Source organism: Carcharodon carcharias, chromosome 18 (assembly GCF_017639515.1).
Source record: "Carcharodon carcharias isolate sCarCar2 chromosome 18, sCarCar2.pri, whole genome shotgun sequence".
Lineage (NCBI taxonomy): Eukaryota > Metazoa > Chordata > Chondrichthyes > Lamniformes > Lamnidae > Carcharodon > Carcharodon carcharias.
This window is the reverse complement of record NC_054484.1, coordinates 77,605,674-78,182,389: the sequence shown is the minus strand read 5'-3', so window position 1 is coordinate 78,182,389 and position 576,716 is coordinate 77,605,674. Positions and strand designations below refer to the sequence as shown.

General features: G+C 44.4%; 1 protein-coding gene across 1 annotated transcript; it reads left to right on the top strand.

Moving 5' to 3' along the window:
• Positions 1 to 221,514: 221,514 nt before the first annotated feature.
• On the top strand, positions 221,515 to 548,958 carry spag17 (sperm associated antigen 17). Its single transcript, XM_041210903.1, has 56 exons — positions 221,515 to 221,594; positions 227,280 to 227,377; positions 242,622 to 242,764; positions 245,723 to 245,863; positions 247,190 to 247,249; positions 249,578 to 249,709; positions 250,495 to 250,672; positions 260,641 to 260,832; positions 262,936 to 263,117; positions 269,426 to 269,560; positions 280,152 to 280,224; positions 291,608 to 291,714; positions 295,455 to 295,592; positions 302,325 to 302,414; positions 303,017 to 303,112; positions 304,494 to 304,607; positions 310,087 to 310,237; positions 320,038 to 320,268; positions 343,119 to 343,195; positions 343,549 to 343,659; positions 345,559 to 345,713; positions 358,240 to 358,439; positions 377,257 to 377,345; positions 387,789 to 388,037; positions 391,364 to 391,475; positions 393,701 to 393,835; positions 396,570 to 396,683; positions 404,313 to 404,509; positions 404,826 to 404,952; positions 405,337 to 405,515; positions 409,696 to 409,858; positions 416,072 to 416,268; positions 424,362 to 424,500; positions 430,171 to 430,325; positions 432,642 to 432,830; positions 437,980 to 438,089; positions 448,205 to 448,335; positions 454,376 to 454,509; positions 455,599 to 455,802; positions 464,644 to 464,757; positions 471,852 to 471,903; positions 473,741 to 473,837; positions 475,843 to 476,046; positions 480,090 to 480,143; positions 486,153 to 486,255; positions 487,890 to 487,995; positions 490,024 to 490,149; positions 493,789 to 493,914; positions 506,124 to 506,246; positions 509,096 to 509,215; positions 525,830 to 525,996; positions 533,057 to 533,253; positions 534,398 to 534,458; positions 537,654 to 537,798; positions 544,726 to 544,863; positions 548,744 to 548,958. The coding sequence occupies exons 3-56, from the start codon at positions 242,666 to 242,668 to the stop codon at positions 548,758 to 548,760; spliced, it is 7,236 nt and encodes a 2,411-aa protein (XP_041066837.1). The 5' UTR covers positions 221,515 to 221,594; positions 227,280 to 227,377; positions 242,622 to 242,665; the 3' UTR covers positions 548,761 to 548,958.
• The last annotated feature ends 27,758 nt before the right edge of the window (positions 548,959 to 576,716 follow it).

Genomic DNA, 576,716 nt, shown 5'->3' with positions numbered 1-576,716 from the left:
CAGCACCCATTTTAAACTCTCCCTTAGAGAGGTAGCTGGACAGAAAGAAGTGAGACCCAAGAATGAGGGAAAAGGAAAAAGAGCAGCGTTTGGGATGATATACCCAGGAAAACATTTACGAAATCAAAAGAGAGGTGGGAGTAACAGAGCCAAGACTCCTTCAGCTTTTACCATCTTCTTCCTAATCTAATCATCTAGACCAAGTCCTCTCGCAGCATCTGATCAAATACAGCACTCTCAGTTTAGTATTGGAATGACACTATGTTTTGTCAACATCTTCTTTCACTAACAAAGAAGTATATGCATGCAACTGGCAAAGAAAAATGTATTAATGGAGTAAGCAACAAGTTATAATATTAAATGGCACTTGGAGAGCGGTTAATGGGTTTAACAGAGCAGCTCCTCTCTGCATTCCTGACAAGCAGCATCAGTCCCTGAAACATCTCACCCTTGCATGTCCATGATGTCAGACGGTATATCATGAGCAAATGTTGGTGATGACATGGACAATTTACAGCATGACTTCCCCCTAACTCGAGACATGGTGTTATGATTATCCACGGTCCGCCCAGGCTCAGCGTTCCTGAAGGAGAATCTTTTATGACAATTTTTATAGGGTATAGCCTCCTCCTGTAAGCCAGTAGTTAAACAGTGGAGATTTTCATAGTTGTGGACAGAACTATGAAGACAGTAGCTTTTTCAGTAATCTACACTAGCTATTAAGTCATATACATAAGCCTGAAATAAAGAGAAGGTCTGGAGTTAGAGGAGCCATCTTAATGTGAAATGTCAAGAAATCCTTGATAAGATATACCTTGTAAATTACAGATTTCCACATTAGAAGCCAATTGGTAAGAGGTTTGTGGTACACTTATTTTAGTCCAGTACCATTTAATGCCACCATTTATTTACCTCCACCCCTTTCCTCTTCCACTCCACTCACATAAACTCCAATATTGATGGTCATTGTATACAGAAATCTGTCATTTTCAAGCTCGATATTTCTGACATAAATGAATCTTAAATATACAGTTATTCATGGGCCAGCAAAACTGTAGGACAATATATGTCAGCCTAAAGTGCCCACTTTTCCTCTGTCACTAACCCTCTCATAGCTCTCTTACCATCTGCAAACACATGGTCCATTAGTGATGAATTTGGTGTGTCCACTTTAGCAGCAGGTCCAAAAAGACATGGCAGATATGGTCCAGCCAGAGGAAGAGTTTGCCTTCTGTGAAGTTCTTGAGACAGAAGCAGTTATATATTCAGTCAGAGACATTCAGAATTAGAACTGCACAAGCTATCAAGCATGGATTGTTCATTTTTTTTATTTTCCCTACTAGACTCCCTCAGTTAATACAAAAACAAAATTACCTGGAAAAACTCAGCAGGTCTGGCAGCATCAGCGGAGAAGAAAAGAGTTGATGTTTCGAGTCCTCATGACCCTTCGACAGAACTGTCAGTTCTGTCGAAGGGTCATGAAGACTCGAAACGTCAACTCTTTTCTTCTCCGCCGATGCTGCCAGACCTGCTGAGTTTTTCCAGGTAATTCTATTTTTTGTTTTGGATTTCCAGCATCCGCAGTTTTTTGTTTTTATCTCTTTTTATCTCTGTTTTTATCCCTCAGTTAATACATGTGTATATGGTAGCCATACACAAAATGCACAATACAAATTTCAATACATTCAAATTATTACATATTCTAACTTTTCTATTATTAAATAAGGCACTCAGTCATATACAATTAGATGATAGATTTATTCATCAGCTATAAATAATTCATTGCTTAGCGTAATCACTTAACTATGGTGGATGTTTTCTCACATGAGTAGGATATCATCTGACATCAGGTGTGGTTTTATTTAACTCATGTTCTTCATCTGATCTGTCAATGTACAAATCAGATTCAATGCTTATGGATGGTGTTTTCAGTGCTTTGAAGAATGACACATTTTGTTTAATGATTTGTGAACCATGCTTAGCAGTGATCATGATCCTTTTGTTTTGGTCATGATAGATGGCTGGATGTCACAGGGTGTTGTGTGCTTTCCAATATGACCGTCAAGTTTCATAAACATTTTAAATCCTGGCTTTAGTAGTGTAGCCCTGAATTTCATGTTTTGCTCTGCATTTACTCTTATTTGATCCTTCTGTTCTCGATCATGTTCGCATACATGTTGATCATTAGCTCTGTGGGGTAGCACAGGAAGACATGTGCACATAGGATGTGCAAAAATAAGTGTAGTTCAAGAAAGTTCCAACATCTTGAGAAGATCACAAAGATTTGACATTGCAATTGTTTGACATGGCAAATGCTGATTTAGTGCTCTACCATGTGGACAGTTCCTGGGAACCATACCTTTTCCCTAAACAGTTATTTGGTTTTGACAATTCCCTAGTGACCTTCATGTGCTTTATCGACAACACGTTCCCTCAATGATTGCAGAATGACAACGCTGTTGCTGCATAACACGAGATCAGATGTGGCTGTAACAGAGTTCATTTCGAACATTGTGAAGTCCTTGTAGTTTGTGAATGACTTCCTTTGTAGATACTCTCTTGATCACATCTTTTCACTTTTGAGATTCATACTTGGTTGCAAGGCCTCATCTTGCTGCTTTGATGTCAGTTAATTTTAGTGACATTGGCACCATATTTAGGTTTACATAGTTACTTTTTCTTCATAACTAATAGGATTGACTGTCAGCAACAGATGTCATGAAAGATAGTCCACAGGCTTGAGCTTGCCTGATACTCAATAAAGAGCTTGTACTCTTGTATTTTGAGTATCCAACACTCTATTCGAGTGGATAAAAGTAAAATACTGCAGATGCTGGAAATCTGAAAGAAAGACAGAAAATGCTGGAGAAACTCTGCAGGTCTGATAGAGCTCTGAAGAAGGGTCATACAGACTCGAAACGTCAACTCTGTTTTTCTCTCGCAGACGCTGTCAGATCTGCTGAGTTTTTCTAGCATTTTCTGTTTTTCTCTCACTATTTGAATGGATGGTTTGCTATGTGAAGTGTTAAACAAGATTAGTGATGGTCTGTGATCCATTATTACTTCAAAATCACTTCCATACAAGTAGAGATGAAAGTGCAAGATACCTATGTGATTGATAGCGTTTCTCTCTGTTTGTGAATAATTTTAGTCTACAGCCATGAGCAACCTGATGCCATTGCGACAATCGATGGGTTACCTGTCTTGTCTTTTTGCATGAAAACTGCATCTAAGCTAACCAGACTTGCATCCACAACGAGTTGGGTGGTTTTCTCAGGGTTAAAATAGGCATTTGTGCAACTTGCTGACAATTGTTGCTTGATCTGATTTACAGCCTGTCTGTGTGAAGTGGTCCACTCCCAGTTGGTGGTCTGTTTTGTCTAATCATATAGTGGGGGCAGATAGTGTAGTAATTTCTGGAATGAAGTGGCTACAGTGCATGGTGAGTCCTAGCCGACTCTGGGCTTCAAGCACATTTGTAGAATCTGCCACATTTGTAATGGCTTCACCTTTCTGTGGATCAGGTGATTCCCCCTGCACTGCTGAAAACATGATAGAAGAATTTGATTCTGCTTTCATTGAACCAGCACTTGTCTTTGTTCAAGATGAGGTTACATATCTAAGACATTGTAGGCACGCATGTGGGCATATCTCGAGTTCACTTTTGGTAAGACTGCAGATGAGAATATCATCACTGATGTTCAGCATGCCTTCAAGTCCTTGAAGTGCTGATTGAATCACGTGTTGAGATACCACAGTTGCTGAATTGACTCCAAAGTTGAAATTCTTGTATTTAAAAAGTCTGATGTGAGTGGAAGATACCTTGATTCTTCTACAAGCTTGATTTTATTCTGAACTGCTTTGAGGTCAAGTTTAGCTAAGTGTTTAGCACCAGGCATTTTCTCCATATCATCAACCGTCAGTATCAAATGTCATTCTTATTGTATGTGTTGGTTTGGGGACCGCATATCAATGCAGATTCTAATCTGGTTTTCGCTCTTGGGTTTCTTGATGACTTGCAGGGGTGAGACCCAGGGGGTAGGCTCATCCCCAACTTTCTCTATAATATGAAGATCAAATAGTTGCTGAAGTTCCTGTTCTGTTTGATTCCTGACATAAAATGATATTTGTCACTGGTGATGCATGACTGGGACACAATGAGGTCTACATGCAGTTTGCATGTAACACCTTTGAGTTTGTCAGTATCAGTGAATCAGTCAGCATTCAATTCAAGAATGCTGTTGCTGTGTGTAGGAATTGCATATATGACTGCCACAGTGGAAACATTCTTTGGACAAGTTGCAACTCTGTGAGACTGCTGTTGTTGCTTTGCAGGTTGTTTCCTGGCAAGTGAGCAATGAACAGTGTTCACAGGAGTTGAACAAGGAGTGTGGATAATTGCACAATGCAATTTTCAATACACTAAGCCTTTCTTCTCCAGAAACAAGTTACAGATGCCCCATAATCCCTACTGTAAGGGGTCACTTCAAAAGTTATATTGAAAAGCTTGCTGCTAGTTCTTCAAGGGTATAGTTTGGTTAAGAGGTCCAGATGGACTCCATAAAAATTGGATGTCAGGGAGCTGCACCAGTTCTAACCAGGTATGCCTCTGTCAATCATACACCAAACTGCTATAAAGACCCAGGACATGGAAATGCCCACTTAAAGACTCCCTACCCATGGCATCCGGCTTTAATGATGGCCTTAGGGAGAGTGTAGGTTTTACCCCATAGGGCCATCTGGTTCTATGGAGCAAGATCCAAATCTGGAATAGTTGGGTCTATCCTATTTTCCAGCCATTCCAGCAGAGGTCTCCATATTCATTATGGGGCAGTGTGCAGTGTGCCCCATAATTTCTGTGCAAGGCCAAAGAGCATAGAATGGTGGGAAATTTAGTTTTACAATAGTTATTGCTTTTATTTGAACTTGTTTTAGGTTTCAAAATATGTAAGCTAAATTCAAATTAAGTGTGAATAAGCTTATTTAAAGTTTATTTAAAGTAACTTTTCTTGGAGCAGCGTGACATATTGCACAGGATTGATTGCCTTATTAATCTAGAATTTGCGACTGTCAATTGAAATTTTGTTTTGGGCAGATCACTATGACAGTCTACTCCAGATAAAGTATTTTTTGTGCTAAAATTAATTGAATTATCAGATTATTTTGAATGAAGGTGATGAGGCTGCATTTATGTGCTCCTCTTGGAGAGGTTAAAGGAATGCTTCCTGATGTGCAGCCCCTTATATGCAATGCTATCTGTCTGGGGTCGTTTCCAGACCTTGATTGTTTGTTCTGACCTACATGCTCCCTTTTCAAGACCAAAGAAGCAATGACACGAATGCTTATGTCTCTTTATATACAAAGTAAATAGTGCCCAATGGGATGAAGATTGCTGCCAAGATATACACTGTAGATCACAGAGAGGCAGGAAGCAATAAGAGAGCACAGCTCAGAAATCAGAAAAGTTGTATTCCCAAATTAGTTAGCTTGGCAAGATAATCAGGTGGAAGGGTAAATCTAGTCTAATTCACAATGTAATTTTCTTTCTCTCTATGGAAAAACAATTCTTGCTGGTCTCTTGGCATCTCAAGTGCAAATGATTTTATTTATCAGAGTTCAGTCCATCTTTTATGGTGTTACCTTCTTTATGATTTAATGCATACATATTCTATTCAATGTTCCTTTCTACTGTTGTACCATTCATTATAATATATCCCTTTCCAGATGACATAATCCAAGAGTGCTCTATTATAACTTTCCAAATTAATTTGTTAATTGTCAAATAAATTAGCATAATCTAACACCATCCTTTTATCTAGGTACTGAGTTTCCCAATTATTGTGCTTAATGTACAATTTAAGGATGCACACAGGACTGAGAAATTATTAATACTATACCCTTTGATATCAATGTAATTAGTTCACATTTAGACTGCTCACAAATATTTCTCTATTGCCATTTCTCTTTGGCAGCATATGGAAGATGCAGCCCCCACCACTACCCCTCCCACATCATGTTTTGTTTCATCACTTTGGATTTCTGTCAAATTCTTCATAAAAATATTTAAAAATCCTTGTATGTTGGAATGAACTGTAAATATCATTTTAGAAACACTCTACCAGAAATCTTCATTACCAGGGACGCATCAGAGGTTTTTAACCTCTCAGCTTCAGCTTCACAGTTAGAAAACATGGTTAGGGGAACTGGTGAATACTTAGATTTCCGGAAGGCATTTGATAAAGTGCCACATCAAAGGCTATTGCAGAAAATGAAAGCTCATGGTGTAGCGGGTAATATATTGACATGGATAGAAGATTGGCTAGATAATAGGAAGCAGAGAGTTGGCATAAATGGGTCTTTTTCTGGTTGGCTGTATGCCACAGGGATCAGTACTGAGGCCTCACCTTTTTACAATTTATATAAATGACTTGGATGAAGGAACCGAAGGAGTGGTGGCTAAATTTGCTGATGACACAAAGATAGGTAGGAAAGTAACTTGCGAAGAGGATATAAGGAGGCAACAAAGTGACATATGCAGGTTAAATGAGTGGGAAAAGATCTGGCAAATGGAATATAATATGGGCAAATGTGAAATCGTTAATTTTGGCAGGAAGAATAAAAAAGAAGCTTATTATCTAAATGGTGAGAGATTGAGGAGCTCTGAAATTTAGAGGGATCTGGATATCCTAGTGCATGAATCACAAAAGATTAGTATTTGCAGGCACAGCAGGTATTTAGGGAAGTTAATAGAATGGTTTTCATTTATTGTGAGGGGAATTGAATACAAAACTTGGGAGGTTATGCTTCAGTTGTACAGGGCATTGGTGAAACCACATCTGTGTACAGTACTGGTCTCCTTTTCTAAAGAAAGGTGTAAATGTGTTAGAAGCAGTTCAGAGAAGGTTGATTAGACTAATACCAGGAATGGGCAGGTTGTCTTATGAGGAAAGGCTGGCCAGGTTAGGGTTGTATCCACTGGAATTTAGAAGAATAAGAGATGACTTAATTGAAACCTTTAACCAAGGGGTATTGACAGGATGGATGTGGAGAGGATTTTTCCTCTTGTGAGAGAATCTAGGGGTCATTGTTTAACATAAGGGGTTGCTCATTTAAGACAAAGATGAGAATTTTTTTTCTTTCAGAGGGTTGAGAGTCTTTGAAACTCTCTTCCTCAAAAGTCAGTGGGAGCAGAGCCTTTGAATATTTTTAAGACAGGGGTAGATAGATTCTTAAAAAGAGGGTGAAAGGTTTTTGGTGTAGGCAGGAATGTGGTGTTGAGGTTACAATTAGATCAGCCATGGCAGAGCAGGCTCAAGAGGCTGAGTGGCCTACTTCTGCTCTTAATTTGTATGTTTATAGAAGGCCCCTACTTACAAATGGGAACCATGGCTTTACAGGGAAGAATAGAAATTGGCAAGGTTTAACACTGCTATGCATGCATACCCCAAAACTTGCTCATGTAATTATTTTAAACAATGCTTTGGTTTGAAACAGGATGATTGCTTTATAGATTTTCAAATGGATAAAATAACAGAGTAATGGTAAACTCCCAAGCAAGGTTACTTATACCTGGATTGTTATCTGAAAAATATATATATTTTAAAAATCATAGATATTACTTCAGATCTGTATCCAATTCTACCAAAGATATGTAGGATGTAAATACAAGCTAATGTTTAGCAGCAAAAGATTGCAATACATCTGTTCCAATTTTAGAATATCCACATGGAATGCTTGCCTCTGCTTCAACCAGCTAAAGATCTTAAACAGGTTTTACATCACTCCCAGCAGCTTTCAAAAAATGGATATCAGACCACCACAGAAAGTTGGCAATATTATGAGGCTGAAGGAACTTTATTACACGTGTAATGTGGCTAGCTTGTTTGCCAAGGATTGTTGCAATGAGATATTAGTTTTGTTTCCCCTAATATATCAAAGATTTATATGTCTTTCAGCCATGCTGTGTCTGTTCTGGGGAAATCTAGCATTCTTGTGCAACCATGACCATATGAATGGTTTTGTTGGACATGCTGGTCACCCAGAAATGTACATTTTGCTTGTCAAAGAAACAAGATCATAATGCATTAGAGAGCAAGATAACTGAAATTGCAACAGATTATGAGTTGAAAAATAGAAGTTCCAAAGTTAAATGTAGGGTTACCGGATCCAATAATAGAGACACTGATTTAAGTTAAGTTGCCCTTACTGCTAAACACATTTTGCTTAAAACAAGTGTCATACTTTTGTGACCTCTACAGGGGCTGGATAGACTATTTGATTTAAATGTCGAGATCATAGAGAGGGTACAATGGAGATTGCACAGGGCTGAATACATAAAAGGGAATGCAGTTGATGTATAGATTATCGGAAGGTATTTTGATAGGTGCTCAGAGAAGAGGCTGTTGAAAAGAAATCAGGTGTATGGTATAAGACAATATATTGATTGAAAATTAGTTGGTGGACTGAAAACAAAGAGTTATGGTAAATGGGAATTGCTTCAAATGCAGAAGAGGATGAAATGGATGAAATAACCCTAGGGTCAGGACTGGAAACATTGACTTTTGATATAAATGAATGATTTGGTCTTGATGAAAGAAATCTCAATGTTTGCTGATGGCACAAAAGTAGGAGGTTTGGTAAACAGTGGTTGGACTGTAAAATACTTCAGGATGACTTAGACAGGTTTTTGGAATATGCAGACAGGTGGAAGATACAATTTAAATAATCATGGGGAAAAAGTAATAGGAGTAAATATTTAAAGGAAAAATATTGAACTGTGTGATGGAACAAAACAACTTAGAGCTTCAAATGTATAATTCCCTTAAAGTGCATGTGCAAACAGATAATACCACAAAAAGGACTGTAGCAGTTTGGGTTTTATAAATTATGATATAGAGTACAAAAGTAAAGGCATTATGATAAAAACTGGTTAGACCATGCAGAGCGAGAGTACTTTGTCCACTTTTGTGCCCTTTATAGAAACAACATTAAAGCTAGAGAGTGAATAGCATAGCATTGCCAAAATTGTGCCTGGAATGGATAATTGTATGGTTGAGGGTACTTCAGATAGTGGGACTATTTCCATTGGAATCGAGAAGATTTAAGGAAGATTTACCAGACATTTTTAAATCTATGATAAAAGCAAAACACAGAATGCTGGAAATCTGAAACAGAAATAAAAATAGCTGGAAAAACTCAGCAGGTCTGACAGCATCTGTGGAGAGGAATACAGTTAACGTTTCGAGTCTGTATGACTTTTCATCAGAACTGAGGGAATATAGAAATGAGGTGAAATATAAGTTGGTTGAGGGGGGTGGGACAGGTAGAGCTGGGTAGAGGGCAAGTGATAGGTGGAGGCAAAGGAGAGATTGCCAAAGATGTCATAGACAAAAGGACAAAGGGGTGTTAACGGTGGTGATATTAGCTAAGAAATGGTGACATGAAGGGTAGAAAGCAGGACGAGCAAGTAACAGATAGCCCTAGTGGGGGTGGGGTGGGGGAAGGAATTGAAATAGGCTAAAAGGTGGAGATGAAACAATGGATGGAAATACATTTAAAAATATTGGAAATAGGTGGGAAAAGAAAAATATATTTTAAAATTATAAATTATTGGAAAAAGGGGGATTGGAAGGGGGGGGGGGGTGGAGATGAAGGAGAGAGTTCATGATCTGAAGTTGTTGAACTCAATATTAAGTCCGGCAGGCTGTAAAATGCCTAGTCAGAAGATGAGATGCTGTTCCTCCAGTTTGCGTTGAGCTTCACTGGAACAATGAAGCTGGCCAAGGACAGACTTATGGGCATGAGAGCAGGGTGGTGTGTTGAAATGGCAAGTGACAGGAAGGTCTAGGTTATGCTTGCGGACAGACCAAAGGCATTCCGCAAAGCAGTCACCCAGTCTACGTTTGGTGTCTCCAATATAGAGGAGACCGCATTCGGAGCAGTGAATGCAGTAGACTAAATTGAGGGAAGTGCAAGTGAAATGCTGCTTCACTTGAAAGGAATGTTTGGGCACTCCCTCTCATTTGTTCTGATGATGCCACTTTCCAAATCAGTTCCTCTGACATGTTTTCCTTCTTGCTTAACCGAGGTTTACTACCCACAGTGGTTGACGGGGCCCTCAACGGTGTCCGGCCCATCTCCCGCGCATCCGTCCTCACACCTTCCTCTCCCTCCTAGAACCATGATAGTGTCCCCCTTGTCCTCACTTATCACCCCACCAGCCTCCGCGTTCAAAGGATCATCCTCCGCCATTTCCGCCAACTCCAGCATGATGCCACCACCAAACACAGCATTCTGCAGGGATCGTTCCCTCTGGGACATCCTGGTCCACTCCTCCATCATCCGCTACACCTCATCCCCCTCTCACGGCACTTTCACATGCAACTGCAGAAGGTGCAACACCTGCCCCTTTACTTCCCCCCTCCTCACTGTCCAAGGGCCCAAACACTCCTTTCAAGTGAAGCAGCACTTCACTAGCACTTCCTTCAATTTAGTCCACTGCATTCGCTGCTCCCAATGCGGTCTCTTCTACATTGGAGAGACCAAACGCAGACTGGATGGCTGCTTTGCGAAACACCTTCGGTCTGTCCGCAAGCATAACCCAAACTTCCCTGTCTCTTGCCATTTCAACACACCACCCTGCTCTCATGCCCATATGTCCATCCTTGGCCTGCTGCAATGTTCCACTGAAGCTCAACGCAAACTGGAGGAACAGTACCTCATCTTCCGACTAGGCACTTTACAGCCTGCCGGACTTAATATTGAGTTCAACAACTTCAGATCATGAACTGTCTCCTTCATTCCCACCCCCCTTCCGATCCCCCCTTTTCCAATAATTTATAATTTTTTAATATATTTTTCTTTTCCCACCTATTTCCATTATTTTTAAATGTATTTCCATCCATTGTTTCATCTCCAACTTTTAGCCTATTTTGATCCCTTCCCCCCACCCCACCCCACCCCCACTAGGGCTATCTGTTACTTGCTCATCCTGCTTTCTACCCTTCATGTCACCATTAGCACATTTCTTAGCTAATATCACCACCATTAACACCTCTTTGTCCTTTTGTCTATGACATCTTTGGCAATCTCTCCTTTGCCTCCACCTATCACTGGCCCTCTATCCAGCTCTACCTGTCCCACCCCCCTCAACCAACTTATATTTCACCTCATTTCTATATTCCTTCAGTTCTGATGAAGAGTTATACAGACTCGAAACATTAACTGTATTCCTCTCCACAGATGCTGTCAGACCTGCTGAGTTTTTCCAGCTATTTTTATTTTTGTTTAAAACTATGAACTGCTTTGATAGAGAGGATCAGAAATTATGGGCTGGGTTTTCGCAGAGTGGGACCTAATTCCAGGATTCCCAGCCCTAGTCTTGGTGCCCCTAATTTTCACCAGCACAGGAAAAAGGTGCAGGCTAGTACAGGTCACGAGCCTGCAATCTGCTATCCCGACCTTGCTAGCTCCACTATGGCGATCGGCATCTCCTAGTCCTCCACAATTTTCATGGAGTCGGTGTCAGATATTCAAGGGCTCGTGATTCATGAGGTGTTGCTGACTAAACCAGCATTTATTGCCCATCTCTAATTGCCCTTGAAAAGGTGGCGGTGAGCTGCTTTCTTGAACTGCTGCAGTCCATGTGGTATAGGAACACCCATTGTGCTGTTAGGGAGGGAGTTCCAGGATTTTGACCCAGCGCCAGAGAAGGAACAGCAATATATTTCCAAGTCAAGATGGTGAGTGGCTTGGAGGGGAACTTCCAGGTTGTGGCGTTCCCTTGCATCTGCTGCCCTTGTCCTTCTAGATGGTAGTGGTCATGGGTTTGGAAGGTGCTGCAAAAGGAGCCTTGGTGAGTTCCTGCAGTGCATCTTGTAGATGGTACACACTGCTGCCACTGTAAATCAGTGGATGGGGTGCCAATCAAGTGGGCTGCTTTGTCCTGGAAGGTGTCAAGCTTCTTGAGTGTTGTTGAAGCTGTACTCATCCAGGCGAGTGAGGAGCATTCCATCACACTTCTGACTTGTGCCTTGTAGATGGTGGACAGGCTTTGGGGAATCAGGAGGTGAGTTATTCACCACAGGATTCCTAGCCTCTTATCTGTTCTTATAGTCACAGTATTTAGATGGCTAGTTCAGTTCAGTTTCTGGTCAATGGGAACCCCCAGCATGTTGATAGTGGGAGATTCAGCGATGGTAATGCCATTGAATGTCAAGGGGTGATGGTTAAATTCTCTCTTGTTGGAGATGGTCATGGCCTGGCACTTGTGTGGTGCGAATGTTATTTGACACTTGTCAGCCCAGGCCTCGATATTGTCCAGGTCTTGCTGCATTTGGACATGGACTGCTTCAGTTATCTGAGGAGTTGCGAATGGTGCTGAACATTGTGCAATCATCAGCAAACATCCCCACTTCTGACCTTATGATGGAAGGAGGGTCATTGATGAAGCAGCTGAAGGACACTATCCTTAGGAACTTCTGCAGTGATGTCCTGGAACTGAGATGATTGACCTCCAACAACCACAACCATCCTTCTTTATGCTAGGTATGACTCCAACCAGCAGAGAGTTGTGCCCCTGATTCCCAATGACTCCAGTTTTGCTAGGGCTTCTTGATGCCACACTTGGTCAGATGTGGCCTTGAAGTCAAGGGCAGTCACTCTCACCTCACTCCTGAAGTTCAACTCTTTTGTTCATGTTTGAACCAAGGCTGTAATGAGGCCAGGAGCTGTGTGATACTGGCTGAACCCAAACTGAGCATCAGTGGGCAGGTTATTTCTAAGCAAGTGCCACTTGACAACATGTTGATGACTTCTTCCATCACTTTACTGATGATCGAGAGTAGACTGATAGGCAGTAATTGGCCAAGTTGAATTTGTCTTGCTTTTTGTGGACAGGACATACCCGGGCAATTTTCCACATTGCCGGATAGATGCCAATGTTGTAGCTGTACTGGAACAACTTGGCTAGGGGCGTGACAAGTGCTGGAGCACAAAACTTCAGTACTATTGCCAGAAAGAGTCAGGGTCCGTAGTCTTTACAGTATCTAGAGCTTTCAGCCATTTCTTGATATCACAAGGAGTGAATAAAATTAGCTGAAGACTGGCATCTGTGATGCTGGGGACCTCTGGAGGAGGCCAAGGTGGATCATCCACTCAACACTTCTGGCTGAAAATTGTTGCAAACGCTTCAGTCTTATATTTTGCACTAATGTGCTGGTCTTCCTCATCATTGAGGATGTGGATATTTGTGCAGCCTCCTCCTTCAGTGAGTTTTTAAATTGTCCACCACCATTCACGACTGGATGTGGCAGGGCTGCAGTGCTTAGATCTGATCCATTGGTTGTGGAATCATTTACCCTTATCTATAACTTGCTTTTTATACTGTTTGGCATGCAAGCTGTTCCGTGTTGTAGCTTCAACAGGTTGACACCTCATTTTTAGGTATGCCTGGTGCTGCTCCTAGCATGCCCTCCTCCACTCTTCATTGAACCAGTGTTGATCCCCTGGCTTGGTGGTAATGGTAGAGTTGGGGATATGCTGGGTCATGAGGTTACAGATTTTGGTTGAGTAAAATTCTGCTGCTGATGGCCCACAATGCCTCATGGATGCCCAGTCAGGATGTTTGAAATCTATCCCGTTTAGCACGGTGCCACACAACATGATGGAGGGTATCCTCAATGTGAAGGCGGTCTTCATCTCCACAACGATTGTGAGGTAGTCATTCCTACTGATGCTGTCATGGACAGATGCATCAGCTGCAGGCAGATTGGTGAGAATGTGGTCAAGTATGTTCTTTCATCTTGTTGGTTCTCTCACCACCTGCCGCAGACCCAGTCTAGCAGCCCTTTGGGACTCAGCCAGCAGTGGTGCTACTGAGCCACTCTTGGTGATGGACATTGAAGTCACCCACCCAGAGTACATTCTGCGCCCTTGTTACCCTCAGTGCTTCCTCCAAATGGTGGTCAACATGGAGGAGTATTGATTCATCAGCTGCAGGAGGGCAGTGTGTGGTAATCAGCAGGAGATTTCCTTGCCCATGTTTGACCTGATGCCATGAGACTTCATTGGGTCCGGAGTCAATGTTGAGGATTCCCAGGGCAACTCCCACCTGACTGTATACCATTATGCCGCCACCTCTGCTGGGTCTGTCCTGTTGGTGGGACAGTACATATCCAAGGGTGGTGTTGGTCTGGGAGGTATGATTCCATGAGTATAACTATGTCAGGCTGTTGCATGACTAGTCTGTGAGATAGCTCTCCTAATTTTGGCACTAGCCCCCAGATGTTAGGAAGGAGGACTTTGCAGGATGAAAAGGGCTAAGTTTGCCTTTGTCATTTCCAATGCTAATTTGACGCTGGGTAGTCCTTCTGGTTTAATTCCTTATAGACTTTGTAGCAATTTGATACAACTCAATGTCTTGCTAGGCCATTTCAGAGGGTATTTAAGCATCAACTTGCTGTGGGTATGGAGTCACATGTAGGCCAGACCAGGTAAGGACAGCAGATTTCCTTCTCTAAAGGGCATTAGTGAACCAGATGGATTTTTCGGACAATCAGCAATAGTTTTGTGGTCAACATTAGACTTTTAATTCCAGATTTTTATTGAATTCAAATTTGATTTGAATTCAATATCAGATTTGAACCTCAGTCTCCAGACCATTGCCCTGGGTCTCTGGATTACTGGTCCAGCGCCAATACCATTACACCACTGCCTCTCCTCATCTCTCTTCTCAGATGCTGCTTTACCAGTTGAGCATTTCCAGCATTTTCTGTTTTAATTTCAGATTTCCAGCCTCCGCAGTATTTTGCTTTTATATCAGGCTTAATTTCTTTTATGGGGCATGGAGTAGCAGGAGTATTCGTCTTTGTTCAACGAGGAAAATTTAAACCTCCCCTTCCCCGGACACCTTTCCTTCCCTGCCATTATATCCCATAGTACTCCTTCCTCCAGTATTCCAGAGGCTGTTCCTCTACTGCCAGTGGCTGAGAAAATAACTAAAACCAACTGTTTCCTACCAAATAACCAATGGCAGTTAAATCTCCACTTCCACCTCTCAGTCATAGGAAGTGCAGAAGAGGTTTACGAGAATGTTTCCAGGGATGAGATACTTCAGTTAACAGGAAAGATTGGAGGAGTTGGGACTGTTTTCCTTGGAGAGGAAAAGGCTAAGGGGAGACTTGATGGAAGTTCTCAAAATCTTGAGGGGTCTGGAGAGAGTAGATAAGGAGAAACTGTTCCTGCTTGTAAACGGGACCGAGAACCAAGAGGAACAGTTTTAAAGTGTTTTGCAAAGGAAGCAAATGTGAAGTGAGAAAAAGCTTTTTCACACAGAAAGTAGTTAGGGTTTGGAATGCACTGCCTGGCAGTGTGGTGGAGGCAGGTTCAATTGAGGCATTCAGGAGGGCACTTAATGATTATTTAAATAGAAACAAAGTGCAGTGTTACGGGGAAAAGGTAGGAGATTGACACTAAGTTGAAATGTTCAGAGAGCTGGTGCAGACACAATGGGCCAAATGGCCTCCTTCTACACTGTAACAGTTCTGTGCTTCTTTGGAATGTTGAAGTCACCAAGATGGTGGTACATTTCCAGGAGAGTCCTGGGCTTTGGCCAGCAGAATATCCAACAGTTGGAACAGGCAATCAGGAAAGGTGTTTGAGGCAAGGACATCTAAGAGACCAAGATGCTCTAATGAGGTAATGGTGGGTGTTGATATTCTAGAAAATTAAAATAATGTTACCTGAAGCACCTTCTTCATCTGGACCTATTTTATGAACTAATGAACTCTATCTCTTAAACGTTTCTTTAACTCTATCCAAAACGTTTGCTCCTGTTGTGGTTCTGCAGTTCCAGCATTTTGTGTAAGCCCATTAGTCTGCCTTTATTAATCCATTTACCAGGACATCTAATGACAGGTTAGCATAAATGTGCATGTTTTCTTCTCACTTGAATAACAATCGTCTCAACTTTCAACCCTAACAGCAGGTGTTGATTTTAAAACTTTTAATTTTACCTGTATTTTTCAAGCAACTACAACTGTTTTTAAAAGTAGACATTACCGCATAATGCAAGTACCCACCTCCCTGTACCTAAATATGTAAGCTTAGAGCAGTGAGATATCAGCTAAAAATCATTTTGATTCTGCTAACTCTGTAAACTACTGCTTTCATCAGCACAATGAGCTCTGAATCTTTTGTTGTTTGTCCAGAATTTTCTTTAAAATCTGCTCAGCTGTTGGTTTACACCCCATAGAGAGAGCTGTATTATGGAGTCATATAACGCTACTTGCTATAAGCTTAATGGAATGTGAGTAATTAGTCTTTTCATACCACAGTCCCTTGGTTAATTATCCTATACACCACCATTAATGTAAAACATAACACTACATACCTATTCTATTTGCTAGAGTGACTATAGGTTTAATTTTGAAAATTGTTCATTGACAATGCAATGTTTTGCTGTATTCTGAACTGTTAAACAGAGTTATATTGCAAGACAAGATCCCACCTCTCAACAAAAATCAAGGCAGACCTACATATCTGCCATCTTTATAGTTCTGAATGAAACGTTGTTTGCAATTGACTGCAAAAAAGAAATCCCTGGCAGTATATGGTTGCTTAAAGATTAAAAACATTGGCAGTACTGGATCTTCAGACGGTTAACTGTCCTCCTGGCAAGTGAACGCAAATATTGAACTGTTCACACCAGCATTTTAGTGGTTAATTCATAACAGTTTAATAAGAAACTCAACAATTGTACTTTCACTGTTAAATAATTTCATTTTGATAACATAACTGATGACTACATAGGGTTAACACAATGACCTAAATCCGACAGACAGAGAGCTAATCCTAGCCCGTTTGGCCTTCATTACTCTCTGCTCATGCTCAGGGGACCCACAATTAATTTACCTCTCCACAATCGCTCCCCAGCCAGATGTCGTATTTCATCACTTTGTGCTGCTCGGTGAGAAACACAAACATGTGATGGTGGACTCTGGCCCAGGACAGGAAATTAAACCACTTCTCTCCAGGGAAGAAAGAGTAGAGATAATGGAAGTTGCCTTGGACAAGTCAAGTTGTGTTATAGTCTGACATTTAACTGCTTCCCCTTTCAACTGAGACAGCAAAGTTCAGAAGCCATTTAATCTGTCCCTATTGGGATGTAAAGATATATGGAGCTGAAACTGTGCTCATTTATGATGTTTTCTTGTTCGATGCGGTGGAGTTTATAAAAGCTTGTCAGTGTCCAGTTAAAGGATTATTTGTAGCATAAATATTTGAATTGGACTTACAAATTGGGACTTGTGAAATTAGAAATGGGAAGTTAAAAAGTTAGTGAGCGGGAAGACCTATGCTTTCTTTACACTGCAAGTACTAGATCTGATACATGCTTTAGAAAAGCGTAAGGTGACTCAGTATCAGCTCGTACTTCAACAAAACAAGCTGTGTAACCATGGATAAGCATTTGCTGGCATAGGAACAGAAGCAGGCTGTTCAGCCCCTTGAGCCTGTTCCACTGACAATTAAAAAACCTGCAAAATTTATAATATTAGTAAAAAGCTAACAGTCCTGCCAGCTTTTTACTACTAAAAATGTAAAAACAGTCCAACTAGGATCTTTCCCAATTTTGGAACTAACACTTAAAAAGGTCGGTTTGCATAGGTTGCAGTTATAGATAGGTGATCTCTAATTGAATTCCAATTTTCAGGCTGCACGTAGGGTGCATTCACACTGTAAAGTTAAAATTGGTGCAAGGCAATTTCACTTTCACAATAACACTAAACTGATGTCTGACTCCAGAATGAATTGGACTGAAACCCCTAAAAGTGTGTTTCACAGACCTTCGGTTTGACACTGCATGGCGTATAAATCCAGTGCAATATGTCAATCCTAGTTTACAAAATAAATATTCAGAGAATTCAACTACCTGATCACTCTATGCATGATACATAGTAAGGAGTATCCTCTTCCCACTTTCAAATTATTTATATTTTTAATGGCTGAAAGAAGTGTCCACACTATATGCACACTGCTTGCTTTTGGGCATCTTTGTTACAGTTCCAACCAGGCAGCAGGTGGACAACAGCAATGTACAGCCTGGCTGAACCCAACTTGCAGTTAGTAGGTTCAGAGAAGCACATTGGATCAATGATGTATATAGCCCCAGGATACCTGCACTATTCTATTCCTTTCACTTATGAATAAATAGCACAAAGAGTAGTTGAGGCAAATAATATAGATTCATAAAGATTATATAGATTGTTTTACTCATTCATAGATGGGGGCCATCACCTATGATATAAAGGGTGTCACGACAACAGGAAACTGTGACTGAGTGAGACCTACCTACAACTTCAGCAGCTAACCATAGACATAATGAACTGTTTAAAAAAGACTTGTTTTTTAAAAAAATACAAGAAAAGACACTGATCAAAAAATGGCTTCCATGAGTCACCTAATGGCTGATACTGTAAAGATGACCACTTCTCTGGAAAGTCTATATGAATTGCACTGCAAATCTATTACATGGCATTTCATACTTGGGGGGCATCAAAGTCCATTTCAAACAGGAGCGCTCTTGAAAGGAAGGCATTAAAGAAAATAAGTGTTGGACTTTGATCAGGTACTCATCAGACATTCAAAACGCCTGTGGAGGATGAAATAACCCCCATCTCCTGTTGATCTATTTCTTGAAAATGTGTCTCTTGTGAAACTTGAAAAAGTTTCAGAGATGCAAAATATCAAAAAAGGGTTTACTTGGTCTACAACAATAAATGAAAGGCAGGCTAATCATCTTCCCTTCCAAGAATAAACAAGCAGGAGTTTAAAAACTAGTTCTGCCAAGCAGAATAAGGAAGAACAAGCAGGGGGAGAAACAAACATGACAGTCATCTAAAACACTGCTGGAAAAGAGCAGAAAAGATCCCTCTCTCTTTCTCTCTCTCTCTCTCTCGAAACTAAAGTGTGTCTTCAACAGAATACAGGCCTGAACAAAGTCAACCCCAGAATTCTATAGGAAACCACCTAACTTCAAATGGCCACAATGTTCAACAATATATGCCTCAAGACAAGCAAAGGACTTAATCATGTGTTCTTTTAGCTTTCTGTTGGACTCTAACTTTCCTACTTTGATACGTGCGTTTATGTGTGTTTGTATTTTGGGAAAGATTTTCCCCCCGTTGGGGGAGATGTGCAGGAGTGGGTGTGGGCGGGTGCGTCACTGATTGCCGCCCCCAATCAGGGGCACACCGCCATTTTACGTGGGCGGGATAAGTGCTGCCTCAGGGAGATCAGCTCCAATTTAAAACTTTCATTAAACATGTTTAAAAATTTTCCCTGCCATGTCCCCTCATGTGACAGTGTTACATGGGTTGGGACATGTCCATAACTTTTATAGAAATCTTTCTTAAAGATTTAAATACCCGTCCGTGGATGAGGGTTCATGCTTTTTCCAAAGCCTGCGAGGGCTCCCGGCCTGCCCGTCAATCTTAAGGTTGGATGTGCAGATCCATTAATAACCTTTATTACTTTTTTCAATGGCCTCAATAGGCCGTTGACAGGTCGGTTGGTATGCTGCTGACTCAGCTGCGCCCCCGCCGACCTCAAAATGGAAATAACACGGGGTGACGTCGGGAGTTCCACCCAACATCATCCCACGTCATTTTATGCATTGGCGAGCAGGGCCCGCCCCCTCTCGCCGACCGGAAGATCCTGCCCCATTTTTTTCTCAGGTTTAGTAGCTAACAAACTTACTCTTTTTTGATTCAAGAAAACCCAGGTTAATTGGCTCCTTTTTAACAAATAAACACATTTTGATTGGAAAAGGCATTTACAGGAAAAATAAATTTTAATTTATTTAATTAAATTTTAAAACCTTTGTTGCGACCAGCCGAGGGGGCTGAAACTCACTCCTTCTCATCCAGTCGTAACAAGAGCAGAATTAAGTCTTACGGTTCAACAAATTCATGCCAATGTTTATGCTTCATGCTAGCCTCCTCTCACCCTTCTTCATCTAACTGCAACTGCATATCCTCTTTTTTTGCCCCGTCTTGTATTGATCCAGCTTTCCATTAATTGTATGAAGACAAAAGGAATTGAAAGTAATGAAGTAGCATAGGAAGAAGCTTGTGTGGAGCAGAGATTAATTGTGCTGCAAGGCCTGTTTCTGGGTTGTAAATTCTATGTAATACCAACCATTAGGGTTCTGAGAATTCAGCAATAAAGTTTCTGACTATTAGCTGATGGTGCTTCTGATAATTATAACATTTTATCCATATTAATGTTTTGACAAAGAGTAGGTTAAAATGGGCACAATGGTAATTTTAGTCTTAGGCCTAATTATACAATCTACAAAATCATAGAAATAAAAATTAGCTTCATAATACAAATAAAGCATTGAATATGAACCAATGAAGTATGATCACTGCTAAACTTATTTTGGGTCAAAGTATACATTTTGTTATAACTAAGTCTCCAATAAAGTGTTCCATTTCCATTCCTCACCCCTGACCACATTCACTGACTGGAATTTGAAACTAGAACACAGAAAACGTTTTTATGGACTACATTTTTAAATTTATTAGTGATATTTATCACACTCAAGTGGACTCTAAAGTGTGGATTAATTTTGCACAACTCCACAGTTCCGATGACATTGTTAGCCAACCGGGACTGTGGCCTGCTACATGGAATTGAGCTTGTAAGAGCTGATTTTATTACCAGACACGGGAAAATTGTAATTTTGAACATTTATTAAAGTAGATACATTGAATCGGAGAGCTGAAAATTTTGTACAATCTTGATTCTGTTTGAGACTGAAATAGACACTAGAGTCAATTTAAATTAAATTTAGAGGTTTTCAAGATGGAGTCCAGTCATTGCTTGAGTAAGTCTTAATATGAGTTAAAGTCATAGGAAGTATTGAGAAGCCACCTGTGTTTATTATAAACTAAGGTTAATAACAATAAAGAATTAGTTCATTTGTTTGAACAATGCATTATTTGGTTTGATTTTTTTCACATATAAATTGTCCAAATCTCACTGATGACCTTGGTTCTTGATGGTTATCCAGTCTGTGCACTTGTGGAAATGAAAAGAAAATCATATAACATCGATATCTTCCATATGATATGTTTTTATTAAATTGATAGAAAACATTGCTGTATCTTATTCCTCTTTTAAAACTTAAGCTATAACTAACTGTTATTGGATGATACACATGGAAAGATGGAAATTTTTCATAACAAATATTTATTGTCACAGTAAAAGACTCAAAAGTAGGAGGAATAGCTGCCACAATAATTCTTAGGATTATAGAATGATTACAGCACAGAAGGAGGCCATTTGCCTATGACAAATGTCTGTACCGGCTCTCTGCAACAGCAACTCAGCTAATCCCACTCCAGTGCCCTTTCCCCATAGCAAATTTCATCTTCAGTATATTCCCCATTCCCTTCATTTATCATATGCAGCTGAAAGCTAAGTATTACTTTTTTTATATGCTATGGTATTATCTCCTGATGCAATGCACAAAAATTAGCTTACGTATCTCCTTTCCTTTTACTAAGGCTAAAATGTAGTGCAAAATGGCACAGGTACATTGGATTATCTGTTCTGACTGTATACACATTTCATCACCAAGCTCCAAAGTCGATTGTATATTTTAACTGTGACATAAATGGTTAGAATTCCATCGAGACCAGCTCTGTCAATCTACAACATCCATAGGGCAACATCTATTGACTGGTCATCATGAAGCCTTGGAGAGAATGTAAGGAGATATATTGGAATGGTACCAGGTGTGAGGTACTTTGGTTATGTGGGGAGATTGGAACAATCCCAGTATGTGGGATTGTTCCTTAGAGCAGCAAAGATTAAGGGGAGATTTGATAGAGTTGTTCAAAATCACAGAGTTTTGAGAGAATAAATGAGGAGAAACTGTTTCCAGTGATAGAAATGTCTGTAACCAGATCACACAGGCCTAAGATAATTAGCACAGAGCACATAAAATTATTTGAGAAAGCAAATACACAAAGAAAAAAATTGTTGACATTCATTGGATATTCCACCAGTAATGTGATAAACCACGGCAGCAGAGAACCAGAGAACTGGCTTACACATAAATTGTTATGATCTGGAACACATTGCCTAAAAGGATGCTTGAAGCAGATTCAGTAATTGGATAAATACTTACAGGGACAAAAGTTACAGGGCTATGGGGAAAGAACAGGGGGGTGAGAATAATTGAATAGTTCTTTCAAAGAGCTGACACAGGCACAATGGGCTAAATGGTCTCCGTCTGTATTGTACTCTTCTCTGATTTTAACCATTGCCAATAGTTGTGAATACGTGTAAATATGGGAATGGCCTCAGTCATAAGTAAGGACAGTAGAGATATAACGGAAAGAAAGATCACAACAGAGCTGAAACAATATAAAAAAGCACAAATAAAGTGTTGCAATTGACATCTTTGCTGAGCCTAGTGGACCATATTTGACATTTTTGTGTGGCTGAATGGGGAGACGAGATAGCTGTAAAGGTGGGAACATGTAGGGATAGTAATGGGATTGAGGGGGTGGTAGGAATGATGGTGAAATTGTTGGGAGGGGAAACTATGAGTAATGGTGTAGCTGGGTAGGGAGTTGCTAAAGGATACAGTCATATTTTCTCAAAATATTCACCAAAAAGTGCATATGCATCCCTTGGTGGCCCCTTTCCCACTACACCACATTACATTACCCATCACCCTTAATCCCCAAAAGAAAGCATAAAAGAGAAAATACAAAGAAAGAAGAAGAAAAAATTAGTGTGGGTGGTGGGGGTGGGGTGGGGGGGGGGGGGGGGGGGGGGGTGGGGGTGGGGGGGGTGGGAAGGGGGACCATCAGGTGCAGGTTGAGTGTCTTGGGTTACAGGAAGATATAGACGGGATGGTCAAATGGGCAGATAAGTGGCAGATGGAATTTAACCCTGAAAAGTGTGATGTGATACACTTTGGAAGGAGTAATTTGACAAGGAAGTATTCAATGAATGGCATGGCACTAGGAAATTCTGAGGAACAAAGGGGCCTTGGCGTGTGTGTCCATAGATCTCTGAAGGCAGAGGGGCATGTTAGTGAGGTGGTGAAAAAGGCATGTGGAACACTTGCCTTTATCAATCGAGGCATAGATTACAAAAGTAAGGAGGTAATGTGGAATTGTATAGAACCTTGGTGAGGCCACAGTTTGAGTACTGTGTGCAGTTCTGGTTGCCACATTATAGGAAGGATGTGATTGCACTGGAGGGGGTGCAGAGGAGATGCATTAGGATGTTGCTTGGGATGAAACATTTAAGTTATGAAGAGAGGTTGGATGGACTTGGGTTGTTTTTGTTGGAGCAAAGAAGACTGAGGGGCGACCTGATCGAGGTGTACAAGATTATGAGGGGCATGGACAGGGTGGATAGGGAGCAGCTGTTACCCTTTTTTGAAGGCTCAGTCACAAGAGGGCATAAGTTCAAGGTGTGGGACAGGAGGTTTAGGGGGGATGTGAGGAAAAACTTTTTTATCCAGAAGGCGGTGACGGTCTGGAATGCGCTGCCTGGGAGGGTGATGGAGGTGGGTTACCTCACATCCTTTAAAAAGTACCTGGATGAGCACTTGGCACATCATAACATTCAAGGCTATGGGCCAAGTGCTGGTAAATGGGATGTGGTAGGTAGATCAGGTGTTTCTCAAGTGTCGGTGCCGACTCAATGGGCCAAAGGGCCTCTTCTGCACTGTGATTCTGTGAAAAGTTTTGCCTATGGCCCATATTTCCTACAAGTATCACACTCATACCCTCCATGCCAACCTATGGCACTTCCATGCCCATCCACCCAGAATGCACTCTATGCAGAACTACTGAATCCTATAGTAACAATAGCATGTGAAAGAGCATTAAAAAAGTCATTCATTCATAAAAATTGATTTTTACTATAGCCATATGAAAGTGTCAGTGAAGAATCAGTAGCAGAAACTACAAGCAGTTGAAACCTCTTTATCTTATGTAAATTGATGTCTGGACTCTCAGCCAAGAATGCATAATGAGGCTTATTCTGTTGAAAAACCTGCAAACCAGGGAAAACATTGCTTGATTGACAGCTTTCTTTCTGATCAATTCTATCAATTGTACTATTACGCAAGATAAAGAGGTTTCAAGTGAATGCAGTTTCTGCTACTGTTACTTTAAAGGGTCTGGATGATTGACATTTTTATAAGAATGTAATTAAAGATTTTTTTGTGAATGAATGAATGTCTGCTTTTAAAAGCTTTTACACACATGCTATTGTCACTATAGGGTTCAATGGTTCTCTACAGAGTGTACACTGGGTAAATAGGCATGGAACTGCCATAGGTTCGCATGGAGGAGATCTAGGACCATGGGGAGTGGGTGGAAGGACATAGGTTGGCATTAAGGGTAGGAAGAGCCATGGGGGAATTAGTGGAGGAGCTTAGGTTGGCATGAAGGATATGAAATGTCATGGGGTATAGATTGGCAAGGCAGCATGGGTAAGACCTTTTGCATTAACTTTCAAAAAGCTCCCTCATCCAGACTATAGTTTATGACACCTCTGAGAGTCCGTGAGCCATGGGTCCTTGAAAAGTTGGCCCAGCTCCACAAAAATTCCAGAGAACTAGGACATGCCTATCCCTGCAGTGGAGCCCGCCAGGTTGAAAGTACAGGGTGCAGGCTAGTGACCTGAACCAGCCTGCATTCTTATTCTATGCTGGTGAAAATTGGAGGTGTCGGGAATGGGCTGGCAATCCCGGAATCGGGCCCCAGCCACCATTTTTAAAAGTACATGGAGTCTCCCCAACCTCTGACCTAGAGTGCAAACTGCAGATTCAGTAAAGATGTTTTAAAAAAAAACAATTTCACAAAAAACAGCAAATTTCTTAAACTCTAAATGGACCACAATCTTTTCTGTAATTATTATAGAGACATTTGGGCTTAGCATGGAAAAGTGAGGAGTTCAATACTTGTTTCGGGCGTAATCTAATGCCACCCCATCCAGGGGGTGAGTTGTGTGGCAGGGAAGCCATTTGATTGGGTGAGAGGGTGCAGGATGAGGTCCCTGCTGCCTCCCCACTGCCCCCCAACCACCTCTGACCCAATTAAGTCCGGTACGGGAAGGCTTGTAGGTGGCCTTCCCACCCTGTCACCTGCCAATTGAGGCTCTGAAGTGGGCAACTGATGTTCACTTAAGAACCTCATCCCACTGCCACTGGGTATTTAACCAGTGGAGAGCTGGGGGTTCAACATGCAGGGAAACCGACAAGCAAACCTGCTTAGTGGAGGTGGGGGAGTCCCTCATTCAAAGACACTCAGTGCCTGATTGAGGGACCCAGCATTGGGTAGGGATAGGCAATTGAGAGCCACCCTGCTGCCCTTTCCTTAAGCCGCCCTACCCCTCTTGCTGGCGACGCCGTCCCCGTGACCTGCATTCCACCCTAACTTACCGTTCTCCAATTATCTAACAATTATCCATGGTGAGGACCAAGTGAGTTCCGGCAGCAGCCACCACTCTCAACAGCTCTTGGGGCAAGATTTCCACCCTACTGGGAGAAGTACAGCAATGAAATATCCCCTTGATCTTGGTTGGGCAGAATTATGGAAATCATTCAACTTTACCAAAGAGAGTTATTGGCGTGCCATGTTATACACTGCTACTGCTTTTTATTTTTAGTATCACAGAATCACAGAATTTAGTGGCACAGAAGGAGGCCATTCGGTCCATCGTGTCTGCGTCAGCTCTCCAAGTGAGCATTATGACCTAGTGCCATTGCCTTGCCTTTTCCCCGTACCCTTGTGCATTGTTTCTATTCAAATAATCATCTAATGCCCTCTTGAATGCCTCGGTTGAACCTGCCTCCACCACACTTACAGGCAGTGCATTCCAGGTCCAAACCATTTGTATGAAAAAGTTTTTTTTCACGTCACATTTGCTTCTTTTGCAAATCACTTTAAAGCTGTGCCCTCTCGTTCTTGATCCTTTTACGAATGGGAACAGCTTCTCCCTATCTACCCTTTTCAGCCCCCTCATGATTTTGAACACCTCTATCAAATCTCCTCTTAACTTTCTTCTCTTCCAAGGAGAACAGTCCCAACCTCTCCTATCTATCTTCGTAACTGAAGTTTCTCATTCCTGGAACCATTCTTGTAAACCTCTTCTGCTCTCTCCAATCTGTTCACATCCTTCCTATAATGTGGTGCCCAGAATTGTACACAATACTCCATCTAAGGTCTAACGAATGTCTTGCCACCTTCAATGATCTATGCACATATACACCCAGGTCTTTCTGCTCCTGCACCCCCTTCAAAATTTCACCCCTTATTTTATATTGTCTGTCTATGTTCTTCCTACCAAAATGCATCACCTCACACTTCTCTCCATTGAACTTCATCTGCCACCTATCTGCCCACTGCACCAACTCATCTATGTCCTTATGAAGTTCTACACTGACCTCGCAATTTACAACACTCCCAAGCATCATGTCATCAGCAAACTTTGAAATTGTCCCCTGCACATCAAGATCTAGATAATACATATCAGGAAAAGCAAGGGCCCCAATACCGATCCCTGGGGAACTCCACTACAAACCTTCCTCAGCCCGAAAAACAACCATTGACCATTACTCTGTACTTTCTAAGCTTCAGCCAATTTTGTATCCAAATTTCTACTGTCCCCTATATTCCGTGAGAAGTAACTTTTCTCACAAGTCTGTTGCATGGCATTGTATCAAATGCCTTTTGAAAATCTATGTACACCACATTAACTACCTTAATCAAGCTTTTCTGTTACCTCTTCAAAAGACTCCAGCAAGTTAATTAAACATGATTTCCCTTTAGAAATCCATGCTGGCTCATCCTTATCAACCTATATTTTTCCATGTAACTACTAATTCTATCCTGAATAATTGCTTCTAGAATCCTGCCCACGACTGAAGTTAAACTGACAGATCTGTAATTGCTGGGCTTATCCCTACAACCTGTTTTGAGCAAGGACGTAATGTTTGCAATTTTCCAGCCTTCTGGCACCTCCCCTGAGTCTAGGGAAGACTGAGAAATTATGGCCAGTGCCCCTGCAATTTCTACTCTCACTTCCTTCAACACCCTTGGATGCATCTCATCCAGCCTTGTCAACTTTAAATACCGACAGTCTATTCAACACTTCCTCCTTATCAATTTTGAACCCTACGTGACAGAGTTTCCTTGTCTGTCACCATGGCCTGGGTAGCATCTAACTCCTTGGTAAAGACGGATGCAAAGTATTCATTTAATGCCTCAGCCATGGCCCCTTTGTCCATGTGAAAATTCCCTTTTAGGTCCCTAATCAGCCCTACTTCTCGGGCAGGACTTTTAGTTTGGCGGGTATGAGCGCGCATGTGCCCGACAGAGCGTGCAATGACGTCTGCCGAGCATGCGGATGTCAATGCACAGTTGCACGATAGTTCAGTCAGTGGGCTCGCACTGGAGTCAGCAGCAACCTGACCGACAATTAAAAGGCCTGTTAAAGCCATTGAGTTATCAATTGTGCTGAATTGTTCACTGCCCGTTCAAGCTCACGGTTGACGGGCAGGCGAAAAGGCCAAGTGGCCTTTACATTTTTTTGGAAACCTCATCCACAGGCAGGATGAGGTTTCCAAAATCAAATACAAATGAAATAAAAAATTTAATTTTTAATTAAAAACATGTCCCTGCTCATGTGGCAGAATGAGGGGACATGTTTCATTAATTTTTTATAATATTTTGTTCATCTCCCTGAGGCAGCTGCATGCCTCAGGGAGATTATGCAGTGCTTTTTCGCATGCATGCCTGAATTGTGTGCTAGGCCTGCTTACCCTCCTCCCACTGTCCAGATCAGCACTGCTGCCCACGGGTGGTGGTCGGCTTCCTGACCACCTCCGCCGATCCCACATGCCAAGGGCAAAACTCTGCCCCTCCTTTTACCACCCTTTTACTATTTATATGGCTATAGAAGACTTTGGGATTCCCCTTTATGTTGGCAGCCAGTCTTTTCTCATAATCCCTCTTCGCTTCTCTAATATGCTTTTTCATCTCCCCTCTGAACCTTTTGTATTCCTCTTGGTTCTCAATTGTATTTTCTACCTGACACCTGTCATAAGCACACTTTTTCTTTTTATCTTAATTTATATCTCCCTTTTCATCCAGAGAGCTCTGGATTTATTTGCTCTACCTTTCCCTGTCAATGGAATATCCCTGGACTGTGCCCGGGCCAATTCTTTTTTGAAGAGTTGTTGAACCATAGTTTCTCCCACCAATCTTTTGTTCCAGTCTATCTGGCCCAACTCTGTTCTTACCCCAATGAAGTCGGCTCTCGTCCAGTTAATTATTCTTACTCTGGATTGCCTATCGTCCTTTTCTATCATCATCCTAAAACACACAATACAATGATCACTGTCTCCGAAATGTTCCCCCACTGACACTTGATCTACTTGGCCCAACTTATTTCCAAGAACCAGGTCCAAAAGTGTGTCTTTTCTTGTTGGATTGGACACATACAGTAGAATCTTACTTATGGCAGACGGACTGGGTGTGAGCAGGTAGTGACGGGCTCGGAGCCGATTGCCGCCCGCGATCTGCTGCGCGCCGCCATTTTACATTGGCAGGCTAATTAAGGCCTGCCTAGTGTAACGTGAGGCCAGTAGTGCTCAGCTCTACCTGTGCGGGTGGGAAGAGGAGGGAAAGTCAGGGCCTGCGCTCTTTCACGCATGCATGCGAAACTACGCAGCAATTTCCCTGAGGCACGAAGCTGCCTCGGGGGATTAATTGGATAATAAAAGTTTTTTAAAAGTAAAGTAAAAAATTATTTAAACATGTTCCCACATGTGACAGTGTCACATGAGCTGGAACATGTTGGTGAAGTTGACAAAATTTATTTATTAATTTTATAAAACCTTCCCGTCCATGGATGAGGTTCCCTGGAAAACACGAAGGCCGCTTGGGCTCTTCGCCTGCCCGCCAACCTTAAGGTTGGACGGGCAACATTGTTAAAAGAGTAAATTGCTTTTTTAATAGCCTTAATAGGCTGTTGACAGTTTGGCAGGTGTGCAGCCACCTCTGGTGCGTGCCCACTGAATGCAATATTGAAATGACGCACGATCACATCGGGACGCACGCCCGACATCAACTCACATCATTTTACTCTGGCGGGTCGGGCCCGCCCCCGCACATCAACATCAATATTCTGCTGTCGAAAATTTTCCTGAAAACAATCTAGGAACTTTTGCCCCTCTCCACCCTTTACACTAATTAAAGTCACTCATTATAACTACTCTATAATGCTTGATCTCGCTATAATTTCCCTGCAGATTTGTTCTTCTACACCCTTCTCACTAGTTGGTGGTCTATAGACTACACCAAGCAATGTAATTGTACCCTTATGTTCCTTAGCCCTAGCTAAATTGATTCTGTCCTTGAACCCTCTGGAACATCCTCTTTCTCCAACATTGCAATGCTCTCCTTAACCAATACCGTGAGCTCTCCTCCTTTCCTTCCTTTCCTATCTGTTCTGAACACATTGTACCCAGGGATATTGAACACCCAGTTTTGCCCTTTCTTAAGCCAGGTCTCTGTTATCGCCACAACATCATATTTCCACGTAGCAATCTGCACCTGTAACTCCCCAATCTTATTTACTATACTCCATGCATTCACATACAAGCATAGTAACTCTGATTTACATTTTATTACTTTCCCCCTCACCCGACTTCACCTATTAGCTTATTATTCTCTACACTAGTGCTATCTGTCCCTCCTAGTATTTTGTGTACCTTGGTATTTCTCTCCAATATTTTCTCTTGGTTCCCACACCCCTGCTGAGTTAATTTAAACCCTCCCATCAGCACTCAGTCCCAGCTCTGTCCAGGTGCAACCTGTCCAGCTTGTACAGGTGCTATCTTCCCCACAGCCAGTCCCAGTGTCCCAGGAATCTAAAACCCTCCCTCCTACACCATCTTTCCAGCCACACACTCATCTGCCATATCCCCCTATTTCTGTACTCACTGGCACGTGGCACTTGGAGTAATCTGGAGATTACTACAGTTGAGGTCCTGCTTGCTAATTTTCTACCTAGCTCTCTAAATTCTGATTGGAGGACCACATCCCCCTTCCTACCTAAGTAGTTGGTACCAATGTGGACCACGACCTCTGTCTTTTCACTCTACCCCAGAAAAATGTTCTGCAGCTGCTCTGTGACATCCTTAATCCTGGCACCAGGGAGGCAACATACCATCCTTTAGCCACGTCTACAACCACAGAAATGGCTGTCTGCTCCCTTAACCAATGAATCCCCTATCACTTTTGCTCTTTCCTTCTTCTTCCTCCCTGCCTGTACAGCTGAGCCGCTCATGGTGCCACAAACTTGGCTCTGACTGCACTCCTCTGAAGAATCACAAAAAACCGATTGGTAAGTGAGACCCCATGGGACTCCTGCACTACCTGCCTACTTCTCTTGAACTGCCTGGTGGTCACCCATTCCCTCTCTATCTCCAGGCCCTTAAGCTGCGGTAAGACCAGCTCTCTGAATGTGCTACCCACGTAACTCTCAGCCTCGCGGATGCGCCACAGGGACTCCAACCGCCGCTCAAGCTCTGAAACCCGGAGCTCAAGTTTCTGCAGCTGACAGCCCTTCCTGCACATGTGGTTGTCTAGGACACCGATAGCATCCATGACTTCGCACATATTACAGTACATGCATTCCACTTGACTGAGCTGCCCTGCCATCCCTTAACTCCACTTCCCTTACATTAACTTTATCCTACTTTGGATTATTTATATCACTTTATTATATTGGGCCTAAATTTACTCCTGGCGGTTCTCAGTTAAGTGCATGTACAGCAACTTGTTTAAAAATATTACACTTTTCTAATTTACTCACCAGGTCCTACTTGCCAAGGCTGCCGCTCTTCATTAGAAAAGGAAAGGAACACCTCAACCTTCCTCATTGAACTCCCTCAGTCACCTCTACTCTCGAATTCTCACTGCTTCTCACATTATTTTTATAGCTCTCCTGGTCTCCACCAGGTGCTGCTGACTGCCTGTCCCAGGGTCCTCCTCTCACACGCTCCTCCTTGCTGTAACCTTGCTGTCTGGTGGAATTGGCATTGTCCATCGAATTTAAAAGAAGCAGAGTAGACTGGAATAGGATGTGGAGTTTGAACATGGTTCCATTTAACTTAAAAGCAATTTAACTGTAAGTGGTCCACTCACTAGGTGTGCCATACAGAGCCATGCCATTGCTAGGGAAAGTGTTCAGTACAGACTGTAAATTGTGACACAGAAACTGTGTACTGATCTGCAAAGATTTATTAGTTATAGGCCCAATTCTTATGGAGGAACAAGGAGGATGCGGTGGAGCAAGGTGCAGGGAAAACCAGGGAAGACCAAGGACACGGTGTTCCTATCAGATATAACGGCATGATCTGATCTCAATGTTATCTTTTTCTTCCGTTTCCCACCCTATAGCCAACCAAACTGACAGATTGATTGGTTGCCAGCTGCCATGTGGGAAAACCAGCAGCAGCAGGCCACAACCAGGGACTCGTTCGGGACAGTCCTTAGCTATCAAGTTCACAAGGCAGGCATGAATTAGACAGGGCGGTGGGAGGATAGTTGTGATCATGCGTTTCAAATGGGGGGGTTGGGAGGGTGGGGGAGGTCACCAATCACAGCAGGAGCTAGCAAGAGGTTGCAAACAGCAGAAAGGATGCTGGAGGCTTCCTTGAGGGGCTGTACTAGGGAGCACTCATGCTTCTCCTGGCTCTCCAGGAGGGCTATAAAAAGAATTTACCTTTGAAACCGGCAGCTGCCACCTTCCTTTCACTGCAGGGTTTCCCAAGCTCTGGGAACTTGGCCAATTGTTAAATTTAAATCAGCCTCCCAATTGCACTGTAGGAGTCTGATTTAAATACATTAATAGTGTGCCACCTCTCTAAGGCTCAAATCCTACTGCCATGAAAATCGCAAGAGGCGCATATTGGGTCGGCAATCCATTCCCGTTTTTTAGGGTTCAACCCCACACTGGGCTCTTGCCCTGTCATACTAAGCTCTCAAATTTCCTCCCTAAATGTCTCTGCCTCTCTACCTCCCTTTCCTCCTTAAAGATGCTCCATAAAACCTACATTTTTGAACAAGATTTTGGCCAAGTGATCTAATATCGTTTTATATAGTTCGGTATTAAATTTTGCTTTATAACACTCCTGGAAAGCGCACTGGAATATTTTATTTTGATAAAGGCACTATATAAATCCAAGTTGTTGTTGTGATTGTTGTTGACTCAGAGTGGGAGCTAAAATTAAGGTCATGGTTCTAAACATCTTCACAAGCAAATCCTAAATAATATCTGCCAAGAGAGAAAATATTATGAAACCCATTAAGCATTTCATAATTTATTCATAATAAACCACAAGTATAACGTGTGCGAATAATGCTCTATTAGCAATTTATTTGACCAAAGCTAATTTTCCTTTGCAGAAGTTTATAGGAACTCCTTGGTCTCTTCATCCAAATTAACTATGTAGGCCTCACTTGATAGGCTTCCTTCCCTGGCTGTTTGCCTGACAATCTCCCTTGCGTCTTATTAAAGTGTTGTTACTCTGTATTGTTCAGTGTAACTGTGTTCAATTAATTGTTTCTACTTTCTAAAATATTTATGATACACTACAAAATCATTAAAACTTTATAATTTATCAAATCATGAAGGGATTGAAATTGTTCCTTGTTGTGTCCATTTTCTGGGCCGAAAACAGGAGCAAAAATGATCAACACTGAGGCACAACCTGCTCAGCAGGGAGATCAATGCAATTGTCCTCAGTGCTCCCAATTTTTAGTCCTTAAAATTACTATTATTAATTATGAAGATGAAGCCCCATCCATGAGCCTCATCTAACAAAATTTATCTTACAGTATTTTTTAATAGTTTGTAGTTTTGTCTAGTTTTTGAGAATTCTGAATTATATGTTTCTTATTGACTTTACAGTCTTACTCATGAGGAAACTGCACATTTAATAATGAGCTATGTAGGCTCATTTGACACCACTTCCACCTCTGAGTCAGAAGGTTGCAGCTTTTAGTTTCATTCTGGAGACTTGAGCACAGAAATCTAAACGAGACTGCAGTGCAGTACCAAGTGAGTGCTGCACTGTCAGAGGTGCCAACTTTCAGCTGAGATATTAAACTGAAGCCCTGTCTAGTCTCTCAGATGGATGTAAAACATCCCATGGCCCTATTTTGAAGAGGAGCAGGGGAATTATCTAGTTCTTTCAACCAACATCCCAAAAGCAGATTATATGGCCATTAGCGCATTATTTGTGGGAATTTGCTATGCACAAATTGGTTGCCATGTTTCCTACAGCGACTACACTTCAAAAGCACTTCATTGGTTGTAAGATACTTTGGGATATCCTGAGATTGTGAAAGATACTCTATGGCATGCAAGCCTTTCTTTCTCATAATGAAGCACAAAAGTAGCCAGAGCTCTGTTGCACTTGATCAGTGCAGATGATCTGTACACATGATCAGCATTTCTTCTGAACAGGATCAGCTGTTCAGTAAGTTCCTGCTCAATGTCCCCTCAAAATCTTTTCATGGTGGTGGCCTCTTCATTTGAATGTGTGATACCTTCAAATTTGTGTGTGGCTGTGTATACACAGCATCTTAAAGGGAAAAGGTGTGAATGGAGTGAGCGTCACCTTTCGAGTTGCTGCACGGTTGTGTGCATGCATAGTTTACAGGGAATGGTGTTCCAGCATAAGGAGGTGGAAGCTTCATCACAATATGAGGATAAAGGTTAGATGATGTCTTATGGATAGCCCAGATATTAAACCAGATCTGGAATTGTACATCACAACACACCCAAGTACAACCTGCAGCCACCCAGGACCGTTACTAGGAGTTGAATATAAAAGTGGACATTTAAAGGGCCTGGAGAGATAGACTACATACCTAATACATGCTTTTTCCCACAGAATCCCCAGAATATGATACAGGAGGCATTATAACATCTCTCAAGAATTGATTATCTGCAATTTAAAGGTAGGAACTTTCTGCCATGTTAGGGATGCCCCAAGAAATACATGCCAAATGCAAAATGCCAAAGGTTTGCCATTATGTGCTTCCACTCTTATTTTTCTTCTGTCTAGAGGTGCAACAGGATGAAGAAAATCCCCAAGCTGTCCCCAAGGGGATCCCACTATTTTTATAGTTTCTGGAAGATTTTGTTGTGGGGGGGGTGGGGTGGGGCGGTAAGAGGAGGAGGAATGGAGGAATGCAAGGTGCTCATTATGCTCTTACCTACAAACACTGACAGAGATGCTCTTATCTGGGTGTGGCTTAGCAACTCTTTGTTAGTTGACTTTTATTTGGCTGCATATTCTGACATCACTGTTCTTGGCCAAAATGTAGCTGATTGGGGAATTCCCTGATCAATGATCCCTGGTGATTGCACCGCTGTCAAGAACTGGGTTTGATTTTACACATAAAGGGCAGAATTCAATGTCCTCCCCTTTAGCAAGTTTGGTGAGTGGGCAGGGGGACCATCCAATGATTGCTGCTCCTCGGAAGATCTGGGCCCCAGTGCTTAAAAATGCTTAACTGCCATAACCGCTACCTAGAATTCATTTTCATTACTGCTCGGCAATATCGTTAATCCTCCCCTTCAAATCACCTTGTTCGACCAGTCATTTTTCTTTCTCAGAACAAGATTTTAATTTGATTATATATAATTGAGCCTGAATTAAGCAGCCACTTGTGATTGTAACAGCTGAAAAGAAATGGATGGCTAATCTTGTGCGATTTTAACATCCCCAGTCAGCATCAAAACCACAAAGTTGCATCTGGAAATTTGCCTGACCTGATACTGTTTCACATTTCTACTGGGACCTTCCAACCCAGAAGGAAAAAAAACACAGTTCGGACTAGTAGTCTTATTTCCCAGTATCACTGGTGTTCCATTTTAAGGGATACAAGACCAGTTTGGACCAGTATACTTATTTCCCAGTTTTTACAGTTTTTTTTCCTTCTGGGAAACCTGGCTGTCCCAGAAATGTGGTGCACAGTGTTCCTTGGAGAACTCAATGGGTCAGTAGAACTAGGGGATGGCAGGACATACTCCCTTTTTTTACAGCACTAGCTGCCGTCTGGTAAGCTTAAATGTCCGGTGTGCGAATGTTAGTGAATAAATATTAGTGAATGGGTAAGTAGATAGATAGGTAGAGGATAGATGGTAGGTGGGTAAAGTTAATGAGATAGGTAAATGAGATAGGCTGTAGGTGGTGAGGTAGATAAGTGGGTAGGGGATAGGTGGGTCAGTGTGAGGTCAGGTCAGGTGGGTGATCAGGGCAGGTCGGGAAGGTACGTGGCTGGTCAGGAGGGTTGTTGGGTGGTCGTGGTGGGGGAATCGGTGGGGGGTGGGGTTAGGGAGGTAATCAGGTGGGGGTTTGGTTTGGTGGCCAGGAGCGTAGTTGTGTCCGGAGTGTTGTCCGGTCGTCGGGAGGGGTAGTAAAGATGGTTGGGAGGGGTGGTTGGGAAGTCAGGGGTGGTAGTTGGGAAGGGGACAGTAAGGGTGGGTGGTGGCCAATGTAATTGGGCAGTCAGTTCTGGAGTTACCCAGGAGTTAGACTAGGTTTTAATCTGTCTAACATTTCCTGGGTAACTTTTCAAGTACGTACCGTGGAACTGTCTGAAGTCTCTGACTCTAACTCAGAGCCAGAGACACTTATGGAGGAATTTAAGGAATTTCAACATTGTCACAACCAAAGCTTCCACTCACACCTCACAAAGGTCATTTGTACAGTAAGTGAAGGATGACCCAAGTGCTGTCACATTTTTAAAAACTCTATTAACAAATTAAGTCAGTTTGGGGGGCACAATTGTCATGCTTAAAAGCACAACAAGATTGGGCAAACCAGAAGTGGTGGATCTATTGGTTGGGAATTTGCAGCAAGGGGTCACCATAAATAAGACTGTTGCCCACCCCGATCTTCCAACGTCAATCCAAAACCAGAATAAAGCAATCTACAGGCAAGTGCCAGGAATTTCCTCAGGGCTTCTCCTGACTGGCCACTATATATTTGGCAGAAGATTAACGGACACCCTGGACAAGCTGTTCAATCTTCCATCGAAATTATATGACAGCTGCTTGGGAGAACCTCATGGAAATTTCTAATGGTAACGTCTTTAAAAAGCTACAGAGCCTACATTTTCACAACTGTCTAAAAAGAAAGGTTTTATTCTGAATTTTCTAAACCCAAAAGAAAGAAGTTTTAGGTTTCAATGCAGTGAAAACTGGAAAATTGAAAAGTTGTGTCTGCGAAGTGTTTTGTATCTGCCAGAAAGTGTTTACATGAACCAGAACTTACTTCCATTCTTTGAACATTCCCTTAATTATCCATGTTCTAATGAAGGTTTTTATAGCTGTATCAGGAAATCTACCCAATGGAAATAGGAAAGAAATGATTTAATACCTTGGAATTCAATATAATGGGGGAAAATAGAAAACAGTATGGTATATTTCCCTTGGGGTAATGGGAAGGCATGGAAAATAATTTGGTACATTGGAATTCTACATATTGTAGTAGACATAAATGAGAAAAGATCTCTCACGTGGGAATTATATCGTGGAAAATTGGATTACATTGGAACAACAGGATGATAGGAAAGCGACTGTAAAGGGATTTGTGGCATTAGAACTCAAATGTAATCGTACCAAATAGAAAACAATTTAGAATATTGGTATTCTTTTGAGTCCTTCAGTAATAAAAACGGATTTTCCCAATGTTTATTTCTGCATTAAAGAAAATAGAAACTGGAGCTGAAATATGGCCTGACAATAATTCTTGTGAAAAAGTTGTCATGAGCATAAAACAGGATTTCCCATTTTGCTGTTGTGCCAACTCTTCAGATGAACCTATTGATAGCAGAAATTTCATTCCCAAAGGTCTGCAAATTTCAATCATCAGTCATCAAATATCAATCTTATAGAATCAAAAAATAAGGATTTGGTCTGTCTGACTGTTCAATGGGGATTAGTACCTAATATTGCTCAATTTCTGAATTTGGATAGCAAGATTCTGTTGCTATATAAGAGCAACATTCGGAGAATATATTTGCAACTGTTTTTGAAATGTGGCATTAGTAAAATTTGGATGGCCATACTTAATGTGAATTTGTGGAGTTCTTGAATAGTTGCCTCTTTGACTTTGGTTTGGACATCATTTTTCTATGTGCTCTATTATTACTCAATCTATTATTTTCCTGTTTTGAACAATCAGTTGTTAATCACACTCAAACTATAAATAATTTACCTCATAACAAAGTTCTATCAGCAGTAAATGAACAATTGAAACGTAGACATGTGACCTAACCATAACTAGAACGACAACCTTTTGATTAGCTTTGCATCTAGATGCACTGTACTGAGTTGACGTCAGTCGGATGTCCATGGTAAACAATACTTCAAACCTCTCTGAGCCTTTACATAAGTATAAATGTCTGTATTAAATAAATAAGCTAACAAGACGATTACTTTTGCTCCTTTATCCAATAAATCCTGTTGGTATGTCACCTCTTGAAAGTGATACATGGTGATGTCAACGATGCTTTGCTAAGCTTCAACTATTCCAGATTCCCATGCCATTTTTCTTAGGCCACTTTGATGTTTGGAAACTCAAGCTTTAATGGAAGCTCAAGCAATATTAGATAAAAAATCTTTCAAGACAGTGCTCCAGTTCGTAAGCATGTGTACAATGTCATTACTACCTTGCAGTGGTGACACTACATCATTTGTAAGTGCTGCATTACATAGTAGTTTAAAGTAAATAATGTTTTACAAATATTTGACAAGTGGAAGCATTCTTCCTGCGACCACAGAGTGCTTCCTCAAGAAGTTAAAGGAGCAGATTCCCAACATATCTCTCAATCAGAGTACTGTGTTTTCAAGCATTACTTCAGGCCTTGAGGTTGACATTTCAGCACAATTCTGAGGAAGTGTTTTCAAGCATTACTTCAGGCCTTGAGGTTGATATTTCAGCACAATTCTGAGGAAGTGCTTCATTTTTGGAGATGCCAGCATTCAGATGAGATATTATACTGAGGATAGTGAAAATTCTCCCACAATCCTGGTGAGCATTCATCTCACAACCAGCAACACCAATACAGATTAACAGATCATTTATTTCATTGCTACTTTTTGGGATCATGCTATGCACAAGGTCAACACATTTAATCTATAAATCAACAGTGAAGACATATAAAGTAATACTTTGGCTTTGAAGCACTTTGGCAAATCATGACAAGCACAAAATAAATAAAAGTTTACCTTTCTTTCTTTTACACCCTTCACCTAAATGATCACAGAACATTTAAGAAAAAGATTATTTTAAACGAAAAGTGACTAGAATCAAGCAGATTTAAGTGGTTGTTAAGTTTAAAAAGGCTGCCAATCAATTAGATCCCATTAGATGTTTGTATCTGTATTCAGTGGCTTGTTTCCTTCCTCAGGCAATAGCCACGGAAAGACTAAAAAAAATCTGTAACAGTTGTGTATAGCAGTGATTTAAATAATTTCAATGAAGCTGCTTTTTAGCTCCTGACATTCTGTGCCAGAACTGCAAAGGCTAATACCAGGCTAGATCATAGAAAAAAATGCTTCATTTTTACGCAATGCCACACTTTCTGCCATTTCATTACTAGTGTCCTGGTTTTCATCTTGTGCCTCCATAATTTCATCACTATTTAATTGTTTTGAAGTATCTGCTTTTCCTGGTTGTTGGATACTGGGTGGGATTTCTGTAATTTTGCAATAATTGACACCAGGATCATAATTATGTCATAGGGCCACAATTTGCATGTATTCCAGAAGTCCCTGCCTGCCTCGGCGGAGGGTGGGGGGTGCAGAGGGAGGGGATGGGGCGGAGGGTGGAGGGTAATCAGAGGCAATTATGAAAACTGTATGGCAAATATGGCAAGAGGTAGAAGTGAATCAGGATATGTTCTCTACTGCAACTTTGAGCATCCATCCATCTTGTTCCTGATTTTGCACCGAATTAAAATCTACCCTTCAAATACACAAACACACACACACATACACACACACAAACACACACACACACACACACACACACACACATACATATCCCGCCCCAGAAGCAGTTAATGAAGAAGGAACCTCCACCAATATTTTTATTCCTTTTCCTACAGATTCTGGCAGGAATATTAGCACCCTACACCCACAATGCTTACTGAAGTTGACGATATATAAAAAAGAGATATTGAATCTGTATTCTCCCTTATCAGCATGGCCCAGTAATATGCCAGAGGCTATGGTCACGACTATGGTAAAATTGTCTTTTTAAGACAGTTCTACGCAGTGATAATGTCATCTCTTTAAGAAAGAACTACTTAGCAGAGCTGCCGTCTCATTAAGATGACAGACAGTTCTGTTCCGTCACCTGCTACAAGAGACCAAGCATCAAAACTTATAGTCTGGCCATCCTAAATACCTTCTTACACCCTCACTAATCTGAACCAGATGTGCTTACTTGCTATTTAGTGTGCTAATTGATTTAATAAAGCACAGTATGTCTATTGTTTTAGTACAAATAAACACTATGTTTGAACAGAGCTAAAGGTTATTCAATTAAACCCCTTAAGTGTGACTAATTAACCATTCACTCAGTCTTTTACAGTAAAACTACTATGTTTGGATCCAGGCTGTGCAGGGACAAGCTATAACCTTGATGGATGACTGGTGGTTTCAAGTCATTACTATTTGTCCTGCTACCATAACAATCTGACAGGCGCTTTGGGCCCATTCACCTGCTGGGCTGGATAGGAGAGAACAGCTGAATGTTGACGGTTAGCAGTGCTGCTCAGTCAGACACAGGAATGGATTGTGCAACAGAGCTGATTAAGAGGTTTTTTATCATTTAAATAGAAATATATTGTGAGTTCAATGCTGTTTTCAGCAGCACTATTGCATATGTTACAAGAGGCTTCCCAATCACTCGAAGAATCACAATATGAAAAATCAAAACATATCAGCATAACAACATTAATCTGAATTAAATCCTGATTTATATTTTTAACAGTCTGTGTGAAAAAAATCCTAAATATACTCAACATGTGAATATACCATCTAACTCAATGTCAATTATTCCAATTATGCTATAAACCCACACATTAACATGCCTGTTAGCATATTGATATTTATCCTGAAACTGAAAATCCATGACCATCCTGCATATTCCCACCATAACATTTGTCCCTCAAACAACATCACCAAAACAAAGATTATCTGGTCATTAGCACGTTGCTGTTTGTGGAACCTTGCTGTGCAAAAATGGGCTAGGGCATCACCTACATCACAGCAGTGACTACACTTCAAAAATTCTTGTAAACTGTTTTGGTTCATCCTGATGTTGTGAGAACTGCTATACAAGTGTAATTCTCTCTTTCATGACCTGAGCAGGAATCCACAAGAAATGCTGGGAAGAAAGTCGGGGCCTGGATACGCTGGGTCACAGTCTTCTACTCCAGTTTCTAGCTGACGTTCTGGCTTCAGAACTTCCACCCATTTCAAACAAGGTCTTTTTCTTAAGGGATCGGAGACTGTAATAGCCTTGGCCCTCAAAGGAACACAGCATATCCTTCCCCACAGTACATCTAGTAAAAGCAGAGATACTTGTCATCACCAGGGCAGATGTGAGGCTCAGCTGGCAGTCCAGGCCTGCTCTGTCGACTGTGCTTCTTAACTTTTGTCTTGTGCTCTTGTTGTTAAAAAGTTTAAAAGCAGCCTTTGCTGCAGAGTTATCTCCAGGGATGGGGAAAGAGCTGAAGCCCAGCAACCAAATCTCTCAGGCCTGGATACAGGTGCCTACACTGCATATCTCAGCAACTTAAGAAGCTACCCCAGATATGCCTAGAGCCCACAATGGCCATATAAATTGCAAGATCTCCCCTTGACTGCACAATCATTGATGGACTAGGTTGGAGAGGTTTGATGAAGAAACATTTGGGTCGGATGCACCAGTCCATAGATTTGCAGGACCTTACCTTTTACAATTATATTAAACAATTTGAAAATTCTAACTACATGGAGAGAAAAAAATCCTCCACCATGTTTCCTGGGAAAAAATAATGTTGGTGCTATTTACCTTGACTACATTGTGCCAATTCACAAAGCCTTCATTCTTTCACACATAATACACAACCGTTACTGGTATAAACTGAAGAATTGTGCTGTGTATTTTTTGTAAGCCTCAGTTGCAATTCCTTCCTTTTTTAAATTTATTTTCCAATTAGCACAATAACTAAAAGCAGTAAAAAGTGCACTTTCAGTACACAGTTCAGTTGATTAAAAGGCATAACTCTAATGGGATCTTAGTATCAATTGTTCAATAAACTTTATTTTTCTGAGTAATTTCATTGGAAAGAGAGTCCTGAGTGCTTGTAGCCATTTTGTTAAAATGCATTGTTCTTTACACTTGCATCATTAAAAACTAATCTACTTCCCTCAACAACCATTTTTCTAGCTAATCCTATTAGCACTAAATTATAGTTTATATATTATAGTGAATTTTGAGATTCAGGTTCTAAAAAAAATTGGATTCATAAATTAGAAGAGAATCACTAATTTCTGATAGTTTGCATTAACTTTCCCCTTCCTCTGTCTTGCCAAGAAAGTCGAAAGCACATCAATTAAATACAGATCCTAAGGAGATTTGGTTGTTCTGAAGTTTTTTTTAGTTGTTAGTTAAACCGAATCAGTGACCATTCATCATCCAAAGTCATTTAAAATCAGGAGAGACGGTGAAGTTTTATTTACAATTTATTTTCTCTACGGTGCAAAATAGATCTTCAAGTTCTGCTAATAATTTGTCTTCGTATGTTTCTGATGTTCCAGTAGCTGGATTGATTTTTTTAGCTCTACATCTAGTTTATCAGCATCTGCAATACCCATTTCACAATTCAATTCAGCAGGAGTCATTTGATTCCTAGAGGAATATGTCGACTGTATACATTATTTACAGTAGTGTTTAGCAAGGTTATCTACTAGAAGCCAAGTTTAACGTCCCTCTTGAAAGTGTCAACCAAGGAGCCATACTGATAACATGGAAAGGATTTCCACAGGCCACCTTTTCTATTTAAGAGGAATGTTGTGCTGTGAGTACATGAAGTAAATGCTGGTGAGCTTTCCAGCAGGAAAAGAGAGGGGGAAGGAGAAGAAAAATATTACAACTACAAAACTCAAGCAAAATGTTCTAAATAAATGAAGGTAGAGTGAGGCTGCTGGCACTTCAGGTATTGTTGAAAAACCATGAAAAAATGTCTAAACTGCTTTGCCAAGAAATATTCTGTTTGGATCAGGATTTCAGGAAACAACAGACACCATAAGCTAATTCATAAATCTTTAACCCATAGTTCATTTATTCATTTGTTCATTAAGCAAATCAATCTAAAGAAAAGGAGCAGAGAACACTTGACAGATACAATTTTTCAAACAAGTAACCGGGTCCTGTGATCTCTAGGCATTATTAGGCATTATTTATCAGTTAACTGACAAGGCAGAACACGGATGCTCAGGAATTTTCATTTATATGTTCTGATTGAATGAGGAATCACAAAATCAGGAGATAATGGGAATGGTGGACTAAGCTGGGGTTGGATTAGGAATGTATTTGTTTTTTAATTAGCTGCATTAGTTTGTTCATACACTTGTTTCCTGCTGTAGGCATGTTAAGTACAGTGAGATGCATTGGCATATTACACATGTGGCATTTAATTAAAATGATGAGTTGAATTAGAAATTATATTCCAGTGAAGATCACTCTTTGAGCCCAAAATGCCTGCAGACTAACGGATGCACCCACATGGTGACTTAATTTAGTGGAATTGCTGTGTAATTTAACAGCTTCTTCAGCACATGTTTCACATGTCACTATGTGCTTTAAAGAGATAGTGCCTTTAGTGCCAGGAAATCTATTTCATAATGCTCAGAATTTTTGAAAGGTCCCAATCAAAAATTAACTTATCTTTCCCCTTTCAATGTACCTGCTGTATAGTCATTATTTTTCTTTATCCCCATACATTTGGGAAAATTATATTATATACAATTCTCCTCAATAATTTACCTTTCCAGCATTTAGGTTTGGCTTATTTTCATCCTGGTGCAGGTGGCTGGAAAACTCACTAGCAGTTAAATCAAGCTAAGGTAAAATCTAGGTAAGCTAGATGACCTTCTGAGCTAAGTAAGTGCCATCCTATTTTTTGCCAGATTTTAATGATCTCTGTCTTGCATAGAGAAAAGTTCTTTCAGAGCTTCTGGTCTAAATTTCAGGCTCCTTATACATACTCCAGAGAGATTCTCACTAAGAATCCAACACTAACCTCCTTCAGCTTCTGTTCTAAAATATTTCTGTTTTATGGTGACATACCTTAGATGGGCATTGCCTACTGTAGTAATGGTGCCATTTAAAGTGAACAATGTCATCCAGTTCTAAGCATGGAAAAAACAATACCTGTTACACTCACTCACAGGCGAATGATGATTGTTCTCACTTTTCATATGCATTCCTCCACATGCATGATGCCTATCACCATTTGCAGTTGTTACTACAATTAATTAATGTTCAGGGTGAAGCCATTATGCTTGTAAATCATATTTTAGGGTAAATATTGGTCTTTGTCTTAACTGACTCAATGCTATATTAATGTCAGCTTGTAACCTTTGCTGACTTTGTGGTAGGAAGTCTTGTGGTGCAGTGGGTAGTGTCCCTGCCTCTGAGTCAGAAGCTCCACATTCAATTCCTACTCCAGGACTCGATGGCCAAGAAAGCTGCGTTCATAATGTGGCCAAACAGGTTGATTATCAACTTGTATATCCTTCCAACATATGCCAATGGCAAGCAGAAAGAGCGGGAGAGGTTTCTGGTCAGCCATATAATAGAAAAAAAATTGGAGCCTCTACCTTCACTATTCATAACTCCAGACTACAACATGAATGTAAAAATGCATATTGCCACAACAGTATGGGGGGGAAGGGGCTAGTTCACCCAGTTGAATCAGATTGGTGCCAACAGCACAGGGGTTTTGATCCATGTTGTGGTTGGGGTGGATTCAGGATCTGCCTCCTTGCCCTACCCATTGTGGAGATCGCAGTGCAATGGGTCAGACTTGCTGTTGGGAAGAGAACTGAAGAAGAAGAGGAACTTGGTTGTATCATTAGATTTCCTGTTGCATTGGCGAGGAATCCTGAGGCATTATGAAGTTGTCATTCATTATCTTTGCCTTTTCCTTCCACATGGCTCTTGCTGGTTTATTTGCTGGGAGCTTGTTATGCATACCCAGTACACTATCCCTCCGTTGCCTAATTTCAGTTAATAGATATTGAATGTCATTCAGTAAAGATAGCTGCTGTACTGTTGGCTCCTTTATTGGTCCAATTTTCTTTTCCTCCTGCCTGCAGTATGTCCATTGAGGACAGTACAAATTTGAAAGCAGAAACAGCAACCAAGTAACACACTCTTTGCACCTGTTCCACACCTGCCAACATCCTATCACCAAGTTTTGTATGACTCCTTGGCATAACTCAACAGTTTCTTGCAGGGTTTTGATCTTTATCCAATGTAGCATTTTTGAAATAAACTGACCACAGGATCTTGTTAAATCAGCATTAGGGCACTAGATACCAGAAGTGCTGCCACAACAATGCAGTGGCAGATCACAGGCTTGGAAATTTAGGGCCTAATGTCCAATGTAATCAGGTGGCAGTAAGATACAGGGTGGAATTAATGACCCTCCCACATCACTTCCTGGAGGCAGATTCGGAGACCAGAGGTACTGTTTGATTGGGCTGGAGTGTGTGGGGTGGAGACCCTGCTGCCTCCCCACCTCTCCCAATTCAAGCTTAGGAAGGGGAGGGTGAAGGGCAGCCTTCCTGCTCAGAGGTCAATTGAAGCCTTCAAGTAGCCACCTAAGGACTGCTAAATGGCCTCATCCCACCGTCATCGGTATTTAGCCAGCAGCTGGTGGGGGACACGCCATGTGTGGAGACTGCCCAGCAAATCCTAATGGATTTCCCTGCAGCCTCTGGGGTGGTGGGGGGTTTGGGAGTCCCACGTACTCATGAAATCTGTGCAAAGTCCAGGGACCTGGCATTGGGAAAGGGTGCCCGCTGAAAGTCAGCACCTGCCCTTTGTTTTGGATCCCCCACACCCCTCTCTAGCAACACCCTCCCTGCGACCCCCATCCCACCCACACTCACCTCTATCTGGAGATCCAACATCAACCCTCAAGGTATTCCCCAAGGATCATGCCTCGCTCCCAAGTCGCTCCTTTTCTCCAACAGATTGTTACCATCCTAATATATGCTCATCTCTCTCAACACTCCACAACCAAACAACAACACAGAGACTGCCCTGGTTGAAGTGACCAACAGCATCCAGCGCAACTATGATCCAGATTCCTTCCTCGACCTCTTAGCTACCTCCTGTTAACTATTCTGTTCTTCTCCATTGCAGTTCCCTTCCACAGCAGTGCGCTGTTGTTGTTCCACTCCAAATTGTCTAAGCACATTTAATGCAACTCATTCAATGGTTTCTCCTTCTACAGCAGCATGTCCAGTAGGCCCTATCACCCTATCCCTTGGCATCATCATCCAAGAGCACCGGGTCAGCTTTCACAAGTACACTGATAAAACCCAACTTTAGTTGTTTTATGAGGAAAGGTTGCACTGATTGGGCTTGTTTCCACTGGAGTTTAGAAGAGTGAGGGGTGAATTGATTGAAGTATATAAGATCCTGAATGTTCTTGACAAGGTGGATGTGGAAAGAATGTAACTTCTTGTGGTGAGTCCAGACCTAAGGGGCACCATTTTAAAATTAGGAGTCGCCCTTATAGGACAGAGGTGAGGAGAATTTTTTTCTCTCAGAGGGTTGTGAAACTTTGGAACTCTTTGCCTCAGAAGGCAGTGAAAGCGGGGTCACTGAATATTTTTAAGGCAGAGGTAGATGGGTTCTTGTTAGGCAAGGGAATCAAAGGTTATTGGAGTTAGATGGCAATGTGGAAATCAAAACACAAACAGATCAGCCATGATCTTATTGAATGGCGGCTCAGGCTCAAGGAGCCTTCTGCTCCTATTTTATATGTTCGAATGTTCACCTCTCACTATTGACTCGAATTCTATTGCTAGATCTCCACTGCCTGTCTAACATCAAATCCTGCATAAGTCAGATTTTCTTCGGAAAAAATGAGGCTATCCTTCTCTGTTCTCATTTAGCAATTATATGTCGCTGGCTCCAGCTCCATCAACTCCCTCAAGCTGAATCAGATGGTGATCTACTTAAGGATCCTGCTTAAGTCTGAGATGAACTTTTCATTGCACATCTGCTCCTTTGTCCACTTACATCATTATGACCAGCTACTGAAATCCTGAGCTGTGCCTTTATCACCTTAAGAATTGTCTTCTTAATTGACCTCTTCACCATCATTCATGCTTTCGATCTTCTTATTAGATCTGAAACAATTTGTGCAATGTTTATAGAGGGCACTTGTTGGGAACCATAGAGCAGGGTTTCCCAACTGTGGGTTGTAACCCCCAGTGGGGTCATGAGATGAGCAATTAAGGTCGCAAGCTCCAAGGCAGCAATGAAGGCTGAGGAGCGGAGACTCAGATTTGACAGGCCCGGGATCGGCTGTAAGGCCCTCTCAAATGTGCACATTTTTTTGCCTGTGGCTGAGGCCTAATCCAATGAACTCTGAGGCCCAATCGCTGACTCCAACAGAGCCCGCAAAATGGTAGGTGTCTTAGTTGTTTTTTGTGCCTATGTGTACATGCTGTTTGAACCCTCATCCGACTTAACAACTTTCCCCAACACCCCCCATCCCACCCCAATTTTTGCTCTGGGTTTGCACCAAGTGTGAAGCATTAAAATAGGGTCACAGCAGAAAAAGGTTTGGGAAACACTGTAGTTGAGCAAAGAAATTTGTTCCTTAAACACCTGTAAAGCAACTTGGTTCATTTTTCTGCATTAAAGAAATGCAAATTGCTGTTTTAGCTCATAAACAAAGAAGGCTATTCCATTGGTCCCCACTGTGTATTAGTATTTGCTCTTCTTCAATGGTACCACAGGATCTTTTACATACCACCTGAGCAAGAAGATAGGGTATCAGCCTAAAGTCCAATCCAACAAATGACACCTCCAACAGTGCAGTGTTCCCTCACTCCCTTCAGTACTGATCTGAAAATGTTAGTCTGTACCATATACTCAATTTGAATGGGTCTTGAATCAGTTATTTTTTGACTCAGGCTAACATCCATTCCATGTTGGATAATGCAACAGTGCCATATAAATAGCCAAAATTAGCATTTTTTGATTTTCATTTACTGAATTAGAATGAAACAGTGCTATGGCCTGTAATTATCTTTTCCCATGGATGGAAAATTTTGTTTTCAAAAACAAAGATGTCAAGTATAGATTGTGTCTTAAAAGCAGGCATTTCTTTTGAGCTATAAGAAATTGATAAAACAATGTCTCCCAATGATCAGTCCGCCACAAAAGCTTTTCTGAAAAAACTCAAGTTAATCTCTATTTGTTTGTATTGTTTTTCTCTTTCAGAGTCCTCTTAGAATGTAAAGATTATTTCGATCTCAGCTGGGATTTATTACAGATTCTTATAGTTCGATGTCAAGTCACTTTTTACCACACACTTTCCCTTGTGACAGCATGTGGGCTGTAAATCTGGGAACATCTGTTTTTTCTGACTTTTCATAGAAGTGGGGGCTGGAGGGGGGGCATTCCTTCGAGCTCCTGGTACTTGCATTTTCAACTAATGACTGCTGAGACCACAGTACAGGAAAATGTCCCTCAAGGTCAACTGGACATCCTGCTGGCTCTTTGTTTGGTCTTGGATGTTTTTTGCATATTTGCTTTTCAGAATGAAAAGTGCATGTTTTTGTAATATAAATATATCAGTGAGGCAACAATGCCATTGCCAGTAACAGCCTTATGAACACCTAATGAGAATAAGCACTGCTCCAGATTCCAAACACAGATTACATAATTTAAGTCAGTTTAGTAAAACAACCAAATGTGACCCACTTTGGACACTTTTTTGATGTAGCTGTCTAGTTTTTGCTAATTATGAAGAATGATGCAAAGCTAAATACAGTCCTCTGAATGTTCATGACAATGTTTTTTAGGTTACATTCCCTTGGGGAAAGGTAAACCAAAATAACCAAATTTACCAAATGACCCCCGAAGAAGAAATTACCAACAAAATTCCACATTTCGTAGCTTTGACTTTAACATGAATCAGAACCAACGCATGAATTAACGGGGAAATTATGCTTCAAATAAAAAGGTAAATTTCACTTTAAATAGCTAATATAGCAAAGAAACATCTTACACAACCAGAAGCAACCACATCACTCACCACATAAAGGTGGCACTGCGTAGCTACACAGTCTCACAATATACTGTTCTTTATTCATGCAGGTAGGTCAGGAGCCCATTCCTTTTTACAAGTTTTAAATTAAAAGTTGTGAAAAGTCGAATTTTGTTGGTAATTTCTTCTTTGGGGGTCATTTGGTAAATTTGGTTAGTTTGGTTTACAGTTCCCCAAGCCAGTCAGTCAGGAGCCCCTATCTGTCAGCAACTTTCACTTCAAGCTTCACAGGTATGATTATTATCAGCATGGCACAATTCTACAAGCCCTCTCTTCCTTGAATCATGCAGTTCTGATGGCATAGCTTTCCAGAGTTCTTTTTCAACCATCTAACCAATAAAACCCTGGTATATGCATCCATTTCTGAGAAAACGCCCGACAGCATCCCTGAGCAATTCACACAGCTTTCCAGGTTTTAGATCTTTTTAGCCAGTTCTGACATACCTCCAAGAGCCACTTTCTCCTTTTCTGCCAAATAGAAAAAATGATCTGAGAGTAATTTGTTTCTTCCCCTGACAAGTATTCTTGGCCTTCCTCTTTCTGTCTCTGCCTGCTTTCTCTTTTTGTCTGCATCTGTATACTGATGATCTTCACTCTACAGTTCCTCTGCTTGTAGCTCTCTTTTGTGTCTGCTGCTGTCCTTTGTGTCTGGCCACACAGCATATGTATCTTAACTTTCTTCCTGTTGGTACTGCTTCCAGGTCAAGGGTTTCATTTTACTAGTGTTCTAGCGAAGTATATTCACCCATGTATTTAGTGCTACGGTTGTTGGCTGTGGCTCAGTTGGTAGAAATCTTAACCCTGAGTCATGAGGTTGTGGGTTTAAGTCCGACCTGCGGCCTTGAACACATTATCTAGGCTAAAACACACACCATTGAGGGAATGCTACATTGTCAGAGGTGCTGTCCTTTTGGATGAGATGTTAAACCAAGTCCTGGCTGCACTCTCAAGTGGGTGTAAAAACTCCCATTTTGAAGAGAAACATTGGAAGTTTCCTGGGTATCCTTGTCAATATTTATCCCTTAATCAATATCAAAAAACAAGATTATCTGGTCATTATCAGATTGTTGTTTGTGGAGGCTTGCTGTGCACAAATTGGTTGCCACATTTCCCACGCCACAACAGTGATGACACTTCAAAAAGTATTTCATTGGCTGTACATTGCTATGGGATGTCCAGTGATCATGAAAGGTACTACAGAACTGCAAGTCCTTTTTTAATAGTTGTATGTCTGCATTCAATTTTCTATTCACCTAGCGTTGCATGCATGTTCAAAGTTCTGGTGGTTTAGTGGTGAATCTGTATTGGAGTTTCTAGTGGTCCATTTTTGATCTTACAATTTGGCTGCCCCCTCATGGCCTCCTTTAATTACAATGGCAGAGTGAAGAGACCTAAGCTGGATTTTTAAAAAGTGTAAATGGCATAAACTAGTTGACCTTTCATGCTACCAAATTTAAATCATATTGATCTAAGTAGCTTAAAGCTTTCACTTGACAATTATCATTGTACTTTTGCTCCCTGGTTTCACAGCACTGTGGGATTGAGATATCCTGATCAGAAATCAAATAACAGGAGGATTCTCTTTTTGTGTATAACCCTATATATCTCTGGGTAACAAAGGATGTCACTGTGACAAATATTATCCCAACTCCACGCTTGTAACATTTGATCTTAGATTATTATTATTATATGTAAGTTTATTGCTGTGCTCTCAGGGACAACATTTAGAGATTCTGTTCAAGGCACAGACTGAATTTGAATGGGAAACTGATCAAGCCAGTCAGTTCCAGTATCCAATATCCTGAGGCGAGAATTAACTCCGATTAAATTAAGAGAAAAACTGTGGTAACGTACCTAGTCTGAGCCTTAGTAAAGTATTTCCATCATACCAATGGAATTTTTTTTCTTATTTTCTGTATCAGCAATATTTATGTTTTCTCACTGTGATGACCAAGTGAATTGTGTATGTTAGGCACTCTACAAACTGGGTGGTGTCTGACCAAATGCATTTCACTTAGGATACAAACAGGAAAAGGTTATTGTCCTAGCAGGCTGCATGTTGAACTCACATTGCTCAGATGAAAGAATAACATCCTGGGAGACCGAGCAGTAGGGGGCATTCTTGCCTCCAGCAGCCTTGGTGTCCTTGATTATATTAATTCTGTGTCTGAGAATAAAGGCCAGTATGTTATTGGGATCAAAACTATAGCTTCCTGGCTGTTCCTTACCTAATCCAGGCTGATGATAGGGGTCATAGTATTGCTAGGAGTTTGTTGCTTCTTGTGGGTAACAGGTGCTCCTAGATATAACCAAGTGTCTTTCTAATGCCTATGGTCCTTTGTGGACTTTGGCTAAGTATTTATTTACTTATTGCAAATCAAATCACAAAATTCAGACCCAGTTTGAATTTTGTTTTCTGCTCAACACTCAGAAACTTTTAAATATTACTGTCAGTAATCCAACAGGACTCTGAACCTATTCCAGCTCCTAACAGGGATGCATTAGAAATCTCCATTTGTCACATTATAATTAGAAAGAGAATCTTAATAATAATGGTAGAGTTGGGTGGCAGGAGAGCTGAGAAGGGCATTAAATTTTTGAAGCGTAAATTCAACATTGAATTCTCAGCCAAGAGTACTGTTTTACTGAAGGTTATTTTTTTTTAAAAAAACTAGGAGGATAAACTATCATCCCTTTGATGATGCACGAGTTGCAACAAGGAAGATAGCTCTGCTTTGGTTTGAAGGGCATCCTGTGGAGAAGTATAGATGTATCTAGGAAGTTTGCCAACTAAGTCAATGCAGTTATACTTAGCTGAAAATAATGAAGAAAGCTCCTGGCATCATGTCTGCCATCGCATTAGTTAGTTGAGACTCCTGTACAATAGGTCCTCATTTTAAGATGCCCCAATTTAAGTGGATTCACTATAAAGTGGTGTTTGTTTTATGTCCCGTTTCCTCATTGTTAGTGCCGATCTCCACTATAATGTCTTCTCCCGTTTCGCGCGTCATCGCATCTTGTGAGCCATCGTGTTTCGCGCACTATCGGGTCCAGTCAGGTCGATTCTATTTTACTGTAATGTGGTCCTGTATTCGAGGCAAGTGATTTTTTTTTAATGAAAAACAGAGGCATCCAAAGCCAGAGTTTTGGGTGAAACATTTAAGTGACTTTTAAAATTGTTTTTCCTCAAACAAAAATTTGGAAGATTTAAATTTGATTTAAATGTTGGGGATTTGCTTGAGACTTTGGGTGAGACTTTGAAATCACTTTTAAACATGAGCAAGAAATGTCCAGTATGAAGTGGTGGTGTGCCTGCTGCTGCGAAGAAATGAAGAAAAGCCATCAGCCCAGAAGTGAAATTGGATGTTTTAAAACATCTTGAGGCTGGAGAACGACCAGTCGATATTGCTACAGCGTTTGGACTAACCACTACGGCGCAACAGCCAGGCCTTTCCACAAGCCAACATGTCCAGCATCGAGCTTTAAATCATTCAAAGCCATTCCCACTGAAAAGCTTTAGGGACGGCCTCAAATCATCCCTGAAGGGGTAAAACCCATCAAGCCAGAGTGGAAACAAGTCATCCCTGAACCCAAGGGACTGTCAAAGAGAGAGAAAGGCTGGTGAGTGTCAGCTAATTTGAATTTTTAAGCATTCCTTTTATATTTAATGATTTATTTTAGTTTGCAAGTTATTTCGGCTAGGAATGCACGGTGCTGCATACATATGGTGCGGTATTTCAACTTGTACATTTTTTTTTCCAGATGAAAAATGTCCGATGGAATCTAACTCCAGCTTGAACATTGATTCCTATGGGAAACCATGATTCACAATAGTTGATTCATTTAAGGTGCCGATTTTCAGGAACGCTACCATCACTTATAGTGAGGACTTACTGTGCACAACTGATTGTCAATTTACATATGTTCTTTCATTGTGCCTAGGCTACGTAACAGCTTTTCTTGAAGGTGATGATGGCGGTAAGTGTAAACCAGCAAAACAAACGTAGAGACACCAGGCTGAGCTGCTCCTCTGCTATTGCAGGGTTTTTCAGTGATGTTAGACCCAGATGTTTTTCTCTCAAAAGCCATTTACCCAAGCCTTCTTATTTCGAATGAAGTGAAAACCTTGGAATCCTGCACAGGAAAGACATGGACCAGATTTTCATCCTCGAGGCGGGTAGCAGGAGTTGGGAAAATTCACAGCTTGCCCGGCTGCCTCGGGAGAATGTGTCCACAATGATGGGATTTTCATTGTGGGAGGGGCAGGTGCTGGCTGCATTCAGGCCAGCTGACCTGAGAAAAAGTTCAGAGGCAGCCACAGGGGCTGCCGGATGCAGAGGCGTGCTGTTTAAAAGACGGCCTTGGTGCTGTGGGAATTTGTCCCAGTTATAATAAAAACAGAAAGGCTCTTTAGCCCTCACCTCTCACATACCCTCCACCTCAACACATCCATGCCACCTCATGCCCCCACCCATTGCCTATGTACCCTCATGCCCCCATGCCAAGTTTTGCCCCTCCAAACAACCCATATTTCCCATCATGCCCCCATGCCAAGCAATCACCCTTCCATGTCCATTCTATACTTAATTTCTGCCACGCCTCATTATGTATTCTTGGTTGAGAGCCCAGAGAACCATTAGTCTGTTAAAACACCTAAGCCCCAGGGAGACCATTGCTTGATTGACAACTCTGCCTCTCTGATCATTTTCACAATGATTATTTACACAAGATAAAGAGGTTTCACATGCTTGTAATTTCAACTTTGTTTTTATTAATTCATGGGATGTGGGCACCACTTGAGAAGGTGGTGGTGAGCTGCCTTCTTGAGCCTCTGCAGCCCATGTGGTGTAGTTTCACCCACAGTGCTGTTAGGGAGGGAGTTCCAGGATTTTGACCCAGTGACAGTGAAGGAATGGCGATATAGTTCCAAGTCAGAACAGTGAGTGGCTTGGAGGGGAACTTGCAGGTTCCCTTGTGTCTGCTGTGCATGTCCTTCTAGATGGTAGTGGCTGTGGGTTTGGAAGGTGCTGCCTAAGGAGCCTTGGTGATTTATACTTTAAAGAGGTTGGATGATTGACACTTTTATTGAGCTGAAGTAAAAAGGAGTTTTTTTTAAAGCGGAAAGTTATCGAGGAATGACTTTTTTAAGGTCTTTCTTAAAAAAAAACCTACTGGCTAGGATATTCCGGTCAGCAAGCGGGGGCAGGACCCACTCGCTAACACGTAAAATGACTCGCGGTGACATCGGGCGGGCATCCCGATGTCACTGCGCACATCATTTAGATTTTCAGTTCCGTGGCTGGCAGCCAAGTCGGCTGTGTGCCCGCCAAACTGTCAAAGCCTATTAAGGCCTGTTAGAAACTAATTAAAATAGTTAAATGAGCTGCCCGTCCGACCTCAAGGTTGGCGGGCAGGTGAAGAGCCCAGGCGGCCTTCGCATTCTTCTTGAAACCTCATCCATGGGCGGGATGAAGTTTCATGAAGTGTTTTAAAATTCAATAAAACATTCATTGATATGTTCCAGCTCATGTGACACTGTTGCATGAGGGGACATGTTTTAAAAGTTTTTAATTTCATTATTTTGATGTTTAAAACTTAAGCGCACAGGCCCCGACTCAGGGAATCTCCCCCGCCTACAGAGGGAGTGCTCAGCACTTCCGGGTGATTGGCCTGCCCACATAAAATGGTGGCCACATAAAATCAGGGGCACCGATCGGGTTCGCATCCACCCCCACACAACCCACCCGACGGGGGGAAATTTATGCCTACCGGGTTCATTGCTTCTCTACAGCATATAGTGGATGAATGGGAATGAAAGTGCCATAGCTTGGCATGAGGGTCATTGGTAGCCATGTGGGGTAGATGGGGTTGTACCTTGGCATGGGGAGGCATGAGGGGCCATAAGGGTTATTTGGGGGAACATATCTTCACATGGAGGGGGAATAATTAGGCTATAGGGGCAGGAGTGACACAACTTGACATTGTGGGGGGGAGTGGGGGGGAGTGGGGGGTTGCATGAAGAGGACTTTTTGAACTTAGCTTTCAAAAGTTCCCTCATGCAGATTATGGTTCACAATATCTCAGAGGTGGTGTCAACCACCGTTTGAAAATCTGGCCTGACTCCATTAAAATTGCAGAGGACTAGGGCATGCCTATCCCTGCAATGGAGCTGGCCAGGTCAGGAGTGCAGGGTGCGGGCTCGCAATCGGAACCAGTCCACACCCTTAAACAGCACTAATGAAAATTGGAAATCCCAGGAATGGGGTCTGGGAATGCTGAAACCGGAAACCCACCCGCCATTTTTGGGGGCCCCTGAGTTATCTCAACTTGGCAAAAATCCAGCCCTGTGCCTTTCCTGGAGTTGTAAATTGATATTTCTGCGGTAAGACACCACCTGAACAGTGAGTGCAAAATTGTTTTTCATGAGAGCCATGGGCTTGATATGATTAACAAAGAATTATATCATGGACATGTGCCACATCAGATTTCTGCTACTTGCAGACTTCTCATGTTCTTGTTATTCCATAGGCATATTTTATTGGTACTGAAGCTTTCAGGGATAGATCAGTCTATTTTCTGAAATAACTTACTTGAGGACTGTATGAATAGAGGCCAAGTAGCAAGTTGTCTCACATAAAACCCATCAAGGAATACATGCCTAGAGGTAAATCATCCAAACAAGATATATTTGCTTAATATATATTGTCCTCTTTGTTAATTTTAATGCAAGATTTGTAAACAGGCATGTTACTTACAAATATGGGGCATGGTTTAGTCTGTGCATCTGGTGAATTTTAAAAATGCATGTATGATTTCACTATTCAGTTGATGGAGAAAATCTTTCCTTTTGGTATCTGATGCATTGGTGCAGTTATCCTGGTGATGCCTTACCTGCTGATGGAGCTGTTGTTAATTAGTCAGTCACCATGAAAAAAATCACCCTGAGTAAATCCTGACTTCCAGACCCATTGCTTTAGGCAAGAGCCTTCCAACTCAGCAGTGGTTCATTAAAACTGTGTGACAAGGGCATAAAGCCACAAAGCTGGACATTTTACTGTGTGTGAAAGCCACATGAAATGAATGACAGGTGCATTGCTGTGAGTCAAGCACAGAAAGTCATACTAAATGAAGCTTTCTTTTTGTTTTACATTCTGTTCTGTATACTTAGTCTGATGAAGGTCCATTATCCTAACTAAACAGAATTGCAACAGCTAAAACAAACCTATACTAGCTCTTGCTACTGAGAGTTGAGCACATAACCTGATTAACACATTAGGGGTTGATTTCTTAGGCTCCAATTGGACTGAGTACAGAGGCAGGTGTGCGCGTAAATTTGTGCTGGCATGCCAGTTTTGCTAGCCGCATTTCACCCCAAACCATTTTCCTGAGGTCGTATGGGAGGAGGGGGGTGGAGGGTGGGGGGTGGGGGGCACTGCAGGGCTATCCACCTGCAAGTGTCGGATAGCCAATAGTTGAAGGTCTATTAAGGTCTATTGTCAGAGTCTACTGGATTTTTCCAGTTGTCCTGCAGTCCTGCTAAAGCATCGAGAAAAAGTGTAGCTGCCTGGAGGTGGCATTCCAGTGGCAGCTGGCGGTTTTCTGGTGGGGGGGAGTGGGGTGGGGGGGTTGGAGGCTCAGAGGCCCTCCCCCATTGTTTGCATGGCCTCAACTGCTACTACATGCATTCTGTGGTGGGGTTCTTCCTTCACAATGGTGGCTGGTTACTGTGGGTATCTTTTATTTTAAAGTTAAAGAAGTTGGAGAGAGGGCACCTCCATTTTGGGGCACCTTCTCACTTTCCTGAAAAGGCAGCCTGTTGCATCTTCAGTGCTGGAAGGCTTCCTCCAGCTTTGAGAGACCATGTGTCATACTGAAACCTTCTGGTCCTAAATTGGTCAAGCCCTAAATTGGTCAATTCTGGGAAAATCACAGCAGCGTGACTGTTCCTCACACACAGCAGGCTTGTGATCCACATTTGACAGCAGGGTTACGAAGCCACTGAGGAAAATCCTGCCCTCGAAGTACTGTACAATACTGAGGCAGTATGTCATGTTAGACATGCTATACTCTAGATGAGATGAATAATTGAGCCCCTGCTTACTTATTCTGGTTCTTTCACTGGACATTAAAGATACCAAAACATTATATGAAAAAGACCAGGGAAATCAGATAATGCCCTGGTCCAACATTCATGCCTGAGTCAACACTACTAAAAATCACATCATCCGAACATTCATTTTTTTGCTGTGAAACATAACTGTATACAGAACGGCTGCCACATTTACCCACAAAATAATTTGATTTTCCTCTAAATTAGACCTTTTACTGCAAGTCTCCAACCATGTGCTGACCTGGAAATTAAAGGGATTCCTAAAATGAGTGTCATTGAGCCTGCACTTTCATTGGGCACAGGCCCATCATTCAAACATAAATGATCCAATAGGTGCTTTCCTTTCTCAATTTTTCTCAGCATACCTGGGGAATGCTCAAAGGGAAGGGAAACCAAAAATGTTGTCTGTTACCTTAGCCATAAAAATAGGCCAAGCCAAGAACTCTGTCGATGTGATCCTTCAGATACCCAGCGGGGGAAGACGGAGGATAGACAGAAACATCAGCCCCAGGTAAATGCACAATATAATTCACTATGGTCCCATGAAGGTTTACCAGCTTCTCACCATGCCTCCAGCAGGACAATGGCAAAGCCTCCAGGGAAATGGCTGAAAGTAACCATGTACAACAATCCCATAGAAAACCTTCCACATAGCATAAGGCACAACAAACTGGAGCTCAATTCCTGGAACCCGCAAAAGCATTTCCTCCACTTCCCCATTTGGAGATCAGCACTGGGTATAGCTATAGGGCTCTGCACCCACAGCATTGCCAAAGCAACACATCACAGCTGAGCTCAACATTAACTCCCTGGCAATGAAGACACTTAACCATGTGATATTAAAAAAAAACTCGGCTGCTCAAGAAAGAGTAACTGCTAAATATCAGAGTAGCCAACCAGACAAACCCATAGGCCTGTGAATTTCCTGCAAAGCCAAACTAGCGAAGGATATGATCAAAACAGGAAGTTTTTAAGAACTACTTCCTGTTTTGAAAGGAAGTAGTTCTTTTGAAACAAGAACTATTTGTTTTATTTCCTAGTAGGACAAGGAAGAGCAGGATTGCTTCTCTGGGCCCCACAGGAAAGCTCAGGCCTGCCCTAGTTGCAGATTCTCATCACACCCCCTTCCCGCCTGTGAGACCTCAGCTGGATGGTCCTGGCAGCCATTCCTGCCACTTAGCTAGTCACAGTGGGTGCTTTCTATTCTGGGGATTTTCCATGGGCTCACTGGAGCAGCGGCTGGAAAGTCAATTGACACAATTTAAACAGGATCTAACAATTAAACAAGTCTCATCTGCCACAGGCAGGTGGGAAATTAACCAGCCAGAGCAATTTCCTGCCATAAACTCAGTAGTAGCTAAAATCCAGCTCTGGTAGAGAAAGGGGTTTGCCTGTTCCAGCACCAAGTAACATTATGTTTTTTAAGTTACAAGAAATGTATAAGCGTTAGATGGCACATAATCAGCTAACACTCACCTGGAACTCCCTAACAGCACTGTGTGTGTACCTACACCACATAGACTTCAGCAGTTCAAGATGGCAGCTCACCACCACTTTCTCAAGGGCAACTAGGGTTAGGAAATAAATGTTGTGGGCTTCGCCCAGCCAGCGAAGCCACATCCTGTAAATGAATAAAAAAAATCACAGAATTAATAAGTGCAGAAGGAGGCCATTCAGCCCACCCTGTATGCCCCCAGTTTCTGAATGAGCAATTCACATCATGCCATTCTCCTGCCTTCCATAACCCTGCACATTGTGCCTTTTTAGTTAACTAGCTGATCCCCTTTTGAATGCCTCGATTGAACCTGCCTCCACCACACTCTCAGGTAGTGCATTCCAGACCTTAACCACTCGCTGCATAAAAAGATTTTCCAAATGTCACTTTTGTTTCTTTTGCCAATTACTTTAAATTTGTGCCCTCTCATTCTCGATCTTTTCACAAGTAGGAACAGTTTCTCCCTGTCTGTTCCAACTCCTCATGATTTTAATACCTCTGTCAGGTCTCTTGTCAGCCTTCTCTTTGCCAAGGAAGACAGTACTAACTTCTCCAGTCTATCTTCATAATTGAAGTTCTTCATCCCTGGAACCGTTCTCATGAATCTTTTCTCCACTCTCTCCAATGCCTTCACATCCTTCCTAAAGTGTGCACCCAGAACTGGACACAACACTCCAGCTGAGGTCAAACTAGTGTCTTACATAAGTTCAACATAACCTCTTGCTCTTATAATCTATGCCCCTATTAAAAAAGCCCAGGATACTCTATGCTTTATTACTGTACGATCTCTCCACCTATATTGCCACCTTCAATGGCTTATCCACATATACACTTTCAGAATTGTACCCTTTATTTTATATTATCTCTCCATGTTCTTCTTAACAAAATGAATCACCTCACATTTCTCCACATTGAACTTTATTTGCCACCTGCCCATCCATTCCACCACCTTGTCCTTTTGGAGTTCTACACTGTACTCCTCACAGTTTGCAATGCCTCCAAGATTAGTATTATCCACAAATTTTGAAACTGTGCCCTGCACACCAAGATCCAGGTTATTAATATTTATCAAGTATAATTGTATAATTCAGCAAATCATTTTAGAATGTATCAGCCCCAATATCCCTCTCCCACATGCCTGGGAAACATACAGTTCCCAGGCGCAAGGAAAAAGATAAATGGAAACCAGTGATGCCTGGATGCCACCCATTTGTTGCCCCTGATTTTCTGGGACTTTCCCTGAGATAGATTGAAGCATATCATAAAGGTGGAAGGGGCTTACTGCCAATCACCTTATTTTCCTCTGAGGACATAAGTTGGGTATCAATATAACAATGCAACCAAACAAATTAAAGCAATTTGTTGATCCTTTCTGTCAAACTTTGGCTGATGAAATAGACCACAGGGCAATCATTACATTGGTCAAGTTGGGAGTTCTGTAATACTATTTTTGCCAGCCCTGGAGGCTATTCCTTCTTCAGCCCCACCCAAAACAGGCTCCATGATGGAAGTAGGACCCAAATTACCTAGGGACAGGGCTGCAGCCTTGGGGCGAGGATAAGCCCCAGCCATACGAGTTTACACAGGGGTTCAGCCAGGGCAAAAATCCCAGCCAAAGTAATCAGAACTAGTCAGTTCAGGTCTATTCAAAAAAATAAAGTTTGTTAATATTGATTCCACTGCGATAGTCATTTATTGAAATAAAATGGTGGTGGGACATATCGAGTGACAAAGATTTGAAATATCCCACTATTATTTTCTCATAATTATAACAGGTGCATCACCACACAAACTGTTTTTTGTTGTTGCAACTTTTTTCTCCTTTTCAACTTTCTGCTTCTGAAAAAATTCCCGACTCCACAAACTCAACTCAGAAGATAGTGCCCTTGTCTGATTTTCATTTCAGTGGTGGGGCTGGATGTTAATGGAGTCAGACCCCGCTGACTGCACAAACAATGCAGAGGCAGCCACAGGGGCTGTTGGGTGCGGAGGTGCCCTATCTGAAAGGTCAGCCTTAGTGCTCTGTTACTTTGTCCTAGCTATAAGAAAAAACAAAAGACACCCCTCTATTCCTCATTCCTCGCACCCCTTCACCTTTCACACACTCCCAGGTCACCTCATGCAACCCCGCCCTCCCCACACACCCCCATGGCCCCTCACACCCTCCATGCCAATCTATGCCCCTCCGCCCATCCCCATGGCCCTTTATAGTCCCCATACCAACTTAGTGCCAATCCATGCCCCTACCCACACCCCTTTGCCCTTACATCCTCCATGCAAACTCATCCAATATCCAACATTGCCAGACGTCAGGACCCATGACGAGATGAAATAAAACAAAGTTCTAAGTGTCTACTGATTACTTCACAATTTAAAAGAAAACACTCTCATTAATAAAATCTCAGTCACGACATGTAATTTCCTTCAACTACTTAATCTCTTAGAAAAACAAGCATTTGTGTTTATAGCCCCACATCAAAGACTTTATAAACACGTCGAGTTCTCACTCAAACTGTGAATTGACAGGGACCGCACTGTGATAATGTAGGTTGTGGAATCAGCCGTGCAGCTTGAAACCTATAATGATAATCCTCAGGTTTATTTCAACAAAGTGAAATAGCAAGCACTGATTTTTTTTAAACTAGAGACTTTTTAAAAATTGAACGACCAGGGCCTGAATTTTTCCCAGGCTGGGCGGGCTTGACAGGAGTGGGCGGGAGTAGTCGCAGAGCCAACTGTCGCCCGGGATCGGCTCCGTGTCGCCATTTTATGCGGGCAGGCCAATTAAGACCCGCCCAGCATAAGACCTGAGTGGTAGCGTTGTGTGGGCCAGTGCTCTTATGTGCACACGTGTGAAAGAATGCATCAATCTCCCTGAGGCACAGAGCTGCCTCAGGGAGATTGAAGCACTTTTGAAATAAATAAATGGAAAAAAGTGTAATTAAACATGTCGCCTCATGTAATTTTGTCACATGAGATGGGACATGTTTTTATATTTCAGAAAAAGTTTTCATGTAATTCATAAAAGCTTTAGGAGACTTCATCCCACTTATAGATGAGGTTTCCTAAAAAATGTAAAGGCCGCTCGGCCTTTTTGCCTGCCAACCAACCATAAGGTTGGACAGGCAACGTAAAGTTGACCTTTATTATATCCTTAATGGCCTTAATAGGCCTTTTAAATATCGGCGGGTGTACAGGCGACTCTGGCACACGCCCGCCAAATGAAACATCGCGAGACAGCGCAATGACATCAGGATGCACGCCCAATGTCATCGTGTGTCATTTTACACTCTGGCGTGCCCCTGCATGCCAACTGAAAAATCCTGGCCCAGGAGATTTAACTGCCTTGACAGTTTGAAAGTTCCAATGCGTTTATCCAATTTTTACGCAATTCACGTTGTTGCAACCAGTCCCCAGGTGAGGTTCCCCAAATTTGTTATGCTCCTGGGTGAGGGAGCTCCCTTTCTTGGTTGGTTACAACAATTAAAAAGGATCCCTTCCCTTGTCCAAATGTATTTATGTTTTAAAAAGACCCAATTTAACTAGAAAGTGGAGGGGGAGGGAAGGGTAAAACTCTAAGAAGTATGACTAATGAGAAACAAAACAGCAGGTTAGCGTGTGGGGGTGTGGATTCAACTTCATGGAAAATTATGAAAAAACTGAAAAGAAAGGAGAGCCCAGGAGATGCTATTAAAGTCTCCAGAACACAAAATAGGACAGAGTGTTTGGAAAGGGCTAGGAATCTAGCTTCAAGCAGATAAAGGGACGACAATGAGAAAGAGGACAGGAAATTACAGGACTGAAGGTGTTGTATCTGAATGCACGCAGTATATGGCACAGATTGAAATTGGCAGGTATGATGTGGTGGGCATCACGGAGACATGGCTGCAAGGGGATCAGGACTGGGAGCTAAATATCCAAGGATATACATCCTATCGAGGGGGTGGAGTTGCTTTGTTAGTAAGAAATTAAACTAAATCAATAGCAAGAAGCGACGTAGGGTCAGATGATGTAGAATCTGTGTGGGTAGAATTGAGGAACCGCAAAGGTAAAAAAAACATAATGCGAGTTATGTACAGGCCTCCAAACAGTAGTCAGGATGTGGGGCACAAGAAACACCAGGACTTAGAAAAGGTGTGTGAGAAAGACAAGGTTACAGTGATCATGAGGGATTTCAATATACAGGTAGACTGGGAAAATCAGGTTGGTAGTGGATCCCAAGAAAAGGAATTTGTGGAATGCCTACAATATGTTTTTTTGGAGCAGCTTGTGCTGGAGCCCACTAGGGAACAGGCAATTCTAGATTTAGTGAGGTGTAATGAGGCAGATTTGATAAGGGAGCTAAAGGTGAAGGAACCCTTAGGAGGAAGTGACCATAATATGATAGAATTTACCCTGCAATTTGAGAGGAAAAAGCTGGAATCAGGTGGAACGGTATTACAGTTGAATAAAGGCAACTACAGAGGCATGAGGGAGGAGCTGGCCAGAGTTGACTGGGAGATGAGCCTAGCAGGAAAGACAGTGGAACAGCAATGGCATGAGTTCCTGGGAGTAATTTGGAAGACACAGCAAAAATTCACCCCTAGGAAGAAGAAGCATACTAAAGGGAGGACGAGGTAACCATGGATGACAAGGGAAGTCAGGGACAGTATAAAAGCTAAAGAGAAAGCATACAATGCAGCGAAGAGCAGTGGGAAACCAGGGGATTGGGAAGCCTACAAAGACCAACAGAGGACAACTAAAAAAGAAATAAGGAGGGAGAAGATTAAATATGAGGGTAAACTAGCCAGTAATATAAAAGAAGATTGCAAGAGTTTTTTTTAGATATATAAAGGGTAAGAGAGAGGCAAAAGTGGATATTGGGCCGCTAGAAAATGACGTCGGAGAAGTAGTAGTGGGGAACAAAGAAATGGCGGAGGAACTGAATAAGTACTTTGCGTCAGTCTTCACGGTGGAAGACACGAGTAACATCCCCAAATTTCAAGACAGTCGGGGGGGCAGAGGTGAGTATGGTGGTCATTACCAAGGAGAAGGTGCTAGGAAAACTGAAAGGTCTGAAGGTGGATAAATCACCTGGACCAAATAGATTACACCCCAGAGTTCTGAAGGAGATAGCTGAAGAGATAGTGGAGGCATTAGTGGTGGTCTTTTAGGAATTACTGGAGTCAGGAGGGACCCAAAGGACTGGAAAATCGCTAATGTAACCCTCGCGTGTAAGAAGGGAGTGAGGCAAAAGACGGGAAATTACAGGCCGATTAGCCTGACCTCGGTCATTGGTAAGATTTTAGAGTCCATTATTAAGGATGAGATTTCAGAATACTTGGAGGTGCATGGTAAAATAGGGCAAAGTCAGCATGGTTTCATCAAGGGGAGGTCATGCCTGACAAATCTGTTAGAATTCTTTGAGAAGGTAACGAGTAGGTTAGACAAAGGAGAGCCAATGGATGTTATCTACTTGGACTTCCAGAAGGCCTCAGGTGGCTGCTCAGTAAGATAAGAGCCCATGGTGTTAGAGGCAAGGTACTAGCATGGATAGAAGATTGGCTGTCTGGCAGGAGGCAGAGAGTGGGGATAAGGGGGTCCTTCTCAGGATGGCAGCCGGAGACTAGTGGAGTTCCGCAGGGGTCAGTGTTGGGACCACATCCTTTCACTTTATACATTAATGATCTAGATGAAGGAACTGAGGACATCCTGGCTAAGTTTGCAGATGATACAAAGATAGGTGGAGGGACAGGTAGTATTGAGGAGGCGGGGAGGCTGCAGAAGATTTGGACAGGTTAGAAGAATGAGAAAAGGAAGTGGCAGATGGAATACAACGTGGGGAAGTGTGAGGTCATGCACTTTGTTAGGAAGAATAGAGGCATAGACTATTTTCTAAATGGGGAGAGAATTCAGAAATCTGGAGCGCAAAGGGACTTGGGAGTCCTAGTCCAGGATTCTCCTAAGGTTAATTTACAGGTTGAGTCGGTAGTTAGGAAGGCAAATGCAATGTTGGCATTTATTTCGAGAGGACTAGAATATAAAAGCAGGGATGTGCTGCTGAGGCTTTATAAGGCTCTGGTCAGACCACATTTAGAATACTGTGAGCAATTTTGGGCCCCGTATCTTAGGAAGGATGTTCTGGTCCTGGAGAGGGTCCAGAGGAGGTTCATTAGAATGATCCCAGGAATGAAAGGCTTAACATATTGAGGAACGTTTGAGGACACTGGGTCTATACTCAATGGAGTTTAGAAGGATGAGGGGGGAATCTGATTGAAACTTACAGAATACTGAAAGGCCTGGATAGAGTGGACGTGGGGAAGATGTTTCCATTAGTAGGAGAGACTAGGACCCGAAGGCACAGCCTCAGAGTAAAGGGAAGACCTTTTAGAACAGAGATGAGGAGAAACTTCTTTAGCCAGATAGTGGTGAATCTATGGAATTCATTGCCACAGATGGCTGTGGAGGCCAGGTCACTGAGTGTATTCAAGACCGAGATAGATAGGTTCTTGATTGGTAAGGGGATCAAAGGTTACAGGGAGAAGGCGAGAGAATGGGGTTGAGAAACTTATCAGCCATGATTGAATGGTGGAGCAGACTCGATGGGCCAAATGGCCTAATTTCTGCTCCTATGTCTTATGTTCTTATGAACCAGGCTGTCCTGAGTCAAAGAAAGAGTGAATTTATTAGTTACTAAACACAAGGAAAAATAATACAAACACAACACAAAAACATACAGATTAGAAATGAGAAATTGAGTCCAAAAATAAAAGTTAAAGAAAAATACAAATCAGTCCTTTGTCTTGTCCATGAGATTAGATGGCAAAACATTGTGGCCATTAAGTTGGATGATTCCAGTAGTGCTGATTTTGGCAGTTGAGCAGTTGGGTTGGAGATTTTTGGTTCTGCAGGTTAGCTGAAAGGAGTTGTCCTGTTTCCTTTTTGACTATGGCTTTTCTGACTTGTGACTTGCTTCCAGCAATCAGAGAGAAAGAGTTTTTTTTACCCGCAAGGATGCTTAGTTGATGTTCTTCAGCTCTGACCTTCACAGCACACACACAGCAGAACAGAACACCAGCCTAGTACACAGAATTAGGTTTGCAGTTGGCTTTTTTAAACCCCTTTCCTTGTGTATTCCTGGAAGGGGAAAATACAAAAATGTCTTTTGCCCAGATCTGTTTTATTTTCAACTCAGTTCATGTTCACAGACTGGGGTATAACTCAACAGGAGGTGATTTCAGCTGAGATAGTAATCATTTTCCATTATCTCCTCAACCACAGGAGATTAAACTTCAGTTCACGTTGTATCTTTTCCTTTGACGTGCCTCTGTTTGAAGCAGGCCATGTCACACCTGGTAAGTGAAATATTCCATTCTCTCGGAACTATTTGGTCAAGCAATCCACATAGGAATTTTTGAGCAAGTGGTTACCTTACAGTCTAAGCCAGATTTTGCTTGTAGTCTTACTTAAAAGTTCAAATAGTCCACAACTAATCCGGGGAATAGGACCTGTGGTACCAGAGGGCACTTGATCTCTCCCAAAGGTGTAACTGGACCTATCCAAAAGAGTACTCAACTCTCCAAAAGAAAACCCGGCTCTCCAAAGAACTCCAATAACTTTAGACCTTCTTTTGAAAAGTGTAAGGCTCACAATTCATGTTTTGGACATCCCACTAATGAAAATCGGATCTGTTTGAATGCAGCTACACTTTTACATGTGCAGCTGCTTCCGTGAACCATGGTTGTGCAAACTGCAACCTGCTCCTGTTCCCTCTCCCCCAGCAAGAATGGTGGCTAGGTTTGGGAGCGGTACTTCCAGAATTGGGGCTCCGGCACCATTTTGGCTAAGCCAGAGGCCCTCCTATTGTTGTAAAAATTCAGGCCGGTGTCTGATATTTGGATAGGCCCTGTAGTTATCAGTAGATCTCTGCTACTTTGCACAAGTGGCAATTCCTCACATGTTCCTTGGCAATGAGTGTTAACAGGCTAGTCAACTAGAATAGCTTGGTAGCTCAATTGATGTTCACAAACATGCACTTCCCAGCAAGAGTCACTTACTCAGATCTGAAGAATAGCTTGATTTTAAACAAAGCCTGACATTTTCAAAGATTACAGCAAAACCAATTTTGTATCTGATTACAAGGAATATTAGAAGTTCCAAATTGAAAGCTCTATTGTTCTGTATGGAACTGTTACATGATGTGAAGCAGGACTGGCAATAGCCTTACAATCCACCTAGAAAAGTCTCAGGGGACCTGAAAGACATATGAGAATCCATTCTTTTAAATGGACTCTAACACTAACATTCTCTTTTAAATGATGCCAAAGATTTTCCAATAATAAAGCACTTTACTACTGTTCAGTTGAATGGAGATGTTGAAAGCATTGGGGTGGGGGGGTGGGGGGGGGTGAGGGCAATATTTCCTACGTGGACACCAACTGGGCGCAATTTCGGCTTTAGCAATGGGGTAGTCAGGAGGTGCAAACCATTTTGAGCTTCTGCTCTCATTAACATATTGCTGTAAAGTTACAGACATTAAATGGGCACTTCATTGCAGCTCCCCAGTTACCTGTGGTAGACAATCATCTGTTCCTAGCATGCAGTCAGCCAACAAGTAAGGTCTGTTGACGTCGGGAAGGGATTCACTCTTTCTCCTCCTGGCTGCATGAAAATTGCTTTAAGTTTTGTCAGTTAGGCCTCTCAAGGGGCAAGTGCAATTGGCAAGTTCTGTTCCTATTTCTCCACAAAAAATGTAAGTGAATCATGCAACATATCTACGAAAACAGTCTTTTGCCTCCTTGTGTGGGAGACATTTTGGTGCACAAGGTCCCCACCAGATTTCCCCTACCAATTGTCCATTTTTCAGATGAGATCCAGGGGGCCAACAGTGGAATAAATGACCACCATCCCCTCAGCCATCCCATTCCATACCAGAGACAAATGCAGGGCAGTAATAAATTTTATCTTTGATAACTTATAATTACAATGTCAAAAAATTGGTCTGAAACAGAATTTAATGTAATTGGGTTAAATTACTAGATTATAAATTAAATTGCAGCAATTGATTCGAAGAGAATTTAATTTCATGAAAATTGTTTTTAAAGGGCTTTTGTATTACACGAGGAATGCTTAGACTCAACATCATTGAAAGTAAAAGTAATGAACAAATATCTGCCCAAGTGCCAGCCATATGTTCCTCAGACTCCAGATACGTACCTCGTCTTCCAAAGGGTCTGTTTAACATATAAAAATCCATAATTGTAGGAATGTTCCAACTCTGCAAAAACGTGGAAAGCAACAGGAAATGAAAAAGCAGTAGATATTGTGCAGACCCCTATCCCCCGGAGCTGCCGCTGCCACCAAAGAGCTGTATGCTGCTAGCTGATTTACACCCCCTCATATAGATTTTATAGCACACCCTCCATTCTCTGGAGAAAGGATTTACTTATTATAGGCTTTTCAGACCCTCTGCTCTCCCATCTGCCTGCTGTAATTTGTACTTTTTTTTGTCTTTAGTAGAATCATAAAACACTCCAGTTTATTGGAAAGATTGTTTAGTAATAAAATTCAAACTACGTTTTAATGTGAATTTCTACCCACACCTCCCCCTCCCTTTACTTCCCTGTGCATGTGCACTTAATTATCAACTAGTAATTAAATGTTAAAATTGTTTTTTGGTGCAATATGTAGTTATAAGGATATCAGTGTGCATTTTAATGAAGTTGAATCTGATAAACACTTGCAAGTCCAATTGGAAGATTGTGTGTGTGATTTTCTTTCCTCCTGGTATCTCACTACCCCAAAGGATTTTGTTCAAGACCTGTGGTGTTACATTTCCCCAGACACTCCAAAAGTCTTGCAAGAGTTACCTCATCTTCTTTTTATTAAAGTTGTTTCCCCTCCATTACGTTCCAGACTACTAATTCCTGTTAAATCACCGTTTTCCACTTATAGAGACATCCAAAAAAGTGAAGAATCTGGAGATAATTCCATGAAATAACCTTGTTCATGTGCAAGTTCTTCTGCTCTGGGTTTTAAAAATATGAAAACAGTGCTTAAAAGAGTGAAATTACAGTAAAGATACCTTGGAGAAGCTCAAATCTGAAGAAGTTCGCTTGTCACAAGCAGTTTCCATGGATATTTGTAATATCCAGAGAACAATAATTTGGCAATTTGATGCTTTAGCTGAAATATTTACAAGAGGCATGTACTCAACAATAACTTATATTTACGTAGTAATGTAGGAAAATGGCCTTAGGTGCTTCAAGGAACATAATCAGACTAAAATTGACACTAAGCCATAGGAAAAGATATCAGGACAGGTTAATTAAAGGCTTAAAAACAAAAAAACTGCGGATGCTGGAAATCCAAAACAAAAACAGAATTACCTGGAAAAACTCAGCAGGTCTGGCAGCATCGGCGGAGAAGAAAAGAGTTGACATTTCGAGTCCTCATGACCCTTCGACAGAACTTGAGTTCGAGTCCAGGAAAGAGCTGAAATATAAGCTGGTTTAAGGTGTGTGTGTGGGGGGCGGAGAGATAGAGAGACAGAGAGGTGGAGGGGGTTGGTGTGGTTGTAGGGACAAACAAGCAGTGATAGAAGCAGATCATCAAAAGATGTCAACCACAATAGTACAATAGAACACATAGGTGTTAAAGTTAAAGTTGGTGATATTATCTAAACGAATGTGCTAATTAAGAATGGATGGTAGGGCACTCAAGGTATAGCTCTAGTGGTTTTTTTTTATATTTTTTTTTTATATAATGGAAATAGGTGGGAAAAGGAAAATCTTTATAATTTATTGGGAAAAAAAAAGAGGAAGGGGGAAACAGAAAGGGGGTGGGGATGGGGGAGGGAGCTCACGACCTAAAGTTGTTGAATTCAATATTCAGTCCGGAAGGCTGTAAAGTCCCTAGTCGGAAGATGAGGTGTTGTTCCTCCAGTTTGCGTTGGGCTTCACTGGAACAATGCAGCAAGCCAAGGACAGACATGTGGGCAAGAGAGCAGGGTGGAGTGTTAAAATGGCAAGCGACAGGGAGGTTTGGGTCATTCTTGCGGACAGACCGCAGGTGTTCTGCAAAGCGGTCGCCCAGTTTACGTTTGGTCTCTCCAATGTAGAGGAGACCACATTGGGAGCAACGAATGCAGTAGACTAAGTTGGGGGAAATGCAAGTGAAATGCTGCTTCACTTGAAAGGAGTGTTTGGGTCCTTGGACGGTGAGGAGAGAGGAAGTGAAGGGGCAGGTGTTGCATCTTTTGCGTGGGCAAGGGGTTGTGCCATAGGAGGGGGTTGAGGAGTAGGGGGTGATGGAGGAGTGGACCAGGGTGTCCCGGAGGGAGCGATCCCTACGGAATGCCGATAAGGGGGGTGAAGGGAAGATGTGTTTGGTAGTGGCATCATGCTGAAGTTGGCGGAAATGGCGGAGGATGATCCTTTGAATGCGGAGGCTGGTGGGGTGATAAGTGAGGACAAGGGGGACCCTATCATGTTTCTGGGAGGGAGGAGAAGGAGTGAGGGCGGATGCGCGGGAGATGGGCCGGACACGGTTGAGGGCCCTGTCAACGACCGTGGGTGGAAAACCTCGGTTAAGGAAGAAGGAGGACATGTCAGAGGAACTGTTTTTGAATGTAGCATCATCGGAACAGATGCGACGGAGGCGAAGGAACTGAGAGAATGGGATGGAGTCCTTACAGGAAGTGGGGTGTGAGGAGCTGTAGTCGAGATAGCTGTGGGAGTCGGTGGGTTTGTAATGGATATTGGTGGACAGTCTATCACCAGAGATTGAGACAGAGAGGTCAAGGAAGGGAAGGGAAGTGTCAGAGATGGACCACGTGAAAATGATGGAGGGGTGGAGATTGGAAGCAAAATTAATAAATTTTTCCAAGTCCTGACGAGAGCATGAAGCAGCACCAAAGTAATCATCGATGTACCGGAGAAAGAGTTGTGGAAGGGGGCCGGAGTAGGACTGCAACAAGGAATGTTCCACATACCCCATAAAGAGACAGGCATAGCTGGGGCCCATGCGGGTACCCATAGCCACACCTTTTATTTGGAGGAAGTGAGAGGAGTTGAAGGAGAAATTGTTCAGCGTGAGAACAAGTTCAGCCAGACGGAGGAGAGTAGTGGTGGATGGGGATTGTTCGGGCCTCTGTTCGAGGAAGAAGCTAAGGGCCCTCAGACCATCCTGGTGGGGGATGGAGGTGTAGAGGGATTGTATGTCCATGGTGAAGAGGAAGCGGTAGGGGCCAGGGAACTGGAAATTGTTGATGTGACGTAAGGTGTCAGAGGAATCACGGATGTAGGTGGGAAGGGACTGGACAAGGGGAGAGAGAAGGGAGTCAAGATAATGAGAAATGAGTTCTGTGGGGCAGGAGCAAGCTGAGACGATCGGTCTACCGGGGCTGTTCTGTTTGTGGATTTTGGGTAGGAGATAGAAGCGGGCCGTCCGAGGTTGGGCGACTATCAGGTTGGAAGCTGTGGGAGGGAGATCCCCAGAGGAGATGAGGTCAGTGACAGTCCTGGAAACAGTGGCTTGATGTTCAGTGGTGGGGTCATGGTCCAGGGAGAGGTAGGAGGAAGTGTCTGCGAGTTGACGCTCAGCCTCCGCGTGGTAGAGGTCAGTGCGCCAGACAACAACAGCACCACCCTTGTCAGGCTTATTGTCAGAGGGTATTATGGATGGTCTTAAAGGAAGAGATAGAGATGGAGAGAAAGAGGTTTAAGGAGGGAATTCCAGAGCTTAAGGTCTGGATAGCTGAAGATGCAGTCATCAATGGTGGATTAAAGGGAGTGAAGGATGCAGACAAATGCATTGTTGGAAGTGCCTATAGGAGTTGCTCCCCAAATTTTCCCAATGCGATCCCATTTTAATGTCTCAGAGATGGTGTGACCCCAGAGTGAAAATTTGGGGGTTACAAGAATTGTTGATGGGTGAGGATGCCGCCTTCAGAGTTGTTGAGCAGCAAGGTGGGGGGGTGGGGAGGGGGGCAGTGCCAACACAAAACAAATCAGCAGGATAGTAACTTTGATTATTTAATTATTAAAGCACACATTAACTCTTAACATATGAAAATCATGGGTTTTGAAATTTAACTTATTTTGTGAAAATCTTATCTTACTCACTGGGTCGAATGAGACACATGGGCATGCATGTTGCGATAGTTTCTCAAAATCTTGCAACATGGTTGAGAGTGCACATCTAACCTCCAATGTGACATCCATCGCTTGATTGATATCTAGATTTGATGCAGACCATCAAATTGGGCGTATTCAAGGCAGACAGTGATGTTGCCTGTGCGAAACTTGTTCATTCCCCTCCCCTCCCTGCAAACTGCAAGCCAGGGAAAAATAAAATTGGCTGCACCTCAGAGCCAGTACCAGGACTTTTCCAACCGAGTCTACACTCTAGGGCCGGCACTATGGCCTCAGTGCTCGCAACCCCAAAATCTTATCCCACAACCCCATCGAGGGTCATGATCCATGGTTTGGGAACTTCTGACCTAGAGTATTTGAAGGGTTAAGGGCTGGAGGTGGTTGATAGGGATCAGGGATGTCAAGGAGGTATTTGTGCACAAGAGTAAGAAATGGAAATTTGAGGGTCTGGTGAGCTGAGAGCCTATGTAGGCCAAAAAGCAAAGGAATAATGAGTGAGCTCAAATTTATGAAGGGTGGAAGATGAGAGGGTGACTAGAAGAGCATTGGAATAATGAAGTCTTACTCAAAAGACAGGTAAAAATGCCTTCACTAAGATTAGATACTTCCCTATGGTACTGTGAATAGGAGAAACAACAATAAATAGTGAACAAAACAAAATGAAAATGTTTTTTTGGAAACACATATCATCTGTTTTAGAAATATGCTGCAAATATGAGTGTATGTTGGACACTCACTGGTTATTGAAAGGTCAGAGGTAACTAAATAGTGGATAAGCAAGCCAGTTCCAAATACTTTATCACAATTGGATGTGCCTGGGGGATATATATCACGTTTCACATGTTCCTGACATATTTTCAGTTCATACACTATTTACAAGCAGAAAAGTAGCATTAAAAATTGTAAAGAAATAGAAAATGTTCACCTTGCAGGAGGCTATTTATACTGTAGCTTCATAAATATCATTTTCTTTCTGATGAAAAGTTCAGAGCCCATGCCAGTAGAACTTTGACCACAGATGAGAAACCATCATCTTTGTTTACTCTGATATTTCAATGAAGCCGTGAGCTTCAAACATTTATAACACCTCATGGGAGAGTGGCAATCAATGCTTAGAGAAATATTGGATGTTGCAAGTAACGATGGAGAGATTGTGTCTCATACATAGGCGGGGAATTCTCAGTTTAGTACAGAGTCTGCTGCCAGAACAAAGCAGGGGAGTTAAGTCGAAACTGAAGCAGCAGTTAAAATAAAACAATGGTGAATGGAAGGCAGCATTTTCCTGGCCGGATCCTGTGAGCCTGCACTCAGTTGCTGCAGCACGATCTTGTACTCCAACAACTGATTGACCAAGTTTGGCAATAATAATTGTATTCACTGGGTACATCATAGCCCTGCATAATTGCATCACTTGGACCCCACACAGGCAGCAATGGTTGATTTCATGTAAGTTGCTGGTTTGCGATTGATAGCTTTTTTGAGTATTTGAACCAATCAAGAATGTGCGACATACACTTTATTTGTATGACACTTTGAAGTGAACCATTTTCCCATGCTCTACAAACACACATCAGACATGGTACTTTAAATTATATGTATTCTTAAATATATAGTTAATAAAAATTGACATATACTTTGGTTTTTTTGTTTAATAGTTGAAAATAGATTATTCAAGCCTTTACATCACAAAAAAATCACTGCAATGTAAGTAAATAATTTTAATATTAATTTTGTATCATTCAATGCCCATGTTTTTCAGACATCAGAATTATTTGATTAATAATATATATAATATATAATAATATATATATAATATATATCGTCTCCAACAACATTGCATCTCCCATTGCTGAGCAAAAGCAAGCTCAGTGTTCAGCAGGCTTGCTCATAGGCTTTGTAGAGGACATGGAGTTTGTCTCAAAACAAAGATCAAAGTCTACTAGGCAATGGTTCTCACATCACTTCTTTACGGCTGTGAGGCATGGACAGCCTACTGACATCACATAAAGCAATTAGATGCATTCCACCTTCGTTGCTTAAGATCTATCTGCAAAATCAAGTGGCAGGACAAAATCCCTAATACTGAAAGTCTTGCAAAATGCTGCATACCTGACATCCAGAGCATGCTCATTAGAGCTCAGCTTTCCTGGATTGGCCATGTGACTCGCACAAAGGATTCTTGTATACCAAAGGCAGTACTTCATAGCCAGTTGAGCAGAGGAACCTGCACCATAGGACGTCCAAAACTTAGATACAAAGACATCCTGAAAGTCAATCTCAGAGCCTGCAAACTGGACCCCAATACATAAGGAAAAATAAAACAACTTTGGACAGATTCAAATGGAGAAGTTTCTGTCATCACGCAATCTCAACATTTCAGGAGAACAGAGTCAGGTGCCTATAGGGCAAGCAAGAATGCCCCAAAGTCAGTGTTTTCACCCACCCCTCCAACAGTGTGTTCATATGTAATATTTGCAATTGAATCTGCACATCGAGATTTGTTTATCATCACATATGAAATGACACCAGTCTAACGATGAACAACTGGTCTCCATGCTGAACATGCATCTGTCGAAGCAATGGGGAAATCCATCAAATAATAAATACATTTACACATTTAATGCATATCATTCAAATTGGTGTTTGACAATTCTAAAAACGTAAAGTCTTTATGATTTTCACTATAAAACATGTTAAATACATAAAATGTGGTTACTGGTGTGTCATTGTAAATCATTTCTGTTAAGGGAAATCTCTCCAATATACTTCCTGACAGTTTAAGTTACAAACTGAGACCTCTCACCCACATCACCCCACACAACCACCCTGCTGCTCTGGCAGTGAAGCCAAACAATAAATTCATAACCATATATGAGTGCTCCTACTTTATGGAGAAAATGTTGTTTTTACACTCTGTATTCCAAGGCCATCTTTTTGCATATTCCGCAACAGAAAATTATAATCTCATCTAGTAATCCAAAATCGAGTACATGGATCTAACATTGTTATAATGTGCTTGAGGGCTCCTGGCTTACTAAGTGACAGAAACATAATCCCACTTAGTGCATTAGTTTTCCAGAAGATCTGTGAAAAGCTAGTGGCAATACGTATAATCTATGTGTGGAAGCAATTGGCTTTCACAGTATTGAAGCATTGCAAATGGAAAACTGCAGAAACAGAGGATGATGTGCTGTGATACAGCCTTAAAATTATTGAGAAGAGAATGGTTGCTTTGGCTACATAATGGTGGAATTTGAAAGAAGTACTTCTCCCCTTCAACGCACCTCTGCCAAGTGTTGTAGAATTCTCACTTGTACAACATAAGCAATGTGTTTGACTGCCATAAATAAGTCTTCTAAGCACATTTATTGCCTCACAACAGTGTCTGCATGTACCCAATTCTTTAGTTCAGCTGTGATCCTGAGGCAGACGTCCTCTGAGCTGTCAACTGACTATCTTGCTATAAGAAATTAATTCTTCCAGAGGAGCAGGTGAGTTTAAATTTCAAGCAAAACTGGAATTTGAATTGGGGGCAGGAGACTTTGGAAAAAGAGTTCAACACACTAGCTCTGAGACCCACAGAGCAAGGAGTGAGTGAAGGTTCACAAAATCACAAGATAATGACAGATTAATTCAGTTCATCTTGATTCATCTATCCACCTCTCTATCTGGAAGTTTTTTCTATAAGCTAATCACTTGTTTAGTGATGAAGAAATTTCTGATATCTATCCTAAAAGTACCCCTCTCTAGTTTGAACCTGTCTCTCGTTCTATTCCTGCAGTTTAATTTAAAGTAACATTCTGAGTTAATTTGTTCTAGCATCTACAACATCACCTCGCAGATGCCTCCTTCCCTGGAGGAAAAATCTAAATTTACCCAGTCTTTCACCAGATTCCTGGCATGAAAATTAAACTTCTGGCTCTTCTCGGCTCTGCTTCCAGTTCCTTGGTGACAAGAAATGGATGCTGTAATCAAGGCGTGGTTTTATAAGAGAGCTATATAGCTTGAGCATTACCTCATTTTGGCTATATGTTCAACATTCTATTAACTCAACTGATTGCAGTTCCACTGATCCTGCAGGAGGAGAACATCAGGATCACGGAGCTGGTGTTTTAGCGGTATGCTTCATGGCTTACAGGGAGCAGAGAAGAAGAACAAGAGAGTGACAAAGGCACCTGGCTCAGCAAAAGGAGGAGCATCTCCCTCAAGTTGAAGGGGCAGCAGGACCTGCTGTGCATGCAGCTGAAGATCTACAGCGAGCCATCACTCTTGGGTGCTTCGCTAGTACCAGCATCTATAGACAGCGGCTGTCATTTCTGCAGATGACCGAGAACCATTGTCAGCAAAGACTGCATATGTCTAGGGAACTGGTCAGTCACATATCCCGACTGCTGCAGGATTTGGCGCCAAGGGGACATGGAGGGCATCCACTGCTAATGGCCATGAAAGTGACCGCAGCACTCAATTTTTATGCTAGTGGCTCCTTCCAGGGCTCCACAGGTGACGTGTGTGGGATTTCACAAGCCTCTACGCACAAGTGTATCCAGGAGGTCACAGACATCCTCTTCGTGAAGGCACAGTACATTATGCATTTTGCCCGGATTCAAGAAAGCCAGGAAGCAAGAGAATTGGGATTTGCACAGGTCTCAGTTTTCCACTGGGGCAGGGTGCCATCGACTGCACTCAAGTGGCACTTAGATCTCCACGGCAACAAGCAGTCAACTATGTTCACCTCAAGGGCTTCCACTCACTGAATGTTCAGCTGGTGTACGGCCACCACAAATACACCCTACATGTCTGTGCACGATTCCCAGGGAGCGTCCACGGCTACTACATCCTTAGCAGGTCTCAGATCCCTGACATCTTCCACGGTCTACAGAGGCTGCAGGGTTGACTCCTCAGCAACAAGGGCTACCGGCAGAGGACATGGCTGATGACGTCCGTACGGCAGCCTCAGACTGCAGCAGAATGACTGTATAACGGGGCTTAGGCTGTGAACCGGACTTTGGTGGAGCAAACAGTATCCAATTTGAAAATGAGGCTCTGGTTCCTCGACAGGTCTGGTGGAGCACTCCAATAGAGTCCCAGAGGATGTCATACATCATCGTTGCTTGCTGCGTGCTTCAGAACCTGGCACTGCAATGGGGTGGGGTGGAACCCAGCTGAGGAGGAGATGAAGGAGCTGCATGTTTTCTCCAATGAGGAGGACATCAAAGGGATGATGGTGATGAGGTCCTCGAAGGTGAGGATGCCGATGATGAGGCCATTGCAATTCTTATGCCAGTGGCTCCTTCCAGGGTTCCACAGGTGACATATGTGGGATTTCACAAGCCTCTACACACAAGTGTATCCAGGAGGTCACAGACGCCATCTTCGTGAAGGCACAGTACATTGTGCATTTTGCCCAGATTCAAGAAAGTCAGGAAGCAAGAAAAATCGCGACCAGACCAGATGGCTATGAGGAGGCCCTCATAGCCACAAAATTCATGGAGGATGATGACGACATGCAGTGAGGACAATCCTGATTTCCTCACCTTGCATCTGTGAATATTTTAATCCTGTGTGGCTCAGCTCATGTCATGGAGATGCAGTGGAGGCCCAAGTCATTGCTAGATTCCTGGAGGATGATGCCGACATGCAGTGAGGACACCCCATAGACCTTCACATTGCTTCTGTGACTGTCTGACTCCTGCCTGGCTGAGGGCAGCTCACATGTACTCTGTGATCAGGATCATATCATGGACACGCAGCGGTGAAACTTTAACAGCACCTGATCCTTTGTCCACCTTCAGCACCTGACCCCATCAAGAGAACAGCATCACTGGTCACAGGTGCTGAAGAGATGGGGGCCAGCCCCACCTTAAAGGTGCTGAGAGCACTCAGAGAGAATGGAGGAACTCTGTGATGCCTGCCCACGACAATCTGGCAGCAATAACAAGCATCATCGAGGTGCAGGCATCACTGATGTGTCCAGTGAGTGTGAAGCCAGACCATCACTTTTGTCTGATGTTTACGCACTGCACAGGTAAGAGGCTCTGGACTGAGACATCTGCCTTTATCTTGTGCAGAAAGGTTTCACATCTGAGTGACAACATCACTACTCATCAGAACAAGGAGCCATAGGCAAGGAAACATTCTTGGGATTAACAAAGTAAACATTAAGTACAAGTGATTAATATCTGTGCTCAGGCTGCGCAGCTACATCTCCTTAACTTTCCTAACCCTGCTGCTATGTCTTGGTGCTCCCCGGATATCCACAACAGAGGTGGAGGCAGCCTGCTGACTGATACGCCCAGTCTGTGATGAACTTGGTGTCCCCCGGAGGGCCTAGATCTGGAGGGCCCCAGCCTGGTTTTGTGGTGCTGCTGTGTGTCAATGACACCCTCCTCGGCCTGTGGAGCTGGAGCTGCTGGTGACACAGGAAGTGGGGATTCGGATAGCCGGGCACTCCCAGAGTCACCTAATTGGATGGCCCTGGGGTGTGCACCTGTTGATCCTCCTCCCGCTGGGTGCCTGAGGGCCCCGGCTGACTCCTTGAGAAGGGGAAGCTGGAGTGAGTAGAGCTGTCCTGCACCCCTCTCGCGTTGACACTGTTGGAGGTCAACTATGGCATCAGTGATGGAGTTCAGCCTGCGCAACAGTGCTGAACCGATGTCCTGGACCAAGGTTTCCATGGTGGCCACTATCCTATCAGTGTTGACCTCAGTGTATTGGTATGCCTACATTATCACCTCAGACTGCAGGCGGACAGACTCCTCCATTATGCCTTACAATCTGAGGAGTGCAGCAGACATCCCTTCCTGATGTTCCCGAGCTTGCCTTTGCAGCTCCAGCAACTGTGCCATGACCGAGGCCAGAGGCTCATCATCTGACCCAGGCTCAGCAGATTTCTGGCCTCCAGCAGTCCTCCAAGTGCCAGAAACCTGGGAAGTCCCTGCCACCGCCTGCTTTGGATCAGAGAGTGTGATGTGCTCACCAGATTGTGACGCCGAGGCTACTCTAAAGCTAGGTCCCACCAAGGTGTCTGTCACTGCACTGGTGGAGGGTGTGGGTGAGCACTGTGACGCGTCTTCAATTAGGATGCCTTCGGGGCTTCAGTCAGGGACCTGGCTCAGGGACCCCCACGGCTGCTTCCCAGATGTGCCTGTGAAAGCAAGGAGAGATAATTAGTGCATGGCAGTGGACTACGGAACATGGGAACTGATGCACAGCGTGGTTGTTTGATGGATGTTGCACTGATGGATCCTCACTGTGTTGAACTGTGCCAACCTCACCGTCAGCAACAGGAACGGTCCAGATTGGCGCCGGCCAGCTGGATGACACTATGTTCAAAGTCTGTGAGGACCTTCATGTCAGGCATTCCTCCACTGGTCTGTGGCCTCTCCCTTTTGTTGTGTGCCAGCTTGTCCTGCATGACGACAGATAGAGTGAGTATAAGCAGGACGCTTACCAGGCTAGATGAGAAGGATACCTGGCATGGGTGGGTGGTAAGTGGTGCTATTGGCGAGATAAGGACACAATCTGTAAGGCAAATGAAGGTATGTGTGAAAGAGTGAATGTGATGTCCCTTGGACTGGCAGTGAGTGAGACCCCTGTGGATGTGTGATGAATTTGTGAGTGTGTGAGTTGAGAGTGATGAGAAGATTGACTTACCCTAGTGTAACAGAGGAGGTCATTCATCTTCATGCAGCACTGGGTGACTGTCCTCTTTTGCAGGGAATTAGCACTGACCACCGTTGCCAAACTCTCCCATGCTGGAATGGTGACCATGTTTGCTGGTCTTTGCACAGAGTGGGGGTAGAGGACTTCACAGCGGGCCTCCACTCCATCTGGTAGGCACCCAAGGGAGGCATCGCTAAATTTGGGGGCAGCACGTTTCCTCTCTTTGGTTGCCATGACTTTGTAGCAGCTTCCGATCCCTTAGAAAGAGCTAGCTCTGCACAGGGGCACCATTTAAAAATGGCGCCCAGATACTGAAGGCCTAGGGTGACAGCAGGGCAGGTGAATCAGAGGCTACCCCGCCAGCGATCCAGTGTGTTTCCTGGGAATGCATTATTAATGAGATGGGATGCTCTGGGAATGGGATAATACAACACAAAAACTCGCCATTGCAGTTGGCTCTTAACCAATTCTTTATCCCAACTGCTACCACACTTTGTGCAAATCTGGGACGATTCCACCCATAGAGTACAAAAGCATGTTAAACCTATTTAAGACACTAATTTGGCCTCAGCTGAAGAATTGCGTCCAGGTCTGTGCACCACACTTTAGAAAGGATGTGAAGGCATTAGAGAGGCACAGAAAAGATTCACCAGAATGATTCCAGGGATGAGGAATTCAGTTATACAGATAGATTAGAGAAGTTGGTACTGTTCTCCTTGGAGAAGAGGTTGAAAAGAGATTTAATAGAAGTATTCAAAATCATAAGGGGTCTGTGCAGAGTAGATAGAGAGAACTTTTCCTATTGGTGGAAAGGCTGAGAACCAGAGGGCACAGATTTAGGGTGAATGGCAAAAGAAGCAACGGGGAATGAGGAAAAACTTCTTCACATGGCACGTGGTTAGGATCTGGAATGCACTGCCTGAGATTGTGGTAGAGGCAAGTTCAATTGAGACATTCAAGCAGGAATTGGATAATAATTGGAAAAGGAAGAATGTGCAGGGCTAGAGGGAGAAGGTGTGAGAATGATATTAGGTGAATTGCTCCTTCAGAGAGCCAGACACTATGGGCCTCCTGGCGTCCTTCTGTGCTGTAACCATTGCATGATTCTATCCCAAGGAGGCTAAGATATGAGAACATGTGCTCATCTATCTAGGGTAAGAAACTTACCATAAGTAGAATAAGGAGAGGCAAGCAGATGCTGCTGAAGCCCCATGCCTCTAATAGTTATTACTAATGGGGTCACGAGTGTGTTCATTCCATGGTTTAGGAGGATTATGCAAAGACAATCCCACATGGTATCTTGCACTGATCATCATGCTGGTCATAATGGGCAAAATCTTGTGCCTCCCCCATGGCAGGTTTGGTGGCAGGACCCTCATAATTAAATCTGTGCTGGAAAAGTTTGTGTCCCATCATCAATTCAGACCCTTAAGTGGGTAAATAATGCCCACTTATGGGATCATGCCACTGCTGCTAGTGTTACTTCAGCAGCAGGGGTCTCGCCATGTGAGGAGCATGTCAAGCAAACCCTGATGTGTTTGCTTGTGGGCTCCGGGAGTGGGGGGGGAGTGGTGAGGGAAGGGCCCTGGTTTCAAAGGTACTCTGCGCCGAGGAACCCATCACTGGAAAGGCAGGCCCAGTTGAAAGTCATCCCCCTGCCCTTGCTGCTGACACTTCCTCCCCCCTTTCACCATGACCCCCATGCCACGAACCCCCGCTCCTGCCATCACTCATTTGCAGTAGCCACTGATTTCCTAATGGCATGTTAAGTACAGAAAAATTGCTGACCCCTGACTGGCCTGCAGTTCTCAGCAGGTGGGGCTTCTGCCAGGGCCCTCGATCCCAGTGGAAGGCCCGCTGCTGGCCTGTTAGGTGCCAGATTGGTATAAGATAAAACAAGCCTTCCTGAAAAGAAACAATGTGGGGATCTTGCCAGCTCTCCAGCCAGCAGGTGAGACCCCATTACCTTGACAATGTTCCGCCTAATGACTTTCTGGTTTTATCTATGTATTTAGCAAAGACTCAAACTCCTGATTGTTAACGGTCTATTACTAACTAATGACTATTTTCCTTTTTTGGCAGGTGGGGGGCAGTTGCCGGGCAAGTGGGTGGTGTAAGTTGGGGTCCTTTTGGAACAAGATGGCTTTACGATGATACATTTGACAATAAAAGTAACTTGCTATTTGAGCCATCAAGTCCATGATATTCCAGGGCACTTTTGATAATTAACCAGCCAACCTGGTTTACAAAGGGAGTCTGGAGCTGGACACCTGCCACTAGGAATGGCAATTGTTCCACATAGCCCGGGATAATGTTGACTCGGTGGTCTTAGCTGAACAAGCAGCAGGGAACTTACCAATAGGCTGTGTTGTTGTGGCTCAGTTGGTAGCACTCTTTGACTCTGAGTTGCAAGGTTCTAGGATTCAAGACCCACTCCAGCACAGCAGTCTCGGCTGACACTCCAGTGCAGTGCTGAAGGAGTGCTGCCTTATTGGAGGTGCTGTCTTCTGGATGAGGTGTTAAAAACTGAGGCCCATCTGCCCTCTCAGGTGGAAAGCAGCAGGAGTTATCCCTGGTGTCCTGATCAATATATAACCCTTGATTAACATCACAAAAGCAGATTATCTTGTCATTATCACATTTGCTATATGTGGCAGCTTGCTGTGTGCAAATTGGCTGCCATGTTTCTACATTACAACAATGACAACACTTCAAAAAGTGAAACACTTCAAGACATTGGGTGATTGCAAAAAAGCATTCCTAAATGCAAATCTTTCTTGCTTTGCCAATCTGCATCTAAAATCACTCGATTTAGTTGTGTGTGAGGGTTGGGGCGATGGTGATGAGGAGACTGCACTTACCAGAAACTTTAGCAGTATGGATTTTTTTAACAGCTTAATTTGAAGAGTTTTAAAGATGGTGATGAAGCTATCAGTGTATGTGTTTCATACACTGGCTGACCAAAAAAATGTCATTGTTTAAAAGCTCTACCTCCCTCACAGAATGAACCCGACATTCTTTTGCTTCAATCAGCCAGTATATTGGATCTTGGTACTTCATAAATCTGTTTTGTTAATGATTCGTTCCTCCTACCCTTAGTAATCCCTATTGTGCATTGCAAGACAGACAGGATGCTTGATGTGGTAAAACAATTAGTAAAATACCTGGGAGACCTTAAGGCATGCCTAATAGGGGCAATGAGAGCCAAAGTCAAAAGCTGGGCAACTGTTTTCTTAACTAACTGGCAAGTGCTGCCCCTGTGGTGGCCTGTTGTGAATCCCAGCATGATTCTGATGCTAGGTCATTCTGTTGACAAGTAGAAGCAAACAGCATGTGCATTCTAAATTCAGTATCAGCATGAAGAGAGGTTCTAACTGATGGAGCATGGGGGTCCACAATCTGAACTTTAACCTTAGTCTACTTTAATGATCATTTGACTGAGTGGTGCTATAATGCCTGCTTGCTAGTAAATGCATTAGGGCTACAGGCTATGCGTCATCAGAAGTTTCAGTTTTGAAAATCAGAGATTGCTGCTTGCAAACAAAGCAACTAATGAGTTCTAAAATCAATTTAAAATCTATGTCAATAAATCTGACTTGACCTGCCTTGAATTTATTTGAAGAAACCTACACTTGCGCCAAGTGTAGAACATTTCCATTGGACTTGCCCGCTTTAAGAAAAGTCCAAATGTATCTCAATATTTATTTGCAACCGGAAATATCAAAAAAAAACAGGAATAGGGCAAATAATTTAGAATTCTTTCATCTAATTCTCAGAAATAATTACATGCTGATATATTTGAAAATATTTCAGCAATATCCACTATTTTCCACTATGAAGTAGTCCATGACCAAATGCAGCAAGACCTGGACAATACTTGGGCTTGGGCTGACAAGTGTCAAGTAACTTTTGTGCCACACAAGTGTCAGGCCACAAGAGAGAATCCAATCATCACCCCTTGACATTCAATACCATCCCTGAATCCCCCGCTATCAACATCCTGGGGGTTACCATTGACCAGAAACTGAACTGGGCCAGCCATATAAATACTGTGGCTGCAAGAGCAGATCAGAGGCTTGGAATCCTGCAGCGAGTACCTCACCTCCTGACTCCCCAAAGCTTGACCACCATCTACAAGTTACAAGCCAGGAGTGTGATGGAATACCCTCCACTTGCCTGGATGAGTACAGCTCAACAACACTCAAGAAGCTTGACACCATCCAAATCAAAGCAGCTCAATTGATTGGCACCCCATCCAGAAACATTCACTCCCTCCAGCACTGACGTACAGTAGTAGCAGTGTGTACCATCTACAAGATGCACAGTAGGAATTTACCAAGGCTCATTAGACAGCACCTTCCAAACTCATGACCGCTACCATCTTGAGGGACCAGGGCAGCAGAGACACAGGAACATCACCAACTGCAAGTTCTCCTCCAAACCACTCACCATCCTGACTTGGAAAGATATCGCCATTCCTTCACTGTTGCTGGGTCAAAATCCTGGAACACTCTCCCTAACAGCACTGTGGTGTGTACCTAGGGTGGACCACATGGACTGCAGCAGTTCAAGAAGGCAGCTCACCAACACCTTCTCAAGGGCAATTACGGATGGGCAATAAATGCTGGCCTAGCCAATGACGCCCACATTCCATGAATGAATGATTAAAAAAATTCTCCCACTTGCAAGCATTATTCTAACTGATGCTCCTACCTTTGGAATATTGCGTACCGTCAGGGTCACATTGGTGATGGGGGTGGAGGAGTAGGGGGAGGGTTGCAGAGCAACTCCTCTTTGAGGGCATTTACATAATTTAATTGAGAATGAAGCATATGAGTTCGAAAAAAGAAAATAAAGTAGCTAAAAGGATAGGTTCTTCCAAGACTTAGGAAGACCCTTTTTTAATCCCTTTTTTTCTACATTCACTTTTATATTTTATTCGCTTAGTTTTATTTTTATTCACTAACCCATGGTTTTATCCCTTTTTTATCCCTACTTCTATCCCATTTTCTATCCCTTTTTCCCCCCACCACGCCCTCTTCCCCACCCCATCCCCTACAGGGCCATCTGTTACTTGTTCCATATTGTTCTTTCACAAACTGCTACCCTTGCTCTGCTATTATCAGATTCTGCTTTCCTACTTTCATGCCACTATCAGCACCTTTTTTAGCCCTTACTGCTACCATTAACACCCCCTTTCTCCTATAGTTCACAACATTTTTGTCAATCTCTCCTTTGTCCCCACCTATCGCTGGCCTTCTATCCAGCTTCACCTACTCCACCCCCCTTAAACAGTATAAATTTCATCACATTTTCACTTCTCTTCAGTTCTGAAGAAGGATCATACAGACTCAAAATGTTAACTCTGTTTCTCTTTCCACAGATGCTGCTGAGTTTTTCCAGCATTTTCTGTTTTTGTTTCCATGTTATAATTTAATTTTGATCAGGCAAACAGAACTAGAAAGAACATGATACAGGTTTATAAAATGTTGAAAGGATTGAGTGAACTCCATACAAACAAGTTATTTAACTTGAACTGTGAGTAGAGACCGAAGTTAAACATTAACAAGCATCATGCAAATTTCGAAAATATGAAGATTTGTTTTCCACAGAGAACTGTACATATGGAATAGAGTTGAGCAATAACAATTAATTCACTGTCAATTGCAACTTTATATAAGGTAGATCACTCTTTGTTTAGGAATGGATTGAGGGAGTCTCTCTCCAAACTTCACTAGATATGTGAATGCACCTAGTCTCTTTACTCAATTCCTAACACATGCATCTCCTTATCACCTCAGTGGTTTTTCACCATGACCTTCTGACTAGCACTGAGCTTTCTAAGTTTTATGACGTGTGTATCATGACTTATCTTTGCTTTGTCTTGCCTTTCTCTTACTTTTCTATTGACATGAGGCTTAAGCAAACTAAATCTTGTAAGGTGAAGAACCTATTGTAGACTGTGGGGTTATTTTTTAGACTTTATCAAAGAGAAACATGGAAATTACTGCCTAGTATCACCTAGCAAATACTTCTGTAAAGATCTCTTCACAATCTAAACACTTCTTTCTGCAGCATCATTCGATGCTGGGTGATATGGTGGTATTATAGTGTGTTTGACTCTATTCTTACTCAGAAATATTTCAAACTCTTCTGATGCAAACTGTGACCATTAACTGACACCAACAGCTCTGGCAACCCATAATTGCAAACCAGCTTGTCAAAACCTCAATAGTTTTGACATTTGTGGTATTGAACATAGACACAATATTTATCCACTTGCTATAGCAATCAGACAAAACACTTCAAAGAAATCAACATGTGCTCATTCCCATGATTTTCCTGTGTCTGACCATGGAATGAAAGGAACCTTGGTTGGATCATTTCTCATTCTGAGATGCACTTCACAACTTTTCGCTTTCTTAATTGAACCTGTTCTTTTTAACCTACCCAGTTATTTACTTACTGCTTCTAACTGTGCATAAAGCACTGGCCTAGCTTTGCAAAATGTCAGTGGTTCATTGTCCTTTATCTTGACTTCGGCCTTGTGATGCGTAACTTTATCATTTGGTCCTCCTTGTTCAAAAACAACTTTGTGCTTCCTTAGCACTTCCTCAATGACAGATGTACTCTTACTGATCCTTACTGTAGATAACTCAGCCCAGTTTAACCAAATCTTCTTAAACCAATTACTTCCCATCAGGGAGACTTTGTTCACTCCTACTGCTACCAATAGCAAGCAATAGATGTACCATCATATTCCAGCCTAACACTAATTTCACCTAGCAATGGAACATTGTTATTGGAATAACTAGTTAGTTTCACACCAGTTTGGCATAAGGGAATGTGACTTGGAGACTTCTTGTACTGTCGTTCTGAGATAACAGACACAGCTGCAGTTGTACCAATGATGAAAGTATATTGTGAGTTTCCAAATTTCATGTCTACTGTGGACGCTGGAATTTTTATCTTCGGCCCTATTACTGTCATCCTCCATGTGCTGTTTTTGTTGCTTTTTGATGGAATACAACTCTTGATCTTCTTACTTGATAATATCAACTTCTGTTTCTACATCTATTAAATGCACATTCAGGGATTTCTAGGCTCCTGAACCAGATTTAGATCTACCACGGCCTAGACCTGGTGCATGGTTGCAACCTGGAACTTTACCACAACCTGGAGCATTAATGTTTCGTCTACTGCTGTATGCTGTCTGGATATGCCAGACTTTCCAAGTTTGACTGGAAATGGGGGCATTTAAGCAGTTGATAGCTAGCATGGCAATGGTAGCATCTAAATTCCTGATTCTGGGACTATGAACTTGGTTGTGGTGGCCTGCACCTCCATGAAATCTGGTGGGCCTTCACTGCCGCCTCAGGAAAATAACCTCCTTTGCAATTTGCAACTATCTCTTTCTGCCATTTCCATGTCTGCGGCCTCACCGTAGGCCACCTTCCAGTTCAGCTTATTGCCTTTGCTCAAAAACTGGGCCAGCTGGGTTTATTGTTTGTTAGGCCTCCTACAAATGAGTCTCAATGGTTAATTTCTGTCACGCCAAATTCCAGTGACAAGAACATTTCTTTCGTTCTGTAACCTGCAACAGTCTCTTTTGCCAACTGCTGCCTTTCACAGAATGAAATTCTCAGTGCAATGTCATTCTTAGTCATGCCATAATGTGGGTCCAAATTTTATTAATTTCAGCATATTCCATTGAATATGACAACATTGGCTTAAAAATTACGGCCCAAATCCTCCAGACATACAACCTAAGAAGAGAGTCGGGACCCCGCAGGAAGTCCTGACGTGCTGACCTCCGTGGCGATTGCTTGGGAAGTTCCCTACTCCCCAGAACCCTCCGACAATGCTTCCAGCTCTGAGCTAGAGTCAGAGGCTTCAGACAGTTCTGCGGCACTTTCTTGGATAGTTACCCAAGAAATGTTAGCCAGAAAAAAACCTGGTCTAACTCCTGAGTAACTACACAAATGACCACTCAATCACTTACAACTAACATGTGACTAACCCCATGACCCATCAACCAATCCTCTTAACCCCCAACTATCCCCCTCACCCCCCCCACCCCCCGATTATCCCCGACCCAACAACACCTCCAACTATTCCCCAGGTCCCCTATCCCCCGACTTCCCGCACTACTCCTCCTGACCCCCTTGGCTATCCCCCGACCTGACCCAACTACCTTTTCCGACCAGACCTGCCTGCCCCCAGTCTGACAACCCCTCCTGATCTGATCTGACTACCCCCCGACCCACCTACCCACTAATCTACTTGCCACCTTACCCGCCCCTCAGCCACCTACAATCCCACTCACCTACCACCCCATCCACCTGCCACCCTAACCACCTACATCACCTACCTACTACCTCACCCACACTTCCCGCTTACCTCACCCACCTACTCACCCTATCACCCTGTCCATTCAATGATTCATCCATTCACCTGTTCAGCCATTTACTAACATTGATCAACTCTCCCATTGGAGGCTGGACATTTAAAATTACAATACTGCAGTTATGCCATAAAAAGGGGGCATGCCCTCTCTTCCCCCCCAACTTGACTGCGCTGCAACGGAGCTCTTGGAGGATGCTGTTTTCCATGCTTCCAGTAAAGCCGGGCTCAGAAGGCCCAGCAAGAAATGTAGAGCAGCTGGGGAAAGTTCGAGCAGAGCAGCAATCCGATAGTGATAGCCACTCCACGGAAGTTCCGGGCTATGATCAAAAAGCATCTGGCCCCATCATTGGAGGGGAAAGCAATTACTTTATCCTCATCTCCTATTTTATTTGCTTGCAGCCTAATGTGCAATCTTTATTTATAATTATACCAGCCCTCTTTGATAGGGTTGAATTCCCCAATTATCCCCAAATAAGCCTTCAGTGCCATTTTTTCAATTATATACAGTGCTGACTCACTGTGTACCTGAACACAATGTGCACATGGAGCAATCATTCAAATTGCTCACTTCCTCAAAATCAAGTTTGGGACCAAAATTTTCCGTTTGGCGAGCGGGCAGAGCAGGAGTGGACGTGGGCGGGAGCGGACCCAGTTGGTGCCCGTGATCGGGGCCATGCCGCCATTTTGCACAGGTGGGTCAATTAAGGCCCGCCCAGCCCATTCCCGACTTCAGTGGATAGCGGGAGTGTGTGGGTACGGCGGGCGTGCACAGACTGCCGGGTCCAATGGTGGCCCGGCAGAATGTTTAAGAGAAGGCTTGGCAGCCTCCTGTAGGCTGCTCACAATAGCCACCTGGAGATCCAACTGCTTGGGGTCTGCTCAGCAGGGCATTCTGGAAGGAAGGGCAGAGGAGCAGGGCAGGCTGCAGGGTCTGCCACAGGAGCAGGGCAGGCTGTAGGGTAAGCCAGCGGGGGGCCAATGCACCCCTGTCTTTTCTGATGAATGCCTTGCTGCCCTCCTCGAGGACAAGGAGGTGCTGGTTCCCCAGGATGGGAGGAGGAGGCCCCCCCACATGACGAAGCATGCCTGGGAGGAGGTGGCGGAGATGGTGAGCTCCCGCGACATGATGCGGCGCACCTGGATCCAGTGTTGTAAGCGCTTCAATGATTTGTTGCCCTCTGGAAGGATGAGTACCATGTTGGCATTGGGCATTTAACCCAGCAGGTAGCCGTAGCCAAAGTCTAACTGCCGTGACTGCATTGAATCATATAGGGAATTTTTCCTATGCTGGGTGGGCAACCAGATAGTGCCCATGCTTAGATCAGCCTCAGTGGTTCATGAGGAGATGGGTTCTCCCCCGCACCATGTGTTGCTCTTAGTCACACATGACTAGTCTGGGGGCAACTGGCAGGAGGAGCTAAACACATTCAGAACACCAACACATGTCCTATTCACAGTGATGAGATTGTGGAAGGGGAGCCTCAAGGTGTCGTGGCCAAGAACCATCTGCTGCCCTCGAGACCACACCTAGTTGCACCTGCTTGCTATGGGAGCTCAGACCGTGTGTTTCCTAAAGTGATGGATGCAGGATGTGTCCAAGGTGGCCATTGGGGAGGTGGGGGAGGGGTGTTGGGAGCAGGCGTATTATCTTTTTGTGACTAATCAGCAGTAGCGTGGAGAGGAGGCACTGGAGGCCTGATATGGGTCACTGTGTTGGGGTGTGGCCTGCGCATGCAGAGTCCATGTGCGATTAGCCGTAATGAATGGTACTTGTTTTGTAGGAGAAAAATGCTCACAATACCTGTGAGCATTCACGGACTGGAGGCGGCCAGGCCCAGCTGATGAGATTGAGTTGATTCGAGCAGGAGACCCTGGAGCTTTAGAGGTGCCATGTGCCCGGGTTCACAGGTTAGTGAGGCTGGGGTGGAACGGCCAGGTATTTGAGGTCCACAGTGACATCCGCTCTGTCTTCCCACCATCCATAGCGCCGATGATTGTTTGAATGGTTATTATTGCAACATTGCGCATTCACAGACTGTTCGAGTCAGAGGTGTGGGTCATAGACAAAGGTCACTCAGCCCTTCGAAGATGCGCGTGTCAACCACCTTCCAAAGTCACTTTATCCCAATGCCAACCACTATCCCCATGGCCTTGTATGCCATGGCATCGCAACTGCACATCCAAATACTTATTACATGTTAGGAGGGTTTCTGCGTCCACCACCCTTTCAGGCAGTGCATCTTACATTACAGTGTGCAAAAGTTCCTCATCACCTCACCTGTCAACCTCATGCCCCTTACCTTAAATCAATGCCACCAGGTTACTCATCCCTCCACCAAGGGGAAAAGTCCCTTTCTGTCGACTCTATCTATGCCCCTCATAATGTTATGAAGCTCAATAATGTCACCTCTCAATCTCCTCTGCTCCAGGGGAAATAACCCCAGTCTATGCTATGTCTCCTCATAACTCCAACTCTCCAGCCCAGCCAGCATCCTGGTCAGCGACCTCTGCACTCTCTCCACTCCAATCACATCCCTCCCGTGAAGTGCATTTCACAACTGCACACAGGACTATAGCTGTGGTCTAGGCAGTGTTTTCTGCACTTGCAACATGACCTCCCTGTTCCTAATTCTATTCCTCGGCTAATAAAGGCATTTATCTTCTTAAACGCCTTATGTGCCTCTCCCACTACCTTAACGGGCCTGTCAACATGCCCAGCAAGGTCCCTCTGACCCTCCTTACTTTCCATGGTCCTACCATTCCTCGTGTATTCCCATACCTTGTTTCTCCTGTCAAAGTGCTTCACCTTACACTTATCTACATAACATTCCATTTGGCATTCCTTAGGCCATCTGACCAGCCCGTCTGTATCCACCTGTAATGTTTGGGTCTCCTCCTGACTATTTGCCACCCCACCAATATTCGTTTCCATTGGTTCTGGAAGGTTGAGCGCATAATGAGCCTGGGGGAAAGGGATGAAGTGTGTCATTGTGTGCACACTAACCGATCCACTGTCCTTGTTGTTATTTTCTGCATCACCAGAGCCTGTCGACCAGAAGCAATTGCAGGTGCCTGCTCACACCTGAGGGCCCTCAACTGTCACCTGCGTCACACCATTTCTGCGAGGCAGGCACCAGCGCAGATACTAGCACATCAGTGGGAATTGCAACATTGCTAGTGTCCTGGGGCGCAGTGGAGAGGGCACTTCACAATCGCTGGAGGAGCTGGCAGAGACAGAGAGTGCCGATGGCGCCAGCAGCCGGAGGACTGCAGAGGACCAGGCACATGCTGAGTCGGGGTGTGATGTGCCCCTGGAGTCGTCCGCCATGCAGCAGCTGCAGGAAATGCGGCCAGCAGTGTGAGAGCTTCTGGGAGTGTTGCATGGGCCAATGCTTCGCTTGGTGTCCGTGGTGGAGGAGTCCACGTGGAGCATCACTGATGCAATGAGCCTCTTGGCAGAACATTAAGCTTCCTCCAATGGAGAGAGAGTGGCGACTCTCATGGAGAGGGGCTTCCAGGAGAACAAGCAGCTTCTCCTGGGGTTACGCTCAGACCTGCAAGCCCTCACAGCGCCAGTGGCCACAGCTGGTCATTGCCAATGTGGGAGATGGTGTGGGCTTCAAGCTTCCCAGCTCGTTGCCCATCCATCCACGGTGAGGAGGGAGGTCCGGGGCGAACTCATGTCGGCGGAGCAGCTGCCTGTCGTATCTGCAGGCTCCTCTCACAGTGCTCCGGATGAGTTCAACAGCTGCTCCACCCCTCTACCAGTGACCACTTCATCGGGTGAGGCTGCGACTGGGGAGATGCCAGTTGTTGACCTGGCAGCTCCTTCCCAGGTGGGGCTAGCACAGGCTCCATGGGCCAAGGTAATCGAGGCCAACAGGACAGCAGTGTCAATAGGCTGTCTCAGAAGTCACTCCCAGCAATGGGGCAGCATCAAGATATAGCACCCGTAAACCTAAGCATAAGGCACCTTAGGCACGGGTTTATCACTGGTGCTTTTGTGTTGACCCTAGATTAGGGAATTATTATTTGTTAAAAACAAAAACAGAATTACCTGGAAAAACTCAGCAGATCTCGCAGCATCAGCGGAGAAGAAATGATTTGACGTTTCGAGTCCTCATGACCCTTCAACAGAACTGAGTGAATATTAGGAGAGGGGTGAAATATAAGCTGGTTTAAGGTGGGGAGGGGGGTTGGGGGGAGAGAAGTGTGGTGGGGACAAGCAGGCAGTGATAGGGGCAGATAATCAAAAGATGTCGCAGACAGAAGAACAAAGAGGTGTTGAAGGTGGTGATATTATCCAAACAAATGTGCTAATTAAGAATGGATGGCAGGACACTCAAGATACAGCTCTAGTGGGGGTGGGGTGGAAAGGCTAACAGGGCATAAAAGATATAGGTTTAAAAATAATGGAAATAGGTGGGAAAAGAAAAAGCTATATAAATTATTGGAAAAAACAAAAGGATGGGGGAAGAAAGGGAAAGGGGGTGGGGATGGGGGAGGGAGTTTAAGATCTAAAGTTGTTGAATTTAATATTCAGTCCGGAAGGCTGTAAAATGCCTAGCCGGAATACGAGGTGCTGTTCCTCAGTTTGCGTTGGGTTTCACTGGAACAATGCAGCAAGCCAAGAACAGACATGTGGGCAAGAGAACAGGGTGGAGTGTTAAAATGGCAAGTGACAGGGAGGTTTGGGTCTTTCTTGCAGACAGACCGCAGGTGTTCTGCAAAGCAGTCGCCCAGTTTACGTTTGGTCTCTCCAATGTAGAGGAGACCGTGTTGGGAGCAACGAATGCAGTAGACTAAGTTAGGGGAAATGCAAGTGAAATGCTGCTTCACTCGAAAGGATTGTTTGGGCCCTTGAGCAGTGAGGAGAGAGGAAGTGAATGGGCAGGTGTTGCATGTTTTGCGTGGGCATGGAGAGGTGCCATAGGTGGGGATTGAGGAGTAGGGGTGATGGAGGAGTGGACCAGGGTGTCCCGGAGGGAACGATCCCTACGGAATGCCACCAGGGGGGTGAAGGGAAGATGTGTTTGGTGGTGGCATCATGCTGGAGTTGACGGAAATGGCGGAGGAAGATCCTTTGAATGCAGAGGCTGGTGGGGTGATAAGTGAGGATAAGGGGGACCCTATCATGTTTCTGGGAGGGAGGAGAAGGCGTGAGGGCGGATGCGCGGGAGATGGGCCGGAAACTGTTGAGGGCCCTGTCAACGACTGTGGGTGGAAAACCTCGGTTAAGGAAGAAGGAGGACATGTCAGAGGAACTGTGTTTGAGGGTAGCATCATCAGAACAGATGCGATGGAAGCAAAGGAACTGAGAGAATGGGATGGAGTCCTTACAGGAAGCGGGATGTGAGGAGCTGTAGTTGAGGTAGTTGTGGGAGTCGGTAGGCTTGTAATGGATACTGGTAGACAGTCTATCACCAGAAATTGAGACAGAATGGTCAAGGAAGGGAAGGGAAGTGTCAGAGATGGACCATGTGAAAATGATGGAGGGTGGAGATTGGAAACAAAATTAATAAATTCTTCCAGGTTCCGACGAGAGCATGAAGCAGCACCAAAGTAATCATTGATGTACCAGAGAAAGAGTTGTGGGAGGGGGCCGGAGTAGGACTGGAACAAGGAATGTTCCACATACCCCATAAAGAGACAGGCATAGCTGGGGCCCATGCAGGTACCCATAGCCACACCTTTTATTTGGAGGAAGTGAGAGGAGTTAAAGGAGAAATTGTTCAGTTTGAGAACAAGTTCAACCAGACGGAGGAGAGTAGTGGTGGATGGGGATTGTTCGGGCCTCTGTTTGAGGAAGAAGCTAAGGGCCCTCAGACCATCCTGGTGGGGGATGGAGGTGTAGAAGGATTGGACGTCCATGGTGAAGAGGAATCTGTTGGGGCCAGGGAACTGGAAATTGTTGATGTGACGCAAGGTGTCAGAGGTATCATGGATATAGGTGGGAAGGGACTGGATAAGGGGAGACAGAAGGGTGTCAAGATAACAAAGATTACACTCAACAATTTCTCCTTTAACTCCTCTCACTTCCTCCAAATAAAAGGTGTGGCTATGGATACCTGCATGGGCCCCAGCTATGCACCTCCCCATGCCCACGCAAAAGATGCAACACCTTCCCCTTCACTTCCTCTCTCCTCACCGTCCAGCATTTCACTTGCATTGCCCCTAACTTAGTCTACTGCATTCATTACTCCCAATGCGGTCTCCTCTACATTGGAGAGACCAAACGTAAACTGGGCAACTGCTTTGCAGAACACCTGCAGTCTGTCCACAAGAAAGACCCAAACCTCCCTGTCGCTTGCCATTTTAACACTCCACCCTGTTCTCTTGCCCACATGTCTGTTCTTGGCTTGCTGCATTGTTCCAGTGAAACCCAACGCAAACTGAGGAACAGCACCTCATATTCCGGCTAGGCACTTTACAGCCTTCTGGACTGAATATTGAATTCAACAACTTTAGATCTTAAACTCCCTCCCCCATCCCCACCCCCTTTCCCTTTCTTCCCCCAGCCTTTTGTTTTTACCAATAATTGATATAGATTTTTCTTTTCCCACCTATTTCCATTATTTTTAAATCTATATCTTCTATGCCCTGTTAGCCATTCCACCCCACCCCCACTAGAGCCGTACCTTGAGTGTCCATTCTTAATTAGCACATTCGTTTAGATAATATGACCACCTTCAACACCTCTTTGTTCTTCTGTCTGTGACATCTTTTGATTATCTGCTCCTATCATTGCTTGCTTGTCCCTACAACCACACCCCCCACCAACTTCTCTCCCCCCAACCACCCCCCACCCCCCCACCCCCCCCCCACTACCTTAAAACAGGTTATATTTCACCCCTCTCCTAATATTCACTCAGTTCTGTTGAAGGGTCATGAGGACTCGAAACATCAACTCTTTTCTTCTCCGCCGATGCTGCCAGACCTGCTGAGTTTTTCCAGGTAACTCTGTTTTTGTTTTGGATTTCCAGCATCCGCAGTTTTTTGTTTTTAATTATTATTTGTTTATGGTTGAAAATCGTTTCGCTTTCACTTTGTGTGACTTTATGATGGAGAAAAGTAAAACCAGCTGTGTTACCATGGCTGAGGGTGGCTTCTTTGTTCTGCATTTGTAAGTTTTACATAAATGTCATGAGTGTTTGAGTGGACATTGAGGTTTATGTCCAAAGCTCTTATTTGCAGCTGATGAAGTGGTAGATGTCGCACTTAAGTGCCAAGTATGGGAGCGCCAAGCAATGCTGGTCCTCCAGATCTATTTGTGTGGAACTAGCTGAAGGTTCATTGGAGTAAAGTGTCCCGGGTGTCCCTGCCTCCTTGGTGTAGTCCCAGGTCAGCGTTTAGCCCCGTATCATTCCCATGTGTTTCCTCATCCTCAGAAGCAGTGCTGGACTCATCGTGTGCATCCACTGCTTCAATGTCTTCATCGTCCACTGTGTCCCCCCTTTCCAGCGCAAGATTTTGGAGAGCGCAGCATGCAACCACTATCACAGAGACACAATCTGTGGGGTACTGGAGTGCGCCCCCTGAGCGGTCCAGGCATCGGAAGTGCATCTTGAGAAGACCGATGGCTCTCTCCACTACAGCCCTTGAGGTGCCGTGGCTCCTATTGTAGCGCTGCTCAGCTTCTGTTCTTGGACGGCGGAGAGGCGTCATGAGCCACCTTCACAGGAGATAACCCTGGTCACCCAGCAGCCATCAGCCGAGCCAGAGCACTGAAGAGCCCCGGCACCTGGGAGTATCTGTAGGTGTCCTGGGAGCTGCCTGGGTACCTTGCATAGACTTGTAGAATCAGCATTCTGTGGTCACACACTATCTGCACCTTCCTGTTGGCAAAGGCACTGGGCTCACCTGCTGGCGCCTTGATGGCCACATGTGTACAGTCTATTGCATCCTGGACACGGGGGAAGCCAGCAATAGCCGCGAAGCCTCTGGTTCGCTGTGCCTGACTTGCCTGGTCCCAGCGGAAGTGGATGGAGGTCAATGCCCGTCTGAACAGAGCGCCTGTAACCTGCTTGACACAAATGTGCACAGCTGATTGGGAGACAGCGCAAAGCTCACCCACCAAGCCCTGGAAGGAGCCAGAGACATAGAAGTGGAGGGCAACTATGACCTTCAGAGCCACTTTGCATGGGGTGCCTGCCCACACAGTTAGGAGAGATCTCAGGGCCAATCATCTGACAGATGTAGTGTATTGTCTCTCTTGAAAGTCAGAGCCTCCTTTGGCACTGCACCTCAGACATATTGAGTTAGCTGCTTCACCGCCTGTAAACCCTGGCAACAGGATAGTGGCATCTTCTGCAGCCCCTTCCACCTTGGACAACCTCTTGGCTCTGCGCCCCTTGTCCCTGCACCTGTACTCCCAAAGGTGGCTCCCCTGGAGGCTGATTGTGCACTCCTGGCCTCCTTCTTCTTCTAGCCCCCTCTTCCTCCTCAGAGGAGCTGCCTCCAGAGGAGATGCCAGAACCCATACCCAGGCTAAAGGGAGGCCTCCGGAAAGCTGCAGGCCTGATAAAGATTACTGTCTGCAGACTGCTGACCTGAACGTTCAAGGTACACAGAAAGCTGCTGGAATTCGTTCTGAACTGCTACAGATCACACAGGCAAGTTTAAAAAACTTTCTGCGATAAATAAACTGATAGACCAGATTGACAACCCCACTGAGCCTTCTTACCTGCCTGCCCATTGCGTCCATGCGCCGAGCCGAAGATCGCACGGGTGCCTGAAAATCAGTGTTGATTGCTGATTTAAGGGCCTTAACTAGGGAGGCACGTCGAACTTCATCACGCACCCACCCAGCGAAATATTGTGATGACACGTAGTGACATCATTTTATGCACGTCAAGCACAAAATTCTGCCCTAGGAGTTCCAAAAATATGTCACAATGTTCTTCAGCCCTTAATTTCTCAAATGAAATGTAAAAGAAAATTCCATCCAAGCCTCATCATCATCTTCCTATTTGTATTGCACTGAGAAAAGATTAACATGTGGACTCACAGCAGGCAGGCATTGTTGAACTGACTTTATCTACATCTCCCCAAAAAGACAGGGCAATATAACAAATTGTTCAGATCTTGCAATATACTACAATATGTACCTACCCATTCGCGTCACAATCACACCCACCATCAACTTAACTCCAAGGTTTTGGGAGATGTTGAATGTGCTTGCTTCAGGCGAGTCAGGGGCCTAATATACAAAAATGGGAGTCCTATGACAAATGGGACCTGATGAGATTTTGATTCATGATCGTGTAAGTCTTGCCAGTGTAAAAGCTGCAAAAGAAACCTGGTGGATTTGATCTGGGCAAGAAGAGGCATGAGAAGGTAAGGTTTTACATTAAAAAAAATGTCCTTCTGCAGGCCCCACAGAGAAACCATGGAATTCTCCTCCCCAAGGTTTCCCCACCTCCTATCCACGATATGCTTTCCTGAACCACCCTGCCACCATTTCACTGCTCACCTAAGGAACCCTGGCAGTAGCTTGGAGGCACCCATTCGCTCCTATCCACTACCCCAGGCAGTAATTCCTGTCGGTTTTGCTTGGGATACTCTCCTCCAACATTGAAATGAGCCCAAGAGTTAAAATCTCTCCAGGCCTCGTGCAGCACTGGATGTGGCCTTGCAGAACTTTCCAATTAATTAAAATTGGGGCTTTAGTGAAGGACACAAAATAACTTGAGGTTTATGGAAATAGAATTACATCACAAACTAATCCTTGAATCTGGTTAGTTGTCTTTCTTTCCATAATCGGAGTACACTGAAACATCTTTGGTGCTATCATTATGAGATTGACAAAGCAACAGGAAAACAATAGCCATCCACAAGCTGCACACTTTATTATCAATAAAATGAAAACAAATTCAGCACATACACCATTTATAATACGTGGATGCACAAGAAACAAAACTAGAATTTGACACACCTCTGAATGTAGCTCAATGTAGCATTCAACATGCAAAAAACACATTTGGGCACGTTCATATAGAATTGAGTTCATCACCTTGAAGTTTCCAATAAATGTGAATTTGCAAACCAATATTTTAAACAAAGATTGAAACAAGAGAATAATGTTCTGTTATACTTCTTGTGCTTTAATGCTAAGAAATAATTCAATTTTGACATTAAACAAATGATTGTGCTACATTGTTGCTCAAATTGATCCCAATTGTAAGAGAATCTACAACAGTGAAACTGATTAAAACATGATATTTCTGTTGGACATTAATAAATTAAGAAAACTCTTGAAATAATCCTCTTAGGCAGCTACTAAGTTCAAATAATCTTAAATTGCTAACCTTGAGCTGCAAGGGTATGGCTTTCTAATTGTAACCAAAGGGATCTAGGGAGCAAATGCTGCAGCTAATGAAGTTATCATTCACTCACACAAGGCAGTAAATTCTGGCCATTAGATCAACTCAAATACACGTAAGCACAGCACAGCTTTCTCCCTTGCCAGAACTCTAATTATCAGCAGGACAGCAGGGAGGACGTTGGGAGGGATGGACATTTCAATCACACCGTACCCAACCCAGCTCTTTGATTCTGATTCATCAGATGGTATCCAATGAACATTATTCCTTCAATCCTACAACAAATTATACTAGTGAATTATGTATTCACACTTCAATTCCATACTTCAAATAAAATAAGTGAAAAATTGTAAATAATTTAAGATAGTTTCAAATTAATTAAACATTTTCAAAATCTAGACCTCAGGCCCAGTAATGCTTCGTGATACAAATGCAAGGCATCATCACACATGTTTAGTTATTAAATCTAAGATTGCTTCAATGTTACAGCAGTAACATTACAGCAGTACTTTATTCTTCCATGTTCCATGGCATGAGTAGAATTAAAGTAGAATTGAAATCTTGTTGCAGATGAGTGCTAACAATTACATTGAATTTCTGTAGTCTTTGCACATTTACTTTTATTAATTAGTGATGTTTCATTTATAGCTTCTTGGAACTTTTACATGTGGGTATGCAAGTACTGCAGAAAATTGAATAAATAAATAAATAAATGAAACACACTGGCCAGAATTTTCCGGCTGATGTGCAGGTGGTGGAGCCCACACGTCAGTGCCTAAAATGTCACGCGCTGACGTCGCGCGAGTGTGCTGCCATCAGCGCGCGGCATCGTGCTATTTCAGTCGGTGGGCATGCTCAGCAGCAGGGCATTCGCCCACCATTAATTGAAGGCCTCGTTAAGGCCCTTAACTTGCCAATTGCCCTGGATTTCGAGGGGCCCGTGCGAACTTCAGGTTGGGGCATGGGCCCAACGGGCAGGTGGGTAGGAGATTTTTTACTAAAACTCATGCAATGTCAGGATTTGTGGACTCAGAGGTATTGTTCATGTTTTACATGAAGTTTTAATTGCTGAAAGTGTTTAAAAGTTGTATGTGTGATTGTTAGCAGTTCTCCTTGATTTCCAAGAGCTTATTGTGTACTTTGAAACCAGTTTGCAGACAGTATTCTTTCTTGGGTCAGCAGCTTTCCAGAGGCCTCCATTTAGCCTGACCTCTCCACTGGAGGCAGCTCCCCTGAGGAGGTAGGGAGGGATAGAATAAGGAGGAGGCCAGGACTGGACAATCAGCCTCTAAGGGACGCACCTTTGGGTGTCCAGGCTCAGGCACAAGGGGTGCAGGGCCAAGAGGTTGTCTAAGGTGCAAGGGGCTGCAGAAGAAGCCACTATCCTGCTGCCAGGGTATACAGGCAGCAAAGCAGCTACCTCAATATGACTGAGGTGCAGTGCCAAAGGAGGCTCCGACTCTCAAGGGAGACAGTGCACTACATCTGTCAGATGATTGGCCCTGAGATCTCCCCTAACTGTGTGGGTGGACACTCCATGCCAGCGGCTCTGAAGCTCACAGTTGCCCTCCACTTCTATGCCTCTGGCTCCTTCCAGGGCTCGGTGGGTGATCTTTGCGGTGTCTCCCAATCAGCTGTCCACACTTGTGTCAATCAAGTTACAGACGCTCTGTTCAGGTGAGTATCCACCTTCATCCACTTCCGCTGCTATCAGGCAAGTCAGGCACAGCGAACCGGAGGCTTTGCGGCCATTGCTGGCTTCCCCCAGGGTGCAATACACTGTACACATGTGGCCCTCAAGGCACCAGCAGGTGAGCCCAGTGCCTTCATTAACAGGAAGGGCTTCCACTCCATGAACGTGCAGATAGTGTGTGATCACAGGAAGCTGATTCTACAAGTCTGTGCAAGATACCCAGGCAACTCCCAGGACACCTACATCCTCAGACACTCCCAGGTGCCGGGGCTCTTCAGTGCTCTGGCCCGGCTGGATGGTTGGCTGCTGGGCGACAAGGGCTATTCCCACCGAAAGTGGCTCATGACGCCAGTACGCCATCCAAGAACAGAAGCTGAGCAGCAGTATAATAGGATCCCTGGCTCCACAAGGGCTGTGGTGGAGAGATCCATCGGTCTTCTCAAGATGCGCTTCCATTGCCTGGACCACTCGGGGACGCACTCCAGTACTCCCTAGATCGCGTCTCTCTGATAGTGGTAGTCTGCTGCGCTCTGGACAATCTTGTGCTGGAAAGGGGGGATACAGTTGATGATGAAGACCTTGACACCCTGGATGAGGCTGCACATGATGAATCCAGCAGTGCCTCAGAGGATGAGGAAGCACAGGGTGATGATGAGGGGCAGAACGATGACCCGCGTTTACACCAAGGCGGCAGGGACACCCACGACAATTTAATCCAAAGAACCTTCAGCTAGCTCCACACACATGGATCAGCAGGAGCAGCATTGCCTGGCACTTCCACACGTGGCTTAGGTGCCACATCTTCCACCTTTTCAGCTGCAACTAAGGGCTTCGTACAGAAACATCATTGCCCACTCATACACTCATGATAAATATGTGACAAAGAAAAATGCACCACAAGCAAAACACCCTCAGCCATGGTAACAAAAGTGGACTATATTATGTCCAAAAGAAAAGCAAACAATTCTCCCTTGCAATAAGAACAATTCGTGTCCCTATTCTAAGGCCAACCCAAAATCTCCAGTGACATATCCATGGAGTGCCTAATGTGCCTTATGCTTACGTTTTCGGGTGCTATGTCTAGGTGCCGCCCTATCGCTCGGAGTGGCTTGAGAGACAGCCTGCTGACTCTGGTGTCCTATTGGCCTAGATGACCTGGGTGGGCGTCCTCTGGTCCGTGGAGCCTGTGATGGCCCCGCCTGGGAGGGAGTGGCCAGTTCCTGAACTGGCACCCTCCCAGTTGTTGCAGCCTCAATAGAAGAAACGTTGACTGGCAAAAAGGCGGAGGAGCTGCTGCCCTCATCCGAAGTGCCCTGAGAGGAGCTCGCAGCAATGGCAGGCAGCTGCTGCGCCAACATGAGATCCCTTTCGACCTCCCTGCTCACCGCAGATACATGGGCACCAAGCATTGGGAATGACCACCCGTGGCCAGTACCGTTGTGAGGGCTTGCAAGTCAGAGCATATTCCAATCATAGGATGTTCCATCCGATTGAACCCCCTCTCTATCAGAGTCACCAATCTCTCATTAGAGGAAGCATAAAGCTCTGCCCTGAGGGTCAAACCTTCACGTGCACTCTGCCTGGACTCCTCTGTCGCATTCCCTCATGCAACTCTGCCAGATGCAAACACACTTCCTGCCGCCTGTCCTGCAGCTGCAGCTCCAGAGGCACATCATTAGTGCTGGACTCAGCATGCGCCTCATCCCCTGCTAGAGCCATTGGCACTCTCTGCCCCTACCATCTCCTCCAGCAATCGTGATGTGCCCTCTCCACTGTGACCTGGGACACTAGCTGATGGTAAAGTCCCCACCAAGGTGTATGTGTCTGCATTGGTGCCTGGCTGGCTGAAACGATGTGCCTCAATTTGCCCTTGTTGGCCCTCAGGTGTGGAGGGAGGCCGTGGGGTCCAGGTGCAGGTCACTCTGGTGGTGATGCTGAAATTAACAACAAGGACAGTGCATCAGTTAGCGTACATTCAGTTCAACCTTTCATCCCTTCCCCCCCCCCGAGCCTCATAAGTCACTTGCCCTTCAAGACACTAAGGGGATGAACATTGCTGGGGTGGAAAAGAGTCAAGACGAGCCCCAACTATTAAATGCACATGCAGACAGGCTGGTCAGATGCCCTCAGGAATGCCACATGGAGTGTTATGTACCATTGGAGTGCGGAGTGTGCAGAGGTACCTGACCTGGATGCATTGTGGCCTGGATAGTTGCGGGGCTGAGGAAACATCGCAAACAGTAGCGACATTTGACGTGGATCACAGGAGATTGAGAAGTCACATTATTGGCCTTCATTCCGTTAGGAGGGGCATAGACCGGGTGGGCATAAGGCAACATTTCCCCTTGGCACAGGATGAGTAACATGGTGGCATTTACCTAAGTTGAGTGCCATGAGGTTCACAGCTGAGGTGCTGAGGGCCTTTTGGACAAAGTAATGTGGGGCGCACTGGCTGAAAGGGTGCTGGAGGTCACAAACACCCTCAGATGAATAAGTCTTTGGCTGTGCAGCGGCAATCCAATGGCATGTGAGACCATGGTGATAGTGGTCACAAATGGGATAAGATGACTTTGGAGGGTGGCGGGGATGCAAATCCTCAAGGGGACAAGGGACCCTTCTATATGACCCACAGGTCAGTGTGTCTCAGTCAGTGAATGAGCATTGTTTCAACATTAACAATTGCAGCAACCATCAGTGGTTTGGATGGTGGGCAGAGTGGATGGGACTCTGGACCTCAAATACCAGGCCGCTGGACCCCAGCCTCGCTGCCCATGGCCGCCGTGGCCTCTGGCCTCCTGCCTCCTGCCTCCTGCCCAGCTCCATGGCCTGTTCTTCGAAGGTTGTGAGGCGCTGCAGGAGGGCGCGCCCACCTCCCGTCCTCCGGTGCTCCCGTGTATTGTGCTGACTTTTTGCCTGCAAAACAGAGAAGAGGATTTATTGGGGCTAGTCGCTCATGTACTCTGCATGCGCACGCCACACCCCAACCACAGTGGCCCATCTGAGGCCTCCCGCGGCTCCTGGTGATCAGACCCCAGAAGATAATACGGTTGGTCCCAACCCCCTCCCCCAACAGACACCTTGGACACATTCAGTGTCCATCACTTTGAATAGCACACAGGTCTTAGCACCCATGGCAAGGAGGTGCAACTAGGTGCGGCACTGATGCCAGCAGATGGCACTTGGCCAAAACACATTGAGGCACCCCTTGCGCTACTCAATACCATCAATATGACATGTGTTGGAGTTCTGAGTATGTGTCCTGCGGCCTCCCCTGCAGGTTGCCCCCAGACTATTCAAATGCCACAAACACCAACATATGCAGCAGGGAGAACCCTTCTTCTCCTCAACCACTAAGGATGATGTAAGCATGGTCAGTACCTGTTCGCCCACCCAGCATATGCAGTAACAACAGCTAGACATGGTGGGGAGGGCTCAAAGGCTAAGGCTACTTTCTGGGTCAAATGGCCAAGACCAACAGGGTACTCACATATCCAAAGTGCAGCAAATTATTGAATCTATTTCTGCATTGGGTGCATGTCCTCTTGGAGGAGGACAGCAAGGCATGCATCAGAAAATTGGGGGGGGCACAGTGGCCTCCTGCTGGCCTCTGCTACAGCCTGCCCCCCTCCTCCTGCTCATGCTGCTGTGCAATTGGTCCTCCCTCTCCCTGTCCATGAGTGGCCGTGGTGCACTGCCTCAAGCAGGCTGCCTGGTCACTCTTTATGCAGGCTACTGGCTTCCCATTGGAACTGGTGGTGTGAGCACGCCCACACTGGTGACTATTTTCCCGTTCTCCACACGAGTCACTTACCCGCTGGGCGGGCCTTAATTGGCCTTCCATCTTGTTGGGAAAAGACCTGTCTCCTTTCATGTCTCGCTCATGTGTGTTTCAGACACCAGTACCTCAACTGAATCATAAAATCCTGCCCAATCTTTTGACAGCCATGGCTCAGTAAGAAGCACAGTTGCCTCTGAGTCAGAAGGTTGTGGGTTCAAACCCCACTCAAGGGACAAAACATTACAGGGGTGGTGGACAGATCGTGTCCCACCCACGCCCTTGAGTCCGGAAGTAAAGTCAGTGTGAAACTGACCCACTCCATGCCAGCCCCCACCTGCAGCTATAAAGTGCCGTGGCTGGGCTAAATTGGGGCAGTGTGGGACTTCCGCCCCCCTGACACTGGGGAGGAAGCCTACCCTCAGGAGCTGCTGGCCAATCTAATTAGCTGGCAGCTCTATCAGCCGCAGCAGAAAGAGTCCATTAGCAGGCACTGCCAAATCTGCAACCAGGAACAAGAATACCACCCATGGATTCCAGAGGCAGGTAAGTCTGAGGTTTTTGGCAGGGAGGATTTGGGCAGTTTGGGGGGTGGGGTGTTTCATGGAGCAGGTGAGTAGGAAGGGGGGCTGCCCCCCGATCCACAAAGGACACCCCCTCTCCGAAGATAGTATCCCCTTTCTTCTCACCATTAAAAAATCAGCCTGCCTACTCCCAACCAACTGCCCATGTTGACCCTGTTACAGTGTGAGCAGCATATCATCAGGATCAATTGGTTTGTTAACAAGTCCAATTGATCCTTGATTATCTGTTTAAATATGATGGGTGGGCTGCCGATTCCAGTGCCCGCCTACCCCCCATATTATAGGGATGAGCTTGGGATGGGCAGGAAACGTGGTGGTAAAAACAAATAACTGTGGATGCTAGAAATCCAAAACAATAACAAAAGCAGAATTGCCTGGAAAAACTCAGCAGGTCTGGCAGCTTCGGCGGAGAAGAAAAAAGTTGACGTTTCGAGTCCTCGTGACCCTTCAACAGAACTGAGTAAAATTAGGAGAGGGGTGAAGTATAAGCTGGTTTAAGGTGTGGTTGGTGGGGGGGGGGGGGGGGGGGGGGGGGGGGGGGGGGGCGGGGGGCGGGGGGGGAGAGTAAGTGGGGGCGGGGGGGGGTGGTTGTAGGGACAAGCAAGCAGTGATAGGAGCAGATAATCAAATGATATCACAGACAAAAGAACAAAGAGGTGTTGAAGAAGGAATCTAAACGAATGTGCTAATTAAGAATGGATGGCAGGTCACACAAGGTACAGCTGTAGTGGGGTGAAATGAGACTGACCATTTAAAAATAATGGAAATAGGTGGGAAAATAAAAATCTATATAAATTATTGGAAAAAACAAAAGGGAGGGGGAAGAAACAGAAAGGGGGTGAGGATGGAGGAGGGAGTTCAAGATCTAAAGTTGTTGAATTCAATATTCAGTCCAGAAGGCTGTAAAGTGCCTAGTCGGAAGATGAGGCGCTGTTCCTCAGTTTGTGTTGGGCTTCACTGGAACAATGCAGCAAGCCAGGAACAGACATGTGGGCGAGAGAACAGGGTGGAGTGTTAAAATGGCAAGCGACAGGGAGGTTTGGGTCATTCTTGCGGACAGACCGCAGGTGTTCTGCAAAGCGGTCGCCCAGTTTACCTTTGGTCTCTCCAATGTAGAGGAGACCACATTGGGAGCAACGAATGCAGTAGACTAAGTTAGGGGAAATGCAAGTGAAATGCTGCTTCACTTGAAAGGAGATGTTTTTGCCCTTGGACGGTGAGGAGAGAGCAAGTGAAGGGGCATCTTTTGCGTTTGCATGGGGAGTGGGGGTTGAGGAGTAGGGGATGATGGAGGAGTGGACCAGGGTGTCCCGGAGGGAACGATCCCTACGGAATGCCGCCGGGGGGGTGAAGGGAAGACATGTTTGGTGGTGGCATCATGCTGGAGTTGGCGGAAATGGCAGAGGATGATCCTTTGAATGCGGAGGCTGGTGGGGTGATAAATGAGCACAAGGGGGACCTATCATGTTTCTGGGAGGGAGGAGAAGGCGTGAGGGCGGATGCATGCGTTGGGCACCCACCCTATTTTAGATGGACCTTCAGCTATGCAGCACTTCCTCAATATTTTACTGTAATGTCAACCTTTATTTCTGTAGTCAAGTCCTGGGACTGTATTTTAGGCCAGCAGCTCTAGCAGTCCCAGAAGCTCCAGAACTCAGTAGTGGGTGCAATGATGTCTGGAGTAAGGAAAGTTCCACTTTTATGGGAGGAAGGGATCGGGCAACCTCAGGAGGGGGTCAAAGGGGTTGGGTACAGGTTTTGGAGGCCAGATGAGAAGGAACAAATGTGGGGTAACATCTTGTGCGGGAGGATTCCTCTGATGCGCACAGGGCATTCCCAAAGGATGTAGCCCCCTCATTCCTTGCTGCCTTTAAACCAGTTGGGTTAAAAATCCACCTGCCCATTCCTGCCTACCTGCCTGCACCAACCATATTATGGCATGGGCAGCATAATATTCAGGTCAATTGGCTTGTTAACAAGCTCAATTGCACATTAATTATCTTTCTAAAAATCGCGGGCATGCAGCCAATTTCGGCATTTTCCAACTGTGTTATGGGGGACAGTTCAGGGGTGAGTAGGAGGGAGGTGGATTACCCACCCATCATATTTTATGTGCCCACTGTCTCCCCACCAAAAGCACACCCAGCGAGGGATCGTAAAATCCAGCCCATGTCACTATTTTGAAGAGGAGTAGAAGAGATATCCCCAGTTCCCTGGCTAATATTTATCTCTCAATCAACATCACAAAAACAGTTAATTTGATCATTATCACATTGGTGGTTGTTGAAGCCTGCTGTGTGCAAATTGACTGTCACATTTCCTACATTACTGAAGTGGCTACACATCAAAAATGTACTTAATTGGCTACAGAGTGCTTTGGAACGTCCTATGGTGTAAAAGGTGCTATATAAATGCAAGTCTTTTTTTTCTCGGGGCTATGGTGTGCTTTTCTTGAACAGCTCTATCAATTATCACGTTAGTCTTTCTCCATTTCCCCAATGTGTCAACAGCATCTTCTTGCACAAAGGATGAGAAAAAAATCATCTGTGGAGATAAAAAATGATTTTTATTGATTAACTTTGACCATGAACTGAATATGTTTTACAAGATTGTTTAAAGAAACATTAAAGCAAAAATGTATTTACTTCATCCACTGTTATTAATTATCCATAATTAACATTGTCCATCCATTGGTATGTTCCTATATTCCCCAAGGCAACTAGGCAAGTAATATTTATCCATTCACTCTGTTATGCTGCTTGCAAGATAATACCTAAATTCCTCTGCAGCACAGAAAGTGTTATGTCCTGGTGTGTATTTGACCATAATGGTTAGTACTTCCCTAGCACTAATCCAAATCCCAGCAAGATATTTAACCAGCTACTTTTCAATGCAATTAATTCCTCTGTAACCTCTCATCTGATTAAATCTTTGTTGGATACTTCTGTACTCAAATCAGATAGCCCGTTTACATCTATGCCTCTTGATATTTTAAATACTTGAGTTCTGTCATCCCTCCATCTCCATTTCATCAATTAAAACAAGTTCAGTAAAGCAAGACTTTCTTCATAAGTTAGAGCTCTAAGTACCAAAGACAACTTTGTGACTCTTTTAACCCTCCTCAAAGCAATATGTCCTTTGGAAAGTTGGACATCTGCAATATTGTCAACACTGTTTTGAATGCACCATTAATTCATGCTATAATAACTTTTAGAGTTTATAGTAAATGCCCTTGAGATGAATCCTAATATTTAATGATGAATGGAAAACATATTGTTTGCATATATATTACAGAGGTGATGTTAAGTTCTATGATACTCATTAAAATAAACTAAACAATGTATTTGCTTACCTGAAGTGGAGAGGCAGGTGTTTATTTTCTTGTTCAGAAAGTGACAGAGTTTCAGGATGTTTTGTTTGGCAAATATGTTATCAGTGATACATGTAAGGATGTTTAAGACTGGACAATTTTTCAACTATGTAACAAGTACAAATTTCAGGTGAAGTACACAATAAGTATTGTTGTTATGGTTTCTTCAGTCCTGTCATTCCAAACAAGTTCAGAAGCACCTGTCATCTTACAGAGAAGGGAGCAGGATATGTAACCACATTTTCCTGCTCACAGTACAATGCCAGTGCTGTCAGCACAATGCCAGGATGTGCAGTTGAAAGACAGTTATAATGCAAGAAACTCAAAAACAGAGATTTTATAAGCAGGGCAAATATAGTCGTATAAGGGAAAAAGATAGGCTTGGTTATGAGTGAATCATTTCAGAGTTCACTGAAAACTTGGTTTAAAATTAAATTGCCATGTAGAGCCAAAATGTGAATTATAATTCTTTCCTGTGAGAAATTGGATTTTTCTAAACATTTTGAAAGCTATTGTACAAGCAACAGATGGATTCTTTGCCCATTTACAAGTCACCACTAAAATGTTACATCAGAGAGGGAATGACAGTCATAAAATATCAGCTTGGAAATGTTCTCAACAAGATTTTACATTTCCAACATTAAAAAGAATTTCTGGTCTTATTTTTTGCTAATTCCAAAGAGATAACATTTTTGCTTGTCTCGTGAGATAAACCTGAAACATTTATCAACAACGTGATGTTTTCCTTATCAATAGGAAACTTTTCAGCTGTGCTATCCCAGAAACCTTTGGGACTCAAGGAGGTGAAAACTCCAAGGGCGGAATCGTCCCGTCCCATTGGTGGCAGGCGTCATGGCAAGCGTGAGTGGACAATATGGTGAGAAGGCCAAAGATCAGTTTTACGCCATCGCGAAACCAGTTTGTGATTGTCTGAGTGAGGGCTGAGGAGGCAGTCTCCAGAGGGGATGAGGCCAGATGAAGAGGTGAGGGTGTGTGTGAAAGAATGAGTAGTCATGTTCCTTGAGCTGGCAGTGTGAGATGCCATTGAATGTGTGATGGGCTTGTGAGTGAGTGAGTTTAGAGTGATGAGATGGTTGCCTTACTCTGGTGGCACGATGAGATCATTCAACCGTTTTCTGCACTTGATGGCCGACCTCTTGTGTGCAGCATTGGCATTGATCACCTCTGCCACCACATCCAAAGCTGGAGTGGTAAGATTGATGGGCCTCCAGTGGCTAGAGCGGGTGTACAGGACATCGCGGGGGGACTCTATGACATGCAGGAGGCGTCCCAGGGATGTGCCACTGAATCCAGGGGCTGAATTCTTCTTGGCTTTTGGGACCATGTCTTCACCAGAGCAGTCCTGGGCTGCAAGCATTGAGAAGTGTGCAAAACAAAAACAGAATTACCTGGAAAAACTCAGCAGGTCTGGCAGCATCGAAGAAAAGAGTTGACGTTTCGAGTCCTCATGACCCTTCGACAGAGTCCAAGAAAGGGGTGAAATATAAGCTGGTTTAAGGTGTGTTGGGGGTGGGGGTGGGGGGTGGGGGGGTGGGGGGGTGGGGATGTGGGGGGGGGGTGGTGGTTTTGTTGTGGGCAGAGAGAGAGAAGTGGAGGGGGTTGGTGTAGTTGTAGGGACAAACAAGCAGTAATAGAAGCAGATCATCAAAAGATGTCACAAACAACAGAACAAAAGAACACGTAGGTGTTAAAGTTGGTGATATTATCTAAACAAATGTGCTAATTAAGAATGGATGGTAGGGCGCTCAAGGTATAGTTCTAGTGGAGGTGGGGGGAGCAGAAAAGATTTAAAAATATTTAAAAATAATGGAAATAGGTTAGAAAAGAAAAATCTATATAATTTATTGGAAAAAACAAAAGGAAGGGGGAAACAGAAACGGGGTGGGGATGGAGGAGGGAGCTCAAGACCTAAAGTTGTTGAATTCGATATTCAGTCTGGAAGGCTGTAAAGTGCCTAGTCAGAAGATGAGGTGTTGTTCCTCCAGTTTGCGTTGGGCTTCACTGGAACAATGCAGCAAGCCAAGGACAGACATGTGGGCAAGAGAGCAGGGTGGAGTGTTAAAATGGCAAGCGACAGGGAGGTTTGGGTCATTCTTGTGGACAGACCGCAGGTGTTCTGCAAAGCGGTCGCCCAGTTTACGTTTGGTCTCTCCAATGTAGAGGAGACCACATTGGGAGCAACGAATGCAGTAGACTAAGTTGGGGGAAATGCAAGTGAAATGCTGCTTCACTTGAAAGGAGTGTTTGGGCCCTTGGACGGTGAGGAGAGAGGAAGTGAAGGGGCAGGTGTTGCATCTTTTGCGTGGGCATGGGGTGGTGCCATAGGAGGGGGTTGAGGAGTAGGGGGTGATGGAGGAGTGGACCAGGGTGTCCCGGAGGGAACGATACATCGATGATTACTTTGGTGCTGCTTCATGCTCTCGTCGGGACTTGGAAAAATTTTTTAATTTTGCTTCCAATCTCCACCCCTCCATCATTTTCACGTGGTCCATCTCTGACACTTCCCTTCCCTTCCTTGACCTCTCTGTCTCAATCTCTGGTGATAGACTGTCCACCAATATCCATTACAAACCTACCGACTCCCACAGCTACCTCAACTACAGCTCCTCACACCCCGCTTCCTGTAAGGACTCCATCCCATTCTCTCAGTTCCTTCGCCTCCGTCACATCTGTTCCGATGATGCTACCTTCAAAAACAGTTCCTCTGACATGTCCTCCTTCTTCCGTAACCGAGGTTTTCCACCCACTGTCGTTGACAGGGCCCTCAACAGTGTCCGGCCCATCTCCCGCGCATCCACCCTCACGCCTTCTCCTCCCTCCCAGAAACATGATACGGTCCCCCTTGTCCTCACTTATCACCCCACCAGCCTCCGCATTCAAAGGATCATCCTCCGCCATTTCCGCCAACTCCAGCATGATGCCACCACCAAACACATCTTCCCTTCACCCCCCCTATCGGCATTCCGTAGGGATCGTTCCCTCCGGGACACCCTGGTCCACTCCTCCATCACCCCCTACTCCTTAACCCCCTCCTATGGCACCACCCCATGCCCATGCAAAAGATGTAACACCTGCCCCTTCACTTCCTCTCTCCTCACCGTCCAAGGGCCCAAACATTCCTTTCAAGTGAAGCAGAATTTCACTTGCATTTCCCCCAACTTAGTCTACTGCATTCGTTGCTCCCAATGTGGTCTCTTCTACATTGGAGAGACCAAACGTAAACTGGGCGACTGCTTTGCAGAACACCTGCGGTCTGTCCGCAAGAATGACCCAAACCTCCCTGTCGCTTGCCATTTTAACACTCCACCCTGCTCTCTTGCCCACATGTCTGTCCTTGGCTTGCTTCATTGTTCCAGTGAAGCCCAACGCAAACTGGAGGAACAACACCTCATCTTCCGACTAGGCACTTTACAGCCTTCCAGACTGAATATTGAATTCAACAACTTTAGGTCTTGAGCTCCCTCCTCCATCCCCACCCCGTTTTTGTTTCCCCCTTCCTTTTGTTTTTTCCAATAAATTATATAGATTTTTCTTTTCCAACCTATTTCCATTATTTTTAAATATTTTTAAATCTTTTGTGCTCCCCCCACCCCCACTAGAGGTATACCTTGAGTGCCCTACCATCCATTCTTAATTAGCACATTCGTTTAGATAATATCACCAACTTTAACACCTATGTGTTCTTTTGTTCTGTTGTTTGTGACATCTTTTGATGATCTGCTTCTATTACTGCTTGTTTGTCCCTACAGCCACACCAACCCCCTCCACTTCTCTCTCTCTTCCCCCACCAAAACCACCCCCCCCCCCACCACCCCCCACCCCCCAAACACACATTAAACCAGCTTATATTTCACCCGTTTCTTGGACTCACTCAAGTTCTGTCGAAGGGTCATGAGGACTCGAAATGTCAACTCTTCTTCTCCGCCGATGCTGCCAGACCTGCTGAGTTTTTCCAGGTAATTCTGTTTTTGTTTTGGATTTCCAGCATCCGCAGTTTTTTTGTTTTTATCTTTGAGAAGTGTGCACGTGGCTGTAGTTTAAATATGGTGCCCCGCATGAGGAAACAGCGAGGTAACGGCATAGCGAGCAAATCGGAGGCCGCCCGCCAACGAGATGGTATGTTTCAAGTGGCTGCAGAATTAATGAGGTGGGAAGGGCACAATACGATATGAAAACCCGTCATTGCAGTTGATGGGTAAAAAGTCTTTTATCATGCCTGCTACCGCACTTAGTGCAAATCTGGGACAATTCCGCCCCAAGAATGTCAACTTAACACATCATAGATTTGAGAAGACACTGAAGACTGAGACGCATATTTAGGGGGGAAAAAAAGGCTAAAGATTCCCAAATCTTTTCATAGATGAATCACCTTTGAGCCCTGCTGCCCCTTTGGAAAGATGCACATCTCTTTGAATTATCATCTGTAATGATTTTATGCAATTAATGAAATGAAATTTTGCAGAGTAGCATTATGGAATTGTATAAGCCAAGGATATTTCAGAAATCCAAGCCTGTTTTAAATAAAATGAGGATTAACATGTTTGCTTATTTTTGTTCAGACATTAACTTTGAAATGCTGCAGCAACTGCCAAAGAGTTCATGCTGCAAATACTCCCAGTTATTCTGTACAGAATTTATTAGTATTCTTCAGGTTTCCATCTTGGGTCTCTCTGGACTTAGTACTATACCCTGGCTGTGAGCAAACCAATGTTGCTTAGTTTCCTTTGCTTTGCCTGTGTTAGCTGTAACTCATACGTCAATGTTCTTCTCCAGTACTTGCGGTGTTAGTTTCTTCCTTTGTTAAATGGAATTCATGCTGTTCTGAGCAAATCCCTTTGGTCAATTTCTTACTGTTTTCTTCAAAGTCAGCCGCAGTCGCTTCAGAAGTGATTAATTTGCATAACAGGAGCAAATACTCTGAAGAATGTCTTTTGCTTCAAGATAGATTTTCTCAAAACCAAATTATTCTCAGAATTTGAAATACACTTAATCATAAAACTAATCCATTATGTGCCTAGAATTCTAACTCTTCTGATATTATCTTATTTTGTTTAAAGATGGTTTAGAGTAAGACAGTAAACAATGCAGCTGAATTAAGTCTTGTATTTCTGTGGGCAAATGTCACTACCATGCCAGTTTTGTGCAGTCAATTGAAAGTATCATATTTGCTGAAAATTCTGCTTTTCCAACAGCAGAACACAGTTTCCAATAAAGGAATAAAATTATGATACCCCAGCATTATAAAATGGCCCCCTCTCATAAGAATACCTTCTATCACACTAGTTGATGCTTTTACTTGTTACCTGACTGCAGAGCAAGAGAGCACAAATATAAGAAAGCCATTATCAGATCAAATGAAATTCAAAGGAACTGCTTTACAGAGTGCGATGGGACTGTAGGACTCAGCAAGTGATTGATGCTTTCAAGGGAGGCTTGATGTATACATGAGGGTAAAGAGAATAAGGGCAGTCTGGGAAGAGATAATTAGAATGAGAGGAAGCTTATGTGCAGTATAAACACTGGCATTATTCAGATGGACCATCCAGTTTCTGTTTGTAAAACCTATTTGATGAATTAATTCCTTGTGGCTTCATTAGTGTCAGTTTTGTTGTCTGGACTCACTGTAATTCAGTTTAGATTTCTTAAGTCATGTTACATGGGAATCTTACAATTAACAGATTGCAAAATGTTTATCCAACAATCTGGATTGGATTTTACTAAGTGCCAGAGGTAAAAGGCCAGTGAGTTTTTTCTGTTAACTGCCTAGCCCTCAACACCATGGCCCTGATTTTAAATGTCCTCCCCTGGCAGAAACTGCGCAGGGAACATCTAAACTAATGAAAGTCACTTACTCCCTCAGATCCCACTGCTTTCCTACCGTGTCCCAATCTTTACCTGCTCTTTTCAGCAGGCAAGAAGGCACCCACAGGAAGGAAGTGGCATTCTACTCTGCTATGCAGATTTTTTGTCCAATGATGTTCTCAAGACATGACCTGCAATTTGAGTTGAAGGCCTGAACAGTATAGCAGTAAGTGTCAGCTTCCCCTGATAGATTAAAAACAATTGGGAGCTCAGTTGTGGGCCAAAAGAGGCCCAGAGGTAACTCTTAATATTCCATTTTATGTTTCCTTGTGGCTCAGAAGGCAGGAAGTCTCCGAGCCTCAGAAGGAAGTGTTGTGCCTCACTTGCACCAGGCTACCTCTCCCCTGATCTTTTATAGTAACCCCTCCCTATTCCCTGATCTTTGACAGTGATTGTCCCCTCATGATCTTTGACAGAAACTGCCCCCTTACCTTAGATAATATCACCACCATCAACACCCCTTTGTCCTTTTGTCTATCTTTGGCAATCTCTTCCTTGCCTCCACCTATCACTGGCCCCCTATCCAGCTCTACCTCACCCACCCCCCTCTATCAGCTTATATTTCACCTCATTTCTCCATTTCCTTAGTTCTGATGAAGAGTCATACAGACTCGAAATGTCAACTGTATCCCTCTCCGCAGATGCCGTCAGACCTTTAACAGAGAATCCCTCTCTTCCCGGCTGCAGCCTCCTGCCCAGATTCACCTTCGCATGCCAACCAACAAGGTGGTCAGTTTGGTTGGATGTTGAGAGGGAATCTACAGAAATTTATTTAAATGAGGCCCGGCCATTAAGCTCAGCAGGGCCTGCACATCCCTGACTGTGCCAGATCCATCAATTGCTACCAGGCTCATATGTACCCTTCACAAGATGCCATGAAAATCAAGACCCATGTCAAAGAAAGGAGAGGCACTCCCAAAAGTGAGTGACAGAAGTCAATGGAACAGACAGAAGATCCAACAAAACAGACACACAAAAGCATATGATATCTTAATAAGAGGATGTTTGATGTTAAGCTTTAAAAAAAAACTTTCTTAAAAAATATACTATGAATGGGAGGAAGTTATGCCCAGGTGTGGGTTTAATCAGCAGGTAATATGCTTAAAGGGATATTTGTCAGTTCTTATGCAATACACTGCAGGGCACTCCTCAGGTATCACACTGTTGCCCAGGCAGGGTTTGTATTATTTTGTAATTTTTAGATTAGCACTACTTTCTATGTAAAATAAACAGATAGAATCGACAACAGTTTTCAAAGGGCTTGCCAAAAGGATGCAACTGCATGAATTAGTTAGTTTTTTTAAGGTGAAGCTACTTAGAAAAAGAGGTGAAAGCAAAATACTGCAGATGCTGGAAATCTGAAACAAAAACAAAAATACCTGGAAAAACTCAGCAGGTCTAACGGCATCTGCGGAGAGGAATACAATTGACATTTCGAGTCCGTATGACTCTTCATCAGAACTAAGGAAATGGAGAAATGAGGTGAAATATAAGCTGGTAGAGGGGGGGTGGAACAGGTAGGGCTGGATAGGGGGCCAGTGATAGGTGGAGGCAAAGAAGAGATTGCCAAAGATAGACAAAAGGACAAAGGGGTGTTGACGGTGATGATATTATCTAAGGAATGTGCTAATGGGGTCATTAAGGGTAGAAAGCAGGACAAGCTAATGGCAGATTGGCCTTGTGGGTGTGGGGTGGGGGGAAGGGGTCAAAATGGGCTCAAAGGTGGAGATAAAACAATAGATTGAAATAAATTTTAAAATAGGTGAGAAAAGAAAAATACATATTTTTTAAAATTATAAATTATTGGAAAAAAGAGGATCGGAAAGGAGGAGAGAGCTTATGATCTGAAATTGTTAAACTCAATATTAAGTCCGGAAGGCTGTAAGGTGCCTAGTCGAGAGATGAGGTGCTGTTCCTCCAGTTTGCGTTGAGCTTCACTGGAACAATGCAGCAGACCAAGGACGGGCATGTGGGCATGAGAGCAGGGTGGAGTGTTGAAATAGCAAGCGACAGGGATGTCTGGGTCATGCTTGCGGACAGACCGGTGTTCCGCAAAGTAGTCACCCAGTCTGTGTTTGGTCTCTCCAATGTAGAGGAGACCGCATTGGAGCAGGGAATGCAGTGGACTAAATTGAGGGAAGTGTAAGTAACTTGAAAAGAGTGTATGGGCCCTTGAACGGTGAAGAGGGGGGGGGGAAATAAAGGGGCAAGTGTTGCACCTTCTGTGGTTACACGGGAAGGTGCCGTGAGAGGGAGTTGAGGTGTAGGGGGTGATGGACGGGTGGACTAGGGTGTCGTGGAGGGAACGATCCCTGTGGAAAGCCGCTGCGGGTTGGGGGGGTGGTGTTGGGTGGGGGGTGATGGGAAGATGCATTTGGTGGCGGCATCATGCTGGAGTTGGTGGAAATGGCGGAGGATGATTCTTTGAACGTGGAGGCTGGTGGGGTGATAAGTGAGGACAGGGGGAACTCTATCATGGTTCTGGGAGGGAGAGGAAGGCGTGAGGGCGGATGCGCGGGAAATGAGCCGGACACGGTTGAGGGCCCTGTCAAGCACCGTGGGTGGAAAACCTCGGTTAAGGAAGAAGGAAGACATGTCAGAGGAACTGTTTGAAGGTAGCATCATCAGAACAGATGCAACGGAGTCGAAGGAACTGAGAGAATAGGATGGAGTCCTTACAGGAAGCGGGGTGTGAGGAGCTGTAGCTGTGGGAGTCGGTACACTTGTAATGAATGTTGGTGGACAGTCTATCACCAGAAATTGAGACTGAGAGGTCAAGGAAGGGAAGGGAAGTGTCAGTGATGGACCACATGAAAATGATGGAGGGGTGGAGTCTGGAATAAAAATTAATAAATTTTTCCAGATCCAAATGAGATCATGAAGTGGCACAGAAGCAGTCATCGATGTAATGGAGAAAGAGTTGTGGGAGGGGGCCTGAATAGGACAGGAACAAGGAATGTTCCACACACCCCATAAAGAGACAGGCGTAACTGGGGCCTATGCAAGTACCCATAGCCACACCTTTTATTTGCAGGAAGTGAGATGAGTTTAAAGAGAAATTGTTCAGTGAGAGAACAAGTTCAGCCAGACGGAGGAGAGTAGTAGCGGATGGGGATTGTTCGGGCCTCTGTTCGAGGAAGAAGTGAAGAGCCCTCAGACCATCCCAATGGGGGATGGAGGTGTAGAGGGATTGGACGTCCATGGTGAAGATTAGGCGGTTGGGGCCAGGGAACTGGAAATTGTTGATATGATGTTGGGGGAGAGAGGTATTGCGGATTTCGGTGGGAAGAAACTGGGCAAGGGGATAGAGAATGGAGTCAAGATAGCAAGAATTGAGTTCTGTGGGGCAGGAACAGGCTGACGTGATCAGCCTGCCAGGACAGTCCTGCTTGTGGATTTTGGGTAGGAGGTAGAAGCGGGCTGTCTGAGGTTGGGAGACTATGAGGTTGGAAGCTGTGGAGGGAAGACCTCCAGAGGAGATGAGGTCAGTGACAGTCCTAGAAACAATGGCTTGATGTTCAGTGTTGGGGTAGGTAGTGGGGGAAGGTAGGAGGAAGTGTCTGCGAGTTGACGCTCAGCCTCTGTGAGGTAGAGGTCAGTGCGCCAGGCAACAACAGTGCCACCCTTGTCAGCAGGTTTGATGACAAAGTCAGGGTTGGACCTGAGAGAACAGAGTGCGGCAAGTTCAGAAAGAGACAGATTAGAGTGGGTGAGAGGAGCAGAGAAGTTGAGATGGCCGATGTCACACCGGTAGTTCTCAATGAAAAGATAGGTAAGAATCCAGAAAAGCAGATAAGAATCCAGGAGGGGTCCAGGTGGAGGGAAAATATTGGATGTGGGTAAAAGGATCCGTTGAACAGGGAGAGGACTCCAGCCCAAAGAATTGAGCACAGAGACGAAAGCAGCGGAAGAAGAGTTCAGCATTATGCCGAGCCTAAAATTCATTGAGGTGAGGATATAAGGGCATGAAACTGAGTCCTTTGCTGAGCACTGAACATTCAGCATCAGAGAGTGGAAGGTCAGGGAATATGGTGAATACATAACCAGGGCTGGGATTGGAAGACGGGATGTGGTCAGCGGGATGGGCATGGGTGGAGGGTCTTGGATGGGCGTTGGTGTCGATGAGTTGTTGGAGCTTGCGTTCCTTTGCACCTGAAAGAAAGAGGCAAAGTTTCTTGTTGAGGCGTCAGATGAGACAAAGAATAAAATTAAACTGAGGGCAAGGACAGCTTAGCGATAGGGTGCTGCTGGAGGGAGAGGTCGAGTGTGTTCATGTAGTGGTGCATGGCACTGAGTGTGGATCTCAGAATGTGACGAGAACAGCAGTCCGAGGAGTGTTGTATGTCCAGGAGATACCTGTAATCCTGGGTGGGTTCGAAACATGAGGGATGGAACTTCAGTTGGAATCCACGTGGGGTAAGTTGGAGACGGAGACAGTCACTGAGGAATGAAATATGGCTGTGAAAGTGAGTTTTGGTAAACACCTTGTCAAACACCAGGAGAGAAATGGAAAGCAACAGGGCAAAAGAGAAAGGCTACTAAAAGATTGCTTCTGACCCTTTAAGATTGTTATAGGACAGTGAGTAGGAAAATGCCATAAAATGTCACCTTTGGTTAAGGGAAGATGTTGTCAAATAAAGTATGGATAAGGCGATGTTTTGTTGCAAATCCAGTTTGTTGATCTTAAGATGCAGTTTGTGTTGTTTTATCAGCAGCTGCTATTACTGCTAGAAATGGATGGCTGGTGAAATTAGAGTTGAGTTTTCTCGTTTGAAGAGGAAAAATCTGTGGTCCTTTAATTTGGAGCAGCAGTAATGCTCTTGCCCAACTGGTTAACATCACAAGGACTCGTTTATAACCTAGAAACCAGGATACTTGTGAATAAAGTGCCCACTGCATTCTTCTGCCCACTGTTTGTATTACAATGGTGATTGCCCATTAAGAATTGGAGAGAAGAACAATACTTTTTTTAAGGTCCGCATTCCTTGAAGAGCGATGGCAATCAATTAAATACTAAGATAAAAGCAAAATACTGCAGATGTTCGAAATCTGAAACAAAAACAAAAATACCTGGAAAAACTCAGCGGCTCTGACAGCATCTGCGGAGTGGAAAACAGTCTGTATGACTCTTCATCAGAACTAAGGAAATAGAGAAATGAGGAACATGTCAGAGGAATTGTTTTGGAAAGTGGCAGCAGCACCAACACACCCCATCTCTAAGCTGTCCTTGCCCCCAGTTTCATTTTATTCTTTGTCTCATCCAACGCCTCAACAAGAAACTCTGTTGCTTTCTTTCAGGTGCAAAGGAACGCAAGCTCCAACAACTCATCGACACCAACGCCCATCCAGGACCCTTCACCCCTGCCCGTCCCTCTGTCCCCATCCCATCTTCCAATCCCAGCCCCAGCTGTGTATTCACCATACCCCTGACCTTTCCCTCTCTGATGCTGAACGTTCAGTGCTCAGCAAAGGACTTAGTTTCATACCCTTACGCCCTCATCTCAATGAATTTCGGGCTTGGCACGATGCTGAACTCTTCTTCCGCTGCCTTCGTCTCCGTGCTCACTTCTTTGGGCAGCAGTCCTCTCCCCGTTCAACAGATCCTTTTACCTGCCTCCAATGTTCTCCCTCCACCTGGACCCCTCCCTCTGGATTCTTACCTGCTCTTGATCTTTTTATTGAGAACGGTCGGCGTGATGAGTCGTCTCAATTTCTCTGCTCCTCTCAGCCACTCTAACCTGTCTCTTTCTGAACTTGCCACACATTGTTCTCTCAGGTCCAACCCTGACTTTGTCGTCAAACTCGCTGACAAGGGTGGTGCTGTTGTTGTCTGGCGCACTGACTTCTACATCGCAGAGGCTGAGCGTCAACTCGCAGACACTTGCTCCTACATCCCCCTGGACCATGACCCCACCACTGAACATCAAGCCATTATTTCTAGGACTGTCACTGACCTCATCTCCTCTGGAGATCTTCCCTCCACAGCTTCCAACCTCATAGTCTCCCAACCTCGGACAGCCCGCTTCTACCTCCTACACAAAACCACAAGCAGGACTGTCCTGGCAGGCTGATCATGTCAGCCTGTTCCTGCCCCACGGAACTCATTTCTTGCTATCTTGACACCCTTCTCTCTCCCCTTGTCCAGTCCCTTCCCACCTATATCCATGATTCCTCTGACACCTTGCGTCACATCAACAATTTCCAGTTCCCTGGCCCCAACAGCTTCCTCTTCACCATGGACGTCCAATCCCTCTACATCTCCATCCCCCACCAGGATGGTCTGAGGGCCCTTAGCTTCTTCCTCGAACAGAGGCCCAAACAATCCCCATCCACCACTACTCTCCTCTGTCTGGCTGAACTTGTTCTCGCACTGAGTGATTTCTCCTTAAACTCCTCTCACTTCCTGCAAAGAAAAGATGTGGCTATGGGTACCCGCATAGGCCCCGCATAGGCCCCGCATAGGCCTGTCTCTTTATAGGATGTGTGGAACATTCCTTGTTCCAGTCCTACTCAGGCACCCTCCCATAACTCTTGCTCCAGTACATTGATGACTGCTTCTGTGCCGCTTCATGCTCTCCTCTGGATCTGGAAAAATTTATTAAATTTGCTTCCAATTTCCACCCCTCCATCATTTTCACGTGGTCCATCACTGACACATCCCTTCCCTTCCTTGACCTCTCAGTCTCAATTTCTGGTGATAGACTGTCCACCAACATTCATTACAAGTCTACCAACTCCCACAGCTACCTCGACTACAGCTGCTCACACGTCGCTTCCTGCAAGGACTCCATCACATTCTCTCAGTTCTTTCGCCTCTGTTGCATCTGTTCTGATGATGCCACTTTCCAAAACAGTTCCTCTGACATGTCTTCTTTCTCCTTAACCGAGGTTTTCCACCCACAGTGGTTGACAGAGCCCTCAACCATGTCCGGCCCATCTCCCGCGCATCCGTCCTCACACCTTCCTCTCCCAGAACCATGATAGGGTCCCCCCTGTCCTCACTTATCACCCCACCAGCCTCTGCATTCAAAGGATCATCCACCGCCAATTCCGCCAACTCCAGCATGATGCCACCACCAAACGCATCTTCCCTTCACCCCCTCCCTCCCCCCCAGCAGCTTTCTGCAGGGATCTTTCCCTCCAGGACACCCTGGTCCACTCCTCCATCACACCCTACACCTCAACCCCCTCCCAGGGCACCTTCCCATGCAACCACAGAAGGTGCAACATCTGCCCCTTTATTCCCCTCTCCTCACTGTCCAAGAGCCTAAATACTCCTTTCAAGCGAAGCAGCGCTTTCACTTGCACTTCCCTCAACTTAGTCCACTGAATTCTCTGCTCCCAATGCAGTCTCCTCTACACTGGAGAGACCAAACGCAGACTGGGTGATAGTTTTGCGGAACACCTTCAGTCTGTCTGCAAGCATGACCCAGACCACCCTGTCGCTTGCCTTTTCAACACTCCACCCTGCTGTCATGCCCACATGTCTGTCCTTGGCCTGTTGCAATGTTCCATTGAAGCTCAACGCAAACTAGAGTAACAGCACCTCATCTTCCGACTAGGCACTTGACAGCCTTCTGGATTTAATATTGAGTTCAATAATTTCAGATCATGCACTCTCTCCTCCATCCTTGCTCCCTTTCCCATCCGCCTTTTTCCAATAATATATAATTTAAAAAATATATATATTTTTATTTTCCCACCTATTTTTAAATTTATTTCGATCTATTGTTTTATCTCCACCTTTTAGTCCATTTCGATCCCTTCCCCCCACCCCATCCCCACTGGTAGTATTTGCCATTAGCTTGTCCTGCTTGCTACCCTTAAAATCCTCATTAGCACATTCCTTACATAATATCACCAACGTCAACACCCCTTTGTCCTTTTGTCTATCTTTGGCAATCTCTCCTTTGCCTCCACCTATCACTGGCCCCCTATCCAGCTCTACCTGTCCCACCCCCCTCTACTTGTTTATATTTCACCTCATTTCTCTATTTCCTTAGTTCTAATGAAGAGTCATACGGACTCGAAATGTCAACTGTATTCCTCTCCACAGATGCTGTCAGACCTGCTGAGTTCTTTTTAGAAAAAGAGGTGACTTTTAGGAAGAAAGTCTATCAGTTACAATTTTTCATAATTAAAACAGTGCCACTTGTTTGAGTTAACAAGTTGGATTAAACATTTAAATTATAATTTATGGATTATTCCCTGGAAGCAATATACACTTCATGTAAATAAAATGCTTTATAAATGCAATGGAATCATGTTTTATGCAATTGACTGGAATATAAAAATGTTTACCAGGCTTGCACATTACAGGCATGCAAGTATAAATCCTTGCTAACTAGAACAAATATTGCTAATTGTACAAAATGATGCAAAGCAATTCATCTGCTTGCGTGTTCATTTTGCGCCATGCGATGTATCACATATTGGGGTATCAAGACATCAAGACAAGTCAGGTCACTGTCAGAGATTTTTACTTTTACAGATTGAATGCAGCTTTTATGTATGAATGTGCTATTTTGGATTAGGTAATTCCCAAATATTTATCTTTTCATTTTATTAATAGCCCTTAGACAGTTGGGGGTGGGAGAGTGGGGAGAGTCTATGCTGATTTCATTGAGTACTGGAGAAAACCAACTTGGTGCATTGAGTTGTAATACAAAGCTGCTCAAATCATTATTATTGTATTTTTGAAAGATTCACAACTGGAAACTTAATTGATAAACTTGATTTATGGAAATTAAAGGTTCAACACCACTTTTTAACACGAAGATCATTTGCAGTTCACCAAACCAGATGATTTATTTAAAAACAATAAATTCTGATTTGTAAGTTTGCAATTTGTGGCGATGTTGCAGCTTTTACAAAGAGGATCGGAGTGTCACATGATACTTTTGGAGCATATACTTTGTATGCCACAGGATAAAAGTATCCCAATTAAATTTACACGGTGCTTCTTGAAATTCCACTGCTCAAAACGGGAAATGGGTGTGATTAGCGCAGTAAATGTTATGGCTATCATCCTATATTTATTGCAATGTTGTGAGAGCCTTTCCACTTTAATAATTCATTAAAGCGTCGAATTCAATCATCTGCAAAGCATAACTTCCAAGCACATTATGTGACAAAAAATCTGCACATAAGATCCTTTTATTAGTTAAAGAGGCAGATGGAGCAATTTCTTCAGCAGCATTGCTGTTTGAAAGGAATGATTCGTTTATATGGGGATATATAGAATTTGCTTCAACAATGCAAAACACCAGTGAACTGTAATCCTGCATTGTTCATTACTCAAGGTAGTCATCAAAGTTTTCACGTGACCTTCAAATTAAACCGGGCCAATTGCATTGTTTTCAGGATTTATTCATTGCGGTGAATACTAAAGAGGAGAAATGCAGCTTTGACACGGTGATGAAAAACTTCACCATAATAGAGTGAAGTAGTAGTGTTTTTGTCTAAGATAGTACATCATCCTGTAAACCTACTTTATTAATTTCAAGACTTCAGCTAAATTCCAGAATCGCCATCTCAAATTGCGAAAATAAAAAAGTAGATATTGCAGAGCAGATAGAAAAGTAGAGGGTCATTTGCCCTTTCCACAGGAAGAATCCAAGCCATAAATTTGGGCTCTGTTACGCTGGCAGTTGCAGTGTGATAAGATCCAGTTCTGGAAAAAAAATGGTGGCGTGTTCATCCCAGCCAATTTGATAGCCATGCTGTAAGAGCATTAGCATGGACATCCAGTGCACGCACTGGAAATATGCAGAGTAGACGGCCAGCATCTAATACTGATCTGCCACACAGCCAGCCATTTTTACCTTGCCTGTTCCGTCATTGCTCTCATTTAAATACGCACAATTGAAAATGTGTTCAACTGTATGAGTGATGCCAGCCCCCTCACCTACCCCCAACTCCCCACCACTGGTGTTATCTAAAGGAATCCTGACATCGAGAAAATGTTTAAATCTATTATTAAGGAAGACTTAACAATGCACTGAGAAAATCATATTAAGAACAGACAAAGTCAACACGGTTTGACAAAAGGGAAATCATGTTTGACAACTTTATTAACGTTTTTTGAGAATGTTACCAGTAAAGTAGACAAAGGGGAGCCAGTAAGTGTGGTATACTTGGATTTCCAAAAGGCATTCGATAAGGTGGCACAAAAGACTAGGTGCAGTGAGATGGGGGTAAAATATTACCATGGATAGAGGATTGGTTAATGGACGGGAAGCAGAGAGTAAAGATAAATGCAGCATTTTCATGCTCACAGGCTGAGTGGACTGCTGGGAAAATCAGTGGTTTGGTCTTAGCTATTTACAATCTGTATTAATGACTTAGATGAAGAGACTGAGAGTAAATATCTAAGTTTGCTGACAACACAAAGCTAGGTGGGAATGTAAGCTGTGAGGAAGACACAAAGAGGCTGCAAAGACAGGTTAAGTGAATGGGCAGCAAGGTGACAGATGGAATATAATGTGGGTAAGTGTGCAATTAAACACTTTGGTAATAAGAACAGTAAAGCAGAAGATTTTAAAAGGCATGAAATTTCAAATGTTGATGTTCAGAGAAACTTAGGTACAAGGAACACGGAAAGTTAGCACGCAGATTCAGCAAGCAACAAGTGAAGGGGACACTCGGTAGAGTGCATACCTCCTCCATGCTGTGCTAACTCAACATTATTACAATTACACTGCTCTTGCTTGAAGTTTTGTAACTACAAGGCTGAAAAAAAATCTTTCTATTAAGAGCTCCCATCTCATTGAGGAGGCTTCAGGCCAACCCACATCCAATAACCTGCTCTGAAAACTCTGCTCACATTTTGACAGCTGTGACATATTCCACCACAGCAACTGAGACAATTCATAACATACTAAAACAATCCACAACATTCTAATCAAACAACCTACAACATTCTAAAATAAAAAGTCAATTTGCCTATCTCTCAATGTTAACATTTGGATGCTTTAAAAAAATTCCAGGATCCGGATTTGGATCTGTATCTTTGCCAAAAAGTTCCATCTTGGGCCATACCTTATCTGTCTACCAAGTTTTTTTGAAATCCGCCCAATAGTTTTTGAGATATATTGTTTACAGACAAACAGACTAACAAACAGGGGCAAAAACATTACCTCCACTGACCTTCAGTAGCGGAGGTAATTAGGAAGATAAATGGCATGTTAGTTCTTGTTACAAAGAGATTGGAATACAAGAATCAGGAAGTCTTTTTATAATTGTATAGGGCTTTGGTGAGGTCACACCTGGAGTATTGTGTGCAGTTTTAAGAACGGATATATTTATATTGTAGGTGATGCAGCAAAGATTCATTAAAAATATTCCTGGGATGAAAGGGTAGTCCTATGATGAGATGCTCATAAATTGGGCCTATACTTTCTGGAGTTTAGAAGAATAAGAGGTGATCTCACTGAAACACACAAGATTCTGAAGAAGTTTGACAGAGTGGACACTGAGAAGTAGTTTCCCCTGGCCGTGGAATCTAGAATACAGGGGCACAGCCTCAGGATAAGGGATTGATCACTTTTGACTGAGATGAGGAGAAATTTCTTCACTCAAAGGGTTGTGAATCTTTGGAACTCTGTACTCCAGAGGATTGTGGATACTCCATTGCTGAGTATATTTAAGGTGGAGGTAGATCGATTTTTGGTCTCTCAGGGGATTGAGGGATATGGAGAGCGGGTAGGAAAGGTGGAATTGAAGCAGAAGATCAGCCGTGATCATATTGAATGGTGGAACAAGCTTGAGGGGTTGTATGGTCTATTCCTTCTATTTCTGATGTTTTTTCTTATGAATTACCTTGCAACTTTCAGGTGTAGTGCTTTTGCCTAGTTACTTGCTGCTGCACTGTTAGTGGAAGTTATGTTGTTGTAGGCATTGACAGAAGTTCTTTCAATCAGAAGGAGGTGGTGCTGGACTTTTTGAAAAAATGAAAGGTCTGTGAGTGCAACACATGCTTCCAGACATGGGAGCTTTAGACTCATAAACGTCCACAGTACAGAAGGAGGCCATTCAGCCTACCGTGTCTGTGCTGGTCAACAAATATCTGAACACACTAATCCCATTTTCCAGCGCTTGGCCCATAGCCCTGGAGGCTATAGCAATGCGTGAATATCTAAATATTTCTTAAATGTTACAAGAGTTTCTGACTCAACCATCCTTTCAAGCAGTGAGTTCCAGCCTCCCACAACCCTCTGGGTATAAAAATTCTCAACCCCCCCCTTAGCCTTCTACCTCTTACCTTAACTCTATACCCCCTGGTTATTGACCCCTCCATTAATGGAAAAAGTGCCTTCCCATCCACCCTATCTATGCCCCTCATAATCTTATGCACCTCTATCAGGTCCTCTCAACCTTCACTGCTGCAAGAAAAGCAACCCCAGCCTATCCAATCTTTCCTCAAAGATCAGACCCTCCAGCCCAGGCAGCATCCTGGTAAATCTCCTTTGCACCCTCTCCAGTGCAATCACATCCTTCCCATAATATGGTGACCAGAACTCCAGTTGTGGCCTGCATTTTATTCAGTTCCAGCATAACCTCCCTGCTCTTGTATTCCATGCCTCAGCTATTAAAGGCACAAATCCTGTATGCCTTCTTAACCACCTTATCTACTTGCCCTGCTACCTTCGGGGATCTGTGGATATGCACACAAAGGTCCCTCTGACCTTCAGTAGTTTCTAGGGTCCTAGCATTCATAGTGTAATCCCTTGCCTTGTTAGCCCTCCCCAAGTGCATTACCTCATAGTTTTCAGGGTTGAATTCCATTTGCCACTGCTCTGCCCACCTGGCCAGTCCATTGATATAGTCCTGCAGTTTACGGCTATCCTCGTCACTATTTGCCACCCTACCAATTTCCATGTCATCTACGAACTTCTTGATCATATCCCCTACATTTAAGCCCAAATCATTTATGCACACGTCAAACAGCAAGGGTCCCACCACTGAGCCCTGTGGAACCACTGGAAAGACTTCCAGTCACAGAAACATCCCTCTATCATCACCCTCTGCTTCTTGCCTCTCAGCCAATTTTGGATCCAACACGCCACTTTGCCTTGGATCCCGTGGGCTCTTACTTTCTTGACCAGTCTGCTATGAGGGACCTTATCTAAAGCCTTGCTAAAGTCCATGTAGACCACATCAACACTCCTGGTTACCTCCTCAAAAAATTCGATCAACTTTGTTAAATACGACCTTCCCTTAACAAATCCATACTGGCTATCCCTGATTAATTCGTGTCTCTCCAAGTGAGATTCTCCTTCAGAATTCTTTCTAGTAACTTCCCCACCACCGAGGTTAAACTGACTGGCCTGTCATTTCCTGGTCTATCCTTTCTTCCCTTTCTTAATAATGGGACGATGTTAGCAGTCCTCCAGTCCTCTGGCACCTCACCTGTGGCCAGTTAAGATTTAAAAAGTACTGCCAGGGCCCCTGATATCTCTTCCCTTGCTTCCCTCAACAGCTTGAGATACATCTCAACTGGGCCTGCGGATTTATCCACTTTTAAGGCCACTAAACCCACTTGTACCTCCTCTCTCTCTATGATAGTTTCCTCTAATATTTCACAGTCCTCCACCCTGATGTCTATACCTGTGTCGTCCTTTTCCATCGTGAAGACTAACGCAAACTATTCATTGAGGACTGTACCCACGTCTTCTGGGTCCACACACACATTACCTCTATGGTCCCTAAGTGGACCTACCCTTTCCCTAGTTATTCTCTTGCTTTTTATATATTTAAAAAAAGACCCCTTTGGGTTTTCCTTTTTTCCAAGCACCAATGCTTTCTCATGCACTCTCTTAGCTTTTCTAATTTCCTTTTTAAGTTCCCTCTGCACTTTTTATACTCCTCTGCCATATTGAGCCCTCAGTATCTGCCATAAGCTTCTCTTTTTTTCTTAATCTTAACCTTTGTGTCCCTTGACATACCAGGTTCTCCAGACTTGGTTTCCCCCCCATCCACTTTGTCTTTACAGGGACATATTTGCCCTGTACTCTCACTATTTCCACCTTGAATGCCTCCCACTGCTCTGACACAGTTTTATCTGCAAGTAGCTGCTCCCAGTCCACTTGGGCCAAATCATATCTCATCTTAGTAAAATTAGCCTTTCCCTAGTTTAGAACTTTTATTCCTGGCCCAAACGTATCCTTTTCCATAACTATCCTAAATCTAACTGAGGTACGGTCACTATCTCCAAAATGCTCCCCTACTGTTACATCTTCTGCCTGTCCAGAATCATTTTCGAGTATTAGGTCTAGAACTGCCCCCTCCCTTGGTGGGTTTTCCAGGTACTGGCTAAAAAGGTTCTCCTGGATGCAACTTAAGAATTTTGCTCCCTTCCTACCTTGCACACTAAAACTATCCCAGTTAATATTTGGGTAGTTAAAATCCTCTACTGTTACTGCCTTATTATTCTTACACTTCTGTGAAATTTGATTATTAATTTGTATTTTTTACTTCTACCCATTTGGCCTCATTTGATGATCCTTCCAAGATATCATCCCTCCTTAATGCTTTTGATCAGTATTGTGACCCCCTCCTCTTCTAACCCCTTCTCTATCTCATCTGAATACCCTATAACCAAGAATGTTGAGCTGCCAAACCTGCCCTTCTTTTATTCAAGTTTCAGTCACAGCTATGATATCATATTCTAGCATGCCTATCTGTGCCCTCAACTCGTCTGTCTCATTCCTCAGATTCCTTGCATTAAAATATATTCCATTTGGCCTTGCTAAACTCACTTCTTTCTTATCTAGCCTACGTTTCCTCTGTTTTCCAGGTTCATTTACTAGCGTCTTAACTTCTAATTCCATCTCAGCTTCTCTCCACTCTGAACTATTTTTCAGGATCCCATCCCCCTGCCAATTTAGTTTAAATCCACCCCAACAGCAATAGCAAACCTCTCAGCAAGAATGTTGGTCCCATTCCAGTTCAGATGCAACCCGTCCAACTTGTACAGGCCCCACCTCCCTCGCTGTTTTAGCCTCCCTCTCCCAAAGTCTCGCTGTTTTAACCTCTCTATCCCGAAGTCTATAGTTGCAGTTCCTCTTGAGCTGCAGAATCACAAGAAGATGGAATCATAAAATCATAGAATGGTTACAGCACAGAAAGTGGCCATTCAGCCAGCTGAGTCCGTGCCAGTTCTCTGAAAGTGTGATTTAGTTGGTCCCAGCCTTCTCCCCGTAGCCCTGCATTTTTGTTTCCTTTCAGATCCTTATCCAACTCCCTTCTGAAAGCCATGATTGAATTTGCCTCCACCAACCTTTCAGGCAGTGCATTCCAGATCCCAGCCATTCGCTGGATAAAAAGGTTTTTCCTCATGTCGCCATTAGTTCTTTTTGGATGGGGCTGAGGCAGCTGAGAAGAGAAGCTGTTCACAGATGGAAGAGGAGGAAGGATCTCTGTAGGAGGCCTTCTGCACCAAGGGTCTCCAGGGAACACTTCTATCTGCACTTCAGGCAGCAGCAGTGTCTGCGGCGACTACACTTCACCAAGGAGGTGGTCACTGAACTGTGCCACTTCCTTGAGCTGGACCAGCAGTCAAAGAGCAGGGCAAGAATGGTGCTGGCAGTGGCCATCAATGTTACTGTGGCACTCAATTGCTATGCCAGTGGATCCTTCCAGGTTGGAGCAGGTGACATTACCAACATTTCTTAGTTTGCTGTGAAGGGAGGACACAGAGGCCTTGCAGCAAGGAGAGGGGATTTCATTGTCTTTCCTCTCTAAGCAGAGAGAAGCAGGAATAGCATGCACATGGCTTTGTCATGATAGTGGGCTTTCCCATGAGGCAGGGAACTAATAACTGTATGCACCTGGCCCTGCAGGTGCTGGATCTCAATGGGAAGATGTAATGGAGCCATAAAGGGTTCCACTCTGAGTGCAGTTGGTATGCGAACACACAGACCATCATATTGGTGAATGCCCACTGTCCTGGCAGCAGTCACAATGCTTTCATCCTGTGCCTGATATTCTGCAGCCAGAATGCACTTCCCTTTAAGAGGTGCTGGCTGGCTTTAAGAAGAGATGGCTAGCTTTAATTGGTGCTCAAATGAACTTGAGCTCCCTGCTAAGTGAGCAACCACTCAACAACGCATTTTGAGCTAGGCTGCATTCCACAATCATGAAAATGAGAAGGCAGGATTTAGTTTGCATCACTTTCAACAGTTGCAGGTTAAGTTGTGCATTCCCAGTCCTTCCGTCCATGAATGGGTTTTATCTCATTTGTACATCTGCACCTGTGTCCCTTTCATATGGAACCTGACTTCAGATCCAGCTGTGAGTAGTAAGCTGAAAGTCTCCCATTAAATGGCTAGAGTCCAGCATTTGGGGCAGTGTCTCAGCCAGAAGCCACAAGGATAGCTGCTATAAAAATCTGTTGCCTGATGCAAAACACTAAACACCTTAAGGTAGTAGGGCCACAATATACATGCAAATGGTGCAAACCTAGAGTTATTCTAGGAGATATAAACATGAAAGTTCTCCATAGAAAAGAAGTGACAAATGGATAATTACAGTGCAGCTGGGCTACCTGCTTGGCTACACCACATCTACCATGATCTGTTTGGCCTTAGTTATATTTTATGACGGCATGTTACTATATATTAAGGCTAAGAGTTAAAACTCAGAGTCAACACAGTAAGAAGAATCTTGAAGCTCTAATTGTTTTCACCAATTGATTGAAAGGAGAGAGGAAGGATAAACCAGGGGTCTACAGGCTAACCTCAATGTTGGGGAAACTATTGGAAGCAATTCTGAGGGACAGAATTAATCTACACTTGGAGAGGCAGGGATTAATCAAGGACAGTCAGCATGGTTTTGTTAAGGGGAGGTCATGTCTGACCAATTTGATTGAATTTTTCGAAGAGGTGACCAGGTGTGTAGATGAGAGCAATGCATTTATTTGGACTTCAGCAAGGCTTTTGATAAGGTCCCGCATGGGAGACTGATAACAAAGGTAAGAGCCCATGGGATCCAAGGCAATTTGGTAAATTGGATCCAGAATTGGTTGTGTGGCAGGAAGCAGAGGGTGATAGTTGAGGGGTGTTTTTGTGACTGGATGCCTGTGTCCAGTGGGGTTCCACAGGGTCCTTGCTGTTTGTGGTATGTATAAATGATTTAGACTTGAATGTAGGGGGGGTTGATCAGTAAGTTCACGGATGACCGAAAATTGGTGGGGTGATAAATAGTGAGGAGGATAGCCTTAGATTACAGGAGGATATAGACGAGCTGGTCAGATGAGCTGATCAGTGGCAAATGGAATTTAATATGGATAAATGTGATGTGATGCACTTGGGCAGGACAAACAAGGCATGGGAATACACGATGAATGGTAGGACCCTGGAAAGTACCGAGGATCAGAGGGACCTTGGTGTGCACGACCACCGGTCCCTTAAGGAGCAGAACAGGTGGATAAGAAGTCATATGAGATACTTGCCGAGGCATAGAATATAAGAGCAGGGAGGTTATGCTGGAACTGTATAAAACACTGGTTAGGCCACAGCTAGAGTATTGCGTGCAGTTCTGGAATCTGCACTATAGGCAGGATGTGATTGCACCAGAGAGAGTGCAGAGGAGATTTACCAGGATGTTGCCTGGGCTGGACAGTTTTAGTTATGAGGAGAGATTGGATAGATTGGGGTTATTTTTCCCTGGAGCAAAGGAGATTGAGAGGGGACATGATTGAGGTGTATAAAATTATGAGGGGCATAGATAGGGTAGATAGGAAAGAACTTTTCCCCTTGGTGGAGGGCTCAATAACCAAAAGGCATAGATTTAAGGTAAGAGGCAGAAGATTTAGAGGGGATGTGAGGAAGATTTTTTTCACCCAGAAGGTGATGGGAATCTGGAACTTGCTGCCTGAAAGGATGGTAGAGGCAGATACTCTAATAACATTTAAGAAGTATTTGGATGTGCACTTGCAATGCCATGGCATACAAGGCCATGGGCCTAGTGCTAGAAAATGAGATTAGAATAGTTCAGTACTTGTTTGACTGGTGCAGACTCGATGGGCCGAAGGGCCTTTTTCAATGCTGTCAACCTCTGTTACCCTATGAAAATCTCTTATGTTTGTTATTCCTGTTCTTTCACTCAACTATTGATCAAAAATTTCTGAGATGTATAAATGCAATAATTTCATGGAGAGAAATCCTTGAACACAGATATTGGCAGACTGGACCTGAAGGAGGGGTTGAAACCCTATTGTGAGGCATTAGTTTCATCAACATTTACAAGGGTGGTATCCCACCCACATTTCTTCCATCACCCACCAAACCCCACCCCCATTAGAGGTTTGTTGATTATATCCCTAAGTTTATTAATCTTTTTTTCTAAAATTAATTTTGGGTCAATACCTTCAAGTCCAAATTGTCAACATTGTAATTGTATTATTAGAAATATGAAGTTTATAAGATTGTTATGTTTTGGCACGGTCTCTTGAATTTAGCGTAAAATGCAGGAATGAAAGGAGGTCATTTGACCTGTTCTGAATTCCACCCTACAGCAAGCTTGGGTGGCTTGGTTGTTAAAGGTGGGGGCCGGGGTCATATTGTTTTACTGGGAAGAAGGTGCAGGATGTTCACGCTTGAGGACAAAGGCAAGGGCATCTGTGCTGGCTCTGGTTAGACTGTTGGTCTCCAAGTCTCACAGTGAGGTGTGAGGAACATCAGGTTTTATAAAAGTTTATACTTTAAACTGTCTGTTTTATTTCAAGATAGAGTGGAGCTGGGATCTAATGGATAGCTATTTAACATTTCTACCTAGATACAAGGCCCATGTGATTCATGTTGCAAAGGGAAGGGAGAAGTCCACACAAACTTATATACAGATGCACGAATTAGGAGCAGGAGTAGGCCACTCGCGCCTTCGAGCCTGCTCCACCATTCAGTAGAATTATGGCCAATCTGATTGTAACCTCAACTCCATACTCCTCCCTACCCCCAATAACCTTTCACCCCTTGCTTATCAAGAATCTATATACCTCTGCCTTAAAAATATTCAAAGACTCTGCTTCCACCACCTTTTGTTGAAGAGAGTTCCAAAGGCTCACAACCTTCTGGAAGAAAAAAATTCTCCTCATCTTTGTCCTAAGTGGGAGACCCCTTATTTTTAAACTGTGGCCCCCTTAGTACTAGATTCTCCCACAGGAAGAAACATCCTTTCCACCTGGACGCTGTCATTCCCCTCAGGATCTTGTGTTTCAATCAAGTCACCTCTTACTCTTCTAAACTCCAGCGGATACAAGTCTAGCCTCTCCAACCTTCCCCCATTAGACAACCTGCCCAATCCAGGTATTAGGTTAGTAAACCATCTCTGAACTGCTTCTACCACATCTGCATTCTTCCTTAAATAAGGTGACCAATACTTTATTCCAGATGTGATCTCACCAATACCCTGCATAATGTAAGCATAACCTCCCTACTTTTGTATTCAATTCCTCTCACAATAAATGATAACTTTCTATCAGCTTTCCTAATTACTTGCTGTACCTGCATACTAGCTTTATGCAATTCATGCACTAGGACCCCTAAATCTTGCTGTCTCAAAGCTCTGCAATATCTCACATTTAGATAACATGGTTCCTTTTCATTTTTCCTGCCAAAATGGACAATTTCACACTTTCACACATTACTCCATTTGTCAGGTCTTTGCCCACTCACTTAAATTATCTATATCTCTTTGTAGCCTCCTTGTGTCCACTTCACACCTTACTTTCCTACCTATCTTTGTGCCATCAGCAAATTTAGCAAATATACCTTTGGTCCCTTTATCTGACTCATTTATATAAATTGTAAAAAGTTGAGGCCCCAGAACTGATCCCTGTGGCACTCCACTCATTACATCTTGCCAACCAGAAAAATATCCTTTTATGCCTAACCTCTGTTTCCTGTTAGCTAGCCAATCTTCTATCCATGCCAATATGTTACCCCCTACATCATGAGCTTTTATTTTACACAATAACCTTTGATGTGGTACCTTATCAAATGCCTTCTGGAAATTTAAATACAGTACATTCACCGGTTCCTTTTATCAATAGCATTCATGACTTCTTCAAAGAACTCCAATAAATAGGTTAAACATGATTTTCCTTTCACAAAACCATGTTGATTACCCTGGATTAACTTCACCATGAAAGTTAGCTTGGGGCTTACAAATTACCCAGTTGGAAAAGGGAAAAGTAAGAAAGCTGTTAGAAGTTGAGAATAGGTTTAGACTGGTTCCTGGAGAATGAAGTGTCCATTTAAGTAAACTATAACCATAGAGGGAGACTTTTGGTTGTTTTAAAAGTTAAATGCAGAAATCTTTTCTGTAGTTTAGTGTATAAATTGCCTACTGAAATAGTGCTTAGTTAATGTTGCTTTTAGCTTGTTTGTTACAGTAAAAGTCTTAAAACTTGAAATCTTGTCATGTGATCTTATCAGTGGATTTTCGAATTTATTTTCAAAGGTTATCGGATTGTAACAGTATTAAAGTAACCCAATGAGAAGCAATTAAGCTAAGCCAGGGTAAACGGAAACCTAAAGTATTAAAATGTAAAGGGTAACATATCATTTATATCTCCTCATTCAAATCTGGACTATTGAGCTCCCTAAAGAGGCTGCCAAATGGGGATTCCCATTCACAGCTGGATAAATTGTATAGGAAAAGCAGTTAGAAATAGTTAATTATGACTGGTTCCACGATTCTGTAATGCATTCAGCTTTGTATGGTTGAATGGATATAAGATTAACTTTGAAGCTAGCGTGTAAAGAAGACTGCTAATTTTCCAGTATTGGTGAACAGGTTTTAGACCATAAGACCATAAGACATAGGAGCAGAAATTAGACCAAATGGCCCATCGAGTCTGCTCCACCATTCAATCATGGCTGATAAGTTTCTCAACCCCATTCTCCCGCCTTCTCCCCGTAACCTTTGATCCCATTACCAATCGAGAATCTATCTAACTCGGTCTTAAAATGACCTGGCCTCCACAGCCTTCTGTGGCAATGAATTCCATAGATTCACCACTCTCTGGCTAAAGACGTTTCTCCTCATCTCTGTTCTAAAAGGTCTTCCCTTTACTCTGAGGCTGTGCCCTCGGGTCCTAGTCTCCCCTACTAATGGAAACATCTTCCCCACGTCCACTCTATCCAGGCCTTTCAGTATTCTGTAAGTTTCAATTAGATCCCCCCTCATCCTTCTAAACTCCATTGAGTATAGACCCAGCGTCCTCAAACGTTCCTCATATATTAAGCCTTTTATTCCTGGGATCATTCTCGTGAACCTCCTTTGGACCCTCTCCAGGACCAGCACATCCTTCCTGAGATATGGGGCCCAAAATTGCTCACAATATTCTAAATGTGGTCTGACCAAAGCCTTATAAAGCCTCAGCAGCACATCCCTGCTTTTATATTCTAGTCCTCTCGAAATAAATGCCAACATTGCATTTGCCTTCCTAACTACTGACTCAACCTGCAAGTTAACCTTAAGAGAATCCTGGACTAGGACTCCCAAGTCCCTTTGCACTCCAGATTTCTGAATTCTCTCCCCATTTAGAAAATAGTCCATGCCTCTATTCTTCCTACTAAATTGCATGACCTCACACTTCCCCACGTTGTATTCCATCTGCCACTTCTTTAACCATTCTCCTAACCTGTCCAAATCCTTCTTCAGCCTCCCTGCCTCCTCAATACTACCTGTCCCTCTACCTATCTTTGTATCATCTGCAAACTTAGCCAGGATGCCCTCAGTTCCTTCATCTAGATCATTAACGTATAAAGTGAGAAGTTGTGGTCCCAACACTGACCCCTGCGGAACTCCAGTAGTCACCAGCTGCCATTCTGAGAAGGACCCCCTTATCCCCACTCTTTGCCTTCTGCCAGACAGCCAATCTTCTATCCATGCTAGTACCTTGCCTCTAACACCATGGGCTCTTATCTTACTGATCAGCCTCCTGTGCGGCATCTTGTCAAAGGCCTTCTGGAAGTCCATGTAGATAACATCCATTGGCTTTCCTTTGTTTTGTTAATCTTGCATCCTGCTGTCTGCCATTAAATTGTTTCATACAAGGGCATTTATATTGTCTTCTCTTAATATGTCATATGTTTAACAAAGCAAACATGTTTAATATTTAAGACTCAACAAATAATAAAGCTGAGTCTCTATGGAAGAAATTTTATGGAACCCACAAGCGCAGAAAACATGACGTGCAGGATGGGATTTATTTAGGTGGGATGTGAAATTTGATTTGCGGGTTGAGATGCAGAGATAAAGTCAGTGATGTGTTTGTGCCATGTCGAGCATTATGCCAGCTTGTGGTTGAGGGTTCCCACTTGTAAAACATTTGCATGCCTTGAATACTCATTAGCATAAAACTGTTTTTAATAAAGTCCTACCTTCAGGTTAAAGTTTGTGGTAAATGAGAATCTTGTGGCACCCAGTTCACAATCATTTGAAGGTGGTGTGCACCAATCAGCATTATGCTGTTGTGTGTAAGATCAGTGATTTTCCTTGTTTAGCTCTATGGTAAAAGGGAGGGGAGCTGGAGAATGGATTCTTGCATGGAGGCTCAGGACCGGACAGGGTAAGTCAGTGGTGAGTGAGATTGTGGAGTGGGGTCGGGGGCATGGAGGAGTGAAAGAGAGAAGTGTCTGGCATCCTGGGTGTGGTGGGGACAGTCAGGTAAAGTAACAAAATAAGGGGCCTAAAGAGCAGTTTCAGTACTGTCCAAATGTGTGCCCATCTCAGGGCGTTGCCTGGCAGAGTCCTTACAGGGTTTTGAATTCACCTACAACATTTCAATTATCCCCACTGAGAATGATCTCTGACAATGTCCTTTGTAATGGAAAGATGGGAGGACAAGCTGAGCCTAAAGAGTGGCAAGAACAACAATGAACACTAACATGAACATTCAATAAAGAGTGAACAGAAACACACAACACTGTTTCTTCCACAATAAAGGAAATTTCCCTAATTTCCTAGTAACCATCAATGTGTGCCAACCATGAGGTGTGCCAGTACATTTAGCTCTCTGACTAAGCTAGTTTCAACAAATAGTGATGATGCACACATTAATAAAGTGAAATCAATGTAATGTGAAATATTTACAAGTGACATTCAAATTTGAAAAACACTTGTACCAACTTTGTGCTTTCAATAAGTCTTATGTAAATAGCAATGTAATTGAGCAGAAAATTTGTGGCCATGTTGCAGAGCCTCCCTGTTTGACCAGGAGGCTCTTTTATAGCCCTTCCATACTTGCTGTGTTGTCAGCACACGGCAGCTCTCACCAATGAAAAACTTCCCCCGCCACTGAGTCGCATGTGTTTTCCATGCACACCACCAACACTTAGAATTTTAATTATAATCGTGTGGGAGGGGCTGTAAAATTCCACCCTATGCATATTTGTAAAGGAGTGAGAGAGTTATTGGAGGTCGAGAAGATCAGAGAGTGGGGTCTGCACAAAATTTGAAGGTTGATTGGGATCAGTGCTGTGGTCATAGAGCAACCCAGCATCTGTGCAGAGGCTGCACAAATGTCCAAGTTTGTGTGAGACATTGGAGAGTAATCTGAGGTCAGGGCATAGGCTGAAGTGCAGTCCAGGGTCTGAATAGAAGCTAGAGATTAATCCAGAGTCTGCATGGAAGTTGTGTGGAGATTGAAGGCCAGTGATTTGTGCAATGGTTGGAGAGACTGTGGTTGCTGGATAACCCAGAGTAGTAGCAGTAGGAGACAGAGGGCAGGCTGTTCATTTTGTGGTGTTCTGTGAATTTTGGACAGCAGTTGGAATTTTTGGGTATTTATTACTTTCGTCCTCCAACCCAACCAATCCAGTTACCTTGCCTGATCAGTAGCCAATAGTACGCAGACAACAGCATGGACATTCTATTAGGTACCAGTTTGTCCAGCAGGAGTAAAAGCAGGTGCACCTGCATAACAGGGGGTGCAGATGACATGGTCATATCTCAGGAGACTTTGGGCTATGATCCATTAACTTATTCTCAATAGCTACTGGTTAAGGTATTATTTGGACAGCATTATGACACATGGTTTCCACAATCTCAAAGCAGTCTACAATCCATCCCAATGCAGATGGCTATATAAGCTGAGGAAATGCCTAGTCGTAGCGGCATAGTAGGCAAAGGCCCGAAGCAGCGAATTCTGGTTACCCACATGCATCTCCCTCCCCAATGAGAGCTGCAGAATGGCAGCCCATCAAATATTTTGCCTCACATGAATTTCTTCAGATTTTGAGGCCTGAGTGCTCCTCCAGACTTCACAAAGAAAGTTAGGTCTCCCTGTTCTGGACTCCCGCTTCCTTCCTTCCCATGTGACCCTCCTGAAACTCTCTTCTTAATACCCACCTTCATGTTGATAGGTGACCATTAACCAACTAATTGTCTGGAGGCTAGCAGCAACTTCCTGCTTGTCATGTTGATGAGACTCAGGAGTTAGAAAAGCCAACATTACAAGTTTTCACTGGTAAATGCATTTCACACTTGCTTTCCACCCAAAACTCATCCCAAATTAAAATTGATCTCTATGTTCTTGAAAGGAATGCACAAGAAATGTGCAAATGATTTAAGTTTTGAATTATAAATTAGCCCTTGCCAAGAGAAAAAGGGTGACTTTAGGACCAAAGCAGTTTTCAGAATACAAGGGCAGTTGAAATGAACATGTATAAATGTAATGAGTAACTATAGTGATTAAAGTGCAGGTGTGATTCAGGAATGTAGTCCCTGAATAGTTCAGTCTGTCATTTGCCTTTTATAGCATTCTAGAAAATTAAGCTTAAAATCCCAGTACCATGTAAAAAGTTGGAATATTGACTTCTGATGGGATTTCTGACATTCACCTTCCCCTTCCCTTTCCCATTCAGCATCTGAAATCTGACAACGGTCATTAGTAATTTCACTCAGCACTTGGCCTATCGGATTCAGCTGTTTAGGCTAATTACTCGACATCTCCAAACTGCTTTCCTCACAGCTCAGATTTCACTTAATGATTAGTTTCTTGAGTATATCAGTCAACAGAGAGCAGACATGAAAACCACAGAGCAGGAGGCAGTGTATAGGTCAGGCTCTCTGACTGGGAACAAATTCAAAATAAAACCAAAACAGTACCATATAATAGCATGGTTGTCAACTTTTATAATTCTGAAAAATCTGTGGATAGTCATGCTATTCTGAAACATTGCTTAATGCAGCATGTGATGTTTATTATGTTAATGTTTGCACCATCACTGTTATTTGTTTCGCTCACTTCTTAAATGTGAAGAAATCATTTTATGCTAACTAATCAAGAAATTTTTTCTTAATTGGTAACTAAATTTTTGTTGGCTTGTAAAGACTGCACACAAGATAAACTAGAGGGCTAGGCTGTAGAAGCTATTGGAAATTCAGCGACCGGCTGTTTAGAGCGGGGTTGCAATGACAAGGTGTTCTACTGCATTGAGCCATGCAGATGTTAGTTGTGGGTTTGCAGCCACAAACCCCTACAGGGCAAGTGGCGAACCTCCACTATATTTTTGAGGAAATAGCAATTGATTACCAAGTCCTTTCCCACAATGAAGGGGCAAACTCAAAAGTTAAAGTCAGCCAATACCAACCTTCTGCATCTCATACTACCCAGTTCAAGAACAAAAATTGGAAGGAACTCACTTGCCCTTTCTCTCAACCATTGACTGGTATAAGGGGCACAAAATAAGAATAAAGTAAATGGCAGGTGAGAGAAGGATCAATAATTGTTTTGATTGGAATCTCCCAGACATTCTCAATACTATCCACTGCAGTAGTACACGATTCCGTAATAATCAAATACAGCAATTCTTCAAATGATTGTACAAATGTCATCCCTTAGCAAATTTTTCACTGCTCATTTCCAAGCACATTACCACTAGAATTAAGATCTCATATGATGTGAATCTTCAGGATAATTTTTTAAAATTTTCATTGTGAAGAAGGGTATACCTAATATTGATATCACTATGTCTGAATAATACTAACATGGTCACCAGGGATGCTTTATATTCTTCCTTTATTTACTTAGATCAGAACAAAGATTCCCATTATAGCATAAATATTGTTCTTTTTAAAACTAATCCTTATTTTGGCATATATCCATATCTAGAATAAATGCTCTTTGCAAAAGAACAAATATCTAAAGCCTAGAATAATCTCATCAACATTACAGTTCCCAATCTGTATTCCAGTCATAGAATGATGTCCTGATTCCAGAGTAAATATTGAAATAATGATCATAATTATTAAAAATATTTATACACATTGTCATTCACAGGATATTATAAATATTCAGACCCAGTTTTATAATATATTGTAACAAGCCTATTTGAAAACTCTTGTACAATGATACAGTATTTAATGACAGAATCCTGCATTAACATTATTACATAATCAATGAAGTACAGTAATTTGACTTTTTGGGCTGCAACACCAGAGAAATGAAATCTCTAGGGTGGAATTTTATGGTCCTGCCGAAGTCAGTGGACTTTTGAAATTCCCGCCGTATTTTGCGGCCCCGCCCCTGCTGTGAAAGGGCTGTAAAATTCCATCCATAATGTGTGCTTTTAAAGATTAATTGGTTTTCAGATGCCCAGACATTCATTGTCCTCTCTGCTCACTTTTGGGTCAGACTCTTAAAACAAGCCCAAAACAGCTAATGATCTGTGTGTGCTAGAATAGCAAACCCTTCGGGGCCTAATTGTTTAAAATGTATTTTTTTTCATTGAAGAACCAAGGTTGAAAACTAATGCCACAAAATGGTGAAAAGAACAAAGAGATAAGATAAAGCCAAAAACAGAGGTGACACCAGATTTGTTTGTAAGAGCCTAAAGATTGAAGAAGGTAAAAAGTTTAATTTCAATATGCTGTGAAAAAATAAGTTGAAGGAAAATAATGCACTATTTCAACATAGTGAGGATCTAGGGAAGAAAAAGAATTTGTAGGACAGAGTAGATCCAACTTAGATTTTAATTCATCATGTATTAAGATTACTTTTTCATTAATTTGATGGTTGGAATTTAAATGATTACAATTAAAGGAATACATGGGACAACAAAATCTTTTTAAGACTTGGTGACACATACCGAATGCATCTCAAGGCATACTGAAAACATTTTACATATAAAAATGCTAATGATGTCCAATTAAAGACCAATTAATGTAAGTTGAGTCAAGATAAAATAATTCCATAAACAAAAACAGAAAATGATTATTTTTAAAAAGTGGGTTTATTTTTCTATTGTAATTCAATATACCTCCATAAAAATCAGGAAACTGCCATAACCAAAAGTATGGAAATCACACAGATATGTCTGTAGGACACATCTCAGTGAGAAGAATATTCATTCAGGTGAAGGACGTAAACCATTTATATCACTGTTAGAAAATGTTTCCCTGTTAGCAGCAAACCATTTGATTTCAAATCCTGGCTCCTCTGTTATGAATATACTACTCTTCTGGTTTTAGCATTTCCCTGACTCATAAACTGCAAAGTGCCACAGCTCAGAAGACACCCCTATTCAGATTTGAACTGGTTTACATTTGTAGGGAGCCCTAGTATCCTATTCCAGAATTTGTGATATTGATGTCCATTCTGCCATTGTGCTGCTAGTACAGATGTTTAATTTTGGGTGCAGCAGGCATCTAATGTCCAACACAGTCATTTATTTTATGGTCCTTTCACTTACCTAATTACTCGTTTAGCAGTCCCTTTATGGAGCAAAGATGACATCTATATATACACCTACATGTGCCATTTATTTATGTGAACTCCATGTCAGTTCTCTGTCCACTCCTGCCGTGATTGAAGTATATTTTTCAGCCTAGGTACAGCTCAGGTACATTCCTGTATCCTGACAGTGGTACAGTTTAATAACGTGTTCCAAGCTCATATTTTGCTACATCATAGTAATCATACCCAGTAAATCAAACTTGAAAGGAAAGATTGTAATTTTCTTTTATATTGGTGTTTGCTGGAATTAAGCAGGTTAGTGCTTTCTCTCGAATGAGAGCAATACTGTGAAGGGAGGGTGGTGGTGGCAAAGAATGAATGCAGGTTTAGCAACGAGGATCAGTGTTTAAAATTCTATGATCTGCGCACCTATACATTGTCAGTGTTAATCATAGATTTTAAAACTGTAGGACTTCCAGGGATGCTTGATGAGATTTAATTATTTTTACTTACATTTTTCTGACTTGCTGTTAGTTCTTGAATTGCCAGCTCCACCTGGCATGCTTCTTCTTTCAACAGAGAGTGAGATGCAATCCATTTCTGTGGAGCACAATTGATCTTGCCAGTGGTTCCCCTCCCTCTTGGGAGGAAGTGTTCTACATATGAATGGCACCCCACACTGAGCAAGAATTGCTGAAACCTGCCTGGTAAAGGCAAATAAATTGAACTGTCAGTCTAGACTGAGAATGGAACTGGCAGCTCTATGGACTCTGAGTCTGACATTATGGTGGCTAGGTAATGGTTTTCATTTTCAATCAGGCTTCATTCTGAAATACTGGCAGAGTACCAAATATTCGATCTCCATCCACTAAGATCAAACCACCCTAAATATATTTTTTCTACAATTTAACAGTCTGTTGACTGTTGACATTTGTATTTCTAACACACATTTAATTCTGCCTGTTTCTTTTTGTTCCTAACTTTGAATATTTTATATGTTTCTCCTCCAGCTCATTTTCCACAGGATCGAGAAAGCGAAATATTTGGGTTACAGGTCTGGAGGCTGCAGCCTGGCAACACCACAGTAGTGAGTATTCCCCATGGGTACTAGATGTTGAGAAAAATTGTCAACACAGATGAAGCTAACACAGATTACAGTGACTAATTATATGGTTTGAAAAGGATACAAAACTGCACTCAAAGCAGTTGAGTTCTTGAGATCTTGCACTTGTACAAAAGACCTGGGTGCAGAATGAGCATATTTGCAGTGCTTTCGAGTTGTATCACTGAGTGGTAGAATGTCAGTGCTATCATTGGGATGTACTAATGAGCTGAGCATGTGTAACTCTGGATCATCTCAGTAGACTTCAAGGGGATATTACTGATTCAAGGGCTGCTTTAGTAAAGGCCTAGGTGATTGTTTGCCTGCTCCCCACCCCCAAGGAATCCTAACCAAGGAATGTTATGTGCTGCAGTTAGAGCCAGATAATGGGGCAGGGTGGTGTCAGGGGTGGGGTGAACAACAAAATAAAGAGGGGAAATTCTGAAATATTGTGAATCCGATGGCATTATTAAACCATCAGTTCAGAAGCCGCTTAAAATTTGTTCCAAGCAGAGGTGACAGTTTAAAATGGAGGTCCAATATTTTCTGTTATAATAAAAATATTTCTAAACTGTTCCAATAGTGCAGTTTCCAGACAAGATCTTTTGCACGGACATTAAAGAGAAGAACAGGAATGACAATAGTACAATTCTATCAGAATACTAGAATTCTTGGGAGACACATCATTTTAATTAACTTACATGTACAAGGCACATTGATGTATGGTGTTCTGTTTTGTATTGCACTTAACCATAAATAATTCTAGATTTTGAGAATGGTAAAATCTTAAGAATGGTAAAGAGAGAAACTTCAAACAGCAGTGCCTTTTAAATATTACGTAGTTCCGTATATTGACCTTACTGCTTCATTATATTTAAGCAAAAAGGTGAATCCTGAGGATATTCTGCAATAGAAGATGTCAATAGTTTGAAAGCATCTTACCTTGCCTGAATAATTGTTTTATTCAGAGGTCAGGCATTTAAGATATTACGGGATCGCTGCCCACTTCATGGCTGCCCAACCACAGCTGGTCAGACCTGTCTGTCAACAAAACTATTAAAGTCTGCTGCCCAGCCCGAGAAACACATGTCCTTGACCTGAAACTCACCACATAACGTCTTCTTTTCCATGATAAAGCTCAAAGCCTGCATCTGACATGGGAATGGAATGGCACCCATATAGTGACCAAATATTTAAACCGTCCCCAGCAGCCTTAAATAAATTATATTCATCAACAAGTTACGGAGAGGATCTTTAGTTTCCCTGTAATGCACTGCTGGGAAAAAAAATGATGTAATAGTGTGAGTCACGTAATGCATTCCCATCACACACTTTCAGGACCTGTATTACTGTCATCTGTGATATCCCAAATCATCATGCATAAATATAAGAAAAATTTAAAAAAACGATTCATAAGTTATATGGTGCATAGGTAACAAAAATCTGGTGATTAATTTAAGGCTGTAATATGATCTCAGGCTTAAGCTGACATTCATAAAACAGCCAGATGTCAGTCTTGTGGTTTATGATGTGATTAGACTGTTGAACTGAATTGCTGTTTTGTTAGTCAATGCACTAGCTATTAACCTATGTTTATTGAACATATAATATTGTTATGTTCACAGCCCAAACCCAGGTGTGGATCAGTGAAAAACAGAAAGGGTTTCACATATGTTTGATATTATCAGCTAATGCTAACTGCTGGACACAGTCCTTCACTGATAACGTGACCACTCGGAAGCAAACGACAGAGATGAAAGTCATTCACAGGAACTAGAATGTTCTCCATATATCATAAACATATATCCATTTACTGCCAGGATATAAGTATCCTAATAATTGCTGCATAACCATGCCGACATAATTTGAGATTTCCCATGCCCATCCCTGAGTATGTTTTGGTTGTCGTACCCAAGTCCATCACTTCAATTTCCACATTTTTTTTACTTTTTAAAACTTATTTTCTGCTTACCTTTCCTAGATCCCTCTCTCTTGTCATTATGCCTCCTTTAATTTCTTCCCTCTAGGATACTCTGTCTTCCCAAATCCCTACCCAAAAGCTTCAGCATTCTTCAACCTTCCAACTCTCCTGCTACCGTCCTAGGCTTTTGACTCTATCTTAGTTAAGTTTGTAGTTTCCCTCTGTGTCTCTCTTGGCATCCTCTGAAGGGCCCATCGAGACATTCATAGTTGCCTCCTTTTGAAAAGCAAAACCTTCCTATTATAATAAAAGCAAAATACTGCAGATGCTGGAAATCTGAAACATGTGCCCTTCCTACTATCTTGCTGACCTTGCTGCCCAATGCCCCCATAGGGCTAACCTTTCCAAACTCCTCCCCATCCAATTCACTGCTCCTAGTGCTGACCCTGTGGACCTTACCAGCAGATCAACTATCACTGCCTCTCTCCTCATCTCCCTCCATAATGTTTGTTCACTTGTCAACAAGGTGGCTTATTGTGCACGATTACATCAACATCATGGCCTTGGCTGAAACCTGGCTGAAGGGCGATGATCTTTTTCCCCAAATGAAGTCTCCCCGCCTGGCTATAACTTTTACCACTTGCCCTTGTTGTAGTGATGATGTGACACTTATCACCAAATCGCACCTTGGCCTGACCCCCTACTCTATAGGCACTTTTCCTCCCTTGAGCATCTTATCTTGTTTCCCCCCTTTCACCTAATTTAAAATCCTCATTCTCTACTGCCCACCCAAGTGCCATAAACATTTTCTCACTGAGATATCACCACTGCTTTCCTACTTCTGGCTCCACACTGTGCAACTTCTCAACTTCAGTGATTTCAACTTCCATCTCAATTCATCATGCTATCTCTCCTCTACTCTCCAATGCTCCCTAATTTCTCCCTCTTTATAAACTTCCCAACTTCCTTGACCTTGCCATTTCCCCTGGCCTTGCTACTCCCATTGTGTTAATTGCTGTTAAGACCATCTCTGATCACTTCATGTATTACACTCCACCCACATCCCCCTCAACATGCCAACCTTATCTCCTTCTGTGTCCACCCCTGGAAAAATTCTCTCCCAATTCACTTACAACTACACTTTCAAAACGTCTAGCCTTCGGCCCTCCATTCACCAGAACATTTCTGCTACCAATCTGCTCAACTTCACCTCCACTTTGATGCCCTAGGTGAGGTAAGAGTGACTGCTCTTGACATCAAGGCTGCATTTGACCAAGTGTGGCATCAAGTGTAGCAAAACTGAAGTCAATGGAATCAAGGGGAAAATTCTCCGCTGGTTGGAGTCACACCTAGCACAAAGGAAGATGGTTATGGTGGCTGGAGGTCAATCATCTCAGCCCCTGAACATCACTGCAGGTGTTCCTCAGGGTAGTGTCCTAGACCATCATCAGCTGCTTCATCAAAGACCTTCCTTCCATCATTAGGTCAGAAGTGGGGATGTTCACTGATGACTGCACAATGTTCAGCATCATTTGCAACTCCTCAGATACTGAAGAAGTCCATGTCCAAATGCAACAAGATGTGGACAATATCGAGGCTTGGGCTGACAAGTGACAAGTAACATTTGTGCCACACAAGTGCCAGGCAATGACCATCCCCAACAAGAGAGAATCTAACCATCACCCTTTGGCATTCAATGGCATTACCATCGCTAAATTCTGTACCATCAACATCCCAGGGGTTACCAGTAACCAGAAACTGAACCGGACTAGCCATAAAAATAATGTGGCTACAAGAGCAGATCAAAAGCTAGGAATTCTGCAGAGAGTAATGCACCTCCTGGCTCCCTAAAGCCTGTCCACTGTCTACAGGGCAAAATACAGAAGTGTGATGAAATATTCTCCAGTTGCCTGGGTGAGTGCAGCACCAACACTCAAGACAAAGCAGTCCACTTGATTGGCACCCCATCCACAAACATCTACTTTCTCCATCACTGATGCACAGTGACAGTAGCACATATCATCCACCATGCACTGCAGGAACTCACCAAGGCTCCTTAGACAGCACCTTCCAAGCCCAAGACGGCTACCATCTAAAAGGACATGGGCAGCAGATGCATCAAAACACCACCACTTGAAGGTCCCCTCCAAGCCACTCACCATCCTGACTTGGAAATGTATCAGGCCATTCCTTCATTGTCGCTGGATCAAAATCCTGGAACTCCCTTCCTAACACCACAGCTGGTGTACCTACACTACATGGACTGCAGCGGTTCAAGAAGACAGCTCACCACCATCTTCTGAAGGGCAATTAGGAATGGGCAATAAATGCTGGCCTAGCCACAAATGCCCAGATCCCATGAATGAATTAAAAAACAATGGTCCCAATAAAACCATTACTCTCTCTCGCCCTGGCTGTTCCCTCTAGTATGGCCCTCATCTCCACCCTCTTATATGCAAGGAACGCAAGCTTGAACAGACATGGCAGACAACTGGTTTAGTCATTCACTATCAAATCTAGCTGGACCTCATAAAGCACTATCAAGTCCTGCTCTGTGCTGCCAGAATTGTTCACTATTCCAGGAGTATCCTGGATAAAAATAATCTTAAGCTTTTTTTTTTCCTCAGCTACCTATCTGAAATTCCCCACCCTAAACTTCTTTGCCTTTCTTCTTTCTTTCCTCCTTTAAGACACTGCTTAAAACTTACTTATTTGAGCCAGAATTTGGTCATCTTCTCTAATAGCTCTTTGTGCAGTTCCATGTCAGATTTTGTTTGATATAGCTGTTGTGAAATGCCTTCGCACTTTAGCTCTGCTAAAGGTATTATATGAATGCAAGTTGTTGTTATGTTAAATGGTAATAAGTAGATTGTAATATTAAACACTGCAAACACACAATGTTAGTAAATACTGATGAGAACTGATTGCATGAACTGACACAGAACACTGAGCCTAAACAGGCTGATTGTTATGGATTTGGGTTTGCGCCAGATGTTTCACTAGTGAGTGCACCTCTGGTGCTCCCTGCTGACCTTGTACTATAATGCAAGATAAGCACACTGGAAAAAATACATGGGGAAAAATTTTCCCCCCGTTAGAGGGGGAGGTATGGGAGCGGGACCGTGCGCAGGTGGGGGCGCCCCCGATTGGCGCCCACAATCGGGGGCGTGCCGCCATTTTACATGGGCAGGCCAATTAAGACCCGCCCAGCGTGACGTCCGCTCGGAAGTGCTATGCGCTCCCTGTGCAGGTGGAGGGGGATTCCCTCAGTCAGGAGTGCGCTCTTTCGCGCATGTGTGCGAAAGAGTGCATAGATCTCCCTGAGGCTAAGTGTGGCCTCAGGGAGATCGGTTCAGGTTTAAAATTTGTTATATAAATGATAGAAAAATTTCCCTGTCATGCCCCCTGAGTGGGGACATGTCCATAACTTTTAATGAAACCTTTAATAAAAATTTAAATACCCTCATGAAACCTCATCCTGGCCATGGATGAGGTTTCATGCTTTTTCTGAAGCCTGCCAGGGCTCCCGGCCTGCCCACCAACCTTAAGTTTGGATGGGCAGGGTCATTAATGACTTTAATTAGTTTTGCAATGCCCTCAATAGGCTATTGACAGGTCGGCGGGGGTGTAGCTGACTTGGCTGCGCCCCCGCCGACCTGACAATGGAAATGACTCTGGGTGACGTCGGGAGTTCCACTCGATGTCATCCTGCATAATTTTACACGTCAGCGAGTGGGCCCCACCCCCGCTTGCCAACCGGAAGATCCTGCCCACGGTTCCCCTGATGGACAGTACATGACACATTGGCAGTATTACAGGGTGAGGAAGAGCTATCAGGGAAGATGACCAAAATCTGGCTCAAATAGGCGGGTTTTAAGGAGTAAGGGAATTACAGATACGTAGCTGAGGAAAAAAAATAGCTGAGGATTATTTTTATCCAGGATACTCCTGGACTAGTACCAGCAACTTTTGAAGCTGCTCTTAAGGAATCAATGGCTGCTTTTAAAGATGTCCTGCATTCAAATAACAAAAATGCTAGAGAAGTTTGGGGGGTTGAGGGAGAACTGCACCTTTCTACAGCAACAGGTCATACGGTGAAGAGGAGCTCTCACTGAAGTGAGGCTCATCCTACAGTAAAGAACAGTATCATTGCAGCATGGACACAGGTGGCTGAGCAAGCAAATACTGTTCCACCTGAGGCCGAAAAGAACTCAGGAGCAGCTGGGGAAGAAGATATTTGCTGTTATGCAAGGTTCTGGAGGTAAGTGTTCTTAATTGTGCATTGTTCACTTGCAATGTAACTTTGCTGCACTTCATTTTAAACAATGCACCATCAGAGTTGAAGAATGGGAACATAGGTAGAATGCACTACAATTGGTTAACTGTTTCTCTATCCCAAAATACACAGCCATATTACTCTAGGGAACTGTATAATTTTGCCATCTTAATATTTTGGCCCTCTAGCCCATTAAATGTGATAAGCAACAAGTCATTTCAAGCACAAGGAACTGGAATGCTGCATGTTTGCACATTCACAGAAAGTGGCTGGTAGCCTCGTCAGTTGAAGCATAGGCCAGAATTTTCCCTGAATCAGCGGGGTGGGGGGGGGCGGTGGTGGGGGATGGCAGGAGCAGAAGTGGGTCGCATTGCTTGTTCTCTGTGCTAACTGGCCAATTAACAGTCAGCAGATGGGGTGGCTGATTATTCACCCATCGGAGGCAGGGACTGAGGGTATATAGTCTTGGTATACAGTCAGGAGGGAGTTGCCCTGGGAGTCCTCAACGTTGACTCCGGACCCCATGAAGTCTCATGGTATCAGGTCAAACATGGGCAAGGAAACCTCCTGCTGATTACCACTTACCCCCCTCCCTCAGCTGATGAATCAGTGCTCCTCCATGTTGAACACCACTTACAGGAAACACTGAGGGTGGCAAGAGTGCAGTATGTACTCTGGGTGGGGGACTTCAATGTCCACACCCAAGAGTGGCTCGGTAGCACCACTACTGACCGAGCTAAAGTACGTAGCTACGAGTCTGGGTCTGCAGTTGTGAGGGAACCAACAAGAGGGAAAATCATACTTGACCTCATCCTCACCAAACTGCCTGCCTCAGATGCATCTGTCCATGACAGTATCGGTAGAAGTAACCACTGCACAGTTGTTGTGGAGACAAAGTTCCATCTTCACATTGAGGATACACTCCATCGTGTTGTGTTGCACTACCACCATGCTAAATGGGATAGATTTTGAACAGATCTAGCAGCTCAAGACTGGGCATTCATGAGGCGCTGTGGGCCATCAGCAGCAGCAGAATTGTACTTAGCTACAATCTGTAACCTCATGGCCCGGAATATCCTCCACTGTACCATTACCACCAAGCCAGGGGATCAGCCCTGGTTCAATGAAGAGTGCAGGAGGGCATGTCAGGAGCTGCACCAGGTATACCTAAAAATGAGGTGTCAACCTAGTGGAGCTACAACACAGGGCTACTTTCATGCCAAACAGCATAAGCAGCAAGCAATAGACAGAGCTAAGTGATCCCACAATCAATGGATCAGATCTAAGTTCTGCAGTCCTGCAACATCCAGTTGTGAATGGTGGTGAGCAATTAAACAACTCACTGGAGGAGAAGGCTCCACAAATATCCTCGTCCTCAATGATGGGGGAGCCCAGCACATCAGTGCAAAAGATAAGGCTGAAGTATTTGCAACAATCTTCAGCCAGAAGTGTCTTGTGGATGATCCATCTCGGCGTCCTCCGGAGATCCCCCAGCATCACAGGTGCCAGCCTTCAGCCAATTTGATTCATTCCATGTGATATCAAGAAACAGCTGAAGGCACTGGATAGTGCAAAGGCTATGGGCCCTGACAATATTCCGGCAATATTATTGAAGACTTGGGCTCCAGAACTTGCCACGCCCCTAGCCAAGCTGTTTCAGTACAGCTACAACACTGGCATCTAACCAGCTGCATGGAAAATTGCCCAAAGATGTCCTGTACGCAAAAAGCAGGACAAATCCAACCCGGCCAATTACTGTCTACTCTTGATCATGAGTAAAATGATGGAAGGGGTCCTCAACAGTGCAATCAAGCAGCACTTGCTTAGTAATAACCTGGTCCCCATTTGGGTTCTGCCAGGACCACTCAGCTCCTGACCTCATTACAGTCTTGGTTCAGACATGGACAAAACAGCTGAACTCCCAAGGTGTGGTGAGAGTGACTGCCCTTGACATCAAGGCTGCATTTGACTGAGTGTGGTATTAAGGATCCCTAGCAAAACAGGAGTCAATAGGAATAGGGGGAAAACTCTCCACAAGTTGGAGTCACACCTAGCACAAAGGAAGATGGTTGTGATTATTGGAGGTCAGTCATGTCAGCTCCAGGACATCTCTGCAGGAGTTCCTCGGGGTAGTGTCCTCGGCCCAACCATCTTCAGCTGCTTCATCTTCACCTTCCTTTCATCATAAGGTCAAAAATGCAGATGTTCAGCACCATTCGTAACTCCTCGGATACTGAAGCAGTCCATGTCCCAATGCAGCAAGACCTGAACAATATCCAGACTTCAGCTGACAAGTGGCAAGTAACATTCGTGCCACACAAGTGCCAAGCATGATGACCATCTCCAACAAGAGACAATCCAACCATTGACCCTTGACATCCAATGGCATTACCATCGGTGAATCCCCCACCACCAACATCCCAGCGGTTCCCACTGACCAGAAACTGAACTAGACTAGCCATATAACTACTGTGGCTAAAAGAACAGGTCAGAGTCTAGGAATCCTGTGACAAGTAACTCACCTCCTGACTCCCCAAAGCCTATCCACCATCTGCAAATCAGTAGTGTGATCGAATATTCTCCACTTGCCTGGATGAGTATGGTTCCAATGACAATGAAGAAGCTTGACACCATCCAGGACAAAGCAGCCCGCTTGATTGGCACAACATCCACAAACATTCACTCCCTCCACCACCAATGCACAATAGCAGCAGTGTGTACTATCTACAAGATGCACTGCAGGAATTCTCCTTAGGCAGCACCTTCCAAGCCCATGACCACTACCATCTAGAAGGACAAGGGCAGCAGATAAATGGGAACGCCACCACCTGGATGTTCCCCACCAAATCACTCACCATCCTGACTTGGAAATATATCATTGTTCCTTCATTGTCGCTGGATCAAAATCCTGGAACTCCCTTCCTAATAGCACTGTGGGTGTACCCACACCACATGGACTGCAGCAGTTCAAGAAGGCAGCTCACCACCACCTTCTCAAGGGCAACTAGGGATGTGTAATAAATGATGGCCCAGCCAGCGAAGCCCACATCCCATTAATGAATTCTTAAAACTGCCCTGCCATCAGCTAACAGCATCTTTAAAGGGTTGCCAGCACAAGAACAATGCTTCAGGCCTTTTTGCCCACCTGCTTCTGTCCTAGCTGCTCCAGAGCTGCTCAGACCAACTCTTCTAGACCCCGCAGTAAGCAGTACAGAGCCAGTGAAGAAGGCCAAAAGGTTAGTGAGGCTGGTCAATGAAGGCCTGAGGAACGAGGTGCTTGTTGGCATGGGAAAAAGAAGATCCCATCAGTGTTCATTGATGACTCATGGATGAGCCCCACAGTTCCGTAATGACCCTTTGACTCCTCCAGGGCAAGGTGGGCAGTCCCCTTGTCCCAGGGACTGAAGGAAGAGGCCTCCCCATTTAACAAAGTATGTCTGGATGGAGATCGTGGAGGAGGTCAGCAGTTATGGGGTGGTCTGGAGAATCTAGCTGAAATGCCCTAAGCACACTGCAAGCCTACCACACCTTGGTTCCCTTAAGGATCAGCAACTGGATAAGTGTGAGGGTGTAGCTACTGAGGAGGGAAAACTCACCATGTCAGCGGCATTGGGGTGAAGCTACAGCCTCTCCTGTGAAAGGAATAGATGCAGCTCTGCACCCCAAGTTGCAACCCTCCTAGGGTCACTGCAGAGTGGCCCAATGCCACATGCATGCCAGTGGCCACAAAGTCACCAGCTAGGGTGCCAGCCACTTAGACATTGTGCCTATTCTTTTGGGGTGACTAACTTTCATCTTCCTTGTTCCTGCAAATGAAGTGGGTCCATTTCTCGCCATTCTGACATCCATGGAGGAGGAGACTTTGAACAGGCAGAGCAGCATGGCCGTCACTCCATCATGGATGGTGAGGCAGGAGTGCAGCCACATGAGGGTAACTTCACGAACCTTAGAGAGCCTTAGGCAAGCATGTGGAATGGTGTTCCTGTGTCCCGCACTATACATGGATCGATCTGCAGGCTCGTGTTTGGAGGGGCTAAATCTTTTGAACTTTCTGTTCTCTCTCACAGGTTACACACAAGAACAGAGAGCTGCTGTCTCAGGGTGACATTCATCCATCTCTGAGGTGGAGCAGGTGCCACAGAGGATGTAGTATCACATCATTCCAATGCACCTTGCACCAACGCAGATACTTTCACTTCAGTATACGTTTGCACCTAGATTCAGGGTCACAACCTGGTACAAGAACCACACACTCGCCTGACCAACTGTCAGAGGCTTTTACAGTGGAGGCCAGTGACACTTGGAGGAGTAGACCAGCCAATTGGTGTCGGAGGTGTGCGCAGGCCTTGTCCTTTTTTTTTTATTCATTCACAGGATGTTGGCATCACTGGCTAGGCCAGCATTTATTGACGATCCCTAACTGCCCTTGAGAAAACAGTGGTGAGCTGCTTTCTTGAACCACTGCAGTCCATATGGTGTAGGTCCATGGCCTCAAGAAAGCAGTGGAAAGGCTAGAGAGGGCTGAGGAGTCTGGAATCTACGCCAGCTCCCCATCCATCTCAGGTTTGCAGGGAGGTACAAGTGAGCCATGCAAAGGAGAAGGAGGAGTTGGCTTCTGCGTCGGGGGCTCCCCTCAGGGCACTATGAGTGTGGACAGCCACTTCTGCCAGTGACCTCAGCACTTTAAGTTGCCATGATGACAGAGGATGGTGCTGCACCTGGGCATGAGCCCCTCAGCATATCGGGGTCCTCCAGACATTAGGCAGCCAGAGGATAAGCTCCAAGGTCATCCCAGGTCAAAGGGCAGCAACATCATCAGCCTGCCTCTGCCACCGCTGGCAGTCAAAGGGGAGCACAACGTGGGAGCACAGCTAAAAGAATTAAGAAAACACCTTAGATGCACTTGGGTTTCACAGGTGAACAAATGGTTAATGTATTATTGCTTGTGCCTAATTATGAATTAGGCATAAAGGTGTGATTTGTTTTCTCAACCTTGTTTTCTTGAGGATCTCTGGAAGTGCAAGAGTACTATGGCTCACCCCAGGACTGTTTGGGAGGTACTATGACCTGTGTATGTTTGGACCATCCAGAAGCACCAGGGTGGCAATGGGCGAGGGAGCCTGGCCTTGCAACCAAGATAAATGGCAAAAGTGAAAGGTGAAGGTGGTCTTTTATTTGGCAGGATGGATGCTTTGGGAAGGATCATCTGAAATGTACACACATGATCCCCTCAAAAAACTCCAATGCATCCATATAGTGTCCTCCGTCTGGCCCCTCATTTCCAGATGCTGCAGTTGGTCATTAGCTTCCTCATCATACTCCTTGTCTGAAGATATCTTGCATGCTACAAAAAAATCCAAGGCCTACTTCATCTGCAGTGCCAGGTTTTGAAAAGTGGAGCAGACCATCACAACCCAGGAGTCAATCGTTAGGGCATATTGAAATGCCCAGCGGAACAATCCAGGCACCTGAACCTTATTTTCAGCAGAGTAATGGCCTGCCCAATAGCAACTCATGTTGCCATTTGGCTTGTGTTTCTGTTTCTGTCCTAGGGTTGCTCACTGGAGTCAGTAGCCATCTCTTTAATGGGTGGAGGAGCACAAGGGGATAGAAATGCTTGGACATCTGGGAGTGCCTGAGTATGTAAGCGCTGTGGATGTTCCAGGGTAGTGAGCATACACCTGAAGAATCTATTGCTGGTGATCGCAGGCCAGAGCCTTGATGACCACCTGCGTGCAGTCTATGAGACGCTGGGGAATCCAGCGATGGCACAGAATCTTCTGGCTCTCTCAGCCTGACTATCTGCATTGGTTCAGTAATCTAAGTGCTAACCGGTCCTCCTGAAAAGAGCATCGGTCACTACCTTGATGTAGTGATGTGCGGTTGTTTGAGAGATGCTGCACGTATTTCCAGTGGCCCCTGGAATGAACCTGAAATGTAAAAATTCAGGGCCACAGTAACCTTGAGAGCCACTGGCGTCAGATGGCCACCAATGCAGCTGGAGCTCACCTTGTCCATCATCATGGCATACAGTTCGGTCATAGCCTCACAAGTGATGCAGTCTTCAGTGACACTGCTTTGCCGACATCTGGAGATAGCTCATGCTCTGACTGTCCAACCTTGCTTCAGGTTACCATCTGCTCCATGCTGCTCCTTTCTCACGGTCCCTTCTGTGGCTTTCTGTTGCTTCCACATCCCAGATGGCCAGGAGCTAGCTGCTGTTTGAATTCCTGTGCCCGCACCTCCCACCCTCTCAGGTTCGCCACCTCGCTGGAGGACACACCTCCTGCATGGATGATGCCCATGCCACTTGAGAACTGCTGGTCTGAAGGGTCACTCTGCCAGTGGCTTCCTCAACATAGTCCACCCGATCCCCCTCGCAGCCCCCTCTTGATTGATCCACATGCCAGAAGCTAAATAGTGTGATGGAGACTCAAACCAAAACCCCTGGCTCAGCACAAATCACTCTGGCCGCACTGCCCTGGCTTTCTTGCCTGACCCCCTGGCTGCCTGAATTACAGCAATGACCTTAGTTGCCACCCCATTGCTGCTCTTAAATACCTGCTGGAAGACCAATGCCCTGTGTGTCCCCCTGTCCCTGTGAACTCTCCATAAAATTTGAACTGGGCCAATAAAATGCCATTCAATTGGATGTTCAATCAGCTTAACAAGCTCTCAATTTTTGTTTTCCAAAAACACTGTTGTTCACAATTGGCTTGCTGTCCATCGCTGGTAAAGTACAGACCTAGCATGATGATGTCGGAGGTCTGTGTTAATGCCACCTCATGTGATTTTACTTGCCTCTCCGTGCGTCCAAGGCTATCCACTACAGGACTGGAAAATCCCAGCCATACATTCTTCTTTGCAACAATTGTGCGTTTTCTAAGAAGGCTTCATGCAATAGAGAGCAGCATGTGCAAATGTGTGTCTGACTCTTGTTTCTTTATGAAGAGAAGGACATGGGAGTTTCTGAGTGTGGGGGCAATAAAAAGAGAAGGTGGAAGAAGAAGTCAGAGACTAATCCTAAGCCCATAGCTGTATCCTTTGTTTCTTCATTCTTTCTCTCATTGTACACTTATGCACTCCCTTACATTCTGGAGGCCCGTTAACACTAGCTTTACTTTGACTGTGTAAATCTTTTGACCATCACGGAAGTCATCCCATGGAACCTAAAACTAGCCTCAAAACTCAAAAGTGACAGTGCTGCACTTTAGGTTGGGGATAAAACCCAATAACAGAAAGGTTGAAACAGCCATGACCTTCAGCTACCCACACATTTCCTGATTTATCAAGATGGCATGTCCCAGGCTCAGCATTATCAGCAAGTGGCAACTCACGGAGATTTCACAGCTGCTGCCGATTGCTGAACAGACAAACTCTCACTTTCACATTTTATCCCAGCTATAACCTCAACTCAACCATCGAGCTGGCTTGACTCAGGCTATCCAATCTCACTACCTGGAATTCAAAAAACGATAGCGTTACAACGACATATCCCCTTCAAGTTTCAGGAATTTATGTCCATTGGTGCCGGAGGCGATATTTTTGATTGCGTTTATGTGTTGGCGCCCTGGTGTGAAGAGTTTGCCATCAACTGCATATTAATCTTGTCAACGTTTTCTGCTAGTAATTTACGCTCTCATCAGCTTTTGTTTTTAAGAGCAAACTCCGAACTGGCACCAGAGGCCCTTGCTGTCTTAAACCTTTGCACCCTGAATGGCCATCTGAAATTTCACACATTCAAATTATATTTAAACACTGCATGTCAACTTTGAGACTGTGGAAGGCATACAGTCATCTGAATTTTTAATTACAGCAAGCTGCTATTTAAAAGTTAGCACTGCTCCATGATCAGCCCGCTGTCCTAAAATGTCAGCCAAAAGTCAGTGATAAACAAAGATTCAAATCAGGCATAGGACTGGCATAATAAACTCATACTGACATATCAAAAATCACTGAAGAGATCTGGAACTGTCAGGTTACATTTCTCTAAAAAAATGTCAAATAAGCACCCCATGTTTCTTTAGTTAGAGGAACACAGACAATTGGCAGCCTTTTATAATATAAAGTCAGACCTGTCACTTATTCCTTTTTTTTTCCCTTTTGCACTGGCTTCATCCCAGTTATTAATCTTATATCTTTTTTTCTCTTCTTCATTATTTCCCCCTTGTGCTCTTCATTTCTTCATTCAATATTTCCTTCAGTTTCTTCTTCATCTCTGTTTGCCCTCCATTATCTTCCTATATTTCTCTTTATTTCTTCATTACCTTAAATGTTTCTAATTTCAATCCATGCTTTTTGCCAGCATTCATTTTTTTTCAAACTTTTCTGCCATTTTCATTCTTGTTTGCTGCTTTTCTGAAGTGACTCAGTTGGTAGCCCAAGTCAGAAGGTTAATTCTACAAAAATTCAGAACTGATTTCATCTCGAGTGTGTGGAAGGGAACTCAGGAAATATTACACAAAACACAAAAACAAAAAAAAAATTGATAATAAAATTTTAGCACAAATTAGCAATTCAGAAAATTTCAAACAGTGAGATTTTACTAGTGTCCAAATTCCAAAAATATCCAAAATGCTACAGAATAGAGTATAGGTAGCTTGGTGGGTTAGCATACTGTCTTTTCTCTTCTGGATCCCAGGCATGAATCCGATCCAAACTAATGTGTTCTTTTCTTTGACACTACAATCTTTCCAATATTTAAGAGTCTAAGTGCTGCATCCCTTCCATCAAAGATCTCACTATTTCAGCTTGTCATAGCTAACATTGTCCTAATAATTATGGATCTTGTTATATTGTGATGTTAATATTGTGAATAATATGGCCAAGGCTGGTGCTGAATATCACAATGTGAAATGAGATTAATGGTTCCCAACTGGCACAAGTCCAGAGAACACAAACAAAACAATCCATAATTCAGCGCAAGTTGGCAGCCAAAAGTTACCTTTAAAGCTGAGGACGAGGTAGCTGACCTTCCCAACACATCCATTGTCTTTGTTACATTTCTAAAAGCTAGGAGCAGAAACATGGTGTGTTTTTGCCTGACATGTGCTTTCGACACTTCTCCTCCCCTGCTGTTTGGCTAAAAACAATGAGAAGCAGCTGCCTAAGACTTGCTAGGTTTCAACACCTGCAAAAGATAGCAAGTCCGATCAGGGGTACCTCATGTTAAATTTTAAAACAGTTTCAAAGTAATCATTTTTTAAAATGCATTAAATGGAGCTGATTTAAGATGAATACTGAAGGATTAGGTAATTCTGTTCAAATCATGTTTTAAAGGCAAATCAGCTGAATGAGTTTAACAAAAAAATGTCAAATATAAATGTCCTAACAGCTGGTCCTGCCAATCTAGTGTGCAGGAATGTTATCCTCGGATGGTTTCTGAATCAGAAAGAGTTGATGTCAACATTGACATTATTCTGTAATTTAATTATGAACTAATTACCTTATTCAATGTTACCAACACACCATGGCCATTTAGGAATAAATTTGAGAAGAAAGAGGAAATTGTCTTTAAAGCACCTGGGATCAGTGCATTAAGAGAGGAAAATAAAGACAAGGGAAGTAGTTTGTCACAAATATCCAGTGAAAGTGGGGGTGGAGTGGATAGCGCACTACATTCAGGCAATATTTTTTGATCTTCGGGATCTGGATTCAGATACAACCCAAATAGATTACTATCCTTGATAGCTCTTAAGAGTCACTGACAGATGGAGCTGAGGTTATTCTTGTTCTCCACGATGCACTTTCAAGTTCACAACGTGAAATCGCTTCAATTTAACAGTGTGAAAAATAAAAAAAATTACAATAAAATGATGGAAGGTCCTTTGATGTTCGGAAAAGGAAGGTGTTTCTCGTCAGTACATAGTCACAGAAGAAAAACTAGGAAAATCTTTTCAGTGATTAATAATTCCCAGTGAACAAGCAGGGAAATTATGGGTAGAATTTTTCAACAGCGGAGATTCAAGGTCCTGCCGAAGCCAATGGAGTTTAGAATGGCTCACCACATTTTATGGCCCCATCCCTGCTGTGACAGACCATAAAATTCCAGCCTATGTTTTTTTTGATGAGATACAAATTGAGGAGACTCTTGCTGATGGATGATAAATGTGTCTATGACCTAACTGCAGCACTGAAAGAACCTAGGCAGTAGATGTTCCAAGTACATAGGCACTTTGGTGATGTAAGCACCCTCCTGTTCAATTAACTGCCTGGCCTGTAGGAAATGGATCATGCATTAAGTGGTCAAAACTGTATGATAGATTTTGGTTGTAAGAGGCAGCAAGCAATTATCTGGGGACTGAATCCAGTAGAAATCATTTGAGCCAGCCTACATCACCCATATTAAGAGAAAAACAATTTGTTTGTCTCCATGAATATTACAGGGTTAAAATCATGGCCAAATTTTCGTGAAATTGTGGAGATTCTGGGGATCTTTAAAAATGGAGGACGGGACCCGAAACCAGAAGTCCTGGCCCCATTTCTGGTAGATCCCATTTATGCTGGTAGGGGAAAGGGGGCAGGGAGTGAAGTGCACTGGTGTGAATTATGAGTCGGCTGGGCCATTTATGCTCAGTGCACAAGACAAGCAGACACGATTTTCACTGCAGGAACAGCCTCAACAGGCAGTGTGTGTTCCATGACTTTATGATGGAGATGTCAATGACAGGGGGAGGTGGTGGCATAGTGGTATTGTTACTGAACTGGTAATCCAGAGACCCAGGGTAATGCTCTGGGAACCTGGGTTTGAATCTGAATTTGAATTTAATAAACACCTGGAATTAAATGTTTAACGGTGACAATAAAATCATTGTCGTAAAAACTCATTAATGCCCTTAAGGGAAGGAAATCTACCAGCCTCATGTAGTCTGGCCTACATGTGACCCCAGAGCTGCAGTAATATGGTTGACTCTTAAATGCCTTCTGAGATGGCTTAGCATGTCACTCAGTTGTATGGGGGAGGCGATGGTGTAGTGATATTGTCGCTGAACTAGTAATCCAGAGACCCAGGGTCTCAGATTTGAATCCCGCCATGGCGGATGGTGGAATTTAAATTCATTAAAAATCTAGAGATGACCATGAAGTCTTTGTTGTAAAAACCCTTCTGGTTCGCGAATGCCCTTTAGGGAAGGAAATCTGCCATCCTTACATGGTCTGGCCTACATGTGACCCCAGGCCCACGGCAATGTGGTTGACTCTTAAATGCCCTCTGAACTAGTGCAACTAGTTAGATAATGGGTAATAAGTGCTGGCCTGGCTAGCGACACTCACATCCCATGAACAAATAATAAAAAACAAAACTGCTAAAATGCCAATAAAAAGGAATGAAATCAGATGGATCACCTGGCATCAACCTAGGCACTGGAAACTGGAACAGCAAACCCAGCTCTGTTGACCCTAAAAAAGTCCTTCTTACTACTACCTGGGGGCTTGTGCCAAAATTGAGAGAGCTGCCTCACAGACTAGTCAAGCAACAGCCTGACATTGTCACACACACAGAATCATGCCTTACAGGTCATATACTAGACACCACCATCACCATCCCTGGGTATGTCCTGTCCCAGCAGCAGAACAGATCCAGCAGAGGTGGTGACACAGTCAGGAGGGAGTTGCCCTGGGAATCCTCAACATCGATTCCAGACCCCATGAAGTCTCAGGGCATCAGGTCAAACATGGACAAGGAAACTTCCTGCAGATTACTATGTACCGGCTCACCTCAGTGATGAATCAGTATTCCTCCATGTTGAACACCACTTGGAGGAAGACTAAGGGTGGCATGGGTGCAGAATGTTCTCTGGGTGGGGGACTTCAATATCCATCACCAAGAATGGCTAGGTAGCAACACCACAGAGCGAGCTGACTGAGTCCTAAAGGACATAGCTGCGAGACTGGATCTGCGGCAGGTGGTGAGGAACCAACAAGAGGGAAAAACATACTTGATCTCATCTTCACCAACCTACCTGGTACAGATGCATCTGTCCGTCACAGTATCAGTGAGAGTAACCACCGCACAGTCACTGTGGAGACAAAGTCCCATCTTCACATTGAGGATACCCTCCACCATGTTGTGTGGCACTACCATGGTGCTAAATGGGATAGATTTCAAACAGATCTAGCAACTCAAAACCAGGCGCTGTGGGTCTTCTGCAGCAGCGGGACTGCATTCAACTACAATCTGTGACCTCATGGCCCAGTATATCCCCCTGTCTACCATTACAATCAAGCCTGGTTTAATGAACAGTGTAGAAGGGCATGCCATGAGCAGCAACAGGCATACCTAAAAATGAGCTATCAACCTGGTGAAGCTACAACATAGGACTACTTGCATGCCAAACAGCCTAAGCAGCAAGTGATAAACAGAGCAAAGTGACTCCACAACCAATGGATCAGATCTAAGCTCTGCAATTCTGCCACATCCAGTTATGAATGGTGGTGGACAATTAAACAAGTCATTGGAGGAGGAGGCTCCACAAATATTCTCATCCTCAATAATGGAGGAGCCCAGCACATCAGTGCAAAAGATAAGGCTCAAGCATTTGCAACAATCTTCAGCCAGAAGTGCCAAGTGGATGACCCATCTCAACCTCCTCTGGAGGTTTCCAGCATCACAGATGCCAGTCTTCAGCCAATTCGATTCACTCTACATGACATCAAGAAACAGCTGAAGGCACTGGATAGTGCAAAGGCTATGGGCCCTGACAATATTCCGGCAATAGCACTGAAGACTTGTGCTCCAGAACGTGCCACGCCCCTAGCCAAGCTGTTCCAGTATAGCTACAACACTGGCATCTAGCCAGCTATGTGGAAAATTGCAGGTATGTCCTGTACACAAAAGGCAGGACAAGTCCAACCTGGTCAATTACTGCCCCAATAGACCATCAGTAAAGTGATGGAAGGGGTCATCAACAGTGTTATCAAGCGGCACTTGCTTAGCAATAACCTGCTCACTGATGCTCAGTTTGGGTTCCGCCAAGGCCACTCAGCTCCTGACTTGGTTCAAACATGGACAAAGGTGCTGAACTCCCAAGGTGAGATGAGAGTGACTGTCCTTGACATCAAGGCAACATTTGACCGAGTGTGGCATCAAGGAGCCCTAGCAAAACTGGAATCAACGGGAATCAGGGGGAAAATTCTCCGCTGGCTTGAGTCGTACCTAGCACAAAAGAAGATGGTTGTGGTTTTTAGAGGTCAATCATCTCATTCCAGGACATCACTGCAGAAGTTCCTCAGGGTAGTGTCCTCAGCCCAACCATCTTCAGCTGCTTCATCAATGACCTTCCTTCCATCATAAGGTCAGAAGTGGGGATGTTCACTGATGATTGCACAATGTTCAGCACCATTCGTGACTCCTCAGATACTGAAACAGTTTTGCTAGGGCTCCTTGATGCCACACTCGGTCAAATGCTGCCTTGATGTCAAGACAGTCACTCTCACCTCACCTTGGGAGTTCAACACATTTGTCCATGTTTGAACCAAGTCAGTAGCTGAGTGGCCTTGGCGGAACCCAAACTGAGCATCAATGAGCAGGTTATTGCTAAGCACTTCCAAATGCAGAAAGGCTTGGACAATTTCCAGGCTTGGGCTGACAAGTGGCAAGTAAAATTTGCACCCAACAAGCGCCAGGCAATGACCATCTCCAACAAGAGAGAATCTAACCATTGCACCTTGACATTCATTGCTGAATTCCCCACTATCAATATGTTGGGGGTTACCATTGACCAGAAACTGAACTGCTAGCCATATAAATACTGTGGCTATAAGAGCAGATCAGAATTTAGAATTCTGTGGCAAGTAATTCGCCTCCTGACTTCCCAAAGCCCATGTACAAGGCACAAGTCAGAAGCGTGATGGAATACTCTCCACTTGCCTGGATGAGTGCAGCTCAAATAATACTCAAGAAGCTTGACACCATCCAGGATAAAGCAGCCCACTTGATTGGCACCACTTCCACAAACATTCACTCCGTCCACCACTATTGAAGAGTGGCAGCAGTGTGTACCATCTACGAGATGCACTGCAGAAACTCACCAAGGCTCCTTAGGCAGCACCTTTCAAACCCACAACTGCTATGATCTAAAAGGACAAGGGCAGCGGATACATGAGAACGCCACAACCTGGAAGTTTGCCTCCAAGCCACTCACCATCCTGACTTGGAAATATATCGTCGTTCCTTCACTGTCGCTGGGTCAAAATCTTGGAACTCCATCCCTAACAGCACTGTGAGTGTACCAACACTGCAGCAGTTCAAGAAGGCAGGTCACTACTACCTTCTCAGAGGCAATCAGGGATGGGCAATAAATGCTGGCCTAGCCGGCGATGCCTGCATCCTGTAAAATGAATCAAAGAAATAAAGTATGTAGAACTATGAAGCTCTGAAGTTATTTAAATCTCCTGCCCTTGAAATTTTGAAGAATGCTACCTGCCTGTGTCTATGAGAGTAAAACAATCTGTTCTAGCTGTTTCAATAGATATTTGTTGACATAACCCTAATTGCTAACAGTATAGCATTGTTGCTTCTTGACTGTTTCCACAACCTGTCATTATCACAGTGGGGTGCTGTAAGTTCACTGATTGATTAACAGCTCCAGGGGGTTATTGAAGTATTAGCTGTCTTTGATGTGGAGTTATGAATACAAGTGTTTGTTTTTTTTATATGGGATTAAGTACTTGAGGGAATTAAGGGCAGAATTTTCCGGAGCCTGCTTGAGGCAGTGCACCATGGCCACTCGTGGAGAGAGGGAGGGAGGTGCGAATGCAGAGCAGCATGAGCAGAAGGAGGGGGGCAGGCTGCAGGAGAGGCCAGCGGGGGGCCAATGTGCCCCCCCCGATTCTCTGACACATGCCTTGCTGTCCTCCTGCAAGAGATGGGCATCTGTCGGTAACTTCTGTATCCGGAGGATGGGAGGAGGGCCCCCCATGTTACCAGCCAGGCATGGGAGGAGGTGGGTGATGCTGTAAGCGCCCATGATGATGTGCGGCGCACTGGCACACAGTGCAGGAAACGATTCAATGATTTGCTGCACTCTGGAAGGGTGATTACCAAATCTGTGTTGGCCATTTGACCCAGAATGTAGCCTAAGCCTTTGACCCCACCCCCCCCACCATGTCTTGCTGTCGTTACTGCATAGGGCATCTGTCGCACGCTGGGTGGGCAAATGGGTACTGAGCATGCTTACACTAGCCTTAGTGGTTGTAGAGAAGAAGGGTTCTCCCAGCAGCATATGTTGGTCTTTGTGGCATTTGAGTAGTCTGGGGGCAAGCTGCAGGGGAGGCCGCACGATACATACTCAGAACTCCAACACATCATATTGATGGTAATGAGATAGTGCAAGGGGTGCCTCAAGGAGTTTTGGGCAAGTGCCATCTGCTGGCATTGGCGCCACACCTAGTTGCGCCTCCTTGCCATGGACGCTAAAAACCATGTAATATTCAAAGTGATGGACACTGAATGTGTCCAAGGTGGTGGTTGGGGAGTGGGGTTGTGACCAGTCGTGCTGTCTTCTGGGGACTGATCATCAGTAGTGTGGACAGGAGCCGCTGGAGGCCTCAGATGGTGGTTGGGATGCGGCGTGCGCCTGCAGACTACATGAGCAAGCAGCCCCAATAAATCCTCTTCTCTGTTTTGCAGGCAAAAACTCACCACAATGCCCGGGAACGCCAGAGGACTGGAGGTGGGCGTGCCCTCCTGCAGCACCTTACGTCTTTTGAAGTACAGGTCATGGAGCTGGGCAGGAGTCAGGAGGCCAGGGCGGCCAGGGACGGCGAGGCTGGGGTCCAGCGGGCAGGTATTTGAGGTCCACAGTCCCATCCACTCTGTCTGCCCACCATCCAAACCACTGATGGTTGCTGCAACCGTTAATGTTGAAACAATGATCATTCACTGACTGAGAAACTCTGACGTGTGGGTCATACAGAAGGGACCCTCGTCCCCTTGAGGAATCATGTCCCCACCACCTTATCCATTTGTGACCACTATCACCATGGTCTCACATGCCATTGGATTGCTGCTGCACAGCCAAAGACTTACTTCATCTTAGGGGGTTTGGGACCTCCAGCACCCTTTCAGCCAGTGTGCCCCACCTTACTTTGTCCAAAAGGCCCTCAGCACCTCAGCTGTGAACCTCATGGCACTCAACTTAGATGAATGCCACCACGTTACTCATCCCTGCGCCAAGGGGAAATGTTGCCTTCTGCCCACCCGGTCTATGCCCCTCCTTATGGAACGAAGGCCAATAATGTGACTTCCCAATCTCCTGTGATCCACAGCAAATGACGCTACTGTTTGCGATGTTTCCTCAGCCCCGCAACTATCCAGGCCACAATGCATCCAGGTCAGGTACCTCTGCACACTCCGCACTCCTATGGTTCATAAGATGCAATGTGGCATTTGTGAGGCCATCTGACCAGCCTGTCTGCATGTGCGTTTAATGTCTGGGGCTCATTTTAACTCTTTTTCAACTCACTAATGTTCTACTCCTTAGGGTCTGGAAGGGTGAGAGACTTATGAGGCTGGGGGGGAAAGGGATGAAAGGTTGAATTGAATGTACGCTAACTGATGCACTGTCCTTGTTATTAATTTCAGCATCACCGCTAGAGCGACCTGCACCTCAACTCCGCGAGCCCCCCTCTACACCTGAGGGCCAACAAGTGCAACTTGTGGCATATCATTTCAGCCACCCAGGCACCAGCGCAGACACACACACCTCAGTGGGGACTTTACCGTCAGCTAGTGCCCCAGGTCACAGTGGAGAAGGCACATCACAATCGTTGGAGGAGATGGTAGGGGCAGAGAGTGCCGATGGCTCCAGCAGCCTAAGGGCTGCAGGGGACAAGGCACATGCTGAGTCTGGCGCTGAATATGTGCCTTTGGAGTTGTCCCCATTGCAGCAGCTGCAGGAAAGGCGGCAGGAAGTGCGTTTGCATCTGGCAGGGTTGCATGAGGGAATGGTTCAGTTGCTCTCTGCGACGGAGGAGTCTAATCAGAGAGCACGTGAAGAACCCGCCCTCAGGGCAGAGCATCAGGATTCCTTCAATGGGAGATTGGCAACTCTCATAGAGAGGGGCTTCCACCAAATGGATCAAAATATGATTGGGTTACGCTCTGACCTGCAAGCCCTCACAGCAGTTCCGGCCACAGGTGGTGTTTTCCATTGTGGGAGATGTAGTGGACACCAAGCGCCGGCACTCAGTGCCCATGCATCTGCGGTGAGCAGGGAGGTAGATTTGAACCTCATGTCGGTGCAACAGCTGCCTGACATCGCTGTGAGCTCCTCTCATGGTGCTCCGGATGAGGGCAGCAGCTCCTCCGCCCCTCAGCCAGTCAACGTTTCTTCCGTTGAGGCTGTGACAACTGGGGAGGTGCCAGTTCAGGAGCTGGCCACTCCCTCCCAGGCGGGGCCAGCACAGGTTCCATGGGCCAGAGGACGCCCGCCAAGGTCATCGAGCACAATAGGACACCAGAGTCAGCAGGCTGTCTCTCAAGCCACTCCGAGCAATAGGGCGAAACCTAGACGTAGCATCAGAAAACGTAAGCATAAGGCACCTTAGGCACTCCACGGGTATGTCACTGGTGATTTTGTGTAGGCTTTAGAAAAGTGCCACGTGTGGAAGTCCCAGGCAATGCTGCTCCTGCTGATCCATGTGTGTGGAGCTAGCTGAAGGTTCTTTGGATTAAATTGTCGCGGGTGTTCCTGCCTCCTTGGTGTAAATGCGGGTCATCGTTCTGCCCCTCATCATCACCCTGTGCTTCCTCATCCTCTTAGGTACTGCTGGATTCATCATGTGTAGCCTCATCCAGGGCGTCAAGGTCTTCATCATCAATTGCATACCCCCTCTCCAGCACAAGATTGTGCAGAGCGCAGCAGACTACCACTATCAGAGAGATGCGATCTGGGGGGTACTGGAGTGCACCCCCTGAGCGGTCCAGGCAATGGAAGCGCATCTTGAGAAGACCAATGGCTCTCTCCACCACAGCCCTTGTGGAGCCGTGGCCCCTATTGTACCACTGCTCAGCTTCTGTCCTTGGATGGTGTAGTGGCGTCATGAGCCACATTCTGAGGGGATAGCCCTTGTCGCCCAGCAGCCAACCATCCAGCCGAGCTGGAACACTGAAGAGCCCCGGCACCTGGGAGTGTCTGAGGATGTAGGTGTCATGGGTGCTGCCTGGGTACCTTGCACAGACTTGTAGAATCTGCATTCTGTGATCACACACTATCTGCACATTCATGGAGTGGAAGCCCTTCCTGTTGAAGGCCCCGGACTCACCTGCTGGCGCCTTGATGGCCACATGTGTGCAATCTATTGCACCCTGGACGCGGGGGAAACCAGTAATGGTTGCAAAGCCTCTGGCTCGCTGTGCCTGGCTTGCCTGGTTGCAGTGAAAATGGGTGAAGGTGGATACCTGTCTGAAGAGAGCATCTGTAACCTGCCTGACACAAGTGTGGACAGCTGATTGGGAGACCCACAAAGATCACCCACCGAGCCCTGGAAGGAGCCAGAGGTATAGAAGTTGAGGGCAACTGTGAGCTTCGGAGTCGCTGGCACGGGGTGTCTACCCACACAGTTAGGGGAGATCTCAGGGCCAATCATCTGACAGATATAGTTGACTATCTCCCTTGAGAGTTGGAGCCTCCTTCAGCACTGCACCTCAGACATATTGAGGTAGCTGCTTCACCGCCTGTATACCCTGGCAGTAGGATTGTGGCATCTTCTGCAGACCCTTGCACTTTGGATAACCTCTTGGCCCTGTGCCCCTTCTGCATGTGCCTGTACTCCCAAAGGTGGCTCCCTTGGAGGCTGATTGTCCAGTCCTGGCCTCCTCTTTATTCTATCCCTCCCTTCCTCCTCAGAGGAGCTGCCTCCAGTGGAGAGGTCAGTACCCATATCCTCAGGCTAAATGAAGGCCTCCAGAAAGCTGCAGGCCTGAGAAAGATTACTGTCTGCAGACTGGTTTCAAAGTACACAAAAAGCTCTTGGAAATCAATGAGAACTGCTAACAATCACACAGGCAACTTTTAAATACTTTCATCAATTATAACTTCATCAAAAACATGAACAACCCCTCTGAGTCCACATATCCTGACATTGCAAAAGTTTTCTTAAATTATCTCCTACCCACCTGCCCGTTGGGCCCGTGCGTCGACCTGAAGTTCACATGGGCCCCTCAAAATCATACACAATTGGCAAGTTAAGGGGCTTAATGAGCCCTTCAATTAATGGCGGGTGAACTGAGCACGCCTGCCCACCGAAATATTGCGATGGCACGCACTGGCGTACGGGCTACGCCATCTGCACGTCAGCCAGAAAATTCTGGCCTAAGTGTCTTGAGTGGGCTATCATGAATGAGAGTGCTTTTTTTATATCATGAAGTCTACAATAAGTACTTAGAACTTTATTTTATTTCATCTCAGCATGGCCCCTGAGGTCTGCCCATGATAGATACTGGATGAGTTGGCATGGAGGGTCTAAGGACAAAGGGTGGTTAGTAGGGTGGGGGTTAACGTGAAGTGCTATGAGTTGGCACTAAGTTTGCATAAGTGCTATAAGGGACCATGGGGATGAGTGGGGGTAAGTGTTGGCATGGATGGGGAGCAGGTGGCGGGTGAGAGGGGCTCAGGGTGAAGGGCCTAATATTTAACAAAACTGGGCCTTTTAACTAGCCAGTCTCAGCACTCAGCAGCACCTGTCGCCACTTCCGATCTGCGTCTGGGGGCGGTGGGCCCAAATCCATCCCGCACTCGACCCGTGCCATTCAAGATACTTTTTCCTGAGGTGAGTGCGCAAAGCTGGGAAAATCCCAGCCTTAATCTCAGATTTAAGGGGATATCATAAACCATAAACTCTGGCAAGTTACTATTATTAGCTATGTTCTAAAATCAAGACAGACCTTGACTTGCATCAGAAATTTCTATTGTTTGTAAAATTAAATTGGGCAGAATATATTACAGAATGCCGATTTGCCCTTGGCTGTTTTGCTCTGCCATTCCACAATATGTTGTCAGGTTGCAACTAAACCATTGTCTCATTGGTTACTGAAGTAACTAAAATTCTGAAGCATTGAATATTGCAGTACATTCTTGGTTACTTACTTGGTCCTCAGTTCACCAGTTTGCCACTATCACTCTCTGTTGCCATCAGAATTCTTCCGTTATTCTTTGATATTTGTGCAATATATCAAATACTAGTTATACACGGCAAGATTAACCTGTTCATTCACAAAATGCATCTCCATTTATACAAACCAGCTCAGAGACCCACAACATGGCACTTCACAGAAGCTGCATCCACACTTGCGCCGGAAGAGGATTTGCACTTCTTTGCTGAAAGATTATGTGAATTCTCCCAGCCCCAAGTGATAGCCAAAACAGATTTGTTAAAGAGTCAGGAAGATCTGTTTAGCACAGACTGCAGTTTATCACCAGCTAAACCTACACATCATTTTCTTTTAAACACTCAAGGCTTGTCAAATTGGACAACATATTTTTAAATCCATAATAAGTAAAAGAAGATGACAGCTATATGGCAGGAACATCTTCCATCTTTGATGGGACTCTTTGCACTTGCAAAATAAAGAGGAATCAAATCACTGGCACTTAATTGAACAAATCAAATTAATTTGGTGAAAATGAAACAAGTCAGACTTAAATCAATTCCCAATTTATGGCAGTCAATCTAAAGGCCACTAAACAAAGTTACACAGAAAAATAATCAACCAAAACAAAAATGTTAAATGTTGGAGATACACAGCAGGTCTGTTAACGTCTGAGGAGAGGTAGCAACCCTTCATTAGACCTAAAAAGGGAAGTCAAAGCAGATTTTAGAATAGGAGATCACTGCCCTACCCCTCCAAAAACACAAACCATTAATCCTAGCTTTGATTGATATTTTGGTTCATTAGGTCTCACAGGGCTACAATTGCTTAGCCTGGCTGCAAAATGAAAGCCTGCACGGCACCTCTGATCTGCTCAATAGATTAATGGAGGAAACATGGTATCTGGGAGGACCTATTAAGGGGTCAAAAAATAGATCTGAAGTTTAATTTTCAAAGCAAGTGCAATGTCACACAGCCATTTACAGCATGCAAAAACATTCAGATCAAATTCTTTCAGTGGTAACCCAAATCTCCAAAGCATGAGGGAACAGAGACTTAAAGCATTTAGATAAAAGCAAAGAACTGCGGATGCTGGAAATCCAAAACAAAAACAGAAACAGAAATACCTGGAAAAACTCAGCAGGTCTGGCAGCATCGGCGGAGAAGAGCACAGTTGATGTTTCAAGTCCTCATGACCCTTCAAGGACTCAAAACGTCAACTGTGCTCTTCTCCGCTGATGCTGCCAGACCTGCTGAATTTTTTCAGGTATTTCTGTTTCTGTTTTTGTCTTGCAGCATTTAGGGTGTGATAAACCTGCCTATTTCAGAACCAATCAGAATCTCCTGCTACCAGTTTTCCAACCTATGTATTGCAACAATTGTGACCTGTTTTGCATATGAATATAGCTCCTTCAGAACAAATTGCCAAAATACACACTCACAGCAATGGCAAAAGAGGTCTCACTAGCGGTCCAAAAGTATTTCTGAGGAGTACAAAGTCATCTTTGTAACTTTCAGGATATTTTCAGCTTGAAGCTCAGTGCTGAGCTATCACTGTATCAATGTAATTAACGCCTTGAGTAGCTTGCTTATGGAATACAATCTACTGCAATGGGTGATAATTCAACTGAACTATTCAAAAAGGAAATGGTTAAACTCCTGATTGAACAGGGTATAAACGTTTGTGGTTATGGAGAGGAAAAGGACTGTTTGATTGAATCCTGAACTGGTTGGTAAATGAGAAAGGCTAGTTTAATAATTGTCTTGCCAACGGCCGGGACCTCTGGAGGCTGACTGTTTTGAGGGGCATCGGGGGCGAGGAGAAACAGAAAGCTCAGCTGGTATGAAGAAGACCCAGAGAAAATATAGACCAGGGAATCCTGCACCTTCTCGGGTCACTGCCTTCATCTGCAGCATGTATGGCATGCAGAGACTGCCATGCCAAAGTGGAACTCTTGAACCATACCAGGCAGCGTTTAAACATAGAGTTGACATCTAAGGAGAAAATCATCATCTCACAACATGGAGGGCTGCCAGAATTGTCTTCTAATTTTATGATTAGTAGCAGAGAATGGTTTGCTAAGAAGGGTTTAGTGCCATTTAGATTGAATGCCATAAGTTGAGAATTCATTGGAGTCTGCCACATAACAAAGAAATGACTTTATATACCAGTGTCATTTGCACATTATTTTTTTAACTACATTCTATTTGCAAAAAGCAGTAACAAGTCTGAGGATTGGGAGTGTTTTAGAAACCAGCAAAGGGCAAAATCAAAAAGTTGATAAAAAGGAAAGAAACAAAATATGAGGGTAAACTGGCCAGTAATATAAAAACAGATTGAAAGAGCTTTTATAAGTACATAAAAAGAAAGGGAGTAGCTAAAGTTAACTTGGGTCCCTTAGAATCAGAGGCAGGAGAAATTTTCCTGGGGAATGAGGAAATGGCAGATGCATTGAATAAGTGTTTTGTGTCTGTCTTCACAGTAGAAGACACAAGTTTCATTCCAGAAATAGACGATAAACTAGGGGCTAAAAGGAGTGAAGGAATTATGGAAACTAATCTCAAAAGTGAAAAAGTATTGGAGAAATTTAAGGGACTAAAATGCAATAAATCCCCAGAGCCTGATGGCCTACACCCTAGTGTTCTAAAGGAGATAGCTGCTGAGATAGTGGATGCACTGGCTGTAATTTCGCAGAATTCATTGGATTCGGGCAAGTTGGCAAATGTTGCTTCACTTTTCAAGAAAGGAGGGAGAGAGAAAATAGGGAACTATTGGCCAGTTAGCCTAACATCAGTTGTTGAGAAAATGATGGACTCTGTTATTAAGGAAGTGTTAACAATGCACTTAGAAAAGCATAGTATGATTTGAACAAGTCAACATGGTTTTACTAAAGGGACATCCTGTTTAACAAATTTATTGGAGATTTTTGAGGATGTAACCACTAAGGTACATTAAAGGGGAACCAGTAGATGTAGTATACCTGGATTTCCAAAAGGCTTTCTGTAAGGTGCCACACAAAAGATGAATAAGCAAGTTAAATGGAGTTGGAAGTGATATATTAGCATGGATGGAGGATTGGTTAACAGAAAGGAAACAGGGAGTGGGAATAAAAGGGACTCTTTAAAGTTAGTAGTGAATTGTGGAGCACTGCAAGTGTTGGGGCCTCAGCTATTTACAATCTATGTTAATGATTTAGATGAAGAGACTGAGTAATATCTAAGTTTGCTGATGATACAAAGCTAAGTGAAAAGGTAAGCTGTGGGGAGGATACAGAGAGGCTGCAAAAAGGTATAGACACATTAAGTGAGTAGGCAACAAGATGTCAGATGGATTATGATGTAGGGAAGTGTGAAGTTAGTCACTCTAATCAAAAGAATAGAAGAGCTGAATTTTTTTTTAAAGGTGAGAAACTTGTAAGTATTGATGTTCAAAGAGACTTGGGTGTGCTCATAGAAGGAATGCAAAAATTTAACATATAAGGGGAGGTAGTGGCATAGCTGTATTGTCACTAGACTAGTAATCCAGAGACCTTGGGTTCAAATCTCACCACAGCAGATGGTGAAATTTGAATTCAGTAAAAGAATCTGGAATTAAAAGTCTAATGATGACCATGAAATCATTGTCGAATGTAATAATAAACCCATCTGGTTCACTAATGCTCTTTAGGGAAGGAAATCTGTTGTCCATGTGACTCTAGACCCACAGCAATGTGATTGACTCTCAGATGCCCAGCAAGTCACTCCCTTCTCAAGGGCAATTAGGGATGGGGAATAAATGCTGGCCCACATCTCATGAACAAAAAAAAAAGCAAGAATTAGGGAGGCAAATGGCACATTGGCCTTTATTGCAAGAGGATTGGAATACAGGAATTAAAAAGTCTTGTAGGGTTTTGGTGAGACCACACCTGAAGTACAGTGTGCAGTTTTGATCTCCACATTTAAAAAAATATATATATTTGCATTGGAGGCAGTACAGCAAAGGTTCACTAAATTATCTCTGGGGTGAGGGGGATGTCCTGTGATGAGAGGCTAGGTAAGTTGGGACTATTTTCTCTGGAGTTTAGAAGAACGAGAGTCAATCTCACCAAAACGTACAAGATTCTGAAGAGGATTAATAGAGTAGACACTGAAAGATTATTTCTGCTGGCCGGGGAATCTAAAACACGGGACATAATCTCAGGGTAAGGGGCCGATCATTTAGCACTGAGATGAGGGGAAATTACTTCACTCAAAGGGTTGCGAATCTTTGGAATTCTCTGCCCCAGAGGGTTGCTGCATGACTGAATACATTTAAGGTTGGAATAGACAGATTTTTGGTATGGGAAATGGGCAGGGAAGTGGAGTTGAAGCCCAAGATCAGCCATGATGATGTTGAATAGCTGAGCAGGCTCGAGGGGCCGTATGGTCTATTCTTGCTCCTATCTCTTTTGTTCTTGTATTCTATTTCCCTCTGACACAATGGGCAGAATTTTTCAGTTAGCATGTGGTGGTGGGCCCACGTAAAATAATGCGCGATGACATCGGGCGTGCGTCCCAACGTCACCACGTGCCATCACGATATTTTGGAAGGCGGGAGCGCTATGAGTTCAGAGGCATACTGGCCATTAATTAACGGGCCAGTTAAGGCCCTTGAGGCAGGAATTGAAGACGATTTTATGCAGCCCGTGCAATTTTCAGTGCATCGCTCAGGTGCAATAGGCAGGCGGGTAGGCTGCATTTTTAAAAGCTTCATCCACAGGCAGGATAAGAAGGGTGAGTGGGCTCGCCAATGCAAATTGTTAGAACTTTAGCTTATTACTTACTGCTACTTGCTTGTGTGAACAGGGCAACTTCATTTCACATCAGAGCTGCTTTGACAGAAAGAACAGGCTTCAGTTCAGGACTCTGGAGGAATACTTGGGGCCTTGCAGGTATCAGACAGCCTTCCCTTACCCTGGGAATGGGGATTGTGGTCTCCCCTGGAGGCACCTCCCCTGAGGAGGAAGAGAGGGCCAGAAGGGGGAGGAGGCCAGGAGTCCATATTCAGCCTCCAGGTGAGTGAACTGTGGGAGGACAGGCACAGGGCCAACAGGAAGTCCAAGGCAAAAGGGGCCATAGAAAATGCCACTATCCTGCTGCCAGGGTTTACAGGCGGCGATGCAGCTACCTCAATATGTTTGAACTGCAATGCCAAAGGAGGCTCCGTCTCTCAAGGGAGACAGTGACCTCCATCTGTCAGATGATCGACCCTGAGATCAGCTCTGACTGTGTGTGTGGCACTCCATGCCAGTGATGCTGAAGGTCACGGTTGCCCCCAACTTCTATGCCTCCGGCTCTTTCTAGGGTCAGTGGGTGATCTTTGTGGAGTCTCCCAATCAGTTGTCCACAGCTGTGTCAAGCTGGTGACAGATGCTCTGTTCAGGCGTGCACTGACTTTCATTCACTACCGCATGGATGAGGCCAGCCAGGCGGAGCGAGCCAGAGGCTTCGCAGCCATTGCTGGCTTCCCCCACATCCAGGGTGCAATAGACTACACACATGTGGCCATCAAGTGCCAGGTGAGCCAGGAGCCTTCGTCAACAGGAAGGCCTTCCACTCCATGAACGTACAGATAGTGTGGGACCAGAGGATGCAGACTCTGACGGCTTCCATGATGCGTACATTCTGAGACACTTTCAGGTGCCGAGGCTCATCAGTGCTCCAGCCCGGCATGATGCTGCTGCGTGACAAGGGCTATCCCCACAAAAGGTGGTTCATGATGCCTCCCTGCCATCCAGGAACAGAAGCTGAGCAGCAGTACAATAGGAGACATGGCTCCACAAGGGTGGTGGTAGAGAGAACCATCGGCCTTGTTAAGATGCGCTTCCAATGCCTCGACCATTCTGGGGGCGCACTCCAATACCCCCCAGATCATGTGTCATTGGTTGCATGCTGCGCTCTCCACAATCTGGCACTGGAAAGGGGGGATTCAGTGGAGGAAGAAGATGTTGACACAGCTACTCTGGCAGCAGACAATGAGTCCAGTAGTGAGTCCAAGGACAAGCACACTCGGGAGAACGCTGAGGGGATAGGCGCTGACCTGGGCAACCTCCAGGGAGGCAGGGACACCCGGGAGGCTTTGATCCAATGCTCCTTCAGCTAGCCTACCAAAGATGAACCACCAACACATGCCAGGGTTGCAGGCTCCATACTCGATACCTGAGAGCAACTTTTGCTTGGTCAGCAACATGAACTATGTGCCACTTCAATAAGGCTGAATGAAAAACAAGTCATCATGAGTTCCCGTTCACCTGCAGAACTAATGAAGCACCCAGAGGCTTGTTGAGAACCAAAATATTTCATGATTGGCAACATGGCATACAGAAATTAAAGTACAGTAAAAGGTTTTGAACAGCACACCAACTTAAAAGTAACTTAAAAGTGGGACAAAGGAAAACCATTAGTGATAAGCCCATGTTGTGCCTAAGGTGCTTAATGTTTACGCTTGCAGGTGCTACATCCAGGTGCTACCCCCTCTGTGCGGCATTGGAGACAGCCTGCTCACTCTGCTGTCCTGTTGGCCTTGATGACCTTGGCGGGCATCTTCTGGCCTGTGGAACCTGTGCTGGTCCCACCTGGGAGGGTACAGCCAGTGCCACGGCTGGCATCTCCCCAGTTGCCGCAGCCTCATCGGATGCCATGGTCATTGGCAGAAGGGCGTAGAAGCTGCTACCCTTATCTGGAGTGCCCTGAGAGAAGCTCGCATATACAAGCAGCTCATGTGCCAACGTGAGGTTGCTATGGACATCCCTGCTCACCATTGATGGATGGGCCCTTAGCTGGGATACTGGGTGCCCAATACATCTCCCACATTGACACTGACCACCTGAGATCATTGCCAGTGTGAGGGCTTGCAGGTCCGACCCCATCCCCAGAAACCCCTGATTGTTTTCCTGGAGTAGCCTCTCCATAAGAGTCGCCACTCTCTCCATGGAGGAGGCATTACGCTTGGCCATGAGGGTCATTGCATTGCTTATGCCCCGCGTGGACTCCTCTGTCATGGAGACCATGGCATGCATTCCCTCATGTATCCCAGCCAGATCCTCCCACACACCCTGCTGGACTTCCAGCATCTGCCGCATCAGGGACGACTCCAGCGGCCCATCATCTGCCTTCGACTGAGCATCGTGCTGGTCTCCAGCAGCCCTCTGACTGCCAGCACCCTGGCCACTCTGCCACCGCCTGCAGCTCAAGCGAGTGTGAAGTGCTGTGCACCAAGATACAAGTTGATGATCTTATTCCCACCAAGGTGCTGGTATCTGCCTGCCTGGCTGAGAGGGTGTGACACTGGTGCGTTAATGTCTTCTGTGCCCTCAGGAGTGAGCGGTGGACCCTCAGCCTCCTGAGTCTAGGCGTGCTGCTCTGGTGAGGCTGAAAGGAAGAACAAGGACATTTGATTAGTTGAAGTCGTTACACTGTTAATGTGCATGCCTGGCACCTGGACCAGGATACGATCTTCCTTCCATTATCAATCCCAAATTGTGAATGAATTATTAGGAGTGAAATAACCCTGATAAATCTAGCGCCAAACCTGCAATATTTTAGTGTGTATCTGTTTAACATGTTTAATTTTGTTTTTAAAAAGGAAGTGAAGTTTCCCATGTTGGAGGCTGAAATCAATATAAAGTCAACAGCAGAATGTTTGCACTGACAGACATTGTGACCTCAGTGCACGGCACTCTTACCTCCCAGCAGCACCCCAATCTTACCCCAGCCGGTTGACCTGGGCGAATGGCGCTTCTCCAGCTTCAGTGCCTCCTGCTCGTATCTGGTCATGATGAGAAGGTGGGGCTGCCCTCCGCCAGTCCGCAGCCTCTCTGTGTTATTGTGTGCTGCCTTCTCCTGAGAGAGGAGCATTGATTCGTCCACCCTGTACCTGCATTGCCATTGCAGCCTTGCCACTCCCACCTGAGGAAAATCTTGCAGGGCTCATCTGATTCATGCCCCTGGAGCCACCAGGGCTGGCCCTCTTGCCCAGATGCTGTCTCCATGACTTTTGCCACACTCACTCTGAGGACTTCCAAACCCACGACCATTGCCACCTAGAAGGACAAGGTGGCAAATAGATGGGAACACCAACACCTGGAGGTTCCCCTCCAAGTCACTAAGTATCCTGACTTGGAAATGTTTTGCCATTCCTTCACTGTCGCTGGGTCCAAATCCTGGAACTCGCCCTTCAACAGCACTGTGGATGTACCTGCACCACTTGCAGTGGTTCCAGAAGGCAGCTCACCACCACCTTCTCACGGGCAACTAGGGATAGGCAATAAATGCTGGCCCACCCAGCGAACCCCGCATCCTGTGAATGAATAAGTTCAGAAACAGAATTCTGAGGTTGGAGGCTGCTGTGCTAAGTGATCCATGCCAACATGGTACTCACCCTTCCCAATCGCAGGAGGTCACTAATCCACTTGTGGCACTGCACCCAGGTGCATCTCACCATATCATGGGAGCTGACCTGTGATGCCACCTCCTTCCAGGCACGTTTGTTGGGTGGTACCAGGATCTCGCTGCTTGCTGCCACTTCCTCAAGGAGGGCAGCGAGGCACTCATCAGAGAATCTTGGGGCCGAGTGCCCGGTTGACCTGCCCTCCTGCTAGGCCTGCTCTCTGAGGATGTTCTCCATCACGCTTTTGACCAAAATCAGCGGCAGCCTTAGGACGGCTGCCTGCGCTGTTTTTGAATAGGCCGCCAGGTCATCATTGGACCCGGTGAACATTGGCCTCCCGCTGCCACCTGCCCCTTCCAGATCTTGGGAGCAGTGATTTATGCTGGGCAGGCATTAATTGGCCCGCCACATAAAATGTCAGCACGGAGCCAATCACAGGCAGCAATCGGCTCTGCACCCACCCCCACTCGCTCCCACCGAACCTGCCCATCATATGAAAAACTCTGCCCAATGAGATTTTTCAATAACTTACAAAACAAGTAAGCAGGCTTCCAATTTCTACAATGAGTAGCACATTTTCCACAAGCTAATAGAACATTGCAGTTCATCATGTCTTTCATCATCAAATCCAATGGAGTTTAATTTATAACTGATTAATACAAATAACCCTTCACTGCTAATAAAACTTATAAGCCATGGGTAAATGTAAAACATGGCATTTTATTGAGATATGCAGACCAAGAAGCTCCCAATTGAGTTCTTAATTTATTCTGAGTTAGCTATTCACAGCTGGGATGGCTTTAGTGTTCTCAAACTAGAAAGGGGAAAATCAACTAGCTACCAGCCAGTGTGCTATGCTGGACCATTCTCATAAGTGGACATCAAATCAGGAAGAATTAGGTTTAACTTTGATGTCCCTGCTCCATGGTTAGAAAGCTCAATGAGAGAAAGACATGGAGCATCATTGTGCCGATATTTTGTACATAAAATCAACATTGGGGGATCGATTATTGGTTTTGAACTCCAGTACCTGATCCTTCTGGAAGTGTGTCAGTTGCCAAATTGGAATCTGGTGACTTCTAGATTTGTAGGACTTTAGGTGCATGAATGGCAACCCAAGCTTTCCAGTTTAATGTAAATGAGGCCCGCGGCCCAAATTTCATCAGACCTCAGGCCAATAGCTTCTGGTGTTCGTTTTGATTGCGCTACCCATTTGAATTTGTCTACTGTGTAGACACAGGCTTGAAGAATGGGTGCTTTGATAAGATCCCAGGGCCTTCTGAGACTCTTGGAACTGTGGCCAAGATGTATGTGTCCCTGACTTCACTGGGAAATGGTGCTAAAAATCAGGGAAAGTTTGCAATATGCAAACAGTTCCTTATGCTTTATCCTTTACAGCTGACTCTTAGAAATTATTGACATTTCTGTTCTATAAATCCTTGAGTTCCCTCCCCTCCCCTCCCTTTCTAAAGCACCTTACATGACAGCAAATTGATTTGGAAGCAAACATTGTCAGGGACCCAAACCAGCAGAGGAGAAAGATTGGTGAGCTGGATCTTAAGTTGCCAATGTGCTCGGATATGGGGTGTTTGTGGGGTAGAATGTGAAAAACCCATAAGTGCAACAAATCTGTCAGTACCATTTTAACCAAGCCACTGCATTAGTATATTATTTTCAGATTCCTCAAACCATTAGTCTGAGTAAGTGTGATGACGACCCGAATGAATCAGTTTAACTCCAATATTTAAAGGGATGTTGCAAACTGAAATGGAGTTGGAGCAGAACACAAGGGAGTGACAGGAGTGCACATGTTCAATGGCTGTGCCTCATTTAAATGATGCCTCACTGGATGTAATGTTGGTGGCTATAAGGGCCCACAGGGACACATTATTACTTACTGACAGAAGAAGTGAAACCAAGAAGGTGTTGTTAGTGGTCATGGAGGAAGTCAACAGCAGAATTTTAGTGTCACCCTCCTGGGTTCAATGCCAACAATAATTTAATGACAAAAGCAGGGTAACATTCAGCAATATTCTGTTGTGTGCTTCATTCTGCTTCATTCTGCTTTCTCAAGACTATGCCAGCACATTACCCCAACATACTAAAGATCTTGAAGGTGCACCGATCAACCTTTGTCTACACCATTCCTCACATCCCCGACTGTTCACCCGCTGACACTCATCTTTATGCAATGTCGTGTCTCTCCTTCATAGTCACTCTGAACAAATACTCTCCAGTTGTCCATTCAGCACATGTCATTACTCTAATTCATAGGTCTCTTCTTTGCCTCCTTGCAGGAGAGAAGAGCACAAAACACAAGGGAGAGGCAGAGAACCAGAGGTGGTTCCTCCAGCCATCTCGCAAGGAACAGCTACAGAGGAGGAGGCGCTAGACATTAATGGAGTATCAGCATGCTTAGCCATCAGAGATGGGGGGATGAGGCCTCCCAGCTATCTTGTGAGAGAATTAAATATCACACAGCCACATGGTATACAACATGCACTGATGTACGGTGACTTAATGTCAGCAGCATGAAATATGATCAGGCTCATGATGATCACTTAAAACATTTTTACCTTGGCACTTCTTATTCATGGCCTGAATTTTTAGGATGGAGGGGGCTCAGCCTCTGCCATCTGAAGAGTTGGTAGGAAACACATCCCCACAGACTCCGGATGCTCTGCCTCAAATTTATGCTCTAATGAGCATTGATGAGCATTAGGCGGGACTTCTGCCGCGCACTCAGGTGGGAGTCCTGCTTTGAAGAGCTGCTGGCCAATCTGATTGGCCAACAGCTCTCCAGTCCCTGCAGCAACAGTGCTGCAGTGGCCAGGAGAGCTGCCTGAGACTAAGTCCCGGGAACCAGAGACCCAGGTAAGAGACCAACGGAACTCATTTCTCGCTATCTTCACTCCCTTCTCTCTCCCCTTGTCCAGTCCCTTCCCACCTACATCCGTGATTCCTCAGATACGTCACATCAACAATTTCCAGTACCCTGGCCCCAACCGCCTCCTCTTCACCATGGACGTCCAATCCCTCTACACCTCCATCCCCCACCAGGATGGTCTGAGTGCTCTCAGCTTCTTCCTCGAACAGAGGCCCGAACAATCCCCATCCACCACTACTCTCCTCCATCTGGCTGAACTTGTTCTCACACTGAACAATTTCTCCTTTAACTCCTCTCACTTCCTCCAAATAAAAGGTGTGGCTATGGGTACCCGCATGGGCCCCAGCTATGCCTGTCTCTTTATGGGGTATGTGGAACATCCCTTGTTCCAGTCCTACTCCGGCCCCCTCCCACAACTCTTTCTCTGGTACATCGATGATTACTTTGGTGCTGCTTCATGCTCTCATCGGGACCTGGAAACATTTATTAATTTTGCTTCCAATCTCCACCCCTCCACCATTTTCACCTGGTCCATCTCTGACACTTCCCTTCCCTTCCTTGAGCTCTCTGTCTCAATTTCTGGTGATAGACTGTCCACCAATATCCATTACAAGCCTACCAACTCCCACAGCTACCTCGACTGCAGCTCCTCACACCCTGCTTGCTGTAAGGACTCCATCCCATTCTCTCAGTTCCTTCGCCTCTGTTGCATCTGTTCTGATGATGTTACCTTCAAAAACAGATCCTCTGACATGTCCTCCTTCTTCGTTAACCGAGGTTTCCACCCACGGTCATTGACAGGGCCCTCAACTGTGTCCGGCCCATCTCCCGCGCATCCGCCCTCACGCCTTCTCCTCCCTCCCAGAAACATGATAGGGTCCCCCCTGTTCTCACTTATCACCCCACCAGCCTCCGCATTCAAAGGGTCATCCTCCGCCATTTCCACCAACTCCAGCATGATGCCACCACAAAACACATCTTCCCTTTACCCACCCGCTGGCGTTCCGTAGGGATCATTCCCTCCGTGACACCCTGGTCCACTCCTCCATCACCCCCTACTCCTCAACCCCCACCTACGGCACCTCCCCATGCAAAAACAAAATATACAACACCTGTCCCTTCACTTCCTCTCTCCTCACCGTCCAAGGGCCCAAACACTCCTTTCAAGTGAAGCAGCATTTCACTTGCATTTCCCCCAACTTAGTCTACTGCATTCGTTGGTCCCAATGCGGTTTCCTCTACATGGGAGAGACCAAACGCAGACTGGGTGACCGCTTGGCAAAACACCTTTGGTCTGTCCACAAGCATTAACCAGACCTCCCTGTCGCTTGCCATTCTAACACTCCACCCTGCTCTCTTGCCCACATGTCTGTCCTTGGCTTGCTGCATTGTTGCAGTGAAGCTCAACGCAAACTGGAGGAACAGCACCTCATCTTCCGACTAGGCACTTTACAGCCTTCTGGACTGAATATTGAGTTCAACAACTTTAGATCTTGAGCTCCCTCCTCCATCCCCACCTCCTTTCTGTTTCTTCTCCCTCCCTTTTGCTTTTTCCAATAACTTATATAGATTTTTCTTTTCCCACCTATTTCCATTATTTTTAAACCCATACCTTTTATGCCCTTTTAGTCTTATTTTACCCCACCCCCACTGGAGCTATCTGTACCTTGCTTGTCCTGCTATCCATTCTTAATTAGCACATTCTTTTAGATAATATCACCACCTTCAACACCTCTTTGTTCTTTTCTCTGTGACATCTTTTGGTTATCTCCTCCTATCACTGCTTGCTTGTCCCTACAACCAACGCCCCCTTCTCTCCCGGCACCACCCCCCCCACCCCACCTTAAACCAGCTTATATTTCATCCCTCTCCTATTTTCACTTAGTTCTGTTGAAGGGTCATGAGGACTCGAAATGTCAACTGTGCTCTTCTCCGCTGATGCTTCCAGACCTGCTGAGTTTTTCCAGTTATTTCTGTTTTTGTTTTGGATTTCCAGCATCCGCAGTGTTTTGTTTTTTTGTTTTTATGACCCAGGTAAGTGTCTGCAGTCCCAGGGCGGGGAAGGAAGGGAAGACCTGGGGGGATCGCGGGGGAGAGGATGGTGATCGGGGTCTCAGGGGATAGGCCAGGGAGAGGGAGGTCCAGAGGTTACCAGGCTTTAAGGAGAGGGCACCCCCCCAGTCAGAAGGGAGCTTCTGATGGAGGCGCACCCACCTCCCTTCCCCCCTGAGATTTAACTTTCGTTATTTTTGGTTTTCCCCCATTGAGCTTTAATCCATGCCCCGTCCTAAAGGTTGAGGCTGGGCGAGAAACGGCCATTAATTGGACACTTAAAGGTCACAACTGGGGCAAGGGGGCGGGAGGCTTCAGTCCAAGGCCTTGCCCACCCCAGCGTAAAATCTAGAATTTCAACTTTTAAAAAATAATTTTTAGCAACTTTTAAAGATTTGCATCTCTGAACTCTGATGTCTCTCTGCTTCTCTACTGTTTATCTAAAAGGGAATAATGAGGTCTGCAGGCAATAATCTTTGCGCTGAAGGAACATTTTAAATTATTTTGTGCTATCCTTTGTTCCTTCAGCTCACAGATTAGGGATGTACCTGGGCTAACCCACACCATTCAGTTTCCCATAACTTGGAGCTAATATTCCATTTTAGGCCCCATGTGGTCATAGCAACAGTTAAATGGACTGGATTCTTCCATTCTGGAATCTAAGTTTGGTGACTTCCACTAGGGGGCAGGATGGCTGACCATGCGTGATCTTGCGCTGTTCAGCTTATTACCTATGCATCCGTGAGGAGCATGTGGTGGGATCCCCACCATTACTTCATGGGGTCAAAGGTCTGGGCACCATATTTGTTGAGCTTCTGGACAGCCATTCATTCACTAAAAGCCAGGAGCTTCAGTCTGGCTGTACTTCAACATTGTATCAATATGAATGGCCCAGAACAGACAACGTGTGACCCCACCGTTCAGCAAAGCCTCCTTGGAGATTCTCCTCCAAGCCATCCAGCAAAGGTGGGATGTCTGTTTCCCCAGGATGGCAACAGGAGGCCCTCCCATCTGACAAAGGTTGCAGTGGTGGTTAACACCCATGGAGCCCGCCAAAGAGATGCCCAGCAGTGCAGAAAGAGGATTAATGATCTGCTGGACTCTGCCAGGGTAGGTGGCACTGTCTACTCACTGCAAACTGACACTCACAAGGGCATCTGGCAGTCTAAGTGTGCTCTGGGATGTCACAAAGGAGTTTGGGTTGCAGCACTCAACAGCAGATGGGAAGCCTGCCCTGATTGTGTGCCAGCCATTTCATGCTCTCAATCTTCCATCAGTCGCAGGATGTCCTGCTTTGTTAATCACTTACTGGGGAGGACTCAGCAACTGCCATGGGCATGCATGCTCTTGAACTGCTCATGCAACCATTGGGATGACAATCAATCCTTCTGTCTTTCTTCAGGAAAACAACACCCACAATAAGTGGCAGCAGTCCAAGACCGGAGGCAGCATTCCAGACATTATAGTCATCATCCCGTATGGAAAGCAGGCTGCTGAGCTAACTGGAGAGGGGCAGGACTGTGTCTGTGCTGAAGGTGAGATAGGACTACCCCAGTAAACCAGTGAGGATGCCTCCAGATTGCAGTTGTCAGCTGCTCCCATAGAGTAACAAAACTGTTTAATTAAGGACCCTGCTCAGTCAAAGAATCACAGAATCACACAGTGCAGAAGAGGCCCTTTGGCCCATCGAGTCTGCACCAACATGTGAGAAACACCTGACCTACCTACCTAATCCCATTTACCAGCACTTGGCCCGTAGCCTTGATGTTATAACGTGCCAAATGCTCATCCGGGTACTTTTTAAAGGATGTGAGGCAGCCCGCCTCCACCACCCTCCCAGGCAGTGCATTCCAGACCGTCACCACCCTCTGGGTGAAAATGTTTTTCCTCACATTCCCTCCTAAACCTCCTGCCCCTCATCTTGAACTTGTGTTCCCTTGTGACTGACCCTTCAACCAAGGGGAAAAGCTGCTCCCTATCCACCCTGTCCATGCCCCTCATAATCTTGTACACCTCGATCAGGTTGCCCCTCAGTCTTCTCTGCTCCAATGAAAACAACCCAAGTCTATCCAACCTTTCCTCATGACTCAAATGTTTCATCCCAGACAACATGCTGGTGAATCTCCCCTGCACCCCCTCCAGTGCAATCACACCCTTCCTATAATGTGGCGACCAGAACTGCACACAGTACTCCAGCTGTGGCCTCACGAAGGTTCTATACAATTCCAACATGACCTCCCTACTTTTGTAATCTATGCCTCGATTGATAAAGGCAAGTGTCCCATATGCCTTTTTCACCACCTCACTAACATGCCCCTCTGCCTTCAGAGATCTATGGACACACACGCCAAGGTCCCTTTGTTTCTCAGAACTTCCTAGTGCCATGCTGTTCATTGAATACTTCTGTGTCAAATTACTCCTTCCAAAGTGTATCACCTCACACTTTTCAGGATTAAATTCCATCTGCCACTTATCTGCCCATTTGAACATCCCGTCTATATCTTCCTATAACCCAGGACACTCAACCTCACTGTTAACCACCCAGCCAATCTTTGTGTCATCCGCAAACTTTCTAATCCTATCCCCCACATAGTCATCTATATCATTTATATAAATGACAAATAATAGGGGACCCAGCACAGATCCCTGTGGTTCGCCACTGGACACTGTCTTCTAGTCACTAAAGCATCATTCTGTCATCACCCTCTGTCTCCTACAACTAAGCCAATTTTGAATCCACCTTATCAAATTACCCTGTATCCCATGTGCATTTGCCTTTTTTATAAGCCTCCCATGTAGGACCTTGTCAAAGGCTTTGCTGAAATCCATATAAACTATATCAACTGCACTACCCTCATCTGCACACCTGGTCATCTCCTCAATAAATTCAATCAAATTTGTTAGGCTTCACCTCCCTCTGACAAAGCCATGCTGACTATCCCTTATCAAACCTCGCCTCCCCAAGTGGAGATAGATTCTCTCCTTCAGAATTTTCTCCAATAGTTTCCCTACCACTGACGTGAGACTGACTATTCTGTGGTTCCCTGGCTTATGTCTATAACCCTTCTTAAATAGCAGGACCACATTAGCTGTTCTCCAGTCCTCTCGCACCTCCCCCGTGGCCAGAGAGGAATTAAAAATTTGGGTCAGAGGCCCTGCTATCTCCTCCCTTTCCTCCCTCAGCAGTCTGGAACTCAAATCATCCGGACCTGGAGATTTGTCCACTTTTAAGCCTGCCAACACCTCCAATACCTTGTCACTCCCGATATCAGTTTGCTCAGGAACTTCGCAGTCTCTCTCCCGGAGTTTGATACCTTCATCCTGATTCTCTTGGGTGAAGACAGATGTGAAGTATTCATTCAACACTCTACTGATGTCCTCTGGCTCCACCCATAGATTGCCCCCTTGGTCCCTTATGGGCCCTACTCTTTACCTGGTTATCCTATTCCCATTGATATACTTTTAGAATTTCTTGGGATTTTCCCTAATTTTACCAACCAGAGTTTTCTCATATCCACTCTTTGCTCTCCTAATTGCTTTTTTAAGCTCCACCTGCACTTTCTGTACTCCACTAATGCCTCCGCTGATTTTCTTCTCTTGTACCTGCTAAAACCTTTCTTTTCCTTCTCATCATATCCTGAATATCTCTGGTCATCCATGGTTCTCTGGGCTTGTTACTCCTTCCTATCACCCTAGAGGGAACATGTTGAGCCTGTACCCTCCCCATTTCCTTTTTGAACTCCCTCCACTGCTCCTCTGTAGATTTCCCCACAAGTAGCTGTTCCCAGTCTACCTTGGCTAGATCCTGCCTTATTTTACTAACATCCACTCTCCCCCAATCCAAAACAATTTTTTGCAACTTGTCTATTTCTTTGTCCATAACAAACTTACACAGTACCACGTTGTCATCGCTATCATTAAAATGCTCCCCCACCGCCACCTCAGCCACCTGTCCGGCTCCATTCCCCAGAATTAGGTCCAGCACTGCACCATCCCTACACTACACTAAATCTTTCACTAAATCTTTCTTTTCTGCATTCGAGGTACCAGCAAGAAAAGGTAGAGGCCATCAACTCAGACCAGCCACCGAACCTGTACCAACCCTGTCTCTGAGGAAGATGCCTCAGGAGCCTCGGAGGATGCACCATCACGGTGTTCACCTGCATTCTCCATCAGAGCAGATACATTCACCTCAGTGGATGCATGTTCTAGAGCAGGCTGAGGGTCACAATCTGGTGAGCACTTCACAGGCATGGTTCCACAGCTGGTGGAGGCAGTGACAGCCGAGGTCTCTGACACTCGGAGGATTGCTGGATAACAGGCCCCTGCTCAGCCCCATGCAGACAACAAGCCTCGGGAGCCAGACCTAAGAGACAAGTTGGAAATGCAAAAACAGGTAGAGAAACATCAGGCAGAAATGCCAGGGGCTATGCGCAGACTGGACTGAATGCTGGAGGAATCCATTCACATTCACTGTCATGGCTCCGGCATGAAAGCGCTTGTCAGCCTCCATGGACTGGGGGTGATTACCTTAGAGACCCAGTTCCAGCAAAATGCACAGTGGCTGCCGGATATACGCTCGGACCTACACTCCTTCGCTTTAGCAGTGTTGGTGAGGCAAGTGGGGGGAACGGAGCACCTCAATCTCCCTCCATGTGTTCCTTCCACTCAAGGAGTCAGGAAGGTGCAATTGGGCACCCAAAAGGAGTAGGAGAGTCAGCCAAGCACACCAAGGACTTCATCCCAGGACATTCCAAGGGTGCCCTGCCGCTCCACCTCCCCTTTGCCAGTGACTCCATCCTCTCCAGCAGGTCAGGCCGAGGAGGGTGCACCTTCAACTGTGTAGGAGACGCTTAGCAGGCCTGGGCCCTCAAGGCCTCGGGCCACCAAATGATTCCCGCCACAGACATCACAGTCAATAGGGTATAGCAGTCAGCAGGCTGTCTCCTCCTTAGCTGTGGATGTTGGGGCTACACCTAGACGAAGCGGTAGGCAAAGAAAGTTTCAGTTTTGAAGGCACATGGGTGGCATGGGTGTCCAACCATTCTCTATAGTTTTGGCACTTGTAAATATATATTCACTTGCACTGTTTGGAAGTTTCCTGGATTCCATCTTGCTGCTCGTTGCTTCAATGGTCATGGGCGTTTAAGGGTGTGAAATTTGGACCCCCATCAGAGTTCTATAAAGAACTCCTATAGATTCGTTATCAACATAGTGATTACTCCGTAATCCTACATGTGAATGATTAAGCAATGGCCATCATTTGTGAACATGCTGCCTGGTCACATATCATGCAAAACATTACTTGCAGCTCATCATGTTCTGACCTCTGAAAATGTGTTCAGCTAGGTAATTGCAACTCCTGCTCCTGTTTCCCTGATGTGAGATGTAGATGGATGCCACAAGTACTCAAGGGAAATTAAACCTACTATGTGAATGGCAAAGAACACTGTAGATGTGTTTCAGCACTGAGAAAGTGAAGCTCTACACTGTCCACTTAACAGTAGAAAACCAGAGGCTGCTCTACATGTCTCGAGAAAGCTGTGGTGGGTATGTCTAATTGTTAATTGCCTTCCTTGGTAATTTGTCATTTTGAGCTAACATGCAGGTGAAGGCTGCAAGGAGGCAACGAGCAAGTTAGCCTTAACTGCAAGTGGGATTTGAGTGTAGGTTTTAAGAGGTGTGAGTGCAGTTGACTGAAGCCTTTGTCAGACCGCACATGGAGATTTCTTTGGCCTGCTTATCTCCTTATCAAAAGTGGCAGTAGACCTTTTAAAGGGTTTGCAACCAAAGTGCATCGGACATCATTGAAGGACCAGGATTTAGTGTGCGAAGTGAAAGAGAGTTGAATGGGCCAGTAGGCTGGACCATGCTGAGGATTGTGAGACTATCCATGGGAGGCTTTGCAGCTCTAACAGGCCTCTGCAGGATCCATGTGAGAACATCGTTTATCTTGGCTGGTGTATCCACAATGATAGATCACAGTCTTGCACTAATGCTAAGGCCATCTAGAACTGAGAACTGTAGGAGTCTCTGCAATTGGAGGGTCTGGAGTGGTTGCACCTCAGTAACCCACAGTGCAGGTGAGCGACTCTCAGTGAGTGGACTCCAGAGTCACCTCAGAACTTCTGACCATGATAAAAGATGTCAAGTGATATGGGTTTACTAAGAGCAAGAGGCGATCAGGGCCAGGTTCACTATCTTCCCTCGTCAATCTGCATGAAGGAGCGATCTCAAGGGGCCAAATGGTGTTCTCATGCTGCTCCTCCCTGTGGACCCATTTATCTGGTTGTGCCTGAAAGAGCTGTCTGCCAGGTCTGCTCCCTGATAGGTGCAGGTTTGAGGGTGACATGGGAGTATCCCTGCTGAGGTTAGATTTGATATTGCTCCTATCTTGCCATGCACACGAACTTTGTGAGAGCATGGGAATAATCTCAATTCTACTTACAGGTACCCGAAGTCACTGGAGAATGGACTGCTGTGCAGGTTCTAATGAGCCTATTTAGCACCAAGGCTCTATATATTAGCATAATTTGGCGCATGCAAAGGATCTAACAACCAGCAGGGCAGACGTTGAATAGTGCAATTTAATTCAGCTGTTATAAAGCATGGTACAATAGAGCAACGTATAATGTCTGTAACCAAAAAGGAGCTGGGGCCTTCAGCCAGCAGAGGATTGGAAACCAAATAGTTATGGAAATGGCTCGGCAGCGTACTCTGACTAGAATCTGTTCAATATCAGACTCTCACTGGCCTGTCTGCCTCATTGCAGCCCTGCTATGGCCTCTGCATGTGGCTTGGAGATTCCTGGCCCTCATCAGCTCCATGTTCTTTACCATCCTCATCATCGGAGGGGACATCTCAGTCCTCCATTGCTAGGTTGTGCAATGTGCAGTGGAAATTGACGATTCATGACATTCTCCGTGGCGAGTGTTGAAGAGCCCCGCCTAAGCAGTCCAAACATCTTAACCTCATCTTTAAGGAGCCCTGGTCAATTATAGTCCTGGTAGAAGCATATGCATCATTGAAGTTTTGCTTGGTAGCACTCTGTGGATGACGAATTGGCATCATCATTCAAGTCTTCTGGGGGTATCCCCCACAAGCCAGCCCCGCATTCGCCGAAGTCTTTTAAAAACCCATGGCACTTGGGAGTGGGTGAGAAAGGAGGCACTATGAGAATGCCCTGGGAATCGAGCACAAACATGCAGGATTTGCCTTCTGTGAAGACCTATCAGCTGCATGTTCAAAGAGTGGAAACTTTTCCTATTGATGAATGTGACTGGCTGTTGCCAGGGGGCTCTCGAGGCCACATGTGTGGAGTCAATAGCTCCTTGCACTTGTAGGAAACCTGAGATTGCTGCAAATCCCAACACTCTTGCAGTCTGGCTTTTGGGATCCAAGCAGAATTGGATGAATTGGTGCGCTCTGCTGAACAGGGCATATATCACCACCCTGATGCACTTGTGTATGCTGGCTGGGAGATGCTGCACAAGTCTCCAGTGGACCCCTGCAAGGAGTAACTGGCAAAGAAGTGACCTTTAATGCTGACATGGGATTACCCTCAGGTCCTTGCAGCCATAGGTCATTAAGAAGAAGCTGGCAGATGTGTGCAACCACATTCTGGGACATTCTAAGGCACTTCTGGCATTGCCTCTCACTTGTCTGTAGATAGGTGCACCCCATGGGTACGTTTTACCCATGGTTGGGCCGATGCTCCCCTTCGCAGTGGGCCCTGGTCGCAAGAACCTGACCTTCTTGGCGCCCCGATGTCTTTTGCGGCTCAGGCCGTTGCTCCTCCTGGCCCTGTGCCAACCTGTGGCAGGCTGTTCTCCTAATTTGGATGACAGCCTGTAGAAAGGCAGAGTTGCCTAGAGCCTGCATCATCTGGGCCTCAGTAGATCTGTGAAAGAATTGAAGTAATAAATCTAGTGAGCATGTTCTTTACAGGTTTGCCTGTAAACGTGGCACCCTCACTCCACCCCCTCCTGGTGAAAGACATCCTGGAGGACCAGAGATGAGTGTTCCCCCCATTGAAACATAACTGCACTTGGAGACATTGCTCTTTGACCATGGTCTTGAGAGCCATGTGCAACAACCCTCCCTCTGAAACTATTCCATTTGCCTCCACTACCCTTGAGACTCTATAGAGAGACCATTGCTTTGGCAGCGTAGAAAGACTAACCACATGAGTCCTTACCAGCAATGACCATTCAGCCAGGAGGATGGAGGTTAGGAGTTGGGAGTTTGCTGCCATCCATCAGCCATGCCCTTTGGAGGTGCCCATCTCCCTCCCTCTCTTCATTCCTGCCTCTTGATAGCAGAAGATAGCAAATGGCACAGAATGAACGGCAGCTCCAGACCTTTCTGGGAACGTGATATTATGGGACTCATGATTTGAGAACAAACTTGTTGTCATGTGGGCTTCACCATAGAAAGGAGAACACAACTAAGCATTGTTGTCATCCAGTTGCCTCATGATTATTAGGGTGTCCCTTTAGTTTGCCAATTGTGCTGACCTTAAACTTCACCCTTATGAAAAGACCCTCCTCCCACTTCGAGGTATCCCAGTTTTACATTGACTGCATTGCATATGTGAGGGTCGCAAAATGGTGCGTGTAACTTTTGAGACTCACTCTACAACTTCCCCCGATCACCCACCAACTTCCCCCATCAACCTTGACCCACCTAATGTAACCATTCCGCCCTTGAGCTCTAAAGCTATCCACTATTGTATATAATTTGCAGATATGTTATTGTGCAAATATTCGTTCTCACTGTATTTTTGTGATTTTTATTTTAAGGGAAAAAGGATTCCTGAATCCAGGAAATAACAAACAACCTGAAATAATAAAAAAAATGTGGAAATACAGAAAAGGACCATCGGCATTTGAAAATAACGTTTTTATTTGAAACACTATCAGAGCTGAATAAGGGAGAAAGGAAAATTTTTTTATAAGATGGACCAATATAAAAAAGAGAAGGACATCAGGTAAAAAGCAAAGAGTAATAGTAACATAATCATTCAGACAAATTAAGTGTTCGTAAAGGCTATTTCTCACGGAGATAGATGAATAAATTTCTCTTCCAAAAAAGAACACCCTTCAGTAAAAATTCTCTTTTAAAAGACTATCGTATGTCTGCTTATGTGAAAGTGCTTGCTCATTTTTTTTTTGCTAATTGCTAATTATAGCAGAACGGGGATTGGAGAGTGCCCTGAAAGATTGAAACCCGATCACAGGAGATTTATGGTTCAGAGGGGGATTGATTTGTGGCAGGCGACAGCTGACAAGAAAACACAGTGCCTGGCATGCAGCTGTTTTTAAATGCTTGACTTTTTCCACAATACCAGAGTGAAGGGCAATCAGATGAACTCAGGAAATAATATTGCGTGCCGACAACACATACCATAATTAATTGGGAAACTGGGATAGTCTACAATGAGTTCCTGGGATTTGGGTCTACACCCGTAGGATTTACAGGGACGTTAAATTTAGGAGAGCGAGCTAGGGCCTGGATGGGGCCTGTGACCTCACAGTCATATTATGCAGGTCTCTGCTCGTGCCAACACTCTATAGCAGAGAGAGTGTCGAATTTCATTGCTCTAAATATTTTGCAATTTTTTAAAATAAAAAAGTGCTTTAATACTTTTAGATTGTTCATTTTGGTTCTGTTATCCTTCATTTAGTTTATGACTCTTCATTCAGTTATTGCAACCATTGCTGCTTTATTTCCTTGGCTTTCGTATGTAGAAAAAACAGGTATCCCTGAAGCATGAGGTGTCAGGTATGCATCTAAATACCTGCAAATTTAACTTTAGATTCAAATGTTATATTTATGATAATGGCTGAATGGTTGAAAAAGTATTTTAATAATAATTAAATTAATAATACATTGATGTATTATATATGTGTGTGGCATAGAAAAATGAGAATATCAAAGTTTGTCCTTTGCAGTTTGTCATGCATGTAAGAACTCCCTGAATGTGTTATGAAAAGCTCACCAACTCTCACAATTCTTACTATTCAAAGAATAAGAAGATTTCAAAATGCCTGCAATTTACTCTATGTAACAAAATTCCATACTAGTTGTTAATAACAGCTGAATTTATATAGTTGCCTTTTATGTGAGAAAATATCCCAATGTATTCACAGAGGAGTAATCAGACAAAAATGGAAGCTGAGCCAAAGGAAGAGATATCAGGACAAGTAGCCAAAAGTTAGTTAATGAGGGCTTTATGGAGGAGAATGAAGTGGATAAGTGAAGTGCTTTTGGCAGCAATTTGAGAGTGTGGGTTTAGACAGCCATAAGTGATGGTCCAAAGGCAGGATGGAGATGCGGAAAGGGCTAGAGTTAGATGAATGGAGACTTTGGAGGGGGCATTGTAGATTTTGAAAAGGAAATAGGGAGGGGTAAGGCCATGATGAAATTTAATTATAAAGATAAGAATTTTGTCTTTTTTATTCATTCACAGGAAGAGGGCATCAATGGCAAAGCCAATATTTATTGCCCTTAACTGACTTGCTAGGCTGCTTCAGGGGGTAGTTAAGATTCAATCACATTGCTGTGACTCACTTATAGGTCATACCAGGTAAGGTTGACAGATTTTCTTTCTTAAAAGACATTGGTGAACTAGATGGATATTTATGACAATCTGGTAGTTGCATCACTATTATTGTTTTTATTAATTCCAAATGTACTTATTAATTTTAAAGCTGCACCTGCTGCTTTGTGATCAGCAGTCCATAAGTGAAATTTAAATTCCTCAGCTGCCATTGGTGACTCTGGGTCATTAGTCCAGGCCTCTGAATTAGTAGCTCAGTAATGTAACTACTATGCTACTGCCACCTACTTGGAAGAGTTGGGGGACTGGGAACCAGTATAGGTCAGCAAGAAAAGAAGTAATAAGTGAGTGAGGCCTGGTGTGGGATTTAAAAAAAAATTAATTTCATGGATTGTGGGCAAGGCCAGCATTTGTTGCACATCCCTAATTGCCCTCAAGAAGGTGTTGGTGAGTCATCTTCTTGAACTGCTGCAGTCCATCTGGTAACAGTTTGTTGCAACGGAGTGGCTTACTAGGCTACTTCACTGGCCGTTAAGAGTCAAACACATTGCTGTGGGTCTGGAGTCACATGTAGCAGAACTCATCTGCAATCTAGCCCTATGAAGAGTTGGCAGACAAACTATCCTTTCCCCTGACCTCGTAGCAGTACACTCATGTCTGGTGACTCACCACGTGCAGATCCCGACTTTGCATTACCCTCTAAAGTTGTGAGGTATCAGTATCAGAGCTGGTGGCTAGGAGGGTCAGATCAAGTGACAGTGCTTCTTTCTCAGAAGTCTAGTGCAGCTCTCTCTGTTCCTCCTGGCACTGCAGTGGCTGGACAGGTGGTAGTTCTTTGGTATCTGAAAGCATAAAAGGTGCAGGTGTTGGAGTGTGGAAAGAGAGTGGGATGGAAAGCAAGTGTTCAATGGTTACACCCTCAGCAGCTTGCACTTCATGCCTCATAGCAAAATGAGGATGAGGTATGAGTTGAGAAGGGGCCAAAGGCAGGAACTGAATATTGAACATTGTCCTAAATATTCTCACTGATGCCAGATGCTACAGGCTCTGTTGCAGCCGGCTGCATGATGCTCAGCACTACCTCCTCCATCGGGTTCATGGGATGATGGTGCGCCTGGCCCCCTCCACTTCCTTGTATTTTGTGCCACTTTGTCCTGCAAGAGAGAAAGCAGAATTTCAATGATTCTGTTGCAATGTATTTGAGTGATGTGCCTACCACAGTTGAATAGCTGGAGGTATGTGGAGGCAGCGAAATGTGAGTGTGAGGCTGGCAGCATTGGAAGCTGTGTGAGGGTGAGCTGGAGTATCTGTATGTTAGTCATCTGCCCAGGGTGCCAGGGAGTACTGCCATATGAGTGATTGAGTTGTGGTGCATTGAGCAGCATGAGAGGCTGGTGGTCCAGTGAAGATGCTTTCAGTGACCTTTACGACGAGAGTGAGATCATTAAACTTCTTCCAGCATTGCTGCCAGGTCCTTGTGGCCAGACCCTGGGAGTTGACTTCCCTGGCCACCTGCTCCCAGTCCCTCTGAGGGTGCTCCTTAAGATTATCCTGGTTCCCTGTGGAAACATGGCATTTCTGTTCACTTCCTTGACTATGGCCTCCGGCGCTGCATTTGTGAACTGCAATGCCCTCTCTCTGCCATGATATTACACTTCCCTTCTCCCCATTTGCAGCACTGACAACCAGCAGTAGCTTCCTTTCAGCCGGTACAGCTTTCCTTCAAGAAGGACAGACCACCTTTAAGAGCAGGAGGGCTGAACACGCGCTAGTCTTACATGCTCTTAGGTCCCATGTTGTGCGTGCAGCCTGCCAGGAGCATGGGGCATGCTGGCCACGCACAGATATCATGGAAATGAAGAGGCAGCACAAAGTTTGTAAGCTGCGTGCTTCAAAATGCCAAGATGAATTTTTCCTCCCTTATCATTTAATAACCTAACCTAAATTAACTCCATGTTAGTTAATAATCCTACCTCATCAATCACTATCCCACTTATCCCCCATCTAACTCCACAGCATATTAGATGGTGTTACATTCTATTCACTGTGGAAAGTCAAAATCCTTTTATTTGTTCAGTCACAGCCCTGTAGCAGTTTTCAAAATGTAAGGAACTCAGAACTAGACATAATACTGCATGTTTCATATCGATATTGGAGCAGGTATGGATATTTGGCAGTTAAATGGAGAATTGCCTGGAAAAACTTGCTTTGGCTTTGGTAAACAAAATAACGTTTTGGAACAGAAATAGTTTTGGTGGACCATAGCTGTTTCTAACAGCTGGAATAAATCAACTGGAAGCCCTGGGTTTGATGGTTTAATTGTCTTTATAAATCCCAAATCGTATGCAATTTTCTATTTTATCATGATCAATTTGTTTCATCTATCAACAGCGAGTAACTGAACAGTAACATTTTACATAATCACCACAGATGTTTTAATTCAGCATTCCTCAGTGGATAGTGTGGAGTTGGTATTTTAACTGGTGTTGAGATAGACTAGTCTTACTAATTGTGGGAGGTAGTTCCTTAATTGTTATGGAATTAGATAAGGTGACATTATTGACCAGAGTGGAGGTAAAATTAGTCACCTCCATATAATTAGATGATACATCCATCCATTCATTTTCACACAGCTTCTCCAGGTGAAGGTCAAGGTGGCAATAAGCTGAGCAGGGCTGGTCAGACTTCCTTTTCCTCAGCCATAAATTCCAGCTCCTCCTGGGGGATTCCCAAGCCAGCGGAGAGCCTGGGAACGCCTGGGAATCCGTCCAGCATGTCCTGGGTCGGTCTCAAGGTCTCCGCCCAGTGGGCCATGCCTCATACAGCTCCAGCAGGAGCCTACCAGGGGGCATCTTTATCAGATGCCCAAACCACCTCAACTGGCCCCTTCCAATCTGGAGGAGCAGTGACTCTATTCCGAGGCTCTCCCGGATTGCCAAACTCCTCGCCCTGTTCTGGACAGTACGCCCAGCAATCATGCAGAGAAACCTCATTTCGGCCGGTTGTACCCACAATCTTATCCTTTCGGTCATTACCCACAGTTCATGATAGTAAGGTAGGATGGGAACATAGATCAACCGGTAAACCAAGAGCTTCATTCTAAAATTCAGTTCCTACTTCACACCACAGACCAGTAGAGCGCCAACAGAACTGCAGTGACCACACCGATCCATTGGTCAATCTCACACTCCCCCCGCCATCACTCACGAACAAGATCCCAAGATTTTTGAACTCCTCCATGAAGAGTTGCTGGTCCCCTCTCACCTGGAGAGACAAACCTACTCTTTTCCGGGAGAGAATCATGACCTCAGATTTGGAGGTGCTGATCCCTGTCCCAGCCACATCACACTCGGCACCAGATCACAGTCGGATGAAGCAAGAAGCACAACATCATCTGCAAACAGCAGAGATGCCACCCTCAAGCCCCCAAACTGAATACTCTCTGTACCTCGGCTGTGCCTTGATATCCTGGCCATGAAAATCACGAACAGGAGTGGAGACAAGATGTACCAAGGAGTCCAACACCCACCTTGAACAAACTTGAGAATGCGGACACAACTCTCGCTGCATAAATAGAGGGACCTGAGAGCACGCAGAAGTGGCACCGGCACCTCATATTTCCCGCAGCACCTCCCACAAAATATCTCGAGGAACACGACCGTATGCCTTCTCCAGGTCTACAAAACAGAGGTAGACAGGGTTAGCAAACTCTCACGAACCCTCACATATCTGTGAGAGAGCAAGGTGCTGGTCCACTGTTCCATGGCCAGGGCGGAATCCATATCATTCCTCCTGAATCTGAGGTTCAACTAATGGACAAAGTCTCCTCTCCAGCACTCTGGCATAGGCTTTCCCAGCGAGGCTGAGGAGTGTGATCCCTCTATACTTAGACAACATCTCTGGTCCCCTTTCTTAAAGATGGGGACCACCACCCCAGTTTGCTAATCCAGCGGTACTGTCCTCGCCTTCCACGCAACTTTGAAGAGGCGCCATGACGCCCCAACATTGTCCAGCCCCGTCAACATCTCCGAATGAATCTTGTCCACCCCTACTGCCTTACCGTTACAGAGGCCCCTGACCACCGCAGTGACCTCAGCAATAGCGATAGATCCGATCTCACTGGAGGGTTCTGGCACCGCCTCCTGTAAGGAGGGTGCGTCCACCAGGTTGAAGAGTTCCTCAAAGTGTACCTTCCACCTCTCAGCAATCTCCCCAGGGGTGGTCAGCATTTCCACACCCTTGCTGAGAACAGCTTGGGTGACATCCCACCGACCTCTCCTAAGGCGCCGAACGGTTTGCCAGAACAACCAATAGATGATACAGAATTATTAAATCATGCTTCAGCTCCTTGGCTGTGATTAGAATCCCACTCAAACTGATGGAAAGAAATCCTTCTTTGCTGATTGTAAATGAAAAATATGAAATAGAGTTGGGCAAACTCAACCCAGTTGCTGATGACAATAAACCCAGAGCACAAGATTGTCCTTGTTTCATCACTACAAGGCACCACATTCGATAAATAATTATTCCCATTCCTGTAATTTGCTAACTGAACTTAATGTAGTCCAGCAGCATGTTATTAAACTCTTCAAAATACTATTTATGACAACTATAAGCAAACATGCCAACTCCACTGTCTCATAAATCAAGAGACAAACTCTTAACAAGAGATTTGGTATAAAAATCATGAGATGCTTTTTTTCAAGATGGTGCAGGAGGGAGAGCATTTGCTTCTTGGGATATTGGGAATGGCTGTAGGGGAGATGGGACCTGTGGATGGGTTGCACTTAAATAGAGCTGGGACTGAGTTCCTACTGGGCGTTTTGCTAGTGCTACTGGGGAGGGTGTAAACTCACATGACATTGGGTGTGGGAGCCAGGAAATAATATCACAGAGGAATACAAGGTGCACAGAATACTGGGAATGACAAATACCACTAGAATAAGGAATAGTAAGTTAACAGACGGGGTCAGAGTAAGGGAGAAACTAATAAATTCTAAATCAGGGTTACTGTGCATGTGTGTAAATGTCCCAGCATGTCCTGGGTTGGTGTCGAGGTCTCCGCCCAGTAGGCCATGCCTCGTACAGCTCCAGCGGAAGCCTACCAGGGGGCATCTTTATCAGATGCCCAAACCACCTCAATTTGCCCCTCCCAATCCGGAGGAGCAGCGACTCTATTCCGAGGCTCTCCTGGATTGCCAAACTCCTCACCCTGTTCCGGAGAGAACGCCCAGCAATAGTGCAGAGAAACCTCATTTCCGCCGGTTGTACCCGCAATCTTATCCTTTCGGTCATTACCCACAGTTCATGACAGTAAGTGAGGATGGGGACATAGATTGACTGGTAAATCGAGAGCTTCGTTCTAAAATTCAGTTCCCACTTCACCACTACAGACCAGTAAATAAGGTTGGTGAGTTATAAGTGCAGATTGTCCTGCAGAACTACAATGTTGTACCTATAACAGAGACCTGGCTCAAAGAAAGGCAGGACTGGGTGTTACATATTCCTGGACACAAGGTGTTCAGGAAAGATAGTAAAGGTGAAAAGGGGGAGGGGAGGCGTTATTGATTAAGGAGAGCATTACAGTGCTGGAGAAAGAGGATGTCCCAGAGTGACAAGTGTCCCATATGCCTTTTTCACCACTCCACAAACATGCCCCTCCGCCTTCAGAGATCTATGGACACACATGCCAAGATCCCTTTGTTCCTCAGAACTTCCTGCTGTCATGCTGTTCATTGAGTACTTTCTTGTCAAATTACTCCTAAAGTGTATCACCTCTCACTTTTCAGGGTTAAATTCCATCTGCCACTTATCTGCCCATTTGACCATCCCATCTATATCTTCCTGTAGCCCAAGACACTCAACCTCACTGTTAACCACCCAGCTAATCTTTGTGTTATCTGCAAATTTATTAATCCTACCCTCTACATAGTCATCTATGTCGTTTATATAAATGACAATTAATAGGGGATCGAGCACAGATCCCTCAGGTTCACCACTGGACACTGGCTTCCAGTCATGAAAGCATCCTTCTGTCATCACCCTCCATATCCTACAACTAAGCCAATTTTGAATCCACCTTATCAAATTACCCTGTATCTCATGTGCATTTGCCTTCTTTATAGGTCTTCCATGTGGGACCTTGTCTTTGCTGAAATCCATATAGACTACATCAACTACACTACCCTCATCTATACACCTGGTCACCTCCTCAAAAAATTCAATCAAATTTGTTAGGCATGACTTCCCTCTGACAAAGCCATGCTGACTATCCTTGATCAAACCATGCCTCTCCAAGTGGAGATAGATTCTCTCCTTCAGAATTTTTTCCAATAGTTTCCCTAACACTGACATGAGACTCACTGGTCGGTGGTTCCCTGGCTTACGTCTACAACCTTCCTTAATAGCGGAACCACATTAGCTGTTCTCTAGTCCTCTGGCACTTCCCCCGTGGCCAGAGAGGCATTAAAAATTTGGGTCAGAGCCCCTGCGATCTCCTCTCTTGCCTCCCTCAGCAGTCTGGGACTCAAATCATCCGGACCTGGAGATGTGTCCACTTTTAAGCCTGCCAACACCTCCAATACCTTGTCACTCCCGATATCAATTTGCTTAAGAACCTCGCAGTCTCTCTCCCTGAGTTCGATACCTTGATCCTCATTCTCTTGGGTGAAGACAGATGTGAAGTATTCATTCAACACTCTGCTGGCTCCACCCATCGATTTCCCCCTTGGTCCCTTATGGGCCCTACTCTTTCCCTGGTTATCCTCTTCCCATTGATATACTTATAGAATATCTTGGGATTTTCTCTAATTTTACCAGCCAGAACATTTTCATATCCCCTCTTTGCTCTCCTAATTGCTTTCTTAAGCTCCACCCTGTACTTTCTGTACTCCACTAATGCCTCCGCTGATTTACCTGTACCTGCTAAAAGCCTCTCTTTTCCTTCTCATTGTAACCTGAATATCTCTGGTCATTTATGGTTCTTTGGGCTTGTTACTCCTTCTCATCACTCTAGAGGGAACATGTTGAGCCTGTACCCTCCCCATTTCCTTTTTGAATGCCCCCCACTGCTCCTCTGTAGATTTCCCCACAAGTAGCTGTTCCCAGCCTACCTTGGCCAGATCCTGCCTTATTTTACTAAAATCCACTCTCTTTCACTCCAAAACAATTTTCGCAACTTGTCTTTTTCTTTGTCCATAACAAGCTCAAATTGTACCATGTTGTGGTCGCTATCACTAAAATGCTTCTCCACCACCATCTCAGCCACCTGCCCAGCTTCATTCCCCAGAATTAGGTCCAGCACTGCACCGTCCCTTGTTGGACCCTCTACATATTGACATAAAAAGTTCTCCTGTACACATTTCAAGAAATCCACTCCATTCTAGCCCTTAACACTATGTCTATCCAAATTAATGTTGGGAAAGTTGAAATCACCTAATATTACCCTATTGTTATTGTTTTTACACATCTCCACAAATTGTTCACATATTTGCTCCTCAATTTCCCGCTAACTATCTGGGGTGTCTATAATAAACACCTAACAGTGTGGCTGGCCCTTTTTTATTCCTAAGCTCTACCCACAGAGCTTCATTCGATGCCCCCTCCAAGATATCATCTCTCCTTACTGCAGTAACTGATTCCTTAATTAATAATGCAATGCCTCCTCCTTTTTTAACGCCCTCCCCTGTCTCGCCTGAAGATTTTTTATCCTGGAATGTTGAGCTACCAATCCTGCCCCTCCCTCAACCATGACTCAGTGATGGCTACTGTGTCACAATTCCATGTATCAATCCTCATCCTTATCTCATCTGTTTTACCTGTAATACTCCTGGCATTAAAGTAGAGGCCATCCAGCCTTGCCTTACTCCCTTAATGCAGCTGTACTCCCTCTGACTTGATTGTTTTACTGTATTATGATGTGTACCTATTCTGCTAACATTCTGTGTCCCCTCCCCATACTGAATTAGTTTAAACTCACACACACACATCTCAGAAGTAAGAAGAGTTAGAGTTCAAATAAAAGTTAGAAGAATATATGATTAAGTCCTTTGCTTTCCCTTGAGGCATAGATTGTTAAATGTTGAGGCTGTTTGAAATTAGCTGGTTCCCTTTAAAATGCTAAGTTGAATTGAAGTTCATGTAACTGCACTTTACTGGAGACAATATTAGCTTCAGAGAGAGAGAGAGAGATTCCTTACGGTTCCCTTCAGCAGTTTTTCCAGATTACTTTGATTTTTCTCTCTGCTTTTGGCTTGGCAAAACCAGTTTTTAAACCTCCTGTCTGTATTTTCTAAGAAGGAATTCAATTAACATGTCTTGCAATCATTGTTGTCGAACAAGTAATTGCATTTTGATCTTTCACCTCAGAAACTTTTGACACATTTCAAGGTTGTAGAAACCAATAGGAGATGGGGTTATTTTTTCCTCCACAGGGGGTTTTGAATGCCTGTTGGGCATCTGGCTGGTTAGCAGTTCCCGTTGTCTTGACAGAATTACAGTTGATTAAAGTTCAGCACTTTGCATTTTTAATGCCTTCTTTTCAAGAATCCCTTTTTGGAGTGGACCTTGATACCCCCAGGTGTGGAGTTCCATGAGCAATATTTCAGCAGTGCAATCCATATAGTAACTTTCCAGAAAACGTCCACTTACAATTCCAGACATCAGGTGACTTGTGGTGGCCACTTTTGGTCAGTGTCTTTTCTCGTATTTTTTTAAGAAAACATATGTCTTTGGTTCGCTGTTGAAGGTATATGTAGATCTCATTCAGTCACAATTTCCCATTGTTGTAATGAGAGGGTCTTTAATTATCCAAATATAGATTGTGATAGTGGTAGTGTAAAGGGCAGAGAGGGGCAAGCGTTCCTAGAGTGTGTTCAGGAAAATTTTCTACAGAAGTATATGCCCAGTTCAATGAGAAAGGAGGGACTGCTAGACCTTATCCTTGGGAATGAAGAGGGACAAGTGGATCAAGTGTCAATAGGAGAATATTTAGGGGATAGTGATCATTGTATCATAAATTTTAGGCTGACTATGGAAAAGGACAAGGAACAATCCAGGGTAAGAATGATTAACTGGGGGAAAGCCAACTTCAATGGGATAAGAATGGATCTCGGCCGAATAAATTGGAGTCAAAGGTTGGCAGGAAAAATGGTAGCTGAACAATGGGTTACCTTCAAAGAAGAGATAGTTCAGGCACAGTCAAGATATATTCCCTCAAAAAGAAAAGGTAGGGCAAATAAAAATAGATAGAAATTAAGATAAAGAAGAAAAAGTATGATAATGACAGGTGTAGGTAGAAAACACAATCGGGAACCAGGCTGACTATCAAAGGTTCAGCGGGTAGGCAAAAAAAAAACAAATGAAAGAAGCAAAGAGCGAGTATGACAAAAGACTGGCAGCCTAACATAAGAGATAATCTAAAAGTCTTCTGTAGATATATAAATAGTAAAATGGTGGTAAAAGGGTGCTGATTAGGGACCAAAAGGGGAATTTACACATAGAGGCAGAGGGCATAGCTGAGGTATTAAATGAATACTTTGCATTAGTCCTTACCAAGGAAGAAGATGCTACCCAGGCCATGGTGAAAGCAGTGGTAATTCAGACACTAGAAGGGTTTAAAAATGATAGTGAGAAATTATTGAATAGGCTATCTGTACTTAAAGTTAACAAAGCATCAGGACTGGGTGAGATGCATCCAAGGGTACTGAGAGAAGCGAGAGTGGAAATTGCAGAGGCATTGACCATAATTTTTCAGTTTTCCCTAGACTCAGGTGTGGTGCAAGAGGACTGGAGAATTGCAAACATTACACCTTGATCAAAAAACGGTTTAAAGATAAGCCCAGCAAATACAGGCCAGTCAGTTTGACTTTGGTGGTGGAGAAACTTCTAATAACAATAATGTAGGACAAAATTAGTAGCCACATGGTCAAATGTGGGTTAATTAAGGAAAGCCTGCATGAATATCTTTAGGTAAAATCATGATGAGATAAAAGCCAATGCTTTTGCTGTGGTGTACATCGACTTTGTTTGATAGAGTGCCACACAGCTGACTTGTGAACATAGTTATAGCACATGAAATAAAAGGTATAGTAGCAACATGGATACAATATTGGCTGAGTGACAGGAAGCAAAGAATAGTTGTTAATGGGTGTCTTTCGGGTTGATGGAAGGTGTGATGTGGAGTTCCCCAGGAAGCAAAATGAGAAAAATCTTTTTAATGCAGTGAGTGGTTTAGGTCTGGAATGTACTGCCTGAGACTGTGGCTGGCATTTTCTGGTCTCCAGAGGCAGGACTTGAAAATTTGGAGTGCAGCCAAAATTCGTTGACTTTGGGCAGGACCAGAAAACCCCACCCTGTGGTGGAGGCAGGTTCAATTGAAGCATTCAAAAGGGAATTAGACTGCTAACTGAAAAGGAAGAATGTGCAGGATTACAGGGAGAACGTGGGAGAATGGCACTAGGTGAGTAGCGCACTTGGAGAGCCGGTATAGACACGATGGGCGGAATCTTCCCAGAATTGCACTAAGTGCAGTAGCGGGCCAGATAAATGATGCTTTATCCGTCGGCCGCAATGGCAGCTTCTCATGCTGTATTGTCCCAATCCCACCACATTAATTATGCAGTCCCAGGAAACACACCGTTTCGATGACTGGCATGCTCTCATTCGCCCACCATGCTATCACCTCACTGCTTCCTCACGCCAGATGCCATATTTAAAGTGCCCCTATGTGCATGCCTCCCAGTGCTTTCAGCCCAGGACCACTGCACGGAAGACATGGTCCCGAAAGGCAAGAAGACTGCAGCCCAGTTTAATGTTGCATTCCTCAGGTGCCTTTTGGACGCAATGGAGGCCCATTGTGATGTCCTCTACACCCGCTCCGGTGGCAGGTTGGGCAACAACATCACCAATCGGGCTTGGGAGGTGTTGGCAGTGGTGATCAGCACCTATGCCCTGAAAAAGAGGACAGCCACCCAGTGCCAAAAAAGGACGAATGATCTCCTCCATCCCACCAGGGTAAGTCACTCTTCTTGTCACTCTCAACTCTCACACTTGCAAACCCCCCACATCCACAGGGATCTCGCACCTCAAAAGACAACACCACTAACTCTCGCACTCATCCTCACATCTCCATCAGGCTCATTTCCTTTGGAGCTTGCATCCTTATCCTGTTAGCAGTGGGCCCAACCCCCATTTCACACCACGCCCCTGGAATAAAAATTCGATCTTCCAGGGCACTTTTTCCCAGGTTGAGTTTGTGGAGCTTGGAATTTTCCTAACTCTACACTCTCAACCACAGAGCAAAAATTCAGGCCATGGTTTCAGATGAGTGGAGGGGACATGAAGGAGTGTGAAAAATAGGTCAAAAATGTAAGTTAACTCCCCATGGCATCTGTGATGCCCAAGCTGAGGGAGAGTGAGAGAGAGAGAGAAAGGAGCTGCTAACACTCTGGCGTCCAGCTCACTGCCTCTAGGCTTTCCCTGCACTTTTAAAGTGGTGAGCATTGTTTGTGAGAAGCAATTGTGGGAAATATAAAATCAAGCCAGCAGCAGCTTTGGAGCCTTGTAGAACTGCTCCTTGTACCTAATTCCCCAATCTGCAGAGTCAGGAACCTGGTCCCAGCTTGTCTCCTCAAAAAATCCAAAGGTTTCAGAATCCTCACATGAGATCATGAGGTTGAATTTGGCTGAGAAATTTTGTCCCTCACAATCAATTTGCATGAGTTGCCATGTCTATATATGTTTAAAATGATGCATTCAAAAATACATAGAAACAACAAAGAAACAGTCCATTTAGCTCAACCAGCCTGTATTAGGGATACTAATTGTGATTAAATGTGTTCCTGGAATGTTTCATCACATGAGTTTCCCTCAAACACCAGCCATTCATCAGCCAACACATCCATCGTTGTGACATACTGCCTTCCTACACCTTTTGAAAAGCAAAAAGACTCATGACCAGATTGGATGAATATTGACTCTCTAAAGAGTCCTTTTTCTGTGCTCTAAATCTCCAACGTTTAATTTTGGATTTATGGCCCCTTGTTCAAGACCTTTCAACTACTCAAAACAGTCTTCTATCTACCTTGTCCTAGTCTTTAATATTTTTCAATTCTTTTATCATATCGCTCCCTACACTGCATTGTTCTAATGGCAGCAGTTTCCAATCCCCAATTCTTTGCATTAATATTTCCTCATATCAGGTACCTTTCTGATAAATATGAGTTGTATACTCTCTATAGCTTCAATATCCTCCCTAGACTGTGGAATCCAAAACTGCATACTCTAACTGAGGCCTGATTAAGAGTTTTTGTAGATACGATTTTTATTTCTTGGGGGCAAAATTGGATAACAGTGCACAGTTAACCCACGCTGGAACTGGCCGACCAGACACCAGCCAGCCTCCAGATGTTGGGGTAGCATTGTGTAACACTGTAACACTCATCAGCAAACATCCCCACTTCTGATATTATTGAGGGCAGCTGAAGATGTTCTACCCACAGAAACTCCTGCAGTGATGCACTGGGACTGAGGTAATTAACCTCCAACAACCACAATCATCTTCCTTTATGCTGGGTATGACTCCAACCAGTGGAGTCTTTTCCCCCGATTCCCACTGGCTTCAATTTTACTCAGGCCCCTAATGCCACACTCAAGTCAAATGCTAATTTGATGTCAAGGGCAGTCACTCTTGCCTCACTGTTGGAATTCAACTCTTCTGTCCATATTTGGACCAAGATTGTAATGAATTCTGGGCCTGAGCGGCATGGTGGAACCCAAACTGGGCATCGATCAGCAGGTTATTGTTAAGTAAATATCACTTGATAGCACTGCCAATGATACCTTCTGTCACTTTGCTGGTGATCAAAAGTAGGCTGATGGACAGTAATTGGCCAGACTGAATTTGGCCTGCCATTTGTAGACAGGACACATCTGGGCAATTTTTCACATTGCTGGGTAGATGCCAGTATTGCCGCTGTACTGGAGCAACTTGGCTAGAGGCATAGTTTGTTCTGGAGTACCATTCTTCAGCACTACAGTTGGGAATGGCCTTTGGCCATTTCTTGATATCATGTTGAGTGAAATGAATTGACTGAAGACTGACAACTGTAATGCTGGAGACCTCCAGAGGCAACCTAGGTGGATCATCCACTCGGCACTTGTGGCGCAAATGGATGCAAATGTTTCAGTCTTGTCTTTTGCACTGATGTGCTGCGTTCCCCCATCATTGAGGATGGGGGCAGTCATTGAGCCTTCTCCACCAGCTAGTTGTTTAATTGTCCCGACCATTCATGACTGGTTTTGACAGGAATGCAAAGTTTATGATTTTGTCCTTTGTGGTGGAATCACTTAGCTCGGTCTATAGCATGCTTCCTCCACTGTTTATCATGCAGATTGGCACTTTATGTTTAAGTATGCCAGGTGTTGCTCCTGGCATGCTCTCCTACACTCCTTGTTGAATCACAGTTGATCACCTGGCTTGATAGTAATGGTTACAGATTGTGGTTGAATGTAATTCTGCTGCTGCTGATGGCCCATAACACCTCATGAATGCCCAGCTTAGAATTGCTAAATCTGACCTGAATCTATCCTATTTAGCAACCTAGGTAGTGACATGCAGCATGATGAAGGGTGACCTCAGTGTGAACACAGGACTTCAGCTCCTCCAGGACGGTGCAATCCTCACTACTACCGAATATATAATGGATAGATGCATCTGCAACAGATAGAACAAAGAAAAGTGCAGCACAGGAACAGGCCCTTTGGCCCTCCAATCCTGCACCGATCATATTGCCTGTCAAACTAAAACATTTTGCACTTCCTGTATCCCTCTATTCCCATCCTGTTCATGTATTTGTCAAGCTGCCTCTTAAACACCAGTATCATACCTGCTCCCATCACCTCCCCTGGCAGCGAATTCCAGACACTCACTACCCTCTGTGTAAAAAACTTGCCCCGCACATCTCCCCTAAAGTTTTCTCCTCTCACCTTAAATCTATGTCCCCTAGTAATTGACTCTTCCACCCTGGGAAAAAGCTTCTGACTATCTACTCTGTCCATGCCACTCATAATTTTGTAAACTTCTATCAAGTCGCCCCTCAATCTCCATCTCTCTAGTAAAAACAATCCGAGTTTTTCACAGCTCTCCTCAACCTCTCCTCATAGCTAATAACCTCCAGGCCAGGCAGCATCCTGGTAAATCTCCTCTGCATCCTCTCCAACACCTCCATATCCTTCTGGTAATGTGGTGACCAAAATTGCACACAATATTCTAAGTGTGGCCTAACCATGGTTCTATACAGCTGCAGCATGACTTCCCAGCTTTTATTCTCAATACCCCTGCCGATGAAGGCAAGCATGCCATATGCCTTCCTGACTACTTTATCCACCTGCATTGCCATTTTCAGTGACCTGTGGACCTGTACACCCAGATCCCTCTGCCTGTCGAGGCACTTAAGGGTTCTGCCATTTACTGTATAATTCCTGCCTGTATTAGACCTTCCAAAATGCATTACCTCGCATTTGTCCGGATTAAACTCCATCTGCCATTTCTCCGCCCAAGTCTCCAAATGATCTATATCCCGTTGTATCCTTTGACAATCCTCTTCACTATCTGCAACTCCTCCAACCTTAGTGTCGTCTGCAAACTTACTAATTAGCTCAGTTACATTTTCCTCCAAATCATTTATGTATACTACAAACAGCAAAGGTCCCAACACTGATCCCTGCGGAACATCATTAGTCACAGTTCTCCATTCAGAAAAGCACCCTTCCACTGCTACCCTCTGTCTTCTATGACCAAGTCAATTCTGTATCCATCTTGCCAGCTCACCTCTGATCCTGTGCGACTTTACCTTCCGTACCAGTCTGCCATGAGGGACCTTGTCAAAGGCCTTACTGAAATCCATGTATATAACATCCACTGCCCTTCCATTGTCGATCTTTGTTACTTCCTCGAAAAACTCAATCAAGTTATTGAGTCACGACCTCCCCTTCACAAATCCATGCTGCCTCTCACTAATATGCCCATTTGCTTCCAAATGGTAGTAAATCCTGTCACGAAAAATCTTCTCCAATAATTTCCCTACCACTGAAGTAAGGCTCACCGGCCTGTAATTTCCTGAATTATCCCTGCTACCCTTTTTAAATAATGGAACAATATTGGCCGTTCTGCAGTCCTCTGGGACCTCACAAAGATTTCTGTCAAGGCCCCAGCAATCTCGTCCCTTGCCTTCCTCAGTACTCTGGGGTAAATCCCACTGGCCCTGGGGACTTATCCATCTTAATATTCTTCAAGACGCCTAACACCACTTTTTTGATCTCAACATGATCCAGGCTATCTCCACACTCTTCCCTAGACAAATCAACCACTAAGTCCTTCTCTTTGGTGAATACTGATGGGAAGTACTCATTTAGTATCTTTCCCATTTCTTCTGGCTCCACACACACGTTCCTACCTCTGTCCCTGAGTGGGCCTACCCTTTCGCTGGCTACCCTTTTGCTTTTTACATATGTATAAAAGGCCTTGGGATTTTCCTTAATCCTGGTTGTCAATGACTTTTCATGACCCCTTTTAGCCCTCCTGACTCCTTGCTTTGGTTTCTTCCTACTTTCTTTATATTCTCCACGGGCTTCATCTGTTCCCAGCCTTGTAGCCCTTACAAATGCTTCCCTTTCCTTTTTGACTAATCTCACAATATCCTTCGTTATCCAAGGTTCTTGAAACTTGCCATACTTATCCTTCATCCTAGCAGGAACATGCCGGTCATGAATTCTTATCAACTGATGTTTGAAAGCCCCCCATATGTCAGTTGTTGATTAGCGCTCAAACATCCGCCTCCAGTCTAGATTCCTCAGTTCCTGACTAACATTGTTATAATTAGCCTGCCCCCAATTAAACACCTTAACCCAAGGACTCCTATTATCCTTATCCACCAGTACCTTGAAACTTACTGAATTATGGTCACTTTTCCCGAAATGCTCCCCTACTGAAACTTCGACCATCTGGCCGGGTTCATTCCCTAATACCAGGTCCAGTATTGCCCTTCCCTGGTTAGACTATCTACATATTGTCTCAGGAAGTCCTCCTGTATGCACCTTACAAATTCTGCACCATCCAAACCCCTAGCACTAAGTGATTCCCAGAAAATATAGGGAAAGTTAAAATCACGCACCACATTGCTTTTACATCTTTCCAAAATCTGCCTACATAACTGTTCCTCAATCTCCCGCCGGCAATTGGGAGGCCTATAGTAAACCCCCAACATTGTGACTGCACCCTTCCTATTCAGGAGCTCTACCCATATTGCCTCACTCCATGCCCTCCAAGGTGTCCTCCTGTCATACAGCTGTGATATTCTCCTTAACCAGCAGTGCAACTCCCCCACCTCTTCTACATCCCTCTCTATCCTGCCTGAAACTTCTCAATTCTGGAATGTTTATCTGCCAATCCTGTCCATCCTTCAACCAAGTCTCTGTAATAGCAATAACATCATAGTCCCAAGTACTAAGCCAAGCTCTAAGCTCATCTGCCTTGCCTGTTATACTTCTCACATTGAAACAAATGCATTTCAGACCCCCAGTCCCACTGTGTTCAGTAATTTCTCCCTGTCTGCTCTTCCTCTTAGTCCTACTGGCCATATTCACTGGTTCCCAGTCATTTATTTCACCTGCTGACCCTATTGCTCTGGTTCCCATCCCCCCTGCCAGACTAGTTTAAACCCTCCTGAGTGACACTAGCAAACCTCGCAGCCAGCATATTGGTGCCCCATCCAGTTTAGATGCAACCCATCCTTCTTGTACAGGTCCCACCTGCCCTGGAAGTGATCCCAATGATCCAGATATCGGAAACCCTCCCTCCTACACCATCTGTTCAGCCACGTGTTTAGCTGCACTATCTTCCTATTTCTAGCCTCAATAGCATGTGGCATAGGGGTAATCCTGAGATTACAACCCTAGAGGTCCTGTTTTTTAACTTTCTGCCTAACTCCCTGAACTCCCGCTGCAGGACCTTGTCACTCTTCATGCCTATGTCATTAGTACCAATGTGTACCACGACCTCTGGCTATTCTTCCTCCCACTTCAGAATGTCCCGTACCCGATCAGAGACATCCTGGACCCTGGCACCAGGGAGGTAACATACCATCCTGGTGTCTCTCTCACGACCACAGAAGCGCCTATCTGAGCCCCTGACTATAGAGTCCCCTATGACAATTGCTCTTCTGTGCTTTAACTCCCCCTGCTGAACAACAGAGCCAGCCGTGGTGCCACTGCTCTGGCTACTGCTGTTGTTTTTCCCTGATGGGCCATCCCCCAACAGTATCCAAAATGGTATAGCCGTTAGAGAGGGGGACAGCCACAGGAGGTGATTTCTGCACTGACTGCCTGCCCCTTCTAGCGGTCACCCATCTATCTGTCTGTACCTTGGGTGTGACCACATCTCTAAAACTCCTGTCAATGACGCTTTCCACCACCTGAATGCTCCTGAGCCATGCGGTCTGTGAGGAGCTGCAATTGGGTACACTTCCTGCAGATGTAGTTGTCTGGGACACTTGAAGTGTCACAGATTTCCCACATCCCACAGGTGAAGCACTTCACCCCAGCAATTGCCATTTCTAGAACTATTTAATAAATTAATTTAAATCTAATAACTGCTTATTAACTCCTTATTAACTATATGTTCCCTAGGGCTAGTTTTCTACTATACATGCTAAATTCTAAGAACAGTAATCACCATAGATTGGTGAGGGTAGGTTTTTCCCTCCTGGTGGTACTTACACCATCTGCAGCTGGCTCCTTCTGCTACTTCAGCATTTGGCCAGCTCAGTCAGTAATGGGACTACTCTTAGTGATGAATATTAGTGAGGAGGACTTTGCAGTGTCAACTGGATAAGATGTGCTTCTGTTGAACTGGTGCCTAGATTGATGCCAGATGGTCCGTTCAATTTTACTCACATTGCACTTTTTAGTAATGATTTGATAGAATTCAATGGCTTACTATGCCATTTCAAAGAGCAGTCAAGAGTGAACCACATTGCTCTGGAGTCACATGCAGGCCAGACTGGTTAAGAACAGCAGATTTCCTTCTCTAAAGGACATTAGTGAACCAGATGGGCTTTTATGACAATCTGGTAGTATCATGGTCACCATTACTGATACTAGCTTGTATTCCAGATTTATTTAATTATTTGGGTTTTAATTCCCCAGCAGTCATGGCTCTGGAACATTATTCCATGTCTCTGGATTATTAGTCCAATAATGTAACCACAATGTCATCTTTCCCTGAAATGTATGAGTATCAGGAGAAGGAAGTGAAGCGTTTGCAGTGATTATAGATGAGTGAAGGGAAGTAATGGGGAGCATTGTGAGTAGGTGAAGATATGAGGAGACAGTAATAGAGGTGAGAGAAGGACTCTTACCTTCACAACTCTGATAAGGTCATTGAACCTTTTCCTGCATTGCACCCATATGTGCTATGAGCTAAGCTCCTGATATTGACTTTGTCAGTGACCTATTCCCATTGGTAGCAGAGGTGTTGTCAGGAGGGCTTTCTGCCTCCTGGGAGCAATAGGGTTCCCTTCCTCCTGACCATCACCTGGACCAGAATCTGATCGTGCAGCCCTTGCTGCCATTTCTTTCCTTATAACCATTCCTGCTGTCACTAGCCAAAATGCCTGTCACTAGCCTAAATGCACCTCCCTTTAAGAAGTGCTGACTGCCTTTAAGAGGTGTCAGCGAATTCCAATTTCTCACACCTCTAAAACAGACATAATGAACTTTTAGGATCCAAAGAGTAGGTGAGAAACACAACCCCGCTGACTCTAGCTTTAACAAGCATTGATTGGCATAAGGTCACACTTCTGTCTGTCACCAGGAGGAAGTCCTGCCTTGGAGAGCTACCAGCCAATCAGATTGGCCGGCAGCTCCCCAGTCCCTCCAGAAATAATGCTGCAGTGGCCGGAAGAGGCACTGTAGGGGGCTGCCTGAAACTAACTGCGGGAACCGGAGGAGGTGTAAGTGGCAGGAATCCCTGGACAAGGAAGGTAGGGAAAGCCTTAGGGGGTTGTGGAGGGGAGGGGGGGGGGGGGGAGAGGCGATCGGCATCCCGGGGCAAAGTCCAGGGCAGGAGGTCCGGAGGTCACCAGGCCTTAAGGGGAGGGTGCCCCCAGTCAGAAGGCAGCTTCTGATACAGCCCCCCACCACCACACTTTCCACCTGAGATCAAACTCTCTTTGTTTTTGGACTTGCACCCACCCCATCACCCCACCACTCCACAACCTCTCACCCCAATCTGTCATCTGCCTGCCAGCCTAAAAATTGAGGCTGGGCAGGAAAATTTCCCTCTGAGGCCCTGCCTGTCTTACCATAAAATCGTGACCAGGTCGGGGTGGGCAGGATCCCGGAGGGAATCCCATCAAGCAACGTCATGCTTCTCCTCCTCACCCATGCCCCAGAACTCGGGGTGAGGGAGGGGGGGGGGTGGGGGTTTAAAATTCTGGGCATTGAATTAGCAGCACCTATGGCCCCTATGACCATGCAGTCAAACTTCTTAGCCAACATATTAATCACATGACATGTCTGTGCATTTGATCAAAAAATATACGAGATTTCAGATGCAGAACAGGATAATGTGCTCCTGTTAAAGATAACCAGAACAACTATTTCAGCTACTGTAACATAACCCAACAATTTGAGCTCATCTTCTTCTGACAGCAAAAATTTTTCTAGATTGTTTACAGTCATTTATCTTTTTCCTCTTTTGTTCTGTCTCTCTCAGTTCACATACACGTCTTTCATAAACATGATGAATTGGGTACCTACCTTATCCTGTCTGGAAATTTCTTCAGAAGAATTTCCACACAGCACTAAACCTAAAGGATAGAAACCTAATCCATCAATTATTGGTGAATCTAGCAACTCTCTTAACTGTAATAGATTTTAACTAGCTGAGCGTTCTAACTCAGATTTCAAATTGTAAAGTTATTGGCACTGGTACTTTAATTTCCATTTCTTTTGGCTGTAGTTTTATCCCTTTGAACTATAGGCCTGTGATGCATATGATTTTTATCTAGCATGATATAATTAGAACTTCATTAACTCTAATGATCAGAAACTCATGAGCTGTTTGTACATGGATCTATAGAAATGGTTTGAACCCATCTTCAGGCACAAACTCATTGGCCAACATGAATCATCACACCAAAACAGATGAGCAAGAGAACCTGGTCATGAGGAAGACAAAGATCGGTAGTGAGGAAAGAATCAGTAGGTCTACTAAGGAGGTGGTGGAGGAGTTTGAAAGGGTAGCAAATGACGCCTGTTAGATGATGCCCATAGATGATGCCCAGAAACACTGCTTCTTCTGATTCCACATTCAGATAGATTATTCATGCCCAAGACTGCAGAGAAAAGAAGGAGGAATAAAACTCTATGGTTACAGTCATAGAGGATGCTATTTATGATTGTGGTCAGGCTGTTTTAGGAGGTGGCAAATGGAAGTCCAAAGACTGGTCATTTGGGAGTATGAATGTACAATTGCAAATAATTTGGAGGAGACTTTTTTCCAGGGGCGAACACAAATGGAAGTGGGATGGGAAGAAGGTAGGGAATGTGAGCAAAGTAATGATTGGAATTGGCTTATTCAGCGATTGAAACATAACAGTGGAGAGGTCACAGGAGCTGGTAAACTCAAAGGTGGCCTTAAATATGGTCAGAAGAGTCTGTCTAGGGAATGAGTTTTAAGGAGGACTGAAGAGTACGAATTCAGAGTGGAAAGGGCAAGGTGAATTGAAATGCGATTGAAATCAAGGTTGAGGAGTCACTCAATGCAGATGCTGAGGGAAGAAAGGAAGAAGGATTTCTTGGAGGATGGTAGACAATGAGAATATTTAAGGAAAAATTGAAAGGGTAGAATGAGGCAGGCTGTTTGCAGTAGGAGAATGCAGCACAGTATGAGAAAGACCGAGGTACAACTCAGTGATCACAGCCTCAGCATTATGACTATGATTTTAGACAGAGCAGGTAATGGAAAGTGCATTTGGCTATTTCCACCTATCACTGGCCCTCTATCCAGCTCTACCTGTCCCACACACCCACCCGCCCCCCCTTGAACCAGCTTATATTTCACCTCTCTTCTATTTTTACTTAGTTCTGTTGAAGAGTCATACGGACTCGAAACGTTAACTGTGCTCCTCTCCGCAGATGCTGCCAGACCTGCTGAGTTTTCCAGGTATTTTTATTTTTGTAATGGAAAGTACAGCCAGGCAAGAAGGTTTTGGTAAGGGGAAAGGTTTTGGATCCATAAACCCAGCTGTAACAATGTCAGGATACGTGTGCAATTACCTATGATAAACCTATAGATGACTAGGGTCTTGTTTGTAAGTGAACAGACATTCTGGAGGTAAATGAGGAGAGATGCAGCAGTTTTTGATCCACTGGCAGAGTCATAGAGTCATATTGTCATTACAGCACAGAAGGAGGCCATTTAGTTCATTGAGTCCATGCCAGTTCTCTGGACAGCAATCCAGTCAGTCCCATTGCCCCACTCTACGCTCATAGTCCTGCAAGTTTATTTCTCTCAAGTGCCCATCCGATTTCTTTTTGAAATAGTCGATTGTTTGTGCTTCCACCACCTTCGTAAGCAGTGAGTGCCAAGTCATTGCCACTCGCTTCCTCACATCCCTCCTGCACCTCTTTTCCCAAACCTTGCTGTGTCCATGGGGTTGCTGGTGGGTGGGAGAAGCATGATGGGAAGTTGGTTGATGAGGTCAGCCCCTCGCAGGTGCCTTAGCCAGGATGGCCGGCCAGAGCAGAGGATGAAGGAATTTGAGTTCCTCTTTTCGAGACAGCAATGGGTGTCTCAGTGGGCCCTCAGAGAATTCCAAGAGAGGCAACTTAACTTATTCTTACATTAGTTAATTCAAAGGCTATTGATACCTGGGATAGCAGTAAGGGTATAGGAAGGCAGTGGAGGTAGTGGGTTGGGTAAGGATTGACGGGAGTCCCCAGGAAAGAAGTGAAAGGTGGCATGATAGGGTGAACAGAAGGAGAAGGAGTCAGGAGAGAAGCAGAGCCAAGAGAAGTAAAAGAAAGATGGTAAAAGTGAGATAGCATCCGAAGCACAAACACAATCTTCAACTTTAGCAGAATGAAGATACATCTTCATTTTAACAGGACTTCTGCCTTCCATAAAGAGATGCCACTAAGCCCAACAGTGTCAAGGTCATTTGTATCATTGTGGCAAACTCCCCAGCCCCAATGGGGAGCTCATTGTTCATAGCAGCACCTGATGCCACTGACCAATAGGCTTTGCTCTCTCCCAACTTGTGATGGCACAACTGGTGTGTTTCTCTCATTTTCTGATTACAACAACACACACTTCTCTACTTTCATCGAAAAATCCTGGGAGCATCAGGAAGTAGTAGGTTGCTAACTAATCAGATCTTGGTATTATGTTTCCTGTCTGTGTTACCTCAGAGAGTCAACATAAATCCAGTAGAATACTCCTGAGCATACAAGTCATAAATGTACTAGTTATGTATTCATTTATTTATGTGTGTGTGATATGTATTGTTCCAACACTTAGACGTGTATGTTAAGGAATAGTTTCAGCATCTATTTGGATGAATCCAATCCCATTCCATACCTGTTCTATACCCAGTAACCTGTTGAGATGGTCATTATCTGGTGTTAAATATTCTTTGGAATTCAATAACATCCGCAGAATGCTTCAAAATAACTGGAACGTATTGACAACAAATTTCCAGTTCATCCTGTCTCAGAGCCACAACATCCTCCCCCAGGCATACAGAACATCTCTGAGTGCATTCTGAAAGTTGCCAGCTGTAATAACTAAAGGTCTGGTGTTGACACCTCATGAGGCGCGAGGTGGTCGACAGATGAGTTATTAGTTAATCAGAGCCCTACACCCAAGGGAGCAATCATAACTTACCTTAGTCTGTGAGGTTAAGGGCATTGGATTGGATTGGTTGTGCACCCTTTGCAGTTTTATTTCCTCTTGAAGTCAATGAAGTTGAAATTCATTTGCATTTTGCTGTAGAATCTGCAATCTGCTTGACTTCATGGGCACAAAAATAAGAGATGTGTAAAATAGGCTGTCGATTCATTTTACTGCACAAAGCCAAAGTTATTCACTTTGTGTGCTAGATTGTTAGCACATATCCTATGTTACAGCCTCATATGGTTCCCGAATTCATGCAAAATACACAGATAAATATCAATGGCAGATCTGTGCTTTTTATACCATAAAGATGTCACTTTCAGTGGCACTGAGGGCCACATACATTCTCAACTTCTTTTCTGGCATTTTCTGAATCCTACACTGGTCTATTTTGGGAAGGTTTCTCTTGACTATGGAACAGGATAACCTTTTGTCAGCCATAGCTTTGGAACAGCTGGTATGTACAGGGAAAAGTATTTACAACATTTTTAATGCTCAAACCCCTCCCTCAGGACCCCATCACTTCCCAATTTATGGTCATTTTGCCAAGGTGACAGCTTCCCTTAAATGTGCAAAATGTGCTATCCTGATCTTTTGACAATGTGAGTCTGAAGGTCACCATGAATAGTTAATATGAATCAATCTTTGCAAATTCCAAAACATGAACCCTGGCGGAAAATCAGTGACATTACTCCTGCTATGTAATTGTGTTTCTGGTGTCTCTGCTTCTGTTGGGGAACTATCCCCGAACCAACCAACCCCCTTCCCCCCACCCCCTGCCAAACAAAACAGTTTGCCCCAGATAATGTACAGGAGGGGCACATTGTCATCGGTTCCACTCTGCTGTACTTTGAGCTGAAGGAAGGGGGTGAGATGCACTGAGCAGAAGATGCAAAATCTCCAAGCAAGGAAAAAGGATTGAAAATACAAAGCATGACTGGGGAAACTTAAGTCTTCAGGTAGACAGGTTGTAAGTAGTGGGGTGCCACAAGAATCAATGCTTGGGCCTCAGCTATTTACAATCTATGTCTATAGCTTAGATGAGGGGACCAAGTGTAATAAATATATCCAAGTTTGCTGATGATAAAAAGTGGGTGGGAAAGTAATTTGTTAGAAGAACACATTTGTGCAAAGTGATATAGACCAATTAAGTGATTGGGCAAGAGGATGGCAGATGGGACATAATATGGGGAAGTGTGAAATCATCTAGTTTGATAGGAAATGGGCAAAGCAGAGTAATTTTTAAAAGATGCAAGTAAATTTTAGTATTCAGAGTGGTCTGAGAGTCCCTGTACCCAAATCATAGAAAGTTATCAGGAAACAAAAGGGAAGGTGAATGGTATGTTGGCCTTTATTGCAGGGAGTTAGAGTATAAGAGTAAATAAGCCTTACTGCACTTATATAGGACTATGGTGAGACCACATCTGAAGTACTGTGTACAGTTTACGTCTCCTCACCTGAGGAAGATTATACTTGTCTTAGATGGGGTGCAACAAAGGTTCACTAAATTGATTCCTGGGATGAGAGGGTTGGCCTAAGAGGAAAGGTTGAATTAAATGGGCCTATATTCTCTGGAGGTTGGAAGAATGAGGCTTGACAGGGTAGATACTAGGAGGCTACAGCTAGGGATTATAGTCTCAGGATAAGCAGTTGGCTATTTAAGACTGAGATGAGAAGAAATCTCTACCCCAGAAGGCTGTGAATCTGCAGTTATATTCAAGACTGTGATCAATAGCTTTTTGGACTGTAAGGGAATCAAGGGATACGGGGATGGGGGAACTTGGAGTTGAGGTCGAAAATCTGCCATGATCTTATGGCAAAGCAGTCTCAGGGGGCTGTATGGCCAACTCCTCCTTCTATCTCTTATGTTCTTAATCAAATCTAGATGTATAAATATACAATCAAATGGGATTAATATGTACACAAATAAGTCATGAATGGCTGCTTTCAATTGATGTATAGTGATGTATTGATTCCTAAATTATGTGTTACATGAATGACTTATTCTTACCTCACTTCCTTCTCAAAATCTTCAAACTTATAGTGCGTCTTCCATCCACAAAATACTATTGTGTGACTTGCTACTCTTGTACTTCTCTAAGAAGTTATGTGGACTCTCGTACCTAACTTATATTTCATAAACAGCAAATTAAAAAAGCATTTTTAAAAAAGAGAGTACATTTCATGCATTGTCAAATGCGGCTGGAGTGTTCTGATGAAAAGCCTTAGACACTGTCAACTGTTAAGTGCCTCAACATTTCTCTGATACCTGTGATGGAACATTTACTAATGATCAAAAGGCAGCCTGCAAGCGAGGCTGCTTTCTTCATTAAACATGTGTATAACAAATTCTTTACATTGGCAATCTTCCCTTTTCTTTCTTGGCCAATACACTGTCTGGGTCAGCTTGCATGTGGTTGAGCTGTCAGTGAGGCCTATGAAATGTTTGCACCTGCCGAAGCATGCAGAGCTCTGAACAGCAGGTAATCAGGATGATGTCATATCCCTCTCCACAATGTGCACTGTATATGATTATAACATTGGTCTTGTGGGAGAGATTGTGAAACGACAGAGAGCCAAAGAAAGAGATTTTAATTTGCTTTAACCAACATAAAAATTATTTTGTTATTAATCAAGAACTTGCACTTATTCAGCTAAGGGAAAGAGGCACATGTAAAATAAAGGAATCATATTGAACCTAGAATAGACACTGTGAAAATTGTATAATGATATATACACACAAACACACAAAATTACACACATGAAAGATTCCTACCCACCGGTTGCCAAGGCCCAGGTCTTGATTTTTGAATGGGCTTCAAAAGGGCAGATAGTGCTCCTACCCACAACATGTAAAACAATTTGACTATTTGAATTAGGGTCCACTGTAGGACTCCCAACATGATTTTTGTGGACCAATAGTACTTACGCACACCCTATCCATCGAACCCTGGCCTAACCAATGGTCCTTATTAGGATTCCAACACACTGTTCCAAAAACACCTAGCATTTTTCTCTATTATTTTTGCTGGTCCAGAAGTAGCCCCTCCTGCCCCCAGGTCAATCCTACAGGTTGTTTCAGTGGAACCATTAAACTCCTCCCTGGTAAGCTATTACAAAATGCCCATTTGGTGTTAACAGCAATTTGGCTGCACGTGAATCGGGTTTGACCATGTCGAAGATTTGGGCATCGCAGGTGACTGGAGCTAGAGAAAAAGAAACAGGTGCAAAAACCCCACATTTAGCCATGAAAGTGGTTTGGGTAGGCAGGTAGTAGGTAAGTGCCAAATCCTGCCCACCATCCCCGCCACCTCACCCCCTCCCCCAACTACCCCATCACGGCCAAATCTCAAGTTCAACTCGGGCAATTTTAACTCTCGGACCTTTTGTATGCTGCTTGTCAGCAGCTGCTTGAAACAGGAAGAACCAGCTGTCTAACGGATGGAAATTTAAACCCAGATAGCAGAAAGCTGCAGCTACAGAAGCCTAACCTTTCCTGGTGGAGCCCTTACCTTAAATGGCATCTTCTAGTGGCAGATCCTCTTCCCACTGTCTTCACCTGGCAGGAAACCAATAACAGCTTCTCAGATCAAAGTTAAAATTGCAGTTGTTGTCCGATTATATCACTGGACCTCGCTCTGCATATTATAAGAAGCATTCAGCTGGCTTCAAGTGAATGCATTAACCACCTGCTCAGGAGACCAGGTTAAAACTAGTGGCTGGGATCCACCCCAGGCTCGGCAGCTAAGATGCCAGACTGATTTTATCTGGTCATTCATCTGGTTTTCGCCAGGTTGGTAGGATTAAAATCACCTCTAAAGGCACTTAAACGCATACACACAAGGAAGCATACACCACCATGGACTTACAAACACAAGGACATACATTCAGATTGTTAACATAACATCAGTAGACTCTGATGAAATTGTCTATGTATATTCAAATTTAATATTTCATGATTACGGGTCCAAAGGTTTTATTGAAAGGTTATTTTGTGAAACACTTATTTTCTGCACATCAAAGACTCTGTTTGCAACCAGGTCCGCTGACCGATATTGCTGATTTAGAACCATAGAAACATTAGAGCACAGAAAGAGGCCATTCAGCCCATTGTGCCTGCGGCAACCGTTAAAAGGAAAAAAATGAAAAATAATGGCTGCCCATTCTATTCCCACCTTCCAGTGCCTGCTCTGTGCCCTTGCAGGTTACAACACTTCAGGTGCTGATCTAAGTACCATTTAAAAGACTTGGGTGTTTCTGCCTCCACCACCGAACCAGGCAGCGAATTCCAGACACCACCACCCTCTGGGTGAAGATGTTTTTCCTCATGGCCCCTTGAATCCTCCTACCAATCACCTTAAATCTAATTACATCTTAAATATTAAATTTAATGCCAATTGTATTGAATTATTGCAGCTTTGTGTTGCCACTTCATGCTTATTACATTTAGGTTAAGACTGAATTAAACTTATAGACAACTCGTACAATTTGTAAAAGGAATGTTCTTTCATCCCTTAAGTCTGACCTCGATTCAAAACCAGAAGTGAAAGCCAAAATTCTAACCCCTTTTTTACCCAGTCCCAAATATTCTTTTTTGCATTCGTAGTATAATTTGCCTTGATGGGCTAAACTCTGTTGGTTCAATCTACACATATGCCATTGAGAGCAATGAGTCCTCTGGAATTGCAAAGGCCCTGCAAGGAAACCTGTGTTGTGTCATTCACTTTCCTGATCAATTTAGGAGTAGGTTATTTTGCTCCATACAACTTCACAAAGTCAAGTCTGACTTCTGTAATTCAAATTACTGCAAAATGAAGATGGGTAGTGAATCTATACTGCATAACTAGTAACTGTGAAGTGCTGCCCTTTCATACCACTTGGTCTTTCCAGACAACTACTGGCAGCTCTCATGCATTAGTAGCCATGCTGTTCAATTCTATATTAATAGCATGACAGACACTGTGTTGAATATGTACATGGGTGCACGCATTTTGATAGCAATCATTATCAGCAGCAAGTACTTCACCACATAACTTTCCAAGGTTTAGGGCGTCATTAATTATGCATAGCCAACAATCATATACTTCCTTAGAAAGGCATATTAAATGATTTGCCTGGGAGGCAGTCAACTCATAGCTGCCTTTTCTTAACATAAAATATGCTCAATACACGGGTTAGTCCTCAGAATTTCCCATATGTGATCTGTGCTAAAGGTGCATTGGATGGCGTATTGATTCAGGTGATTTTTAGTTGTCTATGGCACCTGCCTGAAGCAGTTACATATATTATATATGTGTGTGTGTATGTATATATATATATATATATATATATAAAGAGGTCCTATGCTTGTTTTAAAATCCTGATACAAAATTCAGGGTGCAATTCTCTCCCTCCTAAATTGAGGAGCCACACCAGGGCATCTATTTGGAATGCACAGCTCATTGGCGGCAGTTAAATTAGGGTCACTGCTGGATTTGGCTCAGGTCTCAGGCCAGCACTGACTAGCATGCAGTGTTGTTGCTTTGTTGATTGGATGCAAATCAACTTTTCTCCCTCAATATCGTGATAATGCTGTGGTATATCTTTGTTTACTTACTACTTCAGTTCATCTGCTGATAAAACTCTCATTTGTGCCTTTATTGTTTCCAGTCTGGACTATTTCACTATTTTCTTGGCCAACCACCTACCATGCTCCATAAATTTGAGGTCATTCAAATTGCGCATACCCTAACTTGCACCAAGTCTCGTTCACCCATCACCCCTGTGCTCTCTGGCCTACACTGGCTCCTGGTGCAGCAACGTTTTGATTTTAGAATTCTTATTATAGTTTTGAAATCCTTCTATGACTTTGCCTCTCCACCTCTGTAACCTTCACCAGCCCTACAACACTTTGAGTTCTCTGCGTTCCTTCTGGCCTTTTGTATATTCCTGATTTTCATCGCTCTACCATTGGCAGCTGTGCCTTCGAAGATCCCTATCTAAGCTTCTCTGTCTATCTCTTCTGCTTTAAATCACTCCATAAAATCTAGTTACGGTCAAGCTTTTCATCACCTGTCTTAACATCTCTTGCAGTTATACAATGCCCTTCATGACCTAAGGATTGTCCCACATGCTTTACAGCTAATGAAGAATTGTTGAATTGTGATCACAATTATAACGTACGTAGAAAATGCAAGTTGTTGAACTACTTCTGTTGCTGTATTCGGTTTGTAAGGCTGATTCTGCTTTTCAAAAGTTAGCAAAAATAACCCCCTCCCCCCACACACACGCGCGCAATTTGAACAACTTTGCTGGCCTGTTGTATACAGGGAAATGTTTCATTGTTTAGCACGCAACTCTGCAGACTCAAATATGAATAATATAATAAAAGGAACAAATATATACCGGATACATTTTAATTTAATTGCTTATAGAAAGCAGAAACATGCGCACGGTATCTTACGGCGTTTGCAAAGCAAACTATTAAAATGACAAATGACTGGGAGTTTTCACCTCAAAATGTAATTCATCCTATTTACCACTGGGGAGCGCTGCTCAGCGGATGGGAGCCGGCGAAGAGCGGGTCGCCACCAGGTGGCGGTGCTGGGCAAGGGGAGGAGATCAGAGCAGATTCTCTCGCTGACGATCTTAACACTAAGCGTCTCTTTGACACTCGGAGGCGAGGCGGGACGGAGGTTGCTATGATGGTTACCAGGGTAACAGAAACAGCCAAACCTGAAGGGGAAGGAGCAGCCGAGAGCCGGTAGGGAGATTTCGGGATGGGGGAGGGGGGGAGAGTTCGGGATGGGGGGGGGGAAAGACGGATATCGGGGGGAAAGGGACATCGCGAGGAGAGGGATATCGGGGGGAGGGAGAGAGAGGGGGGAAGGGAGAGGAGAAGGGGGAGGGGAGAGAGGAGAGAGAGGGGGGACGGAGAGAGAGGGGGGAGAGAGGGGAGAGGAGGGGGGAGGGAAGAGGAGAGGGCGGGGGAGGGAGGGGGGGAGAGGCGGGGAGGGGAGGGGGGGAGAGGCGGGGAGGGGAGGGGGGGAGAGGCGGGGAGGGGAGGGGGGGAGAGGGGGGGAGGGAGGGGGGAGGGAGGGGGGGGTGGGAGGAGGGAGGGAGAGGAGAGGGAGGGGAGGAGGGTGGGGAGAGAGAAGAGGGAGAGGAGGGGGAGGGGGAGGGGGGATGGGAGGGGGAGAGGAAGGAGCGAGAGCAGGGGAGGGAATAGGAGGTGGAGGGGGGTAGGGGAGGGGGGTAGGGGAGGTGATGGGAGCGGAGGGGAGAGAGCGGGGGAGGGGGAGGGAGTGAGCGGGGGAGAGGGGCGGGGAGGGGGGTGAGAGTGGGGAGAGGGGTGGGGGAGGGAGCAGCGGGAGGGGGAGGGGAAGAGAGAGGGGGAGAGAGAGGGAGGGAGAAGGGAGAGAGAGGAGGGGGGATGGGGAGGCGGGAGGGGAGGGAGAAGGGGGGGAGAGAGCGGGCGAGGAGGAGGGGGAGGGAGGAGGAGGGGGAGAGGGGGAGGGAGGAGGAGGGGGAGAGGGGGAGGGAGGAGGGTGGAGAGGGAGGGAGGGGGAGCGAGGGAGGGGGAGGGAGGGGGAGAGGGGAGAGAGGAGGAGGGAGAGAGGAGGGAGGGGGAGAGAGGGAGGGGGTGAGGGAGGGTGGGGGAGAGAGAGAGTGGGGAGAGAGATGGAGAGAGAGGGAGGGAGGGGGAGGGAAAAGGGAGGGGGAGGTGGCAGGGAGAAGGGGGGAGAGAGAGAGGGAGGGAGAGGGGGGAGAGAGAGAGGGAGGGAGAAGGGGGGAAAGCGAGAGGGAGGGAGGGGGGAAGGAGAACGGGGGAGAGAGAGAGGGAGGGAGTGGGGAGGGAGAAGGGGGGGAGAGAGGGAGGGAGGGGGAGGAGGATGGAGAAGGCTGGGGAGAGAGAAGGGGGGAGGGGGAGAGGGAGAAGTGGGGGAGAGAGGGGTGAGGGGGGTGAGGGAGGGGGGAAGAGAGGGGGGTGAGGGAGGGGGGAAGAAGAGAAGAAGAGGGGGAGTGGGGAAGAGAGGGAGGGGGCGGGGGGAAGAGAGGGAGGGTGGGAAGAGAGGGGGAGGGGGAGAGAGCGGGGAGGGGGAGAGGGGGGGCAGAGAGGGGAGAGGGAGGGGAGGAGCGGAGGAGGTAGAGAGAAGGGGGGGATGGGGGGAGAGGACGGGAGGAGTGGAGCAGGTAGAGAGAGGGGAGGGGGGAGGTGGGGAAGGGGGGTGGGGGGAGAGAGAGAGGAGAGGGGAGGGGGGAGGTGGGGAGGAGGGGTGGTAGGGAGAGAGAAGAGAGAGGGGAGGGGGGAGATAGAGGGGAAGTGGGGGGGGAGAGGGGAAGTGGGGGGGGAGAGGGGAAGTGGGGGGGGAGAGGGGAAGTGGGGGGGGAGAGGGGAAGTGGGGGGAGAGGGGAAGTGGGGGGAGATGGGGGAGGGGAGGGAGAGAGATGGGGGAGGGAGGGGAGAGAGGGAGGGGAGGGAGAGAGATGGGGGAGGGAGGGGAGAGAGGGAGGGGAGGGGAGAGAGGGAGGGGAGGGAGAGAGATGGGGGAGGGAGGGGAGAGAGGGAGGGGAGGGAGAGAGATGGGGGAGGGAGGGGAGAGAGGGAGGGGAGGGAGAGAGATGGGGGAGAGAGGAGGGAGGGAGGGGGAGAGAGGAGGGAGGGAGGGGGAGAGAGAGGAGGGAGGGAGGGGGAGAGAGAGGAGGGAGGGAGGGGGAGAGAGAGAGAGGAGGGAGGGAGGGGGAGAGAGAGAGAGGAGGGAGGGAGGGGGAGAGAGAGAGAGGAGGGAGGGAGGGGGAGAAAGAGAGAGGAGGGAGCGAGGGGGAGAGAGGAGGGAGGGAGCGGCCGAGAGGAGTGAGGTAGGGAGGGGGAGAGAGGAGGGAGGGAGGGGGAGAGGAGGGGGGGAGAGGGGGGAGGAGTTAGAGGGATGGTGGGGGGGGAGAGGGATGGGAGGGGGGGAGGAGTTAGAGAGGGGGGAGGGGGGAGGTGGGGAAGGGGGGTGGGGGGGGAGAGGGGAGAGAGAGGAGAGAGAGGGGAGGGGTGGAGAGGGGGAGGCGGTGAGAGAGGGGGTAGGTGGGGAGGAGGGGTGTGGGGAGAGAGAGGGGAGGGTGGGGAGAGGTGGGGAGGAGGGGTGGTAGAGAGAAAGGAGAGAGAGAGGGGAGGGGGGAGAGAGGGAGGGGAGGGGGAGGGAGGAGAGGGAAAGAGGGAGTGGGGGGCAGAGGGAGTGGGGGGCGAGGGGAGGGAGAGAGAGGGGAGAGAGGGGAGGGGTGGGGGAGAGGGGGAGGGGCGAGAGAGGGGGGGTAGTGAGAGGGGGGAGGGAGAGGGGGGGTGGGGGAGAGGGGAGAGAGAGTGGGGGAGGGAGGGGGGAGAGGGGAGAGAGAGGGGTGGAGGGAGAGGGGGAGGAGGGGGGAGAGGGAGGTGAGGGGGGAGAGGGAGGGGGAGATGGAGGGGGGAGGAGGGGAGAGGGAGGGATAGATGGGGAGGGAGGGGGGAGGGAGAGGGGGGCATGAGGTGGGGGGAGGGAGAGAGGGGGCGGGGGGAGAGAGAGGTGGGGAGAGAGAGGTGAGGAGAAAGAGGGGGGAGGGAGAAGAGGGAGACAGAGGGAGGGGGGAGGGAGAAGTGGGGAGGGAGGAGGGAGAGAGGGGGAGGGAGAGAGGTGGGTGGGGGAGAGTGGTGAGGGAGAATGGGGAGAGAGAGGGGAGAGGGGGAGGGGGAGATAGGGGGGTAGGGGGAGGAGCGAGAGAGGGGAGGGAGGAGAGAGGTGAGAGAGGGGGGGAGGGAGAGAGAGGGTGGGGGGAGGGAGGTGGGGGAGCGGGGAGAGAGAGGTGGGGGCGAGAGGTGGGGGAGAACGGGGAGAGAGAGGGGGGAGGGGTGAGGGAGAGGTTTGAGGTGGGGAGAGAGAGGGGCTGAGGGGGGAGAGAGAGGGGGTGGAGAGAGAGGGAGAGGGGGGAGGGAGAGGGAGAGGGGGTGGGGGGAGGGAGAGTGGGGGGGGACAGGGGAGGGAGAGTGGGCGGATGGGGGAGAGAGTGGGGGGGAGAGAGTGGGTGGAAGGGTGTGAGGGAGAGGAGGTAGGGAGAGGGCGTGTTGGGGGGAGAGAGGGAAGGAGGAGGTGGTGGGGAGAGGGAAGGAGGGGGTGGTGGGGAGAGGGAAGGAGGGGGTGGTGGGGAGAGGGAGGGAAGGGGAGAGGGAGGGAGGGAAGGGGAGAGGGAGGGAAGGGGAGAGGGAGGGAGGGAAGGAGAGAGGGGGGTGGGGGGGAGAGGGAGGGAAGGGGAGAAGGAGGGAAGGGGAGAAGGAGGGAGAGGGAGGGAAGGGGAGAGGGAGGGAGGGGGTGGGGGGAGAGGGAGGGAGGGAAGGGGAGAAGGAGGGAAGGGGAGAGGGAGGGAGGGGGTGGGGGGGAGAGGGAGGGAGGGAAGGAGAGAGGGAGGGAGGGGGTGGGGGGGAGAGGGAGGGAAGGGGAGAAGGAGGGAGAGGGAGGGAAGGGGAGAAGGAGGGAGAGGGAGGGAAGGGGAGAGGGAGGGAGGGGGTGGGGGGAGAGGGAGGGAGGGAAGGGGAGAAGGAGGGAAGGGGAGAGGGAGGGAGGGGGTGGGGGGGAGAGGGAGGGGGGGAAGGGGAGAAGGAGGGAAAGGGAGGGAGAGAGAGGGGTGGGGGGGTTGAGAGGGAGATGGGAGAGGGAGGGGTGGTGGTGGAGAGGGCGGGGGGGTGGCGGTGGTGAGGTCGGTGGGGGAGGGGGTGGTGGTGTAGAAGGTGGGGGGACAGGGAGGGAGGGATTGGGGCGGAGGGATCTCGGGGTGGTGGGGAGAGGGAGGGAGGGATATTGGGGGGGAATGAGGGAGGGAGGGATATCGGGGGGTGGAGGGAGGGAGGGATATCGGGGGGGTGGAGGGAGGGAGGGATATCGGGGGGTGGAGGGAGGGAGGGATATCGGGGGGTGGAAGGAGGGAGGGATATCGGCGGGGAGGAGGGCGGGAGGGATTTCGGGGGGGTAGAGGGCGGGAGGGATATCGGGGGAGGAGAAGGAGGGAGGGATATCGGGGAGGAGAGGGAGGGAGGGATATTGGAGGAGGGGAGGGGGACGGAGGGAGGGAGGGATATTGGGGTGCGGGAGGGAGGGAGGAATATCGCCGGGGGGAGGGAGGGAGGGATATCGCCGGGGGGAGGGAGGGTTATCGCTGCGGGGAGGGAGGGAGGGATATCGAGGGGGGGAGGGATATCGGGGGGAGCAGGGAGAGGGATATCGGGGGGAGTGGGGGGATGGAAATCGGGGATTTCGGCGGGGGAGAGGGATATCGGGGGCGAGAGTGATATCGGTGGGGGGAGGGAGGGATATCAGGAGGGGGGGTGAGAGGGATATTGGGGGGAGTGGGGAGAGTGATATCGGGGCAGGGAGAGTGATATCGGGGCGGGGTGAGTGATATCGGGGGGGACAGTGGGGAGAGAGGGATATGGGGGGGAGTGGGGAGAGGGATATCGGGGGAGTGGGGGAATGGATGTCGGGGATATCGGGGGGGGAGAGTGATATCGGGGGGGAGGGGGGAGAGAGGGATATCGGGGGAGTGGTGAGATGGATATCGGGGGAGTGGGGGGATGGATATCGTGGGGGGGAGAGAGATATCGGGGGGGAGGGGGGAGAGTGGGATATCGGGGGGAGAGTGGGATATCGGGGGGGAATGGGGAGAGTGGGATATCGGGGGGGAAGTGGGGAGAGGGATATCGGGGGTGGGTGGAGAGGGATATCTGGGGGGAGGAATATCTGGGGGGGGGTAGCAGAGAGAGGGATATTGGGGTGGGGCGAGGCTGGGAAACATCGTGGGGACAGTGATAGTGATATCGGGGGGAGAAGGGATACCGCGAGGAGAGGTACATCGGGGGAGAGGGACCTTGGGCAGGGTAGAGGGATATGGTGGCTGGGGAGAGGGAAAAGGTACATCGAGGGGGTAGAGATGTGGGGAAAAAACAGGAGGGTAGGGGGAGAGTGGAGGTGAGAAAGAATATGGGGAGGGAAAGTGGGAAGGGGGTTGCACGGTTGGGGTGTGGTTTGGGAGGCCAGTGTGGGAGAGTGGTAAAGCTGTGGAGGGAGACTTAGAGCATAAGAAATAAGAGCAGGAGTAGACCTCAAGCCTGTTCTGCCATGATCTTCCTCAACTCCACTTCCCCACCTACTCCCTGTATCCCTCAATTCTTTGAGAGATGAAGAATCTATTGATCTCTGTCCTGAATATATGCAGTGATGGAAATCCACAACCCTCTGGGATAGACACTTCCAAAGATTCACAATCTGGTTGAAGAAATTTCTCCTCACCTCAGTCCTAAATGTTTGGTTCCTTATCCTGAGGCCATGTCCCCTTGTTTTAGATTCCCCAGTCAGGGGAAACAATCTCTCTGTGCCAACCCTGTCAAACCCCTACAGAATCTTGTATATTTCAATGAGATCACCTTTCATTTTTCTAGATTCCGGAGAGTATAGATCCAATTTACTCAGTCTCTCATCATAGAACAACCCTCATATCCCAGGAGCCAGTCTAATGAACCTCAGTTGTACCTACAAGGCAAGTATATCCTTCTTTAAATATGGAGCCCAAAGCTCTGCACGGTACTACAGGTGCAGTCTCACCAAAACCCCATATAATTGTAGCAAGATCTTGTTATTCTTATACTCCAATCTTACTGCAATAAAGACCAACATGCCTTCCTAATTGCTGCTGTTTTACCTGCATGCTAATTTTGTGTTCCCCATATGAGCACACCCAAATCTCTCAACACCAATATTTAAGTTTCACACGTTTTTTAAAAAATTCTCTTTTTCCACTCCTGCAACCAAAGCGAATAACGTTACACTTCCCCACATTATAATCCATCTGTCACTTTGTTGCCCACTCACTTAACCTGAGTTTGCAGTCTCTTTGTGCTCCGCCATCCAATGAGATCATGGCTGATCTGATAATCCTCAACTCCACTTTCCTGCCTTTTCACCATAACCCTTGATTCCCTTAGTGTCTCTACCTTGAATATACTTAACAACCCAGCCTCTACAGCCCTCAGCGGTAAAGAATTCCACAGATTAACTCTGAGAGAATAAATTCCTCCTCATCTGTCTTAAAAGGGTGACCCCTTACTCTGAGATTATGCCGTCTGGTCCTAGACTCTCCCACAAAGGGAAACAACCTCTGAGCATCTACCCTGTCAAGCCCCCTTAGAATCTTATATGTTTCAATAAGGTCGCCTCTCATTCTTCTAAACTCCAATGAGTACAGACCCAACCTACTCAACTACTCTTCATAAGAAAAGCCCTCCATACCCAGGATCAATTGAGTGGACCTTCTGTGGACTGCCTCCAATGCCAGTATATCTTTCCTTAGATAAGGGGACCAAAACTTGTTCACAATATTTTAGGTGTGGTCTAACTAGTGACTTATATAATTTTAATACTCCATTCCTTTTGAAATAAACTGTAGCACTAAGACTAGTCACAGCCTGCCAAATTGAAAATGGCCCATTTATCCCAATGCTCTACTTTCTGTCCATTAAGCAACCTCCATCCATGCTAAAATAATTATCCCCAACACCAAGAGCCCTTATCTTGTGTATTAACCCTTTGTGTGGCACCTTATCGAATGCCTTTTGGAAATCCAAATATGCTGCATCTACAGGTTCCCTTTTATCTACCCTTCTAGTTACATGCTCAAAAAACTCTAACATTAAATTTGTCAAATGCAATTTCCCTTTTGTAAAACTGATCATAATATGATTTTTTAAATGCGTGGATAAGACTTCCATAATAATAGATTCCAACATTTTTCCGATGTCTGGTGTTGGGCTAACTGGCCTGTTTTCTCTCTCTCTCCTTTCTCGAATAGCAACTTTCAATCCGTTGGGACTGTTCCAGACTCTAGGGAATTTTGGAAAATCTAGTACAATCCAGTGAAAAACCAGTGCATCCACTATCTCTGCAACTATCTCTTTTAGAATCCTAGGATTGTGATCGTCAGGTCCTTGGGATCTGTTGGTTTTTAATCCCTTAAGTTTCTCTAGTAGTTTTCTCTGCTGATATTAATGACCTTATGTTTCTTGCTCTTATTAGCCGCTTGGTTATCCTCTATTTCTGGGGAGGGAAAGGAGAGAGGGGAGACTGCTGCAAGACACTAGTTGGGGAGGGGGGAAAGGGGATACTGGGGAATAACTCAATTACACCGCTGACCACAAAATCTGGGTCATTATTTATTGCAATCAGGTGGAAATTTGTGTCATTTTCAGCTCACTATGTAATTATGGGATGTCTTATTCTGTAAAATGAAGGTAACAGGGACAGGAATAAGAGGCAGCAAGGCACGCAGGAGGGAATTAACGAGAGAAGGTTCTCATTGGTGTGGAAATAATTGAAAACTGAGCTACTAAATCAAAGAGAGGGAGAGTTGGGTATGTGTGCAGCAACTTTGCAAAGTAGTTTCATTGATGATACATGCGATGTATAACGCATATTGGTAATCACGCTGTGCCACAAAATGCTCTTGCAATTTCTGACAGTTTCTCAAGCAAATGAATAACACGCTCCCAGTGAAGTGACACCCAAACTACTCTTTGGGCTTACATCTAAGCATGTTCAGGAGCAGGACAGTGTAGACAACTAAAGTGCAGAAATTTCAGAAAGAAGAATATTTGTGGGCACGGTTAGGTTGAGCATGTGATTGTGTAATCTTGCACACCTCTGTTGTCCCAGCCAGTAAAGTATTGTAGCTGGCCTTTCCCTACAGACACCTTCCTAGACAGTGAGAATGCAAGAAAAAAGAAAATAAGTTATATAAGAATTATTAGGAAAATAAAAACTATTGACGATAGGAATATGGCAACACTAAATCTAGCTGCAGTATGTAAAATATTGTCATAAATATTCATTAATTGAACTATTGTGGTGGAAATAAACATAGCATTACTGTGTAAATTGAAGGTATCAATGCACATTATCACAATGTGAAATCACATGTGCTCAGTTTGTCCCACTGAATCGCAAAGGTCAGTTGAATAAGGAACAAAGCAGAGGTCAGACACTTCTTTCGAGTGAGGACAATTCACAGTTGATTAACCGTCTGCTAGTCTTGCACACCTATGAGGAGCCGCTGTACTGGGTGATGGTAACAAGAATAACATAGGAGCTCACTTGCCCACTCTCTTGACTAAAGAACGAGGCAAGAATTTAAATAAAATGAAAAAAAGAATAGGAGGTAAAGATTTTTCTGACCAGTAATGACTTCTTTCGATTTCTCTTATTTTACTTGGGGGTCGCCAAAATGCTGGTTAATCACTCTTCTCCATCTACTCCTGCCAATCCTATTGCATTCAAGTCTGTCACCACCACATCTTTCCATCTGGTCTGAGGCTTTCCTCTTCTCTTTCATCCTGGCAGTCCCATATCTGTCACATGCCACACCACATTTCCTCTCTCTCCACAACAGATGACCATACAATTTCAACCTCTAAAACAAAGCAGAAAATGCTGTAAAAACTCAGCAGGTCCAGCAGCATCTGTAGAGAGAGACACAGAGTTAACGCCGAGTCTGTATGACCCTCCAGGGCTCTGAAAAAGGGTCATATGGACTCAAAACGTTAAATCTGTTTCTATCTCCACAGATGCTGCTAGACCTGCTGAGTTTTTCCAGCATTTTCTGCTTTTGTTTCAGATTTCCAGCATCCGCATTATTTTGCTTTTACCATTTCAACCTCTTCTTGGTTACTTTCTTCGATACTCCCATGATATTCACTGACCCACTGATGTTCTGGCTCCTAATTTTGACATTTTTCATGACTCCACGTAATCATCTCAGCATCTGCATCTCATTAATATGCAGTTGTTGTTCCTCTTTTCTTGATGTTGTCCAAGTTTCTGCACTATATAACAAGGCCAATGTCACAAATGTCTTGTACATTCTTCCTTTCAATTTCAGCGATACTCTTCTGTCACATAAGATTCCACTGCACTTCTTCCAATTACACCAACCAGAGCTAATCCATTGCTTCAGTTCCATTTCTATATTTGCATCTTCTGCCACCACTGATCCCAGGCACTTAAAACTTCTCCAAGTCTTAACCTATAATCTTTACACTTTCACTCTGATCATCTTCCCTAAGCTCAAACTGGCAGTCGATAAATTGAGTCTTTGGATTCTAGTCTACTGATCTTCATGCTCCTGCCTGACAGTGCTTTTCTCCAGTTCTCAATCTTTTTCTTATCATTCACACCACATAGCTCAATGTCATTTGCAAACATCATTGATAATGGCACTTCCTGTCTCCCTTGGTCAGTTAGAACATCTGTGACAATCAGGAAGAGGAAGGGGCACAGTGCTGATCTTTGGTGTAGTCTAACTTTGGCTTTGAAACTCTCACTCTCCCCCACACTGCTTATTCTTATCTGGCACCCTTTGTACATGTCCTGTAACAGTTGTATGTATTTCTCAGGGACTGCACAAACTCTAGCGCATCTCCAGACTTGCATCCCATGGACATGAATCTGAACTGACCTTCATGGATTTCCAGTATTTGACTCAACCTCTAGTCCATGATTCTTTCCCATATCTTGAAGGTCTGGGTAGGAGTTTAATTCCTCAGTAGTTTTTTCAATCTTGAATGTCTCCCTTTCCTTTGAATATCGGTACCTAAATGCTTTGCCCCCATAACTTTAGGGCTGTCTCTGTCATCATAACACAGTTGAGTAGCTTATTCAGAATTTGAACCCCATATTCACCCAGAGAGGTCCATACTCCCGCTGGTATCTCATCCGGCCCTATTGCATTGCTGTTTTTCATTTCTTTCAGTACTGTTCTGATTTTTTCCAGCTTGATGCTAATCATTACTCCATGATTTGCAGCTACCTCTTCTTTCTTTATTCTTGGGTTTTCTTCATTCATAATCCAAAGCATTAATCCCCTGTAGCTCTTTTTGACTTTGTCCTCTTTCACTAAGGTTACTCCACTTGCATCCTTGATTGTATTTTGGTTGCTCAGTGTCTCACTTGGGAAGTCCTTGCAGTTCTTTGCTTCCTTTGCACGTGCTTTTCTAACCATGGTGCAGTCCAGTTGTTTCCTTACCACTGTTGTAGGTAATAAGGCGGTTTCAGCATTTTTGGTACCACGTATTTAGTATTACCAGTTGGCATGACACGGTAACCTCAAGGATATTGGCTCCTACTTCATTTGCTTCTCCAAAACCAAATCCACCATGGATAACCTCACATCCTGTTCTTTCTCTCTCCACATGTCCATTTACGTCACCACTATCCTGTCACTGGTTGGTATTTGAAACAGTTGTCCATCTGTTCCCAGAAGTCTTCTTTCTCCTCTATGGTGCATAATAACTAACTATGTTCCGCATTTCACCATGGATTTCTAGCTTTACTTTGATATTTCTGTACTAATTCTGTCCACTGTCAGCATCTTATTCTTCCTTTCCTCGTTCAGTATTATTCCAACATCATTTCTTCGCCATCCTGGTATTCAAGCTTATATTCACTATCAATTTCTCAGCTTTGCTGCACTTTGTTTTCTGGAGACCCATGATTTGTATTCCATTCCTCACCATCAGGTCAGTTACTTAATTGCTTCTCCCTATCAGACTACCAACATATAGACTTGCTATTTTGAGTTTGGTCATCTTTTCAGGTTTTCTTCTTTAGCCATCCTTGTCCATTGGATGATAACTCTTCTCCATTCCTCACAGAGTTCGGGCAGGAACCCTGCACATTGCTTGCAGAATTAGCCCTAATATTGGTGCTATTTTAATTCTTATCAATCAGTATTGGATTTGGCGAGTGGCTTTACACCTGAATGCCTCTCCTCCTGCCGCTAACCCTCCCCATTAATCCGAACTGAGGACCGACACTGAAACATGCTGATTTGCCTGCATCAGTGGCTGGGCTTCTGACCAGTAATGACTATTGTGCAAAATAATTCTCTCAGTAATGAATATAGAAAGGAATCAAATCATTACCATTAATAATTTACAGAAATATACAAAATAGAAAAGGATGATCCACTATTTTAGACTAATCTTTTTTTAGACATGGGACAAATTTTCATATACATTTGTCTTGGCTCCACACAGCAACTGTGACAGTTGAGAGAGGAAAATTGCATGGGGAGCTCCTTGATACCAGTTTCAGTTCTGTGATTTCCTGCTAGCAGTTGTCAGTATGGGTGGCTACATTGCATTGACACACAGGACAGGAAGCCTGTCACGCTTGTTTTTCTTGTTATTTGTGCCAAGCCTACGCTAGAAATGTTGGTGCATTCCAGTTGTGCATAATTGTTAAGGTAATGGAGGAGAGATTTAAACTTGAAATGGCTACTTTGCCTTGTTCAGTCCAATTGATCGCATATATGGTAAGGCAGGCGGTTTAAAACTTTGTAAAAATAAATCAAATTATTTTATTTCTGCATAGTTTTTCCGCCAAGTAACAGATACGGCAACTGTCCCCCATGCTAAACCCCCTCCCACCATCATTAAAACAAGTGCAACAGATCAATGGGAGCATCATCACACCCACCCTTCCCTTCAAGTTACAAGAACATCCTAATTTGGACATAATCACCATTTATTCTTCATCACTGAATCAAAATTCTGTAACTTCCTACCTAACCATATTGTGGGAACACCCGCACCACACAAACTGCAACATTTTAAGAAGATTCATCACCATGTTCATAAGGAAACTGGATGGACTATAAATGCAGGACTTGCCAGTGATGGCCACGTGCCAATAATTAATAAATAAAACTTCAAAAATCACTTCAGTTCACAGACATTAAGTTGTTGGAGATGTTATCTTTTATCTTGGCCCTGTTAGCAACACCTGAGGCTTTTTGAAAATGACAATTTTATTGAGTATTAAGAATAGATTAAGTTTGCTTTGAAAGTGTAATTGCAAACCGCTGCTTTATGTTGACTGTAGTGTGACAATTAGTCAGTGTACAGCACCACCTGGTGGCAGAGTACATTAACTCTTGGCTCAGATTGCTCAAGGGTGCAAGAGCAATGAACATTTTCAGGAATGATGAGAAGTATAGTTGGTAGATGGTTAATTTCATGAAGAACATTCAGCACCAAATCTTTTTTAACTTAAAAAGAACTTGGCTAACATTGTTTCATTCGCTTCTGCTTGTTTTACAAAATACTTTTGTTTAATCAGTATGTTTAGTTCGCCAACTCTTAAGGAGTGAATTAAGATGAGAAATGAAGCCCTGAACCCGCTGATGATTCTCTTCTCTCAAGTTGCTGGGCTCAACAGCTCTCATAATTGGGAATCAGCACTTCCAGTGCTCACTGTTTAAACAGAAATATTCACTGAATAAAATAAGTGGACTGAAAAGAATATAAATCATCATTTGTTTTTAACTATTTTTGTGCTGAAAAATCTTCTAATGGGTTCAATACCTTTTAAACTGTAAACTACAGTATTTAAATGGAAATTTAAGACATTTTTTCCATAGAATCAAAATTATTTCTGTGGAATGATTTCTATGAAGTTCCTTTGAAGTAAATTGGATTATTTACATCAGTGCCAACCATTTTTTTTATCCTTTCATGGGATGTAAGCATCACATGGCAGGGCCAGCATTTGTTGCTCATTGTGATGGAATCCATGGTTTCAAAGCTCATGCCTTCTGGGATCGATCCTAATTGAAAGGTGAAACTGAGAAAATAAACTAACTCTTCCAGTTTCTAAGTAAATTAAGACTGAAACTGAGATTGGAAACCAAACCTGGGGAGACTGAATCTGGTTGAAACCTTATAAAGGGACATAGAGCTATTAGAGCTCAGATGATGATCCCAGTGGTGCAATGCAGGCAGGCTGAAGAAGATGGAGGCTAGATCCAGAAGCTGAGAATAGGTAAATAATAGTTGCTGCAGCTGTTTCTATTACTTGAAGATAACATTGGTGGATCCACTATGCTATCCAGACCATTGTAAGCAGAGTTGAGGAGGTTCTGCAGACGTTTGTCATTTTTGATGGAGCGTTCAAGGAACTTGGGTTGGTTGTCCGCTGCTGTCAGCTGGGGATCAAGCTAAATCCTAGAAGAAGAGGAGCTGAAATTCCGTGTGAAGAAGACATAATTTTAAAGAATTTTGTGACTGAGATTGATGACACATATGTTGAGTAGACCTCTGAACCAATTTGTAAGATCTGTCTAAAAGATGAATGTTTCTATTTCTGTAATTTAATCAATGGTTCAGTTGATTTGGGCTGAGAATGGTAATATAGGTAATTCAAAAAGTGTGCACTTAAAAGCATCATCTAAGGTGTACATGGAGTTTAGGAGAATTCAGTACTGTTTTTATCATAATGATTTAATCATGATGCATGCCACACACAAGCTTTTTAAAATTATTTAACGGGATGTGAGTGTCACTGGAATGGCCAGCATTTATTATTCATCCCTAATTCCCCTTGAGAAGGTGGTGGTGGACATATAGGATCGTGAGAGGTCTTGACAGCGTTGACGTGGAAAGGTTGTTTCTTCTTGTGGGAGAATTTAGAACCAGGGGTCACAGTTTAAAAATAAGGGGTTGCTCATTTAAGCCAGGGTTGAGGAAAATCTTTTCCCTGAGGGTCATAAGTCTTTGGAACACTCTTCCTCAAAAAGTGGTGAAAGCAGAGGTAGATAGATGATTGTTAAGCAAGAGGGTAAAAGGTTATCGGGGGTAGGTAGGAATGTGCAGTTGAGGTTACAATCAGATCAGTCATGATCTTATTGAATGGTGGAGCAGGCTTGATGGGACAAGTGACCTACTTCTGCTCCACATTTGTTTGTGAGTCATTGCAGTCCACTTGGTGTAGGTACACCTACCCTGTTATGAAGGGTGTTCCAGGATTTTTACCCAGCGACAAGGAATGGCTACGTAGTTCCAAATCAGGATGGTGTGTAGCTTGGAAGGGAACTTACAAGGTGGTGGAGTATCCTTATGTCTGCTGCCTATGTCCTTCTAGGTGGGAGCGGTTGTGGGTTTGGAAGGTGCTGTTGAATGAGCCTTGGTAAGTTGCTGCAGTGCATCTTGTATATGTGCACTTTGCTGCTGCTGTGCATCAGTGGTGGAGGGAGTGAATGTTTAAGGTGGTGCATGGAGTGCAAATCAGCTGGGCAGCTTTATCCTGGATGGTGTCCAGCTTCTTGAGTGCTGTTGAAACTGCAGTCATCCAGGCAAGTGGAGTGTATTCTATCACACTCCTGACTTGTGCCTTGTAGATTATGGGCAGGCTTTGGGGAGACAGGAGGCGAGTTATTTGCCTCAGAATTCCCAGCCTCTGACCTACTCTTGTAGCCACAGCATTTATATGCTAAGTCCAGTTAAACTTCTGATCAGTGATATCCTCCAGGATGTTGATGAGGGATTGAAGCAATGGTAATGCTAATAGACATCAAGGGGAGATTGTTAGATTCTCTCTTGTTGGAAATGGTGATTACCTGGTACTTGTTTGGGGAAAATGTAATGTGCCACTTAGCCCAAGCCTGAATGTTGTACAGGTGTTTCTGCATATAAGCATGGACTGCTTCAGTATCTGAGGAGTCACAAATGATACTGAACACTAGGCAATCATCAGCAAACTTCTGACCTTATGATAGAGGGAAGGTCATGGATGAAGCAGCTGGAGAGGTTGGGCCTAGACACTACCCTGAGGACCTCCCGCAGCGATGTCCTGGGCTGAGATGATTGACCTCCAACAACTACAACTACCTTCCTTTGAGCTGGATATAACTACGACGAGTGGAGAGATTTCCCTGTGATTCCCATTGACTTCATTTTGCCAGGGATCCTTGATGCCACATTCAGTTTAATTCTGCCTTGATGTAAAGGGCAGTAACTCTCACCTCATCTCTGGTGTTCAGCTCTTTTGTCCATGTTTGGACCAAGGCCATAATGAGGTCAGGAGCTGAGTGGTCCTGGCAGAACCCAAACTGAGCATTGGTGAGCAGGTTATTGCTGTGTAAGTGCTGCCTGATTAATACTGTCAACGTCACTTCTCTGAAGATCAAAGTAGACTAATGAGGATGTAATTGGCCTGGTCGGATGTGTCCTACTTTTTGTGTACAGGACATACCTCAGCAATTTTCCATTGTTGCGTAGATGCCAGTGTTGTAGCTGTACTGGAACAGCTTGGTTAGGGGCTTGGTAGATCAGCGCTACTATCACCAGAATGTTGTTGGAGCCCAATGCCTTTGCTATAAGTAATAAAATGAGATTTTTATCTTCCTGACACACATTTACACCTATTACAGCTGTGTAGCTGTCAGTAATGCAAGGTATTGTTTGTCCAACCAGTTCAATTAGAGATGCCCTTTAATTAGTGTAAACAATTACTCAGATTACAGCAGCAAACACAATTGATATGGATAGTAAACTTTGATTTATTGTTAAAAAAAAACTAAATTTAAAATTAGCAGTACCAAACTGTAACTATTGCTGCAAGCTGGGAGAGTGGACTAGACAGTGATTTTAAATAGCTTAGCCTAAGTGATGGGCAATCTAATTGATTAAAAAATGGAGCATTGAAAAACTCCACATATTTTTGGATTAGGTTTGGAAGTCCAATTGCAGTTCTGCTAAAACTACTGGGCTGAACCGACGTTTTATCTGCTGGCTGCGATGGTGAGTTTTCACGCCGTACCATCCCAAACCCGCCACCTTATTTATGCACTCCTGGGAAACATGCTGCTTCCATGGTGGGCGGGCTTTTATTCGCCTGCCATAATCCTGCCATTGCATCATGCCGGAAACCATATTTAAAGTCGAGTTGCAAGCACACATCTCGGTGTTTCCAGACCATGCAGTGGGCTGCACGAAATTCATGGCCCTGAAACTGAAGAAGATTCAGCCCCCAGGTGCAGCAATGTGTCCCTTGAGCACCTTTTGGATGCCGTGGAGGCCGACTGGGATGTCCTCTACCCCTGTTCTGGCCGCAGGATGGGCACCAACAGCACTAACCTGGCTTGGGAGGTGATGGCAGCGGTGGTCAGCACCAACACCCTTCAAAAGAGGACTACAACTCAGTGCCGCAAGAGGATGAATGATCTCCTCCGTCCCGTTAGGGTAAGTCACTCTTTTCGTCACACTTGTCTCACACACTCACAAACCCATCACACATCCAAGAGGGAGAGTCGCAGGCCGGTAGCGGAAGGCCCGAAATCAAGGTGCTTGTGGACTTTGAAAACAGCCATCCAGCTGGCCAGCGAGGATCTGGGCCAGTCCTGTGCTGGCGGTGAGGTCGGCGGTGCTCTACCAAGCAAGGGCCCAACAGTGCAACATACATCAGACAACCATGCTGTGACTGATGTGTCCTGTTTCACAGGCCATTGCCATGCACAAATTATCTCCCCTTGCTTCCGCTGGCACATCTGGGAAACAGCCAAGAGAGTCCAAAACCTAGGGCATCCAATCAAGCCATGAAGACACCTTGGAAGAGGAATCTGAAGGCATCCTCCTTGAAGTCCGGTCACAGCACCTCCACCAGTGCAGAGACATATGCCTCAGTGGCTTTAGAATAGCCTCGGGATCACAATCTGGTGAGAACGTTGCACTGTCTGATCCACAGCAGGTGGTGGCTGGCACTTCTCCAGTGTCTGGCGTTTGGAGGACTGCTAGAGGCCAGAAATTTGCTGAGTCTGAGTCAGATGACGAGACTCTGGACTCGGTCATGTCACAGTTGCTGGATCTGCAAAGGCCAGCTCGGGAACATCAGGAAGGGATGTCCACTGCATTCCTCAGACTGCAAGGCCTTATGGAAGAGTCCTTCCGTTTTCAGACTGAGGTGATAGCGCCGGCATGCCAACGCACCGAGGTGAACATTGATAGGGTGGTGGCCGCCGTGGAGACCTTGGTCCAGGACATCGTTCCTGTACTGCTGCATGGACTGAACTCCATTGCTGAGGCCATAGTTGGCCTCCAACAATGTCTACGCAAGTGGGGTGCAGGGCAGTCCAATCTCACTCCAGCTGCCCCTTCTTCTTAAGGAGTCAGCCTGGGGCCCTCAGGCATCCATAGGGAGGAGGATCAGCAGATGCACACTCCAGGACAACCCATCCAGGTGACTCCGAGAGTGTCTGGCCCATTAGAAACCCTGCAGCTCCAGCTTCACAGGCCGAGGAGGGTGCTACTGTCACACATCAGGACTCCGAAACCAGGCCGGGGCCCTCCAAGTCTCGGCCCTCCAAAGGACACCCGCCGAGGTCATCACAGTCAGCAGACTGCCTCCACCCCCACTCTGGATGTCTGGGGAGCACCAAGATGTGGCGACAGGGTTAGGAAAGTTCAGAAGAATTAGTTGCATAGCCTGGGCACGGGTGTTAATCACTTGTACATACTGTTCACTATTGTCAATAAACTCCCAAGAATGTCTCCCTGCCTATGGCTCCTTGCTCTGATGAGTAGTGCTCTTGTCACTCGGATGTGAAACCTTTCTGCTCAAGATAAAGGCAGGTGTCTCAGTCCAGGGCCTCTTCCTTGTGCAGCCTCCAGACCCTAGAAATATTACACAAAAAACTGTGGATGCTGGAAATCCAAAACAAAACAAAAACAAAAATACCTGGAAAAACTCAGCAGGTCTGGCAGCATCTGTTGAGAGGAACACAGTTAACGTTTCGAGTCCGAATGTTCTGTTCAAGTGTCATTCGGACTCTAAACGTTAACTGTGTTCCTCTCCGCCGATGCTGCCAGACCTGCTGAGTTTTTCCAGGTATTTTTGTTTTTGTTCTGGAAATATTACTGGTGCCTGCATCTCGGCGGTGCTTGTCATTGCTGCCAGAATGTAGTGGGCAGACACCACAGAATTCTCTCATTCTCTTTGTGTGCTCTCAGCACCTTTAAGGTGGGGCTGGCCCCCATCTCTTCAGCATCTGTGACCAGTGACGTTGTGTTCCTGAAGGGGTCAGGTGCTGAAGGCGGAGAAAGGATCAGATGCTTTTAAAATTTCATGGCTGCAATTGTATGATATGACCCTGATCACAGAGCACAAGCGAGCTACCCTCGGCCAGACAAGAGTCAGACATTCTCAGAGGCTATGTGAAGATCTTTGGAGTGTCCTCACTGCATGTCGTAATCATCCTCCTACAACCGAGTGACTGTTAGGGCCTCCAATGCGTCTCCATGACAGGAGCATTCTCAGACCGTGCTGCCATAAGCTAGACTGGAGTCAAACGTTCACATATGCAATGTGAGGATCTGTGGGGTCACGTCAATGTATGTTGTCTTCATCCTCCACAAATCTAGCAGCTGTGAGTGCCTCCCAAGCGCGCCTGCCCCGTCTAGTCAGCGCGAGGGCCTCATCCCCATCATCGTCGTCTCCGAGGACCTCCTCACTTTCGTCCCAGTTGCATCCTTCTCATCAGATGTGACCTGCAGCCCCTCCATTTCCTCTCAGCCAACTCATCTCCTCTTTGCAATGCCAGGTTGTAAAGGGCGCAGAAGACGATGATGACGATGCGTGACCCCCTCTGCGGACTATATTGCAGGCTCCACCAGACCGGTCCAGGCACCGAAACCTCATCTTCAGCATCCGGATGGTCTGTTCCACCAAGTTGTGAGCTGCAGCATGAGCTTCATTATACCATCACTCTGCTGCAGTCTGAGGCTGCCGCACGGGTGTCATCAGCCACATGCACTGTGGGTAGCCCTTTGCCCCGAGGAGCCAACCCTGCAGCTTCTGTGGACCCTGAAAGACTTCAGGGACCTATAACCAACTGAGGAAGTGCACACTGCCTGGAAACCATGCGCACACTTGCAGGATGTATTTGCAGTGGTTGCACACCAGCTGCATATTCAGTGAATGGAATCCCTTGCAGTTAATGTAGTTTACTGTGTGAAAATCTTCGGAGCATTTGGTGGCACTTTGATGCCTCTGCATTGCTTGAGTGGGCAGATAAGCTAGAAGCCTGACTCCAATCATATCAATGTGCCTGCACCTGAACTGTCTCAGTTGCAGAGGAATGGTCACTTTATGGAGGTTTCTCTAATGCGTGGCCACTTCCCTACTTCCCTCACCCACCCTACCCCTGACCAAAATGCTTGTGGCGCTATATTCGACGGCAAGTCACCTCAACAGCAGGGATGCCCTTGCACACCGCCCCCCCCGCTATAAGTCACCTCAATGCCTGCGCTGTCCTTAACCCCGACTCCCCAGCACCCCTCAAGCTTGAAGTCCAACTGGCGACCCTGGCGAGCAATGCAAACGTTATTGTGTACTCACCTCCGAGTTCCCCTCAAAGTGCAGCCCGCCAAGTGCACAACACTTATATTCTATAGTGAAACACGTCAGCGTGTTTTCCTGCTGACGTGGACAGAGGATACAGCGGGGGGAGGGGGGAAACGATTCCATCGGCTGGCCTAATAACGATATGCTGATATATTACAATGAGGTTCCCAATGTCCGATGGTGGGAAGTGTGGCCCGCTATTGGCAGGCTGAGCAGACAACCACGAACTGGTTTCCCGCTGTCGTAAAACTGATCGAGCCATATTGTCCACTCACGCCACCAATCAGGCCCAACGCCGGCGGGCATGTAAAATTCCACCCACTGTTTTTTCTATTTTCGGTACCTTTTAGAATAATTGTAAAGAATACTTTCTGCATTGCTTATTCACCAAAATAATACTGGTGATCAGGGGTTTAAATTAAGAGAACAAGTGTATAAACTTGACTTGTATTCCCTCAAGTAGAGAAGATTGAGGAATTATGGTGTGTTTAAAATGTTAGAAGGAAATGATAGGGCGGAGTCATAAAAACTTTCATCTGGGAACCAAGAACAAGGGAACATAATCTTAAATTTAGAGATAGGCCATTCAGGAGCAAAATTAGGAAGCATCTTTCACACAAAGGGTAGTAGAAATTTCAAACATTCTTCTTCCCAAAGATTTTGGGTGCTGGGACAATTAGAACTTTCAAGACCAAAATAGTTCTGATTTTTGTTAGATATGAGTATCAAGGGATGTGGAGCAAAAGCAGATCTATGGAGGTGCAGTACAGATCAGTTATGATTTAGTTAAACGGTTGAGTAGGCATCGAATGGCCTATTCCTGTAACTAATGTATCTTGAGTGGGAGACTGGCTAAGGATTGGCTAAAGCAGGCAGACATGCCTTCCTCTTTGACTAACTCAAACTTCAAGTCCACTATAAAATGCACAGGAACGCTTACTCATAACACTCAGGTAGATAGGAATCGGAGTAGGCAATTCAGTCCATTTCCTGCTCTATCTCCATATCCCTTGATGCCATTAGTCTCCAGAAATCTATCAATTTCTGCCTTGAACATGCTCAGTGATTAAAAGCAAATGAGTAAAACATTATATTCTGATTGTTCAGTCAGTAAAGATCACTTGCTTCATTCTAAGAACAAGTGAAGCATCCTTGATTCTTCAGAACACCATAGCTCCTTGGGTACACTTTAGATAAAGACTAAAATAAATGCCTCCCAAGCCAGCATTTATTTTGATGTTTTTCAGTTTATTTTCTGTAGAAATAATTTCAGAAATAGATTTTGCATGTGTCATTCTACTACCTTTACTCTTCATCACTGTGTCCATCCTAATTATGAGCCACATATGAACTTGAGAAAAGGTGCTTCTCCAGCGTGAAATTTCAGATGTGCTGTAATGAAAACACTTTTAATAAGTAAACATCAGTGCATCTGTATGTGAATTGGAAAATGCATCTGAAATATTGAAAATGGTAGAGTTTTGCCATTTGTGCTGCTTCATATCACAGTGGACTTCTTTTAAAATCACTTTTTAAATTTACGTTGTACACATTGCCAGTGGACAGAAAAGGAATAGATCAAGACAACCTGAAAGAGTAAAAGATGCCTGCGAAGAAAGCAAAAGAACCTAAACCAGTTAAGGAACCACAGGCAATCCCCAAAGCCTGGGAGCTAGTGTTGTTGGAAACTCAGATTGAAGAGGTGAGTTTAACGTTCAAACTTTAATGTCAGTCACTGGAGCATAGCACCACATAAGATACTATAAAAACCATGTGCCCTATTCTTACTGGGAGAATCTAGGTATAATAGAACCATAGAACAGCACAGAAAACAGGCCATTCGGCCCTTCTAGTCAGTGCCGAAATATTATTCCGCTAGTCCTATTGACCTGCACCTGGTCTATAACCCTCCAGACCTCTCCCATCTATGTATCTATCCAATTTATTCTTAAAACTTAAGAGTGAGCCTGTATTTACCACGTCAGATGGTAGCTCGTTCCACACTCTCACCACTCTCTGAGTGAAGAAGTTCCCCCTAAACCTTTCCCCTTTCACCCTAAAGCCATAAGAGAATGTAAATAGAGCAAACAAAAAAAGTGGTCACACTTAGGGGGAGATGGTGGTGTAGTACTAATGTTACTGGGCTAGTGATCTAGCGACCCTGGTTAATGCTCTGGTGACATGGTATCAAATCCCACCATGGCAACTGATGAAATTTGAATTCATTAATAAAATCTGGAATTAAAAGCTAGTCACAGCAAAACTATCAATTTTAAAAAACCATCTGGTTCACTAATGTCCTTTAAGGAAGGGAGTCTGCTGCCCTTACCTGGTCTGGCCTACATGTGATTCGAGACCCACAGCAATATGGTTGACTCTTAACTGTCCTCTGAAATAGCCTAACAAGCCATTCAGTTCAAGGGCAATTAGAGAAAGGCAACAAATGCTGGCCTTGCCAGCGATGCCCATATTCCAAGAAAGAATAAAGAAAAAAAATCTATGTTAAAACTCACATTTTAGTTTCTATAATAATGCGTATTGGGATCTATACAATTTGAATAGATCACATTTTGCAGATTAGGGAATGAGTCTCACCCTCAATGCTTCCTTTTTTATCTTGCCAATTACACTACTATTTGTACCTATGCCTTTTTGCTTATTTGCTGAAATGATGGATGTGGTGACATAATCGAGTTCTGTGTTGAAGTGATTACTGAGTTACTATCTGTGGAGATACAGACTGAGATTATCCCTCTGTCAATCTTGATTCATGGGACAAGATTCTGACTACATTCATTAAAGAGTGAAAGCTTCAGATTCAAAGATGGTGATTTGCTCTTCTACCTTGCGGTGTTAACCTCAGTGATCTCCTACAAAGAGAAGCTTATATTTTTAACAAAGGGACAGTAAAGTTGGTATGTTTTATTTAGTTACATGCTCAATCTGAAGTATTCACTTAATATTCTAAAGAACTGAATAATTTCAAAATTCAGAAAATACTTTAGGTGCCCTGCTCAATTTTTTTAAATTGTGGATATTTTATTGACTGTTCTCAAAATTATTGTCATCACAGATGGTGAACTTATCTTAAAATTATTGGGGCAAAATTTTTGTGCCCCTTGTGTCACACATCTGCTATAACTCTTGACAGGCATGCACCTAAATTGGGAAATGGGCTGGAACCTGGCTTCCAACCTTACCTTAGGGATTCCCTTGGCCTTGTCAGTGGACAGAGTTCTTGCCGCCCTTTTACAAAGCCAGTAAAGTTGGAGGGGAAAAGAACTCCCAAAAGCAGGAGTTTCTATGTCCATGACTTCAAAGAGACCCGCATGAATCATTAGCAGAAATATTGAACATCTGGTCAGACCTAGTATAACAGGCCTCCAAATGCTAATGGTGGTGCCTCAACCTAGGATTCTGGCCTGGATCCCCATAGATTAAAGATGAGTAGAGTTTTAAAATATTTTTACAAAGGGATTTTTGTGATTTTCATGACCAGTCATTCTATCACCTCAGTGATCAAAATCTATCCCTTGTGGCAATGGCCCTGCCATTATCATGGAACTAAAAAGATCTCCACAATTGTTAATGGCATTAATGAGGTGCTAATGAGATAAATATATACACAAAAGGTGGGTCCAGAGGCAATGTAATAAGTTACAGTGGAAAAGCAGAGCAGAAGGTAAGCATGGAAAATCAATCAAAGCTAGGAAGGCTCCCTTGGTCAAGCTGATAGGCCCAAGGTGTGGGCACCACTCTGCTTGCTATATGCTGATAGAGGATTCCCACATGAAGTACAAGCCCACACCACCTCTCTGGCACAATTATTATCAGTACCTGCTGTCTCAGAGAAAATGGGAGTGGTGAATAAGACCTGAAGTTCCTGATGTTAAGGTTGGAAGATTATAAAGTGCCTAGTAGAAAGATGAGGTATTGTCCCTCGAGCCTGTGTTGTGATTGCTTAGAACAGCATAGTAGAACAAGAACAGAGTGGGATTAAGAACTAAAAGTGGCAAGTGACTGGAAACTCAGGGTCACTCTTGCAAACTGAACAGAGGTGTTCAGTAAAATGATCATCCGATCTCCATTTGGTTTTCCAAATGTAGACGAGACTGCATTGTGAGCAGCAAATGGAATATACTAAATTGGATGAAGTACAAGTACATTGCTGTGTAACCCAGAAGGGTGTTTGGGCTATGGATGGTGGGAAGGGAAGAAGTGAAAGGGCAGGTGTTGCATTTCCTGGACTTGCATTGGAAGCTGCCAGGGATGGGAAGCGGGTGTTAGGATTGACTAAAGAGTGGACCAGAATCTCATGGAAAGAATGGTCCACTCAGAATACTGGGGTGGGAAGGGAAATGTGTGTTTGGTGGCATCGTATAGGAGGTTGCAGAAATGCTGATGGATGATGCATTAAATACAGAATCTGATGTGGTGGAAAATGAAGATGAGAGATTCTGAAGTGTTTCTGGGAGGGGGAAGTAGCGGATGTGGGGAGTGGGGGTGGAACTGTGGTGGTTTGGAAATACAGAATTGATGGACCGTATACTGTGTTGGTTTAAGGCGGCACTGATGGAAGAGGCTTATGAAAATCAAATGGGGAAGGAAATGATGACAAAATTTCAACTTTATTTTGCCACTGTTTTACTTGGTGTTGCAGGACCAATGGAAGCCAGCTATCTATTTTACAGTTGGTGAGAAGATAGAGAATGAGTTGTTCTTGGCTGCGCTGGCTGCAGCTATCAATGTGCCACTGCGTAAACTCTTCAGTATAATTTCTTGGGAAGGAACAATGAAGCAGGTATGTACATCGTGATATAATGTTTTGTGTTATTTATTATGTTGTCAACTGCTTAAATAGGTAAAAATAAATAATAAAAGGGAAAAACTCAGTAGCAGTGTTATATTTTCAGTTATAGTGATCTGAATCCAAGTAACATTTGAACTTGCCTGCTTTCCATGGTTTTAGTAAGTTCTGACAACAGATGAATTGCCGTGATAGCTTAATGTTCCTCTCTGGAGAGGAGATGAAGCATCAGGAAGAAGTACAAGCAACTTTAATCCTGCTCTGTAAAAGAGACATCTCCTGCCAAATAAACAACAGTAGGCCTGTGGGTGATTTAGTGGCTTAAAAAAGCTGCCCTTTCATTTATGATTTCCTGATCCGGTCTGGACTAACAATAAGAGTACTTCTTAAACGGAGCTGGAGCTCCCCCAACACAGTTGCCAGTGAGCATAAACTCTTCACAATTCAGCACCATTTGGCAGGCAGACACAGAAGACATTGGGTGTGGATGATGAAAACGCTAACAATGGGGATGTTGTTTTTAAATCTTGCAGAGTAAAGTTCACTCACAAAATCTGTGATATAAAGCAAGTTGGGTGTGTAATATACAATAAATCAAGAAAACAGAAAGTGTCATGTAAAGATAATAGTCTTTGCCTGATTGTAGAAATCTGGGGCAGGATTTTTTGGTTGGTGGGGCTTTGTGCCTTGCCACCGAAAAAGTCAATGAGGAACACATCCTTGTGAGTGGTGGCCAATGGTGGGACTACCGGCAGTCCCCAGATTCTAAGCACCGGGATCCTATGACAAAGGTAAGACCAGGCATCTCGCGGACAGGAGGGAAGGCCCCGGAGGGGGTGGGGGAGGTGCAGGTCGCTTGTGTTCCAAAGGCTGGAGAGGAGAGGACACCTGTGGCAGGAGGGGGTATGGGGCAGATCTTTGGGGCAGGGGGTGCCGATTGGGAAAGGGGCCCAGTAATGCATGACCCTTCACCGTCCCCCCACCACTTCCCACCCAAGACCTGAGCTGTCTAACCTGCTGGCCTTCTCCTGCCAGCCTCAAAATTGTGGCTGGGGGAACTGGTCTTTGGGGCAAGAGCAGGTGGGCCACCTGAGTCCTCACCTGCTCCTCCCGTGAAATTTCTGACAGGTCAGGGACAGGTAGCCAGAAGGCCATCAGGAGAATTTTAGAGGTTCACCCCCAACTGCACACCCGCTGGCGGGGGCCCTTGTAATTCTGCCCTGATATTAGAAAGCTTAAAGAAGCAAAAGATGTAAATAACTAAAGCACAGCAAGGATTTCCTGGTTTAAAAAAATTAAATTGCCATACTATCTTTTCAGGTTGTTGAGTTTGGAAACCCAAAAGGCAAGAGGCCAAGTGACCTCCCCATGTTTTATGAGGTAATTATTCTAATTTTTCAATTTTAAATATCTTGAAACAAATTGAGTAGGAAACAGTCTCTAAGGAATACTAGTTGCTGTACTATAAGTGAATTATGATCCTCTGAGCCCATGGGTGGAATCATCTCAGATTTGCACTTAATGCAGTAGCAGGCGGGTACCCGCTGGCCGCAATAGCGGCTTCTCACTCGGTATCATGCCAAACCCACCGCATTAATTATGCATTCCTGGGAAACATGTCCTTTAAAGGTGGGTGAGCTCGCACACCATGCCATCACCTCGCCGCTTCAGCATGCCATATTTAAAGACACATCTCAGTGCTTCCAACCCACGACTGCTGCAAAGGAGACAAGCCCTGAAAGGCAAAAAGACTGCAGCCCCAGTTTCAATGATGCGTTCTTCGAGCGCCTTTTGCGGATGCAGTGGAGGCTCGCTGTGATGTCCTCTACCCCCCACTCTGGCTGCAGGATGGATAGCAACCTCACTAATCCAGCTTGGGAGGTGGTGGCAGCGGTGGTCAGCACCAATGCCCTTCAAAAGAGGGCAGCCACCCAGTGCCACAAGGGATGAATGATCTCCTCCGTTCTGCCAGGGTAAGTCACTCTTTTCATCACTCACAAACCCATTACACATCCACAGGGCCCTCACTCACTGCCGGTTCAAAGGACATCACTATTCACTCTCTCACACACACCTTCATTGTCCTCATCCTGTCCATGTAGCTTAGATACATTTAAGGGGAAGCTAGATAAGCATGTGAGGAAGAAAGGAATGGAAGAATATGCTTATAGAGTTAGATGAAAAAGAGATGAGAGAAGGCTCATGTAGCGTATAAGCAGCAACATAGACCAGTTGGACCGAATAGATTGGTCCTTTGTTGTAAGTTCTACATGATATTGTAAAGAACATATTTTTATTTTTTCTTGGACTGTGGCTTTAAGATTAGACTGTGGCCTTAAAAACTACCATGACTGCAGTTTAAAAGAGACTTTCAATGGAGCTGGAATGAGATAATCTACAATGTTGCTATTATGGAAAAGTGTGTGCCAGGTTGGACAAAATGGTGCTGGAAAGGAGACCTGGTTTAAGAGGGAACTGCCTAGCAATGGAATTTTGATTGGCTCCTGACCAAGTGACCAGATTCTGTGTGAGAATATTGTAGCAGATCAACTCCTAGCCTGAAAAGAGGATAGACCTGAAACCTCTCCGTCCTGTGTTTTCTAAGACTCCAGTAATCCTGCCATAGCAGCTAGCCAGCTATTCCTAACATCGCTGTATCCTGCTTTCTTTGAGAAACCCCTGTCAGGAGGAAAAGGGGAAAAATCACCAGTAGAGACATTAAAAGCAAGTTTCAACCAGAAAACCACTGACTGCAAGTGCTGGGAGACCATCATATCAGCCACTACAACCTGCAAGGAATTTAGAAGAAAGCAATCAAAGTTAACCCATCTAATCCTGAACTCTGGATTGGCACTATTGAACTGTTTTATCTCACCCTTAAAATCCATGTTTTGTGTGTCTTATGTGTGTCTGTCTGTGTGTAGGGGTTTAAGAAGGGGTAGAGGTTAAGTTATAGAGTTAGAAATTAACAGTTCATATTTATTTCTTTTGCCACTGGTTAAAGACAATTTGTTTAATAAATAGTTATTTACTTAAGTTTACAAAACTGGTGTCCATATTCTTTTAACTTGAATTAAACAGTTAAGTAGAAATGGGGCAATTTGGTGGTGATTAAACTTCTCACATTTTTCACAACTCGGGGAGCAGTGGGGCTTGATACTACAGTGCACTATCCCCAGTCAGTTGTGACAATATGTAAATACTTCTGCCTCTCCACATCTCTTTCCTCTAACACCCTGCTGAACACCTATCTTTTTGCCCAAGCTTTTGTTCACCTGTTCTAATGTCACCTTCTTTGGACAGTGTCAACTTTTGATTGATTAAGTCCCTGTGAAGCACCTTGGGATATTTCACTGTGTTAAAATCTGCTACTGAAACAGTCATCCATGCATTTGTTACTTCTAGGCTTGTCTATTCCAATGCACTTCTAGCTAGTCCCCCATTTTCAACTTTTTTTAAACTTGAGGTGATCTAAAACTCTAGCATTGAGTAAGTGAACATGAATTCCATCCACAAGTGCAATGGAAATGCAATGTGAGGTCCACTTCCTCCTAATTAATTTGTTTATTTCAGCTGCATGGCACCAGTTTTTCGGTGCAGATGAATGCTTAGTTTTGTTTCTAAGCTGTAAAGGAGCTGTCACAGTTGTAAATCATAAATTTTGTGCACATACTCTCAGCTCTATGCCTATCTTTTTGGAAATTCTAGGTCACAGAAGTAGCATGGGAAACACTGGCTAAAGGGGAAGAACTTTCAGAGCTACAGCTCACCGAAATAGTCAAGTTCCAGATTCTGTGCCTCAAACAGAAAGACCTTCAAAAAAAAGGAAATGAAAACAAAGTAAGTTTAGTTAAGTGGCTGGTATATTTGTTTTTCTGACTTAGAGGTCTTTAGAACAAGGAGATTTAATAGTTTTTTTTTTAATTACAAAAGGTTTAAATAGAAAATAGGAAGTCCATATCCTCTAGTTTGTGATGAGGTCATCAGATTAAAATTATCAGTAAGAGAATGAGGAGAGGCTTGTCAATCAAAACTCCACAGCATGTGGGGAAATTCCAAATTATGTGCTATCTATGCCTTTTTGATTTACCTGCTCCCTGTGGATCAGGTTAGTAAAAATTCTGCCCATTGGGCACAACTTCACTGGCAGCCTTCCTATTGCACCTAGCATTTCCTGGTGTAAGCTCACCAGTCTTCTTTGGTACCTGGGCCCACAAAGTTAGCACTGGGTCATTTGCATCAGAGCTAGTATGTGATCTCGCACTCTGACAAGCTGACACCTATGGTATACTATTCCCTTGCTCTATCTCCTGTGGATTTATACCTGGTGAGTCACCACGTGAAGACCCATCTCCTAGCCTTGACTATAAAGAATGCATGGTGCTGTTGTTTGCAAAACTCAGATCAAATGAGAATTTATATGCCACATACTCTTCCTAATTTAATATAAAATATTCTTTCTTGTAAGTTTGTAACATGCATTTACCAATTCAAAAATAATATATCATTCCAACAGAAACATCATGTGATCCATATAGATTTCAGACCTTCATAATAAAGTACTGACTAAAATATTTAGAGTTTAACATTTTAACTCTTTTCATATGTTGTGTTACTTGCAATAGGTCTTAGTAGAAGAAGATGCAACAATGCCAGCAAGTGCCAACAAGAAAAAAACAGGCAAAAAATCTGCAGGCAAAGGAAAAGGCAAACCAGAAAGGAAATCTCCAGAACCACCAATTAATAGAAGGAGTACTAAGCTATTAAAGCGAGGTGAAGTGGAGGCTATAGACAGATGCATAAGTAAGTCTCCATTTGTAATTTTATGCATTCTGAAACCCATCATAGGCAGGAAATAAAAATATTTCTTTAGTACAACATTCTTCAAGTTCGGAGCATGGGATTTTGTTTTTGTCTCCATTCTCTCTTGATCCTTGTTTTGCTTTAAACTAGGGATATCCACATTACCTGTCACTTTTTTTAGCAGTACTGCATGATGGTTAAAGTTAGAAACTTATCTCTGGTGCACCATAAAAACTATTTCTATTCATATGTATATACAAATATAATTGATTGGAATGCAGTGGGAAAAAGACTGATTATTTGACTTTCCAAGTGAGTGGCATGCCTGATGAGGGAACATAGACGAACTAATATACACATAATTTGCAGTTGAACAACTGAACATACTACTTCTAAAATATAAAGTAACAGACAAACAAAAGAGGCTGTTCATAATTTAAGATAATGAATGTTCCTAAAAATGTAAAATTACATGGTGTTTGACAATTGAATTACCTAGCCTTTCAGACAAACTGGTCAAACATTCTCCCGATTTACCTTCCCCACCCCCCCCAACCCTTTCTCTCTGAGTGTTGGTCCTATAGAAAGTGGGTGGAATTTTACCAGAATTGCACTAAGTGCAGTAGCGGGCGGGTAAAATGGAGTCCTACCCACCAACAAAAATGGCGGGTTTTCACGCTGTATCGTCCCGAGCCCGCCTCATTATTTATTCACTCCTGCGACACACACCATTTCCATGGCAAGTGGGCTCGCATTTGTCTGCCCGCCATCACCCAGTTGCATCATGCTGGCTGCCATCTTTAGAAGGCAGCCGCCAGCAAAGTGCGCTTCACCACCAGCTCACCACTGCTGACTGGGAGACATGGCCAGCAAAGGGAAAAAGGCTGCAGGCCCCCCGCTTCAACAACGAGTCCCTCGAGCAACTGCTGGATACCGTGGAGGCCTGCTGGAATGTGCTCTACCCCCACTCTGGTCACAGGATGGGCAGCAAAGTCATTAACCCGGCTTGGGAAGATGTGACAGTGATGGTCAGCGCAAACGCCCTGCAGATGAGGACAGCCACCCAGTGCCGCAGCAGGATAAATGATCTCCTCTGTTCTGCCAGGGTCAGTCACTCTTTTCATCACTCTCAACTCACACATTCACAAACCCATCACACATCCACAAGGCTCGCACTCATTGCCAGTGCAAAGCACATCACCATTCACTCTTTCATACACACTGTCATTGTCCTCATCTCATCCATGGGACAACTCACCACCCACACAGACCAGGCATACTTATCATCTGGCCTGGCAGGCATCCTGATACACTCTCCCCATCTCTATCTGTGCAGGACAAACTATATGGCACACAATAGGAGGAAAAGTTCGCAGGCAAGTGGAGGGATGCTGAAGATCAAAGTTCTGACAGAATTTGAAAACATCCACCCAGGTGGTCGACGATGACCGGGACCGGTCCTGTGCTGATGGTGAGGTTAGCACTGCTGTAACAAGTGACGATCCAGCAGTGCAACATCCATAAGACAACCATGCTGTGAGTGATGTGTCCTCTTTCACAGGCCACTGCCATGTGCTAATTATCTCCCCTTGCTTTCACAGGCACATCTGCCAAATAGCCGACAAAGTCCATGACCCAGTGAATGCACCCCCCCCGAAGTCCCATCACAGAGCTCACCTACACCCTCCACCAGCGCAGAGACACACACCTCGGTGGGACCTAGCTTTAGAGTAGCCCCAGGATGAGCACATTGCACTTTCTGATCCACAGCAGGCAGAAGCAGAATCTTCCGAGGTCCCCGGCACTCGGAGGATTGCTGGAGACCAGAAAGTTGCTGAATCTGAGTCAGATGATGAGCCTCTGGACTTGGTCATGTCACAGTTGCTGGAGCTGCAAAGGTAAGCTAGGGAAAAACAGGAAGGGATGTCCGCTGCACTCTTCAGATTTCAAAGTATGATGGCGGAGTCCATCCGCCTTCAGGCTGAGGTGATAGCGCCGGCATTGCAACGCATCAAGGTCAACACTGGCAAGATGGCAGCCGCCAAGGAGACCTTGATCCAGGACATCACTCCTGCACTGCTGTGCAGCTTTAACTCCATCGCTGATGCCATAGTTGGCCTCCAACAGTGTGTATGCGAGAGTGGTGCTGGGGAGCTAGATCTCACTCCAGCTACCCCTTCTCACGGAGTCAGCCATAGGCCCCTCAGACACCCATAGGGAGGATGATCAGGTGTACACACCAGGGCCTTCCACCCAGGTGACTCTGGGAGTGACTGGCCCATCCAAATCCAATCTACCTGTGACTTCCGCAGCTCTAGGTTCACAGGCCGAGGATGGTGCCACTGCCACACAGCAGGACCCTGAAAGCAGGCTGGGGCTGTCCAAGTCTCAGCCCTTCAGAGGACGCCTGCCAAAGTCATCACAGACAGGGCGTACAGTGAGCAGACTGCCTCCACCTCTGCTGTTGATATCCGTGGAGATCCAAGACGTAGCAGCTGGGTTAGGAAAGTTAGGTAAAAGTAGCTGCACAACCTGGGCATAGGACACCCAGATGCGAAGCATTTCTGCACAAAATAAGAGACAGGTGTCTCAGTCCAGGGCCTCTTCCCTGTGCTTTGTGGTCCAGCCTCACAATCCCTGGAACCATTACTGATGCCTGCACTTCGATGGTGCTGGTCATTGTTGCCTGAATGTATTGAGCAGGTGCAACAGAGTTCTCTCATTCTCTCTTTGTGCTCTCAGGCACCTTTAAGGTGGAGCTGGACCCCATCACACCAGCATCTGCGACCAGTGATGCTGTACACGAGCTCCTGAAGGGCTGAGGTGCTGAAGGCGGACACAGCATCGGATGTGTATAAAGTTTCATGGCTGTGTCTCTGAGATGTCCCTGATCATGGAGCGCAAGCGAGCTGCTCTTGACCATATAGAACCATAGAAAAGTTACAGCACAGAGGGAGGCTATTCGGCCCATCTTGTCCATGCCAGCCCGAGGACACCCAGGCGCCCTTTCTAATCCCACCTTCCTGTACCTGGCCCATAGCCCTGCAGCTTACAGCACTTTAGGTGCAGATCCAGGTACTTTTTTAAAGCAGTTTAAAGTTTCTGCCTCTACCACCAACTTGGGCAGCGAATTCCAGAGACCCACTACCCTCTGTGTAAAAAAGTTCTTCCTCTTGTCGCCCCTACACCTTCTGCCACTTATCTTGAATCTATGTCCCCTGGTTCTAGAATTCTCCATCAAGGGAAACAATTTTATCCTGTTCACTCAATCTATTTCCCTCATAATTTTGTACACCTCAATCAAGCGACCTCTCAGCCTTCTTTGTTCTAAGGAAAATAACCCCAATTTATCCAATCTCTCTTTGTAGCTACACTTTTCTAACGCTGGCAACATTCTTGTAAACCTCCTCTGCACTCTCTGCAGAGCTATTTCATCCTTCCTCTAGCGTGGTGACCAGAACTGCACACAATATTCCAGTTGAGGCCTCACCAGTGCTTGCTACAATTCCAACATTATATCCTTACTTTTATATTCTGTACCTCTGCCAGTAAAGGAGAGCATTCCATATGCCTTCTTTACAACTTTGTCTACTTGAACTGCTGCCTTCATGGACCTGTGTACTTGTACGCCAAAATCTCTCACTTCGTCTACCCCTCTTAGTATATTCCCATTTATTTTAATCCCTGTAACTGTTTGACCTCCCTAAATATATGACCTCACACTTCTCTATGTTAAAATCTGCCACTTTACCGCCCACTCCACCAACCCATCTATATCGTTTTGGAAATTACACTATCCACTACTCAGCCACTACTTTGTGTCGTCTGCAATATAGAAGTCAGATATTCTCAGAGGCTATATGAAGATCTATGGAGTGTCCTCACTGCATGTTGTTATCATCCTCCTACAATTGAGCGACTATTAGGACCTCCACTGCATCTCCATAACAGGAGCATTCTCAGAGAGGGTATTCGCACTGTCATAAGCCAGACTGGATTCAAATGTTCACAACTGTGATGTGAGGATCTATGGAGACACCTCACTGCATATCGTCATCATCCACCACAAATCTGGCAGCTATGAGGGCCTCCTGAGTGTGTCTGCCTCCCTCATCCCTGTCATTGTCACCACTGAGGACCCCTTCACCCTCATCCCTGTTGAAGTCCTCCTCATCAGAGGAGACGTGCAGCTCCTCCATCTCCTCCTCAGCCAGTTCCTCTCACCGTTGCAGTGCCAGGTTGTAAAGGGTGCAGCAGACGATGACGATGTGTGACACCCACACGGTATTGCAGGGCTCCACCAGACCGGTCCAGTCACCGGAACTGCATCTTCAGCATCCCAATGGTCTGCTCCACCGAGTTGCAAGCTGCTGCATGAGCCTCATTATACTGTCGCTCTGCTGCAGTCTGAGTCCGCCACACAGGTGTCATCAGCCACGGCCTCTGCAGGTAGTCCTTGTCTCCCCAAGGAACCAACCCTGCAGCCTCTGTGGACCCTGGAAGACTGCAGGGATCTGTGAGCGACTCAGAATGTAGACGCATGCACAATCCCTGGAAACTGTGCACACACCAGTAGGATGCGTTTCTGGTGGTCGCATAACAGCTGCACGTTCAGTGAGTGGAAGTCCCTGCAATTGATGAAGTCTACCGAGTGTAGCGATGGACACCTGAGCACCACATAAGTGCAGTCAATTGCACCCTGCACCTGTGGGAATCCTGAGATCAGCGTGAATCCAGTGGCACTTGCATCCTGGCTGTCCCAGTCCCACGCAAAATGCACAAAGCTGTGTGCCATGGAGAAGATGGCATCTGAGACCTCATGGATGCATTTGTAGGTGGCGGATTGTGAAATCCCATAGAGGCCACCATTGGAGCCCCAAAAGAAGCTCCCCCGGAACGGCCCAGGCATCAGAAGTGCATCTTCAGAAGACCTATGTTCCTCTCTATCACTGCTCTGCTTCTGTTCCTGGGTAGTGGAGAGGCATCATAAGCCACCTTTTCAACAGTTAGCCCTTGTCACCCAGCAGCCATTGATCCAGTCTGGCTGGAGCACTGAAGAGCCTCGGCACCTGGAAGTCTCTGAGGATATAAGCATCATGGGAGCTGCCAGAGTACCGTGCACAGACTTGCAGAATCTTCATCCTATGGTCACACAGTATCTGGACGTTCGTCGAGTGAAACTCCTTCCTGTTGATGAAGGTGGCTGGCTGACCCACTGGCACCTTGATGGTCACATGTGTGCAGTCGATTGTACCCTGAATGCGTGGGAACCCAGCAATCGCTGCAAAGCCTCTGGCTCACTCAGCCTGGCTGGCCTCGTCTGTACAGAAATGAATAAATAAATCAACCAGCTTGATGCAACTGCGAACAGCTGATTGGGACACTCTACACAGGTCCCCCACTGAGTCCTAGAAAGAGCCAGAGGCATAGAAGTTGAGGGCCACTGTGACCTTCAGAATCACCGGCATTGGGTTTCCACACACACAGTTGGAGCTGATCTCAGGTCCAATCATCTGACAAATGGAGGTCACGGAGAGGCGGAGCCTTTGGCATGCACCTCAGGCGTGTTGAGGTAGCTGCACTGCTGCCTGTAAACCCTAGTCGTGTCTTCTCTGGCCCCTTCCCCCTTAGACTACCTGCTGGCCCTGTGCTTCTTGTGCCTGTGCCTCTCCTCCCATAGGTTGCTCCTCTGGAAGCTGCAATGGGACACTTAGCCTCATCTCCCTTCTTTCTCCTCAGGAGGTGCCAGCAGCGGAGACCACAATCCCCATTACCAGGGTCACAGAAGGCAGCCTGATATCTGGAAGGGTCTACATGATCAAAATCCTCTGGGGGGCTTTTGAGCCCTGAAGTGTAGCCTAAAGGTGCTAATAATGAAGCTCAGAACAGAGATGAAGCTGTCATATTCAAATAAGCAACCAGCAGCAAACTTTCTCCTAAAATCTTCACCAATCACACTGGCAATGCTGCTGATCCTTTTTATCCTGCTCTTGGATGAGGCTTTGCAAATGTGGGCTGTCTCCCTGCCCGCTTTGCCTGTGCGACGAGTACAAAATCGCATGGGCAACGTGAAATCCAGTTCATTTGGGTTTTTAATGGCCTTAAGTGGCCTGTTAATTGACGGCGGGTGAGGCTCCCACACCAGCAGCGCCCAGCGACCTGAAGATTGCGCGCCTGGGGGATGACTTTGGGACACTCACCCAACGTCTTCTCGCGCTATTTTCTGCCCGATCGGGTCAGATGCGCACTGGCCGCAAGATTCTGCCCTAGGGGTCAGGGTTTAAAAATAAGGGGTCGCTCATTTAAGACACAGATGAGGAGAAATTTTCTCTCTGAGAGTTGAGAGTCTTTGGAACTCTCTTCCTCAAAAAGCAGTAGAAGCAGAGTCTTTGAATATTTTTGAAGCAGTGGTAGATAGATTCTTAATTAACAAGGGGGTGAAAGGTTATCGGGGTAGGCAGGAGGTTACAGTCAAATCAGCCATGACCTTATTGAATGGCGGAGCAGGCTTGAAGGGCTGAGTGGCCTACTCCTGCTCCTAGTTCATATGTTCATATGTTTGTATGTATTACCATCTTCCTCGTGCTTGCACAAAGGCTTCTTTTAAATGTAACAATGCCATCTGGTACCACCGCTCCATGTGGCAGCAAGTTCTACATTTTCACCAGTCTATATAATGAAACTCATCCTAATTCATCCAACACCCTTGTGTTCTGAACTCAGCCAACAAGTTTAAACAGTTTCTCCACATCCAACCTATTAAACTCTCCTAGGGGAGAATTTTCTGCCTGTTGGGCAGACCGGTTGGGAGTGAGCGCAAGCGGACACGGAGCTGATCACTACCTGCGATTGGCTCCGTGCCGCCATTTTATGTGGGCAGGCCAATTAAGGCCCGCCCAGCGTGACGCATGGTAGGTAGCGCTCAGCACTACCTGAGTGGGCGGTGGGGAAGAGGGAGAGTTGGAGCCTGCACTCTTTCGTGGGCTCGTGAAAGAGCACAGAAATCTCCCTGAGGCACGGAGCCGGAAGTTCATATTGAAATATTTAAATAAAGAAAGGTAAAAATTATTTAGACATGTCCCCTAATGTGACAGTGTTACATGAGCTGGGGCATGTTTACGAAATGTGAATAATTTATTTATTTAATTAAACCTTCAGGAAACCTCATCCTGCCTATGGATAAGGTTTCCTGAAAAGCACAAAGGCCCTGCTTGGGCTCTTCACCTGCCTGCCAACTTTAAGGTTGGACGGGCAGCATGGATAATTATGCTAATTGGGTTTTTAATAGCCTTAATAGGCTTTGGCAGTTCGGCAGGTGTGGGAAACTCGCCCAACGTCACTGCGTGTCATTTTATGTGTTGGTGTGCGCCTGCACAGCAACGTGAAAATTCTGTCCTAATTTTCTAGTCCTCTAACAGCTCTCCTCTTAGTCTTCTCTTTTCCAGAGCCTTTACTGATACAGTTGCATCCTCTTAATTTGGTAAATCCTTTAAATCTTTCCTGAAGTTTCTCCAGTGCTTCAGTATTTTTTATGTGGAAATGTTCATGGCACTCCAAGTGTGGGCTAACCAATGTTTATGAATTTAACATTGCCTCCTTGCTTTTGTATGCGCTCTTCGAGAAATGAATCCTAGTATTTTGTTTCCACTCTACACGGCCTTAACAGCTTGTTACATTTGTAGTGACTTGTGTTTCAGTATTTGAAGATCTCTTTGTTTCTTGACCCCATTTGGTTTCTTACCTTCGTAGCAATAACTGTCCTCCTTATGTCTCCTGCCAAAATGAACCACCTTGCACTTTGCTAACATGTAGTCCACTAGCACTAGAGGCTCAGGGTAAGAATTTATCATTTTGAGTGGATATAACTGTTGTTTTTTTACTCATCTTGGTATAATTTGCCTTGATTTATTGTTGTAATTATGGTTTTATTTAATGTGTAATATACCTTTAGGAATAATGCTTGTTGGGAAAGATCACATGATCTGTCGTAACCAATAGGAGAGTAGCGTGGGCTACCTCAGCAGACACTGCAGAGATAGCATTGGAGTTGAAAGCACACGTGTAGCTGCTGCTGAGTACATGATAAATAAAATTAATGTTTCCGAAGTGTCTGCAGTTCAACTCTATTATCAATAGTAGTAACTTGGCCACCCTTACAACATTTATATAATAAATGAGCTATCAAATGGAACATCTCACAGCAGGAATTCACTAGAGTTCAGAAAAATGAGGAGGGATCTCATAGAAACCTATAAAATTCTAACAGGACAAGACAGGGTAGATGCAGGAAGGATGTTCCCGATGCTGGGGGAGTCCAGAGCTAGGGGTCACAGTCTGAGGATATGGGGTAGACCATTTAGGACTGAGATGAGGAGAAATTTCTTCACCCAGAGAGTGGTGAGCCTGTGGAATTCGTTACCACAGAAAGTAGTTGAGACCAAAACATTGTATGTTTTCAAGTAAGAGTTAGATATAGCTCTTGGGGTGAAAGGGATCAAAGGGTATGGGGAGAAAGCGGGAGCAGGCTATTGAGTTGGATGATCAGCCATGATCATAATGAATGGCGGAGCAGGCTTGAAGGGCCGAATGGCCTACTCCTGCTCTGAGTTTCTATGTTTCTATGAATATGAAAAGAAAGACTTGCATTTATAAAGTTCCTTTCACAACCTCAGGATAAAGCACTTTACAGACAGTTAAGTGTTTTTAAAGTGTAGTTGTTGTTGGAATGTAGGTAATGCAACAACAGCCTGCACAAGGCAAGCTCCCATGAATAGCAATGCGATAATGACTAGATAATCAGTTTGTGATGTTGATTGAGTGGGAAATATTGGCCATGAGACCATGAAGAATTCTTCTGCTCTTCTTCAAAGTATTGCCGTGGGATCTTTTACATTCACCTGAGAGTCCAAGTTTTCTCCTAACTGCCTCTTCCCAAAGAGCAACTTCGGCTTCTCCAGTCTCAACTTGTGCTGCCACCTCTAAGGATTTGTATCCATATACCCCCAGGTGGCTCATTTCTTGAAATCTTTTAAAATTATGCAATTTAGTTTATACTGTCTGATGAATGCTGTTGTGGTCTCCATTTAACTCCCGTCCAAAAGACAGCACCTTTGATAGTGCCTCACTCCCTCAGTACTGTACTGGAGTGTCACTCTCTAGAGGGTAATTCTTCAATTTTTATGATGCATCAGGAGTTGGAGTTCTGAAAATTTGAAAAGGGTCAACTTTTCTGACCTTTGCCTTGAGGAAATGCCTATTTGCCCAGCTACAAAGGTCAGGTATAAGCCCTGGAGACCATTTAATAATTCTCCCCACCCTTCACATTGCTCAAGGATTTCTGGGGTTGGAGCTTTCTCTGCACTTGTCTTAACACAGATCTTTTGTAAACATACAGATGAGGCCTTCCACCTATGTATATGCTCCCTGGGATGCAGAATGAAACCAGGAGCTTTAACCTGCCCCTGATCTCCAATCCATGGATCTGCAGAGGTAGTCAGGGAGGTTTTCTTTTGTATGCTGTGTGACAATTAGAGCTTTCAATAGTCAGAAAGCCCTAATCTTAGAAACCCAGCACGCCATTGAGAGGCAAAATTTTTACCCGTTTGATAGCTGCAAGCCCTGACCATGGGGCAGACCAGTGCCAGGTCTGCTCCCAGACCATGGTAATGGCATTGGGAAAGGTCGAGTGCACTCCATAAAAAGCATCCCCAAAATGTCCAGTGCAGATCAGTTGAGTTACACCTTGTGCTGACAGATCATAGACCAGCATTGAGGGTGGTCATAAGAGCCTGTGGCCTGGGATGTTGTACCTTTGCAACTGAGAAAAGATACCTGATATACAGAAAAAATAATAGATCTCCAGTGAGTAAGGGATGCTAGACCCTATTTTAACTCTGCAAGTGGCTGGGTTTTGATGAGATTAAAATTGTACCCATTGTATCATCAATATTTCCTTGGTTTAATAACAGACGATGAACCTGATGATGGTCCTCAACGCTACATCATAATCCAAGGTTTCCAAAATCTTAAGTTTCTACTCATGTTGGAAAAACTAAGAATTAATATCTCTGCTGTAATAATGATCAGTTATGAAAAGAATGAAAGTTTCCTGAAAGTGGATGCTGCTGAACCTGAGATACACCACTCGGAGTCACTTGAAGGTCAGTTAGCTACTCGTTCTCAGGTGAGTTATAGTTAACACCAGTTTGGCGACCAACATCAGTTACTTTTTGGGTATAAAATAAGTTGTTATGATTGAGTCCTAATGGAATTAAGCAGGAAAGGAAATCTAGCAGAGTATTTTGGGATTTCCATATGTTTGATTATTGTTTATTTAAATATGTTGTATTTAAATCCATAACCACAAAGAAACAAGAATATGTAATTCAGCTGTTCAAATCTCTTCCACCATTAAATTACATCAAGGCTAATTTGTACATCAACGCCGGCCTTTGTTCCATATTCCTTGAAAATTATACACAAGAAAACTCTAGTTAAATTTTCAATTGATTTAGTGTCCACAGCATCTTGGGGAAACAAATTCCAGATTTCCACTATCTTTTGTGTGAAAAAATGGTTCCTAATTTCATTCATAAATAGTCTAACTCTAATTTTAAGATTATGCCCTCTTTTCTGGATTCTGGATAAAATAGTTCCATTTTATCAATCCCATTAAACTGTTAATCATTTCAAATCTTTTGATTTAACATGCATCAACATTCTCAAATCAGAGGAATACATTACAGGTTTATTCAACCTGTCCATATAATTTAACCCTTTAAGCACTGGTATCATTCTGTTGAGTCTGTACAAAACCAGTTTCAAGACCAGTATATCTTTCCTGAGGTTTGTGTCCAAAACTGAATGCAGTACTCCAGAAGGGATCACTTCTTCACTTTTGAATTCAATCCCATCAAGATAAAAGCTAACATTTAATTAGCCTTTTTGATACTTTTCTGCACCTGTGCACAAGCTTTTAATGATTAGTATGCACAAACACCCAGGGCACAATTTTTAGGTCGGCTTGTGGGAGTGTGTCCGACCCGATCGGATGCGAAATCGCACAGGATGACGTTGGGCAAGCATGCTGACGTCACCTTGCGCTCGTGCGATATTTCGGTCGGTGGACGTGTGCAAAAGTCGGAAGCACACCCAGCGACAATTAAGAGGCCATTTAGTGCAGTTAAAGTTGTAATTGTCTCCGATTTTCCATGGTCCATCCAACGTTACGGTTGGTGGACGGGCAAATTGGGCAGGCGGACTTTGCATTTTTCATGAAACCTCATCCAAGGGCGGATTGAGGATTCCATTATTAACTTAAAAAATTAAAAATGTATGGACAGAATTTTTATTATATATATATTCAGGTGACTGATTCTGATGCGTGGATTTTTTCGGATTTTAAAAACGTTATTTATTGGTTTTAAAGTCTTCAGCTCCCTAAGGCAACTCTTTGCCTTCAGGAAGCTTTTATTTAGTGCTTGTCTGCGCCCGCGCTTCCATCAGTGCCTGCCCTCCTCCCACCCCCACCCCAGCAGTGCTGAGTATTTCAGCCCGCACTTCACGTTGGCTGGTGTTTTACTGACTAGCCAGCATGAATTTGCATCGGGGGGCCAATCGCGGACGGCGATCTGTTCCCTGGCCATTCCCGGGCCAACCAATCGCACCCACACGCCAACCTAAAAATCAAACCCTTAAATCCCTTTGCTCCTCCAGAGCTTCTAGTCTCCCACCATTAAGTGAATATTCTGTTCTTCTTTCTCAACTTTCAGAAATGATATCCCAGTACAGGCAACAACTTCTAAAATACAGTCAGGCATTTATAATTATTGTTTTAAAACTAATTTAGAAATTAAGCAATAAAGTTCAATTCTACCTAGTGATAGTTAACCTTTTGATCAGGTGCACAAACTTTTGTCATTTGCAGGCTGGTTTATGATACATGACATATTAGTGCTTCTTCTTTTCTCCCCAGGATTTCCCAATTCTTCCACATCTCTCACTGAATCAGTCCACTATCTCTTAATCATAAAAGGCACTCAAAGAAATGAAACACTAAATATTACTGAATGGGCACTTTTGGATTCTAGAATCCCTGAAATTTGTATCTCTGCAGTTCATAATCTCAGTTTATAAAATTATGCTCCATTTATATTCAATTTTGGTATACTGTTTTGGTAACAACATGGCAATCATGGAAGTCAGTCAAAATATTTTTTTGAAGTAAACCGTTAGATAGCTTTCAAAATTATCGCTGGTTGCAGCTATTGAAACAGAGAAAAAGCAAAAGGAGGAAGCCAACAAGAGCCTGGAGAATTTTTGGAAGTACCTTGAGCCTGTTCTGAGTAGTGGAAAATCAGGATCCAAACTATTTGATATAGCCAGGCTCCGTTATACAGTGAAGGAAGCCATCTTACCACAAGACTGGGACAATGATGATATGAAGGTCAGTACCAACCCAAAACTTCAGACTTAGCTTTATTAGTCTGATTGCCATAGTCAGTTACAGCACAGAAGGAGGCCATTCAGCCCATCAAGTCCATGCCAGCTCCCCATGGAGCAATCCAGTCAGTCTCAGACCCCCACATGATCCCTGAAGCCCTGCAAAATTATTTCCTTCAAGTGCCCATATTTCTTTTTGAAGTCGATGAATGTTTTTGCTTCTGCCATCCTTGCCGACAGTGAGTTTCAGGTCATTACCACTTGCTGCATGAAAATGTTCTTCCTAACATTCCTGCACCTCTTGCCCAAAATATTAAATCTCCCCTCAATTTTCTTTGCTCCAAGGAGAACAACTCCAGCTTTTTGAACCTAACCCTGTAATTAAAACCTCCCATCCCTGTTGCCATTTTGGTAAAACCTCCACTTCACCTTCTCAAGGGCCTTCACATTTTTCCTAAAGTGTGGTAGCCAGAACTGATGCAATACTCTAGTTAGTGCCCAACCAGAGCTTTATAAAAGTTCAGCATACCTTCCCTGCTTTTGTAACTCAATGCACCTGTTTATGAAGCTCAAGATCTCATATACTTTGCTAACCACTCTCTCAATATGTCCTGTCATCTTCAAAGATTCATGCACAGGGGTTCCTCTGTTCCTGCACTCTCTTTAGAACTGTGCCATTAAGTCTATCTTGCCTCTTCCTGTCTCTTCTGCCAGAATGCATCACCTCACATTTCTCAGTGTTAAATTTCATTTGTCACTTGTCTTTACATTCTCTTAGCCTATCTATGCCCTGTTGCAGGCAACTTGTATCATCCTCACTGTTTGCCTGATCTCCTAGTTTGATACCATTGGCAAATTTTGAAATTTGACTCCATATTCCAAGATCCAAGTCATTTATATATAGCAAAAAATTCAGTGGTCCTAGTGCTGACCCTTGGGGAACACCACCGCTTTCAATCCTCCAGTCTGAAAAACAACCATCTACCATGACTTGCTGCTTTCAGTCTTTGAGCTAATTTTTTTATCCAATTGTACACTGACCCTCCTATTCAATTAGCCTCAATTTTGTTAAACAGACTTTTATGTTGTACCCTGGCAAACACTTGCTTAAAATCCATACAGAAAATCCATTTTTAGATTAATAAGACGATGCCTTCAACAAATTAAAATAGTAAAAAAAGGCAAAGCACTGCAGATGCTGGATATCTGAAATATAATCATAAAATGCTAGAACTATTCAGTAGGTCAAGCAACATCTGTGGAGATAGGAACAGAATTATCATTTCAGACCTTTCATCAGAACTGGAAAATGTTATAGATGTTAAGCAAGCACAGAGGCAGGGAAAGCAGAAAGGGGAAGAAAGAACAAAAGGATAGGTCTATGATAAAGTGTAAGCCAGGAGTGATTAAATGAGCAAGTGTATGGTGGCAAAAGGAGCTGGTAATACAATGAATCAGATGAAAGCCCTACAGTCCTGCTGCAGGAATACTGGTAGACTATTAAACAACTTACGCAAGGAGGAGGCTCTCTGAACATTGCTATTCTAAATTGTGGCAGAACCTAGCATGAGTGCAAAAGACAATGCTGAAGCACTTGTAGCCATCTCCAGCCAGAAGTGCTGAGTGTAAGATCAATCTCCTGAGGTCTCCACCATCACAGATGACAGTCCAGCCAATTTTATTCACTACAAGAGATATCAAGAAACTGCTGAGTACACTGGATACAGCAAAGACTTGTGCTGCAGAACTAACTGTGCCTTTAGCCAAGCTATTCTAGTACAGTTACAACTCTAGCATCTACCCAACAAAGTGGAAAATTGAAAACAAAAACAGAATTACCTGGAAAAACTCAGCGGGTCTGGCAGCATCGGCGGAGAAGAAAAGAGTTGACGTTTCGAGTCCTCATGACCCTTCAACAGAACTAAGAGAAAAATTGGAAAATTACTCATCTATGTCCTATCCACAAAAAACAGAATACATTCAACTCAACCAATTACTGTCCGATCAGCCCACTCTCAGTTACCGGCAAAGTAATGCAAGGCGTCACTGACAGGGCTATCAAGCAACACTTACTCAACCATAACCTGCTCACCAATGCTCATTTGGATTCTGCCAAGGGCACTTGGTTCCAAATGTTATTGCAGATTTGGCCCAAACACAGCCAAAGGAGCTAAATTCTAGAGGTGAAGTGAGAGTGACGGCTCTTGACATCAAAGCAGCATTTGACAGGGCATTAAGGGGTCCTAGTAAAATTGAAGTTGATGGGAATCAGTGGGACACTGCCCATTAGCTGGAGTCATAACTAACATGTTCCAGTTGGTGGATGAACTGGCTTCTGCTCCCAAGCCTTTGTGCACAAAGGATTATATCAGAAGTCACATGACCATGGCAAGCCAGAGTACACAAAAGCACTTCTTCAAAAATCCCCCTCTTCATAAAAAAAACCAAACCTCCATACACTATCATTTGCAGTTGCAAGTCATGGACATATGCGGTCTACAATGAAAACCACACGTACAGAAAACTATTCATTCTAGTCTGTCCCATTTCTTTATTTTTTCATGGGAGGGGCTGGTGAGGCCAGCATTTGTTGCCCATCCCTGATTGCCCTGGAACTGAGTGGCTTGTTGGACCATTGTAGAGGGCGGTTGGTCTGGAGTCACATGTAGGTCAGATCAGGTAAGGATGGCAGATTTCCTTCCCTAAAGGACATTAGTGAACCAGATAGGCTTTTACAACAATCGATGATAGTTGTTATGGTCACCGTTACTGAGACTAGCTTTATATTCCAGATTTATTGATTGAATTTTAGTTCAGCTGCTGTGGTGGGAGTATTAGCATGGACCTCTGGATTACTAGTTCAGTGATATTACCACTACACCACCTTCTCCCCCAACTTTCTTCTGTCCCTGCACACATATTGCAGACACAAACCTGAGTGTTCACGTCTCCTAGTTGTATAGGTGTGGATTGTTATTGGCCAATCGTCTAGTGTCTGCTCATTCTTTGGGTGATATTGTCTCTCCGGGGAACGTTGTTGCCGTGGCGAGTGTTGCTGTTGTGGGAATTGTTGCTGCTAATCCATTACCTTTATTGGGGAATGGGTTAACCTCTGTTCAGTTCTTTCAGTTCATCATGCGGTTGGTGAAATCACATCTTCCTCCTCAGCTGTTTGCTGTGAAGGAGCAGCTTCTCCAGTTGCACATATATGTCTGCAGTTACGACAATATATCTGATCATTCATTTTCATTGTGTACAATCAAGATGACAACTTTTCTACACAGGAATCAAATGGGCTGACTTTTGTTGAGAGTGTTGAATGTTTGAATTCTGACCAGCTCTTCAACTCTTGACTCTGATAATGATTTGGTAACTTTTTCAAAGTGAAGTTTGGCTTGCTGTTGTTTCACTTTGATTTTGTAACTCATTCTTGTTGCTACAACTGGCTTCAGTAGTTTTTTAGCTATTGGAAGAATAGTTGTCTGTACACATGTGGCTTTCATTGTAGACCTCATACGTCCATGACTTGCAACTGCAAATGATAGTGTATGGAGGTTGGTTTTTTTGGTCGCTGACTGGACTACTTTTCATGCCTTCTCTGGGTATGCCTCTGTGCTCTAGGGTTGCCTTGTACACATCTGTGCTGGATCTGCGTGATTTTTTAAATGATTTCCTTTCACATTTTTCACTGCTCCCTCAGCCTTTACATTTGACTGGGATAGTGTGGAGACGATGTATAGTGCTGAATTTCCCAATCATTTACAAAGCACCTGAATTCTTCATTTGTGAACTGAGAGCCACTGTCACTCATCACAATGTCAGGAATGCAATAACAACTGAACTGTGCTTTCAGGCATTCTTTGATGTTATTGGTAGTCATTGACATCAGCTTGTCTAACTCTCAGTTGCCTGTGACAAGTTAATCCGTTCCAGTGAGAAAGAAGAGGTCTACTCCAAGCTTCATCCATGGTCTGCCTGGTTTGTCATGAGTGGCTCTTTAGCCTGCTTAGCTTGATGTTCATTACAAGCATTATACTGGCTGATATGGTCCTTGATTTCAGTGCTCATGTTTAGCCAGTAGAGCACCTCTTTTGCCTTCCTCAGACTAAACTCAATTCCTTGATGGCTTGCATGGATGTGCTTCAGTATCTCTTTTCCCATATCCTTAGGGATAATGATTCTAGTTCCTTTGTATAAGATGCTATCTTGGACAATCATTTAATCTCTGTATGCCCAATAGTCTCATATAGTAATAGGTATGTTCTTGATGATTTCAGGACACCCTTTCATCACCCTTTCATTCTGCAGCACTTGAAGAGTTTCATCTCATTGTGTAGTTTGCTTGATCTGAGCAGGACCCTTGTCTGTGCGATTCAATGCGTATGTTAAGTTGATGACTTCTAGAGCATGTCGTGCTTTTGTTTCACATTGAATCTGGAAGATTTTGCAAACTGTACAAGCATCATCAACTTTCTTCAAAGGCAGTGCAGCTCTTGACAGCATGTCAGCAATGTATATCTGCTTCCCCTGTTTGTACTTCACTTCCAAATGATATCTCTGCAAACAATGTAAAGTGCTTTGGAGCGGATAGAAGCAGTTAGAGAAAGATGCTTTGTAGTAGCTTGTGGTCATTTTCTGCTGTCACCTTGTCTATCCCAAATATGTGCTGATTAAAATGCTCACAAGCAAAGACAATAGCCAGGCACTCTTTCTCAATCTGTGCGTAGTGTTGTTCAGTTTGCATTAATGCTCTGGGTGTGAATGCAACGAGCTGTCTTTGCTGCATGAGCATTGCTCCAAGCTCTGTCTTGCTGGCACCACACTCCAGGGTGACTTCATTGTTAATGTACTACCTCAGCACTGGCATTGTCGTCACTAGTTGTTTGATGCGAGTGAAAGCTACTTCTTGTTCTGTGCCCCAATACCACTGAACATCCTTTGTAGTGAGCTCACATAGAGGTTCACACTCTGATGAAAGAATGGACAAGAACTTAGCCAGGTAGTTCACAAATCCAATAAATCATTTCACATCTGTTGGTTGTTGGTAGCCAACTACGGTAATCCTTTTGCTTCCTGTACATGGCCTATATACTTGATTTCAGTCATCTTCAGTTGCAGTTTCTTATTCAGCTTCAGGTTCATTTGGCGAGATCTTTCTAGCAGGAGAACTTTACAGGAATCGTATTAGTCCTTAAGACAGTGACCTCACTTTGACCAGCAATGGGACCCACTGAAGAATGTTACCGTAATTGGCTAATTAAGTTGCTGCTGCCAGAGTTGCCGACTAAATAAGAATGGAGGCCCACCTCCAAGAACTGCCTGCCCAATCAGACAGCTGGTAGCTCAGCAGACTTATTGCCACCAGTAGTGGTGACCATTGCTTAGGTTGCAGCTGCCGGGAGAGGGCGCTTCAGTGGCCAGAAACCCTCAAAGAGGAATCAGTGGGGTTTGGGGGCAAGGCAGGCAGGTCCTGCTGAATGGCGGGAGGATAGGTTCATGGTACACAGATGGCGCAGTTGCTGTGGTGGTGTCTATTGCTGCCGGAGATGACCCTCCGTGTGCCATGAAGTGCTCAAAATGGAGGGCCATTCCTTCCTGGAGTCTGCTGGGAGCCTGCCTGATTTTACTAGGCAATCTTACCCCGCACACTAGAAGGTTCTCCCCCACCTCGCTCCGATGTCGGCAAAATGCCCACGGAAGCAGAAAGTGGCCTTTAATTGGCCACATACGTAGTGCAATTGTGGTCCCGGCAGACAACAAATCTGCCTACTTTCCCACCGCTGACAAAACTTCAGGGTGGTGGGAAGACATGGGGCACACCCCTCCACCTTCCCACACCATTTTGCAAGTCTTCCCACCTTCCAGCCTGTCACTAAAGGACAGGTAAAATTCTGGCTATTAAGCCTATCCTCTCTCCACAGATACTACCAGCCCTGCTGAATATTTCCAGCAATTTCTGTTTTATTATCTTCTCTCTCCCTGCTTTAAAAAATACACCAACCTCAATTTGACTGCCGGACGACCTGTTCTTTTCTCCTCTTCAGTGTTCATTTAATCTTGTGATCTGTAAAACACTTTGGGGGATTTTTACAATGTGAGGGCAGCAATGTTTTCGATGAGCTCAAGTTTATGAAGGATGGAAGATAGGAGACTGGCCAGGAAAGCTTTTGACTAATCTCTCAAAATATTGTCTGTTACATTGATAGTTTAGAAAATTAAATCTCACAAAGTTGTGAAGTGGCATTTTGTTAGCATGTCCTACTGCATCTCTTGAACATGTTTCTGAAAACGATGTTATTTCTTTGTTGTCAGCTGGAGTTTGGTGCGACAATATTTAAAGATATCGCCAGCATGATTTACGATTGTGAAGACTGGAAAAGACAGCATCAGAACTATCTGAACAATATTAAGCTCATTACTGTGCCAACACCTTCAAAAAAGGAAGAGGTAAAGCAGCAGATTCTATATTAGGATCTATTATTATGAGGTTCCACAATAACTGATTTGATTATATGGTGTAAGCTTTAAATATGGTCTATTTTTCAATGTAATAAATTATTATAGAAGAATATTTCATCTGTTGAACACCACTTGGAGGAAGCACTGAGGGTAGCCAGGTAGGGGACTTCAATGTCTCGGTAGCACTGATCAAGCTGGCTGAGTCTTAAATTACATAGCTGCTAGACTGAGTCTGGAGCAGGTGGCGAGGGAACCAACAAGAGGGGAAAACATACTTGACCTCATCCTCACCAACCTGCTTGCTGCAGATGCATCTGTCCATGACAGTATCGGTAGGAGCGACCACCGTGTTGTGGCGATGAAGTCCCGCCTTCACATTGAGGATACCCTCCATCATGTTGTGTGGCACTACCGCCGTGCTAAGTAAGATAGATTTCAAACAGATCTAGCAGCAGTAGAATTGTACTCCAACACAATCCGGCATATCCCTCCTTTATCATTGCCATCAAGCCAGGAGCTCAACCCTGGTTCAATGAAGAGTGCAGGAGGGCATGCCAGGAGCAACACCAGGCATACCTAAAAATAAGGTGTCAATCTGGTGAAGCTATAACACAGGACTACTTGCATGCCAAATAGCGTAAGTAACAAGTGATAGATAGAACTAAGTGATCCCAGAACTAACGGATCAGATCTAAGGTCTGCAGTCCTGCCACATCCAGTGGTGAATGGTGGTGGACAATTAAACAAGTCACTGGTGGAGGAGGCTCCACAAATATGCCCATCCTCAATGATGGAGGAGCCCAGCACATCAGTGCAAAAGATAAGGCTGAAGCACTTGCTACAATCTTCAGCCAGAAGTGCCGAGTTGAAGATCCATCTCGACCTGCTCCGTAGGTCCCCAACATCACAGTCCTCAACCAATTAGATTCAATCCACGTGATATCAAGAAACAGCTGAAGGCACTGGATACTGCAAAGGCTATGGGCCCTGACAATATTCCAGCAATAGTACTGAAGACTTGTGCACCAGAATTTGCCGTGCCCCTAATCAAGTTGTACCAGCACAGCTACAACACTAGCATCTATCCGGCTATGTGGAAAATTGCCCAGGTATGCCCTGTACACAAAAAGCAGGACAAATCCAACCCAGCCAATTACCACCCCATCAATCTACTCTCGACCATCAGTAAAGTAATGGAAGGGATCATCAACAGTGCTATCAAGCAGCACTTTCTTAGCAATAACCTACTCACTGACGCCCAGTTTGGGTTCATCCAGGGCCATTAAGCTCCTGACCTCATTACAGCCTTGTTTCAAACATGGACAAAAGAGCAGAGTATCCGAGGTGAGGTGACTGCCCTTGACATCAAGGCTGCGTTTGACTGAGTGTGGCATCAAGGAGCCCTAGCAAAACTGGAGTCAATGGGAATAGGGGGAAAACTCCCCACTAGTTGGAGTCATACCTAGCACAAAGGAAAATGTTGTCGTTGTTGGAGGTCAGTCACCTCAGCTCCAGGACATCACTGCAGGAGTTCTACAGGGTAGTGTCCTCGGCCCAACTATCTTCAGCTGCTTCATCAATGACTTTCCTTCCATCATAAGGTCAGAAGTGGGGAAGTTCGCTGATGATTGCACAATGTTTGGCACCATTCACGACTCCTCAAACAGTAAAGCAGTCCATATCCAAATGCAGGAAGACCTGGACAACATCCAGGCTTGGGCTGACAATTGGCAAATAACATTTGTGCCACACAAGTGTCAGGCAATGACCATCTCTAACAAGAGAGAATCCAACTATCGCCTCTTGACGTTCAATGGCATTACCATCAGTGAATCCCCCACTATCAACATCCTGGGGGTTGCCATTGACCAGAAACTGAACTAGACTAGCCACATAAATACTATGGCTACAAGAGCAGGTCAGAGGCTAGGAATCGTGTGACGAGTAACTCACCTGAATTCTCACTTGCCTGGATGAATGCAGCTCCCCTAACACTCAAGAAGCTTGACACCGTCAAGGACAAAGCAGCCTGCTTGATTGGCACCACATCCACAAACATTCACCACCTCCGATACACAGTAGCAGTAGTGTGTACTATCTACAAATGCACTGCAGGAATTCACCAAGGCTCTTTCAACAGCTCCTTCCAAGCCCATGACCACTACCAACGAGAAGGACAAGGGTAGCAGATAGATAGGAATACAACCACCTGGAAGTTCCCCTCCAAGTCACTCACCACCCTGCCTTGGAAATATATCGCCGTTCCTTCACTGTCGCTGGGTCAAAATCCCGAAACTCCCTTTCTAACAGCACTGTGAGTGTACTACACCACATGGACTGCAGTGGTTCAAGAAGGCAGCTCACCACCACCTTCTGAAGGGCAACTAGGGATGAGCAATAAATGTTGGCCCAGCCAGTGAAGCCCACATCCCGCGAATGAATTAAAAAAAACTGGAGCTCATCTAAAACTCTGCTACATTTATTCTAAATCACACCAAATCAAGTTTTCCCATCACCTCTGTATTCACTACTGATATTGGTTCCTTATGCACAACACATTGATTTTAAAATTTTCATCTTCCTGTTGAAGTCCTTAGTGTTAGTGCTGTACATTCTTTAAATCTGCCAGTATTAGCGCTCTTAATTCTCTGAAACAATAGTGTCAGTGCTGGACATTGTCTGCACTTGGTAGCGTTATCACTCTGCATCTTCTGAGCTTGGTGGTGCTGTGCATCCTTTGGCCTCAGGAATGTTAGCACTTGCATACTTTGTGCTTAGTAGTATAGGGCTGTGCATTTTTTGAAATTGGTAGCATGTCTGACAATGACTGAATTATATTGCACATTATGGAGAATTGAAGTACTCTGCAATTGATTGGATCAAATTACACAATCAGATAAAGTGTTGCATGAGTTGGTGTGAATAAACAACCTCCGTTATCCAACTCAGTGGTGCAAACATATGCATCAGAAAAAGACAGCTCTCCTTTTTATCAGAATACCTTGATCGCTGTTGGTCTACGGAAGTGACAGATTTTTTTTGAAACAGAGTTGAGGGGGTTTTAAGTACTCAACATAGGCTGTAATGAGGTTATTGGCAATAGGGCACTGCACTAATGGGCAGGCAGCAAAAAGGTCTGCAAGGAAGAACTAGACAGAAAGCAGAGGGATTATTCTATATAAATTGAGAACATCCACGGAAGTTCCAGTAGCATTGCAAATTTTTTGTATTATTATAAGTTATATTAATTATGCCAACTGAATTAAGCGACTCTGATCATAACTTGCTGTGGAATAAGGCAAAGTTTCACCTTGCTGTGGAATAAAGCAGCTTGAGATTCAAATAAACTTTACCTTGTCTGTTCAGAGATATTGTAACATAAGATAGCATGTAAAAGACGCTATCTTTGAAATTTGATCCAAATTCCAAAGGGCTGCAATACCATAGTAAATATAGAGCAATGCAAGTCAAAGCCCATAAAAGAAAAATGCCTGGATAGATTACAGGGTTGACCATCGTCACTAAACCTTCAAAGGCAGAGCTGAATTTATGACGATGACAACAGAATTTTTATCTTATTAAAGAATATTTTTCTATCTTCACATTTTCTCTGAGAAAATTCCCTTTTGGTCCTTTTATGTCAACTGTTCCCCAATAAAATGAGTTTGTCAATGTAAGCGTGATTCCCTATGGTTGAGCAATCTGAAATGCCAGAAATTGCTTTTTTTGGAAATGTTTTCATTTGCCATTTTTTTGTCTTCATCTTATGTCCAAATAAGGATTTAAATAAAATAATAATAGTACATATTTCACAATAACATAATTAAATTAATGTATTGAATTGTTTGGCCTAAGGAAGTGAGTATAGCTAATTTCTCCAGATGTGTCAGGAAAAGGAACACATAGCATCATTTTCAAGAAAGCTTTAATGTGAGTACCATGAAATGCTCAAGGAAGGGGATGATTGGGAATTAATATTCCTGACTACAGGGTATTCGGGAACAAATGAGAAGGAATCAAAGGAGGTAGATGGCAGTATTGATCAAAGAAACCGATAAAACACTGGAGAGGATGGTATAGTTGAGGGGTTAAAGCCAGGGTCTGTTTGACTAAAATTAAGGAACAATAAAGGAGCTATGCTACTGGGCCACCAAATAGTGGTAAGGAAAAAGAGGAGCAAATTTGCAGGCTGATTACAGAAAGATGCAAGAATTGCAGAGTACTGATAATGGGGGATTTCAATTATCCTAATAAAAGGGCAAATGGGGGAGGAATTCCTGAAGATGAGTGTTGAGATGAGTGTATTTCCAGCCGAATGAGAGAGAAAGCGATGCAGAATCTATTCCTAGGGAATGAAGTGGAGGCCAGCAAAGCATCCCTTAGTGGGAGAGTATTTGGAGAAGTGATCGTAATATCATTAGGTTTAGAGCAGTTATGGAAATCAAGTGTAAAAATACTAAACTAGAAGAGGGCTAACTTTAGTGAATTGAGAAGGCATCTGGCCCAGGTGGATTGGAATCAAAAATTGTTGGCCAAAACAGTAATTAAATATGAGGAGATGGTTCAGGGACCAAGCAGACACAGCCTTAAAAGGGGGAAAGGAAGGGCATCTGAAGCCAGAGCTTGCTGGATGACTCACTGCAGCTCCCCTATAAGAGGGGCAGACTGCCTTTAAGAGGTCCATGCTAGTTGTGCATTGTGCTATTCACACAAACTGCTGGACTGTCTGTTGAGCACGTAGCCAATCAGCAGCGTGTTTCATGCTGGGCTGCATCCTGAAATCATTTATATCAGAAGGCAGCACAGTGGGATCAGGGATGAGGAGTTTGTGCAACACAATCCCTGTGCCAAAAATGGGCCTTATCCAATTTTTCCCTCAATATATTTTGTTGATCTTTATCTTCAAGGGTGGAAATGTTGTATAACCAAACCATGACTGAAGAAAGTCTTAAAATATTAGAGCAAAGTATTTTACAGCAGAGCTTGAAGAATTTTACCCCTCCCAGCAAACACAACAGGCATACATTTATCATACTCATTTTCTTTTGACAGCTCTGGCCCATTCCCTACATGTAAGCACCTTCATAACTTCATAACTCTGGCACCACTTGCTTGTTCTTCATACACTCATTACTTCTGACAATGCAGCCACACCTAGGCTGTCTGCTTAGCCTGGGCACTCCCAGATCTGTGCTTACACTCAAGGCCTGTGTTATATTTAGAAGCAGAACCTGTCCTGGGCTGCTGCTTATTTGGCATTTAACATCTTCCAATCTTATTTCACTCACACCTTTCAATGCTCACCTGTTTGTAGAGCTTGCTGCTCCCTATGTTCACCTGGAGTACTCAGCTCCCTCATAAGCACCCCTCTCCATTAATGTTTACAAAATCTGTCTTCTCTCTTATTTTAAGAGAGACTGAAGAGACTAAAGGGACACTGAAGAGTGAGAGTTCATTTTGAGTGATCTCAGATGCCATTGTCCACAGTTCTCCCTCTCTTATCCCAAACTTTAATGATGATGATGGCAGGTTTTCACAGGCGAAGATCATGGGAAGGCTTGTCTCTTTGGTAGGTGGCATGATCTTTGGTGACTGAAGAGACCAATTCTTGATCTGCAGGCGATTGAGCAGTTGGGGTAGAGGAACTCCTGGTTTTGAACGGCAGTGGTATAAATAGATTCCTTCCGTTGTCTGCAACTTTCTTCAGCAACTTGGCATCTGTTTGTTTTGAACTTGTAACTTACTTTCCTGGTTGTTGTGTGCCAGGTATCTCTATCAGCTGTCTCCTCTCACACCCATTAGTCAACATCAGCCAGAGAGAGCTGACTTTTTAGCCTCTCTTTGAAGCATTTGCGAGGTGTGCCACGGTCTCGCCTGCTGGACCATGGTTCACCATAAAGCACTGTTCTTGGTATTCTGGAATCCTCCATGCTTGGCACATGTCCTGTCCAGTGCAATTGATGTTGCAAGAGAATGAATTCAAGTTGGGCAAATTGGCTAAGGGCTTCATTGTGATGTAGTCTTGCCATCGGATATTCAAGATGGATTGAAGACAGTATTGATAGAAGCGCTCCAGCAGTTGCATTTGCTTTCTGTGCAGAACCCATGATTCTGATCTTTACAATGACAGCCGCTCCATATACTTGAGTTTTGGTAGAGCTGTATAGTGAATGGTTTTGTCAGACATGCTTTGAGAGGCGGCCAAAAGAGCTATGGGCCTTGGACAGTCGATTGTTTTTTTACTTTATTTATTTCATGGGATGTTGGCGTTGTTGGTGAGACCAGCTTTTGCTGCCCATCTCTATTTGCCCTTGAATTGAATGGCTTGCTAGGCCATTTCAAAGGGCTATTAAGAGTCAACCACATTACTGTGGACCTGGAGTCACATGTAAGCCAGACCAGATAAAGACAACAGATTTCCTTCCCTAAAGAACATTATTGAATCAGATGGGTTTTTACGACAATCGACAATGGTTTCATGGTCACTGTTGCGAAGACTAGCATTTAATTCTAGGTTTATTAATTGATCAAATCTAAATTCCACCAGCTGCTGTGGTGGGATTTGAACCTGTGTCCCCAGGACATTACTCTGGGCCTTTGCATTACTAGCCCAGTCACATTATCACCTGCCACCGCCTCCCCCATTACCTATTTCCTTATCGGTGGTGATGTAATACCTAGGCAGGTAAACTGCTCTACTGAATTGCTGCTGTCAGTGCTGATCTGTGGTGGATTCTAGTTTCCTTGTGTTTGTGGTTGCTGCTGCAGCTTCTGTTTCTCTCAAACTGTAACTATGTATGTCTGCTGTACGCTATTCCTTCCTGTCCTCATCCTAGCTGTCAAAGCCTTGAACCCCTGCACTCTCCCAAACCTTAAGCCCCCTGATATGGACAAACTACGTATTTTTCTAAGGTGGAATTTTTTTTTTATTTTTCATGGGGTGTGGGTGTCGCTGGTAAGGCCAGAATTTGCTGCCTATCGTTAATTAGCCTTGAGAAGGTGGTGGTGAACCACCTTTTTGAACCATCGGTGCAGGTCCACATACAGTTCAGCTGGATTATGATCCAGCAACAGTGAAGGAATGGCAGCATAGTTCCAAGTCAGGATGGTGTATGGCTAGGAGGGGAACTTGCAGTTGGGGGTGTTCCTATGCTTCTGCTGCCCTTGTCCTCCTATGTGCTAGAGGTTGTGGGTTTGGAAGGTGCTGTCAAAGAAGCATTGGTGAGCGCTGCAGCGCATCTTGAAAATGCCACACGATGTTGCTAGTGTGCGACAATGGTGGAAGAAGTAAATGTTTAAGATGGCGAATGGAGGGCCAATCAGTCAGACTGCTTTGTTCTGGGATGAACTTCTTGAGTGTTGTTGGAACCAACACTCATCCGGGCAAGTGGGAAGTGTTCCATCACACTTCTGACTTATGCCTTGTAGGTGGTGGACAGGCTTTTGGGAGTCAGGGGATGAGTTATTCTCTGCAGAATTCCAAACCTCTGACCTGCTCTTGTAGCCACAGTATTTATGTGACTGGTCAGTTCAGTTTCTGGTTAATGGTACACACCCCCCTGCCAAGAATGTTGATAGTGGGGATTCAATAATAATAATGCCATTGAATGTCAAGGGGAAAGGGTTAGATTCTTTCTTTTTGGATATTGTCATTGCTTGGCACAAATGTTATTGGCCACTTATCATCCCATGCCTGAATGTTGTCCAGGTCATGCTGCATATGGACAGACTGCCTCAATCTCTAACGAGTTGCAAATGGTATTTATCATTGTGCAATCATAAATGAAAACCTCTGCTTTTGACTTATGAAGGAGGGAAGGTCATTGATGAAGCAGCTGAAGGTGGTTGGGTCCAGGACACTACCCTGTGAAACTCCTGCAGCAATGTCCTGAACTGAGGTGATTGGCCTCCAGCAACCATGACCTTTGTGCTAGGCATGACTTCAAGAAGTGGGGTATTTTCCCTCTGGTTACATTGACTTAATTTTGCCTGGACTCCTTGATGACACACTTGGTCAAATGCTGACTTGTATAGAGGGCGGTCACTCTCACCTCCTCTTTCAAGTTCAGCTCTTGGGTTCATGCTTGGATCAATGCTGTAATGAGGTCAGGAACCAACTGGCCATGGTAGAACCCAAACTGAGCATCAAGGAGCAGGCTCTCTCCATGTATGTGTCCCATGATAGAACTGTTGGTGACACCTCCCATCACTTTGCTGATGATCAAGAGCAGACTGATGGGTGATAATTGGCTGGATTGAACTTGTTCTACTTCTTGTGGACGGGACATACCAGGGCAATTTTAATCAAATAAAGTCTTGCCTGTTTTTGCATGTACTCAGAATATTTAGAACCAATATTTTTTAGCAGGTGGTTTACTGAGTTCCACTTACAAAGATAAATACTGGACTGTAACTTCCGACTAGTGTCGGAAAGTGCTGGCCCGCACAAATGAGAAGAAATAAGGACGCATTTGAAAACTACATTGCCACTTCTGTTTGCTGGAGCTGCTTGGGGCCTGCATCGAAAGACTCCTTGCAGGCCCCAGCGAAGTGTAGCTCCAGCATATTCAAAGAGGCCATGCCCCCTATTTTACAGCACTTGCCGCCCTAAAGCAGGTAGGTTTAAAGGGGTTGGAGGGCGATTGGAAGTCTGTAGGGGGGGTCAGGGAGGTTTGGACATCAGGGTGGAGGTGTTGGTCGGAGGTTCAAGTTGGCAGCGTTTGGAAGTCCCACGGGGGTCAGGGGTGCGGGAATAGACCGTCCGAGGTCAGGGGGTCTGAGGTTGGGGGGGCAGTCTGAGGTCGGGGGCGGGGGGAAGTGGTCTGAGGTGGGGGGCGTCATTGGTTGGGGTGGGGGGGGGGCGGCGGTGTGGGTCTGAGGCCCAGGGTGGGTTGGGGGGGGTTCCAAGGTCAGGTGCAGAGGTCTGGGTGGGGGGGGAGTTCGAGGTCAGGGGCAGTTGTTGGGGGTTGTCCGAGTTCCAAAGGGGGTAGGTGGAAGTCAGATGTCCAGGGGTGTCGGGGTTCAAGAGGGAGGTGTGAGGAGTGTTGGAGCTCAGGGGGGTGATTGGGGGAGTCCCATTGGTCGGGGGTTGGGGGGGGTTTGGGGTCGGAGGTGTGGAGGAGTCCTGTGGGGTTGGTTAGGGTCTTTACAATAGTTACTCAGATGTTGGAAGAGGTTTTAATTCTTCTAACTTTTCCTGGGTAACTATTGTATTAGCCTGGCGGAACCATCCGAAGATTGCGATTTAAATCACATTTTCGGGTGGTTCCCAGTGCAGTGCAATTGTGCAGAGGAAGTGTGCACTTCTGGGAAATTGCTGTGCAAACCCTCACCTGGGAACTTCCCAGAGGGATTCCCCAGTGCAACTTTGGGGTACCCCCAAAATCCGATGCTAGAGAGTGCGGAAGTTACAGGCCATTTTCTATGGCATAAATAACCATCTTTTAAACTTGTCAGCAGCACCCATTTTATTAGGTCTTTAACAAATCTGGGAAGGAGGAATTTGCAGGGATATGGGGAGAGGGCAGGGGAGTACGTGAATTGCTCCTTAACACAGACACAATGGGCCAAATGGCTGCCTTCTGTGCTGTAATGATTCTATTCTATAATTTCTTACATAGCCGGGTAGATGCCAGTGTTGTAGCTGTACTGGAACAGCTTGACTAGGGCTGCGGCTAGTTCTGGAGCACAAGTCTTCTGTACTATTGTTGGGATGTTGTCAGGGCCCAGACCCTTTGCAGTATCCAGTGCCTTCAACCGTTTCTTGATTTCATGTGCAGCGAATTTATTTGGCTGAAGACTGGCATCTGTAATGCTGGGGATCTCAGGATGAGACCAAGATGGATCATTCACTTGGCACTTCTGGCTGAAGGTTGTTGCAAGTGCTTCCCAATTGCAAAAAAAAACTTCACACACCAACTCATTTCCCCAGGATGTACTTCCCACACAAACAGAGCTTCCACACTCTAGCCTCCTTTCTTCATCGCACAAGTATTCTTCAATATACCCACATTCTATCATCAGCCAAGCTCTCTGCTATCCTCTTTGCCTGCTACTCTCCCATGTGTCAAAACCAACTTCCATTTTCTCCAGTTTTTCAGTACTTCTTGGCCTGATCCCTAACCCCATAGACTGTGTCACAGTGTCTTTCCAAAATCTGCTTCCTATCTGATATGGTACCTAGCCCATGTTGTCTTCTATCTTGCCACGTAGGCTAGCCTAAGCCTTAGAAGAGGTAGTTTGTTATTGAGTAGATCAGTGAAGGAACACATTTGAGAACCATGCAGAGGTATTGGATGACATGCAGAAGAAAATGAGAGAGAGAAAGGAAGAGAATCTTGAAGGAAGAGTAAGAGAGAAGCCGTGAGGAAATGAGTGGGCACTGAGTGATACTAGGCACCAGAACAAGCAATTTATGAAAATCTTGCAGAAATATAGTGGTAAAACATGGACATGAAGAATCAGAGAGTGGGAAATGCAAAGGCACAGGTAAATACAGCAACAAAGTAGGTAGATAAAGTATGTGAAATCCAGCTTTAATTAATTCAGATTTTTAAGTTTTTGGATGATTCTCTTATAGGTACTTGCAGTTCCCACCCTGGCTGGTAGGCAAAAGTCTGCCCCAGCAGAATTGGCATCTCAGGGAGAAAAAGGTACCTGATTAATAAGCTTTATATTTCAGCTGTTTTAACAATGCTTCAAGTTTTGTAAATTACCATAATCAGTCTAGATTTTTCTGCATTGGTAATTTTGGCAATGATTGTCATAAGTTAGTCCATTGTGCATTCCAATGCTCCAGTGATGAATTGGTGCTATAGTTTGTTGGAAAACTAAATACGTGTGCGCCACAGCGAGAATATTGGTAACTCAGGTATTGCACAGCAAGTGGCCAAAAAAGGATGTGGCTTTACAAGAGAGCTGATAATTGGCCAACTTCAATTTTCTTCAATGGATTTGAGCTTTAAAAAAAATGTATGTAGAATTAGGTTGAAACACAATTGGAATTTACAGGTTTATAGAATCATATAATCATAGAATGATTACAGCACAGAAAGAGGCCATTTGGCTTGTCATGTCCGCGCTGGCTCTCTGCAAGAGAAATTCACTTACAACATTTTCCTGTAGCCCTGCAAAAGTTTCCTTTTCAATAATGTTGACGTTGCAAGTTGAACTAATTGATCACTAAGTTCTCTTTTTAAAAAAAAAAGACACTTTGGATTATAATTTTAGTTAGAATGCATCAGTTGCTGCAATTACAGAGAAAAACTAAAAATTGGAAATGCTGAGGCTTGCGTGTATTGCATTTCATCAAGTTAGTTTTATGTTCATTGAGTAGTTATGCAAGCTATTGAAATGACAATTTTTAAAATAACTAAAAAGCTTACACAGAATAGCCAATAAATGGTGTTCACTAAAGCTAGTTATAGTTTGCACTCTGATAAATGTACGCAAGCTGAAAAAGCTGATTCTCTGATGGTTTACGGATATTTATTTTTAACTGAAACAGCACAGCGCAGAATTTTTCACTGAGTAGGCGGGCGTGCACCCAAGCCGCTCAAACATAAAATGACGCACGATGACATTGGGCGAACGTCCGGATGTCATCATGTACTCATGTGATATTTTGCTCAGAGGGCGTGTGCGGGATTCGGAGCCACGCCCACCATTAATTAACAGGTCAGTTAAGGCCCGTGACAATGCAATTGACGTCAATTTAACGTTACCCGTGTGATTTTTTGCTCGTCACATGGGCAAAACGGGCAGGCCACAGTTTGCAAAACCTCATCCATGGGTGGGATAAGAAGGGTCAGCAGCATCATTGTCTATGTGAATATTGAGGAGTTTTGTAGATAACTTGCTATTGGTGGCTTATTGGTACTTGTCAGCTTAATCTCTAATTGGGGCTTCATTCTTAGCATTTCCATGCTTCATTTCTGGACTCATTAGTGTCTTCCAAGCCCCCTGAGGATTCGGACTGTGTGGAGCCTTCCAAGTATCAGACAGCATTCCCTTACCCTGGCAATGAGGATTGTGGTCTCCACTGGAGGCACCTCCTCTGAGGAGGAACAGAGGGGCAGAAAGGAGAGGAGGCCACGTGTCCCAATGCAGCTTCCAGGGGAGGGACCTATGGTAGGAGATGCGCAGGCACAAGGGGCGCAGGGCCAGCAGGAAGTCCAAGGCAGAAGGGACCTCAGAAGATGCCACTATCCTGCTGCCATGGTTTACAGGCGGCGATGCATCCAACTCAATATGTCTGAGGTGCAATGCAGAAGGAAGACCATGACCTCCATTTGTCAGATGATTGGGCCTAAGATCTGACTGTGTGGGTGGACACCCCATGACAGTTGCTCTGAAGGTCACAGTGGCCCTCAACTTCTTTGCCTCCGGCTCTTTCCAGGGCTCGGGATCTATGTAGAGTCTCCCAATCAGCTGTCCACAGTTGCATCATGCTGGTGACAGAAGCTCTGTTCAGGCAGGCATTGACTTTCCTTCATTTCCGTACGGACGAGGCCAGCCAGGCTTTGCAGTGATTGCTGGGTTCCCCCATGTCCAGGGTGCATTAGACTGCACACATGTGGCCATCAAGGCACCAGCAGATCAGCTGGGTGCCTTGTCAACAGGAAGGGATTCCACTCCATGAATGTGTAGATAGTGTGTGATTCTGCAAGTCTGGGCAAGGTACCCTGGCAACTCCCATGATGCATACATCCTGAGACACTCCCAGGTGCCGAGGCTCTTCTGTGCCTCCAGCCTGATTGGGTGGATGGCTTTTGGGTGACAAGGTGTCTTATGACGCCTCTCCACCATCCAAGTACAGTGGTACAACAGGAGCCATGCCTTTACAAGGCAGAGAGAACCATTGGTCTGCTTAAGATGCGCTTCCGATGCCTGGACCCTTCAGGGAGCACACTACAAAACCCCCAGAGCGGGTGTCATAGAAGCTTAGAAAATAGGAGCAGGAATAGACCACTCAGCCCTTTGAGACTGCTCCGCCATTCATTATGATCATGGCTGACCATCCAACTCAATAGCCCGTTCCCGTTTTCTCCCCATATCCTTTGATCCCTTTCGCCCCAAGAGTCATATCTAACTCCTTCTTGAAAACATGCAATGTTTTGGCCTCAACTACTTTCTGTGGTAGCGAATTCCACAGGCTCTGGGTGAAGAAATTTCTCCTCATCTCAGTACTAAATGGTCTACCCTATATTCTCAGACTGTGACCCCTGGTTCTGGACTCCCCCACCATCGGGAACATCCTTCCTGCATCTACCCTGTCTAGTTCTGTTAGAATTTTATAGGTTTCTATGAGATCCCCCCTCATTCTTCTGAACTCCAGTGAATAGAATCCTAAACGACTCAATCTCTCCTCATATGTCAGCCCCAGCATCCCAGGAATCAGTCTGGTAAACCTTCGCTGCACTCCCTCTATCGCAAGAACATCTTTCCTCAGATAAGGAGACGAAAACTGCACCCAATATTCCAAGTGTGGTCTCACCAAGGCCCTGTATAACTCACAGAATCACAGTGCAGAAGAGGTCCTTCGGCCCATCGAGTCTGCATCGACACATGAGAAACACCTGACCTACCTACCTAATCCCATTAACCAGCACTTGGCCCATAGCCTTGAATGTTATGACGTGCCAAGTGCTCATCCAGGTACTTTTTAAAGGATGTGAGGCAACCCATTTCCACCACCCTCCCAGACCGTCACCATCCCCTGGGTAAAAAAGTTTTTCCTCCCATCCCTCCTAAACCTCCTGCCCCTCACCTTGAACTTATGCCCCCTTGTGACTGACCCTTCAACTGAGGGGAACAGCTGCTCCCTATCCACCCTGTCCATGCCCCTCATAATCTTCTATACCTCGATCAGGTTGCCCCTCAGTCTTCTCTGCTCCAACGAAAACAACCCAAGTCTATCCAACCTCTCTTCATAACTTAAATGTTTCATCCCAAGCAACATCCTGGTGAATCTCCTCTGCACCCCATCCAGTGCAATCACATCCTTCCTATAGTGTGGCGACCAGAACTGCACACAGTACTCCAGCTGTGGCCTCACTAAGGTTCTATACAACTCCAACATGACCTCCCTACTTTTGTAATCTATGCCTTGATTGATAAAGGCAAGTATCCCATATGCCTTTTTCACCACTAACATGCCCTTCTGCCTTCAGAGATCTAGGGACACACACGCCAAGGTCCCTTTGTTCCTCAGAACTTCCTAGTGTCACGCTGTTCCTTCCTTGTCAAAATACTCCTTCCAAAGTGTATCACCTTACACTTTTCAGGATTAAATTCCATCTGCCATTTGACCATCCCATCTATATCTTCCTGTAGCCCAGGACACTCAACCTCACTGTTAACCACCCGGCAAGTCTTTGTGTCATCCGCAAATTACAAATAATAGGGGACTGAGCACAGATCCCTGTGGTACGCTACTGGACACTGGCCTCCAGTCACTAAAGCATCCTTCTTTCATCACCCTTTGCATCCTACAACTAAGCCAATTTTGAATCCACCTTATCAAATTACCCTGTATCCCATGTGCACTTGCCTTCTTTATAAGTTTCCCGTGTGGGACCTTATCAAAGGCTTTGCTGAAATCCATATAAACTACATCAACTGCACTACCCTCATCTACACACCTGGTCACCTCCTCAAAAAATTCAATCAAATTTGTTAGGCATGACCTCCCTCTGACAAAGCCATGCTGACTATCCCTGATCAAACCGAATTGCAGCAAGACATCCCTGCTCCTGTACTCGAGTCCTCTCGCTATGAAGGCTAACATACCATTTGCCTTCTTCAACGCCTGCTGCACTTGCATGCTTACCTTCAGCGACTGGTGCACATTCCCCTCTCTCAATTTATAGCCATTCAGATAATAATCTGCCTTCCTGTTTTTGCTACCAAAGTAGATAACCTTACATTTATCCACATTATACTGCATCTGCCATGCATTTGCCCCCTCACTCAGCTTGTCCAAATCACACTGAAGCATCTCTGCATCCTCCTCACAGCTCAGTCTCCCACCCAGCTTTGTGTCATCTGCAAATTTGGAAATATTACATTTAGCTCCCTCTTCTAAATCATTATTATATTGTGAATAGCTGGGGTCCCAGCACCGATCCCTGCAGTACCCCACTAGTCACTGCCTGCTATTTGGAAAAAGACCCGTTTATTCCTACTCTTTGTTTCCTGCCTGCCAACCAGTCTTCTATCCATCTCAGTACAATACCCCCAGTCCCATGCGCTTCAATTTTACACGCTAATCTCTTATGTGGGACTTTGTCGAAAGCCTTCTGAAAGTCCAAATAAACCATATCCACTGGCTCCCCCTCATCAACTCTACTAGTTACGTCCTTGAAAAATTCCAGTAGATTTGTCAAGCATGATTTCCCTTTTGTAAATCCATGCTGACTCTGTCCAATACTGCCACTGTTTTCCAAGTGCTCAGCTAGTAAATCTTTTATAATGGCCTCTAGAAATTTCCCCACTCTTGACGTCAGGCTGACTGGTCTATAATTCCCAGTTTCCTCTCTACCTCCCTTTTTAAATAGTGGGGTTACATTAGCTGCCCTCCAAGCTGTAGGAACTATTCCAGAGCCCATAGAATCTTGAAACATGACCACCAATGCATTCACTATTCCTAGGACCACTTCCTTAAGTACTCTGGGATGTAGATTATCAGGCCCTGGAGATTTATCGGCCTTCAATCCCATCAATTTCTCCAACACCATTTCTCTACTAATACTGATTTCTTTCAGTTCCTCCTTCTGACTACACCCTGTGTTCTCCAACATTCCTGGTATGTTATTTGTGTCCTCCTTTGTGAAGACAGAACCAAAGTATGTATTTAGTTGTCAACCATTTCTTTGTTCCCCATTATAAATTCCCCTGTTTCAGACTGTAAGGGACCTACATTTGTCTTCACTAATCTTTTTCTCTTCACATACCTATAGAAACTTTTACAGTCAGTTTTTATGTTCCCTGCAAGCTTACTCTTGTACTCTATTTTCACCTTCTTAATCAATCCCTTGGTCCTCCTTTGCTGAATTCTAAAGTGCTCCCAATCCTCAGGTCTGTTGTTTTTCTGGCCAATTTGTATGCCTTTTCCTTGGATCTAATACTATCACTAATTTCCCTTGTGAGCCATGGCTTGGCCACCTTTCCTATTTTACTTTGGTGCCAGACAGGAATAAACAATTGTTGCAGTTCACCCATACGCTCTTTAAATGTTTGCCATTGCCTATCCACCGTCATCCCTTTAAGTAATGTTTCCCAATCCATCATAGCCAACTCGCATCTCATACCATCGTAGTTTTCTTTATTAAGATTCAGGACCCTAGTCTCAGAATCAACTACGTCACTCTCCATCTTGATGAAGAATTCTATCATATTATGGTCGCTCATCCCCAAGGGGCCTCGCACAACTAGATTGCCAATTATTCGTTTCTCATTACACAATACACAGTCTAGGATGGCCTGTTCTCTAGTTGGTTCCTCAACGTACTTTTCCAGAAAACCATCCCGTATACACTCCAGGAATTCCTCTTCCTACGGTATTGTTACTAATTTGATTTACCTAATCTATATGCAGATTAAAGTCATCCGTAATTACAGATGTTCCTTTATTGCATGCATCTCTAATTGCCTGTTTAATGCCATTCCCAACATCACCACTACAGTTTGGGGGTCGATATACAACCCCCACTAACATTTTTTGCCCCTTAGTGTTTCTCAGCTCTACCCATACAGATTCCACATCGTCAGAGCTAATATTTTTCCACACTATTGCATAAATTTCCTCTTTAACCAGCAATGCAACTCCACCGCCTTTTCCTTTTGCCTGTCCTTCTTAAATACTGAAACCCCTGGATGTTCAGTTCCCATCCCTGGTCACCCTGCAGCCATGTCTCTGTAATCCCGACTATATCATACCTGGTCACATCTACTTGCATGGTTAATTCATCCACTTTATTGTGAACGCTCCTCGCATTGAGGCACAAAGCCATAAGGCTTGTCTTTTTAACATTACTTGTCCCATCCCCACTATTTTTCACTGAGGACCTGTTTGATTCTTGCCCTTGATTTCTCTGCCTATCACTTTTCTTATTCCCCTTTCTGTCTTTTGTTCTTGTCCTTGATTCCCCCTCCTCTGACTCCTTGCATAGGTTCCTATCCCCTGCGATTTTAGTTTAAACCCTCCCCAACCACTCTAGCAAATATTCCCCCTGGGACGTCAGGCCCTGTCCTGTCTAGGTGTAACCCGTCCAGTTTATACTGGTCCCACCTCCCCCCAGAACCGGCTCCAATGTCCCAGGAATCTGAAACTCTCCCGCTCACACCATCTCTTCAGCCACGAATTCATCCAATATATCCTGCTATTTCTACTCTGACTAGCATTTGGCACTGGTAGTAATCCTGAGATCACTGCCTTTGAGGTCCTACTTTTCAACTTACTTCCTATCTCACTATATTCTGCTTTTAGGACCTCATCCCTTGTTTCACCTATGTCATTTGCACCAATGTGTACCACGACCACCAGCTGTTCACCCTCCCCCTTCAGAATGTCCTGTAGCTGCTCTGAGACATCCTTGACCTTAGCACCAGGGAGGCAACATGCCATTCTGGAGTTTCGTTTGCGGCCACAGAAATGCCTATCTATTCCCCTTACAATTGAATCCCCAATAACTATAGCATTCTCACACTTTTTACTTCTCCCCTGTGCAGCAGAGCCAACCATGGTGCAACAAATTTAGCTGTTGCTGCTTTCCCCTGAGAGGCCATTCCCCCCCAACAGTACCCAAGGCGGATTGCAGGGGAATAGCCACAGGAGATTCCTGCACTGCCTGCCTAGTCCTCTTGCTCTGCCTGGTGGTCAACCATTCCCTTCCTGCCTGTGGACTCTTAGCCTGCGGTGTGACCACTTCTCTATATGTGCTATCCGCGATACTCTCTGCCTCGCAGATACTCCACAGTGTCCCCAGCCGGCGCTCCAGCTCTGAAACCTGGGCTTCCAGGAGCTGCAGCTGGAGACATTTCCCGCACACATGCTGGCCCCGGGCACTGGAAATGTTCTTGGCTTCCCACATAGAGCATGAGGAGCACACCATGGCTTTGAGCTCTCCTGCCATTACTTACCCCTTTAAGTTAAATTAAAGCTTTTGGAAGATGCTTAATATCAAATAACATCAATTACTCTAGGGCCCATCTTCCCTGCACCTCGTTGTTGCAGAATGTAGCCCTTACAAACAATGAACCACAAAATAAGACCTTAAAAACTATAAGCGATAAAAGTAGTAAATACTTACCCGACCGTACCCACCGTACTCAAAGGATCACCTCGTTCCCTCCTCACCGAACTTCCTCAGTCACCAAGCTCCAATTTAAGTACTCTACTGCAGCACTCCACTATCATGGATAGTGGTTGCATGCTGCACTCTCCACAATCTGGCACTGGCAAGGAGGAAGAGATCTTGACGCAGCTGCACAGGGCACAGAGGATGAATCCAGTAGTGAGTCAGAAGAGCAGCGGTGAGGAGAATGCTGAGAGTGTGGAGCCAGACCTTGGTAACCTCCAGGGAGGCAGGAACACCAATGCTCCTTCAACTAGGCTGCCAAATAAGAACTACCACCTCATGCCAGGGCTGCCGCTTCCATCTTGGATCGCAGAAATGAACCTTTCCTTGTCCCCCAAGATACACTCAGTGCCTGTGTAATAAAGTTTTGAGCCACTCACGTCCAGCATTACATACTGGCCTACCCTGCATGAACAAAACAAATGAAGCATACTCAGGCTAATAACACAAAAGCAAATGTAATTTTATGTTGGAACTCACATAGTCTTGAACGGGAAAAAAAGTGTTGGTAGTCACACCATTAAAAAAAGAAAAACAAAATGGGAGAACAAAAAATCACCCGTGACCAGTTCCTCTTGTGCTTTAGGTGCTTTAAACATACCTTTACTGATGCTACGTCTAGGTGCTCTCCACTTGCTGGCACCAGCTTTGGGGACAGCCTGTTGATTGTACTGTCTTGTTGGCCTTGGTGAACTTGGCTGTCGTCTGCTGGCTGGTGGAGCCCATGCTGGCCCCGCCTGGGAGGGAGTGGCCAGTGCCATGGCTGGCATCTCCCCGGTCACCGCAGCCTCAGCAGATATCACAGTCACTGGCAGAGGGGTGGACGAGCTGCTACCATCATCCAGAGTGCCGTGAGAGGAGCCCGCAGAGATGTTAGGCAGCTCGTGCGCCAACATGAGGTCACTGTGGACCTCCCTGCTCGCCATTGATGGACTGGAATCTAGCTGGGATACTGGGTGCCCCATCCATCTCACACATGGACACTGACCAGCTGAGGTCAATGCCTGTGTGAGGGCTTACAGGTCAGAACGCAACCCCAGGAACCCCTTATTCTGTCCTTGGAGCAGCCTCTCCATGAGAGTTGCCACTGTCCCCATGGAGGAGGCATTGCGCTCAGTCATGAGAGTCAACGCAGTGCTCAATCTCCGCAGAGACTCATCCACAACAGAGACCATGACATGCATACTCCCCTGGATCTCTTTCAAATCCTCCAGCATCTGCTGCCTAATGATAAACTCCAGAGGCTCATCGTTTGCCTTTAACTGGTCTTCAGCGGTCCTCCAACTGCCAGTGCCCTGGGCACTCTTTGCCTCTGCTGAAGCAAGTGTGAAGTGCCCACACCAATGTACACCCAGATACTAGCCACCAAAATAATGCCTACTGAGGCGCTGGTATCTGCGCTGGTGCCTGCTTCAGACAGTGGGTGTGATGCAGGTGCATGGCGGTCCCCCAGGGTCAGGGGTGGCCCTTCAGGGTCTGGAGAGTGAATGCCTGCTGGCGAACCTAAAAGGGAGAAGGACATGTCATTAGTTAAAGTCATCACACTGTCACTGTGCATGCCAGGCACCCTGGTGAGACAACGGAGATCTGCAGCATGGTGCCCTTGTCTTCCAATGACCAATGGAGACTCCAGGTTTGAAGCTCACATCATTGAAGAGACTACACTAGAATGGTTGCAGAAGCCAAAATTCTTAATTCAGTCCGCTGCATTCTTAATTTCGTCTGGCTCCCCAGTCTCACCGCGGATGCTTGTCCGAGATGCACGGCACTCCTCGAGCTCCAAGGCCTCCTGCTCGTACCAGGAGAGAATGAGGAGTGTGGGGGCCCTCTGCCAGTCTGTGACCTCTCAATATTGTTATGGGATGTCTTCTTCTGAAAGGACAGAAGAGCATGGATTAGCCATTGCAGCCTGGCCAACCTCAGCTGAGGAGCACCTTGCTGGGCACATCCACGTCATCGCCCTTGAGCTGCAAGGCACTCATCAAAACAGCCAGGGCTCAGCCCCTTGGCCAGCACCGGTGTGATTGACAGTTGGCACACAGACTCTAACACCCCTGAGCTCTATGGGAGGATGGCCAGCCGAAAACGATTGAACACACAGACCCATGCCAATACAGTACTCACTCTTCGTGAGAGTAGCAGGTCATTGAAGCACTTTCAGCACTGCACCCAGGTGCGCTGCATCACATTGTGGTTGCTCACACAGGCTGCCACCTCCTCCAGCCTTCTTTGTGAGGTGCGGTGGCCGCCTCCTCCCATCTCTGGGGACAAGGATGCCCCTGCTGGTAGCCACCTCCTCCAGGAGGGCAGCGAGGCACTCGTCAGTAAATGGGGGGCTGAGTGCCCACCTGACATGCCCTCCCACCTAGCCTTTGCACTCAAGTCCATCTTTACAACAGCAGACAGATGTCCTTCCCTGGCAGCCCTTCTGGGGCTGCCTGTGCCATATTTAAACAGACCGCCGGTTCGCCATTGGACCTGGCGGCTGACAGGCCCCCGCCCCCGCTCAGCCCTTTCCGGCCAGTGACAAGCTGTGTTTCATGCTGGGTGGGCCTTACTTAATTGGCCCGCCAGTGTGAAATCGCAGTCGTGCCCCGATTGCAGGTGGTGGTCGGCTTCCCGACCGCCCTTGCCGAACTCGTCCAATGAAGGCAAAATTCTGCTTGACCTTCAGGTATTTTGCTGAAAAGTCTTTCTTTTCTATTCCTTTGCCTCAAAGATCATTGTTATTTTGCATTCTAGATGGGGATTGATTCCTACAGACTTAAAACGTCATATAAGAGTATCAGTCTTCTGCAGCATGTTATGAAGTCAGTAATGCCAATTCTTGGCTGCTTTGGACATTATTTTTAAGTCTAAGTGGTGAAGACATGAAACCTGGATTAAATGTAGCAAAATGGCAATCATTGATTCTATGATAAATGACTTCTAATATTTTTTAGCAATGATAACAAAGCTGTGCAAAAGTCTCCGGAAGATATGGAATTTCATAATAAATGGCCTTGCCACTGGAGGGGGTATTTAATATCCATCCCCTTCACCACTGTGGTTGCAGTACATATGATCCACAGGATGCACTGCAGCAACTTGGTTACTTCCTGAGAACACCAAGGAAAGTAGCAGCAATGTTCGTGAATATCATCACCTATTGTTATACTAGTATGAAATATTTTCCCTTGAGAGTCATTTTGTAGCTTCTTTGTATGAGATGGCCAATTCTGCCAATTTTATGCCAATGCCTATCAGGAGCTAAGTTGAGACAGCTCGAATTCATTTCACATTGGACACTTGCAATCACCTGACATATCTGCAAACTTGACCAGTTTATATTCAGTTTCTGTATCTAGATCATTACTGCAGATTAGATGAGGATAGTTAAAAATTCCAACACCTCATTGAATACCACCTTCCAGCCTGACATCATTCTCCCAACTTGTACCTGCTGCTTTCTTTCTTTATCCAATTTGTTGTCAAAAAACAGGCTTTAGCCTGAATTTCCACTGCTTTCATTTGCATTAGCAGCATTTCATGAGGAAATTTACAATTGGATTTTTAGTGATCCAAATACGTAATGTCATATGGTTCTAAGTAATTTTTTCAATTAGCCAATGTAACCATGTATTACATACACACAAGAAAAGGTTAAACCATTATGTTTTAATGTTTTTTAAAATAGATGCTTCTACTGCACTGATGGATATGAGATATTATAATGATCTGATGAGCCTAGTGCCCCTGGAGAGTGTCTCTGTGCCTTTAGTATTACACTGTATACTGGAGCAGGTTTGTATGTGGTCCTCGGTTAACATTTTATACTATACTATTCTTAATTTAATTCTTTTCTGTCTAGGTATTCATTTCAATATCCAGGCATTGGTAGCTTTATTGCAAACTAAGGTTTATTTATTAGCGAATACTTAATTGCAGTAACCAAATGCAATCTTTATCTTTGTTTTCATTTGCACTTGGTTGTGAAGGAAGAGTACAGGAAGGGATTTCTTTAAGGGAATGCTGGCTGTGATATTGGATTATGCCCATGTATTCCACATGCATAAATCATGTAAAAAAAAAAGGCCTGTTCTTTGAAACAGCATTTTTGTTATTAGTCAGTTTTGCCTGATGTACAGGCAATACTCCTTTACACTGCACTGAACAGTTAGTGTTACTGTGAGTTACAGCTGTAGCAGCTGAGCCAACTGGAGGCTCAGAAGTGTTATTTGCTCTTTAGCATTGACATTAGCACTTTAGTAACATGCATTTTGGTTTTGCGTTAATGCCAGTGACCTCTTCATCCCTGAGTTACTACATGGTTAAATCCCTTTAAAAGTATAAGTTAATGGTGTGCCTTAATTTCTTCTGTTAAAAAGATTTCTGTTTTTTATGATACCTACCACAGCAGTGCTGACAGTATTTTAGCAGCAGTCCAGAAGGAAGTAGTTTCCCATTCCATCACTGCACAATGGTACAGTTCTAAACATGAATACTCAAACCATGCTTACTTAGCTTGGAAAACAAAAACAAAAATGCCTGGAAAAACTCAGCAGGTCTGACAGCATCTGCGGAGAGGAACACAGTTAACGTTTCGAGTCCGAATGACCCTTCAACAGAACTAAGTAAAAATAGAAGAGAGGTGAAATATAATCTGGTTTCGGAGGGTGGGGGGGTGGGACAAGTAGAGCTGGATAGAGGGCCAGTGATAGGTGGAGATAACCAAAAGATGTCACAGACAAAAGGACAAAGAGTGTTGAAGGTGGTGATATTCATCACCTCTTTGTCCTTTTGTCTGTGCCATCTTTTGGTTATCTCCACCTATCACTGGCCCTCTATCCAGCTGTACTTGTCCCACCCCCCCCCCCCCCTTAAACCAGTTTATATTTCACTTCTCTTCTATTTTTACTTAGTTCTGTTGAAGGGTCGTTCGGACTCAAAACGTTAACTGTGCTCCTCTCCGCAGATGCAGCCAGAACTGCTGAGTTTTTCCAGGTATTTTTGTTTTTGTTTTGGGTTTCCAGCATCTGCAGTTTTTTGCTTTTATCTTATTTAGCTTGGTCCCAACAGAGGCACTGTGAGTGTACCTACACTTGAAGCAGTTCAAGAAGGTAGCTCACCACCACCTTCTCAAGGGCAATTTGGATAAACAATCAATGTTGGTCTTGCCAGCAATGTTCACATCATATTTTTTATTCATTCATGGGATGTGGGTGTTGCTGGCTAGGCCCCATCCCTAATTTTTCTTGTTCAGAGAGCAATTAAGAGTCAACTACATGGCTGTGGTTCTGGAGTTACATTTAGGCCAGACCAGGTAAGAACAGCAGATTTCCTTCCCTAAAGGACATTAGTGAACCAGATGGGTTTCTTATGACAATCGACATTGGTTTTGTGGTCATCACCAGACTTTTAATTCCAGATTTTTATTGAACTTAAATTTCACCATCTGCCATGGTGAGATTCAAACCTGGGTCCCTGGGTCTCTGGAATAATAGTCCAGTGACAATACCATTATGCCATTGCCTGCAGCCCTACACTCACTTTTAGTGTTGAGAAGGAACATTCCATTGACACCACACAATTCTAAACAGTACTCCCCACAATAAATGAGAGAAAATCACCTGTGGCATATTTGCCAATCTGAGGAACTGATACTGAGTAATGCATAAGTCTGAGGGAACAACATGATATTTAGGACTAATTTCTGTAGCTCCTTTGAATTGCTCTCATACCCTCATTCCCAGTTGCAGAGGCTTCACAACTGTTGCTTGATCAGGTGTTGAATTGCTGACACCAGGATACCAAGAGATCAAATATTGTTGCCTTAGAGTACAACAGATGTGTCTCTATTATTGCTTCTATTTGATAATGTAATACAAACGTCATTATAATTAGACTAATGACTAAAATTGTTTATGTGATAGTTTGCTTCAACTAGCACTGGCACTGGCCTTGACAGAAATCTTTGTATCCTCACTGGCTACGGGTGAGGTCCCAGAGGATTGGAGAATGGCCAATGTTGTTCCATTGTTTAAGAAGGGTAGCAGGGATAATCCAGGAAATTACAAGCCAGTGAGCCTTACATCAGTGGTAGGGAAATTATTGGAGAAGGTTCTTCGTGACAGGATTTACTCCCATTTGGAAGCAAATGGGCGTATTAGTGAGAAGCAGCATGATTTTGTGAAGGGGAAGTCGTGTCTCACTAACTTGATCGAGTTTTTCGAGGAAGTGACGAAGATGATCGACGATGGAAGGGCAGTGGATGTTATATACATGGATTTCAGTAAGGCCTTTGACAAGGTCCCTCATGGCAGACTGGTACAGAATGTAAAGTCACACGGGATCAGAGGTAAGCTGGCAAGATGGATACAGAATTGGCTTGGTCTTAAGACAGAGGGTAGCAGTAGAAGGGTGCTTTTCTGAATGGAGAGCTGTGACTAATGGAACTCCACAGGGATCAGTGCTGGGACCTTTGCTGTTTGTAGTATACATAAATGATTTGGAGAAAAATGTAACTGGGCTAATTAGTAAGTTTGCAGACGATACTAAGGCTGGAGGAGTTGCAGATTGTCAAAGGATACAACGGGACATAGATCGGAAGGAGACTTGGGTGGAGAAATGGCAGATGGAGTTTAATCTGGACAAATGTGAGGTAATGCATTTTGGAAGTTCTAATACAGGTAGGAATTATACAGTAACTTGCAGAACCGCTAAGTGCATCGACGGGCAAAGGGATCTGGGTGTACAGGTCCACAGGTCACTGAAAGTGGCAACGCAGGTGGATAAGGTAGTCAGGAAGGCATATGGCATGCTTGCCTTCATTGGCAGGGGTATTGAGTATAAAAGCTGGGAAGTCATGCTGCAGCTGTATAGAACCACACTTGGAACACTTGTTAGGCCACACATGGAATATTGCATGCAATTCTGGTCACCACATTACCAGAAGGATATGGAGGCATTGGAGAGGATGCAGAGGAGGTTTCCTAGGATGCTGCCTGGTCTGGAGGTTATTAGCTATGAGGAGAGGTTGGAGAAACTCGGATTGTTCTCACTAGAGCAATGGAGATTGAGGGGCGACTTGAAAGAAGTTTACAAAATTATGAGTGGCATGGACAGAGTAGATAGTCAGAAGCTTTTTCCCAGGGTGGAAGAGTCAATTACTAGGGGACATAGATTTAAGGTGAGAGGAGAAAACTATAGAGGAGATGTGCGGGGCAAGTTTTTTATGCAGAGAGTAGTGTGTGTCTGGAATCCGCTGCCAGAGGAGGTGGTGGAAGCAGGTGTTTAAGAGGCAGCTTGACAATACATGAATAGGATGGGAATAGAGGGATACGGATCCTGGAAGTGCAAAATGTTTTAGTTGAAGGGCAATATGATCGGCGCAGGCTTGGAGGGCCGAAGGGCCTGTTCCTGTGCTGTACTTTTCTTTGTTCTCTTTGTTCTCTAACTATAGAAGAATATAACAAAAGCAGCTAGTGCTCTGAAATGGCTATCAAACACTTCATATCAACAGCAATCTCTGTTGTTACGCACAGGTTGTTGCAACAAAAGAAAGTTTAACTCCTCCAAGTGAACTAATTCCTAAACCACGGAAAGATGGACTGGACCAGATTCTGGTAGATCACATGATATCCACCGTGCTTAGCCTTTCAATGCCTGAGGACGAGAAACAGGTACCAACAGATCCCATTACACTACAATGCAGATGATCCATAATAACTTAAAATGCATTTTCATGTGACAACAACAAAAGGAACAACTAAAATATATATACTATGGTTGTAATGGGGAATAGTGAGGTGGAAGGGTGGTTTGAATTGGTCATTAAGGAGACACTAAATAGCTGACAAATTGTAAGCCAGTACAATTCAGGTCAGAGTATCTCATAAGTTTTTGTTTGGTATGTTGAACATTAAATTAGGCTCATGTATTTTAATTATTTTGCAGAACTTTCTCTTTACAGTGGTAATATACAGAATGGAACATTTTTCCATTTATGTATTTTTAGCAAATTTTACATTTTTAACCAAGAAGGTTGAGGAGATATTTGATAGAGGTGTACAATATTATGACAGGTTTAGATAAGGCAGACAAAGGAAAGCTGTTCCTATTAGCTGATGGTACAATGATTAAGAGACGCAGATTTAAGATTTTGGGCAAAAGGAGGATGTGAGAAAGAACATTTTTTATGCAGTGAGTGGTAATGATATGACACTTCCTGCCTATGAGGGCTGTGGAAGCAGAGCTGATCAATGATTTCAAATAGAAATTGGATGGACGTGAGGGAAATAAACTAGCAGGCCTATGGGGGTAGAATAGGGAATTTAGATGCACTTGATTGCTCTACAGAGAGCCAACATAGAATTAATGGGTCAACTGGCTTCTTCCTGTGCTGTAATTACTCTATGACCCCATGGCTGTATGATGGGATACAAAGTCACATATCCAAATTTGCCGATGGCACAAAGATAGGCGGCATTTTTAAACAATGTAAATGCAAGCATAAAATTACAAAGGGATATTGCTAGATTAAGTGAATGGGCATAACTGTGACAAATGCATGACAGTGTAAGCAAATATGAGGTCATCCACTTTAGACCTAAAAAGGATGGAACAGGTCACTTTCTAAATGGTGAAAAGCTGGAAATAATAGAGGTACAAAGAGACTAACTTGCAGGTCCAGGCACATGGATCGTTAAGATATCATGAACAAGCACAGAAAAGAATGAAAAATCTAAAGGAATGCTGAGGAATAGAATGCAAGATGCTCCAGGCTATACAAAGTCCTGGTCAGGCCACACCTAGAGTATTGTGAGCAGTTCTGGGCAGCCCCTTAAGAAGGATATAATGGGCTTGGATTATGATACCTGAACTCCAAGGGTTAAATTACAAGGAGAAATTACACAAACTAGGGTTGATTTGATTAACATTTTTAAGATACTAAAGGGAACAGATGGGATAGTTGAAGGGACACTATTTCTGCTGGTTGAGAAATCTAGGACAAAGAACCTAGGCCTAAAATTTAAAGCCAGATATTTCAGAAATATCTGCTTAAACTCAAACCATGCTTATTTAGCTTGGTCCCATCAGAAGTTCTGTAAGTGTACTTACACCAGATGGACTGAATCAGTTCAAGGTAGTTCACCACCATCTTCTCAAGGGCAATTTGGAATAAACAACAAATGTTGGTCTTGCAAGCAATGCTTGCATCACGTTTTACACAATTATACATGAAAGGTAGTAAAAATTTGGCATTCTCTTCCACATTTCGCACTTGATCTTACATCGATTATAAATTTAAATCCAAGACTAATAGATTTTTGTTATCTAAAGGTTTGAGGTATTTGGGGCAGGTCATAGGTCAGCTGTGATTTAATTGAATGGTGATTCATATGTTCCTTTGTTTCTATGAATTAGCATATCTTAGTGCATATGATGCTGAATTCCTAATTCATCAGGAACAAAACTTTAAAAGATTCTCTGGCAGCATTTTGGATGTGTGTTGACCTCATTTGGCCCTTAAAAATTATACAAAGTGATCCAACTCCAGAATCCTTTAGCCAATTTGCAGCTTGCTTTTTTGATTCATTAAGTACCTGTGTAAAATGCATGCTGAGAGGCTTACATTACATTTGTTCAAGAAGCCAAGTACTTAAAAGTTAGCTTGCATTTCAGTGAGGCTTGCTGTTTTTGGGTTGTCTAACTGGATTACCTTATTGCTGGTAAGTTTTTTTTATTGTTAGCAGTTTTTCTTCAATTTAATGCACCCTTTCATACACGCCTTGTGCAGAAAATTCCTGCTACCACGTTTGTGCCTGCAGCTTTAGGGAGTGGTCAACATGCGCATTCCATTGGGCTCAACTGATGTACTGGAAGACACAGCTGCAGAGAACAGCCATGATCTCCCATAAACTCTTTCTGGGTTGAAAGGTGTTGGTATAGTGAACTTGTGGCAACTCACAGGAAAGCAAGAATTCATTTGCATTGTATCTTGTTGCTGGTTAAAAAAGAGCTGCACATTGATAGAGTGTAATCCTTTAAGACGGATCATGCTTTGAGCAAGGAAGCACATAAGTCCAAATGGATGCAATTTGCACCCCCTTGTCCCTTCAGAAATCCTGCCTCTAGAAAATAACAGTGCCCTGTTACCAATTGTTCATATGGGAAAAAGATGAAATTACTTGCACAATCAACTGCTTTATGTATCTGTGCACAGCTGACCAGTGAATCTAGTGATATCTCCACTGGGAACTTTTGAGAGGCCCAATAGCATGCAAGTTCATGGCAGTTATGATCTCAAAAGCTACTGGAAGTGGTGGAGATAGGCTGCAAGTTCACTTACAGTTTTTGGCACAAGGAACAGATTCCTTTCTTAAAAAAAGCCTCCACAGACACTGCTTCTTTGATAATTTGGGTTTGTGTGTCTGCAGACGATATTGATGGGCAAGTAACATGTGCCTCCTGTGCTGCCTGATCAGCCCGGCATCCCTCCATTGCTGCTAAGTTTTTCCCAAAAAGTGGTTACAGGGGATTTTTCAATGGGAAACTCATTGTGCCCTATGTAAATGGTAGGAGGAAAAATGGCATCCTAAGGATGATTGGCAGAGACAGATATCAAAGTAGCAACAACAAAAGATATTCCCAAAATGTCAGAAATAAGATTTAAACAAATGTGCAAATGTTGTTGCTGGCCTTTTTGAACTTTTGGCCTTCTACCTCGCAAGTAGGAGCGCTGGATGTCTGTTTTAAATGCCAAGAAGATCAAGCAGTCTAAGTGCGACATGATGGAAAATGGGGTATATGATTATTTAATTTCTCATTTGCAACCAATGGCCTGAGAATGGGTGGGTATTTTGTACAATCAGTGGAAAGTGGGACAAGCAAATTAGTGGCAGAGATCTGGTGTAATAGACTCCACTTATTTTTCTGATTGACATTAATGAGTCAGGTAGATCCAATTGTTATAAGTAGACTACTGTGTCTCATGGTTCCTTGGATATATTGACATAGACTTTTAGGGACATTGTCTTTTGAAATCAGTCCTTAATTTGATGGCGGACCTGAAAGCAACTAATGGGAGACCAGCTCCAGTGGAATCAGAGTTGATTCCCACAAGTGCGGGCTTGTGTCCCAATTGGATCCCGAAGCCCGGGTTAAAATCAAGTCCTTTTTTCCTCACAGTGTAACACTGACACTATAATATCAGGAATAGTGATTTGATTTGATTTATTAAGGAAAATGAAAAATAGACTCTCTTGATTTTGTTTTTGTTGTCTTGGCAACATTTTGCTCAAACCAATTAGTAATTGAGGAACTTGACTGGCTTATGATTTTTTTTTAAAGACAATTTAAAACAACAATGAACCCAAGGAAATTCTTTAGCAATGGGTGAAATTTTCCCAGATTATTGGAGGTGGGTTCAGGGACTGGGGGCAGGAAAACTGCAGGAAATGACATCAGGTCAGGATCCCAATGGGACCCTGCACTCTTCCGGCTTTCCCAGGGTGAGTTAGGACTGCAATGGGGAACACACGTGACTGAGATGGAATGCCAATTGAAGTACTTAAGGTGATTTTGTGCATGGATTCCATCTTTCCTGACAGTGCAAGAGTTCCACACTGTGTTTGCAATCCAGCAGGCTGGAGAAGGTGAACGCACAGTAGGAAGAACTTCTTAGTAACACTGACAAGCTATGTAGGCTTTGATCAGTCACACTGAAGAACTCTGACTATGGCCAAGTGAGTGGGTGACATTCAAAGCATTCCTCCTGTCATTGTGCTAACAGCTTGACAGCTGATTGTTAACTGCTTGGAAGGTACCTCAGCTGTCCAGCACTTCACCCACATTCAGCTGCATGTCTCTGCTACCAGCCTTCAGAGTAGCATAAGAGGTTGCTCCACTGTCCACCTCTGCTAAGAGTCAAGAGCAGATGGCTCACCATTGCCAACTGCTTTAGCAGCAGCAGCTGCCTTCTTCTCAGCCACTTGCCCCTCGACAGGGCAGAAGAGATGACCACCAAGATCTAGCTGATAGGAGATGAAATCCTCAACACTGGGTCCACAGGCAGAGGACCAGCCCTCTCAACCCATCCGAATACCAGTGCCCCAGGAGACTCAGGTTCCCATGGCAGGTCACTGCTGATATCTGTATCGTAATGGAACAAGACCACCTTGCCAGTGGACCAGGTGTACACGCATCGCCAATAGCTGACAAGGTGTCCATGGAGGTCCTCTGCCTATCTCCACCCTACTTCTCTGCCTCTCACCCAGTTGTGTGTTCTCTTATTCTGCAAGGAGAGAAAGCAGTGAGGTGTGAGTGCTGGTAACGTCTTGTAGACGAGGGAAGGACCATTTGTGGATGGTCATTTTGAAGCATGGGTGTAAGCAGGCAATGGGCTGAGGACGTGTGAGTTTTGGCCGCTCAGATGGGCATGTGAGTTTCTTGGAGAGATAGGAATGAGTGGAGCTGCAAGGTGTGTTGTCCTGAGGGGTGCTATGGCAGGAAAATGCTGAGTGAGTCAGAGTTGTGAGGATTGGCACCTGAAGTGTTATGCCATCCCACTTGGTGTACCATCTCTAGGCTGAAAGGAGCACACTCAAGCTGATGACTTCCCTGGCCACTTCCATCCATGTCTATTTGTTTGGCAAGGCAGTCATCTTCCTTTTGTCCTTGAGAGAGCTCACCTCACTGCTATCAGCTCCTCAGCTCCCTCAGCTGGATCTCCAGGAAAGAGTGAGAGATTGAGGTGGAGGGAGTTGAGGGCAGCCATCCTCTCCATTCCTGTTGGAGGTGCAGCCTGAAAAATCAAAGGCAACTCAAAGGACATCACCATTCACTCTCTCACACACCCCCTCACATTTCCATCTGCTGAGCTTTTCTGAAAAATGCCGCTCCCTCTGACAAAATGTCTTCGTCATCCTACCCACCCTCCCTAACTAGTCAGGAAGCCTGGAGATGGGCTCTTAATTGGTTTGCTCTGCGAAGAGCAACCAGGAAGTCAGTTCTTGATCCAAAATAGTTCCTATCATTGTGCTGGAGACTAAGGCGCTTAAGAGTCCTCCCTGTGGGTGGAATTGTCCCAGAATTGCACTAAGTGTGGCAGCAGACATGAAAAACAACATTTTGCCCATCAGCAGCAATGTGGCTTTTCACGCCATATTGTCTGCTTCCTGCCTCATTAAGTATGCAACCACAGGAAACACGCTGTCTGAATCGCCCACCACACCGTTACTTCACCGTTTCCTCACTCTGTGTGCCATATCTAAACTGCAGCCACACACACAGTTCTCAATGCTTGCAGCCCAGGACTGCTCCAGTGAAGATGAGCCTGAAAGCAAAGAAGAGGTCACTGACCATCAGTGGAATGGTTTTTGGATGTCTTCCCCCTGCTTTGGCCACAGAGGGTCCAGCAATCTCACACTCCGGCTTGGGAGGCGGTGGCAGTGGTAGTCAGTGCTAATGCTGCACAGAAGAGATTGACGATCCAGTCAGGAAGATGATGAATGATCTCATCTGTGCCGCCAGGATAAGACAACCATCTCATCACTCTAAACTCACATCCTCACAAGGCCATCACATAGTCACTGGCATCTCACTCACTGCCAACTCAAAGGACATCACCACTCACTCTCTCACACACACCCTCACATCTCCATCTGGCCGCGCCTACTCTGGAGACTGCCTCCTCAGCCCTCATCATCTTAAGGCTACTTGCACAGATCAACATGTGCCCCCAAACACACCCTGAGATACCCCTCTTTCCCAGTATAGCCCTCGCCCTGCAGCCTCTTCCTTTGCCTGAGGCCACTTTTCCCCCTTCCCCAAGCAAGCCCTAGCCCTGCCGCCAATGAAAAGCTACCCCCACCTTACGGCTGGTCTGGTGGGTAAAGACCTGCCGGTGAGCCCCCCTAAAATTGATGTGGTGTTACCTGCGAAGCCTGGCGCTGATGACTGAGAGCTGCTCGAAGCAAGGTAGGCAAACAAACCTCGAGTCTCAAGCGAAGTGCAGCATGCCAAGTACAGTTGTGAAACACATCAGCATGCTTGGATGATCTAGTGTGGGGGAATGATACCGGCCAGCAGGGCTTATAATGAGATGCTAAAGTATTGAAATTAGGTTCCTGATGTGCGGTGGCAGGAAATGCAGCTGGCCATTGATAGCAAACTGGTTTCACAACAGCGTAAAAACCAATTTTTGGCTTTCTCGCCATGTTGTCCACTTACACCACCAAACACGCCCATCACCAATGGGAGCAGAAAATTCCACCCTGTGTCCTAGTGAATGTTTGCAAGATCCTACTAATTTTGTGTTTATTGTAATTAATGGTGTCCTGAAATTGGAATAACATGAAAATGAATAATCCTGATTCATGGATAATATTTTCCCACTCTTAACTTTTGTACAGAAAATAATTGAGGAGTTTAAGGAGCTCCTGCAAAAGCCAATGAATGAGTCATCCACACAACCATCATTCCAGGATGACATGAGAGACCAGGCAAGTCATAAGATCTGATTCTTTCTTCATTTGAATGCTGATGCTTGTTCCCTTCTTCCTTGTATGTATCTTTACTTCTTTTATTAATTTTTGTATGGAATAAAACCTGAGATCATCTCTACAGTTAAATGTACAGAGCAACAGTAATTAGACTTCAAATGTAATTTCAAAAGCAATTTCAAAAGTAACAAATGTGAATGATGCACATACCCTGATCTGCACAAGTTACTTTCACCTCTGCCCTTGCTGATATGCATTGGCTCACAAAATTTTTAACTCTTGATTTCAATATAACCCTCCATTGTTTCACTCCTTCTTGTCTCTGTGAGCTCCTTTAGGCCATGCTTTACATTAAAGTTGTTGTATTGATGTAAGTTGCTCTATGAAGAGCTTTTAGGAAGCCTTAAGAGAAGTGATAAGGTGCTAAATACGAGCATCTTCTTTCTATGAAAATGTAATTATGTATTTTTAAGAATGAAACCGAAGTGGAGCATTGACTGTAGTCAAGTACAAAATTTTTAAGTATAATTAGAAATGATTAATGTAACCAGAGTTTAAAACCCATTTTTTAGCATTAGTTTCTCTTATTTTGATACATTTAGGTTGCCATGACTGAAGAAGATAATCCTCAGCCAAGTGAGGAAGGTCCTGAGCCACAAGCAGATGTACAGAAATCTGTACTCAAGAATGAACAACAGGTACCCTCTCCTATTCCACTAAATTACAGATAGATAACAAAAAATATATTTGTGTTTGCACTTCTCTTGTTATCGACTAATTTGACTCCCATCCAATAATAAATGGATTCCAAATACCAGAAGTTGCACATGAAATTTACATCTGTAGACATATAAAGTCAGTCCAGAAATAACAGTAAATAAAACATATAAAATTGACAGACAGGAAAAGACTCAGTTGTCCATCAAGCTTGTTCATTACAAAAACAGAATTACCTGGAAAAACTCAGGTCTGGCAGCATTGGCGGAGAAGAAAAGAGTTGATGTTTCGAGTCCTCATGACCCTTCGACAGAACTCAAGTTCTGTCGAAGGGTCACGAGGACTCGAAACGTCAACTTTTTTCTTCTCTGCCGATGCTGCCAGACCTGAGTTTTTCCAGGTAATTCTGTTTTTGTTTTGGATTTCCAGCATCCGCAGTTTTTTTGTTTTTAAGCTTGGTCATCACGCTGGAGTATCATGACCCCTCAACCCTGCCACTGCCACACTGCCCTGCCGCAAGGTTTTCCATTCTAATGAAGAGTTTTACCTTTAGTTTGGCTTTCTCTTTTAATTGTTTAGTTGTTTATCCACCTATCTGTACATTTTTGATATTTTTCCACCATCTACAAGATGCAAGTCAGGTGTGTGATGGAATACTCTCTACTTGCAGCTCCAATAACACTCAAGAAGCTTGACACTACCTAGGACAAAGCAGCCCATTTTTGGCACCACTTCCACAAACATTCACTCCGTCCACCACCGACGAACAGTGGCAGCAGTGTATATCTACAAGGTGCATCTACAAGGTGCACTGCAGAAACTCACCAAGGCTCCTTGCGCAGCACCCTTCAAACCCACGACCAGTGCCATTTAGAAGGACAAGGGCAGCAGATATGTTTGAACACCACTACCTGCAAGTTCTCCTGCAGGCCACTCACCATCCTGACTTGAAAATATATCTCTGTTCCTTCACTGTCGCTCGGTCAAAATCCTGGAACTTCTTCCCTAACAGCACTGTGGGTGTACCTACACCACAGGGACTGCAGCAGTTCAAGAAGGCAGCTCACTGCCACCTTCTCAAGCGCAATTAGGGATGGGCAATAAATCCTGGCCTAGCCAGCGAAGCCCGCATCCTGTAAATGAATTTTTAAAATCAGATTTCTATTATTATACAGTCTTTCTTTTGATCTTCAAAATATAAATATATACCTTGACCCAGTAAAATTATGACCAGGATTCCTATTTTTGTTTACTAACACATTCCATTCACCTCAACAGTACATCGAACTTCTCAACCACTAGTAGATCATAAACAATTAATCCTGATTTGAACATAATATCCTTTCGCTTGATATTACACAGATAATGATTGAAGAGTTGAAAAAATCTGAACAAAAGAGATCACGTCAAGAGCCTAAACAGCCCTTGCTTCTTAATCTCCATGATACCGTGACATGGCGAACACATCATCTGAAGGTACCTAATTTTGTGTGTGCATGAGTCAAAGGTATCTGTGTTTCCATCTTAGGAAATGCAGTTGAATGGACCGTTTTTCAGGCTTCAGCCTTAATGGGTTCTGTTTGTCAGCAAGTTGTCAAGTCTGTCAAAGTTATATGTTAGAATTTTAAACACCTTACAGTAGCAAAAGGTAATGAAACCTACCAGGCATAGGCACCTTTATTTGGAATAGCTGTTTGTTTGGAGGACACTACAAGGTATCAACACATTTAGTAAGTTGGGGAAGAATTTTTGCTCTCACAGTTCGCATGGCTGTCCTTCCTGCTACAGTGTGAAATCAGTTGTGACGTGTATTCCAGCTCCTGATATCATCATGTCTGATTGCAATAATACGAAAGGTGGGCAGGTTACAAAGTTGGAAACTCATCCGATAAAGGCCAAGTGAAAAGTATTTCAGTCAATCAGCGACTCAATTGACTGATTTTTCATTGTCGCGTAATTTAATACTGGTTGCATAGACTGCATAGGGTGGGGAGACAATTGCAGCAGGGTCAACAGCAGCACAAAGACGGAATATAAGGGCTGAAGTGAAGGAGACAGTGTAAAGTAGAAGGCTGCAGTTGAAATTGCATTAGAGGTGAGGGAATAAAAACAGAAAATGCTGGAAAAACTTAGCAGGTCTGACAACATCTGTGGGAGAGAAACAGAGTTAACATTTTTAGTCTGTATGACCTTTTTTCAGAGATAAATAGAAGTAGGAATGTGATTAAATTTATACTGTTTAACAGGGATGGTCCCTTTTGTCCTCATTTTTCACCCCCCATTCAAAGGATGATCCTCTGTCATTTCTGCCAACTCCAACATGATACCGCCACCAAATACACCTTCCCCTCTCCCTTCCTCCCTCCTTTCAGCATCCCTTAGGTACCGTTCCCTCTAGGACACCCTTGTCCACTCTTCCATCGCTCCCAACACCTCACCCACCTTCCATGACACCTTCCTATGCAACCGCAGAAGGTGAAACACGTGGCCTTTTATCTCCTCCCTCCTCAACATCAAAAGGCTAAAACACTCCTTTCAGGTAAAGCAACGCTTCACTTGCATCTCCTTCAATTTGGTCTACTGCATTCCCTGCTCCCAATGCAGTCTCCTCTACCTTGGGGAGACCATCTGTTTTGTGTGTGTGCCGTATCTGCGTAGTACACGGTAGCCATGGTGCCTATATCCTCAGGCACTCCCGGGTGCCACAGCTCTTTGCACCACCTGGTTGACTACTTGGTGACAAGGACTACCAGTTACAGAAGCGGATCATTATACTGGTCAGGCACCCATGTTTTGATGCAGAGGAACGGTATAAAGCAAGTTATGCTTCCATTAGGGCTGTTATTGAGGGAACTATTGGTCTTCTAAAAATGCGATTTTGATGCCCTGACTGGTACTCTGCAGTATGCACTGACTTGGGTATTGCAGATCGATGTCATTTACTGTGTGCTGCACAACTTGGCTAAGCAGAGAGATGAAAACAAAAAAACTGCGGATGCTGGAAATCCAAAACAAAAACAAAAACAGAATTACCTGGAAAAACTCAGCAGGTCTGGCAGCATCGGCGGAGAAGAAAAGAGTTGACGTTTCGAGTCCTCATGACCCTTCGACAGAACTTGAGTTCGAGTCCAAGAAAGAGTTGAAATATAAGCTGGTTTAAGGTGTGTGTGTGGGGGGCGGAGAGAGAGAGAGAAGTGGAGTGGGGGTGTGGTTGTAGGGACAAACAAGCAGTGATAGAAGCAGATCATCAAAAGATGTCAACAACAATAGTACAAAAGAACACATAGGTGTTAAAGTTGGTGATATTATCTAAACGAATGTGCTAATTAAGAATGGATTTTTAAAAATCTTTTATGCTCTCCCCACCCCCACTAGAGCTATAGCTTGAGTGCCCTACCATCCATTCTTAATTAGCACATTCGTTTAAATAATATCACCAACTTTAACACCTATGTGTTCTTTTGTACTATTGTTGTTGACATCTTTTGATGATCTTCTATCACTGCTTGTTTGTCCCTACAACCACACCCCCACTCCACTTCTCTCTCTCTCTCTCTCTCTCTCTCCGCCCCCCACACACACACACCTTAAACCAGCTTATATTTCAACTCTTTCTTGGACTCGAACTCAAGTTCTGTCGAAGGGTCATGAGGACTCGAAGCAGAGAGATGAACTGGCGATTGAGGGCAACTTTTGTTGTCGAGCCTCCTCAGATAAGGAATCAAACAGTGAATCAGATGGGGAACATCAGGATACAGACCAGCATGTCATACCACATGAGGGGCAGCAGAGATTGGATACCAGGTAGACACAGATAATGTGACAATGAGATAGTTCACTGAAACATCTGGAACCCTAGTGCCACATGCAGTAATGAAACCACATCATTCTTTCATCAACCCCGATTGGCAGGGTACTTAGAATAACCCCAAGGCTTGCATCATTATGCCTCTCTTTGTGAAAATCTTTGAGGCCTAGTGGAAGCTGCCATAGACTTGCTGTCCTTATCACTATCATATAGGCATGAAACCCATCTCAATTATTACACCGTCCTTATAGGTGACAATTATTTAATGAAGTGGATCACAACAACATAATACTCAGTCTAACACACTGAACAAGTGCCCATGATAATCCATGTATGTCTACAGTGACTTCTTCATTCCTTTTTCCATGCTGTGCTGTGGTGCTCACCCTTTGCTGCCAACTGCACTGGAGGCAGGCTGCTGACCTTGATGCCTCATTGGCCTGGAGGATCTTGGCAGGCGTCCTCTCGTCGCCAGAGGCTGTGAGGGCCCTGATATTCTGAGTGAGTCCTGTCCTGTTGTAGGTTTCTCTTCTGTTGCCATGGCACCCGGAGGTGCTGGTGTCACAGATAGATGGGTGGAGGAGGCACTGTTGCCATCAGAAGAGCCCTAAGAGCAGCCTCTGGATGCTCATCCACTATCAAGAGGTCCAAACTCTGTTTACCTGAGCGGGACGGGGACCTGATGGAAACTCCAGGTACTCATCCCCTCTCATATTGGCACTGCCTGTTCGAACTTGGTCTCAGTGCGATGACTTGCAAGTATGCACACATACCCAATATTGCCTGAATGTGCTGCTGGTTTTGGCTCTCCAGGAGAGTTGCCAATTTCTCAATGGAGGAAGCCATGTGTGTAGATGAGATCACAATGCTCATGACCTGTATAGACTCCTCCACTGTCCTTGCCAGGGCATGCATATCTTATAGAATTTCTGCCAGATCTTCACACACCTCCCATTGGGCGTCCAACATATGTCACCTCACAGAGAAGTTCCAATATTGTTACTTGTCACATCCCTAGCCACTGCTTCACACACAACCATTGCTACCCCTGTCCCGGATACATTCCATTGACCCCCCAAGAGCCAAAAATTATTTCTTCGGATGCTCACCGCCCCCGGCACTAAGTCTGGCCTTTTCTCATCCAAATGATCTGGCTTTCTCGAGAGGCCAGATTCAGGATGTCGTCTTTGTTGGGATGGCTCGATTTGGCACTCTGCCATCGATTTTTGCCCTGACACACGTCTTGTGGGCCCTCGTCTCCTTTGAGGACAATGGGTCAATATTGAAATAAAAACCAAAAATGCTGAAAATGCCCAGGAGGTTGGACAGCAACTGTGGAGAGACAAACAGAGTTAACACTTCGGGCTGATGACCTTTAATCAACACTGAGAAAAGTTAGAAGTATAATAGGTTTTGATCAAGGGGTGTGTGTGTAAAGGGACAAAATAAAGGTCTGTGTTAGGTTAAGCTAAAAGCAAGGTAAAAAGAGACAAACAGAAATCCCAAAGAGCAGAGCTTTTTCAAGGTAAAGCTCCGTATGTGGAGGGATCAACCCCTTTGGTTTGTTCCCACAGCCCCCCAAAGCCTTGCAGGATGCCATGGATCCTTGAGTTGTCATTGTGGATGCACAGACCCAATACTGTCCTGGCTAACCCCTCCCACATACAAGACATGTATACCACCTCCCATAGCTGTGCATCTGCTTCGACAGTGAGGGTGCTCACTTATATTGCAGGGTGGAGGAGGTCATTCAGCCTTTTGCAGCACAGTGGCCAGGTCCTATGGACAACTCCATGGCTCCTGACCTCCCCTGCCATCTCCATCCATGTTTGCTTGGTCAGGCAGGAATGCGTTTTCTCTCCGTCCCATGGGAGGAAAACCCCCCACCATTCAGTCACAGTCTGGAGGAGGGCATGCAGCGAGTGACCAGTAAACTATGGGGCTGCCTGTGCCCGTGCCTCAGTCATTGCGCCAGGTAAGCAGGTGTATGGCCTTTTCACTAGCTCTACCGGTGGTTGAGGAAGTGGAGACGCTGAACAGTCACGGCGAGTACTTCAGGAGGAGTTGGACTGTCAAGGACGGCGGTGGCCCCTCTGTCTACAGCTGTTACTCACTCAGTACACCTGCAATGCTCACTGCCTTCCAAATACACCCCTTCTGTTAGTCTGCTGCATACTGCTGGTAGAGGTTTAGCCTGCCTAACAGCAGCTTTTCCCTATTCCCAGCACTTGCCTTCTTTATCACCTTACTTCCAATCTTGGGCTTTTGATTTGCTGGCAGTTCGGTTATTAATTGGATGCCCAGCACTTAATCACAAGGGGACCATGGGACTGGGCAGGAGCAGGCACGCCTCGCACTTCCACTGACATTAGCAACTGTACTTGCATAAATTTTCCCCCTTGAATTTCAAAATAATTTGCAAAAGCAAGAGTTCAGCTGTTAAGATGACAATCAGTAAGTTTGTGTTTCATTCAGTAAATCAATCCAATACAGTACATCTGTTAATTTATATGCAATAAAATAAATAAATAAAAGCCTTCTGAGCAGTTATCACACCAAGTTGTATTACCAGGGAGATTGAATCACCAGCAGTATACAGCAGTGCTGAGGGAAAGCAGGATTTATCTGTCATTGGGGCAGGTACTAGAAGAATGAGACTCAAATGTCATCGACAGATTTAGAAACATTGGGCTCCAACTCTTGTATGTAACAATTCAACGACATATGTCTCGATATACCTAATGCTTTTCTGGTTTCCTTAGATATGCTCTGCTATATAATTTTCCCAATGGCAGTCAGTCCCATTAAGAAGCCAGTTCCTATCTTTATGGACTTGCCTTAAAGTATATAAATATGTATATTATGTCTCTTAATATTAATTGACAGATAATTACAGGGATAGGAAATTTCCTGATATGCACTGCTGGTGTGTGCAAGTTGCATAGCAGGTTTGGAAATTGGTTTGATCTATGCACAAAAACTCTCTTTTAAACTACTACCTGTGCTCTAAGCAGAATTGTACCTCTTATTTTGAAAAGAAACAAAATTAATGAGTTCTGATTGCTTTCTCCTTTTCTCCACTCACATTTATTGGTCTAAAACAGTTTTAATAGAAATTGAATGATCTGAGTTTTACTCCCGTTTTAGATACTAGAAGGCTTTGACCCTGCCAAGGTCGAACAGGAAATGATGAAAATGTTGCCATTGGAGAAGTTGCTTAATTTTCCCTATCCTTTGCCTGAGGTTGATGCTAAACGTTTGGCCGGTATCCAGGAGCTTATGTACCATTGCACCGATGGTAAGTGTGTGTGTTTGAGTGGAGGGGGTGGGGGGCAGGTGTGACGTGCAGAAGTCAGGACTTACTGTTAGAACCTTGCTCAGACTGCAAACATCCGAGGAGACGATGATTCTGGAGCCCTACAGCTACTGGTCCTTGGAGGAACACATGAATCGCATGCTGGGTGGATTCTCATGGATATGCGAAGCAGCTCACAGAAGGTGGGAGGTCTACATGATGCCTCACGTCTGGTTTAGAACATCACGGTCTAGGTTAGGAGGGGGAGGAGGGAGTACAGGGAGAGGAGGCTGTAACTGGGGAGAATGCAACAAGGGGGGAGGTAGATGTAATGAGGGAGGAAGGTGTAAGGGAGGAGAGTTCAGAGGGGGGAAGGAGTTCGGAGGCGGAAGGTGTCCAGTGGGGTTGGTGTCTGGGCTGGGGTTGACGGAGCTCGGGGTGGGGGAGGTGTCCGGGAGTGGAAGGTGTCTGTGGGAAGGAGGGAGTAAGGACAGAGGAGGGAGTAAGTTGGGGGGAGCAGATGTCCAGGTGAATGTGCAAGAGAGGGGCCTGTGGAGTCAATGACTGCCTTCTGAGGAGTGAATTTAGGGTAGGAGTGTTAGGAGGGAATGGTGAGAATGAGAGGGAGCAGAGGGAGCCGGTAGGGTGGGAGGGTGACGGTGCGTTGGTAGTAGTAGAAGTGATGGTGAGGATGGTTGTGGAGACTTGGAGGCCAGACACAGACCCTGGGGGTGGGAAGGAGGAGGTCAGTGATGTCAACGTGGATGAGGGTGGGATTGTCAGAAAGGTAGGGAACATGCACGTTCTCCTGGACATCCTGGAAAAACAAAGGTCCGGGCCGGTAGATGATGGTGGGGACGCTTAAGGTGATGCCAGGGGGTCGACAGCGATGGAGGAAAGGACATGGGTGACTGGGGGAAGGATGGGGAGCTAACAGTACACCTCACTACTACCATGCATGTCGAAATTGAAAGTGAGCAGAGCCTGGTGTCTGGCTGCATGGGAGTGTAATGAGTGGGTGGGTGGAGATGCATGTCAGCTCAGATGGACAACTGAGAGAGAAACCCAGCAGGCAGCATTGAAGATGCTCAGGATGGTGAAGTGAATGTGACGATGAAGGCTCTGGGTACATGGGAGAGTGCTTACACGAGGCTCTGAAAGGCCCTGCCACACACATTTCCTTTCAGAATCACTCGTGGTCCAGCTGCTTGCAGCTGAACTGCTAATGGAGAGGATGCAGTGGAAGGACTCGTGAAGCCTGTCAATGAAGCTGAAAGATAACATTACACATTATTCAGTGAATCTAATTTCAGATTTTACAGTGACAAAATGTGTCCACCCATGCAACCACATGTGATCAGAAGTTCTTAACTTTTTTAGGCCTACACTTCTTCTAGGAGCTGCCCTGACATCTGCAACAGGGGTGGAGAAAGCCTGTGCAATGGTTGGCCCTGTTGCCTCTGATGACTTCAGCATGCACTCTCTGGAGAGCTGAGGCCTTGAGGTCCCCAGCTTGCTTTAGCTGTTCTCCTGTGGGCCAACTGCTCCCTCTGTGGTGACGGAGTATGAGGTTGAAGGGGTCACAGGCAAAGGGTACTCAGAGGGAGTGGACAACTTTTGAGGTTTCTGAGTGGATTACCCAGGGGTGTCCACCTGCCTACCCTCCACTCTTTGCAGGCCCAAGGGCCCCAGCCTAACTCCTTGAGGGGAAGGGGCACATAGGGGGACTTTGAGGTGCCCCATTTTCCCTCTTGCGTTGCCACTGCAACAACTCACTCATGGCTACTGCGATACGCTGCAGGTCTGAGTGCATCTCCGCGTTCTGGTGGACCAGGGTCTCCATCGTGTCCACCATCCATCTCTTGAAGACCTCCTTATGTGCACATGTGAGCACCACTTCATCAGAGAGCAGGCAGACACACTCTTTCAATTTGTGTACCACTCTGTCGAGGGCTGTGTGTGATGATCCCCTACCTTCTGCTGTCTCTCCACAATGATTTGGAAGGCTGAATCCAGAGGCTTATCTGACTCGGACCTCAGAGATGCCTTTTCCCCAGTAGTCCCCTGAGTGCTGGGGAGCTCAGCTGAACCTGCCTCCTCCGGCTGTGGACATGTGTTCTTGTGGTGACCACCAGATTGTGAATCCAAGCTGCTCTAGACCAAGGTCTCACCGAGGTGTGTGTCTCTGCATTGGTGGAGGGTGTGAGTAAGTGCTGTGACAGGTCTTCCATGCTGCTTATTTCAGGCTGTTCCGTGGAGGTGCCCTCTTTGCTGGAGGTGAGGACCTGGATGAAGCTGAAGGACTGGCTGGCTGAGGGCGTTACTGGATAGAGCTATCTGCAAACCAAAGTTGAGATAATTAGTGCATGGCAGCAGAGTCAAAATCAGGAAAGAGAGCACTCACAGTTGCATTGAGAGAGGGATGGTGTGGTGCAGGATCCTCACGAGGGTGTTCGCCGCTGACTTCACCATTGCCACAGGCACAGTCCACATCTTCACCAATCAGGCAGATGGCACGCTCCTCAAAGTGACTGAGGGGACTAATGTGGGCCACTCCATTCTTGTTCTGAGATCTATCCCTGCTGTTGTGGGCCAGCTTCTCTTTCATGAAAACAGATGGAGAGAGTGTGAGCAGGATGCATGACACTGTGTGGAATGTTCATGTGGTGAGTGCAGCCATGGGCAGGACGAGGACGTGAGCTCCAGAAGCTATGAGCCTGATGGAAATGTGAGGGTGTGTGAGAGTTAGTGGTGTTGTCCGAGGCCTGACATCCCTGTGGATGTGTGATGAGTTTGCAAGTGTGAGATTTGAGGGTGATGAGATGGTTGACTTACCCTGGCAGAACAGATGAGATCATTCATCCTCTTCCTGCACTGGATGGCTGACCTCCTCTGTGCTCTGGTGGCACTGACAGCTGCTACCCATGCCTCCCAGGGACTGGTGATTCTGTTGTATCTCTTGTGGCCAGAGCAGGGGCAGAAGACATTGCGACAGCCTTCCACAGCATCCAGCAGGCACCCCAAAGAGGCGTCACTAAATTTGGAGTCTGCCGTCTCCTTTGCTTTCAGGGCCATCTGTCGCCTGGAGCAGTCCTGGTCTGTAGACATGAAGTAGGGCTGCACTTTAAACATGGCACCCAAGTGAGGAAGTGCTGAGGTCATGGCGTGGCGGGGAAATCCAAGCCTGCCCACCAGCTATCCAGATTGCTTTCATTGAATGCATTATTAATGAGGTGCGACGCACCACAAAGGGCGCGAAAATCCACCGTTGGGGCCAGCAGGTAAAACCACTTTTTTCACACCCACCTCCGCACTTCGTGCAAATCTGGGAGAAGTGTGTTTGTAAATAATGAAAATTGCAATCCAGTTTTGCTACAACTCAGCCTGAAATCACATTGTAGGATGCTAGAAAAATGAATGAACAAAGAACAAAGAAAAGTACAGCACAGCAACCAGGCACTTTGGCCCTCCAAGCCTGCGCTGATCATATTGCCCATCAATTAAAACATTTTGCACTTCCAGGTCCATATCCCTCTATTCCCATCCTATTCATGTATTTGTCAAGCTGCTTCTTAAACACCACTATCGTACCTGCTTCCACCACCTCCTGTGGCAGCGAATTCCAGACACTCACTACCCTCTGTGTAAAAAACTTGCCCCGCACATTTCCTCTATAGTTTTCTCTTCTCCCCTTAAATCTATGTCCCCTAGTAATTGACTCTTCCACCCTGGGAAAAAGCTTCTGACTATCTACTCTGTCCATGCCACTCATACTTTTGTAAACTTCTATCAAGTCGCCACTCAATTTCCATCGCTCTAGTGAGAACAATCCAAGTTTCTCCAACCTCTCCTCATAGCTAATAACCTCCAGACCAGGCAGCTTCCTGGTAAACCTCCTCTGCACCCTCTCCAATGCCTCCATATCCTTCTGGTAATGTGATGACCAGAATTGCACGCAATATACCAAGTGCAGCCTAACCAAGGTTCTATACAGCTGCAGCATGACTTCCCAGCTTTTATACTCAATACCCCTGCCAACGAAGGCAAGCATGCCATTTGCCTTCCTGACTTCCTTGCCACTTTCAGTGACCTGTGGACCTGTACACCCAGATTCCTCTGCCCGTCAATGCACTTAAGGGTTCTGCCATTTACTGTATAATTCCTGCCTGTATTAAACCTTTCAAAATGCATTACCTCGCATTTGTCCGGATTAAACTCCATCTGCCATTTTTCCGCCCAAGTCTCCAACCGATCTATATCCTGTTGTATCCTTTGACAATCCTCTTCACTATCTGCAACTCCTCCAACCTTAGTGTCGTCTGCAAACATAATAATTAGCCCAGTTACATTTTCCTCCAAATTATTTATGTATACTACAAACAGCAAAGGTCCCAGCACTGATCCCTGCGGAGCTCCATTAGTCACAGCTCTCCATTCAGAAAAGCACCCTTCCACTGCTACCCTCTGTCTTCCAATTCTGTATCCATCTTGCCAGCTCACCTCTGATCCCGTGCGACTTTATCTTCGGCACCAGTCTGCCGTGAGGGACCTTGTCAAAGGCCTTACTGAAATCCATGTATATAACATCCACTGCCCTTCTATCATCGATCATCTTTGTCACTTCCTCGAAAAACTCGATCAAGTTAGTGAGACACAACCTCCCCTTCACAAAACAATGCTGCCTCTCACTAATATGCCCATTTGCTTCCAAATGGTAGTAAATCCTGTCACGAATAATCTTCTCCAATAATTTCCCTACCACTGACGTAAGGCTCACCGGCCTGTGATTTCCTGGATTATCCCTGCTACCCTTCTTAAACAATGGAACAACATTGGCCATTCTGCAGTTCTCTGGGACCTCACCCATAGCCAGTGAGGATACAAAGATTTCTGTCAAGGCCCCAGCAATCTCCTCCCTTGCCTCCCTCAGTACTCTGGGGTAGATCCCATCTGGCCCTGGGGACTTATCCACCTAATATTCTTCAAGACGTCTAACACATCCTCTTTTTTGATCTCATCATGATCCAGGCTGTCTACACACTCTTCCCTTGACAATCGACTGCTAAGTCCTTCTCTTTGGTGAATACTGATAAGAAGTATTCATTTACTATCTCTCCCATTTCTTCTGGCTCCACACACACATTCCTATCTCTGTCCCTGAGTGGGCCTACCCTTTCCCTGGCTACCCTTTTGCTTTTTATATATGTATAAAAGGCCTTGCGGTTTTCCTTAATCCTGGTTGCCAATGACTTTTCATGACCTCTTTTAGCCCTCCTGACTCCTTGCTTAAGTTTCTTCCTACTTTCTTTATATTCTCCACGGGCTTCATCTGTTCCCAGCCTTCTAGCCCTTACGAATGCTTCCCTTTTCTTTTTGACTAATCTCACAATATCCTTCGTTATCCAAGGTTCCTGAAACTTGCCATGCTTATCCTTCATCCTAACAGGAACATGCCGGTCCTGAATTCTTATCAACTGACGTTTGAAAGCCCCCCACGTCAGTTGTTGATTTGCCCTCAAACATCCGCCTCCAGTCTAGCCTTCCCCCAATTTAGCACCTTAACCCGAGGACTCCTGTTATCCTTATCCACCAGTACCTTGAAACTTACTGAATTATGGTCACTTTTCCCGAAATGCTCCCCTATTGAAACTTCGACCACCTGGTCGGGTTCATTCCCTAATACCAGGTCCAGTATTGCCCCTTCCCTAGTTGGACTATCCAGATATTGTCTCAGGAAGCCCTCCTGGATGCACCTTACAAATTCTGCACCATCCAAACCCCTAGCACTAAGTGATTCCCAGTCAATATAGGGAAAGTTAAAATGACCCACCACAACAACCCTATTGCTTTTACATCTTTCCAAAATCTGCCTACATAACGGTTCCTTAATCCTCCGCCGGCAATTAGGAGGCCTATAGTAAACTCCCAACATTGTGACTGCACCCTTCCTATTCCGGTACTCTTCCCATATTGCCACGCTGCATGAGCCCACCGAGGTGTCCTCCTGTTGTACAGCTGTGATATTCCCCTTAACCAGCAGTGCAACTCCCCCACCTCTTCTACATCCCTCTCTATCCTGCCTGAAACATCTATATCCTGGTACGTTTATCTGCCAATCCTGTCCATCCTTCAACCAAATCTCTGTAATAGCAATAACATCATAATCCCAAGTACTAATCCAAGCTCTAAGCTCATCTGCCTTGTCTGTTATACTTCTCGCGTTGAAACAAATGCATTTCAGACCCCTCAGTCCCACTGTGTTCAGTAATTTCTCCCTGCCTGCCCCTCCTCTTAGTCCTACTGGCCATATTCACTGGTTCCCAGTCATTTATTTCACCTGCTGACCTCGTGCTCTGGTTCCACCCCCCTGCCATACTAGTTTAAACCCTCCCGAGTGACACTAGCCAACCTCGCAGCCAGGATATTGGTGCCCCTCCAGTTTAGATGCAACCCGTCTTTCTTGTATAGGTCCCACCTGCCACGGAAGACATCCCACTGATCCAGATATCAGAAACCCTCCCTCCTACACCATCTGTTCAGCCACGTGTTCAGCTGCACTATCTTCCTATTTCTAGCTTCACTGGCATGTGGCACAGGGAGTAATCCTGAGATTACAACCCTAGAGGTCCTGTTTTTTAACTTTCTGCCTAACTCCCCGAACTCCCGCTGCAGGACCTTGTCACTCTTCATGCCTATGTCATTAGTACCAATGTGTACCACGACCTCTGGCTGTTCTCCCTCCCCCTTCAGAATGTCCCGTACCTGATCAGAGACATCCTGGACCCTGGCACCAAGGAGGCAACATACCATCCTGGTGTCTCTTTCACAACCACAGAAGCACCTATCTGAGCCCCTGACTATAGAGTCCCCTATGACAATTGCTCTTCTGTGCTTTGACCCCCCCTGCTGAACAACAGAGCCAGCCGTGGTGCCACTGCTCTGGCTACTGCTGTTGTTTTCCCTTGATAGGCCGCCCCCCCCCCCAACAGTATCCAAAATGGTATACCTGTTAGAGAGGGGGACAGCCAGAGGTGATTTCTGCACTGACTGCCTGCCCCTTCTAGCGGTCACCCATCTATCTGTCTGTACCTTGGGTGTGACCACATCTCCAAAACTTCTGTCAATGACGATTTCCGCCACCTGAATGCTCCTAAGTACATCCAACTGCTGCTCCAACCGAGCCATGCGGTCTGTGAGGAGCTGCAATTGGCTACATTTCCTGCAGATGTAGTTGTCCGGGACACTTGAAGCGTCACAGATTTCCCACATCCCACAGGTGAAGCACTTCACCCCAGCAACTGCCATTTCTAGAACTATTTAATAAATTAATTTAAATCTAATAACTGTTTATTGACTCCTTATTAATTATACGTTCCCTAGGGCTGGATTCCTACTATAAATGCTAAGTTCTAAGAACAGTAGTCCCCTGATTCTGGTCTAGATACCCTCTACTTATTAATGAAGTGATAACTTTATTTGGTTTAATTAGTTTAACAATGTTTTAGTTTCAAATTCAGTGTAGATTCTCTACTGGCCAATCAGGTCACAGATTTACCATGACGCCACTTTTAATTTAATTTTTTTTTTAAGACCCGAGGTCCGTGAATCCCCGAGGTGAGGCTTTTATACTCACCGGTCTGTAACTCTGCCCTCCGACTCTGCTCCCTGGAACTCTCCTCACGCTCTTTTATCCCGCGTCTCTGATCTCCTCGTGCTCTTTCATCCCGTGTCTCTGCTATCCTTGGACTCATTTATCCCGTGTCTCCGCCACTCTCCTCGCGCTCTTTTATCCCATGTCTCCGCCACTCTCCTCGCGCTCTTTTATCCTATGTCTCCGCCGCTTTCCTCGCACTCCTTTATCCTGTGTCTCTGCTCTCCTCGTGCTCTTTTATCCTGTGTCTCCGCCGCTCTCCTTGTACTCTTTTATCCTTAACAATGCTTAATATTTAATCTGAAATTCTTCTCTGCTACTTTAGCGAAAGCATTAATCATCTTAAATGGGTTACAGATTCAAGAAGGCAATATAAAAGACTTTCACATGTACGTGTTCTGCTTTCATACTCTAAATTCCCACAGTACAATTTGAGAACCTGTTCTCAACAACTGATTAACGTCTTTGCTGCCCTTGATTACGCACCAAACTAATGCTCTATGAAATTGATTCACTGCAGATTACATATGTGGGCAACAAATTAGATATCTAGCCCAAAATTAGGTATGATTGTGGTGAAGATTGTGGTACTGTTTCCCTCCTACATGAGCCTGTCATTAACCATACCTTGCCTGCCCACCACATGCACATAGTGGCAGATGCAGTGCCTGTGTGCTGGTACCTCACATCGACTCCAGTTACCAGCACTTCCCAGAGCTGGTATGTGGAAAGTGGCATTAGGGCTGGGAAAGTGATGATAAAGTTCCCCCAGTGGATGGAAAAGGTGTTGTAGTCATCTCCTCTTCCTCCATTCAGCTCCAAACACTGTCCTGCTTGAAGGCCTTGAACTCCTCAGCAGCTTCTGATGGGAGATTTCATTCTGATCTTTCGGGTGTTTCTGCCCCTTTAACATCCCTTGCTGTCGCTTCTCATCTGAATTATCCCAGTTGTATTGATGGCCTCTCTTTTGATAGTGGGAATCCCACTAGAAAGCTCCTGTCACATCCATTGAACTCCAAGCAGGAAAATGGGACAGGGTTGGGAAAAAATTTGGATGGAGGGGTGGAAATCCACGCTGCTGGAACCACCCAACCCCCTCACCAGGCCTTGAGGAGAATTCTTCCACTATTGCTGCTTAAAATGTTAGTAAAAATTGTAAATGCTTGTACAGCTGCTCAATATGCAAATTGATCTCCAAGATGGATTATAATACCAGACTTTAGCTGACATCCTAGACTTCCACTCACCCAAAATCTTGGTTGGGAATTTGTTTCGAGCTGTTTCCAGAACTTTGACAGAATTATGGTGAAAACCACACGCATAAACAAGGTTTCCGACAGTTACAGCAGCACAGCATGCTGATAAGAAACTTTTTTCTTCTCTTAACATTATGAACTATATTTGTGAAGGTATGTTTCATTTTAGGTGTGTATACCAGTTTAGCTCAGTTGGTAGCATTCTCGCCTTTGGGTTAGAAGTTGTGCATTTTCAGTGTCAAGATCTGAACTTGTCTGTCAATTTTATGACTGACTAGAAAGTTGTGGACAGTGTGCACATGATTTCCCAATTTGTGCCCCTAGTGGGCAAGACTCCACATCAGGAAGCTTAAGTTACAAAGTCCTGTAATCTAAGCTGATACCTCCTTCCTGTACCAAGGGAGTGATACATTATCAAAGGTGCTGCTCTCAAAATGAGGCTGAGGTCCTATGTACCTATTCTGATGGTTCAGATGGACATCAATGATGCAATGGCATTGCTCAAATATTAGGAAGGTCTTAATGATATCCAAGCATACATTTCTCTATCAACATATATCCCAAAAGAATCAGGTTAATTCGTCTCATTACTGGTTATGGTACATTACTACCCTAGAATGACAATGGTGTGTGCATATTTAACAACAGTCATGGTACTTCAAAAAGTAATCCATTGTATGAATTACTGAAACTTTTCGATGTGATAAACTCAATGAAAATCCAGAACATCGTTTTTATTGCTCTTGCAACACTGATTCTTAATTTTTGAAAATACTTGGGGGATTTATGATATTAAGTCTAAGTAATTTTATTCTTGTAGCTGAGATAATCATTACAATTGTTCTTCTGTGTGAATGATCTAATGGACAGGTTGCAATATGTATTATTTCACTTAGAAAACGTGAGAAGTTCTGAGGTAGCAAGAGCCTTCAAGCAGTTTGTGTTTGAGAGCATGAAGTTCACCAAAGTAAAAGAGAGTGGAGAATTAGAAGAGAAGAAAGACATCTTGGCTGAAAGACTTGAGTCCACATACATACCATGGGATGATCCCATCAGGTTTGCAAAAGAAATAAAACGGATTCTTAAGACCAAGAAGACACATAAACAAAGCAATTGTGTTTGTGCAGGTAATCCACTGAATGGGTTTAAAGTCATTTAAATGAATCTCAGTTTTTCAAACTAATGTGCTGATAAATCCTGAGGACACAAGGTTGAATTATTGAAGCAGATCTTTCTGACTACTGGAGATTAATGTTTTATCTTGAATGAGCTTTATAATATTTCAATGAATATTTAATGAGATTTACAATTATGGTGATTATGACTAGTCAACACATGTCTAAGACTAGTGTCTTAAGCTTAAATAAAGGCAATTACAAGGGTATGAAGACAGAGTTGGCAAAAGTGGTCTGGGAAAATAGGTTATAAGGTAGGATGATAGAGGAGCAATGGCAGACATTTAAGGAGTTTTTTAATAACTCTTAAAGGTATATTCCACTGAGAAAGAAAGACTCTGAGTAGGATGCACCATCCATGGCTAACTAAGGAAATTAAAGATAGCATCAAATTGAAAGAAAGCATGTATAATGCTACGAAGATTAGTGGTAGGTCAGAAGATTGGGAAAATTTTAGAAACCAGCAAAGTATGAGAGAAAGCTATCTAGAAATATAAAAACAGACAGTATGAGTTTCAACAAGTATACAAAAAGAAAAAGAGTAGCTAAAGTGAGTGTTGGTCCCTTAGCGGGTGAGACTGGGGAATTAATAATGGGAAATGTTGAATTAGGTATTTTGTATCAGTCTTCACTGTAAAAGGTACAAAAAGCATCACAGAATAGTCGAAAATAGAGAGGGAGGAACTTAAAACAATCACAATCACTAGGGAAAGGTTACTGGGAAAACTATTGGGACTAAAGGCTGATAAGTCCCCAGGTCCTGATGGCCTGCATCCTAGGGTTTTAAAAGAAGTGGCTGCAGAGATAGTGGATGCATTGGTTGAATTCTTTCAAGATTCCCTGGATTCTGGAAAGGCCCCAGTAGATTAGAAAACCGCAAATGTAACTTCTCTATTCAAGAGACAAGGGAGACAGAAAGCAGTAAACCATTTAGCCTGACATTGTCAATGGAGCTAATAGCAGAATAATTAGAAAATCATAATACAGTCAGGCAGAAACAACAAGGTTTTGTGAAAGGGATATTGTATTTGACTAATGTATTACAGTTCTTTGAGGAAGTAACAGGCAGTGAGGATAATAGGGAACCAGTAGATGTGTATTTGGATTTCTGAAAGGCATTTGATAAGGTGCCAAATCAAAGGTTACTCCACAAAATAAGACCTTGTGTGTTGGGGCTGATAGATTGGCATGGATAGAGGATTGAATAATGAACAGGAAACTGAGAATTGGATAAATGGGTCATTTTCTGGTTGGCAAACAGTGCCACAGGGATCAGTGCTGGGGCTTCAACTTTTACAATCTATAGTAATGCCTTGGATGAAGAGTCTGAGCAATGGTAGATGTATTTGCTGATGACCCAAAGGCAGATAGGAAAGCAACTTGTGAAGAGGACACTAGGAGTCCGCAAGGGGATATAGGTAGGTTAAGTGAGTGGGCAAAATTTTGGCAGATGGAATATGAGGTGTGAAAATGTCCACTTTGGCAGGAAGAATATTATTTAAATGGAGAGAGACTGCGGAGACCCCGTCGGGGGGTTTGTGCGGGAGCGGGCGGGTTCCCGGTCAGGGGCACGTCGCCATTTTACATGGGCGGGCCAATTAAGGCCCGCCCAGTGTGACATCCACCCAGAAGCACAGTGCGCTCCCTGTGCTGGACGGGGTTTGGGATTTCCTTGAGCCAGGAGTGCGCTCTTTTGCGCGTGCGCACATAAGAGCACACAGATCTCCCGGAGGCAAGGTGCTGCCTCAGGGAGATCAGAGTTACTTTTAAAAGCCTAATTAAATTTAGAAAAAAATTTAAGGACATGTCCCCTCATGTGAAACTGTCACATGAGATGGGACATGTCCATTACTTTTATTTAAAAATTTTTGTGAAATTTTAAATATTACATGAAACCTCATTCCGCCCATGGATGAGGTTTTCCTGCATTATCCGAAGGCTGCCTGGGCTCCTCGCCTGCCCACCAACCTTCAGGTTGGACGGGCAGGCATATTAAGTTCATTAATTAGTATTTTACTGGCCATAATAGGCCATTGTCAGTTCAGTGGGCATGTAGCCGAGTTGGCTGCGAGCCTGCCAAACTGAAAATTTAAATGATGCAGGTTGACGTTGGGACACACACCCAATGTCACCCCGTGTCATTTTACGCGTCGGCGATCTGGCCCTGCCCCCGCTCGCCGACTGGAAAATGTTGCCCTGTGATACAGAGGGATCTGAGTGTCCTGGCACATGAATCACGAAAAGTTAACATGCAGGTACAGCAAGTAAAAATTAGGAAGGCAAATGGAATGTTAGCATTTATTGCAAGGAGAATGGAGCATAAAAGTAAGGAAGTGTTGCTACAGAGCCTTAGTGCGGCTGCATCTGGGCAGTTATGTACAGTTTTGTTCTCCTTACTTAAGCAGGGATATTATTGCAATTGGAAAAAGTTCAGAGAAGATTCAGTTGGCTGATTCCTGGGATGAAAGGGTTGTCTTAGGAGGAAAGGTTAAGCAGATTAGGCCCATGCTCACTGGATCTGAGAAGAATGAGAGGCGATCTTATTGAAACATATACAGTTCTGGGGGACTTGACAGAATGCTGAGAGGATGTTTCCCCTTGCCTCCCATTTAAGACAGAGATGAGGATTTTTGTCTCTCTAAGAGTAGTTAGATTTTGGAATTCTCATCCCCAAAGAGCAATGGAGGCTGGATCATTGAATACATTCAAGGTTGAGTTAGACAGGTTTTTGAAAGACAAGAGGCTTGCAGGAAAGTGGAGCTAAGGCCACAATAAAAATAAAATCAGCCATGATCTTATCAATGGGCAGAGCAGGCTCGAGGGGCCGAAGGCCTATCCCTGCTCCTATTTCTTAAAATCTTATGATCTTATAACCTTATGTCCTCTGGGTGTTAGAGCCCCTGAGGCCCCTGTCTTAGGTGTGTGCAGGGGACAAGGCGGCCATCAGGAGACCAGGCAAAATGTCGGTTACTGGATGAGGGGGCTGGGGGAATGAGTGAGAATGGAAGTACTTTGAGTGGAGTTCCTACTGCAATGCCTCCTTTTGCCATCATTCATGTGGACCAACATCATATCACCCTTACCATAGCATTGCAGACCAGATTAGACACAGATGACTGCAGATGAGATAATCATGCTGGTTAAAGTGGCACACACATTTGCATCCAAAGTCTGCTTAGCCATGGTCGTAGTTTGTATGGACTCGTTTGAGAATCTGCGCTTGTTACGCCATGGAGGTGGTCTCGCTCCATGGGTTGCCATTTTGAAGATCAACACTGGAGAAAAATCACAGGGATATTAAAAAATATTTTCTTTGAAATTTCCTCTTTACCAGATATACAAATATTGAAAATGGGGATAAAATAACTGGCTGACAATCAAGCATCATCCAATCGAGTAATGAGTCTTTTTGCTTTCCAATTAGCATAGGAAGGCAGTGCATCATCAGGATGATGCATTGGCCGACTAATGACTGGAGCATGGGGGCAATTCAAGTGATGGAACCTGCAGGAATAGATTTAACCACAGTTGGCAGCCATAATGGCAGATGTTCTAGCAATTCCCTGTGCTTCCAATCTGCTAACAATCTAGTTGGACTCTTCCATTTTCTCTGCTACTACAGAGTGTGCGCATGATCTACCTGAATAATCTCCTCAAAAATGGTCCTACGATTCAATGTTTTGTAAAGGATTACTCCACCCCCTCCTCTGCCCAACGTAGCCTCTCCACTGCTGTCCATGCCATCAGTATCTTTTTTTTATTCATTCATGGGATGTGGCATCGCTGGCTGGGCCAGCATTTATTGCCCATCCCTAATTGCCCTTGAGAAGGTGGTGGTGAGCCACCTTCTTGAACTGCTGTAGCCTATGTGGTGTAAGTACATCCACAGTGCTGTTAGGAAGGGAGTTCCAGGATTTTGACCTGGCAACAGTGAAGGAACGGCGATATATTTCCAAGTCCAAATGGTGTATGGCTTGGAAGGGAACTTCCAGGTAGTGGTGTTCCTATGTATCTGGTGTCCTGGTCCTTCTAGGTGGTAGTGGTTGTGGGTTTGGAAGGTGCTATCTAAGGAGGCTTGGTGAGTTCCTGCAGTGCATCATATAGATGGTACACAATGCTGCCACTGTGCATCAGCGGCAGAGGGAGTGAATGTTTGTGCCAATCAAGGAGGCTGCTCCTGGATGGTGCCAAGCTTCTTGAGTGTTGCTGGAGCTGCATTCATCCAGGCAAATGGGGAGTATTCCTTCAAACTCCTGACTTGTAGATGGTGGACAGGCTTTGGAGAGTCAGGAGATGAATTACTCGTCGCATGTTTCCGAGCCTTTGACCTGCTCTTGTAGCCACAATATTTATCTGGCTATTCCAGTTCAGTTTCTGGTCAATGGTAACCCCAGGATGTTGATAGTGGGGAATTCAGTGATTGTAATGCCATTGAATCTCAAGGGGCGACGGTTAGATTCTCTCATGTTAGAGATGGTCATTGCCTGGCACTTATGTGGTATGAATGTTACTTGCCAATTGTCAGTCCAAGCCTGGATATTGTCCAGGTCTTCCTGCATTTGGACATGGACTGCTTCAGTGTTTGAGGAGTCATGAATGGTGCTAATCATTGTGCAATCATCAGTGAACATCCCCACTTCTGACCTTATGATGGAAGGAAGGTCTCCTCAAAAATGGTCCTACGATTCAATGTTTTGTAAAGGATTACACCACCCCCTCCTCTGCCCAACGTAGCCTCTCCACTGCTGTCCATGCCATCAGTATCTTTTTTTTATTCATTCATGGGATGTGGCATCGCTGGCTGGGCCAGCATTTATTGCCCATCTCTAATTGCCCTTGAGAAGGTGGTGGTGAGCCACCTTCTTGAACTGCTGTAGCCTATGTGGTGTAAGTACACCCACAGTGCTGTTAGGAAGGGAGTTCCAGGATTTTGACCTGGCAATAGTGAAGGAACGGTGATATATTTCCAAGTCCAAATGCTATCTAGCTATCTGCTAGTTTTGTGTCTCTCCATCTCTGAATGAGGGGGTGGGGGGGATACAGATGAGCCACTTACCTTTAGGATGCATTAGTGAGCTGGAGTATTATGAGCTCACGTCCAGCCTGTCTCTATCACTTGTGTTTTCACTCTTTTTTCCTACAAGGGGCCAAAGAAAATAGAACTATAAGTGCAGATGTGAGACTGAATATGAGGCACATGCATCACATTGCATAAGGATGGGGTGAGTGTCATAGGTGGACGGATAAGTGGAGAGGTGATAGTGTGTAGAAAAGTGAAGACTGTGTATTCTTGAAAGTTGACTGGATATGAAGAGTGATGTGACGAAGGCTGCTTAGCAAGGCATTGTGAAAGGTAAGGTAGGGGAAGCTTACAGAATGGGTAAAAGCAACATACTGTGGATGCTGAAAATCTGAAACAAAAACAGAAAATGCTGAAAAAACTCAGCAGGTCGGACAGCAGCTGTGGAGAGAGAAGCAGAATTAATTTTTCGAATCTGTACGACCCTTCTTTAGAGCTAGGTTGTAGTTGAATGGCCAAATGTGCTCACCACTTCCTAGGCTGGGCACAACACCTGCTGCTCACCTCCTCAGTTACACAAAATCAAGCCCTCTTGATTAGAGCAAAAAGTTTCTTTATCCCATTGTTGGACAAAAGTACATTACCACAACTGTGTTGACTGCAACAGATCAGCGGCGTACAATGACAGGCTTAGAGGGTTAATGGGAAAGGCCATGACAGGAAGAATGACAGAAGAGGCAACAACAAGATTTAGGGACAATAAAGGATTTGAGGTGGTATTGCAAATGGAGAGAGGACGGTGATATGATATAATGAGGTGCTAGTTAGATGGAAGGGATTTATGAGGAAGTGATGTTTCAAACTGAAGTCTTGTGTGAGGAGATGGAGCTGAAGGGTGGGGGATGCAGTGACAGTGATAGGTTGAGATGGCATAACATTGTATTATTGTGTCATACTTTAGTTGTCACACTTTAACTGCAATGCTTTACGACATGTTCTGACTTATCATAAGCGACACCACAGGGTATCTACAGGAAATACATAGGCCTGGATTTTGCGGTCAATAGCGAAGTAAAATCGCCCATAAAGATCCAGCAATCTTTGTAGCATGGAGTTCACCTTTCCTGACATTAATTCCATTCTGACATGAGCTGTAAAGGATCTCTGGCATCCAGCAACAGTGATGTCATGAAACACAATAAGCAACCAATCACATTGAAGGATTCTCACCAACTGTAAACTAGAAGTAAAATGTGCTGATTATCCTTCACTTTTCTCATCGTTTTACAGAGAGGAAAATAACGATTGGGACATATACATAGGATTAAAGTAGAGCTTTAAAAAAATTAAATATCTACAGAATTTTTACTACAAGGGAGAAATTTGGCATTCCACAAATACAAAATTAGTTTTTCAGGGCCAGGGAGGTTATACAGAAGTAATTGTGACCTATTATGCCATTAAAAGCTCAGTTACACCTTATTCAATAAGGCATAAATTTCTCGAGGATTTTTACAGCAAGATTAGTTGTGTAAATAGTGGAAGTTCACGACAGACAATGTAAATTATAAGATTTCCATCTGCGAGGATTGAAAGAGCAGGAATCACTGGTAGCAATTTAATTGTGCATATGTGGACACCAGCAAGTTGCTGTCAGTTTAACAGTTGTAATTACAGTGAACACTAACAGTTTCTCCATCACTATACAACTGCAAAATTTGGGTCATTAGAAACTTACTCATGCTGTTCTAATCAAATGATGCTTTCTGTAATAACTTGCTGTTACTTTTTTTCTTTATCAGGCATGCATTTCTGTCATCATAGTGATTTCAGATTTTGTCAGCGTAATCCATTTTGGAGCTACAAGATCTGTGCTCCCTCCCTGCAACTGCTTCCTTCTATTTGACTGCCCAATCCCTCCTCAGTGAACAGATTCCTTATCACTCAGATAATCAACTTGACTTTGTGGCCTTGCTGCAGCTGTCCTCCAAAAAACCTTTCTCCACCCCTCTTCTCAATTATGACAATATCCAACCTATCCATCCCACCACCACTGCAATTCATCAGGCATCCTTGCAAACAGCTGAAATCAATGTTGCAAAGAATAGTAGTAAGTGTGAGGATTGGGAATGTTTTAGAAACCAGAAAAGGGCTACCAACAAATTGATAAAAAGGGGAGAACTCGAATATGAGAGTAAACTAGTCAGGAACATACAACCTGTTTTTAAGAGCTTTTTAAATTATATAGAATGGAGGAAAGTAACTAAAGTAAATGTTCGTCCCTTAGAGGCAGAGACAGGAGAAATTATCATGGGGAATAAGAAGTGGAAGAGACATTGAACAAACATTTTATGCCTCTCTTCACAGTAGAGGACATAAATTATATACCAGAAATTGAAGGTATTCCAGGGGCAAATAAGAGTGAAGAAATTAATATAATTCGTATCAGCAGAGAAAAGGTGCAAGAGAAATTTAAGGGATTAAATCTGTCAAATCTGCAGGACCTAACAGCTTACATCCTAGGGTTCTAAAAGAGATAGCTGCAAAGATAGTGGATGTGCTGGTTATTATTTTCCAAAGTTCCCTATATTCTAGAATAGTCCCGCAGATTAGAAGCTGGCAGGTGTAATGTTGCCACTCAAGAAAGAAGGGGGAGAGAAAACAAGAAACTACAGGCCAGTTAACTTGACATCACTCATCAGGAAAATACTTTAAAAGAATGGAAACCTTAACAATGTGCTTAGAAAATCACAGTATGACTAGACAAAGTCAAAATAGTTTTATGAAAGGGAAATTGCATTTGACAAATTTAATAGAGTTTTTGAGGATGTAACTCATAAGGGGAATCAAAAGATGTTGTATATTGCTGAAAAAGAGACATTTTTTGTCGAAGCATGTTGAAGAATAAAAAATGTCTTTTTTTTCAGATGTTGTATATTTGGATTTCCAAAAAACATTTAAAATGCTGCCATACAAAAGGCTAATATGCAAGATAAAGGCTCATGGAGTTGGGAATAATATCTTAGCATGGATGGGAGATTGGCTAATGGACAGGAAGCAAAGAGTAGGGATAAATGGGGCTTTTTCAATTTGGCAAGCTGTAACTAGTGGAGTGCCGCAGAATAGTGCTGGGCCTCAGCTATTTACAATCTACATCCATGACTTAGATGAAAAGACAGAGTGTGATGTATCTATATTTGCTGATGCTACAAAGCCAGGGGGGAATGTAAGCTGTGTGGAGGACACAAAGAGGCTGCGAAGAGATTGTTAGGACTGGGTGAGGAGGAGTGAACTGGCTCCCCTTTTATTCAGCCCTCTTGGTTAGTTGCAACAAAGGTTTTAAAAATTCTTTTCCCCATAGATACCTTTTCCAGTCCAAATATATTTACTTTTTAACAAGGAGTCAGTCAAACCAGGTTTCTTGAGTCAAAGAAAAAGTATATTTAGAAGTTACTAAAACCTGATAAAAATAATAAGAGAGAGACACATGCCAATCTCAGAAATAAGAAGTCAGTCCTTTGTTTGTCCATGAGGTGTAGATTGTGGAATTTTGCGGCCATTGAAATTAGGTGGTTTCCGGTAGAATTCTGGAGTTGACTTTATTTTGATCTGCATTTTGTTGAAGACACCCTTTTTGGTTTTCAGAGAGAGAGATCCTTGCTGCTCGTTTTCAGCAGAGCTCTTAGATTACTGTCACCTTTCTTACTGCTTGTCCTTCTTTCTCAGTTTGTCAGCCCCGGTCTTTAAATTAATTTCTGTACACTCCCAGAAGGGAATCCAATTTGTATGTCTTGCATCCATTGTTGTAGTAATCCCAATTTTGATCTTTCATCTCAGAAACCTTTTGGCACATCTTGAGATATAAATCAACAGGAGATGGGTTTATTTCATCCTCCACAGGGGATTTTGTGTGTCAGGTGGGGTGTAACTGGCTAGGTAGCAAGTCCCATTGTCTTCACAGAATTACAGTGGACTAAGAGTCCAGTACTTTGCATTTTTAATGCCTTCCTTTCAAGAATCCCAGTTTAAAGTGGGCCTTGACATCACCCCTCAAGTGTAAGATTCCACGTAACAGATCTGCAATGCATTTCATGTAGATTTCCCAGAGAAGTGGTCAACTTTACAGAATCAGCCATCAGGTGACTCATGGCAGCCAACTTTAGATCAATGTCTTTACTTGTATTTAAATAGAAGTTCTCTTTAAACAGTTCAATATGTCTTTGGTTGGCTGGTGAAGTTATAGGTAGATCTCACTCAGTTATCATGTCCGTTGTCGTGACAAGATATGGAGTGAGTGGGCAACAAGGTGGCAGATGAAGTATAATGTGGGGAAGTGTGAGGTTATTCACTTTGGTATTCGGAATATAAAAGAATATTTTTGTCAAAAAGTGTAAAACATGTAAATGTTGATATTCAGAGGGATTTGGGTGTACTTATTCAAGGACCATTACATGCCAGTTACATCAAGCAATTAGGAAGGCAAATGGCATGTTGGCCTTTACTGCAAGGGGATTGCAGTACAAGAATAAGGAAGTCTTGCTACAGTTGCTTAAGGATTTGATCAGACCACATCTGGAGTAGTGTGTGCAGTTTTGGTCTCCATGTTTAAGGAAGGATTTACTTGCATTGGAAGGAGTTGGTCCCTGGGATGAGAGAGTTGTGCTATGATGACAGGCGGAGTAAATTGAGTCCAAATTCTCTGAAAGAATGAGAGGTGATCTCATTGAAACATTCAAGATTATGAAGGGGCTTGGTAGGATAAACACTGAGAGTTTGGTTCCCCTTGTTGAGGATTCTAGAACTCGGGCACAATCTCAGGATAAGGGGCTGGTGATTTAAGACTGAGATGAGGAGAAATTTCTTCACTCAAGGGGTTGTGGATCTTTGGAATTCTCTACCCCGGATTGTTTGGATGCTCCATTGTCGGCTATATTTAAGGTTGAGTTAGACTGATTTTTGGTGTCTCACGAAATACAGGGATATGGGAAACTAGCGGGAAAGTGGAGTTGAAGTCAAAGATCAGCCATGATAATATTGAATGGTGCAGCAGGCTCAAGGCGCTGTATAGTCTACTCCTGCTTCTATTTTTTATATTCATAAATTACTGATATTATCTGGGAATACCTGTAAATTTTTCAGTGTTCTTCAATTTTTTTAAAAGATTTGCATCTGCTTCCTCTATGTGGCAATGGAAAATTACTGAACGCTGGAAATTAAAACACTCAGGGAAAACATTTCTAGGACCAGAAATTTTTTAGATGAAACATGACAACTAGTCAAATAAGGCTTTTCATCTTTTTCCATAAGTGTTGAAAAAAGACAATTTGAGGTTTTATATTCAATAGCTGAGTTATTCTGCTTTTCTTTTCAGAGGATTTATCCATCAAAATTTCAGAGGGGGCAGAAACTTGCCGTTTCAGGTTTAATGACAGCAGGTCAAGAGAAAACAGTATGTTTTCCAAGGAACCACCCTGTTCAGGTATAAGTCACTACCTTTGTAGGCCAAATTTGTGAGGGTCACTGAAAGGGAGTAAGGTACTGTTTCAAAGTCTATAGCTGGAATTTTCTGACCCCATTGGCATCGGGCATCATGGCAGGGGTGGGGAGAAGATGGCGAGAAGGCCAAAAATCGGTTTTACGCCATCGTGAAACCAGTTTACAATCGTCTGTACCACCTGTCAATGGCAGGCCTCGTTTTTTTCTGCCACACGTCAGGAATGTAATTTTAATACATTTGCATCTAATTATAAGCCCTGCTCATCAGAAACATCCCCCCACGTCAAATGTACCGCCCACATCGGCATGACTCCAGAACGGCGTGCTTCATGACTGCCTTTGAAAGGCGTGCACCTGGCAACCTGAACTCGGAGGTGAGCGCACACAACCTTGCTCATGAGTTTCACCCCTAGGACATCAAAGATGAGGTGCTGCGCATTTGTGGGGGGCACAGGCAAGTCACTTTTTCCCAGCTGACATTCAGTGTGGTGCCGGGACAAGGACTCTGGTGTGGGTCAGGCTGAGGAGGGTGGTGGGGGGGTGCAAGGCAGCACATACTGAAGGAAATACTCAAACACATGACGGAGGATGAGAGGGAAAGTCAGCACAGACTGAAGGAAATACTCAAGCACATGATGGGGAGGAGGGAACCAGGCAGCAAACTGAAGGAAATACTCAAGCACATGCTGGGGGGTGTGGAGGGAAGGTGGTGAGGGAAGCAGCCATGCACTTGGAAAAGCTCGTCAAAAGTGAGCGTTCTTCAGCAGCTGATACTGTTGAAATGTAGCTCCATTAACATGCTTCGAGTCAGGCCTCTGAAGCTTTTCTACCCACCCAAGCAACAGAAAAGCATGAATGTGCCACCAAATGCTCCAGAACTTCTCACCCCTCAAGCACAGATTGCAAATTAATGTGCATTTTAGGGGGCAGCAGAGCAATTGGCCAAGTGGGCGAGTTATACAAGCCACTTGCGAAAGGTGGCCATGGCGCAGTCATTGGTAGAGGTGCATACAGCCCCGTATCCATTATGGTTCAAGCTAACAGCCCAGCTTTGCAATGTGGGTTAGGAGAATGTTGCACCTGAGCTGAAAGCACAGCATGCAGTCCAATGGCTGAAGTTGCTGTCAATCGGTCAAGTGGAGTGAGGCAGAGTTGGTGGATTTCTGAAAGCCAATAAGCGCATTACACACTGGCCATCCAAGTGGTGGTCAGCACTCTCCTGCATGTGTGAAGGGGCCTTCAGACTTGACCAAGCGAGGTTCTTAGAAAACCTGTGCTAATCCACATGTCTCTGCTTCTCTTTGATCCTTTAGGAGGAGAACATCAGGATCATGGAGCCTGGTGATTTAGCAGTATGCTTCATGGCTTACAAAGGCCAGAGAAGAAGAAGTAGAGAATAGTGGAGTCGCCTGGCTTGGCAAAGGGAGGAACACCTCCCTCAAGATGAAGGGACTGCTGCACATGCTGCTGAAGATCCACAGCGCCTATCAATGGCACCCAGGGTCTATCAACAGCACCTGTCATTCCTGCAGATGACTGAGAACCAGTGTCGTCGACAATTGCACATGTCGAGGGAACTGGTCGGTCACATATGCCACTTGCTGCAGTATTTGGCGCAATGGGGACGCGAAGGGCATCTGTCGGCAGTGGCTGTGAAAGTAACCGCGGTGTTCAATTTTTCCACCAGCGGCTCCTTCCAGGACACCACAGGTGATCTGTGTGGGATCTCGCAAGCCTCCATGTACAAGTGTATCCAGGAGCTCACGGACACCATCTTCACGATGGCACAGAACTTTGTGCATTTCGCCCAGGATCAGGAAAGCTAGAAAGTAAGAGTGCTGGGATTTGCGCAAATCTCTGGTTTTCCTCAGGTGCAGGGTGCCATTGACTGCACTCCCGTGGCACTTAGATCTCCGTGGCCACAAGCAGTCAACCACAAGGGCTTCCACTCGTTGAATGTTCAGCTGATATGCGACCACGACAAACACGTCCTGCAGGTCTGCACACCAGGGAGCACCATGACTTCTACCTTCTTAGCATGTCCCAGATCTCTGACATTCTTCAAGATCCAGAGAGGCTGCAAGGTTGGCTTCTCGGGGACAAGGGCTACATAAGGGCTTCCACTCGTTGAATGTTCAGCTGGTATGCGACCATTACAATCACGTCCTGCAGGTCTGCACATGATTCCCAGGGAGCACCATGACTCCTGTCTTCTTAGTAGGTTCCAGATCCCTGACATTCTCCAAGATCCCGAGAGGCTGCAGGGTTGGCTTCTCAGGGACAAGGGCTACACACACAGGACATGGCTGATGATGCCCATGCAGTGGCCTCAGACTGCAGCAGAGCAACAGTGTAACGAGGTTCAGGCCGCAACCCGGACTTTGGTTGAGCAAACGATAGGCATTTTGAAAATATGGTTCTGGTACCTCGACAGGTCTGGTGCAGCACTGCAATACAGTCCCCAGAGGGTGTCCGTGCACTCCACAACCTGGCATTGCAACATGGGGAGGGCCTGGCTGAGGAGAAGATGGAGGAGCTGCACATACTCTCCAATGAGGAGGACGTCGAAGGGGATGGCGATGATGAGATCCTCGAAGGCGAGGATGCTGGTGATGAAGCCATCGCAAAGACCAGATGAGGCAGGCGCACTCAGGAGGCCCTCATCGCCACAAGATTCGTGGAGGATGTTGATGAGATGCAGTGAGGACAGTCCTGACATCCTCATCTTGCATCTGTTACTGTTTGACTCTTGTGTTACTGATGGCAGCGCATGTACCCTCAGTGCTCAGGCTCATGTCATGGAGATGCAGCGGAAGCCCTAATTGTCGCTTGAGGATGTGACAACATGCAGTGAGGACATGCCTTAGATCTTCACATAGCCTCTGTGAATGTCTGACTCATGTCTGGCTGAGGGCAGCTCGCTTGTGCTCCACGATCGGAGTCATATCATGGAGATGCAGCTATGAAACTTTAAATGCACCTGATCCTTTGTCAGCCTTCAGCACCTGACCCCTTCAGGAGCAGAGCATCACCAGTCACAGATGCTGAAGAGATGGGAGGTCGGCCCAACCTCAAAAAGTGCTGAGAGCACTTCACACAGAGAGAATGGCGGAACTCTGTAACACATGCCCACGACATTCTGGCAGAAGTAACAAGCAATATCGCGATGCAGCCATCACTAATGTGTCCAGTGAGTTTGAAGCCAGACCATCACTTTGGTCTGAAGGTTACAGACTGCACAGGGAAGAGGCCCTGGACTGAGACACCTGCCTTTATCTTGTGCAAGAACCAAGGTTTCACATTTGAGTGACACGCAAACTGCTCATCATGACAAGGAGCCATAGACAAGGAGACATTCTTGGGAGATTATTTACAATAGTGAACATTATGTACAAGTGATTAACATCCATGCCCAGGCTGTGCAACTTGGCCTAAATAGCCAAGTGGTTATGGTACTGGGCTTGTAACCCCAAGATCAAGAGTTCAAATCTCACAATGGCAAACTATGAAACCATGTAACTTCATCTGAATAGGAACAGATGGAAACGTGTTTGTACTCGAAAGAGTTACACTGTCTTGGCTTGGCCTAAATAGCCAAGTGGTTATGGTACTGGGTTTGTAACCCCAAGATCAAGAGTTCAAATCTCACAATGGCAAACTATGAAACGATGTAACTTCATCTGAAACAGATGGAAACGGGTTTGTACTCGAAAGAGTTACACCTTCTTAACCTTTCTAACCCTGCCGTTATGTCTTGGTGCTCCCCCGACACCCACAGCGGAACAAAGAACCAGGCCCTTCGGCTCTCCAAGACTGCGCCGATCATATTGCCTGTCAAACTAAAACATTTTGCACTTCCAGGGTCCGTATCCTTTTATTCCCATCCTATTCATATATTTGTCAAGCTGCCTCTTAAACACCACTATCGTACCTGCTTCCACCACCTCCTCTGACTGAATTCCAGACACACTCTGCATAACAAACTTGCCCTGCATAACTCCTCTAAAGTTTTCTCCTCTCACCTTAAATCTATGTCCCCTAGTAATTGACTCTTCCAACCTGGGAAAAAGCTTCTGACTATCTACTCTGTCCATGCTACTCATAATTTTGTAAACTTCTATCAATCTCAAACCTCAATCTCCGTCGCTCTAGTGAGAACAATCCAAGTTTCTCCAACCTCTCCTCATAGTTAATAACCTCCAGACCAAGCAGCATCCTGGTAAACCTCCTCGGTACACTCTCCAACGCCTCCATATCCTCCTGGTAATGTGGCGACCAGAATTACACAAAATATTCCAAGTGTAGCCTAACCAAGGTTCTATACAGCTGCAGCATGACTTCCCAGCTTTTATGCTCAATACCCCTGCTAATGAAGGCAAGCATGCCATATGCCTTCCTGACTACCTTATCCACCTGCGTTGCAACTTTCAGTGACTTGTGGATCTGTACACCTAAATCCCTCTGCCCGTCGATGCACTTAAGGGTTCTGCCATTTACTGCATAATTCCTACCTGTATTAGACCTTCCAAAATGCATTACCTCACATTTGTCCGGATTAAACTCCATCTGCCATTTCTCCATCCAAGTCTCCAACCGATCTATATCCCGTTGTATCCTTTGACAATCCTCTTCACTCTCTGCAACTCCTCCAACCTTAGTGTCATCTGCAAACATACTAATTAGCCCAGTTACATTTTCCTCCAAATCATTTACGCATACTACCAACAGCAAAGGTCCCAGCACTGATCCCTGCGAACTCCACTAGTCACAGCTCTCCATTCAGAAAAGCACCCTCCACTGCTACCCTCTGTCTTCTATGACCAAGCCAATTCTGTATCCATCTTGCCAGCTCACCTCTAATCTGGTGCGACTTTACCTTCTGTACCAGTCTGCCATGAGGGACCTTGTCAAAGGCCTTACTGAAATCCATGTAGGTAACATCCACTGCCCTTCCATTGTTGATCTCCTTTGTCACTTCCTCGAAAAACTCAATCAAGTTAGTGACACACGACCTTCCCTTCACAAAACCATGCTGCCTCTCACTAATATACCCATTTGCTTCCAAATGGTAGTAAATCCTGTCACAAAGAATCTTCTACAATAATTTCCCTACCACTGATGTAAGGCTCACCGGTTTGTAATTTCCTGGATTACCCCTGCTACCCTTCTTAAACAATGGAACAACATTGGCCATTCTGCAGTCCTCTGGTACCTCACCCATAGCCAGTGAGGATACAAAGATTTCTGTCAAGGGCCCAGCAATCTCCTCCCTTGCCTCCCTCAGTAATCTGGGGTAGATCACATCTGGTCCTGGGGACATATCCACCTTAATATTCTTCAAGACGCCTAACACCTCTTTTTTGATGTCAACATGATCCAGGCTATCTGCATACTCTTCCCTAGACAAATCGACCACTAAGTCCTTCTCTTTGGTGAATATTGATGAGAAGTACTCATTTAGTATCTCTCCTATTTCTTCTGGCGGAGGTGGAGGCAGCCTGATGACTGCTACGCCCTGTCTGTGATAACCTTGGTGGGCATCTTCTGGAGGGCTGAGACCAGAACGGCCCAGCCTGCAGTGGCACCCTTCTTGGCCTGTGGAGCTGGAGCTGCTGGGGTCACAGGAAGAGGGAATTTGGATGAGCCAGAGACTCCCCAAGTCATCTGGGTGTATGGCGCCGGGGTATGAAGCTGCTGATCCTCCTCCCTATGGGTGCCCGAGGGCCCTGGCTGACTCCTTGAGGAGGAGAGGAAGCTGGAGCAAGATTGAGCTGCGCCGCACCCTTCTCACATTGACACTGTTTGAGGCCAACTATGGCATCAGCGATGGATTTCAGCCTGTGCAGCAGTGCAGGAGCGACATCCTGGACCAAGGTCTCCGTGGCAACCACCATCGTTCCAGTGTTGACCTCGGTGTGCTGGCTGGCCGGCATTTTCACCTTAGACTGAAGGTGGACCGACTCCTCCATCGTGCCTTGCAATCTGAGGAGTGCGGCATATATTCCTTCCTTATGTTCCCAAGCTTGCCTTTGCCCCTCCAGCAACTGAGGTATGACTGAGTCCAGAGGCTCCTCATCTGACTCGGACTTAGCATGTTTCTGGCCTCCAGCAGTCCTCTGTGTGCCGGACACCTGGGAAGCCCCTGCCTCCACCTGCTGTGGATCTGACAGTGTGATGTGCTCACCAGAATGTGACCCTGAGGCTACCCTAGAACTAAGTCCCATCGAGGCGTGTGTCTCTTAGCTGGTGGATGGTTTGGGTGAACGCTGTAACGGGTCTTCATTTAGGGTGTCATCAGATTATTCTTTCGAGGTGCCTTCGGGGCTTGTGTCGAGGACCTGGCTCATGGACCCCCTCAGCTGCTTCCCAGTTGTGCCTGCGAAAGCAAGGAGAGATAATTGATGCTTTACAGGCGACTGTGGAACAGGGGAATTGACTCACAGCATGGTTGTCTGATGGATATTGCATTGCTGGATCCTCACTTGGCTGAGCACCGCTGACCTCACCGTCAGCAAAGGAACAGTCCCGATTGTGGCCAGCCAACTTGGAAGGTTCTATTTTCAAAGTCTGTGAGGACCTTGATGCCAAGTATTGCTCCACCAGTCTGCGACCTCTCCCTTTTGTTGTGTGCCAGCTTTTCCTACCAGGAGAGACAGATGGAGAGAGTGTAAGCAGTACACCTGCCAGGCTAGGTGAGAATGATTCTTGGCATGTATGGGTGATGAGTGGTGCCATGACACTATCTGCAAGACAGGTGAAGTGTGAGAGAGTGAATGTTGATGTCCCTTGAACTGGTAGTGAGTGATATCCCTGTGGATGTGTAATGTGTTTGTGAGCATGTGGGTTGAGAGTGATGTGAAGAGTGACTTACCCTGGCAGAACAGAGGAGATCATTCATTGTCTTCAGCACTGGGTGGTTGTCCTCTTTTGCAGGGCGTTGGCACTGACCACCACTGCCACTGCCTCCCACGCTGGATTGGTGACCTTGCTTGCTGGTCTTCGGGGGTAGAGGACTTCACGGTGGGCCTCCAGTGCATCCAATAGGCTCCTGAGGGAGGTGTCATGAAATGTGGGGGCAGCATGTTTCCTCGCTTTGGCAGCCATGACTTTGCAGCAACCTCCGATCCCTTAGAGAGAGCTAGCTCTGTGCGGGGTCACCATTTAAATACGGCACCGTGATTACTGAAGACCTGAAGTGACAGCAGGGTGGTCAAATGAGACGCTGTCCCACAAGCGATCCAGCCTGTTTTCAGGAATACATTATTGATGAGGCGGGTTGTGCCAGGATTGGGACGATACAGTGCAAAATCCCGCCCTTGTGGCTGGCGGTTAAAATGTCCTTTTTCCTGCCCGCTACCATACTTTGTGAAAATCTGGGATGATTCCGCCTTATGTTTAAAAAAACAATGTTTGTCAGACACTTAGGAGAATCAATTGTAATAGATTTTGTAAACTGGCTGGCTGAATTCAGTAGAGTTGAGGGGCATGTTCTTCTCTAAGTAAAGCCCTGGTATGACTTCATTTTGAGTTCCTGGACTTCATGCTGAGTAGAATTAGGTACAGTTTTCTAAGGGGATTATCCCTCACATCTGCTCTAACTTGGTTTAAGCTATTTGCCGCTTAGCAGTTTTTATTCGTGTAAGGAAGGTACACTTAGGGGCGAATTTTCTTCCCGTCGGGTGGGCCGTTCGGGAGTGGGCGCGGGTTGGTGTAGAGCCAATCGCTGCCCACAATCGGCTCCGTGCCGCCATTTCACATGGGCGGGTCAATTTAGGTCCACCCAGCATGAAGCGTGACTCCCGAGTATAGCAGGAGTGGGCGGGCGGCGGCGGGAGTGCAATGACCGCCGGGTCCAATGGTTATCCGGTGGCCTGTTCAACTAGAGCACTGGCAGCCTTGCAAAGGCTATTCAGACCGCTGAGAGCAGGCCAGTAGGGCAGTGGGGCAGTGTGCCCCTCGGTTTTCTGATGAGTGCCAAGCTGTCCTTCTGGAGGAGATGGCAGCATGGCATGAGATCCTTGTTCCAAGGGACGGGAGGCAGAGGCACCCCCCACACCCCCCCCCCCCCACCTGACCAAACGTGCCTGGACGAGGTGGCAGACATAGTCAGCTCCCATGATGTGGTGTGATGCACATGGGCCCAGTGCCGCAAGCAATTCAATGACCTCTTGCACTCGGGAAGGGTGAGTACCATGTTGGTAGAGGTCACTTAACACAGCAGGTAGGTTTTCTCCCCAAGCCCCCCGCCCCACCAACTCTGAGTGCGGTTATAGCATTGAATCCTTCACGGCATGTTTCCCTCGCTGGGAGGGCCAGCAGATATTGCCCATGCTAGTTCACCCTGACATGGTAGTGCTGATATGGGTTCTGCACCCGCAGCATGTGTGACACTGACATCCAGAATACTGTTTTGGGGGCAACCTCAAGGACCTGCACCTAGTCACAGTGCTGGAACTGCGAAACATGTCAAAATCATGGCGCTGACATGCTGGGAGGGGTTTTTGCAGGTGGCGGGGCACCAATCCATCTGTTGCCCTTGGCGTTCCATGTGCTTTTGCCTCCTTGCTTTGCAAGGTAAGATCGTGTGGTGCCAAATGTGATAGAGGCAGCATGTGGACAAAGTGGGGGGGTCAGCCCTGGCTTCTTGGTGTGAGTGTGCGGCAGCTGTGGGGTGACGAATCACTGGAGCCCTGCAATGTCCTGTGGAGCCCTGCAATGTCCTGCTCTGGTTGGAGTGTCAGGGATGCACTGGGAATCCAGGTACAGGGTGGGCTAATCAATGCTCCTCTCTCCTTTTTAGGAGAAGACAGCACACAGTGAGTGGATGTGGACTGGCGGAGGCCAAGCCCGGTTGGCTATTATCAGCAGATATAAGCAGGAGGTGATGGAGAGGCGCCATGCACCCAGGTCCACTGGTGACAGTGAGGCTGGGGTGCCACGGGGAGGTATGTTTGCCGAGCACTGAGGTCACCATGTGTGTCCCAGCAGCCATGGCACTGCTGAATGCTCAGTGATTGAAGCTTGCAACATGGGTTGACCATTGATTATGGAAGGATGAGCACATATTGATCCTGGGGACAGGCATGCACATTGACATTGTCTCCACTTTAACTGATCAAATGCCCTTGTTCTTCATTTCAGCATCACCAGAGCAGGGCTGGGAGGAGGAAGCAGAGGGGCCACCTCTCACACCTGAGGGCCCTGAACAGTTGAACTCACCAGCGTCACATCTCTGCCAGGCAGGCACCAGTGCAGATACTAGCACTTCGATGGGAATTAGATCATCGGCTGGTGTCCCGGGGCATAGCGGTAAGGGCACTTCACACTCACTTGAGATGTAGGCGGAGACAGAGAGTGCCCATGGCGCTGGCAGTCGGAGGACTGGTGGGGACCAGGCACATGCTCGGCCAGTGGCTGATAATGTGCCTCTGGAGTCTCCATGGGGCAGCAGATGCTGGAAGTGCAGCAGGGCATGCGGGAGGATCTGGTGGAGATACATGAGGCACTGCATAGCATGGTGCCCGTGCTGGAGGAGTTCACTCGGAGCATCACCGATGCAATGAGCCTCATGGCCGAGCATCATGCTTCCTCCATGGAGAGAGTGGCGACTCTCATGGAGAGGCTCCTCCAGGAGGACAATCATTGCTTCCTGGGGTTGCACTCAGACCTGCAAGCCCTCACAGCGGCATTGACCTCACCTGGTCAGTGCCAGTGTGGGAGATGGTTTGGGCACCAAGTACCGCAGCTCGGTGCCCATCCATCAGCAGTGAGCAGGAAGGTCTGAAATGACCTCACATCGGCGCAGAAACTGCCTGTCATCTCTGTGGGTTCCTCTCAGGACGCTCCAGATGAGGGCAGCAGCTCCTCCTGCCAGTGACTGTGGGATCCGATGATACTGCGGCGACTGGGGAGATGACAGCTGTGGAATGGGCCACTCCCTCCCACGCGGGGGGAGCACCTAGACATAGCACCTGGAAATGTAAACTTGAGGCATCTTAGGCACACCACAGGTTTCTCACTGGTGGTTTTATTTTGCCCCGCTATTAGTTGATGACCACTTGGTGTGATGGGTAACACCTTTGCAATTTTTTTTTTGTGCTTCGTTTTGTTAAATCATTAAATTTTGATATGTGAGTATGGCTCAGGGTGATTCCTTACTTCTGCAGGTTGATGGGAACCCATGATGTTATGAGTGACATGTTTGACATTGAGCTTTATTGACAAGGTGTTTAGTTAATGTTCCTATCCAGGGAGATTTTGCACTAGGTTTTGAGTATGGAATCTGCAACCCTGGCTTGTGTTGGAGGTCCATCAGTGGTGGGCTAGCTGAAGGTTCATTGGATTAAAGCCTTCCGGGTGTCCCTGCCTCCCTGGAGGATGCCCGGATCAGCGTCTACCCCCTCAGCGTTCTCCTGTAAGTGCTATCCTCGGAATCACTACTGGACTTATCATATGCAGCCAGAGCAACTGTGTCTACATTTTCTTCCTCCACTGCGTCACCCCTTTCCAGCGCCAGATTGTGGAGAGTGCAGCATGCAACCTTTTCAGCGACACATGATCTGGGGGTTATTGGAGTGTTTCCCCTGAACGTTCCAGGCATCGGAAGCGCATCTTGAGAAGACCGATGGTTCTCTCTACCACAGCCCTTTTGGAGGCATTGCTCCTATTGTACCGCTGCTCAGCTTCTGTTCTTGGATAGCGAAGGAGTGTCATGAACCACCTTTTGTGGGGATAGCCCTTGTCACGCAGCAGCCATCCATCCAGCCGGGCTGAAGCACTGAAGAGCCTCAGCACCTGATAGTCTCAGGATGTAAGTGTTATGGGAGCTGCCTGGGTACCTTGCACAGACTTGCAGAATCTGCATCCTGTGATCACACACTATCCGTACGTTCATGGAGTTGAAGCCCTTCCTGTTGACGAAGGCACTGGGCTCACCTGCTGGCACCTTGATGCCCACATGTGTGCAGTCTATTGCACTCTGGACGCGGGGGAAGCCAGCAATTGCTGCAAAGCCTCTGGTTCGCTCTGTCTGGCTGGCCTTGTCCCAGAGGTAGTGGATGAAAGTCAATGCATGCCTGAACAAAGCATTTGTCACCTGTTTAACACAAGTGTGGACAGCCGATTGGGAAACTCCGCAAAGATCACCCACCGACCCCTGGAAAGAGCTGAAGGCATAGAAGTTGAGGGCAGCCGTGACCTTCAACGCCACTGGCATGGGGTGTCCACCCACACAGTTGGTGCAGATCTCAGGGCCTATCATCTAACAGATGGAGGTGACTGTCTCCCTTGAGAGACGGAGTCTCCTTCAGCACTGCAGCTCAGACATATTGAGGTAGCTGCTTCGCCACCTGTATACCCTGGCAACAGGGTAGTGGCGTCTTCTGTGGCCCCTTCCGCCTTGGACTTCCTGTTGGCCCTGCGCCTCTTGTGCCTGCGCCTCTCCTCCCAAAGATGGCTCTTCTGGAGCCTGAATGTGGACTCCTGGCCTCCTCCCCCTTCTGGCCTTCCCTTGCTCCTCAGAGGAGGTGCCTCCAGTGGAGAGCACAACTACCATTCCCAGGCTAAGGAAAGGCTTCCTGAAAGCAGCGAGGCCCCAGAAATGATATTTACTCAGAGTCCTGACCTGAAGGCTGTTACGCCTGCCCAAGCAACTGTGAAGAGTTTTGATGTATTCCTGCTCACACAGGCAAGTATCAGTAACTTTAAGCATTAAATTTCTGACAAATAACACTCGTGACCCCACTCACCCCTCTTATCCTGCCAGTGGATGAGGTTTATACAAATGTGGCCTACCCAGCTGCCCGTTGCACCTGTGCGTCAACCTGAAGAACGCATGGTCCGCGAAAAATTGGAGTAAATTGCTGCCTCAAGGGCCTTAAGTGGCCCGTTAATTAATGGTGGGCGCGCATCAGAGATCATCGTGTGCCCGCCCACCGAAATATCATGATGGCGCGCGGTGACGTCCGGACGCTCACCCGACATCACCGCACTTTATTTTACACATCGGCATGTAGGGCCCGCCCTTGCACGCTGACGGGAAAATTCTGGCCTTAGAGTAATATTGCTAGTCCATGCTACCAGGGGAACTGTCACCTATGAGCAGTGCATATTGGAAATTCAACCATACAATATCCATGAAATTATGAAAAATAATGAGCACTGTGCACTGAATTTCCAACATGCACTGCCTAAAGGTGAAGCCCCATGCTAATGGTTCATATTTGTAAAATTATCCCTTCATGGTGTCCAAAGTTACAACAAGCTAAGATCTTAAATTAATTTTCAGTGCACTTTGAAGATACTTCTGAAATGGTTGATGAGCGAAACAGAAAAGAGAATTTAACAGATGCTGAAGATAAAAAGGTACAATTATAAATCATAATGCAAATTAAAAATTGAAAGGAGTATGTAAAAAGTACCGTGCTTTATATAGAATAGGGGTGATTCCACAAATCAGCAGCTGAATTGGACCAGCATCCACATGGAGAGCATCTTAGGAAATCACAGACATGCAGTCTATTTTCCAAGATATGCTCCCTGCCTGTCTCCACGGGGAGAACCAGATCACTGAATTGTTCCCATTGTTAATAAGTCCAGATATGTTTCTGTTGCTCTATGCTATTTATTTCACTTTATTTTTAAACTGCATGCAAGAGGAGTGATTTTCTGATCTTATACTCCTGAAGAACAAAAAAAAATTGTGTTTTTCCTGTTAGGATAAAGCTGACAACCTAAAGATTGATATAAAATATATACAAAAGCTACAGCTCCGATCACTGAAGGAATGGTGTTTTGCCGAGCAGCACGATCCATTTGTTTTGATACAGGTAACCCAAATGTCACTCTGTTAAGCAAAACCTGAGGATTACTTTCAAATTACCCTAACTATGAGATTTTATGCAATTTTACTAAGGAGCTCAGTGTAAATATGAAAAGAAATTAGATGGCAGTAGATCTAGACTGCCCTTATCTGTCATATATGGCACCAATACTTCCATTGTTTTGGTTCAATGTTTAGTGCACACATTTAGGTCACTACGATTAGGTGTACCTCTGCAAAGGCCAAAATGAGTACCACACAAAATTATGAAAGGATCTAAAGGATCTTATGAAAGATCTCCAACCATTTTGAAGTACCAATAAGAATTTAGACCTGTATGGTTAATTTTATCCATTGATTTATTAAAATATAAACATAGAAAATAGGAGCAGGAGCATTCATCCCTTTGAGTTTGCCCTGTCATTCAACATGATCGTGGCTGATCCTCTATCTCAACACCATACTCCCGCGCTCTCCCTATGACCCTTGACGCCTTTAGAGTCTAGAAATCTATTTCCTCCTTAAATATATTCAGTGGCTTGGTCTCCACAGCCCCCTTATGATAGTTCACCTTATGACAGAATCCCCTATCACTATTATATCCCACCCTTCCTCCCCCACTCTGCATCCGTGCAGCTGAGCCACTCATGGTTCCATGGACTTGACTTTTGCTGCATTCCCTTGACAAAAGTTTACATTAGTGGTAGAGACAAGCATCTCTAATTTTCTGTTTAATGCCATCCGCTACCTTATCACTACTGTTTGGAGGCCTATAGACAAGCCCCACTAATGTTTTCTGTCCCTTGTTGCTTCTTAGCTCCACCCAGATTGATTCTACTTCTTGATTTTCTGAGCTAATATCCCCTTTCACTATTGCATGTTTTCATCCTTAACTAACAATGCCACCCCACCTCCTTTTTCCTTTTTGCCTGTCCTTCCTTAACATTTTTATACATTTTTTGTACTATGGCCCTACTTGCTCTTGTTTCCTCTGCCTTCCACCTTTGCTTTCTACTTTTCTGTCTTTCATTCCTATCTTTGTCTCCCTCTTTTGTGTCTCCCCCTGCCACTCTAGTTTAAACTCTCTCCCAAAGTACTAGCGAATACCCCTGCGAGGATATTGTTCCCAGTCCCGCTGGGGTGTAACCCACTCAGCTTGTACAGGCCCCACCTTCCCCAGAATTGGTCCCCAATGCCTCAGGAATCTAAACCCTCCCTCCTATACCACCTCTCCAGCCACGCATTCACATGGTCTGTTCTCATATTCCTGATCTCGCAAGCATGTGATGCTGTGAGTATCCTGAGATTACTGCCTTTGAGGTCCTGCTTTTTAACTTATTTCCTAGCTTCCTATATTCTGCTTTCAGGACCTTGCCCCTCTTTTTACCTATGTCTTTGGTACCAATATGGACCACAACCTGTGGCTGTCTATCTGTTCACCTTATGATAGAATCCCCTATCACTATTATATCCCACCCTTCCTCCCCCACTCTGCATCCGTGCAGCTGAGCCACTCATGGTTCCACGGACTTGACTTTTGCTGCATTCCCTTGACAAAAGTTTACATTACAGTGAGTAGTTTTAGCATAAGTGACACAGTCTGTCAATGTGGTGTCTTCCTTCCATTAAGAGTATATGATGACATCATTACTATTTCTAGTGAATACCCAACAATTCAGGAACAAATTGTTCACTATGCAACATGCTAGCCCATAAACCATATAAGGTTACATTATGAGTCAGAAAGAATGCAGGCTTACATGTGGAAGTAAAAGTTTTGCATTGGCTACAAATGAAGAGTATTCGGAAGTAGAGCAAATTGTTCTCATCTGGATCATCTGTAAAGAAAATTATAGCCATTGTTTCCATTTTTATCAATATAAACATGCAGAATGTATATTTGCAGGTTCTTCAGGAAGCTGTTCAGTTTTATAGGTGTGTGGATACATATTACTACAAACAGGACAACTCTATACTATTAGTCTTACATAACCCCATGAATAAACAACGCCAGTGCAATCAATCCTGGGAAACTGCCCTTCACTCCAATGTTGGGTTCAGGTGTGTACTCCTGCAAACCTGGATTTCTGTTTAAGTGAAAATAGCTCATTATTGAAATCAACCTTCTCGGGTCAGTAACGTGTTAAGAGAAACTTCGAATAGCATTATGTCTTTTATGATTTCTGTATAGCTTTGAGTTCAGCGCTAAAGCAGCTTTACCAGAGATGTAACCTATATATTTTTTAAACTTAAGGGAAATAATTTTAAGCCAGTGGCATTGATAATGTCACCAGGATTTGTCTGAGTGCAGGTCGTGAAATTAGTACACTAACAAATTTGTTCCATCTGCAAATGTGTCTCATGGTTTGTATGTGCGAATCAGGCAGAAATGCTGACCATCTTGAATGTACACATGATCCAGCATTCTAACAAAGACTTGATGTATGGGCAGAGGTCCACCCATATTAAACAAGCATGAAAGGAAAACTGGTTAAAGTCTCAATTTAAATGTAAAGAGAGAAAGAATTTGAATGTTTTCAAAAAAATGTTTTCAACCAATACTTAGGATATTAATATATTTTTTTCTAACAATGGTTGGTTATATTCTTCCTCTGTTTTGTGAGAAGACCCTTAAAGAATTGGGAGAACTGAAATGGGAGAAGATGTGGAATCATTCTTAACAGCACAGAGAGATTAAGGGCCGGGTTTTTGCTACCAAGGCTGGAAATTTCCCGACTTGGCAGACCTGCTTAGGTATGAACGGCCCCTCACATGCAATTTTCAGTCTGGTGGAGGAAGGGGGTGGGGGTGGGTCATATGTTGGGCCTGCTGCCTCTGGAGGCAGCCACAGAAATGGGCGAATGCTGAGGCGAGCTGGTTAGAAGGCCACCTCAGTTCTCTGAGACTTTGCCCAGTTTTACAAAAGGCTGTTAGGCCCTCTTGCCCTCACCCTCATGCCAACTGATATTCTTCATGCACCTTCATATCTATTCAACCAGCATCTACTATGGCCAGTCCTCATAACTAAACTTCCAACAGTTGGGAAGTTCGATAAGCAGGAGGATCAGGGAGTGGGATGGGCAGTGAGTGGGAAGGTTGGCAAGCAAAATGGGCAGCGATTGGGTGGGTCAGAGAATGGGAGGGACAGCAAGCAGGATTATCAGGGAGCAGAAGGATTGGCGAGCAAGAGAGAGGGCAAGTGGGGGGGGTAAGTAGAAAGGGTTAGCATATCTTTTTATATTTTTAAATATATTTTATGTCAAAAGTTATTTCATTTACAAGTATGATCCTGGATCTTCCAAGGAGCAGCAATCATTGTCGGATTGCTGCTCCATTCAAAAATTCCCCCGACTCAACGCTGCTCTGCATTTCTGAGCCCAGCTTCTCCAGAAGTGCAGCATCTATCAGGGAACTCCATCGAAGCAGAGCAGAGGTGAGGGCAGATGGGACATGTCCCCTTTTTACAACACTAGCTGCAGTATGGTAAATTTAAATGTGTAGTTTTTGAATGTTAGTGTGTGGATGAGTGAATGGGTGAGTGGGTGAATGAGGGAATGGGAGGGTGAGGAGCATAGTGTGGGTAAGTGGGTGAGGTAAATTGGTAGAATGGATAGGTATATGAGGTGGGTGGGTGAGGTGGTGAGGTCAGTAGGGTGGGTTTGTGAATGAGATAAGTAAGTGGGAAGGTGGGTTAGTGAGTAGGTGGGTCATGGGGTGGTTGGGCTGGGTTCAGAGGAGTAGTCGAATGGTCTACGGGGTAGTTGGGTGGTCAGGGTGTGGTAAGGACTCAGTCGGGGGTAGTTGAGTCATGGGGTTTAGTCAGTTCTGGTCAGAGGTGGTCAATCTGGTTGGAGGTTGTCAGGTCTGGTGGGATGGGGGTGGTCGGGTGGTGGGAGTTGGTTGATTGGGGGCTTGTCAGGAGGCTTAGTCAGATTGGGTCATGGGTAGTCAGGTCAGGTTAGGGGGGCTGGTTGGGTGTTTGGAGTTGGGTCAGGTCAGCGGGTTGGTTGGGGGGTATTCATTGGGTCGGGGAATGGTTGGGTGGTCGAGGGGTAGTTGAGTCGGTGGGGGGGTAGGTGGAGTGTCGGGGGGAGGTGATTGGGGAGTTGGGATGTAATCAGGGGTCTGTGTGAGTGATTGAGGGGTCAGTTGTGTAGTTATCCAGGAGTTAGACTAGATTTTAAACTGTCCTATGTTTCAGGTAAGTACATCAGAACTATCCAAAGTCTCTGACTCCAGCTCAAAGTCAGAGACATTTGCAGAGGGTTCCTGGGAGCAGGGAAATTGCCTATCAGAAGTTCCCTAGTAATCCCCATGCATCCTTGGTCGTACATCCGGTCTCTGATGACCCAGAGACCAGGAGATTTGGCCCATAGAAATTTAGGAATATAGAGTATTTCAACTTACACGAAGCACAAGAGTAAAGATGCCTTGCTGCAATTGTATAGAACCTTGGTGAGACTGTACATAGAATTTTGTGTACAGTTTTGGTCTCCTTATTAAGGAAGGATATACTTGCCAAAGAGGGAGTGGAACATTCACCAGACAAATCACTGGGATAGCGGGTTGTCTTATCAGAGATTGAGGAAGCTAGCCTGTATTCTCTAGAGTTTTGAAGAGTGAGGTTGAAACTTACAAAATTTTTACAGGGCGTGACAGGGTAGATATAGACAGGATGTTTCCCTTGGCTGATGAGTCTAGAACCAGGGGATACAATCTCAGAATAAGGAGCAAGCCATTTAAGACTAAGATGAAGAGCAATTTCTTCACTCAGAGGACAATGAACTTTTTGGAATTTTCTACCCTAGAGGGCTGTGGTAGCTCAGTCACTGAATATGTTCAAGACAGAAATCAATAGATTTCTGGTGACTAATGACATCAAGGGATATGGGAATAGTGCAGGAAAGTGGCATTGAGGTAGATGATCAGCCATGATCGAATTGAAGGTGGAGCAAGCGCAATGGGCTGAATGGCCTACTCCTGCTCCTATGTTCCTATATCCAAGCTGTAGTTAGGTTCAATAGGCCTTTCTCATAAAAAAACCCATTAAAAACAGGAGGCAGTCACACCCGGTAGATTAAGTACCTCAAATCCGGTCAGTGGTCAGGGTCAGCAGGGTATGACTGCAAGTGAGGCAGATAGAGGGATCCTGTGTTCGGGAACAGAGGAGCCTCAGCTCTTGACCTTGTCCAACAGGTACGAGGTACTTGCTCCCTGAGTGGATGAGGAAGAGGGCTGTAGGGGGGATGAGCCAGCTGACCTCGGCACCGTGGCACAGGAGGCCATTCAAGAGGGGGGAGCAAAAAGACAAGTGGTAGTTGTAGGCGATTCTATAATTAGGGGAATTGATAGCTTCCTTTGTAAGTAGGATCGGGAGTACCGCATGCCCGGTGCCAGGTTGAGGGATATGTCTGACTGGCTTGAAAGGATATTGGAGAGGGAGGGGGAGGATCCAGTTGTTGCGGTCCATGTCGGGACAAATAACATAGGTAAGACTAGGAAAGAGGACCTGTTTGGGGATTATCAGGAACTAGGAACTAAATTGTTATCAAGTGTTATAATCTCCGGATTATACCCGAGCCACATGCAAATTGGTATAGGGACGCGAGAATAAGGGAAGTAAGCATTGGCTAAAGGAGTGGTGCGGGAAAGAGGGGTTCCATTTTGTGGGGCACTGGCATCAGTATTGGAACAGGAGGCATTTGTATCTTTGGGAAGGTCTCCACCTGAACCGATCTGGGACCAATGTTCTAACGAAAAGGGTAAATAGGGTGGTCAACAGGACTTTAAACTAGAAAGTTGGGGGGAGGGAAGGGTAAAACTCCAAGAAGTATGACTAATGGGAACCAAACCAGCAGGTTAGCGTGTGGGGTGTCCTCCCTCCCAGAAACATGATAGGGTCCCCCTTGTCCTCACTTATCACCCCACCAGCCTCCGCATTCAAAGGATCATCCTCCGCCATTTCCGCCAACTCCAGCATGATGCCACTACCAAACACATCTTCCCTTCACTCCCCCGTCGGCATTCCATAGGGATCGTTCCCTCCGGGACACCCTGGTCCACTCCTCCATCACCCCCTACTCCTCAACCCCTACCTATGGCACCACCCCATGCCCACGCAAAAGATGTAACACCTGCCCCTTCACTTTCTCTCTCCTCACCGTCCAAGGGCCCAAACACTCCTTTCAAGTGAAGCAGAATTTCACTTGCATTTCCCCCAACTTAGTCTACTGCATTCATTGCTCCCAATGCGGTCTCCTCTATATTGGAGAGACCAAACGTAAACTGGGCGACCGCTTTGCAGAACACCTGCGGTCTGACCGCAAGAATGACCCAAACCTCCCTGTCGCTTGCCATTTCAACACTCCACCCTGCTCTCTTGCCCACATGTCTGTCCTTGGCTTGCTGCATTGTTCCAGTGAAGCCCAATGCAAACTGGAGCAACAACACCTCATCTTCCAACTAGGCACTTTACAGCCTTCCGGACTGAATATTGAATTCAACAACTTTAGGTCCTGAACTCCCTCCTCCATCCCCATCCCCTTTCTGTTTCTTTCCCCTTTCCTTTAGTTTTTTTTTCCAATAACTTATATAGATTTTTCTTTTTCCCACCTATTTCCATTATTTTTAAATATTTTTAAATCTTTTATGTTCCCCCCACCCCCACTAGAGCTATACCTTGAGTGCCCTACCATCCATTCTTAATTAGCACATTCATTTAGATATATATCACCAACTTCAACACCCATGTGTTCTTTTGTTCTGTTGTCTGTGACATCTTTTGATGATCTGCTTCTATCACTGCTTGCTTGTCCCTACAACCACACCCCCCCCTCCACTTCTCTCCCCCCACCAAACCCACCCCCCCGCCCCCATACACACACCTTAAACCAGCTTATATTTCACCCTTTTCCTATTTCTACTTAGTTCTGTCGAAGGGTCATGAGGACTCGAAACGTCAACTCTTCTTCTCTGCCGATGCTGCCAGACCTGCTGAGTTTTTCCAGGTAATTCTGTTTTTGTTTTGGATTTACAGCATCCGCAGTTTTTTGTTTTTATTATTATAGCGTGTGGGGGGGTTGGATTCAACTTCATGGAAAATTATGAAAAAACTAAAAAGGAAGGAGAGCCCAGGAGAGGCTATTAAAGTCTCCAGAACACAAAATAGGACAGAGTGTTTGGAAAGGGCTAGGAATCTAAAGATAAAGGGATGACAATGACAAAGGGGACGGGAAATACAGGACTGAAGGTGTTGTATCTGAATGCATGCAGTATACGAAATAAGGTAAATGTGCTTGTGGCGCAGATTGAAATTGGCAGGTATGATGTGGTGGGCATCACAGAAACAAGACTGCAAGAGGATCAGGACTGGGAGCTAATATCCGAGGATATACATCCTATCAAAAATACAGGCAGGTTGGCAGAGGGGGTGGGGTTGCTTTGTTAGTAAGAAATGAAATTAAATCGATAGCAAGAAATTATGTAGGGTCAGATGATGTAGAATCTGTGTGGGTAGAGTTGAGGAACCGCAAAGGTAAAAAACCATAATGCGAGTTATGTACAGGCCTCCGAACAGTAGTCAGGATGTGGAGCACAAGATACACCAGGACATAGCAAAGGTCTGTAAGAAAGGCAAGGTTACAGTAATCATGGGGGGTTTCAATATGCAGGTAGACTGGGAAAATCAGGTTGGTAGTGGATCCCAAGAAAAGGAATTTGTGGAATGTCTACAAGATGGCTTTTTGGAGCCCACGAGGGAACAGGCAATTCTAAATTTAGTGATGTGCAATGAGGCAGATTTGATAAGGGAGCTTAAGGTGAAGGAACCCTTCGGAGGAAATGACCATAATATGATAGAATTTACCCTGCAATTTGAGAGGAAAAAGCTGGAATCAGATGTAACGGTATTACAGTTGAATAAAGGCAACTACAGAGGCTAGAGGGAGTAGCTGGCCAGAATTGACTGGGAGATGAGCCTAGCAGGAAAGACAATGGAACAGCAATGGCAGGAGATTCTGGGAGTAATTTGGGAGACACAGCAAAAATTCATCCCTAGGAAGAAGAAGCATACTAAAGGGAGGATGAGGCAACCATGGCTGACAAGGGAAGTCAGGGACAGCATAAAAGCTAAAGAGAAAGCATACAATGCGGCGAAGAACAGTGGGAAACCAGGGGAATGGGAAGCCTACAAAGACCAACAGAGGACAACTAAAAAAGAAATAAGGATGGAGAAGATTAAATATGAGGGTAAAGTAGCCAGTAATATAAAAGAAGATTGCAAAAGTTTTTTTAAGATATATAAAGGGTAAGAGAGAGGCAAAAGTGGACAGTGGGCCACTGAAAAATGACGCTGGGGAAGTAGTAGTGGGGAACAAAGAAATGGCGGAGGAACTGAATAGGTACTTTGCGTCAGTCTTCACAGTGGAAGACACGAGTGCCATCCTCAAAGTTCAAGAAAGTCGGGGGGCAGAGGTGAATATGGTGGCTATTGCCAAGGAGAAGGTGCTAGGAAAACTGAAAGGTCTGAAGGTTGATAAATCACTTGGACCAGATGGACTACACCCCAGAGTTCTGAAGGAGATAGCTGAAGAGATAGTGGAGATGTTAGTGGTGATCTTTCAGGAATCACTGGAGTCCGGGAGGGTCCCAGTGGACTGGAAAATCGCTAATGTAACCCCCCTGTTTAAGAATGGAGTGAGGCAAAAGACGGGAAATTACAGGCCGATTAGCCTGACCTCGGTCATTGGTAAGATTTTAGAGTCCATTATTAAGGATGGCATTTCAGAATACTTGGAAGTGCATGGTAAAATTGGGCAAAGTCAGCATGGTTCCATCAAGGGGAGGTCATGCCTGACAAATCTGTTAGAATTCTTTGAGGAGGTAACGAGCAGGTTATATAAAGGAGAGCCAATGGATGTTATCTACTTGGACTTCCAGAAGGCCTTTGACAAGGTGCCGCACAGGAGGCTGCTCAGTAAGATAAGAGCCCATGGTGTTAGAGGCAAGGTACTAGCATGGATAGAAGATTGGTTGTCTGGCAGGAGGCAGAGAGTGGGGATAAGGGGCTCCTTCTCAGGATGGCAGCCAGTGACTAGTGGAGTTCCGCAGGGGTCAGTGTTGGGACCACAACTTTTCACTTCATACATTAATGATCTAGATGAAGGAACTGAGGGCATTCTGGCTAAGTTTGCAGATGATACAAAGATAGGTGGAGGGACAGGTAGTATTGAGGAGGCGGGGAGGCTGCAGAAGGATTTGGACAGGTTAGGAGAATGGGCAAAGAAGTGGCAGATGGAATACAACGTGGGGAAGTCTGAGGTCATGCACTTTGGTCGGAAGAATAGAGGCATAGACTATATTCTAAATGGGGAGAGAATTCAGAAGTCTGGAGTGCAAAGGGACTTGTGAGTCCTAGTCCAGGATTCTCTTAAGGTTAACTTGCAGGTTGAGTTGGTAGTTAGGAAGGCAAATGCAATGTTGGCATTTATTTCGAGAGGACTAGAATATAAAAGCAGGGATATGCTGCTGAGGCTTTATAAGGCTTTGGTCGGACCACATTTAGAATATTGTGAGCAATTTTGGGCCCTGTATTTCAGGAAGGATGTGCTGGCTCTGGGGAGGGTCCAGAAGAGGTTCACGAGAATGATCTCAGGAGTGAAAGGCTTAACATATGAGGAACGTTTGAGGACTCTGGGTCTATACTCGATGGAGTTTAGAAGGATGAGGGGGGATTTGATTGAAACTTATAGAATACTGAAAGGCCTGGATAGAGTGGATGTGGGGAAGATGTTTCCATTAGTAGGAGAGACTAGGACCCGAGAGCACAGCCTCAGAGTAAAGGGAAGACCTTTTAGAACAAGATGAAAAGAAACTCCTTTAGCCAGAGACTGATGAATCTATGGAATTCCTTGCCACAGAAGGCTGTGGATGCCAGGTCATTGAGTGTATTTAAGACCAAAATAGGTAAACAAAAACAGAATTACCTGGAAAAACTCAGAAGGTCTGGCAGCATCGGCGGAGAAGAAAAGAGTTGACGTTTCGAGTCCTCATGACCCTTCGACAGAACTAATGATAGGTTCTTGATTGGTAAGTGGATCAAAGGTTATGGGGAGAAGGTGGGAGAATGGGGTTGAGAAACTTATCAGCCATGATTGAGTTGCAGAGCAGGTTCAATGGGCCAAATGGCTTAATTTCTGCTCCTATGTCTTATGGTCTTATGGGATGTAGCTGATCATATTCCGGAGATTTCGCAACCTTCAATCCAATTAATTTCTTGAGTACAACCTCTTTATTAATAATTTCTTTCAGTTCCTCATTTTCACAAGCCCCTTTTTTTCTTGGTGTTTCTGGGAAATCTACTGTATCTTCCTCTGCAAAGTAATTGTTTGTGAATTACTGTAAGTCATTGGAGGGTGCGAAACCCTGGACATAAATGGGCCAAGATTTTTATGTGTGGTTCAGAGGAACAGTCATGCCCCTCCTGGCCCACAAGGAAGTAATTAAAATTGTAAAAAAAAACTTATTTTGCTGAGCATCTCCTGGCATCAGATTCACCTGCTGACTGCTATTTGCAGTGTGATCCATATGGTGTGCAACCTGTGCGATCCAGTATTAAAATTGTGTTGTATCCAATTGTCATAATCGGACACCGACTTTGGAATATTTATGACGATCTCACCTTCTTGCAGTGAACATCTCTTGTGCCTTCTGTAGACAGAAGAATGGCACCAACAGAAACTTAAGTACACTGCCTGTCCCTATTTTAACCTTGGTGTTGGAGGCTAAAATCAGAGTTGCAGAGCTCTACAGAACAGGAAGATTCTTGCAGGTTGTTCCATTTGCTGTAAGAGCACCTGCACCATGGAGTCAGTAATATCAAGCAGACTTATCGATGCAGGGCAGAGAGTGATCGGGATATTTTGGAGTCAGGGAAGAATGCCTTCTGGCTTCACAGCAATGTTTTTTTAAAAAAAGCTGGGGCAGGATTTTTAGGTCGGTGTTCGGGCGTGATCAGCGGGCCCGGGAGCGGCCGGGGAATGGACCGTGGCCTGTGATCGGCCCCCAACCGTGATTTCACACTGGCTGACCAATTAACGGCCAGCCCGCATGAATCATGCGCTGAAATACTCGGTGCTGCCAGGGTGGGGGCGAGAGGAGGGCGGATGCTGACGTAAGTGCGGGCACTGGGGATCGTGGAATGAAAGCTCCCTGAAGGCAGAAAGCTGCCTCAGGGAGCTGAAGAATTTTAAAGCAATAAATAAAGATTTTAAAATCCGGAAAAAAATGTCCCCACATCAGAATCAGTCACCTGAACATATACATGATGAAAATTCTGTCCATATATTTTTTAAATTTAATAACAGCAACCTCATCCCGCCCTTGGATGAGGTTTCATCAAAAGTCCGCCTGGCAGATTCGTCCGTTCGCCAACCTTAAGGCTGGACGGACCACGAAACATCAGGGACAGTTGGAACTTTAATGGGCTTAATTGCCCTCTTAATTGTCGGCAGGCGCGCTTCCGACTTTTGCGTGTGCCAGCCAACAGAAATATTGTGCAAGCCCAGGATGATGTCGGATCCCTTGCCCGACATCATCACATGCTATTTTACCCTCAAGCAGGTCAGGCACGTGCCCATATGCTGAGCTAAAAATTCTGTCCCTGATTTTACCTTTTTGTTAGTGTTCATTGCTTGGACCACTGTAGAATTGGAAGCAGAACAGGCCTCTCATGTGTTCTGAGATTTTTAGTTTCTGCAATGGAGCCTAAAATACACGTTAGGCCTCCCATTTATGTATGAAATGGGCCGATTGTCTGTTTTAGGTGGCCACCAGGTATGCCTGAAAATAGTCTGACCCAATGTGGGGCAGAATTTTTTCAGGTTTTCTTATGGGGAAGGACAATGGCCCCCAATATGGAGCCTCATTGTGCTAATTTGCACCCATAAAATGGGTCCAACAAGGCCCAATTCCAATCCTGTCAGTCGAATCCCTAACATGTTGGAGCTGGATATGGTAGATTGTTGTAATTGGATCCTAAGCCTCCATTGCAGTAGTGTGATCATTTGCAAGAAATCCATAAATTTTCCCCAAGAAGTTGCTACCCTCAAGTTGTCTCCACTGCACAATAGAATGAATTGGCAAGAAATATTTTTGCACCACTACATGATATAACAGGTGGATTCTGCCACATATTGAGTTGGACTTTGCAGAGTTTTGTTTTGACGAATCCAACAACTCCTGGAGATAATCTGGCTCACAGTGAAGTACAAATCCAGAAGAACTGCAGCTTTTTTTTAATTCATTCATGGGATGTGGGAATTGCTGACTAGACCAGCATTTATTGCCCATCTCTAATTGCCTTTGTTCAGAGGGCATTTTAAGAGCCAACCACATTGCTGTGGGTCTGGAGTCACATGTAGGCCAGAGCAGGTAAGGACAGCAGATTTCCTTCCTTAAAGGACATTAGTGAACCAGATGGGTTTTTACAACAATTGACAATGGTTTCATGGCCATCATTAGACTTTTAATTCAAGATTTTTGTTGCCGTGGCAGGATTCAACCCCAGGTCCCCAGAGCATTACCCTGGGTCTCTGGATTACTAGTCCAGCAACAATACCACTACGCTATCAGCTCCCCATAAATGGTATGAGCTGGTCCTCTGTCCTGCTCCTCTTCAGTGCTTCACTCATATGCCTCTTCAAACTAATATGTAGCTTCCTATTGTAATATGTGAAGTAAATGACATAGGTTGCTGGAAAGTATTGGTTTCTTTATACTACAGAACTTGAGTGTTGCTGAAAAAAGAGACATGTTGTCAAAGCTTTTTGTCTTGCATTCATCAGGACGGATGCAAGAATGCCAAATTTCAAAGGGAACAACAGTTTGCCTGAAAGAAGGGCGCTGATTGGTTAACAAGTGGATTCTGGTCGAAGCATTGCCATGGGGAATGCATCAGGAAACAGTTCTCCCCATGCTTTTCTTTAATTGAAAAAGGACACAATGTCTGCACATATTCTTTCTGTTTGCACAGGTCAGGGCCCCTGCATATGAATATATGTAGCTTCTCGCAAGTGTAATTGAGTCACATTGCAAGCTCAACTGATGATCTTAAATTGGTGTAATTCTTAGCACATTTCAGTAAGTGTTATCCAATTATGGAATCACCGCTAATGTTGGACGCTATATTCTGAGTTTTGCAAGCAAGGGCTGGTTGAGTGTGTTCAGTGCTCTGCCTGTTGCGAACTGCAGAAGGGACATGCTGTTTGATATGATCCACCAGTCATTGGGACATATGGCGTAAAAACCTAGCATCACACTGGCACTGAAATTCATATACCACATTACTCATTTGTATGGGAGGCAGAAGGTCTTTTTGGCTTGACGGCAGCACTCTGTTGGTGGAGGATACCACTCGTGTTGTCAATGTGTGAAGCCTGTTGCTCAAATTTTTGAGGTATCGTACCCAGGGTAATCTGAGTAGACTGAGCATTTTGCTGGACTGAAAGTGGTGGCCCTAAACTCATTCCTTTAACTTCGCAAAGACTATATAAGACATGCATATTGCTAGCAATGCTGTGTCCATGTACTCGTTCAACATTGTGATTCTGTTGTGCTTGAGTATATATCTCTGACATTAAGTGAGAGAGTAAGGTATGAAAGGAAGAACAAATGCAACACAAAATAACCCACAGTTGAGGAGAAGCTTCCAGCCTCAGCTTGCCCTATTCTCTATATCTGCTTATAATTTGATGATGTCCATAATGACTTCCTCAAAAGGTATAAGTGATGGAAGGTTAGTGGGTCTTTTTCTGGTATGGGTTTGCCCACTTCTGTTATGAGTTAATTTGATCTGCAAAGAGTGAAATATTATTTAGATGTTGTAAGTTTGCAAAGCATGTAGATAGTGACAATGTGTGTGTGCGTGTCATGCTTGTGTCGCTGTTATTTGTTAAGAAGGCCTTAGAAGAAATGTGCCAGTAATGCAAAAAGCATTAAATCTAAGCAACAAGACTGTATGTAGGCTATCTAAATGCTTTTGCCTGGAGTCTCCTTTGGGAAGGGAGGTGGAGAACCCCAAAAGGACAGACCCCCGGCATGGCTTTCACGCAACAGGACCCCTATTCTGTATCACAGAATCTAATAGTGTTTCAATTCAGAGTTCCACTTCTTTGTGAGATGTATTGATAAACTGTTCAGTCACTTTACTTTGCATTGTTCTACTATTGGTTCTGCTCCACCTTAAGAGACTGCCACAGACTTTTGTATACCTGCATAGGTTCAGCCATAGGATGCAATCTCCCCACCTCGTCCCACATTGCAGGAGAGAGACTTACCATTATTGTATTCTGGGGAAGTTCAGACAGAAATGGTGCATAAATAGTTGTGTAGAAGTGTGCATTCCAATTCTATTCTATTAACGGCACTGGAATTGATACCCTTTTAATCTTCAGATTTGAAAGAGCAATCTTTTAGAGCTGTGTTAGAGTGAGGATGGGTTTGGGTTTCAAGTAGCTTTAAAATATTTCATTTATATTTCTAGATACGATATGAATATGTAATTTTGTTATATCTGATCCCATCCCCACAGAAACTATTTGGAATATGTTGCTGACTCAATCTCAGACTGGGTGAACAAAGAGGAAGCTAAATATCAAGCTGAGCTGGCGGCAAAAGAGCTGGAGCTCCTGAAATTGCCCAAGTCTCCATCTGATGCATTTCCAGAATCCATATCACCTGGTTCTGACAAACAGAAGAAGGGAAAAGCTGGTTCTGCAAATAAGCCACGGCGTATGTAATACTATCTAATAATTCCAAATTTTTACTGTTAAAACATTTTTAAAAAATTAACTTAAACGTAAGAATACTAGCTGTTCATTGTCTATTGGAAATACTAGGATCAAAATATTGCCCGAGGTAATTTCAATACACTGATAGTATTATCCACTTAATGGTAGAATTTCAATGGCAGGATTGTGAAGGTGGAGCAATTTTAAGGCCTAATAATTTGATGACTTTGTGGAGCTCCCAGTGAAAAAATATTTCTCACTGGGACTTAACATTTGGAGGGAAATAGTGCACTGCTTAAAGGGTAAGTTGTTTTCACAATACTTTCGGCTGTACAGAAGAAATCTATGTCTTCAGAGATGACTGATAGCTGCTTCAAGACAGTTAGCTGCCTACTTTGCAGATTCCAACGTAGAAGTTCTGCTGTAGTAGTTTAAGTAGAGGAAGGAGGCACTGTTTGGAATCAACAGGGTAGCACTTCCAAGAAAATAGGTCAGGGTTAATAGACACACCATGTGCATTGCCACTTAATCCAGGCAGAAGTTAGATGAGGGGCAACCTCACCTTCCGTGAGTACTCTTAAGTATGCCTGCTGCTAACACTTACTAGTCCTAAATTGCATGATTGTTTATCATCAATGCCTAGGAAGTAATGCTTGACCCTTTACACCCTGAATCTTTATTCAGGTGCCATACAGGCAAAAAGCATTCTAACTGTAGCCATGGCTCACTTTCATCAAAAGCTCATGTATCCAAGCCCCACTCTAGAGACTTGAACACATAGGGAAGAATTTTCACCCCGTCGGGGCAGAAGTGCAGGAGCGGGCACAGACGGACGTGCCTCGGATTAGCGCCCCCAATTGGGGACGCGCCGCCATCTAAGGCATGACGCCAGGAAGCGCTCCCTGTGCAGGCGGGGAGGGGGAATCCCTCAGCCGAGAAGGCACTCTTTCACGCATGCGCACGAAAGAACACACTCATCTCCCTGAGGCTAAGTGCTGCCTCAGGGAGATCGGCACCAAATTTAAAAATGGTGAAGGGGCAAAAATAAAATTTCCCTGACATGTCCCCTCATGTGACACTTTTACATGAGTTGGGACATGTCCATTACTTTTGATCAAACATTTATTAAATTTTTAAAAACCCTCATGAAACCTCATCCCACCTGTGGATGAGGTTTCATGCTTTTCCTGAAACCTGCCAGGGCTCCCGGCCTGCCCGCCAACCTTAAGGTTGGACGGGCAAGTCCATTAATTCTTTCAATTACCTTTTAAATGGTCTCAACAGGCCTTTGACAGGTAGGTGGGCGCGCAGCTGATTCGGCTGCGCCCCCAACGACCTAAAAATTGAAAAGACGCAGGATGACGTTGGGAGTTCTGCCTGACGTCATCCTGCATCATTTTACGTGTTGGCGAGTGGGCCCCGCCCCCCGCTCGCCGACCTAAAATCCTGGCCATAATCTAGGCTAACATTTCACTCCAGTTCTAAGGCAGTGCTGCACTGCAGAGGTGGTATCCTTCTGCTGAGAAACAGAAACCATATCTGCCCTCTCAGGTAGATATACAACTTTTTGAAGAACAACAGACCCTCAATCCTCTGAGAGTATCTCTAATTCAACATTGCCAAAACAGATTATCTGATCATTATTGCATTTTTGTTTGTGGACCCTTATCCTGTACAAGTGGGTACAAATGGTCAGCATTACAACAGTGACTGCTCTATAGAAAGTACTTCATTAAAACATCTGGGACACCAGAAGGCCATGAAAGGTACTGTACAAATGTAATTTATTTTTATCTGTCCAAGCTCCTTTGTGTCCAAAAAGGCTGGACCAAATCACTAATGTGCCTAGTCACATTTACAGTGTAGGCTCACCTCCTGGCAGGGTCTTGTGCTGGGGAATGGAAAAGTGGTATATCTACCTGATATGGCTGATATGGTTTCTTTTTGGCATCTCAGCTGAAGGGTACCACCTCTGCAGGGCAGCACTGCCCTAGAACTGCAGTGAAATGTTAGCCTAGATTATGGCCAGGATCTTTAGATCGGCGAGCGGGGGCAGGGCCCACTCGTCAACACGTAAAACGATGCTAAATGGACAGCTAATGTTCCTGGAAAAACTCAGCAGGTCTGGCAGCATCGGCGGAGAAGAAAAGAGTTGACGTTTCAAGTCCTCATGACCCTTCAACAGAACTGATTTTTCTTTACAAGGAGAGGGGTGAAATATAAGCTGGTTTAAGTTGGGGGGGGCGGTGTTGGAAGAGAATTGGAGGGGGGTGTTGTTGTAGGGACAAGCAAGCAGTGATAGGAGCAGATCATCAAAAGATGTCACAGACAAAAGAACAAAAGAACACAGAGGTGTTGAAGTTGCTGATATTATCTAAACGAATGTGCTAATTAAGAATAATGGATGGTAGGGCACTCAAGGTATAGCTCTAGTCAGGGTGGGAGGGCATAAAAGATTTAAAAATAATGAAAATAGGTGGGAAAAGAAATATCTACATAAATTATTGGAAAAAAACAAAAGGAAGGGGGAAGAAACAGAAAGGGGGTGGGGATGGAGGAGGGAGCTCAAGACCTAAAGTTGTTGAATTCAATATTCAGTCCAGAAGGCTGTAAAGTGGGGCTTCACTGGAACAATGCAGCAGGCCAAGGACAGACATGTGGGCAAGAGAGCAGGGTGGAGTGTTAAAATGGCAAGCGACAGCGAGGTTTGGGTCATTATTGTGGACAGACCGCAGGTGTTCTGCAAAGCGGTTGTCCAGTTTACGTTTGGTTTCTCCAATGTAGAGGAGACCGCATTGGGAGCAACGAATACAGTAGAATAAGTTGGGGGAAATGCAAGTGAAATGCTGCTTCACTTGAAAGGAGTGTTTGGGCCCTTGGACGGTGAGGAGAGAGGAAGTGAAGGGGCAGGTGTTACATCTTTTGCGTGGGCATGGGGAGGTGCCATAGGTGGGGATTGAGGAGTAGGGGGTGATGGAGGAGTGGACCAGGGTGTCCCGGAGGGAATGATCCCTATGGAATGCCACCAGGGGGGGTGAAGGGGAGATGTGTTTAGTGGTGGCATCATGCTGGAGTTGGTGGAAATGGCGGAGGATGATCCTTTGAATGCGGAGGCTGGTGGGGTGATAAGTAAGGACAAGGGGGACCCTATCATGTTTCTGGGAGGGAGGAGAAGGCGTGAGGGCGGATGCACGGGAGATGGGCCGGACACGGTTGAGGGCCCTGTCAACGACCGTGGGTGGAAAACCTCGTTTAAGGAAGGAGGACATGTCAGAGAAACTATTTTTTGAAAGTAGCATCATCGGAGCAGATGCAACGGAGGCGAAGGAACTGAGAGAATGGGATGGAGTCCTTACAGGAAGCGGGGTGTGAGGAGCTGTCATCAAGGTAGCTGTGGGAGTCGGTAGGCTTGTAATGGATATTGGTGGATAGTCTATCACCAGAGATTGAGACAGAGAGGTCAAGGAAGGGAAGTGTCAGTTTGGACCACGTGAAAATGATGGAAGGGTGGAGATTGGAAGCAAAATTAATAAATTTTTCCAAGTCCTGACGAGAGCATGAAGCAGCACTGAAGTAATCATCGATGTACCGGAGAAAGAGTTGTAGAAGGGGGCCGGAGTAGGACTGGAACAAGGAATGTTCCACTTACCCCATAAAGAGACAGGCATAGCTGGGGCCCATGCGGGTACCCATAGCCACACCTTTTATTTGGAGGAAGTGAGAGGAGTTGAAGGAGAAATTGTTCAGTGTGAGAACAAGTTCAGCCAGACGGAGGAGAGTAGTGGTGGATGGGGATTGTTCGGGCCTCTGTTCGAGGAAGAAGCTAAGGGCCCTCAGACCATCCTGGTGGGGGATGGAGGTCTAGAGGGATTGGACGTCTATGGTCAAGAGGAAGCGGTTGGGGCCAGGGAACTGGAAATTGTTGATGTGACGTAAGGTGTCAGAGGAATCACGGATGTAGGTGGGAAGGGACTGGACAAAGGGAGAGAGAAGGGAGTCAAGATAACGAGAAATGAATTCCATGGGGCAGGAGCAAGCTGACACGATCGGTCTACCGGGACAGTTCTGTTTGTGGACTTTGGGTAGGAGGTAGAAGCGGGCCATCCGAGGTTGGGCGACTATCAGGTTGGAAGCTGTGGGAGGAAGATCCCCAGAGGAGATGAGGTCAGTGACAGTCCTGGAAACAATGGCTTGATGTTCAGTGGTGGGGTCATGGTCCAGGGAGAGGTAGGAGGAAGTGTCTGCGAGTTGACGCTCAGCCTCCGCGAGGTAGAGGTCAGTGCGCCAGACATCAACAGCACCACCCTTGTCAGCGGGTTTGATGATAATGTCAGGGTTGGACCTGAGAGAACGGAGTGCAGTAAGTTCAGAGAGAGAGAGATTAGAATGGGTGAGAGGAGCAGAGAAATTGAGACGACTAATGTCGCGCTGACAGTTCTCAATGAAAAGATCAAGAGAAGGTAAGAATCCAGAGGGAGGGGTCCAGGTGGAGGGAGAATATTGGAGGTGGCTAAAAGGATCCGTTGAACGGGGAGAGGACTCCTGCCCAAAGAAGTGAGCCCGGAGACAAAGACGGCGGAAGAAGAGTTCAGCATCATGCCGAGCCCAAAATTCATTGGGATGAGGGCGTAAGGGTATGAAACTAAGTCCTTTGCTAAGCATTGAAGGTTCAGTGTCAGAGAGGGGAAGGTCAGGGCGTATAGTGAATACACGGCTGGGGCTGGGATTGGAAGATGGGGTGGGGACGGAGGGACAGGCAGGAGTGGAGGGTCCTAGATGGGTGTTGGTGTCGATGAGTTGTTGGAGCTTGCGTTCCTTAGCACTTGAGAGAAAGAGAAAAAGTTTTTTGTTGAGGCGTCGGATGAGTCGAAGAATAAAATGAAACTGGGGGCACGCGCAGCTTTGATAAAGGGTACGGCGGTGCTGCTGGAGGGAGAGGTCGAGTGTGTTCATATGGCGGCACATGGCACTGAGTGTGGATCTCAGAATGTGACAGGAACAGCAGTCCGAGAAACGTTTTATGTCCCGGAGATACCTGTAATCCTGGGTGGGTTCAAAACATGAGGGCAGCATTTCACTTGCATTTCCCCCAACTTAGTCTACTGTATTCGTTGCTCCCAATGCGGTCTCCTCTACATTGGAGAGACCAAACGTAAACTGGGCAACTGCTTTACAGAACACCTGCTGTCTGTCCACAAGAATGACCCAAACCTCCCTGTCACTTGCCATTTTAACACTCCACCCTGCTCTCTTGCGCACATGTCTGTTCTTGGCCTGCTGCATTGTTCCAGTGAAGCCCAACGCAAACTGGAGGAACAGCACCTCATCTTCCGACTAGGCATTTTACAGCCTTCCGGACTTAATATTGAATTCGACAACTTTAGGTCTTGAGCTCCCTCCTCCATCCCCACCCCCTTTCTGTTTCTTCCCCCTTCCTTTTGTTTTTTTCCAATAATTTATATAGATTTTTCTTTTCCTACCTATTTCCATTATTTTAAAATCTTTTTTGCCCCCCCACCCCCACTAGAGCTATACCTTGAGTGCCCTACCATCCATTCTTAATTACCACATTCGTTTAGATAATATCACCAACTTCAACACCTTTGTGTTCTTTTGTCTGTGACATCTTTTGATGATCTGCTCCTATCGCTGCTTGCTTGTCCCTACAACAACAACCCCCCCTCCACTTCTCTTCCCCCCGTCCCCCAACCTTAAACCAGCTTATATTTCACCCTTCTCCTTGTAAAGAAAAATCAGTTCTGTTGAAGGGTCATGAGGACTCGAAACGTCAAGTCTTTTCTTCTCCGCCGATGCTGCCAGACCTGCTGAGTTTTTCCAGGTAATTCTGTTTTTGTTTTGGATTTCCAGCATCTGCAGTTTTCAGTTTTTTGTTTTTAGCTAATGTTCCTACTGGACAACTCAGTTCCCAAGGTGGAACCTGTCTTGATAGATCCTAATTTTTATTTTAGAAACATCGAAGATGGCTATTGAACAGAGTCCCAGAATCTGCTGATGCATTTTTAACAAAGAATAGAACATTTATTAAACAAGAAAAAGATGAACTATATTACACCACTCCTTCACCCACAACCATACCTTTACAGATTCATAAGAATAACACAAGTTATAAATAATCTATTTTATACTCTAATGTTTAAAGTATGTATACAGTCCACGTAAAGCAAAACACAACCTGTGGTCGGACACAGCACACTCCAGGATTAAGTGACAGATGCCACCCAAAACAGATGAATCTCTCATAAACTCCACCCAGACGCTTGTCACACCGTGAGCCAACCGGTCTCGCTGAAGTCCGTCTCTCTCCTGAGGGTTTTCAGTCTCAACGCTCAAAGTACTTGCCTTGGAATCTTCTCCCAAATAATGCTTTCACTTGACCATTTTCCACAAAGATCCACCTCCAGGGTTTCAACCTCTCTTTCTGATGTTTCTTTCCCCTGCAACATCATGGGCAGGATTTTTCATAGGGCGGGCAGGCTTCGTGGGAGTGGATGGGGGCAGGTGCGGAGCCAATCGCCGCCCGTGATCAGCTCCCCGCCGCCATTTTATGTGGGCGGGCCAATTGGGCGTTGGGGGATGTAATACGCGGCCAGTAGCACTCAGCAATAACTGTGCGGGCGGGGGAGGGGGGAGGGTCGGGGCCAGCGCTCTTTCACGTATGCACGCGAAAGAGCACTTCAGTCTCCCTGAGGCACGGAGCTGCCTCATGGAGATTGAATTGACAATAAAATTATTAAATAAAAGGTGTAAAAATTTATTTAAATATGTATCCTTATGTGTGAATTGGGACATGTTTTTAAATTTATGAAATTTTAAAATTAATTTAATAAACGCTTTAGGAAACCTCATCCTGCTCGTGGATGAGGTTTCCTAAAAAACAAAAAAGCTGCTTTGCCTTTTCGCCTGCCAGCCAACCTTAAGGTTGGACAGGCAGCATTTAGAATAACTTTAATTAGATCCTTAATGGCCTTAATAGGCTGTTTACATTTCGGCGGGCGCACAACCGATTTCAGCGCATGCCCACCAAACGAAACATCACTACTACTGAGCACAATGACATCAAGACGCACGCCCAACACGATCGTGCATCATTTTATGCGTTGGCGTGTCAGGCCCGCCCCCCGCACGCCAACCGGAACATTCTGCCCCATGTGCATTCAAACTTTGTCTTCCAGGCATTCTCACTCAGATATTCAGCCGTGCCAACAAAATACCACTGCTCCACAGGCCTGTAGTAAGGAGTCACCAACCTTTGGCTGTGTGCTCGGATCTCCTGGCTTCTTGCAAACTGTTATGATACGAAAGGTGGTATTTGCCAGGCTGACCAAATCCACAAGAGAAACTTAGCCATGCTTTCACAGCGATTTTACAATTTGTATTTATTATGAGAAGGCTTGTGTACTGAAATCAGCAGTAATGAGTCCGCTGCCACCTTTTAGAGGTATTAAGGTGGAAATTAAAACATTTATTAACAGAAAGAAACAAACTTAAACACACACAAGGGCCAGAATTTTATGTCCTGCGAGTGGACATGTGCCAGACCCGAACGGACGTGAAATAGTGCGAGATGAGGGGCAGAATAGTGCCAGAGTTGCAATAGTGGGCAGGTAAAATGACATTTTACCAGCCGTCCATGATGGTGGGTTTTCATGCCATATCGTCCCAAACCACATTACTTATGCATTCCCAGGAAACATGCTGTTTCCTTGGCAGCCGGCTCTGATTCGCCTGCCATGCCATCACCTCGCCGCTTCATCACTCCAGACACCACATTTAAAGTACAGCCATGCTCAGTGCTTCCAGCCCAGGACTGCAGCAAAGTGCCTTTTGTACTCCATGGAGGCCCGCTGTGATGTCCTCTACCCCAGCTCTGGCCGCAGGAGGGGCAGCTACAATATCACTCCAGCTTGGTAGGCAATGGTGATCAGTGGCAATGTTGCACAGAAGGGGTTGGCCATCCAGTGCAGATAGAGGATGAATTATGTCATTCATGCAGCCAGGGCATGGCAACCATCTCACCACTCTAATCTCACACAGTCAAGCCCATCACACATTCGCTGGCATCTCACTCACTGTCAGCTCAAGGGACATCACCATCCATTCTCACACACATACCCCCACATGTCTATCTGGCCTCATCTCCTCTGGAGACTGCCTCATCAGCCCTCACCATCTTGAGGCCACTTGCACAGATCAACATGTGCCCCCACACACATTCTGGGATACCCTCCTTCCCCAGTACAGCTCTCATCCTGCAGCCTCTTCCCTTGCCTCAGGCCACTTCTCCACCTTTCCCAAGCAAGACCTTGCTCTGCAGCTGTTGAAAAGCCACCCACGTATGGCTGATCTGGTAGGCAGAGACCTACCCGTGAGCCCCACTAAAAGTGATGTGGTGCTGCCTGTGAAGCTTGGCGCTGATGACTCCAAGTGCTGACTGAAGCAAGGTAAACAAACAAACCTTGAAGTCCTGAGCGAAGCAAATCACTTGCATCAATTAAACTGCTTGGCATAATTAGGTGCTCGCCAAAACTGGTGTAGTAGTCAACACAGTTTTTAAACTGTCAAATGCAATCTGACACTCCTGTGTCCTATGAAGTTTATTGGTTTTTTTAGTAGTTCAGTTAATGGAGCAACCACACTGCTAAAACTTAGTACAAACTTCCGGTAAACTCAACTCGTGCCCAGAAATCTTAAAACTTCCTGTTTTGTTTTAGGCACTGGGAAATTCACGATGGTTTTTACTTTCATGTCTCTTAGAGCCACCTGACCATGTCCAACAGTATGGCCTATAGGTATGTAACTTGCACTTTTACAAATTCACTCTTAGCCAAGTTCACTGCCAAATTAGCTCCTTGCAGTTGATCAAACAGTTCTTTTCAGATGTTGTAAATGCTCCTCCCACATTTGACTGAAAACATCAATATAACCAGCACAGTTGCTCATTCCTGCAATTACTTTTTTTGTCAGCCTTTGAAATGTTGCTGGTACATTCTTCATACCAAATGGCATAACTTTAAACTGATAGTCCATGTGGCATTAGAAAACCTTTGCTCTTTCCAATATTGGTACTTGCCAATATCCTCACAGCAAGTCAATCTTTGTGATAAGCTCTGCTCCTCCCACTTTCCCAACACAATTATCCAACCATGGATAGGATATGAATCCACTTCTATCACTGTGTTCACGTTTTGATAATCTTTGCATTCCATCTGGTTTCAGCACCATCACAACAGGTGAATGCCAGTTACCATAACTAGACTGGCAGCATCGGCGAAGAAGAAAAGAGTTGACATTTCGAGTCCTCATGACCCTTCGACAGAACTAGGTGAATCCCAGGGAGGGTTGAAATATAAGCTGGTTTAAGGTGGTGGTGGCGGGGGGGGGGGGGCGTTGGGTGGGGGGAGAGAAGTGGAGGGGGGTGGTGTGGTGGTAGGCAAAAGCAGTGATAGAAGCAGATCATCAAAAGATGTCACAGACGGATTCACCTAGTTCTATCAAAGGGTCGTGAGGACTCGAAACGTCAACTCTTTTCTTCTCTGCCGATGCTGCCAGACCTGCTGAGTTTTTCCAGGTAATTGTTTTTGTTCTGGATTTCCAGCATCCGCAGTTTTTTGTTTTTATTAACCATAACTAGACTCTCTGATGTCATTCTGAAGCATAAATTTGATTTATTTTTGTAATGAGCTAATTCTACTGGATTTAATCTGAGAATGTTGCCTTTTGAAACTGAATCTCCCACATCTATGTCATGTGTAGCTAAATTTGTTTTCCCCCTTGGCTTATTTCCATAAAAAGATTTGTGTGACTGCAATAGCTTTTCCAAATCACTTTGACACTTGTCTGGGAGGTAACTCAATATTACATTTAAATTTTTAAGTACTCCCCTTATTGTCCAATTTGATTAGAGGTAAATGCATTTCAGAATCCTTCATTTCTACCTCCTCTTTATCTACCACTGCTAATACCCCCTTCTGGTTATCCTCTTTTTACTTTTTACTTTTTAAGCATATTTACATGACACACCCTCAACTTCTTTCTACTATCTGGAGTATTTATTAAATAATTTACTTCACTCAGTCTCTTTTCAATCCTACAAGTTCCACTAAACTTTGCCTTTAATGGTTCACTTACAATGGTAACAAAACTAACACCTTTTCCCCAACAACAAAACTACGAGCTTTTGCCCTCTTATCTGCATTTGTCTTCATCCCCTGCTGTGATGTCCTTAAATGTTCCTTAGCTAACTCACATACTCTGTACAATCTTTCTCTGAATTTTTGTCACATAATCCAGGAGAGTAATTTTTGAACTCTGACCTACTAGTTTCTCCTGAATCAACCTAAGTGGCCCCTATACTTCATGACCATGGACTAATTCAAAAGGACTAAACCTTGTTGATTCATTAGGAGCATCCCTAATAACAAATAACAGGAGTGGAATCCCCCGATCCCACTCCTGTGGTAGTCTCGACAAAAAGCCCTCATCAGAGTTTTTAAAGTTCAATTCTATCTGCACAAAGCATCTTGTGATTCAGGACGATAAACTAATGACTCAAACTGTTTTATCCCCAGGCTGTTCATTACTTCCAGCTGTGACATGAAATTTGAAGCCTGATCCAACTATATCCCTTTTGGTGGCCCTTATCATGTAAAATATTTGGTCAACTCCTCTATAATTCTCTTTGCTGTAATACTTCGTAAAGGTATTGCTTCCAGAAACCTAGTGGATACATCCATGACTGTCAACACATACTAATTTCCACTTTTAGTCTTAGGGACGGGCCATACACAATCAATCAGGACTCTGGTAAAAGGTTCTTCAAATGCTTGAATCAGAATTAAAGGCGCAGGTTTTCCTGTCACCTAACATGTGTGACATGATCTACAGAATTTGACGACATCTTTATGCAGTCCAGGGCAATAAAAATGTTTTTATATTTTTGCCTGAGTTTTCCCAATTCCTAAATATCCAGCAATTGGAATTTCATGAGCTACTCTCAATGTTACATTTCTGTATCCAGATGGTATAATTAGTTGATGTACTACTGCCTACTTTTCATCTGTTGGAATATGAGATGGTCTCCATTTCCTCATAAACACATAACCTTTAAGGTAATAACATTCTGGAATACATTCAGGTTACGATGAGAAGGAAAAGAGGCATTTAGCAGGTACATGGGAAGCAAATCAGCAGAGGCATTATTGGAGTACAGAAAGTGCAGAGTGGAGCTTAAGAAAGCAATTAGGAAAGCAAAGAGGGAATATGAGAAAGCACTGGCTGGTAAAAGTAGGGAAAATCCCAAGATATTCTATAAGTATATCAATGGGAAGAGGATAACCAGGGAAAGAATAGAGCCCATAAGGGACCAAGGGGGAAATCGATGGGTGGAGCCAGCAGACATCGCTAGAGTGTTGAATGAATACTTCACATCGGTCTTCACCCGAGAATGAGGATGAAGGTAACAAACTTGGGGAGAGAGACTGTGAGCTTCTTAAGCAAATTGATATCGGGAGTGACAAGGTATTGGAGGTGTTGGCAGGCTTAAAAGTGGACAAATCTCCAGGTCCAGATGATTTGTGTCCCAGACTGCTGAGGGAGGCAAGGGAGGAGATCGCAGGGGCTCTGACCCAAATTTTTAATTCCTCTCTGGCCATGGGGGACATGGGGGAGGTGCGAGAGGACTGGAGAACAGCTAATGCAGTTCCACTATTTAAGAAGGCTTGTAGAGATAAGCCAGGCCAGTGAGTCTCACGTCAGTGGTAGGGAAACTAGTGGAGAAAGTTCTAAGGAGAGTATCTATCTCCACTTGGAGAGGCGAGGTTTGATCAGGGATAGTCAATGCGGCTTTGTCAGAGGGAGGTCATGCCTAACAAATTTGATTGAATTTTTTGAGGAGGTGACCAGGTGTGTAGATGAGGGTCGTGCAGTTGATGTAGTTTATATGGATTTCAGCAAAGCCTTTGACAAGGTCCCACATGGGAGTCTTATAAAGAGGGCAAATGCACATGGGATACAGGGTAATTTGATAAGGTGGATTCAAAATTGGCTTAGTTGTAGGAGGTAGAGGGTGATGACAGAAGGATGCTTTAGTGACTGGAATCCAGTGTCAGTGGCGTACCATAGGGATCTGTGCTGGGTCCCGTATTATTTGTCATTTATATAAACGACATAGATGACTATGTTGGGGGTAGGATTAGTAAGTTTGCAGACGGCACAAAGATTGGCCGAGTGGTTAACAGTGAGGTTGAGCGTCTTGGGTTACAGGAAGATATAGACGGGATGGTCAAATGGGCAGATAAGTGGCAGATGGAACTTAATCCCAAAAAATGTAAGGTGATACACTTTAGAAGGAGTAATTTGACAAGGAAGTATTCAATGAATGGCATGACACTAGGAAATTCTGAGGAACAAAGGGACCTTGGTGTGTGTGTCCATAGATCTCTGAAGGCAGAGGGGCATGTTAGTGGTGTGGTGAAAAAGGTATATAGGACGCTTGCCTTTATCAATGGAGGCATAGATTACAAAAGTAGGGAGGTCGTGTTGGAGTTGTATAGAACCTCAGTGAGGCCGCAGCTGGAGTACTGTGTGCAGTTCTGGTTGCCTCATTATAGGAAGGATGTGATTGCACTGGAGGGGGTGCAGAGGAGATTCACCAGGATGTTGCCTAGGATGAAACATTTAAGTAATGAAGAGAGGTTGGATAGACTAGGGTTGTTTTCAATGGAGCAGAGAAGACTGAGGGGCGACCTAATCGAGGTGTACTAGATTATGAGGGGCATGGACAGGGTGGATAGGGAGCAGCTGTTCCCTTTAGTTGAAGGGTTAGTCACGAGGCAGCATAAGTTCAAGGTGAGGGGCAGGAGGTTTAGGGGGGATGTGAGGAAAAACATTTTTACCCAGAGGGTGGTGACGGTCTGGAATTCCCTGCCTGGCAGGGTGGTGGAGGCGGGTTGCCTCACTTCCTTTAAAAAGTACCTGGATGAGCACTTGGCACGTCACAACATTCAAGGCTATGGACCAAGTGCTGGTAAATAGGATTAGGTAGGTAGGTCAGGTGTTTCTCACGTGTCGGTGCAGACTCGATGGGCCAAAGAGCCTCTTCTGCACTGTGATTCTGTGATTCTGCTTTTGCTTCCGAATAAGCTGTCTAGTATAACTTCTTTATTTATGAATCCTTCTGCTGTAACTCTACCAATTTCACTGAGCTAAACACTTCTGCCTCATTCTCTTCTACCTTCTGTTCCTGCACAATCTTTTCAAAGACAGATGCAGCTAATTGGATGCCAGTACCCTTCCCCTGCCTTTTAAACTCCTCCTTTTCCTGTTTCAACCTATGAGTTTGTGATTGTTACTGCACAATCTGGAAACAATTCAGGATGTTCTTTCTGCAACATCTCTGTTGAATGCATCTCCACAGGCTACTTGACTACAGTAGGCATCACGACTGTCTGTGACCCACCTTTATCATTACCTAATTGAACTCCTGCAATGGGAAATTTTTCCACTATTCCAACAACCACCTCACCTGTTTTCAACTTACTTTTTAAATTTATCTTCCACAATGGAAGAGGTTTAGCATCCCCATGATTTCCACTCTTCCCTGCAATACTCGCTCTGAACAACAAATAGCACTATCCCATAACATTTAGGACTGACTAACCCCTGTTTTCATTAAAATTTTAACATCTTTGCCCGCCCCACCCTGTACACATGGAAAGACTTTCTCTTCACACACAAAATCTTTAAACATTTCTGTAACCTGCCCTTCAGAACTCCCTTGGTTAAATTGTGAACATATTCCCACTTCTTTACTTACCACTGATTCTTCCTGCTTCACCGGACACAAACCACTGTTTTTTCTCTTGTTCCTGGATCTGAGAACCCACAGAAATCTTATTTCCAGAATTTTTGTGCACTCCAACTACTGTAACCTCCGACACATTGACTTTGTGTACTCCACCTTATTACAGAATATTTAAGACTTTAAGTGTCACTTCCACCCTCAGCACCTTCCTTTCTGGTCTGAGGAGAAACTTTCTGACAATTCCCAACTGCTCCTTCTCTTCCCTGCCTTCCTGTCACCTTCCCACTTTCTATCCTTGGATTTAAAAGGGTGATTAAAAAATGTTTAGACCTATAGACTAGTTCATAATCATCAGCTATCTCTGATACTTATCTAGCCATTTTAGCCATCTGTTCTTGTAATTACTGAAGGAATTGAATCTTTAAATTCTTTCAAAAGAGCTGCACATATTGTCTCTACCTTTAAAGCCCATATCCACCGGTCAAAATTACTTTGTTTTACTCTCTCAAACTCAATATAGGTCTGCCAGGCTGTTTCCTTGCATTCCAGAATTTCTGCCTGTATGACTCAGGAACCAACTCATATGCACCCAAGGTAGCCCTTTTTACTGCCTCATAACCCATCGATACTTCTTCTGAAAGTGAGGCATATATCTCATGAACTCTATCTACCAACCTAGACTGTAAAAGCAATGTCCGGATTTCTTATGGCCATTTCATTTGCTTTCTTCTCAAATTAAATAAAGAACGCCCCTACATACCTCTCCTCAAACTTCGGAAGAGCATGCACAAATTTAAACATCTCCCCACTAGGCTTTGGGTTAAAAGTGGTTATTTCCACATCAGAACCTTCCTCAGCACCTGAAGTCTCTTTTTTAACCTCCAACCTTTTAAGCTGATATTCTCTTTCCCTTCCCTTTTATCTTTCCTCCATTGCTAACTTCTCCTTCTGAAGGTCAAGTTTTCACATTCCATTTCTCTTTGAAATGCTCTCTTTTTCATTCTCTCTCCCTTTCGCCTCCAATTCAAGCTTTTTCATTTGTAACGGAAGTCTTGCTACCTCCAGTTGTGACTCACTAGTTTCAGGTACCCCTTCCAATTTCAAATGCTTTGCTATTACTTCAATTATGGCCACTTTCTTTGCCCCAGCGGTTAATCCTAACTGCAACTTATTCGCCAATTCTGTTAAATGTGCCTTAGTTACGTTTTTTAAACAAATCAGGGTTACCTCTTCCACTCCCAGAAAAGTCTTAGCAATTGTTAAAGCCATTTTTGCAGTCTAACCATTTTAAAATCCCTTAACACCAACTCCTGAGTTCAATGTTCTTCTCGTACTTGTAGCCTTAAGATTCACCAACTCCAAGCCAATCAAGGAATTTCAAAAATGCCGTAAAGGACCTCCAATTTTCTTATGATATGGCAGGTGGCATTTGCCAGGCTGACCAAATCCACAAGGGGAACTTGGCCACACTATCACAATGTTTTTGCAATTTGTATTTCTTACGAGAAGGCTTGTGCACTGAAGTCAGCAGTAATAGGTCCACGACCACCTTTTAAGATTTTAAAGAGTAAATTAAATGATGTATTAACAAAAAAAAATTTAAACACACACAAGATTATAGTTATAACAGTTCCCAAAATTTCTACTCAACCAGTAGTTATAACGTCGTCTAGCAATTTTACCACAAGTACACATTGGACAATGGACTTCCAAAGACTTTTAACACAATTTTGGGTACTGGAACTGCAAACTTCTGCAGAATGGCTGGAGGCTTTTGCCAAGTCTATTTCACAGTCACCTTTCAGATCTCATACGGCCACCCACACACAGATTTGCATCCTTCTTTAAATATATTTCTCCCTTTGTGATTTGTAAATCCCATTGTTTCAACTTGTCTTTAGAAGTTACTTTTCTCATAATATAAAAATCTTTCATGCTCTTGTAATGGCCAGCATTTTTGGGAAATAATAAACATAATAACCTTGCCCTATTTATCTTGCCAGTTGTAAGCATTTTCCATGTCTCTCTGAAAATCACACATTCTTTTGCTTATTTAAAAATGCTAATTTCATTCACATTGTCTCTGCTGAGACATTACACTAGTTCACTCATCTCCATTTCATACACCTGTTTTACACCTCACTTCTTTGATAATTTAAACATTGCAGTCCCCCCATCTGTTATTTAGTTAAATCAGCCACACATAGAACCATACACACACACATACATAAACCTACTTGAAAATATTTCACAATAATATTATGAAAAATATGATAGTTTCTTGACACAAGCCCATTTTGCCTTGATTCTGCTCCCTGCAGCTTTCTCGCTTTAACTCGGAGCCTTTTCCTCTGCTCCTTACATTAACTTCACTGAACAGGGTCTTGTTCCTGATTCCTGTTTTTGTCCTTTGACTCAATTTAAAGGGCTTCTTGGGACCTTCCTCCTTTTCCTTTAGGACCTGCTCCCTGCAGTTCCCTCTCCCAATTGACTGCTGACAACTTCATATCTCCCTTGAGATCCAGAACTCACTCGACATTCATTGTTAATTTAACTTTAGAGCAACTCATCTAAGATTCTTAGACTTATTTCCTCAGCAGTCTTCTAGTATGTCCAGCTACAGAGAGACTTAAACTAATCCCTTCTCCTTAGAGCATAGAATCAGGCCCCGCCCCTGCTTACTGACTCGTAAAATTCTGCCCTCTGTCTCTGTATGGGCCTCCTGTTGCTAGGCAACAGCAGAGTTTTCCCCACTTTGTTTTTACTTTCCTAAACCACTTAGAGCTGAACCCAAACTGCTTTCTGTTTCTCTGGGCTGAATTTTCTCCCCGTTGGAGGGGAAGTTGATGGGCGGGTGCATACAGGTGCTCTGCACATCGGCATTCCTGATTTTACATGGGCGGGCCATTAAGGCTGTGCGCTCCCTGTGCGGGTGTGCGGGAATCCCAAAATCGAGAGTGCGCTCTTTCACGCATGCGCACGAAAGAGCGCACTTATCTCCCTGAGGCTAAGCGCAGCTTCAGGGAGATCGGCTGTACGTGTAAAAAAAAATAAAGATAGAAAAATAAAATTTTCCTTACATGTCCCCTCATATGACAATGTCACATGAGTTGGGACATGTCCATAATTTTTACAAAGTCTTTATTAAAATTTTTTAAAGCCTACATGAAACCTCATCCCGCCTGTGGATGAGGGTTCATGTTTTTTCTAGTTACCGCCAGGGCTCCTGGCCTGCCCGCCAACCTTAAGGTTGGACGGGCAGGTCCTTTAATTACTTAATTGACCCTGTCAGTGGCCTCAATTGGCCATTGACAGGTCGGCAGGTACGCAGCTGATTTCGCTGCACTCCCGACTTCCTGAAAATTTAAATCGGGCGCGGTGATGTCGGGAATTCCCCCCGATGTCACCCCACGTCATTTTACGCATTGGCGAGCAGGCCCCGCCCCTGCTCACTGACTCGTAAAATTCTGCCCTCTGTCTCTGTATGGGCCTCCTGTTGCTAGGCAACAGCAGAGTTTTCCCCACTTTGTTTTTACTTTCCTAAACCACTTAAAGGATCATAAATTCTCATTAAAATGCAGTATACAAACAAACCCACAGACTTGCAGGCAACATTCTAAAGTGACCAAAACCCAGGTTTTCCCGTCCTTACCACACACACAGAACATATAAGTTAAACTTAAACTTAAAGCTGTAGCTTACTCCTAGCACCCACCAATACAAATATAACACTCTTAAAACTAACTCTAGTTCCCAACAATGGAGAAACAAAAGCAAAGCTTTAGGCCTAAGGTACCGGCCTCAAAGCCATTTTGCTATATTGGACAACAACAGCTGGAAGGGTCTGATCTGAATCAGGTCCAGGTACAAGCCCTACTGGAGTACCCTTGGAGAAAAAAACAAAGTTGAGACACAAAAGCCAAGAATACATCATCCCACCTCATTATCATGGCACTGTTAGACTGTTATTGCAGCAGGTCTGCTGTACTCCTTTAGGAAATTTCAGAAATCTAGAGGCAATTTAGAGGGAGTATATTAGATCTCCATTTCTTTATTCCTGACCTTTCCATTTGAGAATTTCCTAGGTGCTTACCCTAGAAGACTCAATCCTACAATCTTTTTGGTTATGTCTATGGTTGTCTTTAAATTTACTTGTGCCTTTTCCCAGCATCTGGTCAACTGTACATTGCCATGATTATTGATGAGCTTAATTACAGAAAATGAGGCATATGACTTCACTGCACTATTATTACCTCATTAAAAAAAAATCTACCCATTTTAGGGCATGGTGCTCCACTATCTGTTGAAAACCATAACAGAAAATTGGGTAGATGTGAGCATGGATATGACATAATATCAATTTTATATTCCCATCCTTGAGCCTAAGTTAAATGGATAATATTTATATTTTCAACGTGTTGACCATCAGGAATTGGAGACCATGATAGCAGTTCTCTGACTTTGTCCTGCCAGGAGAGAACCTTGCCTGCCAGGATCACAATTAAGCACATGTCATATGATTTTAAGACCATTACACAAAGAGGTGGTAAGTCATAACTAGGTCTAATTTTCCAGTATCTGCTTGGCTTAGTTGGTAGTGAGTAGGTTATGGTCCAAGACTGGCTATGTAATTCTACCGGCTGACAACTGCATTGTTTTTCAGTCAAGACGTTATAACTAGGCCCACAGACCAAGCTGGATGTAAAAGATCACGTCTCTTTTTGAAGTAAAACAGGGAGTTTTCCTAGTGCCCTGGCCGGAATGTATTGCCTCATTAAAAACAATTTGTCTCAACATTCATTCATTTGCTGTTCAATGGTTCTTGCTGTGTGCAAATTGGCTGTCATGTTTGCCTACTTAACTGTAATAACTACAGTTCAAAAGTAATTAGTTATGAAGCACTTTGGGACATCCTGACAGGTTACTTTACAAAGTTCTTTCTTCTTAATTGTAGATCACACTTGGTATTATAATGTAAATTCTTTTTTTTTTTAAGTGAGTATTTCAGGACCACCAACCAAAACAGAAATTGAAGAAGAAGAGGAAAAAAGTAATGACTCTTTCATTCGCGAGGGATCACTTAAAGTAAATATTTTGCATTTGTATTTCAAAAGTATAACACATTTCCCACTGTATTATAACTTTTGTTGTAAAGTTTTATGCATAAACATTTTACATGCTTAATGATGTCTCAGAGATTCCAATTCCATAGGTTAATCCTGATCTTATCTTTGGCTTCAAAATGGACTATCATTGTTGTCTACACCATGTTACAGATGGAAACAGGGATCTTCCACTTTGACAGAATTTTGATACATCTTAATTGGGCGAGAGCCCAATCTGTTCTGGTAACCCATTCCTGACCCTGGAGTCTCTTCTAGTGTGAGGATATTTTTCATATTTTAGGCAGGCCTTGGGCACAGTGCAATGCAGCTTTAGGATTATGTGCAAAGAGAACAAAAGTAAAATACCACCTTAATTTGTGAAGTCGATTGACCTGTGGTCAACTGTATGGATGTGTGATTTCTCAAATTTTTGCTGAGCCCCTGCAGTCAGTTATGTCCACCATTTTTTAAAATATTTAGCCATAGTCAACAAAGGACCATAGACATTAGAGAAAGCCAATTGATTGTATATAGCTTGAGGGACACGATTCCGCAAGCATGGGGCAAGGTGAGGAGGCAGGCCTCTATGAACTACTACAGTCGTCGGTACAGGGATTGAACCCATACCATTGGTGTCATTATGTATCACGCGTTAGATATCTAGCCAACTGAGCTAACCGATATCCCACCTTTTTTAAGGAACAGTATTTTAACATAGAACAAGAAAATTTTATTTTCTTGGCTAACTTAATATATTGTTTAAAACAGAAAGCACAGTACCATTACTAATCAATAAAGCAACATTTGATGGCTTACCCTTATCTCAGTGAGTATATTGGATGGTTCTATGCACTCATGTACAATTTGTGGAATCTCAATATTATTTTAGAGTTTCAAACACAAATATGTTTCTAATTCAAGCTGCTTCTATTATTGTTTTCAATATAAATCAGTGAAAAAAAAATCCTGCTCCCCATAGTTATGTTGAGGCAAAGCAAACAAGTACTTCGGCTGTTTAGGACAACTTAGGTAACTTTTTTTTCCAAGTTGAGAGCTAAATTGATTGAGAATTATGAATTTAAAATTATTTCGCAAAATGGTCACCAGCAATGCTTATCAAATTCTATTATAGGGTCATGGCAACCTTGCCATTTGTTATAAAGACCTCTGAAAGTTCTGAAAACATCAACAGAATTTTGTGCAAAGCTGAGACAAATGCTCCAATATTATATCTTTAAGCTAGCACCAACATTTCTCAGTCCATATCGGCAGAAGACATTGTTGGGAACATAGTTACAATGGCCCAGATCTTCCGAGGAGCAGCAATCATCGCTGGATTGCCACTGCATCCAGAAATTTGTCCTTCCGGATGCTTCTCTACATTTTTACTAAGGTCTTCCAAACCTGGCAGTCCCAGAAATGCAGAGCGCAGCATCCCTCAAAGAACTCCATTGGATCTTGGTAGAGTCAGGGGAAGAAAAACATGCCCCACCAAGTAAGAATCAGATATATTGAAGGTGGCAAGGCAGGTTGAGAAAGTGGTTAAAAATGCATATGGGATCCTAGCCTTTATAAAAAGAGGGATAAAGTACAAAAGCTTAGCAGCTAATTTGAATCTTTTTAAAACACTGGTTCGGCCTCAGGTGTTCAATTTTGGACACCACAATTTTGGCAGGACGTGAAGGAAGGGGAGCAGAAATGATTTACAAGAATGGTTCCAGGGATGAGGAACATGGATAGATTGGAAAAGCTGGTGTTGTTCTCCTTGGAGAAGAGAAGGTTGAGAAGAGTTTGATAAAGGTGTTCAAAATCATGAGGGGTCTAGACAGAATAGAGAGAAACTGCTAACATTGATGAAAGGGCCAAGAACCAGAGGACATTGATTTAAAGTGATTGGCAAAAGAACCAAGATGACATGCAGAATTTTTTTTCTGGTTAAAACCTGCAATGCTCTGCCTGTGAGTGTGGTGGAGGCAGATTCAAATGTAGCTTTCAAGAAGGAATTGGATAAGCACTTGTTGGGAAAAAAATTGTTGGGCTACAGGGAAAGAACAAAGGAGTGGGATTTGCTAAATTCCTCTCTTGCAGAGAGCCAGCATGGACTCAATGGGCTCAATAACCTTTTTCTGTGCTGTAACCATTATATGATTCTAACCTATTTTTCTTATATCTGACTCTACTCATTCCTTTTCCAGGATCAACACCCTCAATATCAAAAATCACTCCACTCTTTCACAATTATTGAATCCCAAATGTTCTGCTCATGCCGGTTATATACTGCCTGATTATTAACCAATTTTCTACTAAATGATTTTCGTGATTTAAACAAGATTATGTTTTAAGGGGAAATCTGAAGCACATATGCCCAGTTTGAGTAAGAATACGTAATCATTTTTTTTGTAACCAGTAACATGACAGATTATTTTCTCATCAGTACCTTTTCAAGAATTAATATTAAAACTCCTCACTGACACAGTTGATTTCATGTTTTTGTGTAATTGTCTCAGGCAATCCTCACACGGAAGGAGTTAGATTAATATTAGTATATAGCTGGATTTTCATATGGAGTCCAGTATTATAATTTAAACATAACAGCTGGAAAATTCCTCAGATCAGAGATTCCTCATCTTGCATCACCAACCCTTACTAACTGGAAGTGCAATAGAATTTCCATTTATGCAAGTAGACAGAAATTATGTTGCATTTCTTTGGAAGTGAAGTCCAGAGAATTCAGAGCACATTTGTTGCATTTCACAGCCACGAGTGTTGGCATCTTTCTTGTACCTTCCTGGTCCCAGGTCTCAGTTTTGAACCACTGTGTTGTACTGCATTAGCTGAATATTTGATTTACCACCTACCCATCTCGCTGTCCTTCCTTCTAGTGAATTGAATGAAATATTTTTCTTTTTGACAAAATAATGTTTATTATTGTTAGTCAGAATGTTGAATTAGACAAGTATTTGAGAATTTTCATAATTTCTCTTTTAGAATTCCCACTAAAGTAGTGAACCTTCAACAATCATGCCCATATTTTAAGAATCATATTTTTGTCTCTCTCCAAGAAATATCTGACTCTTTTATTCCTGTTTCCTTTTAAATCTGCTTTGAAATTTCACATGCTGGCACTGTGTTTGAAAGCATCCAAATTTTAAGAACAGCATTTTCATTTCCCTGGTACTTCCTCGGGGTCCCCACCATATGAACATACGAATTAAGAGCAGGACTAGGTCACTTGGCTCTTCAAGGCTGCTCTGTCATTCAATAACATCATGGCTGATCTGATTATAACCTCCACTCCACGTTCTTGCCTACCTCCAATAACCTTTCACCCGCTTGTTTATCAAGAATCAATCTAGCTCCGACTTAAAAATATTCAAAGATTCTGCTTCCACCACCTTTTGAGGAAGAGAGTTCCAAAGACTCACAATCCTCTGAGATAAAAAAAACCTCCTCGTCTCTTAAATGAGTGACACCTTGAGATGAATTTTCTGGTCGGCGCGCAGGGACAGGCCCAACATGCCAACGCTTAAAATGACGCATGACGAAGTCGGGCGTGCATCCCGACATCACCGCGCGCCATCACGATATTTCGGAAGGCAGGCACGTTATGAGTCCTGAGGCAGGCCTGCCATTAATTAATGGGCCAATTAAGGCCCTTGAGGCAGCAATTGAAGACGATTTTTCGCAGCCCTTGCTGTTCCTCGCAGCGGGCAGGCAGGTAGGCCACATTTTTAAAAACCTCATCCATGGGCGGGATAAGAGGGGTGAGTGGGCTCGTTAATGCGAGTTGTTAGTACTTTAGTTTATTACTTACTACCACTTGCTTATGTGAACAGGACAACTTCATTTCGTGTCAGAGCTGCTTTGACAGAAAGAACAGGGTTCAGTTCAGGACTCTAGAGAAATCACAACACTTGGGGCTTTGCAGGTATCAGACAGCCTTCCCTTACCCTGGGAATGGGGATTGTGGTCTCCGCTGGACGCACCTCCTCTGAGGAGGAAGAGAGGGCCAGAAGGGAGAGGAGGCCAGGAGTCCATATTCAGCCTCCAGGGGAGCCACCTGTGGAAGGACAGGTGCAGGCACATGGCGCACAGGGCCAGCAGGAAGTCCAAGGTGGAAGGAGCCACAGAAGCCGTCACTATCCTGCTGCCGAGGTCTACATGCGGCAATGCAGCTACCTCAATATGTTTGAGGTACAGGGCCAAAGAAGGCTGGGGGTGTGGGTGGGGGGGGCAAGCTAACTGCTGTGCTAAGTGACCCATGCCAACATGGTACTCACCCTTCCCGATAGCAAGAGGTCGTTCAACTGCTTGCGGCACTGCATCCAGGTGCATCTCACCACATCGTGATGCCACCTCCTCCCATGCACGTTTTGTTAGGTGGGGGGGGGGGGGGGTCTCCTCCTCCCATCCCTTGGTACCAGGATCTCAGCGTGCTGCCACCTCTTCGAGGAGGGCAGTGAGGCACTCATCCGAGAACCTCGGGGCCAACTGCCCCACCGACCTGCCCTCCCGCCTGGCATGCTCTCCAAGGATGTTCTCCATCATGCTCCTGACCGAAATCGGTGGCAGCCTTAGGACGGCTGCCTGCGCCATTTTTGAATAGGCTGCCATGGGACCCAGCGGTCATTGGCATCCTGCTGCTGCTGGCCCCTTCCCGCTGATCTGGGGAGCTGTGATTTATGCTGGGTGGGCCTTAATTGTCCCACCCATGTAAAATGGCGGTGCGGAGCCAATCATGGGTGGCGATCGGCTTCACGCCTGCTCCCGCCAAGCCAGCCCGCCATGTGAAAAATCCTGTCCCTTATTTTTAAACCATGACCCCTAGTTTTAGATTCTCCCACAAGAGTAAACATCCTCTCCACATCCCTTCTGTCAAGACCCCCTCAGGGGTTTCAGTCAAGTCACTTCTTATAAACTCTTGCAAACTCCAGTGAATACAAGCCTAACCTGTCCAACCTTTCCTCATACGACAACCTGCCCATTTCTGGTATTAGTCTAGCAAAACTTCTCTGAATTGCTTCTAACACATTTACATTCCTCCTTAAATAAGGAGACCAATACTGTACACAGTACTCCAGATGTGGTCTCACCAGTGCCCTGTAGAGCTAAGTATGACCTCCCTACCTTTGTAATCAATTCTCCTCACAAACAATAACATTCATAGAGTCATGGATTTATACAGTGCAGAAACAGTGTCCGTGCAGGCCATCAAGCACCTATCTATTCTAATCCCATTTTCCAGCACTTGGCCCGTAGCACTGTATGATATGGTGTTTCAGGTGCTCATCTAACTGCTTCTTAAATGTTGTGAGGGTTCCTGCCTCTACCATCCCCTCAGGCAATGTATTCCAGATTCCAACCACCCTCTAGGTGAAAAAATTTTTCCTCAAATCCCCTCTAAACCTTGTGCCCCTTACCTTAAATCTGTGCCCGCTGGTTATTGACATCTCTGCTAAGGGGAAAAGTTTCTTCCTATCTACCCTATCTATGCCTTTCATAATTTTGCATACCTCTTTCAGGTACCCCTTCAGCCCTCTCTGCTCTAAGGAAAACAACCCTAGCCTATCCAGCCTCTCTTCATAGCTGAAACACTGCAGCCCAGGCAACATCCTGGTGAATCTCCTCTGCACCCTCTCAAGTGTAATCACATCCTTCCGATAGTGTGGTTGCCAGAACTGCACACAGTATTCCAGCTGTGGCCTAACTAGCATTTTATACAGCTCCAACATAACCTCCCTGCTCTTATATTCTATGCCTTGGCTAATAAAGGCAAGTATCCCGTATGGCTTCTTAACCACTTTATCCACCTGTGCTGCTGCCTTCAGGGATCTATGGACATGTACACCAAGGTCCCTCTGATCCTATGTACTTGCTAGGGTCCTACCATTCATTGTGTATTCCCTTGCCGTGTTAGTTCTCCCAAAACGCATCACCTCACACACCTCAGGATTAAATTCCATTTGCCACTGCTCTGCCCACCTTACCAGCCCATCGATATTGTCCTGTAATCTAAGGCTTTCCTCCCCACTATTTATGACACCACCAATTTTCGTGTCATCTGCAAACTTACTGATCATACGTCTATTCACATCTAAATCATTAATGTACACTACAAACAGCAAAGTTCCCAGCACCAATCCCTGTGCGACACCACTCATCACAGGCTTCCAATCTCAAAAACAACCTTCGACCATCACCCTCTGCCTCCTGCCACTAAGCCAATTTTGGATCCAATTTGCCAAATTGCACTGGATCCCATAGGCTCTTACCTTCTTGACCATTCTCCCTTGCGGGACCTTGTCAAAAGCCTTACTGAAGTCCATGTAGACTACATCAACTGCACTTCTCTCATCTACACAACCTCATCAAAAAATTCAATCAAATTTATCAGACCATGATCTCCCCCTGACAAAGCCATGCTGGTAATCCCCGATTAATCCCTGCCTCTCCAAGTGAAGATTAATCTTGTCCCTCAGAATTTTTTTTCCAATAGTTTCTCTACCACTGATGTTAGACTCACTGGACTGTAATTACCTGGTTTATCCCTACTACCCTTCTTGAATAATGGTACCACATTTATTAACCTCTAGTCCTCTGGCACCTCTCCTGTGGCCAGAGAGGATTCGAAAATTATTGTCAGAACCCCTGCAGTCTCCTCCCTTGTCTCACATAGCAGCCTGCGATACACCTCATCTGGGCCTGGGAGTTTATCCACTTTTAAGCCCGCTAAAACTGCTAATACCTCCTCCCTTTCAATGCTAATTTGTTCAAGTATATCACAGACCTCCCACCCTCCCTGATTTCTGACCTATATTGTCCTTCTCCATCGTGAACACAGATGAAAAGTAATCATTTAAAACCTCACCTACGTCCTCTGGCTCCATGCACAGATTGCCACTTTGGTCCCTAATGGGCCCTACTCTTTCCCTGGTTATCCTCTTGCCCTTAATATATTTACAGAATGCATTAGGATTTTCCTTTATCTTGCCCGCCAGTATTTTTTCATGCCGCCTCTTCGCTCTCCTAATTACTTTATTAAGTACGCCCCCTACACTTTCTATACTTCTCTAGGGCTTCCACTGTTTTCAGCCCTCTATATCTGCCATAAGCCTCTTTTTTTCCCCCTTATACCCTCTATATCCCTTGACATTCAGGGTTCCTTGGACATGTTGGTCCTACTGTTCACCTTTATGGGAACATGTTGACCCTGAATTCTCACTATTTCCTTTTTGAATGACTCCCAGTGATCTGATGTAGACTTTCCTACCAGTAGCTGTTTCCAGTCCACTTTGGCCAGATCCTGTCTTATCATATTGAAATCGGCCTTCCCCCAATTCAGGACCTTCATTTCCGGTTGATCTTTGTCCTTTTCCATAACTATCTTAAATCTTACAGAGTTATGGTCACTATCACCGAAATGCTTCCCCAATTGACTCTTCTACCACTTGCCCAGCTTCATTCCCTAGCATTAGGTCCAATACCGCCCCCTCCCTCGTCAGACTTTCTATGTGCTGGCTCAAAAAGCTCTCCTGGGTGCAATTTAAGAATCCTGCCCCCTCTAAGCCTATCCAAGTTAATATTTGGGAAGTTGAAATCCCCTACTATTATTACCCTATTATTTTTACACTTCTCTGAGATTTGCCTCCTCTATCTCCCCTATAGTACAATCCCAGCAAAGTGATTGCCCCTTTTATGTTTTTAAGTTCTACCCATATGGCCCCATTTGAGGAACTTGCTAAGATACCATCCCTCCTTACTGCAGTAATTGACTCCTTCATCAATAGTGTGATGCCGCCTCCTCTTATACGTGTCCCCCCCCCCCACCCCCGTCACGCCCCCCCACACCACCCCTGTCACGCCTGAAGATTCTATACCCTGGGATATTGAGCTGCCAGTCCTGCCCCTCCCTCAATCATGTCTTTGTGATAGCAACAATATCATATCCCCATGTGTTAATCAACACCCTGAATTCATCTGCCTTACTTGTAAGGCTCCTTGCATTAAAATAGATGCAATCCAGCCTTGCATTATTCCCTTGTGCCTTAACAGGTCTATACTTGCTCTGTCTTCCAGACTGACTTAGTTTCTCTTCTATATTTGGCTGTGCAAGACCCCCTATTGTACCTCCACTCTGTATCCCATCCCCCTGCCAAATTAGTTTAAAACCCCCACAATAGCACGAGCAAATTTCCCTGCAAGGATGTTGGTCCCGTTCCAGTTCAGGTGCAACCCATCCGACTTGTACAGGCCCCACCTTCGCCAGAAACAGCCCAGTGATCCAGGAAACTCCTGCACCACCTCTTCAGCCAAGCATTCATCCTTTCTATCCTCCTATTCCTATACTCACTAGCATGTGGCACAGTGAGTAATCCAGAGACTACAACCATTGAGGTCCTGCTTTTTAACCTGCTACCTAGCTCCTTAAATTATTGTTGCAGGAGCTCATCTCTCTTTCCACCTATGTTGTAGGTACCATTGTGAACCATGACCTCTGACTGTTCGGCCTCTTCCTTCAGAATGCCCTGCAGCCGTTCTGTGACATCCTGGACCCTGGCACCAGGGAGGCAATACACCATCCTGAAGTCATGTCTATGGCCGAAGAAGCACCTGTCTGCACCCCTCACTATTGAGCCTCCTACCACTATTGCTCTTGCACTCTTACCCTTCCCTGCCCTTGTGCAGCTGAGCCACCCACAGTGCCGTGAACTTGGCTCTGGCTGCAGTCTCTAGAGGAACCTTCGCCCTCACCGTTTTCCAACGCAGAAACACAGTTCTTGAGTGAGGTGCACTCTGGGGCTTTCCTGGCTACTTGCCTGCCTCCCTTCTCCTGACTGGTGGCCACCCATTCCCTCTCTGACTGCACTTCCTTAAGCTGCGGAGTGACCACATCGAAAAACATGCTATCCCTAACCCTCAGCCTCGTGGATGCACCGCTGTGTCTCCAGCTGACAATCAAGCTCTGAAACCCATTGCTCAAGCTGGTCAAGCCGGTGGCACTTTCTGCACATGTGGTCATCCAGACTGCCATGAGTGACTGATAATTCCCACATGCTGCAGGCCATACAACACATGGGACTGAGCTCCCTTGCCATACTTTTTGTTTGTTTTTAAATAAAAGACTATTTCCTTAAATTTAAGCCAAGTAGAAAACAATTACCTTCTGTAATGTCACTTTAAAGTGTAATGAAAAACTTACCCACTACCTACCAATCAGGTCTCTACCTTGTCCTGACGTTACTCCTTTTGAATTCCAGTGCCACTGAGTGTCTGGGTGAGAACTATTTACTTGCTGTACCTGCATTCTAGCCTTTTGTGATTCATGCATTAGGGCACCCAGATCCCTTTGAATCTCAAAGATCTGTACCCTCGGAATCTCAAAGATCTGTACCCTTTCACCATTTAGATAATAAGCTTCTTTTTTATTCTTCCTGCCAAAATGGACATTTTCACATCTGCCCATATTAAACTCCATTTGCCGGATCTTAGCCCACTCACCTAACCTATCTTATCCCTTTGTAGCCACCTTACATCCTCTTCACAATTTACTTGCCTAGCTGTCTTTGTGTCATCAGCAAACTTAGCAACTATATCTTGGGTCCCTTCATCCAAGTCATTTATATAAATAGTAAAAAGTTGAGGTCACTGCACTGATCCCCGTGGTACACCACTTGTTACATCCTGCCGACCAGAAAAAGACCCATTTATGGCTATCCTCTGTTTTCTTTTAGCTAGCCAATCATCTGTCCATGCCAATATGTTACCACCTACACCATGAGTTTTTTTTTTGTTTTTTTTGAAAAATACACTTTATTCATAAAATATCTGGAAGAACATTCCAAAACATTTTTTAAGCTTTTATTTTCCACAATAACCTTTGATATGGCACCTTATCAAATGCCTCTGGAAATCTAAGCACAGAACACCCAGCAGTTCCTCTTTATCCACAGCATAGGTGACTCCTTCAAAGAACTGCAATAAATTAGTCAAACATGATTTCCCTTTCACAAAACCATTTCATACCACCGCTTTGATTTTTTGGTAACTGGCCAGTTGCTGGTGGGTTATGTACCTATGTCCTGTCAATCAATGTTTAAATTAGCTGGAATCCAGAATTTCTGATAGGGTAAGGATTGGACAGACAGATGCTCCACTCTGCTGCACGTCCTGTGGTGAATTATGAGAGTCAAAATTTTAGGGTTAAAAGTCTCATTTATTCTTGATAATTCACTTTAACCAGTGGTGAAGTTTCAAACATGTCATTTTAAAAAAAATCAGAATTCCACTTTGGGTCATTTTCTGATTGAAAATTGTTATATTAAATTCTCATATTATTACTCACTACAAAATATTGTTAGCCAGTTCAGAAGATGCAAATATTCTTATACATCCTTAATGTATTTACTGTTTTCCTGGTTCACAGGCTTGGAAGAAAGACCAGGAGAGGTTGAAAGAGGAGGAACAGAAAAAACAAGATAAAAAAGACAAGAAAGACAGGCCAGTTAGCAAAAAGAAGAAAGAAAACGTACATCAATCGGAGTCAAAGTCAAGTAGGTTATCAAAGAAATCAATAATACAGGAAGGTAAACGCGCCAAAGAAGAGCAAGAAGCATTTTCAGAAGCTGAGCGAGAAGCTAAGGAACCAGTCGCACCAATTAAAAAATTCTACCAGGTTTGCTATGTTTATTTACATTTACCAGAATTTTAACATACAAACCTGGAGATAAAATTACCAAAGTTGTTATAAATTAACATTGTGGAATGCAGGTGGGGTATCTTTTTTTCAGAATCTGCCTGATTTTCCACCTAAAGTGCTAGACCTTTGTTAAAGGCATAGAAGTACTTAATATTAACAAGTATCCTGAATTTCCCACAGATCTCAGTCCACCTACAGAAATAAAGGGAGCCAGGATTTCTGGCTGCCCATTAATTGCTCTGCTGACTGAGTTGTTTCCTGGGGTGGAATTTTATGCCCCATTGGGGTGGGGGAGGGGCTGTAAAATGCAGCAAGCCATTCAAAGGTCCATTGACATCAGCGGGACTGGAAAATCCTGCTGGCGGGAGGGGCCACAAAATTCCGCCCCTGAGATTTGGGCCATTACCATATTGAGAGTGGGCACTGAGGTCATTTAAAGTGCAGGAGGGCGCATCTCAGGTGGGAGAACAAAGATTTTATAGCACCTCACTGTAGCATTAGAGTGCCTGGAAATGTCAAATGAAGATACCAAAATTCTTTTCAAGATTTTCTTCCTCAAGGATTAGAGATTCTCACTTTGTCTGCATTATGGCTATCTCCATTTGATAGTTGGACAAAATAAATCGCTGTGCCTTACAACCTCTGTAGCAGCAATTTGAGCATTCAAGAAGAGCACCTCTCCTACTGACAAAGGCTTCTGTCACAAATCCAATGAATTTTTACATGTTCTATGATTTTTTTCCTTTTATTCTTTCATGGGATGTGGGCACCACTGACCAGGCCAGCATTTGTTGCCCATTCCTAATTGCCTTGCTAGGTCATTTCAGAGAGCAGTTAAGAGTCAACCACATTGCTGTGGGCCTGGAGTTACATGTAGGTCAGACCAGGTAAGGATGGTAGATTTCTTTCACTAAAGGGCATTAGTGAACCAGATGGGTTTTTACAACAACCGATGATAGTTGTCATAGTCGCCATTACTGAGACTAGCTTTGTATTCCAGATTTATTTATTGATTTTAAATTCCACCAGCAACCTTGGTGGGATTTGAACTCATGTCCCCAGAGGATTAGCCTGGGCCTCTGGATTACTAGTCCAGTGACGTTACTACTACCCCACCATCTCCAGTTCCAAGAAGGATGAAACTGCATGAATACATACGTGTTGAACTCCTACACAGACACCTGCAGACCTTACACAGCGCTTTATGCAACCCAAATAACTGCAGATAACAATTGTATTTGGATAGCAACCTTCTTTATTAATGTGCAGACTTTTTGATGTATGAATAAGATGGTTTTATAACTGGGGAAAAGCATAATCTGGCTCTCCAATTTTAGTCAAAGTGGTCATTTGACTTCTAACTTCCCTCTGGCAGCCTTTAACATTGGGTACCAGCAATGCATCCATGTTCTTTACACACTGCATTGCTTGAGCAGAAATGATGGGAAATGCATTGTATAATCACGCATTATAAGACCATAAGGCATAGGAGCAGAAATTAGGCCATTCGGCCCATCGAGTCTGCTCCACCATTCAATCATGGCTGATAAGTTTCTCAACCCCATTCTCCCGCCTTCTCCCCGTAACCTTTGATCCCATTACCAATCGAGAATCTATCTAACTCGGTCTTAAAATGACCTGGCCTCCACAGCCTTCTGTGGCAATGAATTCCATAGATTCACCACACTCTGGCTAAAGAAGTTTCTCCTCATCTCTGTTCTAAAAGGCCTTCCCTTTACTCTGAGGCTGTGCCCTCGGGTCCTAGTCTCTCCTACTAACGGAAACATCTTCCCCACGTCCACTCTATCCAGTGTAAGTTTCTGTAAGTTTCAATCAGATCCCCGCTCATCCTTCTAAACTCCATCAAGTATAGACCCAGAGTCCTCAAACGTTCCTCATATGTTAAGCCTTTTATTCCTGGGATCATTCTCGTGAACTTCCTCTGGACCCTCTCCAGGGCCAGCACATCCTTCCTGAGATACAGGGCCCAAAATTGCTCACAATATTCTAAATGTGATCTGACCAGAGCCTTATAAAGCCTCAGCAGCACATCCCTGCTTTTATATTCTAGTCCTCTCAAAATAAATGCCAACACTGCATTTGCCTTCCTAACTACCGACTCAACCTGCAAGTTAACCTTAAGAGAATCCTGGACTAGGACTCCCAAGTCCCTTTGCACTCCAGATTTCTGAATTCTCTCCCCATTTAGAATATAGTCTATGCCTCTATTCTTCCTACCAAAGTGCATGACCTCAGACTTCCCCACGTTGTATACCATCTGCCACTTCTTTGCCCATTCTCCTAACCTGTCCAAATCTTTCTGCAGCCTCCCCACATCCTCAATACTACCTGTCCCTCCACCTATCTTTGTATCATCTGCAAACTTAGCCAGGATGCCCTCAGTTCCTTCATCTAGATCATTAATGTATGAAGTGAAAAGTTGTGGTCCCAACACTGACCCCTGCGGAACTCCACTAGTCACCAGCCGCCATCCTGAGAAGGACCCCCTTATCCCCACTCTCTGCCTCCTGCCAGACAGCCAATCTTCTATCCATGCTAGTATCTTGCCTCTAACACCACGGGCTCTTATCTTGCTGAGCAGCCTCCTGTGCGGCACCTTGTCAAAGGCCTTCTGGAAGTCCAAGTAGATAACATCCATTGGCTCTCCTTTGTCTAACCAACTCGTTACCTCCTCAAAGAATTCTAACAGATTTGTCAGGCATGACCTCCCCTTGATGAAACCATGCTGACTTTGCCCGATTTTACCATGCACTTCCAAGTATTCTGAAATCTCATCCTTAATAATGCACTATAAAATCTTACCAACGACCAAGGTCAGGCTAATCAGCCTGTAATTTCCCGTCTTTTGCCTCATTCCCTTCTTAAACAGGGGGGTTACATTAGCGATTTTCCAGTCCTCTGGGACCCTCCCTGACTCCAGTGATTCCTGAAAGATCACCACTAACGCCTCCACTATCTCTTCAGCTATCTCCTTCAGACACCCAGCTATATTTAGACAGACATTTCCTGGCAGAAAATCCTAGAAATGGCATGCTGACAGGGGATTTGCTGAACTACCATCCGCCTGATTTTTCTTCCTCCAACTATGCAGGTTATTGCCAGCAATTAGAAATGAAATTCTGGCCTCCAGCGTCAAAGAGGGAAAATGTTCCATATACCAGTGATTGAAATCTCTTGCCTTGCCGAACACAAGTTTACCAGAATTAAATTTTATATTGAGAACTACACAAACGCTCTTTGTTCCAGATTCAATAACTGTTACCTGTGCTAATTATTTGCAGTTTACTGGCTACAATTTTGGAAATGATTTAATTCGAGTATCTGGTGAAGTCAAGTCTCTATTCCCAGTTGATGGAGGGCACATTCGAGTGAAAATCACACAATTCTTGCATGGTAACTGCTTGATAAAACATGAATCCTCCTGTAATGAAAGATAACTACAGAACCAAATATATTTCTTACTGCCTAGCCAATACAGCACAGTTCAGCAGCTGAAGTAAATAATCCATGAAATGCATGGGACTAACCCAATTAAATTTAACATCTGGATCAGCAAGTTTTTCAGATACTGAGTCTGCAAACTTCTTATTGGGCGGAATTTTTTGCTCGGCGTCCCGAAGTCATTGCGTAGTCGCGCTGTATTTCAGTCGGTGGGTGCGCACTAAACTCGGAAGCATGCCTACTGACAATTAAGAGGGCAATTAAGCCCATTAACGGCGCAATTAACAGAAATTTTTCGCTGCCTTTCCAACATTACAGTTGGCGGGCAGGTGAATCGGCCAGGCGGCCTTTGCATTTTTCGGGAAACAGGATCCAAGGGCAGAATGAGGCTTCCGTCATTAAATAAAAAAATAAAAATCTATGGAGAGAATTTTCATCTTGCATATGTTCAGGTGACTGATTCTGACGCGTTGGCATTTTTTTCCGGATTTTAACATTTTTTTATTGCATTTAAATTCTTTAGCTCCCTGAGGCAGCTCTCTGCCTTCAGGGAGCTTTCATTCTGCACCGTCCGGTGCCCTTGCTGACAATAGCACTTGCCATCCTCCCACCCCCACCCGGCTTTGCTGAGCTTCTCAGCATGTGCTTTACGCTGGCTGGCCGTTAATTGGCCAGCCAGCTTGAAATCGCCGTCAGAGGCCGATCGCGGTTGGGGGTCTTTTCCCCAGCTGCTCCCGGGCCCGCCGATTGCGGAAACCCACCGAACTAAAAATCTTATCCATTAGCCTCTGCATTCTAAATCTTTAAAGTGCTCATATTTAATTATAGACTAGATTTTGTGATCTTCACTAATCCTTTGTTTAAAACCATTTAATGTTTATGTTAAAATTGGTTAATGTTTGTGTTAAAATAACATTGATTGGAAAATATAGGGTGTTATCTCATAATATGGTAAGTACAGTCTCAGCATTGTATTGCCCGGTGCATTTAATGAGACCAACAAATTGAGTATATAGTGAATGTAACTAATCACTGTATTTGTTAATCAATAAGGGCCCATTGGCTCATTACCAGGCCACTGAATTTTAATTTTAAAATCTAATTAGAAATAGTAAAACTCAATTTATGTATGATCCATCTCTGCTTCCTCCTGAGATCACCAGAATCAAAGATGCCAGTCCCTAGTCAATTTGGTTCACTCCACATAACATCAGGAAATGGCTGAGTGCACTGGACATGGCAATGGCTACAAGCCTCGATAACATCCGAATTGCAGCTGCACTCTAATACTAGTCCGCCCCTAGCCAAGTTGTCCCAGTATGGCTACAACACTAGCGTCTACCTGACAATATTGAAAATTGACCCCACTGTGAACCTTAAAGGCTTCCGATGTTGCCCCATTGTAAGTGACCTTACCCATCATGTTGTCATGGAAGGAGGAGATCACATTGAACCACTGCAGTTGGTTAAATAGACTGCCACTACTCAATGATCAAATGCCTTGGTGAATTTAATGAAGTCAATATATCGTGGTCTCATTTGTCATGGCATTTTTCTTGAAGCTGCTGGACTGAGAAGATTATGTCAGTTTTAGATCTTACAGTTCTGAAACCACATTGGGATTTGATGCAGCACCACATAGGGGTGATCACAATACAGAGCCGTTTCTGGTGCTTAGTAACTGAGCAACCAATTACTGTGTACCAGAATGCAGCTTCCGCTTCTAGAAATCGGTGATTCAAGCATCCTGTGAGATCCTCCTATGAGAGGTTACGTTGGTACATGTTTTGAATTTAAACTTAAATTTTCTTGCAAGTTTTTTAAAATTCCCCTGATGTACCGCTGACTATGCAAAGTTACATTGGTTGGTTAACATTCCATTATTGGCTAACTGTCCTCCTGTACACTAATTTCCTTGCCATCTGCACCCCCACTATGTTTGGGAACTTCTACGTGAGAAAAATAGTGTAGACAGCCCTGTCTAAGAAATTTCCTGAGATTTTCCACCAAACACATGTCTGGAGATTGGGAGAATCTCATGGAAATTCTACTACACTTGGTCAGCTTTAAATACCCAATTCAAAGGACGTCAGTTTATCAAAGATACTTTGTGTCCTTTAGACAACTGGAGTTTCTTCCAAAATTACTACAAAGTATATTCTTGCCTGTTTCAACAGGTTCAACAACTATTCAGGTCTGTGTAATGAAAGATAGACATCAATTCTTCACCTACATCAAGGATCCCATAAAAAAATTGGATGACAGGGAAGAAGTTCCAACAGAAAAAGCAGGGTCTGAAAATTCTGAGACAGGTAATAAAGAAATTATCGGTGTATTTAATACTTTGGCTTTTAATGGACACAAATTAACAAGATTATACTGCAAGAAGATGAATTGCAAATAAATTGTGATCTCATTTTTGTTTTACTTGCAGAAATGCAGCCTTTTGATTCAAATGCAGTTTTCCTACATTCTAGAAATAAATTTATATCATGGGGCAGAATTTTCTGCCTACCAGGTGGGCGGGCCCGACCCAATCTCTGGTGGGCGTGGAGCCGATCTCCGCCGGAGAAGCAGACCCTACCACCAACTGAGGCCTGCCCAGTGTGACATCCACCGGGAAACGCTATGCCCTTTCTGTGCGGGCCGGGGGGTGTATGCTCCAAAAGCGAGAGATCGCTGACACTTCTAAAAACATTAAAAATAGAAAAACAAATCCTTAACATGTTTCTCTCATGTGACAATGTCACATAAGATGGGACATGTTCATAAATTACACTAAAACTTTATTGAACTTTTTAAATCCCTACATGAAACCTCATCCTTTTAATTGTTTCAATGATCCTGTCAATGGCCTCAATTGGCCATTGACAGGTCGGTGGGCCCGCAGCTGATTTTGCTGTGCCCCTGCCTTCCTGAAAATTTAAATGGGGTGGGATGACGTCGGGGGTTCCCCCCGACGTCATCCCGCGTTATTTTACGCGTTATTTTACGCGTCGGTGAGCCGGCCCCACCCCCTGCTTGCCGATGGCAAAATTCAGCCCCATGTTCCATATGTGCATATTGCTGTGATGTTGCTCTATCCCTCATAATTCTTTGACTGTTTAAATGCAGTTTAAGGACTTTATATTATTAAGTCACAATTACAATGAGGCAATTATTACTTACATCCCAGTTAATAGAGGCAGAAGAGCATCATGAAAATATAGGCCAGAATTTTTACCTCAGCAGGGGTGGGTGGGAGCAGTCAGGAAGCTGACCACTGCCTGCGACCAGGGCTGGACTGTGATTTCACGGCCAATTAAGTGCTGCAGCGCACAGTGCTGCCTACATGGGAGGGTGGGGGGGCGGGGGCAGGAGGGCGAGTGGGGAACTTTGTGCATGCGCGCCGATGTGCGCAGGAGAAAAATTAAAAATTAAAAATAAAGCACTTTAAGAAGTTAAAAACATGTCCCCTCGCAGAGACATATTAGAAATTAGTATGAACATTTAAAATTTTTTTTTAATGATGGATCAAAACCTCATCCCACAAGTGGATGAGGTTTCACAAAAAGTGCAGAGGCAGCTTAGCCTTTTCGACTGCCCGGCAATTATAAGGTTGGATGGGCAGCGAAAACTTTAATTCAATTAGATTGTTAATGGCCTTAATAAGCCTGTTAATTGCTGGTGGGCCGCTGCCTACTCCCGTGCACATGCAACCGCCGACTGGAATATCATGCATCATTTTACACTTGATCAGGTCAGGCAGACGCCTGTCCGATGAGCTAAAAATTCTGGCCATAGTTTATGTTTTCAATAAAAGTAGTTCCCTTGAATTTACTTGATGTGTCATATAAAGCAGAATATTACCAGAAGACGAGTGAGTTTCCTTCCTAACTGCCCTTCCTAAATTGCTCCTTGTCAAAGATTTTCTATATCAGGTAGAGAGTAAATCGCAATTAATTATGATATTCTAAGCTAGGTAATGACTACAGTTTCAGATCAATACCTTTTGAGAGATTTTTGTAAAAAGTATGCTGTGAATAAGTGTGGGTTTGCTGGCAGATAGGAAATAATTTGCCTTAGCTTATGGCCTGAATTTTACCTTTGGCGGGCGCGCTTGATCGGCAGGCCCGGGAGCAGTCGGGAATCACCCCGCTGGCTGCAATCGGCTGCTGACCGTAATTTCACACTGGCTGCCGAATTAACTGCCAGCCAGCGTGAAACTCGTGCTGAAAAGCTCAGCGCTGCTGGCTTGGGGCAGGAAGAGGACGGGCGATGACATCACCGTGGCATGGGTGAACGCTGCAAGAGAACTCCCTGAAGGCAGACAGCTGCCTCAGGGAGCTGCAGACCTTCAAATGATTAAATAAAGCTTTAAAAAGCTGCAAAAACGTGTCCATGCATCACAATCACAAGCACCTGAAAATATACCTCTTGAAAATGCTGTCCACAGATATTTTTATTTTATTTCATTACAGAGATTTCATCCCGCCTTTGGATGAGGTTTGATGAAAAATGTAAAGGCCGCTTGGCCAATTCAACCATCTGCCAACCGTAAGGTTGTACAGGCCATGAAAAATCAGAGACAGGTGCACCATTAATAGGCTTAATTGCCCTCTTAATTGTCAGCAGGCACGCTTCCGACTTTTGCACACGCCTGCTGAGCGAAATATCTTGTGACTGCTTGATAACATCAGGAGCCCTAGCAAAACTAGAGTCAATGGGAGTCAGGGTGAAAACTGCCTGCTAATCCCCACCATCCAAGATACTCCCAACATCATAGAGGATCAACCTAAAAGGCCACAAAAATATTTAAATAAACTGACTTTGTATTATCGTGCAAAGTCAGCTCTGCTCAGTGCTGTGTCTGACGCCACTGTAGCATTTTCTCCCCATTGTATCATAAAATTGTGCTGCAGTAGTTATTTCAAAGTACTGCTGGATAATTTTAAATAGTATCTGAGTAACTTGAAGAGTAAAATGTTGGGCAACCAACATGGCAAAATCTGAACTGTTCTATTTTCAGGATAAGTATTTAATTCTGCAATTATCTCATCCTCGCAGAGGAGGAAAGGACACAAGTACCCATCAACAAGTTTAGATCATTCTCAGCTATCCTCGATGATGGAATAACTATAACTCTCAGCAAACATCCTCCTTCAAAAGAACAGAAAAAAGGTGAAGTAATAAGAAATTAAAGTGCAAAATGCAATTGATTTCTATTAAATGAATAAGGATTTGGCACAATAGAATATACAGAATGAGCTACCTGGAAGAATGTCAGAAGACTGTGTACTGAAAATATATTGTGTTATTTTACTAACAGCAGATTTTACCTATATGATCAAGAAGGGATTTTGGATTGCATTTAATATATTAATGTCATGAATTATACATTAATTTATTATTTTGTAAGTACATGTGCAATTTACAAAGTGTTAACATCAAGTTTCAGCATTCTCTTCTGCCCCCCAGTGTAATGAAATGAGTGATTAAATCTTATTTGCATAACACTTTTAAGAGAATAGAATTAAAAACAGAAAGTGCTGGAAAAACTCAGCAGGACTGGCAACATCTGTGGAGCGAGAAATAGAGTTAATGTTTCGAGTTGAAGATAACTCTTTGACCAAAAACGAATCATATTCAACTCCAAACATAAACTCTGAGCAGAATTTTCCCATCCTGCCTGCAGCAGGTTTTGTGGTGGGCGGGAGCAGATAATTCAGAGATAGGCCAAAATCAGATTCCTGCCAGCGGGAAAACAGTTTGGAATTTTCCCCTCACCCCTTTCATGGCAGATTGATGGTGGGCTCTGTTTCCCGTTGATCAATGTTGGGAATGTCATTTGCATGCGTTACCATGTCATGAATGCTCATTAAATATGCAACTCACCAAAATCACATTCCACCTTCCAATCTTGCATCATGACAGCGGGAATTTAGACTGGCCTAAAGGACATTTGGAAATGAATGACGTGCATCGGTCTGCCCTCACATTGCTCATGGCTTCGAGTTGATTGCAACATTCAAAGCCTACCTACAACAGCGCTGCACCAGTTTCTTAGCAATGGCATTGTAATGCCATAATGGTGGGCGTGTAGTGTTGGTCTGTTCATGCTGGGGGCCTCCATGCTCCGGGAGGACACCACTGTGCAGTGGCTGTCAGGCAGAGTTGCACCCTGAAACAAAGACCAGCATTGTGACTGGAGGGTGGGTGAAGGGGGATGATGGAGACATGGAGGACAATGGGGTATGGAGGGGTTGGAAGGGGGGGACGAAGGATGACGGACACACGGGGGAGAATTTTCTCCCCGTCGGATGGGTTGGACGGGAACAGGTGCGATCGGCTGCGCGCCACCATTTTACATGGGCGGGCCAATTAAGGCCCACGCAATGTGACGTGCACCCGGAAGCGCTGAACGCTCACTATGTGGGCAGGAGGAGAAGGCTGATTCAGGGCCTGCGCTCTTTTGGTTGGACAGGCAGCTCAGTTATTTTAATTGCAGTTAATTATTTTAATTGGTGTTTAAATGGCCTTAACTTTGACAGTTTGGCGGGTGCGCAGCCGACTCCGGTGCGTGCCTGCCGAACTGAGGATCTGAATGACGTGCGGTGACGTCAGGACGCATGCCTGACGTCACCACGCATCATTTTACGCATCAGCGAGCGGGGCCCACCCCCCACTTGCCAACCTGAAGATTCTACCCATGGTGGAGTGGGGGGGGGCAATAGGTATAGAAGTTGGGGGAAGAGGGGAGACGATGGCAGGCAGAGAGGAGACAAAGGATGGGGAAGCTGGAGCACAACATGGAAGGCTAGAATGCAGTCACACAAGGGGGTGGATGGGAATCGAACTGTATGAGTCAGAGGGGATGTATGCAGACTCCAGAATAGAAAGGGGAGTTTGTGTTGGTATGGCACAAGAGGAATGGGTTACACGAGACCTATGGAGAGGTGTGGGGGGTGGGGGGGGGAAGGGAAGGGGGGACTGTGTTGTGATCAGTCATGAGGGAACTGGGGACCACATTGAAAGACCATTGTAGTTTCCTGGCCTGGGGCCAAGAGGTTGGAATGAGAAAATAAAGGCAGTTCTGGGGCTTTGTGCACCTCACAGTCAGGATGAGAGATTAAAGGCTGTGCTGTGGCTTTGCAGGCCATGCTACAGGGCTATGCATGGCACACACATCATACTCTCACTCCAGGGAAGGGCAAGACCTGTGCGCTCAATTGGGATAAAGCACAGCTTGGTTTGCAGAGCGTGTTCACAGTTGGTGGCAGTGGGCTTGTCTGACTCAATACTGGGCTGCAGATGCGATGGTCATGGTTAGGGGAGGCATTGGCAGCCTGTAAATGGAGAAAACGTAATAAGTTGGGGGGTGGTCTCCTCTGTATTTGACTGTGCACACAGCCTTGGGATGGAGAAGGGTGACATCCATATGGGACATGAGGACATCAACAATGATGGGTTCAGGAGGAGGGTTGGAATGTCCACCACAACAACAGTGGGATCTAGGGTTTATGGGAGAAGCTGGAGAATAACCGAATAGAGATCTACCTGAACATCGTGAGGTTCCAGGAAAATTGAAGGGACCCAAATGCTGACAAGGTAAAGTCAAAGCTGGTCTTAAAATAAAAATGGAGCACCACCATCTTGAAAGCACCAAGTGTTGGTGCAATTTGAAATCCAAACTGGAAAAGATTCTGCCAAGTTAAGGTCTGGAGGAGCTAAAACTTTTTTCACAACATTGAAATAGAGTCAGAGTTGAGAGAAAAGAGGAAGACTTCCTCGAGAAGGTGCTATTGGAGCTAATGCCTTTTGGTGCACATTAACAAGGACAGCAGGAATCATTAGCTTCGCAATATAGTTGCTCCTTTTGAGCAATAACAGAGGGGAATGTGGTAATGGAAAATGCAGTAAGGAGGCACAGCTGCTGCATATCTGCCAGATTATCAATGAATTAGCATGGATAATGGGCCAAAAGGGCGTGCAGTCATTGATCGTGTGCAAGTTAACTTAATCATTTTGCCAGATCTGAGATTGTAGGAGTGCATTTGGTAAGGTAGCACATTTCATGAATGTGTCCAAACTTCTTCCAGCATGTGTGGGATTGAGATGTCAAGTATCAGGGTTGGCATCCTGGTCACCTAGATCTTTGAGTTTGGGCCTTAGCTACAGGGCCATATCAGTGACAAGCCAGTAGTGCAGATACAGCTCTCGGACATTACAGCGGCTTTCTGTTTGCAAGTGGGACTTTTACAATATTTGCCTAGTATTCATTAATCCGTTGCATCTATGAGTCCACAGGGAGAAGGAAGATTGAATAATGGAGCCTGAACTCAATGCTGCCGCCTTGATGGCACTGATCCAATTGGGGAGGAGACGAAGGAGGACCCGGCGCCGCCTAGCGCAATTTCAAGGGAAGGCCCCGCTTGAAGTCCAGGGGACCCTCAGCAAGAGCCAGAGGATGAGGAGACCCATCCCACGGAGGTAACTCACATAACCAAGAGTCTACCGAAGAAGACTTTCCTATCTGGAGATCAGCAAAAGACAATGCTGTGTACACCTGTTCTTGTCCTGAGATGTGATGGATCATATCTGCCACATTCTGTGGGAGGATCTAACACCCCATGGACTCTGAGGACAGCCCCGGCCAGTAGCGCTGAATGTCACCGCCGTGCTCAATATTTTTGCCTGTGGATCGTTCCAGGGACCCACAGGGGACCTATGCGGGACCTCACAGTCCTCCATATATAAATGTATCAAGGAGGTGACAGATGCCCTCTACAGTAAGGTTTATCATTATGTGAAGTTCATAGTTGATGAAGCTAGCCAAGCTGCTAGATTTCATTGGTTTGCAGCTATCTCAGGCTTCCCTAGAGTACAGGGTGCAATCGATTGCACACGTGGCATTGAGAGCTCCATGGTAGCAACACCTGATGTTCATTAACAGGAAAGGGTCCCACCCTCTGGGTTCAACTGGTGTGCAATCATTAGAAGCACATCGTGCATGTTTACGCCAGGTACTCTGGGGGTTCCCATGATTCAAACATCCTGAGTCACTCCCAGGTGCCTCACATAATAAAAAGGCTTCAGCGATTAAAGGGCTGGCTGCTTGGGATAAGGGGTACTCGCTGAAACGATGACTCATGACACCCTTGCATTGTCTTCAGAGAGCCTCGGAGGAGAGATACAATGCAGTGCATAGCTCCACATGATCCATCATCGAGCAGATCATTGCGTCCTAAAGATGTGCTTCTGATGTTCGGACCGCTGAGGTAGGGGTCTGAGGCACTCTCCACAAAGGATTTCCTGCATAATCGTGGTCTGGAAAAGAGCAGGAAAAGGAAGAACTGAAGAGGGAAATGAGGGTCAGCTTCCATGTGACGATGCTTTTGAAGAATCATGATGTGGATGATGTGTCCGTGCCACATTGATAGCCACAAGATTCCAGGAGGAGTAAGATGCAGACAATGGGAGACAGTCACATTCCTCCTGTCCCTTGGTGCCATGCCAGTACACTGAAAGACCTCTACAACCGTTAATATTGAGAGTCAGTTCAGCATTCAGACTTGTACCTTCGACCCTCATGATTCACCAGGCCCTAATCGTTGGAAAGGTCAGCGGCAAACCCCATATCCGTGTGCTCCGGGAAGTGAAAGTCAGGTCATCAGCGCAAATGCTGTGTCAAAGGATTTGATGCAGTTATCATCAACTTGATGAGAAATTTTAGGAACACCGAGATGCGCGCATGGTTGGAGAGATCTTCATAGCTTCAGGCCTGTGCTTTGGCACTACCAATGAAGAGATACAATTACAGCTAACCCTCTAAAGCTATTGATCAGGCCTAACTCCATGTTGTCTTGTAAGGAGTGGAGGTTACTAAGGTAGTTTGCAAACACGTCCAATAAGGATTTTAATATAAGGGTTGAGTAACTATCATGAGTCAGGTATTCATCACATGAATGAGTCTCTCAAAGAGAAGTGAGCACTGAGTAGGAGCATGGCTTACCCTCACAATAAGAGGGCACATAGATGCATATGCACAATGCTTTCAAATGAGATCATTCTCATGAACAGCAAATATATTTACAAATGTGCATGATATATACAGCAATTGAACACTCGTAACCCAGAAGTGATGTCAAAATTTCTTAATTTTCTTAACCGTACCACTACACCTGGATGCAGCCCGACATCCACAACAGAGGTGGAGGCAGCCTGCTGACTTCTACGTCTTGTTGCCTGAGGTGACCTTGGCAGATGTCCTCTGGAGGCCCGAGGCCCAGAGGGTCCCAGCCTTATAAGGGTCTCCTGCTCAAGGGGCAGATGCACCCTCCTCATCCTGACCAGTTGGAGTTGATGGGAAGCTGGATGCCCTTAGACTATTCTGTGCGGAGACCGCCAGGGTGTCTGGTCGATGCTTGTCCCCCCTGTGAGTCCCCAAGGGTCCCTCCCTGACTCTTTGAGAAGGGGCAACTGGAGGGAGGTTGAGGTGCCCCACCCCCCTCTTGCCTAGCCACTGATGGATCCCATCAATACATATAGTGATGGAGTGCAACTCCAAGTACAAATCTGGCAGGATCTGCTAGACTATAGACCCATCACTGCATTCATCTGCATCCTTCACCAGTTAGCAGTCGAAGAACTGCTGGAGATCAGGCACCTGCTGAGTCTGAGTCAGATGATGAGCCTCTGTAAGCTGCAGCCAAAAAAATGCTGGAGGTGCATTGACAGGTGATGGAAAATCAGGTAGAGCTGTGAAAGGCAGTGAGCAGACTAGAGTGATAAATAGAGGAGTAGTCCATCCATGTTTTGTCTGATGTCATGGCTCCGCCATGCGAGCGCCTTGAGGTCATAATGGGGAGGGTGGCAGCAGCCTTCAGGTGGCTCCTCAGCATCCTCCTCTGAGGTTGTTCGGGGCTGGGGTTTATGTTGGCCCTGCTGTTGTGCTTGGACCAGCTGGTAGATTTAGATCATGAATTGGCTGAATACAAGATTGTATGTAACTCACTGTGAATGTTAGGATGTGATCAACTCATGGAGCGCTTATCCACAGTGGCTTGCTGGGAGAGGCCAATCTCACCTTCACCACAGGGGCGATCTCTGTCCTCTCCTGCCAACTCGGCGGCATTGTCCTCGAAGGGAGTGAGTTCCAGTATGTTGGCCGTCCACTCCTCCCGTCTAGGATCTCTCCCTCTTGTTGTGGGCAAGCTTGACCTGCATGAAGACAAATAGATGGAATGCGATAAGAAGGGATGGAGTAGAGATTGGGAAGCCAGCATGCCTCCTGTGTGTGCTGAGCCCTCCCAGTAAGGGCTCAGGATGGAGTTTGTGCAGCATGGTAGATGAGTTGCTGGTGATTTTAAAGTGTCCGTGAGACAATCAGTGCTGATGTGTCCCCCGCTAATATTGTGTGAGATTCCTGTGTAGTGTAAACGTTTGAGTGCATGATGCCATGATGAGAGTGTGAGATTGGAGTGAGCTGAGAATTGACTTACCCTGGAGGAGTGGCTGAGATCACCCTCTTTCTGGGGTGGGTGCCAGATGAGTGACCTCCCTTGTGACTGCCTCCCAGGCCAGTGAGCTGACGTTGGTAGGTTTTCTGGAGCCATCCCTGAGGTAGAGGATATCCTGTTGTTGGTGTACTCAAATTAACAAAGCCTCGAGGGAGCCATGGCTAAACCTCAGTGTGACAGTCTTCTTAGTCTTGGGGGCCATCTCAGGACGTGCAAAACACACAGCTGGGCTGGAGAGAGTGAATGTGCTTGTTTGGTATTTAAGTATGGCGCCTGGACCTTCGACCCCATTAGGTAACAACGGGGCGGGTGAATCAACTCCTGACTCATCATGTGCTTCAGAGAGGTACACGCCTATGCATACTTAATTGTCTTCCAAGCGTGAAATCCGGCATGATTTCCCACCACTCTGACCAGCGGGAAACGTACTGTGAAATCCACCCACCATGGCACTTCCAAAAATGGCAAATTCCATCCCCTGTTTCTCTCTCCACAGATGCTGCCAGACCTAATGAGTTTTTCCAGCACTTTCTGTTTTTACTTGAGATTTCCACCATCCATAGTATTTTGTTTTTATTTAAGAGAATGGAAAACCATTGAGCACATTTCCGAGCTGTTTAATGGGTTAACCCTTAATGGGTTTTTAATCCATATGTTTAGACAGATAATATTGTTGGTGTAGGTGCCAGCATCAGGTAGTAATTTTGCAGTTCAGCTAGCTAATCCTTGCAGCTAAGGGAGAGGTTAGCCTTTACCTCGTTATTGTTTTCTGGAAAAGTCAGTTAGAGGCAGCTGGAGAAGTTTGGCATTTTCGTTAATGAGAAGATTATGAGGCTCCAAGCTGAGGCATGTATACCAAGATACACCCAGTGAGGAAAAAGGCTAGTGCTAATTAAAGAACTGCAACTTGAGCAGTTTTAGTCTAAAATGGGGATAAAGCCATGTATTTTGTTACATGGGTGGTAGAGTGGTAGGGAATTGATTAAATGTCACTATTAAAATTATATTCTGTTCATTTATGTATTTTAACTAAAATAAACCAAATGGCCTTGTGTGACCAGAGTGCATTTCAGTGCATGTTACAAAAAGATATAAGAACGCAATGTAACAAGTGACCGATTTGCCACAAACTAGCTTTTCAGATTGTAGGGTACAGGTAGTCCAGTGAAGTTGAGCAGTGTAGAATATGTGCTGTACACCCATGAAATTTATAGTATTCAGAATAAACAATGATATTATGCATAGGGAACAGTATCATACACATACTCACTATTAAAAATTCTTTTTATAGAGGAGGAAGATCCAGTACTAGCTGGTATTTTAAATATCCCACCTATCCAAGTGCTTTCACCAGTTCCTGAAAGCACTTCTGCGGCTACTGGTAAGCTGGATAAGTCCGCCAAGAACAAAAACTCTTTCTCGGCAAAGGGCAAGCAAAAGAAGGAATCTGGTACAAGTCCAGAACCAGAACAACCAAAAGAACAAAAGGTATATTTTGCATTTATCATACTTTGTGTGTTATTGATATCTGATTCAGATCACTCAAAACAATCACTAGGGTGTTTCACTCTTTTAAACGATCTTTAAGGTGTTTCCTTTCCTGAACAATATTGTCAGTTCCTCTGCTATCATAACTAATAATCAGACCCATTCCAACAATATATAAACGATGTTCCAAATTCAAAGAATGAAAAAGGCCCAATTGGATAGGTAAATGTTTACTTTTTGATCAGCTACAGCAGCGTGGAAGTTAATAGTCTGCCCATTGCTTTTCTGTGAATGTAATCCATGCTTCCTTGTACAGGTGGAAATTGAAGAAGCTGAACCAGCAGCCCCTTCAGAAGATGGTCCAGAACTTCCAGTGTTTATGTGTCTGAATGCATGTTCTCCGGATGGACTGTTAATAACATACTTGGCTGAAGAGTCTATAGGTCTGTCCTTTTCATATTTTTCAAATCTTAACACAGTAACAAAGTTTGCCAACAGGCCCTAAATCCTGCAGCTTCAAATGTAAAACGTAGCTGTTTACAACACATTTTAGTTTCAACTTTCCAAACACAGCCAAAACTTCTTAACAACTATGGTCAAGAAGAAGAAATATTTAATCCCTCTATGTGTACAGCTTTCAATGCATGTTTCTGAGAATACAGAACATTTATAACCAATTTTGCTGCATAAATTGGTATAGTTTTAAAGAAGGCCCTACTTTATTTTTCCTGTTCACAGGCTACAGTTGCTTTTCCATAAGTTTACTTTTACCTAAATATTTTCACATTGCCAACTTTGGTTCATTTTAATTTTTTTTTAATTTCAAGGTATAAAAAATGAAGATCCGTCTGAAAAGAGGATATTGTTGCGTCAAAGTTATCCTATCAAAACTAAAGGCTCCCAACCCTGTGAGGCAGCACGGAAATGGCCTGCCATGCAGGAGGCATCAAGAGTCATTACACTCCAGGGAACTGTGGTAAAATTCATGATGAATGGATCCACTGAGGTATTACAATATTGACTTATTCAATTATATTTGAAAAAGGCATTAAAAGTCATTTCCCAATTTTCAATTATGCTCAGTTGAGCACAGCTGAAGTTACTTTCAACAACTTATATTTATATTGCAATTTTAACATAATAAAACTTCCCAAGGTGTTTTACAGAAGCATTTTAAAATAAAATATAGCATTCAACCACAGGCAGTGGAGGGGAGAGGTTGTATGGAAAATGGCGTGGACATGTGTCATATCAGCTCCCTGATGTCTTTCTGTTGGCAGGACGGATCAGTGGCTGACAGATCTGTGGTGGGAAGTTAATTAAGGTCATTAAACAACCAATTCTCTGGTATTTTCCTACATTTTCTGGTGCACAAGACATACAGAGCTTCCAAGCCTCAACTATTCATATAAGGCAAGAGCTCAGTGGGACTAAGTTATAGAGGGAACTGGCAGCCATACTATGGAGTTGTTTATGAGCTGTGCCTTCAAGAAGCAATGCGATTAAGTTTGGTGGCATCACAAGAGGGTGGAGTCAAAATCAAGAGCTGTCAGGTCCAAAGGCGTCTCCCACATCCACAGCAGTCGCTGGAGGCAGTACAAGATTCTTGAGAGGCTCATCGCAGTGGAGACTTTATTTGGCTATAGTGTCAATACTTACAGAGTTTGATTCCTCCAGTGAGGAGAAGAACGGCATAGAGTTGGAGGTGCTGCCACATGCATTTCCGGCAGTCATGGGAGTTCCAACACTGGAGGAAATCATTGAACATGGAGCAGAAGGACACATGGAAGCTACAGGGCAGCCTTATGGTCATGGAAGGTGCTACCCAGCTCCAAGGTTATACTATCAGAGTACGGCTTCATGGAGATGTCAAGCACCATTGTCTACAAAGACTGCACCTTTCCAGGGAGGTGGTGGTGAAGCTATAGAATAATGGAATAATAGAACAGGAGTTGATGCCAATGTGAAGTGGCAGACGCCCAGTGCCTGTAGCCTTGAGGTGACATTTGTACTCAACCTTTTCACCTTTGGTTCACTTCAAGGATCATCTGGAGATCTTTGTGGCATTTCTCATCTTTTTGTTTTTATTTCTCAGTGAGCAACCCATTACTTCATAAAGGAGGTCATAGCTGCCATATACCATTGGGCTGGCCAGTATTTCAAGTTTGCAACTGATCAGGCCAGTCAGGCCAAGACGGCAGTTCGCTTTGCGGCCATGGCTGGATTTCCACAGGTAAAGGGGGTCATTGACTGTACTCACGTGGCCATCAAGGCTCCCACAAAGCAGTCAGGCACCTTTTTGCTCAGGAAATCCCTCAATGTTCAAGGTGGATCATGCAGGTGTGTGCAAGGTTTACAGGAAATTGCCATAACTCTTATATCCTAAGATAGTCCCAATTGCAACAACTCTTCAGGCAACTCAAACTCCTTCATGGTTTGATCCTGGGGACAAGGGGTATCCACTGAAATAATGTCCTCTGATCCCTGTACACAAACTCAGCACACAGGCAAAGGACACATAAAACATTGCCATATGACTGCACAGGCCACCGTCAATCAGTGCATTGACAGTTGAGGTTGAGATGCCTCGATAGCTCTGGGAAATCCTGCAGTACACATCCTCAAGGGTTATCCCATATCACTGTCATTTGCTGCGCATTGCACAACCCAGAGGGGAGTAGTGCTGGAAGACAGAGGAAGAGTGAATGAGCCCCATTGTCAAAGGAGGAGGATGAACATGTAGTGCTTCAACAAGTGCCAGCCAATGAAGATGGCATTGTGAGGCCCAACTAACCAGACAGTGACATGCATGGCAGAGAGATTCATGATCTTCTGCTGTTTAGTGACAGCCATTCACTGGTTCATTCCTAAGGGCAATGCCTTGACCAATCAGAGTCAAGCTGCCCAGTTTAAATTTCAAACATTGCTTGGCAGTTAACTGTCAGTCACCATCACTGGTGCATTCTCCATGGCAACACATCTACCAATCAGAGTCCACCAACCAACCAATCAGCACTCTCTTCTCACACTGTATAAATTGTTGTTCCCTTTACATTTGATATTCTTGCCAAGTGTCCTGATGAATGCAAGATGAAAAGCTTCAACAAAAAATGCCTCTTTTTTCAGCAATACACAAGTTCTGTACTACCAAATGACTATTTATATGCCAAGGTTTTCTGCCAACACATATACTCATGAGGCCCTCACTTTTACATACTACCTATCTAGTTGATTCCACAACTGGCCACTGTCAAAAGTGGCATAAAAATAAAAATGCAAGTCATCATTCATTGAATGGCAATTTCTTTAATTCTTTTAAACATTAGATGCTTCTGCAGTTTACAAATTATCATCCTGTAAAAGCACAAGTCTTAGTTTATGCATTTACACACTTGCTTACAGTCACTCCTATGGGGTGCTTCCACTACCTTTCTTGCTCATATGCATTAGATGGCTGAGGTCTGTGTCCTCTGGGTGCCTGAGTCCTATTGGGCCCTTACACTTTGTGGCCATCTGCATCTGTGCAGGAACTGTCTCAATCATCAGACCAACATGCAATGTTGGTGTCCCCATCAAAGGAGCCAAGGATCTGCCTTCATTATAAAACTGTCTTGAGAGGAGTTTCCATTGCCTTAGCCTGCCCGCTGTCTTTTCTGGCCTCTCATGCACTCTGTGGTTGTCCAGAGTGGTTCAGCTCCTGGCAATGGGGACAGAGGTAGCTAGCCCATCTCCCACACTCATTATTCCATAGACCTCATGGCTGAGGGCATGCTGTGTAGGTCTGTGCATAGCCCCTGCATCGACTGAGCACTATGCTTCTTATGTGCCTCTGTGACGTTTGTCACTCTCTGTGGAGGTTATGCTATGCGTTTGCTTGCCAAAGAAATGGAGCCACTTGGCACAGATGGACTCCACTGCCATTTGCACCCACCACCATTTGCACACAGGACTTCACTGCCCCTGGAATCTCTGATGGATGTTTACACATTTGATGGTGCTGCTGCTTTACTGATGACACCCAAGGCTCGCCATCAGCATGAAGCTGAGAATCACTGGGCCTCAAAGGGAAGTGGCCTCAGCTGTCATTACCTCTATAATCTTCTCCTGTGCACCTGTGCTCCCTAGAATGTGCCACCCATTCCACAAGCAGAACATGTGAATGTATCTGCACAGGTATCATGTCTTGAGAGGGTGGTGCATCCTGTGAGTTTTCCAGTGTAGCAGATGCCCTGATCTCCTCAGCTGCTGCTGTATCTGATGGAGAGACATGTTTTAAGTGAAACAACTGCTCATTCAACCAAGTCCTGTTGCTTCCCCTTGGTCAGAAGTTTCCAATGGTGTTAAAGGCCCACTCAGGTGCCACTCAGCAACATATGGTCTGGGGAACATTGGACACAACTATTGTTTTGCACTCTCTCCATCGCTTCCACACCTGCCTTCTCCTCAATGACAGGCTGCCCTGTCATGACCCATCTGATATCCAGGTCTCCTCCTCCACTGGTGTCACCACAGTGTTGAAAGACACTCCACCTCCAATTCATTGACAATCTCTAGCCTTCTGAGCTCGATTCTCCTGTAAGCATAGACATGCACAATGTCACTCCTCGTGGCCCAGTTATGTTGGTCACTCTGAGGCACTAAATGTGCAGCACCAAGCTGCAACACAGCACTCATTCTAGGGTGCATGGGGTTTGGGTGCGTGTCAACTAAGTGCCTCAATTTGAACTTCGGTGCCTGGTGCTGCCCCATTCATGGGTCTACCACTGGGCCTCACATTTCATAAGCACCTGCAATCCAGTTTCTAGCCCACGAAGTCTCTCCATCATTACCGCCTACTTTGAATATTCCCACCTATATTTGGGATGTTGTTAATATGATGTAGAAAGAATTAGAATGGGAGGGAATTACTGCTACAACAAGAGAGGCACAATGTTTTTGGAACTTAACCACTATAAATGTAATGCTACATTTGTGTGCAAATTATGTTGATACATCTACTGTATCGATGGAAGCTCCTAGAAAGGTATATGTTTTAAAAAAAAAAACTGCATTGGCATGGAGAGAAGTGTGCAAATGCAGTTAAAGGACTATTTCCAGTGAGTAAAGTAAATATTGTACCATTTTATTGTAAGTACAGTACTTTCTATAATGTATTTCACTATGACTTTTTGCCAATTTTTTCCTAGATTCTGTTTGCTGATGGAACCGTGAGCAGAAGTCCAGATTCTGGACCTGTCTCCATTCCTCAACCACCTACAGTGACAAGCAACCAAACTGATCCTGCTAATCAAGATTCAAAGGATGAAAAGGAACTAAAAAGAGACCTCAGTGAAGAAGGAAGTAAGAAAGGTAACAAGGGGAAAACAGCCAACAATTTGTGTGACCTAAGCTAAATGCCTCAATGCAAGGCATCAGGTTTTTTCCACACATCTAATGGCCTCATCAAATACCACTGTGTTCCATGAGCTGTCACAATTTATGAAAATATATTAGCACATAACAGTACCTGTCAACTCATCTATTTATACAAGTACAGAAAGTAAGCAGTTCCATTGCATGGAAAGACATCTCTCAGTTCCAAAGAACACATGGAGGAGAATTTTCTCCCCATCACACAGGCTGGGCAGGAGCGGGTGCTGCCGGGCGTGCAGCCAATTGCTGCCCGCGATCGACTGCGTGTCGCCATTTTACGTGGGTGGGCCAATTAAGGAACTGCTTCAGGGAGATTAATTTCACTATGAAAAATGGAAAAAAAGATTTTTTAAAAATTACTCAGATGTGTCCCCTCATTTGACAGTGTCACATGAGCTGGGACATGTTTATGCATTTCAATAAAAATTTTTATTTAATGTATAAAGCCTTTGTGAAACCTCATCCTGCCCGTGGATGAAGTTTCATGAGAAATACGGAGGCCGCCTGGGCTCTTCGCCTGCCTGTCAACCTTAAGGTTGGACGGGCAGCCCAAACAATCAGTTCAATTGGTTATTAAATGGCCTTAATAAGCCTTTGACAGTTTGGTGGGCGCACAGCCGACCCCGTTGCGTGCCAGCCGCACTGAAGATCAGAATGTTGCATGGTGATGTCAGGACACACACCCAACTTTACCGTGCGTCACTTAATGCGTCGATGAGCAGGGCCCATCCCCCGCACACCGACCAGAATATTCATTTGTTTCTTGAATTTATACCAAGTAAATTAATGATTAAAAACAAGTAAACACCACTGTTGATGAATTTGAGAGTGAGGCAAGGAAGAGTCAGAGATCACAGAGAATCATTTCAGCAAGAGAATAAAGTTTCAAGTTTACTACTTTGTTAGAAAGAAGCTGGCAAGTTTATTTGTCTCTCCAATTGCCAAAGCGGGGAGGTAACAAGTAACAAGTAATAAGTCATTTGGTCAGTGAATTTTGATGTCTTGGCACTTATTTCTACAGCAACATAGTATTCAGCATAGAATCACAATGTATTTACATGCATGCATTTGCCAGGGTGCATTTATTTTGTCTTTCAGTTTTCTTCTCTTCTCTGCTGGACGTGCTGACTGTTGCTGGTTGTGGTTCCACAGACAGTGGCAATTTTCCAGTGCCTCACCTGAAACAACCATTCTTCATGTGATCAAGAGGAGATTCACCAGGATGTTGCCTGGGATGAAACATTTAAGTTATGAAGAGAGGTTGGATAGACTTGGGTTGTTTTCGTTGGAGCAGAGAAGACTGAGGGGCGACCTGATCGAGGTGTACAAGATTATGAGGGGCATAGACAGGGCGGATAGGGAGCAGCTGTTCCCCTTAGCTGAAGGGTCAGTCACAAGGGGACATATGTTCAAGGTGAGGGGCAAGAGGTTTAGGGGGGATGTGAGGAAAAACTTTTTTACCCAGAGGGTTGTGACGGTCTGGAATGCACTGCCTGGGAGGGTGGTGGAGGCGGGTTACCTCACATCCTTTAAAAAGTACCTGGATGAGCACTTGGCACGTCATAACATTCAAGGCTATGGGCCAAGTGCTGGTAAATGGGATTAGGTAGGTAGGTCAGGTGTTTCTCACGTGAGCATGCAGACTTGATAGGCCGATGGGCCTCTTCTGCACTGTGATTCTGTGATCTGAAACAGAAACTGCAAAAACCTGAGGGTCTTCTGGTGTAATTTCTGCTGAGACCCAGAAAATATACGCAACCATCTTAATCAGAAGTGCTGAGTGAGTAATCCATCTCAGCCTCCTTCTGAGGATACCAGCAACCCAAATGCCAGTCTTCAGCCAATTCAATTCACTCTGTGTGATATCAGTCCTAATACAGAGGCTGATAGTTGTGATTGTTGGAGACCAATCATCTCAGCCCCAGGACACCTTCAGGAGTTTCTCATGACCTGTGTCCTAGGCCCAACTATCTTCAGCTCAGCTGCTTTGTCAATGACCTTCCCTCCATCATAAGGCCAGAAGAGGGGATGTACGTTGACCATTATCCTGCCCTCATTTCAAACCGCAACTCATTAGATAATGAGGCCATTTGTATCTGCATGCAGCAAGATCTGGACTAAGTTCAAGCTGTGAAGTGCAATTACATTTGCACCATACAAGTGTCAGGCAATGAAATCTCCAACAGAAGGGAACCTCACCATCTCCCCTTCAGCATTACTATTGCTGAATCCCCCATTATTAGCATCCTGGTTGTCACCATTACCGGAAACTTAACTGGACCAGCTACAAAAATACTGTGACATTGGTCCCAGCATGATTCAAGTGGTGCCCGTCTGAATAGAGTAGCTCCCTCTTTCCCCAGTACTGGTGCCAATGTCCCATGAACGCAAAACTAGGGTTGTAGATAGGGCTTTAAACTAAATAGTGAGGGGGAGGGTTCAGTTGCATGGAAATATAAAAAGTCAAAGTTTAAGGAGAGGGTAAGAGTACAGGTTAGTGACGAGGCTGATTGTTACCAAAAAGTGAAAGGAAGGAACAGATTTGTGAACATCATATTGCACCAAAGAATCATAAGAGTAGGGAAAATTGACAATAGGGCAAACTTAAAGACTTTGTATCTGAATGCGCGTAGCATTCGGAATAAAACTAATGAGCTAACAGCGCAAAAAGAGATAAATAGGTATGATTTGGTGGTGATTACTGAGACGTGGTTACAGGGAGAACAGGTTTGGGAGTTGAATATCCAAGGGTACTCAGTGTTTCGGAAGGATAGGCAGGAAGTAAAAGGAGGCAGTGTAGTGTTATTAGTAAAGGAAGAGGTCAGTGCTATAGTGAGGAATGATATAGGCACTTGAGAGCAAGACATAGAGTCAGTCTGGGTAGAAATAAGAAATAGCAAGGGAAAGAATTCCCTGTTGGGAGTAATCTATAGGTCCCCAAACAGTAGTTCAGCAGTAGGACACAATATAAACCAGGAAACACTGGGAGCATGTAAGAAAGGCACGGCAATAATTGTGGGTGATTTTAATATGCATATAGACTGGACTAATCAAATTGCCAAGGGTAGTCTCGAGGGAGAGCTCATAGAGTATATTAGAGATTGTTTCTTGGAGCAATATGTTGTGGAACCAACCAGGGAGCAGGCTATTCTAGGTTTGGTTTTGTGCAATGAGATGGGATTAATTAATGATCTCATAGTAAAGGATCCTCTAGGGAAGAGTGATCATAGCTTGCTAGAATTTCAAGTTCAGTTTGAGAGCGAGAAACTTGAGTCCCACACTAGTGATCGGGAGTTAAATAAAGGTAACTACATAGGCACGAGGGCAGATTTGGCCCTAGTGGACTGGACAGGAAGACTACAAGGTAGGACAGTTGATGAACTGAGGCATATATTTAAGGAGATGTTCAATTCCTCCCAATTAAATATATTCCAAAGAGGAAGAAAGATGGTAAGAGGGGGAAAAAGCATCTATGGCTAAGCAAGGAAGTTAAAGATAACAAAAAGGCAAAAACTAAGGCATACCAAATTGCAAAGGTCAATGGCAGGCTGGAAGATTGGGAAACTTTTAAAGATCGACAAAGGGTTATGAAAAAAATAATAAAAAGAGCAAAGGTAAATTATGAAAGAAAACTAGTGCAAAATGTAAAAACTGATAGCAAAAGCTTCTACAAGTACATAAAAGGAAAGAGAGTAGCTAAAGTGAATGTTGGTCCCTTGAAGGATGAGACTGGGTTGTTAATAGTTGGGAACGCTGAAATGGCAGAGACGCTTAATCAATATTTTGCCTCAGTTTTCATGGTGGAGGAAACTAGTACCACCCCAATAGTAACAGATTATGCAGAGGATATAGAGAAGGAGGAACTTAGAACAATCATCATCACTAGAGAAAAAGTACTGAGCAAACTATTGGGATTAAAGGGTGACAAGTCCCCAGGATCTGATGGCCTACATCCCAGGGTCTTACAGGAAGTGGTAGCAGAGATAGTGGATGCATTGACGCATTGGCTATAATATTCCAAAATTCCCTAGAATCTGGAAAGGTTCCAGTGGATTGGAAAAATGCTAATATAATGCCCATATTCAAAAAGGGCAGGGGGAGGCAGAAAGTAGGAAACTATAGACCAGTTAGTTTAACATCTGTCATTGGGAAATTGTTAGAATCCATTATTAAGGAAGTAGTAATAGGGCATTTGGAAAGTCAAAATGCAATCCATCAGAGTCAGCATCATTTTATGAAGAGTAAATCATGTTTGACTAATTTGCTAGAGTTCTTTGATGATATGACAAGCAAAGTGGATAATGGGGATCCTGTAGATGTAGTATATCTGGACTTCCAGAAGGCCTTTGATAAGGTGCCGCACAAAAGATTAATACACAAGATAAGATCAGACATAGTTAGGGGTAATATATTAGCTTGGATAGTGGATTGGCTGACCAACAGAAAGCAGAGAGTTGGGATAAATGGGTCTTTTTCTGGATGGCAAGCTGTAACTAATGGGGTGCCACAGAATTCGGTCCTTGGGCCCCAACTATTTACAATCTATATTAAAGACTTGGATTCACGGATGGAGGTACTATAGCTAAATTTGCAGATGACACCAAAATAGGTGGGAAAGTAAGTTGCAATGAAGAAATAAGAAATTTACAAATGAATAAGGACTGGTTAGGTGAATGGGCCAAAATTTGGCTGATAGAGTTTAACGTGGATAAGTGTGAGGTTATCCATTTTGGTTGGAAGAATAAAAAGGCGACTTATTGTTTAAATGGAGAGAAACTTCAGAATGCCTCAGTGCGGAGGGATCTGGGTGTCCTCGTGCATGAATTGCTGAAAGCTAGTGTGTAGGTACAGCAGGTAATAAGGAAGGCAAATGGAATTTTGGCATTTATTGCTGAAGGATGGAGTATAAAAACAGGCAAGTATTGTTGCAACTGTACAAGCCATTGGCGAGACCGCACCTGGAATACCGTGCACAGTTTTGGTCCCCTTATTTGAGGAAGGATGTGGTTCCATTGGAGGTGATTCAGAGGAGGTTCACTAGATTGATTCCAGAGATGCGGGGCTTGTCTTATGAGGAGAGATTGAGCAGTTCAGGCCTATACTTGCTAGAGTTTAGAAGGATGAGAGGAGATCTAAGACGCCAAAGGGGATAGACAAAGTAGACGTGGAGCAGATGTTTCCCCTTTTGGGGCATTCTAGAATGAGAGGCCATAGCTAAGGGGTGGTAGATTTAACTCAGAGATGAGGAGGAATTACTTTTCTCAAAGGGCCTACCCCCGCTCGCCGAACAGAAGATTCTGGCCCAAGAAACTCAACACCATCCAGAACAAGACAACCTACTTAATTTGTGTTTCCTACACCACTGGTGCACAGTGGCAGCAGCATGTCCCATCCACAAGATGCTCTGCAGCAACTTGCCAGCACTCTGTGGACAACACCTTCAAAACACATCACCACTACTGCCTATAAGAATAAGAGCAACAGGCATATTGGAACACTTGCAGCTGCAAGTCCCCCTTCACACACCATCCTGATTTGGACATATATCCTTCACTGCACAGGAACAAGCCACTCCCTAACAGCACTGTTGGTGCATCCATACCTCAAGGAATGCAACGATTCAAGAAGGTGGCTCACCACCACCTTCTCAAGGGAAATTTAAGATGGGCAATGCATACTGGCCTTTCCATCCCATGCTCAAATCCCATGAACAAATGAAAAAAACACAGCACAATGCTGCTGGCCAGTGTGGAAGGCTCTGGAAAGGCTACATACAATCTGCATGTTTATTAGGACTGTGAAAATTATTTCAAATTGAGGATTATTTTCATAAATTATTGGCCATAATATGGCATAGCCAACCGTAAAAAAAATTATTTCCATTTTCTCCTCCTCCTTTATTTCCCCCCTTTTGTTATCAGTGCTATCATCCTTACCAGAAAGCATTCCAGTGTTTAACAGACAGCCAACAGCCCTTCATGGATTCTTAGTATGTGAAGTTGCACTTCCTTTCAACGATCCTCCCAAATGCAATGAGTAATATATCAGGAACACCTTCATATATTCAATTAAATTGGTCTCCCACAATCAGAAAATATTGTTTATGAACAGATGTTTCTGGTTTTCACACCATTTATTTGTTTCTTTCAGGAAAGCATGGTCATAGAGGAAATTCCATACCAAATATTAGTGAATGTCCTACAAAACAAATGCAGCAATCAAACATTCGACCTGGTACATGGATAACCACGACGCCAATAGGTTTAGCTATAGGAACAAAAGGCATGGAAAAGTTGGATATAAAACCCATTTTAGTCTATAAAGCCACAGATCCAGAAACTGGAGAAGTAAGTACACTATATTTTCCTTTTGTCTATTTTTTACATTTGTAATATTTCAGCTTTTGTCTCCAACCTTGAGCTTCCCTACTTCCCCATTTCCATCCTTACACTTCATTTACTATTCCTTCTATACTTTTTCATTATTCTTTATATTCATTAAATGCAGGAGCAGATTATCTAGGCTACTGTGGCAGCTTCTGTAGTTTATATTGTTAGGCAACATTTATCAGAACTTAAATAGAGAAAACATTATGTTGTGCTTTCAGTTACTTCTACAGGTACAAATAAAATAATTACTGTGATTTACATGCTTTTCTATTGTTAGAGCAGGGGCTTCTTATTAAGGGGCTAAAAATTTGTTTGCCTCATTTTTCAAGCACAGGGGTCACAATTCGTGACCTTCCTGGGCTAGTTCTGGTGGAGGTGGACATCACACAAATTTGGTGCTACCACCCATTTACATGAAAGGAGCATTGAGCCATGCAGCTTCCATACTACTGGCTTCTTCTGAGGTCTATAGAGAGCCTAGCAGTGTTTTGTTGAAAATATGTGGTGCCAGCCTTCTGTTCTTAAAGAAAGTCTGTCCCCCTTAAAGGGAGGCTGCACTAAATAACAATAGGCTTCTGGTAAATACTATTGATGCAACTGTAAACAAGAATAGGGCATAGGAAAGTCTCCAGGGTCGTGGATGGAGTCCTGGAGGTCTTAGTGGTAGAGGTGGACAAGAACAGAGATGCTATGGTTTTGTGAGAGTCTCAAGGCCCTCAAGAATCATCCTCAGAAGAGTGGAAGAGCAAGTGGCAAGGGAGATCAATTCCCAACCCCTGAATCTGAGGACCTGGCAGTAGTGCTATAAGAAATCTACTGACCTCATATGGGTGGTCAAGGCCAATGAATAAATCTTCACATGAAAACTCCTACCATATAACCAGCCTCTCACTCAGCAGCACTCCCTGGCACTCAGGACTCATGCCTAACGTCCAGGTATTCCATCTCACCCTTGTATGCCTTCCAAAGCTGCCAGCCATGCACCCACCTCTTGCTGTCTCCACATGCCTCCAGCTATTCAGCTATAGCAGGCATATCACCCAAACACAGTGCTGCACAATCCTCCCTCTCTCTCTTGCGGGATGATGGGGCACATAATAGAAGGGAGCAGAGCAGAACTGGCAGAGAATAAGTACGGCTGCATCTCCTAAGCCCTATAGAAGGGATGACTCTCTGCCTCATGGGGCCAGCAGCAATAGAACTGTGCTATCCAGCATTGCTGAAAACATTGAGGATAATATTTTTTCCTGCCTTGTCCCCCTTTTCAACCACCAGCTCAGCCTCATGCTGCTAACTGGCATGATGAGCAATCTGAAGATGGTGTGACTAGAAGAAGTCTTGCTTTACACCCTATTTCCTTCACCCCAACTTCCTCTTCTGATTTTATGCTTTCAGGCATGCAAGAACTGTTGCTTGCCCAGTTAGTTAAGAGGTTCAGAGACCAGAAAATAAAATTCGGGCAAGGAGACGTGTGATGCAGTGGCATCAGAACAATGTATTAAGCAGACTAACTGCGAACTTAATATTTATTGTAGCCTCTTACAATCTTCTAAATGCTTAAAATTTCAAATTTATTTAGGCAACTTAAAGGCAGAATTAGGGCAGACAATGGTGGAATTGTTCGGTCCCATTGGTGGCGCGTATCATGGTGGCAGGTGGGGTAAAGTTCAGCGTTGGGGCAGAAATCGTTTTCACACTGATCAGGGTGGATGCAGTGGAAGGACTCACGAAGCCTATCTATAAGCTGAAAATAAATTCACTGGATAATGTGTAATGTTATCTTTCAGCTTCATTAAGTGACAAAATGTGTTCACCCATGCAACTGCTTGTGATCAGAATTTCATAACTTTTCTAGGCCTACCACTTCTTCTAGGTGCTGCCCTGACATCTACAGCAGGTGTAGAGACAGCCCCTGTACAATGGTTGGCCCTGTTGCCTCTGATGATTTCAACATGTGTCCTTTGGAGAGCTGAGGCCTTGAGGGCCCCGGCCAGCTTTGGCTGGTCTCCTGTGGGCCAGCTGCTCCCTCTGCAATGACAGAGGATGAGGTTGAGGGGCTACAGGAAAAGGAGACTCAGAGGGAGTGACAGCCTCTGAGATTCTGAGTGGACGATCAAGACTGTCCAGCTGCCGCTCCTCCTTCCTTTGGTGCCTGAAGGTCCCAACCTGACCCCATGAGAGGAAGGAGCACCTGAAGGGACGTCAGGGTGCCCTGTTTCCCTCTCATGATGCCACTGCAAGAAATCATCCATGACTGCCTCAATGGAGTGCAAGTCAACACACATCTCCGCATTTCAATGAACCAGGGTCTCCCTGGTGTCTGCCATCCTTCCCATGGAGACTTCCATGCGTGCCATGTGGGCATCACATCATCAGAGAGCTTGTGGACGCACACTTGTGACTCACGTGCCACTCTGTAGAGGGTTTCCCAACAGCTCTGCATGACATTCACCTGCCTTCTGCTGACTCTTCATGATGAGTTGGAAGGCCAAATCCAGAAGCTCGTCATCTTACTCAGACCTCACAGATGCCTCTTCCCCAGCAGTCCTCCAAGTGCCGGGGAGCACACTGTGCCTGTCTCCTCCTGCTGCGGACACATGTCCATGCGGCGACCACCAGATTGTGAAGCTGAGCCTGCACTAGATCGAGGTCCCACTAAGGTGTGTGTCTCTGTGCTAGTCTTCTTCTTATCGTGTCCACGGACAGTCTATACATGGCCCAGCCAGAACTGGACACATTTTTGCACCTTGTTGTTGAACTCGGCAAGATCTGCAACAGTGCAGGGTTACTTTAGCAATAGGCATTGCAGGAGATGTTGCATAGTCTGTGGCTCAGTTCCACATTCACAAGTTCTCGGGCTGGTTGTGTATCCCCATTTGCTTAGTGACACCTTTGAATGACCTACACCAGTCCTAAGTCTGTTAAGGCACTTCCAGGTTGCCCAGTTGCAATTAGCTCCTGGGGGAAGGCTTTCATCCGGTAGAACTTCCATCACTGGGGTTTGTTCGAGACTGGCGAGCCGATCTTTCCACAAGGCGATGCGGGCTTCAGATGGGGTTGATTATAATGGAACGACACTGTTCATGAAGCTCCTCCTTGAATTTAGGCGGCTGGGTGTAGGTGTATGACCATGTAGAGGGTGCCTCTCATCTGATGTTTGACGGAGTCGCTGTTTCTTGCTGGCTACCGTTCTTCTTATATCAGGGGGAGCAATGCCCGCCAAGATATATAGGCTGTTGGTGTTTGTTGGTTTTAAACAACCTGTGATAAGTCAGCAGCTTGCATTCAGAACGGCATCCATCTTCTTAGCATGAGTAGATCTTTCCCATGCAGGGCAGGCGTATTCGGCAGTGGAATAGCAAAGAGCAAGTGCACTGGTTTGCAATGTTTTCGAGCTTGCTCCCCATTTTGTGTTAGTGAGCTTATTCAGGATGTTGTTTCGTGCGCTCACTTTTGCCTTTGTCTTTCCGATGTTCTTGAAGGTAAGGCATCTGTCAAGGGTGACTCCTAAGTAGATAGGGTGCTCGCAACGCGTCAGTGTTGCGCCACACCAGGTTACTTTAAGCTGGCGTTTGGCTTAACGGTTTCTGAGGTGGAATGCACAAACTTGCGTCTTTGATGGGTTTATGTGAAGCTCCTCCTTGACTTTTCTTCATAGTAGGATGTTAGTCCCTCCAAGGCCTCAGAAAGCGTTTTCTCCACGGTGTTAAAATCAGTGCTTTGGGCAGTGACACATAAGTTATCGGCATATATAAAACGGCGTGTGACACTGTCTATAGGTTGGTCATTCGTGTAGATGTTGTACAGCAGCAGTGCAAGCATGCTTCCCTGAGGAAGACCATTCTTCTGAATACGCCACCTGCTGCGCTTCCCACCTAGTTCAACATAGAACCGGCGATTCTCTAGCATGCTTTCTAACAGCTCTATTGTGAATATCTTTCATCATCTCTAGGATCTTGCAGAGGAGACGTCTATGGTTCACTGTATCGTATGCTGCTGACAGGTCTACAAAAACAGCACCTGTTACCATCCCTTGCTCAAAACCATCTTCGATATGTGGTGTGAGGTTGAGCAGTTGGCTTGTTGTTGATTTGCCGGGGCGGAAACCTGCTTGCTCTGGAATGATCTTCTCATCTACAGTTGGTGCTATCCTATTGAGTATCAGGCGTTCAAACAGCTTATTGGTGTGGCAATGCAGTGAAATTGACCGAAAACGCTTAGGATCTGAGGGATCTTTTCCGGGCTTTAATATTAGGTAGCTTGTGTGTTGCCAGGCAGTGGTTGAACAATTGTAGGAGCCATTTCTTTGCTTGCTGTCCAAAATGCTTTATCTGCTCCGTTGCTATGTTGTTAAGACCAATTGCTTTCCCGTGTTTTAGACTAGATATACCAGTTTCCAGCTCTTCCATGGTGAATGATCCAGTGAAGCCAGGGTCATCCTGTCTAGTTGTGCTCTTGGTTGTTTCTTGTTGATTTTTTCATTTAGGAGCAACTGGTGTGCAACTTGGTTTGCAGATACATTTGGATGTTGGGCAGCTTTCTTGGGATCACCTCCAAGTTTGTGTATGAGAGACCATGCCTTCTTGCTGTTTTTTGTACGATCTGTTGTCTCTATCAAGGTGTCCCAGGTGTTTTGACACTCTTGAGAGATACTTAACATCACCTCCTCACTGGTAGATATTGTTTCCTCTGAGAAGGGGTCAGATTCAAACATTGAGACATACTCCCAGTAGAGTTCCGCATTATCCTTGGTGAGACCAGAGATGTAGTGTGCTCTACAACCTCGGGGGATCTTCCTTCTGGCTGTTTTCTGGACAGCTTTTGCAAACAGGTTGTAGTGCTCAGGTAATGGTTTAATGCGTTTAACCTTGCGGTCAAGTGCTCGTATGAACCCGTTCCAATCGGCCTTCTTGAAGTTGAAGCGCCTTTTGAATGGTACGATGGTTGGTAACACTGCTGCATTTACCTGGAAACCAATAGGACGGTGTTGTGTCTGTGGTATTGGGTCTGTGACAAGCTTCTTGCAGAGGCCAGCGATGTTGTTGCTGACAATGGCAAGATCTGGGTTATAACTACACTTCTAGCAGGATCTGTGGAAGGAGGCTGGCACTTTAGGATCGTGGATGAGACTAAGCTGGTTCTTCAACTGCTTCTCCATTGTTGTTAGACTCCTTGTACCCCCATTGGGTACTGTGGCTATTAAAGTCTCCAATGATGATCTGTGGTTTACTGTGCAGGTTGGGTACAGGGTTAGAGAAGCTGAAGTCTGTGCCAGGTGGCTTGTACACTGAGGTCACTGCTATTTTGCTCAGCTCTACAGTTAGAATTTCGATGTTGTCCTCCTCTGTTTTAGAAGTAGCTTCTACAACTGAACCAGCTCTAACAAATGCAGCACTGCCATATTGTCAATGAGGTCTGTCAATAACCAGGAACATTCTGCGCCAGTGAAAGATGTGGCTAAGCACTGTGATGGACTGTCCCTTCACTGGAGGTGTGGATCTGGATGGAGCTGAGGGACTGGCTGGCAGAGGGTATCGGTCAGTTGGTAGAGCTCCCTATGAACCAGAGATAATTAATGCATGGCATCACAGTCAAAAGCAGGAGAGTACTCACATTTGCGTTGAGAAAGGGATGATGTGGTGCAGGATCCTTACGTGGGTGTTTGCCACCGACCTCACCATCACCTCAGGCATGGACCGTTCAGCGCAATGGCACATTCCTCAAAGTGAGTGAGGTTTGGGAGTGTATGAGTTGAGAGTGATGAGGTGATTGACTTACCTGGTGGAATGGATGACATCATTCATCCTCTTCCTGCACTGATGGCTGACCACCTCTGCCCCAGTGGCGCTGACTACCGCTGCCACTGCCTCCCAGGCTGGATTAGTGACCCTGGTGGACCTCCTGCAGCCAGAGCAGGGGTAGAGGACATCACGGCAGCCTTCCACTGCATCCAGCAGGTGCCCCAGAGATGCATCACTAAATTTGTTTTCAGGGCCAGAGAGTGGTAGTGGATGATTGCTTCTCAGACTGAAGGCCTGTGACTAGTGGTGTGTCTCAGGGATCTGCGCTGGGACCATTGTTGTTTGTGTTTATATCAGTGATCTGGATGATAATGTGGTAAATTGGATCAGCAAGTTTGCTGATGACACTAAGATTGGAGGTGTTGTGGACAGCAAGGAAGGCTTTCAAAGCTTGCAGAGGGATCTGGACCAACTGGAGAAATGGGCTAGAAAATGGCAGATGGAATTTAATGCAGAAAAGTGTGAGGTGTTGCATTTTGGAAGGACAAACCAAGATAGGACATACACAGTAAATGGTAGGGCACTGAGGAGTGCAGAGGAACAAAGGGATCTGAGAGTTCAGATACATAATTCCCTGAAAGTGGCGTCACAGGTAGACAGGGTTGTAAAGAAAGCTTTTGGCATACTGGCCTTCATAAATCAAAGTATTGAGTATAGAAATTGGGATGTTATGGTGAGGTTGCATAAGACATTGGTGAGGCCAACTTTGGAGTATTGTGTGCAGTTCTGGTCGCCTAACTACAGGACGGATATCAGTAAGATTGAAAGAGTGCAGAGAAGATTTACTAGGATGTTGCCGGGTCTTCAGGAGTTGAGTTACAGGGAAAGATTAAACAGGTTAGGACTTTATTCCTTGGAGCGTAGAAGAATGAGGGGAGATTTGATAGAAGTTTACAAAACTATGAGGGGTATAGACTGAGTAAATGCAAGTAGGGTCTTTCCACTTAGATTAGGAGAAATAAACATGAGAGGACATGGCTTTAGGGTGAAAGGGGAAAGATTTAGGGGGAACATTAGGGGGAACTTCTTCACTCAGAGAGTGGTGGGAGTGTGGAACGAGCTGCCATCTGACATGGTAAATGCGGGCTCACTCTTAAGTTTTAAGAATAAATTGGGTAGATACATGGATGGGAGAGGTCTGGAGGGTTATGGACTGGGTGCAGGTCAATGGGAATAGCGGAATAATATTTCGGCACAGACTAGAAGGGCCAATGGCCTGTTTTTTTGTGTTGTAGTGTTCTATGGTTCTATGGCCATCTGTTGCCTGTAGACATTGGGCAGGATTTTTAGGTCGGCGGGCCTGGGAGCAGCTGAGGAACGGCCCGCCATCCACGATAAGCCTCCGGCCATGATTTCACACTGGCAGGCCAGTTAACGGCCAGCCAGCGTGAAGCGCACGCTGAAATGTTCAGTGCTGCCGGGGTGGGGTGGGAGGAGGGCGGGCGCTGAGTAAGTGCGGGCAAGAGCGAGCGCTGAACGAAAGCTCCCTGAAGGCAGAGAACTGCCTCAGGGAGCTGAAGACTTCAAAACAATTAAATAAAGATGTTAAAATCCAGAAAAAATTGTCCACACGTCAGAATCAGTCACCTGATCATATACATGATGAAAATTCTGCCCATACATCCCACTCTTGGATGAGGTTTAATCAAAAATGCAAAGTCCACCTGGCAGATTTGCCCATCTGCCAACCGTAAGGTTGGATGGACCACGAAAAATCAGGGACAATTTGAATGTTAACAGCTTTAATTGTCGGCGGGCATGCTTCTGACACACGCGTGCCTGCCAACTGAAATATTGCGCGAGTGCAGGATGATATTGGGACGCTCGCCCAACGCCATCACATGCGATTTCGTATCCGATCGCGTCAGGCATGCGCCCACACGCTGACTTAACCATTCGTCCCATGAAGAAGGCATGCGCTCTGGTGCGCTTTAAATATGACACCCCAAGCGAAGAAGCACTGAGATTACGGCATGGCGGGCAAATCCAAGTCTGCCCGCCAGCAATCTGGAGTCTTTCCTGTGAATGCATTCTTAATGAGGCAGGACCCACTGGAAAGGGGACAATGCAGCGCAAGAACATGCCATTGCGGCTGGCAGGTGAAACAACTTTTTTCACGCCCTTTACCATACTTAGTGCAAATCTGCGATAATTCCACCCTTAGTGTCAAATGCCATGTCTAAGCTGTGAAAATGGCAATAGGGCATACAACTGCATTTCACAAACTATCAATTTGTCTTTGCAATATAGGTAATGATTACAAGACAAGACAAGGTAGTTACTGTCTTTGGGAGTGGCAGCACTATAGTGGAACATGCTGATGGAACCAGGATTACAACCTTCTTTGAGGATATCCCAAACACAGAGTATGAGGTGCAACATGAAACTGGTAAGAAAATAAGATATTTAACTGTTACCATTTTCTCAGTTCATCAGAAATGCCTTTTGCATCTTTATCCAACATTGATAACCTTATCCGAATAAATATACATTTCTGCTATACTTTAGTATTTCCAATGCAATTGTTCAGGTGCTTAATTGTTGTATGAGTAGGAATACTGTCATCCAGACTTGCTTTTACTAGCTGGATAAGTTCCTTCAGCTCTCGTGCAACAAAATATTGTACTATGTAGTAGGGTAGCATTCATCTTGAGGAATGGAAAAACTAATATGGTTCTGCTCACCCTTGTGGACTTCTGTTCCCAGTACTTATTTAGAAATCTGATCACTACAGTTTTCCAACTTCTCTAAAACAGAAAGACCTTGAAGTTTTGCATGCTAGGCAATTTATTTTGAGTAAGATGGTAAACTAGTTCACAGAAGGCCAATAAAAGCAAATATTAAGAACTGAGAGTTTGCAGATCCTGTCAGTTAGACTTGTTTGTGCATGTTTAGGTTTTAAATTTTGGCGACCTTGGGACAAACAGCATGTGCTGACTTTTCTTCAGTAGGTTGCAAACCCAGTGTCAGTCTCATTTCCAGTTTAGGAACCTGGAAGTGGTCGTGGTGTGATGTTGGATGCGTTCTTCCCAGAGTCAGCTAATTAAGAAGTCGTCTCTGGGAGCCCTGTCCAGTTGGGGATGGCAGTCAGGTTCCAGTATTAGGAGGTCCATTCAGCACTGCCCATGGGAAGGGCTGCTAGCCTCCTTCGCAGTGTGGGTGTTGTTGAGGGGCAAACAGCAGGAGAAAAAATGGCACCAGTGAGGCACCTTCAGTAAGAGGGCAGTGGCTGCCATTACAGCAAGTGCTGCATTAGTAGAGATATCATTCTTCATGAGGAGGCTGCAGTGGCATACCTTTTGTTTAGGAAGACCTGACCCCTGCAAATTATTGCCAGCAACTTAATAAAAGGCCTCACATGGATCATGGCCTGACCCTCCTGCTATGACGCAACCTCCGCTTCATTTCTGGACTTCTTGCATAGTGGAGGGCCCAATATTCCATTGTACAAAATCCACTCAATTTCCACAAAAGAGGCTTATTTAAGCACCATAATTGCTGCCGTGTGATTAACTGTCTGCTGGGAGCATACCTCCAGGAAAAGCACACGAAGGCAAGAACAAGTTGTGGAGCAAGTTCGACATGAGTTGACCACATTTTAATGATTTACTACACGAAGCCAACTCTGCAGGTTTGGAAAATTAGCCCCTTGTCTCCTTAACCAATGAGATTAAATGATTGAGAAATAAGCATGAAAGACTGAGAAAGTGGGTGAATTGGAGTGGATGAATTCAATGTCAAATCAGGTAAGAAAGAGGAGGAAAAAGATTGGATTATAGGAGATGCATAAAGAGATAGAAAGGAATTGTAAGAAAATGTTAAATTTAAACTTTAGCTTTTTAAAATCTTCAACAATAATTTGAAACCTGTAGTAATGAGATTCCATACTTAACTGTTCATTTTCAGTCATGAAAGGTTGATAGCCATTGACAATTATTGTCTCATTGAAAGGTTGCTTACACTATTTACTTAACTTTCTGTTCATTTTTAATTTTTAATATGCAAATACAGCAACTTGTTGAAATGGGGAAGTTAGAAGTTAGAAGTGAGATTCTGTTTTCACGAAGCTAATGGCAGTAATGGGTCACCAATTTGTAATGACTTGCAATTCACAAAGCATCTTTACCTCAACACAGAGATAAAAACAAAAAACTGCGGATGCTGGAGATCCAAAACAAAAACAGAATTACCTGGAAAAACTCAGCAGGTCTGGCAGCATCGGCGGAGAAGAAAAGAGTTGACGTTTGGAGTCCTCATGACCCTTCCACAGAACAACTGCTGAGGTTTTCCAGGTAATTCTGTTTTTGTTTTACCTCAACACAAGTTGCTGGTTGATTTGCATGTGAATAACTGCGGGCATCATTCAGATGCCATTGCTTATTCAGCAAATTATGGACAGTGTGTTTTTTGGGCAATTTGTGCCTGAAAATAAGCTAATATTCTCATTTTATGACAGAATAAAATCTGGGGCTGACTTTTACTGACATGAGTCAGGTGGGTGGGGAGAGGAATGGGCAGGAAGCACCCATGAGATCACTGTCATGAGGCCTAGGCAATTTTAACTCTCAGGCTTCGTTAACATTTTACTGACTGGCTGTCTTACCAATCACATAGAGAATCTGGCACCTTGGCCACTCGTTATGCATAATTTCTGGCATAACTCACAAGACAAAGTGGGGATGCATGATTTAAAGCGAATTTGCATGGCCTGCACATATTTCTCATTTCTGTGACAATATCCTAGCTACTGCAAAGAATAGAAGATCTTCCCCAGCTTTTATGATATCTCCTTGGAGATGCTAGTGGACAAAGTCAGGGCGAGGAACAAAGCAAGTTTTCCCTAGAAGCCATGTAAGCAACATCACATGTAAACAGCACAATAAAAAAATATAATTCTGCAGAAGCTGGAAATCTGAAATAAAAACAAAAAAAAATGCTGGAAATACACAGCAGATCAGGCAGCGTCTGTGGCAAGAAACAGAGTTAATGGGCAGAATTTTGCCCTCGGATGGCGTGCAGGCTCCACCAGCTTGGCAGCGGGCAGGCAGCCAACCCCCGCCACTGAAACGGGGCCTGCCGCCATTTTAAGTGTGCAAGCCAATTAAGGCCCGCCCAGCATCCTTGACAGGAAGCACTATGTGCTTCCTCTGCGGTGGGGGGAGGGATTCCCCAGCTATCAAAGTGCACTCTTTCGTACTTGCATGCGAAAGAGCGCGCTTCTCCCTGAGGCAAAGTCCTGTCTCAGGGAGAATAATGACAGTGAAAAAAGATTTAAAAATAGAAACATTAAAAAATTATTAACATGTCTCCCTCATGTGACAATATCACACGAGATGGGACATGTTAATAAAGAACACATAAACTTTATTATTTTTGTACAAAACGAACATGAAACTTCATCCTGCCAGTGGATGAAGTTTCATGAATAATCAGAAGCCCACTGGGGCTCCTGGCCTGCCCGCCAGCCTTAAGGTTGGCCAGGCAGGTCTTTAATTACTTTAACTAGCCTGTCAATGGCCTCAATTGGCCATTGACAGGTCAGCGGGTGGACAGCTGATATCGCTGTCCACCCACCTTCCTAAAAATTTAAATGGTCTGGAATGATGTCGGGGATTTCTCCCGACATCATCCCGTGTCATTTTCCCCTTGGCGACCGGGCACCACCCCCAAATCGCCGAGGGGAAATTCCTGGCCAATGTTTCAGGTCAATGACCTTTCATCAGAACAGATGCCAACACCACACACAGCTAGATCCTGTGTTTAATACAGAAAGAGGATCAATGATCTCAGAAGAGCATTAAGGGTGAATCCAACTCACAAGACTACGGGAAGAATTTTTCCTATGGCAGGCGGGCTGGCTGGGAGCAGGCAGGGGCGGGCCACCCGCAATCGGCTGTGCACCGCCATTTTACACGGATGGGCCAATTAAGGCCAGCCCAGCATAACGCGCGGGCGGCCAGTAGCACTCAGCGCTACCTGTGCGAGTGGCAGGAGGAGGGAGAGTCATGGCCTGCAGCAATCTCCCTGAGGTACGGAGCTGCCTCAGGGAGAATGAATGGATTAGAAAACAAAGAACAAAGAGAACAAAGAACAAAGAAAAGTACAGCACAGGAACAGGCCCTTCGGCCCTCCAAGCCTGCGCCGATCATATTGCCCGTCACCTAAAACATTTTGCACTTCCGGGGTCCGTATCCCTCTATTCCCATCCTATTCATGTATTTGTCAAGATGCGTCTTAAACACCACTATCATACCTGCTTCCACCACCTCCTCTGGCCGCAAATTCCAGACACACACTACCCTTTGCGTAAAAAAACTTGCCCCGCACACCTCCTCTATAGCTTTCTCCTCTCACCTTAGATCTATGTCCCCTCTTCCACCCTGGGAAAATGCTTCTGACTATCTACTCTGTCCATGCTACTCATAATTTTGTAAACATCTATCAAGTAGCCCCTCAATCTCCGTCGCTCTAGTGAGAACAATCCGAGCTTTTCCAACCTCTCCTCATAGCTAATAACCTCCAGACCAGGCAGCATCCTGGTAAACCTCCTCTGCACCCTCTCCATATCCTTCTGGTAATGTGGTGACTAGAATTGCACGCAATTTTCCAAGTGTGGCCTAACCAAGGTTCTATACAGCTGCAGCATGACTTCCCAGCTTTTATACTCAATACCCCTGCCAATGAAGGCAAGCATGCCATATGCCTTCCTGACTACCTTATCCACCTGCGTTGCCACTTTGTGACCTGTGGACCTGTACACTCAGATACCTCTGCCTGTCAATGCACTTAAGGGTTCTGCCATTTACTGTATAATTCCTGCCTGTATTAGACCTTCCACAATGCATCACCTCGCATTTGTCTGGATTAAACTCCATCTGCCATTTCTCCACCCAAGTCACCAACCGATCTATATCCCATTGTATCCTTTGACAATCCTCTTCACTATCTGCAACTCCTCCAACCTTAGTGTCATCTGCAAACTTACTAATTAGCCCAGTTACATTTTCCTCCAAATCATTTATGTATACTACAAACAGCAAAGGTCCCAGCACTGATCCCTGCGGAACTCCACTAGTCACAGCTCTCCATTCAGAAAAGCACCCTTCCACTGCTACCCTCTGTCTTCTATGACCAAGCCAATTCTGTATCCATCTTGCCAGCTCACCTCTGATCCCGAGCAACTTTACCTTCTGTACCAGTCTGCCATGAGGGACCTTGTCAAAGGCTTTACTGAAATCCATGTAGTTAACATCCACTGCCCTTCCAACGTCGATCATCTTTGTCACTTCCTCGAAAAACTCGACCAAGTTAGTGAGACACGACCTCCCCTTCACAAAACCATGCTGCCTCTCACTAATACGCCCATTTGCTTCCAACTGGTAGTAAATCCTGTCACGAAGAATCTTCTCCAATAATTTCCTTACCACGTTTTAATAAATAAAGCAAAAATTTATGTAAACACGACAGTGTCACATGAGTTGGGACATGTTTGTGAAGTTGGGAAAAATTATTTATTTATTTTGTAAAAGCTTCAGGAAACCTCATCCCGCCTGTGGATGAGGTTTCCTGAAAAATGCGAAGGCCGCATGGGCTCTTTGCCTGCCCGCCAACCTTAAGGTTGGACGGGCAGAGTTCTTAACAAGTTTAATTACTTTTTTAATGCCCTTAATAGATGGTTGACAGTTTGGCGTGCATGCAGCTGCCTCCGGCGCGTGCGCGCCGAACAAAATATCGAAATGACATGCAATGACGTCAGGACGCCCACCCCACACGCCGACCGGAAGATTCAGCCCTATGAAAGATACTGGATGTGGGAATCCCACTGGAACAATTAATGACCCCAACTCAGGAAAATGTGTTTGGACTGAGCTGGAGCAGATAAAGGGCAGGCAGAAACCCTACCCTTCTCAAAGTCCACCCAACAAAGTATAATATCCATCCTATAAGCTCATTAGATTTCTAACCATGTTTAGATTATGAGAATTAATATAAACTTTGGATGTTGAATTATGTTTAAACAGAAATTTAACTAAATTCTTTAAATGGTGCATTTTTTCAGAGGGAGCCCCACATAATGTGACTAGACACATAAAATTCATAAAGGTAGAGTGTGTGGGATTTGCCACTGTTTTAATGAACTGGGATGACTGCACGTGTACTGCAGTGTTTGGGAACGGTACAACAATCATCGCCAAACCACAGGGGATGTACCAGGTAATATAGCAATGATATTAAGTTTGTTTCTTTTTTTAATATGAGCACTTAACCAAGGGAAAAATTCTATTATTCAGTAATGCTGCTTGCTTTAGTTCCATACTTGAGTGCACCCGAAAGTTCATTATTTATGAAAAAGATAGGCAATGGTAATGTGCCTGGTGTTTGTAATGCTCAAAGTAATTCATTCAGTTCAACTTTATTCTAAGTGTACTTGTAAGGTCAAGTGATTAGGATATGCTTGACTTTTTTCTCAACTTCTCCAAGGCCAGGATTTCCCGAGCAGTGGGCGGGGCCCGCTCGCCGACACGTAAAATGACACGAGATGACGTCGGGTGGAACTCCCAACGTCACCCCGCGTCATTTCAATATTCAGGTGGGCGGGGACTCAGCAGAATCAGCTGTGTGCCCACTGGCCTATCGATGGCCAATTGAGGCCATTGACAAAGTAATTTTAGTACTTAATGGACCTGCCCGTCCAACCTGGCTGGTGGGCAGGCCAGGAGCCCTGGAAGGCATTGGAAAAAACATGAAACCTCATCCATGGGTGGGATGAGGTTTCATGTAGGTTTTTACATTTTTAATAAAAGTGTTAATGAAAGTGATGGACATGTCCCAACTCGTGACAGTGTCACATGAGGGGACATGTCAGGGGATTTTTTTTTTCTATGTTAACATTTTTAAATTTGGCGCTGATCTCCCTGAGGCAGCACTTAGTCACAGGGAGATAAGTGTGCTCTTTCGCATGCATGTGCAAAAGAGCGCACTCTCAGTTTAGGCATTCCCCTCACCGCCCGCACAGGGAGCGCATAGCGCTTCCTTGTGGACATCACGCTGGGCGGGCGTTAATTGGCCCGCCCATGTAAATTGGCGGCGTGCCCCCAATCAGGGGTGCCAATTGGAGGCGCGCCTCCACACGCCCGCTCCTAAGCTTCCCCCCCGACAGGGGGGCTAATTCTGCCCCAAAAGAAGTCTAAAGGATGCATTGGCGCCAACCTTGAAATTTAAGCATTGTTGGTTTATTGGCATGGCAGACACCACGAGGACTGCCCTTGGAGCTGCTTTTAGAGTAAAATCTTATCATTCTGCATTCAGATTGTCCTTTGCTACGTATGCAATAATATGCTACATAAAAGGAGAAAAATTAGCTAATCAGGCTGTGGCCTAGAAATTCAGTGGCACTATGTCCCCTATATAGGCATCAAATGGCACCTAAGCACCCAATGTAGTGGGTGTTGTGCATTCACATTCTGGACTGAAGTGTACCACCTGCAATATTGATAAAGGCTTTTGCATAAGCATACACAAATTGACAATCCAACTCATCTTTTAGACTCCTTTGCAAAACTCTTTAGGACTGACTGCAACATGCATCAGGCATGCTTCAGCCAGCATTCTCGGGCACTCAGTAGCCAAACCAGCAGCAATAAAAGGATTACTGGAGGCTGCCCTCTGAAAGGTAAGTTGTAAGTATTTTGCTTACCTTATTGCGGAGCTGAGAGGAGCACAGCTAAATTTGCAAGCACTTCCCTGAAGGAAAGAACAGTAAAAACTGGGAAATAAGAGTACAAGCCTGAACTGTTCTTTCCTTCTGGGTTGCCAGCAACTCCTCTCTCCCAATTGCCTCCCCACCTGATTCTGCTTACCTACCTAAAATTTGTTAGCAACTGGCCACAGCATGTGCCATGCATGATACTGTCAGTCTTAGAAGCTTGGCAACCAAACCAGCAGTCTAATTTTTTTTTGTGCAGAAGTACTCCTCTGGTTTTCACAATAAAATCTGAGTTGATCACAATCTTGCTTCCCCAAATCAGCAAGCTGCCTTTGCAGGCCACATCTGGTACCCATAGTTCACCAGGAATAAAGAAATAAAGAGACTCTGCCAATTTCCCTTGATCCTGCCACTGGCTTCATTACGTGAATGCAGCCTTTCTATGTTTGCATTTCAGCGTACTGCTACGTAATACTTCAGTGTAGCACAGTATCGGACATGATTATGATAACAGAAAAATTAGCACCACCATAACTGGAAGGATGTGATTTTTGATTTATTTTTTCAAAGCACACTTTTTGAGGGTGTTTGTACCTAACGTTCTCTGAAAGTGTACCATTCTAAGCGTACATCAGAGTATCCAATGCATAAGAATATTTTTTTCTTTCTCATTTAATCAGTCATAATGCAGTTTTGTTAACTATAGTTGAAGTCATATAAATTGGTGCTCTTTGGATTGGATAAAACAAAGTTCTTCGTGAGTCAGAGATTTTTAAATAAGTAATCTCTGCTGATCTTGCTTTGATTTGCTGTTTGCATTTCAGATTTTCCCAGCAAGTTTTGGATGCCTTTTAATTGATCAGGATGGCTGTGCTGTGTACACATCAGAGACAAATAATATCATAACATACCCAACTATCAGTGATATGAAACTACAACCTGGTGCCTATTTTATGAGAAGTACTTCACGCGTCACTTGTGAGGTCATGGATCCTGAGGAAAATCATTTCCAGGTCTTGCAGGATTCAATTTTATAATTTGTGCTATAGTTCCAATATTTGTCCAGTGTTACTCCACCTGCTGCCACCACTAAATAAATATTGGCTTCCAGTCCAGCTAATGATACAGATTGAAATTCTTGTAAAAGAATGAAAGAGGCAAATTTAATAAAAATAAAGGCATAAGACAGAAATATAATTCATTACACTGAAACTTGAAGAGTGACAGCCTTTAACTAAGTCTTGCAGCTTAGCATGACAATGTTGCAATTTTCTGATAGTTCCCTAGGTTATATTTGAATTCTTCCCGCTTGTGTGTGCTTAACGGGCCCCTGCTGACGGGTTTGCAGGCTGGTGAACCCATGAAATTACCTAACTCCCCTTCCCACCGCCCTCCTGCCCACCCTGAACTGCAATTTTAAGGAGGGTGGATATGGCCTAGGTTGGTCAGCCTGACCTTTCCCAAAGTGTCCAATTAATGGCCACTTAGAGACCAATTCCTGCTTGGCTTCCATTTTGAGGCCAGTGGGAGGAAATCAGGGACAGGATGGAACCCTGCCAGGTTATCCTACTTGGGTGTAGGGTGGGCAAGGCATGGTGCGTTGAGGGTGACCCTCCATCACTGGCCTCCTTTCCTGATCAGGCTCAGCTTCCCCCAACCTGGTTGCTCCCTCCCACCAGACCACCCCATCAAAAGCCAACCTCCTTCACTATTCCCACTGTGCCAACCCCCTACACTTATTTCTATCCTGTCCCTTTCTCTGGCACTTAAGCTTCTGGAATTGTAGTTCCAGCTGTGGTCACCATTCCGAGTGGTGTTGCTGGGACTGCAGGGCTGCTGGCCAGTCAGATTGGCCGGCAGCTCTCTGAGGCAAAGCTTCTTCCCGAGTGAGGGGAAGAAGTCCTGCCTCCAGCCAATTAACGATCCTCAGAGTATTAAATGGCTAAGTGGACTGTTCAGGCCGTGGGAGGGAAACCCCACCATTCAATAAATTCTGTCCACAGTCATTTTATATGACTATGTTACTATTAGTGTATATCAGAAAATCAGACATTCACTGTCCACTTTGTCCAGTCAATGGTTGGAAAATCATGGGGAGTGGACATTGAAATTTCCAAAATGCCAGCAGTTGAGGCAGCTCAGATTCAAAATTACCCTGATAAGACAACCCAGTTTTTCCTTTCATAGTTCTGGGTGCTCAAGACACAGAGTAATGAAATGCAAGTAGCTCAGGATGTAAAAATATTCATTTGCCCCTTCTATAACAATGATATTGTTAGGTTTATCTATTCCTAAACGGTATCTTGCATTTCTATTGTTTTCTTCACACAGGAAGATGTTGTATCAGAAAGAAAAGAAACAGCAGATATTGAATAGGTAGGAAAAGGGAGAAAAGAGAGTAGGAAAAACAGCTTGGCTGAGGAGGGGCTTTTGAGAAGGTTTTCCAAAACAGGGAAAGATCAGGTAAGATGAGGGAAACTAGGCAGATTTCAGAGTGCAAAACTGAATGAGCAGATACCAATGGTGTACAGCAAAGGAACAGCTTGAAGTTTTTAGAGAAATAAGCGTGTATGGGTAGGTAAAGCAGGAGGAGACCGTGAAGGTTCTTAGCTTAAGGCCAGCGAGGGATTTGAAGATGACAACAAAATTTTGAAGCAACATGCTGGAGCACAGGGACCTGGTAAAGCATAACAATGGTGTGAGTGAAGCTTTGAGCAATATTGATGATTTGAAGATTAAGGCAATGAAACCAGCTGGAAAAGAATCTGCACCCACATGCTGTAAGACACAGTCATCATCCAAGTTTAGGCTGACAAGTAATGTTCGTGTCATACAGGTGCCAGTAATGACCATCTGCAACAATACAGAGGCTAACTATCTGCCATTGCTATTCAGTGACATTACCATTGTTGAAGCCCTCTGAACATTCTGGGAGTTATCATTGGCCGGAAACTCAACTGGACCAATCACATAAATGCTGTGGCTATTAGAGCAGGTCAGAGGCTTGGTATTCTGCAACAAATGGCTTGTTTCCTAACACTCAGCCACCTACTAGGCACATATCAGAACTGTTATGGAATACTTTACACTTGCCTGAATGAATGCAGCTCCAGCAACACTAAAGAAACTCAACACCATCCATGACAAAGCCTTTGCTTGATTGGCACCCCATCTACCAGCTTAAGCATCCACTGCCTCTACAACTGCCATGCAGTAGCTTCATTGTGCGCTATCTACAGGATGTCCAGCAGAAAGTCACCAAAGCATCATCAGCAAATCCACAACCTCCACCACCGAGAAGAATACGGGCAACAGTTGCAAAGGAGAATCATCACCTCCAAGTCACAACCAGACTTGGATAAATTCCGATGTTCCTTCAATGTCATTGGGTCAAAATCCTGGAACTCCCAACCTAACAGAATTGGACTGTCGTGTTTCAAGAAGCTGATCCGCAATAACCTCCTCAAGGGCAGCTAGGAATGGGCAATAAAATAGCAGCCTTGCCGCGGTACTCATATCTCAAGAACAGAAAAATTAAGAAAACAGTCAGGAGGTTTATGAGGCCTTACCTAAAATTACATTGGTAGGAGCTTTGATCAGGGTGGAAGTAAACACATGACAGCAATCTTCCTAATGAATTAATGTCAGCAATGAAGCTAAACAGTCCACATCTTTTCACTGCCTGAGCGGCAGTCAGAGAAGTTGATTGAGCCAAGGCTAGAGACACAGTATTGGAAGGATGGGTCAAGTATTGCCATAAATAAGCTGAGCAAAATTTTGGTTCATCCAGGTCTAGCTGTCAAAAAGTCAGAGTGGAGTCTGGGAATGGCAGCTTGTAATTATGTTGCACCTTTAACATAAACAACATCACAAAGAGATACAACAAAATGCAGGACACTGATCCAAAGAAGGAATTATAAGGAGGTGAAGGGGTGGGGGTAAGGATGGATGCACAAGAGATAAGAATCAGAGGAATGGAAAGTTTATAAAAGCAAAATACTCCAGATGCTAGAAATCTGAAATAAAAACTAAAAATGCTGGAAATTCTCAGCAGGACTAGCTGCATCTGTGAAGAGAGAACCAGAGTTAAAGGACTGAATATATTGGGGCCCACTGAAACAAGCATGCCGCAGGGAGAGCCTGGAGAATCAGGCGGGAGTACCAGCATTCAATTGCTGGCACTGGGAAAATTGTCCCCACATTAGTCGGGGGCAGGATAGACTCAATGTGGGAATCCTACCCCAGCAGGATACTGATCAGGTTCATTAATGAGCCACTTAAAGCCAATTACCCCTGAACCCATCGGAATTAATGGTGGCTTAGGGATTCATGAGAATTGTGTAGGTCTTCCGTGGCACCTGAAGGCTGCCTAGCAAACCTAGGGGGAGAAACCCCTCGCTGATGGGCACTTTGGTGCCATTCAAGGGAGCTGGTATTGGAAAGGGGAGGCTGCTGAAAACCACTTCCATGTCCTTGCATCCAACCCCCTCTCCCACCTCATGGCAACCCTCTCACCAGCATTCCCCTCCCCATAACTATGATCCCGCTCCACTCACCTGTTTCCGATGATCCAGCATCAGTCTTCTTTGTATTACCAACAGCAGCCACTGCTCCCGGTGGCACTGCAGGCCTCTGTTTGATCTGCAGCTCTTGAGGGCGGGATTTCTACCCTCTGCAGGCCTTAATCCCATGGGAGGCTCAATGCTGACCTGTTAAGTGCCTGAGTGTGATAGTGCTAGTGAAGAGGATAGCTATCGACTCCAGAATAATATCAGTAGTTTGGCCGAGTGGGCAGAGAAGTGGAAAATGGAATTCAGTCTGGAAAAATGTGAGGTAATGCATTTGAGAGAGCAAACAAAGCAAGGAAATATTCAATAAATGGGAAGCTATTGAGAGGGGTTGAAGAAGTGAGAGACTTTGGAATGCATGTCCACAGGTCCATGAAGGTTGCAGGGCAGATGGACAAGGTGGTCAAGAAAGCATATGGAATGCTTTCCTTTACTGGGCGAGGTATTGAATACAAAAGCAGGATGTAATGATGGAACTGTATAAAACACTGCTTAGGCCACAGCTGGAATTTTGTGTACAGTTCTGGTCACCACATTACAGGAAGGACATAATTGCTCTGGAGAGGGTGCAGAGGGGATTCACAACAATGTTGCCAGGGCTTGAAAATTATAGCAATGAGGAGAGATGGGAACAGCTAGGGTTGTTTTCCTTAGAACAAGGGATGTGACCTAATTGAGGTGTACAAAATTATGAGGAGCCTAGATAGAGTACACAGGAAAGGCTTGTTTCCCCTAGCTGATGGGGTCATTTACCAGGGGGCATAGATTTAAGGTGATTGTTAGAAGGATTAGAGGTCACTTGAGAAAAAACATTTTCACCCATAGGGTGATGAACATCTGGAATTCACTGCCTAAGTTGGTGGTTCAGGCTGAAATGTTCAACTCATTTAAAAGGTACCTGGATCTACACCTAAGTACTGTAGCCTGCAAGGCTACAGACCAGGTACTGGAAAGCGGGATTAAAATGAGCAGCTAATTTCATTTTTCTCTTTTATGGCTGGTGCAGACATGATGAGCTGAATGGCCTCTTTCTGCGCCGTAACTTACCTATGGTTCTATGAGTGCACTTAAATTATGTCCGGCCTCCTGCACAAAAGCGATGCAGGGCTCCCAACAATTCTCCAACCGTTTAGCTGAAACTAATTTGCGCTCAGCGCTCCAGGCTGATGACCCTCATCTGACCTTTCATTGACCTGTAACATTAATGCTGTTTCTCTCTTTGCAGATGCTGCCAGAATGGAGTGTTTAGGTAGGTTGTATGGCTTTAGGAGTAAGTGACACCACAAGAGGATAAGAATTTAAAATTTGAGTGATCAGGAGAAACAGAAATTAATGCAGGTCAGTGAGCTGGGCTTAATGGATGAACAGAACTTCAGGATAGGATGCAGAGATGATTAAAAGAAAAATTCAAAGAGTTTTTTTTATTATGAAAGATTATGAGGAGTGACCAACTCTAATTTATCATGAATAAATGTATAAAATATATATATATAATTGTAGTTATATATTCAATGTGTTAAAGTACAAATCTATCTACAGCATCGCACTGGGACTTTACAAGGATGTTTCAAGTTTGTTTATTTTTACATACTAGGTCCTGGTGGATGGAAATACACTTGTTCTCACTCACAATGGCAGTCAAGAGGGAGAGGAAGAAGATGCTTTACTCCATGAGCCCATTACTTATAAAAAACATGACCCAAGGTTTGATATTAGTTTACAGTTGTTCACAAAAAATATGCATTAAACAATTAGTCAGTGCTTGTCAGAGATAGAATCATAGGACTGAATTTTATCCCCGTTGGGGGGGAAGTTGATGGGCGGGTGCGCTTCCGATCGGCGCCCCCGATTGGAGGTGCGGCGGGGGATCCCAAAATTGAGAGTGCGCTGTTTTGCGCATGCACACGAAAGAGCGCACTCATCTCCCTTAGGCTAAGTGCAGCCTCAGGGAGATTGTCTGTAAATGTAAAAAAGACAAAAATAGAAAAGTAAAATTTCCCTTACATATCCCCTCATGTGACAATGTCCCAATGAGTTGGGACATGTCCATAATTTTTACACAATCTTTATTAAAAATTTTTAAAGCCTACATGAAACCTCATCCCGCCCGTGGATGAGGTTTCATGTTTTTTCTCGTTCCCCCGCCGGGGCTCCTGGCCTGCCCGCCAACATTAAGGTTGGACGGGCAGGTCCTTTAATTACTTAATTGACCCTGTCAATGGCCGCAATTGGCCATTGACAGGTCGGCAGGTGCACAGCTGATTTAGCTGCGCTCCTGCCTTCCTGAAAATTTAAATGCATGGTGACGTCGGGAGTTCCACCCGACATCACTGCATGTCATTTTACGCATCGGCGAGCAGGCCCCATAGGGTGGAATTTTCTGCTCTGCAGACTAAGTGTGGTGGCAGGTGGGAAAGGCAATGCAGAACCTGCCGGCCGTCGTGAGTTTCCGTGCCAGATTGTCTGCTTTTCAGCTCATTAAATATGCATGAATGTGATGCATGTTGTATCTTGTGGCGGGACAGGCTGGGATTTGTCCGCCCTGCTGTTACCTCATTTGATCATATTTCCAGGTGCCATTTTTAAATTGCACCTGCACACACGTCACTCTCTGCAGCCCAAGACTTGTTGACCAGTAGAATGGCCCCTAACAGAATAAAGCATACAGCTCTGAAGTTTAGTGACACCTCACTGGAGGCAGTCCTCCAGGCAGTGGAGAACTAGCAGGACATACTTTTCCCCCGTGATGGGAGCCGAAGGTCCAGCAGTGACTCATAGGATGAGGAAGCACAGGGCAATGATGATGGGCAGTACGCTGACCTGCTACTACACTAAGGAGGCATGGACACCCGGGACATGTTAATCCAATGAACCTTCAGCTAGCTCCCCACACATGGATCAGCAGGACCAGCATTGCCTGGCGCTTCCACACATGGCACTTAGGTGCTACATCTTCCACCTCATCAGCTGCAACTAAGGGCTCAGTACAGAAACATCAATGTCCACTCAAACACTCAAGAGATGTCTGTGAAACATACAGATGCAGCACAAAGGAAACACCCTCAATGCTGGTCAGAAAAGTGGACTTTATTCCCACCAAAATAAGCCACAAACGTCGCTCAGATGTACATAATGATCTATTCCCTAATCTAGGGCCAACACAAAATCACCAATGACAAACCCGTGGAGTGCCGAACATGCCTTCTGCTTATGTTTGCGGGTGCTACATCTAGGTGCTGCCCCATCGCATGGAGTGGCTTGTGAGACAGCCTGCTGACTCTGCTGTCCTGTTGGCCTAGATGACCTTGGTGGCCATCCTCTGGCCCGTGGAGCCTGTGATGGCCCCGCCTGGGAGGTAGTGGCCAGTTCCAAAACTGGCACCTCCCCAGTTGTCGCAGCCTCAACAGAAGCAACGGTCACTGGCAGAGTGGCGGAGGAGCTGCTGTCCTCATCCGGAGCGTCCTGAGAGGAGTTCGCAGCGACGACATGAGGTCACATTGGACCTCCCTGCTCACCGCAGATGATTGGGCACCGAGTTTGCACCGCATTGCAAATGGCCACCTGTGGCCATTAGAGCTGTGAGGGCTTGCAGGTCAGAGCGTAACCCAATCAGGAGATTCTCAATCCGATTGAAGACTCCATGAGAGTCGCCAATCTCTTAATGGTGGAACTCAGCAGGTCTGGCAGCATCGGTGGAGAAGAAAAGAGTTGAAGTTTCGAGTCCTCATGACCCTTCGACAGAACTTGAGTGAATCCAAGAAAGGGGTGAAATATAAGCTGGTTTAAGGTGGGGGACGGGGGGGTGGTGGGGGGGTTGTTTGGGTGAGGGGAGAGAAGTGGAGGGGGTTGGTGTGGTTGTAGGGACAAACAAGCAGTGATAGAAGCAGATCATCAAAAGATGTCACAGACAACAGAACAAAAGAACACATAGGTGTTAAAGTTGGTGATATTATCTAAACGAATGTGCTAATTAAGAATGGATGGTATGGCCCTCAAAGTATAGCTCTAGTGGGGGTGGGGGGAGCACAAAAGATTTAAAAATATTTAAAAATAACGGAAATAGGTGGGAAAAGAAAAATCTATATAATTTATTGGAAAAAACAAATGGAAGGGGGAAGAAACAGAAAGGGGGTGGGGATGGAGGAGGGAGATCAAGACCTAAAGTTGTTGAATTCAATATTCAGTCCAGAAGGCTGTAAAGTGCCTAGTTGGAAGATGAGGTGTTGTTCCTCCAGTTTGCGTTGGGCTTCACTGGAACAATGCAGCAAGCCAAGGACAGACATGTGGGCAAGAGAGCAGGGTGGAGTGTTAAAATGGCAAGCGACAGGGAGGTTTGGGTCATTCTTGCGGACAGACCGCAGGTGTTTTGCAAAGCGGTCGCACAGTTTACGTTTGGTCTCTCCAGTGTAGAGGAGACCACATTGGGAGCAACAAATGCAGTAGACTAAATTGGGGGAAATGCAAGTGAAATTCTGCTTCACTTGAAAGGAATGTTTGGGCCCTTGGACAGTGAGGAGAGAGGAAGTGAAGGGGCAGGTGTTACATCTATTGCGTGGGCATGGGGTGGTGCCATAGGAGGGGGTTGAGGAGTAGGGAGTGATGGAGGAGTGAACCAGAGTGTCCCGGAGGGAACGATCCCTACGGAATGCCGATAGGGGGGGTGAAGGGAAGATGTGTTTGGTGGTGGCATCATGCTGGAGTTGGCGGAAATGGCGGAGGATGATCCTTTGAATGCGGAGGCTGGTGGGGTGATAAGTGAGGACGGTGGGGACCCTATCATGTTTCTGGGAGGGAGGAGAAGGCATGAGGGCGGATGCGCGGGAGATGGGCCGGACACAGTTGAGGGCCCTGTCAACGACAGTGGGTGGAAAACCTCGGTTAAGGAAGAAGGAGGACATGTCAGAGGAACTGTTTTTGAAGGTAGCATCATCGGAACAGATGCGACGGAGGCAAAGGAACTGAGAGAATGGGATGGAGTCCTTACAGGAAGCGGGGTGTGAGAAGCTGTAGTCGAGGTAGCTGTGGGAGTCGGTAGGTTTGTGATGGATATTGGTAGACAGTCTATCACCAGAGATTGAGACAGAGTTCAAGGAAGGGAAGGGAAGTGTCAGAGATGGACCACGTGAAAATGATGGAGGGGTGGAGATTGGAAGCAAAATTAATAAATTTTTCCAAGTCCCGACGAGAGCATGAAGCAGGACTGAATATTGAATTCAACAACTTTAGGTCTTGAGCTCCCTCCTCCATCCCCACCCCCTTTCTGTTTCTTCCCCCTTCCTTTTGTTTTTCCCAATAAATTATATAGATTTTTCTTTTCCCACCTATTTCCTTTATTTTTAAATATTTTTAAATCTTTTATGCTCCCCCCACCCCCACTAGAGCTGTAGCTTGAGTGCCCTACCATCCATTCTTAATTAGCACATTTGTTTAGATAATATCACCAACTTTAATACCTATGTGTTCTTTTGTTCTGTTGTCTGTGACTTCTTTTGATGATCTGCTTCTATCACTGCTTGTTTGTCCATACAACCACACCAACCCCCTCCACTTTTCTCCCCCCACCCAAACCACCCCCCCCCCCCCCCACCACCTTAAACCAGCTTATATTTCACCCCTTTCTTGGATTCACTCAAGTTCTGTCGAAGGGTCATGAGGACTCGAAACGTCAACTCTTTTCTTTCCGCCGATGCTGCCAGACCTGCTGAGTTTTTCCAGGTAATTCTGTTTTTGTTTTGGATTTCCAGCATCCACAATTTTTTTTGTTTTTATCTTAATGGTGGAAGCCTGAAGCTCTGTCCTGAGGTTCATGCCTTCACTGACACTCTGCCTGTATTCCTCCACCACAGAGACCAACTGAAGCACACCCTCATGCAACCCTGCCAGATGCTCCGGCGCACCCTGCCGCTTGTGCTGCAGCTACTGCATGGCTGACATCTGCAGAGGCACATCACCACTGCCAGACTCAGCATGTGCCTGGTCCCCTGCAGGCCTCCGGCTGCTGGCGCCATCAGCACTACCTGTCCGTGCCATCTCCTCCAGCGATTGTGAAGTGCCCTCTGGTGTCCTGGGACACCAGCCGACATCATAATCCCCACCAAAGTGTTTGTCGCTACACTGGTGCCTGGCTTGCTGAAAAGGTGATGCTGAAATTAACAACAAGGACAGTGCATCAGTTAGCGTTCAGTCAGTAGCATCTTTGATCCCTTTCTCCGCACCCCCCCCCCCCCCCCCCCCCGCACCCCCCCAGGCTCATAAGTCGCTCACCCTTCAAGTACCAAAGAAGATGAACATTGGAAGGGTGGAAAATAGTCAAGAGGAGGCCCAAACATTACACGTGCATACAGACAGGCTGGTCAGAAGGACTAAGGAATGCCACAAGGAATGTCATGTGGATAAGTGTGCGGATAAGCTCTTGGGCAAGACAAGCAAGGAACGGGCATTCATGAGTAATGGTAGGACCGTGGGAAGTCATGACAAATACAGGGACCTTGCTGGGCAGACCCATTAAGGTAGCAGAACAGGAAAATAAGGCGCTTAACAAGGTCAAAGCCAGGCTTGCCTTTATTAGCCGAGGAATAGAATGTAGGAAAAGGGAGGTCATGTTGCAAGTGCAGAAAATGCTGTCAAGGCCACACCTTCACTTCTGCATTCAGTTGTGACCAGTGCCTCATGGGAGGGATGGCATTGGAGTGGGGAGAGTGCAGACATTCCTGACCTGGATGCAAGCTGACCTGGATGCAAGCTGGCCTGGAGAATTGGAGTGATGAGGAAACATTGCAAACACTTGCGACATTTGCCGTGGAGCACAGGAGATTGATAGGTCACATTATTGACCTTCATACCATTATGAGGGCAGAAGGCAACATTTCCCCTTGGCGCAGGGATGACTAATGTGGTGGCATTTATTTAAGCTGAGTGCCATGAGGTTGACAGGTGAGGTGCTGAGGACCTTTTGGACAGAGTGATGTGGGACACACTGGCTGAAAGGGTGGTGGAGGTACCCTCCTAAGATGCAATAAGTCTTTGGATGTGCAGCAGCGATGCCATGGTATATTAGGTCATGGTGATAGTGGTCACAAATGGGATAAGGCGACTTTGGAAGGTGCTAGAGACGCACATCCTCAAGGGGCCGAGGGACCTTTGTGTATGACCCACACGTCTGACTGTCTCAGTCTGTGAATGAGCTGTGTTGCTGCATTAAGGATTGCAGCAACCATCAGCGCTTTGGATGGTGGGGAGACAGAGTGGGTGGGACTGTGGCCCTCAAATACCTGGCCGCTGCACCCCAGCTTCGCCGACACCTGCCGACCTGGCCGCCTGCCTGCTCCTCATAAGTGGGCGGCATGCCCATCACCAGTCCACTGCCAATCCCGCATATTGCTCTCAGTTTTTGCCTGCAGAACATAGAAGAGCATTTATTGGGGCTGATCGCTCACGTACTCTGCACGCGCACGCCGCACCCCAACCACAGTGGCCTCCAGCGGTTCCTGTCCACACTACTGATGATCAGTCCCCAGAAGATAGTACGGCTGGTCCTAACCCCCTCCCCCAACGGACACCTTGGACACATTCAGCGTCCATCACTTTGAATAACACACGGGTCTTAGCGCCCATGGCAAGGAGGCGCAATTGGGTGCAGCGCCGAGGCCAGCAGATGGCTTTTGGCCATGACACCTTGAGGCTCCCTATCCACCATCTCAGCACCATCAATGAGACATGTGTTGGAGTTCTGAGTATGTATCCAGCTGCTTCCCCTGCAGGTTTCCCCCAGGCTACTCAAATGTGACAAACACCAACATATGCTGCAGGGAGAATCCATCTTCTCCTCAACCACTAAGACTGATGTAAGCATGGTCACTATCTGTTTGCCCACCCAGCGTGCGCCAAATGCCCAATGCAGTAACAACACTAAGACGGGGGGTGGGGTGCCTCAAAGGCTAAGGCTACCTGCTGAGTAAAATGGCCAAGGCTGACATGGTACTCACCCTTCCAGAGCGCAGCAAATTATTGAAGCGCTTGCAGCACTGCGTTCCAGTGCACCGCACAGCATCATGGGAGCTAACAGCCTCCGCCACCTCCTGCCACGCCTGCCTGGTGACGTGGGGCACCCTCCTCCTCCCATCCTCCGGAAACAAGACATCCCAATGGTTGGACACCTCTTCAAGGAGGACCGCAAGGCAGGCATCTGAGAACCAAGGGGCACAGTGGTCCCCTCTGGCCTACCCTGCAGCCTGCCCCCCTCCTCCTCCTCCCCCTCTGCCCTCACCTCTTGTGCTGCCCGCTGACTGGCCATGGTGAACAGCCTAAAGGAGGTTGCTTGGCTGCTCTTTATACAGACTGCCAGTTCCCCATTGGAACCGGTGGTCTGAACACGCCCGCCGCTGATTTAATTTTCCCGATGAACATGGGAGTCGGAACCCCGCTGGGCAGGCCTTAATTGACCCGCCCACGCAAAATGGCGGCGGGTATTAGAGGAAAATCTTTCTTTCCTGACGTCATAGTAGGAAGTGTTATTAACATTTGTTCTTAATGGCTTTAGTATCTGTGGGATTTGGGTTAAAATATGTTGATGTGAACGTTTATGATGGGTTACATCATTCATAAGAGGATATAACTGTATCTACAAGGATGTGTCATTTGTTCACAATGGAATGTACCTCTGGGGGCCCAAGGGATAATGGATGGACATTTGTCTTCAGTCTACATGATTCTAGTTACGGAGGTTGGCGGGGGTGGCGGGGGGGGTCACCAGTTGACCCTCATCTGATACCAATGAAAGAGGATAATTTGGACTATTTCCAAATAAGGGGTTGAGGAACAGTCAAAATAAGGGATAAAAGTTAGAAAATCAAAGTCTTTGTTGGCACAACTTGACCTGGCTTTTGTGGTATGATTGTTCTGAGACATGTGGTTCAACATTACATCACTTCATAGACAGAAGAAGAAAGGTATCACTTGTGCAGGCAGCACTCAAACAATCCTAGGGCCTTGAGGAATAAGAACCATCCACGTTGTCTTCACTGTTTTTTTGTTATGTCTACGTAAATTCTTGCTTAATAATTCTTGATTCATGAATAGTAGTTAGTAGTTATTCGTACCTTATTAGGTCAGGCACAACTGAGGACCCCACTCATAAATTAAGAAATCTGAACTTAGATCTTTTACGTAAAAAGGTTTTATACCTCAAAACCTCCCAAAACTCACACTATTGCTTTCCCAGTCTTCCTCCTACTGACTGTTCCACTGAGTCACCTGTGGTGCCATTGACTTGACTCTAGCTGCATTCCCCAGATGAACCATCACTCTCACCAGTAGTCAGAACTGAATATCGGTTGGAGAATGAGATGCACCCAGGGGACTCCTCCACTGCCTGCCTGGTCCTCCTTGACTTCCTGGAGGTCGGCTATTCCCTCCCTGCCTGCACACCCTGGAACTGTGAGGTGGCCACCTGTAGAAACATGCTAAGCATGTGGCTCTTAGTATCGCAGATGTGCCAGCTGCCACCCAAGGCCTGAAAACCAGAGCCCAAGTTCCTCCAGGTGATGATATTTCCTGCATATGTGGAAGTGTCCTGGAGCTCCTTCATGGAACAAGATCCAGATTCCATGGGACTCAGGTCCCTGCCCTACCTCTAATTACTTGACTGTTTATTAAGTTGAGAATTAAATTTAAGACTCCAACCATCCACCAATTAGCTTCTTCCCTTGTGCTGATGCCACTTTATTTTACTGGGAAGTTTACCTAAATATTTTTACTTAACTCTTTGTTCTGATTCTCCCTAGTTCATGATTCATGTGTTTTTGTATATAAGTTTCAGTTTTAGAAATTAAAGTTTAACTGTAGAAAATAGGATAAATGCAATTAAAGCAAGCTTGGAGCCTGTTACATTTAAAAGATTGGAGCCATGATGCTTTAAGAGATTAAAGTTGTGAAGGTAAAATAATTAAAATCTGGGCTTTAAAGATTGCCAAAACATCTGAAGAAATGGAAGGTCAAAAGGTGACCCATGTTTGTTTAATAAAGTCAGAGGTGATAAAGCCATAAAACAGCAGGTGGGCTTACTTGGCTGGAGAAATTGTAACTGAGGAATGATTAGTTGAAAGGTCCATTTGAGGATAGCAGGTTACGTCATCATGGAGATTGATAGAGTTTAGGGAGGCTGCCTGGTTTCAGCGTATCTGGATGTTTGCTGGGAGAGGTTTTTAGTTGCAGTTTGGACCTCGTGGTTTGCAGTTCACTGAGATGTTAGCCAAAATAAATGACAGACAGGCCTGCTCTGTAAGCAGAGTAAAACCTTAACTTCATTGCCTGCTTGGGAGGCAGGTGAGGCTTAATCTCAGTTTGAACCTTGTAGGGAACAGAAGCTGCAAGATTGTCTAGTTTGAAGCTAGTGGGTGAATCTACAGTGGGCCTCATGATGTTGTATAGCAAAATAAAGTAACCAAGAAATTAATTTGGAAGTATTGAAAAGTAACAAGAACAAGACACTGAAGCTTCTACAGTCAAGAGAGGATGAGTTTTACCTCTGAGAATCACTGGAGTTGAGGAACATTCTCCAGAGGACTATGGCATACATATTGGTGGGCCCTACAAAAGTAAATAACTTTAAGATTGATGTGCCCTATACAAGAATCCTTGGAGAAAATAGGAGGTAAGCCTGAGCACATAACATGTATTGATAAAAATCATATTGTTAAGTTAATAGTGCTTGTATTATTTAATACTTTTATATATGATGAAGTCTTTTTGTTTTAAAAAAAAGTGAAACTTTATGGTGTAGTTCTATTGGTTAAAATGAGGTATTCATATTTCTCTTTAAATGCTAATGGTCCCAAACCGGATCATAACACTCTTATTAGCTATGTGTCTAAATATCATATTAAAAGAGCAGTTATCCATGAAAGCCTGTAGTTAAAATTGGAATATTGAAGATATGGCTCAAATAGCATTTTCTCATTCTTGCTTTTCTTATGTTCAGTAGCTCGTAGATGGAATCTAAGTTGGGCCTGTTAAAAGTAATTTAACACTGAACTGAAACACGTTATTTAGTGTCACATTCACTGCTTGACCAGGTTACTGAAGTTGCAGTACTGTTTGTCTTGAAGATTATTCAGTTTAAGATTCTTATGAGGATATTTAAACTGTAATTGGTTGATTATCTTTCATGTAAAGACATGCTCCTCTACTAAGATAAATGTAGAACATAGAAATAATTTTAAAATCACAATGGGATATTTGTATTTGATATTCGTGGTTAATTTGAATAAAGCTCAATGATTTTCATCTGGATGTTTCTTTTGATTACTTTTTTGAAGATGTATAGCTCACTATTTCCTTGCAACTTCCTTACTCTTCCAGGCCATGCACTACCAACGACTAAACAGTCCGATGGCCTGGAGCAACACTGCTTATCAGCTGATAAAAATATTTGATAAGCCAATTCTGTTTGTTCCTTCCATTTTGGCACCTCCCCACTGCTGTGTGAATGAGATTTACAATTCAATAATATTGAAACTGAATATGTGACCCCACTGTAATGATTGTAACGGTTCATGTCAGTGTACCTGCGTCATTACATTACTAGCACTTTTAGGATTGATAAAAACAGAAAATGCCAGAAGTGCTCAGCAGCTCTGGCAGCATCTGTGGAGAGAGAAACAGTTGCTTCCAGACCTGCCAAGTATTTTCAGCAATTTCTTATTATTTCAGATTTCCAGCATTTGCAGTATTTGGCTTTTGTCACAGTTATAGGTACTGTGCTTTAAGTACCCATTGATATATTTATGTATGATATAACATTTCTTTGTTGTACCTGCCAGATTTTTTATTTTGCGTGCTGATGGCTCAGGGACTGAACTACTTCGATCTAGCAAAGTAGAAGAGCACTTATATCAATTATACTCAAGTCCAGCTACTGCAGTTCTGAAGGAACAACTACCAGAATTTCCAGGTCAGAAGGCAGGAACATGGGCAGGGTGACCACAGAAAATTGTGGGGGTTGATTTGAAACGCATTACAATAACAAAATATCACAATCATGATTAACATAATAGTAATTTTGACTGCAACATCTTTGAGTACCTTGATTTTCTCCTTATAAAAACAAAAAAACTGCGGATGCTGGAAATCCAAAACAAAAACAGAATTACCTGGAAAAACTCAGCAGGTCTGGCAGCATCGGCAGAGAAGAAAAGAGTTGACGTTTTGAGTCCTCGTGACCCTTCAGCAGAACTGGGTGAATCCAAGGAGAGAGGTGAAATATAAGCTGGTTTAAGGTCGGGGGGAGGGGGTGGTGGGGGGGGGGGTGGGGGGGGGGGGGGGGGTGGGTGGTGGTGTTGGGGGTGGGGAAAGAACTGGAGGGTGTGGTGTGGTTGTAAGGACAAGCAAGCAGTGATAGGAGCAGATAATCAAAAGATGTCACAGACAACAGAACAAAAGAACGCAGAGGTGTTGAAGTTGGTGATACTATCTAAACGAATGTGCTAATTAAGAATGGATGGTAGTGCACTCAAGGGAAAGCTCTAGTGGGGTGGGGGGGCATAAAAGATTTAAAAATAATGGAAGTAGGTGGGAAAAGAGAAATCTATATAAATTATTGGAAAAAACAAAAGGAAGGGGAAAGAAACAGAAAGGGGGTTGGGATGGAGGAGGGAGGTCAAGATCTAAAGTTGTTGAATTCAATATTCAGAAGGCTGTAAAGTGCCTAGTCGGAAGATGAGGTGCTGTTCCCCCAGTTTGCATTGGACTTCACTGGAACAATGCAGCAAGCCAAGGACAGACATGTGGGCAAGAGTAAGGGGTGACACTCTGGTCCACTCCTCCATCACCCCCTACTCTTCAACCCCCACCTATGGCACCTTCCCATGCCCACGCAAAAGATGCAACACCTGTCCCTTCACTTCCTCTCTCCTCACCGTCCAAGGGCCCAAACACCCCTTTCAAGTGAAGCAGCATTTCACTTCCATTTCCCCCAACTTAGTCTACTGCATTCGTTGCTCCCAATGCGGTCTCCTCTACATTGGAGAGACCAAACGTAAACTGGGCGACCGCTTTGCAGAACACCTGCGGTCTCTCCACAAGAATGACCCAAACCTCCCTGTCACTTGCCATTTTAACATTCCACCCTGCTCTCTTGCCCACATGTCTGTCCTTGGCTTGCTGCATTGTTCCAGTGAAGCCCAGCGCAAACTGGAGGAACAGCATCTCATCTTCTGACTAGGCACTTTACAGCCTTCTGGACTGAATATTGAATTCAACATCTTTAGATCTTGACCTCCCTCCTCCATCCCCACCCCCTTTCTGTTTCTTCCCCCTTCCTTTTGTTTTTTTCCAATAATTTATGTAGGTTTTTCTTTTCCCACCTATTTCCATTATTTTTAAATCTTTTATGCCCCCCCACCCCCACTAGAGCTATACCTTGAGTGCCCTACCATCCATTCTTAATTAGCACGTTCGTTTAGATAATATCACCAACTTCAACACCTGTGTTCTTTTGTTCTTTTGTCTGCGATATCTTTTGATTATCTGCTCCTATCACTGCTTGCTTGTCCCTACAACCACACCACCCCCCTCCACTTCCCTGCCCCCACCCAATCCCCTGCCCCCCCCACCTTAAATCAGCTTATATTTCACCCCTCTCCTTGGATTCACCCAGTTCTGCTGAAGTGTCATGAGGACTCGAAACGTCAACTCTTTTCTTCTCCGCCGATGCTGCCAGACCTGCTGAGTTTTTCCAGGTAATTCTGTTTTTGTTTTGATTTTCTCCTTCCCTGCATGTAGGAGATGCTTCTACAAGTTTCTGTTGATTTGTGAATTTTGTTCTTGCTACAATATAATTTTATACATTTCTTTATATTCATGAAGATGATTTTTACTTTCCATCTTATTGTCTTCCCTCCACTATATACCTCCGCCATGTTAACTAATCGTTTCATTACTCTTGACCAATCTGGAGTAACTTGAGTTTCTGCCATCAATGTTAAGTAATAGAACTTGTATTGAGGTGGTGGTGGTGATGGGGTGGTGGGGGGGGCGCGGTTGGTGTGCGGTGGGGAGAGAATTTTAAGAGACACCCCCTGCCCATATGACGGGCGGCTGTTTTTGTGGCGGTCAATTATTAGTTTTGTCTTTGGCCCACTCACGAGGGGCAGTTCACCTCATTATAATATTTAAACCAGGCTCCAACAATGCAGTTGGAAGTCTGATTTAAATTTACCATGAGCCTGATGGGGAAACCTCGCAGTAATATGAATCTGACAGCAGCCACTTCAAGCAGGCTTTTCAGAGCACCTCATATGGACCAAGAGAAACAGATGGTTTCCATCCTTGGTCCCTCAAGTAATTGTTCTGCTGTGATGAATGACCCTCCTCCAAGCACCCGCCTCCCCCCACCCAAACCTATAACTTTGAGGCTGCCCTCCCAATTCAGTCTCTCCCATTCCTGCCCTTCAATCTCTCCTGTCCCATAGCTTTACAGATTACCGATCGCAGAGACTGCAGAGCTTTGACCTGATTCCTCAGGGTAGTGTCCTAGATCCAACCATCTTCAGCTGCTTCATCAATGCCCTTCCTTCCATCATAAGGTCAATTGCACAATGTTCAGCAACATTCAGGACTCCTCAGATACTGAAGCAGTCCATGTCCACATGCAGCAAGACCTGGACAATATCCAGGCTTGGGCTGACAAATGGCAAGTAACATTCACACCACACAATAGCCAGGCAATGACCATCTCCAATAAGAGGGAATTTCACCATCGCCTTGACATTCAATGGTATTACCTTTGCTGCAACCCCCACTATCAACATCATTGGGGTTACCATTGACCAGAAACTGAACTGGACTAGCCATATAAATACTGTGGCTATAAGAACAGGTCAGAGGCTAGGAATCCTGTGGTGAGTAACTCACCTCCTGACTCCCCAAAACCTTTCCGCCATTTACAAGGTACAAGTCAGGAGTGTGATGGAATACTCTCCACTTGCCTGGAGCTCCAACAACACTCAAGAAGATTGACGCCATCCAGAATAAAGCAGCCCGCTTGATTGGCAACCCTTCCAGAAACATTCACTCCCTCCATCACAAACGGACAGTGGCAGTACTGCAGTAACTCACCAAGATTCCTTAGGCAGCACCTTCCAAATCCACAACCACTACCATCTAGAAGGACAAGGGCAGTGGATACATGGGAACATCACCAGTTGTAAATACCCCTCCAAGCCACTTACCATCCTGACTTGGAAATATATGTTTGTTGTGGGATTGTTTTGATTGTTTACATCTATCTATAGCTGTTCCGCTGTTTTTAACACACATGTAGTTCTGTGTTTTAGCTTCACCAGGTTGGCAACTCATTTCTAGGGATGCCTGGTGCTGCTCTTCATTGAATCAGGGTTCACCCCTTGTATGGTAGTAATGGAAATGTGAGAGATATGCCAGGCCATAATAAGTTGTGGTTGACTAAAATTTTGCTGCTGTCGATGGCCCTCGGGACTTCATGGATGCCCAGTTTTGAGCTGCTAGATCAGTACATACTCAATGACTGAGCATTCACAGCTTACTGGAGTAGAAAAATCCAAAGATTCATAACCCTCTGAGTGAACAAATATCTCCTCATCTCAGTCCTAAATGATCAGCCCCTTACAGTATGACAATGATGCTAGTTATAGACATCACAGCCAGGGGAAACACCTTCCCAACATCTACCCTATCAAGCCCTTTAAAAATGCTCCTGTTCCAATTAGATCACCTCTCATTCTTCTAAATTTTAAGGACTATGGACCTAGACTAATCAGCCTCTGATCATAAGACAATATACTCATTCCTAGGAATGAATCTTGCGAACGTTTGTTGCACTCCCACTAAAGTAAGTATATCCTTCCTTGGGTAACTGTAATCAGTACTCCACGGGCAGAATTTTCCATTCGGCGCGCAGGCACACACCTGACACGCTGGAATGCAATGTGAAGCATGATGACGTTGGGCGTGCATCCTAACATCATCATGCTGTCTCGTGATATTTTGTTCGATAAAGGCCTATTAAGGTAATTAACGAACTAATTAATTTCAAATTTACACTGTCCAATCTTACGGTTGGCGGATAGGCCAAGTTTTTTAGGAAACCCCATCCACGAGCTGGATGAGGTTTCCTAAAGCCATTACAACTTAAATAAAAACTTGCTTTGAAAAATAAAAAGATACCTCATCTCATGTGACACAGTCACATGAGGGGACATGTTTCATTAAATTTTACTGTATTTATTTTTTAAACAATTGCTTCAATCTCCCTGAGGTAGCTCCTTGCCTCAGGGAGATTGAAGCGCTCTTTCATGCTTAGCCCAACTCTCCGTCCTCCCCCCACCTGCACAGGTAGGGCTCAGCGCTACTACTCGCGATCCACGCTGGACGGGCCTTAATTGGCTTGCCCACGTGAAATGACATTGCGGAGCCAATCGCAGGCTCCCACCGAGCTCGCCCAACAAATGGAAAATTCTGCCCCATGTGTGGCCTCAGCAGGCCCTAGTACAACTTTTTAACTCTTATACTCCAACCAACCCCTTTTCAGTAAAGGCTAACATAACATTAGCTTTCCTAATTGCTTACTATGATTCCAATGCAAGGACACCTGGTTCCTTCTGAATTCCAACATTTTACAGACTCTCACCATTTAAAAATATTTTGCTTTCCTGTTCTTCCAACAAAGGTGGATAATTTTATGCTTCCCCACATTATATTCCATCAGTTATGTTCTTACCCACTCACTTAACCTGTCTGTATCCCTTTGCAACCTATTGTCATGTTCACATCAGCTGTCACAAAATTACCATATTTTTCATAATATTATTGTGGGGTTTTGTAAAATACTATTGTGTGGATGGTTCTGTCTGCGTGACTGATTTAATTGAATTAGAGTCAGATAGACTGCAAGGTTGAAATTATCAAAAGAGTTGGGTATAAAAAGGGTATTTGAAATGCTACTGGGTGAGCTAGGGTAAAGTCAGTATATAGACTGTGAATGCAATTTGCATTTAAGATAAGTGGAAGGATATTTGGTTTTCAAAGAAACATGATAAAGTTTTACAACTGACAGGATAAATAGGACAAGGTTATTACATTTATTTTATCCCAAAAGGAAAAAGCCATATCGACAATTTGAAAGATTTTATATTTTGAGAAAAGTATATTCCAAAAACATATGGAAACAACACAATTTACAGATTAAAGAGGAAAGAATATATTTAAAGAAGGATGGAAGGTTGTATCGGGGTTGCCGTGTAAGATCTAAAAGATACACCATGTGAAACAGACTTGGGGAAACAGACTCTAGCCACTTTGCAGAAGTCTACTGTTCCAGGAACCAAAGTTGTGTGAAAAAGCCCATGGAATTCCACTGTCAAGTGGGTGCTGTGGTCACTTTTTTGGATTGCATATCTAAATTTAAAATCTATTTTGAACTGTTGCCTTAAAGGGGGTATGTAGTTAGGAGTTAGGTTAATTAGGAATTTGGGGATTTGTTATAATAAGTAATGGTGCAACTGTAACCTTATGTATGTGTTTTAATTATTTTCCTTTGCAAATAAATGTTTTAGTTATTTTTTTTAAATCTCTAAAGGTGTTAGTGGACTCATTACTTCCAAATTCAATGCACAAACCTGCCCATAATAAATACAAATTGCAAAACTGTTGTGATAGCATAGCCAAGTTTCTCTTGTGGGTTTGGTCAGCCTGGCAAATACCACCTGCCGTATCATAACCCCCGCCCATCTTTGTATCCCCAGCAAATGTAGATGCATTGCACTCAGAAATAAATAGTTGAGATCATCATACTTTCTAATTATAAATGGGAAATGATCGGAGAATATAATTTTACGGTAAAAAATAATTATTTGAACGTAATGTAGAGTTTTACATTAAAAGCATTTAAACAATACACCAGTTTAATAGAAATATTTTGACTTGTTTAAAGCTTTTTCCATCTCTAATTCAAACAGGTGTCCTGGGTATCACTTTTCTCCAGCCATCCACTGAAGACATTGGATCGCGCTGGTTAATTAAAAAGGATGTTGCTAACATTATCCCCCCAAACCTTCAATCAAGAAACTGGGACACATTTCCTCAAGTAGAGGTACCTCTAATTCTTTAAAGGAATATATTAGTTGGAGGCTAGGGTTGTCACTTGTCATTCTTGTTCAGTATTCCTAATTACAAAATGGCATTGGTGGGCTTAGCTAGCAAAAGCATTCTCATTCCTCATTATCATTAAAAAACCCTTGCTGCAAACGTACCTATATCAATTAAGCATTGGCATAAACAAAATCAGGCTAAGCTGTTACAATTCCTATGATCATACAGCTGGCTAACATTTGTTGTCCTAGCTCATGCACAAGAACTGGCTTTTTGGGTAAGATATTCTCGGGCTGGCAGCATTTGTGAAAGTATCCCACGGTAAGAGTTACTAGGAATCATTTTTACTCCTGCCTGGAAAACAGCTTCACATGCATCTGGCCTATTAGAGCATGGTAGCAGGGAGGCTTAGCTGATTCTAAGTCGAGCTTCGTCAGCATGCCCCTTTCTGACTTCCTGATCAAAGAAGCCAGGAGGTTAATGGGAAGTGGCTGCCTTTCTGTTAAAATTGGACAACTCATAGGTTACTCTTGGGGCCAAAGAGAACAGCCCTGGTCGAAGGCATGTGCATTGGAATGCTTATAGAAGGGAATTGGGGTTGGGGGAGGGAGGAAAACCTTGGGCATGAGAGACCCAAGGTTTCCGTGTGGAGCCCAGAGAAAGCTCCTGCTCCTCCTGGCTCACATGTTTTTTAAAAAAACTTTACGCTCTGCTGTCAGGACCTGGATCCAAGGCCAGAAATTTAAAATTGCAGTCTGCTAAATTGCTCTCATCCCTCCACAGTTTCTGGCAGGGAGGACAGTTCAAATCAACCCATTATTTTCTGGAGGGTTGGAAAGAGTTTGAGGGTAAAAAATATTCTGACCTGAATGCAATGTGTACCTGCTTGGTTCCTTTGTGATGTTTTCATACTTCTAATGTGGAATTCTTAAAAAACATTTTATAAGCTGTAGTAAAGACGTATAATCTAAACCTGGTACTATTAGTGCTGCTGTGTTGAGTGTAGAAGTCACACATGTCTTTGCTTGACTGATACTTGTATGATATATAAAAAAAAACTGATTTCTCTTTTTGTTTCTAATGTTTCCAGTGCAAGATACCAGGGCCTCCTGTTGGCACACACCCCTTGGATCTGCACATTGACCAAGTGGACCCTTCATCTCCTCCCGTCTTAAAGTGTCCCCCTGTCCTAGAAGTCTGTCAGCTCTTTCAATATGAGCCTATAAACACAGAAATGCAGCAAAGATTTCAGAATTGTCTTAAGGTTTTTCATTCAAACTTCTTTAGGGGAGAAGCTCTATACAGAACAAAATAATACATTTAATAGTCTGACCAAAATTTTTTAAGTTGATAATGCTAGAGCTAAAAATGCATGTGTAGAGACAAAGATTTCAGTTATCTTTACAAAAATTGACATGGGCCAGCTATGCCAATAAAAGCTTTAAATAATAAATTAAATATATTGCCAGGTTTTGGGAATAATTTAGACAATCACTTTAAGAGCTGTAATAACCAAGTAGAAGGTTGGGAGAATTGTTTTAAGCAGAGTTGTTAGGTCATGGAATGTCCTACCAGAAATAGTAGTGGGAACAGAATCCTTTAAAACTTATAAAAGAGAAATTGATATATATTTGTAAAAGAACAACTTAAAGGTATGGAGAAGGGACATCACAATAAAACTTAGTCAATACCTTTTTCAGAGAGCACAATGGCCTCTTCTGTGCTGTAAAATTCAAAAATTCTGTGAGACTATGAGCTAAATCATTAGGGAGATGGTAACAAATAGTATGCTAGTACTGGATTTAATTGCACAAAGCAGGTCAAAGGGCAAAATTATTGTTTTTGCTGAAACAAAATTCAAAAAAGATAGCACAAAGCCCCAAGTTCACAAGTACAACAGTAAAATGTTGTTCCAGGAAGGCAGGCTGAAGAAGGGAGGATCTGTGTGGCATGGAGCATCACAATGCCTCCCTAGAAGGAAAAGGACAGATTGAGCCAGCACTCTTATTTCCCCTAACAAAAACAAACATAGCTGGGAAAACTCAGCAGGTCTGACAGCATCTGTGGAGAGGAAGACAGAGTTAACGTTTCGAATCTGTATGACTCTTCATCAGCATCCGCAGTATTTTGCTTTTCTCTTCTTTCCCAGTTTTAACTTTTTTTCCTCCTGGGTCAAGGAGAGTTGCTCAAGGGGAGTAGGAGGAAATAATCTGATTGTGGAAATTTAATTACTCCAATCAGTGCAGAAAGAAGCCTGGTAACCTTAGGGACTCATGAAAAGTAATGCACGATACTCAGCATGTCTGCCACATATACCATTCTCTCTCTCAAACTGTATTAAAGTACTTTAATTACTTATCATCATTGCCCATGAATTAGGACAATGCTTTTGCCACACCCATCCATCATCTATAAGATCTTTGCATGCAATGTAGGGATTGAAGTTCTACTCTGGGCATGTTTGCAGTGCTATATTTTGTATTACTGGCACACTGTGAATAGTTAGTCATGGGCAGAATTTTCCCAGTGGTGTGCGGGGTCAGGCCCCGCACACACGCACATAAAATGATACGTGGTGACGTCGGGCAAGCGTCCTGACGTCACCGTGCGCCATCGCGATATTTCATTGGGCGGGCATGCGGTGCTCTCCGTTGTGCGCCCGCCATTAATTAACAGGCCACTTAAGGCCCTGATGCTCCAATTGACCGGGATTTTTTGGCGCCCGTGCAATCTTCGGGTCAGCGCATGGGCGCAACGGGCAGGCAGGTAGGACACATTTATATGAACCACGGCCGGGATAAGAGGGCTCAGTGGGGTCACAAATGTGCTCTGTCAAATATTGAGTTTCTGATACTTGCTTGTGTGATCAGCAATACTTCAAAACGCATACCTGCTGCATGGTCTGGACTCACAACCTTCAGGTCAGCACTCTGCAGTGAGGAATCTTTTTTGGGCCTGCGTGTTTCAGGAAGCCTTCCCTCAGCCTGGGAATGGAAGCTGAACTCTCCACTGGAGGCACCTCCTCTGAGGGCGAAGGGAGGGCTAGAAGGGGCAGGAGGCCAGGAGTGTACATGCAGCCTCCAGGGGAGCCATCTTTGGGAGGTCAGGCGCAGGCACAAGGGGTGCAGGGCCAAGAGGTAGTCCAAGGCAGAAGGGGCTGCAGAAGACACCACTATCCTGCTACCAGGGTATACAGGCGGCAAAGCAGCCACCCCAATATGTCTGAGGTGCAGTGCCAAAGGAGGCTCCATTTCTCAAGGGAGACAGTCATCTATTTCTGTCAGATGTTTGGGACTGGGATCTCTGCGAATTGTGTGGGTGGACACCCCATGCCAGTGGTCCTAAAGGTCACAGCTGCCCTCAACATCTATGCCTCTGGCTCCTTCCAGGGGTCGGTGGGTGATCTTTGCAGTGTCTCCCAATCAGCTGTCCACACTTGTGTCAAGCAGGTTACAGACGCTCTGTTCAGGTGTGCATTGACCTTCATCCTCTACTGTTGGGACCAGGCAAGCCAGACACAGCAAGCCAGAGGCTCTGCGTCCATTGCTGGCTTCCCCCGCGTCCAGGTGCAATTGACTGTACACATGTGGCCATCAAGGTGTCAGCAGGTGAGCCTGGTACCTTCGTCAACAGGAAGGGCTTCCACTCTATGAACATGCAGATAGTGTGTGATCACAGGATACTGATTCTTCAAGTCTATGCAAGGTACCCAGGCATCTCCCACGACACCTATAACCTCAGACACTCCCAGCTGCCGGGGCCCTTCAGTGCTCCAGCTCGGCTGGATGGTTGGCTGCTGGGTGACAAGGGCTCTTCCCCTCAGAGTTGGCTCATGATGGCTCTCTGCCATCGAAGAACAGAAGCTGAGCAGTGGTACAATAGGAGCCACGCTTCCACAAGGGCTGTGGTGGAGAGAGCCATCGGTCTTCTCAAGATGCACTTCCGATGCCTGGACCGATCATGTGTCGCTGATAGTGGTAGCATGCTGCACTCTCCAGCACTTTCTGCTGGTAAGGGGGGACGCAGTGGACGATGATGACGTCAACGCAGTGGCTGCAGCTGCACACGATGAGTCCAGTAGTGAGTCCGAGGATGAGCATGCACAGGAAATGCTGAGGGGGTAGACGCTGACCCGGGCATACTCCAGGGGTGCAGGGACACCCAGGAGGCTTTAATCCAACGGACCTTCAGCTAGCACACCACATATGGACCTCCAGGACAAGCCTGGGCTGTAGGCTCCATAACTCGAGACCTAAGTGCAAAATCTGCCTGGTTAGGAACATTAACTAAGGTCCTTGTTGACAACACTGAATGTCCCACAAAGCACACATTATATTATTGGAAACCAACCACCTGCAGAACAAAAGAGATAACCTCAGCTATGGTGACATGTCTGAATTTATTTTTGCAAACGAAATTGAATGAAACAAAATGAAAAAGGTGTTAAACATCACACCAATTCATAAAAACCTCATTGTGGGCCAACACAAAAGCACCAGTGATAAACCCATGATGTGCCTAAGGTGCCTTATGTTTACGTTTTCGTTTTCCAATGCTACTTCTTGGTGCTGACCCCTCGCTAGGAGTGACATCTGAGACAATCTGCTGACTCTGCTGTCCTGTTGGCCTCGATGACCTTGGCAGTCATTCTCTGGCCCATGGAACCTGTGCTGGCCCCGCCTGGGACAGAGCTGCCAGCTCCACAACTGGTATCTCCGCAGTCATCGCAACCTCACCAGATGCAGCGATCGCTGTCAGAGGGGCGGTGGAGCAGCTGCCCTCATCTGGAGTGCCCTGAGAGGAACCCACAGAGATGACAGGCAGCTTCTGTGCTGACGTGAGGTCACTTCAGACCTCCCTGCTCACCGTTGACGGATGGGCAGCGAGCTGAGTTACTTTGTGCCCAAACCATCTCCCACACTGGCACTGACCAGCTGAGGTCAATACCAATGTGAGGGCTTGCTGCTCCGAGCACATCCCCAGGAAGACCAGCTGGGTATCCTGGAGGAGCCTCTCCACGAGAGTCGCCACTCTCTCCATGGAGGACACATGGCGGTCAGACATGAGGTTTACTGCTTCAGCAATAATCCAGATAGACTCCTCCACCATGGACACCAAGCCAAGCATAGCCTCATGTATCTTCACCAGATGCTTCCGCACACCCGGCCGCATTTCCTGCACTTGCTGTGTCGTGGATGACTCCAGAGGCACAACATCGGGTACCGACTGAGCATGTGCCTGGTCCACTGCAGTCCTCCAACTGCTGGCGCCATGGGCACTCTCTGCTTCTGCCAGCTCCTCTAACGACTGTGAAGTGCCCTCATCACTGTGCCCCGGGACACTAGCCAATGTTGTAATTCCCACTGAGGCAGAGATGGTATGATGCTGGTGGGACTTCAGGGCCCTCAGGTGTGAGAGGGAGCCTCTGCTGCTCCTCCTGGCCCTGCTCCGCTGATGCTGAAAGGAAGGACAAGGACATGGGATCAGTTAACTTTCAGACAATGTCAATGTTTATCCCTGTCCCTCGAATCATTATGCGCTCATCCTTCCATAAGTAATGGTCAAGCCATGTTGCAAACTTCAATCGCTGAACATTCAGCACTGCCTTGGCTGTGCTGGCTCACCACCAGTCCTCACCCACTCGGTGGCATTATGTGCATTCTTCTCCTGAAAAGGAGAGAAAAGCATTGATTAGTGCTAATTGTACCTGGACTCTCTTCGCGGATGGCCCACCCCAACCAGAGTGGGACATTTCAGGGCTCCGGTGTCTTCTCACTCCACTGCCACCGAACACTCACACAAAGATGCTAGGCCTGTCCCCCTTCCCCCACCCTCTTGGCCAAATGTTGCCTACATCACACCAGACACCACATGGTCTAACCTTCCATAGCAAGGAGGCGCAAGCATGTGGAGTGCAGAGGACAGCAGATCGATTGGTGCCATGGCACATTGATGTTCCGCTCCCAGCAAGTCATCACCCTGACTTTGACATGTCCTGGAGTTCCAACTCTGCACCTGGGTGCAGCTCCTCCAGGTTGACCCCAAAACAGTAATGTGGGTCACAGTGCACCACTTGCTGTGAGGGAGGACCCATCTCTTCCCCACCCTCTCAGGGTGACCTTGGCATAGGCAATATCTGCTGGCCTACCCAGTGAAGGCCACCTCCTCGTGGAGGCCAGCAAGGCAATCATTGGGGAAAAGAGGGACACAGTGCCTCCATGCCCTGCCCTCCTGTCTGGCCTGCTCAACAGCAATGCTCTGGGAAGTCCTTCCACTGGCCGTTATTCGCAGGCTTGGAAAGGTTGCAGCAACTTTTTAAAACATGCCGCCGAGTTGCCGTTGGACACAGTGGCCATTGCAGACCCCCACCGCCCGCCCACTCCCACTGTTCTTGGGAGCTGCGTTCCACGCTGGGCGGGCCTTAATTGGCCCGCCCGCATAAAATGGCAGTGTAGACCTGATTGCGGGTGGCGATCGATTCTGTGCCTGCTCCCCCCGACCTGCCCCCGCCAGCCAGAAAATTCAGCCCCATGTTTTCTGCTGAGAAGAACATTCATACAGCACTTGTGTACTCTCAGCATGATTTGGGGTGTGTGCTAGAATGCATGGGCTCTGGCAGAGTAGAATTTCCTGGGCATGCAGTGCTTCATAAAGTGAGCACTTTCTGTTGACTGAAAATTATTCAACTTTGTAGTTTCTTGCTTGTATTGTACAGAGAGCGCTAGGGTCTGCATTATTGTAACAGTGAGGTGATACCAAGAAAATGTGCTATGTTTGGGTGTGAAAACCACCCTCCTCATCAAGTGGAGTCAAGGCTGCCCAAAAAAAGATAGCTGAATAGATCAATGCCGTGTCCCCAGTATTCTTTCATTTGATGGCTGTGTTGTGCAGCATGCAGCAAACCACTACAATGGAGAAACTTTGATAAGCTACCACGGAAGGATATTTCCTAACCTGTCCTTGACAAACATTCTTTGAGAGTATCAGCTGTGGCTTAAACTCAGTGGTAGCACTCTTACCTCTGAGTAAGAAGATTGTGGGTTCAAGACCCACTCTAGAAATCCAAGGGTTATTCTAGTGCAGTATTGAGGAAGTGCTGTCAGAGATGTCGCTCTTCAGGGAAGAGCATAAGAAATTGGAGGAGCAGTAGATCATGTAGCCCCTCAAGGCTGCTGCACATTCAATTTGAATATGGCTAAACTTCTACATCAGCTCCACTTTCTGCCTTATCCTCATATCCCTTGACTCCCATAGTATCCGCAGCCCTTGGGGGTAGAGAATTTCAAAGTGAAGAAACGTCTCTTCGCCTCAATCCTAAATGATTGACCCCTTATCCTAAGACAATGACCCCTAGTTTTTGATTCTCTAGCCATGGGAAACAGCCTCTCAGCATCTACCCTGTCAAGCCCTGTAAGAATTTTGTACATTTCAGTGAGATCACCTTTCATTCTTCCAAACTCCAGGGAATATTGATATTTTCTACTCACTGTCTCTGCATAGCATAGCCTTCTCATCCCAGGAATCAATCAAGTGAATCTTCGTTGCACCCTTCTCGGGAAGTATATCCTTCTTTATGTAAAAAAAAAGCTGTATGCAGTACTCCAGGTGTGGTCTTACCAAAGCTCTATACAATTCCAGCAAGGCATATTTATTCTTTATGCTCCAATCCCCTTCTAACAAAGGTTGAAACATTAAACCAGGGTCCCTTCTTCCTTCTCAAGCAGATGTAAAAGATCCCAAGGCATTTTTGAAAAAGAGCAGGGAAGTTTTCCCTGGTGTTCTGAACTATATGAACCCCTCAACTAACATTACTAAAATCGATTATCTTATTTTTTTGAGAACTTCTGTGTGTAAATTGGCTGTCGTGTTTCCCACATTTCATCACTTCAGAATACTTTATTGGCTGTAAATCACTTTGGGTAATCTTGCTGTGAAAGTTGCTATATAAATGCAAGTCTTTCTTATTTTTCATCAATAATGTTTTCTATTATTGCTCTTGTGGGGGCTTTGGAATAAATCCAAGTTCAGCTGCTGTGTTTTAGATGGTACAGGGGAATCAATAGCAGAAAGTCTCAATTTCCAAGAAGTTAGCCTTATACTTGCTGGGAATCTAAAACAGATAGTGTGGTTGAGTAAAGGAGAATAAACTCATAAGTGCTGCCAGGGAATTTAGTTGTCAATTACATGTTGCAATGCCAATGGTCACCCACCAACTGGACGTTAATGGCTTTGCAAATCAATATTAACGATTAGGATGAAGGGACTGAGCATATTGTAACCAAAATTGCTGACGTATCGTTTTGAAGATAGGTAGGAAAGCAAGTTGTGAGGAGGACACAATGCAAAAGAATATAAATAGGTTAAGTGAGTAGGAAAAGAATTGATACATGGAGTAGAATGTGGAAAAATGTGAGGTTGTCTACTTTGGCAGGAAGAATAGAAAGGCAGAATTTAATTAAATGGAAAGAGACTGCAGAATGCTGCTGTCAGAGGGATCTGAGTATGTTCATACATGAATCACACCGTTAGAATGCAGGTACAGCAAGTAATTAGGAAAGCAAATGTAATGTTGGCATTTATTGCAAGGGGGATGGAGTATAAAAGTAGGGAAGTCTTACTACAACTGTACAGTGCATTAGTGAGACCACACCTAGAGCATTGCGTATTGTTTTGGTCTCCTTACTTAAGAAGGGATACACTTGCATTGGGGGCAGTTCCGAGAAGATTCACTAGGTTGAATCCTGGGATGAAGGTGTTGTCTTATGAGGACAGGTTGAGCAGGTTGGGCCTGTACTTATTGGAGTCTAGAAGAATTGGAGGCGATCTTGTTGAAACAAAAAAACAACATATAAGATCTAAGGGGGCTTGACAGGGTAGATGCTGAGAGTATGTTCCCCTTATGGGGGAATCTAGAGTTGGGGGAATCTAGAGTTGGGGGTATAGTTTCAAAATAAGGGGCCTCCCATTTAAGAGAGATGAGGAGGATTTTTTTTCTCTCTAAGCATTATTAATCTTTGGAATTCTCGACTCCAGAGAGCAGTGGAGGCTGGGTCATTGAATCTATTGAGGTGGACAGATTTTTGACCTACAAGGGAGTCAAAGGTTATGGGGACAGGCAGGAAAGTGGAATTAAGACCACAATCAGATCAGTCATGATCTTGTAAATGGAGGAGCAGGCTTGAGGGGCCAAATGAACTGCTGCTGCTCCTACTTCTTATGTTCCAATGAATGAGGAAGGCTACACCTCCTCAAGGGGGAGTATTAATAGTTATATATGCACTCCATCAATAATCCTCTATACTTTGGGGAGCTTTGCTATCCAGAAAAGTTCTTGGTTTTGTACTTGTACTTCCCTGTGTCGCTGGAGAACTTTATTTAGCTGTTCACTTTTCTGAATAAGCTGCCATCACTAGGTGAATGCACAGATGTCTTACAGATTGGCTAATATTGCAGGTAATTCCAGTGGCCTCTTGGAATGACCAGGAGGCAAAAAATGATCAAGACACTGGTCACTTTGACTATAACAAGGGTGTGTTCTTCTTGAATTGCAACTGGAGCAACTCTCTGTTGAACCACAATCATCAAAGGCTTTGGGGGTCACCAGACCCAGCAAAGAGGTAATGTCACGTAGGCGGTCTTCTTCATCCCCTTCTTCCTTTAAATAGATCAAATGTAAAGGAATCCTAAACAGTATTTCCCCTGTGCTGATGGGGATGGCGGGGTTCCACAGGTTTCCGTTTTTCTTCCAAAATTTTGCCACCCAGTTGTAATATTAATATTTGTAAATTTCTCCAACACAGTGAGCCTGTAACAAAATTAGCAATGGATGTCCAAATTTATACCCTAACAATTTAACTCAATGCAGCAGCCAAAGTACACAGTACTTAAAACATTGCTGGGAGCTGTCGGCACTCAATCTGTGAGCAATGAAAGTGCACAACAGCTAGTAACAGGCAGAGGTGTACCTGGTGCCAAAACCAAAAAAGAAGGCCTTATGCTACGGTAGAAACATAGAGATTTTAAACTTAGAAGTTTGTTTTCTGTTCAAGGTATTAAAACTTAGATCAAAGAATCATTATGTTGTAGGCAAGCTCCATATTTTCTGATGTTTGGAATAATATTTCTTTAATTGTAGAAGTACATGGAACTCAGCCTGCAGAAGGAGCAAGAGCTAATTGAAATGGTACCTAAGGAGCCACGTAACAAAGAAGAGATTGAGCATGCTACTGATTTGCTCAAACTGGTTCTGGTAAGAAACCACTGTTGTAATTGACACTGCTATTTGACTGGTTTATCTAACTGGAATTTGCTGCAATGATGTGGGCAGTTTCGAGAAGAAACCCACAACTAAAATTCCCTGTTTTTTTATGATGTGACTCACTTCTGAGGATTATGAATCACATCAAAAAATTAATTTCTTAAGTTGCACTGATCCAGAATACTACCTCACAGGCACCAAAACTGTCAGTCAGAAATTATATTAGATTCTAATTGTAACTGAAAACCATAATAAACTAGGCTCAGCTGTTAATGGGTAAACTTGCAGATTAACAATGGGAAGTATTCAAAGAGGCTCTTGGGACAATTCCTCTATAAGGCAAAGGCTGCACTTTTATAGTTAAGTAACCATGGTAAACAAATGAGTTAAGAGACAATATACAACATATGGGCCCTAAATTTACTATCTGAGGTTGGGTGCAAACCAGACTCAAACGCATGTAAAATTGCGCGAAATGATGTCAGGCGTGCGTCCCGACATCATCACACACACATTCAATATTGAGGTTGGCAAGTGCGGATGGGAGTCTGAGCTGCACCCACCGGCAATTAAAGGGCCAATTAAGGCCATTAAAAAGCCTATTGCCCAAGATTTTACATTGACAGGCAAAATGGACAGGTGGGCAGCACATTTTTATCAAATTGTCATCCAAGGGTGGGATAAAATGGATCTGGAACATTGCCATTGTGAGTAGTGAGAAGTTTAGGAGATAGTTTGCTGCTGGTTGCCTAGTGAAACTTGACAGCTTTATCTCTGTTTTAGCTTCAGTCTTTGCATTGCTAGCCTTTATTTCAGGACTCATTGGTGGCTCCAAGGCTCCTGGAAGATTTATACCGTGTGGATCCTTCTGGTCTCCAGACAGCTTTCTGTTCCTCTGGTAATGGGTATTTTCTTCTCCACTGGTGGGACTTCTCTGAGGTGAAAAGAGGGGCAGAAGGGAGAGGAGTCCAGGCGTCCACAGGTAGCATCCAAGGGAGCGACCTGTGGGAGGAGAGCCGTAGGCACGGTGGGTGCAGGGCCAGCAGGGAGTCCAAGGCGGGTCAGCGGGTGCCTTTGTGAACAGGAAAGGCTTCTACTCCATGAATGTGCAGATAGTTTGTGACTGCAAGACGCAGGTTCTGCAAGTCTGTGCAAGATACCCTGGCAGATCCCATGATGCATATGCACTCCGACATTCACAGGTACCAAGGCTGTTTGTCTATCCAGCTTGGCTGGGTGGATGGCTGCTGGCTGACAAAGGCTATCCATTGAAAAAGTGACTTCTGATGCCTCTCCGTCACCCAAGGACAGGAGCACAGCAGAGGTTTAATAGGATTCATGCCTCCTTAAGGGAGGTGATAGAGAGGAACATTGGTCTGCTGAAGATGAGATTCAGATGCCTGGACTGTTCATGGGGAGTGCTGCAATATCTTCCAGAGCGTGTGTCTCTTATAGTCGTTGCATGCTGCACTGTCCACAATCTGGCTTAGGCAAAGGGGGACCCACTGGTGAATGAGGATTTCAATGCAGCTCCACAAGCCACAGATGATGACTCCAGTGGTGAATCAGAAGAGGAGCCCAGGAAAGAACACAGTGAGGACATGGAGGCAGACCTCTGGAACCTTCAAGGAGGCAGGAACACCAGGGAGGCCTTGATTCATCGCACCTTCAGCTAGGCTGCCAAGGCACTGCTTCCACCTCATGCCACGGGCGCCACCTCCTTACCAGATGTTTGCAATGAACCATTCCATTGAACCCAAAGTCCACTCAGTACTTGTGCAATAAAGTTTAGAGCCTCTCACGTCCAGCATGAGAAACTGGCATGCCCTGCACCTATAAAACAAGTGAAGCATACTCAGGCCATTAACACAAAAGCAAAATATCTATGCTCTTGGCACTTACAGACAATGAACATAACATTATAAGGTGCTAACAGTTATGCCAGCAAACAACTTAACAAATAATGTCAAAATGGGAGATCACCTATGAAAAGCCCCTCTTGTGCTCGTTGATTTAAAAGAACGCTTGCGAGTGCTGAGTCTTGGTGCCCACCTGCTCTTGCTGGCAGTTGTATTGGAGACTTGCAGGTCCGAGCGCAACCCCACATACCCCTGACTGTGTTGCTGGAGCTGCCTCTCCATGAGAGTCGCCACCCTCTCAATGGAGGAGGCAGTGCGCTCAGTGCTCAGGGTCAATGCAGTACTCACACTGAGAACATGGCACACAAAACCTCAGAAATCTCTGCTAGATCCTTCTCCACATCCCATTGGATATCCAGCTTCCGCCGCCTAATAGATGACTCCAGAGACTCATCATCTGCTTCGGACTCAGCATGGTCCTGTTCTCCACCAGCTCCTCATGTGAGTGTGTCATGCCCTCCCCACTGTGCACTGACATTGTAGCAGACAACTTGATGCGAACTAAGGTGCTGGTGCCTGGTGCAGAGAGGGGGTGTGATGCAGATGCACTGGTCCTCCGATGATGAAGGGCACTGGTCCTCCAGTGATGAAGGGCACTGGTCCTCCGGTGTCAAGGGTGGTTCCTAGGGGTCCTGCAATTGTTTGCTAGATGGCAATTCTAGGGGATGAAAATGACATGTCAGTAGTATCAGTCATCACACTGTCACTGTGCATGCTGTGCGGGCTGGCGAGACAATGAAGATCTGCATCATGGAGCCATCATCTTTCAAGGAACAATGGGGACTGAAGGTTTGATGTTTCAATTTCAGATGAGACAACACAACAATGTTTACACACTCAGACACACTCCCATCTGTGCACTGCACTCTAACCTTCGTCAGAGATCCCTGCTTCTCCAGAACCAGTTGACCGAGCTGGGCATCGCAACTCCCCCTCAAGGACATCCATCTCATACCTTGTCGGAATCATCAGGTTTGGGGGGGCCTCCACCTGTCCTTGACCTCTCTATGGTGTTAGGGCTTCTCTTCTCCTGAAAGGACCAAGGAGCACTGATTAGTTCCCTCTCTACCTGCAGCTCCATTGCAGCCTGGCCCACCCCACCTGAGGAACACCTTGCAGGGCACATTGAGTTGTAGCCCTCAATCAGCAAAGCAAGCAGGCCAAGCAGCCATAGCTCACCACCTTGGCCAGCGCCGATGTCAGTGACACTCAGTGGCACTCAGACTTTTACATCCCTGAGCACCAAAGGGGAAAGGCCAGCCATTAACATTTCTCCACACAGACCCATGCCAACTCGGTACTCACCCTTGCCGAGCGCAGCAGATCATTGAACCTTTTATGGCACTGCACCCATGTATACTGCACAACATCATAGCCTGGGCTGCGACCTCTGCCCATGCTTTCTTGGTGAGGTGTGGTGGTGTCCTTATGCCATCCTTGGTATCAAGATGTCCCACCTGGCACTGACTTCCTCCACAAGGAGTCCCAGGTACTCATCCAAGAACCAGGGGCAACAAGTGCCCACCAGACTTGCCTTCCTGCTTGGCATGCCCAGCAGGTGTGGATGCCATTGCTATTCCACACAAATTTTTCTTCCTCAAACTCAACAGCTCCCTCTGTGTCCCTTGGCAGTCATCAAGGAGCTGCCTCTGCTGTTTTTGAATTCTTCACTGGTCTGCCATTGGACCCGGTGCCCGATAGGCTCCTGCCTCCCCTGCTCAGCCCTTCCAAACATTGAAAAGACTCATTTCACACTGGGCAGGCCTTAATTAGCCACCCAGCTTAAAATTGCATTGAAAATACGATCTCGCCCGGGAGCAGATTCTACATTCACTTCCGCGCCCACTGACTTTGCATGCATGCCAAGCATGAAATTCAGACCATGGTAATATTGGACAGAATTCAGCCTGCTCCACACAGTTGTGATGCTTTATACAACATAATACAAACATTCCCCATCATTGTGAGACTTAAAATAAATGCAGGCAAAAACACGAACCAATTAGGGAATAAAATCTGAAAATTCTTCTCTGATTGCCTTAGGCAATCAAAAATGGTTAGTGGGATCACATTGCCCCGATTTACATTACAGAAGACCTACCTCTTACACAAGATGATATCCAGCTCAACCTGAAACAGATCTAGTTCTAGCTTGAAGGAATACAGTGAATCAACAATCACTGCATGAACTGGCAATCTATTTCACAGGTTCACTATTATCTCGGATAAAAAGAACTGCCTAATACTAAACTAGTTCTGCCCATAAAGTGTGTGTAGCCCATTGCCTTTCCTAACCTATTCTGTTGAAATAATTAGTCTAAATAAACACAATCTAATTAACCTTTGCCCGGAGGATTGAGGTCATGATATTTCACATAGCCATGCTGAGGAACATCAATGGTAAATAGACAGACTGTCTCACGCCTGTAAGGCGTTTGGTTTGACCATCAGCATCAGAAGGACAAATGTCATGGCCTAGAATGTACCCATACTGCCATCTATCAGCATTGACAATGTGAGGCTGGAGGTTGTTGATAGCTTCTAGGCTCCAGCAATCTATTGCAATGTTAAAATCAACACACACATCACAAAAACTGCAACTGTTACTTCCAAGCTGAATAAGAGAGTGTGAAGCAACAGCAACCTGACTGAGAACACCAAACTGCGAGTCTACCAGCATGATCCTCAGTGCATTCCAACAGTAGTGAGACCTGGACAACATAGGTTTTGCAGGAGAAAAGGCTGAACAGTTTCTACCTTTGCCGTCTCAGACACATCCTCGACATCTCTTGGCAGAATAAGGTCATCAATTCAGAGCTCCTGGAACATGCTAATTTCATCAGCTTGCATTCATTGCTATTTAATAAATGAATTTAAAATGATAAATGGATTTGCTAGAATAGATACGGAGAAATGATTTCCTCTGGCATGGGCATCCAAAATATCAGGCCAAAGTCTTAAAATTAGAACTAAACTATTGAGAAGTGAGATCAAGAAGCATTTCTTTATACATAAGTTAGTGCAAACCTAAAACACTCTCCCCTAAAAGGCTGGGAACACTGGGGCCGTTGAAATTTTCAGGCTAAGATCAATAGATTTTTTAGATAAGGTTATCAAAACATGGGCCAGAAATTTTGTGCGGGGGCCGGCGCAAACCCGATTGGCTCCCTGTACAGGTGGGGCGGGGATTCCCTGAGTTGTTCCCTGCACTCTTTCGCGCATGCATGCAAAAGAGCGCAGAGAACTCTCTGAGGTACAGAGGTGCTTCAGGGAGATTTTTTTTAAGTTATGGAAATTTGAATGAAGGGAAATATTTAAGGACATTGTCCCCTCATGTGAAACTGTCACATGAGCTGGGATGTGTCCATTATTTATTTCTAAAATTTTTATTTAAATAATAAACTGTTCATGAAACCTCATCCCAACCGTGGATGAGGTTTCATGAAAAATGCAAAGGCCACTTGGGCTCTTCACCTGCCTGCCAACTTTAAGGTTGGACAGGCAGCTCAGTTAATTACTTTAATTACTTTTTAACAGGCCTTGATAGGCCTTTGACAGTTCAGCGAGTGCACAGCCAAGTTGGCTGCATGCCTGCTGAACTGAATATCTGAACTATGTGCGGTGACGTTGAGGTCACCACGCGTCACTTTATGCCCTGCACGCCGCGTCCCCCCCCCCCCCCCCCCCACCATCACCCGGCTTGCCATTGGAAGAAATGCTGCCCGTGGAACTGCGGGAAGCAAAAAAGAGGTGCTGATCAGCCATGATCTAATTGAATGGCAAAACAGTCTTGATGGACTGAATGACCTGCTTCTGTCCCCATGTAAATCTATAATTCAGCTTAGTCTCATAAACTATCATTATTTTCCATGTCACAAAGCTAACCTAAAGGAAAATAATATCTATGGTCATGAAGAAGCACTGTGCCAGTAAGAATATTTTGACATTTAACATATTCATATCAGTGCCTTTGTTGCTTTAAAGGAGACATTAACCCATTTATTTTAAACAGGTTAATGTCTGTGCTAAAATAGCAGACAAAGGGCTTTTAAGATATCACATTAAATAAACTTTATAATATTGCACATTGCAATTTCAGGGAGAATAGCCTAAAAGTCTTGGGGCAGAATTTTTAGCTCGGCGAGTGCATGTGCGCCCAACTTGACCGAGCGTAAAATGACGTTCGATGATGTCGACTGAGTGTGCCGCGTCAACACACAGTCGCGTGATAGTTCGGTTGCCAGACGTGCACTGGAACCGGCAGCGCACCTGCCAACAATTAAAAGGCCTATTAAAGCCATTAAGTTAACAATTGACTTTAATTTTTCACTGCCCATTCAACCTAATGGTTGGCGAGCAGGCGAAAAGGCCTTTACATTTTTTTTGGATAACTCATCCACAGGCAGGATGAGGTTTCCAAAAGCAAATACAAATAAAATAAAAACTTTATTTTTTAATTAAAACCATGTCCCAGCGTCACTTGAGGGGACATGTTTCATTACATTCTTCTGCTCTTTATTATTATTTCTTAAAATTCTTTATCTCTCTGAGGAGGTTCTGTGCCTCAGGAAAATTATTCTGCGCTCTTCATGCGTGAAGTTCGTGTGAGGCCTGCTCGCACCCCCCTCCCCCCGCGCCATACAGGCAGCGCTCAGCACTGCCGCTTGCGGATCATGCTGGGCGGACCTTAATTGGGTCGCCTGCATAAAGTCATGGGGCACTGCCGATCGTGGGTGGCAGTCGGCTTCCCAACTAACCCTGCCGATCCCGCACGCCAAGGGCAAAATTCTGCCCGTGTTACTACATGCCTAAAAGTGCAGTGAGGAAGAACCAATGAGCCCCTCCCAATTCCCAGAGGTATAATTATTTAAATAATTGAGCTACAACACCTGTTGTAGCTTACCAATGAACCAACAAGCACCCTACCATTCTAAGAGGGGGAGGCACTGGCCCTTATCAGAGTAAAGAATAAGATGAATGGAAATATTGTTAAAAGTTCTCATGTGCAGTAGTAATATTATTAAATGCATATCATTATTGGATGATCAGTATGATGCTTTATTTGGCTGCTTTATGTCTTTATATTGTATATCTTATTTATCATTTATTTCTATTGGACTGTGCTTCTAACATTATTACAAAATTTACATGATCATTCCTATGTAGTCCATCCCTGATGATGAAGCATGTCAAATAGAAGAGAAAGAAGCAAGCAAAGGTACATTTCCAGGTTTTTACATGACAAAAGCAAGGAACTTTTGAATTATTTTCAATGTCAACAAAAAAAAAGTAAACCCATTGTAACAGCATTTTAGATTCTTCAACCAATTCAAATGTTGGATAACTGGGAACTATCCACAGTAGCTTTATGCTGAAGGCTTTATCAGAGTTTGTTATTCAAGATAGCCACAGAGTGAAGATTTCTTGCTACTGAAAATAGAATATAACAATACAGATACATGAAATAACCAGGTGCTACGTAGCTGTCAGGTTTGCAAAATCGAGTGCAATTTTAAGGGTCAGATTTTGTGCCGCGTCCATTTTTGCTGGTGTTACACCCACTTTTCTTCTCAACAATATTTCCTGTCTGAGAGAGAGGAACCATTTCCTAAATCTGCCCCTTCAACTGCATATACCTCTGAATGATATATGGCCTAAAGTCTCGTATTCCCCTGTTTTCAGACATGCAACACAAAGTCTCCGCTTTGGCCACAATCAGCAATCTGGGTTCAAATTGTGCTTGGAACAGTTTTCTGAAGTGAAGTTATGATTTCATGTTTCCACTGAAACTCGTTTGCATAATAATTATAAAATCTTTCTTGAACAAATGCAAATAGGCACCATTTTAAAAATTGTTCTTTTTCTCGCATGTATTAAAAAATTTCTTAATGTATTTTAGTGTAGTAACCTGGTGGAGTTTTATTAATGCATCTTAAATGGGTTTATGGTTTATTTTTTGGGATGTATGGTGGACAGAAATGAAAGAAATCCAAAGTTTTAGACCATATATCATTTGCAGCTATATGCAGGTGATGGGGAAGATTTAGGAAATGGCTCTTCTCACTCAGACAGGAAATGTTGGTGGCACAAAAAATTGATGTAATGCTGGCAAAAATGGATACAGCACAAAACCTGACCCTTAAAATCTTGTTTCACCTTCATCTGTATTTTTATATTCAGTTTAGGCAGAAGACTATTCAGTTCCATCATGTTGCTAGATTCACACGGGTCAGGGGCAGTAGATGATAGCCACACTGCACTGCAAGCTCCTGCTGTGGAATCATAGCATTTCCTTAACTCAGCTGAACCTACATTTGTCTAGCAATAATCTAAAATCACCTGTAGTAATGGCAGATTGCTTGTAGAATTAATAACAGCTGGCAGAGAAATCCACAGATTTCTACAGGTACTTTTACTCTATTATTAGTTTCCTCTGGATTGAAAATGTAAATTGGCCCATCGTTTCTATACTAGCTGAAAAATGAGCCACCCAGACTAATCCTACTTTCCTGCATTCGGTCTGTACCCTGCAGGTTGTGACACCTCAGGTGCATATCCAGACAACTTTTTAAATGAGCTGAGAGTTTCTGCCTTCATTATTCCATTACCTCTATGCTAAAGTAAGTAGTCCCTTCCCATCTACTCTATCCAGGCCCCTCACAATTTTGTATATCTCAATCAAATCTCCCCTCAGCCTCCTCTCCTCCAAGGAGAATTACCCCAGCCTATCAAACTTCCTTCATAGCTGCAATTTTCTCCTCCTGGCAAGATCCTCATAAATCTCTTCTGTACCCTCTCTAGTGCAATTACATCCTTTCTGTGATGAGGTGACCAAGACTGCACACAGTACTCAAGTTGTGGCCCAACTAATGTTTTATATAGTTCCAACATAACCTCCCTGCTCTTATAAGGATTCCATATGCCTTCTTAACCATCTTATCAACCTGCCCTGCCACCTTTAAAATTACTGTGATATCTTCAGCATTAATGTGAACCAATAAATCTGGCAGTCTATGTAGTTTTTAACTTAGTTTTAACTTTGTTACTTGTTACAGTTGATTTAGCCTCAATTTATGAGGATGCTGTGGGAACCGCTTTCAAGAGCACACCAGAGATAGCTACCTTTGAATGGATTGAAGTAAACTTGGAAAGGTATGGCAATCCAACTTTCACAGAACTTTGATATTCTTTTGCTTTATGCTTTATTTTCCATACCACAAAAACCACTGAATGAACAGAGATTACATGAATGGCCAACAGCATTCTAACGAACGAAAGAACTTTAATAATGCAGCCCAATATTACAAGCAGTTAGTTCCAATATAAAAATCAAACCCTCTGTTTGAAAGTAACAGTTCCTGGAATTTGAGTAAACTGAATTTAATTTTAAAAAAGACCTTCTGTGGAAGGGTCATGAGGACTCGAAACGTCAACTCTTTTCTTCTCCATCGATGCTGCCAGACCTGCTGAGTTTTTCCAGGTAATTCTGTTTTTGTCTTGCATTTATAACATGACTTTCAGGCTTTCTCAGAATGCTTTATCACCAATTAAATACTTTTGGAAGCATAGCGCGGAATTGTCCCAGATTTGCACTAAGTGAGGTACCGGGCGTGAAAAAAGACATTTTACCTGCCAGCCGCAATGGCAGATTTTCACGCTGTATCGTCCTCTTCCCACCTCATAAATTGTGCAGTCATGGGAAATACGCTGGATCGCTGGCAGGCAGCCTCCGATTTGCGCACCTCGCCATTACCTCACCACTTCCTTGTGCCGGGCACCATGTTTAAACTGCAATCGCGCACACTGTTCTCAATGTTTGTAGACAAGGACTACTCCGGTGAAGACATGAGCCTGAAAGCCGGGAAGACTGTAGCCCCTAATTCAGTGACACATCCTTGGGATGCCTTCTGGTCACAATAGAGGCCCACAGCGATGTCCTCTATCCCCGCTCTGGCCACAATAGGCCCATCAGTCTCACTACTCTGACTTGGGAGGCAATGGCAGAGGTGGTCAGTGCCAACGCTGCACACAAGGGCCAGGATTTTTTATTGGTCAGGAGGGCTTGGCAGGGGCGGTCAGGAATCCACCACCCGCAATTGGGTCTGCACTGCCGTTTTATGCAGGCAGGCCAATTAAGGCCCACCCAGCGTAATATGCGAGTGATAGCACTACCCGAACAGGTAGGGGGAGGAGATAGATTGAAGTGCTTTCTAAAAAAAATAAAAGTTTAAGGAAACATGTCCCCTTATGTGACTTTATTTTTCAGAAAAAGTTTTTACATAATCAGTATTAGTTTTAGGAAACTTCATCCTGCTCGTGGATGAGGTTTCCTAAAAAATGTAAAGGCCGCTTGGCCTTTTCGCCTGCCCGCCAGCTATTAGGTTGGATGGCAGCGTAAGATTCATGTTAATTACCTATTTAATGGCCTTAATAGGCCTTTTAATTGTTGGCGGGCATGCAGCCAACTCCAGTGCACACCTGCTGAACAAAATATCGCACTACGGCGCAATGACGTCGGGACGCACACCCGACATCATCGCGTATCATTTTACATTCCGGCGTGTCAGGCCCACCCCCGCACACTGAATGGAAAACTCTGCCCAAGAGGTCAGCCATCCAGGGCAGAAAAAGGGTGAATGATCTCATCCATGCCACCAGGGTAAGTCAACCATCTCATCAATCTCAACTCACCCACTCAAGAATCCATCACACATTCACTAGCAACTCATTCACTGCCAGCTCAAGGGACATTACAACTTACTCTCTCACACACCCTCACATCTCCATCTGGCCTCATCTCCTCTGGAGCTAGCCTTCTCATCCCACCCATGGCTCCACTCAGCACACACACATGCCTGGGATCCTTCTAATTTGGCCAGGCATGCGCCTTGCTCACATTCTCTCCCTCTGTCTTTATGCAAGACAAGATCAAGCACAATCAACGGGAGAGGTTCCAGACCAGGGGCTGGAGTGCCAGGCATCGAGGCCTTCACCTCGTTCAAGAGTCGTCTGTTGGAGCTGGCCAGAGAGGACGTGGACCGTTCCTGCGGTGACGGTGAGGTCAGCGGCAAACATCCATGTGAGGATCCTGCATCACATCATCCCTCTCTCAACGCTGCTCTGAGTGAACTGTTCTGTGTTTAATGTGGCTGCCAAGGACTAATATTCTCTCCTTGGCACATCTGCCACGTCGTCCTCAGGCAACCTTTGCCCCTGACCTCAGTGCCAAGAGCAGCTCAGTTGAGGACCCTGAGGACAGCACCGTTGAAGACCTGTTACTGTGCTCACCCACACCCTCCACCACGCAGCGACACACACCACGGTGCGCTCGAGATGTAGAGCAGCCTCGGATCACAATCTGGTGAGCACAGCGCACAACCTGTTCCACAACAGGTGAAGGCAGGGTCATCCTTGGTCACCGACACTCAGAGGACTGCTGGAAGCAAGGAATCCGATGAGTCCGAGTCAAATGTAGGAGTCATGGTGCTCCCTGGAAATCGTGCACAGACCTGTAGAATGTGTTTGTGGCAGTCGCAGGCTAGCTGAGCATTCTGAGTGGAAGCCCTTGCGTTTGACATAGTTGACTGCTTGTTGCCACTGAGATCTAAATGCCACGGGACTGCATGCCACTTTGCACCTGTAGAAAAGCAGGGATGTGCGCAAAACCCAGTGCTCTTGCTTCCTGGCTTTCTGATCCCAGGAAAAATGCACAAAGTTCTGTACCTTTGTGAAGCTGGCGTCTGTTACCTCCTGAATACACTTGTACATGGAGGCTTGCGAGATCCCGCACAAATCAACTGTGGAGCACTGGAAGGACCCACTGGTGTAAAAATTAAGTGCTACAGTCACTTAGAAGGCCTTTGGCAGTGGATACCCTCCATGCACCCATGGCAGCAATCCTGAAGCAGGTGGCTTTTGTAACCCCAGCAGTTCCCTAGACATGCGTAGTCTTCAGCAACATTGGTTCTCAATCATCTGAAGGAATGACAAGCGCCATCTATAGACCCTGGGTCTAGCGAGGTGCTTACAAGTGACAGCTTGCTGAGGATCTTCAGCTGTGTGCTCAGCAGGCTCTGTGGCCCCTTCATCTTGAGGGAGGTGCTTCTCCCTTTGCTGAGCCAGGCACCTCCACCGCGCTCCTCTTCTCTGCTCCCTGTAAGCCATGAGTCACACTGCTAAATCACCAGGCTCCATGATCCTAATGTTCTACTCCTGTAGCATCAAAGAGAGAGAGAGAGACACGTGGGTTAGCACAGGTGTACTAAGAACCTCTCTTGGTTTAGTCTGAAAGCCCATTCACGCATGCAGGAAAGTCGTGGCCACCACTTGGATGGCCAGAGTGTAGTGCACTCATTGGCTGTCCGAAACCCCACCCATTTCCTCTCCACTCCACTTGACCGATTGGCAGCAGCTTCAGCCACTGGACTGCACGCTGTGCTGTCAGGTCAAGCACAGGCATTCTCCTAACCTGCACTACAAGGCTGTGCTATTAGGTTGAACCATGATGGATACTGGTCCAAATCTTAATAATGACATTGCAAGGGGCTGTGAGCACCTCCAATAGTGACTACACCATGGTCACCTTTTGCAAAGGGATTCTACAACTTGCCCAGTTAGCCAATTGCTCTGCTGCCCCCTAAAATGCAAATTAATTTGCAGCCTGCGCTCGAGGGGTGAAAAGTTCTGGAGCATTTGGTGGCATTTTCATGCTTTCGTGTTGCTTGAGTGAACAGAAAAGCTTCAGAGGCCCAATTCCAAGCATGTCAATGGAGTTGCTGGTGAACGGTCTCAGCTGTAGAAGAATGCTCACTTTTGGCAAGCTTTTCCAAGTGCTTGGCCAATTCCCTCACCCCAACCCCCGGCATGTGCTTGAGTACATCCTTCAATATGTGCTGCCTTGCCCCCCAACCACTGGCATGTGCTTGAGTACTTCCTTCAGTATGTGCTGCCTTTCCCCCCAATCCCGGAACATGCTTGAGTACTTCCTTCAGTCTGTACTGTCTTGCTCCCAAACGCTGCCCTCTCCCCATTCCCACAGCCTGACCTGCACTGGAGCCCTTGTCCCGGCATTGTACTGAAAGCCAGACAGGAAAAACTAGATGACTCTATTTTCAAAGTCTGTGAGGACCTTGATGTTGGGCATTCCTCCACCAGTCCACGACTTCTCCCTTTTGTTGTGTGCCAGCTTGTCCTGCACAAAGACAGATGGAGAGAATGTAAGCAGGATGCCTGCCAGGCCAGATGAGAAGGATGATTGGCATGTGTGGGTGGTGAGTGGTGCCATGGATGGGATGAGGACACGATCCACAGGGCAGATGAAGGTATGTGTGAGAGAGTGAATGGTGATGTCTCTTGAAATGGCAGTGAGTGAGATCACTGTGGATGTGTGATGTGTTTGTGAGTGTGTGAGGTGAGAGTGATGAGAAGAGTGACTTACCCTGGCAGAACAGAGGAGATCATTCATCCTGTTTAGACACAGGTTAGCTGTCCTCTTTTGCAGGGTGTTGACGCTGACCACTGGTGTCACCGTATCCCATGCTGGATTTGTTACCTTGCTTCGCCCAGAGTGGGGGTAGAGGACTTCACGGTGGGCCTCCACTGCGCCCAGTAGGTGCCCGAGGGAGGCATAGCTAAATTTTGGGGCAGCACGTTTCCTCCCTTTGGCAGCCATGACTTTCCAGCAGCTTACGATCCATTAGAGAGTGCAGGGGTGTCCTTTAAATACGGTGCCCAGATTATTGAAGGCCTGAGGTGATAATGGGACAGGTGAATCAGAGGCTGCCCTGCCAGCGATCTGGAGTGATTCCTGTGCATGCATTATTAATGGGATGAGATGTGCTGGGAATAGGATGATACAGCATGAAAATCATTTGTTGCAGCTGGTGAATAAAACGACTTTTTTCCTGCTCACTATCGCACTTAGTGCAAAATGGGATGGTTCCGCCAAATGGCTTCAGTCTTCCCAGTATTTAATTAGAGGAAATTTCTGCTCATCCAGTGCTGGATGTAGGATAAGCAGTCTGAAAGCTTAGCAACAGTCAAGGAGTCAGGAAAAATGGTGGGAGACAGAGCTGTGTGTTATTAGCATACATGTGACAACTAATGCTGTGCCTTTGGATGTTATCATCGAGGGGCAGCTTTAGATGGGAAATAGGAGAACACCAAGGATAGATCCTCAGGGGAACATCAGAGGTAATGGTGTGGGAGCAGGAAGAGAAGCAATTGCAAGTGATTCTCTGGCTGCAGTTAGATAAATATTGAACCTAGTGAGAGCAATCCCACACAGCTGGACAACAGCAGAAAAGCACTGGAGGAGGATAGGGAGTCAAAGAGATGTTAAAGGCTGCAAACAGGTTGAGAGGGATAAGGAGAGAAAATTTACCTTTGTCACAGTCATGTCCGATGCCATTTGTGACTTTGATAAAAACCGCTTCGATACTGTGGCAGGGGAGGAAACCTGATTGGAGGGATTCAAACGTAGAGTTTCAGAAAAGATGAGAATGGATTTGGGAGGCAACAACATGTTCGAGGACTGAAGAAGAAAGGAAAGCTATATTGGGACAATAGTTTTCAGGGATGGTGGGGTCAAGGGTTTTTTTTAAGAAGAGGGGTGATTACAGCAGAATTAAAAGAGCGAGGGACAATTTGCAGTAGAGCAAAGAAGCCGGGATTATCTTTGCATTCCAGGATGATCCTGGAGTAGTGAGCAGTTTTAGCAAACAAGAACAGAACCCAATCGTATTTTAAGTAGTCCAGCCAGACAGGCAGTCAATGGCTAAACCAGTTGTGCACATATCCTTTCTTCCTTTCAAGTCTGTGTCCCTTGGAATGAAGGGAGCAGAGATGAGAGCCATTTCAGGGGAAATGGCCAGGGTGAGAGAGAGTAATGGTTGTATTGAGGACTAACATCAAATGTGGAGCTGAGGGTGCAGTAGTGTAAACTGCCAAGACAATATCTTTAGCCCAGGAAGATTGAGATATACAAGTAGGAAGAAACGATGACTAGAAATTGTGAATATTTTGACAATAGTCTGATAACATACATTCTAATTTCATATGTAGTTTAGTTCTTTGTTGTACAGTATCATCAAGAATGGTAAGAAAATTATGGCATCCCAACAACAAAGCTAAAATATATACTTTAAATGAAAATTTCTAATTTGCTATAAATCTGGTACTTTAATCACAGTTTTAAATATAAAGAACTGTATTTGTTCATGTTGCTCTATTTTTTGCATTATGTGCTTGTCTTTTTAGCCCTAAAAAGTTAAGCAACAATTCATTATATACATCTTTTGTTTACAGCAAGCACTTTTTGTTCAAAGCAAACGTAGAATGACTTGTATATGAGTATATCAGTGATTTTAATATTCTATATTAATTTCTCTTATCTCTTTAATGCAGTAATAAAGAGCAAAACCAGATATCTAAGTGGCCACGAAGATTAGAACAACACAGGTAATAAGCTAAGCAAGGAAAGTCAAATGTGAAAAAAATAAGGAAGAGGCTAATTTAAAAAAAATATAATGGAAATCCGGATGCTGTTCCTTAGAAATCTATTGTTTTCCAGGCAGCCTTCTGATTAATGTGTAAATACATTAAAAATGTGACTTATTAGCATTCTGGGAGGAACTGTATAATTCCATAGCTGTCTGCCTTACTTAGCAGTAGATTTCTCCAGCATATTCAAATATTTTGGTATGTAAAGCCTAGTTAAATTCATTGGTCCTGAAAACAAGTGAGTCATCAATCCCAGTACAAATGCCAGTACCTACTTCTCAGTGTCCTCCAGCACTGGCTGCACCAAAATTCATAAAGTCACACCTGAACAAGGATGGTACGCACTTTGTAAAACTAATAAGTTTCCTCATGGAAGTCCTGGCGGAGGAGGAAGATCTGAGGAATCAACTACACGAAGCCAAAGAGGTTTTGGAAGCAAAATTCGCAGAATTTTCCAAGAAGCAGACAGATAATGAAGTTTTGGGTGACTCAACCATTGAGCTCAGACAAGTTGAGCTTGCATCTGAGAAAGGTCTAGCCAATACTGAAGTCAAAAAGAAGGCTGAGATATAAGTCTGTGCTGGAAAGAAGAAGGTGCATAGAAAGAAGATACAGAAGCACTAATAGAGCCTTAATTCTGGCAGCATAAGAATACACTTTCATACATAGGCCTGGCAATGAAATCGCGATCGCCAATGCCCGTAGTCTTTTGCCTTTACAAGAAAATGATGAGCATGTCCCTGTTCCACATAAACTTGTTTTACTACTAAATTTCTTAGATTCCTTGCCGGTATGTGCTTGATATGTCAGAGACTGGACAAGTCAGGACTCAGTCCTATCACAAGTATGTGAACAAGTGCTACATTGATGGTCACAGGAGCCCGTATCTGATGAAATGAAACTGTACTTAAACAGAAGACATGAAATAACCAGTCAGGGTGGCATCTTATTGTGGGGTGCATGAGTGATAGTCCCTCCAAAGGGAAGGGAGCCTCTTTTAGTTGAACAACACAGCTCCCATCCAGGAATTTCCTGAATGAAGACTAAAGCACGCAGCTATTTGTCGTAGCCAGGGATGAATAGCAAAATAGAGAGTATGGTAAAGTATTGTGTGAAATGTCAGCAACTGTAAAAGTTGCCAATGACAGCTCCATTACACCCATGGGAATAGCCAGGTAGACCCTGAGTACGATTGGGCAGAATTTTGCCCTCGGATGGCGGGCGGGCCCCACCGGCTCGGCTATGTGCTTCCTGTGCGGGGGGAGGGGAGGGATTCCCCAATTGTCAAAGTGTGCTCTTTCGCACATGCGCGTGAAAGAGCGCACTGCTCCCTGAGGCAAAGTCCTGTCTCAGGGAGATTAGTGACAGGTAAGAAAAGTCGAAAAATTTAAAAAATATTGACATGTCCCCCTCATGTGACAATGTCACACGAGATGGGACATGTTAATAAAAATGACATAAACTTTAATAGACTTTTTAAAAACGGACATGAAACATCTCGCCAGTGGATGACGTTTCATGCTTTATCAGAAGCCCGCTGGGGCCCCTGGTCTGCCCACCAGCCTTAAGGTTGGACAGGCAGGTCTTTAATTATCTTAATTAGCCTGTCAATGGCCTCAGTTGAACTCTAGGAAGAAGAAGCATACTAAAGGGAGGACGAGGCAACCATGGCTGACAAGGGAAGTCAGGGACAGCATAAAAGCTAAAGAGAAATCATGCAATGCGGCCAAGAGCAGTGGGAAGCCAGGGGATTGGGAAGCCTACAATGACCAACAGAGGACAACTAAAAAAGAAATAAGGAGGGAGAAGATTAAATATGAAGGTAAACTTGCCAGTAATATAAAAGAAGAGTGTAAGAGTTTTTTTTAGATATATAAAGAGCAAGAGAGAGGCAAAGGTGGACATTGGGCCTCTGGAAAATGACGCTGGAGAAGTAGTAGTGGGGAACAAAGAAATGGTGGAGGAACTGAATAGGTACTTTGCGTCAGTCTTCACAGTGGAAGACATGAGTAACATCCCCAAAGTTCAAGAGAGTCGGGGTCAAAGGTGAGTATGGTGGCCATTACTAAGGAGGAGGTGCTAGGAAAACTGAAAGGTCTGAAGGTGGATCAATTACTTGGACCAGATGGATTACACCCCAGAGTTCTGAAGGAGATAGCTGAAGAGATAGTGGAGGCATTAGTGGTGATCTTTCAGGAATCACTGGAGTCAGGGAGGGTCCCAGAGGACTGGAAAATCGCTAATGTAACCCCCCTGTTTAAGAAGGGAATGAGGCAAAAGACGGGAAATTACAGGCCGATTAGCCTGACCTCGGTCGTTGGTAAGATTTTAGAGCCCATTATTAAGGATGAGATTTCAGAATACTTGGAAGTGCATGGTAAAATAGGGCAAAGTCAGCATGGTTTCATCAAGGGGAGGTCATGCCTGACAAATCAGTTAGAATTCTTCGAGGAGGTAATGAGCAGGTTAGACAAAGGAGAGCCAATGGATGTTATCTACTTGGACTTCCAGAAGGTCTTTGACAAGGCGCCACACAGGAGGCTGCTCAGTAAGATAAGAGCCCATGGTGTTAGAGGCAAGGTACTAGCATGGATAGATGATTGACTGTCTGGCAGGAGGCAGAGAGTGGAGATAAGGGGGTCCTTTTCAGGATGGCGGCTGTTAACTAGTGGAGTTCTGCAGGGGTCATTGTTGGGATCACAACTTTTCACTTTATACATTAATGATCTAGATGAAGGAACTAAGGGAATTCTGGCTAAATTTGCAGATGATACAAAGTTAGGTGCAGGGACAGGTAGTATTGAGGAGGCAGGGAAGCTGCAGAAGGATTTAGACAGGTTAGAAGAATGGGCAAAGAAGTGGCAGATAGAATACAATGTGGGGAACTGTGAGGTCATGCACTGTGGGAGGAAGAATAGAGGCATAGACTATTTTCTAAATGGGGAGAGAATTCAGAAATCTGGAGTGCAAGTCCTAGTCCAGGATTCTCTTAAAGTTAACTTGCAGGTTGAGTCGGTAGTTAGGAAGGTAAATGCAACGTTGGCATTTATTTCGAGAGGACTAGAATATAAAAGCAGGAATGTGCTGCTGAGGCTTTATAAGGCTCTGGTCAGACCACATTTAGAATATTGTGAGCAATTTTGGGCCCCGTATCTCAGGAAGAATGTGCTGGCCCTGGAGAGGGTCCAGAGGAGGTTCACGAGAATGATCCCAGGAATGAAAGGCTTAACAAAAAAGAAACGTTTGAGGACTCTGGACCTATACTCGATGGAGTTTAGAAGGATGAGGGAGATCTGAATGAAACTTACAGAATACTGAAAGGCCTGGATAGAGTGAACGTGGGGAAGATGTTTCCATTAGTAGGAGAGACTAGGACCCGAGGGCACAGCCTCAGAGTAAAGGGAAGACCTTTTAGAACAGAGATGAGGAGAAACTTCTTTAGCCAGAGAGTGGTGAATCTATGGAATTCATTGCCACAGAAGGCTGTGGTGGCCAGGTCATTGAGTGTATTTAAGACTGAGATAGAAATGTTCTTGATTGGTAAGGGGATCAAAGGTTACGGGGAGAAGACGGGAGAATGGAGTTGAGAAACTTGTCAGCCATGATTGAATGGCAGAGCAGGTTCAATGGGCTGAATGGCCTAATTTCTGCTCCTATTCTTATGGTCTTATGGATAGGTCGGCGGGCAGACTGCTGATTTCGCTGTCCGCCCGCCTTCCTGAAAATTTAAAGGGATCGGGATGTCGTTAAGGGTTCCTCCCGACATCATCCCACGTCATTTTCCCATTGATGAGCGGGCCGCGCCCCCAAATCGCCGATGGGAAAATTCAGGCCATTGACTATGTTGGACATTTCCTGGGAACAATGTTTCTGCTTACTGTCAATGTCCATTCAAAATGGTTGAGCAAAATGAGGTGAAGTCACCAACGTCGGGCGCTACTATTGAGAAATTACATCAGAGGTCTGCCACTCACGGACAATCAGAAGTAATTATTTCTGATAAGGGCACGGCGTTTATGAGTGCTGAGTTTCAATGGTTTTTCAGCCTCCACGGTATCAGTTATGTAAAAAACTGCACTGTACCACCCTTTCCTCAAATGGACTGGCTGAAAGAGCAATTCAAATATTCAAGACAGGCATGAAAAAATTAACTAATGGCAACCAAGCAAGCACACTTTCTTTTTCATTACAGAACTACCCCTCACACAACAGGTGTCACACCTGCTGAGTTATTGTTGAAACGCCATCTCAGGACGAGGTTGAGCTTAATAATACCGAATTTAGAGGTGGAACAGAGTCAGGGAAGCCAGAGAATGAGACAGAACTGGAATAGTCGTGACAGGAAATTTACCGTGGGAGAGCCGGTATACTTGAAAAACTTTGGGGAGACCAAAGCGGTTGCCGGGTGAAATAAGTGCGGTGACTGGACCTCTATCTTACCATGTGGAGGTGGAAGGCCAGATCATCCCTAAGCATGTGGATCATTTAAGGAAGAATGAGACAAATCATCAAGAAATGGTTCTACCAGTGACTGTGACTGGGTCGGCGTTTCCTGTTGAGGCTACTCAACCCAGGACTGACATGTCTGATGTTCCTGTATGAGTTGAGGATACAGAACTGCAAGCGCCCACCAAAGCACCTGATGTTTAGGCAACTATGCAAAAGGAGGTTCCTGACAAAGAATCTGAAGTTGTGGAGCTGCAACATTCCACGTGCCAGGAAACCACCTGAAAGGCTGAGCTTGTACATTCCTTCCTCAGTGTAAATATTTTGTTATCTTGAAAAATATGTGCTCGTAAATATATGTATAGCTGAGTTAAATGGGGAGGAATATAGTAATTATGATTTTATTTAGCGTGTAATGTATCTTTAAGAATAACACTTGTTAGGAAAGATCACATGATCTGTAGTAATCAATAGGAGGGCTGTGTAGTTGCTGCTGAGTATATTGTAAATAAACTTAATGTTTCCACTTAAGAAGTGTCTGTAGTTCAAATCTATTACTAATAATACAACTCAGCCACCCTACAAAGTAACCATATGGTTCTAACTGCAGTGTTAGACATGTGTTTAAAAGAGAACTGAATTGAAATGAGCCAGGTTGAATGAAATCATAAACTACTCCAATTTAGCCCTGTTCAGACCCATGAGTTAAGATATGCACATTCACTTGAAGAAGGCGGCTCACCCGAGGGAAATATGGATGGGCTGGCTTTGCCAGTGAAGTTCACACCCATGAATAAATAAAGCAGTTCAAGTGATTGTTCTCATCTATTTTCCTCTAGGTTAGAACTCTATTATGTTGCATGCCACTGAAGATCAAAAGTAGCAACTTACACTTTTGGAATTAGGCATAGAATATACATTCAAACTTTGACTAGACTACTAAATGTAATTTTCCCTATTGACCAGTGACTTACTGTTTAGATTTTGAGATCAAGATATTCAGAGTTCAGTTAAAAAAAACCTAAACTGACAATTTGGATTTTCCCATTCTTCCAGCTACAGAATAATACTAAAGCAGCAAATACTAAGCACTCATTTTGATATTTTTCACAATATTACCACGTATGGCCTGTAGATTATTGACAGTCTTTGTCTGCAATCCTGTGTGTTACATTTAAGTGGTGGGTTTGCTTGAATTCAGTGCTAATCATGATCTCCAATACATATATGTGATAATGCGTAGCAAGAAAGAAAATAAGAATGAACAAATTATTTCCTTAAGTGAATGGATAATTAGTTGTCAGAAATCATTATTATAAAACAATTTCAAGATTGCTTTGTCAAAAATACTGCAACTTGCAGAGAAATCCAAAACATAGAAGGCATTTTCACAGGTAATTATCAGATTCTGACCACTGATAACCTTACATATTGTACAACTGGACACTGTCAATGAGTGTATTTGGCATCAGATGTAATAATGCATCATAGCTCATAACTACTGTATCTTTGTACTGACAGGCAAGAGCTTGATAAAGCGAAAGGAATCAAGCTAGCTCTGAAGAACATGCTTGTTCCATCATACTTTCAGTCTGACCTGAGCAAGGACTTTGACTCAGCCCAGGTACTGCAGTTTTCCTCTTTGAATCTTTAGCACAAAATTAAGGCACTCTCTAAATGTGTAACATTGTTATTCATCAGAAGGGTGGGCATTTTCATTTATGTGCAACATCAGATTATTCAAAATAGAACAAGTTGAATATTTCTACAAAAAAATTACACACAGCAAAATTCCTAACAACTGAAAGCAAACCAACGTCTATTACTGTTATAAGGGGAAGTCGTCATGATTTTAGAAACCTTAGTCATGCTTCACAAGCATATTGGAATTCTCTGAGAAGGATGAATCATTAATGGACAATGATTATTTGGGGAATATAAGGGATATCTCTACATTTCCAGTTGAGAGCAGGAGTCACAGTGAGTGCAGGTTGGAGAATCGGGCTATGTCAATTTAGTCCTATCTCTAAACTACATTCCTTGCGTGCGCAGCTTGCTAATTAAGCCAAGTGACCTAGTATTATAGTAAGGCATGTGCAATTTAAAGTGAATTAAAAGACTATTCTCAAATTCAAAAGCAAAATACTGCAAATGCTGGAAATCCTCAGCAGGACTGGCAGCATCTGGGGAGAAAGAAACTGAGTTTCTATTCAGTTCTGATGAAGGGCTTTCGACCTGAAACAAATGGGTGGAATTTTATGTTGCACTGGGGCCCCCGTGCCCTGGTGTAAATGTCAGGTCAAGTACACCAAGTGCCTTATTAGGAAAGGACAGAAAAATCATTCTGCAGTGTCCAGAACTGAAACAGATATTAGGCCCTTGCAAATGCAGTAAAGAGGTCTAATCTAATCTACTTGCTTGAGATTCCCACTCCAATGTAGGTTGCACACAATAAAATCAGACCTTGGGGTAACCTGATAGGCTGCAACCAACAAAATACATTTTTGAAATATATCTACATGATTGTGGAGCTGGGAAGAGCATGAGTGTTCCTCCTGACACCACATTTAAACAAGGGAGTCAGTAACCCACCGCTCATTTGTGATCCCTCCACAGGGAGCACAGCCCTCTAATCTCTCCCCCTCTGTGATCTGACCTCCAATCCCACCCCCTCCATCTATGACCCAACCTCCGATCTCTTCCCTCCTCCTGACCTAACCTCCGATCTCTTCCCTCCTCCTGCCTGAACCTCTGATTTCTTCCCCACTTCTGACTCAACCTCTGATCTCTTCTCTCCACCAATCTGATTTCCAATCTCTTCCCTCCTCCCAATTTGACCTTTAATCGCTTCCCTCGTCCTGACCCAATCTCCAATCTCTTCCCTTCTCCTGACCCAATCTCCAATCTTTCTGCCCACACACTCCTTGTCATCACTTCCAATTCCTATCATCCTGGCCTTCGGCCCAGTCCTTAATTTCCTAGCATTACAGTGATCCGACACTAGTTCACTCTTTGCACATCCCCAAGTTAATTCCAGAGGCCCAATGCTGGGTATATCTAACCTCACTATTCAAGTGTCCACTCAAATTTCCAAGCCATTATTTTCCTATAAAATGGGGAAGTGCTTCAAATAGAAAGTGCATTCCTTGATTTACCATGTATTATAAATATATTTCAATTAGTGTTCTATTGCGCAGATTCCAGTGTTGAAGTTGAACATGGTAATAGTCTTAAGTTATAAAAATTTATTTTATACAGGAGCTTGAGATGGATTGTTTACCAAAATCATTTCCAATGAGCCAAAAGATGAAGGTGCCAGAGACATTTAATGGTTTGGCTTCAGCTGTCCCTGATACAGATACAGGTAAATGGTATAATAATTTACAGTAACCAAGTGATCAGACCTACTTTGAGCTATTATGTTATGAGGAATCATGAAGCCCTGTAATTCCATGTAAAATTAGAATTGAGCAGCTTTACTTCAAAGGTTACTTCAAAGTACCCTTTGAAGTACATAGAATCAGAGAAATGCTGAAAATGTCTCACAAGGTTAGGGTGAAACTGCCATGACATCTAAAGAAACTGATATTTCATTGACGTAGAGTCCATGATATGGTAACTGCATGCGTACCTCAATTGTACAGATTGTGCAGCAGAATGTTTACACAGGCTCCCTGTCCCGACTTTATACTTACATTACCCCAATCCCCAAGGTCTCCTGTCTCTGATGTCTTCCTTTCACCAAGTAATAACAAACAGTAGGTAAAATCTTTGATGCCCACGTTGTGGGAATTCATGAATTGCAGTTTGTAACGTTTGGATGCAAACTGAAATTTACCGTTTTCTCTTATTTTGAAGGATCTTTTAGAGAACTAACAGAAAAATAACAAATTATACAGCTCAATTTTTTAAATGACTTAACACCAATTTAACAACAAAAACTTGATTGATTGAATACCTCTGCAGTCTGTTTTCATCTTTCATCTTTTGTGATGGGCCCTAGCAGTGACTAATGCTCCGTTAATGTGAAAATAGCAATATAAATATTAACTGTTTGGGTTACTTGAATATACATGGCACTCAGCACACCAGAATAAAGTGTCTCTTATTTTGGCTTTTCATCTCTGCTCTTTCAAGTGCTGTGTAGTTCACTTTCAAGCTTTCATATTGAGGCGTGTCAATTTATCACCATTTAAATAATACTGTCATTCTGTTTTTCCTACCAAAGTAGATAATTTCACATTTATCCAAGTTATACTGCATTTACCATGTATTTGTCCACTCACTGAACCTGTCAAAATCGCCTTGAAGTCTCCTAACACCCTCATCATCACCCACATTCCCACCAAGTTTCGTGTTGTCAGCAAACTTGTAAATATTACATTTGGTTCCCTCATCCAAATCATTGATATATATATTGTGAAAAGCTGGGACCCAAGCATTGATCCCTGCGGTACCCCAATAGTCACCCACTACGAAAATGACCCATTTATTCCTACTCTCTTTTTCCTGTCTGCTAACCAACTCTCAATCCATGCCAATATATTATCTCAATCCCATGTGCTTTAATTTTATACACTAACTCCTTATGTCAAAAACATATCAAAAGCATTCTGAAAATCCAAATGTACCACATGGTTCTCCCTTATCGATTTTGCTAGTTACTTCCTCAAAAAGCTCCAGTAGGTTTGTCAAACATGGTTTCCCTTTCACAAACCCATGTTGACTTTGTCTAGCCCCATTGATATTTTCTAAGTGTACTGTTATCACATCCTTTATAATAGACTCCAGCATTTTCCCTACTATTGATGTTAGGCTAGCCAGTCTGTAATTCACTGTTTTCTCATTCCCTCCTTTTTTTAGTAGAGGGATTACATTTGCCACCCTACAATCTGCCAGGACCAGAATCTACAGAATTTTGGAAGACGACAACCAATGCATCCACTATTTCGCTGGCCACCTCTTTGGTACTCTGAGATGTAGATTGTCGGGCCCAGAGAATTTATCAGCTTTCAGTACCATTAATTTCTCCAGCACTTGTTTTAGTAATACTAATTTCCTTCAATTTGTCCTTCTCACTAGACCCTTGGTACCCTAGGGAACCTCTGGGAAGTTATTTGTGTCTTCCTCCGTGAAGACAGAAAGTAGTTTTTTAATTGGTCTGGCATTTCCTTGTTCTCCATTATAAATTAGCCCATTTCAGATTGTAAGAGATCTAAGTCTTCACTAAACCTTTTCTTTCTCTAACAGTTTCTTTTTCTACAGTATATAGAGAAACGGGAAATATGGTTTTAAGAGAAACTGTTCACACCTCTGCAAACTGATAGGTATATAGGTTAACAGTCTCTTCTTTCAGAAAAGCATTGTTAACTAACATTTTTTATTTTGTCAGATGTTAGTAACAGATCAACATACCCAATGCCAGATCTCACAACAGGAACTGACACATGCAGCTTCAAAAGATCAGATAACCCAAGACAACAAGCAGTATTTTCTCAGTCTCAACATTCCCCAGAAGGTAATGTATTTAGTAATTTATCTGCGAACCTACCATAATATTGATGAGAATGCATAAGACTACTCCACTCACTGTGCACATTTTCACCAATAACCATGTGTGTTAAGTCTTAATTCTTTCTTTACTTACTTTTGGCAACATATTGGCCCTAATTTTGCAGCCAGCAGCGAAGCGACCGTTCTCACTGCTGACCTCCACCTATCGTGCCCAGTTACTGGGTTGAATTTTATTCTCAGAACAGGGGTGCCCAGTGACAGTCCGTAAAGCCAAGGTTGACGAGCCCAAATCGCTTGCAGGACCCACAACAGCATTTTATGGTGGCCAGGCAACTAATTGCTGTTGGAGCTGCTATCCCTTTAAAGGACAGCCACCAAGCCCAAGAGCTGTTGGCCAATTGGAAGAAGAGGGCATCCTGGAAGGATTCTGCTCTCCCAACCAAATAATTGGGATTTGGGGGTGCCTGGGCCAGTCAGGCAGGTGGTTCCATTGCCAAATGGGAGGCCTTTCCTACTAGGGGACCCCTCTGTGGGCCAAGGAATGACAAATAGAAGATCTTCCCCTCACCTGCGCCCACCGCCCCCACCCCAGCCTGCTGGGAAGCCACAAGAGTTCACAAGGCAATGCAACAGAGGATCTGCTTGCCACTGGTAAAATGCTGCAGCAGCAGGAAGAGGCCCATAATTGGCAACTTAAGTGGCTCAAATGACCTCTAGGTGGGAAGGCTGACCTCCACCTTCCCCACCGCTGGCAAAATTACATGGCGACAGGAAGATAACAGACACTCCATCCCAACCTTCATTTGCCATTTTACAGGCACCCCATCTCCAAGTCTGTCCCCAGAGGGCTGGTAAAATCCAACCCACTTAATGTGAAGCACCTACCAAGAATCTCACTGGGAAGGCAGAGAATTTCATCATGATGTGGGCCCCACCAAAGCTCTGCAATGTTCTCTAGTATGGGTGTAAAGGACAGAGTGCAGTGACTCGAAGCCATACCCACAGAATCCAAAATGAAAGGGAAGAAAAGACACATCCACAATTGTTTAAAAAAAAATGTTTCAGTATTAGTCATTTTTATAATGTCATATGCATGTGAAGAAGATTTTAAAAACCATAAATTTGAATAGAATCATGTTAAAAAGTAATAGAAATTTGAACAAAAAAATTTAAGAAGTCAGATATGTATGAGCAGAATCATGTTAAAAGTCAAATTTAAATTTGTAAGTTAAATGGTATTGGAATCATGTTAAAAAGTCATAAATTTAATCATCTTAAAAATGAGATAAATGATATCAGAAACACATTTAAAGAAGTCAGATATGTATGAGCAGAATCATGTTAAAAGTCAAATTTAAATGTGTAAGTTAAATGGTATTAGAATCATGTTAAAAAGTCATAAATTTAATCATCTTAAAAATGAGATAAATGATATCAGAAACACGTTTAAAGAAATGATATAAATTTTATCATTAAAAACATCAGATTAATATTCATGATCATGTTGAAAAGTTACATAAATTAAAGGAGAATTGAAAAATCTCATACCGATATCCTCATTAAATATTTACAAACTGACAGAGGAGGCTCTTTTCACCTGGCAACACCATCCCTAAAATGTTGTAGGGAGAAATGTTCATGAAAGTGGGCAATTAGCCCAAATTCACTTTAGTATTGTCTTTTCCCTATTACTGTTAACATTGCAGACTCAAATAATGGCCAACATTTTCCCCCCATTGGGGGAAAATGCAGGAGCGGGCACGAGCGGCTGGGTCTCCAATCGGCGCCCCCGATTGGGGGCGCACCACCATTTTACGTGGGCAGGCCAATTAAGGCTATGCGCTCCCTGTGTGGGTGGGGTGGGCTTTCCCTCAGGCGGGAGTATGCTCTTTCATGCATGCACGCGAGAGAGCGCACAGATCTCCCTAAGGCAAAGTGCTGCCTCAGGGAGATCAGCTCAGATGTAAAAGTTGAGTTTCAGGTAATTAAAACTTTTCCCTGCCATGTCAACTCATGTGACACTGTCACTTGAGTTGGGACATGTCCATAGCTGTTATTGAAACATTTGTTAAAATTTTAAAAACCCTCATGAAATCTCATCCCGCCCGTGGATCAGGTTTCATGCTTTTTCCGAGGCCCGCCTGGGCTCCCGGCCTGCTCACCAACTTTAAGGTTGGACAGGCAGATCCATCAATCAGGTTAATGAGTTTTTTAATGACCTTAATAGGCCATTGACAGTTTGGCGAGCATGCAGCTGAATCAAAAATCTAACTGATGTGGGGTGATATCATTCCCCTGCTCGCCAACCAGAAAAACATGCCCAATGAATCCTCTGGAGCAGCGTGGAATAGCCCACTGCATCTTTAGCATTTCTACACTACAGTGCACACTTTCAAAGTTACTGATGAGAACACTGGCAGTCTTGCTATTATTATCACAGCAAAATCAGAAATAACTTTTAAGTAGTTAGAGCTGCATTGGATCTGTAGCACTGTGGATATACAGTGGGAGAGGCAGAAACACTCATCGTATTTTTAAAAAAACTTTGATTTGCACTTGCATAAGACACTGGTTTTGCCTCAACTGGAATATTGTGTCCAACTCTCGATGGCCCACTTTAGGAAGGATGTGAAGACATTGGAGAGAATGCAGAAAAGAATCACAAGAATGGTTCCAGAGATGAGGAACTGCAGTTATGAAGATAGACTGGAGAAGTTAGGACTGTTTTCCTTGGAGAGGAGAAGGCTGACAAGAGATCTAATAGAGGTATTCAAAATCACGAGGAGCCTGAAAAGAGTAGACAGGGTGAAACTGTTCCTACTCATGAAAGGATCAAGAACAAGAGGGCACAGATTTAAAGTAACTGGCAAAAGAAACAAAAGTGATATGAGGAGAAACTTTTTTATCACTGGGTAGCTAGAGTCTGGAATGCATTGCCTGATAGTACAGTGGAGACAGGTCCAATTGAGGCATTCAAAAGGGAATCAGACTGTTTTTTGAATAGGAGCTATGTGCAGGGTTATGGGGAGAAGGCAGAAGAATGGAACTAGGTGAATTGCTCATTTGGAGAGGCTGTGCAGACATGATGGGCTGAATGGCCACCTCCTGCACTGTATCAAATCTGTGATTTGGTGATTTTTGTGATTCAGGACTATGGACCAAAAGCAGGAAAGTGGGATTAGGCTAGATCGCTCTCTTTTGGTCGGCACATATGCTTTGGGTCAAATGGCCTCCTTCTGAGATGTATATTTTCTATGTCCTATGTTTCTACGAGGAATTATAAAGATCAAGCTTATAACAGCACCTGAGAGAAATCAATATCATGGAGAATAATGGTCACATTTGGATAAAATAGAAATATATTGGTACAAAAAAGTTAGCAGTCAAAATAAAAGGATTGAAGTCGATTAGTAACAGGTGCTTCTGACAGAATGTTAACAAAGGGCAAACCCAGAGACAACAAAGAAATGAGAGGCCCATGTGAATCACACATGATTATACATACCATCTGCTAAAATTATGGTGCAAGATGAGTAAATAAAGAATAAGTTAAAAATGTGTTTTTTAAAGAACAGTCCATACTTGCAAACTGACAGCAGTTCTTCTCGCAGATAAATGTCACTAACATTTTTTATTTTGTCAGATATTAGTAACGGACAAACAGACCCAATGCCAGCTTATACAACAGGGACAAACACATGCAACCTCAAAAGATCAGACAACCCAATACAAAAGTTAATGATTTCTCAGTCTCAACATTCCACAGAAGGTAATATATTTAGTAATTTATTTGAGAATCTACCACACTGTTGATGAGAATACATAGATCTACTCTTCACAAATTCACCAATAATAATGTGCTTTAATGCTTAATGTATTATTTACTTACCTGGAAAATTATTATTGTTACGATCTCAGTAGACACCAGTCACTGTTTTTTTAAAAATAGAAGAAATCCAAAGCCCAAGTTATTTACCAAAATAATAAAGCCATAAGACTCCATGGTTTAAAGCAGAAGAATTTTTACTATACAAGAGTCAAACAAAGTGAACACAAATACTTCTTAGATAACTATACTCTAACATCCAGAATCAACTTAAGTTAAATATGGATGAACAGGCAAATTGTGATCTTTTATAAACTATAAATTACACATTAAATGGCAGATATAACTAAGACAGATCTTGCAAATTGGCTCAGCAGGCCATATAGCATGTAGGTCATTAAACTCAGTCACAAAGTCCTTCAAACACTCTGTTTTCCTCGCAAAGGATTTCAGCTCCTCTTCTTCTAAGATGTAGTCTGATCCCCAGCTGACAGCAACAAGCAACCAACCTGAATTTGTCTTCACCAAAAATGCAGAACCTCCTAAACTCAGTATAGATGGTGTAGATCCACCAGTGTTATTTTCAAGTAACAGATACAGCTGCAGAAACTTATTCTCAGCTTCTAGAACCTGACTTTATCTTCTTCAGTTTGCCTGTACTGGACTCCTCAAATGCTACAACAAGCTTGATGGCTCTGTATCCCTTTACTGCCTCAACCGGCCTCAGTCTGCCCAGAAGTTTTGGTTTCTAAATTGGTTTCAGTTTTTGTTTTCTTAGAAACAAGGAGGGTTAGATTCTTTTTTGTTCTCTTCTTCAGCTTCAGTTTTCAGTCAGGTCTGCCTTGAAAAAACAAGCTTGGCAACGCAGATTCCATGACAATATATTGCCCCTAATTTTGCGTCAGCAGTGAAGTGATGGTACTTGCTGCTGACATTGCCTAAAGTGCCCACTTACTTAACAAACTGATGCTGCTGAGCAACTCACTAGAAAGGCAGGAGGATTCCACTGTGACAAGGGCCCCGTCATAGCTCTACAGCATACTTTAGCGTGGGCATAAAGGACAGAGCATGTGGTGCAGTGAATTGAAACCATACCTACAGAATCTGTCTAAATTGACAGAAGCAGAAAATGCACCCACAACAGTTTAAAAAATGTTTCAGGGAATAAATTCGTTTTTACAATGTCAAACGTACGTAAATTAGATTTTAAAAATCCTTTTTTTATCCTTTCATACGACGTGGGTGTCACTGACAAAGCCAGTATTTGTCGCCCATCCCTAATTGCCCTTGAGAAGGTGGCAGTGAGCCACCACTTTGATTTCCTTTAGTCCATGTGGTGTAGAACACCTACAGTGCTGTAAAGAAGTTCCAGGATTTTGACTCAGTGACAGTAAAGTAACAGCAATATCGCTCCAAGACAGGATAACGTATAACTTGGAGGGATGTTCCCATGTGGCCGCTGCCAATGTCCTTTTAGGTGGTAGAGGTTACAGGTTTGGAACACACTAGCAAAGGAGCCTTGGTGAGTTGCTCTGATGCATCTTGTGTATGGTGCACATTACAGCTACTGTGCATCTGTGGTGAAGGGAGTGAATGTTTAATGTGGTGGATGGGGTGCTGATCAAATGGGTTTCTTTGTCTTGGATAGTGTGGAACTTCTTGAGTGCTGTTGAAGCCGCATTTGTCCAGGCAAATGGAGAGCATTCCACCACACTCCTGACTTGTGCCTTGTGGACAGGCTTTGGAAGTCAGAAGTGAGTTACCCTCTGCAGAATTCGCAGCCTCGGACCTTTTCTTGTAGCCACAGCATTTATGTGGTTGGTCCACTTAAATTTCTGGTCAATTGTAAGCCTAGGATGTTTGATGGTGGGGCATTCAGTGATGATAAGCCCATTGAATGTCAAGGAGAGATGGTTAAATTCTCTCATGTTAAAGATGGTAATTGCCTGGCACTTGTATGGTGCAAATGTTACCTGCCACTCCTCACCTCACCTCTTGAGTTCAACTGTTTTGCCCATGCTTGGAGCAAACCTGTAATGAGGTCAGGAGTCAAGTGACCCTGGCTGAATTGTGAACACAATTATGTGAAGAAGTTATAGAAATTTGAGCAAAATTTTTTGATAAGTCAAATATATATGAGCAAAATTATTTTAAAGAGTTATGCATTTATTTAAAAAGCCAGGTAAAATTTTATCAGAATCATATTCAAAATCATATAAATTTAATAATTTAAAAAGTCAAAAATATTAGGAATCATATTAAAAAGTTGGATAAATTTTAGGAGAAGTGAAACATCTAATACTGGTGCCCTCATTAAGTATTCATGGACAGTCTGAGGATGCTCATTTGACCTGGAAATGCCATCCCTAAAACGTTGTAGAGCACTCTGAATTCTGGTGGAAGCTGCTTGTGCAGCAGTGACACAGATATCCGGCATGAAACTCCATGAAGTATCATTTTACCCTGTTAATATTTTGGTCACAAAGGTAAAGAATTAGCTGTGTGGAGCAGTGCAAAACGGTCCACCGTAGCTTTGGAATTTTTGCCCAACAGTGCACACTCTCGAGTTTGCTGGCAGTCTCACCAGTACGATGATGATGAACACTATAGTTTTGCCATCATTATCGCAACAAAACCTGAGCCATTGGCTTTTAAGTACAGATGAATAGTTAGAGCTGCTTTGGGACTGTGGCACTGTGAGCCTACAGTGGTAAAGGCAGAAGCATTTAAAAAATATCTGGATTTGAGTTTGAAGTGTTGTAACTTACAGGGTTTTAGACTAAAAACTGGAAAGTGAGATTAGGCTGAATAACACTTTTTCACAGAAATAATGAGCAGAATAGCATCCTTTATTTCTACAAATGTTCTGTGTGCTAAGTTTCTATGAAGAATTACAAAGGGATCTGGTGGAAAGAGGCTTATAAACAGCAGCCAAAAGAAATCAAGATTTTGAGGAACAGCAGTCATTTTTAAATGAAATTGATCAATTTATTAATGCAGAAAAATAGGTAGCAATCAAAGGGGGACTAACTGATTCAAATTGATGGATAAAGGGTGTTCCTGACAGAAGGTTAAATAAAAAGAGGGTAAACCAGAGGCGACAAAGAAATGAGAAGCACAGGTCAATCACATGTGCTTATCCATACACTGAAAGTTTGGTGCAAAGATGAATAGATTTGAAAGGATATATAGTGAGCAGCTTAAGAGCAGGAACTCAAGAAAGAGAAGCAGTTTTGTAAGGAGGAGAAGACGGGGGGAAGTGGAAATGTGGAGGCAACCTTAGACACCGTCTGTCTCCCGAGCTGTCTGTAAAGAACTCATCCAAGAGCATTCCCTGTAAGCGCAACCCCAATTCTCCAACAATCCCACACTTATTTTTGCTCTATGATTGATTGTTGCTGTGCTTGGCCACAATGCAACAATAAAACCCAACACTATTCCAAACTAAATTTTTTAATGAAATCATGTCATTCGCGCGCAAAAGTCAACTAATCATCCTTGTGCATTCCCTTTGTGCCTGACTTCTGTGTCCCTTTGCCTATCCAAGTGTTTCTACACAGTGCTACCCCCATGACTGCAGCATGACTGGTGGAAGGCAATTGATTTTCAGTGGAGGAGACTGAAGCTGGCCTTGGGAGATGACCTCCAACTGCTCTGGGCCAAGCAGGCCTGACGGCAGACTGCCCCATCTTAGCATGAGTGGCAGCAGTCTAGGCTGACCTACTGATTGGCAAAGCAGGGATGCTGGTGGAATGGCAGAAATGGGAGGATGACTGCTGTCTTCCAGCAAGAGGCCAGCAGGTTCCTGCTCTGTGGAGCCGCTAACACGATCCCGAGGTGGTGTCTCACCAGTCTGCTGGAGGTTGTTTGCTGGATTGCTGTAACACTATTCAAGCCCCTTTGCACACTCAAATCCACAGTACTGGTGGAGGCAGCTTGTGCCTGGTGGAAAGCCTATCTTACATAAGTTCAGTCTGAGCTTCCGTTATAAATTCCTTGTGGAAGCTGGTTGTGCTGTAGTGGACACTGAGACATCAGGCATCGGACACGGAGGCCGCATCATAATTGTATTGATGGAGTTGGCCACTGCATCCAGGCTGAAGAGGATGTGCTCCAAGCTCTGTGCAAAGCCCTGTGCCAATTTGGTGCTAGACTCCTCCATGCTCCTTGACATTAACCAAGGACTTTCAGGCTGTCTTCCCAATGCACCAAGAGTTCATTATGCATATCCATCAAAGTGATTTTCATAAAGTACTGCAGCAGAAACACTTGTCCTCACCCATCATCAGAATGCAGTTCATCTGTCTCATAAAAGAGGTCCATGCTTACACCACCTGCAGTTTGTAAATCAAAGAGAGTATAGGATAAGGGCAAGGGGGATGTGAGAAGGAGGATTAGTTATGGGGATACTGCCATCTTCAATGGTTTCAGCTGCAGCACTGGCCTCTGTCTTCGCAATAGATATCACAATAATGGGCAGCACTGTTTCCTCCATGGTTGACAATGTAGGCCTGCTTGTCCCCCTGGTTTGCTGCCGCAGCCTTGGTTGCGCATGGCCTTGTGATGCCAGAGAGAGGGAAGTGTGCCTGTGATTGTTGCACAATCTGGTTAGGTGATGCGGCTGTCATGGTTGAATATCAGGCAGTGGGTGCAAGCTATGAGAGATGTCGGTGTGAGACTCCCAGCAGTGTTATGTGTTTGGTATGGTAGAGAATATCAATGTCAGGTATGAGTCCTGGTTGCTTTTAGGGGAGTGAGGGATAGGGGGCAGTGTCTGAGCTAGTAATGCATTTGATAGTATATGGCATTTGAAGATGCATTCACTGACCTTGACCACTGAACTTCTTGCAGCACTGCATCCAGGCCTCAACTCCTGGCATTGACCTCCTTGGCTATCTGCTCCCACTGCCTTCTGAGTATGCCACTGGAGGGCTTCCTACCCCCCGAGCTATGTGTCCTATTTTCCACCTCCTCCTCCAAGGCCTCCAGTGCAGCCCCACAGCCCACTATTATTCAATGATTCACAGGTCAATTAAGTTCGTAAAAAAGCAAAATACAACAGATGCTAGTAATCTCAAATAAAAACAGTGTTCCAGATACAATGCACCTCCCTTTAAAAGATGCAGGCTATCATTCAGCAGTATAGGTTCATATTAATTGGTTCTCGCCAATCACAGTATGACCACCTGCTCAGGAGTCCTACCGATCAACTGGATTGATACTGCTGACTAGAAACTGTAATCATTTAAAACAGGAGACAGCATAAAGTTGAATACTGCTTAATTGGGCATCACAATTCCTGAGCCCGTTTTCAACATCTATTGAAATTAGCCCTCCAAAATCTAACCTGAGGCAGAATTTTCCCATTGGCGTACGGGGGGCAAGCTGTGTGCCATTGCGATATTTCGTTGGGTGGGTGCATGTTGATCTCTGATGCATGCCAGCCTTTAATTAACCGGCCACTTAAGGCTCTTGAGGTGCCAATTGATGGCGATTTTTCAGTGCCTGTGCAATCTTTGGGTCGGTGCACAGGCGCAATGGGCAGGTGGGTAGGACATGTTTGTTTAAACCTCATCCACGGGCGGGATAAGAGGGCTCAGTGGGGCCACGAGTGTACTCTGCCAAATATTGATTTTTTAAAGCTACTGATACCAGCCTGTGTAATTTGCAATACTTCAAAAAGCATACCAGCTGCTTGGTCTGGACTCAACCTTCAGGTCAGCACTTTGCATTGAGGAATCTTTTTTGGGCCTGAAGGTTGCAGGAAGCCTTCCCTTAGCCTGGAAATGGGAGCTGAACTCTCCACTGGAGGCACCTCCTCTGAGGAGGAAGGGGAGGCTAGAAGGAGGAGGAGGCTTGGACTGCACATTCAGCCTCCTGGGGAGCCACCTCTGGGAGGTCAGGTGCAGGCACAAGGGGTGCAGGGTCAAGAGCTAGTCCAAGGTGGAAGGGGCTGCAGAAGACGCCACTATCCTGATATCTGTCAGATGATTGGGCCTGAGATTTCCACAAAGTGTGTGGGTGGACACCCCATGCCAGTGGCTCTAAGGGTCACAGCTGCCCTCAACTTCCATGCCTCTGGCTCCTTCCAGGGGTCGGTGGGCGATCTTTGCGGTGTCTCCCAATCAGCTGTCCACACTTGTGTCAAGCAGGTTACAGATGCTCTGTTCAGGCGTGCATTGACCTTCATCCACTACCGTTGGGACCAGGCAAGCCAGACACAGCAAGCCAAAGGCTCTGCGGCCATTGCTGGCTTCCCCTACGTCCAGGGTGCTATATACTGCACACGTGTGGCCATCAAGGCGCCAGCAGGTGAGCCCGGTGCCTTCGTCAACAGGAAGGGCTTCCACTCCATGAACGTGCAGATAGTGTGTGATCACAGGATGCTGATTCTACAAGTCTGTGCAAGATACCCAGGCAGCTCCCAGGACACCTACGTCTTCAGACACTCCCAGGTGCTGGGGCTCTTCAGTGCTCCAGCCCGGCTGGATGGATGGCTGCTGGGTGACAAGGGCTATTCCCTCAGAAGGTGGCTCATGTTGTCTCTCCGCTATCTAAGAACAGAAGCTGAACAGCGGCACAATAGGAGCCACGCCTCCACAAGGGTCTTCTCAAGATGTGCTTCCGATGCCTGGACCGCACAGGAGGCGCACTCCAGTACCCCCCAGTTCGTGTGTCGCTGATAGTGGTTGCATGCTGCGCTCTCCACAACCTGGCACTGGAAAGGGGGGATGATGAAAAAGTCGATGCAGTGGCTGTGGATGCACATGGTGAGTCCAACAGTGAGCCCGAGGATGAGCACACACATGGAAATGCTGAGGGGTAGACACTGACCCAGGCATACCCAGGGGGCTTTAATCCAATGAACCTTCAGCTGGCACACCACATATGGACCTCCAGGCCAAGCGTGGGCTGTAGACTCCATACTTAATACCTAAATGCAAAATCTGCCCAGTTAGGAACATTAACTAAGCTCCTTGTTAATAAAGCTGGATGTCCCACAAAACACTCATTACATTTTTGGCAGAAGAAAAGAGGCAACCTCAGCCGTGGTGACATGTCTGAATTTAATATTCAACCAAAGAAACTGAATGAAACAAAATGACAAAGGTGTTAAAAATCACACCAACTCATAAAGGCCTCATTGCGGGCCAACACAAAAGCACTAGTGATAAACCCGTGGCGTGCCTAAGGTGCTTTATGTTTACGTTTTCCAGTGCTACGTTTTGGTGCTGACCCCTCGCCGGGAATGACATCGTTGGTCTCGATGACCTTGGCAGTCGTCCTCTGGCCCGTGGAACCTGTGCTGGCCCCGCCTGGGTGGGAGCTGCCAGTTCCCGCAGCTGGCATCTCCCCAGTCGTCGCAGCCTCACCGGATGTAACGATCACTGGCAGAGGGGCGGAGGAGCTGCCTCCCTCATCCGGAGCGCCCTGAGAGGAGCCGACAGAGACAACAGGCAGTTGCTGAGCCGACGTGAGGTCGCTTTGGACCTCTCTGCTCACCATGGATGAATGAGCACCGAGCTGGGAAACTTGATGCCCAGACTATCTCCCACGCTGGCAATGGCCAACTGAGGTCAATGCCGATGTGAGGCCTTGCTGCTCCGAGCGCATCCCCAGGAATATCTGCTGGATTTCCTGGAGGAGCCTCTCCACGAGAGTTGCCACTCTCCTCATGGAGGACGCTTGGCGCTCGGCCATGAGGCTCATTGTTTTGGTGATAGTACATGTTGACTCCTCCACCACGGACACCAAGCCAAGCATAGCCTCATGTACCTCCACTAGATACTCCCGCACACCCGGCCGCATTTCCTGCGCTTGGACAACTTCAGGGGCACGGACTGAGCATGCGCCTGGTCCAACTGCAGTCCTCCGACTGTTGGCGCCATGGGCGCTCTCTGTCTCTGCCAGCTCCTCCAGCAACTGTGAAGTGCCCTCACCACTGTACTCTTGGACCCTAGCCGATGTTCTAATTCCCACCAAGGTGCTAGTATCTGCACTGGTGCCTGCCTGGCAGAGATGGTGTAATGCTGGTGAGACCATCAGGGCCCTCAGGTGTGAAAGGGGGCATCTGCTGCTCCTCCTCCCCGCCCTGCTCTTCTGATGCTGAAAGGAAGAACAACATTGGATCAGTTAACGTGGAGACAATGTCAATGTGCATCCCTATCCTCTGGATCATTATGTGATGATCCTTAAATAAGCAGTGGTCAAGCCATGTTGCAAACTTCAATCACTGAACATTCAGTGCAGTGCGGTTGGGAGAACAATGGTGACCTCGCTGCTGGGCATACATACCTGCCTGTGGCACCCCAGCCTCACCAACACCAGTGGACCTGGGCACATGGCCAATGAATCAAATCTAGGGCTTCCTGCTGCAAGTGGCTTAGAATCACCAACTGTGCCAGGCTGCCGCCAGTCCTCACATGTTCGGCGGCATTATGTGCATTCTTCTCCTGAAAAGGAGAGAAGAGCATTGATTAGTGCTACTTGTATCTGGACTGTCTTCGCAGACGGCCCACCCCAACCAGAGTAGGACATTGCAGGGCTCCAGTGTCTCCTCACCCCACAGATGCTAGGCCTGTCCCCCACCACCCTGCCCCCTTGGCCAAATGCTGCCTACATCACATCAGGCACCACACGGTCTAACCTTCCATAGCAAGGAGGTGCAAGCATGTGAAGCGCATAGGAGAGCAGATCGATTGGTGCCATGCCACATTGAAGTTCCCCTCCCAGCATGTCATTACCCTGACTTGGACATGTCCTAGAGTTCCAGCACTGCGCCTAGGTGCAGCTCCTCCAGTTTGTCCCCAAAACAGTAATGTGGGTCTCAGTGTACCACATGCTGTGGGGGCAGAACCCATCTCGTGACCAGCCTCTCAGCATGGGAAATACCTGTTGGCCCACCCAGCGATGGACCAATGATTCAATGCAGTCACTACACTCAGACTTGGGAGGGCAGGGGCACCAGGGTGGAAAGCCTACCTGCTGGGTTAAGTGACCAGTGCCAACATGGTACTCATCCTTCCTAAGTGCAACAGATCGTTGAAGCGCTTGAGACACTGGATCCAGATGCACCGCACCATGTCACGGGAGCTCACCACCTCCTCCCAGGCATGTTTGGTCATGTGTGGGGCCTCCTCCTCCCATCCTTGGGTACCAGGACCTCCCACCATGCTGACACCACCTCGAGAAGGGCAGCAAGGCAATCATCTGACAAACGAGGAGCACAGCGCCCCCCTACCTTACCCTCCTGCCTGCTCACCAGCTGGGGAGCCCTTCCACTGGCCATTATTCCTAATGTGATGTAGGCAGCATTTGAAAGGCTGCAGCGACTTTTTAAACCAGGCTGCCGGGTCGCTATTGGACCCGGCGGTCACTGCAGTCCCGACGCCACCCGCCCACTCCCGCTGTCCTCGGCAGCTGCAATTCATGCTGGACGGGCCCTAATTGACCCAATCATATAAAATAGCAGCACGGATTCGATTGCGGGCGGCAATTGGGTCCACACCCGCTCCCATTCTGGCGCCCCCCGCCCCCAGACAGAAAACTCTGCCCCAGGAAATACAAGTCAGGAAGAATAAACCAGATTTAAATCATGTACAGAAAAGAATACAAAGAGCGAGAAAGAAAGATGGGATGACCAGAAAGAAATAACGAGGCAAATAGAAAAGGTAAAAAATAATTACTTTTGTTAAATTGCCAACACTAGTTAAGTTTTGAAGGACTCCATACTGGTAAAATCTAATTTTCAGTGCGAGAAAGGCTCATTGGCAGGAAATATGGCTTATCATGCTGTTGAAGATACATTTGCACCTAAATGCACCAGCCTTAACTGTTTCTGCCATATTTAGTGGGGAATTAGAGTAAGTGCTACAGTTTACATGGATTTCAATTACAGCCTGTCTGTGAATTATTGGTTTGGTGAAAGAGCAGTGTAAATTGGACTACAATTTCCAGATTTTCACAATTAACAATGCGTATGTGTACTCCAGAAGCTGCTGTCTGATTTATGCCTTAACTTTGATGAGTGTTGTTAGCCTCAACATCATTCTCAATGCAAAATCCAAGCCCTTTTTCTAATCTGGAAAATATAACATTTGGCAAATTATTGATTTTGAAATATTGATGATTAGTTAGTAGCTGCGTTAGCTCCGTGGCATTGTGAACATAGTTCCGTATTTTTGGTGGCAAGGCAGTTTGTAATGAGCATCAATCTGGGGAAAATATTGATCCTAACATTGGTTATAAGTGCAAAGTAGCAAAAGTATCTAATATCTAATGGACAAATGAAGGAAAGCTTGGTGGAAGTAGATCACTTCCAGTGCAGCAACTGGGCAGCATCCAAGAAGGTTCTTGTGATCAAACTTCTGAAATTAACAAGAATCATCCAGGCAGACCATTGCCAAAGATTCATCAACCAGGAGGAGAATTTTTCCTATGGCAGGCGGGCTGGGCGGGTGCAGGCGGGGTGGGCTCGAAACCAGTCGTCACCCGCGATTGGCTGCGCGCCACCATTTTACACGGGCGGGCCAATTAAGGCCAGTCCAGTGTAATGTGCGGCCAGTAGCACTCAGCGTAACATGCAGCCGATAGCGCTTGGCGCTCCCTGTGTGGACGGGGGGAGGAGGGAGAGTTGGGGCCTGCACTCTTTCACGCATGCGTGCAAAAGAGCGCAGCATTCTCCATGAGTATTCTCCCTGAGGCACGAAGCTGCCTCAGGGAGATTGAATGGATTAAAAATGTTTTTAATAAGTAAAGTAAAAATTTATTTAAACATGTCGCCTCATGTGACAGTGTCACATGAGTTGGGACATGTTTTTGAAGTTTGGAAAATTTATTTAATTGTTTCAAAAAACCCTCAGGAAACCTCATCCAACGCGAAGGCCGCTTAACCTTAAGGTTGGATGGCAGTATTCTTAACAAGTTTAATTAGTTTTTTAATGGCCTTAATAGGCCGTTGACAGTTCGTCGGGCGCGCAGGCACTCTGGCGCATGCCCACCGAGCGAAATATCAAGATGACATTGGGACACATGCACGACGTCATTGCGCGTCATTTCATGCATCGGCGTGTCAGGCCAGCCCCCACACGCAAACAGCAAAATTCTGCCCCTGGAGTAGTAGAGAAAGAACTCTGTCAAGGGCTGCTCAAATCAGAATTGCGGTAATTATCATCTTCTTCTTGAGTTCTATGCCTAGTGGCAGGTCTGACCCACAGCTCCACAACCTCCATCATGGATAGGGTAAGGAGTTAGGTTCTAAATCCACCCCAACTGGAACGGGGATAAAACTTCATGCTGTTGGCACCAATCTGATTCACAACTGAGCCAACTGGCCAAAAGAAGTTGCTGTGGCTGCATGCACATTTACTTGCATGTTGGTAGTCCAGAGCTTTGAATGGCTGACCAGGAATTTCCCCCGCTTTTACTGCCTGCCACTGGCATATGTTGGATGGATTTCCAGGTTAATACTCAACCTCTTTGGCCGCATTGTGAATGTACATTCCTTGGCCATCAAGTCGGCGGGGATGGGGCCGTAATTTGCAGCGAGCCATTATAAATCCCATTGACGACAGTGGGAATGTAAAATCCCGCTGTCATAAAATTTTTGCCCATAGACGTGGATTTTGAATCTGGAGCTTTTGGCTCAGAGGCAGCAATGCGACCCACTGTCACAAGTCCTCCTTGAAGTAATTATATCAGGGGAATACTTTACTGATGGGAAAGCTTTATTTTCCTAAGCCTCCCAAATAGTACAAAGTCTTTGGAGGAACATCATTTCATGTTTTCACAACCATTTATTTATTGAAGACCAGCGCTGGGATTCACCATGTTCATTCAAATTCATGCCCATTTTCTGTTATCAGCCTCTAACCTCTCAATGCTAATATCTACTTTCTCTGATTCCAACCGCGACACAACCTTCCTGATCGCCTTTCAGGACTTACCTCAGGGCCCTCTACCGCTGACACAGTGATATTCACACCCTCTTCTCCAATGACTACCTGGGCCACCCTTGGGTATTTCTGATCTGGCCATGCTGAATTAGGATTACAGATGTAAATTGACTATGTGTGCCATTTTGTATGTTTTTCTGATTTTCGTTTACACTGGGAAACCTTGAAAATAAACTTCTGCGTCTGTTTGTTTATCAGATGCTTGGAACAGGCTCCTTAATCCAACCTCTACTGAGGAAACAGAGGCCAAGACAACTTGTCCAATGAGATTTAATGTTCAGCTGCCACAGGCAATGACTCCTCAGTGTCAACATTCTACAAGTAAGAGACTAGAACTAATTTATTAGATTATTGGTGGCAGTTGATATTTTGGGACATTGGTCACAGAAAAATCACAAAGGGCAGAATTTTTTGTTCATCGAGCAGGCGTGCACCTGACCCAAACAAGTTTAAAATGACACGTGATGATGTCGGGCGCGCGTCCTGGGAAATGAAGTTATACAAAATCAAAATTAAAATTTAAAAAATGTTACAAATATGTCTCCTCATGTGACTCTGTCATATGAGCAGGGACATGTTATTAATGAAAAGTTAAAATTTTTATTTTATTTTTAATTGCCTTTGGAAACTTCATCCTGCCTGTGGATGAGGTTTCCTAAGAAATGCAAAGGCCGCTTAGCCTTTTCACCTGCCCGCCAACCGTAAGGTTGGATGGGGAGTGACAAATACATTCCATTGGTACTTTAGTGACCTTAATTGGCCTGTTAATTGTCGATGGGCACGCTGCCGACTCCAGCGCCCATCCGCCAACTGAATTATCCCGCGAGTGCACAATGACGTTGGGACGCTCACCCAACGTCATCATGCATCATTTTACACTCGTTTGGGTCGGGCGCACCCCACCCAACGAGGTAAAAATTCTGGCCTTTGTATTTGTTTCTGACATTGTTTCTTACTTTCTAATTCTTTCTGCATTTTTCTCATTATCACTGTTATTTGTTCCCCATTTTTCTTTTCTTGCTCATTTTCTATTCACCTCTCACAAACATTTCTGTTTTTGTTGTGCACTTCTCTCTTTATCTTCAACTTTCATAATTATTCTTTTACATTTTAGCCTACATTTTAACCCAGTCCATTTGACACAAGTGGGTGGTAAAATTGAAGGTTGGACAATTTGCACAGCATTCCTAATGCTCACTATTAGTTTCACAAGCAGGCACGGCTTAATTTAAATGTAAATGTCACAGCCCACTGATGCATCAATGATATTTATTCTAAGTTGCAGGAACCCTCACTATGCTAAACCCATCAGTAAAGCTGAGAGAGGCACTGAAGCTAAAAGTAGAGTGACTGAATTACAACTCGTTACATCTTCCGTGCCTGCTGGCATCGGACGTGTTCGGTGGCATGACCAGACAATATGACAAGAAAGCTAAAAATCAGTTTCACAACATTGTGAAATCAGTTTGCAATCGTTCGCTCAACCCGTCGATGGCAGGTGGCATTCCCCGCCATCAGGTGTCGGCAACCTCATTGTAATACATCAGCATATCATTATAAGGCCAGCCCACCGGACTCAAAGTTGCCCCCACCACTGAACAGTCCACCCATGTCAGGAAGAAAAGACGCTGGTGCAGAACATGTCTTGACAAGTATGACATGCAGAAGTTGGGACTTACCGCCGGGGCCTTGCTCACATTGCAGGCATCTGAGGAACAGAAGATGCTGGAACCCAACAGCAACAGCATACTGGAAGAATGTCTATGGGATGCTGACGGATCCTCACGGACATAGCTCTGCTGCGAAGCAGCTCATCGAAGCTGGAAAGTTACAATGAAAGATGGGAGAGGAAGGTCTAGGATTGACTGGGAGAAGAAGAGGTGTCGGGAGGGGGTGAGGTTGGGGGGGGGGGTAATAGAAACATAGAAAATAGAAGCAGTGGTAGGCCATTTGGCCCTTCGAGCCTGCTCCACCATTCATTATGTTCATGGCTGATCATCCAACTCAATACCCTGCTCCCACTTTCTCCCCATATCCTTTGATCCCTTTAGCCCCAAAAATGTAGGTGTTGGGTGAGGTTGAGAGGAGGGAATGAAGGTGTCGGGTGGGAGGTTGTGGGGGTAGGGAGTATCGGGGGAAGAGGGGGTAACGGAGGAGAAGATGGCAACTGGGGAGGTAGGTGTAAGGGGGTGAAAGTTGCAAGGGAAGGAGTTTGGAGGGAGGAAGGAGTGAGGCGAGTGAAGGGAATCCAGAGGGAAGAAGGAGTGAGGAGAGGGGAAGAAGCCCAGGTGGAGGAAAGAGTACAGAGAGGGGAGGGTGTAAGGGTGGAAGAAGAAGTAAGGGTGGAGGAAGGAGTCGGGAAGGGGGAAGGAATAAAGCTGGAGGAAGAAGTGAGGCTTGAGGAAGAGGTAAGACTGGTTGTAGTAGTTGAGAGGGGGTAAGGACTAAGATTGTGGAAGGGTGCCTGAGAGAGACAGGAAGGGGTTGGGTATAAACTGGGTGGAGCCCAGGGTTGTGTTGAAAGTTTTGAAGCAGAATAAAGCAGATGTACAGCAATTTGTGAGCCAGAAACTTCTACAAAAAATTCCAGCTCGATGAATAGCAGTTTCCAATGGTCTATGTATTAGCAGGTGAGTTTCCCTTTAAATAGCATTTCCAAACAGCTGCAGCATTGCAAGATGCTACCACTTTTTTAAAGTTAAAATGGCATTGTCCTCAATGATCTTGATTTTAAATAAAGTAGAGGCTTTCATGAGCTTTTGGGGCCCTTGCGAAGAACTCCATCAAAATGACAACTTGCGCTTCAGGAGAATAAATGGGACAATTAATGCAACCTCTGGAATTTTGGAACGCTACCACCTAGTTCTCATCCAGCAGAGGCAGTTACAGTTGGCCCTCATATTTCTATATCTGCATCTCTATCTCTTTCTCTCTATATATTCTTCTCCCTCCATGCAATTGCTCCCCACATTCCTGTCTACTCCACTGCATCCCCAAGCCTGGGTTATTTCTTATATGCCACTTCCACTGGTCTTCTCCAGGAGCAGAAGGAATACCAACTCTTCAGTATAGTCCTTCAGGATTGTTACAACAGACTTAAGTTGCAAAAAGTGAATGAACTTAAGCAACAGTAATTTAACCCATGATGCTTTTATTTTCTTAAATTGCAGCTAACCCCCTTCTACAGAGAGCTGATGAGCAAGATCTGTCGTCTCAGAAGACAAATAACTGTTGTTCCTTGCACAAACCGCTTTCCATTCCTGTAGACGTCTTGAAAGACATTGGATCAAGTTAGTACTAAACTCTTGCAAATTCATATTTTAGAGAAAGATAAGATTTTAATTAAGATGTTAGCAAACGACTTTAAAAAGTGTTCTTTTGAATCTTAAATAAATACTGATCTGGCAGGAGGCAACTTGAAAGTGAAAGTAAGCTTTGAGTAGATAATTAGTATGGAAGTAGGAAGATTGAAAAAGGCCACATGAGAAATGACTAAAAAAAATGTAATAAGCAAATAAAAAATCGGCATAAGAGTCACTAAACTAAATTGTATTTGGATTGTTATAGCACAAAAGGAGGTCATATCAGTAATTAAGCATACTTAGATGTAAAACTTTCAGCAGAAATAAGGAAACGTAGAGGTGCAATGACACTATTAATCACTGTAGTGTTGTCTAATATGTTAGCCATATGCCTAATTGGGAAGCAAGTGTGGCTAAATGCATTTCTAAGAGAAAATAATTAAAAGTAATTGATACTGCCATTGGGCATGTGATCTCAATGCCCAAATTCATACAATTTAGTTTTTTTGTGTGTTTGTTGCTAAAAAGATAAAAGGAAATGCAGGGTGCCCAAGTGATTTTGATTGTTTTAATTGTTTTGCTTCCTTGGTTACTAAATGATCATAACTTTACGTTAAGTAAATACAAACAGGTGAAGCACATTTATTTACCTGTGTTTTGTGGATGAATGTAAGGCACTTTTCACTAAAATGAGCATATGTGGCATTAGTGCATAGCTACACCTTTGGTTATTCTATTTGATATCACTAAATTAAGATAGTGTCATAGAACCAAATTGTAGGAATCTAGATAAAGAAGTGGTCCAAACAATTCCTTTGAATTAAGCTAAGGAGTCGGTCACACAACTGGGAGTTTATGAGACACCATCAAACAGTGGAACTTGATTAAGTTTGTAGACAAACTATAGAGACACTTATTGACAATAGTTACAATTGTAGAGATTGTAAATTCTAAAAATAAACTATGGTAGAAATTAACCTTGGGCAGAATTTTTAGGTTGGCGTGTGTGCGCGACCGGCGGGCCCAGGATCAGCTAGGATACAGACCGCTGACCACGATTGGTCCTCGACTGTGATTTCATGCTGGCTGGCCAATTAACGGCCAGCTAGCGTGAAGCTTGCGCAGAGAGGCTCAGCGTTGCTGGGGTGGGGGCGGGAAGACGGTGGGTGCTGACGTCAATGAGGGCGCGGGCCAGTGCTGACAGAAAGCTGCCTGAAAGCAGAGAGCTGCCTTGGGGAGCTGAAGACCTGGAAAATCAGAAATAAAGTTTTGAAAAGCTGAAAAAAAGTGTCCAAGCATCCCAATCAGGGGATTTTTATTTTTATTTTATCTCATCACGGAAACCTCATCCCGCACTTGGTTGAGGTTTCATGAAAAATGTAAAGGCCACCTGGCTGATTTGCCGTCCGCCAACCATAAGCTTGGATGGGCAACGTAAAGACAGTTGCGTTGTTAATGATCTTAATTGGTGTCTTAATTGCCAGCAGACGCACTTCCAACTTTTGCGAACGCCCGCCAGCTGAAATATCGCACAGGCATGGGATGACGCCGGGACGCTTGCCCAACAATTTCACACTGGATAGGGTAGGGCACGAGCCCACCCAATCAGCATTAAATTCTGCCCCTTGTGTTGAGAAAGGATTCTATTTGGCGATGTGTTTACAACTGATGTGTTTCTAGGGATGAAATGGATCAAGTGGGCAATCTAAAAGTTGGGAACGTTTGGGAAGCAGTGAACACAATATAATTGTGTTACGTGTATAACTAGGAAAGGAGGAAAAAAACATTTGAGTGCAAGGACTGGGAAAGCAAATTATGCTGAAAGAGATCATGCCAGATTAAATAGAAAGAAAAGTTGTCAAACAACATCAATGGAATATGGTTAAAAGGACTACAAATCAAATATATTCCAAAATGGAAAAAGGGAGTACGTCATAGACTGAGATTCCTTAAATAAATGAAGTAATTGGATTGGATTCAAAAATTTCAAAAATAGCACTTCCAGAACAGATAAAAATGAACACCAGCACAAAAAAGTGAAAAGCTGCAAAAATAAAATTTGAATGGTTAAGAGGGAAGATGTGGGCAAGTTGACAAAAAAAAGTGGTGACATATAAAAGATTTTTTATAGATGAGGATAAAAATGCTAAGAGATTAAGGAGACAAGCTTACAGTAAAATGCATGAGTATAACAGAGATATTTAAATAAGTAATTTGCCTTAGTTTTCAAGAGCAGATGGATATTGGGATTGTAGAACCACCAATATTATTCAAAGAAAAATGATACAAAAATGGGTACTTAAAATTAAAGTAGACAAATCAAAGGATGCTGATTGCTTACATAGAAAGATTCTGAGGAGGGATAAGAGAAGAAATATTGAAGGCTGTAACTGTAATTTCCGCAGGGATCAATGCTGGGACCTCAACTGTTTACAAATTATATAAATGACTTGGATGAAGGGATGGATGGGATGGTTTCCAAATTTGCTGATGACATAGAGATAGGTAGGAAAGTAAGTTGTGAAGAGAACAAAAGGAGGCTAAAAATGATATAGGGCAGGATTTTTCTGTCAGCGTGCAGGGGCGGGCCCGACACGCCGATGCTTAAAATGACGCACGATGACGTTGGGCATGCGTCCTGGCATCATCGTGATGTTTCATTCAGCGGGCAAGCGCCAGAGTCGGCTGCACACTTGACGATATGGAAATGGATTTTTAAGGCCATTAAGGAAGTGATTAAGGTAATTGTTAATGCTGTATGTCCAACCTTAAGATTGGCCGGCAGGCGAAAAGGTCAAGCGGCTTTTACATTTTTTAGGAAACCTCATTCATGAGCGGGATGAGTTTTCCTACAGCTTTAATTAATTAAATTAAAAAATTCTCCTAAATATAAAAACATATCCTATCTCATGTGACATGTTTAAATAAATTTTTTCACCATTTATTTAGTTATTTCAATATTGAATCAATCTCCCTGAGGTAGCTTTGTGCCAGCGCCAGCCCTGACTCTCCCTCCTCCCTCCCGACTCGCACAGGTAGTGCTGAGCGCTATGGCTCATGTCTTATGCTAGTTGGGCCTTAATTGGCCCGCCTGTGTAAAATGGTGGCACAGAGCCGATTGAGGGCAGCGACCGGCTCCGCAACCGCCCCTGCCCACTCCCGCCAAGCCCTTCCGCCCCCTGAAAAATTCAGGCCATAGATAGGTTAAGTGAGTGGGCAAAGGTCTGGCAAATGGAATATAATGTGGGAAAATGTGAAGCTGTCCATTTTGGCAGGAAGAATAAAAGAGAAACGGATTATCTAAATGGTGAGAGATTGCAGGGCTCTGAGATGCAAAGAAGTCTTAGGTGTCTTAGTGCATGAGTTGCATAAGGCTAGTATGCAGGTGCAGCAAATAATTACAGCAAGAATTGCGAGGGGAATTGAATACAAAAGTGGGGAGGTTGTGCTTCAGTTGTAAAGAGCACTAGAGAGAACAAATCTGGAGCTGTGTACAGTGTTGGTCACCTTATTTAAGGAAGGATATAAATGCGTTGGAAGCAGTTCAGAGAATGTTTGCCACATTAATACCTGGAACGGGCGGGTTGTTTTATGATGAGAGGCCAGACAGGTTAGGCTTGTATCTGGAGTTTAGAAGAGTAAGAGATGACTTGATGGAAATATATAAGATCCTGAGGGGTCTTCACAGGATGGATGTGGAGAGGATGTTTTCTCTCGTGGGAGAATCTAGAACTAAGAGCCACTGTTTAAAGATAAGGGGTCGCCCATTCAAAACGGAGATGAGGTGAAATTTTTTCTCTGACGGTTGTGAATCTTTGGAACTCCCTCCCTGAAAAGGCGGTGGAAGCAGGGTCTTTGAATATTTTTAAGGCAGACCTGGATAGATTCTTGGTAAGCAAGGGGGTGATAGATTATCAGAAGAAGGCAGGATGCAGATTTGAGGTTACTGTCAGATCAGCCACACTTATTAAATGGCAGAGCAGGCTCAAGGGGCTGAATGACATACTCCTGCTTCTTGTTCGTATGTCCAAAATTCTATGGAAAAGAATATTGTGCCAGAGGAATGCAATTGTAACAGTGGAATGTAATACAGAGCAATTGTAATTGTCCACTTAAAAACATAGGAGTAAACTATAGGTTGTTTATTTCTACTTCAGTTGTTGGTAAATCATTAATTTGTATAACATATGATGAAATGACTAAGCATTTGGATTAACATGAATTAATCAAGATCATTCAGCTAAATATAAGGCAGGTCATACCTGATTAACCTCAGAATTCTTTGAAGAACTGATAGAAAGAGAGGATTGATAAAGATAAAGTGATTGCTTTTAAAAATTGATAACGTAAGAATCATATGGCAAAGATAAAGCCAAATAGAGAGCTGGTTAGAGGGCTGAGCACAAAAGGTAGAAGTAAAATTAAATTTATTCGACTGCAATAATATCGAGTGGAATCTTCTGTGCCAAATTCTAAGTCTGGTGGTGGGCGGGAAAGTCAGCATGATTCCCGTTGGGCGGCGGGAAGGCTGAGTACACGCAATCCTCTACTGTTCAGCTCATTAATTACACATTAGCAAGGAACTCGGCGAATCTCGTGGCAGGAAGTTGCTCGCGGTGCCGTTACCTCATGGTCGAAGGTCGTAGCGCTATATTTAGACTGAACCCATGCAGGCCAGGAGCTCCGGGTTACTCCTCCAGAGTCCTTGCGGCCATAGCTCATACTGGGGAAGCTGGCAGATGTGAGCAAACACATTCTGCAATATATAAAGACACCTCCAGCATTACCTTTAGCTCATCTCTAGGTAAGAACACCACCTGCAATATACCTATGGTCGGGCTATTGCTTGCCCTTGCAGTGGCCCCTATTCACTAGCATCTTGACCTTCTTGAGGCCCAACTGCCTCTTGCTACTCAGGCCCTTGCTTTTTCTGGCTCTGTGCCAACTTGCAATGGGTCCTCCTTCTCCACAACTAGATGAGGGCCATTGCCGAGGCAGGGTTGCCCAAAACCTGTATCATCAGTGCCTCAGTGGAAATGCAAATAAATTGAAGCGATACATTAAGTGAGCGTGTTGTTTCTATGTTTCCCTCCGTCTCAAAGCCAACAGATAAGTGCTAAGTCCTTCACCTGGTTTCCGTCTAGACATCACGTCCCTACCCCACCCCTTCCAGGTAAAGGAAATCCTGAAGGACTAGAGATGGGTGTTCCTCCTGTTCATATATGAATGCGTATGGAGACATTGCTCTTTGACTAGGCTGATGAGAGCAATGTGCAAGGAGCCTCAGGCAGACACTTTTCTGCAAGCCTCCACTACCCTTGAAACTCTATAGAGAGCCCATTAACTTGGCAACATTGAGAAACTAACTACATGACCCCTTGTCAGCCAAGACCATTCACCTAGGAGGATGAAAGTTTTGGAGTTGCAAGTTTGCCGCCCTTGACCAGTCGTGCCCCTTGGAGACATCCACGTCCCTCACTCCCTTCATCCCTGCCTCTGCTTGCAGCCAATGGCAAATGGCACAGAATGAATCCAACACTTTGCTGGGATCTGTTATGAGACCCATGAGTCAGGAACAAACCTGCTGCAAAACAGGCTTCGCCATAGAGAGGTGAACACAGATGAGCATCTTTGACATCCAGTTGCCTCATGATTATTAGGGTCTCCTTTAGTCAGCCACTTGTGCTGAACTTGAACTCCACCCACCCGAAAAAACCCTCCACCAACTTTGAGGGATCTCACTGACTGACTAACTGCGTGGACAAGGTCAATTTGAAAAAATGTTAAGTGTCACTTTTCAAACTCACTCCACCATCTTCTACCATCCCCCATCAACCCATCAACCCTGTCGCCACCGACCACCCAATATCACCATTTCTCTCCCCTACATCATACCTTGAACCTCCCCCCATTTCCCTGGACCCTACCGCGATCCACCTCTACATGCCTTCCCTCCCCTTAGAGCTCAACACCTATTACCATTCCCATGCCCCCCTTGACCCTTCCCCTCCCGTTATCTGATCCACCTGCCTTGTCCCCCTCCTTAACCATCCCCCTACCACCGATTAGACCTTCACCAACCTGGCTCTCACCCTGGACCTGCCACCCTGCCGCATTCCACACTCCCCTCTGATGACGACTGTTCCCTCCTCTCACCAAGACCCTGAGTTCTCCCCCCAGGACCCCATCGTTGACAGCATTGACTGCCTCTAAGACACTCCCCCCTCCCCCAGCACTTTCCCAGACATTCTCACCCCCCCATCCCCCACCGGCTCCCCCAGACACTCTCTCCACCCTTCCCCCATAAGCCTGCCTCCCCTGTCCAGCCTTCACTGCGCCCTTCCACTCTACTCGCTACCAGCCCCCAGCCTTTGCCTGTGTCTCTTGTCCAGCCTTGGCACAGCATTTGCTAACGGCACTCAAGTGAAGTTTACAAAATCCCCTAGAAGGAGAATGCAACATCTATGGACCTCAAAGTCATGGAAGAGATGAATCTTGCCAGGTGCACACCACTTATGTACGGTCGTAAAACTGGCCTTTCTGAATTTTCGCTGGTGGGGAACTTAATTTGGAGAATTAACTTAATGCCTGTGAGCAGGCCTTTTAATGAGCATGCATAAGATGCTAGTACATGCAAATGAGGTCCCCGACATTGTTCATCGGGAAGCTCGACCTCCCTTTAACTCATCTTGAAAGTGGGGAAAACAGAATTCCAATGGTTTATCCTGATGTTGGGAAACAGATTTTTTGCTCCCCGCCAAATTTAGTGCCACCGCCTGCCTTGATTCCCACTGCTGGCAGGAGAGGAGCATTCTGCCCTGGGGGTGAATTTTTTCTAATGCAGGCGGGCCATAATATTACCATATTATGGGTGGGAATGCTCACGCCGTCATATTACGCAGGCGTGCCAATTAAGGCCCACCCAGGGTAATGCAGGCCCAGTAACGCTCAGCGCTACCTGGGCAGGTGGGGGGAGGAGGGAGAGTCAGGCCCTGTGCTCTTTCGCGCATGAACACAAAAAAGCACAGCAATTTCCCTGAGGCACGGAGCTGCTGGGGAGGTGGGTGTAAGGGGGAAAGAAGATGTAAGGTAAGGAGTCTGGAGGGAGGAAGGACCGGTTGGAGGAAGGAGATCGGTGGGGGAGGAAGGAGTTTGGAGGGGGAAAGGAGTCCAGGTGAAGCAAGAAGTCCAGAAGGAGGAAGGAGTCTACGTGGCGAAAGGAGTTTGCAAGGGGGAAGGGGTCTGGAGTGAGGAAGGAGTCCGGGGGAGGGGGGCGAGTGGCAGGAAGGAGTTTGCAGGGAGAAAGGAACAAGGGTGGAAGAAGAAGGGGTAGGTGGGGATGTCCAGGTGAAATTTCAAGGGAGGGGGTCTGTGGAGTCGATGACTGCATCCTGGGGAATGAAATGAGGGCAGGCGTGGTAGGAGGGAATGTTCAGAATGAGTGCAGGCAGAGTGAGCTGCTAGGGTGGGAGGGTGAGGGTGCGACGGTAATGAGAGAAGGGATGGCGGGGGTGGTTGGTGGGCACTCAGAGGCAGACACAGACCCTGGGCTGGGAAGGAGGAGATTGGGGAGGTCAGTGTGGCTGGGGGTTGGATTCTTAGGAAGGTAGGGAACGTGAGCGTTCACCTGAACATCACAAAAAAAAGGATCTGGCTGGTAGGTAATGGTGGGGAGGTGGAAGGTGATGCCGGGGGATCAACAATGAAAGGGGAAAAGACCAATCGCCACCAGTTTATGTGGGCAGGCTAATTAAGGCCTGTCCAGTGTAAGATGCAAGCCATAGCGCTCAGCACTACCTGTGCGGGCAGGGGGAGGAGAGGGAGTCGGGGCTGCCTCAGAGAGCTTGAATTGCTATTGTAAGTAATGAATAAAAGGTTTAAGAATTTATTTAAACATGTCCCCTCACGACTGTGTCACACGAGGTGGGACATGTTTTTATATTTATGAAATTTTTCTTATTTAATTAGTAAAAGCTTTAGGAAACCGCATCCTGCTCGTGGATGAGGTTTCCTAAAAAACGCAAAGGCCACTTGGCCTTTTCACCTGCCCACCAACCTTCAGGTTAGATGGGCAGTGTTAACAATGACCTTAATCAGTTCCTGCATATTGGCGGGAACTCGATATCACTGCATGTCATTTTACACATCAGCGTGTCAGGCCCACCCCTGCACACCGACTGAAAAATCCTGCCCTTGAGATGAGTGTGATGGAGGAAGGATTCACATGTGTGGGAGGGTGCTTGCATGATTCTCTGAAAGGCCCTGCCACACACACATCTCCCTCCAGAATCATTCATGTTCTGGCTGCGTGCAGCTGAACTGTTAGTGGGGAAGGTAGGGGATGCATGGGGAGTACGCACGAAGCCTGTAAATGAAGCTGAAAGACACCATTACACATTATTCAGTGAAAGTGAATATATTTTCAGATTATAAAGTGACAAGATGTGTTCACCTCTGCAACCAATTGTGAGCAGAAATTCGTAACTTTTCTAGGCCTAACACCTCTAGGTGCTGCCCTGACATCCACAGCAGGGGCAGAGACAGCCTGTGCAATGGTTCACCCTGTTGCCTCTAATGATTTCAGCGTGCATGCTCTGGAGAGCCGATGATTTGAGGGTCCTGGCTTGCTTTGGCTGTCTTCCTGTGGACCAGCTGCTCCCTCTGCGGTGACAGAGGACAAGGTTGAGAAGGTCACAGGCAAAGGGAACTTGGAGGGAGAGGACAGCCAGGGGTGTCCAGCTGCTGCTCCTTCTCCCTTCGGGTGCCCTAGGGCCCCGGCCTGACTCCTTGAGGTGAGGTTAGCGGCAAACACCCACGTGAGGATCCTGCACCACATCATCCCTCTCTCAACACAGATCCTTCCTCCGTCACACTTATCTCAATGTCCTGAGCATTTCAAATGCTGTCTGCTGGGGTTCTCTTTCAGTTGTCCACTTGAGCTGAACTGCATCTCAACCCATCCACTCATCGCACTTCCATGCAGAAACCCATTCCTGACCAACACCAGGCTCCTTTCATTTTCACCTGGAGGTACGTCAGGGTGCTCCGTTTCCTCTCGTGTTGCCACTGCAGGAACTCATCCATGGCTACTGTGATGCAGTGCAGGTCTGCGCGCATCTCCACCTTCTGCTGAGCCAGGGTCGCCATGGCGTCCGCCATCCATGCATACATGTGGGCACCACTTCATCAGAGTACAGGCAGATGCACTCCTCCAATTCACGTGCCACTCTGTTGAGGACTTCCAACAGCTCTGCGTGATGTTCCCCTGCCTTTTGCTGACTCTCCACGATGAGCTGGAAGGCCAAATGCAGAAGCTCGTCATCAGACTCAGAACTCACAGATGCTTCTTCCCCAGCAGTCCTCCGAGTGCTGGAGAGCTCGGCTGAACCTGCCTCTCATGCTGCAGTTATGTGTCCTTGTGGTGACCACCAGATTGTGAACCCAAGCCTTTTCTAGATCTAGGTCCCACTGAGGTTTGTGTCTTTGCCCTGGTGGAGGGTGTGGGTAAGCACTGTTTATTTCCAGATCTTCAATGGAGGTGTCCTCTTGGCTGGGGTGAAGACCTGAATGAAGTTGAGGGGCTAGCTGGCTGAGGGTGTCGGTTGCTTACCAGAGCTCCCTGTCAACCAAAGTAAAGACAATTAGTGCATGGCAGCAGAGTCAGAAGCAGGAGAGAGAGCACTCACATTTGCGTTGAAAGAGGGGTGATGTCATGCAGGATTCTCACATGGGTGTTCACCTCTGACCAAACGGTCGCCACAGGTACAGTCCACATTCTCACCAGTCAATGCATGTCACACTCCTCAAAGTAAGTGAGGGGCTTCATGTGGGCCACTCTACCCCCGGCCTAGGACCTCTCCCTGCTGCTGTAAGCCAGCTTCTCTTGCATGAAAACAGATGGACAGAGCGTGAGCAGGACACATGGCACTGCATGGAATGTTTGTGTGGTGAGTGGAGCCATGGACTGGATGAGGTCTTGAATATCAGAGAATATGAGCCTGATGGAGATGTGAGGGTGTATGTGAGAGTTAGTGGTGTTGTTCCTTGAGGTGTGAGATCCCTGTGGATGTGTGATGGGTTTGTGATTGAGAGAGTTGAGAATGATGAGAAGAGTGACTTACCCTGGTGGAACGGAGAAGACCATTCACCCTCTTTCAGCACTGGCTGGCTGTTCTCTTTTGCAGGGCAATGGCACTGACCATCGCTGCCACTACCTTCCATGCTGGATTGGTGACCTTGCTTTCTAGCCTTCGCCCAGAGCGGGGTAGGGGACTTAACGGTAGGCCTCCACTGTGTCCAGTAGGTGCTTGAAGGAGGTGTCACTAAATCTGGGGGCAGCACGTTTCCTCCCTTTGGCAGCCATCAGTTCGCAGCAACTGCCAATCTCTTGAAAAGTGTTAGCCCTTTGCAGGGGCAGCCTTTAAACATGGCACTCAGTTTACTGAAGGCCTGATGTGACGGCAGGTTGGGCGAATGAGAGGATGCCTCGCCAGCAACCCAGCGTGTTTCCCAGAAATGTATGATTAATGAGGCGGGATCAGAAGATATGGAGTGTGAAAAGCCATCATTGCGGCCAAATGTCCTTTCTCCCACACGCTCCCACACATGGTGCAAATCTGGGATGATTCTGCCCTTGATAAACCAAATGATCTATTTCTTTCATGTAATATTATAATATTCTATGAAATACTATACAAGACTGTATTAATATAGCAATATTCTTCTAATAATGTTTCAAATTAAAATTCTTATTGCTTACCTGTATGCACTATTTGATCATTTTATTGTTTGGGAAAATTAAGTAGAAAGTAACCAATTATTGGAAGCAATTAAAAGGTGGAAGTCCCACCAAAGATCTCAGATGTTGTGATTCTGAATCCCATTGAGATGCTGCTTTCAAATCATGCATCACATCCAAACCTCTCCCCTTCTATCAATACTCAAATGAGATTATGCATTGAATTTGTTACCATGTTTTGTTATATTTTTATAATCTATCATTTAATTCCCTGTGATGTTTCAGTGCTGTTGGAAAACCTAAAATAAGCTTTCACTCAATGGGCAGGATTTTACGCGTCGGCAAGCAGGGGCGGAGCCCGCTCGCCGACATGTAAAATGACGCACAGTGACATCGGGGGGAACACCCGCTCCATTTAAATTTTCAAGAAGGCGGGGATGCAGAGAAATCAGCTGTGCACCCGCCGACCTGTCAATGGCCAATTGAGGCCATTGACAGAGGCAATTAAGTAATTAAAGGACCCGCCATCCAACCTTAAGGTTGGTGGACAGGCCAAGAGCCCCAGCGTGAACTAGAAAAAGCATGAAACCTCATCCATGGGCGGGATGAGGTTTTATGGAGGATTTTTTTAATTTTAATAGCGTTTTTGTGAAAATTTTGGACATGTCCCAACTCATGTGACATTGTCAAATGAAGGGACATGTTAGGGAAATTTTATTTTTCTATTTTTAGGTTTTTTACATTTGTAGCCGATCTCCCTAAGGCTGCACTCAGGGAAATGAGTGTGCTCTTTCGTCTCGATTTTGGGATTCCCCTCCTGCCCACGCAGGAAACACATAGCGCTTCTGTGAGGACGTCACGCTGGGCGGGCCTTAATTGGACGCGCACCTGTGTGCACCCGCCATTCAACTTCGCCCCTGATGGGGGTGGAGGGGAGCAGGGGGGGAATTCAGTCCAACATTAATTAAACTGAAAAAATTGCAAAAATAATTGAAGAAAATTCTTGCAAGTTTAATCCTGCTATATTAATAAACATACTGTTTATTAATATATCAGAAAAAGTTGAATTAAACTGGAAATTGTAAACCCGTTTGCAGCTAATTTAAATGATAGTGGCTTGCAGCCCAACGTTAAGCATGGTGCTGTGCAGCTGTAGGCCTCAGCAGGGGTCCCACGTTCCTATGAGGCTAGCACCACTTAAAGATGGCTTGCGCTACTTAAATCCAGTATACACCTCCTAAAGGTGAGTCGCATTCTGGATGCAACAGGGTTGAAACTGCTTGCAGAACAGCAAGAAAAGTGTAAATAGTGCAACAGACCAGAGGGTCTGCTGCAAGGTTCTCAGACTTAATAGTGGAGGCTTTAGTACAGGAGGAGAGAGGTTCTCTCTTTTCTCAAGGCTAGGAAGCCCTCCAGGGTGATACTGAAAAGGCAATGGGAGCAGGTAGCCACCATGATCAATGCCAGTAGTCTAAACCCTGAGGACTTGAATACAATGCCACCAAAAATGTTTAAAGCCCTCACACAAGTAGCCATGGTCAATAAATGCATCTTCACATCCCGTATCCTTACAAATCAATCATAGCGTCACACACAGCTCCACTCGTCACAACCCCTTCAACCACCAACCAACATAGAAGCACAGAACAAGGTCATTTCATCATGTCTGTGCTGACAGAAAAAAAGCTATCCAGCCTAATCCCACTTTATCAGCTCTTGGCCCATAGTCCTGTAGTCTATGCACCTCAAGTACGTATCCAGGTTTTTTTTCATGTGATGAGGCTTTCTGCCTCTACCACCCATTTGAGGCAGTGAGTCCCAGACCCCATAACACTCTGGGTGAAAATATTTTTCCTCAACTCCCCTCTAATTCATTTGTCAATGACTTGAAATCTATATGCCTTCTTAATCACCTTATCTAATGCTCTGCTTCTTTCAGGGTCTGTGGGCATGCACTCCAAGTTCTCTCTGCCCCTCTGCACTTCTCAATATCTTACCATTAATTGTGTATTCCCTTTCCTTATTTGTCCTTCCCAAATGCATTACCTCACACTTCTCCAGATTGAATTCCAGCTGCCACTTTCTGCCCACCTGACCAAACCATTGATATCTTCCTGCTTTCTTCCTTACTATCAAGCACACGGGCAATTTTGCCACTTACTGCCCACCTGACCAAACCATTGATATTTTCCTGCTTTCTTCCTAACTATCAAGCACACGGGCAATTTTGTATCATCTCCAACTTTCTTTATCATGCCTCTTAAATTTAAATTTAAATTATTGACATATACCATGAATAGCAAGAACCCTGCCCCATTGGAAACAGCCTGGTGGTCATAAAAATACCTGTCGATCATAACCCATTGCTTCCTGCCACTGAGTGAATTTTGGATCCAACTTTCCAATTTCCCTTAGATTCCCATGGGCTTTTACTTTTCTGACCAGTCTATCATGTGGGGCCTTGTCAAAAGTTTTGCTAAAATTCATGTAAATTACTTGAATGCACTACCCTCATTTTATCTTCCTTGTTACTTCCTCAAAACATACAATCAAGCTGCCAGTCAAGACCTTTCCCATAGCAAATCCATGTTGACTGCCCTTGATTGTCCCATGCTGTTCTAAATTATGATTTATACAGTCTGTCAGAATTTTTTCCAATAGTTTGTCCATTACCAAGGTTAGGCTGACTCACCTCTAATTATTGAGTCTATCCCTTCCTACAAATGGTACAATGTTAGCAGTCCTCCAGCATCACATCTGTAGACAGAAAGGATTAGAAAAGGATGATCACAGCCTCCCCTATTTCCTCCTTTGCTCCTTTAAGGAACTGGGAAACATTTCATCTGTCCCTGGCAATTTATCTACATTCAAAGATGCTAAACCCTTAAATATTTCTTCTCTAACTGTTTACAATGTCTGAAAACAAATGCAAAGTATTCATTAAGAACCATGCTTACAACTTCTGCCTCCACACACAGCTTACCTTTTTGGTCTCTAATAATCCCAACTCTTTCCTTAGTTGTCTTCTTGCTCTATGCATATTTATGAAAAAGATTAAAACATCTTTGGATTTTCCTTGAACAGTCTCTATTAAACACGATCGACAGCTAACATTCGTAGCCTCACCTCACCCTCACAAACATAGCACTGCTGCAAAATCACACTCGCATCTCACAGCTTGGTGGCAAGAGCTGCACCATCATAGTGGCCAGGTTGTGAAAGGTAAAGAGCTCACTACAAATTGGGACACACTCTGGGGAGCACTGCAACGCTACCCCAGAAGGATCCAGGTAGCAGAATTATTGCATTAGCATCCCAATGGTCTGCTCTATGATGGTTCATGTGGCAGCATGGCTCTTAATGCATGCATGTGGTTGCTTCAATAGGCAGGTAATGCTTAGGTGCATGCTCACTCACCAGCTGAGCTCCGGGCCATTGTCGACTCTTTCTCCAAAGCACATGACAAAATGGTCCTTTTACTAAACACCTGGAAAACTAATGTCCTCTTCCAACCAGCTCCCCCCCACCGCCAGCAGAAGACCTCCCCCCAATCAATTGACCAATAGTGAGATCCTGGAAAATGTGAACCACTTGCCATATTTTGGGAGCCTCCTCTCGATGAAGACAGACGTAGATGACAAAATTCATCATGGCCTTCAATGTGCTAACTCAGCCTTCAGCTGACTGAGAAAAAGAGTATTTGAGAACCATTATCTCAAAGCTGAGACTGAGACATCATGGTTTATCAGGCAGCAGTGATTCCCCCGACTCCAAAAGGTTTTGGACACTTGGACAACCTACAGCAGGCACCTCAAAGCACTGGAGAAGTACCAACAGCGGTGCCTTTGCAAGATCCTCCAAATCTGGTGGCAAGAAAGGTGGTTCAACAGCAGCATCCTTTTCCAAGCCAACTTGCCCAGCTTCAAGGTGCTAATTACACAAAACCAGCCCACTGGGTGGGACATATGGTTTGTATGCTACCAGACATCCAAAGCAATTGCTCTACTTGGAATTTGATCTGGCAGGAGACACCCAGGAGGACAGCAGAAATGCTTCAGGGATGTCCTCAAAGCATCCATAAAGAAGTCAAACATCCTTGCTGACTCAAGGGAGTCCCTGGCTTGTGACTGATCAAAATGGAGAAGACTCGTCCAGAATGGCACTGAACAACACTGAAACAATTCACTGGGGATGTGCAGGGGCGATGTTGAGGCATCAGAGGGAGTGCACAAACCCTCTAAACAACCCATCTACTCAACCGTTGAAGCATCACCATGTGTGCCAAGTCTGCAGATTGCAAATTGGACTTATCAGCCATCTCAGAACTCATCAAACCAGATTGGTAGCAAGTCATCCTCGATCCGAAGGGACTGCCTGAGAGAGAGAGAGAAAGAGAGAGAGAAGAAGCAAGCTGGCCAAATGTTGTTGGGTTGAGGAGCAGAGCCAGTTGTTAAGCAAATAACTCTTGTCACCCTAGAGCCACCCTCTGGCCTGATGATTCAAATACTGAGGGAAGAACAGACTGGAATAAAAACATCATGATAGCAGCCAAGTTAGCAGGCATGCACCAGCATAATGTGCTGAGCATTTTTGAACACCAATCACATATTCAGCGATTGGTAACCTTTGCAGTTGCATTTAGATGTGGCAGTCACAAAGCCATGTGTGTGCAACCAATGCCATCCTGCACCATAGGAAAATCTGCTATGCTGGCAAAGCTACATGCACACTGTGCCTGCCCCTCTCTTGTCACAGAGAATACATTGAACTCCATACCCCTGACATAAAGTTAGTCTGTCACCTTTCTTATGCAACAGTGGGCAACAAACTGGAAGAAGTTACAAATGACACCTGCTGCAGCCTGGAGAATCCTGACATGAAGAAATTCAGAGCCTGTCACTTTCACAGCTACTAATAACACTGTCCTGGCCCTTCTCTGATGTTGCAGGTCTGGTTGCAAGAGGTGTTAGTACCTCCTTCTAAAATACAGATGACACAAACACTGCATCTAGCTTAGGCAGAGGTAAGAGAAATGCTCCCAGAAGACCCTAATTGGACAAGGCCCTCTGCTGAGAGTCTTTCTACCCTTCTCCTCCCTTTGTGAGCAGTTTGAGCTCTTCTATGTTGCATATGCACCATTACCCTCTCAACCCAAGAAGGATGGTAACTGTAGCACCCATAACTGGAAGTAAGTGGTCTAACCAGAATCCTTGATGTCAACACCAAGGTCAACTCCACATGTACCATCACTCCCTGTTGACTTCACCAACTTTAACAAATTCTGCAAACCGCCAAACACTTTCACAAACTCAAACATAAATTAATCAGCAACCAAACTGAAAGTAGTTGATGATCCTGTTAAGTAGCACTGGTGTGGGCAATGTCCTTCCAACTGCTGAACACATGTTGAGCTGGGCATGTTTAAGACAGGGCATTAGCTGGAGTGGCAAGATTGAAATTAACAGTGTGATGTCAAATCAATGTTACTTGCTGATTAACATTGCAATCTGCCTAGTCTGTATGACATGGTACCCACACTAATGCCCTCACCAAGATGGAATCTGGCACAAACTGTGCATGCGCTTTGCAGATGCCATTTTCCTAACAAAATTACATCCCCGAAACTATGGGTGATACACAGCCCAATTTTACAGTCATACTTTTTAAAGTTTCACCTATTGGATTAAATGTTATCTTGTATCTTCAAATATATGAAGATTATACTAAGCAGATGGGTTTGCTTTAATTTCAAATACATGTTATACAATGTATTTGATTTCAGTGCTCTTTTTGCCACGAAAGAAAGAATCTAAAACAATTTTCAAGTCTCTAACTGTGTTATGTAATTTTTTCATTTCAATAAGAAAATGGGGTAGTGGAATACAGACCTGAAGAGCTACCAGCTGATGGAAGTAACGTTATATTCAACAAAAGCCTTATAATTGATGCTGCCAACCAGCCAAGAAAAGAGAAAATCAAACTCCCATCTGCCATTTTGAGCTCAAAGCCAGGTTCACTACCTAATCACAGGGTAAGAGTTATGCTGAATAACACTACAGGTTTAATTAAATGACATCCACATTATGTCATAAAAACAGAAACAGCACCTGTGGAGAGAGAAACAGAGTTAACGTTTCAGGTCAATGACTTTTCATCCCTTTTGCCACCCAGTTTTGCTCAAAATCTATTACATTTCTAACTTTTCCTAATTCTGACAAAAGGTCGTCAACCTTAATGCTGTTTCTCCCTCCACAGATGCTGCCTGTCCTGCTGAGTATTCCCAAAATTTTCTGTTTCTATTTCAAAATTACAGCATCTGCAGCATTCTGCTTCTCCATATCATGTCATCCCATTTAAAACATCCCAATCAGGTTTCCATCCTGCCACAGCACCCATGAAAATCACAAATAATATCTTATGTGACTGTGGTAAGTATTCCTTCTCAGCCTGTCTGCAGCCTTTGGCATGGATGACCACACCTTCTAGCCCCATATCCTCACCATCACTAAGACTGCTTATCTCCATAACATCCTCTAATGCTTCTCCTCCGTTGTCCATTCAGTGAGGCTGCTGTTGCCTGGTCCCATTCCTGCCTATCAAATCATAGCCAGGAAATCACCTTCGATAGCTTCTCTTCTCACTCCCACATCATTATAACTGGAGTTCCCCCAAGAATCTATCCTTGGCTGCTTCCTATGTATTAACCGAATGATACCCCTCAGTAACATCATCCAAAAACACTACATTCAGGTTTCACAGGTATGCTGACAACACCTAGCTCTACCTCACCACCAGCATCTGTCTCAAACTGCTACACTGCCTCTATTTGTCATATTGATTGCTCAACATCCAGTATTAGATAAACAGGCATTTCTATCAGCTAAATGTTGGGAAGGCCAAAGCCATTGCCTTCAGTTCCTGCAACAAACTCCATCTCCCTCTGAGGCTGAACCAGACTATTTTCAACCCTGGTGTCCTATTTGACCCTGAGCTGAACTTCTGACCCCATATCCCCTCCAACACAAAGGCCACCTATGTCCTCCTCCATAACATTGTCATCTCTATGCCTCCCCAGAAGGAAGAAACAGTAAAAATTGGGAAATAAGAATACTGATCCAAACTGGTCTTGTAAACCTTAAAATGGAACGCCAGTAAAACTGTGAAATAAGAGTACTGGTCCGAACTGTTTTTTTCCTTCTGGGTCAGCACTTCTGCTGCTGAAATCCTCCTCTATGCCTTTATTATCTCTAGATTTAACTATTCCAATGCTGTCATGGCCACCACCCCCATATTCTGCCCACTGTAAACTTGACTTTATCTGTGTCCTAACTCACACCAAGACCTGTTTCACCAATCACCCTGAGCATGTTAATCCACATTATTGGCTCCCAGTCTGGCGAGGCCTCAACTCTAAAATTCTCATCCTGTTTTCAAATCCTCCTAAGGCCTCACCCCATCCCTATTCCTGTGTCTTCCAGCCCTACAATCCTCCAAGATCTCCACATTCCTTTAATTCCGTCGTTTTGTGCGTTCCCAATTTTAATCACTCCAGCAGTGGTAGCTGTCTACACCCAAAGCTTAGAAATTCGTTGTTTAAACCTCTCTACTCCCCTTTCATCCTTTAACATGCCCCTTAAAACCTATGTCATTAACTTAAGTTTTTGGTCACCTGAACCAGTATCTCCTCATGTGGCTTGGTTTCAAATTTTGTTTGATAATTGCTCCTGTGAAGCGCAATGGGACTTTTTACAAGATGAAGGTGCCAAATAAATACAAGTTATTGTTCTTGTTGTTGAGAATGAATTAGCTGGTAAAAGCTGAAAACTGCTCAAGCATTTCAACTGCCATTTGAAGAAACAAGAAATCCCCAGCATAGTTACATTTAATTAACACATTATTTTAGCAGGATCCAACTGGATGAGAAATCAATTATATGAATTTCATATTATAGTAACGTTTTTATTATTTTTAGCCTGGGAATGTAATAGCAAAACCAGAGTTTTTCACAAATTGTAGTAATTCTAATTACTAAAAGTCCAGTATTATGAATTAAAATGTTATACAGAATTTGTGTTTGATGAGGAATCTTAACTATAACTCCTTAAACCTTCAATCCATATTTTATTTATTATTTGAAAGATTGGCCCAGATTTTAATTGCCTCTACTGGCATAAAAGGGTGGGGCGGCAGTTAAAATAACGAATGTCATCTTCCTGCACTGCTTCCTTCACGGTGTATTCTGTATTAACCTGTTCCTTTAAGCAGGTAGGCAGGATACCAGCAGGAAGAAAGCAGTCTCCTGCTTTACCTATGCAGATCAGTCCTGACGGTTTCACCAGGATCCAATCTGCCAAATGACCCAGAGGCCTGAATGAAGGGTCACATGCAGTGTTGGCTCCTCTGTCAGGCACACCTGCCAGTAGACAAATCCAGAGCTAGAAGAGGCCTCAAAGGTAAGTTTAAAATTTATTTTCAGGTTTTCTTGTGGGGCAGGAGAGGTCCTTGGACATCCCTTGAACTAGGTAATCCCCATCTCTTCCCCCAAACCCAAACCCTGCACCAACACACTCACCCCACCCCCTCTCCCCTTCTTCCATTGTGAACCTGGAGCTAATGTTTCCTTCTGAATGGTGGGGACTGGCTTGAAAGGCCCCCTAGCTGTGGGTAGACTTTTGGGAGAATCTCTTGGAAAGGAAGGAAGAGGCACCAGGGACTGGTGAGGCCTACACATTCCTTGTGGGGTCCTGGAGGAGCATTCCTGCCTTTCCTCTAAGGTTGCCAACTCTCCCGGATTGGGCAGGAGTCTACTTTTTTAAATTCATTCATGGGATATGGGCATCACTGGCTGGCCAGCATTTATGACCCATCACGAATTGCCCTTAAGAAGGTGGTGGTGAGCTGCCTTCTTGAACCATTGCAGTCCATGTGGTGTAAGTACACCCACAGTGTTGTTGGGGAGGGAGATCCAGGATTTTGACCCAGTGAAAATGAAGGAACGGCGATATATTTCCAAGTCAGGTGCCAGTGTATCAGTAATCACATTGCATGGCAATTATGTTATTAAAGACAAATGCTAGTTAAAATAGGTGATGGGCATTAGTTCTCCCATCAAAAAAATATAAATAGATGCACCTGGAACACTGTGGGGCGGAAGGTACTAGGAAGTCTGTTACATTGAAGAGCTGTCTCAAGAATAAACCAACTTGTGGAAAAGACTAGCTTTGGACTCATTCTTCCATGACAAGCACTTATTGTGAGTAACATCAGGATGGTGAGTGGCTTGGGGGGATCTTGCAAGTGGTGGTGTTCCCCTACATCTGTTGTCCTTGTAATTCTAGATGGTACTGGCCATGGGTTTGGAAGCTGCCTAAGGAGGCTTCATGAGTTGCTGCTGTGAATCTTGCAGATGGTACACACTGCTGCCATTGTGCGTCGGTGGTGGAGGGAGTGAATGTTTGTGGATGTGATGCCAATCAAGTGGGCTGCTTTGTCCTGGATGGTGTCAATCTTCTTGAGTATTGTTAGAGCTGTACTCATCTAGGCAAGTGGAGAGTATTCCATCACACTCCAGACTTACACCTTGTAGATGGTGGACAGGCGTTGAGGAATCAGGAGATGAGTTACTCACCTCAGGATTCCTAACTTCTGATCCCTCTTGTAGCCACAGTATTTATATGGCTAATCCATTTGAGTTTCTGGTTAACGGTAACCTCCAGGGTGTTGATATTGGGGGATTCAGCAATTATAATGCCATTGAATGTCAAGGAGCGACAGTTAGATTCTCTCTTGTTGGGGATGGTCATTGCCTGGCACTTGTGAAGCATTAATGTTACTTGCAACTTGTCAGCCCAAGCCTGGATATTGTCCAGGTCTTGCTGCATTTGGACATGGACTGCTTCAATATCTGAGGAGTCGTGAATGATGCTGAACATTGTGCAACCATCAGCAAACATCCCTACTTCTGACCTTATGTTGGGAAGAAGGTCATTGATGAAGCAGCTGAATATGGTTAGGCCGAGGACACTACCCTGTGGAACTCCTGCAGTGATGTCATGGAACTGAGATGATTAACTTCCAACAACCACCACAATCACCTTCCTTTGTGCTAGGCATGACTCCAACCAGCAGAGAGATCCCCCCCATAACTCCCATTGACTCCCGTTTTGCTAGGGCTCCTCGATGCCACAGTCGGTCAAATGCTGCCTTGATGTCAAGGGCAGTCACTCTCAACTCCCCTCTGAAGCTCAGCTCTTTTGTCCATGTTTGAACCAAGGCTGTAATGAGGTCAGGAGCTGAGTCGACTTTGCGAGCCCAAACTGAGCATCAGTGAGCAGCTTATTTCAAAGCAAGTGCTGCTTGATAGCACTATTGATGACCTCTTCTGTCACTTTACTGATGATGGAGAGTAATTGGCCGGGTTGGATTTTTCCTGCTTTTTGTGTACAGGACACCTTGGCAACTTTCCACATAGCCAGGTAGATGCCAATGTCGTAGCTGTACTGGAGCAGCTTGGCTAGCGGTGCGGCAAGTTCTGGAGCAGAAATCTTCAGTACTACTGCCGGAATATTGTCAAGGCCTATACAGTATCCAATGCCTTCAGCCATTTCTTGATATCACGTGGAGTGAATTGAATTGGCTGAAGACTGGCATCTATGATACTGGGAACCTCCAGAGGAGGCCAAAATGGATCATATACTCAGCACTTCTGGCTGAAGATAGTTGCAAATGCCTTATCTTTTGCACTGGTGTGCTAGGCTCCCCCAGCATTGAGGATGGGGATATTCATGGGGCCTCCTCCTCCAGTGAGTTGTTTAATTGTCCATCACCATTCACGACTGGATGTGGCAGGACTGCAAAGCTTAGATCTGATCCATTGGTTGTAGAATTGCTTAGCTCTGTCTATCGCTTTCTGTTTATGCTGTTTGACATGCAAGTAGTCCTGTGTTATAAATTCACCAGGTTGACGTCTCATTTTAGGTGCACTTGATGCTGCTCCAGGTATGTCCCCCTGCAATCTTCATTGAACCAGGGTTGATCCCTTGGCCTGGTGGTAATGATAGTGGGGATATGGCAGGCCATAAGGTTGAGTACAGATTGTGGTTGAGTTGCTGCTGATGGCCCACAGCACCTCATGTATGCCCAGCCTTGAGTTGTTCGATCTGTTCAAAATCTATCCCACTTAGCACAGTGGTAATGCCATACAACACATTGGAGGGTATCCTCAATGTGAAAATGAGACCGTCTCCGCCAGAACTGTGTGGTGGTCACTCTTACCGATACTGTCATCTGTGGTAGGCAGGTTGGTGAAGATGAGGTCAAATATGTTTTTTCCTCTTTTTGGTTCCCTCACCACCTACTGCACACCCAGTCTAGCAGCTATGCCTGTAGTGGTGCTACCGAGCCACTCTTGGTGATGGACAGTGAAGTCCCCCACTCAGAGTGTATTCTGCACCCTTGCCACTGATGGTAATGTTCAACATGGAGGAGCACTGATTCATCAGCTGAGGGGAGCGCGGTACGTGGTAATCAGCAGGAGGGTTCCTTGCCCATGTTTGATGCTTCTTGAGACTTCGTAAGGTCTAGAGTCGATGCTGAGGACTCCCAAGGCAGCTCCTTCCTGACTGTATACCATTGTGCTGCCACCTTTGCTGAGTCTGTCCTGTCGGTGGGACAGGACATAGCCAGGGATGGTGATGGTGGTGTCTGGGACGTTATCTGTAAGGTATAATTCCATGAGTATAATTATGTCAGGCTGCTGCTTCATTAGTCTGTGAGACAGCTCTCCCACTTTTAGCACAAGCCCCCAGATGTTAACAAGGAAGACCTTGCAGGGTTGACAGGGCTGAGTTTGCTGTTGTTGTTTCTGGTGCCTAGGTTGATGCCAGGTGGTCCGCTTTTTAATGGTTTGATACAACTGAGTGGCTTGCTAGGCCATTTCAGATGGCATTTAAGAGGCAACCACATTGCTGTGAGTCTGGAGTCACATGTAGGCCAGACCTGGCAATGACGGCAGATTTCTAACCCTAAAGGGCATTAGTGAACCAGATGGATTTTTCCAACAGACAATGGTTTAATGGTTATCATTAGACTTTTAATTCCAGATTTTTATTGAATTCAAATTCCACCATCTGCCGTGGGTTATCATGGTTCTCTGGATTACTAGTCCAGTGACAATACCACTCTGCCACCGCCTCCCCCTACTGGAATTGGCATCTATCTTCTGTGACCATTGAAAGCAATCTGGGCAATTTAGGATATGTAAAATATTAATGGATATAGATAAAGTGAATATATGGACGTGTTTGGCAGGCAGCTTGAACTTTTATCTTGAGGGGCTGATGGCTGCTGGCCATTTTCAGAATGTCGGTTCTACTTCACGTAAAGATAGTAGTCCCAAGAGCTGGGTTGATGCCACCACTCTCTTCTGTCGAGCCTGGGAATTGTTTTGAGTCTCCTCACCAGCCGCAGTGCTTCTGAGACAAAAGAAATGCGAGTGGGCCCGCTGCACTGTGGGGTTAGTTCTCACCGAAAGACTGCCCATTCCCAAGCAGAGTGTGAAGCAGAAGCTGGACTCAGCCTGAAATATATATTGAGTGTCTGGCTCTGGGGAGTGGGGCAGCTTCAAGCTTCGCTGATCTCAGGACGGCTAGGAAACCAATGGTAGACATCTGGGGGAGGGGCAGATGAAGGTTGGAGATTATGTGACATCCAGCCAGAATTGGCAACCCCACAAGATAAGGAATAAAAACTTAGCTTAAAAGGCTATTTTTGGTCATGGATCTTCTTCTCACTGTCTTCACCTGGCTTCTCTACAATGGCTTCCCCTCTCAGACCACAATTAAAATTGCAGGTGGAGTTCAATAGCATCACTAGATCCCGATTTATATATTTACAGAAGGATCCCACTAGTTTCAGGTGGATACCACTGTCACCTGTCCAATTGAGCAGATTAAAATTGAAGATGTCTGGATACAGGAGGGATGTCATCTGTTAAGTCACCCGGTGATGTTAACTATCTGCCCAACTGGTCATTTCTGCTGAGCAGATGGTATTAAAACTGTCCCTAAAACTTCTATATTTATCCGTTACAGTTTACTGTTATTGAAGAGCCAGTCAGAAGAAAAGTCAATACAGTATCCGTTGCTGGTCCCATAGCAGGTGGTATATTAACGAAACCAACACGAGGCTTTGAGCTCTTTCCAAGAAAGGTGAATTTTGGTGTCCTCCAAGAGGGTTTTACCTATACCTACACTGTCTTACTGAAGAATGTCGGAATAGATACCTGCAGGTATTTTAATCTGTAACTTATGTTCACTTATCAAACGCAATTGGGAATAAAATGTTTTTCCTTTTCTCGCTTTAACTGGAAGCAGCCATTCTTGAATCGGAAACATCATCACTTAGATGTAGAATGGCTATTTAGCACCCACATGAATATCTATGGGCTAGGTAAAGGCTGCGGCCTGGCAACAGCATTACCTTAAGCTATTTTGATGATGCTGAACTCAAGCCTCTCTGGTGAAATGACAGTATAATAGTATATTATTATAATCCACCACAAGAACCCACAAACTATTATTTTTTTTCTTTATCCTTTCATGGGATGTGAGTGTTGCCGGCATTTGTTGCCCTTGAACTAAGTTACAGCACTTAAGAATCAACTATATTGCTGTGGATTTGGAGTCACATGTAGGTGAGACTAGGTAAGGTTTAGGGATTTCCTTTCCTAAAGGGCACTAGTTAATCAGATGGGTTTTTTGCAACTATTTATTAATTGAATTTAAATTCCACCAGCTGCTGTGGTGGGATTTGAACTCTAGTTTCCAGAGAATTAGCCTGGGCCTCTTGATTACTAGTCCAGTGACATTACCACCTGCCATTCTATGATTCTATTCTATGATAATATACTTGTTAAAATCTATCCTTTGATCAAGCTTGTTGTATTTGCCCTAACATTGCCTAAAGTGGCTCGGTGTTAAATTTTGCTTATAAGACTTCTATGAGGCGCCTTGGGATGATTTATTACATTAAAGGTGTGTATAAATGCAAGTTGTTGTTGTCACCTTTTGGTTTACAAATTGAGCCTCTGATGGAATGCACACTTGTCTGTCTACCAAAGACACCATGAATCATTCCATTCAGCCAGAGAGCAGTAGTAAGCAGTTGCCTGTTCAACCTTTGGGTCTTTCATTTTGGTAAACTAAGTATTGGACACTGACACACAATTCAATTCATAGGGATGCAAGGTCTGCTCAGGGGATTGGCTGGACATATTGAACTGAGTATAAACCTTAAAACCTAATAAAAATATTCTTCCTATTTGCTGAAGTATATTTCCCAATCCTTTAAGAATGATTACAGTCTTGATCTACAAAAGGTTGACTTAAGTGTTACAGTATGAATCTTCAGTATGAATTATCATTTTTGTTTAGATTTCGATTGAAGCAGCCTCCGCCCAGCACTGGACTCAGAGTGTGTTTTAAACCAGGACCTGTAAGTAATCACTCCATTTAAACAGAAATGTTTTAGTACAGTAATCATTGTTTAAAGCAGTTTTTTTAAATAGTTAATCAGGTCAAATAACTCCGAAAACTTTCAGCTGGAATTGTTTAAATACAGCTGGTTAATAGGTGAAGCAACACTAATGTTTCCCTACCTCCTGCCCACCTCCCCTTGCAGCATCCAATCGCTTCTAGCGATTTTGCCTCTGTGACTCCATTTTCTGTGAGCCCATTCCATGTACTAATCATGAAAATAAAACTTGCTGATATCAGTCAGTTTTTTTATATTCAGTCATGGGATGTGGGCTTTGCTGGCTGGCCATCCCTAATTGCCCTTGAGAAGGTGGTGGTGATTAATTTGAAACTTGCCAGTTTGAACCTGTCTTCCTGTCTACTCTTACAATTTACTTCAAAATAACTTTCGAGATTTACCTTGATCAATAATATAGACTTACAAGGAAAATATACAGCATAGAAACAGGCCAAATTAATCTGTGCTAGTGTTTAACCCCACATGAGCCTCCTGTCATTCCATCTACCGAATCTCAGCCTTTCAGCATATCTTTCTACTCCCTTTTTTCTCATGTCCCCTTCTAGTTTCTCCAGGCTTTCCTCAAATCTCTGACTCCAGGAATTAGTTTTTTGGCTCTTCACTCCAGTGCCTCCAGTTTTTGAATGTCTTCTTTGGAGCTCAGTGATCAGAATTGGACACAGCTCGCAAGTTGTGATTTAAGCATAGAACAATACAATTTAGCTTGTGTTATACTTTTTTAACATTCATTCCTGGGATTTGGGCATCATTCGCAAGCCTGTTGCCTATCTATAGTTGCCCCTGTGAAGGCACTGCACGGCCTTTCCTTAAAATGCTGCAATATGGATGGTGAGGTTGCTTCTACAACGTAACCAGTGTTATGATCTCAGTGGAGACCAGTAAAGCAATCTGAACTCCCAGTTACTAACTGAAAGAATCACGCCACACAATTTCATATTTTAAACAAAAAAACTTATACTGTACAAGAGTTAAACAAAGCAAGCACTACTAATTTAACACTATATTTCATAAACACTTACAATATGCTCAAAAATCTCAACAGCACACTCCTTGTTTTACTTTTACTTTTATTTCCACCCAAGAGTTTACAGGATCTCAAGGGTTCCTTCACTTCACCTGGGACCAAACCAAAGTGTGCCACAGCTCTCAGGAATTCACTTTGATTCTCCTCAGTATTCCTGCTATTCTCTGAGGTATGAGATTTCTTGGGGTCCTTCCACTATCATCCAGTTTGGTGACCCTCCAACTCTCCTTTAGCACTTCATGATTTTGGACTCCCCAATTCAAGCATGGGCCTCACAGCTTTCTTGCTTAGTGACTCCAAATCAGAAAACACCCTTGGTTTGTGATAGCCCTCTGCTATCAGTCTACAGCCTCCTGGAACATTCTCTCTCTCTGCTTGTCTCAAAGCTGCTCCTAGGCTTTAACTGACTGCTTGCTCCTGTCAGAAATCACATATAAATAAAACCAAAAACCAATAAAAAAAAACCTCCCTTATCTATCCCCAAAGCAACTTGGCACTGGGTTGACCCAGATAGCGATTTAAACTAATTATCTCCAATTCTCAAGCCTTTCCTTTATTCTGGGATACCACGTGAATAATTTAAACCCTTTACGGAGACAGTTGTAGACATCCCATCTCCATCAAGAAATTCAGAGAAGTGTCACCCATTATTTAGTGTTTTCCCACTAGTGTTTAGTGTTTTATTTATTAAATAAATATAAGCCACCCCTTGAATTGCAATTACTTTAGCTCTGTTTACCAGTTTCTCAAACTGGGAGTTTTCATTTACCTTGCATTCAAAAATTTCAATCCCCAAACTAGAAGTTATATTCCTAAAACACATTAATCATAAATTCATGTGAATCATTAAATACATATTTGTAATATCTCCTCTTGAGAAAAATGAAAACCCATCATGGGTGGGATGAGGTTTCATGTAGGTTTTAAAAAAATTAATTAAAGTGTTTTTAAAAGTTATGGACATGTCCCAACTCATGTGACAGTGCCACATGAGGGGATATGTCAGGAATTTTTTTTCCTATTTTAAATATTTTTTACAGTAGAGCTGATCTCCCTGAGGCAGCACTTGGCCTCAAGAAGAGTGTGCTCTTTTGTGCGCGTGCGCAAAAGAGCGCACTTTCGGGTTTAGGGATTCCCCCCGACCGCACAGGGAGTGTATAGCGCTTCTGTGCAGACATCAACCTAGGCGTCACCTTTGGAGGCGCACCTGCTCTTCAACCTCCCCCCATCAACGGGGGGAAAATCCTGGCCTGGGTGTAGGGAAAACAGTCTTGAAATTTGTCAGAAACATAAAATAGCACTTTTGACAAATAGTGAAGGAGACTGTTATAGACTTCAGAAAGACACAGAAAGCCAAACTGCTGGTAGATGCAATTCTAATGTAGAGAAACATGAGATAATAAATACCCTTTGGGAGGGAAAAGCATTCAAGGTTGTTGATGAATAGAAAGACCAAGAGGTTCAAGTATCTAATTCCTTGAAAGTGCAAATGCAGGCAGCTAGAACCATAAAAAAACGGTTTTATAAATAGGGGCATACAGTACAAGAGTAAAGAAATAAAAATATATTCATATGAAACATTGGTTTGGCCACAGTTAGAATACTGCATACAGTTTTTGATGTCCCATTATGGAAAGCACATTAGAACTAGAGCATACAGTATATATTCACCTGAATTATACCAGCCATGGGAGTCTATGAGTATGAGCAGAGATTTCCACAGGAACAGAGAAAGCAAAATGGTTTTTCACATTATGGAGTGTTTTGATCGTAGTTAAGAAGAGGCTATTTCCTCTATTTGGGGATCAGTGGTGAGCAGACATCATTTCAAAATAATTACTCAGTCAAAAAACATGTTGAGAGAAATTTCTTTGCACAGAGGTTTGTGGATTGTTTGCTGAGTCTTACTCATTTTGGCTTACAAATATGAAAAATTAACTTATTTTAATCCAAATAAAAAAACATTGCTTCATACGTTTAAATAGATTTACTGACGGTCTCACTCTGTATTCATTAATCTCACTGTTAACAAAACAGGCCTGCTGTTGCAATGGTGAAAGAAATGGTCCAAAGGTCAGATTCCTACCAGCTAAACTCTTTCTTTTCTGCAGGTGGCAGCAGGGTTGGCGACTGAGTTGGAAATTGAGCTTTATGCCATAGCAATTGGTTTGGAAAGTACAGAAGGAGCAGGGTACCTTTGTCATCACTTAGAAATCCAGACTGAAGCAGAAGAATTGTTCCTCCCTATTATTGCAAATATCTTTTCAAATGTCACTGTCATTGTTATCCTAGGCTTAATGGACAACTCAAGTTGTTATCATGTCTTAATTTTGAGCAGAGAGGTAAGGTAGAAATTGTGTTGAAATATCTTTCAGCACTGCTAGCCCATAGAATCTATTGGGAAAGCAAACTGCATCTTTGGCAAACAAACGTTGTGCTCTCCTAGAGAGAATAACCTGTATAAAAAGAGAATTTTAAAATACTTAACACTTTTATTTTATCGGATAGGAGACATAAGACTTTGTTTCAAAAAAGAGGTATAAATGACTTTGCTTAAGCAAAGTTATATCCATTTCTTTAGCCAAGTAGGAAATATGGAAAATTTGGTTCACAGCTTAAGTGTAAACGTAAGTAGCTACATAAGAGGGAAAATATTTTTAACACCTATATAAAGCATCAAATTGGATGTGAAATGTTTTATGCTGTAGAGGAAGAAGGGTTAACAAATACAGATAACCATGAAGTGAAAGATAGGGGAGGATCTTCTGGTCGTCAAGCGGGGGCAGGGGCGGGGCCTGCTCACCAACACGTAAAATGACATGGGATGCCGTCGAGTGGAACCCCTGACATCACCCCGCGTCATTTCCATTTTCAGGTCTGCGGGGGTGCAGCCGAATCAGCTGCGCACCCGCCTACCTGTCAATGGCCTATTGAGGCCATTTAAAAAATAATTGATATCATTAATGGACCTGCCCGTCCAACCTTAAGGTTGGCGGGCAGGCCAGGAGCCTTGACAGGCTTAAGAAAAAGCATGAAACCTCATCCACAGGCGGGACCGGGTTTCATGAGGGTTTTAAAATATTTAATAAAGTTTTAAGCAGAAGTGATGGACATGTCCCACCTCATGTGACAGTGTCACATGAGGGGACATGTCAGGGAAATTTTGCTAACATTTCTTTAACATTTTTAAATTTGGAACCTATCTCAGAGGCAGCACTTAGCCTCAGGGAGATCAGTGCGCTCTTTGGTGCTCTGCCCGCACAGGGAGTGCATAGGTCTTTCTGGCAGACATCACGCTGGGCGGGCTTTAATTGGCCCACCCACATAAAATGGCGGCACACCCCCGATCGGGGGCGCCAATTGGAGGCTCGCCTGCCCGTGCCCACTCCTGCACTTCGTTCCCAACGGCGGGGGCGGGGGGGGGGGGAGCTGGAGGGGGAATTTTTCCTATAGTCTCAAGGCACGTAACACAATAGTGTAACAGCAAACGCCATTACTAGGACATTGGATACACGGCACAGAAATAGGCCTTTCAGCCTTACCAGTCAATGCCGGCGTTTATGTTCTACACACAAACAACAGATCAGATCAAAGCTCTGCAGTCCTGTCACATTCTATCATTAAAGATGGTGGACAATTAAACAACAAATGGGGGGAGGGGGATTCACAACATTCCCATCCTCAATGATGGGGGAGCACAGCACACCAGTGCAAAAGACACAACACTGAAGCACTTGCAACCATCTTCATCCAGAGGTACTGAATGATGTTCCATCTCAGCCACCTCCTAAGATCCCCACCATCATAGATGCCAGTCTTCAGCCAATTCAATTCACTGCACATAATATCAAGAAATGGGTGAAGGCACTGGTTACAGCAAAAACCGTGGGCCCTGACAACATCCCAGTATTGAAAACTTGTGCTCCAGAACTAGCCACGCCCCTAGCAAAGCTGTTCCAGTACAGCTACAACACTGGCATTTACCAAACAATGTGGAAAATTTTCCAGGTATGTCTTGTTCACAAGAAGCAGAAAAAATCCAATCCAGTCAATTACCACCATAATAGTCTACTCTTGATCATCAGCAAAGTGATGGAAGATGTCATCGACAGTGTTATCAAATACCACTTGCTCTGCAACAACCTGGTCGTCGATGCTCAGTTTGGGTTCTGCTACTGCCTCTCGGCTCCTGACCTCAAAACAACCTTGGTCCAAACATGGACAAAAGAGCTGAACTCCAGAGGTGAGATGAGCATAACTGCCCTTTACATCAAAGCAGCATTTGACCAAGTGTGGCATCAAGGAGCCCTAGCAAAATTGAAGTCAATGGGAATTGGGGGGAAAGCTTTCCATTGGTTAGTGTCATACCGAGCACAATGGAAGATGGTTGGGGTTGTTGGAGACCAATCATCTCAGCCCTGGAACCCTACTGCAGGAGTTCCCCAGGGTAGTATCCTAGGCCCAACCATCTTCAGCTACTTCATCGATCACCTTCCCTCTATCATAAGTCAGAAGTAGAAATGTTTGCTGATGATTGCAGTGTTTAGTGCCATCAATATCCTGTGGATTATCATTGACTAGGAACTTAACTGGATCAACCTTATAAATACTGCAGCTATAAGAGCTGGTGGAAATTCTGCAGCAAGTAACTCACCTCCTCACTCCCAAAGCCTGACCACCACTTACAAGGCACAATTTAGGAGCGTGACCGAATACTCTCCACTTGCATGAGTGAATGCAGCTCCAACAATACTCAAGAAACTCAACACCATCCAGGACAAAGTAGCCCACTCCACCAGCTTAAGCATTGCCACTGCCCCCTACACCCATACAAAATTGTACCATCTACAAGCTGCACTGAAGCAACTCCCCGAGGTTCCTTTGATAGCATTTTCCAAACCTACAACCTCTGCCACCTAGAAGAACAAGGGCAGTAGACACATGGGAACACCACCACCTGCAAGTTCCCTTTCAAGCCATACACCATCCTGACTTGAAATTATAACTATGTTCCTTCAGTGTCACTGGATCAAAAATTTGGAACTTCCTTCCTAACAGCACCTACAGCAGATGGGCTGCAGCGATTAAAGAAGGTGGCTCACCATTACTTTCTCAAGAGTAATTAGGAATGAGCAACAAATACTGGCCTTGCTAGTGATGCTCACATCACAGGAATGAATAAAAAGAGTCAAGCCTAGAGTTTTTAGCTTTGGCTAAAGCCTTTTGTCGGGTTTCCAATTTGAAGACACTTGATGTACCCTAGCCTCTTTGAATTTCCTTTATGCAAAGCAAAAGCTAGACATCAGCTTTTGTCAGGTTATTTCATTCCTTATAACCTATACAGCACCACATAGTTTGTCCTTCTAAGGCCCAGTATCAGCACCACCACAGGTGAACCATATTACAAACGGGTTTAACATCTTGTGCCCTTAACTGCCGAGTGTTTTCTTGCACTTTGTGTTACAGGATATACATATTGAAAATATTTTGATTTAAGGAACCTGTGTTTACTTGATGACAAACTGGTTCACATAGCCTGTGATGAAAATGCGTTGCTAGCTTCCTATTTGTATGCACTCTGTTTATAAGGGAGATAACTGAGTTGAGAGTAATTTGTCTAGCAAGGGGAATGCTTACTCTTAGGTAAGAAGTCCAAAAATCTCAGTTTCCCTCTCTATCCTCTAGTCTGGCTGTGATACATAGGGACAGTGAGACAAGGCTTTACCATATTTATGTGATATACCTGATGCTGATGTAATGGATTGGGTAGTTTGTCTATACATCTTCCACTTGTATCATTACACCATATGAATGTACAAGCATACAAAACAACTGGCATGAAAAGATCACCATTCCATCAAGTTTTCACACCATCAAAGTGCCTGGAGCATCATGGAAAGACGCCTCTGATGCCACCACCCTCCCCTCCCCCACAGCCAGGTAATCTCCTGAAATCAGCAAAAACTTGGGGCCTATAAGAGAAAAAAGATTGATAAATTATTCTCCCACTCTTTCAGCCATTTGACACCAGTTTAGGAGATCACATTGACCTAATCCACTCACCTTTTATTTGATATGATCTCCGCCCAGCCAAAAATCCATCTAGTTCTGTTTGGAAATTGTGCGGAGTCAGCAAACACTACAGCGTTACAGAGAGGCTCTCTACTTTCTAGGGAAAAAAAGAACCACACAACATTTAGCCTATTCCTGTTCTTGCATACTTTAAATGAATGTCCCTTCCCCTCCCTATCTATCAAACTGAAATAATCTATCAGTAGACCTATAGTCTAGCCCTTTCATTATTTTAAATACTTCCCAGACGTCTTCTAAGTCTACACTGCTCTAAAGTAAATCAGCCCAGCTCTATTAGCTTACCTGAGTGACTATGGCTCTTAAAGCTAAGAATCATTCTTGTAGCTCTCCTTTGAACCTTTTCCAAGGCCACTACAATCATCCAGCTATGAGAGGCCAAGAACTAGCCTCTGTATGAACAATGCTCTTTATAATGACAGAATAGTGATCTTTGATTTATAAGGAATCATTCTTTTAATACAACCCACTACTCTTGTTTGCTTTGATTATGGCTTCTTTGCATTGGTCATGAGCTTTGAATGATATAGGCACTATAACACCCTAGATCCTTTTCTTCCTCAACTGCACTCAGTATCATTCCCTGTAAAGTGTATTCTGAGTTGCTCCTACCTACACGCATCATACTGCCTTTATCTAGGTAAGTTGCCATCTGTCATTGTTTGGCCCATTCGCCTCGCACATCTAAATTTTTTTGTAGAAGATTGTACTCCTCTACAGTTTTAATACATGCACAATGTTTAGTATCAACTGCAAACTTGCTGAATGTACCCTCAACACCACTGTCCAGGTGATTAATAACAATAACATGAACAGTCTAACACCGATCTCTAGGGAACACTACCATGTCTCCAGTCTGATACACCACTGTTAATTTTTGCCTGTGGGATTAAAGCCAATTCCTAATCCAGCATATCAAATTTCCACCAAGATTCTATCTTGGTATGAGGTACCTTAACAAAGGCTTTCTGAAAAATCCAGGTAGACAACATTAACCAGTTAACTTTCATCCACTAACTGAGCAACTTGTTCAAAAAAATTAATCAAGTTCTCTAATAATCCCTTATCTTTCCCAGTGATCATAACAAGCATCTCTTAGGGTCCCTTCAAGCACCTTCCCTATGCTGTATGACAGGCTGATAGGTTGTTCCCCAACTGATTTGTCCTGTTTTTTGAAGATCAGAACTATAAAAACTATCTTCCAGTTTATGGGAATAATTCCCGACTCTCTTAAACTATTGAAGATACGGACAAGGAGCTCACAGAGCACCTGTCCAATCTCTTCAAACACCCTTTAATGCATTCATCTTAACCTGGAGCCATAAGCATTTTGCAATTTCCTATTCTATCCAAGATGACATCTCAATTTATTATTTCCAATGTTATTTACTACAGTACATCTCACATCTGGAATTTGAGCATTATCCACAAGAGTAGACTGATACAAAGTAGTCATTTAAAGCTTTGCTTTAACCTGGAAAGTTTTAGCTATCATTTCAATTGTGCATCAAAATTGCTGGTATAATGTGAAGAGATATTGGTCTCTATCTTGTCTGCTCTTGGATAACTCAGTGGTGAAATTCTCCTTGCAAAGTTCCTGGCGACCGCCTCATGTGGTATGGCTTGTCACTACAATTGATGCTCCCATTAGTTTGGTCTGGCTCAGCTCTACATCCTTTACCAGATTCTGAGTAGCCGCTGAAGCTTTTCCCACTTAATAATGGCAGTTATAATACTCCCATCATTCAGATCATTACTCAGACAATACAGGGAAAGACAGTCCTACTTCTTTCACCCCCAATCAAGAGTGCTGCTCTAGCTATGCTTCAGCTAGTAGTACTTCAACAAATATGAAAGGACTGTAAAGATATGTCATCCTACCCTCTAGATATATGTTGATGTTGTACTACTATTACCTTGTATCACACAATCATTTGGGCCTTCTCCTTCACTGAAATTGGATGCGAACATATTCCGTTGATTTTGTATTACTGCACAGCAGCAACATTACCATTGGTCATGGTCTTTTCAGTTGGGTCCTCACTGAGACCAGAAAGAGCATCATGATTCATGATTCAACAGTTGGAGCCACTGAGGTCTCTGGCATTATTCCCTGGGGAGGGGTCTTATTCTGTGGTGAGCCCACCTGTTCTTGAGATTGAAGACTGGTTTGGTGGAACACCCCCAGGTGGTAGACATTGACCTTCCATTATTTTGCAAAACTTAGTGAAAAAGCTGTAGGGAAAGGAAACTCTTCTGATGTTCTGATATTTCATTCTTTCTTAGGTTACTGACTATAAAAACTGTGGCTATCTCTGAAATGAGAATGGAAAATATTTTCTGGATATGGATTAAAAAAAAACTCAGTGTCTGACTGTTTATCTTTGATAAATAATTCCCACAAATCAGAAGTGAAAATGTTCTGGTTGTAAGCATAACTAATGCTTCTGGACAGGGAGTGATATTAGCATTGGTTTGTAAACCCCGAGTGCTTTTAGTTCTAAATTAAATAATAAAAAAAAACCTTTGAGGGAACAGTAGTAACACAAATTACAGGAAAACATGAATTTGATTGACACTATTTTATTTGTGGGAATTGAGCATCGCTACCAAGGCCAGCATTTATTGTCCATCTCTAATTGCCCTCGAGAAATTGGTGGTGAGCTGCCTTCTTGAACAGTTGTAGTTCTTGAGATGTAGGTACACCCACATGAGGAAAAGGAATTCCAGTAATTTGACCCAGCAGCTGTGAAGGAATGATGATATATTTCCAAGTCAGGATGGTGTGTGACTTGGAGGAGAACTTGCAGGTGGTAGTGTTCCTTCTTGTCTGCTGCCCTTGTCCTTCTAGTTGGAAGAGGTCACCGGTTTGGAAGGTGCTGTCAAAGGAAGTCTGATCAGTTGCTGCAGTGCATCTTGTAGATGGTAGATGCTTACCACTGTGCACTGATGGAGTGAGTAAATGTTTAAGATGATGGATAGGGTGACAATGAAGTGGGCTAATTTGTCCTGGATGGTAACAAGCTTCTTGAGTATTTTTGTTGCTCTCTACACACCTCATGGCAACAGAATTAAAACCTTAACTGAATTCACCAGTTTTAACAGAAAATGTTTACAAGAACAGACCAAAGGAGTTTCCAAAAGGTGGAAAAGCTGAAGGAGTGCGACTGATTAGTACTGACCCAGCCTCCCGCATGGACATCATACGACATCGCAAACCTCCAGCAGAAGGTACAAATTATGTATAAGTTAACATTCTCCTGGCAGCCTAAGAGCATGAGTGTTCATGGATTCCACCTAGGGCTATTTTCAGTCAAATCAAATCCATTAAGCATAGCCCTTTGCCAGTTTGCTGCCAGATTCATCATTTTGAATCTATCTGTCAATATCAATAAACCTGCATAATTGTTGACCACAGTACAGAATTTGTGATGCTTGTGGAGATATCTCTAAACTAAACAGCTCCGTTCCATCAGCCACAAAAGTTTAGAGGCCTTCCTGACAAAAAAAGGGGAATATAATGTCAGGTCAGACTTCCAGGTTACAGCTAAACATCCAGGTGTGTTGAGTGCACTGGATTCAAACTGACAGGTTTAAACAGAAATGAAGATTCATAGAATCATAGGATGGCTGCATTGCAGAAGGAAGCCATTGGCCTGTTGTGTCTGTGCCAGCTCCCTGTAAGAGCAACTCACATAGTCCCACCCCACTGCCTTTTTCCAATCGCACTGCATTTTTTTTTTCAGATAATTATCCAATTCAAATCACCTCTCATACTTCTAACCTCCTGAATATAGTCCCATTCTACTCATAGGAGAACCCTCTCATCTCAGAAATCAATGTACAAGTGTAGAAAGGTAGAAAGGCAGACAGTTTACGGAGGGAATTTCAGAGCTTAATTTAAGGCAGCTGGAGGCATGGTCACCAATGGTGGAGCAATGAACATCAGGGATGCACAAGAAGCCAAAATTTGATGAGTACAGATGCCTGGGAGGGTACGGGGCAGGTGGAGATTACAGCAATGGGGCAGATGAGCTTAAACAAGGCAGAAGAATCTTAAAACAGCTGGAAACTGAGAATAAGAGACTGGGAGCTGAAACCACAGAAGAAATGTCCTCAAAAGATCCAGATAAAGAAAATAGTATGACAAAGTATCGAACAGTAAAAAGGAGATTGAAACTATAGGCAGGAGTTTTGTCTTCTGCTTTGCCTTGGATCAAGCAGAATTGTGCCAGAAAAAGCAGCAGGATTGTCAACAAGGTTTATTTCCACCTCATCCCACTCCAACCTAAACTTCCCTCCTTCCCCACCCTACTGGAAAAGCTCAGGGCCATTTCTTCTCTGCCCACCACATGCAAATTCCAGAATCAGAGAATTGTTATTGCACAGAATTAGGACATTCAGCTTGTCATGTCTGTGCCAGCTCTCTGAATGAGCAATTCATCTATTACCTCGCCGCCTTCCCGTAACCCTGCACATTCTTCCTTTTCAGATAATACTCCAATTCCCTCTCAATTGAACCTACCTCCACCACACTATCAGGCAATGCATTCCAGTTCTTAACTACTCACTGCATGAAAAGTTTTTCCTCGTTTCCATTGCTTCTTGTTCCAATTATCTTAAATCTGTGCCCTCTCATTCTTGATCCTCCCACCAGTGAGAACAGTTTTTCCCTACCTAATCTGTCCAGACCCCTCATGAATTTGCATACCTCTATCAAATTTATTTTATTTTATTTTGTGGGATGTAGGCATTCTGTCTAGGCCAACATTTATTCCCCATTCCTAATTTCCCTTGAGAAGGTGGTGGTGAGCTACCTTCTTGAACTGCTGCAGTCCAGGTGATATAGGTACACCACAGTGCTGTTGGGAAGAGATTTCCAGGATTTTGACCCAGCGACACTGAAGGAACAGTGATATAGTTCCAAGTCAGGATCATGTGTGGCTTGGAGGGGAACTTGCAGGTGGTGGTATTCCCATGCATCCACTGCCCTTGTCCTCCTAGATGGTAGAGTTGTGAGTTTGGAAGGTGCTGTTGAAGGAGCCTTGGTTAGTTGCTGTAATGCATCTTGTAGATAGTACACACTGCTCTCAACTCCCCCTACTCCAAGGAAAACAGTCCTAACTTCTCCAGTCTATCTATGTAACTGAAGTTCCTCATTGATACCATTCTTGTAAATCTTGTCTGCATTCTCTTTAACTCCTTCACATCTTTCCTAAAGTTTGGATTTCAGAACTGGACATAATATTCCAGTTGAGACTGAACCAATGTTTTATACAGTTTATCATAACCTTCTTGCCCTTGAACTCTACACCCCTATTAAAAAATCCTAGGATACTGTATGCTTTATTAACCACACTCTCAACCTGTCCTGCCACCTTCAATGACTTATGCATGTATACATCCAGGCCCCTCTGCTCCTGTACCCCCTTTAGAATCGTACCCTTTATTTTATATTGTCTCTGTGTTCTTCCTAACAAAATGAATCACCTCACACTTCTCTGAATCGAACTTCATCTGTCACTTGACCACCCATTCCATCAGCTTGTCTATGTCCTTTTGAAATTCTACACTATCATCTTCATATTCACAATGTTTCTAAGTTTCATATCATCTGCACTAATATATATCAGAAAGAGCAAGAGTCTCAACACTGATCCCTGGGGAATCCTACTACAAATCTTCCTCCAGTCCGAAAATCATCCATTAACCACTACTCTCTGTTTTCTGTCACTCAGCTAATTTTGTGTCCCTTTTATCCCATGAACTACAACTTTGCTCATAAGTCTGTTGAGTCGCACTTTATCAAATGCCTTTTGGAAGTCCATGTACACCACATTGACATCATTGCCCTCATCAACCCTCTCTGTTACCTCTTCAAAAAATTCCAACAGGTTAGTTAAGCATGATTTGCCCTTAATAAATCCTTGCTGGCTTTGCTTAATTAACCTACATTTGCCCGAATGACAATTCATTTTGTCCCAAATTATTATTTCTAGAAGGTTCCCCACCATGTAAGTTAAACTGACTGGCCTGTACTTGCTGGGCTTATCTTTACATCCTCTTTTGAATAAAGGTGTAACATTGGTAATTTTCCAGTCCTCTGGCACCACCCCTGGAAAACTATGCCCAGTGCCTTGCAATCTCCACTCTCACTTACCTCAATATCTTTGGATGCATCTCATCTGGTCCTGATGCCTCATCAACTTTAAGTACAGACAGACTGTCCAGTGCCGTCACTTTATCAATTTTAAACCCTTCAATTATCTGAATTACCTCCTTTTTCACCATGATCTGGGCAGCAACTTCTTTCTTGATCAAGACAGATGCAAAGTAATCAATTAACACCCCAGCTATGCCCCCTACCTCCATGTGTAAATCCCTATTTTGGTCCTTAATCGGCCCAACTCATCCTCTTAGCACCCTTTTACTATTTATATGCCTATAGAAGACTGGGATTCCCTCTTTATGTTAGCTGCCAGTCTCTTTTATACTCTCTTTGCTTCTCTTATTTGCTTTTTCACTTCTCCTCTGAAACTCCTATATTCAGCCTGGTTCTAGGTTGTTTTATTCACTTGACTCCTGCTTAAGCACATTTTTTTCTTCTTAATCTCTATTTCTTTTATCATCCAGCTCAGGATTTGCATACCCTACCTCTCCTCTTCACGGGAATATACCTTGACTGTTACCAAACTATCTCTTCTTTAAAGTATAAGTTTTTGGAGTTTTGAGGTATGAAACCCCATTAATACAAATACCTAGGTTCTGAATTTTTAATTTATAACAATGGGGTCCTCAGTTGTGCCTGACCTAACTAGGTATGAACAGCCAGTATTTATGAATCAAGTAGAATTTATTAAGCAGGATGTTATATATACTGTACCAAAGCAGTGAAAACAGTGTAGAAGTTTCTTATCCCTTAAAGACCTGGCTTCCTTGAGTGCTGCCAATACAGGTGGTGTGTTTCTTCTTCTGTCTCTGAGGTGACGTTACGTTGAACTGTGTCTCAGAGGAATTATATCACAGGAGTAATGGTAAACTGTGCCAACCAACGAAAGCTTGAGTTTTCAACTTTTAACCCTAATTCTGACTTTTTCTCTTCCCTTATTAGGAAATAGTCTGAATTAACCCCTTTCATTGGCTATGAGCGAGGGTCATCACGTGTCACCCCACCTTCGTAACTAGGGTCAAGTAGACGAAGACAAATATCCATCTCTTATTTACTTAAACTTCAGAGGTTTACATTCCATTGTGAACAAATGACACATCCTCGTAGATACAGAACAGTTATACAAATAAGCTACATCCTCTTATCAATGATACAAATTATCCTAAACAACTCACATCAACGTTCTATCCTATTCCCACATATACTAAGACAATTAAGAGTAATAATTCCTATCATAATGTCAGGAAAGGAATGTCTTTTTAAAATATAGGCAATTCTGTTCTACAGATATGGTCAATAGATTAAGGCAGTTAGTAAACTACAGCCTATTAAAATGCATAGTTCTTGTTTAAAGCTGCTGAGTCCAAACCTTTTGCTTATTTCTTTAAAGCTAAAAGAAGCCCTCAATTAAGACAAATACAGCTGCTTAAACTCAGACTTCTTGGCACATTTAAAGTCATTAAGTTCATTAAGAACAGTTTTGTGCAAGTAACTGCTTTCCTGTTCCCAGGTTAATTGTCTCACTAACAGAAATTCAAACTGAACTACTTAAAAGGTGATTAAGACAAATTTTGTAAATATTAGTTCAACCAATCTCTAGGAATGTAATGTTATTAAAGTCTTACAAAAGATTGCCTGTTGTTCAGTTACTGTTTTTCCTACCAACCTTTGATATCCAATCTATCTGGCCCAGATCCATCCATATTGTTTTAAAGTTGGTTATTCTGGATTGTACTTTGTCCTTTTCCATTACCAACCTAAACCTTATGATACAATGATCACTGTCTCCTAAATGCCCTCCTGCTGTCACTTGATCCACATGATCTAACTCATTCCCAAGAAACAGGTCCAGCAGTGCCTCCTTTTTTAAAGTTGGTTATTCTGGATTGTACTTTGTCCTTTTCCATTACCATCCTAAACCTTATGATACAATGATCACTGTCTCCTAAATGCCCTCCTGCTGTCACTTGATCCACATGATCTAACTCATTCCCAAGAAACAGGTCCAGCAGTGCCTCCTTTCTTGTTGAACTGGAAACACACTGCTGTAGAAAATTTTCTTGAACACACTCTAGGAACTCTTGCTGAACAAGCCAATAAACACTCTCAATAAAGAAAGCACTACCTTGGTTTCAGCTTCACCAACCAGTTTGAATCCTATTAAAATCCCATCTCCCACAGAGCTGGTCCCAATGTCCCAAGAATCTAAAGCCTCCTGCACCATCTTTCCAGTCACAAATTTATCTTCTTTATCCTTCTATTTCTTTATTCACTTGTCCGTGGTCCCAGGAGTAATCAGGAAATTACCAGTTTTGAGGTCCTGCTTGCCCTTTACACTGCTACTATCCCAAATAATTAAAGTTCCCCATTATAATTGCTCTTTTTTTTGCACTTCTCTGTAATTTCCTTGCAAATTTGTTCCTCTACATCTTTCCCACTAGTTGGTGGCTTGTAGAGTACACCAAGCAATGTAATTGCACTTTAGTTTTTCCTTAGCTCTAGCCAATAGATTCAGTCCTTGACTCCTCTCAGACATCCTCTCTCTCCACCACTACAATGTTCTTCTTGATTGATACTACCACCTGTTCCCCTTTTCTATCTTTTCTGAACACTTGTGTCCAAGAATATTTAATACCCAGTCTTGCCTTTCTTTGAGCCAGGTCTCTGTTACAGCCACCAGATCATATTTCCACATGGCAATCTGTACCCATACCTCACCAATCTTATTTCCCACACTCTGTGCATTCACATATATGCACAGTAACTCTTGTTACTTTTTCCCTTACACTGAACCCACCTAATAACTTACTATTTCCTATTCTAGTGCTATCCATCTCTCCCAATATTCTGTGAACCTTGGTATACCTCTCTGATATTACCTCTTGGTTCCCACAGCCCTGCCAGGTTAGTTTAATTCCTCCCCAGTAGCACTGGCAAATTGCCCCGCAAGGAACTCAGTCCCGATTCTATTTAGATGTAACCCGCCTGGCCTCTACAGGTCCCATGTTAATGCCTTGTCAATTAAATTGTTATGGTTAAGTGATGGGTATTGATTGTCTTTGAGCACATTTAAATAGGTGATAGCTGGGACACTGGAGGAGGAGACTGGATTATGTGGGAGGAGAACTGTGAGACTGAACAAGCCAATAAACGCTCTTAATAAAGAAAGCACTGTCTTGGTTTCAGCTTCACCAACCAGCTTGAATCCTATTAACATCCCATCTCCCACAGAGCCGGTCCCAATTTCCCAGGAATCTAAAGCCTCCTGCACCATCTTTCCAGTCACAAATTTATCATCTTTATCCTTCTATTTCTATATTCACTTGTCTGTGGTCCCAGGAATAATCGGGAAATTACTACTTTTGAGGTCCTGCTTGCTAATTTTTTACCTAGCTCTCTAAATTCTGGCTGCAGGACTACATCAGCCTTATTGCCTGTGTCATTAATCCCAGTGTGGACCACAACTGCTGACTGTTTACCCTCTCCCTTAAGGGTTCTCTGCAGCTTTTCAGTGATATAGCTGGCACCAGGAGGCAACACACCATCCTGGCTTCACGTCTGTGGTTGCAGAAACCTATTACCTAATTATCAGATATTCTATCACTCTTACCCTTCAGTCTTCTTTCTGTCAGCGTAGCCCCTGCCACCCCCGCTCCCCCCACCCACCCATAGCTGAGCCACCCATGGTGCCATGAATTGGCTCTGGCTGCACTCCCCAGATGAACTAACACTCTCATCAGCATTCAGAACTGAATACCAGTTGGAGAATGGGATGCATTCGGGGAACTCCTGCACTATCTGCCTGTTTCTTTTTGGCTGCCTGGTGGTCACCCATTCCCTCTCTCCCAGCAGACTCTTAAGCTGCGGGGTGACCACATCTATAAATGTGCTATCCACAAAGCTCTCAGTCTCTCACATACACCACAGTGATGCCAGTTGCTGCTCAAGCTCTGAAACCCAGAGCTGCAACTGACGACACTTCCTGCACAAATGACTATCCAGAATACAAGAAGCATCCTGGAGATCCCAGATAGCACAGGATAAGCACTCTAGAAGTTGGAACAGCCCTGCCATTTATTAGTTAATAAGCCTAGCTGATGCTAATAAACCTTACTGCTGCTAATAAGCCTCACTATTATTAATAAACCTTACCAGTACAAATAAACTTTACTAATATAAATAAACCTTACTAATAGTAATAAAATTTATTTAAAAATAAAAGGTAAGACTCACTTCCCTCCTGCTGGTGTCACTTAAAGCTAAATGAATAAAGCCTAAATCAAGATTCCTAGTTTGCTTAAAATTTTGTAACATTTTTAATCTCCCGGTTGTTTAGACTCAGTCCCTAAGCAGCGATACTCAGTAGCCAATTACCTCCCAGTATTGTGATGTCACAGTTTGATTTCTTCTTTCACTTTTTTCAGAACTCTGGCATGTGCCTGGACAAGCTGCTGCTGCTCCTGACTCTTATTTCAAGGTCCAGTGGTGGATTAAGCCTAGATTCCCAGCCTATCCTCTTTCCATCTTAATGTTTCCAGAGCTCCCCAAATAATACCTGACCCTAGGACTGGAGTAGCAAAATTAACCCAAAATGCTGTAAACAGAGTGGATGACCTTGTAAAGGTTGTGATGGTTTATTTGGTAAAGCCCTTGGTCTCAGCCCCTTTAAATGTTCTTTCTATATTCCATGGTGCTGAAGTGCTAGTGCTGCTTGGGCACCACCTGGACCTTCCTGGGAGCATGCTCCTACTAACTGACAAGAATCACACAGGAAGCCCACCATCTCAAAAATTGGATTAGCATGAGAGCAACAGGCAGAAGTTTACCCTAGCCTTACAGGGTCAGGAAAACGAAAGACTAGCTCTGAATCTGGAAAAGCAGGTGTAGCAACTTAAGCAGGGCAGGCAAGCTCAAGGGCAAAAATGTTCTTGGTTCCAATGATGTGTCAAAAACTACCAATGGAGAATTAGCAATCCATTGTGCTTAAATCTATTTATCTTATCCTGGGCTCTTCCACTGACACTGGATGCCCTATGAATGCCGATGGCCCTAGTCTTGCCAATGCATTAATGATGGATAATGTGGGGTATAATATCCCACTGTCATTATCGACTTGGTGGGATAGTCCCACTTCTATTTGCACAGGTGCTTCAGGTGCTTGGCAGAATTGAGACCAGGAAACCAGAACAAATGTGAAAATGAGCAGGTTCCAATGCATGAGATTTTTTCCTAGTTTTCCACCTGTAACTATTCCCGTATTGCAAGTAAACTAGTGGAAAACACTACTGAGTATCTGCACACAATTTACTGAAATTCCAAAGATTGTGATGTTATTACACTATTAGCATTTGGATTTGCTTATTCTGTAACTGTTTCAGGTGTCACCTGTTTATTCAATAAAAAATATTGTTCCTTTTCTATTTTTTGCAGGTCCAGTTGGTACCTATGTCCTGTGTGGGACTTAAAGCTCCTGTTCCATCATGCAGCATACCAACCTGACACTAGTTCAGTTTTCTTTATTTTTCCTGGTTATTCCCTTTGATTCAAACTAAACATTTATTGTTATTATTTTTGTTCAACCAATTTTCTTGCTGTATTAACAAAAGAATATGCTTTTGCACCAAACTTTCTAACAACGCATTATTGAAGAATTTATTTTGTAGACTTTATGTTGTAGTGATTGATAATGAAACCAACATATCTTACTGAAGCCATTAACTTTGCTTTAAAGAAAGCCAAAGCTTTTAGTTTAGCTTGTCAGATGCCCTTCAAATTTAGTATATGATTTAACTGATTAAAAACTCACGAGTAACTTATGGGGAGAAAACTGAAATCTTCCGGCTATCATATAATCAAACCCAATCCATCCTTATCTGTCTTGCTCTAAATTCTGCACCCCCTCCCAAACACCCTATCCTCACAGACCTAAATCGGGTACTGACCTTAATCATAATGAATTTAAAATTTTTGTCCTCATCTTCAAATCCCTTGAAGGCTTTGCCTCACCATATCTCCGCAATTTATTCCAGCTTTAGATGTCTTCCCCAGTATAACATTCAGTCCTTTGATTCCACCTTTTGTGCATTCCTTCACCCTACTATTCAGCACGAAGCCTTTAGCTGCGTCAGCCCTAATCCCTGGAATTTCCTCCATAAACCCCATTTACTTCATTCCATATCATTCTCAAATCATTCTCAAAGTTCATCTTTTCAATACATTTTTTCATCATTTGATCCTTGTTAATGTTGAAATTGTGCTGCAATACAATACATGCTTTAAGTTGGTAATTAAGCACAGTTGTCCCCAGCTGGGAAAGGATCAGGGAATCATTGCAAGGGTATATAAACCAGTTCACTCTAGGTGTCTGGGAGGAACTGGGAGAGTCTGTGACTTTGCTGTCTTGGAAATAAACCTGTTTTAAGGTACAGGCTAGCTGCAGACTAATTCTTCCTCAATATACAATTATTGGACTTAACAATCCTTTCTCCCTTCCTTGGTTCAGTGATTATTTCTTTATTTCCTCCCTACTATAAAGTTTCTTGGGATGTTTTCTGTGTTGCATATACTAGATATTCAAACGTTGTTGGCTGTGAAATTCCTGGGTTCGGATAGGGCATAGCTCAGAGTTTGTGCCATTTTGGATCCAGGAGTTTCTGATGGGCCAATTTATGTTAGGATTCCAATGGAGAACATGACTCTCAACTTTTATTCACACAGATGACTGAGTGGATCATCATATATTTTGGAATCACTTGGTTCCTTAGGTTTGCCAGGGCTATTGATTGTCCACATGAGCTTTTTGTGTCCTATTTTTCGTGAACTGCAAAAGCTTCCATTCCCTCAACGTGCAACTTATTTGCAATGACACACACAGCTTCATCCATATCGATTTTTGACATTCAGAGAGTTGCCATGATACTTTTACACTTCATCAGGCAGTGCCTCCAATCTTTTTCAATAGCAAATGCAAGGCCCAAATAGTTGCTAGATATCCATGGATGCCTACTACTTCCATAGCTCATGACGCTGTTATGACATGGCAGGTGATGTGCACCCACCAAATCCACAAGGGAAACTTGGCCACGCTATTACAACCGTTTTGCAATTTGTATTTATTATGAGAAGGTTTGTGCACTGAATGCAGAAGTAATGAGTCCACTAACACCTTTAGAGATTTTAAAAATTAAACTAAAACATTTATTAACAAAAGAAAAGTTTTAAGCACATACGTAAGATTACAATTACTTAATACTATAACAAATCCCAAAATTCCTAATTAACCTGACTCCCACTACATACCCTCTTTAAGGCAATAGTCCAAAATAGATTTTAAATTTTGATAGGCAATCCAGCGAGTTTACCACAACACCCACTCAACAGTGGAATTCCAAAGTTGTTTCTCCAACTTTGGTTATTAGACACAGTAGACTTCTGCAAAAGAGGCTGGAGATTTTTCCCCAAGGCTGTTTTACATGGTTCTTTTAGATCCTACATGGCCACCCAACATAGCCTTCCATCCTTCTTTATATATGTTTCTCTCTCTTTAATCTGTAAATTCCATTGTTCTATATGTCTTTGGAAATTTACTTTTGCCATAATCTTTCATGTTGCCAATATGGTCAGTACAAAATAAACATACTGCTTGGCCTTGCATATCTTGTTAGTTGTAAATATCCTATAATCCCTTTGAAACCTAAACCTTCACTTATTTAAAACTGCAAATTTCCTTCACACCAAACATGATGTCCTCATCCATGTTTACTCTTTAGCATTGCAAATGCTTTTACATCTAACTTCCTTTGATAATTTCAACCCTGCAGTCTATCTGACTCCAATTCAATTAAATTACACAGACAGAACCATGCACACTCACACTCACAATAAACCACAATAATATTATGAAAACTATGATTGTTTCATGACACCTCCATCCTTACGGAAAAATTAACCGTCATAATTTTAAAAGATGGCTTCATTTTCTCAACTCATCTTACATTACTTACTATTCCTACCTATGTACCCAAACTATCACATTACCAGGTGCATGCATTAGCATAACAATATATTGAAATCCTTTGTATCAACAGCGATCATTTCAGTCCAGTGTCCAGGTTTTAAATGTCCAATTTCCTTTGAGCTTTAAACTCTCGACAATGCATCTGCAATTAGATTTTTTCATCCAGCCACATATATAATCTGTAAATTAAATGGTTGTAGTAATAAACTCCATTTGAACAATCTTGCACTTCGGTCCTGAAATTTGTCCAGAAATTTTAAAGGATTGTAACCTGTATAAACAATTGTTTCTGACAAATTTCTTGCAACATAAACCTTGAAATGCTGCAATGCTAACACCAAACCCAGAGTGTCCTTTTGATGGTTGCATATCTTCTCTGATGTACATCCAGCTATCGTGAAAAATATCCTGTTGATTTCTCAATTCCAGTTTCATCATCTAACAATAAAGCAGCACTATTTACGTCACTTGCGTCAACTGCCAACTTAAATTGCTTGGCATAATTAGGTACTGCCAAAACTGGTGTCAGTCAATATAGTTCTTAAACTGTCAAATGCTTTCTGACACTCCTGTGTCCATTGAAACTTCTTGCTTTTAATATAATAATTCAGTCAATGGAGCAACAATACTGCTAAAATTTGGTACAAACTTCCGGTAAAATCCGCTCATGCACCAAAATCTCAAAACTTCTTGTTTTGTTCTAGGCGTGGGGAAATTCACATTGGCTTTTACTTTCACATCTCTCGGAGCCACCTTACCATGCTCAATGGTATGGCCTAGATATATAACTTGTGCTTTTGCAAAGTCACTCCTAGGCACATTCACCACCAAATTAGCTTCCTGCAGTCGATTAAACAGTTATTTCAGATGTTGTAAATGCTCCTCCCGTGCTTTACTGAAAACTATCAAATTGTCAATATAAACAGCACAATTGCTCAGCCCTGCAATTACTTTGTTTGCCAGTCTCTGAATTGCCAGTGTATTTTTCATACCAAATGGCATAACTTTAAATTGATATTGTCTATCTGGCATCACAAAAGTCGATATCTCCTTTGCTTTTGCCAATAACAGTACATGTCAATATCCTCTCAGCAAGTCAATCTTCATGATAAACTTTGATTGTCCTAATTTCTCAATGCAATCTTCCGATTCTGGAATAAGATATGAATCTGCTTTTGGCACTGTGTTTACTTTTCGATAGTCCACATACAGGATGAAATCATTCCAGATTTTCACTAAGTGCAGTAGTGGGCGGGTAAAATGACGGTTTACCCACTGGCCGCAATGCCAGGTTTTCATGCTGTATTGTCTCAAACCCACTGCATTAGTTATGCATTCCCAGAAGCACACCATGCCATCACCTCATCACTTCATCAAGCCAGGCACCATATTTAAAGTCCAGCCATGCATACACATCTCAGTGCTTCCAGCTCACAACTAGTGCAGGGAAGATGTCCAAGAAAGGCAAAAGGACTGCAGCACCCAGGCTTGGCGATGTGTCACTGGGCTGTCTTTTGAATGTCGTGGAGGCCTGCTGTGATGTCCTCTACCCCTGCTCTGGCTGCAGGATGGGCAGTGGCATGACCAACCAGGCTTGGGAGATGGTGGCAGTGACGATCAGTGCCAATGCTGCACAGAAGAGGTTGGCCATCCAGTGCAGATAGAGGATGAACGATCTCATCTGTGCAGCCAGGGTATGGCAACCATCTCATCACACTAAATTCGCACATTCAAGCCCATCACACATTCACTGGCAGCTCAAGGAACATGATGACCCATTCTCTCTCACATACTCACAAATGTCCATCTGATCTCATCTGCTCTGGAGACTGCCTCCTCAGCCCTCACCATCTTGAGACCACTTGCACAAATCAACATGTGCCCCCATACACACCCTGGGTTACCCTCCTTCCCCAGTACAGCCCTCATCCTGTAGCTTCTTCCTTTACCTGAGGCCATTTCTCCTCCTTCGCCAAGTAAGCCCTAGCCCTGCAGCCATTGAAAAGCCAACCACGTATGTCTGACCTGGTAGGTAGACACCTGCCATGAGCCCCCCTAAAAGTGATGTGGGGCTATCTGTGAAGCTTGGTGCTGATGACTGCAATTGCTGACAGAAGCAAGGTAGGCAAACAAACCCTGAACTCTCTAGCAAAATGCAGCCCGCTAAGTGCACGTCACTTACGTGCTGTTGTGAAACATGTCGGCATATTTTCCTGCTGACGTGGCTGGACGATCCAGCAGGGGTGGCAAATTATGGTGGGTAGGCCGATATTGATATGCTGATGTATTACAATGTGGTTCCCGACCACACAAACTGGTTTCCCGTCATTGCGAAACTGATCATGGTATATTATTCACTCATGCCACTGAAAATGTGTGCTTGCACATGAACAAGGGAGAGAGCTCATCCTGAGTGAAACACAGCCAGAGTGAATGTGGGTATTGGCAATTTGGTGCACAGTGGGAATTGAACTGATAAGTCTCTTTAATTTCTCTTTAATTTTTGTAAGTTCAGTAGTCTAGTTAAAAGGTTGGTAAGGTAGCTGACTCAGTTGACTGTGTGACAGTTAACTGTCAATCACTTGAAGCCTGATTAGGGCCTGAATAGGTGTTAATTACTATTTGAAGCTTAACTAGTGTGAGTCACCTCAGCTCTATTTAAGAAAGGGACTATTTAGAAGCACACTACTGTGTGCTTGCACATGAACAGGGGAGAGAGCTTATCATGAATGAGAGACAGCCAGTGTGAGTGTGGGTATTGACAATTTGGTGCATAGGGGAAGAGGTGCTCTTTGCATTTTTTTCCTTGTTATCCAACTTCTTAAATCTTCAGAGCATGGTCTTGCCCTGTTGCAGCAGTAGATGCTACAAGGGAAAGGAATGACTGGAAAGTAGTAGGTAAGTTCAGGTAAGTATTTACTACTTTAATCGCTTATTGTTTAAGGTCTTTTGTGGTTTATAGTTTGTATATTCTATAGTAATGAGGATCAGGAAAGAAGGGCCCTAGAGTAATTGATTTAAAAAGTTTAATTTAAATGGATAAGTCATGGCAGGAGAACTCAAAGCTGTGGTGCGCTCCTTGTGCTGCAGGTGGGAAGCCAGGGACATTTCCAGTGCCCAGGACTAGCATGTGTGCAGGAAGTGTGTCCAGCTGCAGCTCCTGGAAGCTCAGGTTTCAGAGCTGGACCAGCAGCTGGGGACACTGTGGAGCATCCGCGAGTCTGAAAGCATTGTGGATAGCACATTTAGAGAGGTGGTCACACCGCAGCTGAAGGGACTTGAGGAAGGAAGGGAATGGGTGACGCCTCAGGCAGTCCAAGAGAAACAGGCAGGTAATTCAGGAGTCCCCTGAGGTCATGCTTACAAATCAGTATTCCATTTTGGAGGCTGATGAGGGTGCTGGTTCCTCCAGGGAGTGCAGACAGAGCCAAGAATCTGGCACCACAAGCAGCCTGCCTGTACAGGAGGGAAGAGAGGAAGAGCAATAGTAACAGGGGATTCTATAGTCAGGGGAACAGATAGGCACTATTGTGGCCGTCAACATGACTCCAGGATGGTATGTTGCCTCCCTGGTGCCAGGGTCTGGGATGTCACTGAATGGCTGCAGGGCATCCTGAAGGTGATAAGGCAGATTTCATGGTACATGTTGGTACCAATGACATAGGTAGAAAGAGGGATGAGATCTTGCATCAAGAATTCAGGGAGTTAGGCAGTAGACCTTTCGGGTTGTAATCTCTGGTTTACTCCCAGAGCCATGTGCTAGCGAGCTCAGAAATAGGAGAACACACAGATGAAAATGTGGCTTAAGAGTTGGTGCAGTAGGGAGGGTTTTGGATTCCTGGATCACTAGGACCGTTTCTGGGAAGGTGGGACCTGTACAAGCGGGACGGTCTAGATCTGAACCAGAGCGGGACTAACATCCTTGTAGGGCGGGTTTGCTGGTGCTTTTTGGAGGAGTTTGAACTAATTCAGCACAGGGAGGGGACACAGAATGTTAGCAGAATAGGGACACATCATAATACAGTAAAACAATCAAGTCAGAGGAAGTGCAGCTGCATTAAGTTTCAAGGGAGTAAGGCAAAGCTGGATGGCCTCGACTTTAATGCCAGGAATATTACAGGTAAATTGGATGAGTTAAGGGTGAGGATTAACACGTGGAATTGTGATATAGTAGCCATCACTGAGACAGGGTTGAGGGAGGGGCAGGATTGGCAGCTCAACATTCTGGGATATAGAACCTTCAGATGAGACAGGAGAGGGGGGTGAAAGAGGAGGAGGCATTGCATATTTAGTTAAGGAGTCAGTTACTGCAGTAAGAAGAGATGATATTTTGGAGGGGGCATCGAATGAAGCTTTGTGGGTAGAACTTAAGAATAAAAAAGGGGCAGCCACATTGTTAGGTGTTTATTATATCCCCCCAGATAGTCAGTGGGAAATTGAGGAGCAAATATGTGCACAATTTGCAGAGGTGTATAAAAACAATAACAATAGGGTAATTATATTAGGTGATTTCAACTTTCCCAACATTAATTGGGATAGACAGAGTGTTAAGGGCTTGGATGGAGTGAATTTCTTGAAATGTGTACAGGAGACCTTTTTAGGTCAATATGTAGAGGGTCCAACAAGGGACGGCGCAATGCTGGACCTAATTCTGGGCAAGAAGCCAGACAGGTGGCTGAGGTGGTGGTGTAGCAGCATTTTAGTGATTGCGACTACAATATGGTAAAGTTTAAGTTTGTTCTGGGGACAGAAATAGACAAGTTGCAAAAAAATGGATTGAGGGAGAGTGGATTTTAGTAAAATAAGGCAAGATCTGGCCAACGTGGACTGGGAACAGCTACTTGTGGGGAAATCTACAGAGGAGCAGTGAGGGGCATTCAAAAAGGAAATGGGGAGGGTACAGGCTTAACATGTTCCCTCTAGGGTGATATGAAGGAGTAACAAGCCCAGAGAACCATAGATGACCAGAGATATTCAAGATACGATGCGAATGAAAGGGAAGCAAATCAACGGAAGCATTAGTGGAGTACAGAAAGTGCAGGGTGGAGCTTAAGAAAGCAATTAGGAGAGCAAAGAGGGGATATGAGAAAGCGCTGGCTGGTAAAAGTAGGGAAAATCCTAAGATAATCTATATGTATATCAATGGGAAGAGGATAACCAGGAAAAGAGTAGGATCCATAAGGGACCAAGGAGGCAATCTATGGGTGGAGCCAGAGGACATCGGTAGAGTGTTGAACGAATACTTCACATCCGTCTTCACCCAAGAGAATGAGGATGAAGGTATCGAACTCAGGGAAGAGACCGCAAGGTTCTTAAGCAAATTGATATCGGGAGTGACAAGGTATTGGAGGTGTTCTCAGGCTGGAAGTGGACAAATCTCCAGGTCTGGATGATTTATGTCCCAAACTGCTGAGGGAGGTAAGGGAGGAGATCACAGGGGCTCTGACCCAAATTTCTAATTCCTCTCTGGCCACAGGGGAGATGCCAGATGACTGGAGAGCAGCTAATGTGGTTCCAGTATTTAAGAAGCGTTGTAGAGATAAGCCAGGTAACGACAGACCACTGAGTCTCACATCAGTGGTAGGGAAACTATTGGAGAAAATTCTGAAGGAGAGAATCTATCTCCACTTGGAGAGGCATGATTTGGTCAGGGATAGTCAGTGCCATGCCATTTGTCAGAGGGAGATCATACCTAACAAGTTTGATTGAATTTTTTGAGGAGGTGACCAGGTGTGTAGATGAGGGTAGTGCAGTTGATGTAATTTATATGGATTTCAGCAAAGCCTTTGACAACGTCCCACATGGGAGTCTTCTAAAGAGGGCAAATGCACATGGGATACAGGGTAATTTGATAAGGTGGGTTCAAAATTGGCTTAGTTGTAGGAGGTAGAGGGTGATGACAGAAGGATGTTTTAGTGACTGGAAGCCAGTGTCCAGTGGCATACCACAGGGATCTGTGCTGGGTCCCTATTATCTGTCATTTATATAAACAACATAAATGACTGTGGGGGGTAGGATTAGTAAGATTGCGGATGACATAAAGATTGGCTGGGTGGTTAACAGTGAGGTTGAGTGTCCTGGGCTACGGGAAGACAGGATGGTCAAATGGGCAGATAAATGGCAGATGGAATTTAACCCTGAAAAGTGTGAGGTGATACACTTTGGAAGGAGTAATTTGACACAGAAGTATTCAATGAACGGCATGACACTAGGAAGTTCTGAGGAACAAAGGGACCTTGGTGTGTGTGTCCATAGTTCTCTGAAAGCAGAGGGGCATGTTAGTGGGGTGGTGAAAAAGGCATATGGGACACTTGCCTTTATCAATCGAGGCATAGATCAGAAAAGTAGGGAGGTCATGTTGCAGTTGTATAGAACCTTCGTGAGGCCACAGCTGGAGTACTGTGTGCAATTCTAGTTGCCACATTATAGGAAGGATGTGATTCCACTGGAGGGAGTGCAGAGGAGATTCACCAGGATGTTGCCTGGGATGAAACATTTAAGTTATGAAGAGAGGTTGGATAGACTTGGGTTGTATTCATTGAAGCAGAGAAGACTGAGGTATATAAGGTTATGAGGGGCATGGACAGGGTGGATAGGGAGCAGCTTTTCCCCTTAGTTGAAGTGTCAGTCACAAGGGGACATAAGTTCAAGGTGAGGGGCAGGAGGGTTAGGGGGGATGTGAGAAAATACTTTTTTACCCAGAGGGTGGTGACAGCCTGGAATGCAACTGCCTGGGAGGTTGGTGGAGGCGGGTTGCCTCACATCCTTTAAAAAGTACCTGGATGAGCATTTGGCACATCGTAACATTCAAGGCTATGGGCCAAGTGCTGGTAAATGGGATTAGGTAAGTAGGTCAGGTGTTTCTCACGTGTCGGTGCAGACTCGATGGGCCGAAGGGCCTCTTCTGCACTGTGTGATTCTGTGAAAATGCCCAATGCTGGCGGTACGGAAAATCCTGGCTACAGTCCTTGTGTTCCATTCGGTTTCAGTACCATCATAACAGGCAAACTTAAGTTACTGCAACTAGACTTAATGATGTCATTTTGAAGCATGAATTCAATTTCTTTCTGTACCTGTGATAATTTTGCTGGATTTAATCTATAAGGATGTTGCCTTATCGAAATTGAATCATCCACATTTACATCATGTGTAGCTAAATTCGTCCTCCCCAGCTTATTCCCACAAATAGCTTTTCCTGACTGCAATAGCTTCTCCAAATCACTTTGATACCCGTCTGGAGGTAACTCAATGGCCAGTATTTTGCCCTCATGAGCAGCCTCCGTAGGGGCGGGCAAGAGCAGTCAGCAAGCCGACCACCGCCCGCGATTGGCGCCCAACTGCAATTTCATGCTGGTGGGCCAATGAAGGCCTGCCCATTGTGAAATGGATGCTTCAGTGCTCAGTGCTGCCTGTGTGTGGGGTTGGGGTGGGAGGGGGGGGGGCGGAGTCGGGGTTGGCACCCGTGGATGAAGTTTCCTAAAAAATCCAAAGGCTGCTTGGCCTTTTTGCTGGCCGTCCAACCATAAATGTATCCAATTGGGACTTTAATGGCCTTAATAGACAGTTAATTGTTGGCAGGCACCCTGCTGGATCCCGCACATGCCCACCGATTGAAATACCACGCGAGTGCACAATGACATCGGGACGCTCACCCAATGTCATCACACATCATTTTATGCTCGTTTGGGTTGGTTGCGTGCCAGCCCAACAAGCTAAAAATTCTGGGCAATATTACGCTTAAATTTTTAAGTATCCTCTCATTATCCAATTTGATTAGAGGAAGCTCAATTTCAGAATCCTTCATTTCTAACTCTTTCTTTATCTACCACCACTAATGCCTCCTTTTGGTCATCTTCCCTGTGAAAGTACTTTTTAAGCATATTTACATGACACACTCTCTGCTTCTTTCTTCTATCTGGAGCATTTACTAAATAATTTACTTCGCTCAGTTTCTTTTCAATTCTGTAAGGCCCACTAAACCTTGCCTTTGACGGTTCACCCGATACTGGTAATAAAACTTTTTCCCCAGGAATAAAACTGCGAGCTCTGGCTCTCTTATCTGCCTTCACCTTCATCACTTGCTATGATATCTTCACGTATTCTTTAGCTAATTCATACGCTCTGTTCTATCTTTCTCTGAAGTTTGTCACGTAATCCAAGAGAGTGGTTTCCAAATTCTGATCCACTAATTTCTCCTGAATCAACTCCGGTGGTCCCCTTACCTCGTGATCATGGACTATATCCTGTCAATTCATTAGGGGCATCCCTAATAACAAATAAGAAGAATGGACATCCCATATCCCAATCCTGTGTATAGTCTTGACTCTAGTCATAGTTTTTAAAGTTTGATGCCATCTTTCCAAAGCACCTTGTGATTCATGGTGATAAGCTGATGACTGAGACTGTTTTATCCCCAAGCTGTTCATTTCTTTCTTCAACAACTGTGACATGAAATTTGAACCTTGGTCTCATTGTATTTCTTTTGCTAATCTATATCTTGTAAAAAAATGTAGTCAACTCTTGCACAATTCCCTTTGCTGAAATATTTTGCAAAGGCATCGCTTCTGAAAATCTTGTTTATTGTCCATTATTGTCAACAAATGCTGATTTCTGCTTTTAGTCTTAAGGAGGGGCCCTGCACAATCATTATCCATTAGCATTTAAAATGCCTTTTACACCTAAGTTCCTTTGATAATTTCAACCTTGTAGTCTACCTGACTCCAATTCAATTAAATCCTTTGCAGGATTCCCAGTACTGCAGAGAGGTACACACTTTAAGACCGGAATCAAACAAGAATAATAATCAAAGGAAGGTTCTGATGTCTGACTTGGTCCATGTTGCCTTGCATATGTGCCCAGCATCCTTTTGCAACAGTGGTAACATTTTGTGAGCATCAGGAAAGGGCTTAAGGTAAATGTCACAGAGAATCTGATGATCTTGTTCACAAAGAACAAGGAACAGATGCAGTGGCAACATTACAAAATATTATGCAAAGAAACCTCATTTGTCACAACTTCACAGATTAACAAAGCATGATCATTTGGAAACCTTAACCTATAAAAGATCTAACTTATCTCATCAAGCTTTCATTTGTCTATGTAAAATCCTTCCTCTTCACAGTTAGCCATCACTTCCTAATCCAGAGCAATAATATCACTACATTACCTGAAGGTGCTGAAAAAAGTCAACCTGTCTGGCAGCATCTATGGAGAAAGAAACAGAGTTAACATTTCGAGTCCAATATCACTTTTTTCCCAGCACTTTCTGTTCTTGTTTCAGATCTCCAGCATCTGCAGTATTTTACTTTTAGTTCAGTACATTACCCATTCCTCAATGTCATACAAGAGAGCCAACAATCTTAATACAAATAAAACAATGATATATTTAATTACAAAAAACATAATTTGGTTCTGTCACCTTGTGACCGTGCAAGATTTTCAATGCTATACTCTAGTACTTCTACACACCCTGGGCCTGGGCTGCTATATTATGAGTCTTAGGAAGGAAGAAGCCCTTCTCTTAGGGGACTCAAGTCCTGGGTTGAAAGTAGGACAGGTTGCCAATTTGCCATGGACTCCTTTGCTATCTGGTCCTTCAAAGATGAAAGCCTTCAGTAGGGAACAAATAGGGTGTTCTGCATAATGGAATACAACTTGAAAAGCTCACTAGCATATCAACTGACACTAGGAGCAAGAGCCTGGACACCAGCAATCAGTGGGATAACAGATGGCAAGGAGTCAGAAAAATTCTTAAATCCCTGGTAGAGAGTCAACCAAATATTCTTTTAGTGCCTTCTGAATACTGTTCTTTATACATTGCAATGCGGCTAAAAATGACTCGAGATTGTTCTCCAAGATTTATAATTCTTCATTCTATGCCTTAGTGCATATGGACATACAACTTAGGAGCAAGAGTAGGCCACCTAGCCCCTCGAGCCTGCTCTACCATTCGATACGATCATGATTGATCTGACTGTAGTTTCGCACATACTCCTGATAACTTTTCACCCCCTTGTTTATCAAGAATCTATCTACCTCTTCCTTAAAAATATTCAAAGGCTCTGCTTCCACTGCCTTTTCAGGAAGGGGGTTCCAAAGATTCACTGCCCCCAGAGAGAAAAAATTCACCTTATCTCGATCTTAAATGGGCAACACCTTGTTGTTAAACAGTGACTCCTAGTCCTAGATTCACCCAGAGGAGGAAACATCCCCTCCATAGTCATCCTGTCAAGACCCCTCAGGATCTTAAAGGTTTTAATCAAGTCACCTCTCACTCTTCAAAACTCCAGTAGGTGTAAGCCTAGCCTGTCGATCCTTTTCTCATAAAACAACCCACCCATTCCTGGTATTAGTTGAGGAAACCTTCTCTGAACTGCTTCTAACGCATTTACACCCTTCCTTAAATAAGGAGACCAATACTTTACACAGTTCTCCAGATGTGGTCTCACCAGTGTCCTGTACTGAAGCATAACCTCCCTATTTTCGTAATCAATTCCTCTCATAATAAATGATAACATTCTATTAGCTTTCCTAATTACTTACTGTACCTGCATACTTGCCTTTTGTGATTCATGTACAAGGACCCCAGATCCACCTGAACCCCAGAGTTCTTTAATCTCTCACTATTTAGGTAATAAGCTTCTTTTTTATTCTTCATGCCAAAATGGACAATTTCACATTTGCCCACATTATACTCCATTTGCCAGATCTTTGTGCACTCACTTAAGCTATCTATGTCCCTTTGTAGCCCCCTTATATCCTCTTCACAACTTACTTTCCTACCTATCTTTGTGTCATCAGCAAATTTAGCAACCATACCTTTGGTTCCTTCATCCAAATTGAAAAAAGTTGAAGCCCCAGCATTGATCCCTGTGGCACACCACTCTACATCCTGCCAACTAGAAAAAGACCCATTTATGCCTACTCTCTGTTTCCTGTAAGCTAGCCAATCTTCTCTCCTTGCCAAAATGTTACCCCCTATACCATTAGCTTTTATTTTCCTCAATAACCTTTGATGTGTCATCTTATCAAACAGCTTCTGGAAATCTAAGCACAATGCATCCACTAATTCCTCTTTATCCATACACATGTGACTCCTTCCAATAAATTGGTTAAGCATGATTTCCTTTTCACAAAAACATGTTGACTCTGTCTGATTGCCTTTAATTTTTCTAAATGTCCTGCCTTTATGCCTTTAATAATAGCTTTGAACATTTTCCCTATGACAGATATTAAGCTAAATGGCCTGCAGTTTCCTGCTTTCTGTCCCCTCCCTTTTCACCATTTTTCAATCTAATGGAACCTTCCCCAATTTAGGGAATTTTGGAAAATTAAAACCAACGCATCAACTATCTCCCTAGTCACTTATTTTAAGACCCTAGAATGAAGTCCATCAGGACCTGGGGATTTGTCAGCCAACAGCTCCAACAATTTGCTAAATATAACTTTACTGTGATTGTAATTCTCCTGAGTTCCTCCCTCCCTTCCATTTCCTGATTTACAGCTATTTCTGGGATGTTACTTGTATCCTCCATAGTGAAGCCGGTGCAAAATACCTGTTTAATCCATCTGCCAGCTCCTTATTTTCCATTATTAATTCCCCAGACTTGCTTTCTATAGGACCAGCGCTTACTTTGTTAACTCACTTCTTATTTAAATATCTATGCAAACTCTTACTATCTGATACTGTCTTTAACTTTTCCAGTTAACCATGCATGGTGGGTTCTCCCCTTGGAATTTTTCTTACTCGTTGGAATGTTTTCTGTGTATTCTGAAATATCCCCTTAAATGTCTGCCACTGCATCTCTATTGACTTATGCCTTAACCTAATTTGTCAGTTCACTTTAGCTAGCTCTGCTTTCATGCCCTCATAACTGCCCTCAGTTAATTTTAAAATTAGTAGTCATGGATCTACTCTTCTCTCGCTCAAACTGAATGCAAACTTCAATCATATTCTTATTGCTGCCACCTAGGGGTGCCTTCACTATGATATCAATTAACATTGCCCTGTTGCACAATACCAAGTTGAGTATATCCTGCTCTCTGGTTGGCTCCAAAACTTGCTGTTCAGAAAAACTATTCCAAAAACATTCTATGAACTCCTCATCTACACTACCTTTGCCCATCTGATTGTTCTAGTCCATATATAGATTAAAATTCCCAATGATTTTTGCCGTACCTTTTTAACAAGCTCCCATTATCTCTTAGATTCATAGAGGTCTACAGCACAGAAAAAAAGCCCTTTGGCCCACTGAGACTGCACCGGTCAAACAAGTGCCTAACTGTTCTAATCCCAATTTCCAGCACTAGGCCCATAGCCTTGGATGCCATGGCATCACAAGTGCACATCCAAATGCTTCTTAAATGTTATGAGGGTTTTTGCCTCTACCACCCTTTCAGGTAGAGACTTCCAAATTCCCACTACCCTCTGGGTGAAAATATTCTTCCTCAAATCCCCTCTAAACCTCCTGCCCCTTACCTTAAGTCTATGCCCCCTGTTCATTCAGCCCTCCAGCAAGGGGAAAAGTTCCTTCCTGTCTACCCTATCTATGCCCCTCATAATTTTATACACCTCAATCATGTCCCCCCTCAATCTCCTTTGCTCCAAGGAAAAAAATAACCCCAGTCTCTCCAATTTTTCCTCATAACTAAAACTGTCCTGGCCAGGCAACATCCTGGTAAATCTCCATTGAACTCTCTCTAGTGCAATCACATCCTTCCTATAATGTGGATTTCGTAACTGGACACAATACTCTAGCTTGGCCTAACCAGCACTTAATATAGTTCCAGCATAACCTCCCTGCTCTTTTATTCCATGCCTCAGCTAATGAAGGCAAGTATCCCATATGCCTTCTTTACCACCTTATCTACCTGTCCCACCATCTTAAGGGACTGGTGGACATGCACACCAAGGTCCCTCTGATCATCGGTACTTCCCAGGGTCCTACCATTCATCGTGTATTCCCATGCCTTGCTTGTCCTACCCAAGTGCATCACCTCACACTTATCCAGATTAAATTCCATTTGCCATTGATCAGCCCATCTGTATCTATATAGTTTCAGTAGAGGAGCATTTCGGGGAAAGTGAACATTAACCGGTAAGTTTCAAGGTATCGGTGGATAAGGATAACAGGAGTCCACGGGTTAAGGTGCTTAATTGGGGGAAGGCTAATTATAACAATATTAGGTAGGAACTGAGGAATCTGGACTGGAGGTGGATGTTTCAGGGCAACAGATTAACCCCACACATCTCCTCTATAGCCTTCTCCTCTCACCTTAAATCTATGTCCCCTAGTAATTGACTCTTCCACCCTGGGAAAAAGCTTCTGACTATCTACTCTGTCCATGCCACTCATAATTTTGTAAACTTCTATCAAGTCGCCCCTCAATCTCCGTCGCTCTAGTGAGAACAATCCGAGTTTCTCCAACCTCTCCGCATAGCTGATAACCTCCAGACCAGGCAGCATCCTGGTAAACCTCCTCTGCACCCTCTCCAACGCTTTCATATCCTTCTGGTAATGTAGCGACCAGAATTGTATGCAATATTCCAAGTGTGGCCTAACCAAGGTTCTATACAGCTGCAGCATGACTTCCCAGCTTTTATACTCAATACTCCTACCGATGAAGGCAAGCATATGTCTTCCTGACTACCTTATCTACCTGCGTTGCCACTTTCAGTGCCCTGTGGACCTATACACCCAGACCTCTCTGCCCGTCAATGCACTTAAGGGTTCTGCCATTTACTGTATAATTCCTGCCTGTATTAGACCTTCCAAAATGCATTACCTTGCATTTGTCCGGATTAAACTCCATCTGCCATTTCTCCGCCCAAGTCTCCAACTGCTCTATATCCCGTTGTATCCTTTGACAATCCTCTTCACTATCTGCAACTCCTCCAACCTTAGTGTCGTCTGCAAACTTACTAATTAGCCCAGTTACATTTTCCTCCAAATCATTTATGTATACTACAAACAGCAAAGGTCCCAGCACTGATCCCTGCAGAACTCCACTAGTCACAGCTCTCCATTCAGAAAAGCACCCTTCCACTGCTACCTCTGTCTTCTATGACCAAGCCAATTCTGATTCCATTTTGCAAGCTCACCTCTACTCCTGTGCGACTTTACCTTCTGTACCAGTCTGCCATGAGGGACCATGTCAAAGGCCTCTCACTGAAGTCCATGTATATAACATCCACTCCCCTTCTATCGTCGATCATCTTTGTCACTTCCTCGAAAAACTTGATCAAGTTAGTGAGACATGACCTCCCCTTCGCAAAACCATGCTGCCTCTCAGTAATACGCCCATTTGCTTCCAAATGATAGTAAATCCTGTCACGAAGAATCTTCTCCAATAATTTCCCTACCACTGATGTAAGGCTCACTGGCCTCTAATTTCCTGGATTATCCCTGCTACCCTTCTTAAACAACGGAACAACATTGACCATTCTGCAGTCCTCTGGGACCTCACCTGTAACCAGTGAGGATACAAAGATTTCTGTCAAAAAGCAAGAGGAAAGAGCCAGGGAAAGGGCAGGCCCATTCAGGGACAGAGGTGGGAATCTGTGTGTGGAGCCAGAAGAAATGGGAGAGATACTAAATGAGTACTTCTCATCAGTAGTCACTAAAGAGAAGGACTTGGCAGTCGATTTGTCTAGGGAAGAGTGTGTAGATAGCTTGGATCATGTTGAGATCAAAAAAGAGGAGGTGTTAGGCATCTTGAAGAATATTAGGGTGGATAAGTCCCCAGGGCCAGATGGGATCTACCCCAGAGCACTGAAGGAGGCAAGGGAGGAGATTGTTGGGGCCTTGACAGAAATCTTTGTATCCTCACTGGCTACGGGTGAGTTCCCAGAGGACTGGAGAATGGCGAATGTTGTGCCGTTGTTTAAGAAGGGTAGCAGAGATAATCCAGGAAATTACAGGTGAGCCTTACATCAGTGGTAGGGAAATTATTGGAGAAGATTCTTCGTGGCAGGATTTACTACCATTTGGAAGCAAATGGGTGTATTAGTGAGAGGCAGCATGGTTTTGTGAAGGGGAGATCGTGTCTCACTAACTTGATCAAGTTTTTCAAGGAAGTGACAAAGATGATTGACGATGGAAGGGCAGTGGATGTTATCTACATGGATTTCATTAAGGCCTTTGACAAGGTCCCTCATGGCGGACTGGTACAGAAGGTAAAGTCGCATGGGATCAGAGGTGAGCTGACAAGATGGATACAGAATTGGCTTGGTCATAGAAGACAGAGGGTAGCAGCGGAAGGGTGCTTTTCTGAATGGAGAGCTGTGACTAGCAGGGATCAGTGCTGGGACCTTTGTTGTTTGTAGTATACATAAATGACTTGGAGGAAAATGTAACTGGGCTAATTAGTAAGTTTGCAGACGATACTAAGTTTGGAGGAATTGCAGATAGCGACGAGGATTGTCAAAGGATACTATGGAATATAGGTTAGTTGGAGACTTGGGCGGAGAAATGGCAGATGGAGTTTAATCCAGACAAATGCAAGGTAATGCATTTTGGAAGGTCTAATACAGGTAGGAATTATACAGTAAATGGCAGAACCCTTAAGTGCATTGACTGGCAGAGAGATCTGGATGTACAGGTCCACAGGTCACTGAAAGTGGCAACACAGGTGGATAAGATAGTAATGAAGGCATATGGCATGCTTGCCTTCATCAGCAGAGGTATTGAGTATAAAAGCTGGGAAGTCATGCTGCAGCTGTATAGAACCTTGGTTAGGCCACACTTGGAATATCGCGTGCAATTCTGGTCGCCACATTACCAGAAGGATATGGAGGCATTGGAGAGGGTGCAGAGGAGGTTTACCAGGATGCTGCCTGAACTGGAGGTTATTAGCTATGAGGAGAGGTTAGAGAAACTCGCATTGTTCTCACTAAAGCGACGGAGATTGAGGGGCGACTTGATAGAAATTTACAAAATTATGAGTGGCATGGACAGAGTAGATAGTGAGAAGCTTTCTTTCCCAGGGTGGAAGAGTCAATTACTAGGGGACATAGATTTAAGGTGAGAAGAGAAAACTATAGAGGAGATGTGCGGGGCAAGTTTTTTTACGCAGAGGGTAGTGAGTGTCTGGAATTCGCTGCCAGAGGAGGTGGTGGAAGCAGGTATGATAGTGGTGTTTAAGAGGCAGCTTTTCAATACACGAATAGGATGGGAATAGAGGAATATGGACCCCAGAAGTGCAAAATGTTTTAGCGACAGGCAATATGATTGGCAGAGGCTTGGTGAGCTGTTCCTTTGCTGTACTTTTTGTTATTCTTTGTTCAAACTTATCCTCCCCTGAACCTTAAATTTCTCAATATCTCTGTTTTCTCAGCAAATCTCGTTCTCCGCATCTATTGAATTCTCAATTTGCAGCAAAATGTCAGATTCAGTGCATTTCCAGCTTTCGACAATAAATTTCTCAATACCTTTCAAATTCTGCAAAGCTGGCTCTCCATACCAAGAAAAATATCAAAATATCAATTGCAAGAAATTAATAAACCTCTTGCATTTTCTCTATCTGCAGATATTTCTCATTCCCCATATTTATAAATTCTCTCAATTCCATGAAATTCACTGTTTGTTGCTTCTGCTCCTTCAATGTCTGTATGCATTTCTCAATTTCCAATAATTTCTCAATCTCCAATAACTTCTTCTGTCTATCTTCGTCAATGTCACTATTTCTAACAATCTCCACATTTCCAGCTATTCCTCATTCACCTCAATCTTAAATTTTTCAATTTCTCTTTTTATCAGCAAATCTGTTTCTCTGTATCAAGCAACTTCAAAATTTCTTGCAATTAATCAAATTCTGCACACTTCCAGCTTCTCTGCATTCACCACAAATTCAATTTCTGCATATGCATCTATTCAAGCAAACCTGGCTACATACATATAGCAAAATATCAATTTCTAGCATTTGATCAACTTTTAGCATTTTCTCTATCTGCAGATATTTTTCATTCTCAATATTTATAAAATTCCCCAATTCCATGAAATTCTCTGTTTGTAGCTTCTGCTGCTCCTCTGTACAAGTTTCTCCATTTCCATCAGTTTCTCTATCTCTACTAATTTCTACAGTCCATCCACAATATTCTCTCCATTGCTACCAATATCAACATTTCCAACTAGTCCTCATTCACCTGAACCATATATTTCTCAATATCACTGTTTTCTCAGCAAATCTAGTTCCCTGTGTCTTTCAAAATCTCAATTTTCAGCAATATCTCAGATTCAGCACAATGCCAGTTTCTCTGCATTAATTGCACGTTCAAATTCTCAATATCCTTCAGATTCTGCAAAGCTGGCTCTCCATACCTAGCAAAATGTCAATTTCAAGCAATTCAACAACTTCTTGCATTTTCTCTATCTGCAGATATTTCTCATTCCCCATATTAATAAAATCTCCCAATTCTGTGTGTAGCTTGAGCTCCTTCAATAACTGTATGTGTTTCTCAATTTCTACCAATTTCTGTATCTCTAATAATTTCAAATGTCTATAAACATTAATGTCTCTATTTCTAACAATCTCCACATTTCCAGTTACTCCTCATTCACCTCAGCTTTAATTTTTTCAATTTCTCTGTTTATCTGCAAATCTGTTTCTCTGTATCGAGTAAGTTCGAAATTTCTTGCGATTAATCAAATTCTGCACACTTCAAGTTTCTATGCTTTCACCGTACCTTGAATTTCTTAATATCCTTCACAAGCTGCAAAGCTGGATCTCCGGACCTAGCAAAATATCAATTGCAAGCAACTGATCAACTTCTTGCATTTTCTCTATCTGCAGATATTTCTCGTTCCCCATATTTATAAAATTTCCCAATTCTATGAAATTATCTGTATGTAGCTTGTGCTGCTTCAATGACTGTATGTGTTTCTCAATTTCCAGCATTTTCTCTATCTCTACTAATTTCTAATGTCCATCCACATTATTCTCTCTATTTCTACCAACATCCACATTTCGAACTACTCCTTATTCACCTGAACCATAAATATCTCAATGTTACTATTCACGCTGCAAATCTAGTTCTCTGTATTTATCGAAATCTCAATTTTCAGCAATATCTCAGATTCAGCACAACTCTAGCTTCTCCGCATTCACCGCAATCCTTCTGATTCTGTAAAATGTTCACCTCAACATTGAATTTCTTAATTTCTCTCTTTTTCTACAAATCTGGTACTCTGAATATAGCAAGTCCTCCTTTTCTTGCAATTAATTGAAATTCTGCACATGTACAGCTTCTCTACATTCAGTGCACCTTCAATTTATGCACATCCATCAATTTAAGCAAACTTGGCTACCTGTATCTAGAAAAATATCAATTTCTAACAATTGAGCAACTTCTCGCAAAATGTCAATTTTAACAATTCATCAACTTCTTGCATTTTCTCTATCTGCAGATACTTCTCATTCCCCATATTTATAAAATCTCCCAATTCCATGACGTTCTCTGTTTGTAGTCCTTCAATGAATTAATGCGTTTCTCTATTTCTACAAATTTCACTATCTCTACTAATTTCTAATGTCTATAAACATTAATGTTTCTAATTCTAACAATCTCCATATTTCCAGCTACTGGTACTTCACCTGAAACTTAAATATTTCAATTTCTCCTTTTATCAGCAAATCTGGTTCTCCGTATATCTAGTATATCTTAGTATATCTATTTCTAAAAATCTCCACATTTCCAGTTGCTGATCATCACCTCAACCTTCAATTTCTTCATCTCTCTCTTTTTCAACAAATCTGGTGCTCTGAATCTAGCAATTACTTGTAATTAATTCAAATTCTGCACATGTAAAGCTTCTCTACATTTAGCGCACCGTCAATTTCTCCATATTCATCAATTTAAGCAAACCTGGCTACCTGTATCTAGCAAAATATCAATTTCTAGCAATTGATCAACTTCTAGCATTTTCTCTATCTGTAGATATTTCTCATTCCCCACATTTATAGAATCCCCCAATTCCATGAAATTCTCTGTTGGTAGATTCTGCTCCTACTCTGAATGTACATGTTTCTCCATTTCCAACACTGTATATATCGCTATCAATTTCTAATGTCCGTTCACAGTATTCTCTCTATTTCTACCAACACCCACATTTCGAACTACTCATTCACCTGAACGATAAATATCGCAATATTATTGTTGTTGCAGCAAATCTAGTTCTCTGTATCTATCAAATTCTTAATTTTCAGCAATATCTCAGATTCCGCACAACTCCAGCTTCTCCGCATTCACCGCACCTTCAAATTCTTGATATCCTTCCAATTCTGCAAAGCTGGCTCTCCGTACCTAGCAAATTGTCAATTTCAAGCAATTCATCAACTTCTTGCATTTTCTCAATCTACAGATATTTCTCATTCCCCATATTTATAAAATCTCCCAATTCCATGAAATTCTCTGTTGGTAGATTCTGCTCCTACTCTGAATGTACATGTTTCTCCATTTCCAACACTGTATATATCTCTATCAATTTCTAATGTCCGTTCACAGTATTCTCTCTATTTCTACCAACACCCACATTTCGAACTACTCCTCATTCACCTGAACGATAAATATCGCAATATTATTGTTGTTGCAGCAAATCTAGTTCTCTGTATCTATCAAATTCTTAATTTTCAGCAATATCTCAGATTCCGCACAACTCTAGCTTCTCCGCATTCACCGCACCTTCAAATTCTTGATATCCTTCCAATTCTGCAAAGCTGGCTCTCCGTACCTAGCAAATTGTCAATTTCAAGCAATTCATCAACTTCTTGCATTTTCTCTATCTACAGATATTTCTCATTCCCCATATTTATAAAATCTCCCAATTCCATGAAATTCTCTATTTGTAGCTTGTGCTCCTTCAATGAGTGTATGCATTTCTCTATTTCTATCAATTTCTCTATTCTACTAATTTCTAATGTCTATAACCATAGATGTCTCTAATTCTAACAATCTCCACATTTCCAGCTACTGTTCCTTCAACTGAACCTTAAATTTTTCAATTCCTCCTTTTATCAGCAAATCTGGTTCTCTGTATCCAACAAGTTCAAAATTTTCTGCAATTGATCAAATTCTGCACACTTCTGCGTTCCCTGCATTGCAGCATCTCTGCATTCAGCACACCTTCAATTTCTCCATATTCTACAATTAAAGCAAACATGGCTCTCTGTAACCAACATACTGTCAGTTTCAATCAATTGATCAAATGCTAGCACCTTCTCTATCTCCAGGTATTTCTCATTCCTCGTCTTTGTAAAATATCCCATTTACATGAAATTCTCTGCTTGTAGCATCTGCTCCTTATCCAAATGTAAAAGTTTCTCCATTTCCATAAACCTCTCCATCGGTACAAATTTTGTCTATCTTCATCAATGTATCAATTTCTAACAATCTCCACATTTCCACTTACTCCTCATTCACCTCAACCTTAAATTTTTCAATTTCTCTGTTTATCTGCAAATCTGTTTCTCTGTATTGAGCAAGTTCGAAATTTCTTGAAATTAATCAAATTCTGCACACTTTGAGCTTCTATGCTTTCATCGCACCTTGAATTTCTCAATATCCTTCACAAGCTGCAAAGCTGGCTTTCCGTAACTAGCAAAATATCAATTGCAAGCAACTGATCAACTTCTTGCATTTTCTCTATCCACAGATATTTCTCATTCCCCATATTTATAAAATCTCTCAATTCCATTAAATTCTCTGGATGTAGCTTGTGCTCCTTCAATGACTGTATGCGTTTTGCAATTTCCAGCATTTTCTCTATCTCTACCGATTTCTAATGTCTATAAATATTAATATCTCTATTTCTAATAATCTCCGAATTTCGAGTTGCTGTTCGTTCACCTCAACCTACAATTTCTCCATTTCTCTCATTTTCAACAGATCTGGTTCTCTGAATC

Bases quoted from the DNA above. Each gene is read 5' to 3' on its own strand.
- spag17 (XM_041210903.1), top strand. From the start codon at position 242,666: ATGCCTGCGAAGAAAGCAAAAGAACCTAAACCAGTTAAGGAACCACAG. The intron at 424,501-430,170 runs GTAAGAAAATAA...GCATTTTTTCAG, and splicing joins TGAGGTGCAACATGAAACTG to AGGGAGCCCCACATAATGTG. The intron at 430,326-432,641 runs GTAATATAGCAA...TTTGCATTTCAG, and splicing joins AACCACAGGGGATGTACCAG to ATTTTCCCAGCAAGTTTTGG.